This window comes from Balaenoptera musculus, chromosome 12 (genome assembly GCF_009873245.2).
Source record: "Balaenoptera musculus isolate JJ_BM4_2016_0621 chromosome 12, mBalMus1.pri.v3, whole genome shotgun sequence".
Lineage (NCBI taxonomy): Eukaryota > Metazoa > Chordata > Mammalia > Artiodactyla > Balaenopteridae > Balaenoptera > Balaenoptera musculus.
The window spans coordinates 25712528-26289243 of NC_045796.1; the positions used below are offsets into that span (position 1 = coordinate 25712528).

The 576716-nt window shown below is 40.7% G+C and overlaps 5 protein-coding genes and 1 pseudogene across 12 annotated transcripts; 1 reads left to right on the forward strand and 5 right to left on the reverse strand.

The window, feature by feature from the left end:
* Positions 1 to 48016: 48016 nt before the first annotated feature.
* Positions 48017 to 50333, reverse strand: LOC118905218 (collagen alpha-1(I) chain-like). Of its 2 annotated transcripts, none has more exons than XM_036871766.1 (2): positions 50110 to 50333; positions 48017 to 50014 (listed from the first exon to the last, which is right to left on the reverse strand). In XM_036871766.1, exon 2 carries the CDS (start codon positions 49987 to 49989, stop codon positions 48118 to 48120), a length of 1872 nt encoding a protein of 623 aa, XP_036727661.1. In that variant the 5' UTR covers positions 49990 to 50014; positions 50110 to 50333; the 3' UTR covers positions 48017 to 48117. The 2 variants fall into 2 exon arrangements, with proteins under 2 accessions (XP_036727661.1, XP_036727660.1); XM_036871765.1 differs by having other exon boundaries at positions 50106 to 50333.
* NHSL1 (NHS like 1) lies at positions 49356 to 288753 on the forward strand. Of its 5 annotated transcripts, XM_036871759.1 has the most exons (10): positions 49356 to 49471; positions 159488 to 159847; positions 229450 to 229602; positions 254521 to 254648; positions 266337 to 266526; positions 271107 to 271238; positions 276974 to 280222; positions 280743 to 280875; positions 284269 to 284370; positions 285967 to 288753. In XM_036871759.1, exons 2-10 carry the CDS (start codon positions 159646 to 159648, stop codon positions 286700 to 286702), a joined length of 5025 nt encoding a protein of 1674 aa, XP_036727654.1. In that variant the 5' UTR covers positions 49356 to 49471; positions 159488 to 159645; the 3' UTR covers positions 286703 to 288753. The 5 variants fall into 5 exon arrangements, with proteins under 5 accessions (XP_036727654.1, XP_036727656.1, XP_036727658.1 ...); XM_036871760.1 differs by lacking the exons at positions 49356 to 49471; positions 159488 to 159847 and adding an exon at positions 219242 to 219319; XM_036871761.1 differs by lacking the exons at positions 271107 to 271238; positions 284269 to 284370.
* Positions 288754 to 300803: 12050 nt separating this feature from the next.
* Positions 300804 to 306178, reverse strand: HEBP2 (heme binding protein 2). The gene is made up of 4 exons (XM_036870859.1): positions 306009 to 306178; positions 305303 to 305438; positions 304385 to 304565; positions 300804 to 301351 (listed from the first exon to the last, which is right to left on the reverse strand). Exons 1-4 carry the CDS (start codon positions 306105 to 306107, stop codon positions 301153 to 301155), a joined length of 615 nt encoding a protein of 204 aa, XP_036726754.1. The 5' UTR covers positions 306108 to 306178; the 3' UTR covers positions 300804 to 301152.
* An 11348-nt stretch (positions 306179 to 317526) lies between these two features.
* LOC118905465 lies at positions 317527 to 317803 on the reverse strand (annotated as a pseudogene).
* Positions 317804 to 324396: 6593 nt separating this feature from the next.
* On the reverse strand, positions 324397 to 328757 carry SMIM28 (small integral membrane protein 28). The gene is given in 3 exon segments (XM_036871241.1): positions 324397 to 324419; positions 324422 to 324743; positions 328650 to 328757. Coding segments are annotated over 3 exon segments (453 nt in total).
* Positions 328758 to 363877: 35120 nt separating this feature from the next.
* Positions 363878 to 571606, reverse strand: ARFGEF3 (ARFGEF family member 3). Of its 3 annotated transcripts, XM_036871782.1 has the most exons (34): positions 571281 to 571606; positions 564275 to 564326; positions 527687 to 527768; positions 523538 to 523669; positions 491206 to 491274; positions 478492 to 478614; positions 475158 to 475200; positions 472651 to 472729; positions 466369 to 466473; positions 465140 to 465473; positions 453847 to 453959; positions 452182 to 453092; positions 436983 to 437149; positions 435735 to 435900; positions 431446 to 431553; positions 430880 to 431095; positions 430607 to 430717; positions 428695 to 428845; positions 426523 to 426840; positions 424080 to 424213; positions 421554 to 421699; positions 419773 to 419952; positions 415617 to 415761; positions 412923 to 413045; positions 408458 to 408561; positions 406553 to 406697; positions 398184 to 398312; positions 395974 to 396150; positions 394277 to 394391; positions 393417 to 393519; positions 393047 to 393178; positions 390734 to 390855; positions 372829 to 374047; positions 363878 to 371474 (listed from the first exon to the last, which is right to left on the reverse strand). In XM_036871782.1, the coding sequence occupies exons 1-34, from the start codon at positions 571363 to 571365 to the stop codon at positions 371283 to 371285; spliced, it is 6531 nt and encodes a 2176-aa protein (XP_036727677.1). In that variant the 5' UTR covers positions 571366 to 571606; the 3' UTR covers positions 363878 to 371282. The 3 variants fall into 3 exon arrangements, with proteins under 3 accessions (XP_036727677.1, XP_036727678.1, XP_036727679.1); XM_036871783.1 differs by lacking the exon at positions 478492 to 478614; XM_036871784.1 differs by lacking the exon at positions 393047 to 393178.
* Positions 571607 to 576716: the final 5110 nt, after the last annotated feature.

Consider the following 576716-nt stretch of genomic DNA (forward strand, 5'->3'; position numbering starts at 1 on the left):
GTATTTCTAAGTAGAAGCACATGTGCACAAGGAAATAGACAAAAAAATGTTCACAGCAACATTGTAACAGCAAGAATTATAATATTCATGTCTCAGTGTGCCTAAATGGAATGGATATATTGGGAAATAGTCGTTCATTGATTCAGTAAATATTTATTGAGCTCCTGCAGTATGCCAGTGCTGTTCAGGGTGTTGGGTACACATCAGTGAACAAAACAAAAAATATCTGCTCTCACAGAGCTCACATTTTATTGCGGGGGTGGGAGGTGGGGACGGGGAATGGTGAGATGTGTTGTGGAGAAAAACAAAGCAGAGGACAAGGAGGGACCAGGGGGAGGTCTTGGGTGGTCAGGAAGCTAAGAGCGAGGGAGGGAGCTGTGCCGACATCTGGGGAGAGCGTGGGAGGCACAGGAGGCTGCAAGTGAACTTGAGGCAGGAGGATTCCTGGCGATTCTGAGGAATGGCATTGGTGGGGTGGAGGGTTGGCAGGTGCCTAGAACCAGTTAAGCCTGAGCCCACTTGGAAGACCGCTGCTCTAACCCACGGGGCACTCGGTTACTGAGCACTCACGATAATGCTCGGCACCATTCTCAGCTTTTTACACATATCTTGTCATTTCATGTTCACAGTCTTCTTACGTCTTCTGAAGGTATTTAGCCTCATTTCATAGATGAGGCGTGTCATTTAGCATATGCTAATGTATTACAGTCAGCGTATGATGCTCAAGGTCCCCTGGAAGTCGAATCTTCCACCGTCTGGGCCCTAATCAGTTCTAAGGAGTTTGTGTTGTATCCTCAAAGGCTATGTCATTCTTTTAAGGTTGTGCCCTGCCCCCTTCCCTCCTGTCTCACTACCATTTGGGTGTAAAGATACTCTGTACAAGGACGTGAGTCATTGCAAGCAGTGGTTGTCTCTGGGGAGGCGAGTAATATGGCTCAAGGGTAGGAGGTAGGGAAACTGGCTTTCACTCTTGACCTTTTGTGCAGTTACAAATTTTTTTTAATCAGTATACATAATACATTTTCCAAAAAAGTAAAAACTGAACTTAACAATCTGGAGGTGAACTATTGAAAATATACAGTGATTTTTGGAAGAGCCTATTTCATATATTATAGCATATGCAGTGCTTGCTTTGCTATGATGCACCTTGTGAAATGTCATTTTGTTTTGTGAAAACAAAAATGAAGGAGCAGACGTGATGCAGCACCTGATACGAGAACCTGACCTGCAACATTACCTTTAGCATCAAGCAGCCACATTATGGGGAAAAAAAAGAGCCCCTTTCACATTTAAAAAGATTTTTGTGTGTTATTTTGTGTAGTAAAAATATAACATGAGAGATATTTAACATTAGGTATCATTTGTTTTTTTTTGTTTTTTTTGTTTGTTTGTTTGTTTGTTTTAATTTTATTTATTTATTTATGGCTGTGTTGGGTCTTCGTTTCTGTGCGAGGGCTTTCTCTAGTTGCGGCGAGCGGGGGCCACTCTTCATCGCGGTGCGCGGCCACTCTTCATCGCGGTGCGCGGGCCTCTCATTATCGCGGCCTCTCTTCTTGCAGAGCACAAGCTCCAGACGCGCAGGCTCAGTAATTGTGGCTCACGGGCCTAGTTGCTCCGCGGCATGTGGGATCTTCCCAGACCAGGGCTCGAACCTGTGTCCCCTGCATTAGCAGGCAGATTCTCAACCACTGTGCCACCAGGGAAGCCCGTATCATTTGTTTTTAATAAACTGTTTTGATTCTATAAGTGGATCTGTTAAAAATGGGAAAAAAATCCAATTTTGATCATTTCTTATCATTCATCTGAGGGGACATTTTTGGCCACCTATTTTAATTTGGGCAGAAACTGTAACTACTGATTTTCTGATGGTATTACATTGAGATGTTATTACATTAAAAAGCATTTAACTCCTGATGGTCATCGGTGAAGACACTGTAACGTTAAAAAGCACTCTGGGGTCAGTTTGCTTTGACAAAGGATAAAGATGAAACTCCTCAGCCCTTCTCATGGTGGTTCGCAGCCCCTGTGCTTTCCCCTTTTGTGAACCTTCCTTTACCCAAAGTATTCTATCCTTTGTACTCTGGTTCCATTTCATTTCTTACATTTTCCAGACTTTGTTCTTATTCCTTCTTTCATCTGGACCCCTCCCACACCACTTTTAAAACTGTGCTTTAATGATCAGGATAGATCTGCCTTTTTCTTGAAGCTTTCACTGACTGTCCTCAGCTGCAGTGACTTTAACCTCCTGCCAAAATCCTATCATGTACCATTTCTTCACCTCACTTGGTCATTGTCATTTACTGGGTGCAGAACGCAGAATAATGGCCTCCCAACGATGTCCACGTCCTAATCCCCAGGACCTACGAGTATGTTAGGTTACACGGTAAAGAAGAATTAAGATTGCAGGTGGAACTAAAGTTGTAAATCAGGAGATCTCAAAGTAGGCAGATTATCCTGGATTAGCCAGATGGGCCCGCTGTAATCATGAGTCCTTTAAAAGTGGAAGAGGCAGAAGAGGAAATGAGAAAGATGCAGTGTGAGGGCTCAGCCTGACATTGCTGGCTCTGAAGGATGCCATGAGCCAAGGAATGTGGGTAGCTTCTAGAAGCTGGAAAAGGCAAGGACACAGATACTCCCACAAGAGCGTCTAGGAGGATCGCAGCCCTGCTGACACCTTTATTTGAGTCCAGTAAGATCTGTTGCAGACTTCTGACCTCCCAGACTGTAAGATGATAAATCTGTATTGTTTAAACGACTAAGTTTGTGGTAATATGTTACAGCAACAATAGAAAACTAATTACTAGGATTACTTAGTTATCTTTTTAGGTATTTTGACATCATCCTCTTAAGTGATTTTAAGTTCTGAGAAGATGGGTACCAAGCTTCAAATATCTTTATAGGCCAACATTATAACAGGGTCTTGAGCCCAGTGTCATAATCTGATACTGAGAATTCAGGAAAGAGAGGGGAGAGTTAACCCACTAAGAAACCCTGTACTGATTTTTAGATGTCATATCTACACACACAGGCTTTTTTCACAGGACAATCATTCTCGGCTTTACTAGTTCTGATGGGGCCATAAGTATTTATGCTGGTATGAAACAGCTCTCCTGAACGAACTTAAAGGGGAGGATATAACTTGTGCAGCTTCCTAGTGAGTCATTTATTCAATGCACATGATGTGAAGGGCTTCAGATTGCTGTTTAAAAAGTGTACTTCCATAGCTTCACTGATGCTTGCGAAGCCAGTAGTTAATACTTACAGTGTGCTTGTTAAGAGCCAGGTACAGTTCTAAGTGCTTTACATATATTGTATTATCTCATTTCACCTTACAACCCCATACGTGGGGCCGGTTATCACCCCCATTCTGAGGAAACTGAGAGACAGAGACCTTAAGTTGCCCAACTACATAGAGTTTGTAAGTAGTGGAGCAGTGATTCATCCCTAGGCAGCCAGTCTCCAGAACCCAAGCTTTGAATTTTAACTTGTGCAAACCCAGCAGTTTATCATAAAATCCTTCATACCTCAGGCCTGTGGTGTTTAGGTAAAAGTTCAAAAAAAATGTTAGTTATAGGTGGCTCCTTATTCATTTTTCCTACCTCTTTCCAGTCAGATTTGTTTCCTGATCAGAATTTGGAAAATATACCCGGTTGGCATCTCTAACTTTTCTGAGTTATTAGCTCTTTTCAAAGTTCAGGTAGGAATAGCATAATTCACCCTATTTACATACAGGATTTACTCACTTGTCAACGTTTGGATTTGAAATTGAATTTGACATTTGGGTTCCCAAAGAATATGTTTTTATTCCATTTCTTTACACTGGATTCTTATCCATAACATAACATACATCAAAGTATAAACAGTGAATATATCTGGTTGGTGAAATTTTGGGTGATTATTATGTTCTTTGACCTTTGTTTTCCAAATTATTTTCATGAATGTGAAACTTTTTATGATGAAAAATGCTATATAAATATTAAGTCACAAAATGGTTCATACTACATAGATTTTATGTGTTTTTCTTCTATGCTGTTTTTAAAATGTATTCCCATCTTACTGATGCTACTTCAGTGACATCATCCTATGAAGAAATTGTAATTTACTTTGCCGATATCTAATCACCTTTTTTTTCACATTTCAGTTGTGAGAAACAATGCCACAGTAAACATCTTTGTAACTAAATATGCATGCACTTTCATTATTTCCTTAAGATACATTTCTAACTGTGAAAATGCTATGCCAAGGATTTGCAGGTTTTTAGAGCAAATTTTCGTGGAATTTTAAACGTATGCCAAATTTCCCTTCAGAAAATTTGTACCACCTTTCTCTTCCCCACTAGCAGTGTTTGAAAGGTTAGATTTCCCCCTCCCTTGACAATACTGGATATTTTACCTTGAATTGTTTGTGAGTTTAAATATTTCCTTTTTGTATATTTGTGAGTCATTTTTAATTGCCTAATTTGATTTTTTTTGTCCATTTAAAAAATCTGTCTATTTTCCTTATTGATTGATAAAAGCTTCTTATATATTAAAGACATTAGCTCTTTGCCTTATTTTTTTAATGATTATTTTCCCTAGCTTTTCTTTGCATTTTGTTCATGGTGGGGTTTTTCTGCTTGTTTGTTTGACCTTGAATCAGGGGGAAGAAACTGTACAGACTCCTTGGTTCATGGCACACCTTTATCACTGTTTCATTTAAGGCTCTTCTCATGTGTTAGCTATTATTTATTTTTTCTGTTTTCCATTATCCTTTGTCTCCAGTCTTATTGTTCTACCTACCCCTGGCCCTGGGCTCCTGCTCCAAAGTGTGATGTCATTAATATATGTCCTTGAATATGTATACATTGTTTAATTATATAGATAGAGAAATATATATAGTGTTATTTTATGTGCAACTGTTTTAAATTTTCCTAAATTATACTCTGCTATAGATCTTGCTGTGTCCCTTTTCATTTTCACTCAAGCTGTGATTTTAAGATGAATTCATGTTTTAGTATATGTAGCTTTAGTAGTCCATTGAATAAAACTACAGCATTTAACTTATCCCTTCTGATGATGAAGACATAGCTTGCTACCAGCTCCCATCTGTGCTAAATGGTGTTGGCTTGACTATCCCTGTGTATGCCAATAGACACCACTGGGTGAATGTCTTTAGGACAGTGTTCTCAACCATTTTTGTGCTGTGACCTCTGTAGCAGGCTGGTGAAACCAGTAGACTCATCTCAAAATATGTTTTTAAATGCGTAAGACAAAATACATGGGATTGCAAAAGGTATGCTTCTTTGTTAATGAATTAAATATATGATAACTAATAACTAGCCATAAATAATAATGAAAAATGAAAACATGATTTCTGTTCATCCCAATGTCACAGATACTACCAACGTTAGTGTGGTTTGTTGTTTACATACCTAATCAAAGAAAACGCTAGATTTCTATATTTAGCATATATTAGCTCTTCCTTTGGGAGGATTTCCCTTTACCTGCATCTTTTTGGGCCATTCCTGTGTGGAGTTGTGTGTGTCCACATTCTGTTTTTGGCTCACACCAACATACTGAGTGAAACTGTCTGACGACCAAGCCTGCGTTTTATCTTCCTCCATCATTTGGTTATAGGTGCAAAGTGAGGCATTGGTACAATAAAAGTAGGAGATATGGGAGCTTGGACTACCTGTTTATGTAATTTACTTGAGCCCTGGGGACATGCGGGACCTTATCCTGTGTATACCACTTACCTTTTATGATGGGTTACCACTACACCCATTTGAATTTATGGTTTAGTGGATCTTCTAATCTCTAATTCATGATGGGTAGGTAGCTCTGGTCACACAGTCACTTGATGTCTCATGACAGGAAATCAGTCTCTACTGGGGCCTAACTGTACACCAGGAGCTGCTTTTCAAATGACAAGTAGTTCTCTGCTGCCAAAGACATGACTTTCCACCAGAATCCTAGGGTCTGGGTTGCAACTCTCCTATCGAGGTTCTCCAGTGATCCTTAACATCCTTAAATCCTTAAATATCAAGGATACTTCTAACATCATTGGTTCTCGGTTAGCATATGATTTGAGTGGCTTAAAATTGCAGATGCATGTTCTCTTTCTCCAGGCCCCACTGACTGGCAGCCCTCTGAACTGCTTGATAAATGGGTTGGGGCAGTATTCCCAAGTTTAGTGTATACTGCCTCCAAAACCTAAAGAGGCCCCCCAACCCCTGTGCCCCTTGGTGGTGGTGGTACAAGGACAACAACTTGTCCTGTTCCTTAGGTGGTCTGTCTGTGACATCCCAGGCTACTGGCCCTCTGAAAGTTTCACTGAAGTAGCAGGCCTGTGAATCTTGGTAGTGTTTATCTCTCACCCTCTGGCATGCAGGGTTCTTACTACGGCATCCAGAGTACTTGTCACTTTCTATTCACCAAGTCTACTTAGCATGATGTCATAGTGGACCAGCTTGATTTTCCGGAGAATATCAAGATGATCAAGAATTTTGAGGACAGTATTATGAAGAAAGCAGAAGAGTTTAAAAGCCCTGAGTCAGGACAGTAAAATATACTGCTGTCCTCATGTAAAGGCAGATTTTTTGGATCCTCTTTATTGTGGGGCAAGAACTATATACTGTATGCCAGAGCTTGTGTTGATCATTTCTATTAAACATACTACATCCAGCTTATCAGTTTCAGTTGGAGCTAGCAAGTGGTTAAGTTTAAAATATCACCATTAAGCCACATGATCTATCTGGTTTTTGCAGTGGTCATACAGGTGAATTAAACAGGGAAACCAACACACTGCATCCTCTAAATATTTGAGAGCTGTGTGAATTCTTGAAATTCCTCTTGGGATGTGTTTGGTTTACTATCTTGGCACTTAGACTGACTATAGTGGGGGGACATTTTCAAGGATGTCTTTATAGCCCTTCTTACCATGATAATTTTTACATAGTAGTTCACAGAATGTGAAAGTTCTGCCAAATGATAAGTATGTCCATTCAAATTTCACACCTGGGAACTAGGGAAATAACCACAGAATAGATTATTTCCTATCTTTAGGATTCTATTCTATTCTGCAGAGTCTTGGGGGTCACAGTAACAATGGACTAGTGCCAGGCATCAAAGATATCACCTGGCATCCATAAGTCCTTACTCTACCCAGAGGTCTATGATGGCATCTTGGGTTTGATTGTTTCAGTGTCAGTTCAGGCCCTATTATGTAACAGTCCTCAAAAAAGTCTAGGAAGAGGGACTTCCCTGATGGTCCAGTGGTTGAGACTTCACCTTCCAATGCAGGGGTTGTGGATTCAATCCCTGGTCGGGGAGCTAAGATCCCACATGCCTCACGGCCAAAAAACCAAAACATAAAACAGAAGCAATACTGTAACAAATTCAGTAAAGACTTTTTAAAAAAATGGTCCACATCAAAAAAATCTATTAAAAAAAAAGTCTAGGAAGATTCTTTTCTCCAGTGTAAAGTTTCTGTTTTAAATGGCTGCAAGAGATTTTAAAGAAAGATTGGAAGAATTTTTTTGGTGCAGACTTGAGGAGGTATTATAAAGTCCTTCCTCAAGGAGACCCATACCCGCCTTTAATCATGGGATCTGGTCTATGAACTGGCTTAAAACTCAATGAGAGACCACAATATTTTTCTATTTTGCAGCTGATGTCAGTCTTCTCAGCAGTTATTTTGTTATTTTGTTTTTCATTTTCCAAGGCAAATAAGTAAAGCCTTGATTGGGTATCCATCCCTCTGTCTTGCTCCTAGCAAGGTCATAATCTGTAACCATTACCACAGCTTTCTGTAAAGACACTGTGTTTGCCATTCCAGCCTTGCTGTCAATTATGGTAGTTATGTCCATATTGACTCTGTCAGGTGCCATTCCTAGGCCTCTGCCGTTCTAGAATCTTATCACCTCTATTAAACGCTGGTTTCAAGGCAGCAGCTCTTCAACACATAGAGGAAATGTGTCATTGAGTTTCTCGAAGATCCCAATTCAAACTGCTTGATGCATTTCTCATTCCCTTAGTGAAGCCAGTGTCCTCTAGGGCTTCCCGGGGAATATGGTCAGACAGTGCGTTCTCAGATCATATGTAAGAAGTGTGATAAATCTATCTTAACATTTTCACCTCCCTGACCTTTATGACCCCTTAATATTCTGCCAAAGTAGTTCTGGCATCTCAACCTTGCTTACAGTAAGACATCTAGATGGCCACACTTCAAGAGCCCATCTCAGCAGCATGTTAGGATAACTCCAGATTTCCTTCCTAGGAGGAGTAACCCCAGGTCATAGGAGAGAGCTCCAGTGTCAGCAAGTTCTCCACTGTGCAGATTTATATTCTTTGCCCCTTACCACTACCCCGATCGATTGAGCACTCTCGGGATACACTCCCACACGTGCTCTTTCACTTCTTGCCAGCATTTATTATTCTGGTCCTGTGATTGTTTTGATTGTATAAGCTATTTCCTCCCAGAGTGGGAAATGTTTTTGCCCAGTAAACCCTTGTTATTCCTGAGGCGGTGAAGGTTGTAGTGGCATCTCTTAAACAGAAAAAACATTGTCTTACAAAGCGACTGACTCAGGTGAGGATTTTGTAAGGCTTCCAGCCATTGTGAATTTCTCTCTCTAGTAAGGGGGAAAGGATTGGTGCTTCTGGCAGAAGTTTCATGGACATTTGGGGATTCAAGATATTCTGATGTATCCACCCAAATGTCACTATCCCGGATGTCATGATACAGCTTTCCCTAGCAGGGCCCTGACTTTGGCACGGAAGACTTTGTGAGGTTGTGTCTTCACTCTCCTTTGCAGTTTTGCCACTCTTACAGTTAAGTCTGAGGCCTAATTTTTTAAGCATATATTGCCCTACAGCTATAGAATGAGGGTCATTTTATTTATTTTTCCCCTTTCTCTTTTTATTTCCTTTTTTTATAAAGATATAATTTACATATAGCAAAGTAAATACATGTTAAATGTAGAGCTTAGTATATGCTTACATTTGTATACATGCTTATAACTGCTACCCAATCGACATACAAACCATTTCCAACACTCCAGAAGGCTTCTTCATATCCCCACCCAATCAACATTTTCCCCAGAAAGGCATCACTATTTGATTTCTTTCATCATAAATGCATTTTTCCTGGGAATTCCCTGGTGGTCCAGTGGTTGGGACTCTGCGCTTCCACTGCCATGGGCCCGGGTTCGATCCCTGGTTGGGGAACTAAGATCCCGCAAGCTGTGCAGCATGGACAAAAAAAAAAGCATTTTTCCTATTCTTTTTAGAATAATTTTTTTTTAATAAATTTATTTATTTATTTTTGGCTGTGTTGGGTCTTCGTTGCTGCGCGCGGGCTTTCTGTAATTGCGGTGAGCAGGGGCTGCTCTTTGTTGTGGTGCACGGGCTTCTCATTGCGGTGGCTTCTCTTGTTGTGGAGCACGGGCTCTAGGTGCGCGGGCTTCAGTAGTTGTGGCTCGCGGGCTCTAGAGCGTAGGCTCAGTAGTTGTGGCGCACGGGCGTAGTTGCTCCGCGGCATGTGGGATCTTCCCGGACCATGTCCGCTGCATTGGCAGGCGGACTCTCAACCACTGCGCCACCAGGGAAGCCCTTTCCTATTCTTTAACTTTGTAAAAATGGGTTCGTGGTTTGTACTCTTGCTCATCATTATGTCTGTGAACATATTATGTTGTCGTGTGAAGCAGTAGCTCTTGTTCATTGCTGTCTGGCATTCCATCGTTACCATAGTTCATTCATCCGTTCCCCTATTAATGGACATTTGGGTTATTTCCAGTTTGTGCTATTATGATAAAACTGCTATGCACATTCTTTCATGTGACTCATGGTGAACATAAACACTTATTTCTTTGGAAAGTAGAATTTTCCCAGAGTAGAATTGCTCAGTTATTGACCATATGTACATATAACTTTAGTTAAATACTGCCAAGCAGTTTCCCAAAGTTGTTGTACTGATTTAAACTCCCCTACCAGCAACAAATTCCATTTGCTCCACATCCTCAGCAGGTATTTACGTTGTCCTGACAGTTCTTTTCATTTAAGTCATTCTTGTGGGAGTGTAGTAGTATCAAATTATAGGTTTAATGTGCATTTCCTTGATGAATAGTGAAATTAAATCATCTTTCCATATGCATTTTACCATTGTTTATCCTCCTTGTGAAAAGGGTTTTGGAGGCAGTTCTTTTTTTTTTGTAATTGAAGTATAGTTGATTTACAATGTTGTGTTAGTTTCTGTAGTTTCTGGTGTACAGCAGAGTGATTTGGTTATACATAAATATACATATTCTTTTTCATACTCTTTTCCATTATGGTTTATTATAGGATATTTAATCTAATTCCCTGTACTATACAGCAGGACCTTGTTGTTTATCTATTTTATATGTAGTAGTTTGTATCTGCTAATCCCAAACTCCTAATTTATGCCTTCCCCCACCCGCCTTCCCCTGTGGTAACCAAAAATTTATTTTCTCTGTCTGTGAGTCTGTTTCCGTTTTGTACATAAGTTCATTTGTGTCATATTTCAGATTCCACATATAAATGATATCATGTGGTGTTTGTCTTTCTCTTTCTGACTTTTTAAATTTAGCATGATAATCTCTAGGTCCATCCACGTTGCTGCAAATGGCATTATTTCATTCTTTTTTATGGCTGAGTGGTATTCCACTGTGTATATACCACATGGAGGCAGTTTTCAAAAATCCAGCTATATGAGTTTCTTTTTTTCTTATTGATTTGTAAGAATTCTTTATGTGTTCTGAATCTAAGTACTTCGTTGAATACATGCTCCAAGTCCTTGGCTTGCCTTTTAACTCTCTTAATGGTGTCTTTTGATGAACAGAAGTTCTTAATTTTAATGAAGTCCAATTTATCTATCTTTTCTTTTTTTTTTTTTTTAATTTATTTATTTATTTTTGGCTGTGTTCGGTCTTCGTTGCTGTGCGTGGGCTTTCTCTAGTTGCGGCGAGCGGGGGCTACTCTTCGGTGCGATGCATGGGCTTCTCATTGCGGTGGCTTCTCTTGTTGTGGAGCATGGGCTCTAGTCATGCGGACTTCAGTAGTTGTGGCACACGGATTCAGTAGTTGTGGCTCGTGGGCTCTAGAGCGAAGGCTCAGTAGTTGTGGCGCACAGGCTTAGTTGCTCCGCGGCATGTGGGATCTTCCCGGACAAGGAATCGAACCCGTGTACCCTACATTGGCAGGTGGATTCTTAACCACTGCACCACCAGGGAAGTCCTATCTATCTTTTCTTATAGTTAGTGCTGTGTATGTTCTGTTTAACCCCAAGGTCATGAATATGTTCTCTATTTTCTTCTAAAAGCTTTATTGTTTTTTTTTTAATTTTTAAAATTTTTATTGGAGTATAGTTGTTTTACAATGTTGTATTAGTTTCAGGTGTACAGCAAAGTGAATCAGTTATACATATACATATATCCACTATTTTTTTAGATTCATTTCCCATATAGGTCATTAAAGAGTATTGGGTTGAGTTCCCTGCACTTAAAAGCTTTATTGTTTTAATATTTACATTTAGGTCCATGATCTACCTAGAATTACTTTGGGGATATGGTGTGAAGTAGAGGTCAAAGTTCACTTTTTCCATATGGATATCCAGTGGATCCAGAACCAATTATGGAAAAGACACTGACATGGAAGACTTTTTTTTTTTTTTTTTTTTTTTTTATGGCTGTGTTGGGTCTTCGTTTCTGTGTGAGGGCTTTCTCTAGTTGTGGTAAGCGGGGTCCACTCTTCATCGCGGTGCACGGGCCTCTCACTATCGCGGCCTCTCTTGTTGCGGAGCACAGGCTCCAGACGCGCAGGCTCAGTAATTGTGGCTCATGGGCCCAGCTGCTCCGCGGCATGTGGGATCTTCCCAGACCAGGGCTTGAACCCTTGTCCCCTGCATTGGCAGGCAGATTCTCAACCACTGCGCCACCAGGGAAGCCCTGGAAGACTTTTTATTTTTATAGTGGGCTTTGCGTTATAGTTGAATGACATGAATATGTTTTCTTTTATCAAGACTTTAAAAGCAGTTAACAGAAGCCAAACCATTCTATAATTCTTGTAATTACTATTGCCATCTGTTCCAGTCCCAAATTACCACATAACCGTGCTATGCCTTCTACTGCCACCACATTCCAGTCCAACATGGGCGATTGCGATTTGCGAAGCCATTGTTATCAGAGATTATAACCATCTCACATACTACCAACAATGGGGTTCTTTTTGCTGCATGACCAGTGGGTGATCCAGGTTTAGAATCCTGTCTTTTTTTAAAAATAAATTTATTTATTTATTTATTTTTGGCTGCATTGGGTCTTCATTGCTGCGCGCGGGCTTTCTCTAGTTGTGGCGAGAGGGGGCTACTCTTTGTTGCAGTGCGTGGGCTTCTCATTGCGGTGGCTTCTGTTGTTGCGGAGCACGGGCTTTAGGCGCGCGGGCTTCAGTAGTTGTGGCTCGTGGGCTCTAGAGTGCAGGCTTAGTAGTTGTGGCACATGGGCTTAGTTGCTCTGTGGCATGTGAGATCTTCCCAGACCAGGGCTCGAACCCATGTCCCCTGCACTGGCAGGCAGATTGTCAACCACTGTGCCACCAGGAAGCCCTAGAATTTTGTCTTGAGGGTTTTCTTTCTGTGGCTACTTCTGGTATCAACTTGTTTATTCTGGGTTTCTCCCAAAGCAGAGCCTGGGTCTAGGGTTACATGCAAATAGTTTATTTGGGCTGTGATTCAAGGAAGCAGAAAGGAGGGACCAAGGAAATTGAACTAGGGAAGGAGAGGAAGGCAACACTGGGCTGCATTATTAGGAGACTGATTGGTGCTTGTTCCTGCCGAGAACTTCTGCAGACCTCTGTCAAAGGGAGAAGATGAGAAGCATTTCCTCCAACAGCTGGTTTGTGCTTCTGGGTGTGTTGTGTCAGTACCAATGAGCTACCACATTGTCCTATACCACTGGTCCAGAGAAACCCCGCACAGGAATCAAGAGTGTGTGGTCCACTTTCGAGGTGAGATGCTGTAAAAGAAAGAGTGGAAGCCTGTGTGAAATCAGTTGTATCTCAATCAGATGTGAGAAAAGGAGATGTACACAAAAGGTTTCCAATGCATATGTTGATATAGTTTATGGGACCCAAGAGTAACAATGCAGCTGGTATCAAATGTATCTGAAATCAAGTACTCGAAATCTCATTAGGTACTCTCTCCATATCTGCTTTTCTCTGTACATCTCCTTCATTTCCAGCTCCCGGCAGTATAGCTTTGTTTGATTCACAAATGCTGGGTGAGTGGGAAATGACCATCCCTGTCTTTTGTGTTTATGTGTTCCCTACTCAATATGTCAACCAGACTGAACCGAAAGTTCTCTATTCCAAGTTCAAATTCCCTGAAATTCAATGTGAGCAGATAAGACTTACATTATGTCTAAATAGAAGTGTTGATTATTATTGTGTTTTTTGCCAACCCTCTGTATTCCCTCTACTATGAGAATGTTAAAGAAGAAACATGTGGCAGAAGAAGCATTGCCATCAACCCATGGCTGATAAGCAATGTGAATGAGATATAATCTTTTATTGTTTAAGCCACTGTGATTTGGGGGTTGTTACTGCAGCTTACCTAGTAAAAGTTGGCCAATCCACATGCGATGATGACTGCTGACAATCATGTTTTGACTGCAATTATCAGCTGGGTATATCTGACTCAGATATCTTTTATAATTACCTGGAGTTCTTTAACTCAGGAATTTTTTATAAATAAAGCAAAAAGATTAATTAGAGTTACTGGGACCTCACTGTGAACATGTACCACATAAATTTTACTCAGCAGTTATCTTAAATATACTCAAGATATTAAGCTCTTTAGGTTATAAGTAAAAGGGACATATTTCGGCAAAGTTTAGTAATGGTGATTATTATAAAAATATAATTGGCAAAAAGAGAGATAGAATCTCAAAGGAACTTAAGACCAGTAGATATCTTCAGAATCTGGAACATATCCAAGGCAGTACAGGGATAGTTATGTGTGGTCACACAGGGTTATGAGTGCCCTGGTATTAATATGACTCTAATAATCTTGATCTCTGCTTCTCTTGCTGTCTTTTTGCGTCTCTTTCTGCTACCACCTGGCTTCCTTACAGTCAATTTTATACACTTTCTCTTCCTCATAGCTTTTTCTGTATCTATAATTTCTGAATTTTAGTGCCTTCAGCTTGCTTATAAGTTTGGTTTGCCCTTGGTTCCTTCTAGGACATCGTTGAAACTTCAACTTCCAATATTAGCTGCCTCATCTATATTCTCCCATCTATATTCAAATTCCTGATTTTATTGTACCCAGCTGTAGTGGGCTGAATAGCGTCCTCCCAAATTCATGTCCACTCAGAACCTCAGAATGTGACCTTATTTGGAATAAGGGTTTTTGCAGATGTAATTAAGGCATGGATATCAAGATGAGATCATCCTAGAATAAGGTGAACCCTAAATCCAATCATGAGTGTCCTTATGAGAGACAAAGAAGGATAAGAAATAGAGTCACAGAGAGGGTAAAGGCCATGTGAAGATGGAGGCAGAGATTAGAGGGTAGCCAAAAGTGAAAGGAATGCCAAGAATTGTCAGCCATGTGAAGCCAGGAGAGAGGCATGGAATGGGTTCTCCCTTGGAGCCTCCAGAAGGAACCAACCCTGCCAACACCTTGATTTCAGACTTCTGGCCTCTAGAATTGTGAGAGAATACATTTCTGTTTTAAGTCATCCAGTTTGTAGTAATTTGTTATGGCAATTACAGGAAACTAATACCCCAGCTCATCTCTGAGGGCTTTTAATAGTCCTAGGCCATTGGCTGGGCTATGGATTGGCCACCCCTGGGTGAAGTGTTTAGAGCAGGGTCATCAGTAGGGCTGTGAAAAGGGTGATTTCCTTTGAAATGACACTGGACACAGGAGACATGTAACTGGCATGTCTAAAACAATTTAATGCTTGGCCGCCAAGCATCAGTACTCTTCTTCCCTGATGGACAAAATGTCTCAGTTGATGTGATTCAACTCTCCCACACAGCACTGCCTATGTCCAATCAGACAAACGTCTGGAGGTGATGTCACAGGAGCATTTCAGAATTTACTTGTCATTATCAGAATCCTCATTTTCTGGGCAATGTCCATTTCAATGTCCTCTATTCAACTGAAATCCCGATTGGTATTACGCTGTTGCTATTCAGTATCCTATAAATGAAACTAAAGTTCTCAAATTTGAGCCTGATCTACTTTAAAAGGACATATACAGCTGAAAACCCTAGTCTTGACTTCAGTCATTTTAACAATAATGCCACCTTACAATGTATTAAAATAAAGCTATGGGTATAAACCTATAGAGCAAGAGTTGGCAAAATTTTTCTTAAAGACTAAGATAGTAAATATTTTAGGCTTTGTGGGCCATATCATTTCTATCCTGACTGTTGTAGCATGAAGATAGCTGTAGACAGTACATAAAATGAATGAGTGTGGTGTCTCCCAATATTTGGGGACAACGAAATTTGAATCTCATATAATTTTCACGTCATGAAATATTCTTCTTTTGATTTTTTTCCTCCAACTATTTAAAAATATAGAAACCATTCTTTGCCAGTGGCTGTATAAAAGCAGGCAATGGGACATACTTGGCACATGGGCCATACATAGTTTGCCAACTCCTGCTATAGAACTTTGGGTTCTTTGTCCACCCAAAGTCACCCCTTATTTTGCTAATGGGACCCTACTGTCATTTGGGGAACCTTTTTCCCACCTCCCCTTCTCATTGAAAACTATCTGTCTGCTTCACGTTGTGCTACAGGAGATATGGCCTTCGGTATAGTGACTGGTTCGACCAGAGTGAATACTACAGTTGTATGGGGTCTACTTTCTCTTTCCACAGAAACTTGTAGCAATAAGGACATGACTGTAAGCCTGGAGATGCCAGAGGCTACCACATGAATCTTAAGAATGAAGCTGACACAGCAGAAGGCTGAGCCAAGAAACTTAAGAGAAACTGAATTTTGATTACATTTTTGGAGCCCCTGGATCAAGCTACTCATGACACTAAACAACCCCAAGGCTACATGAATAAATAAATTTTTCTTTCCTATTTAAGTGAGTTTGAGTTTGGGTTCTCTGTCACAACAACAGGATACTAACTGAGGCAAAATCTTTCACCTTGACATTTATTAGAACTACAAAACAAAAACAAAATTTTAAACTAGATGCCAACTTAATTACCAAACCAGAAAAGTTCAAATCAACAATGCTATAGACGTTGTTTTACTGAAACTAAATTTCTCTTCCCAATGTGAATATGGCATTGGCTAATATGTTGTGGGTTGTTCGGAGTTTTGCGTGCCTTTGTGTCCTACACAGAAGGTGTGTGCTGTGCAATGAATCATTTCTTCATTGCTTTTCTCTATTTGAACTATTGCAAAACTTTCATTCACAGAGCCTGCTGTGACAGCATTCAGTCTCGTCTGGGTACAGATGTACAATTTACACAGTAAGTCAGCCTCTTTAGTTTCCTCTTCTGCTAAGACAAAGAAGAACATCATTGTGCTTGCCTTTCAAATTATATTGATATCAAATTAAACTTTCATTTTATTAAATTACTTAAGCCAAAGTCTTTGATCTGTGAAAATATTTTTCAACCATGAATGGGAAATAAAGCTTTGTGTTTTTAACAAGAAACAAATTCAGCTGTGGTGATTGTGTCAGCCATTGGGACATGCCAACTGTTGGTAATTAAGCAAGCCTGTGATGTCTAGACCTGCTTCATTTGTTTGTGGCCCTTTTTCTGTACCTTCCATTGACTCCCACTTGTGTCCCATGATTCCCTTCATTGGTGTGGTCTATTACTTCTGTTAGGGGTTTTAAACTAATTGCACAATTTGTTAGAACCTCTTTGTCTACAATTGCATGAAGTCCTCATATTACTTTTCAGTTGGAATACTATAATCTGTACTTGCGCTACTTGTTTTAACCAGGAATGGTGTATTATTGCTCCAAAAGTCCTGCAAAGATCTCAGAAACACTGTGGCTTATAACAGGAAGCATTTCTATTTTTGCTCACAGGCCTGCAGGTTTGCAGGGGTAGCTCTGCTTTAGGCTGCAGGTTGGCTTGTCTTGGCTCTTGGCTTTAGGTCAAGTGTAGGACTGCCTGCGTATCTTACTCTGGGGCCCGTACTGATGGGCAGCAGCTAGCTGGTGCAGGCCTCTTCATGGCAATCACAGAGTGCTAAAGACTGAGTCAAAGAAGGCAAGGACATTTAGGTCCTTTGTGCATGTCATGTTCACTGACATCCCATTGACCAGAGCAAGTTACATGGTGCAACATCAGTGAAGTAAGGAAATACACCCATCCACTCTAGTGTGCTGTAGGTTTACATGGCTGAAGGATGGAGGGAAGAATTGTGAACAATAATCCAGTCCAGTACATATGGCTTCACTTTGTATGAACTCTGTCTCTGCTCCTCCAACCCTCTGATCTCAATTTCTGTTGCTAATATGCCCTGTGGGAGCGAGAGGGCTTTCTATAGCTATTTTGGATTTTAAAGGAAGAGAATAGTTTCCAGATAGCTTAATGGCTATAAATCCAGTAGCTGTTACAGCTGAGTTTCCATTTTGGCTCAACCTTCTGGCTTCTTTGTTGATTTATTTTTATAATAAAATTAATATTTTAAAATATATTAAGATTTAATTTTGTGTTTTAATGCAGTAAAAAAAGTATATGATTCTATTTTTTTGATGTATCCTTAAATATACAGTGTAACTAGTAAGACAATAAGGGGTCTTATTCACAGCCAGGTTTGTAGGACCTAGCATAGTGCTGGGCATGTAAGGTGTGCTTGATAAATATTTGTTACTTGAAGTACATTGCTTTCTTACTTACTGATTGTTACTGATCACTAGGTAGTAACTTGTACATGAGTAGACATTTTCTTTTTTAATGTATATATAATTAATATCCTCCAACTTCATCCATCTGTTAACTGTACCAAAAAGGTGTTTATAATGTTCTATGTAGAAAGGTGATAAGTTTGTGTTTGCTCTTTTCAGGACTAGTACAAATTGTTGGTTGTGGTTTTTCTCAGGTTTGTTTTAAAAATTATTTACATACCCCTTTGACGTGCTAAGAGTCCTTAGAAGAATATCTAAATGGATATTTAGAAATATGTACCAATACAGGGCAAAATCTACTAATTTTCAAGTGTATAAATATCAGCCAGTGAAAATACCATTTTAAATTGCTTTAAAAAAGCATTTAAAATTAAAACTGTGCATGATATGAAAGGATCATAATGCATGAGAAAGGTAGTAAAAAGAATAAGTGCTCCTTGAAAGATTATTTCCTCTTAGAAGAAAGTAAATTAATTCCTGGAGTTGATTTTATGAAAACTGAACACATCATAAAACAAAATGAACTTAATTGAAAGACAGTTTGCTTTTTATAATAGGTCATCTACTTAAGAAAAGAGCAAGACCGAAGTAATTAAATACCTTCTTGGGTTTTTTTTCCGAATGATTCTGAGAGTTCAGGCTATTTCCTTTGCTTTCTTACAGGAAACATTTATTATAGCTTAAACATGCGCTAATGTCTCTAGTTATAATCATCTTGCCAGATATACTTAAGGCATAAAGAAAGGAAGGAAACTAATATTCATGAAGTGTCTACTATATGCCTGGTAAGGTGCTAGAAGCAAAGACTTGTTGAGATGAGAAATATTCTTGTTTCAGAAAAGAGGAAACTAGGTTCAGAAGTTTAAATGTCAGGGTTTTTTGACTCCAAAATCATGTTCTTTGGCACGAGCTAAAACCAGAGAAAACTGTCCATTTGATAGTGTAGTAAACTGGCATGAACTCCGTTTGCAAGTTCAATAATTGCAGTGTAGTAAAACCAAGTTTTATTTAGAGATAAACAAACAAGTATGTACATATGTTTTGCAATAGACAAATCACAGTGGTTCAAAGTCTTGCAGTGGGTATTCCCCAGTGCCACATAAGAGGCCCCAAGGAATGGTTCAAATGTGAATCTACCCACTGGATGCTCCCCAGTCTTGGGCTTGAGTTGACACGTTGATTCCTCCTGGCTGGAATTTCTGCTTGTGGTTGTCCCTGCTGTGTCTGCACTGCTGGCCTTACCCCTCAGCTCCAAAGCCACTTCTTCTTCTGGTGGTGCCTTGTTTTCCGTGTGCTTCTAGACTCACTTTCCTACTCTGGTGAAGCCTCCAGACATTCTGTTTTGACATTTCTTGATTTAGAAGAAGGCTTCCAAATTCCTTCTAATCCCGGCAGGAGGTATCTCTTTCATCAAATACTTTTCCCAAATTAAAGGATTCTTTCCTTGATTATCAATTATCAGCATTTATCTAGTGTTTGTTGTCTTTACAATCTGCTACTAATCTTTCCATCCTGTCCTCAAAGAATTTATAATCTACCGAAGGAGAAAAGCTGTTTACATAAAAATAAAAGCTGCCAAATGAGAGCTATGGGTAAGAATAGTAAGCATTATAAGACTTCCTAGGAGGGAAGGATGAACCTGGACTGTGGGTCTCAGGGAGCTGAGACTAGAGCTGGCCTTAAAAGGGCTTGTTGGGCTTCCCTGGTGGCGCAGCGGTTGAGAGTCTGCCTGCCAATGCAGGGGACACGGGTTCGAGTCCTGGTCTGGGAAGATCCCACTTGCCGCGGAGCAACTAGGCCCGTGAGCCACAACTGCTGAGCCTGCGCGTCTGGAGCCTGTTCTCCGCAACAAGAGAGGCCGCGATGGTGAGAGGCCCGCGCACTGCGATGAAGAGTGGCCCCCGCTTGCCGCAACTAGAGGAAGCCCTCGCACAGAAACGAAGACCCAACACAGCCAAAAATAAATAACTAAATAAAATAAAAAAATTAAAAAAAAAAAGGTCTTGTTGACCAGAGGTCCTTCACCCCCCAGTCTAATATCAGGCTCTGGCTGGCATTAAAGGACACATCAAAGATGGGAGGAACACGATGGGGCTGCCATTCTGGAGGAACAAAGGCAACCACATACTCTTTCTCCTGTACTGAGTCATCTTCCCTCTCCCCCTGCAGAACTTTAAGGGCGTTTGCTTTCTTCCCGGTCCGTGACTTCACTCAAAGAGCTCCGCGCTTATGAGAAAAGCTGGTCTGGTTCTGCTCTGGGCCTAAGGGGAAGACATATTTGTGGTTTCTATCTTGTCTGGCCCAACTCGCAGAGTATGAGATAAATCTCAGGCAGAAACTCTAGTCAGAGGAGTAACAAGTCTGCATTTCCCTCGAAAGAGCTGTGTCCTATTTCTCTGGAGTCCCTATGCGATGATGAGACAGGATGGCAATAAAAACTGGCTAAGGGCTTAGATTTGGGAATAAAAAAAATATTTTCCTTAAAATAGCTGTTCTAAGTATAGCAGTAAGAGTTGGGAGAGGTCTAGAAGACTTCAACAGAGCTAAAGGCAGAATTTGGAAAAATATCTGATTATTATTCCGCTTCTCCAGAAGTTGACAGGACTAGGTGCTCAGGATACCTGAGATCAGAGGTTTTCTGTGCTTCTATGTTCTTCACACATGTTCATAATACCTGGTGAGGCGGTAGCTCCATTGTAACAGACTAGAGAAGTTAACTTGCCCACGTTTGTGAAAGTATTAAGTGACTAATTGATGAAACACTTGTTGGGATGTGACTATAGGTTCATGGATTGAACTAGTTTTTAATTAATGTAATTGAAGAATTAGCAACCTGAGAATCAAATGAATAGTTCCAGACTCCTCCACTGCTCTAATTCACTAGCTCAGCTAAATTTTAATGTGTATGAGGATGCTGATGAATTAATGTTACCTCTCCCAAGTAATATATTTGCATTTGTAACTGGCATTAGGATATATCTTAACCCAATTATTGTTTTTTTTTAAAGCAATATAAACTTGCTGCAAATGAAAACTTACTCCAAATCCCCTTAAAAAGAAGTGCCTAAAGCACAGCAGTTCTGGCTCAAATGCGAGATGGTGTAGGGAGTGGGTGGTGGACTTGCAAGATCTTTTTTTCCTCTGTTTATTTTTTCCCTCCAGGTTGCCCCTGACTGACTCCAATGGAACTCTCTGCTCTAAATTATACATGTGATGACCAATCCCAAACTTAATCCCAGGGGGATGAGAACTCTAATCTGGTAGGTCTCCAGAGGTCTTCGAGTGTTCACCCTACAGGTGGACCCTGAGACTTTCATGGCAGCTATACCTTGCCTATAGCTCCTAAGTCTCTTTCCTTTTGAGGAGATTGACCTAAGCTAGATAGCAGAAATTTTCTCCAGTTTAATTATGTCATTTTGATTACAGAAATTAGACGGATAACCAAGAGCTGTCTCCAAAATTCACATCATCTCATGGGTAGAGGCTTGGGGAAGGGAGTGGTCAAGCTCTATTTTGTAACTCTATCTGGTTCTGAGAGTTGCCCCAATTTACTTACTTCACCTACCCCACTGCAGCCCCAGAATGAAAAACGTAATGTAATTATGTTGTGATATTTCAACTTAATAGTGAAGAATGTTTTTAATTTCTTTAGGAGACTATAGCTGCAAAGACTGATTGTATTGTATATTCACATGCCATAATTTCACTGATATTCTCTTTATATAGTAATTCTCCATGAAAATGAAAATTTTTTAAATGTTAACTTTTTTTTTTCACTTAGTTGATTCTGCTAATAAGCTCAGGAATGCAAAATTCACATTGCACATCATGTAAATCAAGTTTTTTAGACATTCCTAGTGCAGTTTGATAAAACATCTTTCTTAGGTCCTTTATAGTCTCAGGAAAAATAAGTTACTAATGTCAGAGGGTAATCTATTTTCCTTGGTGTATTACTTTTATCAGGTGTAAATGTGTTTGCCTGCAAGCAGCTGAAAATGCAGGAAAGAGAGGCTTAAACATGTAAGAGATGTACTTGCCTCAAGCAATGAGATATCTGGGGGCAAGCTTCCAGAGCGGGGATGGTGCCTTAGCAGTGCCTTCATGTTGCTCTCATTTTCATGGTTGAAAGATAGCTTCACTTCAGGCATCATGTTAGTTACAAGTGGGAAGAAGGAGGAAGGAGGAAGAAGGAAGAAGAAAGGGCAGGGCTTCCCTGGTGGCGCAGTGGTTGAGAATCTGCCTGCCAATGCAGGGGAAACGGGTTCGAGCCCTGGTCTGGGAAGATCCCACATGCCGCGGAGCAACTGGGCCCGTGAGCCACAACTGCTGAGCCTGCGCGTCTGGAGCCTGTGCTCCGCAACAAGAGAGGCCGCGATAGTGAGAGGCCCACGCACCGCGATGAAGAGTGGACCCCGCTCGCCGCAACCAGAGAAAGCCCTCGCACAGAAACGAAGACCCAACACAGCCAAAAAAAAAATAAAAAGGAAGGGCAAAGTGTAAAGGAAGTTGCCAGTCCAGTCTTTAAAAAAACTTTTTTAGAAACCTCAGGCAGAGACTTCTGTTTACACTGCATTGACCAGAACTGGATCACAGGGCCACCCAACTTCTATCGGCCGAGTATAGGGAAGCAAGTATCTCTCTTTACAACCTGCATCCTAGTAGAGGAGGCTGGATGGAAAGCTGGTGAAATGGGTGGTCAGGGAGCCAGCTTACAATATCTGCCACCACTGATTGGGATTTTTCTCTCACTGATTCCTTGTCAAGTGGAATTATTTTAAGCAAACAAAAAGTTTTCAGTTCAGAAGTTCTAGTTTAAGAATGCAATGTCCTCACCACTTATTTCCTCTTTTAAATGATAGATTTGGGCTGTCTTGTCTCTAAATAGCTACTTATTGTAGCTTGTGTTTTGAGAGCAGCATATCTAAGATCAAATGACAAAATGAAGGGAAACATCTTGTGACCTTTTGGTTTCAGTCATTTGGGATGTATTTCTTGCCAGGACAGACAGTTCAGTATTTTTAGATATTCTGGTGTTTATTTGTTCAAGACCAAGACAGAACCATCACGAATAATGAAGATGCGAAAAAAGAGCCAAACAATGAGATATACAAATGAACAAGAAATTCATTTGAGTCTGTTGAACTAAGACAGTTCCAGTTAAAGAACTGTATTATCTTTTTCTTTGGAGGCAAAAATATTTGTTAATTTCCATGGGTAAAATTTCACACTGTAGTTCTTAAACTCTACTAAAGACATCTAAACATTGTTTATTGATCATAAAAATATCTAATTTGAATAGCTGATCCTACTGTGATCCTACTGTAATCATAATCTAATCATTAGATTATTGCAACTCAGATTAAAAAATGTTTCTTTTTACAATTAGAATAAAACACTCTCATTAGAGAAACTTTGTAAAAGGAGAGAAGAATACTTCATACATCCACTATTGTGAACACTTAACATTTTGATAATATTTCTGTTTATAAATAGGAAATAATAATAGCCAATGTTAATTTAATACATACTCTAGGTTAATAATTTTTGATGCATTATATAACTTAATCCTCTCAAAAACTCTAGGAGCTAGGTACACTTTTATCCCTGTGTTTACAGATGAAGATAGTGATGGTAAAATAACTTGTTCAAAGTCATATGGTTGGTAAGTAACACAGCTGCAATGTCAGTTCAGAAAATCTTCAGAACCTCAAAATTCTCAAGACCTGAATGGGCCTTGCTGGGTATCTAGGAGGCTGGAACAGACAGACTTGAGGGCTTGCCATTGCTTTTGTGTCTTTGTAACATGTGATTCAAGATTCTGATTTCCAGGGAAGATGGCTGAGCTGTCCATTAGTAGCCTAGATCTGAGAGCCGCCTTGGTCTTGTTCTTCGTGAGGACTGAAGTTTCATGGATCCTTAGATTCTGTGAGCCTCTCCCTGGTGTTCAATAAATTTTCCCCTTCATTTCCAGAGTATTTCTGATGCTTCCTATCAAAGAACACTGATACAATAGGTTTTGTGACTTAACTAGAAACGCTAAACGTTCTCCCATGGGAAAATGCAGTTTCCAACAAGAAACCTGTAGGTGAACGTCTTAAAAACAATTCATTAGAAAGTTGGATATTCTATTCATAAATATAAAACATTTTATGTTCCTTATATCCTATCCTAATTGACCTTTTAAAAAAATTATCTTTCGCAGTACTATTTGTTCATTTTATTATTGGAAGTTATGTACATAGGGCCCTCATATATTGACCCTAAAATTGTGTACCTTTAGCCATTTCCATTTGGTAGGGACCTTACCTGTTTTACATAATAGCTAATACACTATTTATGCCTAGTAAAAACTATTCATACTCTCTCATTTGTTTTAGTTAGACAAGTTATAGTGAATTTACTTATGTGTAAAAACTTCAAACAAAACAGGCAAACTGATAAATACTTTTAAACAAAACTGGAATTATTAAAAAAAAACTAAACTAAAAGTCTCCTTTTAACTCCTCCCAATCTCCATCCCTTCGCTAGAGGTGAATTCAGTTATCAGTTGGCAGTGAAATCTTCCAGTTCTCTTCTATACATTTACCTACATGCATGTCCACATATAGAAATGTAGAGGTTTGCTCTGTACGTTTTATTTTTTAAAACTGAAATGTGCTAAAGAATGCCATTTGCTCGTGTCACATAACAACTTGTCTCTGAGCTCTTTTCCATGTTAGTACATTATGGATCCATCTTATTCTTTTAAGCTGCTACCAGGTATTCCATGATGTGGATCTACAATGGATTGTTTAATATTCTTCTGATGGACAATTTAGTTGTTTGTAATTGTTGATTATTACAGTGAAGTTGTGGTGAATATCCTTATACATTTCTCCTTGTGCATATGTCCCCGTATTTCTCTAGGATAGATATCTAGCAGTTGATTTCTTGAGTTGAAATATGTGTGCTTTAAAATTTTTTTTTAATTAATTAATTTATTTATTTTTGGCTGCGTTGGGTCTTTGTTGCTGCGCGCGGGCTTTCTCTAGTTGCAGTGAGCGCGGGCTCCTCCTCGTTGCGGTGCACGGGCTTCTCACTGCAGTGACTTCTCTTGTTGCGGAGCTCGGACTCTAGGTGCGCAGGCTTCAGCAGCTGTGGCACACGGGCTCAGTAGTTGTGGCGCACGGGCTTAGTTGCTCCGCAGCATGCGGGATCTTCCCGGACCAGGGCTTGAACCCGTGTCCCCTGCATTGGCAGGCAGATTCTTAACCACTACGCCACCAGGGAAGTCCCTAAAATTTTTGATAGGTGGTAAAATATGAACTCATAGCCAAGTACATGGCCGTATACCACCAGTTCCTTGCGATCACGCTGAATCTTGTTTCTCGACAGTTGTTCTTACAGAACATCATTATTATGTTCCTTTTTCCGATTCCTCTCTCTCATACTTCCATTCCTCTAAAGACTCATATTAAAGATGCATTTTTGTTTGCAAGGAATAAGAAACTTACTCAAACCCACTTAGACAGAAAGGGTAACTTATTGACTCATGTAACCAAACTGTGGGGAAGGCCCCAGTCTCATTGTATCTCAGGGCAACGGGCATTTGAGGCCAGAACACTGCCAGGATGCATTTTGCTTCTCAGTTTGTTTTTTTTTAATTAATTAAATTAATTTTTGGCTGCGTTGGGTCTTCGTTGCTGTGCGTGGGCTTTCTCTAGTTGCGGCGAGCGGGGACCACTCTTCATTGTGGTGCGCGGCTTCCCATTGTGGTGGTTTCTCTTGTTGCAGAGCACGGCCTCTAGGCACGTGGGCTTCGGTAGTTGTGACATGTGGGCTCAGTAGTTGTGGCTCGCGGGCTCTAGAGCGCAGGCTCAGTAGTTGTGACACATGGGCTTCGTTGCTTCGTGGCATGTGGGATCCTCCCAGACCAGGGCTTGAACCCCGTGTCCCCTGCATTGGCAGGCAGATTCTTAACCACTGTGCCACCAGGGAAGTCCCTTTGCTTCTCAATTTCAGTCCTCTTCTACAGGGCACCTTCTTTCTTTGAAAGTTCTTTATATTCAGATACAAGTCCTTTATTAGATATGTGCTTAGCAAATATTTTCTCCCATCCATGGCTTGTCTTTTAATTCTCTTAACGGTATCCTTCAAAGAGCAGAGGTTTAAATTTTAAGTCCAATTTATTAATATTTTTCTTTTATGAGTTGTGATTTTAGTGTTGTATGTAAGAAATCTTTGCCTAACCCAAGGTCAGAAAGATTTTGTCCTGTTATCTTCTGAAAGCTTTGTAGTTTTAGGTTTTACATTTAGGCCAATGGTCAATTGTGAGTTAATTTTTGTATACGGTGCAAGGTATGGATGGAAGTTTATTATTATTATTATTATTGTATGTGGATATCTGATTATTCCAGGTGGTTATTCCAACCATTTGTTGAAAAGACAATCCTTTCTTCACTAACTTGCCTTTGCATCTTTGTTGAAAAGCAGTTGTCCGTTTATGTGTGGGTCTATTTCTGTACTCTCTATTCTGTTCTATTGCTTTATTTGTCTATACTTCAGTACTACACTGTCTTGAATACTGTACCTTTATAGTAAGCATTGAAATTAGGTAGAGTTAGCCCTCTAACTTTGTTCTATTTTTTTAAAGTTGTTTTGGCTATGTCAAGTCCTTTGCATTTCCATATGAATTTTAGAATCAATTTGTCAATTACTGTAAAAATGCCTGCTGGGATTTTATTATAAGTAGACTTTTTAAAATTGAGATAAAATTCATATCACATAAAATGAACCATTTTAGCCATTCTAAAGTGTATAAGTTGTGCAACCATCACCACTATTTAATTCCAGAACATTTCTATCACCTCCAAAAGAAAGCTTGTATCCATTAGCAATCACTCCCCATTACTCTCCCACCAGCGCCTAGTAACCACTAATCTGTTTTCTGTTTCCGTGGATTTGCCTCTTACGGACATTTCATGTAAATGAAATCATACAATATTTTGCCTTTTTGTGTCTATCTTCTTTCATTTAGCATAATGTGCACAAGAGTCATTCATGTTGTAGCATGTATCACTTGCTGGAATTTTGATTGGGACTGCATTGAATTCATAGCTCCATTTTTGGAGAATTGGCATCTTAACAATGTAAAGTGTTCTGACCCATGATGAGATATCTCTCCATTTATTTTACTTTAACTTCTCTCAGCAGTGTTTTGTAGGGTTTTTGTTTGTTTGTTTGTTTTTTAGCAGATTGGTTTTAAGCAAATCTTTTTACTGTCCTGATATTTTGGTTCTATTTTTACAGAGGCCTACTTAACTAGATTATTATTTTTTTGTCTAGCACTTTTTTTTTAATATGTTTGTGTTTAATGGTGTATCTTTTTAAAAGTTGAAGTATAGCTGCTGTACAATATTATATAAATTACAGATGTACAATATAGTGATTTTAGTATAGAAGTCTTGCACATATTTTGTCAGATATATCCCAAAGTATTTTATACGTTTTTGACACTGTTGTAAATTGTTTTTTTTAAATTTCAATATCCAATTGATCATTGCCAATATACAGAAATACAATTGACTTTTGTATATGAATTTCATTGATATTCTCTATTGTTTTCATGTTTTCTATTTCTTTCTTTCCTCTGTGATCTTAATTATTTCCTTTCTTCTGCTTACTGTGGTTTTCATTTGTTTTCTTTTTTCTAATTCCTTAAGGTGGAAGCTGGATCAGTGATTTGGTACCTTTTCTTTTTTCTAATGTAAGCGTTTAGTGCTATAAGTTTCCCACTAAATTGTGTTTTAATTTTCATTCGGTTTCAAATACTTTCAAGTTTCCCTTTTGATTTCTTCTTTGACCTATGGATTATTTAAAAGTATGTTATTTTTATTCCAAATATTTGAGGATTTTCCAGAGATCTTTCTGCTATTTATTTCTAATTTAATTCTATTGTGGTCAGAGAACACACTTTTTATGACTTGAATCCTTTAAAATTTATTGACACTTTTTTGTGGCCACAAATATGGTTTGTTTAAGTAAATGCTCTATGTGCAACTGAAAAAATTATGTTTTCTGCTGCGGTTGAAGAATTCTATAAATGTCAGTTAAATCAAATTGATAGTGCTGTCCCATTCTATATCTTCCTTAATTTTCTGTCTACTTGTATTATTAATTATTGAGAGAGGGAGTAGAAATCTCTGACTATAACTGTAGATTTATCTATTACTCCACGTAGTTCTATCAGTTTTTGTTTCATGTATTTTGAAACTCTCTTATTAAGAGCATAAGCATTTATGATGGCATCATTTTATGATGAAAAAATGACCTTTTTTCCCCTAGCAATGTTTAAATTTATTTCTGTCATACATTTTAATTATATATGTTATTAAGTCTATAATACACTGTTATGTTTGTTTAAACATTCAATTAGCATTTAAAAATATTTAAATGAGAGAAAAAAATCATATAATTTACCCACATAGCTACTATTTCCAGTGCTCTTTATTCCTTTTCTAGATCCATATTTCCATCTGGTATCTATTTTCTTTTGCCTTTAATATTTCTTAAAGCGTGGGTCTGCTGGTGATGAATTCTTTCAGCATTTGTATGTCTCAATAAAATAGGAACTTTGTGGTTAAAATGATTTAGTCTTTGTTCTCAGGATTAGTTAATAATTTATTACAGGCTTGAATGTGGAGTATCTGTTTATTCATGTTGACATTTATATCTTTCAGCATAATAATGTCTTATTTTTAAATTGGAATTTTGTTTGTTTGTTTGTTTTACTGCCTACAATGGGCCAGGCTCTGTTGCTGGGTGAAAGGGCTGTCCCAGAGATACCACCAGTTGTGGGGCCTCATGGAGTCTCTCATCCAGCCATGGGATCTCACATTCAGTGCATCCAGTTCCCAATCACCATTTTATTATAATTGTGCCTATATTGTCCCAAGATAAATTTTCCTTTTAAATCCTAGGAAAGCTTTATGAAATTATTTACAGCTTTTCTCCATTCCCTTCTTGAAATTTGGAATTATTCAATTGCTATTTCAGTGTTCATTTAAACTTCTTTGGAATCTCCAAGGTTAAAAGTTCTTGTACAAAGAACATCAGAAAAAGAGTAACAATGTCTAGTTTTCACAATTTTCTGGTGTGTTATAGTGACTGTGTAACACATTTGTTCTTATCTGAGTCATCAGTGGACAGCTTCCAGGTCTCTATGGAACTTTGTTTAGCAGATGGTTTGTTAATCTGACTATGTCAGAAATTCAGTCTAAAGGGTTGATATAGCTCACTTCGTGACAATGATTAGTTTGCCAATTGCATTACTCAGTACTAGTCTAATAAGTGAATGTAATTTGAAAATGTATACTGAGCAACATTTTTATCCAGTTTGCCCATGGTACCTATCAGAAGTAAATATATAGCTTTGTTTTACATTTGCTCAGCCAGTAAATTTAATTGTTCGACATTTTATAGAAATATAAAAGCATCAAAACTAAGCAAGTTATAAACCTTTTAAAGGGATGTTCCATTAAAACTGGAAATTTTATTTTAAGAGTTCATGTTGTTGCTGGATCATTGGTGCCTATAGGTTAGGGCACAGGATGAGTCTTGACCTCAGATATAGAGGCCAGAGGGGAAATGCAAGATGGGATAGAATTAGGCCTGGATAAGAGCAAGATATGGGGTTAAAGATACAGAACTTTGTACTAGAACAGTTCCAAATGGAAAAACGGAATGGGCTCTTCTGTGAAGCAGTGAGTTTCACTAGGTGTGTTCAGTGGAAGCTGGGCTATATGGACTGTCATAGGATATACCTGTATTAAGGAAATGTGACTTCTAAGACCCCCGTCTTCATTTTAAGCTTCTTTTATTTTAGTAGTGCTGTATATTATAGCCAAAGTTTATAAGTATCACAAATGCTCAACATCAGGGGACAGATTACACAAACTATGACTTATATGCATTTTAGAACATATGAAGTTACAAGTTTACAGGCTGAGTCATTAATGACAAGCTCTACATAAATCATTTTTTAAAAAACAATCAAGATTGCAAGTTTATATTGATTATAGGAGTGTAAAATATGTTTATTACATATTTTAAAAGAATATGAAATAATAAAAATTAATGATAGAGTATGTTGATTTTAAATAACATCCTTTAGAGTCTTAGAAATTTTTTATTAAAGAGAGTATGTATTTTATTTAACAAAGTTTTATTTAGTGCCCAGGGATGAACAAAAGATTAACTGATTAATCCTTACAGCAACCCTAAGAATTATTATTAATTATTATTATTATTATTATATGCTTTTAAGTTTTAAAAAAAAGCAAGGTGGAGAACAGAGAACAGTGTACAGAATGCTACTGCTGTTAAAGAGTACAGATAGAGATATATAGCCTTGCATATGCATCAAACTTCTCTGGAAGAATAATTCTGTCTCTGTCTCTCTTTCACAAGGGAACTGGGGTTCAAGATAGGTTCAATACTTTTTGGTACTATGAAATTAAAAAACCCATTTGCATCTATTATTTTAAAATACTATTAAAATAATTTGAGTCTATACTATATAAAAACAAAAAATGAAAAATCTTTGGTTCTGAAGTTGAAGCCCAGGAAAAAGATGTAGCAAAACCAGAAGTCAATGCTTGAGATGGGTTAAACTTCATACGTGAGTAATGCCATAAGGTTCAAATAATGATTGAAGGTCCACAAGAAGGAAACCAGCAGCTAGATAATGAAACGGAGATAAGGATAAAATGAGAAGTTTAGGTTAAATGAGAAGTCATAAATCAGGAAGGAGAGCAATTTCTAGGCAAATGCCATATCAGGGGGTTATAGCCACTGGGTGATCAGACCTAAAGATGGTTAAGAAATTCACAACACAAAAAGAGCATAGTGTCAAAATCCTGGAAGTTGGTATCTGTGGAGCAGTTGATTTACAGGCAGCAAACCTTTAGTCCTAAGACTGCTTCCTAATGGTGACCCAGGCGCCTTTTTACTTTTCCTGTTGAGGCAAATGGCCAACCTCACTTGGCAGACACAGCTCTTGCAGAGGAGAGCAAGTCCCACAGCATGTTCACCGGGAAATATTTCTCTCCTTCTCACTCACCTTTCGTCATCCATCCACTCCCTGGATGTCCACTGAGCACCTACTATGCACCAATAACCTTTAACAGGCATAAACTAACATTTCAAAATTTAGGGAAAAGAGCGCTGTTCTCTCTAAACGGTTTAATAAGCAGTCTGACCCTTGGTTTCTAGATAGGTATTGTAACTTAGTACCATCTGGCTTACTGTGTCATTTGTGGCCTAGCAAACGTCATAGGCTAATGTGTTAGTTTCCTGTTGCCACTGTAACAAAGTACCACTAACTTAGTGGCTTAAAACAACACAGATTTACTCTTCTTACAGTTCTGGAGGTCATAAGTCCAAAAGCAGTTTCACTGTGCTAAGATCAGGGTGTACACAGGGCTGCATTTTAGGGAAGCTCTAGGGGGGAATCCATTCCCTTGCCTTTTTCTCCTTCTACCAGCTGCCCACATTCCTTGGCTTGTGGCTGCATCACTCTGACCTCTGCTTCTGTCCTCACATCTTCTCTGACTCTCTTGCCTCCTTCTTTCCCTTTAAGGACCCTTGTGATTACATTGAGCCCACTCAGATACTCCAGGATAATCTCCCTCACTTAAAATCAAGTGATTATGGACTTTAGTCAAATCTACAAAGTACCTTCACAGCACTACCTATTGTGTTTGGTGGGATACCTAGGGAGATAGACTGGCCATAAGCTGATCACCACATTTACTTAATATTTTCTCTAAATATGCTCACTGTTTAAATAAACTTACCGAAAAGGAAAAGTTTGTTTTACTACATGATGAAAAACCCATATCACAGTCCATAAATATAAAATATATGAAAACAAATACTATGAAAATACTTGTTAACTTCCAGCTAGATACCACTGCCTGCCGAAGGCTGAGCCTGTGGCTTGGTCTCATTGTTTACAAAAGGAGACCAGCAAGCGTTAGAGAGGTGTTGACAATTCAACACCAAACTGAGCCTTTCTCCTTGATAGGAAAGGAAGGATTGAAAGACCTTCAAAAGAACATGACTTTCTCAATATTTAATGAAGCATCCGTGCACCAAGTAAAATCCTATCACAGATTGCCAGAGATTCTGTTTCAGACTTTGGGAAACATTGGCATAAAGTTTTCAAATCCAAGCTCTTGAATCAGGCTGAATATAAATCCAGAGTCTCTCCTTCATGCACTAGCTATGCACCAAATCTATTTCCTTATCTGTAAAATGGCAGTACTACTAAAACCTGTTTGTAGTCCTGTTTGTAGTTATTTAAATGAGATAATGCCTGTACAGTCCTTGGCATAATGCCCAGCACATGGTAGGTGCCTCGAAAATATCAGTAACTTTTTTTAAATAAATTTATTTATTTTTGGCTGTGTTGGGTCTTCGTTGCTGCGTGCGGGCTTTCTCTAGTTGCGGCGAGAGGGGCTACTCTTCGCTGTGATGGGCGAGCTTCTCATTGTGGTGGCTTCTCTTGTTGCAGAGCACGGGCTCTAGGTGCACAGGCTTCAGTAGCTGTGGCTCATGGGCTCTAGGGCGCAGGCTCAGTAGTTGTGATGCACCAGCTTAGTTGCTCCGCGGCATGTGGGATCTCCCCAGGGCTCGAACCTGTGTCCCCTGCAGTGGCAGGCGGATTCTTAACCACTGCACCACCAGAGAAGCCTAGAAAATTTCAGCAACTTTTAAAGGAGAAGTCACTGTTGTAACTCCAGCATCAGGACACTTTCTGATATTGTCAGCTTTCTCCTTACCCCCCACCTACCCTCAAGTTGAGATACTTGGCCTTGACCGAATCTCTTCACTCTCAAGGTACAGAAACACATGACTGAATCTTTTATTTTGGCTGTGGAATCAGGACCACAGTTCAGGTCTAAGTGCCCTCTAAGGAAGGGGCGTGGAAGTTGATCCAGGTGTGGATTGTGGGCAAGGTCACCTAAGCAATTGATGGTCAGCAGTGGCTTGCCATCACCTTCATGGCACATTACCAACAGATATTTAGCGTGAGCACCTACTCTGGGTAAAACTTATGAGAGCTTCGGGGCACTATGCTAGGTGGCCTTTGTGAGCTTGAGGCTGGATGTCTGCAACACACTTTGAGGAGCCATTTGGAAGCTACAGATCATGCACAGTTGGGCCACTTGATGGTTGAGAGGCACAAGCTCTAAGGAATAAAATTATAAATTGCTCAGAATTGTATTCTACATTTCCCTTTGGCTACCTGTTTGTTTCTCAGTATAATTTGAGGTGTTGACTATGGCCCACAATAATCTAGGTGGTTTGGGGTACTGAGCTGTCTTATGAATTACCTTTCTCTCTAACTTCCTTGTGGTTAAGATTGGCAAGCATAGTTTAGGATTATAATTGCTGAATTTCAATGACAGAAAGAATACTCTGTAATGAAAGATACTTATATGTCATAAACATCCTGATTTGATAAAACATTAGTTTTCCTTACGAAAAGGTCATAATGGACATGTAATTTTTTATGTTCAGTTTTTTTTTTCTTAAATGTACTTTTTTCTAGAAGGGGAAATGTTGGGGGAGACATATTATTTCAACTCTTTATGGGCATACATTTAAAAAAATCTGGGCATGTCTGTGAAATCTTAATTGTATATTGAATTATTGCCAAATTCTAGTTTATTAGGAAGTGTGAGTTACGGCTAAATTATTAATAGAAGTTAAAAGCTAATTATTTAAGTTACAGTTGGACTTAGTTGAATATTAAAAAGGGCATTTCTTCAAATTGTATTTCCATATTACTTTAAAAATAGCCTAATATAAATGACCCAAATAGGCACATGTTTTTTTCTTAGTCTTATGCAATTAAAACAGTATTTTATAGAAGAGAGCTGGTTTGCTGTAGTTATGGTCTTACTTTGAGAAAAATAGACTGCTAGGTCGTTTTCCATTGAGATGAGGCGTAGATCCAGGCTTTATGCAGCCCAAAGCTTATGCAATTTTGGAATCCCTCTTTGAGAAAAAAGAATACCAAATAATTGATTTTTGCAAACGTCACAAAAATATGTGGCCCTGTGAACACATTGATAAGGTCTCCTCACAGGGCCAAGGAAAAATCAAGTGAGGAGCCCTGAGGCATTAGCCTTGTTACCTTCACAGTAAGTTCACCTCTGACTAAATATATATTATTGTGAAAATTTCTGAGAATGCTCCAGTTTCCCACATTCATGAAAAAGCTCTTTGGGTTTGATCCTTGGGGATGCGTAATATTACAAATAATCAACTACCTACGTAAAATGATGAATTATTCTGTTATTGACAGTGTTCCCTTATCATATCTGTTTATTGAAGCATAATACAATAATTTAAAATTTTACCATTTTGTATTTTTCAAAAGAAATAGCCAATAGCCCTTTCACAAGATGTGAGAAAAATGGAAACAAAGGAATATATATATATATATATATATCTGAAAGCATTTTTGTTTTCTCTTGGTGTAGATTTTTTTCTGGAGACTTAATAAGTAAGAAAATTATACCTTGTTTGTATTTACATAATTACTTTCTCATAGAATGTTACATTAATATATTAGGCTTAAGTAGTAGTTGAAAGTGGAAAAAAAAAGAGAGTAAAACAAGGAGCCTAAACTTAAAATAACTTCACAACGGAGAAAGAACAGTTTTCCTGACCATGTTTCTTAGATCTCCATGATTGAAAAGAAGTGGACAATTTAGATGTTTACTGCATGTAGGAAATAAAGCAATTTCTATAGATAATTCTAGGAAAAACTTTTCTTTCAGAGCTTCTTGAAATAAGAATATTCTTAATTTTCCATTTTGACTATAGAAAATTGGTCTTTCAATTTTTTCTTGTCTCAGGTACATAGTTTTAATAGCCTAATATTTGGTCATGTTTTTCCCATTTCTTTTTTTTTAAATTTATTTTACTGAAGTATAGTTGATTTACAATGTTGTGTTAATTTCTACTCTGCAGCAAAGTGATTCAGTTATACATATGTACATTCTTTTTCATATTCTTTTCCATTATGGTTTATCACAGGTTATTGAATATAGTTCCTTGTGCTATATAGTAGGACCTTGTTGTTTATCCACTCTATATATAATAGTTGCATCTACTAACCCCAGACTCTCAATCCATCCCTCCTCCACCTCCCCTCCCCCTTGGCAACCATAAGTCTGTTCTCTGTGTCTGTGAGTCTGTTTTGTAAATAAGTTTATTTGTGCCACATTTTAGATTCCATATATAAGTGATATCATAGGGTATTTGTCCTTCTCTTTCTGACTGACTTCACTTAGTATGATAATCTCTAGGTCCACCCATGTTGCTGCAAATGGCATTATTTTGTTCTTTTTTTATGGCTCAGTAGTATCCCATTGTATATATCTTCTTTATCCATTCATCTGCTGATGGACATTTAGGTTGTTTTGATCCCATTTCTTCTTTTTGAATTTGAAGATGAAGAATGAAATAAATGACCAGACAAGGGAGGAAGGAGAGGAAAGAGGCATAAAATTAGGATCCTCGATTGGAAATTGGAGAAGGAAAATAATATGAATTTACTGAATAATAAATTCATCTGACCCACTTCATCATCTTATGACACCACATTTGGAGCACGGACACTGGAAAAGAGAGAGGCCTACTGTGCGGATAAGACGATTTGTCGCCTCCAGATGGAGCAGGACTTGCTCGGTCTGTCCAGTCTGGGCAGCAGGGTGGTCACTGCAATTGCCAGGTGGGCTCACTTGGTTTAGGTACCTCCCCTTATGATAATGCATAAACTATTTTTGCAACCTTAGAACATTAAAAGTAATAAGAGGGAAGGTACAGACTTTCACATAAGTACTAGGGATGTGATGTACAACATGATAAATATAAATTAACTTTGCTGTACGTTCTATATGAAAATTGTTAAGAGAGTAAATCGTAAGAGTTTGCATCACAAGGAAAAAAATTTTTTTCTATTTCTTTAAGTTGTATCTATATGAGATGACGGATGTTTACTAAACTTATTGTGATAATCATTTCATGAGGTATGTAAGTCCAATCACTATGCTGTACACCTTAAACTTTTACAGTGCTGTATGTCAATTATGTCCCAATAAAACTGGAAGAACACCTGGCAGTCCAGTGGTTAGGACTCTGTGCTTCCACTGCAGGGGGCCCAGGTTCGATCTCTGGCCAGGGAACTAAGATTCCCATGAGCTTCATGGTGTGCCACCCTCCCCTCCCCCGCAAAAAACTGTAAGAACAAAAAATTTTTTTAAATAAAAAAATAAAAATAGTAACAGGGGTTAATTGGGAATGATGGCACCCATATTAAATAACTAATACATAGTTAATTTAAATTTAATGCACACCTCACCTTTATCAACCAAGGATTTGAGGCAGCTCACCAGGTACACATGTAAAAAAGTAAATATTCAATAAATAGAATTTTGTTTAAAGTATGGTCATGGAAAATAGAGTGGAAAGTTAATAAGTGTGGTGGTGGGATTGGGTGAAAATAGAACACATATATCCTGGCCCGGAGGGCACAGGTACTATAATAGGACAATAAATTTGTCATGAAGCTATGGGTCTATGGTCAGTTAAAATTTTTTTAATTAACCGTGGAGAAAAAACAAACTCATTTCTTCTAGGAAGCAGTGCTTTTCCTAATATAAGTTTTAAAAGGAATTTCTCAAGTGAAGCTGTAGTAAACAATATTCACAGCGAGCAAAAAATAATAGGTTTATAAGCTGTTTCTTGTATTGTCAGTTGATGAAGACCAGCTGAGTTTTTTAAAAGCTGTTGGGTAAAAAACAGCTCTGCAGGGAGTAATCCATACTATGGAAAGAACCTGATACTATTTACTAAACAGTTCACCAAAGTATAAATATGAAAGCAGAAAGCTAAAAAAGTACGTAGTGTAATACTGGTACTTCCAATCTCTTCTCAATAAGATGTTGAAATTGGCTAAGAGAAATGTTCCTGCCCTGATTCTGATTCAGGTTTTGTTTTACCTTGTTTTTTGTAGAATTCATACATTATAGTCGAATAACTGTAAAGAAGTTACTTCTAGCTGCTCTGGTTGAGATTTTAAAGGCTATTTATTTGCTGCATTTCATCTTCTATAGCTGTTTTCTCTCTCTGAGTCACAGTTCCTTCATTCCTTCTTGAGGTGGTTACTTGTAGAACAGAAGAATGGCAACGTGATTTCAGTAAGGCCTTTGATAGTCTCCCATGATCTCCTTATAGACAAGATGGTGGAATATAATTTGGGTGGCAGATCTGTAGCCCGTTGAACATCTCTGTCACCCAAATGTTTACCAACAGATGGCTGTCGTTCTGGAGGGAGGCTGTGTGGCGTGTTGTAAGGAGTAGTCCAGGTACAAGAAATGCTAACTGAGGAGCAGGTTGGGGTAGGTGGAGTAGATGAGCTCAGTTTGGGATATTTCTGTGAGACTTTCAGGTTGAAATGTCCTTTAGCAGTTGAGCAAATGGATTTGGGGGAAGGAAGGAGGAAGAGAGAGAGGGGGGAAGAAAGAGAGAGGGAGAGTGAGAGGGAGGGAGGGAAGGAGGAGGAGAAGAAAAGGAAGGAAAGGAAAGAAGGAAGGAAGAAAGGAAAATTGAGATCTAGTTACATAACACACGTTCATTAAGTAACAACAAACTATATACCAGGCAGTGGCTAAGCACTTTACAGGTTGTAACTCATGTGGGTATCACAGCAACCATATAAGGATTATCTTGCTATGATCGCTGCTTTACATATGAGGAATGGAGATATGAGTGGTGAACTGCCTTTCCCAGAGCCGCACAGCTGGGAAGTGGAAAGAGCTGAGCTGTGAGCTCTGGTGTAAAATGAAGAGCTGGGCATTTAAGCAATAAAGTCATAGGTGTAGCTCTGGGAGCCTCTATGAGCTGAGGTACAGTAACTCCTCCAAGGTCAGTGTGGTGGCCTGTAGAGGCTCAAAAAAATAAAAGCCATATTTCCTGCAAATGTGCATTTTTCACAGTGTGTTCATAGCTTTTAGCCCCTCAAATTAGGAAAATATGATACAGAGTGAGTGAAAAAGGAGCATGGCAGAAACCTGGGAACAGCTTCAAGAAAGTGGAAATGGTCAAAAAATGGGAGATGCAGCATAGAGTCACGGGCCAAAGCAAGCACGAGGTTGTGGGTGACATCAGCAGAGCCATTCCGAAGGAGGGATGGGTGAGAGAGCAGATTGCAGTGACTTGGTTTGCGGACCTGGAGACCTCAAATGCAGACTAGTCTAGAAGCTTGACTAGGAAGGGAAAGAGAAAGAAGGGTGGGGTGGCTAATTATATAGAAAATCAGGATGAAGGGAAGGGTTTTTAATCCTTTGATGAGAGGTGTGAGTGTGTCTTAAATGCTCAAGTGGCAAATGGGGATAGAGAGAGAGCAAAGATTCCAGAGAGGGGTGATTGTAGGAGCACGGTGTTGGAGATGCAGGAACAGATGAATCCTTCCTAATAAGCACAGGCAGGTAGAACGTCCACCTGGAGATGGAGGAAATGATGCGTATGTATACAGGTAAGTCTGGAGGTAGAGGAGAAGCCTCTGTACTGTTCATCATGAGGAAACAGTGGCCCAGATAAGCTAAGAGATTGCTATCTGGTCTCACAGCCAGCTTGTAGCATTTTTGGAGCTAGTAGAATCCACTGTGTTTCCATGATATTATTCGTCTCCCAGTGAAAAAGTCTCCCCTTGACTTCCGAGATACTAGGCTATTTTTGGATCTTCTCAGGCTTATTTGAGGAACTCTTTTGTGGTTTTCTGGATCTTGTTTCTTTTCTTACCAGTAAAATGTGTTCTGGGCCCCCTTGTAGTGTGACATAGTTGAATAATTAGGGATCCTGGGGCCTGACCTGGGTTCAGACTCCGACTCTATTGGTTCCTAGCTTTGAGCTCTTGGACAAGGTACTTAAATTTACTGAGCCTCTCAGCTACCTCATCTATAAAGTGGGTACAGTAAAACTTACCTTCAGATTACATGAGGATTAAGTGAGATAATATGCACACAATGCCTGGCACGATCGCTGGTACGTAAGAGGTGCTCAGAAATACAACGCCCTGTCTCTTCTCTCTCCCTTGGTGAGATCCCTAGAGACCCAAGCTCCTTGCTTCTATGCAATTTTGAGAAAGTCACTGAATCTTTCTGAATCTATTTGTTCATGTCAAAAAATGGAGACAAAAAAAAAAGAAAAAATGGAGACAATCTTAACTACACACCACTGTTGTGAGAATGAAGATGGCTCTATGGAAGTCTCCGGGAGGCTGCTCCATCAGTCTTTGCTGACTCTAAATCTTACCTACTTCCTGAGCTTCACTTCTCACCCATTATGAACATCTCCCCACAAGCATATTTTCCAGCCTCTTCTCCTTACTTGAGCATTAGGTTCTAACTACTTGTTGGATGTTGCCTGGATCATCTGCTAATGGGTATGATTATTTTTATTTTTAACTTGTTATATTCACACTCATCTGTGATCTCTTTTGCATCTTACGTAGTTGGCAGACTCTTCCTCCTGACCTTTACTTTCCCTGGTGGCAGCCACTTCTTCTTCTATTTCTTCTCATTGTACTGGTTATTTTCTATTTGCTATCTATCCCCTCCTCCATCCTTCATGCCTGAGCATCTCTCAGTCTCCCTGGCCAGCTGGCTTCTCATTAGAAGTCCTCGTCCACAAGGGGGGAAAATTGTCTATGTTCTGCTAGAGAACATAACCATGGTTCTATTAAATTGGAAGCTAAGACGACCCTCTTGGTTACTGGGGGCTCCTCTTGCCACTGGAGGTATTGGCTGCTTACTGAAGAGATATCTGGTTGTTGCGACACAAAACAGTCAATGGAAGGTTATTGTCTGGGACTCAGATCCTTCAGGAATGAAGGTTTGGTTTACCGTAACAGGCGCTGACCTAGAGTAAAGAGAATATGGAGTGGGTGGTAGAAGATGGGTGTTGTGGTTATCAGCTTAGACCCCCGCAAGACTAGTTATAGAGGTGGGTGCATAACTTATGCTAATTGATTTCTTTCTTTATCCTCCCCTCCTTTCCTGCTACCCCATATGAGGTTCTGAAGGTAGTTAACATTGCAGTTTAGGTCCTGCTCAGAACATAACTGAATTGGCATCCTGTGGCTGACAGTAGCTAGGGGTGTTTCCCACATGTTGGGGGTCAGAGTTTCTTCATTGAGGGAAGAGCAGAAATGGATGCTGAGGGGAAAAGGTGGGCTGTTCTGATTAACCTCCATTTGTGTCTGCTCCCCTCTGCCCACCACAACTATTACCTGATCTGTTCTAGCCCAGGATGTTGGGCCAGCTTCCCACCAATGCGAAGTACCGGCAAGAGATTGAAAGTGGGGAGAGGAGAGATTGGGATATTTCCCCCCCCCCCGTTCTCTTCCTGCTCAAGGGCTACATTTTTGGCAGTGAATGCACTTCTTCAGTTTACAAGTGACCTCCTTCTCAAGGCACCAGCTTGTATGGTGCTTTGAGAACATTTCCTTCCCCTGGGCTTTTTTTCCAGGTCAGGTTCTTTGGGAAACAGACTCTGATACTCTGTCTGTAGAAGGTTTGCTGAGGAGTGAGTGCTTGGGGTTGCTACTTGGGGTGGGGAAGTGAGGGAAGCAGGACTGGGCAGAATATGTTGGGATGGCCCTGCAGTTAGTTGTCACAACTGGGCAAGTGGGTGGGACATTTATACCTCCATGTAGACCAGCCATTGTGTGTGGTTGCCTCTAGGGAAGGGCATGTCTTCAGTAAGGAAGTTCCTTTTAGTGGAGGACAAGTCCCAAAGAGGGATTTGGCTAATGCCTGTTGGCCACCAGTACCCCCAGCTGCTGGTGGATGAGGTCAGTCCTGGAGGGGAATCAGGGTGGTGCTCCCCTTACACCCTTCAAACCCAGGGGCCCCAAAGGCTCCCCACTGCTGCTAGTCCGGGGGTCTCAGCATCCATTGATGCCTCTCTTAACCTGCTCACACCTCTGTAACATCTTATCTTTGTTCAGTTCTCTTAACTGAACCATCTGAGTTGATTTGTTTCCTTTCAGAGCCCTGACTAATATAGATATTAATTTAAAAATCACATGAATGTATAAATACAAACTCTCATATGTTCAAGAAGGAGAAGTTCAGTACCTGATGATAGGGAGAACTGACCTGGCTGGGGAGGTGAGGGCAGGTTTAGTCAAGGAAGTGATGTGAGTGAACATCTGAAGGGGGAGTCAAGGGAACTATAAAGAAGAGAATAAGGGGGGGGGGTAAGGGGGGGGGAGGAGGAAGGAGAGACTTTTTTTTTTTGGCCATGCCACGCAGCATGCATGATCCTCACTGACCAGGGATTGAACCCGTGCCCCCTGCAGTGGAAGTGCGGAGTCTTAACCACTGGACCGCCAGGGAAGTCCCGGGAGAGACTCTTAACTGAAGAAAATGTTGAGTCTGTACGGCCCGCCCCACTCTCAGGTGAGGGCGAGAGTAGAGGCTGGAGAGAAAGGCAGGACCACACCTTCAGGCTTTAAGCCCCCCATTAAGGATAATCCTAAAGGTATTGGAAATGCTTTGAAGGTTCTCTAGCTGAGGGCCATAATCAGATTTGCATTTGAGGAAGATCTCTCTGGCTAATCAAAGACCAGTGTCATTTTTAATTTGGGGAAAATTACCACTTGCCTTCCAGTGTCTGTTAAAAGCAGAAGACTCTTTGGTTTACAGAAGTCTCCAGACTGACTGGACAGAAATTTCTATCACTTGGCAAATCCCACATATAAACTACAGTATATTTCCTGGACTGAATGTTACATGTTACACCCCACTGTGCCTATTGTGTCTTTTTCACATTATGATAATTTGTTGCATTTTTTCCTACTGGGTAAGTGATACTAATAGTGTATCAACCATGAGACTTTTCATACAATAACAATTTGTACTATGTATCAAAAAGTTGGAAAATACTGTATACTCTATCAGGACTTCTGATTTTGCTTTCCACTAGTTTTTGGAGTCTTTACAAAGTATATAAACTTCTACCACTTTGGTTCTGGAGTTGATTTCATAGGATTTCTCTTTATTCTCTCTTCAAATATGTTAATGGAAAAGTGTGAATACAGAGCGCTAGTCATGGTTTCATGTACAGATGTAGTCTTGGACCTCAGGGCTCCTTTCTGCTTTCTCAGTTCTTGTTGACTGTTGAGCAGAGATCAACAGAGTCAAGGGCAGAGCCTGATCCCTTGCAGAATTTATGAATGGAGGAAGAGGGGTGACAGCTGCACAGAACAACTGACAGGAGGGCTGTGACCAGAGCCCAGAACACCAGCCTCCCCCAGTGTTTCTATCCTGTCACCCTTCCCAGCACCCCCTGCCTCACCCAGAAAGGTCCCAAGCTGGGACCTGGGAGTTTAATATGCCATTGCTTTCTGCCTCTAGTAATTTAGGCATGAAGATTCTCTTGATCTAAATAATTAACCTAAAAACAGTTGATTCTGCCATCTCATTGGGTTAGTGTTACTGGTTTAATTGTGTCCCTTAAAAAGGTATGTTGAAGTTCTAGCCCCCAGTACCTCACACTGTGACCTTCCTTGGCAGTAGGATCTTGGCAGATGTAATAAGTTAAGATGAAGTCTTACTGGAGTAGGGTGGGCCCTTAATCCAGTGTGACTGGTGTCCTTATAAGAAGGGTAGAGACACAGAGACAGAGACATGTGGGGAGAACGTGGCCATGTGACAATGGAGGCAGGGATTGGACTGATGCATCCACCTCTAAGCCAAGAAACACCAAAGATTGTTGGCAAATACCAGAAACAAGAAAGGATTCTCCTCGACAGGTTTCAGAGGGAGCAGGGCCCTGCTGACACCTTGATTTCATATTTCTAGCTTCCAGAATAGTGAGACAATACATTTCTGATGTTTTAAGCCATCCAGTTTGTAATTTGTTATGGCAGCCTGAGGAAACGAACACAGTTGGTGTCAATTTTTATCATAAACCCTGAGGTGAAACCCATATCTATTATCATGTAAAGTTTGAGTCCTTTTTGATAAGATTTACTGACTCCTATAGGGACAAAAAAGATTTATTGAGCACTGTAGAAAATATTTTGTTTCAAATGGGGCAAATATTTTATTTCCATTAAAGGCAGATTTTAATTTTTACCTTTTGGATAATTATCAAGAAGTAGACATCAACTGTACATCCCCTAGTTGGTTGATGCAGTTTGCTTTCCTTTGTCATTAAGAACATTTCTTTTTTCCATTCACATAACCATAAGTCATTGTTCTATCTCTGAGATTTCATATCTGGTGCCCCCTTCTCTAATCACCACGTTCGTGCCTATTTTTTCTGATATTCTCCTGCAGCCACTTCAGGCCCATTCCGTGAAGTTCTGGGCCTTCCCAGGACTGCATGCTGGAAACTCTCCCCTCGAACTCAGGCCGTTTACTTATGTTTGTCCACCACATTCTCCAATCCACCTCATACTCCACAGACAGCCTTTTAATGATGACCTTCATCGTGACCTTGATCCCCCTGAAGTTCCCACTGTGTTAATTTGCAACCGTCTGCTCTCTCTGTTCTGGGGCTTCTAGAGTGCAGAAAAGTTAGATCCATGTACCTCTTACTCAAGCCATCCAACTCACCTGAGCTGTCATTCAGTAATTCTTGTATTCTCCACTTGTTGAGTTGCTAAGAAACTCCCCACATTTCCTTTCTTATATCCCCTCCAAATGGATGGTTTCTGCTCCCGTCTTACTGAGATCTAGGCCATCTGGCAACTTCATTTGTATTCTTGGTCTCTTCCTTCCATATTCACTTAATTGTCTCCAGAATCTTCAATCCCTTGATCACCCACTACTTCTTCCCCTCATAAATTCCTGTATTCAACTGAAGTAACAGAAAAATCCAACCAACAGTTTAGTGCTTCTCAAACTAAAATATTACAATACATCTGATTCACCTGGGGAGCTTGTTGAAACAGATTCTCAGTCAATCTGGGGCCTGCGATTCTATAGTTCTAATGAGATCCCAGGTGATGCTAACGTTCCTGGGCCCCAGACCACGAGGATTTACCCCTTAAGTGCATATGGGGTCATCCTGATGGGGCAAGTGCAGTTTTTGCATGATGGCTTTCATTCTTCTGGGTTGCCTCTCATGGTCTCAAGATCCTGCCGCAGTTCCAGATATCCCATCACGATCGGAGTGCATCCAAAGGCAGGAGGCAGGGGTCTGACCAGAGAGATGACAATGAGAGAGCCTTCTCTGTTCTCTCCCCTCTCATCAAGGAGGTGAATATTTCTCGAAGGCTCCCACTTCCCCTTAAAATTTATTGGCTTAGATTTGGTTCACACCTGACCACTCACTGTCAAACCAGGATGGGACAGAAGGATTATGACATCTCAAGAGGCTGGACATACTGGTACACAAGGTGAGTTCTGTCAGCAGAAAGGGGGAGGATGGCCCACTAGGGTGGGCAGTGTCCTGGTTTTCCTAGCGCCATCTTGAGCCAGTGGTTTTCAAGCACTACTTTGAGGGGAAAAATGTTTTGATAATAATGCCTTATCGAATCCGTTTTTGAGCTTCTTTTCATGGCAGTTTTCTCTATGAATGTTCCATACACACACACACATACACACACACACACACACACACACACAGATATCCTCTCTCTATATATATCCTCTCTATTCATATCACTGATATCTGGCTTCTGCCCCCACTGTCATAATGGAATTGTTCTTTTGAAGGTTGCCAATAACCCCTTCCCCACTTACCTCTACCTGCCTCGTTTTGGCCACTTTTTCAGTCTGAAGCCCCGTTACCCTAGGGATTGGTGAAAGCCACCACTCAGATTTCCTCCTCTGTTTTCTTTCAATCTCCTTTCTTCTCCTCTTGCCCCCTGGCTGGGGCCTTTCCCTGACTTGGACCTTAGCTCTCTGCTCATCCATCCTTACACTTAGTCATCTATTAGCTCTTAGGACATCTGTTCTCATGTATTCAAGTATTACCTTTAAGTATTACCTCTACGGCTCCCAAACCTTATCTGAATTCCACCCTCAGATCTTTACCTACCCATCAGATCCTTCTAACTGCATGTCACACCAAACCACTTCTCTCCCAAATGAGATTCTTTTCCTACTTTCCTTAACTTAGTAGGTGGCATTAAATTCTTCTTGGAATAAATTAGCATAGTGTTTTCTGTTATATATATTATTTTACAGGATGTTAATTGGGAAGTTGTGACTGATGCACCAGGAAATGACAGCTATCAGATACCAAAATGAGTTAGGATGGAGACTACAAGGTGGAAATCTCAAAGTACTAAGTGGTTGAGGACTGATGAGATACCTATTCAGACAGAGGCTACAAAAGAGGTTACTGTGGGGAGGGCTTTGGGAGGAGGATTTGTTTGGATGGAGCTGCCCGGGGAGTTCTGGCCTCACTCCGCAAGGGTAGGGGCGCTGGCATCTACCACCAAGCCAGGTGAGGACTTTCTCAGAACCCCTGAGCGCGTGCTGTAGGCTCCAAGCTGACAGTGGATGGTGCCAGATTCCCACCTGAGGAAGGGACTGCATCCTATGGGGCAGAGTAGAGGGCCATGTCTGGGAGGAAGTTGTTCTACCTTTCAACCATAAGCTTTCTAGAAATGTGTGAATCTCAGAGACCATATGGGAGTCCACAGTAGGAAGGTCAGCTTGGGGTCATTTTGAAAGGGATTCTGCCTAAAAGGTCTTGCTGGAGAGTTGAGAGGACCCAACAGCGAGAGTCTGTGCGGAGTGGACTCAAGGAAAACCAAGACTGAGAGACTTCCTTGCCAGCGTCTCAGGAAGTATGTTCAAACATTCCCTGTAGGGGCCACAGAAGTGTTCATGAAAGATTTGGCTTCACACGTCCATCAGGCCCAGAGGGTGTGATGCCCTTTTTGTCAGAGTACCAGTACCTTATAAACTTTCCTGCTGCCCCACTCCTCCCTCCCCTTATGATCGTTAGCAAGCTGGCCGGGGAGGATGAGATGGAGGACAAAGCCCTTTGCCTGACTTCTGCCCACAGAAAGCCCTGCTGGGGAAGGGGCAAGATTTTAATTACTGAAATAAGAGCATGTCTTATCTCTAAGTAATAGCAGGATTTTCAGTTGCCTGAGAGAGAACAAAATAGTTATGGGACTGCTTGAGTTGTCATTAAGTGGAAGGGGAAGAACTATCCTTATTGAACTGATTTTTAACGGGGCAGCAGGCAACAAAAATTGAGTTGCTTTTATGGGTACACTCCATGAATCCTGTTTATTCAATGTTCTGGTTATGTGGAGAGCTTAAAGTCAGCGTCTGGAGTACTGAAATCATTTTATTAAAAAATGATTGCATAAATTAATGAACAGTTAATGAACAATGCTGAACCACAACAGTCTGCTGAAGCAGTTAGTGTTATTCATGATAAAGGACATGTATCTAGACTATGTAAAGACCAATTCCTTCTTAATAACAAAAAGACAATAATCCAGTCTTTCAAAAATGGACAAAATTTCTGAACAGACATTTCTCCACAAATGTATGCTATCTTATTACAAAGAAGAGAAACAAATGGCTAATAAGAACATGAAAAGATGCTCCAAATCATTAGCTTTCAGGGAAATGTAAATCAAACCCACAATGAGATACCACTTCACAACCATTAGGATGGCTAGAATTAAAAAGATAATATCAAGTATTGGTGAGGATGTGGAGAAATTGGAACCCTTATACATTGCTGGTGGGAATGTTAAATGGTGCAGCTACTTTGGAAAATGGTCTGGCAGTTCCTCAAAAAGTTAAACACAATTACCATGTGACACATCAGTTCTACTCCTGGGTGTATACTCAACAGAAATGAAAACCTATATCCACACAAAAACTTGTACATGAATGTACATAGCAGCAGTACTTATAATAGCCCCAAAGTGGAAACTCAGCTGTCCATCAACGGATGAATGGATAAACGAATGTGGTATATCCATGCAATGTAATATTATTCAGCCATAAAAGGAACTGAAGCACTTATATAGGGTGTAACATGGATGAACCTGGAGAACAGGATGCTAAGCAAAAGAAGATAGACACAAAGGGGCACATATTGTGTAATTTCCTTTATATGAAATGTCCAGAAGAGGCAGATACATAGAAACAAAAAGATGAGTGAGTATTGAAGAGAACTGTTTTTTTGGTGGAGGGGGTGGATAGAGGAGGAGGTGATTAAAATGTTCTAAAATTGTGATGTTTGCGTAACACTGAATATACTAAAATCCACTGAATTGTATACTTTAAATAGGTGAATTATTTGTGAATTCAAAATGTTATTTCTGGTTCCCTGCACCGGGAGCCCCCTGATGGCTGGGATGGAGCCAGCTTTGCTGACTGTATCTTATTTCTAGCCAGTGCTTCACACACAGGCGCTCAACAAATGCTTCTTGAGGGAATCACACACTTTTATACTGTACCTGATGTTTATACGGTGCTTCATAAATTTCAAAGCATTTTTTTCAGGGACAGCAGCAGTTCCTTTGTGCCTCATAATAACCCGAAGGTTGTCAGAGTGGGTGATCTATGAGACTGTTATTTGCCCATATTGTGAAAAATGATCAGCTGTACAAGGGAAAGACCAAAACCCATTTCTATCTATTAACTTTCATCTGAAGGTGCTCCCTTAGGCCTGTTTATCTTGCATTTCTCCTGTCTCCCAGAGAAAGGGAATCCACTCTGTAGTACAATCAGCACAGCTCTGGGAGACTGATTCCCAAACTGCAACCCAACAGCACAGCAATTCGGGTCACTTGGGGGGCAGAAACCGAAGAACCGAGATTCCTTTGCTGAGCAAACATAGCGAGGAGGCCAGTGAGATTTTAGCTTCAGGGTATTGGACTCAGTCTCCTCAAATACTTCTAACCAGAAGGTTTGAGTTAGTGGGGTGTCCCATGACCATGATCTCAGTAGCATTTAGCTTAAACGTCTTCCAGGCACCGAATTCAGGGTTCTAGGTTCTGGGCCGCCCTCTCCCCCGTCCCCCCGCCCCTCGCTCCCCACTTTCCCAACACACACACACTCACTCTCTCTCTTTCTCTCTCACATGCTTGGGGCAAGAAACCCAGATTCAGCACATTTCTCCAGGACCCTTCCAGATGGAGGGGAGAGAGCCACAGGAGGAGCCATTTTGCTAAGAAAAACTCACTTGAAGCATCTCCAAAAAGAAGTCCTTAGAGTCCTCCCCGCCCCCCAGTTGGGACGCGCGCACTCCTAGTCGGCTACAGAACCCCTGGCCACTAGGCGATTTAACGAGGTCCTCTTTTAGATCCACCGAAGCGGCCCGGAAGCCGTGGCCGCCTTCCAGAGGGGGACTGGGAGAGCCTAGGGGGACCCACAGAGGCCCCGGGGGGTCGCCGGCGAGCGGGGCGCGCTGACCCGGGCCCCGCAGGCAGAAGCGCAGGTGAGCAGCCGGAGCTGGGCTCGCCGCCGCCGCCGCCCCCGTGCCTCCGCCCCGCGGCGCCCCAACCCTCCCCGCACGGGGGCCGGGGGTCGGGCGAGGGCTCTGCCCAACCGCCGGGGGGGCTTTGACGGGAAGTGGGGCGGCGACGTGGGAACCCCCGGACCGGGCGGCCGTGCCCGGCCCGCCAGGGTGCGTCCAGGCGCGGGGCCACCACCTCCCCGCGAGCGCTGGGCGCGCCGGCCGCGGGAGCCGCAGGTGGTTCCCCGGGCCGGCCCTTTTCTCCTCCCCCTTTCCTTTCTTTCGCCTCCCCTCCCTCTCGCCCGGTGTCGGCGGCACTTCCCCCGCTTCCTCCTCCCTCTCCAATCGGGAGGGAGGGAAGGAGCCGCCGGCTCTTTCCTGCCTCCCTGCAAACTTCAGCGGGACTCGCGTCTCCACTCGCTGCCTCGCCCGCCGCGCCCCCAGCCCGGGAGCTGCTCCTCGAACTTCCTTTGGCCGCGCGGCCCGGGAACCCTGGCGGCTGGAAGGGCGCCGCCGGGCGCCAGGCGGCCGCCGCTCGGACCCTCCGGAGCCCTTCCCCGCGGCTCCCCGGGCGGCCGCCGCTCCTCCTCCTCGCCGCCCGCCCGCCCGTCGGTCCGTCCCGCCCGCCCGCCTCGCCGCTCCCCGGTGGGTAGGAGCCTCTCGGCTGCCCTCTCGGCGCCCCGCCGCCGCCCGGACTTTTCTTTGTGTTGGATGCGGACTGGCGCCCCGCGCCGACGGGGGCCGGACTGAGTGCCGCGCTCGCCCGCGCCGCCCGGCCCGGCCATGCCCTTCCACCAGAGGACCGTGGAGCCCGCGCGGCTGCGCCAGCCGGAGGCGGCCGGGGCGGCGGGCGCGCCGCTCTTCCGCTCGCTGGAGCAGGTCAGCTCGCACGCCCTGGTCTGCCTGCTGGAGCAGCTCGCCGACCTGTCGCGCTGCGCCGGGGACATCTTCGGCGAGCTCGAGGGACAGGCGGCCGCCCTGGGCCGCCGCACCGCAGCGCTGCACCGCCGCCTCGACGCCCTGCACGCCGCCACCGCGCGCCTCGACCACCGCCGAGTGAAAATCCGTGAGTGGCAAGCGGCTCGGGGGAGGGGAACGAGGCGGGGAGGCGCCCAGCCTGCTGCTCCCTCCCGCCCCCTGGCGGCCCCGAGCCGGCTCTCGGGCATCCGCGCGGAACCCCGGAGCCCCGGCCCAGCGCGAGGGTCGGGCTCTCGAGTGGGGACGGCGGGACCCGAGACCCGGCGGCCGTGCAGGTGGCGGGCGCGTGTGGCGCTCTCGGGTTCCGAAGGTTCCTGGCCGCCTCGAAGGAGTGGGCGCCCTGATGGAGTGTGAGAATTGGGCTGGCCCCGTCCCACTGTCCGCTCCTTCCCTCTTGTTTGTCTGTGTGGGAGGCTGAGAGGAGCCCCGGGGGCGCTGTAGGCAGAGGAGGAGCCGAGGTCGTGGGAGAAGGGTCAGGGAAAGGTAGTCTGTTGGAGAAGCAGGGTACCACATAGGTATGGACTTACGGTGATTCCAGTCCTTGAGACTTAAGGAGGATCCGTTTGTGAAAATCTCTGAGGATCTCAGCGAGCGTTGGGGCTGCATTCACCTCTCTGACCGGTGCTCTTACCTAAGTACAAACAAAAGTTCGCTTTTAGTTCAGCGTTTTCTTTTTTGGTGCCAATTTTTGCCTCTTCCCGACCCCCGGCCCCTTCACTGACCCACCAGCTCTTTTTAATTCTGGGAGCCTTGACCTCGTAGTGAGACTCGGCATCCCATTCGTCTTTGTCTAACCTCCCCCAACTCTGAAAATCAAGTCTCTGTCCTGAGGTAGTGATCTCTCCGAGCATCTATTTCATTTCAGCAGCTTAACCAGCTCCAGTGAATGAAGTAACTGGAATTTCCTGTTGGCCCAAAGTAGAGAAGCTTTCAGTGTGATGTTTATGTGGTTTCTCCCCTTTTGGTACATGGACTTGGTCATATTCCTCAGTGTAAAGAGTAAAGTGGAGATGGTTGATGCATTGCAGGGTGGGAGGGGAGGTGTTGGTGTAAAACACGCCTAGATTTCAGCAGCTGTGGATGAAATACTGTCTCTCTTAGAATCACTTCATATGCAATCTTGAATAGCTGGTTTACTTTTTTTTTTTTTCATCCTTGCTAGAAAAGCTTAGCTATATTTTACCACTTTACAACTGGAACAGTTCAAGTTTTTAGTACTTTAATACTGGTGAGATTGTTTGCTGTAATACATCTTTCTCCAAGTTGTGAAGTTATGTGATGGTTTTACATTTTAGAGTTCATCTCTCTGATATTGCTGTCAACACATCCTTATAAGTTGTGGGCTGTTCTCAACCAGGGAGAGTTCCCCCCATTCCTCCCCCACCAAAAAAAAGTTAGAAAGGGGGAAAAAAAGTCAAAATGGTCTCATAAAGTTGTTGGACATAACAAGAATATATCTACTTAATGTGAATACTGACCTCATGCATCAGGATATACTGTCTTAGTGGAATGTCATTGTCATCTCAGTAATCACTAGATGCTTCTATGACTTTCCCGTGTAGAGTGTCTGTGTGTAGGTGAAGGAGAATTTCACCCTTGAGGAATGCTGTGATGAGGCAGATCTGACTGCTAGGTGAACTGATCTATTGTGGGAACTGAAAGACAAGAGAAAACTCCCTGGAGGTCAAGAACTTCTTTTGCCAGTTTTGTTTTACATTTGAACATATCACTTTTCTTGCTTTTCATACATATGCACCAATAGCTAAGGTTCATAGTCAAAATCCCCCAAGTTCCCTGAATTAACTAAGGTTGTCCTAATTAGTGACTGAAGTAACTCTCTTCAAAACTTTTCACAAGTTTCTTTGAATCTTTGGCTTTGATTTCATACTGGAAAACCTGGCTCATCCTTCTTTTTAATGATGGAGAAGGAAGGCTTTTATTAAATATAATTATGTCTGAGAGTGGAAGTACACATATAGAGAAGAAAGCTGAACTATAAAGACATGGTGTTTTTGTGGTTTTTCACCTTCACACACTTAACTTTTTAATATGCTAAGATGCATTGCAACACTATGCATTCATCTTATTTAGACTCTGTTAGGATTCTTTTTTTTTTTTAATGTCTTGTTCCTGTGTAAAAGCTACATTTTGAAGTCATTTTGGTCCCCTTTCAGGCAGGCCTAGAGAATAACATGCTACATTAGAATGGACGCATAGACTTTTAGACTTGAAACTGACTGTAAAGGACATCTCTTTCATTAACTCTTAACAGGGGAGGAAGTCGAGTCCAAGAGAGTTGAAGTGATTCGCCCCAGGTTAGGTGGTGGGCTAATGGCACAGCTGGGCCTGGAGCCCAGACCTGATTGACTCGCCTCCTGTCCCACTGCATATATCCTGCCCCTTTTAGGGTCACGTGGGAATGGGGAACAATTTAGATGCATTCCATAAACAGTCCCAAGGATGACAATGACCGTTTAATTTCATCCTTCTTGTCAGATAAACCTTGTAATGAGTCTCCCAAGGAGCAAGTAACAGAGCTGAATAGTTTATCAGAAGCCAGAGTGCAGCAGCAGTGATGGGTCTCTACTATAATCAAGGGTGTGAGTGGAGCTGTTTAAAAAACGTATACACTTTTACCTTTCCAATACAGAAACAGCATTTTAGTCCTGTGGGCGAGCCTTGCCTCAATAATTCTGAGAAGTATTTAGTCAAGTTTGCCATTCCTCAAAATCTCATAGGTAGTCATCCAAAATAATTTTTTTGTTATAATTGGGGATAACATACATCATTTTTTCCCTCCTGCTTATCCTTAAAGACTCCCCTAATGCTTCCCCCAACACCACCAGGTTGGAGGGAGGGTTCCCATGGCATCCAGTATAGGCATCTGTTCGGTCCCTCCATCCCCACATTTACCAGTGTGGGCTGAAATCCTCTATTCATTTCTGCTCCCCTCTGCTAGATAGCAAGCTCCTGAGGTCAAGGATGGCTGCATCTTTGTTTTTCCAAAGTTTAAAACAGTGCCTGGAATGCGACAGCTCAATCGATATTTGAACTGAACTAATATTTAGTTTCCTAGTGCTCAGTGTCAGGAAGAATAACTACAAAAACCTTTGGGAGGGACTGTTACACTGACTGCTGCAAGTCTGCACGAACAAGACAATTGCTTTATTTTATTTTATTTATTTATTTTTTTAAAAGGAACATTTTGTTTACTTATTTTTGGCTGCGTTGGGTCTTTGTTACTGTGCATGGGCTTTCTCTAGTTGCGGCGAGCGTGGGCTACTCTTCGTTGCAGTGTGCGGGCTTCTCATTGCAGTGGCTTCTCTAGGTGTGCAGGCTTCAGTAGTTGTGGCATGCGGGCTCAGTAGTTGTGGCACACAGGCTTAGTTGCTCCGTGGAATGTGGGGTCTTCCCAGACCAGGGATAGAACCCATGTCCCCTGCATTGGCAGGCAGATTCTTAACCACTGTGCTACCAGGGAAGTCCCGACAATTACTTTAAAAACAAATGAAAGAGTAAACTTTCTGCCTCTTTAAGGTTATGAGTTTACTTCCATAAAAGTCAAATGTCGTTAATTCTGCTGACAAAATAAGTTCCCATTGAGAATAGTGACAGTGGCCAGAAATTTGGGTAGTTACATCTTGGCTCTGTAAGTAATCGAAACAGACTTTTCTATACAGAAATCAGTAGACACTCAATCTAACAGCCCTGTATTATTTTTAAACCCTGAGTGATTTGTTTCTTTTTATAATTAATAATAACATTATACTATGTAGCACTTTTATAACTGAAAGAATGTTTTTTAATTCTTGCCAGGTAGGAAGGCCAGGTTGTAGTATATCCGTTTTATGGACAAAGAAATGGAAGTTCTGGAATTAGTAAGAGGTATACATATACAGACATAGAGTCTTCGGATTTCTAGTCCCAAACTTCACCTTAACAGTGCTTCCTGGGTGAATACGAAATGTGATTGTCGAAACAGAATCGGAAAAAAGATGATTTGCTGGCTTTTTTCCCTTATAGTTCCAGAAAAGCAGATTTTTCTCCTCCTTAGATTCTAGAAGTGTTCTAAGTTCAGGGAGGTTTGTTGTGTTGCACGACTGTAGGGGCACCGTTCACACCTTAGTGTATGTTAACTGCGCTTCCGTGGGGTTGGTGCGGTACTCAGCATGGGCACCCGTACGTGATGGCCTTGGTAGAATGTATACAGTCTTCATAGGTGAGATAAATGGCATTCAGGGTAGCTTGCTGGCAGAAAGATCGTACGGGCACTATTTTTGCATAAACAAGGTATGCGTTTGTATTGTCTCTATTAGGCAGACACTACAGCCTAATACTTTCTGGGTGGTGCTTTAAGTGTCAAGCTGCATTGTCCTACCTCACAATGACTGTTCTCCTGACCCAACCAGAGGGTTGGCTGGTCCTGATGTCAGAGTATCTTTGCTTTTTTCTCAGAGTGAGTAGTCTTTCATGCAAGGTGCTTGTCAGAGTTGGGAAGACAGTACAGACTTCACTGCACTCTTAAGAACAGGTTGTGTGATTGTTTTTGTGCCTGCCTGCCTGCCTGCTGATAAATGTTTGTTATTTCTGGTGACACTGGCATAAGACTTGCTTTCATTGAAACATACCACATGCTGGGGAGGATGTTGGTGTGGAAATGAGGTCTCCACCCACCTCTAATCCCTGGATGGTCCCTAAATGTACTAATAGAAACTGACAGCTGAGCGGCCAGATTGCACCTCAGGTTTAGGCGGCCGCAGGAGATGAAGCAGTGTTTCCCATACTTGCCTGGCCTTAAGAACTGCCTGGAACTCTCGTTTAAGTTACGGATTCCCAGACCCTTCCAAAGCTTGTTGAGCCGGAGTCTCCAGTATACTTAACAAGTGCCCTTGTGTTCTTAGAGGACCGGGAAGAGTGCTGAAATAGACAGGAAAGCTCACTGGGTTGAGAATTGGGGGACTTGAGTCTGGCTTCACCTCTGCCATTTTCTAAGCAGATTTGGAGCAATGTATTCAAAACCTCCTTTCCTTATGTGTAAAATAGAGACTTTGTCTAAAATAACCTCTATGGGCCTTTCCAATTTTGGCATTTTGAGATGCTAATGAGGGGTTACTATCTGATAATAGTAGTGTCTCAGATGACCTTGTAAGTACAACTTTGATCAATAATCTCTCTCTGATTCTTATCGTTAGGCATCTAAAAAAGTGTGTCTAAAATCAATTCTTTATGACCGTACGGACTCTTTTAACTCATATTTTACCCACATGGAGTGCATGGAGCTTCACATCTTGAGGGGTTAGTCATTTTCCAAACAGATCCGGTAGGTACTTGTTTCGAATTTGCGTATATCCTGCCCACAGTCCATTCATAGCTTCCTCTTCATCTTTGAAAAGTGATAACATCATTTTGGAAAGAGAACTGTTTAAATGCATTTGCCATATGTTAGATTTCTTAAAAAGAGAGTTATTTTTGAAAAAAATTATGAGCATATATTGTTTAAGCCGAAACATCAATCTACTCTTCGACTCCTGGGTACTGAAACTATAATTACTTGGTTTAAAAAGCTACCTACATTTAGGTTGAAATGATTTATTAAGCAACTATCTGGTTTTCCGCTATATGAGAGGAAGAGCCAGTATTAAAATTTCATCTGTACGTATTGTGTTAGGATTGGGACTAGCAAATGAAAAAGCTTACATAATAGGAGAGAAATCTTTGAGAGTCTTAATATTTTGGAAGAAAATTTAGAAACAGAGAAGAATAACACAGTGTTTGCCTCTGGCTATCATTTTAATATGTTTTAAAAATCACATTTTAAGTATAAAATAAAATGGTTTGCACCTAACTAAGCACCTAGTAACTTATTTATTTACCTCTGTTTCTTCTCAAATTGGCTTATATCCTGGAGTGAATTAATTTTGCAAGATTTGAAGTTCAAAATCAGCAGGATGGTGCTGGATGATGTTACAGTTGTGGTAGCGGATGTTACATTTGTGCTGCGCGCCTTAGCAGCGCTTTAGACAAATGTAGCAAAAGAGATGGAGCATCTGTTTTTTTGTTGTTTTTTATTTTTTTAAATAGTGCTGCAGTGAACATTGTGGTACATGTCTCTCTCTTTTTTTAAAAAATTAATTAATTAATTTATTTATTTATTTTTGGCTGCGTTGGGTCTTCGTTGCTGCGTGCGGGCTTTCTCTAGTTGTAGTGAGCAGGGGCTACTCTTTGTTGCAGTGCGTGGGCTTCTCATCGTGGTGGCTTCTCCTGTTGTGGAGCACGGGCTCTAGGTGCATGGGCTTCAGTAGTTGTGGTGTGCAGGCTCAGTAGTTGTGGCACACGGGCCTAGTTGCCCCATGGCATGTGGGATCTTCCCCGACCAGGGCTCGAACCCGTGTCTCCTGCATTGGCAGGCGGATTCTTAACCACTGCGCCACCAGGGAAGTCCGGAGCATCTGTTTTTGAATGAGGATTCTTCTGAGAAAAGGCCCTGGAGGTCCCAGCCTCAGTCCCTTTCCTTGTGAATTAAATGACATGTCTGTGAGAGCATTTAGCATCACTCCAACAAAAAAAATGACATCAGTGGTATCAATATCTAGGCAGCAGCACAATTCCAGTTTCTGGTATTGGGCTGTCTTTTCGGCAACTTTGTATTGTCTGATAGTGAGGACAGCTAATGTCAGAGCACTTGCTATAGGCCAGACACTTTACTAGGTACAACAGCTCCAGGAAATGGATACCATTATTATTTCTGTTCGACAGATGATGCAGCTAAGCCACAAATAATTTGTTTGTCTGCATTCACAGCTAGTAAGCAACAGAGCTGGGACTTGAACCCAGGCAGACCTGTGTCCAGAGCCTGTCCTAACCATTCTGCGGTACTATCTCTCCTCAAGTCATGATTATTTTGCTACTCAGATGAGGAAAGTGAGGCTAAGAGGATATGGCAGAAACCTGGCAAATGTCTGGTGGGGGCGGACCGGGGGAAACTCTTAAGTCTTTTGATCTTCTCCCTTTTCCTTCTTTTTTGGTTTTGAAACCTCTCAAACTATTAGCATATAGCCAAGAAATTTGAGACATGCCTCTGAAGTACTTAGCACAGTGCTTGGCACACAGCTAATGTGTATTTAGCCTTTGCTGTTGTTTTGATGACAGTGAAGGCTGAGTTAGCATCTGAGGGTCCATGGATGTTCATGTACTACTGCAGGGGGCCCAGTCCGTCTGAGGCCGCTCACTGAAGCCTAGAAGATGAAGCTTTGGTCGGAGATAAACGTATAGATACTTCTCATTTGAAAACCAGAGAGTTCTGCCCAGGATCTTAAAGTACATGTGGTTCCTGACAGGAAGGTGGGAAGGGTGGTGGTTTCTTTCTGCCTCCCAGGGGTCTGGCCTGTGGAGCTGGGGTTGGAGGAGCGAGCCTTTCTCCCGGGGCCTTTCTGAGGATGTCTGAGAGCCCTCTTCACCTCCATTTCCTCCTTTCTCCTTGTAGCAACTGCAGACCCAGCTCAGCTCCCACTGGGTTCTTAGCTCTAAGAGCGTCCCCTTTACCCCAGATGCCCAGGGAGCTGTCAGCACCTAAACGCTGCTCCCACCTGATTTCACATCCCCATTCAGAACTTGAGGGGAGCTGCTCAGACCTCAGCTTTCCCTGGGCATCTTGGGACACAGAGCAGTTGTTAGCACTATTTCATTCACCTCGTGTTTCCCACACTTTCTGAGTTATCAGATGCACCTGGACCCTGTTTAAAAACAGATTCCCAGAGATTCTGGAGACTCTGAGTCAGCAAGTCTGGGGTGAGGCCAGGAACACGCCTGGCTGACAAGTACCCCCAGGTGATTCTGATTAGCCAAGTTTTGGAAACACCAGTCTGTGCTACGTGTTAGGAATCTGGTCCATTGAAGATGGCGGGCTAGTCCTGCGTTCATGAAGTGTATTTGGGGTTATTCTGCTAGTGGTGAGTTGTGAGGGGTACAAGAGGAACAGGGTCCTTCTTCAGGTACTTTACCGTATGGTGTCAATGATTCAATATGTAAGTAAATATTAAGGAATTAACCATTATTGACAACATCATTTCCTCCCTTCTGGAATAAGATTTTTTTTCCCCCTGTGGGATGGTGGGAATTTTCTCCCATTAGTATTCTTTTATTTTCACTTATTCTTCTGGTTTGTTTCACAAGAAATTACCCACCCCCACCCCCAGAGGAAAGCAGTGTCTTGCTTGGGGAGAACAAACAACTGTTTCTGGTTATTCTGCAGGGAAATCCTCTCTTGTTCTTTCCTCTACTTTTTACCCCTTCCGATTAAAAGCTGGTAAAGTACCGTGTGGGGGATTGTGAAGTAACTGGCTGATTAAAGCGGCAATAACACATGGTAAGATAAAATGGGGGCTTGCTACAGGGCTGTATTAGACATCCGGGCTTGCTACAGGGCTGTATTAGACATCCGACGAAATGTTCTGAGGACTCAGAGAGCACAATGTATACATAGCAAAGGAAATCGAGTTACGTGGAGGCTATGCTACGCACAGCCGAGTTATGCCTGACTACGTTGGCATCTGAGAACGACCGTTGAGGCGCTCTGCCATCTCCCCGCTGATGGTCTGGCTGCGGTGACCACTATCTAGGCAAGGGCGCCGCCTTCCATCTCTCAGGATGTTCCAGCTGTACTTAGCTTAGCTGGTGGCATCTCAGGGAGCTCCAGGTAGCCTGACTCTACAGCTGGGATTCTTTACTTCTGCATTATATGAGGGCTAAGTTTGGTGGAAAATCATGATGCATTCCAAATAATCTTAGCATAACTTTTCATTAAATTTATTGAATAGGCAATACATTTACATTGTTGAAAAAAATATATACAAAGTTATGCATTGAAAAGTCTCACTCCTGCTTCTGTCCCCTTTCTGCCTTGTCCTCCCCCACTGCACTAGAATAACCACTTTATTAACTTCTCTGTATTCTTCCAGAATTTCTTCATGCAAACATAAAAATGTTAATTTATGTTATTTTCCTTTCGTTTGCTATCTATCAATATATAATTTCTGGATTGTCCTATTGCCTTTCTTTATTTGTATATGTGATCCAAAGTGATTATTTTCATTATTTTTCTGTATGTCTTTTAAGCCAGTTTCTTTTTTATTTGTAAAATCGAAGTTAACTTTTTTTTTTGGTCAGAGAATGCAGTTGATTTGGGAAAAACAAGATTAATTAACCTTGAAATGGATTGTTAATCTAAGCACCTTCTTAAATGTTTTTTATTGCCAGTGCTTTGATTTAGATACATTTAAAATATGAGCTTCCCAAGAGATGATTAATCTTTTCCTGTATTAACAAAGGAAAAGGGAGGAGGGGCTTCTGTTAAATGTTTGTAAGAACACAGTGTAAGTTGAGTTTATTTAAAAGTGGGCATTTTCTGCCTTTTATCTGGATATCCAGCATGCTGCATGTGAATTACTTCCTGACGTGGGAGGGGACTATTACTGATATAGGGCTGCATTTGAATTTTAGTGTGGAATGTTTTACTCTGAGATAGTGACTTCATTAGCTAAATAAATGCATATGATCCGGAGGTCTGCTTGGTATTTTAACTTCACTGGCTTGGTTATATCTACCTTGACTGCAGAGTACAGTGCAGAGTGACACTCATAGACATTTGAATGAAGCCACTATGGACATTTGAGTTATTTTTTTCCTGGTTGTCAGCCTGCTTAAGACCAAAAGTTGGTACTGAATTAGTATAGAAATGACTAACTTAAACATTATTCATGAGTGTAGACTCAGAAACTTAATCATTGAATTACACAGCCTACCGTGTAGTTTTGTGTAAATAAAAGTACATTAAAAAGCTTTCAGCCTTGCAAAGTATGTCATCAAACAGTTCTGATTATAAAATTATAATGTATATTCATCATATATTTCAAACCTGTAAAGTACAGAGAATATAAAGAAGAAAAAGTATTACAACCTAGGGAGTGTCCATTTCCTCTTTTTTTTTTTCTGGTTAATAACTATGTATGGATCTATCTATAAGTATAGCAATAGGTAGCATTTTTAATAGAACGGGGAACATCACTGTCGCTATATAATTTTTTGTCCTGATCTTTTAAAACCTAGCTTATATTGTGAGAATTTCCCCCAGGTCATTGACATCCAGAGGCTCTTTTAAATAGGAGAAGCATTGGGGTGCATCTCTCTGACAATCTCTTACTTTGCTTTGGCTCCCAAGTGAAGTCCTTATGATGTTCCCAGGGGTCTGTGTGTTCACACAAGAGTTATCAAGCAGACAGAATTTTTTTTTTTTCTCCTGGTGCTTGTAGGGTTTGTTCTGTGTTTAGTTATTTGAGAACTTGTCAATGGCACTCATGAGTAGTGTCTAGGAGAGGATGTGTTGGAGTTTTATCCGTTAGTCCAGTGGATTGCTAAGTCTTTGTCATTATCCCCATCTGCTTGAAAAATTCATCATATTTTATGTCTAAGATTGTTTGCCCAATACAACGGTTCTCTGTATCCTTGCAGCAAACAGATCGTTGAGTCAAAAGATAGTTGTCTCCTTCCTTCTTTATTGGTTCTTTAGTTGAGCTGCCTTCCTGTTGTACTAATAAATATTATGTTGCTGTTTTTCCTCTGAAGCTACATTTCTTTTTCCCTTGAAACACAAGTAACATTTCCTTTTTCCCTTCACCAAAATGGCAATTAGAAATCTGTCTCAAGGTTTCTCACCTTGGCGGGCACCTTGTCTTGGCAACATATGGGGTCTGTTTAGATTAAGCTCAACAAGATTTAAAAACAAAGGTCTGTCAACTATCTCTTGCTGCAACTTTGGTTCTTGTTTTGTGGAAAGATGAGGATTAACCTTGTTCCTTTTATTGTAAATGTTGGATGGTTTAGTTGAAAAATGAATAGTCTGTGGAAAAATAGGGGGACGGGGCAAATTCACTCATGATAACGGTGGCAGGGGATGAAGGTGTGTAATGGGTGGGAGAAATGTCTTTGAGTGCCATTAGTACATTTCACATAATCTAAATATATTGCTTGTAAATTGCCCAGTCTGCTTAATAATAAGTATTTACATTAACATTGATGCGATGACATTTGTAGCTAACATTTGTAGGCTACTTACTGTGGGCCAGTTTCATTAATCCTCATAAAAACTGTGTAAGAGAGACATTACCACCCCCACTTTACTGATTTTACTGAGGGGCACAGAGAGGTAAGGTAATTTGCCCAAGGTCACAGAACTGGTAAGTGGTAGAGACAAAATATGGTATAGGTGAGTTCTGTGTTTAAACATTTTATTTGCATGATTTTAGTTAATTTTTGTGAACTTTTAAGTTCATTTTAATATTGAAAAATTTCTGAATATGCCTAGGGGTTGATAGGTATTTTCTATTTTATTCTGGTTATTTTTAATCATTTTGCCACTAGCCCAGTGGCATGACCCATGGAGGTGAATTAGCAGCCCACGTGACAGTGCTCTTGTGAATCTGTAGAGAACTAATAAAGTTTGCCTGGTTGTTTGAGCTGCGCTGATGAAAGGTGCTCTCGTCTCTAAATACAAAGTCTTTTTGTTAATGCGTCCCATCTTCTGGTCTCTTTTCCTTTGCCAGACATTCATGATCAGTGTCAGAAGAGAGGTGATATAGGAACAAATTCCATTTCAGGCTTATTTTTATTTAGTGGTATGTTAAGGGGGCAAATTCTCTTCTTGCCTTTCCCTTCTCTCCCCAAGCCTGCTGTATTTAAATACTGTGACACTGTAACATGCTATCTCAAGCTTATACCTCAAGGAAATGGCTTAGTTTACTTGTTAGTGAGGGAGGAGGAGAGTAGCTGGTTGATACTCCACTCTCTAGCACATTTACCTGCGTTAACGGAAAATACCTTTAACCGCGTGGTGCTTGCTGGTGACAGCGGCCATGGGAACTGGGATCCATGACCATTGACTTAAAGCAGCAGTTCTCAGAGTGCGATCCCTGGGCCAGGAGCGTCGGCATGTCCTGGGAACTTGCTGGAAATGCAAGATCTTGGCCCCCACCCCAGGCCTACTAAGTCAGAATACATGTGGGTGGGCTCAGCAGCCCTCCTAACAGCCCTCCTCCAGGTGATTCTGATGCTGGAGTTTGAGAACCGCTGTCTGCAGTATCAGCTGGCCCGGGGCCAGAGGAGGGAATCTTCTTAGAGACCTGTAGCCTGGGCTGTGCTTGGGGCAGTGACTGGGGCTGCAAAAGCTGAATCCCCAGAGGGCTCTTTACCAAGCTTGTGCCTCCGCTGGGGCAGTTCGGGTTTATGAACGCGGGCTTCATTACCATACAACGGGATTCTTGCCATAAGAGTCTCGGAACCCTGCCAGTCTGTGCCTCAGGGGCACACGGGCTAGCTGGCCTTCTCTTTGGAGATTAATAACCTGCCCCCTGGGCTTGCTCATCCTCCTCAGGGCTAAGGGCAGCCTCTCTGATTTCCCTTTTCCCAGGAACTTTAAACAGCATCTAGAGAGCAGGGAGGTGACTCACCACAATCACAGGGCAGGGACACAGTTTCTAAACAAAATCCGAAGGGAGAGGATTATTCTTTCTAAATACTGATTACGTAAAACCCCCATTTCGATATTTTAGTGAGTGCCTCCTAACTAAGAAACGTAACTGGGAAAACTTGAGGCAGACATGGGAAATTTTACTTGTGGATGGGACTTACACGTTTGAATAAACGTGAGAAAAATATACAAGCATAAACGTATTGAGTACTTGGTGTTCTGTTGCTGGTGGTGGAATCCTATTTTGCTTTACCCAATATAATTCAGCTTTTCCATTGATTATTTTCTTATTTACGTAAGCTGTCCATAAATTAGCTGTTAGTATAGTATAATCCACTGTAATTTGGAGAGGTCATAGATAATTGAAACAGTTTGATAATGGCTGCAGAGCCTAGTAAAGAGACAGGCTGTGTGACCTTGAATAAATTACTTAACCTCTCTGTGCTGTGTTTTCTCCTTGGTAAAATGGGTATTGTGTTAATGGTAGTTGTGTGGATAAAATGCGATATATAGAACAGTGCCTGGCCCATACAAACAAGAAATATTAGCTGATAGGTACTTTGGATTGGCCCTTACTATTTTTTTTTTTAAAATAAATTTATTTATTTATTTTTGGTTGTGTTGGGTCTTCGTTTCTGTGCGAGGGCTTTCTCTAGTTGCGGCGAGCGGGGGCCACTCTTCATCGCGGTGCGCGGGCCTCTCACCATCGCGGCCTCTCCTGTTGCGGAGCACAGGCTCCAGACACGCAGGCTCAGTAGTTGTGGCTCACGGGCCCAGTTGCTCCGCGGCATGTGGGATCTTCCCAGACCAGGGCTTGAACCCGTGTCCCCTGCATTGGCAGGCGGATTCTCAACCACTGCACCACCAGGGAAGCCCGGCCCTTACTATTTTAAAAAAACTTTTAACTTGTTTTTCTGAGTGTATTTCAAAATTGAAGTGTAAATAAAGTTAAGACTTTGGACTTAATTATTTGTTTGGACCCTAATAGTGTAGTTTCCTGATGAGTGTTCTGGTTAATTGTGTTCTGGTTGATTGAGTTTTCTAGATAGCTGATAATTAGGTTTGATAATTGGGTTGATTGTGGGACTTTAGGATCATTGTTTTGGATATCATGATAATTCAGTTCTGAAGGTCTAGAATATTGGATTAAATTTATTCAGCGTGTTCTCTAAAAATAGTGTTTTGGTTACATTTTGATATGAGTTTTGATGTCATTTTCCACTTTTCAAACTGGGATCAATCAGATAAAATGAAGTTAGTTAGGGGTTTTGGTTTGTTGAGTTCCAATGAGTTGGTTTTATTACACACATAATCTGTAATTTAGAAACCTATCAAGTTACAAAAGTTAATTTGTAAGTTGTTTTGAACTTGTAATACATTTCCTCTTACAAACCATGTTTCCAAAGCATGACCAGGCTCAGGACACAGGGCAACCCCCGAAAAGCCTGTTCAACCTGAAATATAGATACCCAGACCTACAGTGCCACAGGGTCTAATCATCACATGAGAATTTGCTGTGGGAAAATGGATTATAAATGGCAACCAGGATGCAAGATCACAGTCTTCTGTCCTCCGAACCCTTTCCCTAAGCTGTGTGACACTGGCTTCATCTATAGCATGAATGATTTGAATCAGGCCTCCAAATTCCGTTTTGGAGGGGAGGGAAGGTAGACTTTATGGTTTTGTGATGGCAGGATGTGTGAGTTATAAAGCTTTGGAAGCAGAGGGTAGGGTGGTTTCCAGGGTGCATAGGTGTATGCGACTGAGCATGTTTTAGGTCTTGTGCTTATTTAGCAGCATCTTGGCTGTGGGCACTCATTACAGTTGAGAGGTCCAGGCCGGGTCGGGGAAGGCGAAGCCACCGGCAGCCTTGCAGGTTCACGTGGGGCAATTGGCAACTGTATGCAGAGCATTTCAAGCTGAGTGTTTGTAATAGGCAGCTGCTCATAGTGCCTCTTTTTCTAGGAGGGTTTAAATGGATGAGGGTCAGCAGTTTTATCAGTTTTAAAAACCCACTTATCATAATCATTATTTTTTTGCTTTTACTTACCTGTTTTATATGAGCATGCATTTACATTTGATTTCTGTTCGAAGGTTGTGTGTGTGTTTTTTTTAAATAAACAATATGTAAAGCATTAAAGATCCTTTCCACTTCCACTCAGCATTCTCTGGAAAAGGATCTGAATTGTTTATAGAATCCAGCAAGCTTTTGGTAAAGTACATGTTTTTAAATCATCTTGAACATGTAAAGAAAAGACAGACTTGAGCTTGTTAAAAAAAATTACTCCTGTCAAGTCCCATGTAGCTTCGCCTGTCAAACAAGACTTGAAAATGTTTCCCCCAAGTGGCCATGTCTTAACAATTTATGTCCTTGAGGGAGTTCCTTGGAAGGAACTAAATTCTGGGAGGTCACATTTTTCTTTCAAGTTTGATTTCCAAAGTGAAAATGAACTTCTGTTTTTTAACTTGAACTTTGAAAAAAACTCGACGAAGAGCTTTTAGAACTGTGCAACGATTGTGTTATACGGAACTGGGCTTCCCCATCTCTGTAGCCAGAAATGAATCTTGACAGTTTCCTTTGTAGCTATAAAAATGAAGGGAGAAAGAGAAGAGGTAAAAAATGCTGAGTCTTAGAAATTGTTCTAGCCACTTAAATCTTAGCTACATAAATGTCTGTTTATATTGATGGGACAAGACCAAATAACAATAATTTTTTTTTTCTAGTGAAATATTTTCTCCCTTGGGAAACCGCTTTGCCTATTTCTCAGGCTTTCTCATTGAAAACATATGAATAGCCAGAATCTAGTATTTAGCATAATTAGGAAATGTACAGTTTTGACAGTCCTTGAAAAGGAATATATTTCATGTTTTGAGAGTCATATGTAGTAGTTTAAGTTGAGCCATGGTGAGTATCTGTTTCAGGAAGAATTGGAAAGGATTCTGAATTACCTGTAATGTCGCTTTTGTTCAGATGTTTTTGCTGTAACCATTTTATGTTAGAAATAAATTATCATCTTTCAGATGGTATTGCAGATCTAGACAAAGCTGAAGTATCCTGTTAGTATACTGTGGGTTTTCATTTTCCTGGGTCACAGATAATAATTAAATGCTTTACTTTTTAAATCTTATTGTTGAGTGGTGGGTGGTCAGAGGAATAACTATGAAGGGGAAAGAAAATCATAAGGCGGAGGCAGTGACAAAATTCTTCATTGGCTGATACATAGTTATTGCAGCACCTTTAAGAGTAATGTATTGTCCTTAGCATTCAAGGATGTAACTGCTAAGGGTCTGTTAAACTACTCGCTTTGACTTTTCCCTGTGGCTGTAGAGGATTTATGGTGATTCATTTCATGCTTCCTTTGATGACGAGCTGGCTTCATGGCCATGGAAATGAGCAGCGGGGATTGGCTCGTGTGAAAAAACCTATGGACGTGGGTCATATTCTATCCTACAACCATCTGCCTTTCCTCTCTATGTATCTAAAATGGTACCTGTATTTCTGGGCTGAGTTAAAAATCCCTTTCTTTCCAAATGTCTCTCTTTTCTACTTAATAATAAAAGTTAGAAAATGGCTTGCCTTTCATGTTATCTATCTCTAAAAGTCCAACAAAAATACTAATTCCACAAGAATGGGAGCTGCCTTATGCTGCTTAAGATTCTTTTACACGCATTCATGGATGTTCAGACAGAGATCCAGAAACAGTATCTGTGGGTGACATTGGAAGAGTGTTGGAATTTTGAGGATTTTACCTTCTAATGCTTGACACTATGACACTTGGGCAAGTTATATCACCTCTCTAGGCTACAGTTTTATCATTTGCAATGTAGGTGAATGAGATTACATGATCTCTAGAATCCAAAGTAAAGAAAGAGGATTTTTTGTTTGTTTTTCTTAAAATTCCTAAGGAACTTCTCACATTGGGATGCTATGAACTGACATCAGGTAGAATGGACAAATAGGGTAAGAATTTCTGGTGATTTCAGAAATTTTATAGTATGACTTTGGTCACTGAATGCAGCTGGCATTTCTCTGCTTTGGGTTTTAAAGAGGAGTTATATTTTCCTTGGAGTCTTGTTTAAAGTTGAGACTGTCCGTGCTGGTTAACACTTGGCATATGTGTCCATTGTAAGAGTTCTTTCTCAGTGAGTCTAAGGTTTTCACACAGCGTGTAACATGTATTAGAATGTCTTTCTGATTTCATAGGAAGAGTGAAATATTAGCTGTTACAATTACAGAATTCCATAAGTAATGAACTTTTTTCATAGTCCTGTTCCCTAAGATGCAACTACTCTTGGCAGGTGGTGTATAACAGAAGGATTTGAACATCATGGATATTTTCCGGTTGTTCACTTGATATTTGCCTTTCTAAATTCATGTTCATGAGAGTATGGAAAGGATATGAAAGTGGAGAAGATAATGAACAAAATAAAGATACATTCCTTTGAACAGGCAATTAAAGGGTCTGAAATTCTTTCTGTTAGATGCTTTGCGTTTTGACTTACTTGGGGATTTGGTGAGAGAATGAAATTCTAGAAGAGAATTGAAAACATTGTCGTTGACCAAACATTGACATTTTATCCTCCTTTTCTTTCCCTGTTCTTTAGAATAATGTCTCAAGTATATGCATTTCCATTTGGTTCTTTCCAGGAGAAATTATGTTGTGTTGAGTGATGGTCATGCTATCCTCCTTAATTTTTTATATACAGCAAAACACAGGCTTCACTTAGATGATTTTTGCATTATCTCACATGATGACAAAACATGAAAATCCAAATTTTGATGTAGACTAGAAAGCAATTCTTAGTGTTGAAGTTTTCCAGTATTTCAGTCTTTTTTTTTTTTTTTTTTAACAATGCCAGAAGTTGCTTCATTGTTTTTTTGATTCTCTCCTTCCTTTTACCTCCTATTGACCAGTTGTAGACAGAAATATTCTTTAATTTCAGGAAGAAGGACATTGTTATATGGTAGAATATACCTTTTACTGTCCTACAGAAAGCTTTCAATTAAAGAGTTGCTGTTGTAAACTGTGATTGGACTTTGAACTCTGAAACAGCCCAGGAACAGGCATTTTAAAATTCCGCTTTGGTTTTTCTTGTTATGCTTGTGCTGTTAATTAAGTTCAGAAACGGGACTCCGCTTGCCTGTTCCTGCTTTTAGCGTTCTGTCTGGAGTTGCACTTCTAGTTCTTTGCCTTGGCTAAGGAATTGCCATCTTTAAAGGGATGTTGACACCAGTTTTCCCATGGAACACGGCTCTGGAACGCTAATGGCTGCAAATAGATGCAATTTGGCGTCTGAAAAAAACCTGATAAAAATATTATTCTATACCTTTCAGTGAAAGTATTCTTTCCATAGTAGTCATTTTGAGAGAGTATGTGTTTCATCTAGTGTTGTTGCTGTTGCTAAAAACGTCGAATTTTTAAAAAATTGAATCTGGAATCTGTTAGCACATTTATATTTTTGGTTTGTGCTTGTGTATTAGTTGTATGACTAAATTCTCATTGAAAAGGTGCCAGTGCTACAGGATTTTATTCCCCACACTCACTGGTGCCACTCCCCTCTGCAGAGTTAATCACAGTCAGCATTTTGGTGTCTGCCCTCACAGCTCCCATCACATTGTTTCGTCATCCTCCTGTGGATAGACTTTTGGGTTCTTTTTTCAATTTTTATCATTTCAAGCCACGATGCAGTGAAAATCCTTGTACCCACCTCATTGTGTAGCAGTATTGATAATATCTGTGAAGCTGTCCTTTGAAGAGCATGGATTTCGTTTTTGGCAAATTTATGGCAAGGAATCTGGTGATAAGGTGTGTGTTCAAGCTCTTCAGGTACTGAACATTTTGACATAGAGTGAGAGTTTCCAGAGTTATTCCTGGAATAAATGTCTCAAGATCATTAATTCAAAAGATGATATTTGTCTGGATATCGCAGTTCCTAGGGGTGTGTGTGTGTGTTTAATTCATCTCCTTACTTTATAATCAGACATGATACTTGATGTGCCATTTGAATTGTGTTTAGTTATAATAGATGATTTTCCTGAATCTTTAGTTAAATAAATGTACTCTGATTCATTGTTGACTTTCACCCCCCGAATGATAACTGCTGCTGTTTTTGACTGCATGGCCTTTCCTACAGTTTGTCAATCTGACTAAATCTACTGACTCTTGCTAGGAGGTGGCATCTGAGCTATGTTGTGTGGTGTTCCCCGTCCCTCTGTGCCTCTCCACTCTCCTGCGTTCTCACGGCACCCTGTACCTACCCATCTTAGAGCAGCTGCACCTGATGTCGTGTTTCTTCTTTACTGTGTGTGTCCTTGCAGATAAAGTGCATTGAGAGCTGGCACTGTTTTACAGATCGATTCATCCCCAGCTAGACACCGTGTATTTATTAAACTCATGACTGAATGCAGTAGTGGAATAACTGCAGAGAGAACCTGGAGCTCACATTGGGAGGGACTTGGTCACTAGGTAGAAAAACAAGGTGCTGATTTCAATGGGCAATAGGGAAATTAATGGTATTTGAATAGAGGGGTGATAGGATTATGCCTTTAATTAAGGAGGTTAAGTGTTGTAATGTATGAGATGAAATAGAAACCTGAGACAGGAGTTTAAAAACAAGTGAGGATGAGGTTAAAGTGGTCTGGCTTGTGTTTATGTAATGATAATAGAAAAAGAAAGGAGACAATATTTTAGAATAGAATTTACCAGAATGACAACTGACTGGGTACAACACCCATGTATTCATTCAACTAGCCGTGTGGTATACACCGCGCTGGGCACTGTGTTAGGCATCGGTGGGAAGGGGCAAAGGACAAGCCTGCCGAACAGGTGTGGAGAGCGGGTGACCTGTAGCATGTTGATGCAGCTACAGTCGAGGTAAAGTCAGGAAGGAGGAACTGGTTTTGTTGGGCAGTCTTGTTAGCTTTTTGACTTGTAGGGTTTAAGCTGCAGAGGGATGTTCAGCAGAGTAATAGTTGGCAACGTGAGTTCTTTTGAAATGGATTTTGGGTTTAATCTGTGTGGAGGTGATAGTTGAAGCCACAGAAGTAAAGCAATGCAAGAATTCGATTCTGCGTTGTTAGGAAGCTAAGTCGCTGTCTGTTGTGGCGTGGTGCAGAAGCCAAGGGTTTCTGAAAGCCCTCCTCCCCTCACATCCAGGGCAGCAGACACAAGGACTGATAAACGAACACTGAATTTAGGGGAGGGAAAAGGGAAGATGGAAAGTCGACAACATGAAGATGAAGGGCCAAAGAACTGCTTATTTCGTCGTATCTGTTTCTTATTCCACTCTTCTGACTTGGTGTTCATGATGGTTAATTTTCTGTGTCAACTTGGCTAGGCTGTGGTGCCCAGATGTTTGGTCAAACAGCAGTCGAGGTGCCGCTGTGGAGGTATTTTTCAAATGTGATGAACACTGAAATCAGTAGACTTTGAGTACAGCTGGTTTCCCTCCATAATGTGTCTGGAGGATCTCATCCCATCAGTTGAAGGTCTTAAGATACAAAGACTGAGGTCCTCCGGGGAAGAGGCAATTCTGCCTCCAGACTGTAACGTCGGGTCTTCCCCGGCTCTCTGGCCTCCCTGCAGATTTCAGACTTGCCTGCCCTCGCAACCGCATGAACCGATTCCTTAAAATAAATGTCTCTCTCTAGATAGATGGGTGGACACACACACACATGCACACACACACAACATACATACCTGCACATACACACATACACTCAGACATGGCTAGAGTCAAGTTGTAAATATTTTCTATTTATTGAGCTTATTCTTCAGCATTTAGTGGCATCCCGGATTTTTGAGTCATGAGACAGACAGTTTAAATTCTCCACTTCTCAGGCAGCTTCCGATTCTGTTCTTCCTCAATGAGTACCTTGTGTGCGCCCCTCTTGGGCATTATGTTATTGTAATTGTTCGCGTGTGTGCCTATTTCCCCAGATGAATCTGCAAGCTTCTTGAAACCTACGACTTGCTCCTACTAGCTTGTGTAGCTTGGGTAGCCAGCCTAGTGGGCACATAAGAATTTGTCACTATGTGTCTATTGAGTTAAAGAGTTTATCACTGACTGATACTAGAAGGAACTTGAAAGGAGACATACTAAAACGGAAGATAAGTGTGACCAAACAGAACCAGAGAGGCTGGCGAGCACATCGGCAGCATCTTCTGGATCACAGTCTTATATTGGATGGCAGGTGTGAAATGTATTATGGTCATTTGGATACCACAGCGAACCATTATCTAATCAGTATTTGTTTTTCAATTTGTCAAATATTTACTCAGATATGACTTCACCAGTCATGGCCAGATAAAGGTAGACTTTAAAATATTTCTTAGAGACATTTTCAAGGAAACATAGAAGCATCGGGAAAGAAAAAGAAATGCTTGTAATCTCATCACCCACAAAAAAAATGAACGTTTTTTGTATAGATCGACCTAGAATTTTTAATATACTCAGACATATGCAATGGTAGCATATTGTATATGCTGTTTTGTTAATTGCTTTTTTTCAAGTAAACATGTCATGACACCCTTAGCTGTTATTAACTATACATAATTTTTAATACCTGTGTAGTATTCCATTACAGGGAAATATATATTACTTAATCAATCCCCTTATTATTGGACATTTACTCTCTCCCCTCCCCCTCTTCCCCCCTCCCCTTCTTCTTCTTCTCCTTCTCCTTCTCCTCCTCCTTGTTCTTCTTCCTTTCTATTTTAAACAGGGGCTCAGTGCATATATTTGCACATATATCTTTCTACACCTAACTATTATTTCCTAAGAATGAATTTTTAGAAGTAAAATCTCTGGGTCACTGGTAGCCAGCTTTTTTTTTTTTTTTTAATTTTATTTATTTATTTATTTATGGCTGTGTTGGGTCTTCGTTTCTGTGCGAGGGCTTTCTCTAGTTGCGGCAAGCGGGGGCCACTCTTCATCGCGGTGCGCGGGCCTCTCACTATCGCGGCCTCTCTTGTTGCGGAGCACAGGCTCCAGACGCGCAGACTCAGTAGTTGTGGCTCACGGGCCTAGTTGCTCCGCGGCATGTGGGATCCTCCCAGACCGGGGCTCAAACCCGTGTCCCCTGCATTGGCAGGCAGATTCTCAACCACTGCGCCACCAAGGAAGCCCAGCCAGCTTTATTTTATTTATTTATTTATTTATTTATTTTTAAAACTCATCCCTCATCACCGTCCCAAAGTCCCTTGCAGTCCACCTTTTTCTTTTTTATAAATTTATTTATTTATTTATTTTTGCTGTGTTGGGTCTTCGTTTCTGTGCGAGAGGCTTTCTCTAGTTGCGGGCAAGTGGGGGCCACTCTTCATCGCGGTGCGCGGGCCTCTCACTATCGCGGCCTCTGTTGTTGCGGGAGCACAGGCTCCAGACGCGCAGGCTCAGTAGTTGTGGCTCACGGGCCCAGTTGCTCCGCGGAATGTGGGATCTTCCCAGACCAGGGCTCGACACCGTTCCCCCTGCATGGCAGGAAGATTCTCAACCACAATGTGCCCACAGGGAAGCCCCAAGCAGCTTTATTTTTTAATCGGAGGTTTTTTCTACGTGTTACCTAAGTGCCCTCCAGAAATGTTTTACCAATATATATTAATTCCAGTGGTGTAGGAGAGGTCCATGAAAGGCGTTCTTGCAACACGTACAGGTATGTGACTGACCGATTGCAGTTTTTTTTTTTACCCCTTCTAGGATGGGTTCCTTTTTCTTAAGTTTTGAATATTCTGCATAAGATCTTGTTCAACTTGTTAAGCCTATTAGTAATTCTACCGGGATAAATTAATAGTCATCATATATCCATGCTTTTTGAACAAATGCTCAACATCCAAAATATGAGTAGCCAGTCTTGCAGCATTCGTGAGTGACTCACTTGTTTGTTTAAAATGCAAAAAAGATGGGAGGAGGCAAGTCAAATGACTATGAATCTTCTTTAAAGGAACCATAATACAGTATGTAAGACCAAAGGACTATCACCAACCCCAATCCTGGGGGGGATGGAGTATAGCACATCAAATCATGTTATATTGTCATAAAAATCCAAACAATTACCAATGATACAACTATCAGTTAAAAATAATGGTTTCCCAAGGACCAGGATCACAGCATCTCAGTTAGTATCTTAATGCGTCTCTGGTAAGAAATGTTAAAAGAGTAACTATTGTAGCCTCAAGTTGAGTTTTTCTCACGGATTACAATTAAACTACACTTGTTACCTCATGATAATCCAGAAATCTTTTAGAATGGAAAAAAAATCTGTGAAAGCTATGGTAGTTATTTCTGTTTTTGTTGTTGTTCATAAAGCTACATTCATTTAACATAAAGGACTGTCATTTATTCTAAGATCAATTTTTTGAAAAACAGTTTTATTCTAGGAATAACTTTGTTTTCTCATTGAAATTATTCAAGACTCTTTTTCCTACTTAGATTTAGTTCTTTCTCCATGAAGCCCAGGACATTCTAGAAACTTAACTGAGACATGGTTTCATAAGACCAGTCCTGGTATTTCTTGTCTCTGTTTACTGCAGTTAACAAATGTAATAAAAGGTAAATCTGAAATATGAGAAATGAAATTTAAATTTTCTCCTGTTTAACCACTTTTATTTTTTGATTAAAGATCATTGAACAGTTTTTGGAATTTTGAAAATATATGGATAAATTTAAAGTAGTTCCCATGGTATCTATAAATTAAGGGGGTGTGTGGAACTGAATAAATCTGCCTTTCTGTGTCTGTGGTCAGAGTCCTATATGTTTCTTTCCCAGAGTTCAAGGAAGGAGTACTTTTTTAAAAAACATTTCTGTGTAATCAGGTTTATGCATTCGATTCGTTCAGTATTCAAACGGAAGTACTAAGACACACATCAGTGAAATCTTCTGTGCTCAGCCTCAAGTTATAGCTAATTGAAGTCTTAGATGTTCCAGCACGGCCTAATTAAGAGGTAGAGGAAATGGACTAATAGACAAATGATATAAAAACATAGTGCTGCTCCTGAGCGTGCTGCCGCAGAAGGGGAATTACGTAGGTGTGGTTACCACTGCTAGTTGGAGTTAAATCTGCCAGGTAAAAACCCCTGGGCTCCAGGGTCTTCAGTCATGTGGATGTTTAACAAAAGGTACAGTATTTTGCATCAGGAAAGGAGTAAGAAAAATGTGAGGTATTATGTGAAAGAAGGATATCATGCAAGTTATGTATTTTATAAATTTATTTATTTATTTTTGGCTGCATTGGGTCTTCGTTGCTGCACGCGGGCTTTTCTCTAGTTGTGGCGAGCGGGGGCTACTCTTTGTTGCGGTGCGCGGGCTTCTCACTGCGGTGGCTTCTCTTGTTGCGGAGCACGGGCTCTAGGGCTTCAGTAGTTGTGGCTGGAGGGCTTAGTTGCCCCGCGGCATGTGGGATCTTCCCGGACCAGGGCTCGAACCCGTGTCCCCTGCATTGGCAGGCGGATTCTTAACCACTGCGCCACCAGGGAAGCCCCAAGTTATGTATTTTAGAAAGGATGTGGCAGGGAAAAGTAACTCTCCCTCTCTTAATTAACTCGCTATGTACTTGCCTGACTCAAGGTTATATTCAGTTAACGTAATAAGTAAAAATGTCACGAAGGATTTTTAATACTGTGTGTTTTTGTAATTCTCAGGCTCTTAAATCCTCAATGAGTCAATCGTTAGATGTTAGAGCATCATTCTCTTAACTCCAGATCCATAGTTTGGTAGGAGATGCCCAGGATTATCTTGGCTTTTCTTCGGTTGTAGAGAAATACTCTCCTTCACAGCTGCCATTCAGAAGTGTCTTAAATTTATTTATACTTTCACTAGCAGGAGAAGTATGAGAGTGATTTTGTAAGATAAAAGTTAAGAATTAGTGCAAGTATCTCAAGCTACTTCCCTATTCTCTTGCCCTTTGTCAGTATGTGTAATTGTTGACTACCTACCCCAGCCCTGTCTTGCTTCGAGTACAGCTGTAGACTTAGTATGTGTGGGAGAACAAGGGTACAACTGTAACTATTAAAAGAAATGAAACATTTTCAAAGTTCTCCTTCCTGCTAGCCCCATGAAATCCTCTTGTCATGAGAGTAAATTTTGTCAAATTAACTTGAATTTCTTTTAATTACAATTTAAAGTTTAAAAGACTTGTACAGACCACTGCTGAACTCAGTGATAGCTAGAGGCTTCTGTTTTAGGAGATAATTGTAGATAGCAAAAGATTGTTGCCAAGGTAGCCTTATACTTTCTTTATCAGATACTCTTTCTTAAATGATATGTTCAGAAATTTTTTTTAACATTTCCATATATATTTTAAAATTCCTTTTTTTTTTTTTTTTTTAATTTTATAGCTACTTTATTTATTTATTTATTTATTTTTGGCTGTGTTGGGTCTTCGGTTCGTGCGAGGGCTTTCTCTAGTTGCGGCAAGTGGGGGCCACTCTTCATCGCGGTGCGGGGACCGCTCTTCATCGCGGTGCGCGGGCCTTTCACTATCGCGGCCCCTCCCGTTGCGGGGCACAGGCTCCAGACGCGCAGGCTCAGTAGTTGTGGCTCACGGGCCCAGCCGCTCCGAGGCATGTGGGATCTTACCAGACCAGGGCTCGAACCCGTGTCCCCTGCATTAGCAGGCAGATTCTCAACCACTGCGCCACCAGGGAAGCCCTAAAATTCCTTTTTTGCAATTGTTTTCTCATTGGAATTATTTATAGACTTTTTCATTACCTAGATTTAGTTCATTTTCCAGATAGTTCAGGGACATTTTAGAAACTTCCAACTTCTACGCAGAAATGAAAGACATTCGTTCTAGAGACAGGGTAGATCAGCCTTGGTGTTTCTCTACTGCTGTTACCAAATGTAATAAAAGATAAACCTTTTTACAATATGAATATGAGGAATGAAATCTAAATTTTCTCATACTTGATAATTTATATTACTTTAAAAAATTAAATGTTGGTGTTAGTCCTGACGTTATGCCAGGACCTAAGATGCATGGGTATTGGCCCTCGTTGGGTGGAATGATTTTTTTAACCTCTTTATGAGGAAGAGTCTTTGGCTCTGAGTTTCTAATGTCATTGAAGGCCTCTGATAATTGGCTTATAAAACTTTTCTGAAAATGTATATGAATTTCTTGTAAAAATTACAGAATAGATAATTAAAATGTAAGTAAAAAAACCCAGTAACCTCAATTCTATGAACTCTGGTCTTCTGACAGAACAAAACCTGTGTTGATTTTTTTCAGGCACCTTGATCCATGCAGATTTCTCAGAGTGACTCTTTAGTGAGAGTGATTGCCCAGTTATGCATGAGTATGGTCAGCGAGGAATCCAGTTCAAATAGTAGAATAGCATCTGTGAGTAAGAGAGGGGGGGGGGAGAGAGAGAGAGAGAGTATGTGTGTGTGTGTGTCTGTGTGTGTGTGTTTACTGGATGGAGGATAATACATACAGATTGAGGCAACAGTAAGTCAGGCTGAAATCCTCTATAAATGAGAATTGATTATTGCAGCTGATAAATGTGGAAATGGGTAATTAAAACATGGTATGTAAGGACACAAAGTTTTCCTCAGGATTGTCTTCGCTTTTTTGTTTTTTTAAAAAATTTATTTTATTTTATTTATTTTTGGCTGCGTTGGGTCTCCGTTGCTGTGCACAGGCTTTCTCTAGTTGTGGCAAGCAGGGTCTACTCTTCATTGCGGTGCGCAGGCTTCTCATTGCGGTAGTTTCTCTTGTTGCAGAGCACGAGCTCTAGGCACGCAGGCTTCAGTAGTTGTAGCACACGGGCTCAGTAGTTGTGGCCTGCAGGCTCAGTAGTTGTGGCCCGCGGGCTCTAGAGCGCAGGCTCAGTAGTTGTGGCGCACGGGCTTAGTTGGGATGTGGGATCTTCGCTGACCAGGGCTCCAACCCGTGTCCCCTGCATTGGCAGGCGGATTCTTAACCACTGCGCCACCAGGGAAGCCCAGGGTTGTCCTCTTAAGACAATTTGTGGTGTTGAGAACCTGTGTCAGGTTTCTCAATAATGTTTTCTTAGCTGGATAATTAGGATGTGCTACTGATGTGATCCAGAAAGTTTTCAGCTCTGAAAGAAGTTGCCAAAAGAGGGGAAGCCTCAGTGTGTACCAGTCTGGAAGTAGAATGTCGATTCTACTTAGGGGTGAGTGGTAGAAACAGATCACTAGTGTGCCCGTGTGTATCATCACAATGTGCATTAGCAGCTTTGTCCTCTCCTCGTTTATATATGGTTTTATCCCCTAGATCAGAGCTTCCATTCCCCCACGTTATCCTAGATCCTCTTACTGTCTCAGCAACAGGATTCAGCGCTGAGTGTGTTGCTAATTTCCACCCCCATAGATAATATATCACTTGGAATGTTTTTGGCTGCAACCGAAAACCCCTGCACTGGGGTAAACAGACATTTATTTTTCTCAGGTAACAGAAGGTCGGGCGGGTAGGCAGTCCAGGGTCACACAGCTGCTCACCAGCATTGTTAAGGACCAGGCTTTTCCTATTTTGGGGGACCCATCTTGGTCATGGGGGTTCCTCCTTAGGGTTTTTGGGGGAGGTAATCTCTGGTGACTTCCACCTACATCACATTGGCAAGAACTGTGTATGTCCACCACCAGCTGCAAGGGGGTCCTGTGTTTTCATCTGGGCACATGGCTGCCCTGGAAAGTAGTTGGTGTTGGATTAGTAAGAAAGAGGGGAGAACGGGTCCTGGATTGGCACTGCAGTGTGTGCCACGGAATGCTATTATTATTCCACTGAGTTTATTTGGATGTAATCCTTTTGATAATCGCTCACATAAGATGATAGTACATCATGTGGTTTGCTTAATTCTTTTAGTTTCAAAGTTACTAAATTGCAAAAATGTTAGTATTCTTTATAGGAGGAAGGAAAGACGGATTGCAATTTTGTGTTCACCTGTTGCTGTTGAATATGATCTGTTTTCCTCTGACTTATCTCGAAACCATAAACTGGATAAAACTCATGCCAAGTTAGGTATTTGTTTCACAGATTAAAAAAAAATCATCATTCAACTGCCTCTTACTGAGGAGCAGCTTTTCAAGGGAGAGTGGAGAGTGACCAATGGATGGGACGTGGCCTCTGGCCTCACAGAGCTTCCGGTCTGGTGGGGCAGCCGGGGGACCAGCTGCTGACCACAGTAAAAGGGAACATGAAATACAAGCTGGATGTGGAGGTTAGAGGTCATATTTTGACACGTATTGTGGGAAGAGAGCAACAATGTGGACTTAAAAGTCAAGTAATGTTGTTGTTCAGTTTCCACGTTTTAATTGTCTTTTTATCTATGTTTAATTAACATAGTAAAGAAGGATCTTGTCACTTTAATAGGAAAGGAAAAGGACTTTTATGACTCAAGCATGTCATTAGAAGCGTGTTCATTCCTCTTATTCTCTTTCCTTCGCCGTTTTATGGATCTTTCCTAGGCTCTACTCAATCCTAGTTCTGAAAGGAGCCACTGAAGGTGTCTAAATATATTATGAAGTTTAGTTTCCCCAAATAAAATATTGTTAACCTAATGAAACTAAACCACAAATACAGAAAGAAATGCCTTTTCTTTTTAAAATCGAACAATATCGGGGCTCATAGGGCAGGATTTGTAAATCCCTTCACAGGTACCCAAATTGACTGCATTCACACGCACGCACACCAGTGTGGCTGATTTATTTTCACATAGTTACAGTCGTACTCTATGTGTGGTTCTGCAACTTGCTTTGTTTTTTTTCTCGTAGCATCTTTTTTTGATTCTTTTCTCCACAGTACACATGGAATAGTGGTTTTCTCAATCAAATATGGTGCCACCCTCCCCTAGGGAGTATTTTTAAATACGTGGGGCCTTTTTACGACAAAGTATCCTGGTCAGGCTGCCCGTAGCATCCCGTGGAGAAACAGTGACATGGAAATACCTTGTCTTTTTCACATTTCTTTATGTAATTAAAAAATGTGATTATACCATAAATATTCCCTCCCTGATGGTCAGTGTATTTAAACATACACACACACACACACACACACACACACACACACACACACATGTGTCTGTGCATCTGTAAAAGCCTAGCACAAATTACTAGAAGAACTGCTGGGTCCAGAGGGTATGCGTGTTTAAAGTTTACTTGTATGCTCCCAATCGCTCTCCCAAACCGCTGTACAAAATTACAGTCCTAATAACAGCACGCACATTCTCCCACATCCTTTTCAACATGAGATATCATCAGTTAAAACGTTTTGCCTACATAATGAGAAAAAATAAAGTTGTGTTTAAGTTTCCATTTTCCTGTCCAAACTCCTGTTACAGAGTCCTTTCAATATGGTGATAAGCAACTGATTTGCTTTTAGAGAAGTGCAGTCAGTGTTCATCTGCTCTGAATATCCCGCTGCCTGTTTCATTCATGTTTCAGAAACAGCCCTGTTCACCAATCAGTCACCTCTTTGGAGTGTCTTTTTTGTCTCATCTGCTGGGAGTGTCATACCAATACTGACTGGAGTGATTTTTATGAAGAGCTATGAATTGGTATTTGTGTAGAGGGAGCTGTGTTTTCCAAAATCTGGTTGCTACCCAGTTAGTGGGTTGTTAAAACCAAATTAGGGCTCATGAGCAGTATAAAAAAAGAAATAGAATAGAAAATCTTGGAGGGTCTCATATATAGTAAAGGTAAGGCATGTTTCCTGAAACTTATTGAATGTGTATTTTAGTATGTGTTTTGAATATGTCTGTGCCTAAATACATGTATATATGCCACTTTAATATGTCTGAGTGCTATACTGTGATGTAAAATATCGCTGGGTTGAGGATTTCTGGTAAGGAGAATCTTAGCTTTAAAAATTTATTCAGAACACAATTTGTTTCTGTCCTAACCGAAGAAGAAGTTTTCATACTTGTTTGTGGCATTAAAAAATAAATTTCCAATAGTATCAATACTTACAAAAGGTTAAAGACTAAGGCTTTCAGAGGGGCTTAAATGCTTAAAGATAGGCATGTCACCTAATTGGACTTGGAGATATAATGGGTGTGGAAAGCCAAATTGGCTTGGGTGCAGGAAGAAGAAATGATGAGTTACACCATGCTAAACTTAATTTCACTGAGCAATGTAATTTATCTGCGCTCCAGTGCAGTCCCTGCCCTTTACTCTGCAGTAGCTGCGCTGCTACGCAGGCAAGAATATGCAGGGGAAATCTTGACACTCAACAGTTTTGCCCTGTGAGCAGCACATGTGCCACTGATCATCCAAGAGTGGTGGCTTGAACTAATTTTGACTGTTTTGCTTCCCTCAGTTCCAGTGCTGATCTTTAAATGCGTTGCTTAGAAAATTACGTGTTGGTGATTATAATAAAAGGGGGTAATTAAAATTAAAAAAAAAAAAAAAGCAATGGGACACTGCATGTGGGTGTATTTAATTACCTGGCAGCTGTTCCTATTTCTAAAGTGTGAGACATATGGGTAAATGATAGCCTTTCTGTTAGAAATTCTACCCACACTTTTGTGTTTCTTCCCCTTTATAGTTCGGTGTTTTCCATCATTTGCAGAGCAGTAATGATGACGACTATTTTGTGCTGTTCTGTATGTTTCCCAAGTGCTTATATCTCATTAACTTTGCCTCTACCAGTTTTAATGTTCTTACTTGAAGTATTCTTATTCAATAATTGCATCTTCATAAAAAATGCTATGAGTGGAAACTTATAATCTTATTTTCTGGATTTGTAAATAGTGACGTTAGAAAACTGGTGTGTTTAAAGTTCTGTGGTACAGTCATAAATTAATTTCTTTCATATTTTATGAGGTATTGCTGATACATTTTTGGAAAATATAAACACTAGATAAGAAATCTTATTTCACAAACCAAAGAAGATGGAAGTGTAAGTTCTGTAAGGACCGTCAGCCACCGCATGATATTATTGGGTACTGATGTTCTCTCTTGTTCATATGAAGCGTGGAGAGGCAGTGTTGACATTGAGTATACTTAATTGTGTTACTTTAAATTTAGGTAAAATCTTTTAACCCCTCAGAAGGTTTCAAATTATTTTATTTTATTTTATTTATTTATTGGTAAGCACGCTTCTTTTTTGAAGGATAGTTGATTTACAATGTTACTTTCAGAAAATAATTTTATACATATTCTTATTCAATCTAATCCTGTCTATGCGATGGCATCCCAGGAGCAGAGCATGCATTTCTCTGTCCATCTCAGTTTTTGCTCAGTGGTACCAAGGCATCTGATACCTAGTGTGATTTTGGAGCAGCATCTCCTACTAACTTAACAGAAAGTTTGCTTGAGTAAGTACTTTGTCAGTGGTGATTATAATGACTGAGATTCCTGTTAAGCGTCTTACGGGACTTTGTTAGTTAGAAGATTCTTGAGATGGATTTATAGTTATCTTACAGAACCATGTTATTGTTCTTCCTCCTCCTTGAAAATCACTCCTTTCCATTTACCTTTCATCTAAAGAAGCTGCAGCATCAAGAAAGAGAAGACAAGGTTTAGGTGATGTGAGTGAGTGTTAATGTTTCATTGTTTCTACTTTAACCCTTCTATTTCGTAACCTGCGTCATAATTTAAAATGATGTAAATGATCATTTGACCAGTTGGCTCGATGAAAGAATAAAGAAATGCCAATAAAAGTCAGTTGTAATTTATACAGTTTTTTTCTTTGAAAATATTAAGTATTACGTTAAGTTCGTTGGCACGTGTAGGCTTACCAGACAAGTTTTGTTGCATGTGCTCAAAATATGAGGCAATTTAAAACAATCGTGTTACAAACAGATCTAACTTGCTCTAATTAAACAAGACCCACACAAAACCTTTCAGAAATAGAATTCCATGTTTTCTCTCAGTGGCCTTATAGAAGGAAATAAAGATCTATATCATATTTAGGTTTAATGATTGGAAGATCCGTAGAGTTTCAAGTTTCAGAATGGCTTCTTTGACTTGAGGAAGTAAAGCTATTGCATAGAAATGGTCTACTGAATGAGGCTAATGAGGCTATCTCTAGTGCCTTCCCAGTGAGGGGCCAGAAGAAGCTTACAGAACCCACATCCCCTGCAGGCTGTCGTGGTCTGTGAGGAGTTCTGGATATAAAGGTTGAGCCACTTCTTGCTGTTGCCTCCCCACTCACTCTGCTTGGTAGCCTGACTGTCATCCTAATTGCCGATGAGGGTGTAGTGAGTACACTTTCCTGTAATAACCTGGTGTGTCATTCTCTTTGTTCAGCTCCTTGAGGATTATGTGATACGTAATAAATAATGGCTAAAGAAGCTTCTATATGCAACTCCTTCTTAATTTACCAGTAAACCAGTTTAATGATTTAAAAAACCCAGAATATATCAAGGTACAGTTTTTACACCGAATTTGTTCAGTTTTGCTATTTTGTGGTTGATTATATTCATCTTACCTTCCACCCCCTCTACCACACTCATCTAGTACCTCTCTTTCAATTATTTTGCCTGAAAGCTTTTTTAAAAAAAATTCTTTCCTCTTCCATGGTACTAACCGAAAGAAATACTGTGTAAGTTTGGAAGGTGGACTGTAAATTGCCCTGATGGTCTGTTACATTGGGGAGTGCAATAAACAACTCCTACCAGGATTTACACCATGGTGTGGCCCTTCCCTCTGAATGTGGTTTTGGTCTGAGACGTTAGCTGACAGAATCCGCAGAAGTCACGCTGTGTAAATTCCAGACCTAAGCTTTAAGAAGTCCCACTACTTACATCTAAGAAGTCCAGTGACCCTAAGGAAGAGGGCATATGGATGGAGAGAGGCCCTCCGACTACTGGAAAGAGAGGGGCCTGGCCCTTCCAGTTTCCTAGCTGGTCCCTGCTGGCTCAATGCAGCCTCCTGTGATGACTGACAAAATGAGCTGAAGAGAAGACTTGCCCAGCTGAGCCCAGCCTAGATTGCAGCATCGCCAGCAAATAAAACAATTGTTTCTTTAAGCTGCTAGGTTTTAGGGTAGTTTGCTGTGCAGCAGTAGATAAATGAAAACACCCTGAGATTGAAAAATGCATTTTAATAGCTACTTAGCAATGATTTGTATTTACATGCTAGAAAAGTAAAATATAAGTTATTGCTTATCAGCTATTAAAATAGATTTATCAATGTACTATGTGCTATTTACTAATATAGTTACATCAAGAGGGAAAGAATAAAATAGCCATTGGAGAGATTCGACTGTCACTCAGTGGTGTTATTAAATACAAGCTCTATAAAGTAGTGATGACTTTGAAAACTTTGGCAGCAATTTAGACCGCAAAGTTGGAAGAGATATGTAAGTAAGAACATTAAAAATATTATTTTTTTTGATAGGATGAGTTAAGTTCCTTTTCCTCTCAGAATCCTTTTCTTTTCAATTGATGTTTCAAACTAAATACCTCTGTAGGTTGACTGATTACAAATGTTTTCACTCAAGCACACTAGCTTCTAAATCTGTCTGTAAGCTGCTTTCTTAAAAAAGTGAATAAGCTTAGGAAATAATTATTCCACAGAGTACACAAAACTCCCGAGCAAACTTTTGTTCCGTGGACAGATTTGATTCATCAAGAAACATCAAGATAATTGTCACGATTTAAATTTTTAAAAGAAACCAAGAAGCCTTTGGCTCAAGTGTAAAACTTTCTGTTGTTTTCTTGGCATGACGCCTTGAGTTGAATATTTTGTGCTGTACGTTGCTCCATTTTGTTTTGTTTTGTTTTGTTTCATATTTTTGCCCCTGGGACAGGAAACTACAGAACAAAATATATTCATTTTGGTAACCAGTGCTGGTCCTTTGGTGACTCACTCTTCTTGAGTGATTAGTACAAAAAAGAGAGGCTGACACTTAAATGCTGCTCCCTAGTGGATACAGATGACGAGCCAAGGTCTTATTCTTTCATCACAGATATTTTCTAAAGCTGGGAATCACTATTTTGACACAAGAAGGACAACATTCACATCAAAGCCTCTCCTGTTTCATAATTTTTTTCTTCCCGATGTAGTATGCTCCATTTTAATTAAAATTCTTAATGGGCTCCAGCAGTGTACATTTGAATACACCAGTGTTCCCTCACTCCTGGCATTAATCTGTGTGATGGTGTAAAAGTAATTTTATAGAGAAACATTTTCTCTCAAAATTGTAAGCTTCACAAAGGTGGCATCATGTCGTATTTGCTCAAGACTGTAAAATCCAGAACCTAGGACAGATCTTAACATTTCTAACTCTACACTCAAATTATTTTTTTAATTAATGAATTTAGCTTTTTAGTCAACTTTTTTTTTCCTCCTAGGAGTTACTGGTCTAGGCAATAGGCTAAGAATACCAGATTGGCAGGTTATGTTGAGGGATTATGTCACATTTTCCTACTTCTTCCTCAGTGGATAGTCACTGATTTTTTTTCTACCCCAATTCTGTTAAAGCATTGATAATTATTTTTAACTCCAAGTATCTATAATATGCTGAGTCTTTTCAATATACAGTTTCTAATGCTTACAAAATATCATTTGGAGTTAGGGGTTAAAAATATTGGCGTGGTTGATTTTCTTATAATTCCCTGCTGAAACCCTGTGTAACAAGGGATTTATGTGGAATGTTAAGAATGTTTCGATGTTTCTGGAATTACTGAGTTGGAAGGTGCTTGAGGAAGAAAGATGCATTGGAAAGGCTTTTGTATCCCTATAATTACATGACAAGAGGGAAACTTTAGTTTCTTGGGAACTTTACTAGGATTCTCTGTTAACTGCTTGTATTTAACATTTCCCCCTACCTGAAAGAATATAAAGACGTTTTGGTTTTAGGTTTACCTTTTTGCTCAGAATATATCATACGCTGTTTCATTTTTTAAAAAATTAAGTTATATATATCGAGCACTTATTTTATGCCAGATACCTCTTAAATTCTTGAGGTGTCATGGTGAACAAAAAGACCAAGATCCCTGCTCTGGGGAAGTCTGCCCTGTAGTATGGGAGCAGACAAACAATGACAATAACGGCAAAAAGGAGATATTATAGCAGGTTGTAAGGTGATGAGTGCTATGGAAACAGTAAAGCAGGGTAGTGGAAATCAAGGAGAGAGAATGGGTTATAATTTTAAATAAGCCGAGCAAGCCTCTTTAAGGTGACTTTTAAGCAAAGCTGGAGGAGGTGAGGGAGTGAGTCAGGAAGATGCGGGGCAGGAGAGGCTTCCTGGCAGAAGGAAGGGTAAGGGAGGAAGGAGAGGGGTGGGAAAGGGCCCGAGCAGGGTACAGGCTGCCTGCTGCTTCTGAGGAATGCTTTGATGGTTAAACTTGGTCCAGATTGCTAGATCATGCTAGCATTTGTGAACCTTATTGGAAATGAGCATTATATTATCCTATCAGCAAATAAAATAAGACTAAAAAGAGAAATTACTAGAATAGAACCACATTATATGATACGATCTTCAAACATTTCTCTTTTATGGTTTTGAGGCCCTATGTAAATCATACAGTACCTTAGTGACAGGTAACTGTTGTTCTAGAATTCCTGATCAGGCCCCAGAGGCCTTTTAGATGTTTAGGGTCATTGACCTTGTATCCAAGGTTAGAGACCATATAAATCAGATAATTAGAATGAAAGGAGTTGAAGTATGTAAAATTCCTTAAATCTGTGTCTATACATAGTAAGTACTCTGCAGATATTAGTTAAATCTAGAAGATGAATTTTAATATTTATATACTTATATAGAAAACACGTCAGTTTTTTAGTTATTTAAAAAGTAATTATCTTTTGTTTCATCTTCGTTTTCTCTGCCATCTTATTTCCTTATCTCAGTCTCTATTCCTCAAAATCAAAATCAGATTTTGAATTAATAACAGTAATAATAACACAACAATGCCTGTGTCTCCCTTTTAAAAACATTGTTTTGCGTGTTACACATTTTCAGCTTTTCAGTCCAGATGGATTTTTAAACTGATTACCTGACACTTTGGAAGATATTGCTTCTTATTGAATATTACAATATGAAAATAAGTTTTTGAGAAATTTTTTCTGCCTTCTTGTTCTGATCTCCTTTTTTAAACGACGAATACATATAAACTTGAAAAATAAGTTTTATCTCTTATTAAAAGTATAAGTGATTCTGTTAAAGTGGTACCTAATTATACCATAATTTTGATTTTATCTTTTTTAATTTTGATATTGTTTAGGGCCTACTTTGTGCCAGGGGCTGACTAGGTGCTAATATAGGCACATCTCCACCTTACATACATGTGTTTTTAAACATATGTAAATGAGTATGGGTTTGAATATTGGCCCTACCACTTTTAAAGATGGGCCCTCATTCAGGTTAATTGATTCTGTGAGTCTCAATTGTCCCATTTATAAAATATAGAACTGATGTTACCTTCAGAATTGAGAAGAACGAAGATGATGTCTGCAGAATACCTAGTTTAGTGCTTGACATACAGTAGACTCAATAAATGGTAGCTGCTGTTAATTTTAAAAAACCCAGCATCTCACTTATTAGCTATTTCGGCTTGATTTGCTTTCATCTCTGACTTGTCTTCTACCTAATGTGTTAAGCTTACCTATCCTTACCCTGCTCGTCAGCCTTTTGAAAATAACCGCTTAAGTGTTTGATGAGTACGTTTATGAAGCAGATCCAGTATTTAAAAGAATCTTAGAGTAAAATACTTGAGAATGACTGCCCTTTAATTATAGTGTCCTTCTTTGAACCCTTGAGTTTCCTCTTCATTATTTTCCCCTCGCAGGCCCACAGCCTTTATCTCCTTGTGGTTGGCCCCCTTTTGGATCTCCCCACTAATTACTCCCTCTTCTCCTCTCCCCCCACTTCTCTTTTACACTCTACACTGCTGCTAGAATAAATTTCCTAAAGCATCGCCATACCCCTTCTTTTATTTTCTTAAAACATTTACATTGGCTCTTTGTTACCACGTCCGAAGTTCTTTGCCTAAACTTCATGGTTCGCTATAATCTGGAACCCTGTTACTTCCTTATTCAGTTTAACTTTCCATGATTCCTAAACCAGTCAGTGGAGACTACGCACAACCTTATCTGTTTCGTCTCCGTTCCTTACTTGCGGCTTTTCGCGTGTCCCATTCTTTCTGCTCACGTTGTTCTTCCTCATCTTCTCTACCTTAAGTCAAGCCCATGTTGTAAGGGTGTATTCAAGTTCTACACTCCTTTAAACTGTCTCTTTCTGACTGATTTCAGTGATTTTTTTTTTTTTTAAAGACAGGCAACAGGTCTACCACAAAGGGCCATGTACACCACTCTTTTTGGTTTTGTTTTGTTTTGTTTTGTTTTAAATTAATAGCTACTTTATTTATTTATTTATTTATTTATTTATTTATTTATTTATTTATAGCTGTGTTGGGTCTTCGTTTCGTGTGAGGGCTTTCTCTAGTTGCGGCAAGCGGGGGCCACTTTTCATCGCGGTGCGCGGGCCTCTCACTATCGCGGCCTCTCTTGTTGCGGAGCACAGGCTCCAGACGCGCAGGCTCAGTAATTGTGGCTCACGGGCCTAGCCGCTCCGCGGCATGTGGGATCCTCCCAGACCAGGGCTCGAACCCGTGTCCCCTGCATTGGCAGGCAGACTCTCAACCACTGCGCCACCAGGGAAGCCCTTCAGTGATTTTTTAGAAAAAAATTTCATGCATAAACTAGGAAAACATTAGAGAATGTACTTTGTAAAGTACTAACTGCTCATTTTAGTCTTATATCCTGAGGAGAAATATACATTCTTTGTAGAATTGGCCTCTTTCACGAAATGTAATATCTTTGAGATTCACCCTTGCTGTTGCACATGCCAGTGCTCATTCCTTTTTATTGCTGAGTAGTATCCCAGTGTTTGAACATACCTAAGTTTGCTTATCCATTCTCCTGTTGATGGACATTTGGATTATTTCCAGTTCTGGACTATTATGAATGAAGTTGCTGTGAATATTTGTATATAAGTCTTTGGGTGAACACAGTTTCGTTTCTCTTGAGTAAATACCTATGAGTGGGATTCGTTGGTCAAAGGATTGGTAAATGCTAAACGTTATAAGAAACTACCACAAATTTTTCCAAAGTGGTTGGAATGTATGAGAATTCTAGCTGCTACCATCCCTGCTGTTGTCATTCTTTTTAATTTAACCTTTTTATTATGTATGAAGATATATCTCATTGTAGTTTGAATGTTCACTTCCTTGAGATTGACTACCTTTTCATCTACTTTATCGGCCGTGTGTATGTGTCTTTTAGGAGAGAGCCTGTCCAAGCCTTCTTCCTATTTTTGTTGGGTTGTTTGTCTTTTGATTATTGAGTGGTAGAAGTTCTTTATATATTCTTGTTATAAGTCCTTTTTCAGCTCTGTGATTAGGGATATTATGTTGCCTTTTTGTTCTTAGCAATTCAGAGGCAATAATTCTAGAAAACTGCTGCTTTAGACATTCTATCTTTACAGAACTGTGTAAAGGCGGGGTACTGTGGGGAGGACTAGAGCCCAGGCAGCGAGAGAGAACAATCTATCTTATGTTTTCTTCCTTCTTCTAAGAAATGTTTTCTTCTTTCCTAGAAAAGCCTTGCCCGTGGCCCCTCAGAAGACTTCTCTGTATGTCTTGTTGACAAGAACTGGGTTACTTGGCTAGCCCTAGATAGCTTGCAAGAGGGGCTAGAAAAGTGTCTCTTTTTAAAGAAAAATAAAGTGTCTATGGTGGTAGCTGGATGAATGAGAAGGGGGTTAAGAATGTAGTCTACCCATAGCTAGTCAAGGGCAGGGTGTCTCAGGCGAAGAAACATACCAAGCTCTCAGAGATGTGAGCACATAGCCTGTTCAGGGAACGGGTGCTATTTTGAGAGAAAAATGAATACATTTATTGCTTGAAGAACCTTTGCAGGGTATCTATTTGAATGTGTTGGTAGCCAGTAAGCCAGAACATTTGAGCTGGGAATTTGATTTGGAAGCACTCAGACAGTAGGTGGTACTTGAAGCTATGTGGTATAGAGATCGCTCAGTGAGAGTTTATACAATATGAGAAAAAGGCAGACTGCAGGCCCTAGGGAAAACTTAATTTCAGGGATAGCGTGGAAATTGGGATCCCAAAGTAGACTGAGACCAACTAACAGAAGAGTAGACAGTGATAATACAGCCGTGGGAGGAGTTTCAGGAAGGAGAGAAGAGTGGTCAGTGGAGTAGGAAGTCCCAGAGAAATCACTGCTGAGGTGTCAGGGATATCTATTTGGATTTGGCAGTTAGGAAGATACGGATCTTCTCAAAAGCAGTTATTTGGAGTGGAGGGAGTAGAGGTCAAATTGTAGTCAGCTGAGGGAAAATGGGAGGTAAGATGGTGGTGGCATTGAGTTAGACTACTTAATCAAGAAGCTTAGCTGTAATTCCATTAAAAAAAACCTTTTCATATGGAAGAAGCATTTAAATATTAATAGATGTTAAGGATATAGTAAAGAGTGAGGCAGTGATGGCCCACCTTCCCTGAGGAGGTGGGAGCAGAGAGTGAGGGGTTATCTTTCTGGACAGGAGTAGGAAGGGGCTCCATATCTTCATAGGCTAGAGGAATGTGGCCACGAATAAGGGACACTTAATTTTTTAATTTAATTTAATTTTTTTTATCAAAGTATAGTTGATGCACAATGTTGTATTAATTTCTGCTGTACAGCGAAGTGTTTCAGTTCTACATATATATACATTCTTTTTTATATGCTTTTCCATTATGGTTTATTTTATTTATTTACTTTTTTTTTGGGGGGGGGAGTCACGCTGCACAGCTTGTGGGATCTTAGTTCCCTGACCAGGGATTGAACCTATGCCCACAGGAGTGAAAGTGCCGAGTCCTAACCACTGGACCACCAGGGAATTCCCTCCATTATGGTTATCACAAGATATTGAATATAGTTCCTTGGGCTATACGGTGGGGCTTTGTTGTTTATGCATTCTATATATAGTAGTTTGCATCTGCTAACCCCAAACTCCCACTCCATCCCTCTGCCACCTCTCCTCCCCCTTGACAGCCACAAGTCTGTTATCTATGTCTGTGAGCCTGTTTCCATTTCATAGATAAGTTCATTTGTGTCATATTTTTTTTTAGTGTATTTATTTATTTATTACTCTTATTAGTCATCCATTTTATACACATCAGTGTATACATGTCAATCCCAATCTCCCAAATCATCACACCACCACCCACACCCCCCGCCACCTTCCCCCCTTGGTGTCCATAGGTTTGTTCTCTACATCTGTGTCTCAATTTCTGCCCTGCAAACCGGTTCATCTGTACCATTTTTCTAGGTTCCACATATATGCGTTAATATACGATATTTGTTTTTCTCTTTCTGACTTACTTCACTCTGTGTGACAATCTCTAGATCCATCCACGTGTCAACAAATGACCCAATTTCGTTCCTTTTTATGGCTGAGTAATATTCCATTGTATATATGTACCACATCTTCCTTATCCCTTCATCTGTCGATGGGCATTTAGGTTGCTTCCATAACCTGGTTATTGTAAATAGTGCTGCAATGAACATTGGGGTGCATGTGTCTTTTTGAATTATGGTTTTCTCTGGGTATATGCCCAGTAGTGGGATTGCTGGGTCATATGGTAATTTTATTTTTAGTTCTTTAAGGAACCTCCATACTGTTCTCCATAGTGGCTGTATCAATTTACATTCCCACCAACAGTGCAAGAGGGTTCTCTTTTCTCCACACCCTCTCCAGCATATGTCGTTTGTAGATTTTCTGATGATGCCCATTCTAACTGGTGTGAGGTGATACCTCATTGTAGTTTTGATTTGCATTTCTCTAATAATTAGTGATGTTGAGCAGCTTTTCATGTGCCCCATTTTTGGATTGGGTTGTTTGTTTTTTTAATATTGAGCTGCTTGAGCTGTTTATATATTTTGGAGATTAATCCTTTGTCTGTTGATTCATTTGCAAATATTTTCTCCCATTCTGAGGGATGTTTTTTCATCTTGTTTGTAGTTTCCTTTGCTGTGCAAAAGCTTTGAAGTTTCATTAGGTCCCATTTGTTTATTTTTGTTTTTATTTCCATTACTCTAGGAAGTGGATCAAAAAAGATCTCGCTGTGATTTATGTCAAAGAGTGTTCTTCCTATGTTTTCCTCTAAGAGTTTTATAGTGTCTGGTCTTACATTTAGGTCTCTAATCCATTTTGAGTTTATTTTTGTGTATGGTGTTAGGGAGTGTTCAAATTTCATTCTTTTACATGTAGCTGTCCAGTTTTCCCAGCACCACTTATTGAAGAGACTGTCTTTTCTCCATTGTATATCCTTGCCTCCTTTGTCATAGATTAGTTGTCCATAGGTGCGTGGGTTTATCTCTGGGCTTTCTATCCTGTTCCATTGATCTCTATTTCTGTGTTTGTGCCAGTACCATATTGTCTTGATTACTGTAGCTTTGTAGTATAGTCTGAAGTCAGGGAGTCTGATTCCTCCAGCTCCGCTTTTTTCCCTCAAGGCTGATTTGGCTATTCAGGGTCTTTTGTGTCTCCATACAGATTTTTAAGATTTTTTTGTTCTAGTTACATAAAAAATGCCATTCGTGATTTGATAGGGATTGCACTGAATCTGTAGAGTGCTTTGGGTAGTATAGTCATTTTCACAATATTGATTCTTCCAATCCAAGAACATGGTATATCTCTCCATCTGTTGGTATCACCTTTAATTTCTTTCATCAGTGTCTTACACTTTTCTGCATACAGGTCTTTTGTCTCCCTAGGTAGGTTTATTCCTAGGTATTTTATTCTTTTTGTTGCAGTGGTAAATGGGAGTGTTTCCTTAATTTCTCTTTCTGATTTTTTGTTGTTGGTGTGTAGGAATGCAAGAGATTTCTGTACATTAATTTTGTATCCTGCAACTTTACCAAATTCATTGATTAGCTCTAGTAGTTTTCTGGTGGCATCTTTAGGATTCTCTATGTATAGCATCATGTCATCTGCAAACAATGACCATTTTACTTCTTTTCCAATTTGTATTCCTTTTATTTCTTTTTCTTCTCTGATTGCCATGGCTAGGACTTCCAAAACTATGTTGAGTAATAGTGGTGAGAGTGGACATCCTTGTCTTGTTCCTGATCTTAGAGGAAACGCTTTCGGTTTTTCACCATTGAGAATGATGTTTGCTGTGGGTTTGTCGTATATGGCCTTTATTATGTTGAGGTAGGTTCCCCCTCTTTGCCCACTTTCTGGAGAGTTTTTATCATAAATGGGTGTTGAATTTTGTCACAAGCTTTTTCTGCATCTATTGAGATGATCATATGGTTTTTCTTCTTCAGTTTGTTAATATGGTGTGTCACATTGATTGATTTGCGTATATTGAAGAATCCTTGCATCCCTGGGATAAATCCCACTTGATCATGGTGTATGATCCTTTTAATGTGTTGTTGGATTCTGTTTACTAGTATTTTGTTGAGGATTTTTGCATCTATATTCATCAGTGATATTGGTCTGTAATTTTCTTTTTTTGTAGTATCTTTGTCTGGTTTTGGTATCAGGGTGATGGTGGCCTCATAGAATGAGTTTGGGAGTGTTCCTTCCTCCACAATTTTTTGGAAGAGCTTGAGAAGGATGGGTTTGAGAGCTTCTCTAAATGTTTGATAGAATTCACCTGTGAAGCCATTTGGACCTGGAGTTTTGTTCGTTGGAAGATTTTTAATCAGAGTTTCAATTTCATTACTTGTGATTGGTCTGTTCATACTTTCTATTTCTTCCTGGTTCAGTCTTGGACGGTTATACTTTTCTGAGAATTTCTCCATTTCTTCCAGGTTGTCCATTTTATTGGCATAGAGTTGCTTGTAGTAGTCTCTTAGGATGTTTTGTATTTCTGTGGTGTCTGTTGTAACTTCTACTTTTTCATTTCTCATTTTATTGATTTCAGTTCTCTACCTCTTTTTCTTTTTTTTTTAAAGTAGAGGGAAGGATTTTTAATTAATTAATTTATTTTTGGCTGTGTTGGGTCTTTGTTTCGTGTGAGGGCTTTCTCTAGTTGCGGCAAGCGGGGCCACTCTTCATCACGGTGTGGGGGCCACTCTTCATCGCGGTGCACGGGCCTTTCACTGTCGTGGCCTCTCTTGTTGCGGGGCACAGGCTCCAGATATGCAGGCTCAGTATTTGTGGCTCATGGGCCTAGTTGCTCCACGGCATGTGGGATCTTCCCAGACCAAGGCTCGAACCCGTGTCCCCTGAATTGGCAGGCAGATTCTCAACCACTGCGCCACCAGGGAAGCCCTCTCCCTCTTTTTCTTGATGAGTCTGGCTAATGGTTTATCAATTTTGTTTATCTTCTTAAAGAACCAGCTTTTAATTTTATTGATCTTTGCTATTGTTTTCTTTGTTTCTATTTCATTTATTTCTGCTCTGATCTTTATGATTTCTTTCCTTCTCCTAACTTTGGGTTTTGTTTGTCGTTCTTTCTCTAGTTCCTTTAGGTGTAAGGTTAGATTGTTTATTTGAGATTTTTCTTGTTTCTTGAGGTAGGCTTTTATAGCTATAAACTTCCCTCTTAGAACTGCTTTTGCTGCATCCCATAGGTTTTGGATCGTCGTGTTTTCATTGTCATTTGTCTCTAGGTATTTTTTGATTTCCTCTTTGATTTCTTCAGTGATCTCTTGGTTATTTAGTAACGTATTGTTTAGCCTCCATGTGTTTGTGTTTTTTACATTTTTTCCCCCTGTAATTGATTTCTAATGTCATAGCGTTGTGGTCAGAAGAGATGCTTGATATGATTTCAGTTTTCGTAAATTTACTGAGGCTTGATTTGTGACCCAAGATGTGATCTATCCTGGAGAATGTTCCGTGCACACTTGAGAAGGAAGTGTAATCTGCTGTTTTTGGATGGAATGCCCTATAAATACCAATTAAATCTATCTGGTCTATTGTGCCATTTAAAGCTTGTGTTTCCTTATTAATTTTCTGTATGGGTGATCTGTCCATTGGTGTAAGTGACGTGTTAAAGTCCCCCACTATTATTGTGTTACTGTCAATTTCCTCTTTTTTATAGCTGTTAGCAGTTGCCTTGTTTATTGAGGTGCTCCTATATTGGGTGCATATATATTTATAATTGTTATATCTTTTTCTTGGATTGATCCCTTGATCATTATGTAGTGCCCTTCCTTGTCTCTTGTAACATTATTTTAAAGTCTATTTTATCTGATATGAGTATTGCTACTCCAGCTTTCTTTTGATTTCCATTTTCATGGAATATCTTTTTCCATCCCTTCACTTTCAGTCTGTATGTGTCCCTAGGTCTGAAGTGGGTCTCTTGTAGGCAGCATATATATGGATCTTGTTTTTGTATCCATTCAGCAAGCCTGTGTCTTTTGGTTGGAGCATTTAATCCATTAATGTTTAAGGTAATTATCTATATGTATGTTCCTTTTACCATTTTCTTAAATGTTTTGGGTTTGTTTTTGTAGGTCCTTTTCTTCTTTTGTGTTTCCCACTTAAAGAAGTTCCTTTATCACTTGTTGTAGGGCTGGTTTGGTGGTGCTGAATTCTCTTAGCTTTTGCTTGTCTGTAAAGCTTTTGATTTTGAATCTGAATGAGATCCTTGCTGGGTAGAGTAATCTTGGTTGTAGGTTCTTCCCTTTCATCACTTTAAGTATATCATGCCACTCCCTTCTGGCTTGTAGAGTTTCTGCTGAGAAATCAGCTATTAACCTTATGGGAGTTCCCTTGTATGTTATTTGTTGTTTTTCCCTTGCTGCTTTCAATAATTTTTCTTTGTCTTTAATTTTTGCCAATTGGATTACTATGTGTCTCGGCGTGTTTCTCCTTGGGTTTATCCTGTATGGGACTCTCTGTGCTTCCTGGACTTGGGTGGCTACTTCCTTTCCCATGTTAGGGAAGTTTTTGACTATAATCTTTTCAAATATTTTCTCTGGTCCTTTCTCTCTCTCTTCTCCTTCTGCGACCCCTATACTGCGAATGTTGTTGCGTTTAATGTAGTCCTAGAGGTGTAGAGGTGTCTTAGGCTGTCTTTATTTCTTTTCATTCTTTTTTCTTTATTCTGTTCTGCAGCAGTGAATTCCACCAGTGTGTCTTCCAGGTCACTTATCCGTTCTTCTGCCTCAGTTATTCTGCTATTGATTCCTTCTAGTGTAGTTTTCATTTCAGTTATTGTATTGTTCATCTCTGTTTGTTTGTTCTTTAATTCTTCTAGGTCTTTGTTAAACATTTTGTGCGTCTTCTCGATCTTTGCCTCCATTCTTTTTCCAAGGTCCTGGATCATCTTCACTATCATTAGTCTGAATCCTTTTTCTGAAAGGTAGCCTATCTCCATTTCATTCAGTTGTTTTTCTTGGGTTTCATCTTGTTCCTTCATCGAGTACATAGCCCTCTGCCTTTTCATCTTGTGTATGTTTCTGTGACTGTGGATTTTCTTCCACTGGCTGCAGGATTGTGGTTCAGATTCTGCTGTCTGCCCTCTGGTGGATGAGGCTATCTGAGAGGCTTGTGCAAGTTTCCTGATGGGGGGGACCAGTGGTGGGTGGAGCTGGCTGTTCCTCTGGTGGGCAGAGCTCAGTAAAACTTTAATCCGTTTGACTGCTGATGGGTGGGGCTGGCTGGGTTCCCTCCCTGTTGGTTGTTTGGCCTGAGGCGACCCAACACTGGAGCCTACCTGGGCTCTTTGGTAGGGCTAATGGCGGACTCTGGGAGGGCTCACGCCAAGGAGTACTTCCCAGAACTTCTGCTGCCAGTGTCCTTGTCCTCACCGTGAGACACAGCCACCCCCCGCCTCTGCAGGAGACCCTCCAACACTAGCAGGAAGGTCTGGTTCAGTCTCCTATGGGGTCACTGCTCCTTCCCCTGGGTCCCGATGCACACACTACTTTGTGTGTGCCCTCCAAGAGTGGAGTCTCTGTTTCCCCCAGTCATGTCAAAGTCCTGCAATCAAATCCCGCTAGCCTTGAAAGTCTGATTCTCTAGGAATTCCTCCTCCCATTGCCGGAACCCCAGGTTGGGAAGCCTGACGTGGGGTTCAGAACCTTCACTCCAGTGGGTGGACTTCTGTGGTATAAGTGTTCTCCAGTTTGTGAGTCACCCACCCAGCAGTTATGGGATTTGATTTTATTGTGTTTGTGCCCCTCCTACTGTCTCATTGTGGTTTCTCCTGTGCCTTTGGTTATGGGGTATCTTTTTTGGTGAGTTCCAGTGTCTTCCTGTCGATGATTGTTCAGCAGTTATTTGTGATTCTGGTGTTCTCGCAAGAGGGAGTCTAGTGTAGTTATCCATTTGTGTCATATTGTAGATTACACATTTCTCTTTCTGACTTACTTCACTTAGTATGATAATCTCTAGGTCCATCCATGTTGCTGCAAATGGCCTTATTTCATTCTTTTTTTATGGCTGAGTAGTATTCCACTGTATATTTATATACCACATCTTCTTTATCTGTTCATCTTTCAGTGGACATTTAGGTTGTTTCCATGTCTTGGCTATTGTGAATGGTGCTGCTATGTACATAAGGGTGCATGTATCTTTTTGAATTATAGTTTTGAAGCCACTTAATTCTTTATGGGTGGAGGGAAGGATGGGGTACAGGTATTTGGGGCAGGTGGTGATGGGTGGTTTGGGTAGGCCCATTGGAAGCAGACAGTGTTCTCCTGACTGCCTCTATTTTCTTTCAACTTAGAGGGGCAGGAATGGTCATCAGCTGAGATTGGTTTTGGGATAGATGGGGAACTGTTTTAATTTTCTTTTACTTTTCAATTCTAGTTTAGAATAGGTCTACAGTATTTTGGAAACATTGCTTACCAGTTATAAACATTGTTGATGTCAGCAAAGCTGTTGGTTTGTATATGTTTGGAGAGTTCAGTCTGATAATGTATCAGCCCATGAGCTTGAATGGGCCCAAGATTGAAGGTGACTTGGTTTTATTAACCAGTAAATATTTTTAACATCCCTATTACATCCAAGGCATTTGATAGGTGCTATTAAAATACTAAGAATTACTAGGAAATGATAGAATAAGTTCAGTTGCTCTAGCCTAAAAGTCAGAGTACTAGGTTCCTTTCACTTATCAGCTATGCCACTTTGTATTATAAAGGAAGTTTTGGGCCTGAGAATTTCCTTTTCTATACAACAGAGGGTGTGGACCAGATGAGCACTAAGATGGTATAAGATAGTAAAACACACAGTTACACACCCACAACTTATAGATACTTGATATAGACAATAAGACCTTGATATAGACATTAACACCTGTGGACGATAAGAAGTGGAAAATTTGCCTGGTGACACAAAATGTTCAAGGATAGGGCTGTTTGCAGATCTCCGTGAGACTGTAGTCTGTAATACAGTGTCTTACTGATGGCAACTTTGAAGTGTTGATAGTACTCCCTCAGGCATATGTGATGAAGTATATAGCATTCTGGAAAAAAAGCTAAGTTTCTTCAAAAAAAAGTAGCTAAAATTAAAAAATTAGTTTGTATATAAAGATAAGAAGGTTGTATACATTGATATTTTAAGCAGTTAATGAGTAAAAGTTATTATATGGCAATTACTTATTTTGTGGTGAATAAAATATATTTATCCCAAATTCTCAAGTTTTTAAATAATGCTTTTTATCCTGAAGATAGTTTCAAGGAATATCCTTAATTGCTCCCAGGAGTAGATGGAGAGAAGAAGTAATTTGACAGAGTTTCCAGATGGCCATTAAAAGATACTAAATTTCCTTTAAGTTCCTAATGACAAAGTATGCATTTTGTTGTATTTCCTCTCCAGACAAATCAAGTAATCCTGTTGTGAGTATGAATCTGCTGTAACCCAGATTTAACTTTATTAAAACAGACGGTGCAAAAGGAGAAGAAAAGTCTTTTACCATCCCCTATGGGCAAAGCTCAAACTTATTTATCCTCATCCAAAGGCAGTTTCTCTCTGTTTTGGCCTGACTTCTGGGAGCCCAGAACTCTTAAAAGATGTTTTCTTGAAAATAGTGAGCTCTTTTCTTGTCTGTTCTAGTGTTCTTGGCTGAGCTTCCCATATTCCGGCTGCTTTTACTCATTAATATTCAGCTTGATCCATAGTGACCGAGAAGGCAGCAAAGGGCTGGAAATTAGTGCAATGAAAGGTCCTATCAGGGCTTTCTGAGGAAAGATGCAAATGTATCCAGGAATAGTGTAACCAAGTTTCATTTTCTCAAGTTACTTGAATGCTTAAGGCTTTCAGTCCATTTAAATAGGAAGTGTTTTTTTTTTTTTCTTTTGATGTGGATTCAATTAGGACTTAACTTTTTTGCCTCCTTTACAGTAAATATACTTTTCTCATTGAGAATAAAATAATGAATCAGGTTAAGATAAGCATAACACATTTCTTAGCTCAAGCATATTTACACAGACTGACAAATATTAAATCGTTTACAAATTGCTGTCAGCCATGTGGCTGAGATGAAACTGATTGTAAAAGTGGAAACTGTATAACTTCAGAATTAGTTGTTTCCTTTTCAGCATATTGAAAAAACGCATTTAGCTATTCATCCAAGGATATAATTATTTCTTTCAGAGATGGCTTTGAAACGAGTAATCAACATATATAGTTTACAAGGTTTTACAGTGTAGAATCTTTTTTTTTTTTCTAATTAATTAATTTATTTTCACTGCTTTGGGTCTTCCTTGCTGTGTGCAGGCTTTCTCTAGTTGTGGCGAGCGGGGGCCACTCTTTGTTGTGGTGCGCCGGCTTCTCATTGCGGTGGCTTCTCTTGTTGCGGAACACGGGCTCTAGGCACACGGGCTTCAGTAGTTGTGGCACGTGGGCTCAGTAGTTGTGGCTCACAGGCTCTAGAGCGCAGGCTCAGTAGTTGTGGTGCACGGGCTTAGTTGCTCCGCGACATGTGGGATCTTCCCGGACCAGGGCTCGAACCCGTGTCCCCTGCATTAGCAGGCGAATTCTTAACCACTGAGCCACCAGGGAAGTCCCTACAGTGTAGAATCTTTTAATAGAAGTTTTGTTTTTTTTTCTTCAGGAGAAATTGATTGTGTTCTGTTAAAGAAAATCTGAAAAATACATAATTGAAGAGTGTGGCCGTTATTTCTCCAGACTGCAGCACTTTTTTTTTTTTTAATTATTTATTTATTTGTTTGTTTGTTTATGGCTGTGTTGGGTCTTCGTTTCTATGCGAGGGCCTTCACTAGTTGCGGCGAGCGTGGGCCACTCTTCATTGCGGTGCGCGGGCCTCTCACTGTCGCGGCCTCTCTTGTTGCGGAGCACGGGCTACAGACGCGCAGGCTCAGTAATTGTGGCTCATGGGCCTAGTCGCTCCGCGGCATGTGGGATCTTCCCTGACCAGGGCTCGAACCCATGTCCCCTGCATTGGCAGGCAGATTCTCAACCACTGCGCCACCAGGGAAGCCCTGCAGCACTTTTTTATGAAGCCTGTTTTCATAGAAATCAATTTGTAAATCCTATCTGTTTGCTTATTAAGGTTTGAGGCTTCCTAGAAGACTAGAAGGAAATTTCAAGCAAATGCTTCCACAACTAAATCTGTGCATTAAAAAAAAAAATCTGTCAATTGCTTTTTTAAAATTCAGGGTAATATTGATATAAAAATTATTGGGCAACAAACAAATTTGATGCTTATAAGTCATAATGGGATTTGGCCTTCATTGAAATAATTAGGGTGAAGATTCCTTGCTATCCCATAAGTTGTCCCACACTGTAGTAGCATCTGGGCAGGGCTGATGGGAGGAAGGTAGAAACCATTACCCTTGGACGCTAACTTTATTCAGTCACATTATGAACAGAATATTCTTATGTGTACAGGCAGTGGAGCTTCTTCAGATGACTTCAGTATTGAACACTGTTTTTTTTGAAGTTGCAGCCTTGAAAGACAACTGTGTTTTAGCATTAGAATTCTGATAGTGCCTCTCTGAGGCTGATGTGGGATGACTGGAAGTGGTTGAGCTCTGTAATGACATGTCTGATGTTTTCTTCTCAAACCTGTGCTGGATAAAAATGTTGTGTTTTTTCAGCATCCATTTACCCCGTAAATATTTACTAAGCACCCAATTATATGGACTAATTCAGTTTTTGCAGTAACAGTTTCTGCTAATCAGCGAGGCTTCAAATGCCTTCTAGTCTTGGCCAGTGGCTACTGTGGAAAAAGAATGGAGGAACATGCTTTAATTACACAGAAATAAGTAATTTAAATGTAAGTGGTTCAAAATAATATTTCAAAATATTTCAGAATAATCCAAAAATCAGTATTTTGAGTTTTATAGTGAATGGTTCTTCTTGGGCTACTCAGGGTAAATTAAAATATTGAAATGGGGAATTAACCTAACTGGTGTAGGGTGTAGTGTTCCAAAGTGTGACAGTAGAGCTGTAAGTCATCAACTCCATAGAACAACTCAAACTGGCCTTGCTGTTCGTGATGCCAAACATTAGAATCCTCTCCTAGATACACATATCGAGGATGGGGATAGGAAATTAATACATATTGATCATAATGAGTGATTTAGATGTATATATTTTATGGATATGTGTGTGTGTATGTTTATTTAAAGTTAGTTTGTTTTACCAGATGAAATATGTTGACAAAAATATTTAAATATAAATAAATAAATATATATAAATAAATTTCTTATATCTAGTATACTACTGAAATATTCTGATGAATGTTATGAAAGTCAAGATTTTTTTCTTCTGATGAATGAAGAGCTCATTCAACTTATAAATATATATATATGTATAGTGTGTTTGTGTGTATATGTGAGAGATACTTTGTCCTAATAAAATCAACTATTAATAGTCAAGCCACTACCATATTGTAGTCTAAGATGATACACAGTGGGCTGTTTTGGTATAACTTATTGTTATTACCATTGTTACTTTTTGTATCTCTTGTATGAAGAACCCAGAGGAAGCAAATAGGGGAGTTGCTATTCTAGACCTAGTTTTCATGTACAAAGGAGAATAGGTTCAGGAACTTGCCATATGGTAAAGTTGTTGGCGTACATCAACCCAACCTTTGGTATATTAATTATTCATCCTTAAAATATAGAGTAAAAGAATGATAATTTTCTTGATTATATTGACCTACATAATTGACAAACTGCATAGGGAGCAGTTTGGGAATTGAATATTCTAGATGTAGAATTTTATGGTCCTATTCCTTTTGGGAACAGGTTTGACATTAGGTTGGTATTTTTGCAGCAAGAAATGTTGAGTAGAGAAGACTGTTTCTCATCAACATCTCATTAATCCTAATATTGCCCTTAGAAGGGAAAGAAATAGCAAGTGTTCTAGATTAGTCTATGGGGAAAGTAGAAGATAAACTTCACATTGTTTTAAGTATTATATATGTATGTGCAACAGAAATTTAGATATTCAGAAGTATGCTGATGGAGTAACAATGTATATATGATATACAGTAATGTTTTGTTTAGTCTTGATTATTAAATGAGATAGTCACCTATAAAAATGTTTATTTGATTATATAAGCAGTATTTGCTAATGCTGAGAATTTGGAAAATACAGCAACCTGCCACATGGAGTTGGTGTATTCTGTTATGTTTTGCCTTTTTTCTAATTAATTTAGATTCTGAAGGGTAGTTGAGATTTATATGTGCCTATGCATTTATGTATAGACTGTTATAGTTTGATATTCTGTTTTTTTAATCTACTTTTTAAAAAAATTTTGTATTAGCACAATGACTTTTATTTATTTTTATTTTTTAACATCTTTATTGGAGTATAGTTGCTTTACAATGGTGTGTTAGTTTCTGCTTTATAACAAGGTGAATCAGCTGTACATATACATATATCCCCATATCTCCTCCCTCTTGCGTCTCCCTCCCACCCTCCCTATCCCACCCCTCTAGGTGGTCACAATAATCTACTATTATCATGAACATTTCCTCATGTTTTTTATTTTTTAAAAAATTTTATTTATTTATTTATTTATGGCTGCGTTGGGTCTTCGTTTCTGTGCGAGGGCTTTCTCTTGCTGCGGCAAGTGGGGGCCACTCTTCATCGCGGTGCGCGGGCCTCTCACTATCGCGGCCTCTCTTGTTGCGGAGCACAGGCTCCAGACGCGCAGGCTCAGTAGTTGTGGCTCACGGGCCCAGTTGCTCCGCGGCATGTGGGATCTTCCCAGACCAGGGCTCGAACCCGTGTCCCCTGCATTGGCAGGCAGATTCCCAACCACTGCGCCACCAGGGAAGCCCCTCATGTTTTTTAAATTGTAATTGTTAGTGAAAACATAATATTCCATCCCATGTATGTACCATAATTCAACCATTTCCCTATTTTTGAACATTTAGGTGTTCTAATTTAAGTTTTTACTATTAACTTACTATAGTTTGTCATAATCTTTAATGAGCATAGTTGCTTGATTCTTTGATACGTGTATTTTTGTTACATCTAATATGATAAAATTTATACATGAAATATGCATATGGCTTATTTAAGTGAAATTTTAATATGGATATATACACACACAAACACAATTACTATACTTTAAATTTTTTTCAAAATTCTGACATTAATCAGAAAAAATGCTACTTTGAGTAGAGTGAAGACTGACTAGGAAATATTTTACACTGTTACATTTAATTATTTTACTTTTTTGTGTAGCCTTAGATGTGATCATTGTTATCTTTTTCATAAAATAAAAGAAAGCTATAGAAATGTCTAATTAAATAAGTTGCTGAAAGTAGAAGTGTTTAAGGAGAATATCGAGGATGTAAGTTTCATAGTAGGAATATAGGAATAGGAAATAATGTCTGATTAACCTGGGAAATGGGAGAGTGGGTCCTTTTTGTTTTCATTCCTGTTTGGAAATTTTGTAACTTGATGGAGGCATGAATTTGATTTTAATATCAAAACTCTGTGTGCCAGTTAATGAATTGATAACACAAGGTCTTTAATGCAACATTCAATTCCTACATTGAAGACTTAGTGTTGTTTTAAATTTTCTGGCAGGAGCAAGCTGTTTCTTTATCCTTGTCTTTATTTCCCCATTAAAGTCATCCCTTAGGACGGCTGTGGGGGGATTGGTTCCAGGACCCTCAAGGATGCCAAAATCCGTGGATGCTCAAGTTCCTTATATACAATGCTGTAGTATTTGCATATAGCCTATGAATATCCACACTTCAAATCACCTCTGGATTACTTAAAATACCTAATACAGTGTAAATGCTATGTAAATAGTTGCCAGCATGGCAAAGTCAAGGTTTGCTTTTTGGAACTTCCTGAAATTTTTTTCCCCTGAATATTTCTGATCTGTGGTTGGTTGAATCCATACATATGGAGGGTCAACTGTATATACTGTATTTTTTTTTAAACCTCTTGCATTTCAAATTATATGTTTATTAAAAAAATTTTTGAACATGATTACTGTGTGATAAGTTTTAAAGTCACTCCTGCCCCACCCCAGGCTGTATCATTAGTGTATAAGAATTCAGTTGATCTTTGTGGATTTTTTTCTTTCTCAGGTAACATTGCTGCTTATTTGTCATTCTAGGGGCCAGCAAAGTACAAATCTAGAGAGGAAAATTGAGATAATGGGGCTAATAAGAAGGGCCAGGAAAAACCCAAATAGCTCCACAGGGGCAGAGAGGGAATGTTTATGACCTAGACTCAAATTGCCAGAACTGGAGAGTAGGAGATAGAGCCAGGAGCTTCTGTCACACACACACACACACACACACACACACACACACACACCCCTCTAGAGCCAGGAGCTTCTGACACACACACACACACACACACACACACACACACACACACACACACACACACACACACACACACACACACACACACACACACACACACACACACACACACACACACACACACACCTCTTCCCCCCAGGGCTGTCAAATGCAGTGAGGAAGTGAGGAAAAGAGGAGTATTTTCCTTAAGAGGTTCCTCCCCTGCCAGGATCACAGAGAAGAGAAGCTGATGCTGAAACCCCAGTGAACAGCTTATTGCAAAAAAGGACCCAGTTGAGCAGTTTAACGTGCCCTCAATCCCAAGCGCACTTCACAGGTATGTCTGGTATGTCTGGTGATTTAGCAGAATTTGTAGACTATAGAATCAGCCCATCTACGGACATCAACTGTGAGAAAATGACAGTAGCTGTTTTGCGGTTTTGCCTTAAGAGGAGAGATTCTTGCGTTAACATCCCACCTAAAAGAGTTGGTTCTAAAAATTGAATAACAGTCTTTAGATTGAATTAAATTAAGTGGACTGGTCAGGCAGGGCTGGATGGTTGTTTCCAGATGTTTCTTTCCCAGATCAACATTAATTTGTTGGCGAAGAAGGCACATGGAATGATTTGGACACCTCAGAGCCAGGGATCATTTGATCAGCTACAACCAGACTGTCTGGAGACAGCCTTCTGCCTGTTCTCGATTCTAACAATGGATGCTGGTGCCTCCTCGTCCTGAGGAGGATTAGTTGTAGTCACTAATGCCTCCCTGCAGGGTCAGGAAGCTGACCGATGCCGAAGGCAGCAGAGAAACACCCCTCAACAGGAATTTTCCACAGAGAAAAGCTAGGCTAAGGAAACAACATTCATTCAACAGGTACTTTTGAGCTTACACTGTGTTCATGGCACTGTCTTATTCTCCAAAAGTCTAGAGGGAGAAAGAAAAGAACTCCTGCAGGGATACAGAGCAGTTACGTAGTGAGGGGTAAGTGAGGGGTGATAGTCTAGACTTGAAGTGTGAAACAGATATGAACTCTGGAAAAGCAATGTCTGGACATAATCAGGACACATGGTGACCTGAAATTTTATTTAGAGAGTTAACAATTCGTTTTTCTGATTATTTATTCCACGCTCCTTTGACAGAACTTGAGGGAAACCTGTAATTCAAAGTAATAGAGACAGGTACAGATATTTAAGAAATTTGGTTCTCATGAGGGATCTTTCCAAGGATCTGTCGAAGTTTTTGCAGACGCCCCTTCTGCTGCCATTTAGGATCTTCGGAAATATTAAAAGTTTGTTTGTTTGGGGAAGAAATGTTAGACGGTGTTCGACTGTATTTAATCCAGGTGGGAGAAATGTGAGAAGGAGCAGAGGCAAGCCTTACTGACCTGAGTGTCAGTCAGCACGGGGTTTCCGAGCAATATTAATTGCCCACTCAAGCTAAACAGGGCGTCCGTTCTTCTGCCTTGACATTACATAATTTCCCCAGGTAATCTTATTTCATCTATTCTATGTTTTGTACTTGTGGGAATTACTCTTAACCCTCTAACTCCAGACTCACCGCACCAGACGCATGCACCCAACTTCAGCGACCCGAGTCACCTTGTGTCATACAGTGAACTCTTAGAGCTGCCCCTCCTTCTCTTCTCTCTACTCCCTTGTCTCCTGGAGCAAGGGTCTTCAGACCGTTGCTCCTCTAAGTGCGGTCCATGACCAGCAGCATCAGTGTCACCCGGCTTGTTAGAAATGCAGAGGCTCCAGCCCCTGTCCAGACCTACTGAATTTGAATCTGCATTTTAACAGGCTCTCTAGGTAATTCTATGCACATTAAAGTTTGAGACATGCTGTCTTAGACTTTGCTGTCTCTCACCATCTCACATCCAGGCAATCAATTAGTAATGTCGAAAGGTTGTCTCTCCTCAGTAATCTCAATAATCAGGATAGTGGGTTGGGATTGTATCTGTTGAAAAGCACACCGTGGAGGACTAAAGCTCTCCGGTGCACTGCAGGCTCCAGCACTCCCTGCCGCCTCCTTGCCTCTTTCAGTCATTTACCTGCCTGCCCCTGAAGACATCTGTTCCCAAGCATCCCGCCCTGGCCACCCTCACTTCACTGCACCAGTCCCGAGCTTCATGTTCTCTGGACTAAGTGACTGCAAGGGCCTCCGAACTGGCCTTCAGTGTCGTTCTGATCTGCTCACCCTCAGATCCACCTGCCTGTAAATCCAGATTCCACACCTGCTGAAATTCCTTGGTGTCTTCTCATCACTCACTGCTCTTTTCTAGAAGTTACTCCCTGAGTACACCTGGCTGATTCTGTCCTCTGTTTTGTACCTCCCCCCCGCCCCCCGCCCCCATTTCCCTGAACTCTCCCTTCCTGCTCAACCCTTGGACATCACTGTAGTGTTACCTACCCTGTCTGCTCTTGACCCGCTCCTGGTCCTGTCCTCCACTGCCAAGGGAGCACCACCCAGAGGAAAGCTCCTGTGTGGCTGTGCTCTCCCGCATGGGAATGTGATGCCCTTGGGAGCAGGGACTGTATTTTCATTTGTATCTGATATCCTGTGGATGAGTGCAATGTCTGATAATCATAGAGAGTAATCAATAGATGTTTCTTAACTTGAATTTGTCACACTGACTAGGAAATTTTGTTTGTTCTCCTGGAGTTATTAATATAGCTAAGTCTTCCCCCCACCCCTTTCTGGAACTCGGGTATGCATAATTAGATCAATCATAGTTCTTGGTTTATGACAGATTATCATTGGTCCATGTTTGCCTCCCTTTATTTATTTAATAGTAAATTAATATGCACTCCCGACACCTCTTCCTCCCCAACTTGAGAACCAATACCTTATTGTTCATCTTTATTTAGTTTTGTATCTCTCCTTTGTATCATCCCCTGCTTCCTTGCCACCTCCCCTGCCCACCCCATCCTTGACAACTTATTCTTGAATTCCCTTGACCATTTATTCTGTGCCAGGCATGCTGATGAGCAAGTCCCTGATTAACTCACTGAATCCATCAAACAACTCCATGAAGTAAGCAATACAATAAAATTCTCTCTTTTTTCTATTTATACTATTTGAGGGCAATGGTTACTATCATCTTAATTAGGAATGGTATCACATGGTATCCTCACCTTGTCGCTATTTTTTTAATTTTTTAAAATCTAAATTGGCTCACAGTATTTCTCCAGTAGGCATGGGGTGGATTTTTGGTTTTAAGTGTATGTTCATTCGTACTCTTAGATATTTGCTTCACTGCATCACTGTTTTCCTTTAATAAGGTTTATATTTGGAAAGGCTGATGTTTATGGCCTTCTTGCCATCTACTAAGCTAAATCTGTATGATATGGAATCTCCCCTGTTAATATGAGAAATCATGATGTTTTTCCTTCTGTAACAATCCTACTGAGTTTCTAGTTCTTTGTTTAAATTGAATATGGCTTATTCTTCTCTCCTTCAATATTTGGGATCAAAGTAATATTTTCTCTTAAGATAAATTAAACATTTCAGCTTTATCTATATTTTATAATTTGTTATAAGTAGAGTGATTATATGAATATATTTATGAATTAAAATGTAGAACAAGTTCTGCTAAAGTGTACTAGTGTAATACTAGGACTGACGGTTTGAAATTTGAACTTTAAACATCATACTGTAGAGTCACTTTAATTATAAGAATGATTTTTTGAAAGATTGTCAGATTTTTCCAGTTCCTTCACTTGAATCTTTCTTGGGGAATGGAATTCTGTTAAATTTGGAAATTTCTTCTTTTTTAATATAGATTTTTCTTTCCATTTATTGAATTTATTGATGTATTTCCTACTCACATACTTTATAGTTTTGTCCATTCTTCTTAGCTTAAAAATCTATTAACTTTAGGTGTCAATCATTCATTTTCAAAAGAATCATCTACTGTTTTTGGTTGTCAATTTCATTGCATTTTCCTTCTCTATATTGTTTATCAAGTTTGCCTTTTCTAATTTTATTTTGGCTTGTTAATTTGTTCCCTAAGTTCTTCATCAAGAGGTTTATTATGCTTTTCTTTTTTCGTTTCATTTTGTTACCAATATAATCATAGTCGTAGAGCAACGAATTCTCTTTCCTTATGCTTCGCAGCTTTCTACCATTTTGTTATCTTATTTACCAAAAATATTTTATTGTGTTCTGAATTCCTTCCCAGGTTCAGTCTTTGAGATACTTTGGTTTTCAGTTTGCACATACTGGAACATTATTCAAGATTGATTTTTTATGCAGAAAACTATAAGACACTGATGAAAGAAATTAAAGATGATACCAACAGATGGAGAGATATACCATGTTCTTGGATTGGAAGAATCAATATTGTGAAAATGACTATACTACCCAAAGCAATGTAGAGATTCAATGCAATCCGTATTAAATTACCAATGGCATTTTTTACGGAACTAGAACAAAAAATCTTAAAATTTGTATGGAGACACAAAAGACCCCGAATAGCCAAAGCAGTCTTGAGGGAAAAAAACAGAGCTGGAGGAATCAGACTCCCTGACTTCAGACTACACTACAAAGCTACAGTAATCAAGACAATATGGTACTGGCACAAACACAGAAACATAGATCAATGGAACAAGGTAGAAAGCCCAGAGGTAAACCCATGCACCTATGGTCAACTAATCTATGACAAAGGAGGCAAAGATATACAATGGAGAAAAGACAGTCTCTTCAATAAGTGGTGCTGGGAAAACTGGACAGCTACATGTAAAAGAATGAAATTAGAATACTCCCTAACACCATACACAAAAATAAACTCAAAATGGATTAGAGACCTAAATGTAAGACTGGACACTATAAAACTCTTAGAGGAAAACATAGGAAGAACACTCTGACATAAATCACAGCAAGATCTTTTTTGATCCACCTCCTAGAGTAATGGAAATAAAAACAAAAATAAACAAATGGGACCTAATGAAACTTCAAAGCTTTTGCACAGCAAAGGAAACCATAAACAAGACGAAAAGACAGCCCTCAGAATGGGAGAAAATATTTGCAAATGAATCAACGGACAAAGGATTAATCTCCAAAATATATAAACAGCTCATTCAGCTCAATATTAAAGAAACAAACACCCCAATCCAAAAATGGGCAGAAGACCTAAATAGACATTTCTCCAAAGAAGACATACAGACGGCCACGAAGCACATGAAAAGATGCTCAACATCACTAATTATTAGAGAAATGCAAATCAAAACTACAATGAGGTATCACCTCACACCAGTTAGAATGGGCATCATCAGAAAATCTACAAACAGCAAATGCTGGAGAGGGTGTGGAGAAAAGGGAACCCTCTTGCACTGTTGGTGGGAATGTAAATTGATACAGCCACTATGGAGAACAATATGGAGGTTCCTTAAAAAACTAAAAATAGAATTACCATATGACCCAGCAATCCCATTACTGGGCATATACCTAGAGAAAACCGTAATTCAAAAAGACACATGCACCCGAATGTTCATTGCAGCACTATTTACAATAGCCAGGTCATGGAAGCAACCTAAATGCCCATCAACAGACGAATGGATAAAGAAGTTGTGGTACGTATATACAATGGAATATTACTCAGCCATAAAAAGGAATGAAATTGAGTCATTTGTTGAGACGTGCATGAATCTAGAGACTGTCATACAGAGTGAAGTAAGTCAGAAAGAGAAAAACAGATATCGTATATTAACGCATGTATGTGGAACCTAGAAAAATGGTACAGATGAGCCGGTTTGCAGGGTAGAAGTTGAGACACAGATGTAGAGAACAGACATATGGACACCAAGGGGGGAAAACTGTGGTGGGGTGGGGATGGTGGTGTGCTGAATTGGGCGATTGGGATTGACATGTATACACTGATGTGTATAAAACTGATGACTAATAAGAACCTGCAGTATAAAAAAACAAACAAAACAACTAATAAAAAAAATTGATTAGAATATTAGATTTTTCCACACACACAAAAAAAATCTAATTTTTTCATAATGTAGGCCAAATTTTTGACTTACTGCATGATCCGTTTTTGTAAGTCATTTGGTTAGAATTGTAAATCAAGTGTGTTTCTCTTTTTTTTTTATTTTTTTTATTCATTCCTATATGGCCGTTAGGTTATTCCAGGCGAATTTCATTGTCTGCTTAAGCTGTCCTGTTCTGTAGGGGCCTTTCAAGTCTCAGTTACTCTTGTAGTTCTCTCTGGCCATGTCATCCCAGCTTTCCCTCTTTTGTTTACATTCCTGCTAGCTTTTCATTTATATTTACTTATTTGCTGGCTAGACTAGAACATTTTAAAATAGATTTGCTTTAATGTACCTTGAGGCTCTTTGTCTAATTCCCTAATAGCTAGCATGTTTGGGGCACCCACTACCTACTATGGTAGTTGCTCTTACATACTTTCTCTCATTTACTCTTCAGAGGATCCCTGCAAGTTAGGTGGCATTATTCTTTGACAGAGGAAGAAGCTGAAGCATTCAGACACAGGACACAGTTCCCCAGGTCACATGACTCGTAGGAGAATGACCTAGCAGACAGGGCTGTCTCCTTGCCAGGGCTGGCTCTGAAGCATGGCCTTCCTGTGACAGTGACAGTGACAGTGGGTTTTGTATACACTGGATACACCTGGGAATGTCCCCTAATTTTTAGTCTGTGTGCATTTTTTGGATAGGTAATCAGTTACACTAAAAAAAAAATAATTCAATGGTACTTTAAAAAAATAGGAAGCTTGTTCTATTTATGTTTTCTTTTACATTTGAGATATTTCACAAGATAAGCTACCAGATGTAATTGGGATGTAATTTGTGCTATTCTCCACTATCCTGATTGTTTTTGCATTTTCTTGCTTTCACCTTTCTGGGATGAACTTAAACTCTGATTTTCTATGGAATTAAATTGGAAGATAATGATATGTGCTTATTCTGTATAGGCAGCTCTGAACTTTGCTATATGTGATTTGTGTACCATTGGTAGTGTAATTAACCCTTCTCAACAATCTCTTTATTCAGGATTCAGTGTTCTTCAGATTTCTTAACTCTGATGTTAATAGATTAGCAGTGACTCCAGGAAAAAGCTGCTCATGTTGGTGCTACTATGGCCTGATCTGTTCGACACTTCCCCCCTCACTGCTCTATCTCCCCCAGACTAGCTCCTTGGGAAGTTAGTCAGTAAGGGCTGCTCTGATAGTGGTGTCCCCTCACTCACCCCATCTTTCCTTCCCACATGTGTGGCTCAGGTATGAAGCCAGGAGGAATTGTCCTTAGGTCTCCTGTCTCTGATCCCCTACTTCTGCTCTAAATACCTAGCACATCGGATATTTGAAAAATAGAGACTGGCTCACAAAGTCGTAAGCGGGGGGGCACTTGGGAGATCCACCAACTTGTCTCAGGCCTCTGTAGCTGTTTCCCACCTTAAACACTAGTCAACATTGCCACACACTACTGAGCTTGAAGGAGGCTGTACTCGATGGAGCAATAATCTGGAATATTATTACATGGTTTTTTTTGGGTTCTAGAATCCTTTCCCCTCACAGTTCAAAAGCGTATCTGTTCTAGTGTCAGAGGTTTGTGTTTCAGCATGCTTTTTGAATAGCATTATAGACAATAAGGAAATGCTTTTATTTCCATTTTTTCATCAGCATTTGTAGTAAAATTGTTTAAATTAATTCTTGTTATTTTATATTAGCGACTTCCATCTTGGCCTCTTTTCTAGAACTGATGTGGAGTTTAGCATTTTCAGTAAGTCATATTCCATCATTATAGTAGCAGACTCCCTTGATCTTCTGAAAACAATCGACTAATGTTCTAAACAATTATAACATTTTGCTAACATTAAATTATTTTGGGGAGGGTCATGAGTCTCCTGCATAAGCTCTTCCTACCCTATTGCTTTTGTTGTGACCTGCTCAGGTGTTGGTCTTATTGACAGATTGCTTCAGATCATTTAGGTCATGAAATACTTTCTTCTGTCTTCAAACAAACTGAGGGTTTTGCCTCAGTTCTGGGCCTGGGTGATCATTTCCTTTGTGCATATTTTCTTTCAGGCTCTTCTTTCTCTTCCCCTAAATCTGAAGGATTCTTTTCTTTGCATCTTAAATGTTATCTCATCTTCTTTCTTGGCAGGTACTACAGAGTATCCTGTTTTTTGTTTTTTTAATACAGTTTAAAAACTTGACCATTGGGTTATGGTTTTGTTGTTTTTGTTTATTTAGGTGGCTTTAACTTGAAGATTGCTTCTTAATAATTTACGTCAATAGTCTCCTTCAATTGTTAGAAATTAAAAAAATTATTTCTGTGATTTTGGTTCATATTGTTCAGTTTCTCAAACCTTTCTGCTCTCCATGATTTTCTTGGCCCATGAATTTATCTTGCATTGTTACATCCATTTGTGCACATTGTACTGGTATATTTTCAAATCAGTTAATTCTCTGGAATGGGATATGGTTTTGATTTTTGTCAGCTCATTTATACCTTTAGTTTCCTTCTGAAGAAATAGTTCATAAACTTTTTGGAATAATGGACTCTTTTCTGGGCTTGAACACAACTACTGATGAGTGGTCCTACAGAAAAACTGTGGACCCCTTCCCTTGCCCAGAAAAAGGGGGATACATAATTTCAGAGCTTCTCAGATCCCAAGTTTCTATATGATTCTCCCCTCCTTTTTAAAAACTCCATGGAGAACATGCTGTATATGGACTGCTTGACCTTGCTTTTTCACTTAAACCGTGTTGGCAGGTCCTTTAATTAGGTGGGAATGGTGACTCTGAAAAGCAGGAGCCGGTCAGTCCCTCCCGTAACTGCTGGAGTTAGTGAATTTCGTTCTACTTCTAATTAAACTCGTTTTTAATAACGACATTAAGTATTATGTTCTTCCTCTATAAATAGACACTTACCTTGGGGAAATTTCAGTGGCTCATTTGGTATTTACACGTTTTTCATTTTATTATTTTAAGTAGCCTGTATCCCCCTCCTTCTCACCCTCATAGAAGTATACATTGCGGAGGAGGAGGCAGGAGCCTCTGACACTCAGGCCCAGGGGATGAGGCCAGTGACCCAGGAGACAAGAGGGTCATGACATGTGAACATTCTTAGGTGATGATTTGTATGGTTTTTAATAATTTATTTTAAAAAAGCCCCCTCAACTTTATTGAGATATAATTGACATATGACATTATGCACATGTATTTTAAATATCAAGCATCACAAATTCGGTTTAGCAAACATGTATTGCTCAAGTCTCTGCCAGGTGTCAGACAGGCCTCCTGTTTCATCTACATGTGGCTGGAGTGGGACCTCTTACTGTCAGATCTCTCTGTGCATTTCTTTCATACAAAAGTGTTTTAGAAGAGCGTAAAATTCTGTAGAGGCAGAAAAAAGAAGGAAAAGTATTCTTCCCTACCATAGTGGTGTCTCTGCAGTTCCCTTTATACCTTCCTCTTTTGAGTGTTATAGGTAAATTTGTTTTAAATTTTATTGAAGTACATTTTACATATCACCCATTTCCAGTGTACAATTCAATAATTCTAAGTAACTTTACTGAGGGGTGAAACTATCATCATCTGTTTTAGATCATTTTCACCACCCCTCGCCCAATAAGATCCTTCACGCCCATTTACAGTTGATTCTTATTCCATTTCAAGACCACATGACAGCCACTAATCTGCCTTTTGTCTCCATATGTTTGCTTTTTCTGGGCGTTTCATCTAAGCACAATATGTGGTCTCTTGTGTCTTCCTTCCTTCCTCTCACCCCTCCCCCTTCCTTCCTTCCTCCCTCCCTCCCTTCTTTCCTTCCTTTCTTCCTTCCTTCCTTCTTTCCTTCCTTCCTTCCCTCCCTTCCTCATTTATTTATTCATTTATTATTGAGGTATAGTTGATTTGCAATATTATATTAGTTTCAACTGTACAATAGTCAAAATTTTTAAAAATTGATTTCATAACTGGTTGTCGAGATAGCCTATACCTCTCTGGCCATATTAATTAGGTGAGTGGTTTATCTGCAGTGATCTGAACAACTAGTCAGAAAATGTTTTCAATCAGTGTTTTGCTTTCAGCTTCATATAGTTGTTATTCGAAAAGTGCTTCCTCTTATGAATAGGACGGGACTTGAAGACAGCTACTAATGCAGGTCCTACAGAGTGCCCAGAATGTTCTAAGTCATTCAAGACTGTGGTGTACACCAGGTTTTAACTGTGTGTCAGAACCAGTTGGAGGAGCTTTTTCAAAGTAGGCGTGTCTGAGCATCACTCCCGTCCCAGGGAATCAGGAGCAGGGTTTGGGGCCGGGGCATGCAGCTCTCAGCAAATCTCCTTGGGTGACTGGTGCACGGCCTCGATTGGGAAGTCCTGATCTAACAGGTGTTCCTTCTCTAGCATTCCCGAGAATGCTTGCATGGCTTTGCCCTTCATTCTCTGTTATAAGTTCCTATAAATTAATGCATATTAAATAGTGGCATACGAAATCATATCCATATGAAAGTATTCATATACCCCTAAGTACTGAATTTGCTAATGGATGTTTTCTATTTTTGAAACTTCTCATGAGCTCTGCCTCTGTGTATCTACAGAGTTTTAGTCAAAACCCAAGAGTGGGCACAAACAAAGCTTCATTAGAAATGTTTGCTGGTCAGGGTCAAAACTGCAGCAGTGACAGCCTCAGATGTGAGCATGAAGCCGTCATCACCTTGCAGGTCACTGTGTGTGCCCTACTCGGCTCACGGCAGTTTGAACGGCATGGGACTGTGTTGGGATCAGACAGGGAGGGGGTGTATAGCCTTCCGTATTACTCAAGCCCATCATTCAGTAGTGATGTGGACGTGGTACCTGCCATTCTGTAGTGTTCCTAATATACTCAGAAGCGCTGTCAAGCCTAGCTAACAGCTGTCTGGTATCTTAGTTTTTTTGTTCTGTTTTTCATTCTCTATTTGTTTTGCAAGCATGACTTTCTCTTCTTAACTGTTCTCAGTACAGCAGACTCATGTCCTAAAGAACGGTGCTTCCTCTATGAACAAATAGTGGAGCGAGGGAGGGAGGAATACACTAATAGATGGAGGAGCGCATGAAAGGTGAACTTGATGTCTTTGAATGGAGAGGGTGGCTTGTGGATGGGAGGGGGTGGGAGAAGGAGAAGAAAAGAGGGGGAGGCAATTGACTGATTAACCTTTCCAGTGAGTCTGGGAGGTAAATGGATTTCATTAGAGCTGGTGGGGGGGGGGGTGGGTTTGCAGTTTATCTGTTTCCTGTGAAATTCTTCTTGCAACAAGCCAGGACACCGACCTGACTTTGTATACATGTTACATCTGCCTCTTCCCACAGCCAGAAAAGATCTCCTTTCCTGCTCTGATTAGCCAACATTTTCCATTATGTATAAGACTCACCGTGGCCCTGTGGTCACCCCTTCCTTCCTCTGCAGCCTCTAGTCTTCCTCCTCTCCCCTGAGTTACTATAGTATTTGAGCTGCCCTTCCCACTTTTGCACTTAGTTACAGTCTCTTTTGATTTGCTTCTTGCTTTATGTGAGGGAGGTAATTTATCTTCCCAAACAGACGGTAACCTTACCAAGAGCAGCACTGCATCTAGGTCACTTCTGCATCCCTGTTGCCCCTACGAGAGCAGTGCTAATGCTTCCTGGTCCTGCTCTGACCCTCCCAGAGAGCTCAGAGGACTACTTCCTTTTTGGCTTCTGGCTTGAGCGATGGAGAGATACACCTCTGCTCCCCAGACTGGATCAACCCTAAGAATGGCAGCTTCTGTGGCTGGAGTTCACTGTTTCTTTGACCTGGTTCTAGCTGACAAGGCAGTTTTCCTGGAGAGCTTCCTCCCATTGCTATAGTCTTGGTGGGAGGAGAGGGGAATGTAAACTGGTTTCACAAATTCCAGAGATCTAGCAAGACCTGTTCTGTGCCTCTCCCCTCGGTTTCAGGTTGTTGAGTGAGCCCTGTGTGGTCTGGTTTATCCTGACTTGCAGGGAGCCCCTGCCCTTGCTAAACATTGACTCAAATACTTGGAGTGGCAAGGAGCACTGAAGGAACTTTCTCCTCTCTTCTGCCTTCTCTCTCCCTCTCTCTGTCTCTCCCTCCCTTTCTTTCTCCCTCTGTCCCTCCCTCCCACCCGCAGGCTCTCTCACTAGAGGAGTTGTAAATAGCAAGAATTGGCCTGTCCTGCTCCTAATGTAAGTTTTGCTACTCAGCGGAGTGAACATTCTCCTTGAATTCACTGTTATTCATTGACTAGTATCTTGATGTTCAAGAAATGCAGTGTTGGAGCTAAGTATCTGATGTTTATGAGGTCAAACTTGCAATTTTTTGACCTTAGGTAGCAACTGTCCCATTGTCACATAGCTGTGCTGCAATGCAGAGTCCGCTCGTGGTCCCTTCAGCATGTATTTCAGAAACAGCATCAATAAGAAATAAAACTTGTGTATGAATTTATTTGCTTTGCTTCAAAAAATAGCAAATCAGACTTTATTATTTCTGGGGCTTTGGTAAATTAGATTAGAGCAGATATTTTGAAATAGAGTACTAACTCTGCTTCCACGTCAGTAGAGCCATAACCAGGAGTCATAGGTATTGGCATAAACTTGGGCATCATTCTTTAAGTCAGTGGGCATTGGTTTGAATTTGCATGTTCTTCCTCCCTCCTCCTATTATTCTTAAATATTTATTTCTTCATTTACTTACTTACTTCCCTGGCTTGCTTGCTTGGGTTATTTCCATTTCAAAGAGTGGTTTCTTAAACTAGGCACCTCTATTCATATAAAACGTGAATGTCTTTTTGTAGCTAAAGAAGATTGGGAATATGTCTATGAATAGAATCATCGTTTTCACCAACAAGATAGCTGTATTGACAACGAGGGACTAAAAGGCATAATTTTAAACATTACAGTAAGAGGACCATGAGCCACACAGCAACACAGTTTTTGTCCGGTTGCTGCCTGCAGGGCAGCTTGGGCTGGAAGGCTCTCCTGTGTGGAGAAGGCGTGGAAGGATGGCACTGACCCGGCTGACATCTGCAGCAGCCCGTGAGCCCAAGGTTTCTGTAACACTGGAGGCTGAGACCTGGGGAGGGATGGGCTTTCTTGCTCTCTCCCAGACCCCTGGAGCTATGCTGTCTGAACTCAGATCCCAGCTCTGCTATTTCCTAGCTTTGTGATCCTGCGGTATGTTATTTAAATTTGCTGTGTCTCAGTTTCCTCAGCTGAAAATGGTGCTGTGGATGGTAGCTACTTTGTAGGGTTATTGAGAGGATTCAGTGAGTGGCTTACTTCAGAACAAGTCCTGCTCTATAGCAAGCACCTGCTTCATTTGTCATCATTCAGCTACGTCCCAAACAGTGGTGCTTAATCCATGTGGATGTTTGCTTTCCTCTGTAATGAGAAGCTCAGAAGCAGGTATCCCAGGGATGATGTGGTGGTGTCACGAGGCTATCATCATACTCCATTGTTTCCACTCTGCTATCCTTATTGGGTCTGTCACCTCGTAGTCATAACATGGCTGCCTCATCTCCAGCATCTGTCTTAGGTTCCAAGCAGGAAGAAGAGGAAGGGCAAAGGGTGAGCACCAGCTGAATTGCCTCATCTTATAATGAGATTTCCCAGAAACCCCATCCATCAGTTTCCACTTATATCCTGTTGGCCAAACTGGTAGCACGTAGCCTTATCTATGAGGGAAGATAGAAAGTGTAGCTGTTTAATTAGTCACATTATCATCCTCAACAGTATCAAGGTTGTTACTGGTAGGAAGGAAGAAGTAGGAAATGGATATTGGGTAGGCAAACCAGCAGTGTCTGGCACCACACTCAATATTACTGTAGAAAGGGTCCTTGAATGTGGATGTCCCTGGAGATGGAGAACCTTGGAGGAAAGAGGTTTCAGGATGCTGATGAGAAATTATGGAAATATGCAGACCTTCTGGAGGATGATTTCTAGAGTGAAACATCCATTTCCCGGCCATCCCAGAGTAGCCGTGAGCCTAGCACCGACCCATTCCCATCTTTCTCCTGCTTTCTCAGCCTTGCCCACCTCCCCTCCCCTGTCACTTTCCAGGGACTTCAATGTCCATTTTAGACATTTTCCCTCTATTCTGTTGCCCACAAACTCCAGGGTGCTTTGGGGAGCACCCACGGAGGCAGTGGCAGCCTGGTGGCCTCACCAGCCCTGAGGACAGGGTGCAGGGCAGCCCGGTGATCCCCAAGGGGTGGGGAGCATGCAGGTTAGCATGCCCTGGGGGAATTTCCCAGTGTCCAGCTCCCTGCTTGCTGTATTTTTTCCTCCTCTAATCGAACTCTTTGGCCTGCATACTTCCTCGGTTTTATTGACATTCCATTCCCATGGTGAGTGTTGATGAAATGGAAAAAGAGTCTCTGCCTGGATGGGTCAGCAGGGGAAATCTTGGCTCAGGCTCTTGGACCCAGTCATGGCGTTTCCCCTCTGTGGTGGCCATCACCGAATGACTTGCTCACAGCACACATCCATTAGTGGTTCTGAATTTGGGGAAGGGCCAGAGGCCAGAGGTCATCGTCTAAAACTCCACCTCAATCAGAAATAATGAAAGACTTGTCAGCGTGGGAACAACTACTTCAAACTCAGGCTCGGGCTTCATTACAGGCTGTTTTATTAATAGCCAATATTTTGGCCTGCATTTTGTTAAAAGCACAATACCAGCCAATATTTAAGCAGCTTTCCATACCTGTTTGCAGCAGTCTCACTTTCCCTCCAGAATCGGTAAACTTTCCATTAGGAAAAAAAAAGGGCCTAGTGTGGTGTTTCTCAGGATTTGCTTTAAATCTACTTCTAATTCCATTAGCTCTCTTTAGAGAGCCAATGCAAACACAATACGGACAGCTCCTTATGAAGGCATAAACACTCCTTAGTCTGGCTGAAACTCAAGGTGGTATCTCCAGTGCCCTCTCCTTTAAAAACGAGGTTTTTTTCCCTTCTGTCAAGTGGTTTATAAATGCAGTGGCTCAGCAAGGGAAGTTAATTTTTTAAAACTGTATATTTAATTTGTTTAATGCTATGTAAATTCCACAAACCAGCTCATTTAGTACAGGGAAGGTATGTTTAAAGTCCACAAGTAAAAGGTGGTTGCTATTGTGTCAGACTAGTTAAAAAGGAACATGGTTGAAAGACTAGTGTTTCAATTCAATTATAAATATATGTTTTTTGTATATGGAAACGTTCTCATAGTAAAACGTTCAAACATTGCAGTTCTCCTTGACCCCTTTTCCTAGTCCCCACCTCAGAGGTAACCAGTGTTTTCACTCTGTCATATATCTTTCCAGACTTTTTTTCTATGCATTTATATTTACTTACAGAAATTATCCTTAAAATTGCATATAGTATTATAATTTGTATTATACAGCTTTCTGCTGTTAACAGAATATACCCTTTTTTAATTGAAATATATTTGACATATAACATTGTGTAAATTTAAGGTGTACATGTTAATTTGATACATTTATATATATTGTAATGTCATTGCCACTTTAATGATAATTAGCACCTGTAGTGCACGACATAATTATCATTTCTTTTATAGTGGTTGGAATAATTAAGTTCTAGTATCCTAGTAAGTTTGATGATCAGAACAACACATCTTGAAGATCATTACACATACGTACCTTTATACTTGTCTCATTCTATTCACTGCTGCATAGTATTCTGTATTATAGTTCCACCATAGTTTTAGTCATTCCCCTGTGGTTGGTCATGTAGGTTGTTGCCAATGTTTTGGTTTATGGCTTTGTTTTTTGGGTATTACAGACTATGGTGCAGTTCTTGTATTTGTCTTCCTGTGCACAGGTGTGAGTGTTTCTCCAGGATAGAATACTGAGAAGTAAAATATTTGAGGCATAGAGTATGTGGCATTTAAAATTTTAATAAATACTTCCAACTTGCCTTCTAAAGGGGCTGTACTAATGTACCTTCCCAGCAGCAGTATACGAGAGTTTCAACATACTTTTTATATGGCATTTCTTTTCTGTGTTTTTAAACAGCCTTTAATGGTTAGCTTTTGTATACATTTCTATATGTGTTCTGGGGCTACATTTAGTACTCATATGTATTTAATAAGCTTTTAATTTGAAGTGATGCTAAATATTAAAGCAGTTTTATCCCACTGAAGCAGCAAAAGTACACCGAGAAATTGTCACCCTAACTCTCTCTTTTAGTGAGGTATGTATGTATGAAAAGCATGATTAAGGTGCTGTCTGTTGAATGCTATGTTTTTTTAAAATTATTTATTTATTTATTTAATTTATTATTTTTTTGGCTGCGTCGGGTCTTAGTTGTGGTGCACAGGCTTCTCTCTAGTTGTGGCGTGTGGGCTTCTCTCTAGTTGTGGCGTGTGGGCTTCTCTCTAGTTGCGGCATGTGGGTTTTCTCTAACTGTGGCACATGGGCTCCAGAGCACGTGGGCTCTGTAGTTTGCGGCACATGGGCTCTCTAGTTGAGGCGTGTGAGCTCAGTAGTTGTGGCGTGTGGGCTTAGTTGCCTCACGGCATGTGGGGTCTTAGTTCCCTGACCAGGGATCGAACCTGCATCCCCTGCATTATAAGGCAGATTCTTTACCACTGGACCACCGGGGAAGTCCCTATTGACTGCTATGTTTAATTGGCATTTTGAGTTGCCTACCAAGCATCCATCCACCCTATAGTTTTATTAGCAGAACCTCTTATTTTTTTCTTCAGAAAGTGACCCCATTTCAGTAGTAAATCATTGAAATACCATTTTCCTTGCCACTTGAGTTGAGGTATAAACATATGTTGTAGTTCTGGCCCACAAGATATGGCAAGACACCTGCTGAAGGAATTCTGGGAAGAATTTCCTCTTATTCGGCGTGTATTATTTCTCATTGTGACACCTACAGCAGTTGTCTCCATCTTTTGATAAGAACAACACGTTAAGGGAAGGTGGAAAGAAATTGGGTCCTTGGTCTGCCAGATCAGCTAGGATTGCTCTCAGCTGCAAGTAACAGAAATTTAAATGAAGTGGCTTAAATCGGGATTTATATTTCTCATTTTTCTTGGCTCAGCTTCCCAGTGATGTTATCCCCGCTCAGGTTTATCTACTTTCCATATGCTGACTTTTCCCCGTTGTGCTTGTTACTTCCTGGCTTCTCAGCTCTAGGGGGAAGGAACTCCCATTTAGCAGACAGCAGATGCCTTTCAGCAGACTGGTTCTTTCACCTCATGCCCAGCACAGGGGCGCATGGCCGTCTTCACCCCCAAAGCTAACCAGAGTCGGATATTAGGCATGGGGGAGACAATTTTCATGATTTATCTCCTAATGCAGTCTTTGCAGCCATATAACAGATCTTTTTCTTGAGACACTTTGGGTTGGGGTTTTTTTTGTTTTTTTTGTTTTTTTGACACTTTTAGCCAAAACAGTTCTAACACATTCAAATAAACAGATGAGAATGTCATGCCAAGAATCATTGTGCTTCCTTAAGGCATGAATCTAGTCATGTGTTCCTTTGACAGATATGTGTTATTTGTGCCTTTCTAGCATACATTCCCTACGTTTTCTGTAAATAACATCTTTATTTTCTTTTGGGAGACCTCCTACCCCATTCTTGGTTTTTGTGACTTTGGGGGCAGCTGAGTTAAGTGTGGGCACTCGCCCCCAGCTTGGAAAGAGTTATCATCTTGGGTTCCCTGAGCCAGTGATAATCAGCCATGGGTCTTAGGCCAGGGCCATCAAGAGACAGGCTGGAATGAACCCAGAAGAAAGTGGAGCTGAGTGGAGAGTTTTGCGATCACGTCTTTTGAACTATCTGTCCCTGGACGCGTCACTTTTTGCTTATGTCCTTTAAGTTGTGTTTCTAGTATTTGCTACTGAATGTCTAGCCAACATAGCCTCCAGACCTAACTTGTCTTTCTTCTCAAGTCTTAGTTGGCTCAAAAATTTGTTTGGGGCACTTTGGGAGGAGACGTTGGTAGAGCAACAAACCAGCCCCTCTCTTGTTGAAGCAGGTGGGGGTGATAAGGGGCAGAAAGCTGAGAGTGTCCTGCTGAATCCTCAGGTCAGACATATGGGAGAAGTGTGGCATGACGCCAGGAACCTGCGATGCGCCCTGCACCTGAGCGCCTCTCTCCCTTCAGTGGACGTTCCTGGGGGGTGTTGCAGTGGTGGGACAGCAGCAATGGTCGTCATCATTCCAGTGATCGCTGTTGAGCGTTGCTGGTTGCCAGAGGCTGTGCTCAGCACTTTGCATTCATTATCTCGTTTAATCCTCATAACTACATCTGAGGTAGATGATGTCGATATCACCATTTTATAGAGGAAAACGAAGTTAAAAAACTCGGTCGAGGTCACACTCAGCAGCAGTAGTGGGACTTGAGCCCAGGCAGTCTGATTCTTGGATTGCGTGTCCCCCTCAGTGATGTGTTTCCAGCTTGCTTGAGCAGCCTCTGCTGTGTCCTGCCTTTTTCCTGGCTGATGCTCTGCCCCAGTTTTGGTCCCCTGCTCTTTCTCCCTTCATTCAGTGCACCATTTCTATTAGCTTTGGCCTGTGAAACTCTGCCCCCTTTGAGGCCTCTGGAAAATCCACTGTTCTTGGTCACTTTATTTGAAAGTAACATTTCCTGGGAACTCTCCAGCATGTATTGTCTGTAGCAACAATTCTTCATCTTTTAGGGACTGTGCGCTCTTTGGATAAGCTTTTTTCTCCCTAGAGAAAATTGCATATATGCATGTCAGTTTGCATACGGTTTCATGGGCTCATGAGTATCCTGAAAACCACTGTGTCTCTTTACATGCCCAGCATCTTCCCGTCTCTAAGGGAGTAGATGCGTAATACAGTGGGTATGAGCGAAATGTTCCTATCATGTAAATATCTTGCCTGCGTTTAAGGTTTTTTCCTAATCCCCCAGAAGGAAGGGATAGTCTCAATCTTATACTGAACTTATTTGTATATTATGATGTAACTAGCACAGTTATTTGTGTAATAAATTGTAGAGTTTTGTTCATAGTGGCAGTTGAAGGAGACCCCTCTGCTTTATTTTTTTGCCAAATCATCCTTGTTCCAAGTAGTTACTTCAGTTTCTCGTCCTTAGTAATGGATCAGGAATTTTCTTTATGGAACGTTAACTGAAATAATATGGAAAGTTAGTAGATACAAAAGTTCCAGTGCAGGAAACAAGTCTTATCAAACCTAATAGGCTCAAGAAATGAGTTTGGGCTACAGACCTATCACGTGGTAACACGCCTGTTTTATAGAGAAAGCGGGAATTCTTGGATACATACTGCATTGAAACGTGTATAAAATTTTCAACTCTCTTCTTAACAGCTTAAGTTGACTCATGCATGTGGAGCCTGAAAATGAGCTAATTTTTTTTTTTTTTAAAGACCAACTGTTAAAATTCTGTTGCATGTGTGCTGTATAGTTTTTGTGTTTGGATTATTGGTGCTCAGCTTTTAAAATCTTGAGACCCTTTTGTTGTTGAAAACTGACCTCCTTTATTTCAGAAATTACTCGGTATGAAAAACATGTCATTCAGAGTAATTTTCATGATTTTCTGACAGACAGACATGTTAGCGCCTTTCAAACAAACTAAAGGCTTCCTCTAATACTATTTCTGCTCCTGTGAACTAAAATATGTGCTCGGACAAAGCAGTGCCTTGGTCTAGAATTCTTTTGTTGGGGCTCACTCTTGCAGAACAGATTTCCCTGCTTCGCCCTGTGGCTGGACAGTGAGTGAGGCTGGCAGGGTCGAAGGTCAGCATGGGGGGTGGGGAACTGAGGAGGCAGCGGCTCCTGTCTTAGGATGCTCGGGGAACGCCACTGCATCTCCCGAGAGGACCTCAGAGGGAGTTGTGCCGCTGAGGTCCCAAAGAGGCATACGGCCTCCTCTCACAGTCACTGACCATTGGAACCTAGACCGTGGGACTTTTTAATTTGATTTCCTAGTAGGTATGAGTTTACAGACATTACAGAGCATCCATTCGGTCTCCTGACTGTGTTCCCTTTGAGTAGTTGTCCTTTTGAAACAGACCTCAGCATTTAACTTTAAATCCCGAGAGGATGGAGGGAGGCAGACAAGGAACTCCATCCACTCCGTGGTTACGGTTATGACCACTGACCGTCCTCACATTTATGAGGCATTCGTCACCGCTTTTATTCTATGCAAAGCAACTTGCTTTTCTTGAGTTCCCCAAGCTTTTGTGCACTGAAGCAAGAATCAGAGCATCAAAATTGTAAACCTGATTACATTCCACCTCACTTCCAACTCAACTTCAAAGAAATTTGCACAATTTTAAGGTGTCCTGTGTAAATTGAAAATCGTATTGCTACAAGAGCTTTTTTGCTTATGGGCCAGATGAAACGTTTTTGTCTTCTCATCTGTTTCAGGGCTCATCTATGTGAACACATTCTTTTTCTTTTGGTTGGTTTATCAGATGACGGTATTTTTAGAAGTGATGTGCACTGCAGTGATGTCAGAAATTTGTAAGAGGGAGACCATGGCTGACTCATCTCTCTGTTTACAGTGTTAGCACTGTGACTTGCATTCAGTGAATGGATGAATTTATTGCTTGAATACTGACTGAGTGAGAGGCATGGTGCTAGTTTGTGGAGATACAAAGTTTAATAAGGTACTGTTCTTCTTAATGAGATGGAAGAGAGAGATAAAGAAAAGGAGATAATTACTAAACAGGATGGAGCATTCAGACCAGTGCACAGGGAATATGGTAGCACTGGAGAGATTTTTATCCAACTCTGGGGCATCTCCTCTTTGAGAAGGTCCTACCTTAGTTGATAGGTGAGCAGGGGCATTGTGAGTCACAGAACACAGCATGGTGTGTGCTAGGGAATATAGGCATTGGGGACACGATGCTAGGCGACTGGTGGCAAGAGGCCTATGATGGGTGGGGTCCTTTTATCGTGGAGGACCTTGTGTGGCTGGCATACAAAGGAGATTTGGTCCTAGCCTAGAGAAGTGACCTGGAGTGATACGGGCAATATGCCGAATAAGTAGATGACTCTGTAGGCTTGTTAAACAAATGGACATTTAAAACCTCCATCATGAGGGACACTGTGGGACTTTGTATCATTTTGTTGTTTTGAAATTTTGTGATGATGGTTGATAATTAATTACAGTCTGTAGTAGATGGGAATGAGACAGTGGTAATAGTTCCTTCTTTGTGGAGAATGAAGTATTTTGGTTGCAAGAGGGGAAGGGGGGGAAGGGAAGGAAGAGGAGGAAGAGGAAGGAGGTGCAGACGGTGTACTCCCCAGGCTGGATGGAGGGAGTGGAGCAGCCTGTGTAGGCTGTGATTCGTGGGAAGGGGGCTGGCACAGCAGAGGCCTTTGAGAACGCAATGAAGACTTGCATTCATGAAGCTCTCTCTTGCTTGTGAAGTCCCTTCACCTGTATTATTAATTTTGAGCTCACAAAATCCTTATTTAAGAAGCAGAAAAACAGCCAGAAAAAAGAAGCAGAACAGTAATTCCTGTTGACTGACAACTGAAGTTCAGAGAGATTGCGATGTTCAAGAATATGCAAATAGGAATTGAAAGATGTGGTAAAACCTCTCAAATTTCTGACTGCAGAACTCATGTCCATTCCATATCACTGCACTTATGCCCTGCTTGCTGGCAGTTCAAGGGTCCTGGACCTTTTCCTCCCAGCTTTGCAAGCAGCTTCCTTCAGCAGAGAGGCTGCTGTGTGGACAGACCCTTAACAGTATAGAAACTTACCTGAGTCAGATGAAGATGGTGATGGGCCTACTCTCTGGAAGCAAAATCATTTTGGTGGTATGATGCCTCACTTTGATGACAATTTTGCTTTTATGGTTGTGCCTAACGTGTTAAAAATACCCTTCAAATTAAATAATAAAGTCATGGTGGGGAGACAGGGTGGGCGGAGCTGGCACAGCACTGAGAGAATTAACACCTTTGTCTTCTTTTCTGCTCAGTAGTTCCTTATCACATACTTACAGCCGAAAGAAATCTGTTCTATTTTTGACTGCTGCAGTATTTTAATTCTGGCAAACTCTTTTGAGGAGAGAAGTGAGCATTTATGTTTTTATTTGTTTACATAAAAAAGTAAAAGTGGTGAAATCCAAGTTAGGTCTGCTGTCTGTTTAACAGTGCTGTGCCAATCAGTTTCTGCTTCTGATAATGGAGGGATTTTTTTTAATGCCTTTGTGCCAGGCGTTATCCTAGGTGTAGAATAACGGAGATATGCCCTTCTGCGAGGGGTTAGCCAGAAAGGTCTCACCTTCTGTGTTTCTGTGCTGTAGAGCTGGGATTCTTAACCCGAGGTCCATGGATTTCAGGGGTGACATTTGTGTGTCTATGTGCTTTCTGCAGAAAATATCCTTAGTGTTCATCAGATTTTCAAAGGTTAAGGACCGCTGTTTAGGATGATCACTTCTCTTGCATGGATTTCAAAAAGAAATTTCAATATATAGGAAAATCCTGAATGCACTTAACTCCTGCTCAGTCATCTTTGGAAAACTTCTGCCCCTCATTCCAAGTGGCCAACTTGCCCACATATCTCTGCTATTCAGAATCTGTGTGGTCTTCTAAATTAATTCCAGGTAAGCTTAAAATTCACAATGTATTTTACAAGTTCTCTCATCTATATGTGGTTGCTACAGGTGTGTGATTTTTGTCTCAAAAGAAAAATTAAAATCAATTTGGAATTTGTATTGAACCACATTGCCCTGCAACTATAGCTATGCCTCTTGGTAGCATTTAGTGTGTATGACGTGTTTACATTTGAAAGGGGTGACATGTTCTTAGAATGAGAGATTGGAAATGAGAGAAGGGAATTTGGAGCTAAACTAGGTCTGGTTATACCTGTAAGAGTTTATAATGGTAACTTTTAAGTCAGCCTCCTGTCTTTAGATTGTGGGCTGCTTCAGGGCAAGGGCTGAGGGCATTCTCATTTGTTCCTTAGCACCTAGTGTGGGATCTGCACACAGCAGGTATCCAGTAATTTTTGGTGAAAGATCTTCTCACATGAACACTAGTTCTACTGTGCAGGTCCCACCAAACTTCATAGTGCTTATCCAGGAATGCATGGGAAATCTTTACACTGATCTCAGAATCCTGGGGGCTAGAGCAGTGGTCCCCAAACTTTTTGGTGCCAGGGATCGGTTTTGTGGAAGACAGTTTTTCCACGGATGGGGTGCTGGTGGGGGCGATGGTTCAGGCGGTAATGCGAGCGATGGGGAGCAACAGATGAAGCGTCACTCGCTCGCCCGCCGCTCACCTCCTGCTGTGTGGCCCGCTTCCTAACAGGCCGGGGACCCGTAGTGGTCCACGGCCCGGGGTTGGGGACCCCTGGGCTAGAGCACTGAGTGGTGTTTTGTTTTTAAAATGCTCAAAATCCTCAAAGGGGTTTCTCCTAGAAGTGGATAAAATGTTATTCTCTCAGCAAACTATTTCATTTTAAAAGCTTAAAACAAATAGTTACGTTTTGGCCAGTTGTTTAAGTAGCTAACTTGGGGAGTGGAAGACCTCTTTCTTCTTCCCATAAAAGGAAACTGAGGCCAGCAAATACCACTGTGAGCTGAATTACTTTTTGTTCATGTTGGCAATTTCTCTGTTTGTTTGGAGAGCTTTCTCTGTGGGTTCCTCACATGCTTAACCATGATGGTGTCCATTATCAATTTATGAACTGCCTAGGAAGGAATTCTGCTTTAGTTTGTACGGCACAGCAGTGTCTTGAATACATGGATTCTTAATGATGAGGATATAATTCTATTATGCATACTGATGATGAAAAGAACAAAAAGCATGCCTTATTCAGTTCCAGGTGGATTCTCTTTGCTGCGTTACCCATGGAAAATGATAAATGCCCCCAGTTGTTGGGCACGATCCAAAATTAGATCAAATAGAGATTTAAAAATAATTCTATTAACATGTAAAAATCATTTGCATTTCTATGGAAATGGAAATTTAAAATGTAATATCCTTATTTGCTCTGAAGGAAATGAAATCATAAACATGTACAGGATCTGTATGCTGAAAATTACAAAATGCTATTGAAAGAAATCAAAGAAAACCTAAACATTTAGAGGGACATACCATGTTCATGGATTGGAGGATTCACCATATTAAAGATGGCAGTTCTCCAAATTGATCTTAGATTTAATGTAATTCTTATTAAAGTCTCAGTAATTTTTTTTTTTGGTAGAAATAGACAGACTTATTCTAAAATTCACATGGGGGCTTCCCTGGTGGTGCAGTGGTTAAGAATCCGCCTGCCAATGCAGGGGACATGGGTTCGAGCCCTGGTCTGGGAAGATTCCACATGCCGTGGAACAACTGAGGCCATGCACCACAACTACTGAGCCTGCGCTCTAGAGCCCGTGAGCCACAACTACTGAGCCCGTGTGCTACAACTACTGAAGCCCCTGTGCCTAGAGCCCATACTCCGCAACAAGAGAAGCCATCGCAATGAGAAGCCCACGCACTGCAACGAAGAGTAGCCCCCACTCGCCGCCACTAGAGAAAGCCCACAGACAGCAACGAAGACCCAACACAGCCAAAATTAAATAAATTAAATAAATAAATTAAAAAAAAATAAAATTCATATGGAAAAGGAAAGGCCATAGAATAGCCAAAACAACTTCGGAAAAGAAAAAACAAAATGGGACCAATCACTCTTCCTAATGTTAAGGCCTACTGTATAGCTATAGTAATCAGGACATTGTGGTACTGGGGTTGGGTAGACAATAGATCAGTAGAACAGAATAGAGAATTCAGAAATAGGTCCACACAAACATGCTTAATAAATGATGCTGGAGCAACTGAACATCTGTAGACAAAAAATAAACCTTGACCTAAGCTTACACCTTATACAAAAATTAACTCAAAATGGATCATGGATTTAACTGTAAAACATAAAACTACAGAACGTCTAGGGAAGAAACATAGGAGAAAATCTTCAGGACTAGGACTAGGCAAATATACACACAGACATTTCACTGAGAAGGAGTTACAGATAGCAAATAGGCATATGAAAAGATATCCAAAATCATTAGTCATTAGAGAAATGCAAGTTAAAACCATAATGAGATGTCACTACATACCATTCAGAATGGCTAAAATGAGAAAATAACGCCAAGTGCTAGTGAGGATACGTAGAAACTGGATCATTCCTACATTGCTGGTACAGAAACTCTGGAAAATAACTTGGCACTTCTATTTAAAATTAAAAATGGAGTTGCCATATGATCTAACAGTTGGACTCTTAGGCATATATCCCAGAAAGATGAAAACATATACATGAATGTTAATAGCAGCTTTATTCGTAATAGCCCCAAACTAGAAAATACTCAGATGTCCTTCAGTGGATGAACAAACTGTGATACGTCTATACCATGGAGTAATACTCAGTAATAAAAAGGAATGAACCTCAAGGAAATTATGTTGAGTGAAGGGAAAAAAAAGCAATCTCAAAAGGAAATATGCTGCATGATTCCATTTGTATAGCATTCATGAAATAGCATAATTATAGAGATAGGTAACAGATTAGTGGTTGTCATGGCTTAGGGATGGGGTGGGTGTGGCTATAAAGGTGTAGAGTGAGGGAGTCTGTGGTGATGTAATATTGATTGAGGTTATGGTTCTTCAAAGTAACATGTGGGACCCATATATATGCTGTCTATAAGAGACCCACTTCAGACCTAGGGACACATTCAGACTGAAAGTGAGGAGATGGAAAAACATTCCATACAAATGGAAGTCAAAAGAAAGCTGGAGTAGCAATACTCATATCAGATAAAATAGACTTTAAAATAAAGCATGTTACAAGAGACAAGGAAGGACACTACATAATGATCAAGGGATCAATCCAAGAAGAAGATACAACAATTATAAATATATATGCACCCAACATAGGAGCACCTCAATACATAAGGCAACTGCTAACAGCACTAAAAGAGGAAATCGACAGTAACACAATAATAGTGGGGGACCTTAACACCTCACTTACACCAATGGACAGATCATCCAGAATGAAAATAAATAAGAAAACAGAATCTTTAAATGACACAATAGACCAGGTAGATTTAGTTGATATTTATAGGACATTCCATCCAAAAACAGCAGATTACACTTTCTTCTCAAGTGCGCACAGAACATTCTCCAGGATAGATCACATCTTGGGTCACAAATCAAGCCTCAGTAAATTTAAGAAAATTGAAATCATATCAAGCATCTTTTCTGACCACAACGCCATGAGATTAGAAATGAATTACAAGGAAAAAAACATAAAAACACAAACATATGGAGGCTAAACAATACGTTGCTAAGTAACCAAGAGATCACTGAAGAAATCAAAGAGGAAATCAAAAAATACCTAGAGACAAATGACAATGAATACACGACGATCCAAAACCTATGGGATGCAGCAAAAGCAGTTCTAAGAGGGAAGTTTATAGCTATACAAGCCTACCTCAAGAAACAAGAAAAATCTCAAATAAACAATCTAACCTTACACCTAAAGGAACTAGACAAGGAAGGACAAACAAAACCCAAAGTTAGCAGAAGGAAAGAAATCATAAAGATCAGAGTAGAAATAAATGAAATAGAAACACAGAAAACAATAGCAAAGATCAATAAAACTAAAAGATGGTTTTTGGAGAAGATAAACAAAATTGATAAACCATTAGCCAGACTCATCAAGAAAAAGAGGGAGAGGACTCAAATCAGTAAAATGAAAAACAAAAAAGGGGAAGTTACAACAGACACCACAGAAATACAAAGCATCCTAAGAGACTACTACAAGCAACTCTATGCCAATAAAATGGACAACCTGGAAGAAATGGACAAATTCTTAGAAAGACATAACCTTCCAAGACTGAACCAGGAAGAAAGAGAAGATATGAACAGACCAATCACAAGTAATGAAATTGAAACTGTGATTAAAAATCTTCCAACAAACAAAAGTCCAGGACCAGATGGCTTCCCAGGTGAATTCTATCAAACATTTAGAGAAGAGCTAACACCCATCCTTCTCGAACTCTTCCAAAAAATTGCAGAGGAAGGAACACTCCCAAACTCATTCTATGAGGCCACCATCACCCTGATACCAAAACCAGACAAAGATACTACAAAAAAAGAAAATTATAGACCAATATCACTGATGAATATAGATGCAAAAATCCTCAACAAAATACTAGCAAACAGAATCCAACAACACATTAAAAGGATCATACACCATGATCAAGTGGGATTTATCCCAGGGATGCAAGGATTCTTCAATATACGCAAATCAATCAATGTGACACACCATATTAACAAACTGAAGAAGAAAAACCATATGATCATCTCAATAGATGCAGAAAAAAATTGTGACAAAATTCAACACCCATTTATGATAAAAACTCTCCAGAAAGTGGGCATAGAGGGAACCTACCTCAACATAATAAAGGCCATATATGACAAACCTACAGCAAACATCATTCTCAATGGTGAAAAACTGAAAGCATTTCCTCTAAGATCAGGAACGAGACAAGGATGTCCACTCTTGCCACTCTTATTCAACATAGTTTTGGAAGTCCCAGCCACAGCAATCAGAGAAGAAAAAGAAATAAAAGGAACAAAAATTGGAAAAGAAGAAGTAAAACTGTCACTGTTTGCAGATGACATGATACTATACATAGAGAATCCTAAAGATGCCACCAGAAAACTACTAGAGCTAATCAATGAATTTGGTAAAGTTGCAGGATACAAAATTAATGCACAGAAATCTCTTGTATTCCTATACACCAGCAACGAAAAATCTGAAAGGGAAGTTGAGGAAACACTCCCATTTACCATTGCAACAAAAAGAATAAAATACCTAGGAATAAACCTACCTAGGGAGACAAAAGACCTGTATGCAGAAAAGTGTAAGACACTGATGAAAGAAATTAAAGATGACACCAACAGATGGAGAGATATACCATGTTCTTGGATTGGAAGAATCAGTATTGTGAAAATGACTGTACTACCCAAAGCACTCTACAGATTCAGTGCAATCCCTATCAAATCACGAATGGCATTTTTTACAGAACTAGAACAAAAAATCTTAAAATTTGTATGGAGACACAAAAGACCCCGAGTAGCCAAAGCAGTCTTCAGGGAAAAAAACGAAGCTGGAGGAATCAGACTCCCTGACTTCAGACTATACTATAAAGCTATAGTAATCAAGACAATATGGTACTGGCACAGAAACAGAAGCATAGATCAATGGAACAAGATAGAAAGCCCAGAGATAAACCCACGCACCTATGGTCAACTAATATATGACAAAGGAGGCAAGGATATACAATGGAGAAAAGACAGTTTCTTCAATAAGTGGTGCTGGGAAAACTGGACAGCTACATGTAAAAGAATGAAATTTGAACACTCCCTAACACCATACAGAAAAATAAACTCAAAATTGATTAGAGACCTAAATGGGAGACCGGACACTATAAAACTCTTAGAGGAAAACATAGGAAGAACACTCTTTGACATAAATCACAGCAAGATCTTTTTTGATCCACCTCGTAGAGTAATGGAAATAAAAACAAAAATAAACAAATGGGACCTAATGAAACTTCAAAGCTTTTGCACAACAAAGGAAACCATAAACAAGACGAAAAGACAATCCTCAGAATGGGAGAAGATATTTGCAAACAAGTCAACGGACAAAGGATTATTCTCCAAAATATATAAACAGCTCATGCAGCTCAATATTAAAAAAACAAACAACCCAATCCAAAAATGGGCAGAAGACCTAAATAGACACTTCTCCAAAGAAGACATACAGATGGCCAAGAAGCACATGAAAATCTGCTCAACATCACTAATTATTAGAGAAATGCAAATCAAAACTACAATGAGGTATCACCTCACACCAGTTAGAATGGGCATCATCAGAAAATCTACAAACAGCAAATGCTGGAGAGGGTGTGGAGAAAAGGGAACCCTCTTGCACTGGTGGTAGGAATGTAAATTGATACAGCCACTATGGAGAACAGTATGGAGGTTCCTTAAAAAACTAAAAATAGAATTACCATATGATCCAGCAATCCCACTCCTGGGCATATACCCAGAGAAAACCATAATTCAAAAAGAGACATGCACGCCATTGTTCATTGCAGCACTATTTACAATAGCCAGGTCATGGAAGCAACCTAAATGCCCATCGACAGACAAATGGATAAAGAAGATGTGGTACATATATATATAATGGAATATTACTCAGCCATAAAAAGGAACGAAATTGGGTCATTTGTTGAGATGTGGATGGATCTAGAGACTGTCATACAGAGTGAAGTAAGTTAGAAAAAGAAAAACAAATATCGTATATTAACGCATGTATGTGGAACCTAGAAAAATGGTACAGATGAACTGGTTTGCAGGGCAGAAATTGAGACACAGATCTAGAGAACAAACGTATGGACACCAAGGGGGGAAAGCCGCAGGGGTGTGGGGGTGGTGGTGTGATGAATTGGGCGATTGGGATTGACATGTATACACTGATGTGTATAAAATTGATGACTAATAAGAACCTGCTGTATAAAAAAATAAATAAAATTCAAAAATTGAAAAAAACCCACAAAGTAACATGTGGTACAATTACGTAGAACTACACACATACAAACAATGAGTCCATATATAACAGGTGAAATATAAATAAGATGTATGGATTGTACCATTGTCAATTTCCTGGTTTTGATATTGTACTGTAGTTATATAAGATATTAATTTTGGGAGATGGGTGCATGGGACTTCCCTGTACATTTCTTTGTACCATCTTGTAAATTGAAAATGATTTCAAAAATCACAAGTTTTAAAAAATAAACCTGATGTTTCACCTTCGCATCTTAAAAAAAATTCCAACTTAATTCTGTCATTTTTCAGTATATGCATGGTGCTGTCTCATTGTAGTCTTAAGGAATAATGATACACTTATTGTGCTGTAGGGGTTTGTAATCTGATAGGTCATCTTAGGAGGAAGTTAAAGCATATACATTTCCTTCCTCTTTAATCTTAGCTTTGGCTTTTGTCATTAAAATAAATGAATCCCTGAGTTTTTGTAGTGCTATTGCCTGATTTAAGAAAAACTCCTATGGTCAGTATTAGTCATTATTTTAGCTCTACCAAAGAGGACTTAAAAAAAAAAAAAAGTATTCCTCTGACAAAAAACAGTATTCCTCTGACACACATTTTCTGTGTGACAGGTGCAGTTAGGCAATAGCAACACATGTCCAAGGATGAAACTGAATACGTAACAAAAGGTTAAAGGGTTTTCATTAGATTACCGAGAATGTTTGACATTTCCTTAATGACGTAGGTGTTGGTTTAGCTTGAGATTGGGTATACAGAAAACTGGAAAGTGTAACTTAGCAGAATTTTAAGGTAACAGTGGATATATTGTAATGAAAGAGTTAAAATCCGGCCAAGGAGTGTAATCAAAAGATATCCAACAATCCTGGTGAGGTTTACTTTAGATCAAAGTTCCAGGATAAATGATTTAGATTTATAGTGCAACCCGATTTTATAGTCATTCCTTTCCAGTTAATCCAAATTCTATCCTGTACATTTAATCTCTCAAAAGGTAAATGAAGGCACATAATATTGTAATAGGATCCTTTGTCTTCTTTTGAATTCAGTGCTTTCATAATCATCATGAAAAAATGCTCTCAGATGGATAACAAATGATTTCGAAGTGGAGGCAGCTCTTTCCAAGTAGACAGTATATTCTGACACACGATGATACATGCAGACGTATCATGTTACAGAATGAAGTGGCCATTTTCGTGGGATGAATTTTCTAAAGAACATTTTGAAATATTGGAGATTTGGATTATTGTAAAACAAATTTTCCCCCTCACAAATTAAAGCCTTTGATCCCTCTAATTGCCAAACATATAAATTCTAATGAGGATATTAAGATCTAAGTGTCTGAATTTTCTGTTTACTAAAAAAAAACTTTAAGAAAATCTCAAGTAAAATTCTGGATTGTTAAAAAGTGCCAAAAATTATTTTTCCGTTTAAACTTACTGTAATATAATGAGACAAATGGTCTGAACCCAAGGAAGCATGGATTGCACTTGATTTTGCTTAGCAATGTTCTCTTTTGATTAAAAAATGAAAGTTAAAGTTTAAAAACATTTGGAAAGAAGGTTCTTAGGTTTTTGTCACTCAGCAACCTAGAGTTTAATGACCGTTTATAGTGCTAATAAACACTTAATTTTTGCAGTAGGCAATGTTAAATCAAGTTGAAAGAAGGCAGTGAGAGAACATCAGAACACCTCTGTATTGCTTCATTTTAAATTTGCTACATTCTTCATCTGGGTATCCAGAGCATTATATTCTGAATTCTTTCAGCACCAATCAACAGGAAAGACATGTAGGTGACATTTGAAAGTTACTTTCTAGCCCTTCTGCAGGTACTAACCTAAGCCAACTTGAGACCTTGCCTTGAGATCAGATTGGACCAAACTGCACATCTGTCATTTGATAAGCTCAAGGTATCTCGAGCACTCAAGGAGAAACTGGAGGTTTCGAACGTATCTGGGTTACACACTTGGTTAGATAAGCCAATTCCAATTTCATTAGCACCATTATTTCTGTGTATATTTACAAGGGGGGAAAGAAAAAGACTTCTAAGGAGTTCCAAATCTCTCTCATATAGTACAGGTTACCGTAAAACTATTCATGTTGTATAGAATTTGTTTTGAAAAGATATATACTGGAATTCAAAACAATTAGGTAGCTCAGAATGTTTTCTGTGCTGGGAGGTAACAAACAAAGCTGCTCCTAATTTTACAGTTGGATAAACTTGAACACATAGAGAGTAGGTGATTTGCTGATGATCAAACAAGGGAATCTGATGGAAAGCATGGCTCTGAGCTCTGAACTTAGACTCCTGTACTTTTGTAATCTAATGATTGAAAACACGAGAGTGACCTGAATTAAAAAGAAATGTGCGGAAGGTCATTTGCTGGAATCTCATCTTCATTATAGAGCTTAAGGTATGAGGATGCTGGCATCCTAGAAGGAACAGAGGCAGGATTCAGCACTGGGTAGAATCATATAGTTTCTACCACCCCATTGCAAGGAAATGTTGCCCTCATTTTAGTCTGTTTGGACAAATCTGAATCTGTGAGTACTGTGGAGAAAGGGTCCATGCTCAGGTAGTGTTTAAGTGATCTCACTAATCTAACAAATACTTTGTGGTATCCTTTCCTATATTAAAATAAGAATTTCTTAGGCAGTGTAATCCATATATACACTTTTTTTTTTTTCTTGGTGTTGCTCTGCACAGCATGCAGGATCTTAGTTCCCTGACCAGGGATTGAACCTGCGCCCCCTGCAGTGGAAGCTCAGAGTCTTAACCACTGGAATGCCAGGGAAGTCCCTATACACACCATTTAAAAAAGTCAATATAACACCCTAACTGTAATGTAAGGAGAAATAAAAGGAAAGTCATTTGTAGCTTTTCATAGTCATTGCTCAGGCAAAACTATACTAGAAGATGTAATGACACAATTAGATGCGTCCATGTATGTGGAATGACCATGATGAGAAAGCTGGTGTTTCAAACACTGCGAGTGGGGGTGTTGTTAGTGACGCAATTTTCAGAAATGATGAACAATTCTCGATAAAATTCCAAAGTAAGCTAACTGAAATGATCTTTCAATTTTAACAATATCTATATTTCTAGAAGATTTGGCATACAGTAAAGTCAAGCACAAATATTGAGTTTTTATGTAAAATAGAATTGAGTTTCTAAGCTCAGATGATATGAAAAAGACTTTTTTACTAACATAAGTCTAGAACTTCTGAAATCTGTGAAGGAGGTAGGACCATATACCGTCCCACACATTGTAAGATGTCCAGTATTCCCTGCTGCCTGCCCACAAAATGCCAGTGATGTGACCCAGTCAATGTGGCAACCCGAAATGTCCCACACAGTTCAAGATGCCTGCTAGGGAGAGGTACTACTCCCATTGAGAACTTCCAGGGTTCATTTCCTGCTTCTTTTGATGATTTGCCTGCTTTTCAGAAGAAGGCACTCTGTCATACCATCTCCTTACTTCTCTTCATTGGGTATAGTCGTGGGTGGGAGGTGAGAGAGGATTGTAGTTTGTAGTAGTGGAGAGTAGTGTGATTTTAATTGATGAGGGATGATGGGTCTCTACCCTTAATAGTGCTGTTTACCCCAGAAAAAATCATTTCCCCGACCTCATCTTCTCCACAGTTATGCTGGAGAGTATGTTAAAAACTATTGTGAAAAAGGATTGTTAATTAGAATTTTTCTTCGGAAGACTGAACTATTCAGTATTATTAATGGTAAAATTTCAAAGCCTCAGACCACCTAGTTTTGGTCATCATAGCAGAACCAGTCACTGACAGCTGAGTGTGACTCTGTAACCTATCAAGCGTTGCCGTATTTGACTAGTGTGTACCAGCAGTCACCTGATAGAGTAGACACAGTATGTGCTGTAACATAATAACAGTGATTTACTGTCCCCAAATAATGTTAATTGTGTTGCATTTCAGATGCTACACCTCATGAAGATGTGCTTCTCTGATGCCCCATCCCCACCCCTGGTCCTCAGAGCCATGTTTGTTCAGGGCGCCTGACCCAGTGCACTGGACTAGGTTGACCACCAATCCCAAGCTGGCCAATCAGGGTGTCCTCTTGGGTATTGTGACAGGGAGAATGAAAGTGGAGAGCAGAGAGAAAGAGAGAGAGAGAGAATTATTCTGTGTTGTAATTTTGGGTTTGGGTGCTAGAGCTGAAATCAAGGTGTTGGCAGGTTTGGTGCTTTCTGAGGGCTGAGGAAGGATTGGTACAAGGCCTCTCTCCTTGGCTTGTAGTTGGCCATCTTCTCCCTGTGTCCCTTCACATTGTCTCCCTTCGATTTGTATCTGTCTCTGTGTCCAAATTTCCTCTTTTTATAAGGGCACCAATCATATCGCATTAGGGCCTGCCCTAATGATCTCATTTTAATTTGATTACCTGTTTAAAGACCATATCCTCAAATAAGGTCACGTTCTGAGATACTGGGGGTTAGTATACTAATATATCTTTTCGGTGGGGGGACCCAATTCAACCCATAAGAGGTCATCTAAGCCAGTGTCTTACTATGTGGACTGGGGAGCACAGGAAGTTGATTTGCAGAGACAAAGAAGAAGGCACAAACAAGACATGGAGAGAAATAACTTCATGGATTCCTGACATGTCATTTCCAGTTTTCCCTGGAGACCAGTTGTATTCTTAATGTTGGTCTCTATGAGTTACCATTTTGGCCTTCTAATACATTCCCCTTGCGTAAGTTTGTTTAAGCTGGTTGCTGTTAGTTTTAGCCAAGGGACGCTAACTAATAGAGAACCCAATTGAGACAGGCATGCCACCCCAAGGAACTGGTTATGACCTTCTAGGTTTTGTGAAGCTGTTGCTGGTTAGATGAACTAGAAAAAGGAAGCAGGAAGAACCATTAGAAGCCCACTGTCATAGAATCATGAGGTAATGGAGGGAAAAGTAGAAAGGAGCAAATAGATATTGGTCCTTTTCAGAGTATCTGTTATTATATGTTATGGATTGAATGTGCACCCCCCTGCCCAATTTATATGTTGAAAGTCTAACCCCCAGTGTGATGGTTTTAGGAGGTGAGGCCTTTGGGGGTGGTTAGGTCATGAGGGTAGAGCCCTCATGGAGGGGATTAGTGCCCTTTTAAGAAGAGACATGAGAACTTGCTTACTCTAAGTTCTCTGCCATGTGAGGATTCAACAAGAAGACCACCATCTGCAAACCAGGAAGCAGGTTCTCAATAGACACCAGGTCTGCCTGTTTCAGCCCCCCAATCTACGATATTTTTGTTATAGCAGCCTAAACTGACTAAGACACTGTGTAAACCCTTTCATTTAATTAGGGTCTGAATTAAGGACGTGGATTAAAGAGATTCAAAGAAAGATGGAAAGTGAGAAATCCACGTTGACTTTAAATTTTCTGTTTTAGGCGGTGGGGCTAATGGGTTTGGTATTAAGCAGTTAGATGGTACTAACTTTTCGTTTGAGGAAGGACCTTAAGTTCTGATTTGGAAGTACTGAGGTTGAGGGCCTTTAGGTTAGTCAGATGAGGGTTGCCAGGAAAACAGTTGGCCATGGTAACGGGAGTGCGAGTGCTGGAAACATGGTTGTAGAGTTCTTGCAATATGTTATGTTGTTTGAAGGCATGTTGACTGGAAGATATCACCAAGAGAGAATCCCAGAAAGGGCCATGAATGAACATCACCATTTGAGGGGCAGAGGAGGAGGAGGGTCAGCAAAGAAGACTACGACAGAGAAGTGGCCATCTGATATAGCAATTGGCTTTAAACAGACTCAATATACATTTGTCAGACATTTATCAGCATAGCAGGTACAAAAGTTGTGAAGTTGTGTTGCTGTGCACTGAGGCAAGAACCGTGCATTGAAAAAACTGAGGCAACAACATAGATTGTTCCTTCAAGACTGCAAGAAGGGAAGCAAATGACTGCTCAAGAGGAAGGTAAGATAGAAGGAATATTCCCACACGAAGAGGGGAATCCATATTCCTCCAAAGATGTGCTACTTAAAATACCCATTGTTCACTGAGGCGTGCAGAATGTCTGGCTGAATGCTCAGTATACATTACCTAATTTACCCCTTCTACAAACCTGTTTGACTTTAGAGAGAGAAGTTAGGCTAAATCTTTCTGTGTACCTCAAATTCATACAACGTATACGGCATTGAGCCAGTAAAGGAGCCCAGGTCTGTCTGAATCCACAGCCATGCCATCCCTCACATCCACCCCCCTAAAAAATGAATTCAAAGTGTCAATTAAATACAAGAAAATACAGAAAAGCAATTCAGGCCATCTCCTGGAGTTTTTGAGGTGGGATTTGGCAGGCATACTACATTACTGAATTAAATGAACAATAATAGGTTAAAAAAATAAAATTGTAAATGGCAATAAGAGGCATAGAGGTCCTGTTTGGTTTGGAAAGAAATTGGTCCAGGGTTAATTGTGTAAGTGAAATAATAGGAGTAGAAATTACAGATTCATTTGGGTGGCAATTAGGGAAAAAAAATCAGTTAATAGAAAGCTAGATGAGCACTTTCAATAAAGATCAGTAATATAATAAAGGTCACTTCTAAGAAAACAGTTATCCAACCTACATATGAGTGTCAGAAAGCCAGAAAGGCATAAGTTTGAAACTAGACTAGTAGATGAGAAAGTCAAAGATTAATGCAGAAAAATTAAACAGAAAGGTAGAGTGAAAGAAACCCTCACTGGGAAAAAAAAAAAAAAAGAATATCAAGAGACGAAAGGGAAGAAATTAATGAACTAAAGTTGTTCTACACTGGATAAGTAAAAATTTAAGTTTAACATTAATACATGACACATCTTTTCTTGCATATATAAAAGGGTATGTGTAAAATAGAACCATGCGGTTCACAAATTGAAAAGTAACGTATCGCTTATTGTAGTAATGTCTACTAACTCACATTCCCCTGCCTTTCTGACCATGCACCCACTGGAGCACCCAACCACGTCTTACTCATCCTGTGTCCTTAGTAGTTCCCAACCTACCTGGTACACAGTGATCCTAATAAATACCTGTTAATTCTATGTGTTCTTTCATTTCCATTTGATGCAGGAAACCTAAGAGGTGAGGGTCTAGGGTTTTAGGTACTCGAGTAACAATTCACTAGCTCAATAAAATAAACACTATTTTGTTTCTATATCTGGAGTTGGAAAACTAAGAAATAGGGACTCTGAAGATAATGTAATTAAGTTACATTAGATTTTTCACATTATTAGAAACGATGTCGATTATCGCTTGGTTTCTGATTACAAATCTGTATTTCTCTTCATTATCCGATTTTTAACCCAAGATGACCTGTTGGAAAACCTAGTAGGTATAAGTGTTAACTTTGTCAAACTGATGCAAGGCTCTATGTTACAGAAGAGAACAGTGTTATATTTTGTTCATTTTTTTGAACTTTTAATTGAAAATGACATTCATACAAGGAAGTGTATATGCTTAACTGCTTTTTAACTTGCACATGTCTTCTGCTTATTGAACAGTTTCATGGAGAGTTGGTTGATCCTTCTTGTACTTTAATAGATCATAATGTTCATTTCTGGGTCCTCCTAATGTGCAGTTGCTAAAGGAAGCAAGAAGGGCAATGCTAATATTAAAATAACATGAAAAAAGAATGTCATTTACATAGGACCTGCTGGGAGTACGGCATATTAGGTTTTTGTGTTCTACTCAGTGTTTGGAGGTCTTAACTTTTTGATTGCAAGGTAGGACTCCTATGCACTTAAAAGTTTCCTGGAGAGATTTTTTTTGGTTAAGCTTAACTCTTGCAAGGTAGGAATAATTTGCTGCTACAGCTGCCTCTAGAAACTATTTTAAAGGGTGATCTCAGTGAAGCTTTGAGAGTCTGTCCGTAGATGCCCGTCTCCCCACCGCCACCTCCGTTGAATCTAGGTGAGAAATGGATGTGAACTTAATAACGTACACAACCTCATCAGCCCTTTGGAGCTGCTCTGCTAAATTAATTGCAGCAGAATCCTCAGGGTGTCCTTTTGTGGTACTGCTGATTCTTTCAAGAACCTTGGCTGCTTTGCCACAGGTATCACGTCTTTATAATCTTAAACATACTAATGAATGAAACACTGTTCTGTTTCTTCACTTGCTTTGAGGTATGTCACTGATAGTTTAGCGATCCACTTAGCCATCAAAATCCTATTTTGACTTGTCCACAAAATCCTTTCAGCCTATTTTTAGATTTATTAAGTGCTTTTCATGTCGTTGATGACAAAGCTTTCATTTAAGAAATTGTTTCCACATGACCCTGGGGCCCTCCCATTGTAGCTTAACAGTAGTTGAGATGTTGCATTGTTTGTTGGAAACTGCAAAGTAGAGTCAGTCCTGGCATATGGGCACCCTAGCCTTAGAGCTGGGAGGGCCTCGGGGTGGTAATTTAATCTCTTCATTTTACAGTCATGATGTCCAGAGAATTTCAGCAACTTATCCAGGCTGACACCACTGGTCAGACAATGTAGATTCTGACTCCTAGGCCCTGTTCTTTTGCCTACATCAGACTGACACTTGAATACCTGAAGACGTTGAGATCTTTGCCAAAGAAGTGCCTTTCAAGTCGCTTTGTGTGAGAGATGCAAAGGAAGAGGTACTTTTGTCCTGAATGTGTTTGGTTTAAGTTTTCAAACAGAAGTTTATGGCCTTCTTTTTCTCCTTGGGGTTGGGAAAGAAGGCAGTATTAAAGGAGAGAGAGACCCAGAAATGCCACCATGCTATCATAAATGAGGAGAAAGGTGGGCCATATTGGAGCTACCTTTGTCAATTATACAAATCCTGCAACGGGTGCGTGTACAAAAGATGATGTGGCAGCAGGAGCCTTGGCAGCCTCTAGACCCCTCACTTTCTCTTATCCATCATCTGCATCAGGACTCATGGCTTTGCTTCCTAACCATTTCTCAACTCTGTCTTTATGCTGGACTATTTTTACCCATTCATTGTCCGTTGATATCTTTTCTGCTGATTAAAGAAATTCAGAAAGGAAAGAGAGAGAGATTCTTTTTATATTCTATTCCAGGGTCCCCTATTTTAACTCTCTCCCATTTTGTCATGTTTGTTCCCTTTTCTGACATACTCTGCTTAGAGAGTATACGTATAAGAAAGGCTAAGTAAATATAATGTAGGAAGAAAGCTGGTTTTCATAAGTCACTTTCTATCTCATGTAGGTGACTGAGCTCCTTACGAAGATCCCCCTGGAGGCCCGTACCCCGTGCTGTGTAGCATACGGTAGTCTTGGCTTTAGTATAGTGAACACTTCTGGTTTTCATTTTCTCAGGTGACCTCCAAAGGTTCAAGACATGTAATGAAATGAGTCCCAAATTAGGGTCATGTGCAGGGTGGGCTGTGGGGGGTGGGCGGGGACTCAGCTCAGGGAACAAGTAGATCCCCAGCCACAGCCCTCTGTGCCCGAACGGGCTTTGGGAAGCGTGCTTTGTTCCAAGTACCTACTCCTCTCTAAGGAATACATTTTTGTTTCTTTGTGAAAACGGCCCAGAAAAGAAAAAAAAGCCACCTGTGATTTGTCAGTAAACTTGGGGATTTATTAAAATCTTGCTATGCAGCCCTTCCTTATTAATGTCAATGGGCTCAATGCATGGTCCACGCATGGTTAATGATTTGTCGATTGACTTTGTCTTCCTAGGAAGCAGAACAGTGGTTTTCAGCTCTGGCTGCTGCTTCTTGGGAATCAAGTTGGATTCTGTAGATTTGGCATTGTGCCCACACATCTGTAAAGTTGAAAGCTCCCTTGGTGATTCTGATGTACAGCTATGGTTAAAACCCATTGAACTAGACTAGAGCATGAACTTCAAAGAGTTCAGGGAAAGTACACAACCACTCCAAGTCATTCCACAGGAACAGGTAAGGAGGCTGGTTTTGCTGAGAGCCAGGGAGCGATTTCAGAAGCCCAGGGGAATTGGCAATCCTGGTGGCCGTGAGAAATTAAGCTCTTAGGGATTTAGCTCTGTTTAGGCTCCTCCTCCCGATCCCCATTTGATTTAATAAAGACTCTCACCTTATCCTGAAATAGTTGTGAATGGGAATGTTAACTATTCTCTGCTGCTAAAGCACAAGTATATATAGTTCAATAAAGATGTTAAAAACAAACAAAAAACAAAAACAAAAATAAAATAAAATACCCTAAAAAAAACACAAACAAACAAGTCCTTTCTCCACTCTCTGTTGCCTGGAAGCGAGGAACCGGGGTAGTGTGTTTCTCATATTTTATTCCCAACACCGCTGCCTCCCTCCAGATAATAGATGTGATCAAATAAACTGAAATCCCCTCTCACCCTATCCTTGGAAATTTTCAGCATCATTAGCATATCAAAGGCTGGGAAAGTCCTGTGGTTAACACGGTAACAAAAAAATCTCTTTAAAACTTTGTTTCAGTTAAATAAACTTATTTGCATCGGAAGAGACTTTTTGCTCCTATTATACCTACAACTAAGTATTTTTTCCTTAACACCAGTTTGGGAAAGACTGGCCAAGTCACTTTCTGATTCAGTAATTTTCTGAGGGTTAATTTCTGACAGCTGAACCTCTTTTTAAAATCCCCTTTGAAGTTGGACTGAATTAACAAATGGAAGGCTTGGCAAAGCAGTTTACTAATTCATAACTATATCCCTCTGCTTTCTTTGTGTTGCTAAGTACTATAATCTTTGACCTGAAAGGAAGAATACTGCTAACAAGTAAATATTTAAAAGGCCCATGAAGTATAATGTGTATAATGTGCGAGTTTGTGCCTGGGGAACCCGTCTGCTGGCTGAAAGCAATGACTCACTTTTCATCTCCTAAATAGGCTGTTGTTTTACAGTAGGTTGAAAGGAAGTATTTTAAGTGCTAAGAGTTTGATTTTTTTAATTTTTATTTTTAGATTTAGTTAGCCATCGGCTTCACCGATTTGAAGGTGACGTGTAATTCATAACTCTTGAGTGTGCTGGTACTCTGTACAAGCAAGTTAGCGTTATTGTGAATGAATGAACTCTGTGCTACCAAAGATGACTTGGAACAGAGTGAGGAAACGGAAGCATGACTCATTGATGGACTTGAAGAGTATCAAAGGGGACTCACTAACTTCAGAGCCAGAGCGGAGGCGTGGTAAAGCAGGGAGAACCTGGATGGGGCAAGGAAACCAGGGTTCCAGCCCCAGCAGTGCCCCGACTGCCTCGGTGACAGTGGCTGAATCACTAAACCTCTCGGCCTTCTTTCTGCCCATAAGGGGAAGTGTGAATTATTTGTTGCTAGGATGACTGCCAGCTTCAAGACTTGATGAGCCTCTGAATTCTACGGATTTTCTGGTTTGTGTGGAAGTGGGTGTGTATGTTTTAATGGCCTTCAGATGGGATTCATCAAAGCTCCATGAAACAAACCTTTATTTTTAAATTTTGAAGTGAATTGCTATGACAGAGTATGACCAAGGGAGTCCATGACAGAAAATGAGGAAGCAAGTAAACTTTGATTTGTAAGGCTGTGGGCAAATGATTTCCTGTGGCTATGGCATTTGGTATAGAATGATGCGTATGTGATACTGTCAGAGAAAGGTTCATTATTGTCTACAGGCAAAAGTTTTGCTCTATCAGGATTTCTTTTCAAAAGCTGTAAAATAGCTCCTAGCTACCCTGTTCAATATACCTCACTATGTTTTAAAAAAATATTGAGATCACCCTACTGAAATATATCCACAGACGTTTTTCGTTAAGAACAGCAATCTGCATACCTGACACCTAATTTTTAGCTTTTGCAACGTAGTTTTTGCAGAGTCACTATTGTATAAAAATAATCTTGTGTTCTACTATTTTCATGTAATGATTCTCTTTCATGCAGGCTCGATTGACAGGTACACTGAAATATCAGTGCTATGCCTGTTAGAAACTAACCTATGTATTCTCTAAAAGTGATAATCTGACTTGAATGTTTTGGGGAAGGGGGATAGCACAGTATTCTGAGGGTCATGATTAATGCTCTTTAATTATGGCTATGAGACTACATCAATTGTCAGGGAATAATTGTACCAAAAAAAAAAAAACCAAATATTTTTAAAGGGTAACTTTCAAAGTTAAATCATATGTGAAAGTTTCTGTAATTTTATCCCTTTTTCTTCCTGCAGCTTAAACCATGGTATAATATTTTACTACCAGTGGTTTTTGTTTTTGTTTTTTGATAAACTGGTGCCAATAGTCCCTTACCTATTTTTTTTCTGATTGTATTTTGCAAATTCTCCAGTTCAAAAAGATACACCTGACAATAATGATTTCTATATATGCATTGAGGGCGTCCTACAGTGCTATGTGCTTGACTCATAACCCCACTAGGTGGCAGTATTATTCTTGTTTCTGTGTTTTCAGTGGGTGGCTGGATTCAGAGGCTTGCCCAAGATCAAACTGTCAATAAGTATGTGTTGAAATCAAGATTGGAATCCAGTTGTGCCTAATTCAGATATTTGTGCTGTCCCCCTCTCTGTGCTGTACGAGCATGTCTTGGGGGGATAGGGGAGGAAAGTGGAAAAGTCTTGCTTCCTACATGATCTATTCAGTAAATTTCTACTGAACACCAACAGAATTAACATATTTCTTCTCAAGGAGTTGCCCATCACTGGTGGACAGGAGAAGGGGTAGTATGGGTGGTTCGACATCAGTTACCTATGGCAAACTAAGGAATCCCATATGCCCAACTTCGTGGTGCCTTGCGAGTTCTTGGGGTGAGGGTGTGCATAAATAAACAGCCACTTTGGAGGGTCAGAAATCATGCAACCGAGGAAGGGGTACTGAGATGAATCTAGAAGGGGGTGGGTCGGCCTCTGCTGACGGGGCCTAAATCAAAGACTGGGAAGCCTGGGTTAGATTAGCAACGGCGGCTCCTCAGCAGCATTTGACAAGATCAGGGCTGCGGTTCAAGGCTGACGTGGCAGAACGTGGAGGCCCAGATGGATCAAACTAAGCTGGAAGCTGGGGGGATTTCCCTTAGGGCAGAAGGGAGAATGGTAGAGGGACATCTCGACTGTTGCTTTATTTAAAGGGAGGTTATCTCTGAGTCTGGGTATGAAGGTGGGAGTGAGGCTGAAAGGAAAACCTAATGGTTTGGAACAACCTGGGCAACGTGCAAAGTAAGCGTAGAAATGCTGTAGAAAGACGAGGGCCCAGTGGAGGTGGGCGATCCAACCGTGGTCAGGCTGTTTTCCCCATTTACGAGGTGTTAGGGACTCGCAGGATGAGAGTGAGCAATGAGTGGGGGCCGTACTGTCCCCGCTCCAGACGGAACGTGTGTTGAGGAGCACTGCACCTGCGGGGAGGCGTTTTGTTGTTTGCAGTAGAGGGGGTCACAGGGAGAGGAGGGCAGCCTCTAGAAAAAGAGACTGAAAATGCCAAGTAGCAAATTCATTCACGCTGCAGCTGGTGAGCCGCAGGCAGGAGTGAACCAGGAGAGGGGAGATGGGATAAGTGAGGTTTGGGAGTGAAAAGGAGGGACAGAGAGATGCGGGGTCAGGGGTGGGGAGCCTGGCGGGTCCCTCAGCTGACGGGGAGGCTTGCTGGGCAGCCGTAGGGCCCTACCCCGTGCTGGGCAGTGAGGTTAGTCAGCCTCGCCCAGCCAGTCGATGCCTACCCTGACCTGTACCTGCCCTCCAGGTAGTTAGTACACAGCCAGTGACCCCCAAACTTGTCTGATCAGCACCCCCAGGTGCTTCCCTGGCCCTTTCCCCAGAGATTCTGTGTGTCTGGGATGGGGCCCCAGAGTTTGTGTTTTAATAAGCACCCCCCAGGTCATGCCGACGAGCAGGCAGGTTTAGGAAACACTGACGTGGACGCCCGAATGTCCTAAAGGCTGGACAGCACCCTCTGTGATCTTTCTTCTTTAGCTCCTCACCCATCCGGCCTGTGTAAGTATGAAAGACACTTCGGAATTTTAACCCATAGGTTATTGAAGTGAATGGATACCCGACTGTTTCTATTTTATAAGATACCGTCAGGTTTTGAGTTTTATGCAGGATTCTTGGCTGGTTCCTAACCCAGGCTTGGCCAGTGTTTGAATACTACAAATACTCCATCCCTGAATTTACCCAAGCCTCTACTGCTTGGGGCTTTACAGAAGACGGATTGTTCTGTTCTGCCACCTGCTGGTCAACCACAGGCAAACCATGTCAGGCTTTGAGCATGATTTTCAATGGATCATGGATGAGGCAAAAAGTCTTATCTCTAATAAGGCCATCTGCTCTAAATTAAACCTTGTATACTTAATGTTGCAAATCTGACAAAGTTAATTTTCTCTTCTCTCTGGAACCTTTTTTCCAGCCCAGGTGTTAAAATACTAATAATAACGACACATTCTGAGAGATCAGTTACCTGTGTTAATCTCAGAAAGAATGGTTTTTTTATGCCTCATGTCTGTTCTATGGACAAATGATTCTGGCAATTCAAAACCACGGTGAAGACAGATGGGATTCAGGCTCCGGAGTATTGGAGGAGTGTAATCTTGGAAAACTGCTTTACCTCTCTTAAGATCAGTTTATATTCAGTGTAGTTGCATCATCTTCATCACCATCATCATTATTTTAAACTGTGCCTGACTCTGGGTCCCAACTTTGCTGATGACCTGACAATTAATTTCTAAAAATGTTCTGGGGTATCTGTTAAAAGCTGGGCCACACAGTGTTAAACTACTTAGATGGAATTCCTGCAGCCATGGAGCTAGTGTCACAGTGTCACACAAAACCCTTCAGATTCTTTGTTTCCTCATCTATAAGATGAAAGTGTATGACAGAATAATCTCTAAGATCTCCTTTGGTCCCAAGCTCCTGTAATTCAAACAATCAGCGTGAGTGTAAGACTTAGTTTTCCTAGTGACTGTGGAAGGCGATGTCTGTTCTCGGCCCTTCAGATGGGTACCCCCCTTCCCCCCAACCCCCAGGCCCCAGTGACACCGATTTTGTCTAGGAAGCTTCTGAGGAGACCAATTTATGCTTTGCATCTGATGCTCTTTTAAACATTTTAAAAAGTTAGAATTGGAAAAATGGCAGGCTTCTTCATTTTATTGTTCCTTTAAATATTGTTAGTTGAAACACAGAACCAGCATTAACTTAGCTTTATCTGTAAACAAAATGTAAACTTTCTCAAAGATTGGTGTTTCTTAATTGGGGGTAGGGGGCATACCTTACACAGACAAAGTGTTTGATGGCCAGAGAGACACAGGATGGGTCAGGCCCAGCTGGAATTGTATTAGTGCCTTGATTCTCAACCGTGGGTGAATATTAGAATCACCTTTTGTAAAAGATTCTTATTCAGTAGGTTATGCATAGATTGGGTTTGGGGTTTTTTGTTTGGCACTTAACGTTTTTAAAAAACGAATGCAGTTTCACTTGAGCCTGACCCATCCTGTGTTTCTTTGAGCAGGGCTAGGCCATCAGACATTTGGGAACTTACAGGGTTCCAGACACTGTGCTCAGCTCTGGACACTGGACACCCACAAATGCTTACTGGTCATCACCTCTGTCCTCATCTTTCTCTCCTACCTTTACTAGACTGGTGACAAAACATTTTATTAGGCTGTTGATTCCTTAATTATTCTTTAGTATGAGGCTGTCCCTTAGATAGGTAAGTTAGATTTTGAACTTTCCTCAGGCTTCATTGGAATCTCATTTTGTAAAGGGTGTCTCTTCTGGAAATGGCTGAGCATATGCTTACATATTAATTCTTAATTGACTTAGGTAATTCTTAAATGATGTCACTTCCTTAAGTGACACCCTTTGACCTAATCTCAGATACAGGCTACAACCTACTATAATTTCCTATAGCCTGAACAAGCAGTATTGCACTATGTGATAAATTAAAGGTTATGTGACACCGTTAACTTTTTTTCTTATTTTGAATTGTAATTTACTTTTAGCCAAGCATTTCCTTATCAACTATAACCAATAATGTGTATTTTATGGAACTATACAGTAACTGGTACTTTTCTTCTGTATTCATTCCTCCTCTACCAAATATTGTCAGCAAACTAAACTTTAGAAGATGCTGGAGCACATCTTGAGTATGTGTGTGCATGCGTGTATTTGGTGATGAAATTTGGAAGTTTCTTTACTTTTTAGCTATTTTACACAACTGTCATTACTTATGAAGTAAGCTACACCTGTGCTATTTTTGTAGTCATTACTTTTAACCTGTCGGGATTTCACACTTTTCTTCAAACCATTCATGGCCTCACCTCATTTGGGAAGAGAAATGGGGCTAGCAGTTCCTTGAGAAAATGACACAGGTGCAGTTCCTTGAGAATTTTGTCTGTGTAGGTGAGGCCTGCATGCTTGGTTCTTTTCCTCACGATGCTGGCGTTGAGTGAACTGTTTTCCTGACGGAAGTCTGACCCTCCTTTGCAGCTCACCATCCCCTTCCTATATATGCAGGCACAATTTTAATCTCCTGCATCTGGCCTTACCAGACGTCTCCACTTGTGTACCAGCCACCTCTACTTCAAGTCCTGTAAGATCCATGGTTACCTCTTTACTGCTGCCTCAGGTGAAAATAACCTACCAATTATCAAGTGCTAATGATGTCAGCATCTCCCCAGTTAGTTTTCAGGGTCCCTGGTGTCTTTGTCTTGCAGGGGGTTGAGCCCAGGAATGAGAAGAGAGGGTGCTGCTCACTTGGGACCTTTTGAGGGAACCCTGTCGTCATTGTCCCTGCGTTTCAGGGAGACAGCAGAGTGGCTGGGCTGGGAGAAGGGAGATTAGAAGGTGGAGTCTCTGTAACTAATGCCTCCGTCTGTGCTAGCCTGTCTCTATCCACCCACTCCAGTCTGCCATCAGTGACAAGGGTCTAGTGTTTATTTTGTAGAAGTACTTCATCCTTCTTTGAAGTTCTTTTTGACTGCGTCATCTTAAAGAAGCATGTTATAGAAACAAAAATTCCCTTGATTTAACACATTCACTTTGACCCTGGAGAGCAAGTGTTTCAACCAAAAATTTCTGAACGTCTTAAGTGTCTTTTAGGCCATTTGTTTTCTGAATTTCTCCTTATCAAAGTGAGTTTATTAAGACTGTGACAAATGTGATTGTACAGGGACAGCCAAAGTCATCATCATCAGATTGAATTGCTCTTCTCTAAGTAGCCTTTTTACTTGGAGATTTTGATGACTATAAAAATTGTTGAGCTGAATGAAGAGAAAAACATATAAAGCCATCATTATATGCTTTGTTATATTTTCATGTGTTCCAGAAAGCTTAAATTTGTTAAGCTTTTAAAGAAAACACACTTATGCAACGAGTGAAATTTTAGTAGACACAGGGTGTGGGAGAAACACAAAAGGCCATTCCCTTAAGCAGATTTGCACATCGAGTGTAGAAGCTTAGATATCGATTTTTCTTAGACATACCCTGCTGTGAAGTGTTCCTTTAATTACCTAAACAAGGTTGTAGGGAAAGGATCAGGTGAATTGGTTCATGAGAGGTACCAGGTCCATGGTACCTTTACCCATCATGCCTCTGGTTGCAGAGTGAGTGGAAATTTTTAAATATTAACTATTTTATAAAAATAACTTTAAGAATGATTTGCAGGGCTTCCCTGGTGGCGCAGTGGTTAAGAATCTGCCTGCCAATGCAGGGGACACGGGTTCAAGCCCTGGTCCGGGAAGTTCCCACATGCCACAGAGCAACGAAGGCCGTGCGCCACAACTCCTGAGCCTGCGCTCTAGAGCCCATGAGCCACAACTACTGGAGCCCATGAGCCACAACTACTGAAGCCCGTGCGCCTAGAGCCCGTGCTCCGCAACAAGGGAAGCCACTGCAATGAGAAGCCTGCGCACCACTACAAAGAGTAGCCCCCGCTCGCCACGACTAGAGAAAGCCCACGCGCAGCAACGAAGACCCAAAGCAGCCAAAAATCAATAAATAAAATAAGTAAATAAATTTAAAAAAAAGAATGATTTGCACTATAATATAATTTATAAAACTTTGACACACAAAACAGTACTGTGTCTTGTTGATGACCTCACTGGTATGTAGAAAAAGTGTGGAAAATATGTTTGGGAATGATACACACCAAATTTAGAATGATGTTACCACTGTGAGATTGGGGACAAGAGGGAAATTTATCTGTACTACTTTTTTTTAAAAAAACTGAAACAAGTATAGCCATACGTTAACTATTAAATCTGTGCTGATTTCTCTCCTTTTCTCTATGTCTAAAATAATTCTGCATGAAAATTAAACATTACTTGACTAAAACATTTATAGCCTGTGTTTAGCATACAAATTATGGAAAAACAAATGCCAAAGTAAAAAAATTAAAAATTTGTTATACTATATCCTGCTTGTAATATCCTACGATATATCATCCTAGTCTATTTTGTATTCATTTGGTATTATATCTATACTTTGATATAATGTTTGTGCATTTTTAGTGAAATTATGCGTAAAGATTTGAATTCTGCATATCTATTTGAATCGTAGTGTTGAAATACGTGATTGTTGAAACTAGTGATTTTCAAATTGTAACATGCATGAGACTCATTTAAATGTGGACTCCCAGGTTCCTCTCCAGAGGTGTGAACTAAATAGGATCCAGGAATGTGCATTTTTAACAAGTCCTCCTGGCCTCCTAACTCGCCTACCCCAATCCAAGTTGATTCTGATACCGGTATCCTAAGGAACACATTTTGGGAAACACTGGTTTGAACTATCTGTGCTTGTGCAGTCTGCACAACTCCGAGTGCCATTCCTACTTTTTCTTCTAACCCAGGGTCAATAGGCTATGGTCTAGGGACCAAATACAGCCCACCACCTGTTTTTGTAAGTGAAGTTTTATTGAAACCCAGCCACCCTGATTGGTTTACATATTGTATGGTGCTTTTTTTGCCACAATGGCAGATAGAGTCGTTGGAGCAGAGACCGTAGAGCTGACGAAGCCTAAAATATTTTCTCTCTGGCTCTTTACAAAAAACTTTGCTGACCCCTGCGTGTAATCCATCATTTTGTGTGGGAGCATGTCAAAGGTAGTCCAGTAAAGAAACTGGAGTATATATAATAAGAGAGTTGACTATGAGATGATGAAGGGCATATAATTGACCAGTTTAGTTTAACAAGCATTGATTTAGTCCTTACTGTATGCTAGGTACTGTACACGCCTCGGTTTCCCACTTGGGCAGCTTAGAGTCTTCCGTGGCAAATGCATGATTTCAGATGTGATAGGGGAAGGGCAGCATTTCTCTTCATGGTGTGCCATGGGAACGTGGCATCTAATGCAGTCTAATCCCTGAGGTCGGGAATGATGTCCTAGGAGTCTCTCACCCTCAGTAACTTGCCCAGCAGGTGCCTGTGGTAGATGAGATTCAGAAATAGGCACTCCCTTCCCCTCACTTGCTCAGGTGAGTGCAGTGTGTTGCCCCGCCCCAATCAAGTTGGCTTGGCCACGTGACTTGCTTTGGCCAATGAATGTTAGCAGCCCTGGTGCAGAAGAAGTTGGTGCAGTTGAGCTTTGCTCTTTGGTGCCGTTGCCACGAGAAAGGTAAGCCTGGACTGGCCTGCTGGTCCTAGGAGGGAGGAGAAGCACTACAGGTTATCCCTAGGGTGACCAACCATCCCAGTGTGCCTGGGACTGCCCCCATTTTAAAATAATTTCCATGTCCTAGGAAATTTCTCAGTCTCGGACATACTGGAGCAGAGCCACCCCAAGCCGAGTCTAGCCTAGGTTAGCTGCCCTCCAGATGACCCGCAGAATCGTGAGAAATCCTAAATGATTGTTGTTTCAGGCCACTGAGTTTTGGGGTGCCTTGTTATGCAGCAGCAGTTAAGCCGTAGAGCGCCTAATAAACGTTTGCTTATTTCAACTGAGATAGCTCCTGGCAGAAATTTTGAGGGTTGAGTAAAAATTAAGCAGGTGAAAAAGATGAGAGATGTTTTGGCAGATGGAGGCACAAAAGGGTCAAGGGCCCAGGGGCCTAGAATATAGTGTGAGCCGGCCCGTGGAGGGCGGCTCTGAGGGGAGCGCAGCTGAAAGCAGGGGGCCCCTGTCCCAGGGTATTGTGGTAGCCCAGGGGAGAGGCCCGCGGCCGTGGCTGTCTGCGTGGTCGAAGGAAGGGCAGCGTTTGGGAGTAGGAAAGACCTCGGCTCAAATCTCAACTCTGCTACCTAATGAGTTGGTGGGGGGTTGTTAGGCAAGTCACTTTATCACCTTTATCCTTGGTATCTGCATCTGTAAAATAGGTATGATAATACATATTTCACAGGGTTTTTGTTAGAGGGAGGAAACCAACAGGAAAGTTTGTGATTTCTTCATTCTGACTCTACACTTACCTACCAAGCTGGCAGCAGGTGATGCAGTTAGAACAGTGTGGCCGGAAGCAGGACGGGCATTGCCACTGCTGCTCACTGGTTGCAGAACTTTTCAAGTTTTCTTTCTCCCACCTTTTTTTTTTTAATGTTCGAATTTCTCATTTATTTCTCACACATTTGTCTGGTTCAGTGGAATCATTGCTGGTATCAGCAATATTTAACACATGTTTAGCATGGAATGGTAGTATATATAATAAAGGGAATAGCTGAAATGATAAAATGTCTGTTAAAAAATATATATATTCAGTGTGCTCTGTAGAGCCGTAGTGAATATAGTTTTGTTTTTTTTAATTTTTTTTATTTATTATTTATTTATTTATTATTTTTTTTGGCTGTGTTGGGTCTTCGTTTCTGTGCGAGGTCTTTCTCCAGTTGCGGCGAGTGGGGGCCACTCCTCATCGCGGTGCGCGGGCCTCTCACTATCGCGGCCTCTCTTGTTGCGGAGCACAGGCTTCAGACGCGCAGGCTCAGTAGTTGTGGCTCACGGGCCCAGTTGCTCCGCGGCATGTGGGATCTTCCCAGACCAGGGCTCGAACCCGTGTCCCCTGCATTGGCAGGCAGATTCTCAACCACTATGCCACCAGGGAAGCCCATGAATATAGTTTTAAAGATAGAGCCAAATAGAATAAACATTTTGGAAGGTCACTGAAGGTTGACTGAAAAAATTATTTTTGTCTTAATCATGTACCAGGAAAAACTTAACGAAAAAATTTTTTCCACTGCCACAGAGCAACTAAATTTACATGGTGGAACCCAGGAGGTCCCAGCCTGTCTGCATGGATTACCAGGTAGGATGTGGGCTGCTTTTCTGATTTTGGCTCGTTGTGGATTGCCCCAGGTTCTGGGTGGGATCATTGAATTCCAGAGTTTTGGTGGATGGAAGCAATGTAGATGTCCTTACAAATTAAGAAAAGCATGCTGCCTAGCAGTTAATGACCCTCTGTCTTCTCACAGTGATGCAGTATAACTCCATGGATAATGGAAATTTATTATTAACCCTTTAATTCAGATTATATATTTTTAACAGTTTACAAATTTTACTTCTGCTTTTTGTAACTTGGTGATAAAGGAATGGAATTTAGTTATAAAGGTCAAATTATCTCTTTGACCTGGAACTTGATAAGATCAAAAGAAAGAGGGAACACGGGAATGAGTAGACGATTCTGTTGTTCACTCTTGTGACCAGCATTGGTTAGTGCTGGCTGTGTGTTAGGTACCGTAGGGAACACGGAGGGAAAAGGATGAGATCCCTGCCTTTGGGGAGCGTTATTGGCTAGTACTGTGCTAAGTCGAAGATGGTCCAGGGCCCTACCTGGGTGCTTTGGGAATTTGTAATTTCAGACCCTGTTCCAGACTTGAATCAGACTCTGTGTTTTAATAAGATTTCCTATGATTTATGTGCAAGACAAGTTTGTGAAGAACTGGTTGAGTAAGTAAGAAAAAATAATAATTACAAGGATCTGGAGAGGTATGAAGTACAAAGGAGATTATGATTAAAATTTTTTTTATTTGGAGTTTTATTTCAGTTTCAGAGTAGGTTCATCCTTGATCTTCAAAGTGAATGCTCAGTTTTAGGGGAGCTTCTCGTATGAACTTCTCGGATGGGGACATTTTCTTGGTCAAGGTTGGGGCAAAGTTTGCATTCTTGGCAAGCCCCTAACAGTGCACAGTACACAGTACACATCAGTGACAGTATCCATCAGTGACAGCTTCTGACCAGGGACAGGCCTTACCCCCTTGCAGCACGCCAGATCCCAGGGGGTTGAGAGCAGTAATGTGCTGCCATATTGCTCCTGTATCAAGTGATCCTGTGGGAACAGTGTCACTAAGGCTTCGTGTCAGAACTGTTCAGGAGTCCTTTTCAGACATGAAGACACTGAAAGGTGGGATTTAGGCTTGTGGTGATACATAAATACAAGTGTTTGCATTTAATCTTTCCAATTGAGGGAAACACTATTAATTCCATCGAAAGGGACCTATTCTGACTTTCAAAGCTAAAGCTCAACGCAAAGGCAGAGCTTTTTTTTCTTTTAAGTATTGAAGCAGTGGCAGGTAAGGAGAACCCTAAAAATAGACCTCTCTCTGAATAGTTAATTGGCAATGTTTCATCTTCTCTGACTTCCTTCTTGAGTAGATCAGTTGCATAGTTCCGCAGGGGATGGGAGGGGGATGAGGAAGGAGGGTACTGTAGGAGTTAGCTTGCTGTGGCCCTGGGGGCAACATGGGTTTTTTGTTGTTAGTGATACATGTCTGGCTCGAACTGTTTACTTCTAGATGTTGAGATAAGCTTTCATTATGCGTGTGTACAAATTACCTCATAGAAAGTTTGCATTTGAATCTACTCTTCAATTATTTACAAGAGATGACAGTTGGAAAAACTACTGCACCCTGTCCTAGAAGCTGACGGTCTCGGTGACTCATGGGGTAATCTGATAGGGTCCACACTTCACTGCTTCTACCCAGTCAGGGCTGCTTTAGAACAAGACACAGTTGAGAGTGACTCTCCTTGCTGCAGTATATGTTTTTTTCACCCTTGTCTCTGTTCCTTAAGCCTTCTGTTTGTGCGCCCCATTCCAGCCAAGCCAGCACCCCTACCCACTCTGACCATACAGCACTGTTCTCCGTTGGTGTCTGACATCAGGGTTCTGCCTCTCCTATTCTTCCTTCCAGGTTTGAGGGAGAGGTGTAATAAGGAAGAAGAACCTTTTGTATTCTATTACAAGTTAATCACTAAAGGGATGTTACCTATAAGCTTAAATTATACATAATCACCACTCTCTGGGAACCCTGCTTCCCAGGTAATGAGCATTAAGCTAAAATACCTTTGTTTAGCTCACGGGAAACATCCTGACCAGGCCCACCTGTGAATGACTGCAGGGAGGATGAAATTAACACATCCCCTCTGGAGGCTGATGGGAATCAGGAAATGTTTGACTTTACTCCCTCCCCTTTTAGTATAAAAGGAGCCTGAATTCTCACTCAGGCAAGATGATTCTTTGGGGGCACAAGCCCACCATCTTTTCTGTTTGGTTGCCGGCTTCCCAAATAAAGTCGCTATCCTTTGCCCCAGCAACTTACCTCTCGATGATTGGCCTGTTGTGTGGCTAGCAGTACGAGCTTAGACTCTGTAACAGAGGGTCAGGGCAGAAAAGGTACACATGGAAATGAAAAGTTATAATGCTCCTTTGTGGCCCTTGAGGCCAAAAAACTGATGGCACTTGAAATTAGTTCCTACTCCTGGCTGGCATTTTACACAGATGGCAAGGGCAGCAATTACATGCCTGACTGAGTTGAGAGATTTGTCTAATCCTATATCCTGTCATGTTTAACAATTTTTATTAAATCAAAAACTTCCATTTGAGCTTAACTCATCTTTAAGGATGTCGGTATATACGGAAACATGAAATATTGTGTCTTTTGGCAAGGACTTTCCAAACGTATTCAATCTATCCCTTTGACTCTTGGTGGAAATATAAATAAATCTTTCCAAATTAATGGGTATTTGACTCAGGAATTCTCAAAGAAGTTGATTCTAGAACTTCCCTTAGTAATATATTCTGGTGCATCCCAGTTCTTATAGTTAACTTTTCTTTAATGTATTACTTAAATCATTCCTGAAATAATACAGAGTAATTTCTTGTCTTTTTGTCAGTAACGTTGGGTAAATTCCTCACCACCCTCAAGTGCTAAGAACTTAATATAGAAGAGGCAATAAATCATAAACCTGGTTTCGGTCTACGTGGGAGTCGTTATCTAGAGGCTGCTCCTCCAGCCATTTCAACCCCTGGGCTTCCATCTCGCAAGTGAAAGGACAAGGGTGCTGGCCAGGAGGCAACTGTAACAAAGCCCTTCCTTCCACTAAAGCTATGTATTTCACTCCGTGAGTGCTCATGACTCCCATGAAGCATATAATTTAAGCAAGATTATTTATCTGATTCCTGTTGCCTGAAGCTCAGCAGGGGCAAAATGGTAGGAAGGGAGCAGTTATTGGCACGTATGATGACAACAGAAGTTTCACTTTGACAGCCTGACAGTGAGGGGGGAGATGGGAAAGCACTGCACAGTAAGGAGTGTGGATCAAATCTGTTCAGCATGTCTGTTTAAAAGGTCTGGGAAGAGTGTATTCTACTGTAGATTTTTTGTGAAAAAATGGTTAAATTATGATGTTTTATTACATTGAAGATTATAGTGGAATCTAATATTTGAAGAAACAGGTTATATTCTGAAAGTAGGGATTTTCCACTGTGGGGTTATTATGAAGATTAGCAATAGTATATGTGATGTGCGTGGCACAAAGTAGCCATGACCCCGATGCTGTGGGCAGGGGTAGATTTGTATGGCCCTAGGGTTGATAGTCCAGATACTTAAAGTGTGTGGTTCATCATAGTTGTTGCATAAATATAGGTTGAATGAATGTAATAGCTTTTTAAGCAGTTCACTTATGTTTTTCTAAGCTAATTGGAGTACATATCTAACACAGATAGTTAAAATACAAATATTTCCTACAAAGCTGATTTAAGTCATTATATTTTATCTTGGCCATAGGGGAACTCTGGTCCAGTTGTAAAAGTAGTTAAGTTATTTGACCTTCTTTTACATAAGTGAAGATATTAATAATCAAAGCTCAGTATAACAGAAACAGAATAGCTAATAGATGGAGAATTGGTTATATGCAAACATATCCATCGGTCTTGTGAATGATGGGAAATCCATTAAGTTTCTTTGAAGTCCAGCATAAGTGCGTATTTACTTTGAGGAAGAGTCATGAGTGTAGTCCTTGAATGGACCAGTTTTGCTTCTTGATTGCTTGGCAGTGAATATTCCTCTAGCCCCTCCCATCAGCTCTTTCCCAGATGTGTGTAGGAGGTACCAGAGGAAAACACACCAGTTACTAATAACATCAATTCATCTATGCTATTGTATGTGTATATGTGCACACTCCAAGGAAGCTGGTCTGGGGACAATGTTCAAAAGCACTTCCTGAATATAAAGGACAGCATGAGGTTTATTTCAGGGCTTAGATATTTCTAAATTAAAACTGTAACTGCAGGATGTAGACATCAGTGGGGATACCACTGTGTTCCTTGTTTGGGGTCCATGGATCCTTAAAGAATGCATACTTGGATGTCAGGGGGTCCCATGAACATCTGAAATGGTAAGCAGCATTTGGGATGTTTTGTATTTTCTGGCACGAGGGTCTTTTTTTTTTTCTAAGTTTAATTTTATATTTTGAGTTTCTCAAAGTCTTTGACTCAGAAAGAATATTGGATATTTGAACTTTGATGTTAGCCATTGATGCTATATGTAATTATATCATTTTTGCCCTTATAATAGTGATCAAATCACATACGTTCTCTGGACCTGAATTTCTCCATCAGTAAATTGAGGGGTTTAAACTACGTGATTTCTTGAGGACACTTTGAGCTTTTATACTGAGTCCATGTTTTTGCTACCTGGACTGTTCTGCACCTTTGCCCTTTAGTCCTAGTACCTGTTCTCTGTCATGGTTTCCATGGTAATATGAGCTGTCCATCCAAGGAACACTTGGCAGCTGCTCTGTGTTTTTCTTCTATAAATGTTCCAGTCCTGGTAGGCGTGTAGAGCCTTTTTCTTACAATCTCAGTGAATTGCAGTAGATGTATGATGCAAAATCCTGCTTTTATTATTTTTAATCAAAGTTTATTTTCTTTTGTAATTTGTTAGCTTTAATATATTTGCTATTACAGGAGAGTGAGATGGACCCAGTTCTCTACTTGCCCTTACTCTGAATGACTTTGGGGAGAGGATACTGACCCAAGTCTCTGTGATGAGAAGTTGCAGAAGTTCTTTATACCCCTAGGACCATGGAATTATGTTGGCCTTGGGTGAAATGATGCACCCAAATGCATTCCAACATGTGGCTCTAGATATTTTGCATGCCCTGATTAAGGGTTTACAAAGGGCTAGAGCCTACAGCTAAAAGCTACTAGCATAGCTCTCAGATTATGGTTCTCTGTGATAGGATGATCATTCAAAGCCAGAGAGGAATGACCCCCAGGGGCTGCCGGTGGGGAGGCAGAAGTGGCTCATCAGCCCCCAACTCTGGCTGCTGGTGGAAGACAGGAGGCAATGACAGGTGCAAGAACGGCTGCATTTCACCTTCGCTGAAAGCTGGGAGTGACATAATAGCTGGGTCAGTTTTATTCCCTTTGGAAGTACATTTCTTTAGATGATGACATTCCTAAATCCACTTAGGAATGCTGGATGTGTATATAACTACATAATCTTTGAAAGTTCCTTCACAAAATCCCGCTTCCAGAAGCGTGGTCTGATGATAATTAAGTTTTGGCTTTTAAAAAAAAAAAAGTGTCCAGAAGTGTGTATGCGTTTCTGTAGCTTTGCCGGAGTTAAGAAGTTTGAGCTGCCTCTGAAGTATTGACTGCAGGGAGGCGGGGTTTTTTGTCTCCAATGAGGTGGCTTCAGTGTTGGGAAAGCCTATCGCCTTTCATAGGAGCGCTTACTCTGTAATCCAAGCAATAGCCACACAGCCCGTTTTATTGTTTGTGGAGTCCTGTGGCTCCTGAGTGCTTCACAGACAGGAAAGAGGGCAAGTGGGTGGTTTACGATTCTGTGCTGAGCTGGGGCAAGTGAGCTGAACTCTTTGATTTCTCCCAAGTCACCTGTGTGGGTGAACTTTAAACTAGGCGCCTGGGTTGATGCTGAATCTTTCTCTCCAGCTGAGGAGTTCCTTCTGTCTGCAACAGACGGCTGGCTTTCTGCCCTTGTGGGGAAACATGCCTGGGAGAGGAGTAGGATTACAGTATGGGATGCTAGGTACACACCAAAGAGTCGGAGTGCCTTGGTCCTGTTCTTCACCAAGTCCTGACAAGCGTTCCTGAAATGAACACCCTGCTTCATTTTTAAAATTATACTTTTAGTTATTTTTATTTTCATATTTTCTGGGGCCGAGGTGGGGACTGTGGATAGTCCTGATCTAGAGAGACCAGGTACCACAATGTGGCTAGGGTAAAAAAAAAAATTTTTTTTTTTTGTTTCCTAATCTCTCATTTTTCTTTTCTTTATAACTGGGTGACATAGAAGCAATCTTTCTGCAGAATGCCCTGCCTGACTCTCAGTATTGTCTGAACAAGTAGGAAGGAGCAGTTTCATTGAAAGGACCTGGAACGATTTTTAAAAACGAGCTTTTTGTTGGCTGGACTGTCCTTTGTCTATAGTTGATCCTGATGTGAAAGAAGATGAAAAAGGAAGGCTCTTCAGGTTCCTTCAGACTCAAGTCAAACCCAGGTTCCCTCTCACGTGCTGTGAGTTGGATAAATTTCTCCTCCTTGTCCAGGCAGACAAAGAGGCTGTTTCGCAGTGATGGAGAGCTCTCGGTTTGTGGGCAGCAGGTGGAAGCGGATGATGAAAACTGGACCTACAGAATCCAGCCCAGAAAAGGTGACTTGACTTTTATTTATTTAAACGTTTTTAGGAGTTTACTATCTAGAATTCTTTGTTTCTGTCACTGATTTCTGTTCACGATTTTTGGCCCCGTTAGGAGTTTTTGTGTGTTTTTGTATTGGAATTCAGGGTCACTCATTTGTTTGCGTGTCTAAAATAGAAATGCTCCTTCAATTAGATTCAACCTGAGATTGTGTCCTTCTGAGAAGGATAAAATAGCTGTTATGTGTCCTCAGTACTGCCCCCCCCCCCAATCATATCCACACACTCATGTGACTTGTGCAAAGTTCAGTGGTAAACTACATCCTGGGAGGAATCTTCTGCTCTCTACAACAATTGAAAGTTAGGACATGGAGCCCTTTTCTGAAACAGTGTGCTGAGAAAACTTTGGGAATCGTGGGTAAACTTTTTGCATATTTCTTTAAGAAGACTGATGAATTACATGCACGCTTGAATTAAACAGGTGTTGGGGTGACATCGAGGAAATGAACACACGAAGTGCTGGCCCTTGATATCGTGGCCAGAAGGAGTTTTTGGATTTCTTTCAAGTTCCTTTTCAGACCATTGCTGGTCTCTGTTCTCAGGTTTAGCATGTTTTGTCTTCTTCAAGGTGAAGAAAAATATCAGTCCTGGTGGAAAAGAGGGAACTATTTCAGTGTTTCTTGAACACACCCCTGTTCTATATTTAGAATTTCTGAGGTCTTCCTTTTAGAATGTTTACTGGAGAGACTGAATTGTTAGGCTCTAAAATGGTTTCTCCATTCAGAGCTGTGTCACAGCCCAGTGGGGGAGCACTGTTTAAGGTTTACAAAGGAACCTCGTCCAGACATTCCGCATGCTTGTATTTTCCCTGTTTATCACATTCTTCCCGTGCCAAGAGAAGCCTCACTAAAACCTTTCAGGGACCTGTCCTCCCCCTTCTTTTGGGAAATAAAACTGCTGAAACATGAGAGAACTGAGTTAAATATGTGCTTATGGGGACAGTAATTATATTCCATGGACTGAGAATTAAACGCACCCTTCTTCATGGATAATGTGGGTTAAGCCATTTGCTCTTGTCTGTTAAACTGTGGCACAAGAGGGCCTAGTTAATGCTCTTTGAAGATGTCAGTTGTTTATTATGTCAAGAAGGGGGTCCACAGTGGTCTGCTGATACTGAGCCGAAATACACAGGTTTTTAGTTCAGATGCTGTATAATTGCCAGGCGTAGAAAAGCCATTTGTGCTTTCTGGCTGGAGTTGTGTAGTTTAGTAAGTCCATGAACTTTACTTTTCTAAATCAGGAATAAGCTGCGGTTTTGGTAAATGGGTGGGTTGTAATGTTCAAAGGGTGGATACAGTAGTGCTGTGGTCGCGCGAGGGTGTAGTTTTAATTCTTTTGGCTTTTGCCAGAGGTTGCTTTTTTATGACTTGTTTTGTTTTAAATCAACCGCTGTCAAGTTTCTGTTAAAGATTGTGTACATGTGAGCACGCGGCTTTAGGATTTCCGTCATAGATGCGCCATCTAAATTAACGCTAAAGGGAAAGAGGCTGTGAATTTGCATGGATTAGTTTTAGTTGGGAAATGAAGCAAATACTGTACACTTGACTTGTGAAAAATAAAGAAGTCATTGTAAAGACCAGGGGCGATTTGTAGAGGGAGGACTTGTTTATGTAACAATACAAAAGATTGTGCCCTTTATCCCTTACAGTAATAGGGGATACAGTAGCCTCATGAAGATAAATGGTGGCATAATACAGTGTGTAAATTTATATGGTGCTTAGAAATAGTTGGACATGGATAATATTATCACTTTTGACATGTGCAGTTAGGGGAAAGTCCTTAAAAAGCTGCCTATAGATCAGAATTCGTGGTCTTAGATTCTTTTTTCATATTTGACTTGCAAAAGAAAATTGGCTCCCAACTTTGACATGTTGCCTCAGGGGCATTATAACAGTTGATCTTTATTCCACATAATTCTTTCCTTTGGAGAAATACAGAGTGACATTTGTTTACGCTTACAGATCAAAAGAGGGAAAATCTTTCAGAAAAGTTATACAGGATTGGAGTTTTGTTTCTTTCTTTTTTTTTTTTTTTGGAGCATCAAATAAGCTAAATGTCTAACAAGGATTATCAGTCAGTAAGAATGCCCAATGGCCATATTAGGATTTGTTTGCAAATAAATATGCATCGAAGACATATTGGTCTGATGGGGATTGTGTAGCATCTTTCTTTTGTATCTGTCTGCCTAGACCACAGGCATCCAAATCCACTTTCCTTTCAGCCTGCTCCCTAACCCCCGACCTTATATTCACATTTTTTGATATACACAGGTTTCCAAAAGCCTGCTCTCCCTTCTTCTCCCATGCATACATATACTGCCATCAAGCAGTGACAGCCAGAAGTAGGGCAGTGTAGCTTAACAAGTCAGCCTGCGTCAGTGGTCCTGTCTGTGTTCTTCCCTCTACCCGCCCCACCCCCCCAAGGGATCTCTGTCTGATGAGGTGTCCGGTGAGGTGGCCGGTTCTACAGGCTTTCTCCCTCCCATCCAGCAGCTGCTGCAAGGCCACAGTGCTTGCCCTGCTCCCTGCCTACATCTCCAGGTCGCATTGCTTTGCACAATTAGACCACCGAATCCCTACTATCAGTGTAGGTAGTATGTTGAATAAGATGCACGTTCATTTTATAAAACAGTTCTTTCAAGTTTTGTTTTAGAAGTTCTTTTTATAGTGAATCTCCACGCTAGATTACTTATCAGTAACATCAGAATAAAGTGTTTGAGTGGTTACCTTTATGGATATCTATCAGTACATAGAACCATAGCTTTACAATCCAGTGTTACCGTTTATACTCGAAAAGCTAAGGATAAAATTCCTGAGCCTAAAAAGTGACTAGAAGATACGCATTTATGTGTCCAAAGCAATCACAAGTAAGGACCTGTGTGCTTTCTCTTGTTCTAGCACATGGGAAGTTTCAAAACCCTCTTGCATTGACATTTGTACTCTGGAAGGTAAAAATGAATTGAGTAACAGCAGTGACCCGTCCTTATATTCTTCGTGTGATGTGACCCACTCTAACAGCAGATGATGTTTCAACTTAATTAGCCATAAAAATCAAGGGTGTGAATCACTGTTCTTTTGAATGTTACATTTAGTGAGTCATGAGCTGTTTTACTAGATGCCTGTGTAGTCAAAAAGTAGAAGTCAGCTGTAGATGACACCATATGTTGCTTTTCACGTGGAGTTGTGAGAGTATTTAGGAGGAATTCTCATTGAGTACCACGTGTGGGATACGGAGAAATGTAGCGCACAGGCCCTGAAGTCATGGAGTTCATACTTCAGTGGAGAAGCAGATAAGGCATTTAAGGGAGAATTAAAGAGAAAATGCAGGATAATTGTGAAAAAGTGTAAAGTGAGTGGCTTAGATGAGAAGGTACTTTATCTGGAGCATTTCCATGTTTTGCATGGTCTTCTGGCTGTGCATTGATTTCAACAATATTTAATGAGCTCCTGCTTTGTTTCCAGCACTGTGGAAGGTTCTCAAGGGAAACTAATGACCAGTAGTATTTATTCTGTGCTTCCCCTATCTTGCTTACTTACTCTTCTCTTGTCAATTAAAACCAAAAGAGGAGGAATAATAATGGCGTATCCTCTCATTGAGCAGAGCGTGTTTTGTTGGAGCCCCAGTTCCGTGTTCAGCTGGGCAGAGGCATGATTGATGATCCTGGTATTGGCAGGTCAAGAGACTGGGTAATTGACATGCCAGGCTGCAATTTAAAAAATGCTTTCATTCTGTTCTTCTGGACATTGCCATATGTATTAACAGCATTACAAAATTTGAATCATTTGGATTTCCGTTCCCTCCCTTTCCAGGAATGACAAAAATGACCAGAGAATGACCTTACTAGATATCAAGGGTAATGAATAATCCATACACTAGATAATCAATTGTGTGGCGTCGGCTGTATTTAAAATAATTTCATCCCAGTGTCCTCCCTAATAAAATAGTTGCAGAAAACAGAATCCTTGTGCATAATTAGATTAGCAGTGACTTCAGATATTACAGTGGAGGAAAATGGCATGGCAGACCAAAAGCAGCAAGGTCAAGATCCTGTTTCTATGTAAATACCTGTAATTTATTTTTGATCATAAAATCCTTAACAGTATAAGATTTAAGAACATTTCCTTCATGGCGTTAAAAAAACCTGAAAAATATTAGCAGATATTGTCAAAGCAGAACCCCAAATTTGATAGTAAAATTAAACAAGTAATATTTATCCTGAGGGTCACTATGTACGTTGGAAAAATAGCTCAATGGAGTTTATCTTGGTGTCTTAATAAAAAGAGAGAAGAAGAATATTCTCAGTGCAGGAATGTAATGTTTTCTTTCTTTCTACTGAAGCTGAGATTCTGTGAGAGAGACAGTGAGTGCCACTTAATATTTTATCTGGTTCATCGAGACTGCCCTTTATTAACCTTTGATTGTTTTTTCTTTTGAAGTTGGGAATCTCTGTTGTCTCGCTGCCTTGCTTTATTGCAAAAATGATCCTGTTTGTTATTAAATTGATGAAGTTCTATTGAAATGATATTTTAACTAATACCCTTCTTTTATTTACTTGTTTTTAAAAGTTTGTGGGTTTGTTTTGAGACTTAGATACTTATTTAGATTACTGGAAGTATCGTAGAGTAATGAAGGAAGTCACGTATTGTCAGAGCTTGGGTTTGGAAGTGAGTAACCTGTGTTCTTTTTCTTTCTTTTTTAAAATTCAATTAATTAATTAATTTACAATTTAACGTATAGTTATAGTTAATATAGTTAATATAGCCTGTGTTCTTTTCCATGGAAATGTCTTTACTGGGTTTTGAAAACTTTTTGGAAATTGTTCTTTTCAAACAGTTATTTTAAAAATAATTTAAAAAGACACTGCACATTAATTAGGGTTAATTTTTATGTCTCTTACAATTCATATTATATTTATATAATTATGTATCAATATTATAGTCATAGAAAGTGTTATATTTTCATGTAATTTCAGGGGTTTGGGGTTTATCTATCATTTTCTATCAAATTGAATGATGTGTGTGTGTGTGTTTTGTTTTTACCACAGTATTTCCTATCAAATACTTCAGGTAGCTCCAATCTTATGAGTTTTACCTCAAGGCCTGTTGTGTCTGCACCCATTTGTCCATCCTTACTGTGGTCCAGGCCCTCATCAGCTCTTCCCTGGCCTTCTGAATGGTCTTCTACTCTTGTTCTCTTCACTCTTGCCGCCTTTGAGCTGTTCTTGGGTCTACACTGTAAACAGAGTGATCTTCCTAAACTACAAATACCGTAGTCCCCCCTTATCCACGGGTCCACTTCCTACGGTTTCAGTTACCCGTGGTCAACTGTAATCCGAAAATATTAAAGGAAAATTCCAGGAATAATTCATAAGTTTTAAATTGCACGTCATTCTGAATAGCATGATGAAAGCTACCAACATCCTGCCCTGTCCTGCCAGAGACGTGAATCATCCTTTTGCTCAGGGTATCCCGCCCGTCAGTCACTTAATAGCCGTCTCATCTCGGTTATCGGATCGACTGGTGTGGTATCGTGGTATCGCAGTGCTTGTGTTCTTGTCACCCTCATTATACTTAATAACAGCCCCAAAGTGCAAGAATAATGATGTTGATAATTCATTTGAGCCAAAGAGAAGCCATAAAGTGCGCCCTTTAAGTGAAAAGGTGAACTTCTCAACGTAGGGATAGAAAAAAAAATCATATGCTGAGGTTGCTAAGATCTACGGTAAGAAGGAATCTTCTGTCTGTGAAATTATGAGGAAGGAAAAAGAAATTCGTGCGAGTTTTGCTGTTGCACCTCAAACTGTAAAAGTTACAGCCACAGTGTGTGATAAGTGCTTAGTTAAGATGGAAAAGACATTAAATTTGTACAATAAGATATTCTGAAAGAAAGAGAGAGACCATATCCACATAACTTTTTTTACAGTATCTTGTCATAACTGTTCTATTTTATTATTGGTTATTGCTGCTAATCTCTTATTGTGCCTAACTTATAAATTAAACTTTATCATAGGTATGTATAGGAAAAAACAGCATACGTAGGATTCGGTACTATCCTCGGTTTCAGACACCCACTGGGGGTCTTGGAACGTATCCCCCGTGGATAAAGGGGGACTACTGTCTAATGGGGTCATTCTTCTGTGGCTCCCAGTGTGCATGGAATGAAGTCCTTATCATTTAACATAGCAGGAGATCCTCCTCCATCTGACTCCTCCCTGTCCCCTCTCCCTTTTAACTCCAGAAATAGCAAACAGACCCACAGCTCTTTCACGACTCCAGAACTTTCATCTCCCATTCCCTGAGTCAGGATGCTCCAGTCTCCTCCTCTGTCTGTTAACTTCCTGCTTTAAAACTGTGAAGTCCTCCCTGATTCCCAGAGGGTAGAGCTGATTTCTCCCTTCTCTGTGTTATTCCTGACCTCTTGCATACCTTTGTAATTGCGTCTATCACACACCGGGTTGTACTTATTTGTTTACTCGTCTGTGCCTTGAGCTAGACTGTGAATTCTTTTAGGACAGAGACCAAGTCTTCCTTATCTTTTTTATCCCCAAGGCTAAGTACCCAATAAAGGGATGCTGGCTGGGTGAACGTAACCCACTTGGGACACTGTTACTAGTGCTGTTTGCCCAGGCCCACGTGCCGAACAGTACTCTCTGAATTTGCTTACAGCATGGTGGGTTATAGGTAGCACTGCATGCTTACTTTGTCGATTATACTGATGAATATAATCTTACAAGTGCTCCTGACTCTGGACTTTTCTGAGTGTAACAAAAGAGAGGGTGCAGTTTGTGGGAACATAAATTTGGTGGCAGTCTGCCGTTTCCTGTTGCTCCACGCAAACAGTGCACGTATGAAACACTTTGTACAAGCGTTTGGTCCTGGCTGTTTTGACCATGAGTAAAGTTGACTTAGTGAACAGGGATGAGGTGTGGGTTGGGCGATGCCATGCCTGATAAGGAGAGGCAGCTCGGTTCTATCACAATCTTTTCTTAACCGGTTTTCCTGCTTTCACTCTTGTTCTCCCTCACCCCAAGCCAGGCAGTCTTAACACAGCAGCCTCAGCAACCCTGTAAAACATCAAACATAGGTCGAGCCGTGTCACTTCACTGCTTAAAACCCTTCTCAGACAGTTTAATAACGTCTTTACAGTGTTCTCTGAGGCCCTGTGTGATGGGCCACCCTCGCCCCATTGTGTCCCCGGCTTCATCACCTGTGCTTTCCCTTCACTCTCCACCAAGTCAGACCAGGCTCCTTGCTGCTGTGAGAACACGCCGTGCAGCTTGACCTTGCCCTCCGCTTAGAATCCCAGCTGTGCACACCATTCTCTCTCTCCCTCTCTCACTTTTGCCAGGTCTTCGCTCAAAAGTCATCAGGGACCTTATTTAAAATTGCCACATCTTCAGAGAGTTGGCACATGTGTGGTCTCCCCATTTCCCACGCCATCCTGTGGAACAGTGTGATTGGCTCAGTACCACTGGTCCCACCGTAAGACTAGGCTCCAAGGGAAGCATCTTGCCCTCTGCAGCTGTATTCCTTTCCTTTGGTGCTCTGCCTTGTGGACGATGGGAATATAGTCTAAGCGAGGACACCAGAGTCTGAACTTGGGTGCACCTGCTCTGGGGTTGCTTAATGCCAGCAGCCCTACACAGAGCTGCCTATAGGAAGTTGATCTTTTCATGAAGCCAAGCTTCAAGTATTTACCGATGTGAATAATTTTCCTATTCCAAGGTAATGTTTGTCACTACTTATCAGCAAATAGAAAGGCATGCGTGATCTAAGCAGTCTTTGCTGCCGTCACTTGATGATAGACTTAGCACTTATGTTTTCAAATAAACATATATGTTCTCCCAGACCTACAGTAGTGTAAGCCATGACTCCATCTGGCACAACTTCTGCTGACATCTCTTATCACATGGTCGTATCAATGTTAGTGTCCCCCATTGAACTCTGAAACCCTAAGGGAAGATAATTTGCCTTTTTTGCCTTTGTGCTACCTGGACATTTTACAGTGCTTAGAACAGAATATATTAGATGGTCAATAAATATTTATCAGACTAAGAAAATACAAAATGTTTCCTTATAAAACAAATATCTAAGAGAAAGAAATGAAGGGAAACAAAGATTTAAAAAGCATATACACAAGTAGCTTGAGACCTTAATAAAGTGCCAAGTGGATTTCCACCTGCAAAAAATAATAATAATAATAAAATTGCCACATCTTCATCCTGACCCTTCTATCCATATCTCTGTTTTACTCTGAAGCGCTTTCCACCATCTAATATACTATATACTTTTCGTATTTATTTTCAGTACTGCCTGTCTCCTCAAACTAGAATTTAACCTCTAAGACAGGAGTGATTTTTTGGGTTTGTTTTGACAACCAGTGTTTCCCCAGGCCTGGCCCATAGTAAGTGTTCAGTAAATTTTCATTGGAAGGGAACGAATGATGCAAAGACCACTAGATCAGGAAATCTGGATGTTTTGCTTCTGTCACTCGCTAGTTGTGTGACCTGAAACAAATCACATGATCTGTTTAAGCTCTAGTTTTCATTTCTGTAAAATAGGATAATACCTATTCATCATACATATGGGTAGCAGGTACAGCTTGTTTATTGAACAGATGAGTGTGTGTTTTATAGATACTGTATCAGCCTACAGATTGAATCTGGTTGTATTTAATGGTACTGCCCCTGGGTTGGCAATCCCTTCACTATCAATAGTTGAGTCAAAAGATGTCTTTATCCTAGTATAGAATATATATATACTAATCTCAGAATTTTCAGTACAGAAGTAATTGCTTTTAAACTACTTGTGTAACCTAGGCAACCCAAATGGAAGCTATCACTTCTTTTACATAATTTTCAAGTAATTTATACCTCAGTTTTTATGTCAAATCCTGAAATGATTAAAATACTAAATTGAAAGTCGTGTCTAAATCAGTCAAGCCCCCGCCCGCCTTAAGTATTAACAATAGCTAACATTTAATGGGTGCTTGCCATGGCTCGACACTCTTAATGACACAGTACATGAATGAACTCATTTAATAAATACTGTCTGGATACCATAATTAGTCAATAAAAATAATAGTTGGTTTGATAAGGAAGGATTAGATCATTAGGGAGAACTGAAAACTGGGCAGAGAAACTTATATGTGGTGAGACAGGGAACCAAGCATAATTCTTCAGAAAGAGAAATGGCATTGAAAGCACTTAGGGCATTTTGGGGTCTTTGACTCGTTAGCTTCTGTTTTCAGGGCAAATGCTCTGCTTTGAGACTATTTGGGTATGTGCTTATTTGAAGCTCTTTTAAGTCTAGCCTGTGTCTCATCCAGTGTCTTGTACTTTACAGATAGTGAGTAAATACTAGTTGTGTGAACACATGATAAGCAGTGCTGAAGGAAATTGCTCTGGTTTTGGCGTGCAGAATGGATTGGAGCGTTTGGAACTAGAATCCTGCCATATAGGGGCTGTAGAGGTTGAAAAGAGGCAAAAGTGCTGGTCAAAGCGATTATGTAGGCATGTGAGGAAAACAGTTATGGAACCACAGATTTCCATGTTAGGCCCTCTTTGTTAAGGTAAGTCATAGGGTTTAATAATTACTTGTTAGTGTAGCAACAGTATCTGTGATTTTCAAAGGTATAGTTATACTTTTCTAGCTTTATGAAATGTGGGTAGTTACACCTTGTATTTCTAATCTTCCTAATTAAAGGTGATATTTATGGTGATCACTGTGATGATAAACGTGATTGGAAAACTTACATGTAATCAATGTACACATTGTCCCTAGACACAGATGTGTGTGGTGTGAGGCTGGGGGAGCCAGAAGCTGGTTGCAGTGATGTCTCTGCGGTCTGCCCCGCTGTCTCTGCGGTCTGCCCCGCTTCAGCCTTTACTGAACTTCTCTGTACCATCCAATGCAGCATTGCAAGGTGTTCTCTGTCATTTATAGCTGACATTTGATGACCGGCTAGTCACCAGAGACATTAGATCAACAGCTATTTATTTAATTCTTGCTAGAACCCATCACTATGCTGGGTGTATCACATTTTGGCCATTTATACATGTACAGTACATGGTGAGCGCTTGCCTAGGAAGCAGGTGTCTGAGACCATCTCCCTAGGGGCATTTGTTAGCCGGAGTTCTCAGTTAGTTCCCTCCCTCAATACCACCCTTTACTTAGACTTATTCCCAGGATCTGGGTGTGGGTTGTGGATTCTTGTGTTTTGAGAGCTACTATTGCCTCGTAGACTTGATATAAAGCAACACCTTGAGAAAGCCACTTGGAAGAGTGAGCCTCTCCTAGATTCAACGTGAAAATGGCTTGGCTTGTGAGTGACCTTGAGTGACCTGACACACAGCCTTCCCTAGAGCAGGCGCTCATTAAGGCTGGTGCAATGAAGAGTGACTCTATCCTGCCATTTTCATGCCCTCCTATTTTCAGAAAAGGCTGTGTTGGGGGCAGTAATGAATGGAAGATAATGAAAGAAGGTGGCAATAGATAGGAGGGAAGAAGGGAGGATAAAGATATAAGGAGAGAAGAGATAATGAGTCTCCATATGTCTCTATTCTGCCTTCTTTTTGCCAACACTTTTCTGATCCCATCTTCTAAATCAATAAAATAATAGTAGTCTACTGGGACTCTGACATGTTTCTGCATATGCCCCTTGCAGGACTAATTGTGCGCTTGTAATAGTTAAGGTTTGTTTGCTTTTAAGGCATAGCTTAATAAAGTTTCTGTACAGGGTTGAAAGAAGTGTGGAGTAAGGATAAAGGCTAATCTGTTCACTGGTTAATATAATTTCAGTGGTGCAAGTGAATTGTCAGATTAGAGTTTAATGTATATTTATCTTTCTCTAAGGGAAGCCCAGTTATAAGTAAAAGCCACAAGCAGTTGAGATTTCAGTAAACTGTATCACTTGATTTTGGGGGTTTTGTAAGTAAACTTTAAAAAGAGAAAGTGAGAATAAATATATTTTATTGTTGTTACAATTCCTTTGCCTCTATTCCTGAAGGTTCTCTTTCACTTTGTAACTAGAAACGCCTCAGCTAAAGTAGAAGCTGGGTATCTGGTGTTTCCGGATTACATTTTGAGATAAACCAGAATTCCTACCTGGACACAGGTGTGTATTGCTTCAGTCTTGAGTGGCTGGGGATTCTTTTGCAAAGAATACAGAAGTCAGTTTGAGTTTACCCTGGTGGGCGGTTGTTGGATTGGTTGCTCTGGTCATCTTGACTGGTGGTTATTTATTTACATACTATTTTTTTTACCAACGGAAAGTACATGGAGTGCTTTGACTTCCTGGAAAAAGAACTTTGATTTTCACCTTAAAGTAATTTTATTGCAGAGTTAATCAACACACTGTATTCCAACTATAAAAAGATCATTTAAGTCCTTTTTTTCCTTGCTAGCTTTCCACGTCCAATTCTTTGTCCTTAGGTATGAATGTCTGAATGTTGTTCTGTTCTAAGGACCCCGGTTCTGTTTGATTTGTAAGCAATTTTTGAGACAGCTTGTTGCATTTGGGATGTTCTTGTGTGCTTTAGGAAGCTGGAGAGTTTGGGATTGCTCTCCTTCAGTGTTCCTTTGGATCATCAGACCTTGGTTACTTCCCACACACTGGGGTATGCGTCAGTTTGTCCCGTGGATCTGTGTGCTACTGTCATTGTAACTAGGGGAGAGTTATGTAACTGAGTTTAGAAATCCAAAAGGTTATGTTTCAATTCCAACTAATAAAGGTCTGAACAAAAACACAATTGCTAAAGTTTCCTCTAGTTTCTGAGAAAGTTAAGCTAAGTTTCTCTCCAATAAATGTTTGTTTGGAATGGGAGAAAGAACCTTCTGTAGTAGATCTATGATGCGAATGTTGAGTTTTTCAGTGCCCAGGAAGTTTAATTATAGTTGTTTAAGTCAGTGACTTTCAAAAGTTTTGCCTGTGTCCAGAGTAACAAGTACACGTTACTTTTGTTCCTAGTCTATACAACGCATATAAACACACACATATATACACACACATACATTCATATACATATATACACACATTTGCATCTATATAAAATGAAACAAAAGCTTTGTGAAACTACTTACCTTTATTGCATGGCTACATGTGATACCCTCTCTTTTCTGTTCTGTTTTATTCTGTTGTGTTTTATTAGACAGAAGACGTCAGTCCCGACCTACTAAATTGATTTTTATCACTACCTATTAGGTCACAACCTTTGACTGGCAAAATAATGCTTTCAGAAGACTTCACTTCTGGTGGTAGGGTTTTATTATGCTGTGCTCCAGATAGCTCCCTCACAAACTGTGATGGAGTTTCTGCAGCTAGTCCGTCATCGTATTACTGTTGTAGGAAGGCCTCGAACACCAGAAGTATCTTGAGATGGAATGCAGATTAGTGGTGCATCTCCGAAAAACCACCTGGTCTGAGAACTGAGCAACGCTGTTGAGCACCTGAGCATTCACTCACCATAGTAAGTCCTCTTCTAGGTTTCCCTCTGTGCCCCTCCCAGCCCAGGGCCATGCTGGTGGATAAGGGGAAATGCTTGAAAACTCGCAGGCAGGACTGAGCGATTTCCAGCATGGACCTTGCTGCCTGCTGGAGTACAGCTGTGCAGAGCCTGCTAATGCACTCCGTGCGTTACTTGCACCTGCTCACCGGCCCAAGGGAAAGCTCATGAATAGCAATGTCTGACGAATATCTGCCCTCATCTGGAGATTTCTCTGTCATTATGCTTACTGGCCTGTTGTGCATCCCCCATAGAGGAAAATTAGTTGAGAAATTCAGTCCATTAAACTTTACTTTCAAATGGTTGGACTCTACCCTGTATGTATCAGAGATCCTATGTCTGAACTGGAAGAAAAGCTGCATTTTCTTTGAAACAAAGTTATTGTAAAAAAACTGACGACTGGGGGCTTCCCTGGTGGCGCAGTGGTTGGGAATCTGCCTGCCAATGCAGGGAACACGGGTTCGAGCCCTAGTCTGGGAAGATCACACATGCCGCAGAGCAACTGGGCCCGTGAGCCACAACTACTGAGCCTGCACGTCTGGAGCCTGTGCTCCGCAACAAGAGAGGCCACGATAGTGAGAGGCCCGCGCACCGCGATGAAGAGTGGCCCCCGCTTGCCACAACTAGAGAAAGCCCTCGCACAGAAACGAAGACCCAATACAGCCATAAATAAATAAATAAATAAATAAATAAATAAATAAATAAAAACTGACGACTGATAAGAGATGCTTTTCTAAATTGTGTTCATATGGACTACATGTTAGCTTATATAAAACCTTAGAGGAAGATGTCTTTTATTATTTGTATTTCTGTATAACAGAAGCTTGCTTCATTCATAGTTCAGAATTCTAAAACAATTAAAAAAATGTTAATGAACGTCTTTCTAAAATTTGCTCTGCAGATAGAGTCTGTTTGCAGGTCATACTTTACCCAGTACTCACTCTGTAAGGTCTCATTTCATTGTTCTGACAGTTGTGTGAGATGGGCAGGACGGTGTGTCGGTGGCGTTTACCTAACCCTTTTGTGCTGAGAAAGCTGTCCCTGAGAGATTAAGTGACTTGCCTGAAGCCTTAGAGATAATAATGGAATAGTTGGGTTTGAATTCACTTCTTATGACTTAGTCCTTCCCTCTCTGCATGACACTGTGCAGTATCTCTGCTCAATCCTCAGGACAATCGAAGGTTGTTTGGATGCCGTGGTGTCACTGTGAATAGTCATTGAACCTTGTAAGTACCTGGTAACACCCTGGTGGTTATTGAGGTTTGTAAGGATCTTTGCTTTGGCATGAGGTGGGTCTCCACTGCCTGCTTCTTAGTCCACTTTTGCTGTAAGGTTGTGAGCTTTCTCTTTTCACCCACATAGTCGTGCCTGCCTCTTGTCCCCACCACTGTCTGCTCTGGGGTTTCTAATATGTTACCTTGTGTGGAGGGTCTGGACAATCCAGTTTATTACAACAGTAATGACCGGAGGATCATAATAAGATCCGAAACCACAGTCCTTGTGAGTATCGCTATCTGGTAGCACAAGTATGGCTATCTTGTGTCTTGGCCATATTTTGAGTGGTTGAGTGGTTGAGTTTTTCAGAAAAGTGATCTCTTAATAAGTGGGATGTTCTGTAATATGTAAATATGTTTTTTCCATGTTTATCTTCTTCTGTTGGATTGTTTTTTGTTTTTTTTTTTTTTTACTACAGTTAAATAAAGCACATGTTTGCATTAAGATATAGAGTTGTGACTATATTTGGGCATCCCAGTTCTTTTTGTAAATGTTAAATTTTAAACACATCTATAAAATCACTCTGAGTTTCCAAGTAGGATTACTGCATTGTTGAACTTAAGCAAGCATTGCTTTTCAGCTTTGGTCTCATCATTAACCACTTTCTCTAATGATGTGTTGAGTTCTCACTCGCCTCTCTTCTCTCCATCTGATAGCTGGACACCAAATATATTTTTTTGTTTTTCATGTGGTTGAAATGGCCTCTCCGTATCTTCACTTTCATATCTGCTTCTAAAAAAGTCAAAAGATGGTGACAATAATACATGTTTCTATTATCTGAAATCAGTTCTACTCCACTAAACTTTTTTGGCCAAACACTTAAGTGACGTTTGATCCTCCTGAACACAAATGGGAGTTATATAAAATGTGACTGAAAAAGCTGATTTGTCTCTGCTTTTTCTGTGAATTTCTTAATAAACCACTAATACAGCAATACTTGGAACTAATATGACCTTTTAATAGTCTCTGTTGAAATAGTCCTCATTTTGCAGCCTAGCCCTCATTTTGGCTCACAGTAGTTGCTCAGTGAATGCTTTGATTTATACATAGGAGAGCTGCAAAAATGCTCGGGTGCAATTTGAATACATTGAAAATAGAGATGTAGAAAATACTTTTTTTCTATGACTCAAGAAATGAGGCTCAGAGAAAAGTAACCATTTCCAAAAGTATTGCTTTCTTTTCTCTCATTCTCCAAGCATAAGAGAATTGATAGAAGAAGCTCACTCCTGATATGAAAAGCTTTTGATATCCAAAATAGTTATTCTGTGCTGTGTTTGTAAAATCTCAGAGATGATGACAATTGTAAAGATGTCTTTCTTTTTGAATGAAGCGAAATTTCAAAGAATTCTGACTGTTCTGGGTATACCTAGAGAAACCAACTTTAGCAACTCTTCGAGAGAGAGAGCTTATTGAAGCGATGACCACATATTTTCTTCTCTCGGTGCCATTTGAGAGCATTTTAGTAAATATTTGTATATAGTTCCTAAATTGGAGTTATGAAGGTATCTAAGTAGAGTTACCTTAAAAAACAAAGCTAATCTGTCAGGACTCAAGGAACTTCCGAGATAGCCTTGTGTGACAGATGAGAAGTCGGGGTCCAGGGAGGTGAGTTCACTTGCTTTAAGACTTCACAACATGGGACTTCCCTGGTGGCGCAGTGGTTAAGAATCCGCCTGCCAATGCAGGCGACACGGGTTCGAACCCTGGTCCAGGAAGATCCCACATGCTGCGGAGCAACTAAGCCTGTGCGCCACACCTACTGAGCCTGCGCTCTAGAGCCCGCGAGCCACAACTACCGAAGCCCACGCACCTAGAGCCCGTGCTCCGCAACAAGAGAAGCCACCGCAATGAGAAGCCCGCACCCCACAACAGAGTAGCCCCCGCTCGCCGCAACTAGAGACAGCCCGTGTGTAGCAACGAAGAGCCAATGCAGCCAAAAATAAATAAATTAAATAAATTTTTTTTTATTTTTAAAAGATCTCACAAAGAAGAGCAGTCCAGTTAGGCTGTGCCCTTGTGTCCTTTTCTTCTCTTTTAAATGGTATTGAGACTGTGTTCCTTTCTATCAGTTTCTTTAATTTTGACATTCCTGACTGCCCTATGAAGGTCAAGTGGCAGATTTCTCTGTTGACCTTCCGGAGCAGGTTTTGGAAGCTTTTCACCCACTCTGTATCACACAGAAAGTTTTCTAAATAGATGTGCCGAAGACAAGCAACTTACTGGTGATGGCAAAGGCAAAAGAGGGACAGCATCGACGCTGGAGACAGGCTCTCCTGTGTCACTTTTACTCTGCTTACAAAAGCAAAATTCAATCAGGTTTGAAAGAATTGAAGGGAAAAAAAAAAAAAACCCAAACCAACAGAAAACCCCAAGGGTCTCAGCCTGCAGCCTTTCCTTTGTATGAGCTGAAGTCCTTAGAGACGGTTGAATAACTTAACAGAGTCCTCAGAAGCACACCTGCCTTGAGAGAAATAAGTGCATTTTAAAACTGTGAACTTAGTATTCTGTTTTTTGACAGAGAAACTTTTTCCTCTTGAGGAACTGTAGATTTTTATTATCCTTAATAGCTGAATTTGCAGAGATGTGTTAAATAAAAATAGAACATGAAGTAAATGCCAGCTATTTCCATCAACAGAATTGTAGGTGACTTTTATTAGAACTTTACTGATGTTAAGTGAAGAAAGAGGGAAAGAGAAAAGGAGAGAGGAAGAGAGAGAGAAGGGGGGCAGGAAGGGAGAGAGGAAGAGGTAAAACAAAAATAAAAATGGAAAAAGCGCGGATCTGTTTGTCTTGATCAAAGAGGACGATCAGAAAAGAGCTGTTTCTGTGGGATACTCTGTCCTCTGTGGATCTTGTAACTCTGTGATTATCTTGCCCTGTGGCAAGACGCCACCCTGAAATTGGTCTGCCAATTTGAAGAATCATTTTCTTGCTTATTTTTAAACTCCTAAGGACAGGGAAAGAGACTGAAGGAGCCTAAATGCTGTGGTTTCCTCAAACCGTTATTGTTGTAAATCCTATGGGTCCTGAAATAGCTTGCTATTCCTGAAGTTTCAAACTGCCCGATTGCTCAGAAGACTTGGCAGTTGAAAGGGAAATGATTAGCTCTTTCCTTTAAGTGCTGTCCCCAAGGTTTAAGTGGGTCAAAATTGAAGAATGTGGTGATTTCAGAAATAAACTACTTTTTTTTTTTTTTTTTTAAATTAATTAATTAATTTATTTATTTTTGGCTGTGTTGGGTCTTCGTTTCTGTGCGAGGGCTTTCTCTAGTTGCGGCAAGCGGGGGCCACTCTTCATCGCGGTGCGCGGGCCTCTCACTATCCTGGCCTCTCTTGTTGCGGAGCACAGGCTCCAGACGCGCAGGCTCAGTAATTGTGGCTCACGGGCCTAATTGCTCCACGGCATGTGGGATCTTCCCAGACCAGGGCTCGAACCCGTGTCCCCTGCATTAGCAGGCAGATTCTCAACCACTGCGCCACCAGGGAAGCCCTAAACTACCTTTTTTAAATGGAAATTCTCTAGTTCTTCGTACAGAGCTTTGAGTTTTTCAAATATTTTCTAAATCAAAAATGAAATATTTTAAATTTATAAATCTTAAGTCACTTAAACATTAGATTATTTGATTATCTATGCAGAAATTATCAGGAGCCTGGGCATTTTAACTTGGTGTCTTCCTTTTAATGTTTATGTTTTTGCTTGATGATTAAAAGTAATTATAGTCCAGTAACTCTCTCTGGTTATGGGCTTATGTTTTACTAACAAGTAAATTGTGGCAGAACTTGTGTTCCTTCTGGTTGGCTGGTACATGATCTTTTTTTTTTTTTTTTTTTTAATTAATTAATTAATTAATTTATTTTTGGCTGGGTTGGATCTTTTGTTGCTGCCCGAGGGCTTTCTCTATTTGTGGCGAGCGGGGGCTACTCTTCGTTGCGGTGCGCGGGCTTCTCACTGCAGTGGCTTCTCTTGTTGCAGAGCACGGGCTCTAGGCGTGCGGGCTTCAGTAGTTGTGGCTTGTGGGCTCAGTAGTTGTGGCTCACAGGCTCTAGAGTGCAGGCTCAGTAGTTGTGGCGCACGGGCTTAGTTGCTCCGCGGCATGTGGGATCTTCCCGGACCAGGGCTTGAACCCGTGTCCCCTGCATTGGCAGGCGGATTCTTAACCACTGCGCCACCAGGGAAGCCCCACATGATCTTGAATACTGTTGATTTGTAGTCTGACTTCTCTTTAGAATGATTTAGGATGGTGATTTTGTGGACAGAAGAGTTGCACCTGTTTCTAGAGTTGAAGGTTAGCTATTGTTTTAACTTCCTCGCATTACTCAGATGCTTAGGAAAAAATGATACAAATGACCTCTTTATTTTAGTTTGGTTGGGTTTTTGTGGGGAGGGTTGCCATTGATTTGTATATTTTGGGAGTCAGTCCCTCCACAGGCACATTGATGAAATATACAGCATGAAAGGTTATGAGTTTATTTTGATGTGTTTTAACCTAGACTCTCCAAAATATAATATGCACGTATTTGGCACACTGACAATGACAAATCTTTAAGAGGATGAAATTTACACTCTCGTGGTTTTATTTTTCTCCTATAATACATTCCATTATAAATTCACCAAGAAAGGGGATCTGGGGTCATTATTATGACATCTTTTGGTGTCCTCCCTCCAGTTGGACACACTGACCTCAACATTCTTGTATGGATACTTCCAGAAAAATTCTTTTTTTTTTTTTTTTCTTTTTCTACTTCCATCATCCTTCAAACATTTAATTTAGGCTGAGTGAGAGAAGGAAAAACTGCCTTCTGAGTTTGCTCTGACGAACTTGCCTTGAGAGAGAATGGTATCTGTGTTTGTGGGTTTGAAAATGAGGCCTCCTTTGGACTATTAGTTTAAAGAAATGATGATTTATAAAAATTCCACCATAAGTTCAACTATTCAGTAACTACTATTTAATGTTGAGTTTTAGTACAATTGTATGTGGGGAAATAATATCTATTTATTTAATTTTTAAGGAATATGTTAAATATTTTTACGACTTTTCATAGGAATCATTACGCTCTTGGATAGATATCTCATGCAGGTTTTATACACTCTCCACTATTTACTTTTGGGTGAAATAGTAGAGTGATAATTCTGGTTTATGCTATAAGCATTGATCATCTCTTGTGTTTCAGGCACCTCACAGGGCACTGGAGGTTAGGTGTGAATGAGCAAATCCTTATTTTGAGGAGCTCTCATTTTAGGTGGGCAGACAGAATTGTGACACCATCATAGCTACATAAATAAAGCTGGGGATTCTGCTCGGGGAGAGGAGCGAGGTCAAGGATGGGCTTCAGAGAAGTAAAAAAACAGGCTGTGGGGATGGGGGCTGTATTCCAAACAAAGACAGTAATAGTCTGATCCAGGATAGTGCAGGTATGAGACCATATGGGATATGGAACAAAGCCTACAGATGGGGCCGCTGAAAGGAATATGGCCGGAAACTTTGGGGAAAAGAATTGAGTTCAAGTCCAAATTTATTGCTAGATGAGGAGTTCGGGATTTATTCTTGTGTTTTTTACATAAGTGGAAACATGATTTCTTTTTTTTTTTTTCCTCCCCTAAGAGGGAGAATGGAGCACTAAGTGCTCTTTTGGAAAGATGTAGTAGGTATAACGGTGGATTAAGAGGTCAGACTTAGAAAGAAAAAAATAAACTATTATAAAGTTATAAAGGAATATTGGGGCTTCCCTGGTGGCGCAGTGGTTGAGAATCTGCCTGCCAATGCAGGGGACACGAGTTCGATCCCTGGTCCGGGAAGATCCCACATGCCACAGAGCGGCTGGGCCCATGAGCCACAATTACTGAGCCTGCGCATCTGGAGCCTGTGCTCCACAACAGGAGAGGCCGCGATAGTGAGAGGCCCGCACACCGCGATGAAGAGTGGCCCCCGCTTGCCACGCCTGGAAAAAGCCCTCGCACAGAAACGAAGACCCAACACAGCCATAAATAAGAATAAATAAATAAATAATTTTAAAAAAATAAAATAAAATAAAGGAATATTGTCACTTGAAGAAACATCTTAGCCATCAGCGCTACCTTTTGAAACTCCATCAGGCTGGATGAATGGAGCAAGGTTTCACAGTAAAGGCTCCTTTCTGCTGCCATTGCCTAGGAGGCATACTGTGCTCCTACATGGGCTAGACTGGAGCCCCATGGACAGCAATGGAGTCAAGGCAACTCTGCACATCTAAGGGAGATCAGAAGAGGCTGTAGGATGATCTAAGCTAAGAGCTCAGGTCAACTTGGACACTGGTTCTTACATTCCCTAGGGAAATAGAACCAGAGGGGCCCAAGGGTTCTAAAAAAAGAAAAATGAAAAAAGAAAAAAATCAAATCATTTGGGTGTTAGAAGAGCTAGGGTTCCATGAGTGAGATTAGAGACAAATTCATGATAAGGAACCAAATGAGGGCTTCCTTCTTGGTTGTGATGTCAAGAAGTCTAGATTTAGACTTGGCTCTGAAGGAAAAAAAAAAAAGGAAATAACTAAGAACTGGCTCAGGAGAGTATATTTTAAAATGGCCAATTAAAGCAGAACTTCCATGATCCCAGGAGGAAATACAGTGATGCGAATGAGGCTACCTGAGGCCAGAAGCCACTGAAGAGCCCCCAGCGCAGTATTTACAGGGTGCCTTGGAGCTTCATAGTTGGTTTGTGTTCAGCACAAAGTAACCTGTCTTTTTAACGAGCCAGGACTGAAACGTCTCCTGAGAGAAAAGTGACTGCAGAGAGGATGAAGGTTGCCTTTGGGATCAAGTAGGTCAGCCCTGGCTGCAGAGTGCAGAAAAATCAAACAGGGTGCAGGGTCAGATGATGTTAGGAGGGGGAAGAGTCTAGAACAAAGTCCTGTGTGCCGGATTTTCCAATGATGAACCAAAACTGCCTACAGAGGTGGCCAGACTGGAGTACTACAACCAGCAGTAGCTTTAAACTAGCCAGTTTAAAGTTATAAGGCTGTCATTTTTTTCCTTCTTTCTCTTGGCTCTGTGGTAGTAATAAATATACAGAAAAACTCAGACTGAGTCTCTCTCTTTTCTGAGAAATTCAGAATATTGGTAAGAACTGAAGTATCCTAGCACAGTGGATAAGATGGGAATGACTAACACTTTGGTAAGATGTTCAGAGAGTGCCATTCAGCCTTGGCCACCAGAATGGCTTCTTCTGTGGTCATTCCCATAGAAGCAGCACCAGAGGGTTTCAGCATCTTCAGTCTCTGGCAGTATAGGGGGAAATGGGAGCACTGGTGTTTGGGAATATGTCTTCAGTCTCCTCTGACTTCTAAAGCACTGAGGTATGCCTAAAGATATAGGTATGAAAACAGGCCTTGCCTGATTGGATACCTTTCTAGTTGATGCGAAACAAACCCTCGAATGGGTACGGAGAAGGATTTTTCCATCTTTGTCTGACTTTTTTGGGTAAGATTCAAAATCAGGATGCATAAAGAAAAATATGGTTTGCCTGTTTTTCTTGTAATCTTGTTTTTTGTTTTGCCAGGAACAAAGAATTTTGAGCCCATCTAGACTCATTCACTATATGCCTTATGCAAATTAATTCCGAATTTACCCGCATCCCCATTATTTTATTGAAACCAAACAAACTTTTTTAGCAGGCAAATGAAATAGCACTGGAGTGGTTTGGAAGACCTGAGCATCTAAACATTTTTGGCTGTACGTGTGGCTGCCACTCCCTCTGACCGAGACAATGATATTAAACTTGAACATGATGCAGGATGTTGTAATCCTACAAGGGAGAGAAGTGGTTGGGCTCTAAGGTCATGGTTGGCAAAGGCAAGACCTTTGTTCTGTCCAGAGGGCTGTAAATTCTGCGAGCGAGCATCATGCTTGGCCCGCTCCCTTCACGCAGGCTTCCTAGGGATTTAGTTTAGTTTTTTTTAATTAAAAAAACTATGTTAGCTTTATTTTTTTTTATTATTTATTTTCTTATTTTTTTTTTGGCTGCGTCGGGTCTTAGTTGCAGCACGCAGGATCTTAGTTGCGGTACGCGGGCTTCTCCCTAGTGGCGTGCGGATTTTCTCTCTCTAGTTGTGGCTCGCGGGTTCCAGCGCGCGTGGGCTCTGTAGTTTGCAGCACGCGGGCTCTCTCGTTGAGGCACGCGAGCTCAGTAGTTGTGGCACGCAGGCTTAGTTGCCCCTCGGCATGTGGGATCTTAGTTCTCTGACCAGGGAGCGAATCTGAATCCCCTGCACCGGGAGGTGGACTCTTTACCACTGGACCACCAGGGAAGTCCCCTTAGGGATTTAGTTTTGAATTTCACTAGCAGTGATCAGTGGTGGTAGATAATAATAATTTTTTTCTTCTAGTTTTATTGAGATATACCTGACATACAGCACTGGTGTACAGCATAATGGTTTGCCTTACATACATCATGAAATGATTAGCACAATCATCTCATGTAGATAGAACATTAAGGAAATAGAAGAAAGATGCTTTTTCCTTGTGATGAGAACTCTTGGGATTTACTCTGGACAACATTCATACTCACATACAGCAATGTTAATTATATCTCTCATGTTGTACATTACATCCCTGGTGCTTATTTATCTTACAAGTGGAAGTTTGTACCTTCTGACCACCGTCATCCAGCTCCGCCTCCTCCCCACCCCCCTGCAACCTTCTGGTAACCAGAAATCTGATCTCTTTTTCTATGAGTTTGTTTGTTTTTGGAGTATAATTGACCTACAGAACTATGTTAGTTCCTGGTACACAACATAGTGATTTGATATTTCTATGCATTTCAAAATGATCACTGTGGTAAGTCTAGCTATCATCTGTCACCATACAAAGATATTATATAATTATTGACTATATTCCCCACACTGTACATGTCATACCTGTGACATTTATTTTGTAACTGAAAATTTATACCCCTTAATCTCCCTCACCTATTTCTCTCCTCCCTCCACCCCCAGATAATAATTTTAATGAATAGTTCTTATTCTTTTTTCCTAGTTTAAACAGTGTGCCTTTTCAGGTTTTATTTCTCAAACCTATTGACAGTTGTTTGATGGTGAAACAAGGGATTTATTTTTTAAAATAATAATCTTTTGATATTAATAAAAGCCTATTCCATTTCCACTGCTTGTATTTAATGCTGTGACTTTTCAGATGGTGATACCTATATTTCGCTAATCAAACAGAAGATGGTATTTGTATTGTTTAGCAGTGTTATATCATGGAAAGATTTTTTTTTTTCAGTAAAAATTTAGCCATAGTAAGTACAGTGATATGGGGAAAATAGGCTTTAAGCCCTTGTGATCATAAATTGAAGTCTGTTTAAAGAGAAAAAAAAATATCATACCCCTTCTCCAACAGTTGCTACCTTGCTAAATGGATTCGTTTCCTTGAGCTGTTGTACCAGAGTACCACAAATGGGGTTGCTTAACACAGAAATTTCTTCTGTTCTGGTTCAGGAGGCCAGAAGTCTGACATCAAGGTGCCTGCAGGGCCTTGCTCCCTCCCAAGGCTCAGGGAGAAAATCCTTCCTTGCCTCTTCCAGCTTCTGATGACTCTAGGCATTCCTTGCCTTGTGGCCACGTAACTCTAATCCTTGCCTCTTCACATGGCCTTCTCTGTGTGTCCTTTTCTATCTCTTCTAAAGACACTGTTACTGTCCTTAACACCACCCTAATCCAAGATGTCATCTCATCTTTTTTTAATTTTTTTTTAGCAGTTTTTTTTTGTTTTTTTTTTTTTATTTTATTTTTGGCTGTGTTGGGTCTTCGTTTCTGTGCGAGGGCTTTCTCTAGTTGCGGCAAGCGGGGGCCACTCTTCATCGCAGTGCGCGGGCCTTTCACTGTCGCGGCCTCTCTTGTTGCGGAGCACAGGCTCCAGACGCGCAGGCTCAGTAGTTTTGGCTTACAGGCTCCAGACGCGCAGGCTCAGTAATTGTGGCTCACGGGCCCAGTTGCTCCGCGGCATGTGGGATCCTCCCAGACCAGGGCTCGAACCCGTGTCCCCTGCACTGGCAGGCAGATTCTCAACCACTGTGCCACCAGGGAAGCCCTGTCATCTCATCTTGATCCTTATCTCAAGCATGCCTACAGAGACTGTATTTCCAAATAAGGTCACATCCTGAGGTTCTGGGTAGACAGGAATAGGGCGGGGGGTGGGGGGCGGAAGAGAGACACTATTCAACCCATTACATTAAATTATAGATGTTTTAACCTGTAGCTTGGTTAGATGGTAATAGGCAAGAAGCTGTCATTGATCATTATCAATTTTGCATATTCTTCTATTATATAATTATTATATAACATCACATTGTATTACAGTTATTTATTTACCTACTTGCCTCTTGCATTAAATCATAAGAAGGCAAAGATTGTCTTTTTTCCTGATATAATGCACCTAACAAAATGGTTATTTATGTTATATTAATATACATATCTACATATGTCACAGCAAAAAATTAGTGGAGTAGGTTAGAAGGATAGAATCTTAGAGTAATTTAGTCCCTACCTTCAATCCGCACCTTTACAGGTCAGGAATTGCTCTAGAGACCAGCTAGATAAGCCTACAGATGTGGCTACAGTCATGTTCTCTTTACTTTCCAATTCAGTGTTCTTTCTAGCACATCAAATCATCTCTATATTAAAAGGTTTAACTGTGAGTATTCATGGAGTGCTGTTAAAAGCATGCCACCACCCCAAACCCTGGGTACTAACCTATGTTCAGAAGACTTAACTCTCCAGGGTGTAGAATTTCTCTCGCTGTGTACAATTTTAAAGGTTGAATCTAACCCACAAGAATACTTTCAGGAATATCTTTGCAATTCATACATTGCATAGAAGACCACTTGAGATAGGAGAGGATGAAGAATGACTCCGACCATCTGTGGGGAGGGTCACATGTTGAGATGGGAAAGGCTGAATCAGGTGGTTCGACTTTGATCCTGAGGCAGCTGCTACTTAGTTGAGCAAATCACTTCATCTCTGAACCGGTTTCCCCAATGAGACGAGCTGGTTCCTTCCAGTTCTGTTCTAAGAGTTAATATCACTGTTTGTCATTCCACATGCAGGTTTCTTTTCATCCCAACTAGCTTCTGGCTAAGAACCTCTTCCATTTCTCTGTGGTCATAGCAACTAGTACAGTGACTTCCTCACGGTAGGGAACTTATTAACCAGGCCCTGCTAGAGATACTGGAAGGTGAGGAGCAGAAACCCAACTAGGCTATGCTGAACCTCATGTCGAAAGCCAAAAGACTCAGAGCATCCATCGTATGTCGCCAGGGCTGCAGCAAGCACCCCAGGACACAGACAGACAGATAGATTGGTTCTGAGTCAGTTTCCTGTATCCTGTGGAGTCAAAAGGAAGACCTGCACACAGCAACGGGCCTTGTGAACAATGGTCACTTCCTGTGGCCAGGAGAGTCGGAGGGCGGGGCTGGCCACTCACGGTTCAGACAGCACTTTCAGGCAGGGTGCTCCCGAGGCCACATCTGTAGACTGTTTCTCTTCAGATCTGCAATAAAACTCCTTCTCTCCCTTTTTAACCTGTGTTAAAGAGTTTACAGTAAAGTAAACCTTGAACTTGCAAGAGTGAATTTAGCTTTCCTGTGGAGGGGGAGATAAGTAATACTCTGCTTATGGGTACAATAGCGTTGGATATTCACATACTCCGATGCCAACTTAACTATATTAATCTTTGTTTCCTCTTGTGAAAAATGGCAGTGCCATAGAAGTTTTAAAAAACCTTCCACACGCAGGAGGGAGGGGATATGGGGATATATGTATATGTATAGCTGATTGACTTTGTTGTAAAGCAGAAACTAACACAGCATTGTAAAGCAATTATACTCCAATAAAGATGTTTAAAGAAACTTTTTAAATTAAAAAATAAATAAAAAATAAAAAACCCTCCACGTTTTTTATCCTAACACACAAGTATATTAATAGTAGTAGTAATAGTGGTAGTCGACACTTTTGTAGTGCTTTTACTATTTGTCTGGCACTGTTTTGAGCACGTCACACATAATCCACCCATTTATGTAGACTCAGCTGTGTGCACAATTTCATATCATAATGTTCAGTGCTAATTCTGTACCAGTATATGAGTTGTTCCACATCAGAAAAAAAGAGTGTGACTAGCAAAAGAATAATGATGTCAAAGAATAGTTGTGAGAATTAATAGCAAACAGTGAAACCGAATCGAGCGATTTCTTTTTTGTGTTGTGGGTCACGTGAGCTGCCCCATCTGCTGCAATGGAAAATGCTGAGAGATAAGAGAAACAAACGGGCTGGCTCTCGTGCTGCCCCGCACCGGACCACACGAATATCGACTGCTCACCCCCGGCTCCCCTCACTTTCCAAGATGATCCTGGCTGATTCCAGGGTGTGAAACTCCGTATGAAAGATAGGGAGGTGTCAGCAGCTCAGCCCAGAAGGCTGGGGATTGGGCAGTGGCTTCCTGTAATCCCAGGCGCTGGCTGACTGCCCCGCTCTTGGCAGTGAGGGCTGGGAGGTGGGCTGGGAGACAGCTGTGCTAGCACTGCCGCCTGCACCGGCCCGTGGAGCACTGGCCCCTCATGGAACTGCCTCACTATGTTCTGCCTGAAAGGTGAGGGGGCTTCGGACCCACTGGGGTGGTGAAGCTACGGTTAGAAAAATGTTCGTCTGGCATCAGAGTCTAAATCCCAGGGCTAGTTCTCTTAGAATCAGAGTTTGAGGGAGTTTTGTTAAGCATGAAAGTGAAAAAGTCATTGTTCTTTTTTGGTTGCAAACAGGAAGAAAGACCTCCTGCTGGGGAGATGGAATTTTTCTTTTAGACAGAGAGGATATTTCTCTGTTTGGATGCGTTTTGGATGTGTTTTGTCATAGGCAAAAGTAATTAAAAGTTTAGAATGAAAGGAAACTTAATAGTCTAAGCGGGAATGGTTTACAGCTGTAGTATGAGTCCTGTTAGAGAAGTTTCCATGCGATGAGTCGCTTGTGTAAAGGGTTAGAGTGAATAGAAAGGGGGAAGCGATTCTGTTGCTTTCGGCTTTAACGTGTGAATCCAGGAACTAAACTAATTTTACCGTAGAACAGACTTCTCGTTCTAGCTATGTGTGTATGGGTATAGTGCTTCGGGAAGCACTGGAAGATGGGCAATATATGAATATATGTAGTGATTCCCCCATCAGTTGGAGAGTATTTTCTCTTTTTAGGCACTTATTTTTTTCTTCAACACTATTTTCCTTCCAACTCTTGTCATAATGTAATTAATTTAAGCATTTAAGAATGTGTTTCTTGATGAGATTGTTGGAATGAGGGAGTTAAAATGAATTTCCTTGGAACCAGAGTAGACTATTGTGTTCATATCTTTCAGTGAATATCATTGTGTTGATGCGAAATTCTTGATGGCTTTTCAATTTTGGGAAAGAAAGTGGCCCTGGCTTGCTCTGCTGATTTGCCCCTTTGTCCTGAGTCTATGACTGAAGTGTAGACCAGGGTTCTCTAGTCTCAGCCTTTACAGATTTAACCCTGACACCTTAAAAACCACCAAAGTCTTTAATATTAAACTTTGAGTTTGGGTTGTTTGTTTATATGGTTGGTATAAATTTGATCAAATCGACGGGGTAAAAGCAGAAAAGAACATCACATCTTTCTCTCCCTAAGAATTCAACTAGGGGCTTCCCTGGTGGCTCAGTGGTTAAGAATCCACCTGCCAATGCAGGGGACACGGGTTCGAGCCCTGGTCCGGGAGGATCCCACATGCCGCAGAGCAACTAAGCCCGTACACCACAACTACTGAGCCTGTGCTCTAGAGCCCACGAGCCACAACTACTGAGCCAGCGTGCCACAACTACTGAAGGCTGCACGCCTAGAGCCTGCCGCAACTAGAGAAAGCTGCACACGGCAACGAAGACCCAATGCAGCCCAAAATAAATAAAAAATAAATTTATTAAAAAAAAGAATTCAACTAATTCTTACTCTAAAGTGTATCTAGTTGCAATGGATTTCTAAGAAGCCCCATCGGCAGAAATGAATTTGAATATTTCTGAAAAATAATTTTAGGTGAAATGAGTTACGGGCTTTCCTGATGCTTTCTCAAAAAATTGTTTGCTCAAAAAAAAAGTGTAACTATGAAGAGCCAAAATTCAGTATCATTGGATGAGTGTGCCTCCTAGCCGAGTGTCATTTCCCCAGCTGAAATCATTATGATCTAATGACAGCTTCCGGTTTAGGATTTTTAATTGAATGCAGGTGTGGAATTGTTGCAGGGCATGACTTCCGCCACTTCAGCGTGTTTGCCTCCACCCATTCCCATCACAGCAATTTCATTTTATTAAAGAATCTATCAATTTCATGGACTCTTAGTTTCCGAGGTAACTTGGGAGATTTTAGAAGGTCAAGTGAATGGCATGTGATGACAACTGAATGCTTTTATGCTGAAGTGTGTGTTCTAATCAGGACTCCACAATCCCTTTTAAAAAAAAAAACAACCCACTTTCCCATCTCCCAGCAGCCAGGACAACAGTTGACATTTTGCTCTCTTCCTGTGATTTATAGCCTCTTGATTTACAATAATGATTTTTAGGTTGCCCTCTGTCCTACATGTGAGGCCAACCCAAGATAAAGTCATGGTGAGTGAGATTAAACACAGGAATATTAAGGGCTGCTTGTGTTGCTTTGTGTTCTTACTGCATTTGTGTTTCCCTCTGTTGGAGGCTTTTTCAGAGGACTACATTAATTGGCCTGTTTCTGTGGCTCCCTGAGGTCCTAGGAACTATTGGTTATGATTAGCGTGGATATTAAAGGAAGCATGATTGCCCTTCTTTTGGGTTCAGTCGTGTCTTTGTGTATTTCTTTTAATTGTTGAAGAAAACACATCAGACAGCCTCCCACATGGATGCAGGGTTTCCTTTTCTCCATTTATACTACTTTTTTTCTGAAGTCATGTCTACTCAGCTTTTGGTCAATTTGGTGCTAGAAAAAGTGCCTTCTTGGAAGAGAGATGTCATCTTTGTCACTGTTGTTGGCTATAATAGCTCGTATAGTTACAATCACCCTCTACTGTTGCCATTGAAGTAGCTCAGATACATTCACTCCACCCACGTTTGCTTCGTATGGGCAACATCTGAGCTCCCAGTCTCTGGGAAGATGTTCTCTCAAGTTCTGCCAAGGTCCCTGTCGTTAACAAAGCCGAGGTGTGTTGTTCCTTCACTGTGTAATCAGCAGTCTGGGAAGTGAGTTTCCAGCCAGTCAAATAATATGATTCGCAGGAAACTACCATGCATATATTGTATACCATTCATGGATGACTTTATTCAAAAAATTAGAATAAAATATTTTTACCTTCAAAACTGCATGGAACATAATTAAGTTTCTCCGAGACGATTCAGAAAATGCAGATTTCTTAATTACAGTGCACCAGCGTCATCTTTATAAATATTAATTATCTTTTTAGTACATCTCTAACTCTGAAGACTATCCTTTTCTTTTAATTTCCAATCTATCACAGATAAGTATTTTGTAAAACATAAAATCACATGCTGTGGGCTGTCACCACAATGTCAAACAGGTGTAATAAAGTTCTTAAACATTTTATTTCGTTTCCTATAGTAATCTTACTGTAGACTGGTAACAAAGCGTTGGCACTTGTAAGTAGACAAATCTGTATAGTTAGTAGACACTTCTGTATTAGTTTCCTAGAGCTGCTATAACAAATTACCACCAAGTGAGTGGCTTAAAACAGGAATTTCTTCTTTCAGTTCTAGAGGCTAGAGTGTGACCTCAGGTGCTGGCAGGGTCTTGCTCCCTGTGAAGTCTCTAGGGCAGAATCTTTCCTTGCCTCTTCCAGTTTCTGGTGGCCTCAGGTATTTCATGGCTTGTGGCAGCACCTATGCCTCTGTCTCCACATGGCCTTTCTACCTGTGGGTCTCTCTGTGACTCTCTGTCACTTGATTTTCTTATTGGGACACCTGTCATTGGATTTAGGGTCTACCCTAATCCAGTATACGGCCTCATCTTAACTGACTACATCTGCAGACTCTACTTCCAAATAAGGTCACATTCTGAGGTTCGCAGTGGACATGGATTTTGGGGGGGACATTAGTCACCCTATTAGAATGGACCATGCATAGTCACATGGATTGAGAGTAGCATTATAGGAGGTGTATTTAATGGAGAGCTGTAAGAATGGCTGTCCAGTGTAGCTGCTGTGATGATGTATTTGAAATGTGTAGCATTGCAAGTTTGACAAGTTTGTATGTGTAGGTGGAAGGGTTGAATGTACCCACTACGATCAGTCATGCAAAAGAAAATGTTGCCTTTTTATTTCCTATAAAGGATCCAGTTTCCTTCATGTACTCTGATCCTGCTGAGACGGGGAAAAACAAAAAACAAAATTGAACTTCAGTTCACTGCAGTCAACTCAGTGTGAGCCAAAAATTTAAACAGTTGTATTAGCTAGCTCAGGCTGTGGGATGAATCGGTCTCTCAGAATTCTCCTATTATCTCCTTCTGTCCAAAGTGGATTCTGTTAAGTTCCTCCCTTATTAATATAACAGAAGTGATGCATGCTAAGTTATGTACTTTTGAATCGTTGACTTTCTCATTACCTAATTTTTGAAATGTTAAAGCAGGATGCTTCCGTGTAGTTGCGTTTAAAACATAAGGTATTTTTTAGTGTCCTCACTCTTAATATGGAAAGGATTAATACATACATCCTTTTGTACTCTTAAGAATAATTTCAGTACGTTTCGTGAGGATCGTGAATCTTAATTTCTGAATTTAATATTGATTTTACCTGGCCTGCATTCTCTCCAGGGATTTAAACCTGGCTTTGGGGTTGGACTAGATTCTTTCCCTTACTCTCCTCTTACTGTCATCCAAGATCCAGAAATTGAGTTTCATGGATTGGAAAAGTGGTGCATTCTGTAGAGTGGGTGTATCCCAGCTGCCTACATACTCAGCATGGTAGGGTCCTGTCTGCATCCTTTTCTGCTTCACAAGTTACAGATTTAGGAAAGCCTTTAGGTTGTCCAATAATAGCAGAGTTATGTTGGAGGTTACAGCTATGAACTATGTCAGGCATGTATTTCTGCTCCCGAGAGGGCAGTTCATCGTAGAAATTCAGCTCTGTCCTTCCTCCTCGTACACCCTGGAACAGATCACAGGCCTCTTTCCAGTTGTCTCGTGTATGTTGTACATGTAAAAGAATTCCTTAGATTCTTTTCTTGGCAGCATTTGGAAAATAATGTCTGGAATCAGAAACAGATTTGTTATTTCTGTGCTGAAACAAGTGCATTTTTCAAGTTAGCAAGCAACCATTTGCTCTGGAAGGTTCCACACCCCTTCTTAAATCCAGTAATAAACTGTCAAGTAAGTGTTGAGCAAAGTTTATGCAATTTTACTATTTGATTCTGAGCATCATTTTAAAAGGCTTGAACAATCAAAATGCAAAGTGACCCTGGGAATATTGCATCTGTGTGAATCTGGACATTTCATTATCATACATTCAGATTTTGAGTTTTACTTAAATTAGGAGCAGCCTTTAGGACCATAGTCCTGCAAGCCTTTCCTCCTTTCATTTAAAAATTGCATATAATTGCTAGCCGATAACCTATAGCTACCAAGAGGAATTCACATTTGCTAAATCTGCAATTTAAAGTAGCACTTTTAATAAACACACGGATGATATCATGCATTTTTCAAACTGGCGGGCAAAGCCCTTGAAATTTAATAAACCAAACAAAGCTAGCCCTTTATTTCCTTTGTCTTTCCCTTGAAAACTTTATCATGCTTTCCAGTTCTCTTTCTTCCTTCCACTACTGATCAAAATCTTGCTTTTACATATGTTGCAGTAGAAGCCAGGTCACTGTGCTGAAGAGGTGATATAATAAAAACTAGGAGGTGCCATCCTTAAGGAATGAAAGAGCAGTTAACAGAGCTTTGCTGCCTGAAGCGCGCAGGGCTGGGGGGTCTGCTCGTCTGTGGAGCATGCTCTGTGCGAGGATAGTGCCCTGGGTGATTTGGTGGAACTGAATCAAATGACTCAAATTACCAAAAGCTTTGGCAGAGGTTTCCGTTAGATTCTCCATTTGAATATCTCCTGTCCCGTTTTTACCTATTTTTGTTTTCTTCATTTGCTGATTATCGTGTCTCTTTTTTTCTAGTTTTTCCCTCTCCTCCTCTCCTCCTCCTCTGATTGCTCATTGAGGGGGCTGTGTTATACCTAAGCCGGATTGAACTCCCTCTAGTTACGAAGGTGCAGATCAGTAATCTGCACACGCGTTAGTAAAGGTGATAGTTAATAGACGAAGGCAGATGGACCAGTGTGATAAAGGCAATTTACCACTCAGGACATCATGTCACCACCATCAGCCAGGCACAAAGGTATGCAGGGGTATGTATTTTTCTATTTTAAACATCAGCAGAAAATACTGCCGGAACAACCTAAGGGCCTTTAAGCAATTAATAGCTTTTTTTGCATGATTGAACGTATTGGGGACGCAGGGTAAGAAGATGGATATTCCTAGATTTGAAAAATGTCCATTGTTTTATAAAATCATACATAGCAGTTGGATTTGAAATTAAGAGGTCTTCATTTGACAGGCAGTAGTATAATGACAAACTATTGGGTATCATATTAGCAACGTCCATTCTCCATCTGCTGATTATGTCATGTTTATCGGGTTTTGTTAACTTAAATTGGGTTTAGAATTTGTATTGCTGTTACTGTCAAAATGTGGCTAATACTGAGAGCCATTGAGACAAAGGCCATGCTGGCTTGAATGAGGATTTAATTTGGGGGGTGGGCTTGCATGATAAGAGCAATGTGAGTGCTCGTCTCCACTTCTTCATTGGAATGTCTTCTTATAACAAAAAGATATAAATAGCATAAATTGAGCTTTAGGAACTGGGAGTTGAAATATAGTTTAAGTGAATTTATATTTAAGTGGAGTATAAAGGGTTTTCAAAGGTCAGATTATGTATTACATGTTTGTTCTTGAGAAATTTGGCAAGAGGCAAGACAGCATTTGGAAACAAAAGAGAAAAGTTCCCTCCTCTGATGACCATAAGAGGACATCTATGCTCCTTATGGTTTTATTTCACTGCGTGAAACTGTGCGAGCTTTGGAAACTTTTAGAATGAAAGTTGGGACACGTGCCTCTGCTCTCTGATATGTGGAGGGGGAGGGGCGGAGGGATGCCCTGCGACTTGCCCAGGGTGTTCTTAGGAGAGGGAAGAGAGAGGGGGTCCAGAATGGTTAAGGTGGCTTCAGGAAAGGCAGGAGTCCAGGAGATTCCAGAGTTGGTAGAAGGTTGGCTGGGGAAAACCAAGAAGCTGAGAGTCGTGACTTTTCTGTTTTCAAACAGAAAAGGTTCCTCAGCAAATGAAAAGGGAGCCCCAGAAGATGCCTGTGAGGTGGCATGGTGAAGGGGAGAACAAGGCATGTGGGAGCACCTAGCCCCAGATGGTACTCCGTCTCTCCTTCCTTGGCCATCTCTTAGAAATTTGGAGTTTTTCTTTAACCCATTCCTCATTTTTAAGAGGACAAAGGAAGCTCTAGTTCCTTCTTTTCCTGCAAAAGTGTTGCTATAACAGAATACCTAGTTTTATGCAAAAAAAGGCCAATATTATCCCAAGGTGGCTAATTTATATATCTAGGTTCATCCAAAATTTGTTGATATTCTGAAATACCTCTGAGGTTCATCACATCTGACCAAACTGTTTTGATAGAATTTAGGGTGTAAGTATTAATTCATCAGATGTTAATGGGTACTTACCATGTGCCTGGCTCCCCCCGACCCAGGAAAGCCTTCCATCTCACACGGTCCTGGACTTCTCCCAGGCCCAGGTCTCCCCGGCACCCAAGACCTTTCCAGCTGCTTTCCTGTCCTCTCAATAGGCACTACTGCTTGCGCCTGATTTGGAGGTTCCTCTTTCCCCAAGACTGACTTTGAGAACAAAGCAAAGCCAGAGACTTTTTAAAGGGTTTCCCTGCTAATGATGACCCAGATAACAAAACATTAACAGATTAATCTATGAAGAAGATTCAAGAAATCCCAGCTCTGTCCGTTAATAACATAAGCTTGAGTAAAGATCTCCTTAGCTTTGAGAGTAGCAGCTACCTGACAAAAGATCAAGGATTAAATAATAACTTACATAAAATGCTGGACCTTTTCTCACAAGTATGTAGTAATGTTAGTTAGATGTGACCAGTCTAAGTGCTTCAGAAAGTTACTGATTAGACTTACCTTGGGCTTGTGCAAGTAAAGACCGACTTCTACCACAATTTGCGAATACAATGTTAACTATCATATATAGTGAAAAAAGGCAGATATCCTTCTGGTTTTTCACTGCAACATATTTACACCAACTTTTGTAAAGTTTTCTGGAATCACCGTTGTATAAATACACCCAGATGAATACAAAGAATCATAAGTCACATATACTGGCAAATGAGCACTGTAGCAACACAAATATTTTGAAAGTGGGGGAGGCCAAGGAGAGTATCCTGACGCGGTTCTAACTGCTCCAGCGGAAGTGTTTGTTTCCACAGCAGTTCAGACGAAAACCATTCCTTTTTGGAAATGGAAATGTTCCTGGCAGAACAAATACTTGATAAAAGTTTAAAACAAGATTTGGGCTGCTCATATGGTGCCTTTTATAAAACTGCTTTGTATTAAAAAAAAATCTCTCCATATCTATAGATGAGAGGAATGGATGGGTGGGTAGTTTTATCCTTCATAGGTAGACATGTCCTTATTTCAGGTTGACTGTTGAGGAATCGGTAACTGGCTCTCCTTAATTGCTGGAGTATTTCTCCTTTCACTCAATTCCTTCTTCCATTGTTAATTGGCCCATTTTCCACCTCAGAGAGAACAGGTAAGTGAGTGTACGAGTTGTCCAGCTGAATTGTCAGTAAATTACAAAGGAAGTTAAAAAAAAAGTAGCAGACTCGAAAGATGACATTGTGCATCCATTCCTCCAAAAAAGCAGGGTCCATAAACGACGGAAGGACTGAATGCAGATGAGTAAATTTTTGATGGCTTTAAGCATGATTTAAAGCATTGGTTAACATGAGATAAAACATTAGTTTGATATTTGCCATCACTTTTAGGTTTGGGATTATATGATTTCAACAGAGACAGCTTCTTTTCAGTCACCTATTGCGAACATCTAAAGCTTAAAGGTCCAGTATGTTTTCTGCTTACTACAGAAAGTTAATGTTGGTATGGCAGACATTATAAATCTTTATTTATATGCTTTTTTGGCTTATAGTAACAAATTTGGCTAGAAGTGAGTTTGTCTTAGTTGCTCCCCGCCTCTCACTCACCTTCATGAAATCGTTGAATAGATCCATTGTTGGAGTGTTATCTGCAAAAGATAAAGTGTCTGTGAACTGAGGGGAAAACAGGAGCCCCTAAAATAGATGAGATTCCTTTGGCACATGACATACCAAAGGCTTCTCCCCGACTGCTATTTTGGACAGTGTTTGACTAGGTTTTCTTTAATTTTCCCTTTCCCTCATTCCAACATTGGAAAGTGACCTTCCTGCTCTGTGTATGAAGACCAGCTACCTTTCTCTGTCTCCCGCTTGATATTGGCCCCTAGCAACTCTGTGATGTCTGCGATTAGGTCAGGCTGTAGGGGTGCCCGATAGAGAAGCGAGAGAACAGGCAGGCTTCTCTCTGCCAGAGTCGTGCTTCCTCACTGCACAGCGAGAACTCTCATGTCAATTCTAAGATAATTCTCTAATCAGTGTCAAGAGCCCTTTGCTGCTTTTCAGTAAGGGACTCTAGTATTCGTGATGTACTGATAATTCCCACATTTCTATCTCCAACTGGGACCTCTCCCCTAAATTTCAAATGTGAATATCCAACTGCCTCCTCCACGTTTCCAACTGGATGTCTAATGGACTTCATGAACTCCTGGTCCCCTTCCCGCTTTGTCCCCACATCTGTCCCACTGCAACCGTCCTCATTTCCATAGGTGGCAAATCCACTTTTGCAGTTGAGCAGGCTATAAACCTTTAAGTCATATAAGATTCCTGTTTCTCTCTTAACCTCCCCCCGTTTAATGTCAGAAAATCCTATTGACTCAATTAAAACAAAAATCTTTTCTGGGATCTGACGACCTCTGGCCACTTCTACTGCCAGCTCCTTGCCTGGGTCTCACCTGGACGACTCTCACAGCTTCCCCTGAGAGCCTGTTTTCAACCCAGTAGCCAGCGTGAACCTTTGAAAACCTAGGTGAGCTCATGCCACTCCTTTGCTCAAAACACCCTTCACTCAGAGTAAAAGCTCAAGCCTTGGCAATTTCTCGTTGTTTTGGGAACATCAGTCACAGGCCAAAACTAAACCATAGAGGAGAAAAGTGGTTTTCTAAGAACCACAGAACTTGTAGCTGTGTCAGATCCTTTATTCTGGCAGAAAATGCAAAGGTTTCCTTGCTGAAACCACAGCCCCAAGTGAGTAATGTTCTTGTCCGGTGCTCATGGAAGGTGTGGTCTTTAATGAGATGCCTTCATCTTTTCTGCAGTGGGAATGAAGATCATTCCAATCTGTCTCATTTTATCATCAAATGTAGCCATTTGTGTATATAATGCAGCTACCAAGGTGTACCTTTAGTTTTTAAGAAATAAATTTGATAAGAGAGTTTCTGTTGGAATTTTGGAAAATTGATTCCCATGGCTTTTTTTTTTTTTTTTTTTTTTTGGATAGGGATTAAGTTAGAACTAAACAGTAGGGAGCCTATGCATATTAGGAAGCTAACAGAAATATTTAATAAGCAGCTCAGTTTTTATTCTTATGCATATACTTGTTTTGCTGAGCCTTGGTTTGTTATAAGGAATATCAAAAAGTCCTCTCATGATAAGTGCTTGATATTTTACTCTTTCATAGAACCCTGGCTTTTTTTTTCCCCCTTTCATAGCATTATTAAAATGGAGGGCAGGCTCTGACCCACTCATTGAGTGAGATTTGCAGGTTCTTTGTGACATACCACGTCGTGTGTTTGGTAGTGAAAGGTGCTGTGGCTTCCCCACTAGATTCTAAGCTCCTTGAGGGCTTATCCCGTTATCTTGACCAAGAAAGAATTCCAACTGGTATTTGTGATTAAAGGAATGAAATGTAATATTTAACCTAGTTTAGGTGGAAAGGACTTCATCCATCACTCTCCATGAAAATAAATGGACTCTTCTGAGGATAACTTAAAATAGAAAAGTGGATTTTTCTACTTTCAATGGGACTGAAAATATGCAGGCAATAAGCAGAGCAAGAAAGATTTTTAACTTCCAAAGTTTTATTTTCTATAGCAACCTGATAGAAAAATCTAGTGCAACGATTTCAGTCATTAATGGCTTGTTAAGAGGGGGAAGCTGATCAGAGAGGAGGAGGAAGGTTAATGTGTTTCTAGAAATTCAAACATTCAGAACAAATGAGTCTAGACTTTGTGGTGACAGGGAGGGAGACATGCTTCCCAGGTACCTTCTTGGTCTTTGAAGTGGCAGGTCACCATCAGGGAAATGGCCAGTCCCCTGCTGGCTCCTCTCAAGCACCGTCCTGAAGTGGTTACACTTCTCCTAAAGGACTGGGGATTTACTCACTAAGGAGAAGCGCAGCCTTTAAGCACTTTCTTCCCTCTTGAGTTTTCAATTGGAAAAAAACAAACACAAAACAAAACAAAAAACTCTGCTCCAATGCATAGTCCCATGAATGGGCAGTTGACTGTAGATAAAAGGAAAGTGATAAAATTATCTTTAGAAATATGAGATTATTTTCTCTTAGCAAGTCATCATTTAAATATGGGACTTTTTCCTTTTTATATCTATTTAAATATTTCTATTGAAATTTTATCTCATTTGACCTTCCTATCCCTGATTCTAAATTTTCAGATCCACTGGATTATTTTCTAGGGTTCCCCTGTATGCATTTCACTCTATTTCCATTACAACACTTGTTCCCCATTTTCTCCGTCAATATGCTTACAATTTGGTCCCTGTGTTTTTCTGTCCATGTTAGGTACTATGCGAACAAGCTGGTTATTATTCAGGACCTTATATCAGAGTGTACCTAGAGGTGCTTTATTAATATCTGTTAGTGAATGGGTGCTTAGCTGCATTAAGGACTTTATTTCTTCCCCTTTACCTCTGTGAACTATTATGGTTATTAAAAATCACAGGAACTTTAACCTGTAGGTTGTGTTTTCAGCTCAAATAAAACGAAAACGGTGGGCCCATCCATCATTTTAATGACCAGTTGAGATCTTACTAAAATGCACGTTCAGGATGGTGAGCCTGAAATCTGCATGATGTGATTAACCAGGAGTAAAATTTTTGCATGTGAAGCAGAAAGACTCTTAACCTAGGAGTCAGAGAGAGTTTCTCATCCTGAGTCTATCATTTACTGACTCTGAGGAAGCCACTTAACCACTGAGCCATTTTCCCCATCTAATAAATAGAAGTGGCTGCCCTGCCTACTTGATGGGGTGATTTTGTGGGAATCAAATGAGATAAAGTACCTGGAATGTTATTGGGGAAACTGGCAATTCTCTTGCTTCCTCCTCTTTCATTTTCCTATACTTCCTGTCAATTCCCCCTTTTTAATATGTTCTGGAACCTGCCTCTCCTCTTCATCCCCTGGGCTAGCACTGCCTTAGTGTGATGACTTAGCATTTCATGCTTTTATTGGTTTATCGGGAGTCTAACTTTCTGATTCTAGGCTAATTGCTCTCTGATCCCCTACTTCAGACCCTATCCAGAATGTAACAGACCTCATTGTGTTTCTTTTCTTACTGTAACTCTTCAGTTCCTCCCCCCCCCCCAATAACATTGCCTTCAGGATAAAGTTTAACTTCTTTAATATGATGCAGGGGAGCCCTTTATAAAAGAACATCTCCTTGTTTTCCTCTTCAGCCTCAATTCTCACTTGCCTCTTCCCCCATCCATATTCACCACTTTTGCTCATCTTTCTTTGCACGTGTCAGGACCCTCAGCTTAGGAGGACTGTCTGTTTCTCCCGTCACATCTACCTAACGTTTAGATTGGACCGACAGGACTTAGTTCATACATTACCTCGTCTTGGAAGCTCTCCATCACTAACATTCCAAAGCCGGTTTTTAAGCTCTCCTCCGTGCTGCCTGTCACATTGTCATGCAGCTGTCTGTCTTCTTGTGCTAGGCAATAGGAACCTAGAAGGCAGGGCATGTGTATCAGTCATTGTCCTTGATGCTAAGAATCACATAAGACTTGATTGAGTTAATTCATTCATATTTGAAAATCTTTAAAAATATGAGGGAAAATTCTGGTGTATCATCTGGCTTAGTATTAGAAGCAAAATAGAAAACATTACCCTGCCCGTGTATAAAGTTATAAACTGTTCACACCTGGGATACTGAGGCTCATTTCCAACTGTTCTCTTTAAGTAGGTTCCAAGGAGTTGAAATGCATTAAGAATTGCACAAGTAAGATTTTTTTTTTTGGTCTGGGAAGCAGTAACTATGCCAAAAAAAAGTCCTAAAGTAATTTGGGTTTTACCTGGGTAAACCATGTTTGGGATGCAGGACCACATTATTCTGTAGGAATAAATGACACGGATATTGTCAACCAAAGCCAGGTGTTCGGGTCTAGGGATTTATGACCTGGATGGTGGTGCATACCAAAAATATTAACCCATTCAAGACAAGTACAGATAAACAATTTAATGATGGAGCCATAATTGATTATCAAGGTAAGATAGTATGTTTGAGTCTTCTGGAACTCAGGAATCCAAATCATGGAATACTGCTCCTCTGCTCTACCAACCGTGATATGCAGACTCTGGCCCCGTGATGTTCATCACCTGGCGCCATGCCTGTCATCGTGTTACACTACATGGCAAAAAGGGACTCTGCAGATGTAATTAAGGTTACTACTCAGTGACCTTAAGAAGGGGAGATTAGCCTGGATTATCTAGGGTGGGCCTCATGTAATCACATGGGCCTTAAGGAGCAGAGCTGCTGTCGAAGGGGGAGTGGGAGAGGCTCCAAGTGTGGGAAGGATTCCGTGTGCTCTTGCCAGCTTGAAGATGGGGGAGCCACCGGGAAACCTTGAGAAGGAACTGAATTCAGCCAACACCTGAATGAGCTTGGAAGCAGCTCTTCCTCTATAGCCTCCAAGTAAGAGCCCACACCAGACGACACCTTGATTTAGGCCTTGTGAGACCCTAAGCAGAGAACCCAGCCAAGCCTGCTGGACTTCAGAGCTGTACAGCCCTGAGATAAATAAGTGGGTATTGTTTTAAGGTGCTGAATTCATGGTATTTTGTTAAAACAAAAATGGGGCTGACGTATGGGAGCTTCTTAGTTTGGGAACCTTTCTGTTAGGACACTTGATTTCCGGTGGCCCTTCATATTGAATGGGCTATGTTTGACAGACACTAAAATTAAATGCTTTCTGATAGCTGTGAGGGGTCTTTACTTCTGGCTGATCTGAGATCTTTCCCTGACCTCCAGAACATCAGAGTTGACCCGAAGCATGCCCATGAGTGTGTCTTAGACTTCTAAAGTCTCCAGTGGAAAAATCAACCAGGGGAATCTTACGTTATTATATGCTGACTTTGTTCAGGAAAGGTTAACAATAATAAATCTGAGGAATGAAGATTGTGTTTGGTAGTACAGTATCAAAGGCTCATTCTCAATTTTTCCAAGTGTTGTATAAAAGTAGGACATTTGAGATGTTTACTTCCTTTTAGCATAGTTTCTCTAATATTGCCTTTATGAGAGCTATTCTCTGTCAAAGGCCCCCTCAAGCCCCAAATGCTTGAAATATACTAATCTTTTGTTAAGGAAAAGAGAGAGGATTTGATTGTGACTTCATTTAAGAAATACTGTACTCTCATGTTGCAATTCTAATAAGCTATTCATTTTATTTGTGATGTACAGGACAGGCAAAGACTTAAGTCTGGGCCATGCTTTGTCAATGTGGTGAATTTGTCTGTGTTAATATTAAAACAGTTGACTTGGTATCAAAATAGGAAACAGTTGTGTCTGCACAGGATGATAATAGCAGAGTCAGAAATTAACAGAGTTGATAACCCTGCTTACTCACTCGCCTTTGTAGAAATTGACTTCGGCCTAGGAGGACAAATGTATCTATCCCTCTCAGAACACGGAATAACAACCTTATAGATAATTCTTTGAATGACTAGTTGAAGAATGAAAATTAAAAAGAATAGGCTACTGACTTGATGGGGCAGCACCGCCAACAAAGTTTAAAAACCTGGCAAAATTTTTTTTTGCTTGCTTTGCTTATTTTATATGTGTAATGAATTTGAGATATAATTTCGACTTTGGAAATAAGAGTTTCATTTGACCTTCTGCACATTCATTTCATCCATCAGATATTGTCTACATTTTCTTGTTTTTCTAAGTCAGTCTCTTGTCTTTGTCTCTGCATATTTATTTTTTCAAAAGAAACATTTACTTAGTATGAGAGCAAAGCTCCTGCCCAGTGGTGTTCGAAGACCAGGCTGGCTACTAAATTGTCTCTCTCCATTTCCTTTCTTCCTTGGTCCTCACAATTCCTTGGGCACACTTATTAACCTAGATCTACTTATTTATTGTTTTTCTTCTAAATATGTTTCATCCCTTCCTTCTGAATGGAAACCTTTGGTTTTTTTCTCTCCGTTCTACCACTCTTTATAATTCTTCATTACTCCAGTTTCTCTCTGAGTATTAGGAATATATTCTAAAAAGAAATATCAGAAACAAAATCTTGATATTGTAGGCTTTTCGTGTAATCATCTGACATTATATTTACTTACGAAGCCTTCTAATTATGTCAAATAACTTGCTTTCTCTCCCTGATCCTCTCACCTGAGTCTTATGTGTACAATTTACTAGTGCCCAGTAAATTACAAAGTATGAACTGGAAAATGGCCCATGAACCTCAGAGGAGGAATAAATTAGGAGACAGGTCTGGGATCCAGTTCACAGGTTCTTGTGTGGAGCTGTCTGATCACTGGTGACTTCAGCTCTGCAGGGGACTGTATGGCAGGGGGCAGGAGTCACCTACCTTCCTTGCGTCTCAGCTCTTTCACCTCTAATATACAGATGGTAATTCCCTAACTCGTGAGATTTTCATGCACTTTAAATGGTATAATGCATGTAAAGCTTGCCTGGAACCTGTCTAGACCCAATAACTGTTAACTGCCGTTTTTCTTTCTGTCCTATATGTGTGTTAAATGCCACATAGCCTCTGTTAATCTAACCGCTGTTCGTGACACTGTAGCGTCAAAGAGGATCCTTTCACTCAGCGTTTTGTTTCCTAAGTGGATTGGTAGGGATCATACCCACTGTTTTTACTCTTCATATGCAGATGCTCTCAGCAAGTGCTCGAACACCGGTAATCCTGCTGCACTCTGATTTGCCAGTGACGGGAGCTATAAACTCAGCTGCTATGCACGAACGAAAATGAGGGGATTTGTTCTCATAGTGTGACAAGCCTTATAAGCCTTATTACTCTGTTGTCACTTCATATTTTAAAAAGAACAGAAACTTTTGCTGTTGTTGCACTTTTGCCTTTCCTGCTTCACTGTCCCAGGCTGCTGTTTGTGAGCCGCATTGGAACGTTCATCTAAATGTCTGTATGGGTTTTGGTGTTTCATTGTGGGGTTGTTTTTTTTCTTTTTCCTCTGCACATAACTTTAGTTTCTAAAATATGTAACTACGAAAGAAAGCCTTATCCGTACAAAATCCAGTGCAGCCTCACAGCGCTGTTCTTGACCTCATATGTCAATAGGATAAAAAGGAGGAGCCCGAAGAGAGACAACATTGATTTGTGTGCTGCTTATACAGCTGGCTCAATTTGCTTTCTTGTTTAAACACTGCAAAGCAAAGACAAAGAAGCTAATGTTACACACATTACAGGGTGTATTACCTTTTTTAAGGCATATCTGTAAGTGTAAAGAAGCAGGATAGATGCTGGGGGAATTTTAAAAAAAGGACCAAGATTGACAACATTTTTATGGGTATTATCAAGATGGATTTTATTCAACTTAAGACGCTGTGTCAGGTTATTTTAAAATTCATTAGTATTGCAGGTAAAAAATAGAAGGAAATGAGGATATTTAAATACAAAAGTAGACTCTTGAAAGTAGTGATACAGAGAAAGTTAAATTTCAAAACTGATGAAATGTAGCCAAAACTGCATGCAGAGGAAAATTAGTAAACTTACATGTTTGTATTTTTAAGCCAAAAAGAATAAAAATCAAGCTCTTGACTCCAGGAAAAGTATGAAGGTTCATAGTTATTGAAATGGCTTATAATAAAAATTGGAGAAAAATGGCAAACCCACTGGAATTTGTTCATATATTACAGGTGTTCTGGGTAAAAGAAGAGAGGGCAGGGAAAGGGCATATATAAGAAGGAAGAGAAGTGGGGACTGTGTATGACAATATATGAGGTTTTAACATTGTGACCCGAGGATAAAATTTTAAATTTTATCTTTAATCTTGTGATCATTTTGGCCAAATATTTTCAAATCATTTTTTTCCCTAATAGACTTCCTTATCGGACCCCAAATACTTCCCCAACACTTAAGTTGTCCTGAGAACTCTGCTGCATTCCCTCACGTATCAGCGTAGCTAACCTCCAATTTTATGTTGTCTTTTATTTTGCAGCAAAATAAAATGGTTTTATATCTTCTTGCTCGGGGTGCATATAGTGATTGTACAGGACTGAATCCTTGCTGTTTCTGACAGGCCAGAAGCATCCCTTTTATCTATCTATATCACATAAGTTTGTGCCCCAAATAGAACTTTGAGCTCAACTCGTGTGATTCTGTCGTTACAGATGTGAAAAAACCAAGGCCCAGACACAGTAAGGTTCCAGGTCTCGCCTATCAAGGTGTGAGGACTAGAAATGGCAATCCTTGGCCAAAGGCTACTCTGTCTCTACCAGTTTGTAGCCAGCCCAGTTATTATATGTGCCAGCCCTTCCAAGACCCTTTCAACCAGTTTTCTCTTTGGCTTTTATTACATGAAAATTTGGCAAGAAGGGCTTCCATCATTCAGATGATTTTCAAAGGCAAAGACTCTCCTTTTAATTTATTTTTGATATTTAAGAATGGTCCTGTGATAATCACAGGAACATCCCTTCAATGTTTTTAAATTCTGTTTTTACTTGAGTACTCACTTGATGTGGAAGAATACCTTTAAATCACTCTACTGGTCTTTCCTCTGTGGAAAACTTTTTGGCATTATCTACGTAGAAGCTGGATATATGCACGCTATGAACCAGCAAATTCCCCTTTTAGTGATGTACCCAACATAAAGATATAAATATGTTCACCAAATGACATGCATGAGAATGTTCACAGCTGTACTTTTCATAGTAGCCCCAAATGAGGAAAAAAACAAATGTCCATTAATAATAAAATGGATGAGTAAGTCTGTTACCATACAGCAATAAGAATAAACAAACTACTGCTACATGCAACCGCCTAGATGGATATCACAAACATAGTGTTGACTGAGATATGCCAAACACAGAAGAATATGATTCCCATCATATAAAATTCAAAACCAGGCAGAAGTAATCTTTGGTGATGACGTCAGGGTAGTGGTTACCTTTGGGACATGAACAGGGAGTTCTGGGAGCTGGTAACCATCTATGTCTTGATCTGGGTGCTGGTTACATGGACGTCCACTTTGTGGCAATTCAGTAAGCTGCTCACTTAACCATTTGTGCACTTTTCTGTACCCGATAAAAAGTGCACTTAAAATTCATGCTTAAATTTAGCTTTCGGTTCTCAGGCTTTGTGTGCATCTATGTGTGGCTTGGCTTGCTGTGTCTGCTACGTTAAGTGCTTATTCCTTCCCTAGGCATCCCCAGAGGGCCTGTGGGGTGGCGAGTAGTTAGGAGGGGGCTTCCAGCATCCCATACCTGGTTTTAATTCTTGCCCCACCACTGGACAAGCTTACAGCCTTTGAAAATTACTTGGCTCCTTACTGCGTCTCTGTTTCCACAACAACAACTTGGGGCTGTAATCAGCATCAGTGAGTTAAATGAGATAATGCATGGAAATGGTCAGCTCAGAGTAAGCACTATTAACTTCTAGCTATTGTTTTTATTTTGTCTCTCTAAAGACTGTTCTGTCCTTTAAAAATACAGAGCAATCTTGCTATTTGGCAGCAGGCTAGACCTACAACATAGACATGGGTTTGGGCTTCCCATTCTTATGTCCTTAGATTTCATACTCTCCATTACTCTTCTGTTCCAGTATTCATGATGATTCCATGTCAAGAATTCCCAATCAAGGGAGTCAAGAATTCCCCTGTCTCAGTGCACTGTCTTCTATTCCTGGAGATACGGAGCTATTTTGCTCCAGCTTTTTTACCTTAAAATGTTCTCATTAATCCATTGCCTTCCCCGCCCCCTCCACCTCCCAATGATAATTTTTTCTTCCTAAATACAAAAAATGCTGGGTGAGCTGCAAGACATGGGGGGCAGACTTCCCGTAATTGCCTTGCTGGGTACCTTTTGCCCAAATGAGTGATTCTTCTCAGGAATGTTCGGAACCTGTATCCAGCCATTGTTTGGTGGGAAGATGGAGATCGCAAATGCTATACAAAGAGATCAGGAAAGGGTGAAATGGGGGGGGGGGGTGGAGACCCTTTCTTTTTTCCATTAATGAAACTCATCGATTCAGAAAATAATCCCCTCCCTTTATGCCTAAAGATTATTGTCATTCATTAACCCAGAGTGTTGAACCTTGTTTTGTAATGTGAATCTAAAAAGGGCTTTTCAGTGACCCATGGACACAGAAACAAACCAGAGAGCTTGAAGAGAAACAGACCAAAAATTTTCTGAAAAGGGATATTATAATGACGTATTTCAGAGTTTGAAACTACTCTCTTGACCTCACATATCCTTTACATGCCCACCCATTTTTCTCTTCGTCTTCAGAGCAAAACATGTTAATAAAACAGGTGGTCTGCATCCCATCTCCTCACTTTCCCGCCGCCTCTGCACTGTTTCGTGGATGTGGATCTGGAGTGCTGGTCGTCCACTGCGCGCCGTGCATCCCCTCAGGGCACTCGCAGCTTCCCCGTGGCCGGATGCAGCGCTTACATTTTCGTCTTTGCCTCACTTTAGTAGCACATTCTGTGCACGTGACTATTCCCCCCCCCTTGATACAGTTTCCTCCCTTAGAGTTTAAGAACCTACTTCATTGGCCGCTTCTTGACTCTTTCTGCCTCTTTCTAACCAAGAGCCTTAGGATTCAATCCTCCGTTCTCTTCTCTACCTGCCTTCTTTCCCCAGGTGTTCTCATTCAGTGCTTTTCAGTACCTTTTGTATGCTCATTTCCAAGACTTTTTAAAAAAATTTTTTATTCAAGTATAGTAATTTACAGTGTTGTGTTAATTTCTGCTGTACAGCAAAGTGATTCAGTTATACATATATATACATTCTTTTTCGTATTCTTTTCCATTGTGGTTTATCACGGGATATTGAATATAGTTCCCTGTGCTATACAGTAGGACCTTGTTGTTTTCCAAGTTGTTTTTAATCTCCGACCCTGGCCTCTCCTCTGAGCTTCAGACTTAACATGCAGTTGGCCATGTGAGATTTTCACTTGCGGGTCCCATGGACAGCTCCCTTGGCGCATGTTTTGATTCCCTTCCCCTTCAACTGTTGCCCCTCCAGGGTTCCCTTTCTCAATAGATGGCATCACTAGCCTCCCCCAAGGTAAATTCTGCAAAAAACAACAACAACTGGAGTTAACTGATCCCTCCCTTTCTTTCTGTCCCACATCTAACCTTTCTATTCTACCTCCTAAATATATTTTGAATCCACCCATTTCTCTTTTTTCAGCACCATTTCAAGCCCCCATTATTTCTTGCCTAGTTCACGACAGTAGCTTCCTACTTCCTGTTACTTGTACACAATCTATTCTCCACACAGTGGAAAGTTGGATAGTGGTCAGAGAGATCTGGTCGAAGCTCATGTGTTTGTTCCAGAAATTAGAACTCAAGGTGGAATTGACCAACTTCTCATTCAGGCTCTGTTGTCACTGAAAGAAAAACACCCAGCATCAAGAGTTGTGAGTTTTATTCAGGGTCTTACTGAGGACTGTAGCCCAGGAGACAGCCACTCAGTAGCTCTGAGGAAACTGCTGTGAAGAGGCAGGGAAGAAACCAGTTTATGTATGATTTTTGGCGAGAAAATACGGGCAGTCAAGCATATGTCTCGGTAAAAGGTTACTGCTAATCACAAAGGACCGATATCTCAAGTGAATGATTTTAATGCTTTTCTATGTATGGGAAGATGCAGGGATGTGGGGTCATTAAAATTCTTCCTGAGATATGCATCTAACTGTCTAAGGGACCTGCTTGTCCAAAGCACAGAGGGCCTCACCCTGGCATCGTCTTAATTTCCTCTCAGGGTGCCCTGTCGGTCAGCAGCTGCAGCCGGTCCGTGACTTAACCCTTGCAGAGCTGCGTGATGAGCATTGCTCTCTGTTCTTCTCTGTTCATACCACCATAGACAGAGAGGGCTGACGTGTTTCTTTTTTAGAGATAGAACATTTCGGTAATATAAATGGGAAGCAAAGAGTTACTGATCAACCCTCTCTGAATCCTGAAATGGAGGGAATAAGAAATACGATATGGCCAATGTAAGTGTTCTGGATCCTTCTCCAGACATCTTGTTAGAAACCCTTAGTTGTGTGTGGAGGAGCGTCATTTCTGAAGTGTGAGAAAGAACTAGCACCAGGCAACAACCTGCAGACACTGTACTTGTTTTCAAAGATTGTTTACGAAAGTTGCCCTGCTCCCTATTGCTCTTCTGACGCGGACTATGTATCATGACGATTAAAAAAACATCTTGTACACATGTCACACTCGCCTTGCAAAATTAAATTATTCATATATCGAGACGGCAGTAAGTTACTTTCTTCATCCAAGATGCCATTTCTCTGATTTTTAAAAAACTGGGTAAGAACATTAATATTTAATGCTTTTATTTTATAATATCAGGGTGTTTATGAAGAAATCAATATTTTTGAGTAATGAGATACATAGAAATTCCATTTGATTGTCATTTGGTTCTTGATAAGACTTTGTTCAGGGCATTTTATCAAAAGGAAAATTGGATAGCAAAATAGAATTTTTTAAGGAGATTCACTAAATTACCACTAAATTGTGCCTTGAAAAAATACTGCTGAAGATATTACTATCTACATGGTGTTTTTTTCCTGCCTCATTTCAGAGATGGCTTATTTGTGCAGTGTGCTCAGAAAAATTGTGTTCTCTCAATAGATGCTCACCTATGGAGTGTTTAATTCTTCAGTGGCATTTTAGAATGTGTAAATATCAGAGTTTCTATATCACTGCTTAGATTATTCAGTCTTCTTCCTGAGAACACATGATATAGTAGAGAATTAAGGCCAAACATAAACTTTTCTAGCATTGTTTCTGTTCATTTTTTTTTCCAATTTTAATTACATAAGGTAGTTGGAAAAGTGAGTTTATCGAACTTGCTCTTTTAATTTGTGAAGTCAGATCGCAGCAACCTATGGAATAATTCTGGTTTCTTGAAAATCATTCCTTTGAACCTTCCACTATCACCTCTATTGCCATTATTTTTCTTATATAATGTGAATTTGAGCATGTATTTTAAAAAATCTGCTGTAATTTTTTTTTTTTTTTTAAGTTCTCCAAAAATGAAGTCTATGGAAAGAAACCAATCCTGGGCTGTGTTGAGTTAATGTACTTAGTAGGTGACCGTGTTGAATACTACTTGTGGGCCACTGATGCAATTTGAGTAAAAGAATTCTCCAACTTTCTCAGCTGCTGATTTAGGAAGATCAGATGTAAATGACTATATTTCTCGATCTGAATCAAAAACAGATATAAAAGGTGACAAATCCCAGTTGATATTGGAGCCTCTTGTAATTGTTCTTTCTCAAGAACTTGGCCAGAAATCCTTCAGCAGTTTCTGTCACTGGCTCATTCAGCGCCATCTCACTCCCTGTCTGGCCTGACTTCTCCTATCATGTTAGCTAAGCTAACACCTTCATTTCCCAGACTCCCTTGCAGCTAGAGTTGCAGGTACGTGACCTAGACTCTGTCACCTAGACTCTGTCACCCAGACCCACTGATTGAATTTGGATGCCAAACTGAGGAATCATAGGCAGTAGCTGTGTAAGCTGTTTGGATCTCCTGGCAAGCCCAGCAGCACTGGTCTCTTGCTCTTCAAACATTTGCTTCTGTGGACACTTGACATCCAGACTTGCACATGATCAGTGATAGCCAGTGATGACCAGCAGGTGGCGACAGCGGCATCGTTTCATTGTAACAGTCCTGACTATGTGATGTGTAAACTTATCCTCTGGCCACCTGGAGATTCTGAAAGCTCCTTAAGGTCCCTCAGTAATTCCTCTTACCTTAATATAATGAGTGGATTCTGTTTGCATCTAAGTGTTCTGGCATTGCCATCATAGCTGCTTTAATAAAGTGCTGGCTGTCCTGTTTCAGTTATCTGATGTTCTTTCCCTAAACACTGATGTTCTTTCCCTAAATACTGATAGTGGCTAGATTTTCTTGTGTATTCTTTATCAGAATTGATGCAGTATTTCAGAGTTGTATGTAATTAACATTGAGGAAAAGACAGCGTTTTTAAAATAAACAAACTATGTTATTTTTCATTTATGGTCTTTTTTATAAGATACATTTCTTTATTTTTTTCTTTTCCGTTATAGGTTATTATGAGATATTGAGTATACTTCCCCATGCTATACAATAGGTCCTTGTGGTTCACCTATTTTATATATAGTAATGTGTATATGTTAATCCCCAAATCCTAATTTATCTCCCCCGACCCCCGCTATCCCCCCTCTATCCCCTTCAGTTACCATAAGTTTGTTTTCTATGTCTGTGAGTCTGTTTCTGTTTTGCAGATATGTTCATTTGTATCATTTTTTTAGATTCTGTATGTAAGCAATATATGATATTTGTCTTTCTCTGTCTGACTTCACTTAGTATGATAATCTCTGGGTCCATCCATGTTGCTGCAAATGGCATTATTTCATTCTTTTTTATGGCTGAGTAATATTCCACTGTGTTTATATACCACATCTTCTTTATCCATTCATCTGTCGATGGACATTTAGATTGCTCCATGTCTTGGATATTGTAAATAGTGCTGCTATGAACATTACCTGTATCTTTTTGAATCAGAGTTTTCTCTGGATGTATGCCCAGGAGTGGGATTGCGGGATCATATGGTAACTCTTTTTGGTTCTTTAAGGACCCTCCATACTGTTCTCTATAGTGGCTGTACCAATTTACATTCCCACCAACAGTGCAGGAGGGTTCCTTTTTCTCCACACCCTCTCCAGCATTTATTATTTGTAGACTTTTAATGATGGCCATTCTGATCTGTGTGAGGTGATACCTCATTATAGTTTTGATTTGCATTTCTCTAATAATTAGTGATGTTGAACATCTTTTCATGTGTCTATTGGCCATCATTTATGGGCTTTGTTCATGACCATATAGTTTATACAAAACCCAGTCTTAGGGAAAAAAAAAAATCAGTTTGTCAAGGTAAGAAGTAATCAGGAACTAAAATATTCATTCAAAATTGTCCAGCAATATGAAATTGAAAGAGAGACTGGTGAGACTAGAGGCTAACGTGAGTCAGTAGGTGACTGTATCCCATCCCCCCAGATTGTTGGTGTCCTACCTGGAATAGATTAGCATTGAAGAGAGGGAGGCAGTGTTAGGATACAGCCAAAGGTGAGGCATGGGGGACGTCATTAACATAAGGGGCACAGACTACTTACCTCCATTCCTTCTTTCATCAACATTAGTTTATCTTGGTTTTATGGAATTTGCTTACTATCTCAATTCATTTTTCTATGTCTTTCAAATTTTTCTAAAACACAGGATCACCACCTTATATGAAAACTTTTGGTGTCCAATCATTACTGACTGAATGAAGTCTAACCCCTTTATTCAATAGGCAAGATTCCTCCCAACCAGTCCTGACTTACTTTTCCAGCCATATTCCCACTGCCACCCCTAGGAACCCCACTTTTTCATCTGAAGGGCCAGCAGATTGTCTCAGGCAGGTTCAGGTGCAGACAGCAACGTAAGCAGAAGGGGATTCAACACAGGTTGTAAAGATTGTTGGAAAAGCTTGGGGAACAGGTCCAAGCTGAACTCCCAGGAATGATATCCAAGAAACCAGCTCAGAACTGGCTCACCAAGGGAGCCGTAACCTCTGCTGCAAGCAGAAAGCTGGCACTCAGGTTTGGACTCCAAGATCACATTGCCGCAGCTGTGTACCTTACCTGCAAAATGAGTGTCACTGGTCTTGCCTACCATCTCCACGAAAGGAGGAACTGGACGCTGAGGCTGCAGTTACCACTCCTACTGAAGTGTCTCAACAGTCAGACTAACCACCAGAGCTAGCTGAGTGCAGACTCAAGTCCTCAGCCGAGTTTAGGTGCAGCGACTTTTCAAACCAGGAGACTCAGGTATACTGGAGTCTGGGAAATGTGGTTTCCAGCTCCCAGTGACTGCAAGGCGGTTTGACTGAGGCCATCAGAGGCAACGTGCACCATTTGTTGTACACGTGACTCAGTATTCCCAGCACACAGACGCCTCGCTCTCTTCTTTCGGCCTTTGCTCTTGCACTTTTGTCTAGTTGGAATGTGTCTCATATCCTCTCTATGTAGCAAAGCCTTCAAGGTCTAGCTCACATGTCATCCTGCTATGTCATGTTTTCCCTGATATCATTTCCTTTTGGGCCCCATTAGAGTTTACCCTCTGTTTTAAAATGTCTTATTACCATTTGCTTGTATCTGCCTTCTTCTATTCAACAGAATTCCTTACAGACAAGGAATAGATGCATTTTTGTCATTTAGTCAAACTTACTGGCAACTCCAAAGCCAATAAAGGCCTGATCCCGGTCCTCAAGGAGGGAAGGTCCTAGTATGGGAGACACATAAGGACAGTTATGGAATGGATAAACCACAAAGGAGTGGACAATCCACTCTTGCGGGGAGAGGGCATGGGAGATGAAAGGATCAAGGAAGGCTTTGTAAAAGAATTGTCTCCATCTTGGGGTCTCCAGTGCCTAGAGTAGTGCTTGGTGTATAGCATCTTTAATAAAGAAGACCAGGCTGGAAAGGAGTGATGTGATATTTTTGAATGAACTTTTGTCTCTTCTTAAAAGTTCTCTATTAATACTGAGACTTTAACATTAGTTATTTTTTAATGCCATAGAGTAAAGCTAAATCCTCTAGAGCTCTTTGTGTTTAAACTGTTTCTTTTCTTCCTGTAACTCATTCCTTTAATAAAATAATATTAATTGCATGCCTACTGTGCATCACATCTGGTGCTCGGCACCTGGACCCTGCAGACCCGCTGAGCTGTGGCCTCTCTTCTACAGTCTAGATCCTGTGTCTAGTGAGACATACAGTTACTAAACAAATAACTACACAAACACAAGTACCAGTGCTATGAAAGAAAAGTGAAGGTCTCCATGAGAGTGAATAATAGAAGGTATAAACAGAATCAGGGTCAGGAAAGGTTTGCTTTCCTGAAGAAATGGCAGTTAATCCGAGCCCCAACATATGTTGGGAAAAGAGCAAGAAAAAAGTAATCCACTATTCTTCTGTCTCTCATTTTTCATAGCAACCGAAAAGGAGTTTTTCCCTTTAACTCTTCCCCCTTTGTCCATCAGCCCCAGCAATCATTTGGTTGCCAATATACTTGGTATTCAAGTAAATAAATTCCAATTTCAACACACAAGGAAACATTTCAAAAAATGACTTGTACAATGTATAATGAGGTGAAAATAACCATTATCTGTGTGGAAATTTTTGTTGAGTCTTTGCAAGCTAGTTCTTAAGGGAAATTTTCATAGAGGTTAAACAACTGTGGCCCTATAGACAAATGCTTTTAAAATTTCCAGGCTCTTTCCCTCCCTCACCTGTTTCATAAAGATGGGTAATTGCCCCCTTTTTTTGAATGTGCCCATGAATGTTACGTGTTTTCACATTTTATCAAGTTCCCAAGCATCTGGCTTTTCCTGGCACCAAGATTGGCCCTGTGCAAAGAGATCTCCATGGATTCGGCCCTGGCCCGCCAGGAGCTTACAAAAATGGCAGAGGGGGTTTTGCCATGTGTAGAATACACAGAACATTAAGGCAAACAACTTAAAAACCATTTGAATTAACCCGAGAATGGATAATTGATGCTAGAGCATAAATAGACTAAGTACCTTTTATTAGGAAAGCAAGAAGAAAGACATTCGTCGTGGGGAATGGAGGCAACCTTAGAGAAAGCCCGTGGGGACAGGGCAGGCTGGGGGGAATTAGCTCCTCCTTTGAACACTGTGGGAATCTTCCGAAGCCGTCTGCATAGAACAGAGGAGAATTTGCAGGCTACGGCTGAAAGCAGTCCTCTGCCCCAGGACTACCAAACCATCCCCTTTTCCACTGCGATGTTTTAAGGACATTCTACACATTTTAGTGCTCTCTGAATGAAGCATTCACGTTGCCATTCAACATGTTTAGTTTGGGGTGCATTCTAAGTCAAATTATACAAGAAGCTATTTGTGGCATGCAGCAGCTGCAGAAAGAAGAGGCCGTGTTTTTTTTGGGGGGGGGGGAGGGGAGTGGTGATGTTAAACAATATGAGTGAAGCTAGAAAGTTCAGAATATAGAGTTATCGTTGTTGATGAGTGGTTGTGATTGTATTGACAAGAGGGAGAGGAAGGCTACTGAGCGAAGAAGTAAATTTTATCCTATTTCAACATGGGGTGTCCTGCTGGAACTAGCTCTCCAGAGCTGCCCCGGGGATTATTTTGATAATGAACGTAATACATTGTCTGGAGTCTGTGGCTGATTCCTCTATCCAGTGGGGTGCGGTTGGTGAGTATTTCTCTTCAGAAAGCAGTTAAAATAATTAAATACCATTCAAGTGAAGCTGATTGTACATGAACATCAAGGCACGTATTGAAAAGTGCAGTTATTTTAGGACCGCCCTCGATAGTCTAAATGTATACTTCAATAGTTTGCTAATGAGAATTGATTGTGGCAGCTTCATTTGAACTTGTTTCTATCATATAATGATGTGTGTGAATTGCTACGCACAAAGAGATAGGTGTTTCAGATGAGGTGATAAAAATGGATGAAACTGAGTCTTCTGAGAGCTGCCGTACAACTTGAGAGAGGTTTGGGAAAACTATTTGGCATTGTAAGAAGTTAATCTGTTTTATTTTCTCCCCAGATTTCTTTTCTTTTTATTCTGGTTGAGGAAAACATTGATTGCCCATGTCTTCGTTACCAAATTCCTATACTGATTTCTACTCCCTTGATCTTTTTTCTTTAGTGAAAAAAGCACACACACACAAAATAATCAGTGGACCAAATTATGAAATATTCACACCTGTCTTTATATTTCCAAGCTTCATAGTTTTGGCTGCATATTAGAAATAATGTTAGGCACATGAAGAAGACTGTTGATCTTAATCCTGCCTGATATTATTGTATTTGCAAGATGTGAAGAATTTAATTTTTTTTTTTTTTCTGCTTTCTGTTTCAAACTGCCATGATACCGATGCGGAGGACCTAAGCATATCATTTTTTACAAAGCCAGTGGCCAGCTGTTACCTAGTATTAGAATTATTGTTTTGATTACCATTGATTTTTCTCAGATTCTATGTGAGCCTAATTATGTGGGCTCTGCAATCACCATGCTTCCCTTCCCTTCCAGTTGTGTCCAGTTGTATTGTCCTCTAGCACCAGGGAATGCCCACAAGTGTGAAGGCACTTCTGCAGCATCAGTTCAGAAATCTACATCGTGAAATCCTTGCTTTAGAAAGATTAGGTTACGAGAATTAGGTTACTGAACATGTCTCTATATACTAACCAATGTTTTTATTCTTGTCTCTTGCTGTCATTTGTTGTTTACTTATTTAAATTTTACCTCTCTGGATTGAAAAGAAAAATCCATGAAAATATATGAAAACTTGAGTTTATAGGCAGGTGTTATTTATTTCAAAAGTCTGTGACTGCCTAACTTAAGTGAAAGTTCTGTACTCTCTAGATTGTCTGAATATCATTTTATGCCAGGCTGACCTTGCCTTGCTCCTGCTGTGACATCTCCAGCATAATTACAAAACCTTCCTAGCACTCCTGCTTTATAAGGAGCTATGGTTTCTCTGAAGAATTCTGCTGCTGTTTATTCAGTGGCTTAGGACAATGTAAATTTTTTTTTATAAAACCTAACACGAATCAGATAAATGTTATCCTTACCTAGATCAACTTTTACCATTACTAGAAAACCAAATACAGTTGGAGACATTTAACTATAAGTATTGCTGTCAGTTCATCAGCAAACCAAAGCAGTCTGTCTTAATTTGTCTAATTATCATTTTGCATGTGAACCAGCTGGCCTCTTAACAAAAGCAGTTGATCACATCAGCTTATTAATTGTAGCCTTCATCTTAACCATATGTGAAACAATATAAGAAATCACAGAAAATAAAAGAAAAACTGAACAGTTCATGGAATTCTTCCCATTGCTTGTTTTCTCCAAATGGAAACACACTCCTTTGGATTCCTTTGTTATAAGATTTTACCTTTTGGTTGTAAATTGATATGGACCTCTATTTTCTTAGTCCTAGTTATTCACTTGTAGCTGCCCCCTTATTGAATCAGAAATACTTTCTAGAATTCAGGGGTGCTTCCTTAATCTGAGCTTGGTTGCAGATACTAGGGAGTTTATGAATATTCACAAATCTTCCTGGAGGTATGAGATCAACTTTGTCCAAATTGAGTCTCAAAAGGGGCACAGAGATTACAGAGTATGGTCTTTCTTTGGTAGAAGAAGATGAGGACATTCTTTTGAGACATGACCATGAATGTGGGTGTGTTAAACCAGAGCCCTTTTTTCCAAGCTTTTCTGTCAAGAGACAGCAGGAGGAATCCTTTTCCTGTACCAGTGTCTCATTGAGCGGACAGCGTCCCCCTGTAGGTGGCAACCTTCGACTTTATTTTGTCAGTTTTTCCCCTGGTAGTCATGATTAGGAAGTATCCTTTGCTCTCAATTTTTTTCTAGGTAGAAAATTCTTCTCAAGTGTAGATTCTTTATAGGTTTTGTAACCTGTAGGTGGCAACCTTCGACTTTATTTTGTCAGTTTTCCCCTGGTAGTCATGATTAGGAAGTATCCTTTGCTCTCAATTTTTTCTAGGTAGAAGATTCTTCTCAAGTGTAGATTCTTTACAGGTTTTGTAACACCATCAATCAAGCAGGTCCTTAATATTGTCCAATTTAAAAAGTAAAAGAGAGCCCAGAATATAAAACACCTCAGCTACTCACATGACTCTCTTAAATTAGATTTCCAAGATCATCACATTATACTTTGGCTTTTCATTCCATGATGAGAGTTTTTTTCTTCCCTGAAGATTTAGAAGAAAGGTTACATTGATTTTTTTTCTTTTCAAATTTAAAATTTTATTTCCCTTTAAATTATTTTTCTTATAAAAGGATATAATTATGTTAAATAGCCCAGAAAAAATATTTTTATTTCCAAGTGATTGAAAATTATTCTCTAAGATGTGCTAGGCCTTTAATATGTATTCAGAAAATATGTTTTGAATGACAGTATTGGGGAAGGTAAAATGAGTTAACTTAATTGAACTAGTTGATATGTTGCTCCACTCATATACATTATTCCTCTCCTGAAATGAGCGATTATATACCTCATATAGGCTGAATAAAATGAATTAGATGAATCAGTTCACTCGGGTGGATGGATTAGGGCTATACAACATGTGAAGAATAACTAGTCCAAGTATAAGAGGCTTACATTTAGTGATACTATTTGTTCTCTTCCTGCAAGACAGACATAGTTCACTTTGGAGGAAGTTATCCTTGAAGTAAAATGACATGTATTTTTGAAATAGTTATGAAAGCTCTGTCAAGGAATGCTTCTTAAGGAAGGTTAATGCTTGAATTATAACTTAAAAAAAGAATAGGGGCATGCCAAGTGGATAAGTCAGGGATCCAGCATTCCCGGGGAAGAATAACAGGGGCACAGAGGGAGACATGAGTGTGGATGGTTGGAGCCCCGCCCATCAGCCCTCTGCAGTGAAGGCAGGGTAGCGTGGTGTACTGAAAACTGGAGCACAGGATGCGGAATGAGCTCAGCTGCTGGGTAGCTCTGTGATCTACTGCAGGTCACCTACTTTGTAAAATAAAAGGAGTGGATTGGATGCTCTTTAGGGCTCTTTTCAGCTCTACCTTTCTAGGAGCCTGTGACATCTCCCCTTTCCAGTTTGCCCTTGCTGTATCCCTACCCACCAGTATTTCCAATCTCAGAGCCCATTCCCTTCACAAAGCTCTCCCCTGTCTGCCCCACCCTATGTCCATCATGTCAGGACAGCCTCCGGATTGTCACATTCCCTACATTAGAGAGAGTGCGTCCTTCCATCCCCGCAGGCATGGTTGAACTTTGAATGCTCAGTCAGCAGGGCTCCCTTTGTGTTTTAGACTTTTGATGGGGGTTTCTTTTTTCCAAAGCATACTTTCCGTCTGCTTCGCCTTTCATTTGTTCAACATTTGTCACATGAATATTGTGACTTGACTAAACTAGTCACGGTGATAGCAGACGTTTTGAAATTGACCAAGCAGATGGTAGCAATGGTTTTAGATTAAATTATTAACTAGGATCCACAGCAGAAGCCTTTAGCTTTAGCACATGCAGAGTGAAGGGTATTTCCTAGCATCTGAATTAACTGGCAAAGTGGATGCCAGATCAAGTTCCTTCTAAAGAATTGATACATTATCATCTCTTAAGGTTTCCCTTCCTACCCCCAGCCACTCCCCTGACCAGATATTGATGAGAAGAGAGATTTCCATTTGTCTTGTTTTCAACATGCCATATGATTCATCATTAAAGATTAATTCAGAAGCAGAAGAAAGAAAAGACTATTGTACCAATGAAGTTCTAGAATATTGGTGATTTTTAATACACTTTTGTGAAATAACATGATTCATGGGACGTTAAAATAATTCTTCATGGGCATCTGCCATCAGACACATATTTGCATTCCAGGCCGGCATCTCCACAACCATGCGTGCGTGTGTGTGTGTGTGTGTGTGTGTGTGTTTAACATTATTATTCAACTGTTAAATGTGTAAGATTACACCCAGTGTATATTCAAATTTCCCCATTTGTCCAAAAGGCCTTTCTTTATAGCTGGTTTATCCAAAACTTGCATCCTATCCAGAATCATACATCTGGTTGTGATGTTCCTTAAATCTCTTTTAATCTGGCACATTCCCTTTATTGTTATTATTATTTAATTGATTTATTGCAGAGGCCAGACCAGCAAAATGTTCCACTTTTCAGTTTGAGTGATTGTTTTTGTTTTTTTCCTCTAGCTCTAAGTCTTGTATTTCCTGTAAAATGGAAAAATTTAACTTGTCAAAAATGTTTAACTCGAATTTACCACGGGTGATGTTTATATTACTTGGTATTTCATCGCGTCAGGGCCCACATAATACCGGTTGTCCCGGTAGTGTCTGCTGGATTAGGGAGATGGCAGGCTGATCCTTCCATTGTGCTGTTGCTCTAAGAGTCCTCTTAGATCGCAGCTCTTCAGTAATGGCATTTAAAACTGACAAGTAAATCAAAGAAGAAGTTTTAAATGTTTAATATCTTAGACTAAAGAGATGAAGAGTAGTAATTTGTAAGAAAAATGCCTGATGTGAAAAATAAGAGATTGATTCTTTTTTTTTTTTTTATTTAATTTTTGGCTCTTTGGGTCTTCATTGCTGCACGCAGGTTTTCTGGCTTTCTCTAGTTGGGGCGAGCAGGGGCTACTCTTCCGGGGACTACCCTTTGTTGTGGTGCGCGGGCTTCTCATTGCAGTGGCTAAGAGATCGATTCTTTAGCCAACAACTGACGAACTCATCTTTCAGTTTTTAATCAATTAAGTGCCAAACAGCAAGAACCTATAGTGAATTCAATTTGTCTTGAATAATATAAAGTATATTTTTCCATCTGTTGTATCAAATACTTAAGGCTATTTTTTAATATCATAAATTACAATTGTATTAACAAATGAATTTGTAGATTTTTTAAAAATCCCTGAATTGTGAAATTTTGTCTATCTGAAATTCAACTTTATCTGGGCATGCTGTATTTTATTTGGCAGTCCTGTTTTTAAAATTTACTCTCTTATTTGTACATTTATTGATTGTATTAATTCATCTGCCTATTATTAATTTGCTTTGCAGCTTCAATAATGATTGCTATTTTCGTAGATAAGAATTATAGACTGTATATAATTTCTCTCAATATTGCAAGTATTTATAAAAACATGAAACATAATTCTTCCAAAAGTTAAAGTTATGGGAAGACTTTGTTCCTTAATAAACCGAAGCTAGGCCTAAGCTTTCTGTAAGTCTATCTATTACTAAAGCATTGTTATGAATGTTTATTAAGGAGATTATGTTGCTAGTTACTTTTTATAAATTTCTAAAATCTCTTACTACTAAGTGTGTACATTTTATTTTATAGACCTGTGGCCTTGCATAGGATACTTTCTGCTATGATGTTTTCCAATCCAACGAGTCTGAAAAGCACAAGAATGAATGGGTGTGTCTATGGATTTAAACATTGTATTTGAAGTATTTTAACTATGCATAAAGATAATCAGTACACCTAAATTAACTTAGTCATGTACAGTCTTCTATTTCAGATGTTAAGCTTGATTTTTAAAAATAGCATAAAACACATCAGTAGTCAGTAAAAGCACCATTTATAGATAAGGCTAGGCTGAGAAATTTTCTATTTTCAAGAGCTAAATTCCTTTGAGACATGCTTAAATTATCATTTAGAATCTGGAGCTCTGACCAGAATACCATTACATCTGACTTTTCTTTCCCTTCCCTCCCCTTCCCCACTTAGATGACCACGGTGATCTTTGTTGATTATACAGTCCATTTTCAATTGATCTAGGACTCAAATTTTATGTAATTCAAAATGTGTATATATATTATATGGCATAATCATGCCTTGTTTCTACTTATAACTCCTGTTTAGTATTTGAAAATGTTTCTTTTTACGAAATACTTTTAAACAAAGTTTGTGAAAGTTTTAGATTCAAAATAAAGACTTTTAATGCCCTAACTATATTTAATGCCCTGAAGCTTTGTGTAAATGGGGAGAGGGAAGGGAAGAATTCAGAGGGGGTGGAGGCCTATCTATGAGTCCTTAGACAGCTCTGCACTTAAAGCTTGTAGGTTTATACCTGTAATCTTTTGTCCTTAATAAAAAGAATAAGGGTATATTTTAAGGTTTACTGCAAATGAAAGCATGAGCGGTAACAGGGTCATTTATTAATAGCTAAGGTCTAATTTTTAAAATTTTATATGTTAAGTATATAATGGTTCCTGAAACATAATACACACTGTTAAAGGCAGTCTGCTAAGACCAAGGATGTTGTGGAAAAACAACCCTGCGTGAGAATTGGTTCTGACCTCCTCACCACTGGCGTGATTTGCTGCCGCTGGGTCCCCACCTTCTCTCCCTCCCTCCAGTCAAGCCCACTTAAGCCCCTCAAACACTCTTCACCTAGACTAGTGATGTCTTACAGTGTCACGCTGGCCATACAACTTCCTCTGTTAAACTCCTTCAGTGACTCCCTAGCCCACCAACTGAATTCCACCCCTATGACAAGCAATGCCCTTCAGGGTCAGACCCCTGCCTCTCTTGCCACCTTTCTCCGTGTCACTCTCCCATAAGCTTACACCGAAGCATTTGCAGATCTCCGTGTGTCCCAGGACTGGGCTTTACCTAGAAGTTCCCTCTTCGCCTCTGTTCCCTAACAGCTGTTTTGTCTGTTTTCTACTGGAAGTTTTATGGTTTCTTACATTCAAGTCTTTTATCCATTTTGAGTTGGTTTTTGTGTGTGATGTGAGATAGTGGTCTAGTTTCATTCTTTCGCATGTGGCTCTCTAGTTTTCCCAGCACCATTAAGGGCCCATCAACAGATGAATGGATAAAGTGGACGTGGTGTGTGTGTATACACATACACACACACACACACACAATGGAATACTACTACTCAGTCATACAAAAAGATGAAATCTTGCCATTGGCCACAACATGGATGGACCTTGAAGGTATCATGCTATGTGAAATTAAGTCAGATGGAGAAAGACAAATACTGTATGATTTCAGTCATATGTGGAATCTAAATAAATAAAATAAACAAACCAAACAAAAACAAACACGGATAAGGAGACCAGAGTAGTAGTTACCAGAAGGGATGGGGGTGGGAGGAGGGAAAAATGGATAAAGGGGGTCAACTGTATGGTGATGGAGGGAAACTGAACTTTTGGTGGTGAGCAGGCTGAAGTTCGGACAGAAGTTTAACAATAATGTTGTACACATAAAACCTATGTAATGCTGGAAAGCAATTTTTAAAAAAAGCTTAAGTGGCTACCAATAACTAAACTATGTTTGGGTTTGCTTGAATTCTTCTCTAGGGAACAATACTGTGGCAGTGTTTTCTGACCTAATACCTCAAATTATGACCCAGGATCTAAAGCTAAATGCATTAACTTTCAAACACAAATAAAAAACTAATTTATAAAAAATAAATTTAAAATAAGTGAGCTACATACCCTTTGTCATCTTTCCAGTAAACATCATGGCCTTATCTCTCGCGTCATACTTATTCATTGTTTTATTATTTTTATCTGTTTGGGTGTGGTCACTGACTTTCGTAGGAAGTTCCTCCCCACTGGACTATGAACTTCCTACGAAAGTCAGTGACCATGTTCGATTTACTTTTAACCCGGATGCCTAACGCAAGGCAGCTAATAAGTGCTCGATGTAAAATTGCTGACTGGTGGAACATAAATGCATATTCACAGTTAAAATTTTTAGAATATGTGTTACTTTGCAAAATATTCCTCTGACTCTTTGCTGGTATGTTATATACCCGCTCCTGGGAAGTAATCAGGTAACTGTAGAAATAATCGGATGATTCCTAGAAGAAAAAATTTAAATGTTGGTTAAAAATAAGATTTCATTTCAGTGAAAGATTAAGCAGAAATGTTGGACTTTTATGAATAAGGATGCCAATATTTATACAATAGTAGTGGTAATAGAATTCCAAAATTCTGGACCAGGATAAGCCACCAGGATTATTCAAGTGATATTAGAGCATATTTTCCTTTGTAATATTTGACAGTATTTTTAGAGAGCAATGATTTACTCTTAAATATTTTAATTTATAGGTTCTAATAAGGACTTTTGTGTAAGATACATTAACTTGAATGTACTAACTGAAGACTTCTACTCTTAAATATTTTTATTAGCTGTGGGCTCTAATAAAGACTTTGGTGTAAGATATATTAACTTGAATGTAGTAATTAAAGATATCTTTGCAAAACTTAATTGCGCTAATGGAAGAGGGCTCAGGACACCCAGATTCTCATCTTAGCTCTGACATGCATCAGCGTCTAGATCTCAGTTTTCTCATTTTTTACTGGAGTTTAAATGTACCTGTCTGGTTTGCTGAAAAATTGACTGTCAGCCCTAATAGAAATGAGAAAGTTCTTGATAAGTAGCTAATTTAAGTAAACTGGCTTAAATTAGACGTTCAGCTTGAGATAATGTGAGATTCGAGTAGAGGTTAGTAAGATGGAGCTGGAGGACAGACCAATGAAAGACAGCAGACGGAGGTGAAGACTGAGTGGGGTGTTTAAAGGCAGAAGCTTCATCCAGAGGTCAGCATATCTTTCTCTAAAGGTCCAGAGAGTAAATATGTTCAGCTTTGCAGGGCATATAGCCTTTGACGCAACTACTCAGCTCTGCAGTTTTGTGCAGCCTGAGAGCAGCGTAGACAGTAGATGAATGCATGGGCGTAGTGGTGTTCCATCACAACTTTATTATCAGACACTGAAATTTGAGTCTTATATAATTTCACATGTCATGAAATATTATTCTTTTAGTTTTTTTCAACCATTTATAAAGAGACCAGCTGGATTTGGCCCAAGGGCCATAATTTGTTGACTCCTGCCTCACACCAGCAAAATCATTAAGGTTTCAAGGGGGAATAAGTAAATAGCATAGTACGGAAGTATAACGACTGGCTCGTGGAAGCTTGTTAAGAGTTTGTCAGAATCCAGAGAAGGAGCAATCAAATGTAGGAAAGGAGCTAGTGGTTTGCAGTGTTGATGAAGAATAGTGCCAGAACTGGGTCATTAGCCGTATATGATTAAAAAGATAACTAGAAAGATGCGGAGAGAGAAAAAGACCATTGGTACTGGTTAGAAGTTCATGGTGACCACTGAGAATTTTTTTAAATGGTGAGCGGTAGAATTTTAGGCAGGGGGAAAGATAATTTGTGCATCAAAACTGGAAGTGATAGGTTTAGAGCAGTCATTCATGCAGCTGGCAGTTTAACTCTCCAGCAAGTAGAAAGACAACCATGAGATTGTGAAGTTGATTTCCATTCACAATAAAGGGCATTACTGTCCCTTTATTAAGCTTAAGACTGCTTAGCTGTCTCTTCAGATATTATTCATGTCTCTAACAAATACTTATATATGCTTACCACATACCAGGGACTGTTCCAAGGACCTTGTCAATCATAACTCTTTAAATTCTCATAATAACCTTGTAATGTAGTGTTATTACCTCCATGTTACAGATGAGAAAACCAAGGTATGGAGAGGTCACTTCTCTAGTAAGTGGCCAGTATCCTGGGTGAGAGGACTCCAGAGCTGAGCTCTTCACTCCTTTGCTATGCTGTCAAGTCTTCCACGTTTGGGATATTAGAACTTTTAAAAAAAATTGTTGCTACTGATATAGAGCTAAAGTTAGAATAAGAAGTACCATGGATTTATGTATTTTCCGTTGACTGTGTAAATGGAACCATTGAAAAATACTAGACACTTTCGTAAAACCATGACTCTTCAATAAACTATGACATCCAGGCAAATGCAAATTATAAGATGAAAACACTTCCTCATTCTCATGCTTCTATGCAGGATGTAAAGTAAGAGATGAGAAAAACATTGGGGAAATCTTTATAATTAAAAAGCTCTTTCCAAACACAACTTACTATGTAACACAATAAATACCCTAATTTATGTGGTTCCTTCCTGAAGCTCTGGACTTAGGAGGTTAAGAGGCAATGCGGAATAACGCGTAGAGGACAGTGTGCCCCGGGAAGTGGAGTGGAAGCCTGCTTTCTACCCCTAGACTCACCACTGACTGCTGTGTAACCAGATAATGGCATTATCTTTACACAACTCAGGCCACTTAATATCAGGTTTAATTGAATGAGAAAGGGAATTACTTCATGCGTGACTCTTACCAGAGTTCATTTTCTTAGAGCACTTCTCTGACTAGTCCTAATGTCTCACTACCAATAAACATATCTCCCTCTTTAAAATGAGAGCCAGTGGGATTCGCTGGATAGATTCTTATTTTATTGCCATTGCCTCCTTCAAGTTTTTACTCAGATCTCACTTTTTCAAGCTCTACCCTGACTCCTGTTTAATACTACAACTTGGCCACCTCCCCTCCTCTCAAGCCCCTTTTATCCTATTCAACTTTTTCCTTTGTCCATTCTACCTACCACCTTCTAATATACCATATAATTGTGGTTTACTGTCAAGTAATGTAAGCTCCAAGAGGGATCTCAAATGAGTGGCCCTTAGTATGTGCTCAATATTTATCTTTTAATGAATGAATCAATGTTCCAATGCCATTGTTGTATACATGAAAGGCCATATGCTGTTTCCAGTTGGAAATTTGCATGGGGACATTCAACCTTGGAAACTTGTTGGTTGTGAACTGAATAGGAGTACTTCCTGCCAGAACCTGCTGCTACCTGTCTGAGTGCAGTGAGCTGAGAGGCAGCTCTTGAAGCCGGGCGAGGTTGTCATTCTTGCTTATAAGTGTGTTTTCCTAAGGGAGACTTTGCACACTCGTTTCAGGCAGCTTACACTCACAGTAGTTTGTCATTTGCCATCTGGCCATGTGGTTACTTTTAAATAAAGCTATGTATGGGATGAAAGAACACAAATTGGAAATCTGTGATAATATGTATGGTGATAGGATAATATGTGTGTTTTGGTTTTTGTTTGTTTGCTTTGCTTTTGTTGTTGTTTAAAAAATAAGATTGGGGGGGGGGAAATGATTTGAGGAGGAATCATTCCAAAGTTTTCCCTAGAGGGAGCCCCTTATATAAATTTTATTCTTTGACTAAGAGCTTTTGTTATAAACGAAATGTTTTGAATTAGTGGGTTATTACATTTTTCCATTCAGTTGTTAAGTCTGGCCCAAAGCTATGAAATAAGAGGTTGTCTAACATGCCTCAAAAACTGTTTTGCCATGAAGTGGAATTGGGGAGAGATGTGCAGAGCATTCTTTTCCTTTGTCCCTTTTCATAATATTTTCTTACTTGTGTTCTTTTCCTTTTTGTTCCTGTCCCTTTACCCCGGAATGTATTTTTTACAGTGTCTGCTTGTACCACGTTTCTGATTTTTCTCTATTTGTGTTTCCCCAGTTCTCTGTGGCTAATTGCAAATGGGTTTAGCTAATTGCAAAAGAACCAGAACTCAGTACAGTACATTCAAGTTAAAGAGAAACTCAAATAATGTTTGTTAGAAATTATTCCTCTTCTCTCCCGTGGGTGGTGTTTGATGTGGAATTTAAAAAACCTGGCTTAGATGATAATTAAATTTAAAATACAGATTTAAATGATTAGGGTACTATATCATCTAATTTCTCCTTTGGAATGGGAGAAGTTGAGGGTTTTTTTTGTGGGGTGAGGTGGGAGAGTTGTGGCAGCTAGATGCAAACAAGATCACCCTTTGGAACAATGACAGTGCTATGCTCACACTGGCAAGAAAAAAAAAAGAAACTGGGTGAGAAGACAGGGCGTACTAAATTGCACGAAAATGCAACCAAGTCCTCATTTACAGCTCCATGGAGATTCTATTGTAAAGTTTTACTGCTTCTTTGCAAACATTCCTTTGGTGTGGGAGGCTGAGCCTGGGGGCATGGTTGGGGAAACAATAGTCTGGCTCTTTTTTCCCCTAAATCAGTTCAAATGCCTGACTTAACTAGGGAGTCAAAGAATCAACAGACTGGCTCTAAGACTTGTCGGCTCCAGTAAAAAGATCTGGATGTTCACAGTGGCCCAGTGAAAATGGGGAACACATTTACTTCACCTCAACTTCCTTAAGGAAAATCTGCACTATTTTTGTGGAATCCAGAGAGGAGAACCTTCTGATCTATTGGAGAGAAAACTGAATAATTGAGTACCAAGGCAGAAAGACCGAAGTGGCTATCATGCAAATAAGAACTGTGATTGGCTTTCTCTTTCTTTCTGTACATGCTGTCACTGGCCGCTCTCAGCCTTAAAGATTAGGTTTCAGTGGGAGCGTTTCAGGTTCAAGGACTGTTAATGGTTTGTAACTGCCTGACAATAAGCTCAACCTCAAAGTTACATCACCCGGGGCAGATGTCTAAGGATTCAAGACCAGGGGAAGAAAGTTCGAATCTGGAACAGAAGGAAGCCGCTTGCCACCTGCTTGCTGCACTGAGCTTTTAATGTGATTCAAATTTCTAAGCCCTATGTGGACATCCTGGAAATGGTGGTCTTTATTAATACAAAGATCAAGTCTTTAATTAAACTTTTTAGGAAGAAAAGTAAGTAGTTTCTTTTCTCCCCCACTACATGCGAGTGTGTGTGTATGTGTGTGTGTTTTATGTACTACTTCATCCTTTCGAGTGACGGAATTAAGAGTGTGAAACAGCATAATTGGCATGAGTTAAACTCCATTCTATACCAAGTTGTTCAAACACCTCAGACTTTTGTAACTCTAGGACAGAATTCTGTGATTTTTTTAGCATGTCTTACTTATTTATGGGTTGGGATTTTAGGTGAATTCATTTCTGCTTCTCAAAAGAAGTCCTTTGAAGAAGGGGGGAAAAACCCCCTTGTATTTACTTTATGTCTGCCTTGATGTACAGTGTATGTTTTTTTGATTCTTTGGCTAAATATATGAGGAGCCTCTGTGTAATGTATCACATATTTTTGGTGGGGATGATCCTCTAAAACTCCCTGGCACTCTGTTGGGTATTTAAGAGCTCAAGGACAGGCTCTGTCTAGACTGATCAGTCATTGTAAAGTACACAGCTTTTGTGATGTGGCTTCATTGTATACTTACCACTGGTTTAAATTTCTTTAATCCAGGTGTTTCTTCATTCTTTGGAAAGTATAATTTTTATAAATACATGGTTCTGTTTTTACATAGTTGTTGGTTTATTTTATTTTACTTTAGTTTTTGGACCAATGGATTTAAACTGGATAAATGTGCCATGGGTAGGAGCATTGGTAAGAGAAACTTCGGAGAAAGCAAAAGAACAGCCCTTGGGGCTCATTTCTACAGCTTCCCTGGTTGAAGCCTGTCTTTGGATGGACTGATTAAAGTCTGCCCTGGCAAGAGTGAGATACACCAGGGGAGAGACAACTGTCCTTTCTTAGGAGCCAGTTTAGTAGCTGTGTGGTGGGGCTGATGGTGTGATTACACGGACGCTATTACTTGGATTTGATTTGTAATTGGCGAATAGGAAGAGTTTCAATTTTCAGTATTTTCCAACTATGAAGTATGGTAATTCAGTCTTTCAAATAAATAGACATTAGCACAAAACATTGTAATTAACTGTGGCTACTCTTTGGGGGACATATGGTGAGTCCCACCCTGTGCAAGATTCTCAGATACATAACTAAGAGCTAAATCGGGTCTCTGTGGATTTTATAGATTAAGTTTGATAGTTCTATGCACCATGCAAAACATTTGGTCCACGGAGGTTATGTGAAATGCCAGATGCCTAGTTTACATGCTGCTTTTAGCAAACGTTAAAAGCAGAAAGCACACAGGACATTTCTGTTTTTAACTTGATGTCTAGTTCTCAATGTTTATTTTCCCATTTAGCAGTTTATGGAGAAAGTGGGATGGTTTTAAAAAACACTTCGTCCAGTTTTATTGAGATATAATTGACATACAGCACTGTGTACGTTTAAGGTGCACAGCATAATGATGTGACTTGCATATGTCATGAAATGATTTTCACAATAAGTTTAGTGAGCATTCGTCATCTCATATACATACAAAAGAAAAAGAAAAAAATTTTTCTTTGTGATGAGAATTCTGAAGATATACTCTCTTAACAGCTTTTATATAGAACACAGCAGTGTCACTTGTGTTCATCATGTTGCACATCACATCCCTAGTACTAATTTATCTTACAACTGGAGAAGGTGGGATGATTTAGGAAATGAATTATTTAAAGCCCGGCTTGTAGAATTCAGTAGCTGTAGAGAAGATGGTATATGGGGTGAGCGCTGACCATGGTATACGTGGTGGCTTATGTTCCCAGGGGCACTGAGAAAGGCCAAGTTCCTCTTCAGCGATGGTTGAAAAGTCAGGAGCTACCTTCAAGTAATTGCACTGCTCTCGCCACAACCATTCTTTACATGAGTTATTTCATAAGCTAAGGCTTTACATATATTAGTTCATTTGATCTGTTTAATGGCTGTAATAGCTGTACTGTAAGGTACATTGAGTTAATTTTAAACACGTTCAAATAGAAAGGTTCAATAGTTCATGCACGCCTGTTGATTTTATTTTGAGAGTCTACTTTATGGTCTCATTTCCAGGGACATGTTACGTTGTAGAAACAAGTATGCCCAGCGTGCCCTGTGTGGCATAGGTTAGAGTTAGGGGAAGACTCCCCCCTGACTCACAATTGTCATATCTGCTGGTTTTACAGGAGTTAGACTTGTCACCCTCAGTAACTGCCTCAGCACAGGGTCCTTCTCAAACTTCTTTAGTCTCTTCTACACCTGGCTTATGGCAGCAGTTATATAGAGAGTATTTTAAAAATTGTTGAATATTTATGGTGCTGTCAGTTTCGTGTTGGGATCCATTGGTACCCCACTTAGATTGTGTTGTCAGGAAAAAATGAAATGCGTAGATAGAGCGATCCCAATCCCTAGAAGGATAAAGGAAAATTGTCATAGAGATTTAGCCTACCTATCATTTCCCCCTCTGATGTCCTCAATCTCTTTTGTGTTGGAAAAATTCAATTGAATTGGATTATATTGGGAAAAGTCAATTGCATTGGAATTTCTAAAAATATTTGAATATAAAACTATTCCATGAAAGCAAGAAATACAGAGAAAATTTTGTAGCACAAATGGATTTCTAATTAGATATGCTATTTAAATGTATTACCTTGAATGTTTATGATTAGTTTTGTAAAAATTTAATTGAGTTTATAACAGTGATGTTTTAAAAATAATGCCTTAGAGGGGAAAGAATTGGTCCCAACTTCTTAGTAGAAAATTTGTTTTCTGTCTTGACAATCTAACATTTGCTAACGCAATGACATAGTACAATTGGCTATTATTTGTCATGGTGGAGTTAAGCAGGAGTTGGAGGTCTTCATTGATTTTGTTAATCATTTTCTAACATTGGAGTAGAGGGAGGGCCTAAAAAGCTGGGAAGCAATTAACTGAACAAACACAAAACACAGTGGGAAGGACCCCTGGGATCTGAGATTGAATCTTATTCAAAATTTGTTCCATTTCTCCCATGCTGGCCCTTACCTATGGGTGTGTTAGGTACCAAGAACCCACCTTGATGTAACACATTTAATTTGACCTCTGAATGTGTTCTTTCTTTCTACAGCTGTTTCCAACCTAGATGAGGAGAGTCGATGGACAGTCCACTACACTGCTCCATGGCACCAGCAGGAGAATGTGTTCCTTCCCACCACAAGACCCCCCTGCGTAGAGGACCTGCACCGCCAAGCCAAGCTCAACCTCAAATCAGTATTGAGGGGTAAGATGGTGCCCTGCAAGCTTGCTGTTCTTGGATTATTGACTGTTAGAATTGAAAGCATAGATTTGGTTGCTATTTATAATGAACGGATAGTATGCTGTGTCTTTATAAAATATCATAAATACTCACAACCTAATACAGGCCTAATATGTTCTGGTCTCTGAAAGCTGCCGATGTACAGATATGCAAATCTGTCCTTAAAGAGCCTGCTCCAGGGGCTTCCCTGGTGGCGCAGTGGTTGAGAGTCTTCCTGCCGATGCAGGGGACACGGGTTCGCGCCCTGGTCTGGGAGGATCCCACGTGCCGCGGAGCGACTGGGCCCGTGAGCCACAATTACTGAGCCTGCGCGTCCGGAGCCTGTGCTCGGCAACAGGAGAGGCCGCGATAGTGAGAGGCCCGCGCACCGCGATGAAGAGTGGCCCCCGCTCGCCACAACTAGAGAAAGCCCTCGCACAGAAACGAAGACCCAACACAGCCAAAAATAAATAAATAAATAAAATATTTAAAAAAAAAAAAAAAAGAGCCTGCTCCATGTTAGAACCCTCTAGCATGTTTAAACCACTAGTACTAATTTAATCCAAATAAACACCCGCTGATGTGGGAAATTTTGCCACTGCCTTTTTAAGACCATTGTAAGTATTCAAAGCAAATTGTTAAAGCTAGTACTTTGTAATGGTTTGTTCAGTTAGTTCAAGTTGGGTGGAAAGGGAACCTAAATATAGACTGTGAAGGAGTGCAGAGTGGTTTGATTTATCAGAACTTGGGCAGCACCCAACGGGGCTCCTTTAAGCCCAGGTGGGCAGAGTGCACTGTGACCAGTAGGAAATCCAGGAAGAGTGTACACCTGTATCTAGTTTAAAATTCTCATTTTTACCTCAGCTTGTTGCTGATGTTAAGAAGAGTTTATGCATGGTACAAAGAAGGCATCCTAAAAGTGATAAAGGAGGGAGGAAGTTCTTTAAAAGAGGAAGAAGTGACTTTTAAGATTCAGAGACTTCCTCTTAAAACAACAAACCAACATTCTTATCCTACCAGACTCTGCTTCTACCAGTTTTCTCCTATGTGCTGTTTGGGATCTAACTATACTAAAAAAGTACTTGTTGCTTATCTGAAATTTGATTTAACCAGGCATCCTATATTTTATCTAATGGTGAAAGACTTACATCTGAGAAATACTGTTATTGATTCAAGAAAAACCCAGCATGAGGACCCCTCTAATTTTATGATAGTTTTTACTTGTGTATCAGTCATTTATTAAGTAGTTCATATATTAATGTACTGTTACTATAACTACTGTGGTTACTAGCTAACATTTATTAAACACTCAACTCTATACCAAGTATTGCTCTAAACCATTGCACATATTATCTCTTAATCCTCACAATAATCTACCAACCATTACTGTGCCAGTTTTACAGATGACAACATGGAGACACAAAGATTAGAAACTTGCCTAAGATCTCAAAGTTAGTGGTAAAACCAAGATTTAACCTTGGACAGTCTTAGGCTATAGAGCCCATATTCTTAACTGCTGCCTTTAACAACCATTTGTTTGAAATCTGTTATTCTGGCAGAAATGCAGAATACACAGACAAGGTCTCAGCTCTCGAGGAATTTATACTTATATCTAGAGTGCAAATCACAATGTGAAAAATACTCGAGAGGTGCTGAAAATTGCTGTATTGTAATTAAAGAAAGCAGATAATCTCTGCTTAGAGAGAGAAGGAATAGCTGTCAATAGACTCACAATAGATTTGGTATTCTGAGCAGAACTATACAAACATTTTCGATCATGGCCCTATTTTTTCTTCCTGTCCAGCAATGAGGACATTATTGGGCTCCGTTTTTCATTTAGACTGAATACGCTGTATATTTAGTGACTACAAGCTTAAATGAGAAGAATCATATTAGTTGGGCTCTTCCGTATGGCCTTGGAGTTGTACTTTGACCTTTGTTGACTTCATGAGGTGCCTAAATCCAACCACAATTTCTTCTAGATCCCTTCAGTTCCTAGTGATTTGTCTTTAGTAAATTTTGACAAAGAGCTTCTCTACTTAGAGCTCACCTTCCTCCACCAAAGAATTAATAAGAAGATTAAATGGCACGGTTCCCAGGACAAACCCCTGAGGGAGTGCCATTGTTAACATTTCTCTTGTTGCTCTGAAGACAGAACACTGCATGGTCTGGCTTGTAGAGAATGCTTTCTCAAAGGTATATGTGAATTTGAGTATTCAGGCCCAGTGGTTTTTTGATCACTCTCCAGGAAATAGTGCTTCACTACCTCTTTCATGTATTTTCAAGTACCAGATCAGAGCTTCTCTTTTCTACCCTTAGAACACTGAGCATCTGTGTATAGATTTTTCTGATTTTATTTTCTTTTGGACTGTTCAACAGATACCTATGAAATATCATCACCACTGGTTTTGCCTACACTTAGATTTTATTTTGAAAAGGTAAATGCTTCAGTGATTGCTTAAATGCCCTAAAATCGTTCATCGAAGGGATTTACTCTTAATAAAATTAATAAGTTTGGGAAATTCTTAGAGCTCAACTTTTAAATCTGGATTTAAATGCAGCTTAAGAGATTTTAGATAACTGATAACTTGAAGAATAGTGGTTGAGAAAGATGAAATGAGAAAGAACATCTGAGCTCTTTTGTTCTTCATTTATTTACTTTTAATCACGTGTACAGAACTTCACATACCACTTCCCCTACATCATGTTAGCAACTCGAAATAAACACAACATGAGTGCAGAGTATTTATTGCCTCATTATCAGTGAAGATTAAAAAGAAAAAATCCAGTCCCTTACTATATGGCACTATTAAAGTATGATGTTATATAAGATTATCAGTCTAAGTTAATTTGACCTCAACAGCCTTTGCTTAAAAATATAGAAAGGTAGGTCACTCACTATTCACAATGAGCATTCTAATATTTTGTTCCTCCTTCTAGTCTTACTGTGACTTTGTCCATTGTTTTAAGGAAGGAATACCATCGTTTAATGTTAAACAGGTTGGTGCTTTTTCTTAATCATTAAATGCTCATTGTCTGAGCTGTTCTGTCAGTTTTTGTGGGGGGCTCAGCTCCCCTCTTGAGGACCATAAAATACAGAGGGAAATGATACAGTGAGTACTAATAAATTAATAACTAAGTGTTGTAAACATTTGCTTATGTTAAAGTAATGCACAAATGCTTACTGGTCAGTAGAGTGGTTGAGGAAGGCACAGGTTTACTGAAAGTGCTTTTACGAAAAAGCTAAGCTCGGGTTAGTACATAAAGGTAGATAATAGACACTACTTAATACATATTTAAGAATCAATTCTGTGCTATGCCAGGAGTTTTCAAATGAAGAGACAAAAGGTCATGGGTCCCCAGCTTTAAAGAGCTGAGCTTGCTGTCTGGTGTCAAGACTGAAGTAAACAGACAGTAGTGTAATGGAGATGGGCGTGAGGTACGCTGGGCATACAGGGGAGAGCTTGGTCAGCCAGAACAGCACTGGGAGACCACCACTCTCCCATTCTCGCACTGCGGAGGAGACGGGCTTTCCTGGTGCGTCACACGGCATGTGGAGTGCCTGTAGCAGGTGGTTTCCATTCCAGTCCAAATAAAGCAGAGATCTTTTGTATTTGTTGTTGGGGGCTAGTCTCTGGAGAACTTGATAGAATTTAGTGACCATGCTCTTGGATCAAATGATTTGGTTTTGTTGATTTATTTAGTTACTAGAGATTTAGGTAATGACTTATTACTAACAACAATACAAAGGTGTACCCATTTGTTTTTGTTTTTTTATTTTTGGCTGCGTTGGGTCTTCCTTGCTGTGCGCAGGCTTTCTCTAGTTGCGGCGAGCGGGGGCCACTCTTCGTTGTGGTGCTCCAGCTTCTCATTGCGGTGGCTTCTCTTGTTGCAGAGCACGGGCTCTAGGCGCACGGGCTTCAGTAGTTTTGGCACACGGGCTCAGTAGTTGTGGCTCGCAGGCTCTAGAGCGCAGGCTCAGTAGTTGTGGCACACAGGCTTAATTGCTCCGCGGCATGTGGGATCTTCCCGGACCAGGGATCGAACCCATGTCCCCTGCAATGGCAGGCAGATTCCCAACCACTGCACCACCAGGGAAGTCCGTACCCATATTTTAAGAGTATTTTGATATTTGGGTAAACAGGACATCTGGCTAGTAATGAATAGTGAGTTTTACTGAATTTCCGGAAGAATTCTTCACTTTTAATTTCCATAGTTATTTGAACCCTTCATGAACTTCATCAGAGTTAGTTGTGATGATCAGTAACCTTCATCTATCTAAATTTTTATCTCGGTAGTTTTTATATATTGAAGGGGCCACAGTTCAGTGGGAAAAGGGGAATTGAGGGATGAGGTGGGCTCACTCAGACTCAATGAAAGTTTCAGATTTTATTTCTTCACAACCTGTAGGCCTCATTTGACAAGTTTTAAGATTATTAAAGGCTGAAACAAACATGTTATTTTTCAGGCTTCATTCCCCCAAAAGGCCAACTTGGGAGAGAGATAAACATACTTTCTCGTAGTATGTTTAACAGGCAGTTTGGTTACTGCATCTGTGTTAACTCCTGCCTGAATTAGTTCACAGAGCATCTGTTGTTGGTATCAGAAACCGTCTAGTCACAGCTCTCATTCCTGAAGAAACACATTTTAGCAGGTCAGCCCGCTCTGTGGCTCTAGAATTAGAAGTGTAAGCCCAGGGAGGAATGTGGGATCTGGCCTGTGTTAATTCAGAGTCAGAAGGTTATGTTTATTATATCTGGAGAGATAAGAATTGGGGATTTACACTTCGAAGAAATGACTATTTGTACCAAGTGATTTAAAACAATAGTGTGTGTGTGTGTGTGTGTGTGTGTCTGTGTGTGTCTGTGTGTGTGTGTGTGTACAGACCAACCTATTTAACATTAAAGAGTGGTATACCTTTCTTAAAATTATGGACAAGGTTTCCAAGTAGTCCCAGCCAGGTTTCTCTGACACTTCCTGACACACAGACTTTATCTAAGGGTCACTGCATCTACCTTTCATTGTCAAGAAACCACCTACTAGTTGCATTTTGACTCGGACAAGTAAGTCTGTTCTGGGAAGGGCTGTGGGGATCTCTGGATTTGATGAGGGGGCTTGGTGGTCTCATTTGTCTGCGTTGGGCTGATGCGTCCCTGGGATATCCCAGGTGCCCTGTGGTTTTGGCTATAGAGTCTCCTCTTGGGGGTCCTGTGGCATTTTTTACAGAGCTTTCTGGAAGACACCTTTCTAGGCATGACCTGGGGGATGTTGGCTGAGAGCTCTCTCTCTTGGAATGATACATCTGCTCACCACCCAGACAGGCTCAGGACGAACATCTGCTTTGCCCACCTTGTGCTAATGACAATGAATTCTTCATCTTTTTCTTTTCTGTCACTTTTAAAAAATTATGACATAGAACACAGACAAATGCATAAGACATGTACAGTTTAACAAATAATTATAAAGCAAACATCTATGTAACTATTATTACTCTGGTCAAAAAATAGAATATGACCTGAACTCCAGAAACCTCCTGTTGTTCTTGCTTTCTAATAGGAAAAGCCCAGGTTTCATGAAAAGTGCATGGGTCACATCTAGGTTTACATCCTGCCTCTGTTATGTACTAGGAATATATTATTTGAGTTTAATTTTGAGTTTGTCTCTTTAACATTTTGAGCTTTTTTTTTTTCATCTATAAAATAAGATCATAATATCTGTTTTGTGGGAATAAAACCAACTTATTTATATAAAGTATCTCAAAGTACCTGCCCCTCAATGTGGAAGCAGTGTTTGTAGAAAGAAGGGTGCCTTTTAAGTGCAATGGAATACAGATAGAACTTTCAGCCCTCTTTCCCAAATGGCTGTCATGATTTAGCTGGCACTTCCTCTCCCAGCCATTATGCTCCAGGGATATACAGTGGGGAGGAGGGAGAGAGGAAGAGAACAAGGAACATTGTCATATGACAGTGACAGCCATAGACACTTGACATTCAGGTTCATTTCATCCACATGCGCAAGATTCCTTTTCCCCGACTCCCCATCAACCTCTGAAAGATGCCCAGGATGCTAGAGCTAGAAGGGCCCTCCCCGGTCCTCTGGTTAATAAATCCCCTTTCCATTTTGTAGATAAGTAAGCCAGGACCTATCAGAGTTAAGGGATTAATTGACAGCTGCTTTGCAGTTTATAGATGGCTCTGCCAAGAACTCCAAATCAGGTTTCTCAGCCCATGCTGGCCTGTTTTGATCTCAGATCCCAAGGGCCTATCTCTGACGCTTCTTCAGCTGCCCTCAACTTCCAGAAAGGTCACTGGGACAGGGCTTACACGGGGAATCCAAAGGCTCAAGGCAGATTTGGTTTCTTCAGCCAGTTAATTTAGGAAATGCAAAATAGCCTAAGGTCGGTGGTTTCCCTGTTGCTCATGAAAACTTCTCTTCACTCATTCCTGATTTCATTAAAAGTCAAATATGTTTAAGAGAAATAAAGAAAGGAAGCTTCATCATGAGACATCATGTGTGACAAACATCTGTAACCATTGTTTCATCCTAATAGCATTTGGTGCATATTTTTAGGGCTACGGTAGATCATTAGTACCTCGATGGACTTAAAAAAAAATAGTAATAAACAGGTTATAAAAGCGACAAAGGAAAGAAAGATAAGGGATTAGAAACATTAAATATACCAATGATTTAGCACTTGCAGCCAGTTTACTCTTTGCCTACTTCTTTACTTACATTCTTCCTGAAGAATCCTTTGGTAAAATTGATGTGTAAAAGGAGACGGTTAAATGTCACTGGTTAAAGAAGGATTATCTTTCATTTTTTTTTAATAAGAAAGAAACATTAAATTACACTCATTCATGGAGAATTTTAACTTATTTACTAGTTTAAACAAAAATAGGCATAGAATTGAGGGCAGGGCACGGAGTGGTTCGTTATTCTGGAAAAGCCGCTGAACAGAAGTAGGGTGTGTAATTGTCTCATCTTTCCTGAACCACAGAGGCATTGACATCTTGTTGTGTTGTCAGTAACTGTTCTGAAAAATGAGATAGGAGACCAGAATTGTGATTCCACTGCTGCCAGTAGCCCGTAAGATGTTGGAAAATCATATACCTTTTTTTAAAAATAAGTTTATTTATTTATTTATTTTTGGCTGTGTTTGGTCTTCGTTGCTGCGCGTGGGCTTTCTCTAGTTGCGGCAAGCAGGGCTGCTCTTTGTTGCGGTGCGCGGGCTTCTCATTGCGGTGGCTTCTCTTGTTGTGGAGCACGGGCTCTAGGCACACGGGCTTCAGTAGTTGTGGCACATGGGCTTCAGTAGTTGTGGCTCACGGGCTCTAGAGCGCAGGCTCAGTAGTTGTGGGGCACGGGCTTTGTTGCTCCGCGGCATGTGGGATCTTCCCAGACCAGGGCTCGAACCCGTGTCCCCTGCATTGGCAGGCAGATTCTTAACCACTGCGCCACCAGGGAAGCCCCCAGAAGTAAATTTTTAAAAGACACAGGAACCAGCTTGAAGGGTCTCCCACAGACCAAATTTAAGGCAAGTTTTAGCATCAAAAAGAAAATGAGATGTGACAGGGTGAGAGAGTGGCATGGACATATATACACTACCAAATGTAAAATTGATAGCTAGTGGGAAGTAGCCGCATAGCACAGGGAGATCAGCTCGGTGCTTTGTGACCACCTAGGGGGGTGGGATAGGGAGGGTGGGAGGGAGGGAGACGCAAGAGGGAAGAGATATGGGAACATATGTATATGTATAACTGATTCACTTTGTTACAAAGCAGAAACTAACACACCATTGTAAAGCAATTATACTCCAATAAAGATGTTTAAAAAATAAATAAATACGAAAAAAAAAAAGAAAATGACTACAGTTGACTATAAATACTGAATAGGTGCGCGGGCTTCTCATTGCAGTGGCTTCTCTTGTTGTGGAGCACGGGCTCTAGGCACGCGGGCTTCAGTAGTTGTGGCACGTGGGCTAAAGTAGTTGTGGCTCACGGGCTCTAGAGCGCAGGCTCAGTAGTTGTGGCTCACGGGCTTAGTTGCTCCGCGGCATGTGGGATCTTCCCGGACCAGGGCTCGAACCCGTGTTCCCTACATTGGCAGGCAGACTCTTAACCACTGTGCCACCAGGGAAGCCCCATATCCCATTTTTGTACTTGGCTTCCTCCTCTGGAAAACAATTTTCAATCTCTAAGTTCCCTTCTAAGCTCCAAAATTCTGATTGGCCTCTTTTAACTGTTTAAGAGTGATATGCAAAGTTTATTAACACAAAGATACAATTTACGGCTGAACACAAATACTGACAAATTGAATTGTCCACAAATCTAAGTTTGTGGTGACATAAAAGTTTCTAAGTGCACCCAGCAAGTGAGGCACTGGGCTGGATGTTGTAGCAGAGTCAGAGAGAAATCGACATGGCTGCTTTCCTAGTTTACACCTCGTCAGAGAGAGAAGTGTGTGAATGACTCAGAAGGTTGATAATGGTGGTATCACTGAGCCACACCCTTGTCCATGGGTGTTGTCTTTAAAACAGAAATCTGATCATGCCTCTCATTAAACATTTTTTACCAGCTTTCCACCATTGGCAGGATAAAACCTAACTTCCTTAGCATCTGAGAACCTTCCTTACCTCTGTTTGTCCGGCCTCACCTGACAAATCACCCTTTCCCCCCCCCCCCCCCCCCCCTCCGCCCCGTGCTTCTCTCCGCCTCCACCTAAGGTCTTTACCTTGTGCCCTTACACATAAGGATAAAGTCCTTCTGTTGGAACCCTGGCTCGTCTTGCCCTCCCTTTCTCTCCACCCCGTGTCTCAATCCACTTCCTCTCCCTTGTAAACCACAGCCTCTCACACCTGCCCAACTCCTGTTCCCCTTGTAAGGGTCACCTGGTTGATGCTCGGATTCCCACAAAGCTTTCCTGGACTCCTCAGGGCAGACCTGGGCATCCCTTACCCACTTTTCTACACATGCCCACAGAACCTTACACCCCTCCATTAAACTAGTAATTGTGTTCACATGTTTATCCCCCCACCTGACAGCAAGACCTTTGGCAGCAGGACCTTTTCTTGTCATTTGTGTGACCCCAGTGTGCGGTACTGTAAATACTGTTGTATTTGTGGAGGTCCTGGAAAGGTCATCTCGAACTCAGGAGGAAGATCAGTCACAGCCACAGAACAAGTGGTGAGAACACGGGAGTGAGGAGATTGGAGATCGAGAGAGTGTACAGGGAGAGGAGTCGTGAAGGTTCAGTCTGGAAGGCTTTGATCTAGGGGGCTGGAAGGAGAAGTCAGGAAAAGAGTACCTGGGGAAGAAGAGAGGAAATCAGGATGGGGCAGTGACCGTGGTGCTCGGGGATGGGCAGAGTCGGAAGAGAGGCTACTGAATTGGTCAGTAGGCAGTCATTGGTGACCGTCAAAAGAGTGGTTTCAAGAGGGTCTGTGGATTTAAGAAGCCAGGTTTCATGAGATAATTATTTTAATAAGCAGAAAAATAATACAAGTAATATTTTTTAAGAAATAGAGTAAATGATGTCAACAAGGCAAAGAGAAAAAAGGACAGTATTTTGAGGTGGTGGCAGGCTGGAAGTAGTAGTAGTATTTGTTTTAAAAACTAGAGCCAATTAAAACATGGTTGTAGACAAAAGAGCCCACAGGAGGAGAAAAGGTTGCAAATATAAAGAGAGAATGGGAGCATTCCCTGAGGGGACAGCAGGCAGTGAACAGGCACAGGCAGAGTTCAGGTTTCGACTTCTAGTTCCCAGACAGGACTGGGGAAAGGGCATTTTGAGATGGAGCAAAAAAACACTGAATTTGTTTATTAAGGGGTGTTGGAGTCTTGATAGAAAAATGGCCCCCACTATGTGGCTAGTTCCTTGGTGAGAAGGATGACTTCATTTGGAGCTCTCTTGTTCAGTGCTTGTGAATTTAATTAGGTTGACTTTTCAAAGACAAATGGTAATGTTATTAAAGACTTCTTTTAATGTTTAGTATTTCATTAGACTTCCTTTGGAATTTTTATCCTTAGGGGAAGTTGCCCAACCTGATGAAACAATGGATTGAATTCTCTATTGAGAAAAGGGAAGTGCAAAGACAAAAATAAAAAATTAACAGAATGGAATGATATACAAAGGTGGCAGTTTAACTTCTGTTGTTTGATTTGATGGCGCACAAAATTTTTTATAATACTAACTCTCTAGGTATGATAACCCTGAAAGGGTAGTTAACCTGTGAGAGGGAAGTCAGATGCAAGAGCAAAGGAAAAAGGAACAATCATTGCTTTTTCAGTGGGTAAAGAGACCTGTTGCCTTTTTTTAATGGTAAGCAACACACAAAAGATAGAATAGCAAAGACAGTCATTTAAATGATCCAGGTCTTAACAAAGCACTATGGATTGTTTAAACAAAAGGCTTTTTGTTTTGTTTTTGTGTCCATGGTCAGTCTGCTGTTTCAGCAATTCCATTTTAATTCCTGATAAAGTGAGTAACTTGAGTGGCTGCTATATTTCGCCCAGCGCAGCATAAAAATGCTACATTGAAGGTACTGTGGATAAGGTTTGTTATCATTCCCTGAACAACTGAAGTCCCTGGTGTTGGTTTAGAATCTTTGCAGGCTATTTGATATTGAGTAACCTTGGTGACGCTCCAGGACTGCCAGTGATAGGGCTTTTTCATTCTAAAGTGAAATGAGATCACCTCCAGTTTGGCTGTGCTCTGGTGGTGCTCAACTAGGGCTTGCAAACTCGCAGCACCTTCACATTTATCATGGGCACCAGAAAGCTTTCACCTTAATTTAAATCTGATTTAGTTCTTCAAGTCTCCTTAAATGATTTTGGGTATGTGAAGAGAAGAAATGTTAAAAACCAGTTTTCTGCCATGGCAAATAACATTTGAGGAATAATTCCTTCCATGGTTTGCAATGAAAAATAAAGCTAACAAACAGTTTTATCCAATGGTGTAAGTTTTAATATTTAATTCCTGTGTTTTGGGAGGTTTTTATTCCACCCTAATAGAAATTAACCATAGAGGGAGAATATCAATCAAAATGACCTTTTTTTTGCCCTTCTGCATAAATGAGATTGCCTATGGTGTTTAATGTCACTGAAGGAGATACTGGTCCCAGGGTATGGAGCGAAAAGACTCTTTTCAATGCCTTTTCAGTATATTAGTCAGCAGGTTCATTTCCTGTGTGACTGTTGAGCTGATGACACCACCTTTTCCCATCCTGACCACTTTATCTCCCCAAACTCACTAAGGAGATTGAAATGAGAAGTCATTTGGAATCGTGCTAAAATAAGTGTTAGGCATATGAATTCAGCAGTCTGCTTGTCATCTCCCCCCTCCTTTGGCAAAACCCATCCATTTCAAAGGTGGCTTTTCCGACCATCTCTCTTCTACCTTACTCCTTCCCAACACTTTTCTGGGAGCTTTCCTGTGACATCTGTTCTATCTGACCAGAAATCTTTGGGGGAGTTGCCCGTGATGGAATTAGTGTTTTAATGCTGGATTTGGTCAGTGTCCCTGAAGTTCTACCAAGACCAAATTTTCTTGGATAGATAACCCAAATAGAGCACTGAGTATCGTCTTCCCTACCTGCTCTTCCCTCATCCTCTTATTTCCTGAACATATATATGATTGGGACCCCTTCCCCCTTAAATTCTGTGTTGCTGCTGGCCCCAACCCATACCTGCCCGTTGTGCTTAATAAACACTGATGACATGGGTGGGGTACCAGATAGATAGGCAGGTCACATGCCTTGGGTAAATTAAGACGGAAGGTATGGCCAAAGATAAAATACACCTGGGTGAGGGATAGGACGGCCCTTCTGTCACATAATCACAGTAACCTTTCAAGTACTGATGGTTCATTCATTTAATGAACTCCCTGGCCACCCACACTGAGTAAATCATGTCTGGCTTAGACACCTTTAGGAGGACATTGGCTTTTACTTTCAGGGCCTGGAAAGCCATTGGAGAGGTTTGAGCTCAGGAGTGACATAATCTGACTCATCATTTTTAAATGGTTCAATCTGGTTCTGTGTTAGAAGTTTGCAGTAAAGGGATCGGGGTGATGCAGGACACTGGGCGGAGATGACCACATTAATCAAGGGAGAGGTGGAAGCAGCCTGAATCAGGAAGCTTTGTTTAAAGCTGAGCTGAAGGGGTACGTTAAAATAACAAGACCTCTTCAAGCGTTTTAAGGGAATCTTGACCTGTAAGGTACTTCTACAGGAGCAAAATTAAAGCTTTTTCTGAAACGCAACAGTATTCCTTAGGAACTGAAAGTAATTACCAGATATAGCATTTCTCCTCCTCCTGCGGTGATCTGTTAAATTCTTCTTTGTCCTTTGTTTCCTGTTTTCCTCTCGAGTTATTCTGTTGGTGAGTGTGGATCATCTGTGAGATAATAAAAGAAACAGATTAACCCTCTTTTCCCCTCGGGCCTTTTATCATTTCTCCCCTGGAATATGTAGGAAATCTTAAACTATGAAAATTCTGCTTCCTTCTTCGGGAACCTCTCCTCTAAGTGGAAGACTTTTCCTTTTATGTCACACCTACCCCAAATGGTTGAATGGATTTCACATCAAGCACCTTTAATATTGTTTCTCCTTCTCTGTGGCTACTTACCTTCCTCTGAAACAGTTTTCTCCTCCTGTGGCTCCCAGACCAGCAGTAGGAACATCACCTGGGAACTTATTAGAAATGCAAGTTCTCGGGCCCCACTCCAGACCCACTGAATCAGACACTCTGGGACCCACTGGTCAGCCAAGTGGTTAACAAGCCCCCAGGGGATCCTCATGCACCTTAACTGGGAGAACCAGTGCTCCATAAATTGTCATGTGAACTTGTTTAATCAGTCAGCTAAATTGTAAACACCTTGAAAGTTGTACCCCCTTCAGTTTCACTAGCTCATCGCAAGCTAGGGTTCGAACACACAGCTGTTCACTGTCAGAGTTTGAGCTCTTGACTGCCGCCATTCATCTCCCTGGCTGTTAGCGGAAGGTTACTTGAACAAACTGATTCATCTCCTTCCAGGCGCTTCCTTCTCCTTGACACGTGGGTGATTGTTGGCATATTTTCTAATTGGCCGTCTCTTTCTTACCTGCAGTTAAACAAATTATACTCTAACACCTGGAACATTTTGTCTCATATGCACCATTAAGAGAGGAGATATTTCAGAACTTTTAGAGAGACTTGGGCTCAATCATTAAAGCCATATATTTTCTCCTTTTCTTTTTTATTTTATCGTACTTTGGATGCAAAGTATCTTTGACGTGACGATTGATAAAGAAGTTGTCTTATGGACTCAGATATGCAGTTTTTGGAAGATAAATTTGGATATAATACTTCATATATAATAATATGCTTTTATATCATTGTAAGTATTGCTGTATAACTTCATATCAATACAAACTCTTACTCTTAAGCAGAGAGGGGAGAAAAGAATGAATCATTAGTGTAATAGTAAACCAAAAAGGCATATTTATTTGGAATCTGTTATTTTAAATTGCTGTCAAATTACCTAGGACAATATGCATTGAAAATATCTATATTAAGTCCATGGTGTCTTTAGATTTAACATAGCTTTTCAACTCACTTGATATGCTGCAATTAACTGAATAACTTAAAAACATTTGACCATTTATAGTCTCTTAATTATGTTCTAATTTGTTGATTCTTAAAGACAATTTAAATAAATTGAAGTACAGCTGTTTTGAAGAAAAGAATTTATGGAAAATCCAAATGTAATTTTGGAAAATCCAATATACATGACTGGCAAGGCAGAATCTGAACTACAGTATCAGTATGATTTCTTTCTCTTGCTCAGGATTGCCAAACCCAATAAATTAAGGTACTAGAAGGCAGATCCCTTCTATTTTAAAATGCATTTTGGTTTGATTTTCATTAAGAAAATAAGTTCCCTAATGTTTACAGAGCATAATATTTGAGTGCAGTAAATTTTTCCTACATGCTTGTTACTTGAAAGCTCAAACTAGAATCTTTAGCTATATAAGACCTGATACAGCTGTTGGACTGGAATTGATTATTGATTTTCTTCTAAATATATGTTTGTAGTCTTCTATGTTCTCAGTTCTCTGGTACCGGACAAAGATATGTAATAGAACTGGCGTTTGACCCTGTCACTGATAATCTGATGGATAAATAACTGGGATAGAAGTTTGGAAACCTGGATCTACCAGAAACTTAAAACACTTGTGTTTTATAATCCGTAAGACAGGTATAATATCTGCTTTCCTTCAATTCCCACAGAAATATTTTACACACAAATCAAATAATGACGGCCAAGGGCTTTCAGTTTAGAAAATAACGCATTTATTAAGTGTCATCAGCAGTAATGGCTTTAAAAATCAGTGATCTGAAGAAAAGAGTTTCTTAGACTGTGGTTCATCACAGAACGTTCTCACTGAAGCAGTACATCATGACCACTATTTATAATTAACTGTGGAACTGGAGTCCTCCCAATTGTTAATGACCTTGAATTATAGGAGGAGGATTATGAAAGATTTAATACTGTTAAAAAGAAACCACATTCAGATTTTAAAGTATGGTACGTCTAAAATGCTGTACTGTTGTGAAATACCAACATTGTGCTTTTGACCTGAATGTTTCAGCACTTTCCTAGCAGTTCATGCTCGTATACACCACCACTATAGATATAACCTGAAAAATGACAAAACAGTCTTTCTTAACCAGTCCTTTTGGCTTTTAATGTAGCAGTGCTTGTTTTCTTTTTTTTTTAAGTATAATTAATTTACAATATTGTGTTAGTTTCAAGTGTACAGCAAAGTGATTCAGTTGTACGTGTGTGTGTGTGTGTGTGTGTGTGTGTGTATATATAGTATATATATATATATATATATATATATATATATATATATATATATATATGCTTTTTCAGATTCTTTTCCATTATAGGTTATTACAAGATAGTGAATATAGTTCCCTGTGCTATACAGTCGGTCCTTGTGGTTCACCTATTTTATATACAGTGGTGTGTATATGTTAATCCCAAATTCCTAATTTATCTCTCTCCCCTACCCCCGCTATCTCCCCTGCTATCCCCTTTGGTAACAGTAAGTTTGCTTTCTATGTCTATGAGTCTATTTCTGTTTTGTAAATACATTCATTTGTATCATTGTTTTTATATTCCATATATAAGTGATATCATATGATATTTGTCTTTCTCTGACTGACTTACTTCACTTAGTATGATAATCTCTAGGTCCATCCGTGTTGCTGCAAATGGTATTATTTCATCCTTTTTTATGGCTGAGTAATATTCCATTATGTATATATACCACATCTTCTTTATCCATTCATCTGTCGATGGACATTTAGGTTGCTTCCATGTCTTGGCTATTGTAAATAGTACTGCTATGAACACTGCGTCTATCTTTTCGAATTGGAGTTTTCTCCAGATATATGCCCAGGAGTGGGATTGCTGGATCATATGGTAACTCTATTTTTAGTTTTTTAAGGACAACAGTGCTGCTCATTTTAAATACTTCCTTTATCATTGCTTTCTCTTCTTACTCAGACAAGCTAACATTCAGCAAACCTCACTTTTTTCCCTTTTAGCATCCACTCATCTTACCACATCATTTCCTTAGGGTATAAACGACAAATCCCTTTTTCTTCCCACCTTGCATTCAATTTCTCTCTCTTTCTCCATCTCCTCCTTTTCCTTCTATCTTTCGTTTAAGTAAGTCAGAATTTAGTAACCATTTATTTAAGTCAAAAACTTTGTTCTCTCAGAGTATATTTCAAAGTCTTTATAATAAATTCATGAAATTTTTCACTTATAATTGTCTCTTATAGAATTATAAATATGAAAAAATTAATTATGACAAATTATACAAATCAATGGTAAAAATGCCAGTGTGCTTTTACTAGCATCACTAGGTGATTTACTTTTCCTCATACAGGTAACTTTCAGACTCTTATTGTGGTTTAGTTGGAATTCATGTATTTGAGTACTGTTAGCTGAGTCATAGCATCTGGAGGAAGGTGGTAAATACAGGTGAGATCATGTCACTTCTCTGTTGGCAGTCTCCAGAGGCTACCCTCTGGCCTCGTGGTGACAGCCAGAGTCCTTACAGGAACCTCCAAGGCCCTATGTAACCTGCTCTCCCTTTACCTGTCTAACCATCTCCTATTGTCCTTCCTCTTCACCCAGCCCAGATCACTCTTTCCTCCAGCTCTTTCTCAGGGTGATGGAACCCACTTTCTTCACTCAGATGTCACCACTCAGGTAGCCCTGCTTCAATACCACTCCCTATGCCCTTCCCTGCTTTATTTTTCTCTTAGCACTTAGGACCTTCTTATGTATTATGTAGTTGATTCTTTTTACTGTTTGTTGTCTGTGACCTCTTAGAGCATAAGCTCTATGAAGACAAGAATTTTTGTTTGTTCTGTTCACTGTGGAATCTCCTGTGCCTATAACAGCACTTGGCAGGTAGTAGATGATTCATAAACATTTATGACTTAACAGATAATTGTGGGACGGGGATGCTTTCCTCTGGAGTATACATGAGGAACCGAGAAAAGAGAATTGTCTCAGGGGCTAATGACTTCTTCCAACTTCGATCCTGCCTTTTTGGCAGTAATTGCTACTCTACCTCCTTACTCCTTTTCTTTGCTATTCTTTCGTTAAAGACACCAATTGAACCTGGCACAGCAGAGGATCTAAGGAAGTGTGTGATATGGTTTATAATATTGAAGAGTTCAGGCTAGCATGGAACGTTGTGGTAACTAGGCAAGGCTTTGTGGAAAAGGGGATTTGAAGTAAACCTCAAAGGATTTTGATTGAGCTGTCTTGAAGTAGCACAGTGACTTGGGTTCCCTGTAAGCATGGCGGCTGCCACTGCCGGCCAGTAGACCCTGGATGCCATCATCTATAAGAGGGTTTGGGAACTGATGATGGTAATATACGTTATATATTAATATGTATAATTAATATAAATTGAAGAATTTATAAAATAACTTCCAGAAGGGATCAAAAGATTTTCTTTTTCATCTTAAAATTCTGAGTCTGCTAATATTTTCATTACCCATTTGAGATATGCAGTGTTTTCACCTACAGACCTGCTTTCCCTTTGAGGAAAAGTTAAGAGTCCATCTCTAATCTTAATTTTAGTAGACCTTAAATACCAACATTCTTTTAGATGAACATTTACTTATTTCATTTTGTACTCATATTTTTGTTCTTGTTGTTATGGAAATGTAAGTATAGGGGAAAAACTATAATAAAACTAGTTTAACATCTTTTCTTTCTTGGAAAGAGTTTAAGGAAACTAAAACCCAAAAGTGAATGTACTGATTTGCTAGATAAAGGCTAATGTTATTTTATACATAATTGAGTGTGGTACAGAGAGATATGAAGGAGGGTAGTTTCTCGTCATAAGCAAGTTGATACTCTCAGGAAAGAGCACCAGCTTTGGGGCCAGAATACCTGGATTCTAATGTTGGCTCCACCAATTGGAGCAAGTTTCTTTTTGTGTCTCAAGGTTTTCTTACATAAAATGTGGATAATTATTATCCCCATCTCTTAGGCTCATTGTGCAGAGTAAATGATTTACTGTATGTAAAGTGCTTAGAGCAGTGGCTTGTTCATAGGCAGCCCTCAATCAAAGTCAATATTATTAATACGCAGTAGTTAGTATGTCTGCTGAGAGTTGTTTTTACATCTCGCCTTTTCCTACTACAAAGGGTAACTTTTCTTGGGACCTTAGAGATTGGTCCTGAAGCTGACAGATGTTTCTTGCCCAGAGTTGCACAGCTCTTCAGTAGCCAAACGGGTATCTCCAGATGCCCGATTCCTGTCACAGTTTCTTTTCCATGATGCTCTAAGATTTCTGCCAAAGGCACCCCTGCCCCATTTCTTTGAAGATCCTTATGAATGTCTTTCACATCTTAGCATCTCCTGGTTCCACACTGGGTTAACTTCCTAGGGCTGCGATGACAAAGTACCACAAACTGGGTGGCTTAAAACAGTAGAACTAAAAACAAAAACAAAAGCAGTAGAACTTTATTGTCTTACAGTTCTGGAGGCTATAAGTCCAAAATCAAGGTGTTGGCAGGGCCATACTCCCTTCAACCTCTAGTGGAGAATCCCTCCTTGCCCTCTTCCAGTTTCTGGTGATCCCACATGCTCTTTGACTTATGGCAGCATAACTCCAGTCTCTGCCTCTGTCTTCACAAGGCTGTCTTCCCTCTGTGTCAGTGTGTCTCCGAATGGTCCTGGTGTCTCTTTTTCCCCTTCTCATAAACATATCAGTCATATTGGATTAGGGCCCACTCCAATGATCTCATTTTAACATGCTTACATCTGGAAAGACTATTTCCAAGTGAAGTCACATTCATAGGCACCAGGGGTTAGGACTTCAGCATATCTTTTCTAGGGACACAGTTCAACCCAGCACACATACTTTCAGATCAAAGAACCTTGATCCTTTTCTCTCCTTGCTTTGGTAGTTACAATATATCAAATACATTTACCAAGCACCTGGCTGATACTCTTTCAGTGTAAAAATGCCCCTAAGTATAAGGCTTTGTGTTACATGAAACTGATTAGGTTTGTAAATTTTGTAGTTAGATTAATTCAAATATTTGTGCTCTTTCTTGGATTGAGAGGAGTTAGAAATAAATGTTCAGGCCATTGACAGTAAGAGAATCCCCATATGAGTGTCATACTCACTTAGGAAAAGCAATACAACCTCATGATGTTTTGGTAAAGATGTAGCCAACAGCTTGGTCAAACTGTAGAATCTTAAAGAACTGTGTAGGGCTTCCCTGGTGGTACAGTGGTTAAGAATCCGCCTGCCAATGCAGGGGACATGGGTTCGAGCCCTGGTCCGGGAAGATCCCACATGCCGCGGAGCAACTGGGCCCGTGCGCCACAACTACTGAGCCTGCGCTCTGGAGCCCGCAAACCACAACTACTGAGCCCACGTGCCACAACTACTGAAGCCCACGCGCCTAGAGCCCGTGCTCCGCAACAAGAGAAGCCACTGCAATGAGAAGCCACACACCACAACGAAGAGTAGCCCCCGCTCGCCGCAACTAGAGAAAGCCCGCATGCAGCAACAAAGACCCAACACAGCCAAAAATAAATAAATTAAATAAATAAATTTATTTAAAAAAGAAAAAGACAACTGTGTAGCCAAGCAGGTCTTGTTATGGAATTGCTTACTGGCTTTTAAAAGTGGGAGAGTTTGAGGTAGTTGTGGTTTATGTGGTAAATGCTGACAGCAGTGACTGTTTTTTGAGCACCGGCCAGGTGGAGGGTTCTGTGCGGAGTCCTGACACACCCTGACCTAGTCTCTCACCTTAAAGAGCAAAGTACTTGGAAATATTTGTTGACTGATTCTGATGACAGCTTCCCAGAAGAAGTAATGTGCCAGCGCTGGAGGTGGGATCTGAGTTTCCAGGAGGTTAAAATGCTGTCCCCCAGGTCTCACAGGTGGCGAGCGGCGCCTTGTTTGTCTGGATTCCAGACACTCAGCGGCTTCTCCATAGAGTCCCTCCCAGAGGTTAACGTCCTGTTACTGAAACACAGCAGGGTAGCTTTTCATCGCAAATTCCACATCGAAAGCCTCTCGATCTCATTCAAGAAGGATTGGAAATAGATACTTAGTAAGTGTTGGGAGAATGGGTGACAAGAATCTGGAAAATCATAGATTCAGTGTTGTCCCTCTTTTTGGAGGAGTCATTAGAGCTGGTGTGGGATGGTCTCATTTTCCCCCTTGCTTATGAGGTAGGGTTGCCTTTCCTTGTCCCCTCTGAAGTTAGGTATGGCTGTGTGTGTGGCTTGTTGTGTCCAAAGAAATAGGAGTGGAAGTAAACTCTGGTTATTTCTGGCAGAAGTTCCCAGAGCCAGTGTGACACGCACATTCTCCCAGCACTGCTGAGTGACGGTCCAAGCACAAGCTGAGAAGGACCTTCCCTCGGCCTGGTCCCTGCGTGACTGGTGAGCAGAGCCCCCAGTAGCTCTGCCTGGACCAGGGAACATGCAGGAAAGAATCTTCTTGTTGTATTAAGCCACTGGGATTTTGGAACTGTCTGTGACTGCTGTATATTCCAGCTCATTGTCACTAATTCAATACATTGAGGAGCAAAACAGAGAGAGTGGAAATTCATCAAGGATTTCCAGTAGAGAAAGTGATTTTGAAGATAACTCTAAATCTTCTTGCAGCAGACTCAGCATATCTAAAATATTAAAACAGAAAGTCTAAAGAATAGTTTAATATGTGAAGGTTTGGAGGACAGAACAGTATTAAATTCACAAGATGTTTAGGTAACCATCTAATCCTATGACAGTATTTTTTGCTTCTATATTAAAAACTTTGGTCTACCAAGGTATTCGTCCATTGTTCTTGCGCTAAAGAACATAGTTTGACATGAAAGGAAGGAGGAAGAAATTTGTGGCTGGGAAACCAGAGGACACAATAAACAGTGACACCTTTATCCAAGTAGTACTGTGAGAACAATAGCATGGTTTTACTCTTAATTTCTGTTGCAAGAGACGTATGTGTTAAAGACAGAGCTTCTATTACATTTAGTATCGTGTTTCCCTCCTGTGGTTACTGGCATTACCTGGCTTTAAATTATGCTTTGCCTTGCTCTTACCATCAGTTCAGTGTTTGAAAAGTCTTTGTTTATTCATAATGGCTAGTACTCACTTACATCTCACTCCACAGACAATAAACTGAGTTTTTAATGAACAAAGCCATGGTTTAGAAACTGAGAGCCATTGCAACTTGACAGGAAGAAATTTTCCTAGATTTCCCGTAGAGTTGGAATAAGATAAATGGCAATGGAATTTGATGAGTTTACTAGATTGCAGAAATCTGATAAGGGTATAAAAAATTGGTCATCTGCCATAAATTTATATGGACTGATTTTTTTTTTTTTTTTTTTTTTTGGCTGCGTTGGGTCTTTGTTGTTGTGCACAGGCTTTCTCTAGTTGAGGGGAGCGGGGGCTACTCTTCATTGCAGTACGCAGGCTTCTCATTGCGGTGGCTTCTCTTGTTGTGCAGCACGGGCTGTAGGCGTGCGGGCTCAGTAGAGCACAGGCTCAGTAGTTGTGGCGCACGGATTTAGTTGCTCCGTGGCACGTGGGATCTTCCTGGACCAGGGATCGAACCTGTGTCCCCTGCATTGGCAGGCGGATTCTTAACCAATGCACCACCAGGGAAGTCCCTATATGGCCTAATTTAATCGTAGACCAGCATCATGTTCATTTGATATGCTACTGTCTGTTATACTACTATTTAAATATTTTTGTGACATAAACTTAATCTTGGGGGAAAAAAAGGCATTATCTTTTAAACTAGGCTTAAAAGGTGACACACATTGGAAATACTAATAATTGTCAGCCTTTCATGCTTTTAACTTACGGATAATAATTTTGTAATATTTTGGTCTTTTAAGATTCAACAGGTATCAAGTTATTAGGCTACTTTAAATTTCTTTTTAATTAAAAAATTTTAATTGAAGTGTAACTGTTGTACAATATAGTTTCAGGTGTACAACAAACTGATTCAATATTTAAATACATTACAAAACAATCCTAATAAGTCACCATACAAAATTATTACAGTATTGTTGACTATATTCCTTATACTGTATATTACATCCCTGTGACTTATTTATTTTATAACTGGAAGTTTGTACATCTTAATCCCCTTCACCTATTGGGTGGTGCCCAACCCCACCTCCCTCCCCTCTGGCAACCATCCACTTGCTCCCTGTATCTATAAGTCTGTTTCTGGTTTGTTTGTTTTGTTTTTTAGATCCCACATATAAGTGAAATCATACAGTATTTGTCTTTCTCTGTCTGACTTATTTCACTTAGCATAATACCCTCTAGGTCCATCCATGCTGTTGCAAATGGCAAGATTTCATTCTTTTTTATGGCTGAGTAATAGTCCTCTGTATGTTTGTGTGAATATTGGAGTACATATAACTTCTTGAATTAGTGTTTTTGTTTTCTTCAGGTGAATACCTAGAAGTGGAATTGCTGGATCGTATGATAGTTCTATTTTCAATTTTCTGAGGAACCTCCATACTGTTTTCCATAGTGGCTGCACCAGTTTACATTCCCACCAACAGTGCACAGGGGTTCCTTTTTCTCCACATCCTTGCCAACACTTGTTATTTCTTGTCTTTTTGATGATAGCACTTTGCTTATTTTTAATATTATTGCCAAGAATATCAGAACTAATATCACCTTTAGAGATGATCTAGCCTAGCAGTCCCTTGCAGAGGAATCTTTTTCAAACACATTCTTACATGGCATCTGGTACATGAAACAGATTTTTTAATATTATAAACTTCTATAATTTGAGACTTGTACTTATCATAAGGTCAATGGATGAGGGGAGAAAGGATTATTTTGAACAAGAAAAGGACTTAGCTTAAAAGGGCCTTGGCCTTCACTTTGTATTTTGTTTTGTTTGGCAACTATTTGAAAGCACTGAATTACGTGATAAGTAGCTGCCAGTGGTAATAGGTTTTATTGGTTTGTTTTACAAGGTTCACCCTGAATCCTTAGGCGACTTCAGTTTTATAGGACTACAGAAAAGTTAATTTAGCAATACAAGTTAATGACATGTAGAACTATGGAGCTGTTATTTTTTATCTTAGCTTTAAGATTAAAAAATAAAATCAAATATTTACAGAATCCCAGAACTCTGCACAGAACACCATTTGAAAACTAGTCATCATGCTTCACGTAACGTCGCTGTAGAATGAGAGCATAGAGTCTGGTTGTACTATCTACTTTTGCAGAGAGATTGTCAGATATTGGAGAAAATGTGAAAGTATTTCTCACTGAAAAGAGTTAGTGTTAGTAAATCCTCATTTTTAAAAATGAGTTCTGGAAGTTTCTGAAATTTTTTTTTTAATTTTCTCTTTTACCCAGTATTAACAGTGGTTGCCAGCCCACACATTGTTCAGCCCATAAGTAACTGAAGTAGTAGGGTTTAGCTCTCTTATGATTATCAGTACATTTTTTAGTTAGTTGGCATTCTAAAAGAGCCTCATGACTATTTCCTTGGGACTTTTAAAAAATCTGATTTATAGTTTTGGTTTGGTTCTCCACTCCCACTGTGAGGTAGATAGCACAGGAGAGTGAGGAATTTTTTATTCTCCAGTTGCAGAATTTTTATCCCTCCACTAAAGCAACTATTCATCTTCTCTTTGAAGAAGAAGCTTAGCTCCTAGTGTTAGAAGGGAACTCTGAAGATGCCCTACTTTAGTTCTGTGCCATTAGGTGCCTGGTTTTGTAAAGCTGTGCAAAGAGGAAACTTGTCCAAAACCAAACACATGTCACCTTCCTTTACCAAGCTGGATATTTAAAGGAACCCTGTGGGGAATCCTTTTGCAAGGCAAATGCTCCTCTGAGGTATCTGGGTAATAGGAGAGCTCCTGGGGCTTTGAAAAGCCATTAGAACTCTTCTTTCTGTGCTCACCTCCACCCATGGGAGTTATCAGTGCAATGGTTTGTTGCTCTTTGAAGAGAATCTCTAATCTCTGAGCAGCCAGTGGCCCTGGTCCCCCTGTGATCCAGGGCTGCTACTTGCCTTCCACTCAGTGGTGCCAGGCATTCCTCTGTGGACCGGAAGACATCTCAGACTGCCAGCCAGCTTGTACTAACTAAATTCTGCACAGTGATTATAGGCTGTTTAGCATCAAAGTTAAATTGAGAAGTAAACACAAAATGAGAGCATTATAATCCATGATTTCTCTTGTCACTTCCAGCTAATCAGTCTAGAAAACAAGCCTAGCATGAGAATTGCTTGTGTTTTCTGATGTGGAATTACTTAATCAATTGTATCATGTCAAAAATTATAGTTAAGTATGGAAACCAGTATGGAGGTTCCTCAAAGAACTGAAAATAGGGTTGCTCTATGATCCAGCAATCCCGCTCCTGAGCACATACCCAGACAAAACTCTAATTCTAAAGGATACATGCACCCCTATATTGATAGCAGCATTATTTACAATAACCAAGACATGGAAGCAACCTAAATGTCCATCAACAGATGAATGGTTAAAGAAGATGTGGTACATATATACAATGGAATATTACTCAGCCATAAAAAAGAATGAAATAATGCCATTTGCAGCAACATGGATGGACCTAGAGATTATCATACTAAGTGAAGTAAGTCAGTCAGAGAAAGACAAACATCACATATCACTTATATGTGGAATCTAAAATACGACACAAATGAACATATCTATGAAACAGAAACAGACTCACAGACATAGAGAACAGACTTGTGGTTGCCAAGGGGGAGGGGAGTGGGGGAGGGAAGGATTGGAATTTGAGATTAGTAGATGCAAACTATCATATATAGGATGGATAAACAACCAGGTCCCACTGTATAGCACAGGGAACTATAGTCAGTATCTGGTGATAAACCATAATGGAAAAGAATAAGAAAAAGGATATATATATATGTATAACTGAGTCACTTTGCTGTATAGCAGAAATTAACACAACATTGTAAATCAAGTATACTTCAATAAAACTGAAAAAAAATTATGGTAAGTAAGACCTTGGGTTCAAATTCTGAGTCCACTGCTTACTTGCATAACGTTACACAACAAGTGATTTAATTACCCTAAAGTTGACTCAGAGGGTTGTTGTGAGGTGTAAAGGTAATCCCTTTGAAGTGTATTAATGTGGCATGTAGAGTGTGGCAGCTGCTTTACTAATTCTTAGTTCTTTTTATCATCGTTTTTATTATTAATATTGTCATTATTTTGAAATTGTGTTATACGTAGAGAAATATTACTAGGAAAGGTAAGTAAGGAGGATTAAACTAATCCTGGTTCTTAAAGCCCTTTCTCCCCTCCCCGGCCTGTACCCCTGCAGAATGTGATAAGCTGCGGCGGGATGGCTACCGGAGTTCTCAGTACTACTCCCAGGGACCCACCTTTGCAGCCAACTCCAGTCCATTCTGCGATGATTATCAAGATGAGGATGAAGAACCAGATCCAAAGGTAAGGCTTCTAAATGCAACAGAGGATCCTGGACTGGATCCCAGAAGAGAAAAAGGACATAAGTTGGAAAAACTGGTAAAATCAGAATAAGTCTGTTTTTTAGTTAATAGTATTATCCCACATTAATTTCTTAGTTTTGGCAAATGTACCATGATTATGTAATATGTCAATATTAGGGAAAACTGGGTGGCGGGTACACAAGGAATTCTCCATACTATCTTTGCAACTTTTCTGTAAGTCTAAAATTAGTCCAAAAAAGGTAAGTTCAGGACCCAAGGAATTCATTAAAGGGACATAATCAGTGTATTGATTTCAGTACAGTATTCAATAAACTACATGAGATATTAAACACTTTATTATAAAATAAGCTTTGTATTAGATGATTTGCCCTAACTGTAGGCTAATGTTAAGTGTTCTGGGCATGTTTAAGGTAGGCTGGGCTAAGCTGCAATGTTCGGTAGGTTAGTGAATTATATAGATTTTGACGTTTGTTTTCAACTTAACGGTGGGCTTATCTGACAAAACCCCATCATAAGTTGAGGAAGATCTATACAAAGAAGGTCTTTTATTATAAAAGGAAAAGCAGCTATTTCAAAATTGATCTAGCCTATAATTTTAAAAACGTACTTTTCTCTTGTTGGTGTAAGGAAAATTAAAATCAGAAGATGAAGCACATGGTGAGGATTTTGTTTTGTTTAGATTAAGTTTTTTCAGCTTTATTGAAATAGAATTGACAAATACATTTATATATATTTAAAGTGTGATGATCTGACATACGTGTGCTTTGTGAGACGACCATCACAATTGGGTTGATTAACACATCCATCACCTCAGCACTTTAAACACAGAATTATAATTCATTTTTTAAAAAGTAGTTATTAAGCATCTTCTGTGTGCCAGGGACTCTTCTAGGTGCTGGTGATGTAACAATGAAGCAAACAAAAGAAATCCTCGTCCTTGATGGTGCTTTGATTTGATGGTTAGACACCGAGAATAAATAAGCAATGATGCTGTACTAGTGACGTGTGCTCTAGAGTAAAATAAAACAGAACAAGAGGTTGCAATTTTAAATTAAAGGGGTAGGCCTTCCGGAGCAAAGAGGTGATTGGGATTAAGAGTGAGCCATGCAGAAGTCTTGGAGAAGGACATTCCAGGAAGAAACAGCAGCCAGTGAATAAATGTTTCTTAATGTATATAGCACTTACCTGCTACTGCAAAATGCAAAGGTTAATAAGATAGCTGTCCTTGCCTCAAGAAACTTAGAGCCTCTCAGGTAGGGAGCACTCACCAGAAGGAAAAGTTTTACATATATTAACATGATGCAATAAGTGTTTGTCATATAGTGACATTCGAAAGAGAAATTCTTCAGACTTGGGCAGTCACGAAATGGGGAAGGGGTTGGGAGAGGGTGAGGTGTGTAAGAAGAATATTTATAGGCTACTGCAACAGGCAAGATGTCCTAAGGACCTAGAGATCCAAAGAGTGGCTGTGAATGGTGAGGAAGGGGGAAGTTAAAAGCTAAAGTTAAGAGATGGTGTTATTCCAGGAGTTAAGGAGACAAATTTCGAGTCTTAGCTCTGCCACTTGCTGCATTTCTTTGGATGTATCACTTGGGCCTTCAAGGCATTAATTTCTTTATCTAGAAAGTGGTGAGTGGAAAATTGTTCTCTGAGATCGGAGCTGTAATTCTTCCCAAGTTAATTTTAAAAATTAACACAATACCAATACAGTAAGTCCCCTACATATTAACGAGTTCTGTTCCGAGAGCATGTTCGTAAGTCCAGTGTGTTCGTAAGTCCAGCAAAGTTAGCCTGGGTACCCAACTAACACAATCGGCTATATAGTACTGTACTGTAATAGGTTTACAGTACTTTTCACACAATACGTATAAAACAAACACAAAAAATAAAGAAAACATTTTTAATCTTACAGTATAGTACCTTGAAAAGTACGGTATGGTACCAGCTACATCACCGCTGCTTTTACACTTGCTTCCGGACATCCTGGGCTTGAAATAAAGATACTGTACTACTGTACTCTATACAGTACTGTACAGTAAAGTACACAAAAGCATAAGCACTTGTAGAGGATGCACGCATGTGACAATGTACGCCAGACATGTGAACTGACTTAAGTGATTGGACATGTGAACACGGTTCGCATCTTTGAAAGTTCGCAACTTGAAGATTCATATGTAGGGGACTTACTGTAAAAAGTTGAGTAGTTTTGTTCCATTTTAGTTTGGAGTTATTTTAGGGGATGGGAGGAGGAGGGCGAGGACTGGAGAAACTGAGTCCAAGGTTCCTACCTGGGAAAGCTGTAAAACAGAAGAGCAGTGGGGGAAGGAGAACCGGCCTGACCAGGTATTAAAACATAAAGAGTCAAGAATCACTCCAGTGTGGCACCTGAATATACAGACCAGCAGGACAGAATATTAAAAACAGACTATAAAGTCCAGGAGTAGACCTAAATCTTTAGGGATTTAGTATATGATGAAGTTGGCATTTGAGATCAGGTGGGAATCCATTAACTGTACGAGGGGCTCCAAGCTAGCAGTTTATGGTCTCCACGTTAAGACCAAGACCCCTAACTGCAATCATGTCCTTAAATGTCACTCTAACAGTTGGGATCATTTTAAACATGGAGTATATAGAAGTCAACTTAGAGGGAAAATTCTACTGGGGAAACCCTTCACTTTGTATTTCCAAGTGGGCAGTGGAGGTGGGGCTATGGTGAGGAGAGCAGTGAACTATAGAGAAGAAGGGACAGATAAGTTAACAAATGCTTAGGGGACAAATGGTCTGACAGCAAAATTAGGATGAAAAAGCATCTAACTTGCATTCAAGAAATAATTAAGCATCTATTATGTGCTTAGGATAGAAGCACTCTCCTAAAATGAGAGTTGCTAATAGGGCAAAAGTTAAGGACATAAATTAGAACAGAAAACTTAGGGGACGTCTGTTCTGGTTGTTTATTCTGGCTAATCATTCCAGAATAATTATCCTAATGCAAAACATTTCCCAAGTAGGACTTGTGTTTATGGTGTGGTGAAAGGTATTTTGCTAATGATATCCACATATATCTTTCAAAGTAGTGATGTAGTGTAGCAAGAAAAGAAATTGCTTGAAATATTTCCAACTATATATGTTATGTATATCATTAAATAGTAAACATGCTGCACGAAAAATGCTGTCTGCAAAGAGATTCAGAAATCTCACAAAATACCTTTTTATTCAACTGTGAAATCAAAGAGTAAGGCATTGCTTTAGTATTGTCTTAGCCTTGACATTTTTTTGTTCTTTTAGTTTTCAGTGTGTACCAGGTACTACCAAAGAGGTTATTCAGGTATTTGAAGAAAATTCAGTTATAGATGACAGAACACTTCCTTGAGAAGGCATTTCTCCAACTGCCATTGTTGGAGGTTATGTTTGATGAATATCTTCACTGAATCAAGGAAACATTCATAGAGGCCCCATTGTCTCAGCAGAAAGAATGTCAGTCATTATTCAATCTCTTGCGTAGAATTCCCCCTCAAACAGATAAATTAGACTGGGATTGTGGCAATAAATCGTTGGCTTTAATGGTATTGATAGAAACAGAAATTTTCTAGTTTCTGTTTTTCTTTGAACTGGAATCTCAGGTTCTGTTTTAGTCTTCACTGATAAGAGATATCTAAATTGAAGGAGGACTTAGAAGACGACAGAAGGACAGTAGCCTTACTCTGTGACTGCACATGGAGGAGGCTTGTATAAGGTGATGCTTCAGAACACCGGTCTGGGGCAGCTTTTCCACCTGTCGAAGCTGGTGGCCTTGGCAAATTGCTTCCCTCTGTGAGCTTCAGTTTCCTCAACTGTGAAGAGTCACAAACGACATGTTCTGGTTTTGCTCAGGACAGTCTGGTTTACAGCTGCTGTTCTGTGTGATTATTAAAAGCACCCCTTTCACTCTCAGAGGTGTTCTGGTTTTGATAATAAATTGCATGATTACCTCACCCACCTTGAGGATGATTGTGAGGTTGAAGTGAATTAATGTTTGTAAGATCCTTAAGCGTGGTGCCTGGTGCACAGTATATGCTCAAATGATGATGACAAGTGTCTTATAAACTGTCTGGTTTTATGAAAATTGGCCACTCTTTCAGTCACTCTGAGTCTTTTATTCCACCCACATAGAATTTCCTACCTAAGGCAATGAATTTGAGAGGTTTCAGCAATTACTAAAAAATTTCTAATTGTGTCTTCACAGGTTATCTACGTGTAGAACTACCAGTGGTTATACTGGTACTAACTTTATAATGATAGTAAAATACTTTAGAACTTTTTCAAAACTATATCTCATTTTCACAAGAACTCCCATGAAATAGGTACTTTAATAATTATTACTATCATTTTAACCATCTGGAAACTGAGACTCAAAGATATGAAATTACTTTCCCAAGAAGATCACATAGCCAGAATGAGTCAGAGAGGACATGACCCAGGGCTTCTCACCTTATATTTCATTTCTTTTCATTGCACCATATTGGTGAAATAAAAGGGCAAGATTACTAAATTACCCAATGCCTTCACATTATGCCTGCCATTGTCATTTTTCCTTCTATATTTGACTTGTCTGATATTCATTCATTCATGCTGTTGTTTTCAAAAACCATTTAAGTCCTGCTTGGTCTCAGTATCCAGACAGGGCCCCTAGCCTAGGGTAACTTACCATCTAGAAAACATTTATGATGATTCTAGATACAGTCATTTCTTACTGGGTCTCTCTGGGTGAGTAATTTCAGGACACAGTGGGAGCACAGAGGAGTCTTTGCTGGCTCCTTGTGTTCACTGCTCTGCAGTTTGTGGCACTTGTTACTCTGTACCTTTGCAGGCAGGGTGGGAAGATTGGGGTCTGTCATTTCCAGGCCTTTACGCATTCAAACAGTGAGGGTGTCTCTCATAACTTGTTCCGGTTTCTCTTGCTACACACATCCCATTAAATTGGAATGGACTGTATTCATATCTGCCCTCCATTCTAGACTGGGGCAGGACGGGGGGACGGACACACAGCCTTCTCATTGTGTTGATCTCTATATTCCCAGTATGGAACCAAGCAGCTGGCACAAAGAAAAGCTCAGAGGCTGGGCTCGGTGCTGTCTGTGAGTCTACTTAATACTTACTGCAACCATGCAAGGTAGCTTGCATTGTGCACATGTCACAAATGCCTCTTGGAGGGATTCCACCACTTGCTTAAGATCACATAGCTTTTTTTTTTTTTTTTTTTTAAAGATTTTCTGTGTTTTATTTTTTTATTTTTTTTATTTTTTAAAATTATTTATTTATTTATTTATTTATTTATTTATTTATTTATTTATGGCTGTGTTGGGTCTTCTTTCTGTTCAAGGGCTTTCTCTAGTTGCGGCAAGCGGGGGCCACTCTTCATCGCGGTGCGCAGGCCTCTCACTGTCGCGGCCTCTCTTGTTGCGGAGCACAAGCTCCAGACGCGCAGGCTCAGTAGTTGTGGTTCACGGGCCTAGTTGCTCCGCGGCATGTGGGATCTTCCCAGACCAGGGCTCGAACCCATGTGCCCTGCATTGGCAGGCAGATTCTCAACCACTGCGCCACCAGGGAAGCCCAAGATCACATAGCTTTTAAACCCTGAAACAGAGTTCTCTCTCTCTTTTTAAAAAGAGCATTATGTGGTATAATTTACATAAAATAAACTACACATCTTTAAAGTATACAATTTAATAAGTTTTGACATATTTATACATACAGGAGACCATCACCACAATCAAGATAGTGAACACACCCTTCACCCCCAAAAGTGAACTAGGATTAAAACCCAAATCTGTGACTCCACAGCCCCTGTTTTCCCTCAAACAATGAGTGTATGCGGAATTGAGCCTTAGCTACAGCTCTTTCCTGCTAACTACTCTGTTAGGGGAGTTTTGAATTGTTGAGATAATAGGAAGAACATCTTTTTCAACCCATCAGCCATCAGTAAAAGAGTGGATAAATAAATGTATTAGAATGGGATGTAGGCTTCAGTGAAATGGATTAACTATAGCTCACACAACAACATGGATATGTCTTCAAAACATAATGGTAGGCAAATAACACTACAAAGAGACTGGTACCATTTTTATAAAGTCAAGCAAGTCTAAATATGTAATTTAGACATATTTATGCACACACATAACAAAAATTTAAGGAATGATAAATAACAGAATTCAGGAGAATGGTTACCTTGGGGGAAGCAGGGAAAAGTATGGGGTGGATGCAATTTTTGGTACTATTTTAAGTCATGAGTTGGGTAGTAGGGTCTTAAAAATTCATGTTATGTTACATACTTTGTATATATGATTTATTATAATAAAAGGTCGTTAAAAGTAAGAAATTACATTATCACTTTGAACATTTAGGTTCACTTAATATGTGATCGTTTAAATCCAAAATATTTTAATTCAGTACATGGTAAGAAAGTTTAGAGCCCATGATAAAGAGGCTAGGTTTGTGGTAATATACTGAGTAGGAGAGAAGGAACAATTGAAATTATTTAATAATGTGAATGTGGAAACCACCTCCTGGCCATCGTGGAGCTGCTGGATGGGCCATGAACTGTGCTTCTGTGTGGATCCCCCCAAACCACTACCCTTGGTTTTTGTTGTTGGGTCCAGGGCCCAGGAGGCCGGGGGGAGGAATATGGAGAGAAGAGAATGAAGTCAGGATCTTTTGTGTCTAAGTGTATTGATGGTGGAAGAAGTATATAGCCAAAAAAGACTCCAAACATTTTGGCGCCTTATAAAACTATCTAGAATCTTTAAAAAGCAAGAGTTGACCCAAGAAAGATTTAATTCTGGAGAGAAAAACACCATGGACTAAGTAAGTGTCCTATAAAAAGGACCGGAAGGTATGTGGGTTTCCTCTTAAATGGTGCTCTATATAGTTTCATCTGTTCTATATCTATTTTTATGTAATAATTGCTAAATGAATGCTAACCTTAACTCTGGCTATAATTAGGTTTTCTAATTTTTAAAAGCATAGCAGATTTAAAAAAAAAAAAAAAAGCCTGGGTGGGCATATGTGTTTCATAGTTAAGCCCATTTTTTGGTAACTTGGCCGTCTGCCAAAGAGACCATGTTTCAGGCCCCACCGTCCATCTGGTGAGAGCTTGTCTGATTTCCAGACAGGACCTAGTAGTCTCTGAAATGCAGGACTTAACAGCATCCAAAATTCACAAAACAACTGCTGGTATGGCAGGTGAATCTCCCTTTGTAAATTAAGCAATTTGACACAAGAAATCGAGGTTTCTTATGTTTCATTTGTGACTGTCCATTCCTTCCAGGATAAGGATATGGGGTGTTAATGAACATTACTGATCAATTTACAGTTTTTAAAACTGCATTTAAGTTTTGAAAGCAAGACCACTTTCAACTCAATATTTAAAAAAATAATTTACCCTGTACTGAGGGATCCCTTAACATGAAGCATGGTGACGCTATTTAAGTTAACTCTGTTCTCAACACAGGGAGCTTGAGTTGCTCAAAACGTGCAGCTGGTAAATGACGGAGCCAGCATGCTGATACTTACCGTTTTTTACTCCGGAGTGTAGTGTTCCATCCGCTACACCACACTGTTGACTTTACTCTAGCTTTTTTAAAGGTTTTGTTCTATTCAGAGATGTAAATGGAGATTTTATTTTTATTTTATTTATTTTTGGCTGCGTTGGGTCTTCGTTGCTGCATACGGGCTTTCTCTAGTTGCGGCGAATGGGGGCTACTCTTTTTTGCGGTGCGCGAGCTTCTCATTGCGGTGGCTTCTCTTGTTGTGGAGCACGGGCTGTAGGCACGCCGACTTCAATAGTTGCAGCACACGGGTTCAGTAGTTGTGGCTCGTGGGCCCTAGAGCTTGCAGGCTTCAGTAGTTGTGGCGCACAGGCTTAGTTGCTCCTCAGCATGTGGGATCTTCCCGGACCAGGGATCGAACCCATGGCTCCTGCATTGGCAGGCGGATTCTTAACCACTGCGCCACCAGGGAAGTCCGGAGATTTTAATTTTAGGTAGAAAACCTAGTAATTTATTGCAGATATTGCCAAGTTGTTATTTTACACTGTTTGACAGCAGAAGCTTTGAGGGCACATGTGGGTTCTAATCCCAGTTGCCCACTTGTGAACTTTCCAAAAGTGAAGTTGCTTTACTCCATTTCCTTATTTACAAAACAAGGCTAATGCTGTGAAGATTAAATGAGGTACCAATTCCTATAAAGCCTGTAACCCAGGGCAAGGCATTGAGCAATCAGTTACTAAATGGTGACCCCCTTTTTAGCTAAAATTGTGAAATAGCTCTCTATGCAATTCTGATTTAAAGCCTTCTGAAACTTACATTCTCATGGGAGAGACAAACAAGGTGAATAACTAAAATATATGCATACTGGTGATATGTACTGAAGAGAAAAAAGAAAGCTGAGAAGGGGGATATAAAATATTGGGGAGGAGTTGAAATTTTAGGTAAGTGAACAGGTAAGACCTCAACAAGAAGGGGACTCTTGACTAAGCACCTGGAGAATAAGAAGGTGCTATCTGTGAGGATGTCTAAGGGAAGAGCAAGTGTGAAGGCCCTGAGGCAAGAGAGTGCTTGGTTTGTACAAGGAACTGGATGGAGGATGGTGAGGCTGGAGTAGAATAAATAAGGGATAGAATAGTAGAAGATGAGGTCAGAGGTAGCAATGGGCCAGTTCATAGGTCATGTTGGGTCTCGTAGGTTATAGTAAGGATGCACAGGAGCCGCACGATCTGACATATTTTATTTATTTATTTATTTTTAACATCTTTATTGGAGTATAATTGCTTTACATTGTTGTGTTAGTTGCTGCTGTGTAACAAAGTGAATCAGCTATACGTATACATATATCCCCATATCCCCTCCTTCTTGCGTCTCCCTCCCACCCTCTCTATCCAACCCCTCTAGGTGGTCACAAAGTACCAAGCTGATCTCCCTGTGCTATGCGGGTGCTTCCCACTAGCTATCTATTTTACGTTTGGTAGTGTATATATGGATCTGACATATTTTAAAAGGATCCCTCTGGCTTCTGTGTTGAGCAATAGACTATTAAAGGGGCGGTGGGGAGAAGGGGAGGGTGGCCAACAAGGTCAGAGCATGGAGACCAGTTAAGAGGCTAAGGTAATAACCCAGAGCATTACAATATCCATCTTAATGGAGTAATTGTGATGTGTTCTGCCATTGAGATGGTTGAGGTTTTTCCTGTTCCCCTGCTGCATTTATAAATACTGAGAAGGATGGGAGTCAGATCATTCTGGAAGTTGTACCCTCCTGGTTTTTTATTTCTCTTTAATAGATCGTGGCACTGTATAACGGTCCCATTTGCATATAACTTTATCTGTGACCTGCATGTCTGGGAAGTTTTCTTGCAAAGGAAGGGAGCACTTTATAAAATAGATGATCTTTGTCACTGGTTATACTGGAGTGGTCCCTGGTCATCATCCCATGGCAACGAGGCTAAACTGAAGTACTATTTCATTGTGATAGTTATCAATTCTGACACTCTCAGTCAACTGAAAGAAAGGTAGGTTACTAAGGCTGACGAGCCCCATTGAGCCAAATACAGACCACAGAACAGTGCTTCTTCACCTCCCTCGGCAGACGTCACACGGAAAAGGGAACCCTCTCGGTAGGGTGTCACCATGCTATTTATTCTCCATCAAGCTGAAGCTTTACTTTTCTTTCTTTCAGACCGTTTTGATTAGGATTTGCTTCTTATGGCCTTTAAAATTTGTGCTATATTTCAAAGTTGCCTGAAAAATTATTTCTATCTATAGATATCAGAAAATCAGAGTAACCTTCTAATTTACTAAACTGAGATTCAACTTCAGACATGTGACCTTTACACAAACTGCATGAAATTCTCAAAATTAATTTTAATTTGTGTATGTGTGTGTTTGTGCATCTGCAACATAAGGGTAGATAATAAGTATTATAAATCAAACCTAACGCGAGTGTCACAACTGCAAAAAGGATAGAAATAATTGATTTACATCGGTATGGCTTAGCTGCTGCTGCTGATTCAAAAATCCCTTTGATTGCCTTTCAAGGATTTGTAGGAGTTGTGATCATTTTAACCAGTGTTGGATCAAATATGAATAGATATGGTGCAATTTAGTATCATAATAGGATGTCAGTAACATATGCTCATTATAAATTGAGTATATTGTCAGTTTAATTACAAACATTTCACATTTTCCTTAGGTGGCAAGGAAACTAGGTTATCATTTTATACGTTTTATGTACTAATAATATAATATAATAATATAAATTCTCAAATATCGAGATGTCTATTCATATGATTTATATTTTTATTTCCACAATGCCTTTTCCACAGCTATCATGTCATTAGGTTCACGAATACCTCTAGTGGGATGTGGAAGGTAGGGAGGATAGCCCTTTTTTTTACAGCCAAGTAAACTTCAGTGTTTAGGAACAGCTTCAAGATCACTTAACTGTAAAGTGAGTGAGAAAAATCTTCACAAACATAATGTTAAGTGAAAGAAATAAGTCACGAAACAGAAAATACAATATAATTTCCCTTAGAGAAAATTCAATTACAGGCAAATGAAGCTGGGGTGTTAGGAGTCAGGATAGCAGTTACCCTTTTGGGGGGCTGTGTGATTGAGGGGTGCTGTATTGACCTGGGTGCTAGTATTCTAGGAATTCCCTTGGGAAGGTTTATTGACTTTTCATTTTTAAGGAAAACCTGTCCTAACTGCCTTAGGTGGTAGTTAGTTTAAATGCTTTTGACTTGAAGAGCAGTCCTTAAGCGTTTATTATGATTATAACCTGCCATTTCCCAACAAAAGTCAATTACCCTTTTTTGTTGTTATTATTGCTGCTGTTTCTGAGACCGTCACATTTCTTTTGAGTTCTTGGTGTTTTCTTGTCATAGAACCAGCTCCTGGAGCCATGGTGAAGTTCATCATAAAATGCTTGCCAAAACAACTTTCTTGCTTACACTTTTTAAGATGTTACAGGAAGAAAGGTGTTGACGAGGGCTCCCCAGTTAGCATGTTAATCTGTATGAAAACAGACACTGCTAGAAATGTTTTCATGGGACTTTGGTAAGGCTCCAAGCAGAGCTTCAGTCAGCTTCTTATAATTTAACAATTTCACACTGATTTTTTTTTTTTCCCATATAAATGGTTTCCGAAGAGCACAGATAGTTGAACAACAATAGCTCTCTCATTTTCAAACTGTTCTTTGAGGTCAGAGCCTAAAGGAAATGAGATTGAGGCTAGAAATTACTTTGAGCAAAATGAAATTTTAATAAAAATAGAAACTGATGGGCAAACCCGTGATGTTTCTCTGGGCTTCTAATGTTAAACTAAATCCAAAGCTTTCTGATCACAGTAAATATAGAAAAAAACAGGAAGAACTTAAAAAATTTTGTGGGTCAGCAAAACCTTTTGCAGTCCTCATGGCTTAGAGACTAAGGCCTCTGCAAATCGTATATATTATGGGTCATACCCAAGGTGATGAACGGTTCTCTTGCAAACCGTTGCTTCTGTTCCTAAATGTGACCAATTTTTTTTTTATGGCTTGCTCCAAATCAGTTTAATTTTTTTTTTTAAAGAAATGTATTTTTAAATGTTTCTGCCAGCATTTACACACCTATGGCTTCCTCTCACTTTTTTCCCCTGCAGTGTTCTATCTCTTCGTCGGAAGAGGAAAGACTTTCTACCAGGACACCTAAAACGCCAACCTCAAGTGAATTCTCTGACCTTAGTACTCAAACCAACTGGACCAAACCACTTCCCTTGCCAACACCAGAAGAGAAGATGCGACAGCAGGCCCAAACAGTCCAGGCTGATGTAGTTCCTATTAACATAACTGGTATGCTTTGCTCTGCAGACAGGTTCCAAATGTTCTGGGAGAATGACTATGGCTCTTTGTTTGTTATACACTCTTAGCATGTCATTTATACATCAAAGGTAAATAGCTGTGGTCTGACTTCCTGCTCTTTGTTTAATGAAGGGAATACTAAAACATACATATGTGTGTGCATGTCAAATATATATTGCTTTTAGATTAGAAGACTGTGTCACCAGAGGTTGATGTCAAAGAACTCAGTGGTCCAGCCATTCAGCTGATGTGTTTCTTTTAATTGATTTGCCTTTTAAAAATATTTTGGCTATATGGAATATTTGGAATATCTTATATTTGGAATATCTTATATTTGGAATATCTTCCAAATGTGATCTTGGGTAAGAAAAAATTAGGTTTACCTTCTAAAGGGCTATTTTAACTCATTTTTAGAAGTGAAGAAATAACACTTTTGTGATATTTCTGAATGATTTGCTTACCTTCTTGTTTTCTCAAGTAGAAAAAGAGAAAAATTACTTGAAATAAAAATATCAAGGGAATTAATAATAACTATAAATATATTTTTTTAAAACTTAATAGGGTGGTAAAATTATACCTTGAGCTCCATAATTTGAATTCTATAACCGTCAAATAAAAATCCATTCCTTCTGAATTTGAAAATATCATCTATGATAATTAAGGTGACAACAAGGTACATAAAGTTCAAAGACAGTATTTCACAAATGTAGAAGAACTGTTAAAAGATATCAAAACTTTTCTACTTTATCACTTCCATAGCCTGCAGAGAAGCTAGGTCAGTGGTTTGGGGAGTGTACAGAATGCAAAATAGACACGTTAAGAGTTAGTAGCTTCAGCCATTAGACTATGTGTTCAAGAGAAATAGTTTACTGATAGTTATATTGATAACCAGTCCGTACAAAGCCTGGCTTATAGGGCCAGAACCTAAAAAAAAAATCAGGTGACCAATAAGGATAAGTTTTCATAAAAAATTAGGATGAAAACCCATAGCACCCTTGCTGTGTTTCTGAGGCTACTGCTCTTGACTACTGTTAGAAAGCTTCTTGCCATGGCATTGGTGGGATTGAAAACGTTTTGTAAGGAACTGAAAACATTTTGATAGTTACTGAAGAATTTTTTTTTATTAATTAATTAATTTAATTTATTTTTGGCTGTGTTGGGTCTTCATTTCTGTGCGAGGGCTTTCTCTAGTTGTGGCAAGCGGGGGCCACTCTTCATTGCGGTGCACGGGCCTCTCACTATCGCGGCCTCTCTTGTTGCGGAGCACAGGCTCCAGACGCGTAGGCTCAGTAGCTGTGGCTCACGGGCCTAGTTGCTCCGCGGCATGTGGGATCTTCCCAGACCAGGGCTCGAACCCGTGTCCCCTGCATTGGCAGGCAGATTCTCAACCACCGCGCCACCAGGGAAGCCCCACTGAAGAATTTTTTAAAACCTTACAGGATGTTTAAAAATTATATTTAAAACTCTTATTTTGAATTCCAGAGAAATTTAATAAATAAGTACCTGAATTATTTTAAATTCCATGTGCATTTTTCCATATTTACTATACTTAAGCCTTAAAGGACTAGCATGGCATTTTATTCCATTTTCTTTACAAATAACATTGATTTTTCTGAGCGTGATTCTCATTCACCTAGATCATATTTTTTAAAGATATTTTTATACGTAGTTACATTTCAGAACAAAGTACAATGTTTATTGCTCAATGAAATACATGGGTGCATATTTTCTACAAGAAAATGCATTACATTGTTTGATTGATTAAATGCAGCAGAAATGTAATTACATTATATATGATTAAATGCCTCAGAAATAATATTATAAGATAAGATTGTGCTATGAAATGTGACAGTCCTTAATGGAATTAGGGTAAACTGCATTATCGTGAAATTAGGAAATTTAAAACAGAGTAACCAGAGTTTCAGGAATAAAGAATAATTTGCAGTGAAATACGTTGTCGCAACAGCAGACACTGTCAGTCTCTTTGAACTTAATTCTCTCCTGTTTGACGACTAAGTGGATATGAATTACATAGAGTTTAAAAGGAGGCCTTGAAAATGCCACACAGGAAAGGTGAATGACAATAAACAAATGAGCGGTATGAGTTAGGAAAAAATGCAGTTTAATTCTGAGTGGTTAACGTTTTTGGAAATGTAGAAAGCAAATACCTAATTACATATTTATTGATCCATTTTCTGGATCCGTGTGTTCACATATACACACGTATTTCATAAAGAAGTAGTTTTTCTAATATTCTGGTATAAATAAGCATTCATTTTAAAATGTTTACTTTTAGTGGTTGAATTGACATAGGTTATACAACTTCCTGCTCTTTAAACGATATATTTCTAAAGCCCTAGAAGACTTTTTAAATAAAAATGTAGCTTCCTGTAGGGCATTGTCATGTGTTCATTTTTTTGGATGAACACTGACCCTCTGTTTGGTTTGCAGTACAGTTCAGCAGAGGGAAGAATGCCAATAAATACATTATTTCAAATGCAGAGAGATGCTCGCCAGGCATAGAGGTAGAACATTAGCCCAATGAGCTGCTGGCTTGAAAATCAATTTAATCCCTTTAGTCATAGTCCTGTGGGACTCATCATCTTCTAAGAGTTGAGAAAAAAATGTTTAAAATAAAATGTACATACGCGTATGTCCCATAGTCTGCCATGTGGGATAACAGCTCTTCCACCTGGAAGATAAATAGAGTGGGTAAACATCCTTAAGCACTTCTTACAAACTGCCTTTGTACTGATGTTCGAGCTAGCTAAATTGATTTCTAAGTAGTAACCATGACCAACTAATGCCATTTCTCAATGAAAGGGAATAATTAAATTCCTCTCAATTCAGTAGATATTTACTGAATAACTGCTTTGTGTCAGGCATTGAGCTGAATGCCACAGGCGATGCTACAGTACATGATCATGGTCCCTGCCCTCCAGAAATGTATAATCCAGCGGGGCAAGCAGTCCTTTTAGGTCACGATTCAAGATGGAGTGTTGGCACCAGTAATGGTGTATGTCTTAAATGTTCATCTTCATGATTTGTTTCTTAATTTCTTTGGAGCTTGGGTGGTTTATCTTTGTTTTAGTTTAGGAAGCAAACCTGGAGACTAAATGCAACTATCTATTAATGTTCTGTCCATTCTTAATGGCTTGATCCAAGAAAATATTTTTCCTCTGCTGCAGGGAACTAGTGGACCAGTGAAGTCCTGACTTGTCCCTTACAAGCGCCATATATGCTGTTGTACATAGTGACCCATTTGTCACAGTGATGGTACCTTCCGGCGTTTCAGGGTCTTCTCTAAGTCATTTCTGTTTTTCTCCATTAGGAACAGAAGTGTGAGCATTTTCAAGTTTGCAAGCACTTATCTAAGTTTGTTGCTTTGTAGGTAAAATGTGTTTTGATCATTCAGATCTTTTATCCTCTGTTTTGACTAGAACCTTATTGGTTCTATTCACAATTTATTCCCATTAAAATAGAAGATACATTGTTTACAACATACCCACTTTGAATGTGCGTCAGTATTGCTAAAAAGAGTGAATAATTTTTATACTTTTCTTAAAATATAAAAGTATGTATTTTGTGTATGTATTTTTTTTTTAAATCTCTTTTTGAGGAGAAGAACCATTTAATAAGGTCAATGCTATAAAACTTTCTTTAATTAAACTGTTAAATTTAAAGCAGACCGATCAATAACTGATTGGTCTGCTTTAAATTTAAACTGATAAATTTAAAGCAGACCGATCAATAACTGATACGTTACTATTTTATGGTTTCCATGGTGTTTTAATCACACATCTTACATGCTAGAAAGAAAAAAAGTCCTGGGGATGTGGCATTCTGGGTTTGGTTTCAACATAACTGAAATGAATTTAGATCAACTTTAAAAAGTGATTAAGAAACAGCAAGAAGCAGTTCAGCTTTAACAACAGCAGCGCTCCTGGGTCTCATTGTGGTAAAAAAGTACTTTATCATTATAAGGCTTTTTCTTTTTCATTATCATTGTATCTCACACCATAGCAATTACCACAGTCTATCCAAATTATCAGCCTCCTTGACGGAAGAAAAAGCTCTTCATCCAAAAGTCTTGATTAAGTTATTTGTTTCATCACATAGGACAAGACATTACATTGGTCTCTGGAGAGGACCAGATGAGTCAGACATATTCATCGCCGGCACCGCATACACGCTGATGTTAAGCGTGATTTCAGTGACCAGAAGACCTTTGTAAAATACTTCCAAAATGATACCTTTTTTTAAATAACACAAAATCACTTTTCCAGTGTGTTATTCACCAGTTTGTATTTGCCACTCCAGCTCATTTGCAAATGAGCTCAAGGTGCTTCCTTTGGAAGGACACACACACACGGAAGTTGGAAAATAGCCTTATGGTGCTAATGTGCTTTCCTTCCTTTTTTGCCCTTCAGCATTCATTCATCATCGTATGACTGGCTAACATCATTATTAATACCTTCTTAGCATTTTACAACAAGCTTCTGGAAGAAAGTGCATGGTGTCGGCTTGCTTGAAAATAACCTTGCTTTGCTTGTTCTACTACTCTACATTAGGGGAGAATTTCGATCGCCAGGCCAGCCTTCGGCGGTCTCTAATTTACACAGACACTCTGGTAAGACGACCGAAGAAAGTCAAAAGGAGAAAGACTATTACAGGAGTCCCTGACAGCATACAGAAGGAGCTAGGTATGGCTCATCAGAACTGTATTCTGTTGCCCCGCATTGCTACTCACCATTACTATGCTAACCTCATCGGTGGTGCTTATGAAATCGATACATTCTGATAGCCTTTTGGTACCCCAGAGGGCCAGCTTCTTTCCTGAGCGAAGCACTGGGTACAAATCTTAACATCCCATGCAGATGATTTATTCAGTTTTGTTGAGAAGGTAAGAGGAAGAGCCTATATGAAAACTATTAATTGGGATGATAGAAATTTAAGTTATGTCATCATCTCTATGTACCTTGAACAGTGGGCATTCCCACAATAAAATTTACTTTCAATTTAGAGCTTAAGTCTTCATAAAACCAAAAACTTATTCTAGGACTTCAAATTATGAAGTACAACTTCATTAGTTGTACTGACAATATTGGTGGCATTTTGTCATCAGAGACAGCAGTATAGCATAATTAGTAAATACCAGTACAGTAGAAAATAGTCACTTATGTTGGCTAGTGCTTTATTGGTACTTCGGTGAAACAATTTCATAGCTTTTTGATTCAGTATTTTTCAACCTTTGATAAAAAAAGAAAACGAAAAAAACTTTCGGCTGGTGGAGAGGGTGATTTACTTCATTATTCACTCATCTAGTTTGTTTCTGCTTATCTTTATATATGCTTTGGATAATCCTTTCCTTCTTTTCTTTCTATATTCACTTCCTCTCCCTGTTTTTTCATGGCCCATCAGGAATGTCTGCCGAGATAGCAGGGCTAAGAGCAGGGGCTCTGGTGCCAGGCTGCTTGGATTTAAATCCTATCTCTGCCAGTTACTTGCTGGGTGGCCTCAAGCTGGTTACTTCACCTCTCTGAGTCTACTTTTTCATTCAAAAAATGTGGCTGGTGATGTTACTAGGACCTACCTCATAGGGTTGTTAGAGGATTTAATGAATTTATACAGATGAAGCCCTTGGTGCCTGGTACTACTATAAACGTAATAGCTACAATTACAATTATTGTATTCAACTTAATACTACCTATCTTGAAACTTGCCTTTTTCTTTTTGGCCAACCTGTGGACTTCTTTCCTTATAATTACTTCACCTGGTCTTTTTACTTTTATTTGCTATTGAGGGCTATACTCTAGAAACTCCTAATCATTATGTCTGAACTTGCCTATTAGTCTTTTAATCAAAATGAGTTTATCCTAGCAATATTGGTATATGTTACAGCAGTTTGAGGTAGCATTTCAACTTCCAGGTGCCACAGACATCACTCCTATGTGTTTTTTCCTAACACCCTTGCCTAAATGCTTTATATTAGGGAAGGAAGTCTCACTCTTCTTCACCCCGCGTCTTCTCTCTTACTGCCATCCAATTCTACAGCATGTGGTCTCTGCCTTCCAGACTGTAACAACAACGGGACAAGAGTAGCGATGCTTTTCCTCTGCTCTAGATAGCTCCAGTAACCCCGATGACATACGGGTACGCATCTTATCCCATAACACAGGAGTTTAATCACAAACAGAGGCAAGATTGCATCCACAGATAGATAATTTTACAGGATTTCACAGGATTTCTGAAAGTTGCTTCTGGTTCATGCCCTCACATCTGCCTCCTTTAGTGGACCAGGGCTCCTGTATCCCGTTCTTTCAGACTCTATTTTTCTCTCTCCTTTAGATAACAGCTAACTAATTTGAGAAAAAATAATATGTACTAGTATGTTCAGCTGATATTAATGGGCTAAGTTTTTTTTGTTTTCTGGGTTTTTTTTTTAATTTTTTTTTTTTTTTGGCTGCGTTTGGTCTTTGTTGCTGCGTGCAGGCTTTCTCTAGTTGCGGCGAGCGGGGGCTACTCTTCGTTGCGGCGTGCAGCCTTCTCATTGCGGTGGCTTCTCTTGCTGTGGAGCACAGGCTCCAGGCACGTGGGCTTCAGTAGTTGTGGCTCGAGGGCTCAGTAGTTGTGGCGCACGGGCTTAGCTGCTCCGCGGCATATGGGATCTTCCCGGACCAGGGCTCGAACCCATGTCCTCTGCATTGGCAGGCGGATTCTTAACCACTGCGCCACCAGGGAAGTCCCAATGGGCTAAGTTTTTACAGAACTCCGGTAATATTTATATTTTAACTGATCTTCTAGGAGATGAGCCTTAACCTAAAAAAGTGACTTTAAAGACAGCTCTTTGCAAGATAACAAGGTTGATGTTTCCAGGTAGGCTACGTTTTGAGTGGCTTTCCAACCAATATGGGTAGGTTTTGGATGGCTTTGTGCAAAGAGTATAAGAATAGTTTGGCCTGAATAAAGATAGACATACACATAAGTATTCAATATGAATTATCTATCTATCTATCTATCCATCCATCCATCCATCCATCTATCTATCTATCTATATTTCCATAGCCTCAGAGTTAAGAACTTTTATCACTTTTATTACTGAACCAACCAGTATGGAGCCAGTAACTCAGTTGCCTCTTTGACCTTACTGGAAGGATCTGATCAGTTAGGTAAATCATATCTTCTGTAATTTTAATATTTTTAAAACCAATGATAGAGTCTCTAGGGCCTGCATTCATTTCTCTTTTGCCTGTAACATAGGAACACCACTAATCCTAGCGGAAAGACAATAGCTTTCCCTACATCATCTGTGTTGTGAGTGTTACCAGATGTGAGACAGTTGATGTCATTGCACAGTTGATGACATGTCCTGGATCACCGCTGGAGGTCAACTGAGACAGCTGTATCTGAGTTAGAGCTAGTTTTTTTAAAAAAAGACAATTAGACAACCACTCTAGTTTTATAGATAGGGTAGTTGGAAGGATTCATGGGTAGAGTAAGGCAAAGTAACATTTGAATACAGTAACATATTAGCAAAAAAATTAGATCTTTTCTTTGTTCGTTCATTTGGAGAAAGGTTGACCTTGCCCTTTCTTCCAATATTTTGTACTTATAAGGTGTCTGATTGGAAAGCTTTGTGCTACCTAACTAATGATTATCAAAAATAGACACTTCATGTTTTCTTTAAAAGTTAGTCATCCTTAGATATAAAGCGTAGGGAAGGATGGCTGAGTCAAACAAGTTAGATTTTTAAAGGATACGATTATCTGAAAGAAGGACATTTAATAGGAAAGATGCAACCTGTCCACTAAACACTGCCCAAGTTGTTGGGACTTTGGATTTTTAAAATCTAACCAGGGATGCTCCCAGAAGTAGAGAGTTAATTGTGCTTAATTATATGCAGCTTTTACTTCAAAATCTGTATGGCCTCGAGAGACCAGTCAATATATAAAGCTTTAAAAGCAAGGTATGATATTTTCTGTTTAAAGCATATTTATGGTATATAATGTGTTGCCTTCCATTTAAATAAAAGGCCGAAATTTCTAACTCTTTCTTTACTCTGATCTTAAACGTACATTGAATTGTATTTGAATGACCTGTTATGAGGTTTCATCTTTTAGAATCAGGTAAGATTATTTTGTTGGTATATAATGATTGTTTGGCTGCTGAATAATTTGGGTACTCCTGGAACTTATCCCAATATGGATTCCCCAAGCAGAAAAGGCCTTGTTTAAAGGAATCCCCTTCTGAATAATTTTTGCTGGTTTGTACTAAGAACATTACTTTAGACCTGACAATACATTAAACCTTAAGTAAAACTAACTTGTAGATTTCTATCATTTTTGATTACATGTGTTTTTTAAAAATTGGGCAGTCCTTGTAGTATTATATAATAAGTAAAAGAAAAAATATGTGTAATTATTTTAAAATCAGGTAAATCCCATCAAGATTTTTAGCAGCACCCGAGCAGACTATATTTGTTTGTAGTTCTATTTTTGTAATTTTTGCTGTTTAATCAAGATAACATTCATCTGTGTCCTGTAATATTGTCACACTTTTTGTACTGTGAAAATTTTGGAGGATCTCTCTTGGGAATAGAATTTTGGTGGTCCCTGTGATAAATAATATCAGAGTTGTTTTATATATATATATTAGAGGTCTTTAGAAAAGCATTGTTATTTTAATTAAAAAATAGTATTGAGCTCTAGGTGGTGAAGAAATGGCTGTAGTCCCATTTTCAGAAGCCTAGAATGGTTTCACATGCAAAATTGTTACCTGAAAGAATCAAGACTTTGTTTATGGCCCTTAAAGACATTTAAAAATCTGCCACTGACCTCATGTAAAAACTACTACAAATTTGAAAGAAAAAGATATTAACATAATAAGGTATGCTGAATGTTTGGAATTGAACTGGTGCAAACTGATACAGAACTACAAGTCAACCCCCCACCTTCTAAAATACTAAACCGCAAAAACTTGCACGTTTCTTCTTTCCTTAAAGTGGGTTTTTCTTCTGTTCCTGCCCTTTTGCCCACTTCCCCTCTTTCTGAGGGAGAACGTCACATGGGCACATGTGAGTGTGTGTGTGTGCAGTAAGTATACTTGGCAGAGGGTAGGAGGAGGAAATAGATCCTCTTTGCCAGAGATACGGGTACAAAAGTGATTCTCCATCATCACAGTGAAGGAAAGAGCTTTATGCTGGGGAGCCTTCGTTGCAGGGTAGCATCTCCTGTGCATTTGATGCAAGACCACTGCTGCCATTTTAGCATTGTGCTTTGCTCCTTGGGTGAGCTGTGCTATCCAGTCAGGGACATGTGACATATGATGGTTAATTTAAGTGAGGTAGGGAGGGAGATCTCAGGAATCCCGTCATCACCAGTGTCCTTGTCCAGGTAAACAGGGATGCCAGGTGGTCCTTGATGAGTAACAACATAGAAAGAATTATGGTTTTGCTAGTATTTTTCAAGATTTAATATGTCCTAAAGATTACTATGCATGGATTGATTTTTTTTTCTATATATACTTTGACTAAGTTCTTGGCTTCATGATTTTTTTTTTTTTTAAGCTTCTCTTCTTTCCTAGGTAGCTTGAAACCTTTACCTACACTTAAGGATTTTTCTCATCCATTTTCCTCCCTCTCTGTAAACCCTGCCTCGTGCTGCTGCTGCTTCTTTTTTTTTTAAACATACTATTCTTTCTGTTTGGTTACAAAGCTCCAAGAAATGAATAATCCTAATCTGAGGAAGTGTTCACTGGATCTGTTCCTGCTGCCTTTTCCCCACCAGAGCACAACAGATTGCTACTGAATTTTGAATGTCATCAACAGACAGATGATAATGGCTTAAGATGGATAATGAAATGTTTGAAACACAGATGGGCCTGTAAATCATTTTTCTTTTTCTTAGGATTTCCTTCTGACATAAAAAATTAATGTAATTAACTATGTTTTATACCAATATCCCTCATAAATGGTATCTCTGTAGCCCTATTGTTGAACTGCTACATTCGTCTGTCTTTGGAAAAGACAGTCATTGCTTGACGGCTGTTCTGTGCAATCACCAGGTGGGTGAAAGGCTACCTTTACGAAAAGGAGGTTATGTGAAAAGTAAACCTTCCAAGAAGCACTCAGCTTTGATCTCAAAGGGAGTACCTGAGAATCCTATATGCAGCACTTAAACTATAGGAGGATTTGAAGTATATATTAAGAGAAGTACCCAAAATTCATAATAAGGATTTTCATTTTAGGGGCTATCAGTAACTGTCAATACTTAAACTTTCTCTTAGGTGCTTACAGGAAAAAAGAAACCAGACCAAATAGAAAAGATTTTTTTCTTTTAAGTACAACAGGAGAGTCAGAAGGGGGTGAGAGATCAAGGTAATGAACTAAGATACTGATTTTTATTTTTAGGTGACAAGCCTCTTTCTGCTTTATCTCCAGCTTCGGGGGGCACTGGCCAAGATGCTGTTGGTGGCCACTCAGTGGACACCCCAGACCACTACTCTACGCTCGGAAGGCTCGATAGCTATCGATCTGCTGGGCAGCGCTCAGAAACCAGGGATTCCAGCTGTCAGACTGAGGAAGTGAAAATCCTACCACCTTCGATGAGAAGAATCAGGGCGCAGAAGGGGCAAGGCATTGCGGCCCAGATGAGTCACTTCCCAGGCTCCTCTGGGAACATGTCTGTGCTGAGTGACTCTGTGGGCGTCGTGTTCCCTTCTCGCCTCAACAGTGACGCTGGTTTCCACAGTCTCCCCCGGTCTGGAGCGAGGACAAACGTTCAGTCCCTGGAGCCACGGCTGGGTGCCCTGCGCCCTGCAGAAGACGCAGACGAAACTCTCGCCTACCAGAGGGGTCACCTGCAAGTAGACGAAGACTTCGGACATCTAGGAGCTGCCCCAGGGACTGGAACACTTTTGAGGCCCAAATCCCAGGAGCTGGGGCACTTGGAGGGTGAAAACGTAACAAGCCCGGCGTGTGTAGTCTCTCCTCACGCGACCTACTCCGCCACCCTCATCCCAAATGCCACGCTCTCCTCCTCTTCAGAGGTTATTGTGATTCACACTGCTCAGAGCTTAGGGCAGCTGGACGGTGAAATTACCAGTTCATCTTCATACACAAAGATAAAATCCAGAGACCACTTCCTCTCCCGGCAGAAAGATGGTCATCCTTCTCCCCGTGGTAACTGGACTGAGGGGCACGCCACCATTTTTTCACAGGTCTCAGACCCTCATTCGTCCAGTGCAACCACTCTGGTGTCCCTCTGCGATTCTGCGGTCTCTCTAAATACGCCCGCAAATCGGGAGAATGGGTCCCAGGCCACGGCCTATAATTGTAGAAACAACCGGAGCTTCCCGGTCCACCCCCAGGATCTGAACAGCAAGAGTGAGTCCAGTTATTCCGGAGGCAGGGGACACGGCGGCAGCGCGGAGCCCTGGGAATACAGTGCCTCGGGTAGTGGGCGTGCGTCCCCACGGAAGCCACATCTGGCAACTCCTGGTTACTCCACTCCTGTAAGTAACATGAGCAGTGGCAGTTTGGACCAGACGTCCAACAACGGTGATGCCAGGGCCGTGTATGCAGAGGACCACGATGGCTACTACACTTCTCGGCACACCAACTCTGGACACGGACCTGGGCATCTGTACAATAGCAGCGATGGCTTTGGGAACCCGAGGCACAGCGTGGTCAATATTTTTGATGGAAGAGCGCGGAAGAACCAAGGGGACCGGTCGAATTGCCGAGACAAAAACCTTTCTCGAAACATCTCTCTGAAGAAAGCGAAGAAGCCTCCCCTGCCACCCTCTCGGACAGACTCTCTGCGCAGGATTCCCAAGAAGAGCGTCCAGTCGAACGGGCAGGTGCTGAACGAGAGCCTGATCGCCTCGCTCCAGCATTCGCTGCAGCTGAAACTGCCGGGCAAGGGCGGCAGCTCTCCCTCCCAGAGCCTGTGCAGTGACTTCGAAGAGCCCTGGCTGCCCCGCTCCCGCAGCCAGAGCACAGTGAGCGCGGGCAGCAGCCTGACCTCCGCCACCACCCCCAACGTCTACGCCCTGTCCGGGGTCACACCGGCACAGAGCGACACGAGCAGCGTCAAGTCCGAGTACACAGACCCGTGGGGTTACTACATTGACTACACGGGCGTGCAGGAGGACCCGGGGAACCCAGGCGGGGCGGGTCCAGCCGGCAGCGCAGCGTTGCCCGGAAACGGGCCAGGCCGCCATCTCCCGGAGGGGTCCAGGGCCGCGGTAGCCCCGGTGGCCGATGGCGCAGTCAAACCAAAGATCACATCGCCGGAGAAGTCACACAGGGTCACTTCTCCATCCAGTGGGTATTCCAGCCAGTCGAACACACCCACAACTCTCACCCCTGTGCCTGTGTTTTTAAAGTCAGTGTCACCAGCCAATGGGAAGGGGAAGCCCAAGCCCAAGGTGCCAGAAAGGAAGTCCTCTCTGGTATCTTCGGTATCCATCTCCTCCTCGTCCACGTCGCTTTCCTCCAACACTTCTACGGAAGGCAGCGGAACTATGAAGAGGCTGGATTCGGTGCTGGCGACTCCCCTTGCTGCTCCTCCTCTCCCCTCTCTCCCATCTCCTTGTCCCAGTGACAAGTCTCCTTTCCTCCCTCCTCCCCCTCCACTGGCAGATTTCCCCGAGGGCTCGCCTCTGCCCGGCTCTCCCCTCTTCCCCTCGCCACCACCGGAAGTTCTCACTCCCTTCTGTCCCCCCACCAACGTCTTCTTTCCTCCGACACCTACAGCACTTAGCCCCTTTCTTCTGGACTCACCTGCTTCCCTGCCACCTCTACCACCTGCCTTACCCCCCTCGGTACCCCCGCCTGCCCCACCGCTTGACCCCAAATTGATGAAAGATGCCAGGCCTTCTTTCAGAAAAGCTGGCCAGCCAGAGCCCTCCCGGGAGGCCTGCAGGCAGCCTTCCACCAAGGAGGAGGGCGGTAGACCCCCCATGCCCCTGATCACCACGGAGGCGTTGCAGATGGTGCAGTTGCGGCCGGTGAGGAAGAACTCAGGAACCGAGGTAGCACTGTTCCGTGAACATGCATCTCAGGAAAAACGAACTCCGGTTGTTCCCCAGTATCATTTAAAGCCATCTGCTCTCCTGAAATCCCGAAATAGCATAAATGAAATGGAGAGTGAAAGCCAGCCTGCCTCCGCGACAAGCTCGCTCCCGACTCCTGCCAAGAGCTCGACTCAGGGTCGCCAGGACAGTGTAGCCGAGCGTGGCCTCCCGAGCCGCAGCCCGGGCCGCGCCGGGGAGGCAGAGGCCGGGCCCGGGACCGCCCCGCCCCATGAGCCACCCGGCCCGTTGCCCAGCAGGAAGCCCCCCCCTGTTTCCAAGAAGCCCAAACTGTTTCTGGTGGTGCCACCTCCGCACAGAGATTTCACGGCGGAGCCCGCAGAGAACGTGAGCAAAGCGTCGCCCAGCCCCACGAGAGGAGAGGCACGAGAGAGGTGTGCAGCCGGGGCTGGTTCCGATGAGACCGACTCTGGCATCTCGGTTCTTGCGGGAGGAGCTGCAAGATCTGAGTCCCCGGGCAGAGTGGAAGCCAATGTCCCCATGGTGCAGCCCGATGCCTCGCCAGCCCCCTCGCGGGAGGAGCCGGGCGCCGAGAGCAGTGCGGACGCCGGGGACAACGTGGAGAGCTGTTTGTCTCCGCAGGACCCAGGGCGTGAGTCTGGTTTTCTCTTGTTCCCCTCCGACCATATGCAGCCGAGGCGGACAGAGCTGGTGCACGTTCACGTTCAAGCCAGCAGTATGTGGACTCCCTGTGCTGCCTCGTACTTAGGTTACCAACTTGGCATGTCTATGAATTTTTTTTTTTTTTTTTAATCTAGATCTAAGGGTAGAGCTTACAGAAGCGCAGAAAATAGAGGGGGTGGGGTGGTTGGCAGCAGGCTGGGTATTAAATAGCAGTGAGTAATCCCCTGGAGAGCTGCAAAGAAATGTTATAACAAAATTTAAGAGAGATTCAGTCAGTTTATCTAGACTTTAACAGAAAAGCCTGAGCTTTGACTGCCATGCTTGTGTCATTTTCCCCATCTTTGTAAAATATCAAACTACAGGCCCTACTGCCTCTCCCTGTGATTCTCACGTTGTCAGAATGGTAGGGAAGCATATTTGGGAGCTTGGCTACAGACTGAAATTCAAGTCATTTGTGCATCTTGTGTCTGCCACTTGTTTCTCCATAGCTGGGGTACCGGAGGCTGACACAGCCGGTTCTTCCTCAGAGGCCTGTGACTTCTGTAAGGAAGATGGGAGTGATGAGGTGATGACCCCCAGTAGACCCCGGACCACGGAAGACCTTTTTGCAGCTATTCACAGGTATCCAAAATTTCCTTCCTCTTTTTTGCATCTACTTTATGAGTCCCCCTTTCCAAATCGTTTCTCAATGTATTTTTCTTTCTTGAGGTTTCTGCTGTCACCCAATTAGGCTTCACTAACCTGATTATTGATTTCTTAGTTTGTTTCTATATTTTTATTTGCCTTGACTCCAATTTCTGTTTTACTTTGTTCCACTGATTTTTATGATGATAATGGGGGACAGAGGCTAAACATGATGATGCCATTTGGTTGGCCCTTCTCTTATTAGCAAGAAATGCAGTGTCACTGTATTTGATTGGATATTTACAGGAGTTGGGTTAGAGTAGCCAGTGGTCCAGTCCAGGATGAGGGATGCTGTGTTCTGTGGACTTAAGATGCACAGACTCGCTGTACAGGACTTCTTCTTTCCTAACAGTGTTTGGTTTTATTGCTGTTATTATTTTCATTTTACAGAAAAACTAGGATTTTATAGTGTAATATCTTTGGCTACTTAAATGTTTCAGTAAAAGTACATCTTTTTTAAGCAGGAGCAAAAGGAATTAAACTTGCTTGTTACTATATACTGCTAGTGCCATCTGCTGGCTTAAGAAATTATTGGGTTTTAAAAAAATGTAGAGTAAAATTTTCAAAATAACTGCCTGAACTGTTGTACTTTTTACATGTGATCACCTTGAAGAGTGAATATGACTTAGCCCTAAAGTTTTATTTATTGCCTCATTTTTCTGGCTATAAACAGTTGAGTACTCCCACAACGGTGTCATTGTGAAAATGAATATGATTGTGTTCGTGCAAGGACTTTAAGCTATATGCTGTATAAACCCTTTACTTCCTTCTAAAGTTCTTTACCATAGTATTTCAGATAACTGTTATGAATGCCCCTGTACTGCCAAGGTCCCTGAATCAAGGTCCCTTTTTTTCCTCCTGAAACTATACATCCCGTAAAATCATTTGATTCTCTGTGTAAGTAACCTGTGTCAGGAGTGCTTTCCCAATTCTTGGAATTTAACTGAAAAGGCTGTTATTGCATGAGATGGAAAGCAGAGGCTGTGCAGTCCCTACCTGCGATTCCTCGTGCAGCATGTAAACATCTAATTTAGGGGGGAAAAACCCAAGCTGATGAATTGAGGTGTTTGTCAAGAATTATGTTCTTTAACTCTTGACTCCACTATTGGTATAATGTCCCAATAGACCCTAAAGACTGCCTCTCTAACATTGTCTGACGGCTCTCTGTGCTCTCATTAGAAATAAAAAGGTAGCTAGTGATCACATTATTCCTCCAAATAGGGAAATAAAAATTCCACATCCTTTGAAAGCAACTTCAGTGACATGTCTAGAGGTTTACGCTGATGTTTCTAACTCGAGTCATGCTGGACACCTAATGAGCTCTCAATGATTGTGTAACTGTTAGGAAATTCTTCCAAAGCTCAACATCTCCCGTGTGGTATGGGATGCAATTGGGTTGCTAAATATACAGGCATATATATTTAAGACAGCATCCACAGAGAAGACGTGTCGCCTGGTTGCTCTGTGCACTAAATACTTGGTCTCAGAGAGAACCCAGCTGTTGTGGGGCCACATCACCACACACTTTTCCTAACAAGATACCGAGGATCTCCTCTGTATTTTACTGTAGCAGCCTTCGTAAGGCACTAAAAGACTGTGGTTTCTCCTACCAAGGAGTTACATCTACTGCAGATGCAGAAATTGGCCAGTCTGTATTGTTCTGTGTACACGATAGAAGGAAAGACTGAGTAGGGTATGGATTACAGAGTGAGAGCAAGGATGCAGGCTAATTTTTAGTAGATGGATGGATAGATAGATAGATAGATAGATAGATAGATAGATAGATAGATAGATAGATGCAGGCTAATTTTTAGTAGATGGATGGATGGATAGATTAGATAGATAGATAGATAGATAGATAGATAGATAGATAGATAGATAGATAGATAGATGCAGGCTAATTTTTAGTAGATAGATAGATGCAGGCTAATTTTTAGTGGATGGATGGATAGATAGATAGATAGATAGATAGATGCAGGCTAATTTTTAGTAGATAGATAGATAGATGCAGGCTAATTTTTAGTAGATAGATAGATGCAGGCTAATTTTTAGTAGATGGATGGGTGGATAGATAGATAGGTAGATAGATGCAGGCTAGTTTTTAGTAGATAGATGCAGGCTAATTTTTAGTAGATGGATGAATGGATAGATTAGATAGATTAGATAGATAGATAGATAGATGCAGGCTAATTTTTACTAGACGGATAGATAGATGCAGGCTAATTTTTAGTGGATAGATGGATGTATACATAGATAGATAGATAGATAGATGCAGGCTAATTTTTAGTAGATGGATGGATGGATGGATAGATAGATAGGTAGATAGATGCAGGCTAATTTTTAGTAGATGGATAGATAGATATAGATATAGATAATATATTAGCAGACATAATAGGAAGCCATCTAAAGTCTGTGATTTTTAGGGCTTTATTTTATATCCTTCAGTACCTAAGCTAATAATCTAAAGTAAAGAATATCTAAATTGAAACACAACTTTCAAATTTTATAATGCAAATTAATTCACTTCAGATTTAAAGCCAGATGGAAAATGTAGAACACCAGTTGAGGTGTGAAGTTTTTATCTTTATTGAAGTAATTAGTTTTTAAGCCAGTGTTAATTGTTCAAGCGTTTTTTAATAGCCATTTTCCTTAGAAATACACACACACACATATTTATAGTCTGTGTGTATATATACATACATATATGCAGAGAATTCATATATTTAGTTTTAATTCTCATTTTAGTGGGCAGTTACTCTTGAGAAACAACAATACTTTTATAAATTCCCGTCTCCTGTCTTCATTCTAAATCTGCAATTAAAGGTTGTAGCTTTAATCAAGCATAGCTATGGCTTGTTATGTGGATCTCAGCACACCCTCTCCATTTAAAAGCAAAACAGAAAAGCCACATTTAAAAGCCACAAACCAATACCTACAAGAATCAGATGAGCAGAGATGTCTTTGGGAAGCAAACAGTATAAATTGTGAGGTCATGAGCTCTCCTGGAACGGTACTCCATCAGGTCCTACTTCTTGTATTAAGCCGTATGACTTCACTCTCTAGACCTCGATTACCTTCTCTGGTCAGACCAAACCACCTACGTGTTTTCCAGTTCTGAAATTCTGAGATGTTATTGTTTCTGTGGTTTTTGTCAGTGGGTCAGCAACTTAACTCCAGAGCAGTGCTCTTGTTGACAGTGGAATAGAACTGTTGAACCAAAGTACCATAGGCCAGTCTCTGCTGTCCCAAAGGGGCTGGCGCTATGTCAGCTCTGGCCACCCCCTTCAGCCTCTTAATTGGGTTTTTACCACTTCCTGTCTTCCATTTTAGTGGCTTCTTTTTGGCCAGAAGCACAAAGAGGACCCTGGGAGCACCAAGCCCAGGGCAGCCATCACGGGCCCATCCTCCCCTGTGGCTCGATGTGCAGGACAGGTAAAAACAGCACTGAATCCTGAGCTGATAGCAGGAAGGAAGAATTATATTTCCCTAAATGACACTCAAAGGTTTGTTAGGCACCTACTCTATGCCTGACACTTTACGCCTATGACTGCATTTATCTTTACTGATAAGCTCTGAACTGTCTACTGTTATTCCTCTTTTCCAGATAGGAAACAGGATCAGAAAGTTTAACCTGCCCCAGTTTAGAGAGCAAGGAAGCTTTAGCAGTGGGTGAACCCAGGTCTGTGTGACTCCAGAGGTCCTTTATCTCATTGAATCCTCACAAACCTGTGAGGTTGTTATCATCATCTGCATTTTACAAGTATGAAAAACTTGTAAATAGATGATTGACTGGTCCAGGGTCACACAGCTAGAAGTTGCTCAGATTCAACTCTTAATTTCTATGTTCAGATAGCATCCTCTCAACCTTTGCCGGTTGCATGTTCTGGAATTTTATAGCAGAAAAAGAGGTATAACCACATCTTAGTAAATGTATCAAGTTTCCTTAACAGCCAGTCCGCCTGCACTTAGCTGAGAGATTCCTCCCACACTTGAGTTGTTGATATGAAGAGACCTGCAAGGGGCCACTTGGCACATCTGCTTTACTTTCTCTAATGCATTCTCAGCAGAAGACACATTGAGCCAGGGAGATTCTTAGAGACTGAGTATAAGAAATTCCCCCAGGACAATTTTACTTTTCCTGAAGGCCCCTCCTCTTTCACATTCTACCCACATCCCTCACATTTGCTTGCTCGGCTAGTGGTTCTCTGCAGTCAGCCAACAGGATCTGATGTGGAAGGTTCACTCTTATTTTCCGGAAAATTGGATTTCTAGGAGTTGACGAATGGTCCAGTAAGAGCCAAGGAAAACTGGTTTTATGCCAAACTCTAGAATGATGGAGAATGTAAAGTTGCAGAGTTGTTCTAGAACCTAAGGTGGGGGCCTGTCTCAGTATGTGGGACATTCTAGGAGTTGGTTTATCTATTAGGCCAGTGGTCCCCAACCTTTTTGGCACCAGGGACCAGTTTCGTGGAAGACAGTTTTTCCACGGGGTGGGGTAGGGGGGGATGGCTCAGGGGGTAATGAGAGTGATGGGGAGCAACAGATGAAGCTTCGCTCGCTTGCCCGCCACTCACCTCCTGCTGTGCAGCCCAGTTCTTAACAGGCCCAGCTACCCCGCGGCCCAGGGGTTGGAGACCCCTGTATTAGGCCATTCAAGCGCCAGCACCATAAAATTCACTCAGCATCAGTCCCATATAGAAAAGTTAAGTAAGAAATGGCAGTTATTAAAAACGCTGGAAATGGTCCTATCCAAAGTAAGATAATATGATGTTTGAGATTTGTTTCAGAATAATCCAGTGAGCGTAGAAATGAAAACAGGGTGGCCGTAAGTTAATAATTATCACAGCTGGGTCATGGGCACACATAGTAATACAATGAACTATTCTTTCTGCCTGGGTGTTTGGTACTTTCCATAGTGAAAATAATAGCTGGTGACCTTAATGTGCGGTGAGAGAAGCAGGGTGGATGTGGTTGGCATCCAGTGGCCCACGAGGAATTAACCTTCATCTTAACGTTCTTAAATCTCAGGTCTAAGAGGAAAGTCCTTGGCCGTAAAGATTCCGATGATGATCACTCCCGAAACCATTCTCCCTCCCCGCCAGTGACACCCACTGGCGCTGCCCCCAGCCTGGCCTCCCAGAAGCAAGTGGGATCGATTCAGAGAAGCATCCGGAAGAGCAGCACCAGCAGTGACAACTTCAAAGCTCTGCTGCTGAAAAAAGGGAGTCGGTCAGACACCAGTGCCCGCATGTCCGCAGCCGAGATGCTCAAGAACACAGACCCCAGATTCCAGAGGTCAAGGTCGGAGCCTTCGCCAGACACCCCCGAGAGCCCATCAAGCTGCTCCCCGAGCAAGAACAGAAAGGCCCAGGACGAGTGGGCCAAGAACGAAGGCTCGATGCCTCGGAGTCTGTCCTTTTCTGGCCCCAGGTACGGCCGCAGCCGAACTCCGCCTTCCGCCGCCAGCAGCCGATACAGCGTGCGGAACCGGATCCAGAGCAGCCCCATGACCGTCATCTCAGAGGGCGAAGGGGAGGCCACGGAGTCCGTAGACAGCAGGGCTCTCCGGGCCCTGGGCGCTGCGAGGGGACGTTCGCTGGAAGCACTGGCGGGGGATGGCGGGGGTGAGGGCAGCCTGCTCTGTGCAGGGGAGCCCGCTGCCTCGCGGGGGGCGCAGGCTCCCGGCCCCATGGAGGGGCGGCCCAGCGCAGAGGGCACGGATCCATCAGAACAGCGCGGAGGTCCCCAGAGGGAAGAGAGTTAAGGGCGCGAACCTCCCAGGTGATGTGGGGAGATGTGCAGCACGTCGCTCTGGGAAGCCTGACAGGTACCCTTCCCGGCCTTGTCCCTGGATCCCGCTCAGCATCTGTGCTGTGGGCCCCGCACGGCCGGCCCCGCGGCGGAAAGGGAGGACTATTTAGGACTCACTTGGCACTTGCCCTGTGGCTTAAAAGCAAGTAGAAGCTTAACTTCTAAAAGTGCTTCCTGGGGAAGATTTTTTTTTTTTTTTTTTCCTCTAAATGCTGGGTGTGTGTGCAGGGATGTGTATGTGTGTGCATTTGGAACACTTATTATGTTAAAAAAAAATACAAGCAGCATGTACAGAAATAGGAGAGACAGCGTTAAGCTAGGTAGAGTAATGAAGCCTTCTGAGCAAGGTGGTAACTGCTTTAAAAGTATTACGTTTACGGAAATTAGTGAGTTCCAGAAGAAGGGAGAGGACCATTACTTCTGAGAAAGAGGGGGTAGATTTGCTGGTTCTGAGCGCACAGAACGGCTGGGGATGTGCACAGGTGTGCTTTCAAGGGGAGCCGTGTAGTGGTTACCCCAAAAAGTTGGTAAGGGGCTAAGTGACTCATCGGTTCAGGTACTTTTTTCTGGGGAAAAAAGGCTTTGTTTCTTTTTTGTAAAAATGACAGATACGTGGACATGGCAACGCCGTAACTCGGAGTCTGCTGCTGTGCAGCCACGGACACACAACTTCTAGCCTGGTTTGTAGAAATGTAGGTAATTTTTTAATGACTTTCCTCCTTGAGCAGCAGCTGAGACCTCCTTGGAGAGCTGAAATGACAGTGGCACATACAGAGAGGGTAACAGAGATGAGAGAAGGGGAGAGGAGTAAGTGATACACTGCTGGAATTTGTTTCCTGCTTATTAAATAAAATTATTTTTCAGAATTAAATTTTAAAACTTGCACTACAGAACTGTGGGTGGAGCCTTTCCTTTTACAACTTTTTTTTTTTTTTTAAACCAGAGTTTAAACTTCCATTTGGCAATTTCTTATCACTTGAAACGTCAACATTTGCTAACTTTTGGATATCCTTTTGGTTACACCAAAGAAAAAGTTAATGCTATTTTTCCTTGAACTGCCTGCCGTATCATGTCCTCATTTAGAAAGGTTTATCAAAACCTATTACATATTATCTTACTTTGAAGAAAATGCTGAATAGCTTTTTTTGGTCAAATAAACTGATAAAAATTGGCAGGCCTTGGCTCTTAATCAGCCCTGGGAAATGAATTTTTAGATTAAAAAGATTTTTTGCATCATTTGGTTTGTGTGTTTTTATATTTTTTACAAATAATTGAGTTCACTAATTACCTTCTAATCTTCTCTGGTTAGAATTTTAACACTTTTAGACATGGAAGAAGAGTGTGTAAAGTATTTATTTTTATGTGATATTCTTGTGACCGCTTCCAACTGCCATGTACATAGACTCCTTTATTTGTTGGTTAAATAAAATCAGAGTCTTGTCTTCTTCATCAGAAGGACTTAAGATGAGAGTACTGAGATTATTAGCCTAAATACAATGCAGCTGCCAATTATCATCTTTTTTGGTATGAAAATATCATCTAAAAGTTGGACTGCACAGGCCCAATCATCATAACGTTTATACAATAAAACATTAGGTACCCATTTTAGACACGTCTTTGAGACAAAAACAAATCTAAAGAATTGAGACTCCTTCCGTCCTCTGAAGAAAACAAAACACGTCTTTTCACACAACCAGAAATCAAGACCTGACATTTGGCCAAGAGCAAAAGGACTTTCTACCACTTGGAGCAAGTGTCTGCTACATTGGGCACAAGAATCTTTTCTCCTAAATTTTAGAAAAGTGGCATTGGCTTTTGAATATGAAATCTTTTCATAGCTACCTAAAAAGGATGAGAATGTACGTGGATATCAGAAAACAAATTTAATATATAAATCATTTATGTTGAAGGTAAGATAAGCACCCTCAAAACTAATTATAAAGCTTTTTTAAAAATCTCCATTTTTAAAGAAAAAATATATTAAGTTTTTTAATTTGCTTTGAATAAAACAATTGTAAAGTAAACATTTGAACTTTTTTTGTTCTTGCTGTTTGTACATGCATTTTTGAGTGGTGAGCTAGGTCTTCTGGTTACAGAACTGCTGAGTGCTTCGCTGGATACAAACAGAACAGCGGTGGGGGCCCAACAGAGAGGAAATAGACCATCACAGACACTGTGGGTGGTGCCGTCCAAAAGGACCTAGGGAAAAGCAACTCTAAAAGGTGACCTATGGACTTTGAATAAAATCCCAGTAAGATATCGACTGAGAGTTCAGGTGATGTGATGTGTAGAGAGATGCAAGAACTTTTCACAGCATGGTTGAAATATAGGGAGACAAGGATCTAGACTTACCCCGGAAACACACGGCATCTTCAGCTTTGCTGCTTTGTGGGGCTCGATACTGTTAATGCACCATATATATTTAAAAACTCAATGAAGACAGACTTATTGACTCTTCCCTATACCCCGAGACTTTAAAGCCCCAGGGCTAAGCTATTTCCACCTTGTTTTTCTAAGAGTTGGGAGAGAAACAAATGACCATTTGGTCTGTCGGTTGGAAGCAGCCTCAACTTTGACCTGATTTCTGCCCTCCTATTTCTGAAAAATGTTGATTGAAACCATTGCTTCTCCTGTGGGGATGAGAGCATATTTGTTTGGGGAATCACAAGGACAAGGAAAGAAAAGGAGGCGTTTCTGTTTCTCGATCTTATTTCCCATCCACCAACACCACGCCCAGCTCTGGGGGTGGGTGTCCCAGGAGGACAGGGGAAACACAGGATTAGTTTTTTGCATTAATGTGTTTTCAGCACATTAATTGAATTTGAACAATTGTTTATATTGCTGGGATGCCATCATGAAATGGGTACAATAGGATAATTTCGCAGACATTAGGATATTGTTGGGCGGGTAGGGGGAAAGGAGGGTCTTTCGAATAAAACATGGACCCGATTCTTGAGGTTCTGTAATAAGCTATTCAGTTACTATAACATAGTTTCTTTCAGTGAGCTGCCCTAAACTGCCTTCCACACAGGCCAGCCTTTATTCACAGAACAAGAACTAGAGCAATCTGTAGTCACTTATTCAGCATTGAAAAAAAGCCCTTTATTAAATACTTCTCATGTGCTAGGTAAGGAAGAGGGAGTTCTAACATAGAAAAATGTGGATGAGAGATCATTAAGGTGCTTCAAACCTGGTGAAGAAGACATACAGTGAACTGTCAGAGTAGACGAAAAGGAAGAACCCTGGGCAGACGTTGCTGCGCGCCCTCCCGCACCATGTGAGTTCCCCTTTACCAACAGAACACCTGATCAGTCAGCCAGTGCAATGGGGAACTCTGGGGAAAAGATCACTTACCTAAGGAGTCCTGTGGTGGACAGAAACAGCTAGGTCCTTTACCACTGTCCCGCTTGGTCTTCGGCAAGAGACTAGCAACGTACCAAGTAACATACTAGTACCACCCACCCCACCAGCTCCCACAATCCAAAGGGCCATGTGGCACGGTTTTGGCCAGTGAGACTGGCAACAGTCTAGGGGTTTCCAAGAGAGTTGCTTTCCTTATGTAGGTGCCATCCCCTTCCTCCTTTTATCCCTAGAATGGGTGGGAGGCTGGAGGAGGAACAGTACTCTTGCAACCTTTGAGGCACCAATAAGAACGGAAGAAGCCACATGTTGTGGAAGGCGGAGGAGAAAGGAGCCTGGTCCATTGATGACATCCAGAGTCACTGCACCAGCCGCGGGCTGTCTGCCTGCAGACCCACTGGGTAAGTCATTTGTCACCTGCTTTGCAGTTGAGTGGTACTGTTCTCAGAGGAAGAAAAGAGAGGGATTGGCTACGGTGAACCTGAGCTAAGAGTGTACGAATGAGGAGGATTTTGCCGAACAGGGGAAGTTGGCAAACAAAAGACACTCCAAACGGAGGGGATAGCATGAGCAGAGGCACAGAAGCAAAGTGTTTAGAGGAAACCAAGGAGCTAAAATAGGAAGTCTCTAGAAAAACAAAGTGGGACATGAGACTGGAAAGGTCATCTCAGGCAAGAATGTAGAGGGCCTGGGATGTCATCCCAGGTAATTTGGGTTATGTTTGTAGTACTGGGAAACAATGAAGGTTTTTAAGAAGGGGAATGTTGTGACCTGCCTTGGGTCTTAGCCTTTTCTCAAGCTACTCCCTCCCTTGGTAACTGTGTCTAATCCCATAGCGTTACATTAATGTAATATATACCCGTCACTCCTGAGTGTCTCCTGTCCTGACTTCGTCCATGAGCTCCAGTATATCAGTTGCCTACTCAGAATCTGCATTTAGAGGTGTTTTAAACTTAAATATATCCAAGCCTTTATCAATGGGCGTTACCATTCACACAGTGGCTCAGGCCCCAAGTCTAGGCTCATCCTTATGGCCTCTCTTTTCACCCCACGTCTAAACCAGAAGCAAGTCATGTCAACCATATTGCCAAAATATATCACAAATCCAATCACTTCTCACCAGTTCCACCGCCACCTCTCAGGTCCAAACTATTATCTCTTGACCAGACTACTGCAGAAGCCTCCCAACTGGTCGTCTTCCCTTTATCATGCATCTTCAACCACCCTCAATTCACCTTACAAAATCTGCTTTTAAAAACAATTCAAGCACGCCCCTGCTTGAAACGCTCCAAAGACTAGATGTTACAATTGGAATAGGCTTCTAACTTCTAGTTGTGGCCTGCAAGGCCTTTAAGATCTGCCACTATTCCCCTCACTCAAAAGGTTCACCTCATTCTTCTTTCTGTGCCCTGATAGATGCTACTTCTGGACTTAGAGCCTTTATTTTAACTATTGAAAAGAAAGGTGCCTGTATTTCTACGCTGGTTTAGGTTCCTTAGGAAGTAGACACTGTAACACATTTGAAAGAAAAAGGGAGGAAAGAGAATGGGGCAGGCAGAGCTATCACCCTGCAGTACTGATCAGTCAGCTAGGTCCTTTATCAGTGTCTTGCTTGGTCTTTTGCAAGAGGCCACCCTGAGAAAGGTGTGCCCTCAATTTCCACAGCTTAGTGAAATCACTGACCACTTATCCTGCCTGCCTTGAGAAATAGCATGGCCTCAGCTTGAAAGCTAAGATGGACCTTTTGAAGCCAATAGCTGGAGGCTGTCAGCCAAGCACACTTCTTGCAGCTGGATGGCAAGTCTTTTCTTGAGGGGGGATATAATGGCACATCTCCATGCCTGCCACACTCCACCACTTGCACTGCTTGGATCCAGTTCCCCATAAGCATGTGGAGAGCACCTCCTCCAGGGCTCTGGTGGACCTCTCTTCCTCAGGAGAGATTTAAAAAGAAGAATTTGATAGGACCAACTACAGAACCTTCCAGCAAATAGTCTCCAGGATACAAGTGTTACTCATCATCCCCCACCTCCACTCTAAATTCCTTTCACCCTCAGCTATCACCTCTGTTGGGCTTGGGGCTTTCCCGATGGTGTGAACCAAGCCCTCATTCCAGAGTGTTCTGAAATCCTGGGAGCCAGGGTGGCTGTACTTGCCTGTGGATACACAATCGGGGAAGGAGTACAAAGGGTGCCCCAAGTGGGCCCTCTAGTTCTCCACATCATGCAGCTGTAGGCTTGCCTACAGTTCAGGGTCAATTACCCCTGACAAGATGGTGACTCTCCTTGCCTGCCGGTCCCTGGATACAAAGAGACCCGAGTGCCCAGCTGGCAGCAGTAGGTTGAAGTTCAATGGAACCCTTGCTATGTTGCCAATGGAGAGTTTACACCTCTTAGAACAAGGACCTCTGGCTCTGCAGAGCCCAGAGTTGTGGGGTGGAAAGTCCTACATCCCTAGTGGTTCATTGGGAGTGATTGATGATAAGCGAGGTCACTCCTCCTTCTACCCCTTGGTTCCCAGATCCACGTGTCCTTCCTATTATAGACACAGCACCATATAGGTTCTCTGATTTAGTAAGTGTACTGTGTTTGGGAGATGGCGCCCCATCTTGGCAGGGTATTGCAGCCAACCAGGCACTAAAGCAAGTCATTCCAATATTCTATCAGGCCAGCAGCTTCTAGGTGGTGCAGTATGTCAGAGAACCAGTGGATCCTGCGGCCATGAGCTTACTCTCCCTGATTGGATGTTATGATGTGTAGATCACACATTCTGTAAATCCACGCCAGAGGATCAGAGATTTGTAAATTCCTAGACTGTGGTGCTGGGCAAGGCCCTGTGAGCAGGAAAGAAAGCTGCATACCCAGAATAGGTGTTAACCCTCGTGCCAATCAATTGCTGGCCCTGCCAGGAACGAATGCGTCTAATATACTCAACTTGGTATCAAATGACAAGTCAGGCTTCCGACAGCCTTACCAGGGTCTCAGCATTGGTATGTAGTGCTGGCAGGTTGGACATTCAGATTCAGCAGTATCTAGGTTGGCCTTGGTAAGTGGGAGTCTGTATTTTTGGGGGTCCATGCATAGCCTCCATCTTTGCCACCACGGCCACTATATTTGTGTGCCCATTGTACCAGCCCTGGGGTGGGCGCCAACAAGAGCTAATACCAACGGGCAAGGTCATTTCGTCTACTTGGTTGTTTAGTGCCTCTTCCAGTGGGTACTTTCCAGTGGGCCTTAACATACGATACGGTTTTTCAGGTTCTGTGCCTGTTCCCAGATGTCTAACCATATGCGTCTACCCGCAGACCTTGTCTCAATCCCATTCTTTTTCTTTTCGAACTCCTGACCAGTTGGCCAAGCCATTGGCCACTGCCAAGATTCCATATATATTTTAACTTTTCTCTCTCACGAAGTGAGTGACCAGGTCCATCACCAAAAATTCTGCCCTTTTTTTTTTGCAGAAAGATTGCAGAAGATTTTTTTTCTCGAAGCTTTCTTTCGATGTCACCCCTGAATGAGGGTGTAATGCAACTGCTGTCCATCTCCAGCTTGGGCCCACATAGTAAGCCAACTCACTGACAAAAAAGCAAGCTCAAGTCCCTGCCCCCCACCCGCTTCAGCCCATCTTACAGGTCCCAACAGCCATAGGGAGGGAGCAATGTGGGGGCAACCGTAATGCCATGGGGATCTGGGCCACCTGCTCATGTAGCTTGCTTGCCTGCTCCGCTCCTGCTCGTGATTGCTCCTCGAGGCATCGTTTCCATCTCACGATGGAACCGCCTAAGGTCCCACAGACCTTAGGACACGGTGGTTCTGACAGGGCCCAGCTAAGATGGGCAGCTCTGGATGTATCGTCACTTGGTGTCTCATGGGTCCATCTCTACCAGGGCCCAGTAGCACTCCAGAAGCTGCTTTTCAGAAAGCATGCGGTTCTCTCCTGCACTTAGCACAGCCTTGCTTCAGGACCCCAGGGACCTGCATTGTGATTCTCCTACTGGGTCTTATAAATTCCACACTGCAATTTTTTTCACCACTGACACCTCCAGTACCCTAGGGTCTGCCAGATTACATGGTCCAAGTTGCTGATTCCTTCATATCTACCACTTCTGGATCTGTTTTTAGTGATTGATTCCCCCCTAATTATGGGTCATATTTTTCCGTTTCTTTGCATATTTTTCTAGTAATTTTTTTATTGGATGGTGGGAACTGTGAATGTTAGGTTGCTTGTTGACAGATTTTACTGTATTCCTTTAAATAGTATTAGGCTTTATTCTGGTGCACAGCCAAGTCTTTTGGAATTAGTTTGATCCTTTCAAGGCTTTTAAGCTTTGTTAGGGGAGCTCGAGAGAAGCCTTTGGTTTAGAGACAATTTAACCTCACTACGAACACCATACCCTTTTGAAAACTCTACCTGATGCCCCATGCATTATGAGTTATTTCCACTCTTGCTAGTGGGAACAAAAGCTATTCCCAGCCCCAAATGTGATCTGTGACTCATTTGTTCTACTGCTTTCCAGTTGTTCATTTCTTGGCAGGGACAGTTTCTTCTTACACCTTCACAGATTAGTGCTCAGCCAAGACTTAGAGGGACTCGCTGCGGATCTACAGAGCGCTCTGTGTGTGTGTGTTCCTCCTCTCCTTTATTCAGCCCAACAAATCCTAGCCACCTTGGCGTCCCATAACACTGGTCCCTGTCTCCTCAACTCAGAGAGACCACTGGCCTCTGTTTGGCTTCCTCCCCCCTCCCCGCTTTGCTGCCTGGAAACTATACCTCCAAGCCATAAGCTTGAACACTCACTGGACTTCCCTTTCTTCCTCTTCTCTCAGAGATCACAGTGGTGTACTATGGACTTTCCACGTCTGGCTCCTGTTTCACCATCATGGCCAGAAATGGATGTTCATCTGGGGAGCTTTAAAGAGCATTGCTCAAGGGAGTACTGTTTTTACTTACCACCCTGGTTGAGGGAAAAGGGGTTTAGAGACTTACACTCTTACTTCACAGGTCAAGGAATCAGTGTGGGTTTATCCTACCTGCCAAGTACGTCAGTCTTAATTATATATCCAGGGATTGGAGAAATAACAATGAGGGTTTGCAGACCCAGTGGACCCACTATAAGCCAAACTTTGACTAGTACTCCATTTATTTTCTAACGTTCACATGCTCCCACTTTGAAATGGGAAGGGGAACTATGATGACACTTTGAGTTTCTGGGTATCAAATGTCAATTTGAATCCCGGCGTATCTGGATATTTTTCTCTCTCCAATGTGTAGCCACCTGAGTAAATGGCCATAGGACCTTTTGGAAAAATACTAGGGGAATCATTACTGTATACACTGAACTATTGCAGTGACCATTCCCCTAAGGGCCCAGTCATTTCTTCAGTCAATGGGTTTTGAGTCTGGAAACTGGGCAAGGGATCACAGTTTTGTGGGGTTTTTTTGGAGGTTACCTTTTGGGGGGGGGGAGGTGATCTCAACCCCCTGCTTATCCATCCTTGATCTCTTTTGATTATATATAAAGAATTACCCTTATTGGTTACCCTCTCTATTTTGCCCCTAGGGATGCCATGTTCTATTAACTACCTCCGTAAGACTTCACAGGTCAGGCCCCCTTGGCTGCCATTTTGACCTTGGTGTTTAATATAATTTACGCACCCTTACTTTCGTGGTTAGCACTGCTGCCTGGGCTCTGCAAAGTCTCGTCATCACCCACATTGCTCTCAGCAAGCCAAGTTCCACCCCAGCCTTTCCAGCCAGCCCAGCCTGCAGAGGAGATCGATGCTCACACCTCTCTCACCAGTGCATTCCCACTGGCCTTGGTAAATGATGCTCCTCTGGGCCTTCTCGTGGAACACAATGTCTATGGACTGAATTGTGCCCACCCCAGATTTATATGTTGAAGCCCTAGCACCCAAGGTGATGGTATTTGGAGATGGGCCTTTGGGAGATAATTAGGTTTAGGTGAGGTCATGAGAGTGGAGTCCCCAAGGTAGGATTAGTGTCCTTACGAGAAGAGAAAAGAGACCAGAGCTTCCCTTCCCTCTCCATCACGTGAGGATACAGGAAGAAGATGGCTATTTACAAGCCAGGGAGTGGGCCCTCACCAGGCACTGATTTGGCCAGCACCTTGATCTTGGAATTCCCAGCCTTCCGAACTGTGAGAAATACATTTCTCTTGTTTAAGCCACTCAATCTATGGTATTCTGGTATAGCAGCCCAAACAGAGTACGACAAAAATCCTCCCATGGGCCTTGTTGCTGCCTATGATATACCCATTCCAGCATGCCCCTTCCGTGAGCCTTTTAAGTCCTTCCTCTATTACCTCTTCCATCAGTTCAGGCATTTCAACATTTCTATCACTGTTTCAGGCTGCCAGGAGCCTCCCTAAAGCAGTGAGTTTGCTGTATCCCCTGGAGTTCTACTCATGGTGTTAACTCCTGTATCCAGAGCAATATCCCCAAGTCAGCAAGCTTCCTTTATCCAGTCTTGTGTCCTGGCACCTTTGGCTGAGCACCTTCAGAACCTAGTCCCCAGGTACTCTCCTGGCCCTGCCAGTACACGTTGGCCAGGCTATGCGGCAACATTTGCACATCGTCCATCTCTTCCTTCATCAGGCCCAGCCTGGCCTCTGCCAGGTTATGCTGTGACTTCACCTTGGGTAAATGCCTGATAGTCGGGAGATGGGGTGGGGACAGCTCCTAGAGGCACCTGTTGCCTTATGGGGGAAAGACCTCTATATTGTCTTTCCTCATATTAGGGCAGGAGGAGGGAGAGAGGGTAGTTCTAGCTCTTAATGGGGGGAAGGGTGGGCCTCTTCCACACGCCCAGAATGTTCAGAAACTTCTAGGGAGTCAAAACTGTTGGGGGCATCCGCCAGATGTCCCCATTTCATGTTCCAGGTTTGGTCCTGACCGTGACACGGCAGATCGGGCTTGGTTGAACATCTGTTGCTGGTTATGCCTTTTACCATCCAATCCTTATGCTGGCCTTCTGCATGAGGTGAGGACTTCTTAGCAAGCTATCAAAGAGGCTCTGGCCCTCACATGTAGTTTTACATTCTTTGTTAACTGACCTCGACTTTCCATCATCCACCTGCAGGACAACAGTCCAACTCAGTAACAGCCATTCAAGTCTACTGTCCTTGTACTCATTATCCACCCCACTCCTAATTTTTGAAGCACCTGAATCATTCACCAGTCACCGCATTCCTTTTCACCAGTAAGCTATTCCATTTAAGGGATTAATAACTAGACAGCCTTGTGCCACGAGCTGTGTATGTACGGCCTGTCCACAGGGATGGGGAACTCATAACCAGCCAGGCAGTGCATGACCCAGTCCCCAAAATGCTGTCTTACTGCCCACAATCTTGGGGCCACACTGATACCAGCTGTGCCAGTTTGATGCTGAGACAGAGTTGGGAGTACAAAAGATGTATGGTGATGTCATACCCATGAAAGGAAAAAGGAAACACAAGATTGGGCAGGGGAGCTGTCAGACTGCAACACAGATCTGACACTTTCTACGAGCCCACCAGGGAGCTCTGGAGCAAAGACTGTCTATAGGAAGGGTCCCGAGTCGGACAGAAATGGCTAGGTCTTTGTACCACCAGCTTGCTCAGTCTTTGGCTAAAAGATGCCAGTAAAAAAAGCATGCCATCAGCTCCTCCTGCCTCGCTCCACTGTAGGCTAGTAGGCTAGGTACCCCCCTGAAAATAGTGTGTCCTTATCTTGAAATCTGCAGTGGATCCTGAAGAAAGTCACAGCTGGAGACATCGGCTAACCACACCCCTCACAGCTGGGAGCGGTCCTTTCATGAAGGTGGATCTGAGTGGCATGTCCCCCCCCCACCCCGCCGTGCTTGCCGGCCATGACTCCAAATCCCAGAAAAGATATGCCCATTCTTTGGCCACAATCAGAAATAAGTACCAGAAGTGACTGATGACAGCTTCGCTTCGGTAACCTCGCCTCTGAACCAGGCTCCTAAATCACGCTCATCAGCAGCGACCCCGCTCTGGTAACCGCACCTCCACAACTAAAGCTCAATCAGTTCCTAAGTGATTCTGAAAGTCCGCTAATCCTTGAACTCTGCACTTCCAGAAACTCTGTACAAGTCAGCGTTTTCTTTGTCCAGAGAGACTGTGTCCTGCAAGCACAGCGCAAGCTGCTCAGCAAGCAGTATGTGCAGCTTTGTTCTGGATACTGAAGGGGGCTTCTGCCTTTGACACGTCACCTCTGCTCAGAAGGCTTCCCCCGCCCCCAGGCTGTCATCTGAGTGGCTCCTTCTCATCATTCAGATCTCATGTGTCTCTTCCTCGGGGAGGCCTGGCCTGCCCGCCCACGTGACAGCCACTGAACTCCGCCCAGCCACACCCTATCCCACCGCCCCACTGGTATTTGCACTCTCTCGCTCTCCAGAACGTACACTCCACAAGGACAGGGGCCCTGCCTGTCCTGCTCACTGTTGTATTCTCAGCTGGAAGGTGGACTGAGTAGGAGAGTGGAAGACGTGGTTGGATTTGATGGATACAGCCACTGATGGGGGCATTTCTGCCTGTCACCATAGCCCAGCGCCTGGAATAGTGTGTAGAGCCTGCGACCCAGGAGGGACTCCATAATGCTTCTTGAAGAATGAATGAAAATAAATGGCATTCCAGTGAATGCCAGGAGGCAAGGGAGAAATGGGAATTATTGTCCTATGTAAGGGTCTAGGGGGAACTAGGATTTTATTCTGGGGAGCAGGGAAGATCAGGCCAAATCAGAGCCTGTTGGTAAGTAGAGTGATTGGAGCATGCTGGGAGGGAGAGCCTGAAGATGGGAGAAGGCCTAATTGATGGAGTGTGAATTAGACCAACAGGAAAGGTGGATGATTTAGTCTCGGAAAGGAATCTAGACATGAATTTCCTATTGATAAGAGAAGAAAAATCTCAATAGAAATGTTGAGGGATATTTTGTAGTCAGTGCCAGCCACATAATTAAAATACCTGATTTTGCTGACATTTTGCTGACATAAAATACCTGACATTGCTGTGAGAAATACTCTCTGGTCTGGATTAATTGAGGGCTGAAAAATGTTTTAGTTTATGATTTATGGACCAGGAGGGGAAAATGGGATACCCTGGACTGAACAGTACAAAATCGCTTTTTTATGGAACATGTTTCAGATTACAACTAAATCTTGGCAATCAGACATATGCTTTTCTCATCTAAAATGGAAGTTACTGCATAAGAGATGTCTATTTTTGTAGGACTATGGAGTAAATATATAAATATTTACCTCATACCAGTAGAGGCGAGTACTGTGGACTTTCATCAGTAGGAGGGCTAGAAGGTGACCCACAGCTGGTTTTGGTAAATGAGCTAAGAAAGAAATTTAATTTCTTTTTGACAAACACAAAAATGCAAAGAATAAAAAAAATAATCAATGCAAGCAAATACCTTTGGAAAATAATTGCCTAAGACTTAAAAAATTATATCCATATAATAATTTCAAAACCGGAAACCTAGCTTGTTTTCTATCAAAAATTATAATCTAAAAGGTATCTCTGAGGGCATAATCATGTTGATTATGCATTCATGACATGCAGGAGGGACCCCTCAACACAGTCCTAGCCCACTGATGGCCTGAGAAAGCTGCACTCTAGGACACTGACTGCCAGTGGGTGCCGCGGTTAACAGCCTGGACCCAGGAGTCTGACTGCCTGGGATGGAATCGGCCTCTGCCCTTACGGCTCCAGCTGGGGGCAAGTTACCTTACATCTCCGTGCCTCAATGTCCTCATCTGTGAAATGGAGATGACACAAGGTGGCACACAGGGTTGTTCTGAGGGTCGACTGTGGGAATTCAGGTGAAATGCTTAGAAAGCTACACCTAGAAGGCAATCCATAAATGTTAGCTATGGAAACCACTAACTGTAGGTACGTTGGTCTAGTGTACCCAGGTTAGGGAGATTAATTTTAAGAGATACCGTATAATGCTGGGGCTGCAGGGACCTTGAGCATCATCCGGCCCCACCCTTTCATCCACTGGATACCCAAATCTGCCACATAAGTGATCACGTGCCTGCTTGAACACACGCCAATGATAGAAACGGGAAGTAATGTCATTCATGGGCAGCTTTACCTATTGGGAAGTCACTGAGCTCCAAGCTGCTTTTCTCCTTCGTGCCTACAACCATCGTCCACTAGGAGCCCACAGTAAAGCTATGACCTTCCCATGACAGGCTTCTAGATATCTGACTGACACTCTTCTCCAGGACAAGCGCATTCCAATACAATTAGGTCCAAATTTCAACCTCTTTGATTTTACAGCAAACCCCTCTTTGAATACTGAATCATTTTTACATACTGATTCAGTATATAAAAATACTGCATAAAATACTGCATAAAATGCTTTAAAAATTCAAGTGAATTTTGAAAGTCTATGTTTGTATACATTTCTTCAGAAAAAACATGCCTCTCTTGAGTATCAAAATAAAATAGGAAGTCCCTAACTTCATACATTTATTTTTTGTCATGGAATATTAGCAACACTTTTGAGTATTCTGAGAGCTTTTCTTGTGTGGTGGGAGCAGTGGGCAGGTAGGAAAGAGGGCTCAACAGAAAAAGTAACAGTGGCAGCTGCAAAAGACACTTTGATTTTTGGTTCCAACTGAACTTGAGTTCTCTAGGCTTGACGGCCTTGTAGTTCCACACAGGATAAACTTTAACATTTTTATTGATAATATCTGGAGGAGGTAACATCCAACTGACACAAATCCAAGTAGAAATAAGGCAACATGATTGTGATACAGTGAAGAAGGGGGAAGTAACATGACGTTTCCCTGGAGCCTCATAGAAATAAAGATCGATTTACATGTTTATAGAATACTGTCCCCTGTTATCTGTGTATCTAAAGCTTCAAGCATTAAAAAGGCACAGTGGAAATAAGCTCAATTCATAGTAGTACTCTCAGGTAGAGATACTAGACACATTTTGCTTATGGGTAATGTTGACGTCTACGTTAAACAGAAGTTTTGCCCCTGGCAATGGACCTTCCTCTCATTTTGTCATTCACTTTCTTTGGAGGGTTCTTTTTTCTGAATCAACCACACTTCATTTCTTCTATCAAGCAATTTGAAAGGACTGTTGTAGCCTGCGGTGTAGTAAACCTTTTCATCGAAAACTTTTCCTTCTTCCCTCAAAATGCTTGCTAATGTCAAGAGTTGTTCTTGATTCTTTTGGGCACTAGAGAATCCATCGAAAGACCTACAAAGGAGAAAGTAAATGACCATAAATGATTTTAATACTGATGTGAATGTCAGTCTAAGAAGAAAAGTGGGAGCTGATACAAGGAAACCTGGATGGAGCGTGGTTTCAAAGCTCCTCCCTCTTGGCAGCTGAACTGACTGTTCCCTTCCTCTGGTTCCCAGGCTCAGTGTGACCTCACACGCACTGAGGGGACCCAGGAGGAGGCAATACGTCCCAGCTGTTGGGCAGATTTGGAAGTTATGCCATCTTGTGCTCTAACTCTGTGCTTCTCAAGCTCTAATGTGCATGCAAGTCACCTGGGAAAACACAGGTTCAGGAGGTCTGGGCTGGGGCCCAAGAGCCTGCATTTCCAACAGTCTCCTGTACTGTTGATTCTCCTGGTCAGAGAGCCACAGTGAATCCCCCTTAGCAGCCTCCCTTTAGTCTTTCCATTTTCTATCGAACATTTCCCCTTTCTTTCTCTCCTTAGAAAAAGGGCAGGCACTGCATTACAGATGAACATAAGTTTTGATCCTCTATGGAAGAGATGGACATTTTGGCAGCTCTATACAGTCTGAGAAAAGCTTTAACAGAGACAAAATCAAAGTGCTTGGGAACACTGAGGATATGATTACATCGGGGCAAGGTGTGTCTCTGAGTTGGGTCTGGAATGGAGGATAGTTTTGCTGGGCAGAGAAAGGGGAGGGATAAGAAAAGAACAAAAGTCCAGAAATACAAAGCAATTTCATAGTGAGGCATAAAATGAGGTCAGAAAGGTGAGTCAGAGCTGGAAGGAGGAACCTTGTACATCATCCTAAGGCCTTTTGAGATTATTCTAAAGGATGTTGGAAAAGCAGAAAAGTAACTTGATTAGATCTGGGTAAGAATATAGGCAGAGAGATGGAAACTAGATTGGAGAGAAGGGGCCAGTTAGGAGGTCGCTAAGAGGATGGGGATGAAAAGACAGTCAAAAGATTTGCATAAAAAGTGGGAAAATAGAAGTTTAAGTGTAGATTTTAAAGTATATAAACAAAAATACCCTGAGATTAAATCATGACAGCACACCGACCTAGCTGAGTTGCTGACATGTAAACGTGATGAATTTGAAGGCTGAGAATAGGAAAAACAGACACAAAAACATTCCTAATATGCCTTCTTTAGCATAAGGTTTATTATCAATGTGCCAGTGGAAAAGATCATTCCTACCATTCTTCAGATAAGATGTAAGGTCTCGAGGGTACAAACCAGGCCTGTTCTGTTCAACAATGTCTACCAGGCACCTAGTCATTCCTGGCATGCAGTACCTTTTAAATCCCAGTTGAGTAAGTAGAGGAATCTGTGTATGCACATGTATATAAAATAAAACGTTGAAGATAAATTGATAAAACTGTTCTATTTCCATCATGTTGACTGATGATGATAATTCTGAACCACGTGTTAGGAAACACTTCGGGTCCTAAATTTATTATTTATTTCCTTAAGGAATGTTCTGCCTAAAGGGAATCTGTTTCAGATTCCACTTTTTCCTTGAAATCAAATCTTGAGCCTCTTACTTAGAAATCATCTTCTGTCCTCTGAATACATGTTGTTCTACAATGATCTATCCATGGCTTTATTCAGGACACAGACATATACTGAGCCTCCCCACACACACCTGCCTCACCAGGAGCTGAAGGATACGGGCAGAGTAACATGTTGCTATATTCTTGAGGAAGTTACAGTCTATCAGTAGGTCATTAGAATTTAGAATCATAAGACCGAGTGGCTGGCTGACTGGAGAAACTGAGGAAGGCATCACAGACAAGGTACCAATTGATCTAAGTCCTGAGGGATGAAAGTAGGCTCTCCAGGAAGAGAAGAAAGAGGGAGCCGGAGCTGGTAGTAATATCATGCTCATGTTCTAAGTATTTTAGGTAAATTAACTCATCTGATCTTCATGGCAACCCTGTGAGATAGTAGGTAGGTACTGTGATTAGACACATTTTACAGATGAGATTTTTGGCAAGGAAAGTCTCAGTAACTTGCCTAAGGTCAAAGGTACAGAGATGTGGAGGAACTCAGCCTACTCAGTGAAGGGCGGGAGGTGGGGGGAGTTGTCAGGGAGACAGCTTGGGCCGCGGGTTGCAGGTGATGCGTGTACTGAACGGTCTGAATGTCACGTGGAAGCAAGAGGAAGCCAACGGATTTTTAAACACAGTAGCAGGTTGGGGTTTTGTTGCTGTCGTGAGAACGATCGGGGCTCCAGGGTGGAGGGCCAGGGAGAGGTGACTGGTGGGCAGAGAGAACAGCTGGGAGGCTCCTGAAGTGGAACCTGAGGCTGAAAAACGGCAGAGTATCTGGTGAGTGTCAGGCATGTGCCGAGCACTGGGGTAGCAAAGAGGACTTAGCTGCGGTCCCTGTAAGGTGAGGGCCCGAGCAAGGAACAGTGGGGAGGAAGGGAACGGAATCACGACCCTTTCTGAGGCGAATGGGCCAGATTCAGGGGCTGGTTATCAGGGCAGGGTGTGCTACCGATGGCTACGATGGTCCTTGCTGGGGAGGCCGGCAGGCTGATCAGTCGCTTTACTGAGACAGGCACTGTAGGTCAGAGTAAGGAACCAGTAAACCAACCAACAGAGGCAGTCACTGCAGGAAGCAGCTGCCATCCTTTGGGCTGGGGGAACCAAGGGAAGAGTTTGAGGCTATCAGAAACTACGAGTTGAGAGGAGGGGTACCATGCATTGTTTTGAGGTATTTTTCTCCAAATTTAACTAGAGGGCGGGTAAGGACAGTCTTTTGCTTTTGTGGGGGAAGGTCCGGTGTATAATTTGTATTGCGTCTTATCCGTGGAAGGTGTGCATCAGCCTTCTCATTAAATGTATTAGTTATTTCTTCTAAAGGACCCTTAGTAACGTATAAGGCTAAGTCACTAGGAAAACACCACAAAATGCATTCGACCTGTTTTTATGGAAGGGGGAAAAGCATAGGAGCTAAGCTGCCCAGGAGCTAAACTATGAGTGCCCGCCAAGTAAAACCAACAGTCAGAAAGGCTATAAATTATCTACCACTTACCGTACAAACACCGTCATTTCAGCTCTGTCTTCGATGAAGACATCTGACTCTGAAGGCCTGGGGGGATCAGATTGCCATTCGGAGGGGATATACAGGGAAATGGTAATGGTAGACTCGCCGAAAGGACCTGAACCAGGCTCCACGTAGCTTGTCACTGGAGCTGTCATCCTTATTTTCATCTCTGTGCCACAAAAAAATATACATTTAAATGCAAAGGAGACCGTGAAAGCAGATTTAGTGTATTTATGACCACATTTAAAAACTTATTTTTTGACTTGAGTTTCTTGATTTACTTGACATAAATATTTAACCTTTAAGATAATTTTCATCTTAAAAAAAAATAAGGGCAAAATGACAATTATCCACTGCCCACATTAAACACTTTCTGTATTATTAATATTTTTCATTAATAAATTCCATAGTTTTAGGGACAGAAGGGGAAATGAGAGATCACATAGTCCAGTTCATTCTTTACTTTTACAATTCAGAAACAGAGGTCTCATTGGCTAAGTGACCTGCTAAAACATAAATAGCATCAGAGCCAAACCAGAAGATATATCTTGACACCCTGGATCTTGTGTTCTTTGACCCTTCCTGCCTCCTAATGTCTCTTACCCTACCAGTCACCAAATTACCTCAAAGCATTAGCCATGAAAATGTCTTAATGCTAGTTACACAGAGGCCCAGTTCATCCAGCAGAATCACAAACAAGGAGAACAGAGGCTAACAAGCACTACCCAGTACTACACTCCTCTAGACGCCTCGGGTCCTGAGAAGAGTCCTCTTCAACCATTAAGTCTTTGATGATCTGGTTATTTTTCTATTCTAAAAGCTATTTATTTAAACAGCGAAAACTCAATAAGCCAGGGCACTCAACCACAATACAGTGTGTATAATGACAAGGAAAAGTGCCTTCACCTTTCTCGTTTCTGCCTTGAATGTAGCTGTTCAGCCTTGTGAAGCCGGTCTGCATGGCCGAATCCCAGTCCGTAGACTCAACCGAAGTGCTGACCCACTTCGCAGGTCCGTAGTGTCGGATCTCATAACTTCCGGGCTAAGATGGAACAGGGGGAACTTCGGGAAGCAATTCTAAGAAGGCAGAGCGTGAGATGCAACAGTACAGGTACCTTGATCTCGGGTCCACCTGGGACGGCCAGCCCAGGGGCTGCGCTCCCTTGGGGTCCGGCCGGAGGTTCTGGCTTCCCAGCACCGGGCAGGGCTCCTCCCCCGCGGCTCCCATCTTTGGATTAGAGACGCCGGCGGCCTCTGCCCCACAAACAGGGGTAGGGAGAGTCGGCTCAATTCGGGTTAAAAGCAAGCAACTGTTCCGGCCCCGCCCGGAGGGTCCCATCTCAGGTTTTGGGACGTGGTCGATTTTTTTTTTTTTTTTTAACCGCAAAGAAAAGAAATTGAGATGTGGCCAGTACCTGGGGGTAACTACGGCTTACCGACCGCATCTTCCCGTTTGTGCAGGAATGGAGCTAGGGACTCTGACCATTTTAAAAAATGTGCTTTTAAGTTAAACCTATGGGACCCTCCGGCCGCATTGAAGGTCACCTCGAGGACAGCCCCACGCTTCCCACCCCCCCTGCCCTCAACCTTCGCGCCCGCTGGTGGAGCCTACCTGGGGGCCCGCGTCCTCCGGGGCTTCCCAGCACGGCGTCTCCGCGAGGGCCTCCGAGCCCTCGGCTGCCCCGGGATCGGGCTCCAGCACCTCGGCCATGGGCAGCGCCGACGCTCCGAGAAAGAAGCCGGCGAGCTGCGCCGGAAGGGAGCCACTCGGGACCGCCCCGCCTGCGTGTCCCCGAGTCCCCGCCCCGTAGACGCCCGGCCCCCTCTACACACTGCAGGAGCCCCGAGTCCGCAGGACTCTGCGAGGCCGAGGCCGGGAGGGGGCGCTGCGACCGCGATCCCAACCCAGGGCAGCTCTGGCCGGCCGCTCCCCTGCGGGTCCCCCACGAGACCCGATGGCAGGGTCAGCTTGGCCAGGCTTTCTCTGGGGGGGTGGGGGGGGGTGGGGGTGGTTTCTCCCACCTCCACCCTTTTTTTTTTTATTTTAAATCTTTATTGGAGTATAATTGCTTTACGGTGTTGTGTTAGTTTCTGCTGTATAACAAAGTGAATCAGCTATATGCATAGGTATATCTCCATATCCCCTCCCTCTTGTGTCTTCCTCCCACCCTCCCTATCCCACACCTCTAGGTGGTCACAAAGCACCCAGCTGTTCTCCCTGTGCCATGCAGCTGCTTCCCACTAGCTATCTATTTTACATTTGGTAGTATGTATATGTCCATGCTACTCTCTTACTTCGTCCCAGCTTAACCTTCCCCCTGCCTGTGTCCTCACGTCCATTCTCTACATCTGTGTCTTTGTTCCTGTCCTGCCCCTAGGTTCATCAGAACCAGTTTTTTTTTTTTTTAGATTCCATATATATGAGTTAGCATATGGTATTTGTTTTTGTCTTTCTGACTTACTTCACTCTGTATGACAGACTCTAGGTCCATCCACCTCATCACAAATAACTCAATTTCGTTTCTTTTTATGGCTGAGTAATATTCCATTGTATATATTTGCATCTTCTTTATCCATTCATCTGTTGATGGACACTTAGGTTGCTTCTGTGTCCTGGCTATTGTAAATGGTGCTGCAATGAACACTGTGGTACATGTCTCTTTTTGAATTATGGTTTTCTCAGGGTACATGCCCAGTAGTGGGATTGCTGGGTCATATGGTAGTTCTATTTTTAGTTTTTTAAGGAACCTCCATACTGTTCTCCACAGTGGCTGTACCAATTTACATTCCCACCTATAGTGCAAGAGGGTTCCCTTTTCTCCACACCCTCTCCAGCATTTGTTGTTTGTAGATTTTTTGATGATGGCCATTCTGACCAGTGTGAGGTGATACCTCATTGTAGTTTTGATTTGCATTTCTCTAATGATTAGTGATGTTGAGCATCCTTTCATGTGTTTGTTGGCAATCTGGATATATTCTTTGGAGAAATGTCTGTTTAGGTCTTCTGCCCATTTTTGGATTGGGCTTTTTGTTTTTTTGGTATTGAGCTGCATGAGCTGCTTGTATATTTTGGAGATTAATCCTTTGTCAGTTGCTTCATTTGCAAATATTTTCTCCCATTCTGAGAGTTGTCATTTCATCTTTTTTATGGTTTCCTTTGCTGTGCAAAAGCTTTTAAGTTTCATTAGTTCCCATTTGTTTATTTTTGTTTTTATTTCCATTACTCTAGGAGGTGGGTCAAAAAAGATCTTGCTATGATTTATGTCACAGAGTGTTCTGCCTATGTTTTCCTCTAAGAGTTTTATAGTGTCTGGCCTTACATTTAGGCCTTTAATCCATTTTGAGTTTATTTTTGTGTATGGTGTTAGGAAGGGTTCTAATTTCATTCTTTTACATGTAGGTGTCCAGTTTTCCCAGCACCACTTATTGAAGAGGCTGTCTTTTCTCCATTGTATACTCTTGCCTCCTTTATCAAAGATAAGGTGACCGTATGTGCGTGGGTTTATCTCTGGGCTTTCTATCCTGTTCCATTGATCTATATTTCTGTTTTTGTACCAGTACCATACTGTCTTGATTACTGCAGCTTTGTAGTATAGTCTGAAGTCTGCGAGCCTGATTCCTCCAGCTCCATTTTTCTTTCTCAAGATTGTTTTGGCTATTCGGGGTCTTTTGTGTTTCCATACAAATTGTAAAATTTTTGTTCTACTTCTGTGAAAAATGCCATTGGTAGTTTGATGGGGATTGCACTAAATCTGTAGATTGATTTGGGTAGTATAGTCATTTTCACAATGTTGATTCTTCCAATCCAAGAACATGGTATATCTCTCCATCTGTTTGAATCATCTTTAATTCCTTTCATCAGTGTCTTATAGTTTTCTGCATACAGGTCTTTTGTCTCCTTAAGTAGGTTTATTCCTAGGTATTTTATTCTTTTTGTTGCAATGGTAAATGGGAGTGTTTCCATAATTTCTCTTTCAGAATTTTCATCATTAGTATATAGGAATGCAAGAGATTTCTGTGCATTAATTTTGTATCCTGCTACTCTACTAGATTCATTGATTAGCTCTAGTAGTTTTCTGGTAGCATCTTTAGGATTCTCTATGTAATGTCATCTGCAAACAGTGACAGTTTTACTTCTGCTTTTCTGATTTGGATTCCTTTTATTTCTTTTTCTTCTCTGATTGCTGTGGCTAGGACTTCCAAAACTATGTTGAATAATAGTGGTGACAGTGGGCAACCTTGTCTTGTTCCTGATCTTAGAGCAAATGGTTTCAGTTTTTCACCACTGAGAACGATGTTGGCTGTGTGTTTGTCATATATGGCCTTTATTATGTTGAGGTAGGTTCCCTCCATTCCTACTTTCTGGAGAGTTTTTATCATAAGTGGGTGTTGAATTTTGTCAAAAGCTTTTTCTTCATCTCTTGAGATTATCATATGGTTTTTATCCTTCAATTTGTTAATATGGTGTATCACATTGATTTGTGTATATTGAAGAATCCTTGCATTCATGGGATAAACCCCACTTGATTGTGGTGTATGATCCTTTTAATGTGCTGTTGGATTCTGTTTGCTAGTATTTTGTTGAGGATTTTTACATCTATGTTCATCAGAGGTATTGGTCTGTAGTGTTCTTTTTTTGTGACATCTTTGTCTGGTTTTGGTATCAGGGTGATGGTGGCCTTGTAGAATGAGTTTGGGAGTGTTCCTGTCTCTGCTATATTTTGGAAGAGTTTGAGAAGGATAGGTGTTAGCTCTTCTCTAAATGTTTGATAGAATTCATCTGTGAAGCCATCTGGTCCTGGGCTTTTGTTTGTTGGAAGATTTTTAATCACACTTTCAATTTCAGTGCTTGTGATTGGTCTGTTTATATTTTCTATTTCTTCCTGGTTCAGTCTTGAAAAGTTGTGCTTTTCTAAGAATTTGTCCATTTCTTCCAGGTTGTCCATTTTATTGGCATATAGTTGCTTGTAGTAATCTCTCATGATCCTTTTATTTCTGCAGTGTCACTTGTTACTTCTCCTTTTTCATTTATAATTCAGTTGATTTGAGTCTTCTCCCTTTTTTTCTTGATGAGTTTGGATAATGGTTTATCAATTTTGTTTATCTTCTCAAAGAACCAGCTTTTAGTTTTATTGATCTTTGCTATTGTTTCTTTCATTTCTTTTTCATTTATTTCTGATATGATCTTATGATTTCTTTCCTTCTGCTAACTTTGGGGTTTTTTGTTCTTCTTTCTCTGATTGCTTTAGGTGTAAGGTTAGGTTGTTTATGTGAGATTTTTCTTGTTTCTTGAGGTAGGATTGTATTGCTATAAACTTCCCTCTTAGAACTGCTTTTGCTGCATCCCATAGGTTTTGGGTCATCGTGTTTTCATTGTCATTTGTTTCTAGGTATTTTTTTGATTTCCTCTGATTTCTTCAGTGATCTCTTGGTTGTTTAGTATCATATTGTTCAGCCTCCATGTGTTTGTATATTTTACAATTTTTTTCCTGTAATTGATATCTAATCTCATAGCATTGTGGTCAGAAGAGATACTTGATACTATTTCAATTTTCTTAAATTTACCAAGGCTTGATTTGTGACCCAGGATATGATCTATCCTGGAGAATGTTCCATGAGCACTTGAGAAGAAAGTATATTCTGTTGTTTTTGGATGGAATGTCCTATAAATATCAATTAAGTCCATCTTGTTTAATGTGTCATTTAAAGCTTGTGTTTCCTTATTTATTTTCATTTTGGATGATCTGTCCATTGGTGAAAGTGGGGTGTTAAAGTCCCCTACTATGATTGTGTTACTTTTGATTTCCCCTTTTATGGTTGCTAGCATTTGCCTTACGTATTGAGGTGCTCCTATGTTGGGTGCATAAATATTTACAATTGTTATGTCTTCTTCTTGGATTGATCCCTTGATCATTATGTAGTGTCCTTCTTTGTCTCTTGTAATAGTCTTTATTTTAAAGTCTATTTTGTCTGATATGAGAATTACTACTCCAGCTTTCTTTTGATTTCCATTTGCATGGAATATCTTTTTCCATCCCCTCACTTTCAGTCTGTATGTGTCCCTAGGTCTGAAGTGGGTCTCTTGTAGACAGCATATGTACAGGTCTTGTTTTTGTATCCATTCAGCCAGTCTGTGTCTTTTGGTTGGAGCATTTAATCCATTTACATTTAAGGTAATTATTGATATGTATGTTCTTATTACTACTTTCTTAACTGTTTTGGGTTTGTTATTGTAGGTCTTTTCCTTCTCTTGTTTCCTGCCTAGAGAAGTTCCTTTAGCATTTGTTGTAAAGCTGGTTTGGTGGTGCTGAATTCTCTTAACCTTTACTTATCTGTAAAGGTTTAATTTCTCTGTTGAATCTGAATGAGATCCTTGCTGGGTAGAGTAATCTTGGTTGTAGGTTTTTCCCTTTCATCACTTTAAATATGTTCTGCCACTCCTTTCTGGCTTACAGAGTTTCTGCTGAAAAATCAGCTGTTAACTGTATGGGGTTCCCTTGTATGTTATTTGTTGCTTTTCCCTTACTGCTTTCCATATTTTTTCTTTGTATTTAATTTTTGATAGTTTGATTAATATGTGTCTCGGTGTGTTTCTCTTTGGGTTTATCCTGTATGGTACTCTCTGTGCTTCCTGGACTTGATTGACTATTTCCTTTCCCATGTTAGGGAAGTTTTCGACTATAATGTCTTCAAATATTTTCTCAGACCCTTTCTTTTTCTCTTCTTCATCTGGGACCCCTATAATTCGAATGTTGGTGCATTTAATATTGTCCCAGAGGTCTCTGAGACTGTCCTCAATTCTTTTCATTCTTTTTTCTTTATACTGCTCCCTGGCAGTTATTTCCATCATTTTATCTTCCATCTCACTTATCCATTCTTCTGCCTCAGTTATTCTGTTATTGATTCCTTCTAGAGTATTTTTAATTTCAGTAATTGTGTTGTTTATCACTGTTTTTTGCTCTTTAGTTCTTCTAGATCCTTGTTAAATGTTTCTCGTATTTTCTCCATTCTGTTTCCGAGATTCTGGATCATCTTTACTATAATTACTCTGAATTCTTTTTCAGAGGTTGCCTATTTCATCTTCATTTATTTGGTCTTGTAGGTTTTTACCTTGCTCCTTCGTCTGTAACAAATTTTTTTGTCATTTCATTTTTTTGTTGTTGTTGTTGGGTACTGCTGTATTCTTGTCTTACTGGTTGTTTGGCCTGAGATGTCCAGCCCTGGAGTTTGTAAGCAGCTGGATAGAGCTGGGTCTTGGTGCTGAGATGAGGACCTTTGGGAGGCCTCACTCCAATTGATATTCCCTGGGGTCTGAGGTTCTCTGTTAGTCCAGTGGTTTGGACTTGGAGCTCCCACCACAGGAGCTCGGGCCCGACCTCTGGCCTGGGAACCAAGATCCCAAAGCTTCGTGGCACGGTAAAAAAAAAAAAAAAAAAAAAGGAAGAAAGAATGAAAAAAAGGAGCAGTACAATATCAAAGCATAAAAAACAAAATAAAATTAGAAAGGTACAAAGTATGTATTAGGAAAAATAAAACTATAATTGAAACAACTGCAACAAGGTAAAATAAAACCACAACAGAAAAAAGAAAAAAAAAAGGGGGTGGGGGGAACAAGTCAAAAGGAGAGATCACTAACAAAGTATAAAGAATAAAGTAATGTTAGTAAAATAAAAGATTTATTAGGAAAAATAAAAATATAAAAGAATCAACAACAGTGAATCAACAAGGTAAAACAGAACCCCAATCTAAAAGAGAAAAAAAAAAAAGCCTTGGCTATGGGGGCGGAGTGTAGGCGTGGGGTGGAACGTAAGCAGGGGTGGGGTTTTGGGTGGGGCGGACCTAGGTGGGTGGGGGGTGATGTTTGAGCGTGGGCCCGCCCTTGTTTTTTAATTAACAGGTACACAGAGGCATCCTCTCTGGGAGCCGGAGGCAGAGGACCGAGCAGGGGGCCAGTGGGGTTTCTGGTGTAACCGGTCTGGGAACCTCTCCCATGGCCCCACCCACGGGGAACTGGTTCTGCTGACATCTACTCCTGGGAAGGGAAGTGAGCGAGGTCAGCCCTCTGGGTGCGCCTTCAGTGAAAGGTGGGAGTGGGGGCGGGGAGGGGGAATGCTCCTACCGACTCTGACCTTGGCCGCTCCAGTCTGCACCCCGGTGGGCCGAATGCTAGCACGCCGGTTGGATCCGGGGACCCAGCCTGGGGCAAGCGGGCAGCCTCACTCACACCTAGACGGCAGCTTAGGGCCCAAACAGCCGTCAGGGACCCTAGGGGGAGGCAGTGGGTGGGACCACAGTCCCACATGGAGAAAATCTTCAACTGTACTGGTTTTTTTGTCCTCTTCCACCCAAATGACCCCCATCCCCCTGAGTCATCCCACCAGACCTAACAGGCTGGGAAGGTGAGATGGGAGAGAGAGAAGGGACAGTGGCCAGACCCTAGTGATTTTGAAAGGTTTTGGTTAGATTTATTCTGTATTTTTTTCTAAGAGAATTATTGAGATAAAATTCACTTACCATATAATTCACCCACTTAAGGCATACCATTCAGTGGTTTTTAGTGTATATTCACAGTTGTGTGAATATCAACCACAATGAATTTTAGAACATTGTCGTCATCTTCAACCCCCCAAAAGAAACCCCATTGAAACCCCTTTAGCCATCATTCTTCAATCCTCCACCACCCAGTCCTAGGCAACTGCTAATCTGCTCCTTATTTCTATTCTGGACATTTCCTATAAATGGGATCATACAGTATCTCAATACATTGGGCTGCTATAACAAAACACCGCAGACTGGGTAGCTTATAAACAACAGAAATGTGCTTCTTACACTTCTGGAGGCTGGAAGTCCAAGATCAGCGTGCCAGCAAGGTCAGATGAGGGCCCTCTTCCTGGTGGGACTACTTACGGTCTCCTCACATGGTGGAAGAGGCAAGGAGCTTTCCCTGGTCTCTTATAAGGGCGCTAATGCCATTTGTGAATGGTCTGCCCTCATGACTTAATCACCTCCCAAAGGCCCCATCTCAATGCCATCACATTGGGCATCAGGATTTCAACATATGAATCTTGGAGGACACAAACATAGCATATAGAACGTGGTCTTTTATGACTAGCTACTTTTGCTTAGCAAAATGTTTTCAAGGTTCATCCATGTTGTAGCATGTATCAGTACTTCATACCTTTTAATGGCTGAAAAACATTCAGTTGGATAAACATTTTGTTATTCATTCATCAGCTGATAAACATTTGAATTGTTTCAAACTTTTGACTATTATGAGTAGCAATACTGTTATACACACTTGTATACAGGTTTCTATATGGGCATATGTTTTCTTTCTCTTGGGTAAATACCTAGGAATGGAATTGCTAGGTTAAATGCTAACTCTATATTTAACTTCTTGAGGAACTGCCAAACTGGGTTTTAAAGGGGCTGCACCATGGGAATTCCCTGGCAGTCCAGTGGTTAGGACTCCACTCTTCCACTGCCGGGGCCCAGGTTGGGGAACTAAGATCCCACAAGCCACATGGTGCAGCCAGAAAATAAAATTTTTAAAATAAAAAATAATTAGAAGTAAATAAATAAAGTGGCCGCACCATTTTAGATTTTCACCAATGGGGTATGGGCAGTTTCTCCACATCCTTACCAACACTTCTTATTATCTGGCTTTATTATTATAGCCATCTTAGTGGGTGTGCCTAGTGCTTTACATTTTTTTGTTTTGATATATAATTCACATAACATAAAAGTCACCATTTTAAAGTATACAATTCATTGTTTTTCAATATATTCACTATGTTATACAGGCATCATCACTAATTCCAGAGCATTCTGTCACTCCAGGAAGAAGCCCTGTACAATTTAGCAGTCACTCCCAACCTCCTGGCCTCTGGCAATCACTAATCTACTTTCTGTCTCTATGGATTTGCCAATTCTGGACATTTCATATAAATGGAATTATATATAATATGTGATCTTTGGTGACTGGCTTCTTTCACTTAGTGTAATGTTTTCAAGAGCCATCCATGTTGTAGCATGTATCAGTACTTCATTCCTTTTTATTGCTGAATAATATCCTGTTGTATGGGCCTCCTGCTTTTAAAGCAATTGATGTCTTTACCTTTCCTTCCCCTTCCTGGCCCAAACAGGTATGCAGTGGCCTGTGGATACCTGACACTTTCTAGTGTTATAGCAGATCTATTATTATGCTGAGCTAAATTTGAATTATTTAGTGAGGGCTTAATAATGAATTTTGACTTATTTTTTTAAATAGCCTTATTATTTTAACTTATGTAACAGATGTGACCCATTGTGTAGGTAACTTTGCAAAGCTAAGAACACAATTTTACTTTACAGAAAGGTTTTTTTTTTTTAAGAGGAAAAGGAAGTAATTTACACTGCTGCTTAAGAAATCTGTTTTTCTTTTTCATCTGCACCATACCTTTTACAGTTATTGATGCTTTTTGAAGGCAAGAGCATTTTATTTGTAGAAAAACTGAGGCTAAATTTGGAGACGTTCATTTTATAGGGTGTGGAATATACAATTAATGAAGATAACAGCAGGTGACTAAGCTGAATTATCTATATTTACAAGGTGATAATTAGTCATATAAAAGAAGGAAGGAAAGAAAAGGATTTATTTTAAACTAATATAATTTCAGTTAGAATAAACAATGAAATTCAGAAGGCTCAAGTTTTATACTCATGTGTCAAATAATCTAGCTAGTTTTCTTGTTGATTAATTAAGGTAAAATTTTTCTTTCTATCAGCTCATATTAATTGATGTTTATGTGACATTATGAAGATATTTTAAGATTTACAGCACATGTGGCACCTTTATATCACCAGGGGCCTCCAGGTTCATGCCAGCAGGGAGCAAGCACGGGAGAATGCTGCAGCAGGAATTCCAGCTGGTTCTTATTATTCACGGCAGGTATATATGTTCTATAAGGTCACCATGGACATTGAACTAGTCAATACTGAACCAGAGCTTCTAGGAGAAATACAGACTTAGGTTCCTGTGAGCCTCTGGTTACAACATTTTCATCAACAGATCAATATATAACCTCGTTTTATGTGTGTTATTGTATAAAGATAACTCATTTAATATATATTGTTAATTCATTAACATTGAACTCACAAAAAACAACACTGTAACTTACGCCTTAATGAAGTGTGTATAACATATATCTTCTCTGAAAGGCACATCCCAGCCTTCTTGCACTTAGGAGCACTAGATGGCACTTCAGCACTGCTTGGGGGGCATTTAAAATAGCAAAATCACCAAAAAGAAGCACAAAAATGTGAAAAATGTGGCACTAAATAAACTGTGAAAAGGACACTGGTTTACTGTATAAGACCTCAAAGTAGAAGGCAGAGCTTAGCCTTGCTCGACCTCAGCTGGGAATGTGCAGCCAGTGGCTCAGCTTTTTCACCACTCTACGCACGCACATATCCACCTGCGATCCAGAAAGTGCTGTATTGATCTGGGGGTTACAAATATATATCAGCAAGTAGGTGAATTTGTAAATATGGAATCTGTGATTAATGAGAGTTGACTGTAAATGCTTCCTGCACTAAGTTATATTAGTCACTTCCATTCATATTTCATTGATCAAAGCAAGTCATCAGGCCTTAACTGACTTCAAGAGGGTGTGAAAGCGCAATCACACCGTGTCGTCAAAGAAGATTTCAAATATTTGAGAGAAGTACTAATGCCAATTGCTGATGATATCGTTTGGTCATTCATTGATTATTCCATACTTGTGGCAGATTTTATTTCCCAAAGATAGTTGCAACATTATCTCCCATCCCACATGCTGTTCTTATTATGTGACTTTGACGTACCTCCCATTGAGAGATTGAGGTCTCTGCTCCCTTTCCTTGAAACTGGGCAGACTGTGTGACTTCTGAGGCTAGGTAATTAAAGACCTCCACCAAGTGCTAAGGACACCTACTCTTAGAAATACAACAAGCATGCTGAAGGGAAGCCCAAGCAGCTCCACAGATAGCTATGTATAGGTTCCTAGCTGATGTCCTGACTGACAGGTGGCATCAACCACCACACGTGTGAGTGACCAAGGGTTCAGATGGCTCCAACTCCCTGTCCTCCAGACAGCCTCCGTTCTTCCAAGCTGAGGCCTCGGAGGTCATGGAGCAGACACAAGCAGTATCCGCAGAATCTGTGAGCGTAATAAAATGGTTATTTTTTATGCCACTCTGTTTGAGGTGACTTTTTTCAGGAATAATAACTGGAAGAGTTATTATATGTATCGTCTATGTATAGTGCTGTAGTAGGTGTTGGTGGGTTTTAGAAGTGTATAAAATTTGGTCCTAGTCTCCACATATTTTACATTCAGGTCATTGTTTAAACTGAGGCCATTCTTGTACCCACAATGTAATTAAATAGTTGGTCTTTTTATAGTTACCACGATCTCAAATATGATAACTGTAAAATGGGTAGCAGCTTGGTATTCTAACAGAAAATGTAATCTTTTCTTTTGCTTGGTTTCTCCTTTAGCTTTGGTGAGAATTTTAATACTCATCCATTATTTAGGCACAAAACAACCCACGAAGCTCCATTTACACTAAGCACTTTGCTCAGTGCCTGACACATAATTGCTTGATAAATGTTGAATGAATGCCAGTCCAAATTTATCAGACGCAGACCATGATCGAGTGTCTTTAGAAGCACTTGTGAACCACCTTTCTCATGGGCCACAGAAAATGAAGAGACATTTATTGAATGTGGGGTTGAGGATAAGAAAGCTAAGGTCTAAAGCTGGGAATGTCTTTAAAAATTAAAACATCAATTCTAATCAATATGAGGCTGATATAACTTCTGAGACTGTGGTGAGTGTTTGTAAAAACAGAGAGGGATATCCACACTGATTTTAAAAGGTTCATGCTTTGAAGTAAAAGTAGACAACCAAATACACCACAACTAGGTAGCCAATGTTCTCAAAAAGCTCTTAAAAGAAATTAATATAAATTCATATTTAAATATATTACATACATTTTTTGTTTTAGTTTGGTTTTTATTATTTATTTAATGTTTAGAAACATGGGGATTTTTCCAGGTTCATATTTATTGCACAAATGGAATATCATTTGATGAGTTGACATTAGGTTCTCTAGGCCTGAGAACTTAATGGATGCAGTAGAGACAGGTTGGACTCCATTAATGTTGCTTTCACATCTGGAACTCTTTTGGACCTGCACTTGAAATACAGGATAACCAAAGCAAAGCCTGTATATGTGGTCTGTACATGGTTCATTCTACTTGTGAGAGTGTAAGTGTTGAAATTTTTTTTTAATACCAGTGAACTGGAATTGGGTATCAGTTTCTGGGCCGACAATGGCTTCAATCCTGCCATAGTCACGAATGCTATAGCTTGCGTCCTTCAACATATAAAGCCATCCCTCCACCAGATCAGAAGATGGTGCCTCCTTCAAGGTTTAGGAGTCTGGCTTTTCATCCCAACTCTCCTACTTCCTGGTGTGTGACCTTGGGCATGTGGTTCAGCCTTATTGAATCTGTTTCTTCATTTGTACAAATGGATGGTATTCACCTCATATGATTTTTGAGGATTCCAAGAGATAATGCCTGTTTATCTCTTAGCCCAATGTTTTGCATGCTGAATCCTGATAAATAGTAGTTATTAGCATGGTCTTTTGTGAGTAAAAACTCTGGACCTGTTCATTAAGAACTGAAATTGGTTCTTTGAACTCACCTGATCGCTTGCTTATTGAACACACATATTGCATTCTTATACATTCTGCCTATAGGAGAAAACTTATTGAGATCACTTACTTGTTTATTTTTATGATGACATTAAAAAAATGAGAGGAGAGAGGGAGGGAAAGTGTGGCTAGAACCATTGGGTTTGTGTAGGGAGGAGAGAGAGAACACAGGTATTTTCTCTGAAAAAATTCAGATTTCTCTTGTTTCCTTGCCTGAAGCTGGCTTGCTTTGAACTGGGATAGCCTCCCTCCTAGGGCTGCATTATAACTGTGACGGGCCCAAGGTACTTTTGCCTTGGTGGGTCCCTTCCTCTGTAGAAAAATACAAAAATTATATTTTATGACTCTGCTGGTATAAAGATGAATATAATCTTTGACCCCCAAAGTTAACTTTTAAAATTCTGATTGTAAAAGAAATTAAAACATTTTTATGAACCCCTAAAAATAATGTGAGCTCTAAGCATGGTGCCTGGTGAGGCTAATGGACAGACGGGCCCTGATGTCTTAGTTTCCCTACAAGAGATTAAGAACACATGACGTATTATATGGGCTGATAAATACAGAAAGGCACTAGTACTTACTCTGCCTTTTTGGCAGATGTGTGTTTTAACGCTGTATCCTTCTAACAACCCTCTGAGACAGGTCTTATGAATGTGATAAAGGAGTAACTAATGAATAATTTAGAACCAAGAAGATTCAGTGTTTGAAGTGAGAAAATTTAACTTTGGCCTCACCTTGTTCCGAATCCAGGTGGAGAAGATGAATGCTAATGCTGGCCCTTCAAAACATCCAACTATGTGTATTGTCTGAAAACGCTGGGGAATTGGAGAAGGAGAAGGTAAGTTTTAACTCTATGTTGAGAGTCCTGCACTGCACTAAGAATATGTTGGGGCTTAAGAGTTTGTTGATGCTTATGATACCTTATTCTAACATCAGAAGATGGTGATCTCGGTTCCTTTACCAGGGGCTGATTTGGTCTTTGGGACCACATGGTTTCTGAGGAGCAGTTGTGTGTAATTCTCATCTTTCCTCTTCTATAGGTAAGGCTCTCTCCCCCAACCCCCTGCCAGCTTCTTTCAAGATTTTTTCTTTATTTTTGATTTTCTGCAGTGTGAATATAATGTGCCTAGGTGTAGTTTTTGTTTGTTTTGTTTTGTTTTGTTTTTGGCATTATTACTGCTTGATATTCTCTGAGTTTCCTGGATCTGTGGTTTGACATTAATGTAGGGAAATTTGCCACCATTGTTGCTTCAGATATTTCTCCTGTTCTTTTCTCTTTCTTTTCTCTTTCTGGGATTCCCATTACTCGTATGTAACACCTTTTGTAGTTGTCTCACAGTTCTTGGATATTCTGCTTTGATTTTTTTTTTTTCAGTTTTTTTTTCTCTTTGCTTTTCCATTTTGGAAGTGTTCTATTAACATTTCCTTAAGCTCAGAGATTCTTTCCTCAGCTATGTCCAGTCTACTGATAAGCCCATCAAAGGCATTCTTCATTTCTGTTACAGTGTTTTTGGTTTCTAGCATTTCCTTTTGGTTCATTCTTAGAATTTCCAACTCTCTGCAGACATTGCCCATCTGTTCTTGCATGTTGTCTATTTTTTTTCCATTAGAGCCCTTTGCATATTAATCATATTTATTTTACATTCCTGGTCTGATAATTCCAACAACATTCCTGCCATCTCTGAATCTGTTTCTGATGTTTGCTCTGTCTCTTCAAACTGTGTTTTTTGCTTTTTAGTATGACTTACAATTTTTTCTTGAAAGGTAAACTCAATGTACCAGGTGAAAGGGACTGCAGTACATAGGCCTTTGATAATGTGGTGGCTGGTGGTTAGGTGTGGGGCAAGGGAAAACGTTTTATAGTTTTATGATTAGGTCTCAGTTTTGTAGTGAGCCTATGCCGCTGGTCTGTGAACTTCACAAGCGCTTCTCTGTTGCTTTTTCTTTTCCCCCATTAATTGGAACAAGATAACTCGCAGGGCTGGAGTTGGGTATTTCCCATCCGCAGAGTAAGACTAGAACCAGCTGGGGCTGGGAATTTCCCTCCCCCCAGGTGAGTTAGGCTCTGATAAAACCCCAGTAGGTTAGGCTCTGGTGAAGTAGTTTCTCCTGAGGGCAGACCTTGTTAAGAAGATCAGCACGTTCTGGCGCATTTCAAGATGGTTCCTCTTCTCCTTCTGCTGGAAGCACGAGAAGGTTTTCTTCCCCAGAGCTCCACTGTGAGAATCTGGGAGGGCTCCTAGAGGCGAGACTAACTGAGTTTGGGCCCCTCTGGAGTTTTTAATTCTCAGATTTGTGTACTCTGAGCCTCCAGCAATCCTTCAATTACAGTTGAACTTTCCCCACCCTGGCGCTGGTTCCTGAGGGGGTTTCTGCTTGCGGATTTCTGCTCAGGTAAGTTGTGATTCTTTGTATCTGCCTGTCTGCCTCTCTAATCTGGGGGCCAGCAGTTTGTGACCTCAGTTCTCTGAGGGATTTAAGAAGAGTTGTTGATTTTTCAGTTTGTTCAGCTTTTTCTTGTTGTTAGGATGGAGGAAGGACTTTCAAGCTCTTTTCATGCCGGACCGGAAACTGGACTCCTTTTCCTTTGTATAAAATGTTGCCTGAGTGATATTTTCTCGCCCCACGTAGAACTTAGTGAAAATGTTCACATTCTGGTCACCGTTCCTCGTATCCTCCCTCCCATTCTTAATCTTTTCTGGCTACAATGATTGCTTCCCCAAATACTTTTTAGCTGTTAAAGGTCTAGTTCTTTCATCCCTGGATTTTTAAAAAATTCCACTCTGTCTCGGAGTGCTGACAGCTAGTACTACCCATGTGTGCCAGTCGTGTCAACATTTAAACAAGGATGCACTGTTGTTTCTAATATTCTGCTGGCAAATCCTGCTTTGTGAATTGAATTGGTGGCAGACGCACATTAGGCTGATGGCTTCAGGAAGGGGTTTACAGAGAATGCTGGGTTATAAATGATGGTTCAAAGCTAGATTTACAGATCTAGTTTTCTCTAAACCTGTTACCGTACATCTGTCCACACTGAAGCTCGCCTGTAGTTCGTACCCGCCCACATTACCTAGAGAGAGGACTTTCAGCCTTGCCTTCTATTAGAATCACTGGCTCTATTTCTGTTTAATTGGTCTAGATGGGTCTTGGTATCAGTATTTCTAGCAGTTCCTCGAGTAATTCTACCATGGAACTAGGGTTGAAGTCCACTGGTGTGCTGCGGGTTTCGGCAGACTTCTTCGCTAAAGGAACGGACAGTAAATATTTTAGGCTTTGAAGGTCATAGGGTCTCTGTTGTAACTACCCAACTCTTGATGTAGCAGCCATAGGCAAATGGGCGTGGCTGGGTTCCAATCACTTTATTTCTAGCCACCAAAATTCTAATTCATATAGTTTTCATGCGTCATGACATATTTTTCTTTTTTTTTTTTTTTTTTGTTTTTTTTTTTTTTTTTAATTTTTATTTATTTATTTATTTATTTATGGCGGTGTTGGGTCCTCGTCTCTGTGCGAGGGCTTTCTCCAGTTGCAGCAAGCGGGGGCCACTCTTCATCGCGGTGCGCGGGCCTCTCACTATCGCGGCCTCTCCTGTTGGGGAGCACAGGCTCCAGACGCGCAGGCTCAGTAATTGTGGCTCACGGGCCCAGCTGCTCTGCGGCATGTGGGATCTTCCCAGACCAGGGCTCGAACCTGTGTCCCCTGCATTGGCAGGCGGATTCTCAACCACTGCGCCACCAGGGAAGCCCCTGTTTTTTTTTTAACTATTAAAAACTGTAAAAATCAGTCTTGTCTCACAGGATGTACAATTAACAGGTTGCAAGTGGCATTTGGCCTAGGGGCTGTAGTTTGGCAATAGTTTAGCTGTAGTTTATTTTCTTCAATTCTTCAGTTTGGTTCCATAAGAGAAAATGTTTCCTTAGCTACATCATTGGCAACATCTTCAATGAGTCCTAACACTGACTACTTATTTCAAGTAAGTCTACCAGAACATTTTTAAACACGGCAACGCATTTCCTTATTAGCCTTTGAAATTGTGGCAATTGGGATGCTTTTGTCTACAAGTAACAAGCATGGCTTAAATGGCTTTAAGCAGTAGGAAAGGTATTCTCTCATTAAAATATAGACAGTTGCAGGGTTATTCAGCTGCTTGACAATCATCAACCCAGGTGTTTTCCATCTTTCTACTCTACTATCCTCAATACTAGTCCTGGCTGATGTCTTGCCTTATGGTTGTAGGATGGCTGTTGCAGCTCTAAGCATCACATGCAGATACATAACATCCAGCAAAGAGGAAGAGTATCTCCTTCCATGCATTTATTTTTAATATGAGGCAATCTTTTTTAGACCAAGCCTCTCCTCCTGTGTAGATCTCTCCTTCATTCCCAAAGACCAAATCAGCCACCGGTGAAGGAATTGAGATCAGCATAATTAATTATCATGATGCATCCCCTGTCGTCGGGCGGGATCTGGTCTGCCTCTCACAGGTGGTTCCAGGATCCCAGAACCAAATCAGGGTTCTGTTAGCAAGGGAAGAGGAAGAAATGGCAGCTGGGAAGGACTCAACAGAGTCTCACAAGAGAACTAGATTCTTAGGATTAAAAAAAGAAGGCTGTCTGCTGAGCTTCTCATTTCCATTTGTTTATTTACTTCCCTTAAAGATCATTAGAGAATTGTCCAGTACAATTTTCCTGAAAGAAATATTATTGATTTTTCACTCAAATACATTATATTTTGCTTCAGCCCTCAAAGAAATTACTTTATTTCTTTCAGATTACATTTGAAAAGTAACGCATCCTACTTTATTTTTCTAAAACTGTACCACGTTGCATATCTAGCATAAAAATGTTCATGTCAAAAAAGCTTTAAAGAGTCATTTTTTGTTCATTTTGAACCATCAAAAGGTTGTTTGGTTTTGCAGTTTATACTGTGAAAACACTAAAAATATTTTTTCCCCCGAAACTACAGCAATGAGTACGAGTTTAAGAACCATGTGTGGTTCTTATCCTGATACCCACCCCCATGGGTATCCTGATACAGCCCCCAAGTGGTACATGACCCACCTCTACCTCCCCATTTGAAAATCATGGAGGGAGATTTGTATCCCATTCCAAATTCAGAGCTATGTCCATCCTGTTGTGAGCCCTGACCCCCAGTCAGGAGCAGGGACTGAAATTCCACATTTGCAATTTCTTGGGAGACCAGCTGGCACGGTGGAAGCTGCTCTGGCCCAGGATGGAGATGCCAGGCTTCTGGTCCCAGCTCTGCCTCTTAGGTGGTATTTAACACTGGACAAGTTACTTAACCTCTCTGAGCTCTAGTTTTGACATCGGCAAAGCAAGAGTTTGAACTATGTGATGTATAAGATTCCTGTTAGAGCTTATCTGTGTTTCTCTTTACCATGTGATCCAAGATTTCGACTTTTCCCTTCCAATGTTAAACTGATTTCTATTCTTGTTCCTGCTGCTTGGTGAAGGCACACACTGTCACTGTGTCCCCCAAGATCATGTGTGAGAGCAGCTACCCTTTGTTCTGCCACTGCATGGTCAGACAACCCGCAATATTCTAGTGTGAGACATTCACATGTAACTAAGCCAAATCCTCTCTTTCTAGGAAGCAAATCAGAATGTAAGCAAGAGCAAAACTACAAAGGAGAGAACTTTGGAGAGCTTTATTTTTTTCTTAAACTAAAATGTTTGCAAGTGTCTGTTCTTTATTATTAATATTGGGACATTTCACCATTATTTACTACTACAGCTCTAGAGGTGTTTCTCTCACCTTCTAGAACTCTCCATGCATCTTCACACAGAAGTGAAATGATGAGGCCCTGAAAAACTTGTGTAGGAAGAAAAGTTTTATTTTGGTGGCAAAAGCAAGTTATCTTTGGCTTATCAACATTTTTCTGTTTTTCTTTCTTTTCAGAGCTATTTCCTATGTTCACTAGTAATTCTTTTTCTTCCTCAACTCGCATAGAACTTTCTTGTTTTTCTCAGGGCCGTTATATGTTATAAAAGAGCCCGGTCATCTTTAGAACAACCTGGGGAGATTTTTCCCTAAGGAACTTGAAAATGCGTTAACAAGATTGACGTTTGTCAAGCTCCCCCCATCCCCATTCATCCAGGTGTTGGCCAGTGAATTGCAGCTTCTTAGGTCCAGAGGCCCTTGCCCCCCTGCTCAGGCGGGCTCAGTGAAGGGTGGAGAGCTGTGTTTTAATGGTTACAAGAGCAGTTTATAGCGGCACGTCCAGCCCAGGTGAACCCGCTTTATACTGAAGGCCCGCATCCAGAGCCTCTCCTCCAGGGGCGTTCCTGGTGGCCTCTTCATAGGAGGGTGGCGAACACGAGAGAAGGGCTACCTCCCCGGGCAGTGGGGAGTAAGGGAAGGTCTGCTCGCTGCTCCAGGGTAAGCCCGGCAGGAAGTCGGTCACCTCTCCTGCAGGCAGGTGCTCTGGAAGGTCGAGGCCGGAAACCTGCCCCTGGGGCTGAGAGGCCTGGCAGTGGCGATACAGGAAAAGCAGCAGAAAGGCCAGGAAGAGCAGGACGGTGGCTGGAAGAAGGATGTACAGGAAGGGCTCCACATCTGCCTGGGTGGAACTTACCTTCCGGGTGCCCTGGAGTTAGGGAACGGAACTGAGTTAGAAGATGGGGAAAGAAGACCCCTGCATTTCTTAGGCTGATCTTTGTCTTCATCTTGTATTCTCCTTATCATTTACTCACTCTAAAAATCACTCTAATCATTCATTTATGCCAATGAGCTCGAGCCTGCATGAAGTAAAGTGCACTTCCGTGATAAAGTATGAATTCAGAATGTCAAAAGTACACAAGGGTACCCTACAGTTTCCACTGAAGCAAAAATATTAGGATAAATTTTAGTTGGCAGGTCCATCACTCATTCTTTGAATGAGAACTCTTACTATTTATGTGCTTGTTTTGTTTAGAATTAGACCAATAATGTTTTATTGCCACAGAAGGATTATATGGAACTGACTTCTTTAATTCTAGAGTAAAATCTGACATTGTTATGTGCTCATATCTCATATAATCAACATTTGAAATCCGATTGGATAGCTGATGCTTATGATGATTGAGATTTTGAAATTTCCTCAATATGTTTTTGCAATATTTGTAAGATAAATATGGAAATTTGGAATTCTCTTAAGAATTGCAGATGAATTTATTTATTTATTTTATTTTTGGCTGTGTTGGGTCTTTGTTGCTGTGCGTGGCTCTTCTCTGGTTGCGGTGAGTGGGGGGCTACTCTTCATTGTGGTGCACGGGCTTCTCATTGAGGTGGCTTCTCTTGTTGTGGAACACGGGCTCTAGGTGCATGGGCTTCAGTAGTTGTGGCACACAGGCTCAGTAGTTGTGGCTCACGGGCTCTAGAGCACAGCCTCAGTAGTTGTGGCACATGGGCTGAGTTGCTCCGTGGCATGTGGGATCTTCCCGGGCCAGGGCTTGAACCCGTGTCCCCTGCATTGACAGGCGGATTCTTTTTTTTAAAAATTTATTTATTTATCTATCTATTTTTGGCTGTGTTGGGTCCTTGTTGCTGCACGCAGGCTTTCTTTAGTTGCAGCGAGCGGGGGTAATCTTCATTGCAGTGCGCGGGCTTCCCATTGCGGTGGCTTCTCCTGTTGCGGAGCACGGGCTCTAGGCGCTGGGGCTTCAGTAGTTGTGGCTCACGGGCTCTAGAGCGCAGGCTCAGTAGTTGTGGCGCCTGGGCTTAGTTGCTCCGCGGCATGTGGGATCTTCGTGGGCCGGGGCTCGAACCCGTGTCCCCTGCATTGGCAGGCAGATTCTTAACCACTGCGCCACCAGGGAAGCCCAAGAATTGCAGATAAATTCATTCTTAAGCAACCTAAAAGGTATTGATTTTATTGTATCAGTTCACAAGAATAATGATGGTTCTTGATGGAGTAAATAATAGGCATGAAATGATACTCCAACAGCAAGGTAGAAAAGCCATATGAAAAATTAAGTCCTGTTCCAAATTGCATAGACATCGCTTTACACAAAGCTACTAAGAAATAATGAAGTATTAAAAAGCTTCTCTGTTCATTCACAACACATGTGAATGTTAATGTATACTACTACAGAGGAAAAGAAAACAGTGTAAAGCCTTATAATTGTGTTTAAAGAAACAACATATTAAGATCTTTATCTACTGATTTAAAATAAAACTTATAGTAATAAAACTATGAAAGCTGAGGTTTTTGCCTTGATTTTGGTGGAAAGAACAAATGTTTTGCTCGTCTTGACCTCTTAAGAGACTGACTTATCTAGTGTTGTTCGTATAATATTTTTTAATTCCTAAAGAATTTACAACTGTGTTGTTAATTCTGACTCAAAATTAGATGGTTTATTTAATATTTACACTGCTAAATATTTTGTTTTCTCTGAGATATGAGTTAAGATATTTTTAAGTTAAAGTGTGTACAATTAACGGTCTTCTTGGGAAGAAGAACATCGTCTTTGGGCTTTGACAGCTGTGGTCTTGAATTCCAATATGACCTTCTGATACCTGCGTGACCATGAACCATTCACTTGCCCCCTCTGTGTCTACTTTTTCTTCTCTATGAAATGAGAATAAGAACATCTTTTTTGGAGGGCTGGCATGAGAATTTAATGAATCAGTGAACTATGAATTCTTTCTGTTTTCTCACACATAATCTAGTTTATCAGAACTGTTAACTTAAAATCTGTTGTGCCGTAACAAGGACTTTGATTATAAAAGCTATAAGAACTCAAATAAATTTCCTACAGTTATTAAAAAATCAAGTTGGACTGAAAAAGCAATTTAACTACGTTTATTTTCTTCCACTAGATGAATCACTTAAAATGTTAAAGCTATTATCTCTTAATACTTAATCACTCTTCAACCTTGATAAACAAGAGCCATTTTGCATAACTGATTTCTCCTTCATTCTCCTTCAGTAACGTGGATGATAATAATTTCTAAACAGTTGTGGGCATCAAATTTTAAATACTCTATTAAACCCTCTAACTTCAGTATGCATAGAATATGAAAATACTTAATATTCTATTTAAAAGTTTTTCTGTAATAGACCCTCTTGCTTACCATTATGCTATTAATGCTATTAGTTGCAAAAATTTGTGAAAAGAGAGATGCTACAGTCCCCTTCTGTAATTGGTACGTCCATTGGTTATTTTGTCCAAATATTGAGTGGCACTGAAAGATTTATCTAATACCGCAGATTAGGACAGTTTCTTAAGATAAAGAACTCTTCTTTCTTCTTAGTTAAGAGATCACAGAGCTATGAACAAATTTATGACGGTATCCTTAATTTGTTTATTTAATGATTCATGGTATATTGGTTCAAACTGTTGTGGATTTTGTTAATGCAGAAAGGATGTCTTTTTCTTTTTTAACATCTTTATTGGAGTATAATTGCTTTACAATGGTGTGTTAGTTTCTGCTTTATAACAAAGTGAATCAGCTATACATATACATATATCCCCATATCTCTTCCCTCTTGCGTCTCCCTCCCTCCCACCCTCCCTACCCCACCCCTCTAGGTGGTCACAAAGCACCGAGCTGATCTCCCTGTGCTATGCGGCTGCTTCCCACTAGCTATCTGTTTTACATTTGGTAGTGTATATATGTATATGTCACTCTCTCACTTTGTCCCAGCTTACCCTTCCAAGATGTCTTTTTTTAGTCAAATATTCTAATTGTTTCACTACCCTCAACGTGGTTTTTTAACTTTTAATATTTCTCAAGGACTTTGCTGTTCAGGGAATACTTTAAAGAAATAACCAATAGAAAGTGTAACTGCTGCAGGATATATCATATATACGTGTATAATTTATTTCTGTTAAAAGTGGTTTTAGAGAATTTAAATACCAATCTCACCACTCGATTTTCCAGAAAACAAGAAAATAGGTTTGTTTCCCCCTTTCTGGTGAGACAGTAGTATCACTCATTTCCCTGCTGATTGTAAAATTAATTCTGAGTTTTTAGGTTTCTACAAGTATTTTTCCTTAATGACGCCTCAGATTGAGACTTCTTCGGGGATTTCCCAGGTAAAGCAAAACAGCTGCTGCATTTCTTAGTGAGAGGCAAAGCCTCCTTAACCCTCTGCTGCCCTTCCTGAAGTAAGATCCTTCGCTTCTGCTAACTCTTAGAAACAGCTGGAGAGCCAAAGGGAGTCTCTCTCTCTCTCTTTTTTTTTTAATGTAGACTGAGCAAAGAACAAAGTTGTCATACCAAGGCATAAAAATTTGTTGACTTCTAGCTTCGGTGTTCTTTGATATATTTGGTATATCAAGTGTTCTTAGAATATATTTGTGACAAGTTTTACTTGAGTTTATCATTGTCAAAAGATACCAACTTTCAAGGTAGTTCCTTAGACCAAGCCAGTCAGTGAATTCATATTTTTGTCACACATGTAATACAAAATGTTGCCAATAAGTTTTCCTAAAAATGTAGGCATTGTTGGTTTTAAAGCTAACAAAGATACTTTGGGGAAGAAAAGGCATAAGTCATAGGTACAAACCTGCAGATGGGTTTCCAGAAGAGGTAGGCTCGGTTCACTGGTTAACCACTCGTATGTCCCCCTGCCAGCGTGGCCGAACTTCCAGCTGCTGCCCATCAGTTCCCGCATGTTTTCACCCGACTGATGTGCCAGTCACCCTTCCCCCTCGCCGCCCAGATTTCAACAATACTGCTGCTTCTTGGCCTGCATCCAGCTTGGATGAATTCAGCTGATGGCTGTTGGTAAATTTCTTCTGAGTGTCAACAGGGAAAAGAAACCAACCAGAGAGACCTCTCAGGACTATATTTAAATTCAGTGCCTCTTGGTTTGCTTTTGTGACCTTTATCACGGTAAGGATTGGCGTCAGATATCGGATATGGAATAGATTTCAGACAGAGGAGTTCTTCGCATTCGTGTTATTATAGTGTCGCGAATGGTCTCAGTGAATAAAGAGCTGTTTGTATTTAGATGTAAATACGACCCTCTCCCTTCCCTTACCATATCCCTCTCCAGACATATAGCTGAGCAAGAACTACCCAAGCTGAATTTCCTTTAATTATTTCTGGATTCTGTGGTACAGAGAGAAGGAGTATTCGGTAGTGAAGCAAGACTCATTAATATCACTTCTGTGAATTATTTAGATGAAAGACACTAAATGATAAAATTGTACAGAAGCCAGAGAGACAATAGCTCCGACTGTTTGGATGGAATGTTTGCTATTTTCGTAGTCTTAGTTCTGATTACCTTGTGAACTTTATAAAATTATTTATATCAAGCAATAAGAAACTTTCAGTTTACACATTCACTGAGGTAACTTTGGGATGTTTAATTCTACTGGACATTTAAGACATGGCAGTTGGATCCTTTCTTTTAGTAGAGTAAACTTTAGCTTCAAATATTTACTCAAAATGTTACAGCTCAGAATTGCAACTACCCATGTTTTTATCCAGGCATCCTTTTCATTCAAGTGATTGTTATGATGCTGAAATAATATTTAAGTGGGATTCTTTTCTCTTAATTAGGATTCTCAATCTTTGGCCCATGGTAGTCTATGGATAGGTTTTGGGGAGGGTGGTAAACTCTCTAAACTTTTAGGTACATCTAATTTTCGTGGGAGGATCCATAGTTTTCATTACCTTTTCAAAGACAGCTGCCCTTCCCAATACACTTTGGCACTTTGTCAAACTTATTTGTGATAAAAAATTTTCACTGTGTCCCAGTGCCTCAATCAGTATCCTAGTGTGGAACGCCTTTGTCATTTCATCCTTTCCATTCTTCACGTGGAATGAATTGATTTTGTGCTTTCGGTTAACATGTTGCTTTGTTCCATGGATGTGTTCCTATTTTAAGTCAATCCTGTATCTCCACTTTGGAACATCAGGAGCACCTGGAGACCAGTGCACTATTTTGCTTTTTTGCATGTCAGTGGTTTTGCCAGTACTATGCCCTCAACTCCTTCTCCATCTTTTTTTTTTTTTTAATAAATTTATTTATTTATCTTTGGCTGCATTGGGTCTTCGTTGCTGCACGCAGGTCTTTCTCTAGTTGTGGTGAGCGGGGGCTACTCTTTGTTGCGGTGCACGGGCTTCTCACTGTGGTGGCTTCTCTTGTTGCAGAGCACAGGCTCTAGGCACGTGACCTTCAGTAATTGTGGCACGCGGGCTCAGTAGTTGTGGCTCGCGGGCTCTAGAGCACAGCCTCAGTAGTTGTGGCACACGGACTTAGCTGCTCTGCGGTATGTGGGATCTTCCTGGACCACGGCTCGAACCCGTGTCCCCTGCATTGGCAGGCGGATTCTTAACCGCTGTGCCACCAGGGAAGCCCCTCCTTCTCCATCTTATCTACTTATTTAAATACTTTCCTTTCTTGAGAAGCAAGTTGGAAATCTGGATCAAAAGCATAAAATGTGAATCTGTAACGTTGACCCTCCTCCAGTATTGAATGAATCAGAAAAAAATTACTGCTTTTATGGATACATTTTTGGGGGGACCAAGAAAAATAAACATATTACATAAATAACATATGTAATACATCAGAAGGTGATAAATGCTGTGGAGAAAAAGCAGAGAAGGAGCAGAGTAAACGCTGAAAGGGGGAGGCATTTTTAAAGTGGGAAGTCAATTAGGATCTCACAGGGAAAGTGATATTTGTGTAAAAAGCTGAAGGATTCAAGGGACTGAGCCATGAAGGTATCAGAAGGAAGAGCACTGCAGACAAAGGAAATAGCCAGTGCAAAGGCCCTGAAGCAGTCATGTGCCTGATAAGTTCTCAGAATGGCTAGTAGGTCAGGGGGGCTGGAGCAGTGAGCCAGGAAAAAAGTAGAAGGTAGAAGACAAGGTCGGGGAGGATACATGGGTGGGAGGTGGTCAGGCACCACAGAGTGCAGGATTTATAGAGCATTGTAGGAATTTGGCTTTTATTCTGAGTCAAATGGAGAAGGAGAGGAGTGACAAGATCTGACTTCCATTTTAAAAGAATCACTCGGTCCTCTGCGTTGGAAATAGTTACAGGGATTAAGGGCAAAAGCAGAGAGACCAGTTGGGGCTCTTTAAGTCAGGGGAGAAATAATGGACCAGACTAGCAGAAGTGGAGGTGGTGAGGTTCTAGATATATTTTAGACTTAGAGTCAATAAGATTTCATGAACTAAAGGTGGTATAAGATTGAAAAAAGGTCAAGGAGGAAGGAGGATTCTGTTTTAGACTTGAGTAATAAGAAGGATGATCATTGAAGGGGAAAGACTGGATGGGGCAGGTTGTTTTGTTTTTTAAGCAAGATGAATAAAGATCAGGAGTTGAGTTTTGGGCATGGTAAGTTTGCAGTGTGTGTGAGTTTGTGTATTTGACTTTGGAGTTTAGGAGTGAGAACTAGACCACAGATAATAGCTGGAATCCATTGACAGGGAGATGGTATTTAAAACTATGAGATGTAATGAGATCACCAAGAGAATGAGGGTCAGTAGGATAGGGGGACAAAGTGAGTGGCCAGTGAGGGAGAAGGGAAACCAAGAGCGTGTGGTGTCCTGGATCTAAGGGAAGAAAACGTTTCTATAAGGAGGGAATGATTATCTATCTCAGAAGCCACTGTGTGATCAAATAAGATGATGAATGAGATTTATTCTGGGATTTAACAAAATGGAGGGAAGGAGTGTCATTGGTTGTCTGGATAAGAGCAGTTTTGGTGGAGTGGTTGGGGAAAAGCCTGATTGGAATGGTTATGAGAGAGGAAAAGAAGAAGAATTGGATTGGATGTAGTGCATATCAACAACTCTTGAGTTATGTTGCTTGAAAGGGGATCAAAGAAATGATCCAGTAGTTGGACAGAGAAGTAAGATCAAGAGGGTTACATAGTAAAACAGAGCAAGTTAATAGATTATAGAGAAAAGAACACATCAGTATATGTCAGCAATTCCACTTCTAGGAATTTTTCCTAAAGAAAGAATTTGATGACTACTCAAAGATATATATACTGTTGAAAAATGTTTTAACAAATCTTAGATGTCTATAGTAACAAATGACTAGAAATTTTTAAAATTCTACAAAATGATAATTGGTTAATAAATTAAGGTAAACACATCTTATCACCCGAAACTAAATACCAGAAAGATGTAAACATGCTTACCATGCATTAAGAGAAACTTGTCAGAAAACTGCATGTTTATTATAAATTTCCATGTCTCTGCTTATAGAAAAAAGTCAGTGTTAACAATGGTAATTTTTCTAATTAGTGGGATTATGAGTTGTCTCTTATGGGACTAGAGTTCTTCTTTTTGCTGATCCACATTTTGTAATTTTTCATAAATGTGTTATACAAGCAAGACAAAATAGTTTCAAGATCTGTCCATCTTTGGAGGCCCACATGAAAGCCACCCTGTTGTAATATCCTGCAATTTCCTGCCCTCCACCTGAATTAGGAATGAATTACAATGTTCTCTGAATTCCCACAGTTATTCCAATATTATAACACTTATTTAAGTCAGCTTTGTATTTCAAAAATAAGTTAGGAAATTGTTAGTTGACTCAGAAAGGGGCTCACTGAAGAGTTGTATAAAATAATGTTCTCTGGTGTGACTTCAATTTATTGGGATATGCTTAGCCTAGAGAGCCAATAGCCTGAATTTGCTATAACTGCTTACAGAAATGCTATAGTATTTAACTCTAGAAAGTTATACCTGTGTGGATTTTAGCAATCAAAGTCTTTTTTTTAGGCCTCTATAGTAGATGATCTTTTTCTTTTCTTTTTTTCTCCACACTAAAAGGCAGAACACTTCCTGTTATTTCAATAGGCTTTTAGCTAAGATTTTTCTGTTTAGGACTTTTATAGCTTGATGTTAATTATAAATGCTGACACAATTAGTCTGAAAGTTTGATTAGCTATTTCTAAAACTTCTCTAAGTATTTTAGAACTGAGGAGAGAAGAGTTTTTCCATGTTCTACTTAATTCTCTTCCTTCTCCCTCTCTCTCTTTCTCTCTCTTTTGAAATTGACTTGTCTTCACCCATTTGATTGATCTATTTTTTTCTTAATTCCCTTGAACTCAACATTATAAATTTCCCATTTTTATTTTCAGGAACTACCAAGACTTCTTGGTTTTCTCCTGGTTTGTGGAACTTACGGGAGTTTGACTTTGTTGTGTTACACATTTCATCTTCTGGGTCAGTAATGGAGAAAAAGTCCTTGAAAACTCAAGGTCAGGGAAGATTGAAATAAATGAAAGATGCCTGTAAAATGGTAGGGTTTTTTTTTTTTTTACATTTAATTTCTAAGCTAGTAAATACATTTGAATTTTAGCCAACTGGTCAGTGCACTTTCTCAAGATGTTATTATAAGAATTAAATAACCATATTGGATTAGGATGACTGAAAAACGAATCAGCAGACGGCAGGCAGTACTGTGACAAATCACTGCCTGCATCAGAGCCGGTGGAGGCCCAGGGGTTCACCTAAGGGTCAGCAGATCTCGCCTTGGTTTTTGTTCAGCTTTGGCCCTGATAATCTGGAAGGAAAGACATAAACAGTTTGACTAAATCCACTAACAATATGGACTGAAAAAAGAAGCTACCCCAGAATGATTTTTTTCAACCAACAAGTATGACAATAAAAAAAGAAATTATTGGTATGAAGTTTACTTTGGAAGAATATGAGCACTTACGGAAAGGGAGGTTTGAATAGAAGATTTAAAAAAAACTTTTTATGAGGGAATAATATAAAACAGAACACAAAGATCTTCTCTGTTCAGTTTGATTAATTTTGACAGTTTTATTCACTCCTGTAATCACCACCTAAAACAAGATATAAAACATTTCCATCATCCCAGAAATTTCCCTCCTTCTGCAGTCAACTATTTTAAAATTTCTATCTACAATGGAAGAGTATTTTTTAAAATCTCAATTCTTCAGAAAAATCAGGGAGCAGGATATGAAATGTATAAGCTTACTGTGTTCTCTTGTTATGAACTTGAGTATTTTCAAACATTTGGCCTTTGGTTTTCTATACTTGGAATCATGGAAAATCTAAGCATATTTAAAATAGAATAATGATCACAAATGTATGGAAATCAAATTGATGAATTTAAAACAGGAACTAGTAGGTAGATACATTTAGATTAAAATTTCTCATGTAATTTACATATTTTTTTATTCATATATACGGCAGGGAGTGGGTTAGACGGGGTGGAAAAACCTCATTTATTTGATACTTAAATTGTCATATATTATCATATTATATATTTTTCTTACAATAACTCTTGTTATAAGAATTTCTCCTAATTTTGCAGATTAGGAAGTTAAGGCTTGAATTAAGCAATCTTGGGGAAAAAATTTCCAAGGTTTTCCAAGATGATACAATTCCAGGAGCCAGGTCTGGATATATCTAATGCCTCACTGTCGGTGAAGCAAAGGTAGTTTATATGACAAAGAAGGCCGTTCCTCTTTTAACAGGTGTAGCAGCCTTATATTTAGGGTACAATCTTAGAGATGGCAAATGTGGTATGACCATAAATACGAGACTCATAGAAAAAATTAGAACTTCTATTCTTTTTTAGCATCAGTTATTTTTTGACGGCTCCCTGTTTTGACACCTCCCTGATTTGCCTCTATCACCAGGCACAGTCAACTACCACCTCCTCTGGACTGCTTCTGTGCCATGCACATGCTTTCATTAGTTCACATGCTATATTTGTGTTGAATTGTGTGACTGTCTTTCTTACTTCACTGGTAGAAGACAAAGAATTATCTTTTAAGTACGTTCTCCTAAAGCCTCAGTCGAGGCCTGACATCTCATAGGCACGTGAATGCTTCGGAAAGAATGAAATGCTGGTGTCTCATTTTATGTGTGATCTCTAATACTCTTTGGAATGCTGTCAGGAAGAAGACCTAACCAGAGAGAGGCTCTTAGTGGATTGCATGCACCTGCAGTATGTGAGGGGACCCTGGGGTTGTCCTGTCAGCTGCTGAAACTACGTCTAGCCTCTGGGCCAGTGCCTTCCTCTGTGGCCTCTGCTTATTCAAACTCAACTGCTGGTGGAACTTAATTAGTGGGCCTATGCACTGTCCTGCCATTTACTTGAGCTTGTCAGAATCCCCCCAAAGATGTTGCTAATAAAATAAGTTTAAGCAATTGTCACTTAAACTATCCAAAAATGTTCTCAGGAAAATTTTAATCTGAACAAGGAATTTAGCAAGTAGTTTGGAATAGAACAAATACCATAACTGGCGTATGTTAGGTCGAGTACAGTTTATGAATAAGCAGGAGCTAATCTTAGACATAGAAAAGAACAATTAGAACATTCATAACTCTGATTTAAGTACGTATTTTGAAGTCCTTTTTTACATTAAACTCTTCTCATCAGTTTAGAAATATTATCATATGAAAATGCTTGATGGATTTGACTTCAAGATTCAAAATCAAAGAGAAGTGAATTCCAAATACATCTTGACTATATGCAGCCTGATAATTGACACAAAATTTCTTCCTTCAACAAACATTTCAACATTTTGAAAGTTATATTATTAAAGTCACAATGTATAGGTTCCTGATATTCTTTCCCCTATAGACATCAGTCAATAATTATGTGAGTTTGTCCAAATAAGAACAAAAGCTAAACACCCCATCCATGCCCCTGCAAACACACACACTTATGCTAACAGAATAAAATCTTTGTTGCATTTGTGATTACAGACAGAATTATGGAAATTCCGTTCTATAAAAATTAGGTGGAGGGACCTTTTGGATTGTTGTCTAAAATGTTGTCCTGTTTATTCTAAATAATATTATATAGAAAGATTTAAGCAATTTGAAGATGTTTTTTCTTTTGGCAATAAATTAATCAGGTGTCAAGCTAACCAGAAATGAGAAGCTTCTGTTTACGTAGGCCACAACTGCCTGCTCCAGGACATTTACCTCTGCTTCTTTTCTTTTACTCTAGTTTATCACAATTAATTTTAATCTATCCTTTATAATCAAAATATAAGCACAAATAATGCATTGAGAGACTCATTCTCAATCAAAATATAAACATAGGGAAATAATCAAAGCAATAATTTTCACTAGAATCTCTTTAATATCAGAAATGGATGTAAATGACACTTAACCTGTTACCTTTGCATGGCCAGCGTACTATTCCACTTAGAGTTCTAATAAGGCAACAGTTTCCCAGGAGAGCTTATACATGGCCCAATTACATTTCATTTCCTGATCATGCTCTCTCTTTTGAGATTTTAACCAAGAGGAAAAATAAAAATTTAAAGGATAATAAAGGCTATAAAGGATTCAAAATCTGGATAATCAGCTTTTGAATAACAATTGAAAACTCATTCTCTTTTTGGAATTTTACGAGAAATTATAGGATCTGAAACAACATAAATGCCCATATACAGGAGAATGTTTGAATAAACTGATATGTCCCTTCAAAAGCACACTCTGCAGCTATAAAAAAGAATAAGGAGCATCTCTATGGATGGAGGAATGAGAACGTGGCAATAGGGATAAGAGGGAGCAATACTTCTCTGATTATACCTTTTTGTATCTCTCCGACTCTTAGAATCTTGGTAATGTCTCACATATTCAGAAATTTTTATTTTTCTCTAAGTTGACCTATTTTATGTTTTCAAATTTATTGTCATCATTGATATTATTTTAAAATCACACCTGTATCTATGGTTAAGTTCTTTTTCTTCATCCCCAGTTTTATTTGTGCCTTGTAATTTTTTTCATCTTTGAACAAGACTATACAGATTTGTCAATTTTATTAATCTTTTCTAAAGACAATATTGGGCTTCTTGATTCTATCTTTGTTTTCTATTTTACTAATTTCCACTCTAAAATTTTTTTTCTACTTTCTTTTAATTTATTTGCTGCTCTGATTATTCTAAATTTCTTGATGAATGCTTAACCCTGGAAATTTTTAGTCTTTTTTTCTCTAATATGAGCATTTTAGGGCTATAAGTAACCCTCTAAGTATTGCTTTAGCTGCATCCACCAAGTTTTTATATGTATAACTTTCATTATTTAGTTCTGAGTATTTATAGATTTCAAATATTTTTGTTTGATCTAAGACTTATTCAGATATGCATTTAATTCCTACCTGTCAGAGGATTTTTCATTTACACTTGTTTTTGATTTATAAATAAGCTTGATTGTTTTCAGAGAACATATTTGTATGAAACCAGTTCTTTAAAATTTTATAGCAAAATAAAAATATGTGGTTGGTTTTTCTTAAGTGTTCCATGTGTGGTTGAAAACCACGACTGTTCTCTAAGTGTTGACTTTAAGGTTCTGAATATTTTAATCAGATCTTAATCATTTTTTTCAAATAATACAAAGAACTTGGATCACCTTAGCCCTACCCCCACCCCCAACTTGAATGATCTGATATTTTAGTTCTGTTTTTTTTTTTTTTAATTTATTAATTTTTGGGGGTGGATAGTTTTAGGCTTACAGAAAATACTGAGCAAAATATACAGAGTTCCCATATTCCTTTTTACCCCACCCCTAATTAACCATATTTTTAACCTTACGTTAGTGAGGTAGATTTGTTATAATCAATGAACCTATATTAATGCATTATTATTAGCTAAAGTTCATAGTTTAATATTAGGGTTCATTCTGTTGTACTACGGTTCTTGACAAATGTATAATAACATGTATTCATCATTATAGTATCATACAAAATAATAGTTTCGCTGCCTTAAAAATCCCCTGCCATTCACCTATTTATTCCTTCCCTCCTCCCCACAAATCCTTGGCAACCACTGATCTTTTTACTGTTCATAGTTTTGCCTCTTCCAGAATGTCATACAGTTGGAATCATACAGTGTGTGGCCTTTTCAGATTGCCTTCTTTCACTTAGCAACATGCAGTTAAGTTTCCTCCATGTCTTTTCATGGCTCCATAGCTCATTTCAATTCTGGGTGTTTTTTTGTTTGGTTTTTTGAGTCCGAAAATAAGACACTCTTAGGTAATTCTTGTTTAGATTTACCTACATATTTACAAATTTCTTGGCTTACTATCTTTCTTTCATCAGATTTTCCTTTAGCAATCATTATTCATCTTCCTTTCATGAAGGAATAAAAGCACTCTTAAAAACACAAAATACATTTATTTTACTCTCATTGTTGAGATAGCTTTTCTGAGCAAATATTTCCAGATTGACCGATTTTTATCAGCATTTTGAAGATGATATGCTGCTGTCTTCAGTATCTGTTGTTGAAGAGTTAGTTATAACTGTAATGTCTATACCCTTGTAACTAACTGATCTAGCTCTTCTACCTGGCTGCATTTAAAGAGTTTCTTTTTGTTTTTGGTCTTTTAATATCATTATGAAATTAAAAGTGAAGATAACATTTTATTTAAATCTTATTATCATAAGTTGTGTTTTAGATATCTATGGGTTCTTGTCTTTCATTAGCTGTTGGAAAATTTGGAATTACTATCCTATTGCCTTTCTTTCATTCCCTTTGAGATTGTTACTAAATGTATTTGACCTTTTTATTGTCCTCAGTGTCTCTTAACTTCTCTTTTCATGTTGCATGTCTTCAAATCTGTGCTGTGTTTTGCATTTATCAACTGATTAGTAATTCTCTCCTCCACCAAGTCTCATCAGCTGCGAAACACATTCATTCTTGAGTTTTACATTTTAACAATAATTTTCATTTCTAGGTGCTTTAGGGTTTTTTTCCCCTCAAAATTGGTTGGGAAATTTTCATAGTCTTATTCCTAGAATCCTTAATTTTTTGGTAACCTATTATTTATTTCTTTAAATATTTCTTAAAACTTCATTTCTTTATCTCATCATTTAAATGTCTATGTCCTTTAAGGTTAAAGTCTGTTTATTTTTGCTTAATCTCTCTCAGGAGACTGAGAATGGATTTTTCCCTGTGTGTTTGGTAACTTTTAAAATTGTGAGCTCATATTTGGCTGAACCTGATCTGTGGGAATCCTGAGATACTAAATTGAGGATGCTTTCCCTAGAGATGATTTGCATTTAGTACTGATGGGGCCAACACCACCCTGGGATAACACTTTAGCCACACTTAAGAATTCAGGATTAAATGTGGGAGTTGCAGATTCAGCTTTTGTCCACCTTGTTGGAAGCCCCAGGTTCAGTCATTTAATTCCATGGTGATAGAGGCAAGTCTACCTTGCTGCTCTTTGCTCTGGTTTCAGCTTCACCTCACCCTGCCTGTCAGATTCTTGAGTATCCTTCTGCGCATTGCTATAGGATAGAGAATTTCTTTTTTAAAATTCTTTAACAAAATTTTTATTGAAGTATAGTTGATTTAAAATGTTGTTAATTTCTGCTGTACATCAGAGTGACTCAGTTTTACACATATATACATTTCTTTTTTAAATAATTTTTTCCATTATGGTTTATCACAGGAAATTGAATATAGTTCCCTGTGCTATACAGTAGGACCTTGTGTTTTTTTTTTTTATTAAAGATATTTTTCCTAGGTGCTTGTTTTCTCTAATAGTAAGCTACACCAGTGTTGTCTTTTTTTTTGTTTTAAATTTTTATTTATTTATTTATTTTTGGCTGTGTTAGGTCTTCGTTTCTGTGAGAGGGCTTTCTCTAGTTGTGGCAAGTGGGGGCCACTCTTCATCACAGTGCGTGGGCCTCTCACTATCGTGGCCTCTCTTGTTGCGGAGCACAGGCTCCAGACGTGCAGGCTCAGTAGTTGTGGCTCACGGGCCCAGTTGCTCCGTGGCATGTGGGATCTTCCCAGACCAGGGCTCGAACCCGTGTCCCATGCATTGGCAGGCAGATTCTCAACCACTGCGCCACCAGGGAATCCCGGGCCTTGTTGTTTATTCATTTTATATGTAACAGTTTGCATCTACTAACCCCAGATTCTCAGTCCATTCCTCTCCCACCCCCCCTTCCCCTTGGCAACCAAAAGTCTGTTCTCTATATCTGTGAGTCTGTGAGTCTGTTTCTGTTTTGTAGATAGGTTCATTTGTGCTATATTTTATATTCCACATATAAGTGATATCATATGGTATTTCTCTTTCTGACTTACTTCACTTAGTATGAAAATATCCAGGTCCATCCATATTACTGCAAATGGCATTTTTTCTTTTTTTATGGCTGAGTAGTATTCCATTGTATATTTTATTCATTCATCTGTTGATGGACATTTAGGTTGTTTCCATGTCTTGGCTATTTTGAATAGTGCTGCTATGAACATAGGGGTGCATGTATCTTTTTGAAATATAGTTTTGTCTGGATATATGCCTGGAGTGGGATTACTGGATCATATGGTAATTCTATTTTTAGTTTTCTGAGGACCCTCCATACTGTTCTCCATAGTGGCTGCACCAACTTACATTCCCACCAACAGTGTAGGAGGGTTCTGTTTTCTCCACACCCTCTCCATCATTTGTTATTTGTAGACTTTTTAATGATGGCTATTCTGACTGGCGTGAGGTGGTACCTCATTGTAGTTTTTGCATTTCTCTAATCATTAGCAATGTTGAACATCTTTTCATCTGCCTATTGGCCATCTGTATGTCTTCTTTGGAGAAATGTCTATTTAGGTCTTCTGCTCATTTTTTGATTGGGTTGTTTGTTTTTTTGTTGTTGAGGCTAGAGCATTTTTTAATATTATTTGATCATGGAGTTTTTTTTGGGGGGGTGGGGGGACTTATTTTCAGATCTAGTTTTCCAATGAACATTCCTTGAGCAATGCTGTTCTAGTTCAACACCTTCATTTTATAGGTGAGGAAACTGAAGCTATGTGACTTATCCAGTGTTTCACAAAGAATCGGCATTAGAACCAGGGGAAAATCCTTTACGTCATAAAACTAGTGTGCTTTCTAACCCTGGAAAATTCCATAAGTAGAATGTATGTGACATGTCTCACCATTAGACATGTTTCTAAGAATGACTATCTTGGGGTGGATATTTGTTAAAATATATAAGTAAAATCTTAGATTTTTTTTGGAGAGAGGATTTTTTTGGGGGTGGGGGGGTGATGTTATGATAGGTATTGTGCTTGGTTGGAGAATACACTATGTAGTTTCCCAATAATTAGGCTAGGTGTTTTAGAAAGATATTTATATACTCTAGGGTATTGCTGTTGAAATACAGAGGGGCAAGGCATTAATAAGTAAGTTCATGGGCCAGTTTATCCAGATGAAAGCCTTTGAATTGAAATGTGCATTATTTAACAGTCCTATTCTTTGATATACAATTGGGATACTGGTGATTTAATTTTGGGACATCAGATTTGAAATGCCAACTTTAATCTGTATTCCCATTTTAAGTCTCATGTCTTAAAAATAGTATTTGTAACTAAAAAGTTTGCTGAATCTTATATTTCAATTTCTTACCATTATATATTTTGCTTATACTTTACACATATTTTTAATACCCCTACTGGTAGTTCTCCCTGCAGATAGATATTTGTTACCATTGTTTTAATAAGCAGTTAGTACTGAATTGAAATTTGAAACTCTTTATCCGTCACTCACTGAATTATAGAATACTGGAGTTTGAAGGATTCTTAGGTGGTGGAGTCTAAGTTCAGGGCCTCAGATTCTGAATTAACCACCAAGCAAATGGTATAGATCTTTTACTACTTGGAAATATTTTTGTCATTTATTGAGCAAGTATTTCTGTTGGGTATCTATTAAATTCTAGGCATTATGATGTGTACATATAAAACAGCCCCTGCCCAAAGAAACTTGTAACTGTGTGTAAGACAGACAAGCAAATGAACATTTAGAGGTCAATGTGAAGCATTTGGGCTTCTGCATACCCAAAGAGCAATTGGAAACCTTGAGGGCAACTAAACCTAGTAGGGATGTGAGGACCAGTCTTCTGGGATAAATATGCAATTAACTCTTTTCTTGCTCCTTCCAAACATTCACCACTCTCTTTAAACCCTATGCCAACCTCCCCTCTTTTCTCCTGGGCTCATTTTTTTTCTCTCTGAAATAACTATTAAGCAAGACTCTGTCCATTCTCACTTTCGTTAACTTTCCTCATCTTTTCTCATCCACCATGTTGGGGGGTGGCTGTGGAAGAGCTGTCCTTTTCATCCAAAGCAGCTTCTGTCTGCCCAGGTCCATCTCCAAACCATCATCCAACCCAGCCTCCTCCCTCCTGGGATCCTGTTTGCTTTCTCCAACTCACTCACTCTCGTGCTCACTCTTTGTTGCTCTCTCTTCCCCTTCCTCTGTCTCTCTCTTCCTCTCCCTCTCTATCCTGTCCCCTTCTCTCAAACCACAGGATACCACATCCACCCCACCCCTCATCCCTAGCAGATAGTGACTGTCTAGGCTCTCTCTTTTGAATGATTTCCCTTCAGTCCATAAGCATTAGATTATCTCCCATCTTGAAATAAACAAAACAAAAACTGTTTCCCTTGGCCCTTGTTCCTTCTTGCCCTCCTTACCGCCACAATTTAAAATGGTCATTGTTCATGTCTTACTTTCTCCAATTGCTCTTCTCTCTACAGTGTGGCTTCTGCCCTCACCTTTGCCCTGTGATCGGTCTAATGAAAGTTATCACAGTCTTCAAATAGACTGTGGACTATTTCCAGTCTTCATCCCACTTCATATTCTTGCTGAAAGCTCTCTTCTTGAAGTGCTCATTTAGTCGACTTGGTAACACTCTGTTCTCCACTAGTCTGACTGGTTGTTGTTTCTCAGGCTCCTCTGTAAGCAACTCTGCCACAGGCTTGTTTTTGCCCGATTGATTGGTCCCATGGTAAGCTTTCTCCAAAAAATCAATTTTAAATATAAGGATCCAAATATATTGGATGGAAAAGAATAGAAAAAATATACTGTGCAGTCATTAACCAGATGATTAATATCATTAATATTAATATCAGATAAATTGATATCAACATAAGGAATATTAACAGGGGTCAATTTGTTAAGATGATATAATAGTCCAAAAGATAACAACAGAGCTTTGATATATGAAGCAAAACAGAAGAAATTTAAAAAAGAAATAGACAAATGCACAATTATAGTTGGAGATTTTAACATTCCCTTTCAGTATAATTGACTTAGTTAATATTTATAGAACATTCCACCCAACAACAGTAGAATATGCATTCCTTAGGTATACGTAGAACACATGACCATGTTATATGGTCAATAAGACAAACCATATTTTGGGCCATAAAAGTCCTTAATAAATTGAGAAGTGTTGAAATCATGTTCTCTGGGATTTAAATTGGAAATCAATGGAAACATATCTGAAAAATATCTAAATATTTGGAAATTAAACAGCACACTTTTCAATAAAACAAGATAAAAGAAAAAAATCACAAGGCAAATTAAATATTTTGAACTGAATGCCACCTTAACAAACTTAAAAAAAAAAAAGGAGTAAATTAAACACAGAGGTAAGCAATGAGAAGAAAAATAATAAAGATAGTAGCAGAATTTTTAAAAACAGAATGGACAAAATTAGGGAAAATTAGTGAAATTAAAAGGTCGTTGTTTGAAAGGAATCAATAAAAGCAATTAACATTTAACCAGATTGCTCAAGAAACAAAAAGAAAAGGCAAAAATTGCTAATTTCAGGAATGAGTGGAGTGTTACAACAGATATTTAAAAAATAAGGAAGTATTGTGAACACCTTCAGACCAATAAATTTGACAACTTATAAATTCCTACCAAAGCACACTCAAGAAGAAATATATACCATGTGATCTAGCCATTACGTTCCTAGGTATCTATGCAAAAGAAATGAAAATTTATATATACATGTTTATAGCGGCATTATTCATAATCACCAAAAGGTAGAAACAACCCAAATGTCCATCAACTGATGAATGGTAAACAAAATGTGATATATCCCTACAATGGATTATTATTCAGCAATAAATAAAGTACTGATACATGCTGTAATATAGATCAATCTTGAAAACATAATAAGTGAAAGAAATCAGTTATAAAAGACAACATATTATATGTATTCCATTTTTGTGAAGTGTCCAGAATAGGCAATTCTAGAGAAACAGAAAATAGATAGTGGTTGCTTAAGGCAGGTTGAGGGGAGTGACTGCTAAAGGTTATAGCGTTTCTTTTTGGGGTGATGCAGTGTCCTGAAATTTACTGTAGTGATAGTTATACGACTACTTGGATCTAAAAATTCCTTTGAATTGTACACTTTAAATAGGTGAATGGGGACTTCCCTGGTGGTGCAGTGGGTGAGAACCCGCCTGCCAGTGCAGGGGACACGGGTTTGAACCCTGGTCCGGGAAGATCCCACATGCCATGGAGCAACTAAGCCCACGCACCTAGAGCCTGTGCTCTGCACCTAGAGCCTGTGCTCTGCAACAAGAGAAGCCACTGCAATGAGAAGCCTGTGTACTGCAATGATGAGTAGCCCCCGCTCGCCGCAACTAGAGAAAGCCCGTGCAGCAGTGAAGACCCAAAGCAGCCAAAAATGAATGAATAAATGAATAAATAATTAAATAGGTGAATGATAGGGTATGTGAAGCTCAATAAAGCTGTTATATCAAAGAAGAAAAATATAACCTGAATAGCCTCTATCTCTTAAAGAAACTAAATTCATAGTTTAAAACTTTACCCAAAAGAAAACTGCAGTCCCAGATGTATTCATTGGTGAATTCTACTAAGCATTTAAGGAAAAGAAACAATCCCAAATCTACAAAAACGCTTACAGAAAATAGAAGAGGAAGAAACACTTCATAATTCATTCTATGAGGCATCACTCCAATACCAAAATCAAAGGCATTAAAAAAAACCTGTATACTAATATTGCTTATGAATATAAATGCAACAATCCTTTAAAAAATTAGCAAATTAAATACAGCAGTATATGATAAGAATAATACATCATGACTGTTATGGACTGAATTCTGTCCCCACTGCCCCTGCCCACCAAATTCATAGGTTGAAGCCCTAACCCCCCAATGTAACTGTAATTGGAGATAAGGCCTTTAAAGCAATAACTAAGGTTAAATGAGGTCATAAAGATGAGGCCCTAATCCTACAGGACTGATGTCCTTTTAAAAAGAGGGAGAGATACCAGAGGTCTCTTTCTCTCTCTCTCTCTGCACATGCACAGAGTAAAGACCATGTGAGGACTCAGTAAGAAGGGCCATCTGCAAGCCAGGAAGAGAGGTCTCATCAGAAACAAACCCTACTAGCACCTTGATCTTGGCATATAGCCTCCAAAATGTAAGAAAATAAATTTCTGTTGTTTAAGACATCCAGTCTGTGGTATTCTGTTATGGCAGCCCTAGAAGACTAATACGATAACCAGATAGTTTCTCCCAGAAATGTAAAGTTGGATTAACATTAGAAAACTAAGCATGTTTTTAACTATATTAACTGACTAAAAAAAAGAAAAATCGTATGATACCCTCAACAGATGCAGAAAAACCATTTGACAATTTGCAAAAATAACTCATAAGAAACAATCGTTTCAACAAACTAGGAGTGGAAGAGAACTTTCTCAACCTGCTAAAGAAGAGCTAACATTATAATTAGTGGTGAAAGACTGCTTTCCTTTTGAGGTCAGAAATGAGGCAAAGTTGTTCACTCTCATCACTCCTGTTTAACATCTTGCTGGAAGCTAAATCCAGTAAAATAAGGCCAGTAAAAAATAGAAGATATGTAGATAGGCAGAGAGGAATAAAATTATTTTAATTCTCAGATGACAAGATCGTCCACATAGAATATGGTACTATTCTTACTACTAGAAATAGTGACTTTAACAAGGTCACAGTACATAAAGTCAATATAGAAAAATCAGTTGTATTTCTAGCAAAAGCTGTTGGAAGTTGAAAAATGATACAAATTATAATAGCATAAAAACAAAATCCTTAGGGATACATTTAACAAAATATGTGCAAGAATTGTACACAAACTACAAAATGTTGAGGAAAATTAGAGAGATATGCTATATTTGTGCATCAGAAGAGTAAATATTGTAAGATGTCAATTATCCCCCAATTAATCTACAAATTCAATGTAATCTCAATTCAAATTCCAACAGATGTTTTGAGGAAATTGATAAGATTTTCTAAAATTTATATGGAAATGAAAAAGTCTTACAATAGCCAAAGCAAATTGAGGGGAAAAAAGTTGGATGCTTTACTCTAAAGGCTTACTTACACTAAAGTCTTTCTCTAAGACTTACTCTAAAAATACAGTAACCATGTTGGTGAGGTACAGTATAAGCATATAGATCACTTGAAAAAAATGGGGAGTCCAGAAATAAACCCACAATATAGGGTCTACTGATTTTTTGAAATGGTGCCAAGGTGAATTCAGAGGTAAAGGATAATCTTTTCACCAAATGGTGCTGGAACATTTTGATATCCATATGCAATGAAATAAAACTCAGTGCTTGCTTTATACTATATAGAAAAACTAGGTAACTGAAAATGGATCACTGACTTAAACTAAGAGTGATAGCAAAACAAAACCAAACAAAAACAAAAAAACTGCTAGAAGAAAACACAGGATAATTTTTTTAATGAACTTAAGCAAAGATTTCTTAGATGAGATGCAAAAATCATGACCTACCAAAAATTAAAAGTGATAAATGTGATTTCATCAAAATTAAAACTTTTGCTTTCAAAATTTACTGTTAAGAAAATGAAAAGATGAGACACAGTCTGTGATTTACAAGAACTATATCTGATAAAGGACTGTATCCATAATATAAAAAGAACATTTATGACACAGTAAGAAAACCAATAATTTTTAAATGAGTAAAACAGAGATATAAAAGTGGAAAATAAGCACATGAAAAGATCCTCAACATCATAGTCAATAGGGGAATGCAAATTAAAACTGTTGATACAATGAGCTGCCACCAAATATCTCCCTAGAATGGATAAGATTAACAAGATGTTAATCTCCCTGACAATACAGATGTTGACAGGAATATGGAGAAACTAGAATTCTCATACTAGCTGCTGGGCATGCTGAATAGTATCACCACTTTGGAAAAAAGTTTCACCGGTTTTTAAAAAAGGAAAACCTACATTTGCCCTAAGATCCAGCAATGCCACTACTAGGCATTTATCCAAGCAATAAGAACATATGTTCACAGAAAGACATATATGTCTCAATCCTGCGACAGAAAATGGAATAAACATTAAATGACAGAAGAGAAAGATGACAACAACATACGGAACAAAGTGGATCAACAATTTTCAAAGGAGGGGGTTGATATGAGTCAGAACAATAGTTTGGAAGCAGATGGTGGGGAGCCTAGAGTCGTCTTATACTTCTTCCAGCCTGACTTTTAGAAATGTGGAATTGAGACTTCCCTGGTGGCACAGTGGTTAAGAATCTGCCTGCCAATACAGTGAGCATGGGTTCAATCCCTGGTCCAGGAAGATCCCACGTGCCGCAGAGCAACTAAACCTGTGCGCCACAACTACTGAGCCTGCATGCCACAACTACTGAAGCCCGCGTGCCTAGAGCCCATGCTCTGCAAAGAGAGAAGCCACCACAATGAGAAGCCTGTGCACCACAACAAAGAGTAGCCCCCACTTGCCGCAACTAGAGAAAGCCCTTGTGCAGCAACAAAGACCCAACGCAGCCATAAATAAATAAATATATTAAAAAAAAAAAGAAATGTGGAATTATCAAGGAAAAACTGTTTTGTCTGAGGTGAGGGAGTTGTCTAGAAAAGAATTGGCAAGGAAGGGGAGTTTACTGATAAGAGAGCAATTATAGATTACCTCCATAACTGGATCAAAAGCAATATAAGTACAACTGTAGAAGATAACTGTCTGTTCAGGCGGCTATAACAAAAATACCATAGGCTGGATGGCTCATAAGCAACAGAAACTTTTTCTCACTGTCTGGAGACTAAGAGGTCCAAGATCAAGGCACTGACCGATTCACTCCTCGTTCGTAGACCGCCATCTTCTTGTTGTGTCTTCACATGGTAGAAAGGGTAAGGGAGTGTTCTGGCACCTCTTTTATAAGGTTTCTAATCCCATTCATGAGAGCCCCACCCCATAATCTAATTACCTCCCCCAAACCTCACCTCCAAACACTATAACGTTGGGAATAAGTTTTTTTTTTTTTAACATCTTTATTGGAGTATAATTGCTTTACAGTGTTGTGTTAGTTTCTGCTGTACAACAAAGTGAATCAACTATATGTGTACATATATCCCCATATCCCCGCCCTCTTGCATCTCCCTCCCACCCTCCCTATCCCACTCCTCTAGGCGGTCACAAAGCATCTAGCTGATCTCCCTGTGCTATGCAGCAGCTTCCCACTATGGAAATAGGTTTCAACACAAGAATTTTGGTGGGACACTAACATACAGTATATAGGGATAACTCAAGTTTTTTTTTTTTTTAATTAGATTTTGGATCTATGCATAAAATAGACTATTTAATAGAAAACTTTAATTTGTTGCTGATTTGGAAAGTCTTAAGACCAGCCAGTGCCATTATGAGAATTAAATATTCAATTACTATATCCCACTGAATTTTACCTATTCTAGATTAACATAAATTTTAAAAATTTATGCATAAATACTACTTGGATACAGTTGTTTGATAAACTTTATACGTTTTCAGGTTATTCTACTCTGTAGGTTTATGAATAGGCCTATAGGCCAGTAGTAAAAGGCACAGGCTCTGGGGAAGACTGGTTTGAATCCTACATCCACGGTTTAAACATGAATGGCGAATTAGGTAATTTCTTTAAACCTCCGGTTCTCCTTCTGTAAAATAGGGATAATGCCTAGCTCAGAGCTGTCATGAGGATTATATGAAAAAATTAATATAAAATGCTTCATACTTAGTAAGTGCTCAATGTCAGCTACTGTGATGATAGGAAATGCTATTTCTATTGTTAAAGGAGAATTAGAAAATTTAACAGAAATTTAACCCTGAGAGCTCTTGGGTCACAATACTCTTCTTGTTGTTGGTCTCAACTCTTTCGACAAGTATGTGTTCTAAAAAGAGACTGGAAACCTCATAGACCTTCCCTCCTCCTAGTGGTGCTGACGGACCCATGTGGGATTGAGCCACACCTGCTTTAGACTCTGTGGGTTGTGACACTGAATGGTATCTGGCTAGTATGGAGCAGAAACTTGGGTGTCTGGTGTGACCCTCATATTAAGAGGATCTGTAGGTATGTATGCTAGTTATGTTACAAACCAGGTTTGTTTTCCAGATGCACAGCAAGTCAAACACCGAGACACTGAGATTTGCAGCAGAGAAAGGGTTTATTCATAAGGCAGCCAAGTGAGGCGACTGGAGAAATCTCAGATTTGCTGCCCCGAAGGTGAGGGGCTTGATATGTTTATGCAATAAAGAAGCAGGGTAGACTTTGGTGTGGGGAAAGGTGATTACAGGTAGGGAAAGATGAGGTAATCACTGTTCTGCCCAAGTGTATCTGTGTTACATGCTTCTTAATGGGATGCATGTTCAAAAATGGAGATGTTTAGCATGATCTGAGGGTGGAGTATTTGGCCCTCTGACATCAAAAGGTCATTCAGTGGATGCCTACACAGGCCCAGTTTTAGGGCTAGTGGTTCCAACCAGTCTTAGCTGGCCCAAACTGGACAAGAGCTGACTCCAAGTTTCTGGAAAACAGCTTAAGTCCCCATTACTATACAACCCCATACATCAGAGGTGTCATCTGTAGCGAGTGGTTAAGGACACAAAAAAATAATTAAGGTGAGCTTGGTCAGTGAAGACAGATTACAAGTGGAGGATTTTTTTTTTCATGTTTAAGTATAAATTTATATAAATACAGATTATCCAAATAAATAACATACATACTCTTATCACATAGAGAAAAATTGCTAACAGTTTGTTGGTTTTTCATATATATGGCAGACTTTAAAAACAAGATAACTAACATTATATACTTTTCATTTTCTCTCTCTCTCTCTCTCTCTCTCTATGTTGTCATTGTTATTACCAAAGGCTGCATGCCAGTTGGTTAACCAGGGCCATGTTGGTGACACCTAGACTATTTTGGTATTTCCAGCATTTTTGATTCATGTTAAGTTTATTAGCTTCACTGAAGCCCCTCACATCTCTTAGGTCAGTTTGTAGGAACACTCTTAAACCAATCACTGACGTGAAGAATAAAATGATGGTGATTAGCTTGAACTAAGAAATGTTTCTAGGAGGCTTCTATACATAATTTTCCCTCATTCTCTTAAAACCTCTTCCATCTGTTTAATTATACAGATACAAAACCTGAGACTCAGAAGTAGTAAGCAACATGCCTAAGCCATAAAGCTTGTCAATGACAAAGTCAAAAACAAAATCTCCCAAGCCCAGCTGTTAATTTAGTGTTCTTTGCCTACTTCAAAGTCTATCCATAGGGACAGTCTGTGACTTCATTCTGTGTTGTCCTATGGTAGGTGCTTAATAAGTACTGGTTAATTGTGATGATGAATGCCACCAGCCCCGATATTTTTATGGCATGGAGTTTAATATATTTTTCTATAAAAATATGTCCAGTGAGGGCCATGTCTTTGGGATAGAAATTATTATGGGAGAAAAATATGTTTTCCTCTGTAGTTGTAAATCCCCAAAATTAATTTCTTTAAATTAAACCATATTTTTATTGCTCACAGCTCCGCATAACAGATTTGAAAGATAAGACCAGAAAGATAAACTACACTGGAATTTGGGCCAAGACAGGATGAGATCTGCCTATAGGAAATGACCATTTGTGTATTATAGATCTCTGCCTTTTTTGTTGTTGTTATAAAAGATTTATTTATTTATTTATTTATTTGCTATACAGTAGGTCCTTTTTAGAAAAATTTTTATTTTATATTGGAGTCTAGTTGGTTTCAGGTGTACAGCAAAGTGATTCAGTTATACATATACATATATATATATATCCATTCTTTTTAAGATTCTCTTCCCATATAGGTTATTACAGAATATTGAATAGAGTTCCCTGTGCTATACAGTAGGTCCTTGTTGATTATCTGTTTTATATATAGTAGTGTGTATATGTTAATCCTGAACTCCTAATTTATCCCTCCCCACCACCTTTCCCCCTTGGTAACCATAAGTTTGTTTTTGAAGTCTGTGAGTCTGTTTCTATTTTGTAAATAAGTTCATTTGTATCATTTTTTTCAGATTCCACATGTAAGCGATATGATATTTGTTGTTCTTTCTCTGACTTACTTCACTTAGTATGATAATCTCCAGTTCCATCCATGTTGCTGCAAATGGCATTATTTCATTCTTTTTTATGGCTGAGTAATATTCCATTGTATGTATGTACCACATCTTCTTTATCCATTCATCTGTCAATGAACATTTAGGTTGCTTTCATGTCTGGGCTATTGTAAATAGTTATGCAATGAACATTGGGGTTCATGTATCTTTTTGAATTAGAGTTTTCTCCAGAGTGGGATTGCAGGATCATATGGTAACTATATTTTTAGTTTTTTTAAGGAACCTCCATACTGTTCTCCATAGTGGCTATACCAATTTACATTCCCACCAAGAGTGTAGGAGGGTTCCCTTTTCTCTACACCCTCTCCAGCATTAATTATTTGTAGACTTTTTGATGATGACCATTCTGACTGGTGTGAGGTGATGCCTCATTGTAGTTTTGATTTGCATTTCTCTAATAATTAGTGATGTTGAGCATCTTTTCATGTGCTTTTTGGCCACCTATATGTCTTTTTTGGAGAAATGTCTACTTAGATCTGCTGCCCATTTTTTGATTGGGTTGGGTTTTTTTTTTTTTTTTTGATATTGAGATGCATCAGCTGTTTGTATATTTTGGAGATTAATCCCTTGTCGGTTGCATCATTTGCAAATATTTTTTCCCATTCTGTGGGTTGTCTTTTCACTTTGTTTATGGTTTCCTTTGCTGTGCAAAAGATCTTAAGTTTACTTAGGTCCCATTTGTTTATTTTTGTTTTTATTTTCATTACTCTAAGAGGTGGATTCAAAAAGATATTTCTGCAATTTATGTCAAAAGGTGTTATGCCTATGTTTTCCTCTAGGAGTTTTACAGTATCTGATCTTACATTTAGGTCTTTAATCCATTTTGAGTTTATTTTTGTGTATAGTGTTAGGGAGTGTTCTAATTTCATTCTTTTACATGTAGCTGTCCAGTTTTTCCAGCACCACTTATTGAAGAGACTGTCTTTTCTCCATTGTATAATCTTGCCTCCTTGTTGTAGATTAATTGACTGTAGGTGTGTGGTTTTATTGCTGGGCTTTCTATCCTGTTCCATTGATCTATATTTCTGTTTTTGTACCAGTACCATACTGTCTTGATTACTGTAGCTTTGTAGTATAGACTTAAGTCAGAGAGCCTGATTTCTCCAGCTCTGATATTCTTTCTCAAGACTGTGTTGGCTATTCAGTCTCTTGTGTTTTCATACAAATTTAAGTGTTTTTGTTCTAGTTCTGTGAAGAATGTCATTGGTAATTTGATAGGAATTGCATTGAATCTGTAGCTTGCCTTGGGTAGTGTAGTCATTTTGACACTATTGATTCTTCCAATCCAAGAACATGGTACATCTTTCCATTTGTTTGTGTCATCTTCATTTTCTTTCATCAACCTCTCATAGTTTTTGGAATACTACAGGTCCTTTGCCTCCTTAGGTAGGTTTATTCCTAGGTATTTTATTCTTTTTGATGTGATGGTAAATGGGATTGTTTCTTTAATTTCTCTTTCTGAACTTTTGTTGTTAGTGTATAGAAATGCAACAGATTTCTGTGTACTAATTTGTATCCTGCAACTTTACCGAATTCATTGATGAGCTCTAGTAGTTTTCTGGTATCGTCTTTAGGATTTTCTATGTATAGTATCATGTCATCTGCAAACAGTGACAGTTTTACTTCTTCTTTTCCGCTTTAGATTCCCTTTATTTCTTTTTCTTCTCTGATTGCTGTGGCTAGGACTTCCAAAACTATGTTGAATAAAAGTGGTGAAAATAAAAGTGGTGACATCCTTGTGTTGTTCCTGATCTTAGAGGAAATGCTTTCAGCTTTTCACTGTTGAGTATAATGTTAGGTGTGGGTTTGTCATATATGGCCTTTATTATGTTGAGGTATGTTCCCTCTATGCCCACTTCCTGGAGAGTTTTTATAAATAAATGTTGAATTTTATCAAAAGCTTTTTCTGCATCTACTGAGATGATCATGTGGTTTTTATTCTTCAATTTGTTAATGTGGTGTGTCACACTGATTGATTTGCATATATTGAAAAATCCTTGCAGCCCTGGGATAAATCCCACTTGATCATGGTGTATGGTCCTTTTAATGTATTGTTGGATTCAGTTTGCTAGTATTTTGTTGAGGATTTTTGGATCTATGTTCATCAGTGATATTGGCCTTTAATTTCCTTTTTTTGGTGGTATCTTTGTCTGGTTTTGGTATCAGGGTGATGGTGGCCTCATAGAATGAATTAGGAAGCATTCCTTCCTTTTCAATTTTTTGAAATAGTTTCAGAAGGTTAACTCTTCTCTAAATGTTTGATAGAATTCTCCTGTGAAACCATCTAGTACTGGACTTCTGTTTGTTGGGAGTTTTTAAATCACAGATTCAATCTCAGTACTTGTGACTGGTCTGTTCATATTTTCTATTTCTTCCTGGTTCAGTTTTGGGAGATTGTATCTTTCTAAGAATTTGTCCATTTCTTCTTGGTTGTCCATTTTATTGGCATATAGTTGCTTATAGTAGTCTCTTATGGTCCTTTGTATTTCTGTGGTGTCAGTTGTAACTTCTCCTTTTTCATTGTACTTTTATTGATTTGGGCCCTCTCCCTTTTTTTCTTTATGAGTCTGGCTAAGGGTTTATCAGTTTTGTTTATGTTTTTAAAGAACCAGCTTTTAGTTTCATTGTTCTTTTCTATTGTTTTCTTTGTCTGTATTTCATTTATTTCTGCTCTGATCTTTATGACTTCCTTCCTTCTCCTAACTTTAGGTTTTGTTTGTTCTTCTTTCTCTAGTTGCTTTATGTGTAAGGTTAAGTTGTTTGAGACTTTTCTTGTTTCCTAAGGTAAGATTGTTTCTCTATAAACTTCCCTCTTACAACTGCTTTTGCTGCATCCCATAGGTTTTAGATCAGCATGTTTTCATTTTCATTTGTCTCTAGGTATTTTTTAACTTCCTCTTTGAATTCTTCAGTGATCCATTGGTTGTTTAGTAGCATATTGTTTAGCCTTCACATGTTTGTGTTTTTTTGCAGTTTCTTGCTTGTAGTTGGTTTCTAATCTCATAGCATTGCGGTTGGAAAAGATGCTTGATACAATTTCAGTTTTCTTAAATGTACTGAGGCTTGCTTTGTGGCCCAGCATGTGATCTATCCTGGAGAATGTTCCATGTGCACTTGAAAAGAATGTGTATTCTGCTTCTTTCGAATGGAATGCTCTCTCTATTTTAAGTCCATCTGGTGTAATGTGTCATTTAAGGCCTGTGTTTCCTTATTGATTTTCTGTCTGGATGATCTGTCCATTGATGTAAGTGAGATGTAATGTTCCCACTATTATTGTGCTACCGTCGATTTCTCCTTTTATGTCTGTTAACATTTGTCTTATATATTGAGGTGTTCCTATGTTGGGTGCATATATATTTACAGTTGTTGTATCTTCTTCTCAGATTGATCCCTTGATCATTATGTAGTGTCCTTTTTGTCTCTTGTAACAGTCTTTATTTTGAAGTCTATTTTGTCTGATACCAGTATTGCTACTCCAGCTTTCTTTTGATTTCCATTTGTGTGGAATACCTTTCTCCATCTCCTCACTTTCAGTCTGTATGTGTGTCTAGATTTGAGGTGGGTCTCTTGTAGACAGCATAGTATATGGGTCTTGTTTTTGTATCCATACAACCAGTCTATCTCTTTTGGTTGGAGCATTTAATCTGTTTACATTTAAGGTAATTATCGATATGTATATTCTTATTGCCATTTTGTTAATTGTTTTGGATTTGTTTTTTTAGGTCTTTTTTCTTCCTTTCCTCTTTTGTTCTCTTGTGATTTGATGACTTTCTTTAGTGTTGTGTTTGGATTCCTTTTTCTTTTTTTTTCTGTTATAGATTTTTGGTGTGCAGTTACTATGAGGTTTTGATATAGCAGTCTCTGTATATACATGAATGTTTTAAGTTTCTGGTTTCTTAATTTCTTTTTTTAAAATTAATTTTATTGGAGTATAGTTGCTTTACAATGTTGTGTTTCTGCTGTACAGCAAGGTGAATCACTTATATGTATACATATATCCCCTCTTTTTTAGATTTCCTTTCCATTTAGGTCACCACAGAGCATTGAGTAGAGTTCCCTGTGCTATACAGTCGGTTCTCATTAGTTATCTATTTTATACATAGTAGTGTATATATGTCAATCCCAATCTCCCAGTTCATCCCACCCCCCTTCACCCCTTGGTATCCATAAGTTCTCTACATCTGTGTCTCTGTTTCTGCTTTGCAAAACATTCATCTGTACAGTTTTTCTAGATTCATGCTGGTCTCTTAATGCAAATGCATTTCAAATATCCTGCATTTGTACTCTCCTCCTCTCATGATTACTGGTTTAGATACCATGTTTGTGTGCAGATGATTTCCTACCTTTACTGAATGTTTGCCTTTTCGGGTGAGATTTCCCATTTTGTAATTTTCTTGTTTCTAGTTGTGGCCTTTTCTCTTCCACCTAGAGAAGTTCCTTTAGCATTTGTTGTAAAGCTGGTTTGATGGTGCTGAATTCTTTTAGCTTTTGCTTGTTTGTAAAACTTTAAATTTCTCCATCTAATCTGAACAAGAGCCTTGCTGGGTTGAGTATTCTTGGTTGTAGGTTTTTCCCTTTCATCACCTTAAATATATCATGCCACTCCCTTCTGTCCTGCAGCCGGTGGGGTTTCTTGTTTTTTTTTTTTTTTATATAATTTTACATTGTCCTAGATGAATTCTTTTTTAAAAAAAATTAATTAATTAATTAATTTATTTTTGGCTGTGTTGGGTCTTCGTTTCTATGCGTGGGCTTCCTCTAGTTGCGGCGAGCGGGGGCCACTCTTCATTGCAGTGCACGGGCCTCTCACTATCGTGGCCTCTCTTGTTGCGGAGCATAGGCTCCAGACGCGCAGGCTCAGTAGTTGTGGCTCACGGGCCCAGTTGCTCCATGGCATGTGGGATCTTCCCAGACCAGGGCTCGAACCCGTGTTCTCTGCATTGGCAGGAGGATTCTCAACCACTGCACCACCAGGGAAGCCCAGCCGGTGGGTTTTTAACAAGCTATTCCCTTACCCACTGTTCTGTAAGACAAGCTCAAGTATTTCTCATAGTCACCAGTTTCTGTTAAGCCTATGGGGCACAGTTTCAGGATGGGCTCTTTAACCCTATGGGGCATGGTTTCAGTTGTATCATAGAGTTAGCTAGATCACATGTTTCTTGGGAAAATATTTTATTTACATGTGATTTATATATTACTTGCTTACAAAAAGGCTTTAAGGTTGTTCATAAATAAAAACAATATAAAACTAAAGGGCAGCGCTTCCCTGGTGGCGCAGTGGTTAAGAATCCGCCTGCCAATGCAGGGCACACGGGTTCAAGTCCTGGTTCGGGAAGATCCCACATGCCGCAGAGCAACTGAGCCCGTACACCACAACTACTGAGCCTGCGCTCTAGAACCCACGAGGCACAACTGCTGAGCCCGTGTGCCTGGAGCCTGTGCTCCACAACAAGAGAAGCCATTGCAATGAGAAGCCCATGCACCACAGTGAAGAGTAGCCCCCGCTCACTGCAACTAGAGAAAGCCCACATGCAGCAACGAAGACCCAACACAGCCAAAAACAAAAAACAAAAAAACCCTAAAGGGCAGGGAAACGGGTACTTCCAGAGGATAAGAGTGAAATAATTCTTTCCACATGGCTGGAAGAAATGAACTTTGAATCAGACCTGGTCTTGAATTCTGACTATTTTCTAGCTGGGCAGGCTTAGGAAAGTTATCTCAGTATACTTTCCTTGCAATAAAGTGACATGAATTGAAAGGACTTTGTTGAATTGTTGTAAAGAGTAAATAAGCTGAGTTAAGATACGCAGTAAGTAACATGGGGCTGGTGGGTTGTTCTTCCATTACTCCTTAGCACACTTCTCTGCATGAGCCTGAATTTAGCTCTGAAGTTAAGGTAAAAACTAAAACAAGTAAGCACCCATTTTTTCTGGAAAAGTCAATAGTTAATGCACGATCAGATAATTGTTATCAAAGACTCTGGTTTTGAATTCTGGAAAAATGGGCCTCATGGTTCTTTATATAAGAAAACAAATGAGTAATGTAATGGGCACCTGCTATTAATATAGATTTATGGAAGACAAATTTGGCGATTTCTCATATCGACCCTTTTTAAAAGCTGCGGGCATGACATTAAATCTTAATTCAGTGAAGGCATTTCTAAAGGAAGCTGAGATAATTTGGTCTAAATACATTGCTTCTCAGTAGCATAACCTAATGCAGGAATAAAATTAGAAATTCTAAAAGTTGTGGATATTTAAAATGACCTTTTAGTTTGTCTTCAGTATTAGCTCCCTCAAGTTTTCCTTTAGCAAATGCTAGATTGTTGGGTTGAATACAACCATCAGTTGAATTTCATGATGCTTATTTTTATAGCAGATGGGTTTATTCTGTATTTCCCATGGTCATGACACCAGGCCAGCTCTCATCGTGAGGACTAGTGTAACACAACTATTTTGAGAGTACAGGTTTTAAGAAAAGGTTTGAAATTTAGGTCTGTGGGTGACTTCAACTGATTGAAGTTGGAGATGCTGCACTGGACAGGGTTTTATCCAGATTGTTAATTTCATTTTCATTTTTACCCCAAGCTATCATGTGATGGAGAGAGCATGGCTTTGTGGTTAGACTGATCTGGGTTCGATTCTGGCTCTACCAGTTGCTAGCCCTGTGACCTTCAGCAACTTATGCCCCCTTCTATTTTTTGGAGCCTTAACTTTCCACCTGTAAAATGTGATCTGAGAAACTTACCTTGCAGCGTTTGGTGAAATGAGAGGACATATTGTAAGTACGTTGTCTAGCACAGTCTGGGTATTGAGATAGTGAGGATGTGGTTTTGGGGGCTTGTTTGGGTTCCTTGCCATCTGATGCTCCATTCAGACAGGAAATATTATTTCTATGACAAGCTTAAACATGGAGTAGCAGAGACTCCTGTTCCTCTGGAAAGTTCTGTCCTCTTAGTCTCACCTTTCTTAAGAAAATGCTTACTTCAGTGGTCTATAAATTCATTTTAAAAATGAAAATAACAACAAAAAATGAAGAAATGATTAAATAGTCAACACTGGCTGCCCATTATTGGTGTTGTAGGTAAAATTCTCCTAGATTTTTTGCATAGTCTGTTGACTAATAGTATGAGACTGTGATAATAAATGAGTTTGACCATTTATCTACCAGGTTTCCCTAGTAAAGTCATTGCCAATATTAGTTATTGAATATTTTAGAATGAATATTAGCTTAGTAATTAGCAGTCAGATAGGTTCCAGACATCTAAGGGTTGGTATATTCATTTATAGGGTGCCAAATCTGGATAAGAATTTAAAATACATTCTTTTGATTTATATGTTACCCATTTCATCTTTAAACATTGTTAGGTCTATTTTTATTTTTGAAATGTTCCTAATTCAAAGCAATTTTAAAATTTATTACATGAGACTAGTATTTTTTTTTAATTTAATGGGCCAATCCCGACATTAAAACATTGAATTTTTCTGTTGTTTAATGTTAAATATTTTTTCTTACAGTGCTTTAAAAACCCACACCAAGTGGAATTTTTAAAAAAATGTATGAAATTCATGACTACATACAGAACTGTATGTAAACTTTATAGTAGGGAGATACTTCTTAGTAGGAAAAAATCTGTGCACTGTTCCTCATTTGAATATCTTCAAAGCAGGAGCCTTTGTGAGAATTTACAGGAGCTGCCTTTCAGAATTCTGGTCAGGGAAACCGAGTTGTTTATATTTTACCGGATGTTGGCAATCACTTCACGAGCCATGTCACGTAGGAGATGAGGGAATGAGACTCGGAGAGGTAATTTGCTTACAAACACACTGTGTTGATCTAAGACTGGGAGTTAGGGCTCCTGATTCCCAGGTGATCACAATAGAATATAAGGTGACATGAGAGAAAATGCATCTGTCCCAAACATAACTTGATGAGTTTACCCTAGATTTACAGCCATCCTTCATTATGATAATCCTAGGACAGAATTTCTTTCACTGACTATTGTGCCACAGATTCCTTTGCAGTTTGGGGAGGTCTATGAATCCCTTTTGAGAGTAATGTTAAAGATTTGAAATAACTTTAAATGCATAGACTAAAATACATTTTATTACAAAGGAAACCAATGTAGCTGTCAAAATACTCAATTTTTGAAACAGTAATGTATAGGTATTCTTCCCCATTAACACATTAAATGACAAGATCTAGCAGTGGTTCTGACAGCAACTCTAGTGCTTCCAAAATATGAGAATTTTGAGGGATCTGCAATAGGAAAAGATCTGTGACTTCATGGGTAACAAGTCACTGGGCCTGCCATCATCACTGTGGTTTGTTGCTTACATTACAAATTGAAAGACATGTTAAATTTCAGTTAGAAGTAAGTAAAAATAAGGCTATACTTTTTCCCTTTCTTGTTCAAGAATCCCCTAATTCTTTGCACACCCCAGGTCACAAATCTCTGCTTTAAAGTGAATCTACCTGGAGGGTTAAATGCTTGAAAAACTGCTACTCACTTCTGGGCCTCTACCTACACTATTCTTTTGAGGGACCGAACTTACAGCCTTTTAATTTTAGGTCAGGTTATACATCAGATTCTTAGAACTAGATTCTTAGAATAAGACTAAACATAGAATAATTTTTGAAGAGTGATCCATAGGAATCCTGTTGAAAGCTTGTCAAAATGCAGATCCCTGAGGCCTGCATCATTCTTACTGTGAGCATTTCTATGGTAAGGCCTGGACACCTGCAAGTTCAACAATCAATCAAATGGTTCTTATTTACATTACAATTTGAGACTGTCCAGGGTAGCTGAGCTGGTGCAGGTGTATAAGTCAGAGGTACGGGGAGGCATGTTTTTCATAGAGATTGAGTCACTCAGTAAGCTTTTGTCCTGTTATGTTCCTTATGGAGATTATATAAAGAAATAATATACAGTTCTAAGACTGAATGTGGCTACAATCCACATGGAGTGGGCGATGTCTTTTGCCGGTTAGCTAAAACATGAAGTGGGACTAATGCAGCCACTGGCAGAAGGGAGGTGAGATGCCCAAGTTTAGCTGGAAGCAACTAGAAGGGAGGCTAGGGAATAAGGTGGAGGACACATTTGGTTTACTTACAGCTTCTGGGGCCTCCAGATGGGAGGAACCAAACTCTACTCTGTCAAACTAGCTCACACATCTCAGGGGAGAGAATTTGGGACCTCAGTGGAAGATGATCTGATGAGGCAGCCTTATTCCCAAAGAGGCAGAAACCTTTCTGATGCTGCCAAGGGCCAAGGGCATTGGACTTAGGAGGGCTCGTCAAGTGCCAACTCTGTCGGCATTTCCTTGGAAATAAATTTGCATTTGTAGGGACAGCTGTCTCTGCCTCCCCACCCCCCAATTCCAATTGCCTTGCAAAACTAGACAAACCGTGATTTTAGATTATTCACTGCACAAGCTGGTGTAAATCTCAGTCCACAAAGTTCATGTATCACATTTCAATTTTCTTTATTTTCTTCTAACTCACCTAAAAAGTGTTCTGAGCCTCCATTCTGCCAGGGTGGCTGATCATTCTTACTTCTACACCATGAATTGGTGTGTGGAGATCTTTCTGCTACTCTCTGACATACCTAGGGATTGGGACGTTTTTCCCAGGCTATCTGGCCTGACTGCAGCCAGGGAATACCATGCAGGAATGCTTTTTCTTATAGTTTTGCCAGTGCAGGGGTCCTTCCTGACCTGCAGCCTTTCTGCTGTTAAACCTCTTCTTCCTCTTCCTTCCAGCCCTGGAAATTCAGCTCTAATCAAAGAGGAAGGATTTCTTTTCCCTCACGTTTCTACCCTAGAGAGTTTGTCTTCATTCTCCCTTTCCATGACACCCTTCCCTCAAAACCCACAATTAAACTCTCTCTCTCTCCCCCTCCCCCTCTCCCTCCCTCCCCCTCTCCCTCTCCCTCCCTCTCTCTCTCTTTCAGAATATAAGAGCCAGAGAATCTCACAGGCAACTTTTTGTCATTCCGCCCCATCATATCCCTATCCCTCTCCTGGAACAGTGAACCCCAAGCCAATCATCTACTTGAATAGATACTGAACAGATGTCAGCTATGCTCAGTTTTCCAAGAAATCTATTTCTAAATGGTTTTGATCTGAGAGGGATTTGTAATAATATATATTCCTTCTACTTCAAAAATGAATCTATTTTAGGGTTTGAAAAGAATGTTATTTTTGTAATTTATTATTAATTAGAAAATTCATTAATACTTACTGATTTGACGGCCATCTTAGGAGCAGATGAAAACAAACCTTAGAATATTGAAGTTTTAACTCTAATATAGCTAACAGTATCTTTTCCTTTATAATTGGTAAATTAACTTCAATACTCACTTTTTCAAGTTGAGTTATAATGGAGTCTTCTGCTTCACAACATTTAACATCTAATTTATTTTCTTTAAGATTATTCTCTGCTGGAGAGACAAATAATATAGCAAATAATATATTGATATAAAGTAGACTAGGAAACCATATCAAAATCATAGTTCAATATTTGAGTTCTCTGCTCTAAACTGTTGTAAATCTGATCCCTTCATCTTGAAATAATACTTTTTTTGTGATTTAGAAACTGCTTATACATTTTTCCGGGATTTTATTATGTTGGTACCATCTCTAAGTTTGGATGAGACCATTAAACTAAATAGTTTGTTTCTCTGACAACAAAACATTTTGTGCAACCAGATTAAGTTAGCAGGGCAGACTCAGGGCACACATGACTTGATGTTGTAGCTAGGAATCTATAAATAAAAACAAACAAGGAAGAGCTTAGAGTGCTCTTCCAAAGGCTCGAGATAATAGGAATGTTGGTCAATATGTGAAAGCCACAATATTGCATTATACTTCAATTTTATTTTCACTTACGTATTGAACCTACCTTTAAGCTGGATGGGAAAGTGAATTTTCTAATGAGTGATATAAAATATTTATCAAAGCTAAACCATAATAGAAGTTTTGATCATAAGCCAAATAGTTGAAGCATATCAAGTCTCTAAAGAAATACATATAGATTTATGTACATATTGTATTTATTGCTGGATATTAATAATGGAAGAATTGGTATTGACCTAGAATTTATTTCCAAAGTGTTCGGTTAAAGAGATCTGCATCTGAGCTGCTGACCTCCTCTTATAAGATTGGCACAAGACGTTAAGCTTTCTGTGTTGTAGTGCATTCATGGATGTGAATGTCAAGGATATGTACGCATTAGACCTCAAGTATAAATCATCTTGCAGAATAGTGGGGCTAGTTATGAAATGGGTTATTCTCTAACAAATAGTAGTTAGCACCTATTAGGCATTAGCATTTACAAAGCACTGCAACATCGGGGCTTTCACGTTATCTTTCACGTTACAGAGCAGGAACCTTGAGCTCTGTATGCAAGTGTTGTCTGGTCTTCCTACTCCCAGGAAGGGGCAAAGCGTAGGATGTGAAGTCAGCTTTTCTGGCTAAGGTCCAAGGCCCTCTCTACGCTGCCACAGCTGTCTCTATGAACATGGCTGGTCCCTTGTTGGTGATTTCCTTATGCAAAGTATGTTAGTGTCTATTTTAGATTTATTTTGTTCATACAATGGAAGGGGCTGAGTCTTAGCAGTACAACTGTGAGGTTACCAGAGCGTATGACAGAATGATAGAATCATGATTTAAGGTCATATACACAAATTCCATCCATTTTGTACGGCTTTTATCCCTCTAGTGGCCAAATAGAAGTTTTCCACGATTTGGGTATGATGATTCCTAGGCTTATACTATTAATAGGCTTTTGAAAGAGTCAATTTAAAAACTGCAATCCAATAAGATAATGAAGTTAAAAGCGGCTGTATTTTTCTTTTAATATTACCTTTTAATAACAATATTCCTGTTTAGGGATTTGGTTGTTTATGAGCAATCAAGGTAATACATTCATTTAGTTCTTTTAAATGAATAAACTACATCAATATCTGCTGATAACATGAATTTGATATCCATTCTTATGAAGAAAAACATCAAAATAATATTGTAAAATAAGCCCTCTTTTTAAAAAGGAAACAATGGTATATATGTAGTAGATATATAAATATTATATATAATGTAGTATAATACTGTATAAAATATATAATACTATGTTATATATATTTTTTTCTTCAAATGTATTTTCTAGGCATTCACCAAATTGTCAAGTGACTATCTCTGTATTATAGAATTGGAAGGGGGAGTTTCTTCAGAGTTATGAAACGCCAAGGAAAGGAACCTAGTTCATTTAGCAGAATTCTGTAAACAGGATATTTACATAGATTATTTTGATATATTTATTCAGTGAAGAAAATGGTTTCACATATCAGATTTTTTTGATGCATTTGAATCTTTATTCTACAACACAAGCAACGTAAATACAATATCTTTTAAAATATTTTCTCTTTAGAATTTTCATTTTCACCTCAGATAAAATGTACACAAAATACACTTGCAAGCTTGCTTACAGGAACCTGTTAAACAACACAGATTATATCAAATCAAATAGTTATATCAACATATAAAGGATGGTGGTTTTCATTTTTTTTTTTTTAAATAAATGTGACCAAACTGACTAAATGAGAAGGCAAAACAAAAACTGTACTTCCTTGACAAGTCCTTTAGAGTAAACAAAATGCTTCAAGGCTCCTGGTGAATAGGGTTGCGGGGATGAGTTTTGCATTCTATGGATAAAATGGTATACGGACTCAAATCATTATGGCTGTACCAAGCTTCATTTATTTATAATTTTCAGTGAAAACAAGTCTAGTCTTTGGCATAATACAAGAAAGGATAAAAGGACCCTTACCACCCGTTGGCTTTACTTAGAGTGGGAGATGGTATCAGGGGAACCGATTATAATGTAATTTATCTAAGTCTATTCCTCTTAGAACAGCAGGAAAATCATCTTGAATCAGTCTTCTGGCATGATTAGGGCAATAAACTTCTTATTCTTGCCCCCATCCCCACCCATCCACTAAAAACAAATTAAGAAACAAAACCAGCCTTTCCCTCTAGGCACCTGCTCCTGCCCCGTTCATGCCATACCTGGAAATTCTACCACACGGTTTCAATTGAAGTGAAACCAAAAATATCAAAAAGCATTAATCTTTGTCCAGTTTTACCTATTGTGTGGGAAACCAAGTTTTATTAGAGAGAACCACTTCCAACAAAAATTGGATGAAAGAAGAGAGAGGGAGGAACACAAAGTTGCCTGTACCTAGTCACGAGGCAGCCGTGGTGGCCACTGGTGCCTGGTAGAGCCAGGGCCGTGAGCTTCCCAACTTTAAGAGAAAACAAACTTTACATGTTAGTTTAAAAGATTGGCTTTTGGATTCCTCCCTCCCCTTTTTTGGCACCAGCTGGTAAAACAAAAATAAATTATTACTAGAGATTAATTTTTAATATTTAATTCAACATCCGTTATTATTAAAAAAACTAAACGCACACATAATTTCCAAAAATGATTAGGGGAAATGAAACTGCAATAGAAAAGCTTCAATTATTCCTGTCTACAGAGGCAAGGACTTTGCATCCTTGACATCATTAACACTGATGTGCTTTCTCATCTCACTAATTCTAGTAAATATAGTCATTACTTTCTACTTACATAACAGTTTAAATAATGTCAGGATACTTAAACAGAAGTCTTTAGAGAAACTAACTGAATCAATAAAAATTTTGTGTAATTAGTATAGTTTATAGAAGGGAGGTGATTTTGAGATACTCAATTTTTTTTCTCTTGAATTATTACCTCTATGGTCCTTATTTTGTTTAATGGAAAAAGAATTTCCAAAACTAATTAACTGAATAAAGAGTTAAGAGATAAACTAAGGCCCCATCTACATTTAACATGATTTCACTGTATTCCCAAAACATACTGATGCGCTTTTACATTTTTCTCCTCATTTGGAAGATGAGATAATGAATATGGTCTTGATTGTGTAGATATGTGCACAACACAACATATGTAATGAAAAGTCCTTAAAACAGGCACATGTGCTGCTCAAAAGGGAGTTGGTTCCACTTGCAAATTCCCGTGAAGCCATTTGGTAGACTCTTTACAGATATGTAGGAAATTAAAATATTAATTTACACCAGACAGTTAAGTGAAAGATGAAGGCACATCAAGTAGTATAATATCATCTTGATGTGCTGATATTCTGGTGACTAATGAGGGATATAAAACTACTGGCAAGCGAGCAACTACTCAAAAATTTCTGGAAGCCAGGAGCCAAGGTTGTGATGGAATCAACATGGAAACATCTCATCAAAACTGTATGGACAGAAGAAATTAAAACACTACATACTTTAAAATCACCTTCAGTACAAGTCAAAAAGTCAACATGATACAAAAGGTCATCCATAGAGTTAATGTTTCTAAATACAAAGACGAGAAGCTTACATTGATCTCACGGTTCCATAGAACTTATACATTCATTGTCTTCTACCTTGTAAAAATCAATTGTTGGCATAATAGACCTGGAAACTGGGAAGACTGAACAGCAATGCTGTAGAGAATCCAATTCCAAGTTGTCTGCCCAAGGTGAAGTTCAGTTTTTCTCTAGTGCTTGATAAGTCAGGCTGACCTTAAAGGGAGTAGTTAGAAATTTTTTCCAGGTATTGGTCCTCAAAGTGTGGTCCCCAGACCAGCAGCACTGGCCTCATCTGGGAACTTGTTAGAAATGCAGATTTCTAGGCCTACTGAATCAGATACTCTGGGCTCCAGACCAGCAATCTGTGCCTTAACAAGACCTCCAGGTGACTCTGATATGTGCTGAAGTTTGACAACTACTGTTCTAACGTCAAAAGATACTAGACGACCACTACTTGAACTTCCAGGATAGGAATTAACAGTACAAACACTTTTTGGTAGTTGAAAAGGCTAGAAGGACTGTAATTGGATGGAATTCAGCAGAAGTTGACTGCAGTTGTGTCACTAAGATGGCCAGCTAGCTAGTCTCTCCTCCCTAGACCCCCCTTGCATTATCACACAAAGATAGAGGGGAAAGGTTTTGGATGGTGCTAGCGGTGTGGTAGTGGGTTGTTCTTCAATTGATAAGTACTTCCCCTCTTTACAAGGAAATTAGGCATTGTTCTCAAGTAAGTTTCTCCTACATTATCCCAGGGGATGATTTTTTTTTTTTAGTCTATCTTCCCTGAAGTAATAATTGTATTTTGGAAATCTAAATGGTGTTTTAATCCAAAACCTTAATTAAGTTATTAGTTACTTCCACATCAAATACAAATATTACAATACAGCCAGAGGGAAGGGATCTCACGAAAGACAGAGACAAAGTTTTCTAGATTGCTGAACTCATGAAGGAGAACACATTTTTTTTGGATGAGGCATAATTATAAATGACTTCTTTACCCAATTTCATAAATCTTGCCATAAACAAGCTCATATATTCAATAAAAAGTGCTTAAAAATAGTCTTTTGCTTTTTTAAGGCCACACTAAATCTTCCTAAATGGTACCCAAGCAGATGTAAGTTCTGTCATTCACTTAATGCATTATGTTGGATTTTTCCTTCTGCTTGTTTCCTTGTCTACAAGGCAAGTAGAAATATTTAGGTGTCATGGCACATGGTTACTATAGATATTGACCTGATGCCCTCAGTACCTGAATCTTTAAGCAATCTTGTCTGACCAGTTGCTTCTTCTTCAGAGAATGTGCATTTTGAAAAATGGTCATTTATTTTGCATATTCCCAAAGTTTGATGATGACCTACAATTTAGTCCTATATACTTCCAGGGGAAGCAAGTAGAGAGGCACTGTTGGCTGCAGGGCACTTTATTCTGAGTGATTAAATGGTAATTGGTAAAGGTCAACAAATTGTTCCTGTCATTCCAGACACAGACTGTCATGTTTTTCCACATAATAGCTGGCCATGGACAATATTATTCCATCATTTCCACCTAATTTGGTGAGTTTCCTAAATTACCACTGAGGATCTGCTTTAAGACTAAAGTTTAGATTTTGTTTTCTTTATTTTCAAACATAAAAATATTGTTATATATGACCTTACTATGCCTAAACACTATCTTTTTCTTTTAACCCTACTGAAAAATCCCCATAACATTATAGATAGGGACATCAATGTAATATCTTCAACTCATTTTAACTGTTTAATTCCTTGAAACACTGAAGTGTTTACACTGTGCACTTAGACATGGTGTGGTAGAGAGAGCCTGGCCTTTGAATTCAGGAACATCTCTTTTGCAACCAACTTTGCCATTTATGGGTTATCTTGGGCAAGTTTCTGAACCTCTCTGGGTCTGCATCCTCATCTGAAAAAATGAGGACAACAATACCTGTTCACAATGTTATTGTGGGAATTAAATATGGTATGTAGGTAAAGGTCCACATTCTCAGAGGCACTCAATGATGTCACCTTCCCCCCGCTGCTGTTTGTAACCTCTTGCTATTGTTATCAGCTCCAAACAGAGGTCTTCATTTTGCTTGGTTTGATAGGACTGACACAAATGGATTTTTCTTTCTGAGAAAGAAAACTTTCCTACATAAGCAATACTATGATGTATTTGGGGAAGTCAAAAATATCTATTATATAATTGCATTACCTTCTTATAGTTAAGGCTATTTGACTCTCTCAACTGACTCTGTATAAGCCTTCTCCTTGGAACAACAAGAACAGCAACAACAAAGCCTAGTGATCGCTGTACCAAGAAGTTTCAATTTAAAGGTACTTTGGAATTATGATAACATTTTGTCATGTTTGATTAGTCTGAGCTGTTTTACATGTTAGCATCTGCCTTGGTCAGTCATTAAATAGCCTAAAAGTGGTAAAAGTTGCCCTAGTTTTGTATTGATGGAGAAGGCAGGAAAATAATCATAAGGGGAGAGATGACAAGAGGGTGTAAAGAGACAGCCTAAGCATCTGTCAAAGCTGATCAGGAGATGCAAGAGGTGAGAGATCCTATGAACAATTTATTAGCCCTCCATCAAATCTAAGTCCTCCTATGGCAAGGAGAAATCTGTTGCAGAGTGTGGTGTACTTGGCTGGGCTATTCAGTCAGGAATTCTTTTGCACTTTGAGTTTTCTAGGGTGCTTCCTCACTTTGGAAAAGATGAACACTTTACCAAAACATTAGAAAAAGAATAAATCTCAACCAGAGGGTAACACACTTTTGGCAGTAAATACAGGCAACTAAAAGCAATAAAAATCTCATTCTGCTTAGATCTGAAAATATATGGTAATAGCTATTGCAACTACAAAGGCTTGTCTTGACCTTGGTCTTTCAGAGACCATGGGAGGGAATGAAAGAAGAGATGCGGAAAGGCAGAAACGGACACACCAGGAAGAGTGAGGGACTGATGGGGCAGTGTGGGGAGGGACCACTCATCTACTAAGGGTTTTTACATATGTCCCTTTCTTCACCCCTGGGAAGATTTGACTGACTTCGCTATGACCTGAAGTGTACTATTCCTCGGAGATTATTTGCATCAAGCGATGTCCTTTTTGAAAACTGCAAATACCTCTGAGAAGTATTACTGTGACTTAGCTAATTTTCCAGCTGAAATCTGACATGGATGTGATGCACAGGGTGTGTTGGGAATGGAGGTGGGTTGAAGACTGCTGTGGGCCGGAGGGGTGGTCTACAGAAAAGATGACGGGAAGGGACCAAAACCCTCTGACAAAATTGTAGGTAAAGAACGATGTTCATCCTCTTATCTTTTATTCTTGGGATCCATAATTAGGCTGGTACTAGAGCAGTGTTTGAATACAGAATGGGGTAAACTTGTTTTCATAAGCTAGTCATGAATCCCACAATAGAGAATCTGCCAAGACAATGAATTCTGACTTCTAAACGGTTAACAACTTCCAGGACATGACCTTCATAAATTGAGACTGGCTTCCTTTGAATTTTTATACTTTATAAAAAGTTGCTAGATATAAACATTTTGTAATTACTCTGATTTGATAATACTCTGCTTTGCTGAAGCTCCCCCCACCCCCGTAAATTGTGGAATACTCACAGGCTCAAAAGGAAATGAACCTTAGATGAGCTACAAAAAGAAACAAAACAACAATGGTGTACTGCTTTTGTCTAAAAAAAAAAAAAAAAAAAAGGATCTACCCAACTTTCAATTCTACTTACAAAATATAAAAAATCTAAAGTATAGAACCAACTCATTGCTATCCCAACGATTCATTGCTTGTTAACATCAAATTGTTGATCTGTTTCTAAACTTGCATTATTGTCTAATGAGCAAAAACCGAAGGCAAAGAGTATTTTGTGGAACTGGAAAAACATCTTCTGAATTCTGTGGTGCTCCGGATGGCAGAGCGAATGATAAGGTTCTTTCTTTTAGATTGCCTAAATAAATCAGGGAACCCTGTCTTCCTCTTAACCTTGTAGATAGTTATATATTCCCAAGGAAGACAAAGTTTACAAATACCAGCACTGAATAAAGCTGTCAGTTTTAAATCCTTACTTCCACACTTAAGAGTTGATGTTTCAGGGATAATATTTTCAATTACGAACAATTTTTAGGAGCTGGGAAAATTAAAACGTATGTCTTAGCAACTGACTCTTTAGAATGTGTGTGAGTGGGCTTGACTGAGGAGTTTCAGTCATTATTATAATTTAATAAATATTAAATATACTGTAAATAATAAGATAAAGATTCCAAATTAATTTTCTAGTAATAATTAGGAAAATAAATATCTGCTTAAAATATGCCTGAATTAAAAGACCTCAAACAGACGGCAAATCTACTTGCCAGAGAGGAGAAATATTTTAAACTGAAAAACTTTATTTCCTAAACTTCATTCTGTGTCCTTTTCTCCTGTAGTTTTATTTTCTTCTGAGACTAGAGTGTGTATGAACGACACCATAATTTCATACGATTGTTGTCTAATATTTTCAGATTTAAAATGATTTCATCATCACCTCCTTTCCCACCCCTTCCAGCTGTCTCCCTAACCCCACACTTCCTGCTCCCTTCCCTGAGAAGTCTGTTTATTGGACGGTGAATTCTTGAGTTCCTTTCTTCCAAGGGTGTTGATATAAAATGAGTTGTTTTGTTTTCTTAAAGACAAAATGTTATACCTTATGTTCAGATAATTGTGGAGCATAGAAATGTGTGTGCAACAAGGAACTAAGGCACCATTTTTTCTTTCCCTTTTCATTTTTGCGTTGGGAACAAAAGCAAAGACTATTGGGACAGTCAGGGTGGCCGGTCTTAAGTCATTTGGCACTATCTGTATCAGCCAATACCACTGAGTACTATGTGTCAAAGGCTGCCATGCCACAGACTTAAAATCCTGCCATGAAAGAATTTCCTTCCTTTAGAAGTAGGGAAGTGAAGGCACAATAGTACCTTACATAAGGAAGTTGGCAAATACCAACCAGAAAATCTTGACAACTTAGGAACAATTTTGAAATGTTCTGGAATATTTTACAGAGTTACAGAGGAAGTAAGTCATCCCTTTCTTGATTATGACACCCAAGAATACATTTCTCCAACTGTTTTCTTCCCTGCCGAACTCATAATCATAATATAAATCTTCCTCCAATTAATCATGTCTGGTACTAGATGTCTATGTGTACATCAGCTTGACTTAACCAGCAGATATTTCTTTAGCTATTGCATTTTTAAAAATGATGGATCAATGTAATGTTTTCAAAGGAGTGGCCCTTAAAAGTGACTCATTTGGGGATAATATTGCAGGCAAAAGCATTGGGAAATAAGATTTAGAAATGTGTCAAGGAATGTAGAGTCTTCTGAAATTATGTGCAAATTTAGAGTTTCACTTGTGTCATCCAGATACAACCTTAGTATCCAGAATGGCCCCGATGCTGATTAGTTAGGGAGCAACTGGGTGTTCTCTGAGTCACTGGGGCTGGTGGGGGGGAAAATGCTATCAGCTGGATTGGCAGGCATACTCTAAACCCTCCTAGTGTATTTCCTTGGGAATGGAATGTGAGTCTTCTACACAATGATGTCATAGACACGGCCCACTCTGCCGAGCCATTCTCTCACAGCCTGGCGAACTCTGATGTCAGTCACGTGACAGGTCAGCTGGCTGATGCATGGGAACACTGCTGGTTGGAGCGCTGTGAAGGTCTGGTCTGGAAGGATCTGAATCTGATTGAGAACTGTTAGCACCATGTTGGTCCATGCCTAAGAGAAAGGAATTAAGAGAATTAGCAGTTTTCTCCAGTGGTTTCATTTGTACTCTTAAGTGTGGCTAATATGCAAATGAGTTTTCTCAGGCTTTAGGCTTCAATAAATGTAGTCTTTACTAATTTAATGCACTTATAATAAAACATCAGTTTAAGTTCCTATATATATATATATATATATATATATATATGGACTAGCAGAGACTCATTTCACATTAGGAATACATTTTTTCCAACTTTTACAAAATACAAAAATCTTACACCTCAGATTTTTAAAAACTCTCTTGCCTTCTCATGATGAGATTTTCACAGGCCATATGACATTTTTAATCAGCAGTCTCTCTAATGTCTAGAAAACTTGGAATAGGTCTACCTTAATTTAGGGTAACTTTTGAAATCATAAGCAAATCTCCAAGACATGAAAAAGCAATTAAGATTTGTTATTTGTCAAGAAGGTCATCTGTTAAAGAATAACCTTACATCTCAGTTTGACTGGATACTTTTACAAATACAGTCTAAGATGATTTTTGTGGATTCTGAACTATGAAGTTTAGTTCTATGTTCAAGATACATCAGAGGAAAAAAGTATCTTGCAAGATTCATACTAATTCCAAATTTATGTTCATTCTAAGAATACATTCCTGTATAGGTCCATAGAATCCTAGGGCCCAAGAGCTCCTATCTTACTATGCCTGCAACAGGAATCTACAACTTAAAATAAACATCCAGATTACTTTTAAAGGGCTCTCCACGAGTTTAGATCCCTCTATCTTTCTTTTCCCATCTCATCTTTTCTTAAATTGAATGAAACAGTGCCCCTCTTCTTTACTTCTCAAGCTCATTTTTGGGAGGTACCATAGAATTGCAAATATTAATTATATAAAGGAATAGGAACACTCTGAAAATGAGAATTTTTATGTGCTAAGGATGGGCTAGAAAAACAATTCATTGGAATAACCACATAATATGCACTTTGCTTTTTCCCTTTACATAATTCTTCATAACTACAGAATTGCTTCAGGGCTATCTTCAAATGATTAACTGGCATTGAGTCCTGGGTTTAAGTCCATCCATTTTCTAAGCTTTGGCGTCATCTTATTTACACAGGTGGGTTCCTAATTCTCAGTAGTATCTGTTATAACCCATAAAAACAATTCCTGAAATTATATGAGAATACAATTTCAGTTTCACAAGGATACACTGTCTTAGGGGCAGGCAGTCCCCTGACTTTGGAGGCTCATAACGTGTCTGAGTGCTCCCTGAGGGGCAAAGGTGCGTCACTGGTACCCAGCTTCCCTCCTGCATGGCCGGCTGTGGACCTTTGCATCCTCCGGCGGGGGGCGGGTACCCACCTGGATCTGGGCTTCGGCGTCCCTTGCGGAGACACTCCGGGAGCTGCCGGTGGAGCCCGAGCGGGGCCTCTTCTCCTGGCGCAGCAGCTCGGGGCCAGCGCTGAAGGAGTGCCGCATCTGCCCCTGGTCCATCAGGTGCTGGGGCCGCTGGAGCAGCGGGGAGCCTTGGCCCCTGGGCCCCAGTGGCTCTCCCTTCTTCTCCACCTTGACCTCTTTGGGGAAGGCGGGCAGGTTATGCTGTTGTTTCCTCTTCTTGTACTCGGTCATCAGCTTTGAGATGGTCTTGTCGGCCGCCATGGTGTAGATTTTGTTGCCAGCGTTCTCCCACCACTCCTTCTTGCGGCTGGGGTCCTTCTTCTCCACCCTGGGGCTCGGGGGCAGCAGTAGCATTTCCCCGCTGGTCCCCCTCAGGCTCAGCGGCTCGCCCGCGTGATCCCGGGTCTGACTGCGGTCATCCTCGGAAGGCGTGTCTTTCCCCGAGAAGCCCCCAGTGGACGGGGTGGATGACTCAGATTGGAAGGAGGGAAGGATGAAGAAAGGGTCGCTCTTGAAGATCGGTGCCTCCTCCATACTGTTTTCCAGGTCCAAGTGCATCTGGATGTAGTTATTACACAGCTCCATGCACAGCTTGTGAAGCCTCTTGACCAGCCACACCCAGTCGGCGTTGCTGACGGGCTGGACACTGAGTGAGGGCATCCGAGCCCTCCACTGCCTCTTCTCCTTGCCTCTAGGGGGGCTCACCTGGGCGGTCTCCTCAAAAATGTCTTCATCTTCTGATGAACACTGCTGGGAGGAATCTGTGCTCCTCTCATCGTCCTCAAAAAGGACCTTCTTCACTTGCTCAGCAGTGATGGTTTCTTGGTTGCTGAGAACAGCACAGACCAGCGCATGGAAATAAATGTTAAAACTCATGGCAGACTGGCGGTAGAGGTTGGCAGCGCCCCCGATGCCAGACACTTTCTTCAGCAGGCACTTCAGCCCAGGGCTGGTGTCAAACTCTCTGGCCGTCCTGTAGGAGTCCAACAGCAGGTCAAAGATGACGGCCAAGTTCTGCATGGAGATGTATCTGAGGAAGCCAGCCAGCTTGGTTTCTGGCACTTGGATCTTCTCCTCCCCAGGAGAGGGGCCTTTGACAAACTCTTCTAACAAGATATCATATAAGTTCTGGAGTAACACTTGATGGGATAGTAGACTCACCACAATTTCCCTGAAGGAAACACTTCAAATGAAAAGAAAGGCATTGATTAGTAGCCGGTTGCCTTATATGAGTTACCTTAAAGCAATTCAGACCTTACACAAACAGAATGACTAGGCAAAATTACAAACTAAACTACTTGTATTTTAATGTCTTTCTTCAAAAAGGACAAATTTCTTGGGGCATTACAAGATGACAATTTTAATCATGATTAATGGAATTCCTTACACTTTTAAAATCTGGGAGCTATAGAATTAATATTATGATATTGAGTTAACGATTCCCAACAAGACTTAGGAAACAAATAGAACAATTTTATAAAAAAACTTTTAACGTAGGCACAATTATGGTATATGACCTGTTTTCTTTCATAGTTATGAGTAATAAAACAAATCAAGAAAGTAACAATTTCTGTTGAGTTATAGTAATTTTAATTGGCCTTTTTCCTACCCTTTGCCATTTTTCCTTAAACCCAAAGCTTTTACTATTTTTTTTAAGTGATGGCTGAGGAATTTTTAATAAACGGAAAAATTAAAATATAATAATTAACATTATGCTTGGACATTTGAGTTCATTTTGTTTCCCCAGTTTCACTTTTTCCTGCATATCTAGGAATGAAGTCTTTATTTCACTAAGATAGGCTTAAGAGCTTAAAATCTCTCTTCTGCTAGTTATCTAGGGAATCCAAGAAATAGCTAATTGCAAGATTCCACGTTATTCTTTTCTCTAACTGGTTGCATCATTTTATCTTGTGCAAGGATAACCTCTGAAAGTACAAAGTCAGGATGTGACAGCACGTTGTATAACATACCCAGACAAAGGCAATATTCCATATAGGCTTGGGGGAAGAGAGAGGAAGAAGGAAGTATTTACTGGTCTGCACATTCCAGATATAGGAATTCTGACTACAACTGTCAAGTGTGTCAACTCTGCTAAGACACCTAGCTATGAGAATACCTGGAGAGATTTTTTTAAAATTTAGAGTATAGTTGATTAACAATGTTGTGTTAGTTTCAGGTGTACAGAGAGTGATTCAGTTATACATATACATGTATCTATTCTTTTTCAAATTCTTTTCCCATTTAGGTTATTACAGAGTATTGAGCAGAGTTCCTTCCCTGTGTTACACAGTAGGTCCTTGTTGGTTATCTATTTTAAATATAGCAGTGTGTACCAGTCAATCCCAAATTCCCAATCTATCCCTCCCCTCCATACTTCCCCTCTGGTAACCGTAAGTTTGTTCACTAAATCTGTGAATCTGTCTCTGCTTTGTAAATAAGTTCGTTTGTATCATTTTTTCTGGATTCCGCATATAAGCGATATCATATGATATTTGTCTTTCTTTGTCTGACTTACTTCACTTAGCATGATAATCTCCAGGTCCATCCATGTTGCTGCAAATGGCATTATTTCATTCTTTTTAATGGCTGAGTAATATTCCCTTGTATATATGTACCACATCTTCTTTATCCATTCATCTGTCAATGCACAGATGAATGTTTCCATGTCTTGGCTATTGTAAACAGCGCTGCAATGAACAATGGGGTGCATGTACCCTTTCGAACCATTCTTCCCTGGATATATGCCCAGGAGTGGGATTGCTGGATCATATGGTAGCTCTGTTTTCAGTTTCTTAAAGAACATCCATACTGTTCTCCATGGTGGCTGTACCAATTTACATTCCCACCGACAGTGTAGGAGGGTTCCCTTTTCTCCACACCCTCTCCACCATTTATCGTTTGTAGACTTTTTGATAATGGCCATTCTGATGGGTGTGAGGTGATATCTCACTGTAGTCTTGATTTGCATTTCTCTAATAATTAGAGATCTTGAGCCTCTTTTCATGTGCTTCCTGGCCATCTGTATGTCTTCTTTGGAGAAATGTCTATTTAGGTGTTCTGCCCATTTTATGATTGGGTTGTTTGTTTTTTTCAATATTGACCCGCATGAGCTGTTTGTAAATTTTGGAGATTAATCCCTTGTTGGTCGCATTGTTTGCAAATATTTTCTCCCATTCTGTGGGTTGTCCTTTTGTTTATGGTTTCCTTTGCTGTGCAAAATCTTTTGAGTTTAATTAGGTCCCAGTTGTTTATTTTTGATTTCATTTCCATTATTGTAGGAGACGGAATGAAAAAGATATTGCTGCAATTTATGTCAAAGAGTGTTCTGCCTGTATCTTCCTCTAAGAGTTTTATAATATCTGGTCTTAGATTTAGGTCTTTAATCCATTTTGAGTTTATCTTTGTGTATGGTGTTAAAGAATGTTCTAATTTCATTTTTTTACATGTAGCTGTCCAGTTTCCCCAGCACCATTTTTTGAAGAGATTGTCTTTTCTTAATTATATAGTCTTGCCTCCTTTGTTGTAGATTAATTGACTATAGTTGTGTGGGTCTGTTTCTGGGCTTTCTATCCTGTTCCGTTGATCTATATTTCTGTTTTTGTGCCAGTACCATACTGTTTTGATGACTGTAGCTTTGTAGTATAGTCTGAAATCTGGGAGCCTGATTCCTTCAGCTCTGTTTATCTTTCTCAAGATTGCTTTGGGGCTTCCCTGGTGGTACAGTGGTTAAGAATCTGCCTGCCAATGCAGGGGACACAGGTTCGAGCCCTGGTCCGGGAAGATCCCACATGCCGTGGAGCAACTAAGCCCGTGTGCCACAACTACTGAAGCCCACGTGCCTAGAGCCCGTGCTCTGCGACAAGAGAAGCCACCACAATGAGAAGCCTGCGCACTGCAACGAAGAGTAGTCCCCGCTCTCAGCAACTAGAGGAAACCCGCGTGCAGCAGTGAAGACCCAATGCAGCCAAAAATTAAATAAATGAATAAATAAATAAATTTAAAAAAAAGATTGCTTTGGCTATTCAGGGTCTGTTGTGTGTCTATACAAATTTTAAATGTTTTTGTTCTAGTCCTATGAAAAATGCCATTGGTAAGCTGATAGGGATTGCACTGAATCTGTAGATTGCCTTGGGTAGTATAGTCATTTTGACACTTGATTCTTCCAATCCAAGAACATGGTATATCTTTCCATCTGTTTGTGTCATCTTCAATTTCTTTCATCAGTGTCACAGTTTTCAGAGTACAGATCCTTTGCCTTCTTAGGTAGGTTTATTCCTAGGTATTTTATTCTTTTTGATGTGATGGTAAGTGGGATTGTTTCTTTAATTTCTCTTTCTGACCTTTCGTTGTTAGTGTAGAGAAATGCAACAGATTTCTCTGTATTTATTTTGTATCCTGCAACTTTACCAATTTCATTGATGAGCTCTAGTAGTTTTCTGGTATCATCTTTAGGATTTTCTATGTATAGTATCATGTTATCTGCAATCAGTGGCAGTTTTACTTCTTTTTTCCAATTTGGATTCCCTTTCTTTTTCTTCTCTGATTGCTGTGGCTAGGACTTCCAAAATTATGTTGAATAAAAGTGATGAGAGTGGACATCCTTGTCCTGATCTTACAGGAAATGCTTTCAGTTTTTCACTGTTGGGAATGATTTTAGCTGTAGGTTCGTCATATATGGCCTTTATTATGTTGAGGTATGTTCCCTCTGTGCCCACTTTCTGGAGATTTTAAAAATCACAGTGGAGGATTACTGGACTGAAGGTCAATATTATGACATAGTATGAGTGTGTTTCATGTTTGGTAATTGCAATCATTGTTGCTTTTGTTGTGGTCATCCATGTACAATGCTTGGTGTCAGTCTATTTATGTCTTGTAAAAATAAAATACAGTGTGTGTGTGTGTGAATAAAAAAAAAAAAAAAAAAAAAAAAAAAGAAATGGGCAGAAGAACTGAACAGAAATTTTCCCAAAAAAGAAATGCAGATGGCCATCAAGTGCATGAAAAGATGGTCGGCATTGCTGGTCACGAGGGAAATGCAAATCAAAACCACAGTATCACCTCACACTGGTCGGAATGGCTATCATCAGAAAGAGAATGAATAACAACTGTTGGGGAGGATGTGAAGAAAAGGGAACCATCGTACACTATTGGTGGGACTGTACACTGAGGTAGCCACTGCGGGAAACAGTATGGAGGTCTTAAAAAACTAAAGGTAGAACTACCATATGACCCAGCATTTCCACTCCTGGATATATATCCAAAAAAAAAACCCCACAAAAACATTAATTCAAAAACACACATGCCTCCCAATGTTCGTGGAAGCACTATTTACAATTGTCGAAGCAACCAAAGTGTCCATCAACAGATGAATGGATAAAGAAGATGTGGTGTATGAGTACACACACACACACACACACACATAATGGAATACTACTCAAACATAAAAAAGAATGAAGTTTTGCCATCTGCAACAACTTGCATGCACTTGGAGGTCACTGTTAACTGAAATAAGTCAGAGAAAGACAAATACTGTATGATATCACTTATATGTGGAATCTAAAAAATATATCAAAGTAGTGAATATAACAAAAAAGAAGCAGACTCACAGATACAGAAAACAAACTCGTGGTTACCAGGGGGACAGGCAAGGGGAGAGGGTATATATATAGGGGTAGGAGGTTAAGAGGTATAAATTAGGTAGAAAATGAGCTACAAGGATATATTGTATCATGTGGGGAATATAGCCAATATTTTATGATAACTATAAAAGTAGTATGAACTTAAAAAGTGTGAATTGCTATATTGTACACCTGTAACATATAATATTACTGTATATCAACTATACTTCAATTAAAACATTAAGGAGAGAGAAAATCTCTCCAGACAAACAAAAGCTGAAGAAGTTCATGATCACTAGACTTGCCTTATATGAAGTGCTGAAGTGAGTGACATCAGCACTGTGTTGGCATATGGGATCCTTCCTTTTTGTCCCCCCGCTTAAAAAAAATCCACATATATTTACTACCTATGAATTCTATTTTAGATGCTCATGAAAGCACAGAGGATGGGAGGAAATAGTTCCCAAGCTTCAAGAAATTAAAGATTTAGATCTAACTATACAAAATATGATGATAAAATGGTAAAACACTAATTGCTAATGGGCTTCAGAGTAAGGAAATTATGCAATGAAGCTTTAAAAAATATGTAGCTGGATTATTTTAAAGAAATTTTAAAAGAGGTAGGTACTATATATCAAATAAATTGGTTTTTGTTTTCTACAAATTTGTACTGTGTTAAAATACACATAACAAAGTTTACCATCTTAATTATTTTTAAGTGTTCAGTTCAGTGGTTCACTGTACATTCACACTGTTGTGCAACCATCACTGCCATCCATCTCCATAACTCTTTTTATCTTCTAAAATGGAAACTTTATACCTATTGAATAACAACTCTCCATTCTTCCCTTCCCCAAGCCCCAGCTACCACCATTCTACTTTCTGTATCTGTGATATTGATTACTAAGTACCTCATTTCAGTGGAATCATACAGCATTTGTCTTTTTGTAACTGGCTTAGTTCATTTAGCATAATGTCCTCAAGGTTCCTCCATCTTGTACTTCGTTGCAAAATTTCCATCCTTTTTAAGACTAAATAATATTCCATTGTTTATATACACCGCAGTTTGCTTTGTCCATTCATCCACTGATGGACATTTGGGTTGCTTCCAAGTTTTAGCTATTGTGAATGATGCTGCCATGAACATGAGTGCATAAATATCTCTTCCAGACACTGCCTTCAATTCTTTTGCGTATACCCAGAAGAGCAATTGCTGGGTCATATGGTAATTCTATTTTTAATAATCTGAGGAATCTCCATACACAGAATAGTGGTGATGCCATTTTACGTTCCCACCCACAGTGCACAACTGTTGCAATTTTTCCACATCCTCATCAACATTGTTGTGTTCTTTTTTTTTTTGACAGCAGCCATCTTGATGGGTGTGAGGTGGTATCTCATAGTTTTGATGTGCATTTCCCTAATGATTGGTGATGTTGAGCTTCTTTTCATATGCTTGTTGGCCATCTGCATGTGTTCTTTAGAGAAATACCTAATCACATCATTTGCCTGTTTTTGAATCGGGCTGTTTGTTTTCTGTTGCTGACTTTTAGGAGTTTTCTATATATTCTGGATATTAATTTCTTATCAGATGTACGATTTGCAAATATTTTCTCTCAGTGGAACTACAAAACAGCCAGAAAGCAATTAATGAGATGGCATCTGGTAAGTCCTTATATTTGGGGTCAGATAATTCTTTCTTATAGGAGCTGTTTTGTGCATGGTAGGATATTTAGTAGCAACTCGGACTTCCACTCTCTAGAAGCCAGCATCAGTTCCACCCCAGCTGTGAAAACCACAAAGGCCTGCAGGCGTTGTGTCTGGAAGGAAAAGGCCATGAATGCTGCTAAAAATGCTAAAGTGCACAGGACCCCACACCCCTCACAGCAAGAACTGCCTGGCCTAAGATATCCACAGTGCTGAGGTGGAGAAACCCTGACGTAACTGTTCGTTTTGCACTCACATTGCTTTATGTGTCAAAACAAAAAGAGCAATGTTCTCCTGGCATCAGCAAGATGACTCCTTAGGAGATAACATTCCTTTCTCAATCCTGTAAGGGTTCACGATGAACCACTACATGTCTTCTACACGCAGATCTGGACTATGTATACTGTCAGTATGTTACTTTCATGTATAACCCTTTGTCTTGAAAACATATATAACTGTGCCTTGACCTCTAATGGGCAGAACAGTTCTCAGAGCTTTTTGGAAGACTATCTCCTGGGTTATAATCCTCAGATTGGCTTGAATAAAATTCTCTATTTCTTTCTTAAAAAAAAAAAAAAAAAAAAAAAAAAATCATAGATGGGTGTTGAACTTTGTCAAAAGCTTTTTCTGCATCTATTGAGATGATCATATAGTTTTTTTTTTTTGTTTTGTTTTTTTTGTTTTTTTTTTTATTTTTTTTTTTTTTTTTTTTGCTGTTTTGGGTCTTCTTTTCTGTGCGAGGGCTTTCTCTAGTTGTGGCAAGTGGGGGCCACTCTTCATTGTGGTGCGCGGGCCTCTCACTATCGCGGCCTCTCTTGTTGTGGAGCACAGGCTCCAGACGCGCAGGCTCAGTAGTTGTGGCTCACGGGCCCAGTTGCTCCGCGGCATGTGGGATCTTCCCAAACCAGGGCTCGAACCCGTGTCCCTTGCATTGGCAGGCAGACTCTCAACCACTGTGCCACCAGGGATGCCCAGATCATATAGTTTTTATTCTTCAATTTGTTGATGCGGTGTATCACACTGATTGATTTGCGGATACTGAAAAACCCTTGTATCCCTGGGATAAATCCCACTTGATCATGGTGTATGATCCTTTTAATGTATTGTTGGATTTGGTGTGCTAGTATTTTGTGGAGGATTTTTGCATCTACGTTCATCAGTGATATTGGCCTTTAATTTTCTTTCTTTTTTTTTTTTGTTGTATCTTTGTCTGGTTTTCATATCAGGGTGATGGTGGCCTCATAGAATGAGTTTGGGAGTGTTCCTTCCTCTGCAATTTTTTGGAAGAGTTTGAGAACGATGGGTGTTAGCTCTTCTCTAAATGTTTGGTAGAATTCACCTGTGAAGCCATCTGGTCCTGGTATTTTGTTGGGAGTTTTTTAATCACAGTTTTAATTTCAGTACTTGTGATTGGTCTTTTCATATTTTCTATTTCCTCCTGGTTCAGTCTTGGGAGATTGTACCTTTATAAGAATTTGTCCATTTCTTCCAGGTTGTCCATTTTATTGGCATATAGTTGCTTATAATAGTCTCTTATGGTCCTTTGTATTTCTGTGGTATCCGTTGTAAGTTCTCCTTTTTCATTTCTAATTTTATTGACTTGAGCTCTCTTCCCTCTTTTTCTTGATGAGTCTGGCTAAAGGTTTATCACATTTTTTTATCTTCTCAAAGAATCAGCTTTTAGTTTCATTGATCTTTTTATTGTTTTCTTTGTCTGTATCTCATTTATTCCTGCTCTGATGTTTATGATGTCTTTCCTTCTACTAACTTTGGGGTTTTTTTGTTCTTGTTTCTCTAGTTGCTTTAGGTGTAAGGTTAGGTTGTTTATTTGAGATTGTTCTTGTTTCCTGAGGTAAGATTGTATTGCTATAAACTTCCCTGTTAGAACTTGTTTTGCTGTGTCCCATAGGTTTTAGATTATCATGCTTTCATTTTCATTCATCTCTAGGTCTTTTTTGATTTCCTCTTTGATTTCTTCAGTGATCCATTCGTTGTTTAGTAGCATATTGTTTAGCCTCTATGTGTTTGTGTTTTTTACAGTTTTTTTCTTGTAGTTGATTTCTAATCTCATAGCATTGTGGTCGGAAAAGATGCTTGATATGATTTCAATTTTCTTAAATTTACCAAGGCTCACTTTGTGGCCCAGCATGTGATCAATCCTGGAGAATGTTCCATGTGCACTTGAAAAGAATGTGTATTCTGCTGCTTTTGGATGGCATGCTCTATAAATATCAGTTAAATCCTTGTGGTTTAATGTGTCATTTAAAGCCTGTGTTCCCTTATTTATTTTCTGTCTGGATGATCTGTCCATTGATGTAAGTGGGATGTTAAAGTCCCCCCCTATTATTATGTTACTGTTGATTTCTCTTTTATGGCTGTTAGGAGCACCTCAATATATAAGGCAGATATTATGTTGGGTGCATATATATTTGCCATTGTTATATCTTCTTCTTGGATTGATCCCTTGATCATTATGTAGTGTCCTTCTTTGTTTCTTGTAACAATCTTTAAAGTCTATTTTGTCTGATATGAGTATTGCTACTCCAGCTTTCTTTTGATTTCCATTTGCATGGAATATCTTTTTCCATCCCCTCACTTTCAGTCTGTATGTGTCCCTAGGTCTGAAGTGGGTCTCTTGTAGACAGCATATATACAGGTGTTGTTTTTGTATCCATTCAGCCAGTCTGTGTCTTTTGGTTGGAGCATTTAATCCATTTACATTTAAAGTAATTATCGATATATATATTCTTATTGCCATTTTAATTGTTTTGAATTTGTTTTTGTAGGTGCTTTTTATTCCCTTCCTCCTTTGTTCTCTTCTCTTGTGATTTGATGACTAACTTTAGTGTTGTGTTTGGATTACTTTTACTTTTTTGTGTATCTATTGTAGATTTTTGGTTTGCAGTTACCATGAGGTTTTTGATATAGAAGTCTATATAAAAGCAAGATTGTTTTAAGTTGCCGTTCTTTTAATTTCAAATGCATTTCCGGTATCCTGAATTTGTGATCTCCTCTTCTCACAACTGCTGGTTTTCATATCATATTTGTGTGCAGATTATTTCCTATTTTTACTGTATGTTTGCCTTTACCAGTGAACGTTTCCATTCATAATTTTCTTGTTTCTAGTTGTGGCTTTTTCTTTTCTGCTTAGAGAAGTTCCTTTAGCATTTGTTGCAAGGCTGGTCTGGTGGTGCTGAATTCTCTTAGCTTTTGCTTGTCTGTAAAGTTTTTGATTTCTCTGCCAAATCTGAATGACAGCCTTGCTGGGTAGAATATTCTTGGTTGTAGGTTATTCCCTTCCATCACTTTAAATATATAATCCCACTCCTTCTGGCCTGCAGAGTTTCTGCTGAGAAATCAGCTGACAACCTTATGGGAATTCCCTTGTAGGTTGTTTCTTTTCCCTTGTTGCTTTTAATATCTTTTCGTTATCTTTAATTTTTGTCAGTTTGATTACTATGTGTCTCAGTGTGTTCCTCCTTGGGTTTATCCTGCCTGGGACTCTGCACTTTCTGGACTTGGGTGACTGTTTCTTTTCCCATGTTAGGGAAGTTTTTAGCTTATCTCTTCAAATATTTTCTTAGGTCCTTTCTCTTCTCCTTCTGGGGCCCCTATAATGTGAATGTTGGTGCATTTAATGTTGACCCAGAAGTCTCTTAGGCTGTCCTCCTTTCTTTTCATTCTTTTTTCATCATTCTGTATTCCAGCTCACTTACCTGTTCTTCTGCCTCAGTTATTCTACTATTGATTCCTTCTAGTATATTTTTCATTTCAGTTATTATATTGTTTGTTTGTTCTTTAGTTCTTCTAGGTCTTTGTTTCTTGTATCTACTCGATCTGTGCCTCTATTCTTTTTTCAAGATCTTGGATCATCTTTACTATCATTACTCTGAATTCTTTTTCAGGCAGATTGACTAGCTCCACTTCACTTAGTTGTTCTTCTGGGGTTTTATCTTGTTCTTTCATCTGGGACATATTCCTCTGCCGTATCATTTTGTCTGACTTTCTGTGATTGCAGTTTCCATTCCACAGGCTGCAGGGTTGTAGTCCTTCTTGCTTCTGCAGTCTGCCCCCTGGTGGATGAGGCTGTCTAAGAGACCTGTGCAGGCTTCCTGGTGGGAGGGACTGGTACCTGTCCACTGGTGGGTGGAGCTGGATCTTTTCCCTCTGGTGGGCAGGGCCATGTCAGGGGGTGTGTTTATCGGGCAGCTATTTATTCAGGAAGACTTTAAGCAGCCTGCCTGCTGATGGGTGGGGCTGTGTTCCTTCCCTGTTGGTTGTTTGGCCTGAGGCATCCCAGCACTGGAGCCTACAGGCTGTTGGGTGGGGCCAGGTCTTGGTGAGAAAATGGCAGCCTCCAAGAGTGCTCACGCCAATGAATATTCACCAGAACTGACGCCACCAGTGTCCTTGTCCCTGCAGTGAGCCACAGCCACCCCCACCCCCCACAACCTCTGCAGGAGACCCTCCAATACTAGCAGGTAAGTCTGGCCAGTCTCTTATGAGGTCTCTGCTTTTTTCCCTGGGTACTGTGCATGAGACCCTGTGCGCGCCCTCCAAGAGTGGAGTTTCTGTCTCCCCCAGTCCTGTGGAATTCCTGCGATCAAACCCTGCTGGCCTTCAAAGCCAGATTCTCTGGGGGCTCCTCCTCCTGTTGCCAGACCCCCAGGCTGGGGAGCCTGATGTGGGCCTCAGACCTTTTACTCCTATGGGAGAACTTCTGTGGTATAATTGTTTTTCAGTTTGTGGGCTGCCCACCCAGTGTGTATGGGATTTGATTTTATCACGATTGTGGCCCTCCTACTGTCTCACTGTGGCTTCTTCTTTGTCTTTGGATGTAGGGTGTCTTTTTTGGTAGGTTCCAGCATTTGTTTGTCAGTGGTTGTTCAGCAGTTAGTTGTGATTTTGGTTTTTCCATAAGAAGGGGTGAGCTCATGTCCTTCTACTCCACCATCTTCAAACCCAAAGCTTTTAGAATCTTATTGAAGTTGGTTTATAGGCACCAAACCAGTTTTCCAGGATTAAAAATGTTAATGCTTTAGGTACATATGTATAAAAGCTTTAGTGCTTCCAGTGTGTGAGATGGAGAAGGTCTAAACACTGAAAAGTTTTTTAACTTTAGAGGTATTATGGGGCTAATATTTTCAAAGAAAGAAATTAAAGAAATTGATAATTTAATTTGCAGCCTTCTAAAACAAACCTAGGAGAGAAAACAGCATTCACTCAGCACAGGCTAATTCCTTTCTGCATCCTTTTCTGCCAGCACAGACGTGGGACTTGTTTGTGGGCCTTGGATGTGCATTTGGGGGAGGTGGGAGAGGGTGAATGCTCCCTAGACATCTGGCCAGATCTCCTGGTTGAGAAGCAGGTGCAACCCACCAGTCATGACAACTTCCTAATCAGGGCACAGCCCCGATAAGGCAACATTAGAAGTGAATGCTCACATTTTGGTGATTCGGCCGCTTTTGTTTGGCTGGATTCCTGTACTAAGAAAACATTCTCAATTCCAATTTCAACATTTTAATCCACCAATGTGGTTTTGGGTTTATGGTTTCCCATTCTTTTCACTGCTCTTAGAATTTCATGAAAATAGCTTATGCCATGATGTTGCAAACTAATTCCCATAACTGGATAATGACAAAATTACAACTCATTCATACTACTGATTTCAGAAGTCCAACTGTTACATTAATACTTTAAAAAAAATTTTTTATCGGAGTATAGTTGATTTACAATGTCATGTTAGTTTCAGGTGTACAGCAGAGTGCATCATTTACTATATCTCATACATATTACATATATACCTATATCTCCTTTTAAGATTCTTTTCCCATATAGGTCATTACAGAGTATTGAGTTCCCTGTGCTATACAGTAGGTTCTTATTAGTTAGTTATCTATTTTATATATAGTAGTGTGTATATGTCAATCCCAATCTCTCAATTTCTCTCTCCCCCTCCCTTTCCCCCCTGGTAACCATTAGTTTGTTTTCTACATCTGTGACTCTATTTCTGTTTTGTAAATAAGTTCATTTGTACCATTTTTTAAGATCATGAATTTAAAAATTACTTTTATAACTAGCAGGAAAAATATTTTAACTAGCAAAAAAGAACAAAAATCCTCCCATACATTTTTTTAAAGGTTGACCTTGACCTTTGTGTAGTGGTATCTCAAAGAAAACATCGTACTTTCAGCAAAAATGGAATAGGTACAAAGAGCTGTCACTCACAAACAGTAACCCCTTCTAACATATCACTTAAGCAACTTTTTTGTGGTAAATTATATATAACCTGATGTTACCATTTTAACCATTTTTAAAAGTTCAATTCAGTAGCATTAAGTACATGCACAATGTTGTGTAACCATCACCACTATCTATTTCTAGAACTTTTTCATCAGCACAAACAGAAACTCTGAACCCATTAAATGGTAACTCCCCAACCCCTCCCAATTCCCCCACCATAGAAGTAACTTTTGATAAGTTACTTGAGGTATTAGGAGACCTAACTATGCACTCTTTTGAAGAAGCAGGCTGTGAAAGCCACCCATTTGGTCTAGCGCTTCACGTCCACAACTACAGGACCCTAACTAAGAAGGGAACTCCTGTCACTTATCACTGGGCTGGCCTCCCCACTATACCATAAACCTTCAAGGGACAGGGCAGTGCTTTACTCATCTTCTTGTCCCAGGGCAAATGTATGCTGAGAGAAGCATTCAAAACAAACCAAAATAACAAAAACCAGATTAGTTCTGAGTGCAGGTGCCTGGAAGAAATGGTCTCCTTGAGCAGTGCCTCTGACACTTCAACCCCATCCTGCTGGCAGCCTGGACTCCTAAAGTAGGAAGCACAACCAGGGGGTGACTTCTGAAGGTTTAAGCAGCCTAGCCCAGGAGGATTTTTTCTATTACCTCCCCTGAGAAATGGAAAGCCTTTTACCAGCAAACACCTAAAGAGAGGGCCAATCAAAGCATCTTGTCAACCAAGGTTATTCCCTTTGATGTTTTAAGATATAAAATTGCTAACTGAGCATGTAAAAAAGGACAGAAAATCCCCTTTAGGTTCAAGCCAAATAATGCAGCAATAAGAAAACATAGGGAAAGAAGCAGCAATACTGAGGAGATCAAACTTTCAGAAATATATTGAAAAAGTGAAATAACTGCTTATAGATCTGCAACTCTTCACCATAATCTGACAGGAGACGAGAAAGATCTGGAGCAAACAAAAATCAACAGATAATTTGATGTACCCTTTTCAATTTGTTGTACCCTTTTCTCAGCACACCCTTTAAGATGGGGACCTTGAAGTGGAGAAACTTACACCTTCCCTTCCTGCTTCCGATGCAAAGTGCATAGGCAAGCAAGCCTCCAGACGGGATAATTGAGTTATTTGCTTAACAACTGGCTGACTTAAAACATGCTAATGTCGGTATCAGAGGTAAACAGATTCATAGTTTAAAGTACATCGTAAAGCTCTAATTAAGATTATGTGGCTTGCTTGGGCTGTCAATGTCAAAGTGACCTAAAAACAAACCCAGTCCATTCTCTAGTAAGTCTGTGTCTTTATTCCTGTCTTGCCCCTAGGTTCTTCATGACCTTTTTTTTTTTTTCTTAGATTCCATATATATGTGTTAGCATATGGTATTTGTTTTTCTCTTTCTGACTTACTTCACTCTGTATGACAGACTCTAGGTCCATCCACCTCACTACAAATAACTCAATTTCGTTTCTTTTTATGGCTGAGTAATATTCCATTGTATATATGTGCCACATCTTCTTTATCCATTCATCTGTCGATGGACATTTAGGTTGCTTCCATGTCCTGGCTATTGTAAATAGAGCTGCAATGAACATTTTGGTACATGACTCTTTTTGAATTATGGTTTTCTCAGGGTATATGCCCAGTAGTGGGATTGCTGGGTCGTATGGTAGTTCTATTTGTAGTTTTTTAAGGAACCTCCATACTGTTCTCCATAGTGGCTGTACCAATTTACATTCCCACCAATAATGCAAGAGGGTTCCCTTTTCTCCACACCCTCTCCAGCATTTATTGTTTGTAGATTTTTTGATGATGGTCATTCTGACTGGTGTGAGATGATATCTCATTGTAGTTCTGATTTGCATTTCTCTAATGATTAATGATGTTGAGCATTCTTTCATGTGTTTGTTGGCAATCGGTATATCTTCTTTGGAGAAATGCCTGTTTAGGTCTTCTGCCCATTTTTGGATTGGGTTGTTTGTTTTTTTGATATTGAGCTGCTTGTAAATTTTGGAGATTAATCCTTTGTCAGTTGCTTCATTTGCAAATATTTTCTCCCATTCTGAGGGTTGCCTTTTGGTCTTGTTTATGGTTTCCTTTGCTGTGCAAAAGCTTTTAAGTTTCATTAGGATATGGGGAGGGAGAAGGGTAAGCTGTGACAAAGTGAGAGAGTGGCATGGACATATATACACTACCAAACGTAAAATAGCTAGTGGGAAGCAGCCACATAGCACAGGGAGATCAGCTTGGTGCTTTGTGACCACCTAGAGGGGTGGGATAGGGAGGGTGGGAGGGAGGGAGACGCAAGAGGGAAGGGACATGGGGACATATGTATATGTATAGCTGATTCACTTTGTTATAAAGCAGAAACCAACACACCACTGTAAAGCAATTATACTCCAATAAAGATGTTAAAACAAACAAACAAACCCAGATTTCTCTTTACTTAAATGTTGCAATCTGGTTTTAGTTCCAGTCTTTTTTTCCCCATGGGTGATTTTAATGCGGACCTCTGAGGACGCACCTGACCAGCAGATGCACAAACTTTTCTTTTGTCTAACTCATCTTCTCCTACCTTCTGTGCTAAGAATTGCCCCTGCGAATGAGTCAAATCCAACAATGCAAAATACTTAAAGAATTTTAGAGGATGTTTTAAGGCATAGTGGCTTCTACTAAAGAATTTGTGCTTTTCCTGTTTTACTGAATTTCATTGAGGGGGTAATTGTCTATTAAAAGTACTAAGTAAACTGAGGAACCATGGTGATAAATTTTTAAATCTTAATCTTTTAAAACCGTTAAACCAGTAACATAGGAATATTATTAGGTCATCCTATTTTTCCTGTGTTTTATTTATAATGTGAATTCAGCTTATTATTCCTTTCCCCCCTTTTCTCCTTTTACTTCAAAAATTGTTTTAGTAGGAATAATTGGCTGAAGGGACTAGAAATATATTAAAAAAGGGAAAACAGGTAAGAACTGAAATTTGAAAGTAGATCAACGCTTAAAGCTGTGGAAAGGAGTGCACAATCATTGGTATGCAGAATAGATAAAAATGCCCAACACTTTTGAGTGATCAGCAGTGGGGGGAAGCAGGGCACAGAATTGGGAGGAATACATGGGATATTGGTAAAGTTCTACTTCTGAAGTGCAGTGGCAGGTTCATAGTTATTTCACTTTTTATTCATGCTTGATAACCTTTGAACCTTCCACATAGTCTTCTGTATGTACCACACACACTTGACTAAAAAAAAATTAGTACCTGGAAATTTCACCCAAATGGGTATATTAATCAAACTGCTATGCTACCTGGTAACTTTTGGAAAAATCACACTCTCTCCCTAAAATGGAAATGGTAAAGGACACAGGCATTTTGCTCAGCTAGACCTGGTTTTGATTCCATCCCCCCTGATTCGCAGTCTCCCTGAATGCTTCCTCATGCACCAGTGGAAGTGGATTACCTACTCCCTGTACTTCATCTATTGCACTCAAATACTTATCATCATTACTATTAGTGTGTCAGAAGTTTTAAAATGGGAACTTTCAGTCACTGGCTTCATCTTCAACTCTAGGAACAATGTTTTTTTGGTAGGATGATAGTACTTAAAAAGAGCAAGTTTCCTGTGGCATGCACTGAGCTTTCTGTATCCTAACAGCTGTACTGCTCATGAGAAGTTAATGATGTATTTCTCACTGAAACAATATGAATCACGCCTCATATTATTTTTTTAAAAAGGATTATGATATGTATGATGCTATAGATACAGTGAGTTGTGTCCCCCCCAAATTCATACATGGAAGTCCTAATCCATAGTATCACAGAATGTATACTTGGAAAAAGGGTCTTTAAAGAAATAATTGGGTTAAGGAGGGCATTAGGATGGGCCTTAATCCAGTATGACTGGTGTCCTCCTAAGAGAAAGAAATTTGCACAAAGACATATACAGAGGAAAGACCATGCAAAGACACAGGGAACTGACATTCATCTGGAAGCCAAGGAGGGAGGCCTCAGAAGAAACCAACATGGCTGACACCCTGATCTTGGACTTCTAGGCTCCGGAACTGTGAGAAATTAAATTCCTGTTGTTTAAGCCACCCAGTCTGTGTACTTTGTTATGGCAGCCCTAGCAAACGAACACATGTGAAATGTGGGAAATTTGGTTAAAATGCTAACAACTTTTTGCTAAGTGACTCCACAACTGTTTTCAGTATTCTTGGCTGAAGCTTGAGTTACAATGAGCAAGAGCTGGGAATAAATGAACTTTCCTATTTATAAGCGCTTGGCTGCTTACCTTTTCTTGGTGTGTCCGTTTGGCTTCTCATCAGGAGGCAGTTCAATAATGAGCTGACAGGACTGAGCATGATCAAAGTTGTTTGGAGTCTTTGGGGAGCTCTGGGTGTCCAACATAAACACCTGCAGGCGTATACAAAGTTACAGGTCAGAGCGCCAACGTCCTCGACCTGCCTCCGCCAGGGATCAGCTGGATGGCCTTCGGCAAGTGGCTCACTCTTTCTACTCATTTTTTCACCTTTAAAATGAGGTTGGTAATGATTTCCTACTGGTATGTTTGTTGAGAGAATTAAATGAATTAATATGTGTGTATTGACATATGCAAAGCATTAGAACAGAAGAGTAAATACTCAATAAAAGTTAGCTGCTGGCACGAATAGTAATGACACTACTGCTTCTGCCACGTGACAAGTCATTACACTCCAAATAGCAAGGACTGACATTTAATGTTAAGAGTAAATAAAAAGGGGCTATGTTTGTAAGAGGTCTCCTCTGCTTTAGACGTCTGTTTGGTACATATTCTAAACCATGCAGGAACAGGAAACTAATTGGGACTTCTCCTGTCAGGGCTGCTGCTGTGGCCCTGCTGCTCTATTAACAGACAATGGGAGAGGTGACTTCGAAAACAGTAGCCACTTCTCGGATTCCGATCCAAATGATTTCATTTGACATTATTTAATATACCTTCACTACTTCCCTTTGGAAACCTGAGTATTCTTAAGGAATTTTTTCTTTCCAAATCTTGTTAAATTATCAGATAATTGAATACTGGGTTATCTGAAGAGTAAATATGGGAGAAGGTTTGGGACTGAAGAAGAAAGTAATATGAAGAAATGAGAGATTCACTAACTGTTTTCTGCTGTTCTTCTCCATTAACTATTTCAGAACAGGATTCCATTTTCATATTCTTGCTGTGGGTGGGAAGACTGCTGGATGCACATGGAAAAATGCCTCATCTAGTCAGCTGTGAAGGCTTTCTACCTAGAGAAGCCACCCCTTCAGAGGAGGACCACCCTCTTGCCTTCTCTGTTATGGTTCCTGGCCAGAACCCGTGTCCTGGGATGTTAGGAATGTGCTCAGCAGATGTGAGTAGTTGAAGGTGGGAGGTTCTTGTCCCACTCTCTGAGGAGAGCTGGGGAAAGCGCTTCAGAAGCCAGACCTGGCAGGAAACTTCTCAACTAATATGGTGAACGTGACTGAGTTCTTTTTGTTGATAGGGCATCCTGGGTTATCAGTGTGCTAAGGGGAAATTCTATTAAGAATTAAAATAGATTTTGTAGAGAAAGGGAGCCTTTGAAGATAAACCCCAACTCACTTTATTTTCCTGTGCATATTTCTGACAGTGCATATACATTTATAAAAATTGTTTAATATTTTAAACACATACACATATGTATATGCAAACATCTTCTGCATATGAAACACAATTCAACTATGTCTGTCTGTTGCTGTTAAATGAGAGTGTTTAGCCAGCTAATCAGTGGTGGTTGGGAATTTAGTCCATTTTTGTTTTTCCCCTATTATGAATAGCACTGTTATGAATATATGTGAATTAAGGGACAGTGCTGATAAAAGCCCCATGCAGGGTTTCTTAGAGACAGATTGACAGGTCACTTAAGTGTCTGAGGACATAGCTGTAGCTCAAGCTAAAGCTGTAAGGACTTCTGTAATTTAGTGATTCATTGACTCAACAAATATTTAATAAGTGCCTTCTATCTGCCCTGCTCTAGGACTACCAATATACAGAAGATGTTCTCTGCTCCTGACTCATCAGCTTACAACCAACTTTTGTGACTTCTGCCATGTGTCAGAAGAAAAAGTCATTGGTACATGGTGATTCCTGCACAGATAACTAATCTGTAAAATTAAGATGTACTTAACATTCAACTCAAATTTATTAAACAACTTGTAAATGTTAAGCTCTTTGCTGTGTATGGGAGATATAAGAAAAAAAATAAGTTTACCATTTTTAGGCACTCATAGTCTAGCATTAACAATAGTATTTCAGTAACTATTTATAACATAAGTAGTGCAAGTCAAGTTATGTATGGAGTGCAGTAGCCGGGTGGAAAAGGACCCTATTTGATCAGGCTACTGGAGGATGCAACAAGCTAGAAATGGTGAGAGGACCATAACGCTGTTGACTAGGTTCAAGTGATTTCTGGAAAAGAACAGCACTGGCCAGAGCTCAGAGCCAGGACGTCTATGTCCCTAAAGGAATGAAAGGCAGTGTGGTGATGCACGGCCTTCAGAAATGACCCCTAGCAATATCTCAAGCTTCCAGAGCCCCTGGGATCAAAAACCCCACCCTTACCTGCTGAGCCATGGCTCGGATGCGCCAGTACTCGGCCTCAGCACTGGGGGAGGAGGAGGGGGCCGCCACCCTCACCTGGCAGCCTTCCCCGCTGAAGCTCTCAGTGCCGCTGTGGAAGCAGCCCAGCAGATCCTGGGGAGAAACACAGCAGTCGTTCGCTGGGTGCAGCTGAGCTCATGGCTCCAGGCCCTGTCTTTGATCTGACATTGTCACTGTGTCTGGGACAAAGTGCTGATCCAGCTACCTTGTTCCCACCAAGTGACACCGCCTGCTACAAGGAGGGAGGCAGAATCCAGGCGACCCAACTTGAGGAGCACCAGGGAGCTGAGGAAGGCTGGAGGTGCCCTGGTCTCTCCTCCGAGTGACTTACCTTCACCGGCTTGAGCGTGGCCGAGAAGGCGTCCTGCAGGGCACAGCAAGCCAGCCTCCACATCTCCTCCGTGAACACGGGGCCCGCTGTCACGAGGACGTACCTGCCAGGAGAAAAAAGGAAAGAAGTCTTGAATTCATATATTTTATTGTCACAAAAGGTAGGTAGGTCTTTCCGGACGCGTGCCTAGATTTAGTCTATAGTTCCCTTATAAGTCTTGCTGTCTTTTGTCACAAAATGTCCTAACCCACTTAATGTAAAAAAAATATCAATGGATTCCCACTACAAATAGGCCGATGTTTAAACTTAGGCTTGCATGTATATATTCTATACTAATTTTTCCCATTCCAGCCCAATTTGCCACTACTCCTCTACACATAACAAGATAAAACCCTCTTGTCACTTGTAACTCTTATCTCCATGTATGTGTTCACGCTGTTCTTCTGCTTACAAAGTCGCCACCTATCGGAAGCTAACCCACCTTGGGAGATCTGACCGAGTATCGTTACTACAGAAGGTCTTGCTGACTGCTCTACTCCCCAGGCGTCTCGTCCTTTCGTGGCATTTATAGTTCCTCCTGCCTATTATCACTTTTCCCATGACTCTCTTTGTTCTGTCCTTTAGAACAGGTTGTACGCTCCATGCGGGTCGGGACCTTGGTCACATCACTTTCTGGGCAGCAGAGCACCCTGTATAATGACTTACACAGTAAATATTTGCTGACTGGATGAAATGAAGAGTTAGTAGCACAGTCATTTTTATTTATAAGAAGTAGATTGCTACCATCAAAGAATTTAATTCCCCTGGATTTCATCATAAAAACTCCAGTTTTGTGGAGAGCCAGGGAACCTTTATGTCACCTGATACAGGAGCAGCCCACTCGGGAGATGGTTTCTGTGGGCTTGGCCACACACGCCACCAGCAACTCAAAGAGGTCCTTCAGCATGGTGTTGATCATGCTCTCATACCTGATGTCTGCAGGAAAATCAAAGCAAGATGGCACTCAGTGGTATCGCAAAGGAACGGGCTGGGTGGCATCTATACTACAGCAAAAGAGGCAAGGCTAAATGATACAAAAAATATACAAGTATCTGGGAAATAGAACAGTGAGAAAAATGGCCATAACAATAACAACAAAAATAAAACACTCATTACAACAAAAATTATCTTGGTTTTACCTAATTTTAGCTTGTCTCATCCATTTCTAGATATATCAAGATGAAATGCATGTGGCTCACCTTAATGTGTTGATGTACACTTTTCAAAGTATATAATTCATCTGCTTAAGCAAAATAGAACATAGACTATTATATAGCCTGAATACTAGCTAGTAAAAAAATTTAATTCTTAAAGGGAAAGATAAAACAAACATTCCTTATGGCTGATCGTTGAATTAGATTGAATTAAATGCTCTTAGTAAACAAAAAACCTTCTCATACCAACTACCACTTCTTGAACCTTCTCAGTTTGGCTTCAGTCTGCATGCTGTCCCCAGACTAAAGAAAATAAGATCTTCCAAAATCACATTCTGTTTGCCCAGTTCAAGGAATACGCCAATATTCTTTTCCACAAAGTTCTTGTGATGCCACAGAACCAATTCTCAGTGGAATCCTCAAGGGTCCTGAGCTGTGCAAAGCCAGGACCTGGGCAGAAACTCCACCACTAGGGATGCAGTTAGCGCCTGCACATGGAAATACCCATTTTTCTTCTTTCTCGATCGGTGTGTTTTTTTGCAGGACAAATTGTCCTTACTAAGCTTAGTGGAGACCCCCATTTCTTAACTTTGCTTTTTGACTCTTCCTTGAGGTCAGGTTCTCATGAGTTTCTCTAACCTCGCCAACAAGGGAGCCTCTGACCTCACCTCTTCCTTTAAACTTCTGTACGTCTTTCCCTTTTCTTTATAACCTTTAGGGCTAGCAGCAAGATTCCTCCTGCTCCCAAATTTCCAGATCTTTCCATGGCAAGAATCTATTTCACAAATGCTGCTCCACTGGTACCACAGCTGACATACAGCTCCCTCTCTGTCTGCTGACTTCAGCATACTATCCACCCCACACTTCCAAATCTTTTTCAAAGTGCCACAGATATTAAGACCCCTCTCTTCCCCCTCTAATCTGTTAAGTAACCTCTTGACCATAATTTGAGCCTTTTCTAAAACCCTGCCTCTTCCATTTAGCCTCCCCAGATGCAGCAGGACAATAGGATACACTCTCTCCCTTACCCCCAGCCTAGAGGTGTATTTCTTCTTTTTTTATTTATTATATACTTGAACTTGCCTCCCCTCTCCTAATGCACAGATATCCTAGACCTCATTAGGTGTTTTATTTTTAGTCACACATGTATTTTAAGCATTCTGTTTGATAATTTTGTAGAGGACACAGGGGTACCAATTTTCTTCTTGACAACCTACTATTAGAAGGCTGGCACTAACCATGTAATTCTATTTTAATAATTCCCAGGACAAAAATCATGCACTGGTATTTACTAAGCACTTCTAGACAACGATGCTGTCTACTAAACAACTACTCAGCATGAGCTGCTCTGGCACCATAGATACCTGAGTGGATGAAGCTCTGAATGTGCTCCACCACCAGCTCACAGGACAGACCGATGGCATGCTTGAAGTTAGCAGACGCCACGTCCCAGTAAGAATGGTCGTTATGGCTACGGCGAAGCCAAAGGGACATCACGGGAAGGAGAAGGTGAACAACTGCATAGATGCCAAACCCTGGTCCTGAAAAAGAAAGGTCAGCATCAGAATTGTGATCTTAGCACCTCCCCTGCAACAAAAGGGCAGCGCCGAGTGACGGCAGAGAGCTTCCCATCTCTTTCGCGGGAGCTCCCCATTCTGAGAAGGAACAAAGAAAAAGAATTTACCACTGATTGGGAAATATATGGTCTTTGGTGACATTTTTCTTTTTTGTTTCTGCATGATTTTTAATTACGTAAGTAATACATAAATATACTCATTAAAAATTCAAACAATACTGATAAAGCTAAAGTATCACTTGATCACTTCCTTAGTCCCCATAAACATACAAATACATATACACATATAAGAAAAAGTTCACCCTTTGAACTGTAAGTACATTTATTTATATGAAACTAAGAGTACATATATTTATATGAAACAAAGAGAAATATATATATATATTTTATTACTTTTATATAAATGGGATAAGGTAAACCTTGGTCTGCATGTTGATTTTTTGCCCATAACAGTTACAAGTTAGAGATCATTCTGTGTCAGCAAATTTAGATATTCCTCATTTTTATTACCACATACTATTCCAAACTATTCAAACTGTATATGCATTAGTTTGTACTTATCCATGTACTTATCCATTCCCTTACTGATGGAAATTTAAGATGTTTCTATATTTTGCTTTATGAACAACACTGTAATAAAAATATTTGTGGAAATGTTGATGGATTTTTAAAATACTGATTACAAAAGCAAGGTATCCCTTTCATAATAAACACAGAAAACACATGAGAATATGAAGAAGAAGAAAATAATATTTTGATGTATTTCCTTCTAGTACTTTTTGAATGTATTATGTTTGGGTGTATGTGTATATTTATAAATGCTTCTCAAAAAGTTGAGATTGTACTCCACGCTATATATATTTTAACATAATGCCCTATAAACAATTATTGATGTCATTACATATTATTCACAGATATTCATTTTAATGCCTGTAGACATTTACATGCTTTTACCATAACTTATTTAACCCATTTAGGGTGTTCATAATTATTTTGGTATTCAAGATGCTTCATCAAACATCATTATACATAGAATGTTATCTTCATTACTGTTAATTTCCTTTGATTTCTAGGAGTAGAATTATTGGGCTAAAACGCTCTTCATACACACTTAGTAGTAGAAAATGATACTGACCAATAAAACAGATTTAGAAATAGTGGCATATAATTAATTCTATAAGATACCTGCTTATTCTTGGATAGAAAGTCTTTAAATTTTTAATGTGTAGGAGTAGCTATAATGGTGTTCCTGAAAAAAATTCTGATATAAACTTTGCTATGGATCTTAAAACAGTATCACTTATCAAGTCTTCATCAGTTTATATTGAATACAAAACTCCTCTTATTACTCGAGAATTAAACTAGTGGTTTCATTTGTGGTTCTGATTCTGTTAGTGAAAACTAAAATTTCTATAAAAAATTTCTTAGATCTTGGGAAAATTTGGATGAGTAAGTGTGCATGCTAACCTTGACTAATTCAGAACAAGAAATAAATTCCCAAGGGCCATTTCCTGTACTATCAGGAACTCACTAGATGTCTTCCCAAATATAATCACCTATGACCCTTATACAAGTAAGATGTTGCTGTCTTCATACATTTGAGTGGTTGGTTCATGTCAGTGGTAGACCTGTTAAGCCCTACTGACAGCCCTGGGGCCAAGAGTATATGAGACCCAGCCACAGAGGAAGGCTGTAACCACAGAACAGAGCAAAGCCAACTGGTTCAAGGGGACATTGATACCACAGCCTTGGCCTGAATATAGTGGGGTTCTACACATTCACCTACCTGGCCACCACCCATTATTTATAAATGGGCTGGTGGGAAACCCATAAACAATACAAGGACATGTCTTAAATGTTCAACAAATATATATAGAGAGAGCATCTATTATGCTCTCTGGGGTTACATCAGTGAAATAGACACTCATACAGATACCTTCCTGAAAAAAGTTATATGTATAACAAACTCCCTCGAAAGACAGACATAGAAATATTTACCAGGTGTTTTGGTAACATCTCTCAACAGCTCAAAGAGCAAATCTAAGGTCGGGGGTTGGTGCTGACGTGGACAGTTAGACACAGCTGCTGTGAGCTGCTCCAGCAGGATGATCCAGACTTCTATCAGACCTGGAAACCAAAAGCAGACCTCTGTGAAATTCGGTCAAACATAATACAGAATCATCACAAGACCAAACTAAACACTATATATAAAAGGCTTCTGAAAACTACCAAGCGCTATATGGATGTAAGGCATCACCCTGTAAGGTAGCCCTCAGTGCCTATAAGCATGGATAAATTATGATGTACATGTTTCGACAAAGTCAAAGAAAAAAAAATACTGTTCAAGTGTCTTCCTTATTCCCCTTCAGGAAGAAGGTGATGTGGTATGTAAATTCTACTATATGAAATAATTGTTAGATTCATTGGGAGTTGATGATAGCAAAGTAATAATATCCTTTTAGTTCCATCACTTTAATCCTTTTCAAAAAAATTATTATAAATATATATAACAAAAATTTGCCATTTTAACCATTTCTACATGTGTAATTCAGTGGTATTAATTACACATATGATGTTGTGCAACCACCATTACTATTAATTTCCAAAACTTTTTCATTACCTCAAAGAGAAACTATAACCAGTAAGCAACAACTCTGCATTCTCCCCATCACTCCAGCACCTGGTAACCTGTGTCTGGCTTATTTCACTTAGCATAATGTTTTCAAGGTACATCCATGTTGTAGCATGTATCATAACTTCATTCCTTTTTATGGATGAATTATATTCCATTGTATGTATATACCACAGTTTGTTTATTGAGGTACAAAAGTATCTAGAGTAGAATATACAAAATAGCTCACTCTATATCTTATTTTAATACTTCTAATTTTCCAGCAAAAGAAAACTGTATGAGAAGATGCAATGTTGAAATATTCCCATTAAAAAAAAAACCTACTTCCCCAATTTTGAATATCCCCATTAATAGGAGCCAAAACCAAAGTCATTGACAATAAATATAAGAAAACCAGGTGACAAGAAATTCTCATGAACCTCAAAATATAAGTGGGGGTGGACAAGCTAATTAATAGTATATGCATGGGAAAGAAAAACATGTTATACACTACTGTAAGGGGAGCAACCAATAAAATCCAAGTGGAAAACTCTACGTGACAAAGAACCTCACTTCTTTAACAAATAAATTGCAAAGACGTAAAAGAGAGTTGGAGAGGAAAATCTATAGATTGACAAGGACTTAAGAGATGGAGCAGCCAAACATGTAGTGTAGATCTTACATGAATCTTGAAAATTAACTGATATGTATAAGAAAACTGGCAAATTGGCTATAAGCTAAAAATAGCTGAAGCGGCCTCAGACGTGAATCTGGGCCTGTCAAGCCCAGGTGGAGCCCCAAGCACTCTAGGCAGCGCAGGTGGTGCAAATGGCCTGGCTCTGACCCTGAGGACACCAGGCTGCCCTGTGTACCTGAGGCCACTGCCCTGCCCCTCCTGTGGCTCCGGGTCCCCATTGCCACACACCAGCCAGGCGGTTCCAGGGATTTGGATGTCCATGTCTTTGGGTGACCATTACTTCGCCTGCCACATGCTTGTGGGATTTTGGTTCCCAGGCCAGAGGTCAGGCCCGAGCTCCTGTGGTGGGAGCTCCGAGTCCAAACAGCTGGACTAACAGAGAACCTCAGACCCCAGGGAATATCAATTGGAGTAAGGCTTCGCAGAGGTCCTCATCTCAGCACCAAGACCCAGCTCTATCCAACTGCCTGCAAACCCCAGTGCTGGATGTCTCAGGCCAAACAACCAGTAAGACAGGAATACAGAAGCACCCATAAAAAAAAAAAAAAAAATTAAATGACAAAAAAATATGTTACAGATGAAGAAGAAAGGTAAAAACCTACAAGACCAAATAAATGAAGATGAAATAGGCAACCTACCTGAAAAAGAATTCAGAGTAATGATAGTAAAGATGATCCAAAATCTCAGAAACAGATGGAGAAAATACAAGAAACATTTAACAAGGATCTAGAAGAACTAAAGAGCAACCAAACAGTGGTGAACAACACAATTACTGAAATTAAAAATAATCTAGAAGGAATCAGTAACAGAATAACTGGGGCAGAAGAACAGATAAGTGAGCTGGAAGATAAAATGGTGGAAATAAGTGCCAGGGAGCAGAATAAAGAAAAAAGAATGGAAAGAATTGAGGACAGTCTCAGAGACCTCTGGGGCAATATTAAATGCACCAACATTCAAATTATAGGGGTTCCAGAAGAAGAGGAGAAAAAGAAAGGGTCTGAGAAAATATTTGAAGAGATTATAGTTGAAAACTTCCCTCACATGGGAAAGGAAATAGTCAATCAAGTCCAGGAAGCACAGAAAGTACCATACAGGATAAACCCAAAGAGAAACATGCCGAGACACATATTAAACTATCAAGAATTAAATACAAAGAAAAATATTAAAAGCAGTGAGGGAAAAGCAACAAATAACATACAAGGGAATCTCCATAAGGTTAACAGCTGATCTTTCAGGAGAAACTCTGCAAGCCAGAGGGAGTGACAGGACATATTTAAAGTGATGAAAGGGAAAAACCTACAACCAAGATTACTCTACCCAGCAAGGATCTCATTCAGATTCAATGGAGAAATTAAAACCTTTACAGATAAGCAAAAGTTAAGAGAATTCAGCACCACCAAAGCACCTTTACAAAAATGCTAGAGGAACTTCTCTAGGCAGGAAACACAAGAGAAGGAAAAGACCTACAATAACAAACCCAAAACAATTAAGGAAATGGTAATAGGAACATACATATCAATAACTACCTTAAATGTAAATGGATTAAATGCTTCAACCAAAAGACTGGTTGAATGGATACTAAAACAAGACCCGTATACATGCTGTCTACAGGAGACCCACTTCAAACCTAGGGCCACGTACAGACTGAAAGTGAGGGGATGGAAAAAGATATTCCATGCAAATGGAAATCAAAAGAAAGCTGGAGTAGCAATTCTCATATCAGACAAAATAGACTTCAAAATAAAGACTGTTACAAGAGACAAAGAAGGACACTACATAATGATCAAGGGATTAATCCAAGAAGAAGATATAACAATTGTAAATATTTATGCACCCAAAATAGGAGCACCTCAATACATAAGGCAAATGCTAACAGCCATAAAAGGGGAAATCAAAAGTAACACAATCATAGTAGGGGACTTTAACACCCCACTTTCACCAATGGACAGATCATCCAAAATGAAAATAAATAAGGAAACACAAGCTTTAAATGACACATTAAACAAGATGGACTTAATTGATATTTATAGGACATTCCATCCAAAAACAACAGAATACACTTTCTTCTCAAGTGCTCATGGAACATTCTCCAGGATAGACCATATCTTGGGTTACAGATCAAGCCTCGGTAAATTTAAGAAAATTGAAATCATATCAAGTATCTTTTCCAACCACAACGCTATGAGACCAGATATCAAATACAGGAAAAAATCTGTAAAAAATACAAACACATGGAGGCTAAACAATACACTACTAATTACCAAGAGATCACTGAAGAAATCAAACAGGTAATCAAAAAATACCTAGAAACAAATGACAATGAAAACATGACGACCCAAAACCTATGGGATGCACCAAAAGCAGTACTAAGAGGGAAGTTTATAGCAATACAATCCTACCTCAAGAAAGAAGAAAAATCTCAAACAACCTAACCTTACACCTAAAGCAATTAGAGAAAGAAGAACACAAAAAAACCCCAAAGTTAGCAGAAGGAATGAACTCATAAAGATCAGATCAGAAATAAATGAAAAAGAAATGAAGGAAACAATAGCAAAGATCAATAAAACTAAAAGCTGCTTCTTTGAGAAAATAAACAAAATTGATAAACCATTAGACAGACTCATCAAGAAAAAAAGTGAGAAGACTCAAATCAACAGAATTAGAAATGAAAAAGGAGAGGTAACAACCGACACTGCAGAAATACAAAGGATCATGAGAGATTACTACAAGCAACTCTATGCCAATAAAATGGACAACGTGGGAGAAATGGACAAATTCTTAGAAAAGCACAACTTTTCAAGACTGAACCAGGAAGAAATAGAAAATATAAACAGACCAATCACAAGCACTGAAATTGAAAGTGTGATTAAAAATCTTCCAACAAACAAAAGCCCAGGACCAGATGGCTTCACAGATGAATTCTATCAAACATTTAGAGAAGAGCTAACACCTATCCTTCTCAAACTCTTCCAAAATAAAGCAGAGGGAAGAACACTCCCAAACTCATTCTATGAGGCCACCATCACCCTGATACCAAAACCAGACAAAGATGTCACAAAAAAAGAAAACTACAGGCTGATATCTCTTGGTGAACACTGATGCAAAAATCCTCAGCAAAATACTAGCAAACAGAATCCAACAGCACATTAAAAGGATCATACACCATGATCAAGTGGGATTTATCCCAGGGATGCAAGGATTCTTCAATATACGTAAATCAATCAATGTGATACACCATATGAACAAATTGAAGGAGAAAAACTATGATAATCTCAAGAGATGCAGAAAAAGCTTTTGACAAAATTCAACACCCATTTATGATTAAAAACTCTCCAGAAAGTAGACATAGAGGGAAGCTACCTCAACATGTTAAAGGCCATATATGACAAACCCACAGCCAACATCGTTCTCAGTGGTGAAAAACTGAAACCATTTCCTCTAGATCAGGAACAAGACAAAGTTGCCCCACTCTCACCACTATTCAACATAGTTTTGGAAGTTTTAGCCACAGCTATCAGAGAAGAAAAAGAAATAAAAGGAATCCAAATAGGAAAAGAAGTAAAAATGTCACTGTTTGCAGATGACATGACACTTTACACAGAGAATCCTAAAGATGCTACCAGAAAACTACTAGAGCTAATCAATGAATTTGGTAGAGTAGAAGGATACAAAATTAATGCACAGAAATCTCTTGCATTCCTATATACTAGTGATGAAAAATCTGAAAGAGAAATTAAGGAAACACTCCCATTTACCATTGCAACAAAAAGAATAAAATACCTAGGTATAAACCTATCTAATGAGACAAAAGACCTGTATGCAGAAAACTATAAGACACTGATGAAAGATATTAAAGATGACACAAACAGATGGAGAGGTATACTATGTTCTTGGATTGGAAGAATCAACATTGTGAAAATGACTATACTACCCAAAGCAATGTACAGATTCAATGCAATCCCTATCAAACTACCAATGGCATTTTTCACAGAACTAGAAAAAAAATTTCACAATTTGTATGGAAACACAAAAGACCCCGAATAGCCAAAACAATCTTGAGAAAGAAAAAAGGAGCTGGAGGAATCAGGCTCCCTGACTTCAGACTATACTACAGAGCTACAGTAATCAAGACAGTATGGTACTGGCACAAAAACAGAAATATAGGTCAATGGAACAGGATAGATAGCCCAAAGATAAACCCATGCACATATGGTCACCTTATCTTTGATAAAGGAGGCAAGAGTATACAATGGAGAAAAGACAGCCTCTTTAATAACTGGTGTTGGGAAAAATGGACAGCTACATGTAAAAGAATGAAATTAGAACACTTCCTAACATCATACACAAAAATACACTCAAAATGGATTAAAGACCTAAATGTAAGGCCAGACACTATAAAACTCTTAGAGGAAAACATAGGCAGAACACTCTATGACATAAATCACAGCAGGATCCTTTGTGACCCACCTCCTAGAGAAATGGAAATAAAAACAAAAATAAACAAATGGGACCTAATGAAACTTAAAAGCTTTTGCACAGCAAAGGAAACTATAAATAAGACGAAAAGACAGCCCTCAGAATGGGAGAAAATATTTGCAAATGAAGCAACTGACAAAGCATTAATCTCCAAAATATACAAGCAGCTCATGCAGCTTAATATTAAAAAAACAAACCACCCAATCCAAAAATGGGCAGAAGACCTAAATAGACATTTCTCCAAAGAAGATATACAGACTGCCAACAAACACATGAAAGGATGCTCAACATCACTAATCATTAGAGAAATGCAAATCAAAACTACTATGAGATGTCACCTCACACTGGTCAGAGTGGCCATCATCAAAAAATCTACAAACAATAATGCTGGAGAGGGTGTGGAGAAAAGGGAACCCTCTTGCACTGTTGGTGGGAATGTAAATTGATACAGCCACTATGGAGAACAGTATGGAGGCTCCTTAAAAACGAAAATAGAACTAACATATGACCCCAGCAATCCCACTATTGGGCACATACCCTGAAAACCATAATTCAAAAAGAGTCATGTACCACAATGTTCATTGCAGCACTATTTACAATAGCCAGGATATGGAAGCAACCTAAGTGTCCATTGAGAGATGAATGGATAAAGAAGATGTGGCACATATATACAATGGAATATTACTCAGCCATAAAAAGAAACGAAATTGAGTTATTTGTAGTGAGGTAGATGGACCTAGAGACTGTCATACAGAGTGAAGTAAGTCAGAAGGAGAAAAAACAAATACCGTATGCTAACACATATATATGGAATCTAAAAAAAAAAGAAAGGTTCTGAAGAACCTACGGGCAGGACAGGAATAAAGATGCAAATGTAGAGAATGGACATGAGGACACGGGGAGGCGGAAGGGTAAGCTGGGCCGAAGTGAGAGAGTATCACTGACATATATGCACTACCAAATGTAAAACAGATAGCTAGTGGCAAGCAGCTGCACAGCACAGGGAGATCAGCTCAGTGCTTTGCAACCACCTAGAGGGGTGGGATAGGGAGGGTGGGAGGGAGACGCAAGAGGGAGAGTATATGGTGATATACATATGCATATAGCTGATTCACTTTGTTATACAGCAGAAACTAACACAACACTGTAAAGCAATTATACTCCAATAAAGATGTTAAAAAAAAAAAAGTTGAATCTGGGTGATAGGTACATGAAGGTTCATTATACCATTCTGTCTAGTTTTATATGTGTTTGAAATTTCCATAAGAAAATGGAAAAGCAATTATTTGCCTTTGGAAACCAGAGGAATAATATCTAAGTATATTAGCGATGAGAAGTAATTTTTAATACTAACTTAAAGCTTTTACTTTTATTCTTTTCTCTGATCTAGCTATGTTTCATATATAATTATAACTTTAAAGCCCTCAATGAATTTATACTGTGGGAAACCTCAGATGGGCTGCCTAGAAAAAAAATGGATTAACGATTTGCACAAATGGGCAGGGAATGCTCACTGTTACATATACAAACTGTTTACAAATGTTTTAAAGACTGTATTATAGACAAGCAATATTAGCTTCTGCTTTTAACTGTCTGGGTTGGAGGTTTAAGATGCTATGTAAAAATTCCTATCTAATCATTAAAAATGAAACCTCTATTAGGCAACATCTAGCCAATTTCCAATATTTAATCGTTCTCTACAGTAGATATTTATTCTTTCCTATATTTTTTCCTAAAAACTAATCTGAATTTGTAAGGTTTTACTGTTTATAATCCCTATGGAAAACTGGAAAATTTCTAGATATCCCCGTGAGTTTGTGTCTGAAAAATAAAATAGAAGAACAATTAAAAACAAACAAAAAAGCAAATTAAGAAACCTTCCCCAGAAAGTCCTTTTGCAAGGGTTTGAAACACCTATGCTCAGACATTAGACTTCTTTCAGGATATCATTTCCATTTTTCAGTCTAGAAACAGGACAGGGTCATCCGAATTAGAAGACAGCAAATGTGAACATGAGTGAACCAATCTGAAAATTATCCAAAGTTACTAGATTGAAGTCGAATTCACAGGAAATTACACAGGAACTAATTTGAAACACATTCTTTTAATGAGCCTTCAGCTTCACCAGTCACAAACAGATTCTGTCTTCAGTAATGGCTTAATTTCCCCAGTCTCTTACCAGATAGTCCTACAGGAAGTAATTATATAATGATTGTGTTTCCTAGATGGTATTAAAGACAATTACCAGCCAATTTAAGTATCAATGCACCAAAAGCAACCACAGTCTAATTTGCTACATTCAAAAGAATTTGGAGTTAAAAACTATATTTAGTGGAATCTGAAAATCTACACTGGTTTTAGATGGAGGTATCCATCTAAAAAGCATTGGTTTGGAGACATTGATGTAAAATGTTTTCGGAGAGTCCATGGAAACTTTAGGTAGGCTTGTTCTGTTAGAATTATAAATAATAACAACATAAGTGGATGCTCATTCATGATCTGTAAACTACTGAATTCATGGCTTAGGCTTTTGGGAATACAAACAGAGCAAATAACCTGGTTAGGCCCAATCAATTAACTTACCAGTGTCATCATCAAAGTCAGACAAGACTGACTCAATTCCATCCTCACTGCTTGCCGACTGCTCCTGAAGTCTTCGGGGCAAGCTAGCGAGTCGCCCACTAAGGAATATTGGCTTCAAGGGCATTTTGTAGATTTTGGCCAACAACTAAATTAAAAATACCAAATTGCAATTATATATTGGAAAAAGCTGCACTCTATTAAATGACAACAAAACTATATACCGGAAGAGAAGGTGGAGAGAAAACCAGAAAAGCTCCCACTGTAGCAAAGTTTTAAATTTGCTTGTGATTTGGATTCATAAGGCAGTTCACAAGAGGCATTTATCCCATGAAGCAGCTGAAACAGCATTCAGTGGCAACAAAAAGGTAGAGGAAAAGATTCTGTGGATACCTTTTCAGCATCTTAATTGCATAGGAGTTTTATAGACTTTTATAAACCTGTGAAGGGAACCATAAACATGTCAAGAATTTTTGCCTAAGAGAGAGTGTTCTATGGGGATCATTGGGAAGAGAGTCTGTAGGCAAACGAGATACCAGACTCTGATTTCCCTTCCCCTGACTCAACATCAAGGAAACGGGGGTGGGGTGGGGGGGGGAGAGGGAGGGCACATGGGGGATGGAGGAATCCGAGGGCAGGGTGGGTGCCATGAAGGCATGAGAAGCAGAGCTAACAGGCTGCTCGGGCTCTTAACTCCCCTCTCACTGCTACGGCCCAGCCCGCCGGGATCTGTTACTGGGACAGACTCCCAAGGAGCCTTGTACCTTCACGAATTAGAATTGTGCCTGCTGTGCCCCTACTGTTTCAGAAATTAGGGAAACAGCTGGGAGCGAGACAGACAGAAATCCTGCCCTGTGCGTCTTACAGACATACTCCTTTCACAAATAATAAATAAAATTTCTGACAGAAACGTTACAGGAAAAATTAGACAGGCGGTCCTAGAAAGAGCGACCTAGGTGTGTGGGGAGTGCTGGCAGGGAGTTGGTAGATACCTAAGCCCTGGTCTCTCTGAGGAGATGATGTCTCAGATGAGATCTGGACCATAAGGCGTGTCGTACAGAGATCTGAGGAGAGAAACTTCCAGGCCGAGGGAACAGCAAGAGCCCTGAGCAATAACAAGTAGGGTGTGTTTGAGGGACAGAAAGGGAGCGCGGCGAACACAGTGAGTGAGGGGGGAAAGGTGGCGGGGTCCAGTCATGTGGGCCTTGTGGAAGCGGCTGGAGGAGGAAATCAGGGCTGTGCATCCTTTCTAAAGCCCTGGGGCTTAACGCTGTCAGTGCTATCACCAAGCGAGAGTGAGGAACAGACAGACAACAGGACGCCAGGGACACAACCTTAGAAGACAGGAGAAGAGCTACGGAGAGGGGGTGTCGCTGAAGCCCAGGGAGAAAGGGCTTTGAGAAGGGACCATCATCTTGTTCCACGGGCGTGTGACACGGTAACAACAGAGAGTCACTGGACTTCGCATAAGGAAGGTCACTGTTCACACTGATAAATGATGTTTCATTGGATTTTTTTTTTTTTTACTAGATCTTGACTGCATACGACCCTCTTACTTTTTCTAATGTCTCTTTTCACTGTGTGCAGCCCACTGTCCATGTTTTCGTACCATCGGGAGGATTTCCTGTGACCTCTTAGCCTGACACAGATATAGAGATTATGGTAGTTCATGTATCGCGGAGTATGAATGAGACGTTTCAGAGATCTCAAAACCCAATTGTGTGTTTTAGTACATTTTCATTACTTTCTTTCTCTCCTTTGTAGAAGTGGGGGGACAAAAATTTATACTCCACATCTAAGCCCCAATCTCCTCAGAGACAGCAGAAAGTACTTCTCTCGGGCATCCACAAAATACAGCCATGCATGTTTTGTAAACATCTTCTGAGGTGGGTTTCGGGGCCTGCGTACCTGAGAACAGCGCCTGAGGTAATCCAGGGCAGGGAGGCACAGGTCTGGGGACGTGGCTCCGGGTCCTGGGACACAGTCTCCGATTTCTTTACAGTCCACCTCCCCTGGGGGCAGCAGGGGAGACAGAGACAAATATTGTTTATCCCCTTATAACAGAAGACCTACTTAGTCATACAGCATGAGTTCCCCAAACGTCTACTAACATAGAAAAGGAAAAATTACTCCAAATTGTACAACCCTTTCACTCAAATTTCCCCCTACATGTGTACATGTTAAACACATTTGGGATCACGCTGTACATCTTACCTTGTTGAAATTATTCTGTTCTGTAACTCCCCTTTTCACTAAACAATGACCACTTTTTCCATATCCTGCAACAGTACTTTCAGTGGCTGGATGGTGGTTTTTTGTACCTGGACACAATGCAATTTTTCTAATTCACTTCCCTGGGCCCTGCTGTTGATGGTGTGACTCTGAAGCTTTGATGACAGGATGATCCTCGAGACCAGCCATGTGCTGGGCAGAAAGGAAGCACTAGGGCCCTCTCTGTTTGGAAAAGGACCTCCTTCGTTGCCAGGACTCAGCACTAAACAGTGATGATAAAGGAAGACTCTGGGAAGATCTGAAACATCTGGGGTTTGGGGATGGAGACTACTAAATTGAACTGAAATGACTTCTATTTTGTGTGTATATATCTAGAAATTTAACAGATCTCTAGAGGGCATCTAGATAGTCTATAGGCATACAGTAGTTGGAAATTATCATTTTTCTTCTCATGTAAGAATCTACTTCTATACTTTTAATAAAATTATTCCGCAGTACTGTAATTGTTTCTAACTGTCTACAATTGTAGCAACCGGCACCCTTACCTGTGGGTAAACAGACATAATTACTAGGTATTAGTTAAAATTTAGGAGACAAAGAGGCATGTTTCTCCTTAAGAAAGAAAAGATAACCATTTGTATATTTTAGAGCAGGGACTGGTAAACTTTTTTTTAATACAGGGTCAGACAGTAAATATTTTAGGCTTTGCAGGTCACACTCTCTTTGTTGCAACTTCTCAACTCTGTCACAACAGCACAAAAACAACCACAGACAAATGACCAGGGCTGTGTTCCAATAAAACTTTACTTCTAAAAACTCTGAGTGGGGGGCATTGGCCTGTGGGCCATAGTTTGCCAGCCCCTGGTTTAGATTAACACACCTTAGAGTATAAAAACACAGAGCAGTTCAAATTCATGTTGACATAACCAAGTGGGAATAAAAAATAAATCCATTTCCTATCCTGTTAATCACAGTGTTCCAAGTTTTTTACAGAGGCTGCTGTCACACATCAAAGTCTGTGCACGGGGCGGCCCCTGGAGGCGGGCAAGACACAGCCAGCGTGGCTGTGCCCACTGACCCCAAGCCACAGACAAGTAACTCCACCTCATAATTCACAGAAAAAAAATGGAATCTTTCTGTTTTAAATATCCTCAGATGCTCACTGATAATTCTGCATCTCCATTTTCAGGCCCCAGCTCCCTCGCTGAGATAAGATCTCAAATTTCTAACATTTCTACCGTGAAAATTTCTAACATCTCCACTTGAATATTTCATAGAAACTCAACATGTCCCAGTGTCCAAAGATAGAATTCATTATTGTTCCTCTCCTCCACTCCTTTTGGATATCCTAGTTCTGGGAAACATCAGTCCTGGCAAGGAACTTGGGGAGTCAACCTCAGTTCCACCCTCTCTTAGGCCCCACATCAGTGCAGTCCAAGCCCTCCGGATCCCACCTCTACAATATCCTGAGCTCCATCCTCTCTGCTCTCTCCCAAACTCCTGCACACTGGTCTCTGCCCGTAGCCTCTTGTCCTTACCCACAGGGGCACATGCCTGCTAGTTTAGTTTCTAAGGTCACACGTGATACACCACTCGGTGGCTTCAAAACCTTCCCTGCACGTTCTCGATTTCCCGGTGTGGCATGCAGGGCCCTTTAGAGCCTGGCCCTTTCCTCTCTTTCCAACTCATCACCTGGGATCCCTCCTTTGTGGCACCTCCAACGTACCCTACTCTTAGAAAAGTAAACCCACAGGAGCTCACACCGCGAAGTTCAAATGTCACTTTCCCTTTGAAGTCTGCATGGCCCTACTACCAAGCACCCCGTCTCAGCTGCTTGTTCATTTCAGTTTAAATAGCGCTTTTTTTTTTTTCTAGCCTCTATGAAAATATTGATCTTCCTGAACTGTGACTATTGATTTGTGTGTGTTTCCCAGAAGAGGCTGTGAGCCTCTCACAGGCAGGAAGCATGTTATATTCATCTGTGTATCCCCATAGCATGTACAGGTCACCATGCCCCTGTAGCAGGCCCTCGACTGTTCACCAAACAATACCAATAATAATGGTTCTTAAATAAAATATAGGGTTGTGGAATAATGGAAAATACATATGTTGGTCTCCGCCTCTGGCTCCTGGCACAGAGCTCCTAAAACCCTAATTTCCCAAATGATAAGACTACTAGGAGCATCTTTGGTTCTAATATTTGATCTTCAACTCTAGTTCCTGATGCAGAGCTCCTAAATCCCTTGGAATTTCCTGGGTGATAGAGTCTTTTGTTCTAGTGAGGCAAAGCTTGGTAAGCTCCTGGACAGGGGCTGGTCACCAGAAAGACCGTAGGAAGAAGAGGGGGGTTGGAAATTGAGTTAATGATTGATCATGGCCACATGATGAAGTCTCCATAAGAAATCCCCAGAGTATGGCGTTCAGAGAGCTTCTGGGTTGGTGAACACATCTACATGCTGGGAGGAGGGTGTACCCCAACTCCATGAGGGCAGAAGCTCCTGAGCTTGGGACCCTCCTGGACCTCAACTTATATAATCTCTTGATCTGGCTGTTTATCTGTATCCTTTATCATATCTATTATTATATAATAAGCTGATAAATGTAAGCATTTCCCTGAGTTCTGTGAGCTGTTCTAACGAATCACTGAATCCAAAGGATGGGGGGTCATGGGAACCTCTGATTTGTAGCCAAGTTAAACAGAAGTTGTGGGTAACTTGGGGACCTTCTCCTTGTAATTGTCATTTGAAATGGCAGGGGGCAGTCTCATAGGACTGAGCCCTTCACCTGTGGGGTCTGCTGGTCTAACTCTGGTTGGGGTCAGAATTGAATTGACAATAGGACACCCAGCTGGTATCACGGAGAACTGCCTGGTGTGGGAACAAAGCCCACACATCTGGCGTCAGAACTCTTGTGAGTGAGGTAGCAGTTGAGAGAGTAAAGGAGAAATACAGGAGGAAAGTTTTTTCTAAACAAGGACTGGATTTTTTACTAAGGCAGAGATTCATTACTTTAAGGTATTATTATGATTAAGATACTAAACTATTTGGCTTCTATTTAATGTAGAGCAGAGTTTAAAAAGAATAAAATCTTACTCTGTCTTTCAAAAGAAACCTTCCTCTGAAGCCCAGTATGTAAAGTGGATAAGTGAGGGGCTTTCATGGTTGCCCCTCAGCTCAGCCCTCTATTTCCCAGGGTATACAGAAGCATAGAATGGGTGTATGTAAGAATAGAATATAACAAGGATGGTCTGTGGATCAGACCTGTGGCCTCCAGCCTGTCTTGAAACTTGCATTTTACTCCTGCTCCAAAATAAGGGGAACATGAATGATGTCACCTAGCTTCTCTGTGTCCTATTTTCTTTTACAAAGAAATTGTCAGTTATTTTGCAAGAATACAAAAGAATATTATGAACCTTATATATATATTTTAAAAGGTTCTCAAGGCTCCAGGTCTCAGAGCACACCAGGGTGAATCTCTCAAAACTTGAAGACTTAAGTTCCTTCTAGACTTTGGGTTTAACTAACTGCCACTACCTTCCATTTCACCCCAGATAAACACGTGTTATACAAACATCTGATCCAGCAGGTTATGCTGTACAGCAAGACTCTACTGTGTTAAAGTATTTCTAAATTAAGCATAAAATCAGCTAGGTAGTTCCTAAAACACACGAAGTCTCAAAGAAGGGTGACTTCTACACCTTCAAAATACGTTTTGTAATCCGTAAGGTCTGGGGGAAGGCATTCTTAATTTTTGCTTAAGAGCTGGGAACTCAAACTCTAATTAGGCTAATAGACTAATTAATAGACTTCTAATCATGTGACACCGAGGACAGTAGTTTCCTGTGTGAGGGTAATCATTGAACATAATATTGAATGTTTTAAGATTCAAAAAGAAGTTGGAGTAAAATCATATATGAAGACATGTTTCATTATAAAATTATTCCATGAACACAATGGAAAGTATCAACCCTGGACAGAGCCAAAGCCGCGTTTACAGTAAGCTTTGTGCGTCTGAGCGCACGGCACAGCGCCATCCGCCCCTATACCAGGATGCCTGCTTGCCTACTGCAGCCAGACCGCGCAGAGCCGTCCAGGAGAGGGTCCCCAGCCGTCAGGAGGCAGGAAAGGAGGGCTCCACTTACCCAGTCCTTTGACAAACTTCATAAGGCACATGATGTAACTAGTGGCCGCATTAGCAAAGACCTGGATGTTGTCGGTATTGAGAAAGGCTTCAAATACATCAAACACCGGAGCCTGGCCTTTTCCTGAGGGAGGAAGATTGTAGAGTTTAAAGAAGGTTAAGGCTCTACCCTTCAGGTTGCCCATACTCCCAGCACCTTCCACAGAGCCTTAGAAAAGGTCTGTTAGCTCTATTTACAATAGCCGGGACATGGAAGCAACCTAAGTGTCCATCATCGGATGAATGGATAAAGAAGATGTGGCACATATGTACAATGGAATATTACTCAGCCATAAAAAGAAATGAAATGGAGGTATTTGTAATGAGGTGTATGGAGTTAAGAGTCTGTCATACAGAGTGAAGTAAGTCAGAAAGAGAAAAACAAATACAGTATGCTAACACATATATATGGAATCTAAGGGGAAAAAAAAAAAAAAAAGGCCATGAAGAACCTAGTGGCAAGACGGGAATAAAGACACAGACCTACTAGAGAATGGACTTGAGGATATGGGGAGGGGGAGGGGTAAGATGTGACAGGGTGAGAGAGTGTCATGGACATATATACAGTACCAAATGTAAAATAGATAGCTAGTGGGAAGCAGCCGCATAGCACAGGGAGATCAGCTCGGTGCTTTGTGACCACCTAGAGGGGTGGGATGGGGAGGGTGGGAGGGAGATGCAAGAGGGAAGAGATATGGGAACATATGTATATGTATAACTGATTCACTTTGTTATAAAGCAGAAACTAACACACCATTGTAAAGCAATTATACTTCAATAAAGATGTTTAAAAAAAAAAAAAAAAAAAAAGGTCTGTTGGAGAAGAGAAGAGCCTGGGCCTTTTGACTGGATAACTGGCTTGGTTCCCATGCTGTCCTTCTCAGCTTTGCCTGCAGAGGGAACTGTAGGAAGGCTATGAAGAGAGCTTGGTAGAGGGACCAGGGCAAAGCCGGCTGAACACAGGGCTGAGGCAATGTGTAGGTCTACATAGGGCGATTAAATATGTGGTCTTTTGGAATTCTCCTCCACACATTATTATAGGGAAGGTTTAGATAAACCCCTGATGGCATATACTAATTTATTCATACCTGAGCCGAAAAGAGTTAACATAGAAGGCTTAAGGCTGCTATCCTTAGAAAGGCCTGCTTGCACAGTGGGCCCTGGGCTGGAGTCCGGGAAGCTGGCTCTCAGAATATTCCCAAGCAACAGTTAACTGGATGGTTCACTGTGACTGGATGGTTGGTGCAAACAATGTGGTTTAATCTGAACCCCTGCTTTTTTTCAGGCAGTATGGATTTTGGAATATGCTAGGCAGAGGGTACCTAAGTGACCAGCCCTTAGCTGGGTCTCTAGTGGGCTTCCCTGGGCAGAAAGACCTACACACTGCCCTATGGTCATACATGTTGCTGCATTTTCCCTGCTGGAGGAAGAGTGTGCCCTGTGGGAGCCCCTCGTGGGACGGTGAGGGCTCAGGGAAGCCTGTGCAGGGATTCTGTGTTTTCCCCTTAGGATCTGGCTTGTCCTTACTATGTTGCCATAATAAATCTTGGCTGTTAGCCGTGTAATAAGTCTGAGCTATGTAATAAATCTTGGCATAACTACATGCTGAGTCCCAGGAGTCCCTCTGATGGGTCTCTAAGTGCAGGGGTAGTCTTGGGGACCCCTGACACAACACCTCTGGTCACCGGGCCTGCTGTATGGCTGCCCGTCTATTTCCAGCCAGACCTGATCTCCCTAATTCGAATTCCCTGTTATTTGGATACTTTTTTGCTTCTTCCTAGCCAAGTGGATAACATTTTTCTTTTGGCTTTACAAAAGAACTCAACACAGATACGTATAAGTGAAACAACAGAAGTCTCTCGGCCTTTTGTCCAATCTGTCACTGAGAGCTGGGCCTGATAACGCTCAGTGTTCTTGGTTTGCTGGCAGAACTCAGAACTTGTGTTCCTGATACACCAGCTCATTTCCTGCTGCTAAAACAGCTGAATGCCAGTCTTCCCTATTATCCAACTTCTTTTTTTAAAAATTTATTTATTTTTGGCTGTGTTGGGTCTTCGTTGCTGCGCGTGGGCTTTCTCCAGTCGTGGTGAGCAGGGGCTACTCTTCGCTGAGGTGTGCGGGCTTCTCATTGCCGTGGCTTCTCTTGTTGTGGAGCACGGGCTCTAGGCGCGGGCTTCAGTAGTTGTGGCTCACGGGCTTCAGTAGTTATGGCACACGGGCTTAGTTGCTCCGTGGCATGTGGGATCTTCCCAGACCAGGGCTCGAAGCCGTGTCCCCTGCATTGGCAGGCGGATTCTTAACCACTGCGCCACCAGGGAAGCCCTATCTGACTTCTTTTGATAGCATGAAGCTTGGCATAAAGAACTAATGCTCCATAGCCAGAATCATCCACACGTTCTTCCCACTATCACTACTCCTATTCAACATCGTACCGGAAGTCCTAGCTGGAGCAATTAGGCAAGAGTAGAAATAAAATACATCCAAATTGGAAAGGAAGAAGTGACATTGCCTCTTTTTGACAATGACGTGATCGTGTATACAGAAAATCTTAAAGATTCCACCAAAAAGATTCCACTCAAAAGCCTTAGAGCTATAATAATTACGGTTTAGAACTACTAAACAAGTTTCAGGGTACGAAATCAACACACGGTCTTACCCATGGAGTAGTCACTGACCAGGTACTCCTTCCCCTCAGACTTGTCCCCACTGCGCACTGTTTCCAGGGCACTGAACAAGGGCCTCCATCCCGACTGGATTTGGGTGGAACACACTTCAACCAGCTCACCGATGGATGTGACGACCTGCAGAGGCAAAGGAGGTAGCATTTAACGCCTTTTCCTTCTGAGAAGCAGGCGAATTTCTGGGAAGAATGATGTGCTTCTCTGCTCCCTATTTCTGGGTTAATTTTAGTGAAGGATAAAAATCAGAACCTAGAAAAACTCACTGAGAAGTCTTCTAAATAAGCAGCCGTATCACGTTAATTTGCATTTTACTAATGACTAATGTTGCTAAAAGTTTTCACAAGCCATTTTTAAATATTTTGGTGTTTTTGAAGTTAGGTTTTTGTCTTCTCATTGTCGTCTTTTTTTATTGAGTTATTAAGAGTTCTTTGTGCATTCTAAATGTAAGCCCTTCCTGAGATACATGATTTGCAAATTTTTTTTTCACAGCTTTGGGCTTCTTCTTTTATTTTTATATGGTGTCTTTTGAAGAGCAAAAGTTTTAAATTTTCATGAAGTCCAAATCATCAATTTTTTTCTTTTTATGGATCCTGTTGGTGTCATTTCTAAAGAATCTTTGCATAAGCGAAGGCCTCAAAGATGGTCTCCTATGCTTTCTTGTAGAAACATTTATAGTTTTTGCTCTTATTTAAGCCTATGACCCATTTTGAGTTATTTTTTGTGCATGGTAAGAGGAAGGGTGTAAGTTCATTTTTATTGTATATGTTCAAGCACCATTTGCTAAAAGTAATATCCTGTCTCTCTACTGAATTGCAATGACATCTTTGTCAAAAATTGACCATACATGTGAGAATTTATTTCTATACTTTCTATTCAGTTCCACTGATCTATAGGTCTACCCGTACACCAATACCACACTGGATTGATGACTGAAGTTTTAAAATCGGGTAGTGTAAATTCTCCAAATTCGTTGTTCTTTTTCAAATGTGTTTTCCCTATTCTAGATCCTTTGAACTTGCATATAAATTTGAGAATCTTCCCAATTTCTTCAAAAAAGTCTGCTGATATTTTGATAGGAATTGCACTGGATCTATATATGAACTTGTGGAAATCTGCCATTTAAAAAATACTATCTTTCAAGCCATGAACGTAGCATATCTCATAATTTATTGGAATATTCTTTATTTTTTTCTCAGCAATGTTTTGTAGCTTTCAGTGTACAGGTATTTCACGTCTTTTACTAAATTTATTCCTAAATATTTTGTTTTCAATGCTCTTGTGAATGGAATTGTTCTCTTAATTTCAATTTTTGATAGCTTACATCTTGAATATAGGAATTCAATTGATTTTAATACATTGTTTTTGTATCCGGCAGCCTTGCTAAACTCACTATTTTTTTTTTGGCTGCGCCGCATGGCATGTGGGATCCTAGTTCCCTGGCCAGGGATTGAACCTGCACCCTCTGCATTGGAAGCGCGGAGTCTTAACCACTGGACTGCCAGGGAAGTCTCGAAACACACTATTAATTCTAGTAACTTTTAAAATAAATTCCTTAGGATTTTCTACATATAAGACCATGTTGTCTAGGAACTAAGACAGTTTTGCCTTTCAAAACTGGATGCCTTTAATTTTTCGGTACAGTGAGTAAAAGTCATAATGTTGAATAGAACTGGTAAAGATGGAAATCTTTGCCTTGCTCCTAATTATTGGGAAAAAGCATTCAATCCTTGACCATTGTGTAGTGTTTGATGTAAGATTCTCAAATACTCCCTTTATCCAATTAGGGAACTCCCTTCTATTCTTCATTTCTTGAAAATTTTTTATTTAAAATGAGTGATGGATTTTGTAAAATGTTTTCTCTGTGTCTGTTAAGATGACCATAGGGTTTCAATCCTTTATTCTACTAATAAGATACATGACATTAATTGATTTTTGAGCTGTTAAACCAATCTTACACTGATTCTTTCTTCTGCCATCTCAAATCTTGTTGGTAAGCCCATCTAGTGGATTTTTCATTTGTTATTGTCCTTTTCAACTCTAGAATTTGCATTCTTTCAGTTTCCATTTCTCTACTTAGATGCCCTATTTTTGAGTCATTGTCATCATATTTTCCTTTAATTCTTTGAACCTATTTATGATAGCTGCTTAAAGTCTCTGTCCCCTAATCTAACATCCCAAGCCAGAGCCAGGACCCAGTGAATAGAACCCTCTTCCCACCATGTGCACCAGAATTCTTTGGCTAAATACTTTGTAATTTCTACCTCGAGGGCATCATTGGTAGAGGTCACTAGCTCTTCTAGATCCTGTGTCTGCTTGTCTTCCCACCTCCAAATCTGCATTTTGGATATATATAATCCTGGTTTTAGTTTAATCCAACATCTGGTCTCACTCTAAGTCAGTTTCTATTTATTGTTTTTCCCCCAAGTATACATGACTGTTTCTTATTTCTTTGCATATCTCATTTTTTTTTTTTTTTTTTTTTTTTGCTGAACATTGGACATTTTAGATAATATATTGTAGCAATGCTGGATTTATTTTTGAGTATTTATTTATTTATTTAACTAAGTTGCTTGGACTTACACTGTAGAATCTGTCTCTACTCTTCCCATGGCATGAGGCACCAATAATGTCTCTACTAAATTTCTTTATTTTTATTTTTCAGCCTGACTTCCTAGTGCTGTCCCCGTGTCTGCATAGGTTAGTTGTCACTTGATGAAGTAGGCAGAGATTCTGCTCAAATACCTTGAGTCTTTAAGGCTTCCAATCTGTGTGTGCAGGCTGGGGAGAATATACAAAGTTCAGCCAGTTCCTAAGTCTCTCTGGTCTTTTACTTTCTGATGGGATCTGTATGGTCTATCCTATATATGCCCACATTTCAGTCAGCTAGAGATGCATGACGGACGTACCTAGTCATTCTATGAAATCTCTGGCTTCCAGAGTCCCACGTTACATTTCTTACTGGTTCACCACTGCAGTCTTAGGCTAGCAAAGTTGTAGTATTATTCTATTGCTCATTTCCTAATGAATTCACCACTTTTAGTTGACAGACCAATGGTCTTTTTTCCTCTTCTTCAAACCAAGTCTGTCTCTTAGCACAGAAAAGCTGATTTTCCCAGTCAGCCCCACACTGGTCAAATTACTATTCTTGCCAACAGCTTGTGAGTAAGTGATTACTTCCATCTTCAGCAAGAAGGTCACAGACTCCCACTGTTCTTAACCAAAGTTCTGGCAAGAACTATTTTTCACCATAAATGCTACTCAATTTGTTGTCTGCCCTTGGTCAACTGCAAGAGTCCTGAAATGGTTGCTTTTGACAATTTTTTTCTTTTCGTATACTTGATTTTTGTGGAGGGGATTCACTAACTTCTTCATGCCACCATAGTCAAAATTCCTCCTGTCCTAAATCTTTCTAAACATTGTTCAGAACTTAATAAGCATAGTTATTTTAAAGTCAGTCTCTGATAACTCCAATATCTGGATTCCTGGTGGGGAGTTAGGGACAGTGTGTGTGTCTATTTTTATTATTTTATTTCTGTATTCATGACATTCTATTTACTAATGAGCCAATTATTTTAGATTGAATGCAGACATTCAGCTTCACCTGATGGCCAATTCCCTCATGGCCAATCAAGTCTCAGAGCTCTGCTTACTTCTTTGGGCTTCCCGTTGTTACTTAGTTTTGGGCATCTTACTATTCCTTACTTTCTTGCCAGTGTGTACATGATATTTAAAATAAAAATTTTAACCCTTGTTTAACATTTTTAGTAGATTTCAGAGACAGAGAATCTGTCTGTGTTCCTAGCCCACCATCATGCTAGATAAATATGAAGTCTCTAGCTAGTTTCTTTACCATCTGTCTCTCCGTAGAGAATATGAGAGTGGTTACGGGTATAGGCTAGGTATGAGAGAATAGACTATTACAGCTAGATTGCCTGGTTCAAATCCCAGTTCCACCAATCACTCATCACGAATCCTTAGCTAAATTGCTTAACCTCTTCTTGTCACAGATTCCATATAGGCTTATTGGAAAGATTAAATATGCAGCACTCACAGAACAGTCCTGCCAGTGCCCTCAACAAGAGCCAGCAGGCTATGGCAATGATGGCAGCACTGCTACCGTGACACACTGACCTGGTCTTGGACATCCTCGTCACACAACTCCAGCTGCATGATACGCTCAAAAGGTCGGAAGAGTGCTTCATTAAAGTGAAAATGAGGTGGCTCACTCCAGTCAGTGAGAACCTCCGTCAGTATATCATGGATGAAGGAAACTGCCTTCTGAGACACATGTCTTTCCTTATGGCAGGCAGCCTGAAAAATTCAGAGAGTCAAACACCCTCAGGACTTCAAGCAACTAAGAATCTGGTTCTGAAGGTCTTCCTAACACACCTTACTGTAGGGAGGTGGAAGCAGCAATTCTGCTAAAGTAAAAGATTTCAAGGGATAAATATCAATGAACAGCACACTAAATTGCATTTTAAATAATTTAACCAACTGATCAGACACATCTCCAATCTCACTTTGAAGTTTCTGGAAAAATAAGAGTTTCTAATAATTTCTTCTTCTTTTTTCCTGTAACGTGACAGTTTTCTTGGGTGGTATAGAACATGCTGACTAAAGACACCGGAACCTAGTCTGGAAACCACCCATGGTCTCATTGTTAGCCATGCCCCAAACATATGAAGATCAGATGTGACATTTGTCCCTCAGGGATGTGGGATGATGGCACCAATACAGCTTTAATTGGCTCACATCTTTGTATCCGTGTCCTTTAGTGGTCCTCTCCCACACTGACCCTGGGCTTGGATGTGTGACTTGCTTTGGATAATGGAACAATAGCAAATATTGCGTAAGTAGAGAATTGAAAAGCAATTCTGATTTGGGGTTTGCCCTCTTGCTTTCCTTTGGAATCCTAAGAATGCCATGTGACTGAGCCAGGGCTAGTCTGCTGGAGGAGGAGAGACCACATAGAGAGGACCATCATCTGCCCAGGCTTACCAGTCATGAACCAGCTGGCCCCAGTCTTTGCAGAGGCTGACCACAAGTGAACACATTAAGGCCAGCTGAGATTAGCCAAGACTGGCCCAGGCTAGAAGAGCTGCACAGCTCAGCTTGGATTTCTGACCCAGAGAATCATGAGCTAAATAAACAGTTATTGTTTTAAGTCACTAGGCTTTGGGGGTGGTTTATTATAGTATCATACATACCTGATATACTGTTTCTCCATAACTATTTTTTACCCCCTTTCCTTACTAGAATGTTCTCAGGTTAGTAAATTTATTTCCCAAAAATACTTTATTTTATGACATAGCTCTACCAAGTAAGTGCTAAAGGACTATTTGGAATAGTTATCACTGTGAAACAGGGCAACAATTTCCCCATCATCTTAGAAGTAGCCAGTCATCATGTATTGAGGTGCTTAGATGGAGTTACCATAAAATCTATCACATGGACTGCTTTCTTTTGGAGAGTCAAAGGGGTCCTAGTTAATTTTGTTGGGAAAACCAGGATTTATGCTTCCCCTACTTAGAAGGCACTGCCCAGAATATGTTTAGCGATTAGAAAAGAGAGCCTGGCAAGAACAAAAGACATTGTTATATTCATGTATAAAAATGAAACTCCAGACTTAGGTTGATAGCAGACCATGAAGTATAAGAAACTGGCAGTGTGAGGTGTCTAGGTGAGTCACATAGTTTTAAAGAAAGAGGGTCAGAGTGATACCAGGGCAGTGCTGCCCTTGGGGCAATTCTTCAGGTGCCATAAGGTATAATCAGAGAACAAAGATGCTTACGACCAGGTGATGGGAACCTTACTGCTGTGGCCACAGTGTCCTTTGTCCCATGCTGACTGGAGACCCCTGTGCTGGCTCTGCTGCAAGAGGCCCCTGGGCTTCCCACTTTCCAGGTGCTCACCTCCACCAGGTGCGGCGCCACAAGACTCCAGCAGCGCATCACGTGGAGCAGGGGCCTCGATTTGCTCCGCACGATCCTCAGCATGGCGTCCCCGAGGCGGAACAGGTGGAGGGCGCTTTTTCGGTCTTGGGTGGATTTCACTTCTCCTACAGGAAGGTAAGACCATGAAAGCCATCAATCCAAAACTCAGAAACAGTTTGACCTGTTCAAGCATGGAGAGAGGATGAAAATCAAAGAGCCGTACTCGGATCAGTGGGATTATTCGGTATGAATTTGCCAAGACAGGAAAGGAGCCTGGATTGAAGAAAGAACAGGTGATTCACTTAACAAAGCCAGGACCCACCTCTCCTGTTCACTGTAGCATCCCTGACATTTACAATTGTCAGGCAAACAATGCCTGTTGATAAGGAGGAATGATGTCGTGGTTAAGTAGAAGGGCCAGGGAATCGGCTGCCTAGGCCCAAATCCTGGCTCCATCATGTAGTAGTTGGGTTACGATGGACCAGAAGTTTACCTCTCTAATCCACACTTTCTCATTGTAAAAGTGGCGATGATAGTATCTACTTCTTAAAGTTACTTCAAGGATGAAATGTGATAACGCTCATAAAGTACTTAGCACAGGGTCTGGCATAGACTGCCTACCACACACACTTAGTTATATTGTTACTGTTGTTACCGTCCCCATCCATTACAGCCACCATCCACTTGGTCAATGCTTAATGGTACCTCTGAAGCCCTTGCCAAGCAGGTCAGGCCCCTTTGCACCCAATAACATGCGATCTAACCTCTGTCTTGCTTCCGTACAATCCTTGCCTACTCGGATCTCTTGCTACTTCTCTGCCACTGTCACCTTAGTCTTCTCCACTCTCTTTTTGCTCATGTGCTCCTGCTTCTCCCATACACCTACAAGATACTGATCACGGTCAGCCTCTTCCAACCAGAATGTGCCTTTCTAAGTAGTCTTGCTGTATCAAATAAACTTCAAAATGACAGCAACAAAAATCATTGACATTTACTGATTGTTTACTCTGCATCAGACATTGTGTTGGTTCTTTGTGTCTTTAATCACTTTTACTTTTATTGAAGTATAGTTGATATACAATGTGTTAATTTCTGCTGTACAGCCAAGTGATTGAGTTATACACATATGTACATTGGTTTTTATATTCTTTTCCATTATGGATTATCATAGGATATTGAATATAGTTCCCTGTGCTATACAGTAGGACTTTGCTCTTTATCCATCCTATATATAATAGTTTGCATCTGCTAATCCCAAACTCCCACTCCATCCCTCTCCCACCCCCCACCTTGGCAAACACAAGTCTGTTCTCTATGTCTGTAATCACTTTAATTTTAAAAGCAACCCTTTAGAAGTAAATGTAACTACTGCCATGTACGGATTAGAAAACTGAAGATCAGAAAGGTGAACCAACTTGCCTAAAATGACGCAGCTGGTAAGTAGTGAAGGCAGCATTTTAACTTGGATCTGATTGATTCCAAAGCCAATGCTTCTTCCCCCTAGGTCTGCTGCCTCTTCCTGACCCTCACTGCTCGTGGTTTTTTGTAAGCTCAGAGTCTGCTGATTTCTCCATAAAGAAGACTTTGAAAGTGGTCCCTGGGCTCAGAGATGCTCTGGCAGTTGGCTGGATCTGGGAAGTTGGCTTTATACAGCTAAGGTTTTAAAGTCTATTAAAAACTCACGGGAAAGGACTATGGTTCTCAAATTAGAATCTGCAGTAAGAATCAAAATTCCTGATGATGGAAGGACCTCGGAGGTTGTGCACTTCAACCTGCCACCACTGCAATCCTGGCACACGGCTCTGTGACTCTGCCCTGGGGACAGCGTACTCACTGTTACAGCACAACCACCCTGGCTGCTGATGGACAGCTGCGTTTGTGAGCAACCTGCCACCCACTTGGGACGCTTGGGTGATTCAGTACAACTCTACCCCCTCTTCCACGTGTTGGCCTTCAAGAGGGCCTTCCTTCATCTGGCCTCATCCGTGAAGACAGCGATACTGACCCACTGTTAAAGGGATATGCCCTGAGAGCAGTTTTTCTAAGAGTGGCCTGAGGCTTCTGTCAAGCCTTCCATTTTTCTCTCCCAGGCCCTTCTGAAATTAGAAGCTGCTTCTGCAAGCAGGCTGGACTAAGGCAGGTGTGTGCTTTGTGATATGGAGAGGAGTTCCTACCCTCATGTGAAGCTATCTGCACCCTGAGTAGCCACCCCGTTTCTAGATCACAAGCACAAGATTTAGCAGAACACAGTCCGGCTCCGGCGGTAATACCCGCAACAACGGTGGCAGCAACATTTCCATTCACAAAGAATGATACCCCGCCCAAACCGCCAACCCCCATCCGCCACGATCATGCCTCAACACCAGATGACAAATTTTCACTCGAGCCAAGGTGACTGTGTACGAAGGGAATGTGGGTTCAAGTCTTCAGGCAGGCTGTTGGTATCAGAGATCTGGGCTGTTTCCTGCTAACCTCATGGCACGGTTTCTGCCGGGAAAGAATTACCTGGCATTACCAGTGAGTAATCAACCGTTTCTGTGACGGAACGGAAAAGCTGGAACTGCGATGCTTTCTTCAGCTGGTAGAGAAAACCTCCCAGAGCCATGAGGTTCAACTTATCTGTAGCATCTTCAAAGAGCCTGGATGAAACAAAAAGACTTGTTACTTAGAAACAATTCAGCAAAGTCTTTATGGCAGAATGATTATGGTAATTTTCTTAGATGTGATTAATGAAAATGTGTAAACACTGTAAAGAAATGTACAGTACTATTATATCTCTTATTACTGAGTACAAGTCTACTCTAAGATTCTAATCTGAAGGGTACAGACCATATTTAAAAAAATAATCTTTGTAGCCCCATGGCCTAGCTCAGCTGAGATGGGCACTCATAAAACATTTGGCAAGAAGTTGAAAGATGGCAAAGCATTGCTCCCAGAAACTGAAACACTGGGAATGGAATTCTTACAATTAGCTTCAATTCCATAAGCTATGCTAAAGAAAAAACTCAGCAAATTAATCAAGGCTTTTGTTGGGCTACAATTGGCGAGTTTAGTGCTGGGCTTGGCTCTCAGGAGGATTCAGAAGCAGAGTAAACTTGATCTGTAAGCCCCCCAGGGCCAGGGACTGACCTTCTCACCCCTCTGACTCATATACCCAGAGCCGTGGACGTGGTGAAGCTCAAGTATGTACTGGAATAACGAATATTCCCTAACATAAAGGACTTTGCAGGTTCTTTTTGTTTTCCACTCTGTTGGGCACAGACATTTCTAGAAGGATTAGGGAGAAGGAGGTAAGCACAGGTAGCAGGGCTTAGAGGAGGGTCAGAGGCTCACTGGAACTTGGAATGTTGGGATCAAACACCGGTTTATGTGGCACATGAGGAATGAGGCGAGCCAACCTCCCTGTGCTCCGGGGTCATCCTGATGCCTGCCCTCCAAATCCGTGGTGACCCCAGAAGAGCAAGCAGCCCTATGGGGTGCCATGTTCTGGGTAAGGGAGAGTGTCTCCAATAGGAACTGAATAACAAAGCCCTCGTGAAGGGATACTACAAGGCACACAAGTTTTAAGATGGGAATCAGTGGATTAATCATTCACAAATTATCTAAACAAATATATTTTTCTTGTGTTTTCTAATTTCAATTTCAACACCATTTGGTTTCTGGATCCCATTAATCATTTCTTCTTCCTCTTTCCTAGTAGGAAAAGAGTGGTGAATATTATATCCCATCTGACACCTGTATGCCACTTCCCAGCTTCCCAAACACTTTCACAGCCACCTTGTTGGATAGACAGGAAAAAGGGATTATTGTACCAGGTTGGTAGCTGAAGAAACTGAATCTCAGTGCAACTATTCACACAGACTCAACCCTGCAGCTGGTTGGTGTCAAAGCCAGGAGTGAACTCGAGTCTTCTGAGCCCAGCCAGTGACGCTCCCCCCACATCTCTACGCCCTTGCTGTCCGTCCTCCCACGTGAACTTCACTGCGCCTGTGCTGGGTCGGCTGGGGCACAGCTGCCAGGTGTGGAAGAGTGAAGTGGGATGGTCTCCAGGTGAAGGTGACCAAAGCACGTTCCGCATCAAGAAGGGCCACCTCAATTCAGAAAAGCAGATAACAGGAAAGAGGGGGCTCATTCTTGTCTAGTTTCATGTGCAGCCACAGGAACAAGCAGCCAAATAATCACAATATATTATCGTTTGTACATAGCTCACAAATAATAGTACCTTATTGTAATTTTGCACAGGCAGAAAGAAAAACCTTTTTGAAGACAAATTGGGACAACTGTTGACTTTAGCCTTATTATACTAGGGGAACAAATGGTATACATTAGTCTTGCAATAAATTCTTAAATGTTTTAAGATTACATTTTCTCTAATAAATATGCTTTTTTTTTTTTTAAAAAAGGAGAACCACCTAACAGTTGGAATTACTGCTGATTCCTCCCTCTACATCTTAATGTGACTTCTGGGCATCAATTTAGATCACACTCCTGGGTGCAGGATTTTAAAATATTATCATAAAAATAGCAAATGTTTACTATTTGCCAAGCTCTGTCCTAACTACTTCCAGCGAACTAATTAATTTAACCTTATGGCTAGCCTGTGAGAGTTATGATACTTTATGGCCCTATTCTACGATGAGAAAGCAGGGCCTGTGGAAGTTGCCTGTGGTCATAGAGTAAGGGCAGAGCCTTCGCCCCGGGCTGCCTGACCCCGCCCCCGAGCCTCCAGCCTCAGCCACTAGACAAAAGAGTTCATTGTGAGTGTTCAGTGTGATGGCAGACAGAGACGTACTTGAAAAAAATTACAAGAGGCTGCAATGACTGGCTAACAAATCAAGTTGTCCTGGGGAGGATTTTGAGAGCAGAAGAGAAGCATGTGGTGTGGCCAGCAGACGATGGGTGCTCTTTGGGGGGCAGCCCCCCGGGGCGTGGCGGGAACAGCGCGCACCTGTCGGCCTGGGTGGAGAGCGTGAGCACGACCTTGGCGGCACTGCTGCCCGTCATGAGGCTGCCCCCACGGAAGTCGGAGGCTCGGCCTCGGCTGCCTTCCCGGACGAGTTCCTGGATGGAGAGGGGCTGGATGACGGGGGCCGCGCTCAGGGAGCTCCCCTGCTCCAGGCTCTGCTCTTGGGGTGAGCCCTCGCTCTCCGGGTCCCCGAGGAGGCCGCCTCGGGGGGTCTTCTGAGGCTGGCTGATGGTCAGCGGGGGCTGAGAGGTGCCGTCGCTGAAGTGGGTATGCTCCAACGTGCCCACATACTCGCACACCCTGGAGAGAGTCACACACAGCAGCCGTTGAAAGTTGCAGCTCAGCCGGGCCCGCTCTGGCGACCCCACAGTGAGATACAAAGGAGCTCAGACGGCCTTACAGTCCTCCTGAATTGTCCCCCTTCCTCTGGCGATAGCCACCTCTCTCCCCCTCGCTCTCCACTCCCACTCCCTCTCTTCCCGCTATACAGACTTTTGTTTGAGTTGGACCAGACAGGCTGGAGGTGGGGTAAGGACTCCTCGGTGAAAGTCTGGGAACAGAGCTCTGTTTATCCAGGTACGTCCTGTCCAGCGCGCTGGCTTATCAGGACTTAGGCTGTTTGCGTGAGTTTTCCCAAAGGGTCCTCTTCCCTCTCTCTCGTGCTCTAGTCAGGACTCGGGAAACACCTCCTTAACTTTGAGATCCCAGAATGAGTGCGCATATGGCGGACTGGCCCTCTGGCCACAGTGGGCCCTCACTCAGGGGTTCCATGCAGCCATGTCCCCCTGGGACCTGATAGCTCCACGTAACCACTACTGGGGCAGGGGGTGGGGCGGTCACCTAATCACGGTAAACTCAGAGAAGAGTCACAACACATGGTACAGCTGCCAGCTTCCAAACTGTGCCCAATAGGACCTGGGACTAGAGACCCCCTCATCCCAGAATAAGTCCAGTTACTAGGAAAGACTATCCTGGATAATCCACTCTGATGTTCCATAATCAGGCCATTTTTTGACTCCATAGAAATTGCTTGGGTGCTATTTAAGTCTTTCTCTTTTTCTCTTTTTGCCTGTGAAAACAATGGAGAGTAGCGGGTCACCAGCCTCCACATTAAAACCCATTGTGCTCCAGGCCGATTCATGCTGGCCCTTTCACATGTCCCTCTCAAGATGAGTTTTTCAACCCTAGAATGATCTTTGAAAGTCGACCAACACTCACTCAAGGCTGTATTTGCTCTGAGGATGATAAACAGAACCGAGATGTGGCCAGTGCTCTGGGCAAGATCTGGATGCCTGAGCCCCACTGCGGCCACCATCCTGCTCCCGACCGTCCCTCCACCGCTCGGCCAGAACTGAGCTTGTAGAGGATGGGGTGTGTGCTGAGGAGATGGGCAGAAAGCCGCAGCCTCCCTGTGCCTGCTGCGGGTGGACAGTGGTCCTTCCTTTGTCCGAGGTCCACCCGACCGCCAGTGCCAGAGAAGGCAGGCTTTTCTTCTAGATCGTGGGAGGACTGTGGAGCTCTCGCTTTGTTTTTATTTTATTTTGCTGTGAACCGTGTAACTGATTGGGAGGTTCTTTTTACTTTGATACTACAAAGCCAAGAGCCAAACTTTTGGCTGTCTTTGACACTATGTACTATTCTATTTTTTCCTTTGTCTAGCTAAATTAAAAGTAGGCAAACTGTACTTATTACGTGTCCATGTAAGCTAACAAAAATCCTCCTTTCAATAAAAAGGACATTAATAAACATGCAGCCATGTTATGTTGCTGACACGTGACCAGCTTTCAGATCTGCCTGGTATTCACCTAACTGACGTGGCCTTTTACCAGCCTCTAGTTAAGAATCAGTTTTCCTTCCCTGGGATGATGTTATCTGCCTCTCACAGACAATGTCAATGATAGTTCACACTTTCCTAAATTCAGTTCTGTCACTCTGTTCTCTGAGACATACGTTCAGTTGGGCCCTTATTCCCTCTTGTCTTTTTAACCTCTCATTTGGGGCTTTTCCAAACTCCGTGAATTACTGTGATCTGTTTACGTGCTGGCAGGTGCAGGGTTCTACCCCTTCCCCACGGCAGGCCCCCTCCCCCCCCGCCCCACCCCCACCCCCGGCAGGCGGTGCCAGGCCCGCGGGGGTGGGGATCCGGTCACACACCTGAACACGTGTGGCCAGCAGTCCGGGTTGTGACTGCCCATCTCCAGGCCGACACTGAGGATGGCGTCCATGCACAGGACGTGGGCTGCGTGCAGCCATACCCCCTGCAGCTTCCCGATCTGCTCCAGTTTCTGCTCCACTTTTAGCTTCACTGCGTCAGAAAGACATTCGCTAGAATAACAGTCCAAGTAAGGGAGACAGAAGGCGAGGGAGAAAGGAGGGAAAGGAAAGAATGTGCTCTTGGGCAAGGGCAAGAGGAAACAGGAGATGTCACTGGATGTCACTGGCAGCGAGCTCTTCAATGGCAGGTCCCCGAGGCTCATCATGCAAACTACCCAGCCCACAGGCCCACAGACATTGGTGACCCCAGCCCCGGGGTTTCAGAAGTCCATGGATTCTGAGCTGGTAGGTACAGTTCCTCTGGGCCCACCCCTGGGATCTGGGTCAGTCACAGCAGTGAGGATGGGCTTCAAGGGCCAATCCCAGCTAAAGCCATCTGTGCCCAGACCCATCCTCTGCCCCTGTGTACTCATATTGATAATAAGAAAGAATTCCTGGCCTTCCCAAGTCCTCTCTGAGGTTTATTTAATGTTAGGTGTTCATGATGATCGTGTAAAACAACATATGTATGTACACACTCAGCACCATGATGACCGCTTTATAACTGAAAATTCCCATATCATTTCACTCCCTGAGTTTACGTTTATACTTGTGATCTTCAAATAATACTTTTTAAATTGTAGATAATGAATGAGAAAGGATGCAGAAGGTGACTTAAGATGTCAATTATGCAAAATGCCAAGGCAAGGCCAAACGACAGCATCCTGCATGAATTGAGGTGTCCAGTCACTGGAAGATGGGTCTAGTGGGAAAACTGAGCAATGGTCCAGAACCCAGAAACACAGCACGCTCACTACAGAGGAAGCCAAACCATGCTCCTACTGTGAAGGGCAAACTGATGTTTAGCAAAGCATCATTTGTCTCACGGATGGGATATTGATTTTATTTTTTATTTGTCTATAATTCAAATACTAGCTCTGGTTTAATAGTTTTTGAAGAACTTTAAATTTAAGTATTTTTATGTAACTTATAGTTGTACATTTTAAGTAAAAGTGTGATACCCTTTTGCAGTTAACACTGGGGATGTGTAAGAGTTGCTTTGTTTTCACATGATTCTCTCTATTACTCAAGTTTGAGGAACACCAACCTAACCTGTTTTTCTCAGCTAAAGATGTGCTGACTCTTTCTGTGACTACCTATTTTATATACCTGATACATTGTTAGCACAAGTTGGACCAAGCTTCCAATTTTTCCTTGTTTGCTGTCTGCCATTTATCTTCCATTGCTATTAGAAAGGCTATTCTCTTTCCTTATATCTAGATAACCATCCACTTCACTGACTAATTTTAACAAGTTAAAAATCAACCCTTTCCCAAGTTCACAAAGCTCAGGTTTTTCTCTGACAAGAGCAAAGTCTTCCTGAGCCTCCTCTCAGGGATTCCTCCATCCATTTGATTCCCCCCCTTCAGAACCCTGGCCATTCTATCTTTCCCACTGTAGCCTGAGGGGGTCCTCAAATGTGCACCCTGGGAAGCTTCAAAGCCAGTGGCCAGAGGATGCCACAGGTGTGAATAGCTGAGCCAGGTGGGCCTCTGGCTAGCAGCCAAGTGCACTTTCCTAGTCGCCAGGAGCCAGTATGTCTCTTGTGTCCAGAGGGACCTATTGTGAGCAGTCTGGAGCGTCAGCCATGTAAAACTGACCCAAGCCTGTTATCCAGCGGGATCTCATCACCAGTGGTATACAATACGCCGTGTATCACACATGCAACAGGGATAAGTGTGTTTGCTCGTGTGTGCGGGCACGTGCAGACTTCACATAGGCACCAGGTGGATTCTAGCCCTTCTGCTGTTACCTTGTGCTATGGCATCACCGGGTTCCTGGATTTCCCTTTCCTCTTTCTCTTCCTGGACACAGGAGGCAGCTGCCATCTGGGCGAGGGCTGACGCACAGTTGGCTGCAACTCCTTTAGAGGAAACAAGCAATTACCCCTTAACTGAGTCTATTCTCTAACCACTCACCTGGCAGAAGCACTTCTAAAAGACTTGGTGTCCACTAGGGCCGTTCCTAATGTGTTCCTTTGGAACACCCCTTGGGCCACGGGTCAGGGATACCACGTCCGCCATACCTAGAGCACAGCTCAGCCGCGCTGCTTTCCGCAGCCCATCGAGGCTCATGCAGATGGCATCGCGTTCTTTTTGGTTCTGTTCTTTGATGCCTTCAGCTCCCAGAATGAAGGCCAGCCCTTTGGAGCTCCCCGCCATTCGGCCAGTCAGGGGGGTTGATAAAGTGTCGATCAAGTTCTTCCAGCAGCCAACCAGAATGTAGCGAGCGAACGCCACACCTAGAACGTGAAGGGCTGTGGGTCACCTTCCGGAGATAAAACAACCTGGCAATGAATGGCCTGGGATTCTCTGACCATCACATTAGCATTATCGAGCCGTGTGCAGTTCTACTACAGGAAATACAATGGAAAGGGTTATATCGTATCGTATTGCGTTACACTTTGTGCTTATAAATAATGAATGTTGCATCAGCAGCTGGATGATGCTAGTAACGTCCATCAAGTATTTTTCTGCCAAGATGAAATCTTAATTCATTTACGTCAGTACAGAAAGCTGCCACATCATAATTTAATTGCTGGTAACACACGCGATGGATGTATATTCATAAACTCAAGACCCAAGTCACTACCTGCCACCGTGGAGTCATCAATTCTCCTGCCCTGGGTGAAAGGAGACTCCGTAGAAGCTGAGGTCATCAGCTGCCCTCCAATTGCACTGCTCTCTAAGCCATCGATATCTGTCAAGGAAAAAGGGCAAGGTTTTTTTCTTTCTTTTTAAAGAACACTCCAGTCAAAAACAAACGGCTACCACAATATTCATTTTCTTCCCAACAAATAGTCGTGGGATCTGTTATGTACCAAGTATGTAGCAACCTTTTATCAGAATATTAAAATTTTTGTTTTATCCATTCAGTACAGTTTTCTTTCATTGCTAGAGCATTCTTCTGTTAGGCTGATGGATTTTTTTATTTGAGAAAATAAATTCTGATACCTCTGTTGCTAGAAAATCTATTGATTTAGAATATTTTGATCTTTGCACACTCGCTTTTATTCAAAATCGTGGCATTATTCCCACATTTTATATGTACAGGTTACTCCAACATGGATCTGTTTTTCAGAGCTTCCTCAAAAGAATTAAGAGGAGGATAAGCCTCTTTGGTCAGATAATCATATAATCTGATTGGAAAGCACAATACCTTACTAATAATACCTTACAATTTTCAAAGTGTTTTCACGTAACATTTTTTTCATTAGATCTTCCCAGCAACTCCAAGTACCTAGGCAGGGTAGGTATTACTTTTCCGTATTTCATAGAGAAAGAAATAAGTATTCAAAGTAGGTAAATCGCCCAAGTCATGAGGCTGGCAAAGGAAGGAATTAGACTTAGTATTCACGTCTTCTGACACCCATCCAGGCCTCCTTCCATGACACCAAACTTCAGCTCAATATGGGATTCTAATTCACCTTGTTTAAATTTTTGTTAAAATATACTCTCATCTACAGAATTAGTTCAATGAACCATTCCTTAACATGCTGGTAAGAAGAGACTGGCCTGGCTTGAGAGGGGTGGGCTTTGATTCAGCCTTGCCTCTGAATTAAGTAGTCTTGGGCCAGGTACTCCATTCTCTGGGCCCCAAATTCCTCAGTAAAAAGGAGGTAACCATTGGAGGAGTGACCATGGAGTAGAAGCATATGCATTTGAATGCAGCTAACATAGGTGAATGCACCACACAGAGGGGACGGGAGAAGAGGGTAACATAAGCTTATTCCCTGCTTTAGAACTTCACCTTCACCCCAATAGGGTGAGACTTGCATGGTGTTTGAAAATTATTTCATTATATCTTTGATTCTTACAGTAACTCCAGGAAGTCTAGAGACTTCTGGTAACACATCTCTTTGAAAGTTGCTCAGAGAATATATCGTAAAAGTTCTCACCTCAGTGAGAAAAAAATTTGTAACTATGAGAGGTGATTGATGTTAACTAAACTTACTGTGATGGTCATTTTACAATATATGCATATATCAAATCATTATGTTGTACACCTGGGATTAATATGTCAATTACCGCTCAGTAAAACTGGGTGTGGGAGGGAAGGCAGGGAGAAATCTATATGACTACTACAGTGGGAACAGAGCGGTTTCACTGAAATTAATTTGACTTATGGTCAAATGGTCTAATGACATTTGCCAGAAATTGCCATGTATCAAAGTTTTGTTTCCTATGTGCTAGGTAAAGGACTGACGAATTCAAGTAACACAAAGCTTATCTAAGTGCTAAAATTCCACAATCTATAGAATACTTTGACATGACATGAGGAATGGCCACAGGTAGTAGTACAGTGTTGATGACCAGGTAACTGCTATTGCTTTTCCTTGCACATAATGAAAAGATTAGATGGACGTTTCCAAGCTCTAGGTTAACTGCTGCTCAAATTCACTTGTCACTTCACACCTGAAATTTGCTACAAAGAATCACATAACGTAATTCTGTCGAATTCTTATGAAAAGTCTCTGTTTTTCTATCATTAATCTAAAGTTAGATAACTTCCCTATGGATGAAGCAATTGAACTTACTGTTCCATTATAAAAGAGATGGCTGATTAACAGTGATGACTGATGAATATGGCTCCTGTGAATAGCCTGTTATTTGTTCAATTTTTTTAATTAATTAATTAATTAATTAATTAATTAATTTATGGCTGCATTGGGTCTTCATTGCTGTGCGTGGGCTTTCTCTAGTTGCCGCGAGCGGGCTTCTCATTGCAGTGGCTTCTCTTGTTGCGGAGCATGGGATCTAGGTGCATGGGCTTCAGTAGTTGTGGCTCGTGGGCTCTAGAGCACAGGCTCAGTAGTTGTGGCGCACGGGCTTAGTTGCTCCGCGGCAGGTGGTATCTTCCCAGACCAGGGCTCGAACCCAGGTCCGCTGCATTGGCAGGTGGATTCTTAACTACTGCGCCACCAGGGAAGTCCCTATTTGTTCATTTTTACATCTACTGTATGACTCCTTGTATTAAGATTCAGGGAAGAAATTCAGAGATTAATTTTGGCAGAAACTATGGTATTGAAATTAAAGCTGGCATGTTTAAGATCTTCATCTAAATTCCAAGGCACTTAGAAGCTCTGGACAGTACCTTTAATCTCAATCTGAAGCCAGTTTGTGCAGAGATGGAAATCAAGCAGTGCTTATAGGTAGACTGAATAAATGTCTCATAAATGTCTTCATAAATATGAATTCCTATTTTTCAAATGGATGTAAATATTATCATGATTAATAAAATACTAATTGGTCACTTGTCTGGTGATGATAGTCTGCAAGGCTTAGGACCCAGTCTTGCTTCCCCCAATTCCATCCTAGTTCTGGAACCAACACTCCAAATGCCAGACAATGACCAAGACGCTGCCTGCTATGGATAGACCTCACTGTATGTCTTGACTCCCTACCTGATTTCTAAATAGTGCCTTCTCCCAAATTCCTCAGTGTTGATCTCCACCTGCCAGTAGTTCACTCTGCCACCTTTGTAAGAGTGGCAACCACAGGCAATATAACATATCCTTTGGGACAACAGATTCTGCCTCCCAGCTGGACTGCCCCAGGTTCCTGCCAGTGTGCCCTGCCCGGTGCAAAGCCGTGTGGAGCTGTATGAGGACATACACACCACAGAGAGGGCAGGGAAGGTGTCCATGTAGGGCCATGCTCTACTTATCACATCAGTGGGAGCCATGAAAAGATCACTCAGACAGATACCAGTCTGGGAACTCAGATCAAATTTATTAAGGCTCCTGATGACCAGTCCAAACTTTTGAGCACTCCCCGATCTTGACCTGACATTGTAGTTATGCCATGCAAAGCCATGAGTGGCTGCTTTTGCCAAAATCTTGCCTTATGACCACACCCCATACTTCTCTTTATGTTCTCATATGATATTTCCAATAGTTAAATAGGATTTTAAAAACTCGAGACACTAAAGAAAAGATGCTGGGCAAGCTATTTTACATTCTTTCTTTTTTTTTTTTGGCCATGTTGCGTGGCTGGTGGGATCTTATTCCCCCGACCAGAGATTGAACCCGGGCCCCCCTGCAGTGGAAGTGCAGAGTCCTAACGCCAGGCAATTCCCTTGCATTCTTTTTCACTCTGGTACAGCTGGGAAGGGAAGGGAGAACTCTGATATGGACAAGAAATGGGGATGAAGCCAAGTTTAAAATCAATCATTTTTGGGCTTCCCTGGTGGCGCAGTGGTTGAGAATCTGCCTGCCAATGCAGGGGACACGGGTTCGAGCGCTGGTCCGGGAAGATCCCACATGCAGCGGAGCAAATGGGCCCGTGAGCCACAGTTGCTGAGCCTGTGCGTCTGGAGCCTGTGCTCCACAACAAGAGAGGCCGCGATAGTGAGAGGCCCGCGCACTGCGATGAAGAGTGGCCCTCGCTTGCCACAACTGGAGGAAGCCCTCGCACAGAGGCGAAGACCCAACACAGCCATAACTAACTAACTAACTAAATTAAAAAAAAAAAAAAATCAATCATTTTACATTACTGGCAAATTCTCAGAAGCACTGAACGATACAGGGTATCTATGAGCATGTGAGAGTTTCCAGGAATAATTCTGGGCTTTGCGCCCAGACCGTACTTCATATCCCCAGAAGAGGTCTACAGTTTTATCCCAACAGACGTAGGTGCTAAATAATTCCTAATCTAATGGGGCACAGTGAGCCTGCAGAGTCCCACGTGGAAAAAGGACAGAAAGTTCTTATGAGGTGAACTCATGACACTTCTCTGGAACTGTCATCAACTGCCAGGGAGGCTTTGTGGGTGCTGTTTCAAAGTCTGCCTGAAACACTACTGCTTCCCTGAAAGGGGCTTTGAAGCGCCGGCCCTCCCCACCCCACCGAGTGCCACGGAGCCGTGCAGGAAGCCACTGACCAGTCAGCATGGTGATGAGGGGAAGGCTGTTGTCCTCGGGGCTGCCCCAGTAGCCGGCTTCTCCGAGCATGTTTCTGTCGAGAACCTGGTGGTAAAGCTCCTCGATCCAGGCCTGGGAGAAGACCATCAGCACCCCGCTGGTCTGCACCTGCTTCATGAACTCTTTCTGCAGAGAAGATCACACGAGAAGGTGACCAAATATGATCCCTTGCAAACAGACAGGCTCTCATGTTCCTCTGCCGCCTCTTCATGTCCCGAGTCACTGAGTCACCGCTTATGGGAAAAACACAACCTTGTCGATTGGGGGACAGAAGGTGGCGAGGGAAGCGGAAACTGCAATGGAAAAGTCCCCAACTTCATGAAGGTCCTTTCATTTATGTGATCTTTTTAAGAAACCCTGTAGGAGGAGTAGGGATACTACATTTTATATTTGTGCTCTCTGACATGTGGGAGGATTAGAAAATGCACAGAAATGTTTCACAGAGCACCTCCTTCTTAGTGTCCCATCAGCAGCAGAGGTGGCATGTCCTCCCCGAAGGACATATGTGTCTCAAGAGATACTTGACTTACACTCATGAAGCCACCGCTTACCCTCGGAAACATACAATTTGTCAATCATTTATCAAACAAATGACTGCGGATCCCTTAATGTCGCTCCGTGGATTTAGGCTCTCGACCTGGTCCCAGGGTCCGCCACAGAGGGGTCTGCTCACGCCAGGGAGCCAACCACGGAAGAATACTCATCACTGTCATCACCTCACAGTAGGTGTTCTGTTATCGACATTAGTGAGCTTAGCTCTGGGTCCGAGTGGGTCTCGGTATATTTTGGAACTCAGTGAAGGGTTTTTGTAACAGCACGCCTGCATTTTCTGCAAAGGGGACCATTCTCTGCACATCTCCTGCTGTTACTTAACATACTGATTACGTTTCTGAATATGTCTTACACACGTGTGTTTAATGCCACTGGATGAACTTACTGGGCCAGTGGCAGGCAGCCCTTTGCAGGCACACGGAGTTCTTTACTCCTGGAGCTAGGTGGGTAGCTGTGCGGCTCACCGCGTGTGCAAATTGCACAACGGTTCCTGGGCATTGCGTCCGTCCACCCTCCACAGCCCCGCGGGCATCACCCATTCCAGATCAGTGTGAGATAGAACACACCGGCCATCCCTCTCGTGGCAATGACGCTCGGGTGCCAGCCCAGAGGCCGCCGCTGGTCCTCAGCGTGGCGGGGTGGAGACGCACACTCACCATGGTGCCTGGCGCCAGGGCGGGCCGCTTCCGGTAGTAGTCGCCGTGGGAGAGCTTCAGGTTGAGCAGCAGGGCGCAGTGCGCGGCCGAGTACAGGCTGTCCGCGTTCATCAGCATCTGCAAGCCCAGGCTGCTGTTCGCGTCGAATCCCGGGGAGTGCATCATGCCTGCGGAGAGAATCCAGAGACCTCAAACACCACGCCTGGCAAGACCCGCTTAACGTCTGGCTTACCGCTTACAGAGAGCCACGAACCAATCCCAGGGAAGGAGCACCTTGTAGGGTACCTCTGTAAAGCAACGACAGCCAGCAAGGAATAGTGTTAGGGCAGAGACGCGCCCTAGACTGGTGGGGAAGAGCATGCACTCCGGAGTGAACCTACTTGGGAAAATTTTCTTTGTTACTCACCGGGTGCTTTGGTAAAATCACTTAAAGCCTTCTCTACCTAGAAATAGGCAGAATAATTGATTGCCTCTGTCTCCTGCTCAAACTCTCCAAATGCCTTCCCATCACAATATAAAAAAACCCCACCCCACCCCTCCCCTCAGCCACCCCAACCTGTCTGTTGTTCCTTGACCTCACCAAGCCTGGACGTGCCTCAGGGCCTTTGCATTTTTGCCTCTCCCCAGAATGGTCTCCCAAGATCTCTGGATGACTAGCTGCCTCGATTCTTTTCTTAAAATTAATTGATTAATTTATTTATTTTATTTTTGGCTGTGTTGGGTCTTTGTTGCTGTGCGCGGGCTTTCTCTAGTAGTGGCGAGATGGGGCTACTCCTCGTTGCGGTGCGCAGGCTTCAGTAGTTGTGGCACGCAGGCTCAGTAGGTGTGGCTTGTGGGCTCCAGAGCACAGGCTCAGTACTTGTGGCGCTGCTCCACGGCATGTGGGATCTTCCCAGACCAGGGCTCAAACCCAGGTCCCCTGCATTGGCAGGCGGAGTCCTAACCACTGCACCACCAGGGAAGCCCTGCCTCGATTCTTTTAGGGTTCTACTCAGGTGTCAGCTTTTCACAGACATTCCCCTTTAATTCCATCTAAAATAGCATCCCTCGTACCTACAGCCATCCTCTGCAATATTCCTCCTCACCATGCATTTTTCTTCATTGCCTTAATGGCATTTATTAATATATATATATTTGTTTATTGTCTGCCATTATTACTATTATGTAAGACCTACAAGAGGGTGGAACTTTGTTATTTGTTCACTAGAGAACCTCAGTGCCTAGAACAGTGCCTGGTACATAGTAGATCCTTTAAAATTACTTGCTGAATGAATGAATAAGAATAAATGAAAAAGTTTGCTATGGCAACTAGATGCAATACACATTTAAGATGCTTAGTGCAGTAACTCATAAGTACAAACTTTTCTAAAAGTAATAATGTTCCTCAAAAAGCTGAACATGGAATTACCATATGACCCAGCAATTTTGCACTCTTAGGAGTGTACCCAGAAGAACTGAAAACCGGAATTTGAACAGATACTTGTATGCCAGTGTTCACTGCAGCAACTAAAACAACAGTGTAATAAAAAACAAAAACAAAAAACCTTTGAATTGGGCAGTTTAAATGGGTGCATTGCATGGTATGTGAATTATATCTCCATAAAAGCTGTTAATAACCAGAGGGCAGACAGCAGAAGCAAGAAAAACTACAATCCTGCAGCCTGTGGAACAAAAACCGCATTCACAGAAAGATAGACAAGATGAAAAGGCAGAGGGCTATGTATCAGATGAAGGAACAAGATAAAACCCCAGAAAAACAATTAAATGAAGTGGAGATAGGCAACCTTCCAGAAAAAGATTTCAGAATAATGATAGTGAAGATGATCCAGGACCTCGGAATAAGAATGGAGGCAAAGATTAAGAAGATGCAAGAAATGATTAACAAAGACCTAGAAGAATTAAAGAACAAACAAACAGAGATGAACAATACAATAACTGAAATGAAAACTACACTAGAAGGAATCAATACCAGAATAACTGAGGCAGAAGAACGGATAAGTGACCTGGAAGACAGAATGGTGGAATTCACTGCTGTGGAACACATTAAAGAAAAAAGAATAAAAGAAATGAAGACAGCCTAAGAGACCTCTGGGACAACATTAAATGCAACAACATTCTCATTATAGGTGTCCCAGAAGGAGAAGAGAGGGAGAAAGGACCAGAGAAAATATTTGAAGAGATTATAGTTGAAAACTTCCTTAACATGGGAAAGGAAATAGCCACCCAAGTCCAGGAAGTGCAGAGAGTCCCATACAGAATAAACCCAAGGAGAAACATGCTGAGACACACAGTAATCAAAGTGGCAAAAATTAAAGACAAAGAAAAATTATTGAAAGCAGCAAGGGGAAAATGACAAATAACATACAAGGGAACTCCCATAAGGTTAACAGCTGATTTCTCAGCAGAAACTCTACAAGCCAGAAGGGAGTGGCATGATATACTTAAAGTGATGAAAGGGAAGAACCTACAACCAAGATTACTCTACCCGGCAAGGATCTCATTTAGATTTGATGGAGAAATCCAAAGCTTTACAGACAAGCAAAAGCTAAGAGAATTCAGCACCACCAAACCAGCTCTACAACAAATGCTAAAGGAACTTCTCTAAATGGGAAACACAAGAGAAGAAAAGGACCTACAAAAACAAACCCCAAACAATTAACAAAATGGTCATACGAACATACATATCGATAATTACCTTAAACGTGAATGGATTAAATGCTCCAACCAAAAGACACAGGCTCGCTGAATGGATACAAAAACAAGACCCATATATATGCTGTCTAAAAGAGGCCCACTTTAGACCTAGGGACACATACAGACTGAAAGTGAGGGGATGGAAAAAGAGATTCCATGCAAATGGAAATCAAAAGAAAGCTGGAGTAGCTATACTCATATCAGATAAAATAGACTTTAAAATAAAGAATGTTACAAGAGACAAGGAAGGACACTACATAATGATCAAGGGATCACTCCAAGAAGAAGATATAACAATTATAAATATATATGCACCCAACATACGAGCACCTCAATACATAAGGCAACTGCTAACAGCTATAAAAGAGGAAATCGACAGTAACACAGTAATAGTGGGGGACTTTGACACCTCACTTACACCAATGGACAGATCATCCAAAATGAAAATAAATAAGGAAACAGAAGCTTTAAATGACACAATAGACCAAATAGATTTAATTGATATTTATAGGACATTCCATCCAAGAACAGCAGATTACACTTTCTTCTCAAGTGCGCACGGAACATTCTCCAGGATAGATCACCTCTTGGGTCACAAATCAAGCCTCAGTAAATTTAAGAAAATTGAAATCATATCAAGCATGTTTTCTGACCACAACGCTATGAGATTAGAAATGAATTACAGGGAAAAAAATGTAAAAAACACAAACACATGGAGGCTAAACAATACGTTACTAAATAACCAAGAGATCACTGAAGAAATCAAAGAGGAAATCAAAAAATACCTAGAGACAAATGACAATGAAAACACGATGATACAAAACCTATCGGATGCAGCAAAAGCAGTTCTAAGAGGGAAGTTTATAGCTATACAAGCCTACCTAAAGAAACAAGAAAAATCTCAAGTAAACAATCTAACCTTACACCTAAAGAAACTAGAGAAAGAAGAACAAACAAAACCCAAAGTTAGCAGAAGGAAAGAAATCATAAAGATCAGAGCAGAACTAAATGAAATGGAAACAAAGAAAACAATAGCAAAGATCAATAAAACTAAAAGCTGGTTCTTTGAGAAGATAAACAAAATTGATAAGTCATTAGCCAGACTCATCAAGAAAAAGAGGGAGAGGACTCAAATCAATAAAATCAGAAACGAAAAAGGAGAAGTTACAACAGACACGGCAGAAATACAAAGCATCCTAAGAGACTACTACAAGCAACTCTATGCCAATAAAATGGAAAACCTGGAAGAAATGGACAAATTCTTAGAAAGGTATAACCTTCCAAGACTGAACCAGGAAGAAACAGAAAATAAGAGCAGACCAATCACAAGTATGAAATTGAAACTGTGATTAAAAATAGTCCAACAAACAGAAGTGCAGGACCAGATGGCTTCACAGGTGAATTCTATCAAACATTTAGAGAAGAGCTAACACCCATCCTTCTCAAACTCTTCCAAAAAATTACAGAGGAAGGAACACCCCCAAAGTCATTCTATGAGGCCACCATCACCCTGATACCAAAACCAGACAAAGATACTACAAAAAAAGAAAATTACAGACCAATATCACTGATGAATATAGAGGCAAAAAATCCTCAACAAAATACTAGCAGACAGAATCCAACAACACATTAAAAGGATCATACACCACGATCAAGTAGGATTTATCCCAGGGATGCAAGGATTCTTCAATATACGCAAATCAATCAATGTGATACACCATATTAACAAATTGAAGAAGAAAAACCATATGATCATCTCAATTGATGCAGAAAAAGCTTTTGACAAAATTCAACACCCATTTATGATTAAAAACTCTCCAGAAAGTGGGCATAGAGGGAAACTACCTTAACATAATAAAGGCCATATATGACAAACCCACAGCAAACATCCTTCTCAACGGTGAAAAACTGAAAGCATTTCCTCTAAGATCAGGAATGAGACAAGGATGCCCACTCTCACCACTATTATTCAACATAGTCTTGGAAGTCCTAGCCACGGCAATCAGAGAAGAAAAAGAAATAAAAGGAATACAAATTGGAAAAGAAGAAGTAGAACTGTCACTGTTTGCAGATGACATGATACTTTACATAGAGAATCCTAAAACTGCCACCAGAAAACTACTAGAGCTAATTAATGAATTTGGTAAAGTTGCAGGATACAAAATTAATGCACAGAAATGTCTTGCATTCCTATACACTAATGATGAAAAATCTGAAAGAGAAATTATGGAAACACTCCCATTTACCATTGCAACAAAAAGAATAAAATATCTAGGAATAAACCTACCTAGGGAGACAAAAGACCTTTATGCAGAAAACTATAAGACACTGATGAAAGAAATTAAAGATGATACCAACAGATGGAGCGATATACCATGTTCTTGGATTGGAAGAATCAATATTGTGAAAATGAATATACTACCCAAAGCAATGTACAGATTCAATGCAATCCCTATCAAATTACCAATGGCATTTTTTATGGAACTAAAACAAGTCATCTTAAAATTTGTATGGAGACACAAAAGACCCCAAATAGCCAAAGCAGTCTTGAGGGAAAAAAACGGAGGTGGAGGAATCAGACTCCCTGACTTCAGACTATACTACAAAGCAACAGTAATGAAGACAATATGGTACTGGCACAAAAACAGAAACATAGATCAATGGAACAAGATAGAAAGCCCAGAGATAAACCCACACACCTATGGTCAACTAATCTATGACAAAGGAGGCAAAGATATACAATGGAGAAAAGACAGTCTCTTCAATAAGTGGTGCTGGGAAAACTGGACAGCTACATGTAAAAGAATGAAATAAGAATACTCCCTAACACCATACACAAAAATAAACTCAAAATGGATTAGAGACCTAAATGTAAGACTGGACACTCTAAACCTCTTAGAGGAAAACATAGGAAAAACACTCTTTGACATAAATCACAGCAAGATCTTTTTTGATCCACCTCCTAGAGTAATGGAAATAAAAACAAAAATAAACAAATGGGACCTAATGAAACTTCAAAGCTTTTGCACAGCAAAGGAAACCATAAAGAAGACGAAAAGACAACCCTCAGAATGGGAGAAAATATTTGCAAATGAATCAACGGACAAAGGATTAATCTCCAAAATATATAAACAGCTCACTGAGCTCAATATTAAAGAAACAAAAAACCCAATCCAAAAATGGGCAGAAGACCTAAATAGACACTTCTCCAAAGAAGACATAGAGATGGCCACGAAGCACATGAAAAGATGCTCAACATCACTAATTATTAGAGAAATGCAAATCAAAACTACAATGAGGTATCACCTCACACCAGTTAGAATGGGCATCATCAGAAAATCTACAAACAACAAATGCTGGAGAGGGTGTGGAGAAAAGGGAACCCTCTTGCACTGTTGGTGGGAATGTAAATTGATACAGCCACTATGGAGAACAGTATGGAGGTTCCTGAAAAAACTAAAAATAGAATTACCATATGACCCAGCAATCCCACTACTGGGCATATACCCAGAGAAAACCGTAATTCAAAAAGACACATGCACCCCAACGTTCATTGCAGCACTATTTACAATAGCCAGGTCATGGAAGCAACCTAAATGACCAGCGACAGACGAATGGATAAAGAAGTTGTGGTACATAGATACAATGGAATATTACTCAGCCATAAAAAGGAACGAAATTGAGTCATTTGTTGAGACGTGGATGGATCTAGAGACTGTCATACAGAGTGAAGTAAGTCAGAAAGAGAAAAACAAATATCGTATATTAACGCATGTATGTGGAACCTAGAAAAATGGTACAGATGAACCAGGCTGCAGGGCAGAAGTTGAGACACAGATGTAGAGAACAGACATATGGACACCAAGGGGGGAAAACTGCGGTGGGGTGGGGATGGTGGTGTGCTGAATTGGGCGATTGGGATTGACATGTATACAGTGATGTGTATAAAATTGATGACTGATTAAATACATAAAATAAATAAATAAATAAATAAATAAATAAATAAAAGCTGTTAATGAGGAAACAGTTTCAAAATATACATTAAAAAAATAGTTATTGGTTTCCCCCCAGCTATTGTTTTGAAACATTCTTTTATATTTCATAGTATGGTTTTCACTTTGAAAGGCTCCTGTGTTTTTCATAAATTAACTAAAAACAAAAAACAGTGATACCTCATACTCTAAAGATGGCCTCATTCAGCCAGAGAGAGTTGATGCCTAGTTCAAACTTTCACAGACAGTTTGGGGTGACAAAAATTACCCAAGCCTGCTTCTCCTCATCTGGTACTATGTCCGCCCCAGTGCTACACTTGTTCCTACAAACACTCTGAGGCTGGATGTAGGGATGTTGGTGAAACAGCCCATCCTGAATATGTGCATGCAAACGACACGCACCTATATACTCTTCAGAGCATGTCTAAAATTATCCTTTAATCAAAAATGTGCCTCTTACATGAAGTGCAAAAATTCTCAAAAATTATCGGTCAAATAAGTAGGAAATACAAATGTCTAACTGGAATGGTTACTTATATATCTGTGAACTTCTTAATGAATATGCTGGTAAGAAGATAAGAATCAGAAGAAGCTTTCAAAGCTGAGAAAACGTTAAGACCTCTGCTCTATTTGAGAACAGTGTAAACATTTTTTGGTGGGAGTAAGTATGTCTATTATCCCAACGAAACCACCAAGGCAGGCAAAGATTAGGCATTCCCTTTGCCTTCCGTATAGAGTTCGGTGAGAACTTTGCAGCTGCCTTACGAGATTCTTTTACTGAGAGTACTTTGGAATCATGGGCTGAGGGGCATTTATAAAAGGAAGGTCGAGTTGAGAGTGGGTTTTTAAATGAAATCCTTGGTCAGGACACGGGCAGTGTGTCTTGGCCCTGATGGTCCATAGGAATACTCCACTCTCTTAAGGTCCTGGTGGGTTGGTTCCAGTTCTCTGGAGTAGATGAAGCACAAGAGCAGTCTCCTTCCACAGTACACAGAAAGCAGCACGCAGTGTTGCTGGGTATTTAACGACCCTGGATCACAGGTGAAAGGAATATTTGAGTCTATGAACCAGGGGGAAAAAAAAAAGAATCTGCAAGTGGCTTTGATCTTAGACATCAGTAATAATTTCTTTTAAAATTTGAAACCAACTATTTACCTTGGAATATGTTTTGGAACCTGAGCACATGCTCAGATACTGAAAGTGAAAAAAGCTAATGTATCTGCTGACATGAAGACCCAAATCATTAGCAGAGGTGTGACGAAGCCCTGGAAGTCTCAGCTGGTGGCTATGCCGAGTTCTGAAATAATTTGTTAAACGTGTTAGGGGCAATCTGTTGGTGCTGGCATATATCTCTATGCAGATTAATTTCTTACAAAGAACTGGCAAATTTGACAATAAAACAAAAGAAGGTATAATCTATTAATTTAAGGAAGATAATTTTCTTGATTTACCAGATATAGTTCACTGGTGATATTAATAATGCAAATAACATGATAGGTGCAATCTATTAAATGCTTTATATTTTCCAGGACCAATCTCTTCTCATACATTATTTCATTTGATATATAATATATATCTATATATATATATATATAAATTTGATATATTATATATCAGATGCCCCACTTTATTTTACCAGTGAGGAAAGTAACTTGAAAATGTTAAGTAGGGCTTCCCTGGTGGCGCAGTGGTTGAGAATCTGCCTGCCAATGCAGGGGACACGGGTTCGAGCCCTGGTCTGGGAAGATCCCACATGCCGCGGAGCAACTAGGCCCGTGAGCCACAACTACTGAGCCTGCGCGTCTGGAGCCTGTGCTCCGCAATAAGAGAGGCCGCGACAGTGAGAGGCCCGCGCACCGCGATGAAGAGTGGCCCCCGCTTGCCACAGCTAGAGAAAGCCCTTGCACAGAAACGAAGACCCAGCACAGCCAAAAATAAATATAAAAATAAATTAATTAATTAAAAAAAAAAAAAGAAAATGTTAAGTAATTTGCCCGAAGTTATAGAGCTAGAAATTGGCAAAGGTCTTTTGGGCCCAAACTCCAGGCTTTTTGCACTCTGCCACACTGTACTCGCTTCTAATGTTGGGAAAAGATCCCAATCTATCATGTTCCTAACAGATCCTCTATTTTCATTCATCCTTCTGATTGGTCTCATTGAAGTGTTATTGAATTTGGGGTGACAAATTATAGTAACTATGACCTTTAACATATTCTGGCTATTTGGTTTTTTTTCTACTTATTTGTAACTCAAGTTCATTCTCTGTCTATGATTAAGATGTCCTTTACTGTCAGCAACAGGAGGATGGATCACTTGCTTGACTGGTTACCAGTGCAAGACTGGATACAAGATTAGCATAAAATGACCTTGAAAAGTACCTTCCATGTCTAAGATAATTTGATGTTTCTTTTTAAAGTAAACATTAAATACTTGATGTAAAACATTTAACAGTACTGAAGAGTATAAACAATATAAACAATAACCCTGCTTCTCCCAAGCCCCAATGAGGCCCCTCCCAAAAAGACTCACTTCCTTCTGTGTATTATGTGGAAATACAATCACAAATGAGATCATATGACATACATTATACTGCAACTAGGTGTTTTCTAAACAATATACCTTAGACATCTCTTGATATTGGCACTTACAGATCTGCCTCATTCTTTTTTAATAACTGTGCATATACCACTGCATGATTGTATTGTGATTTATTTAATTAATGTTTTATTGGTAGACACTGATATTTTTTCAATTATGAAAAAGGATGAAATGATGAAATAACACTTCTGTAAGAATATCTGTGGGATATGTTCCTAAAAGCAGAATAAATACATATATTAAGTTTGATAGATGTAGCCAAAATATCTTCCAAAGACAGGACGGGCCCGAGTCCCAGACCATCACAGAGCACTGGACGGCCTACCTGAGACTCAATGTAGGGGGAAGTTAATGAATCTGTCTTTCTTAAGTAATCAGTTGAGTTTCCTACTCTATGCAAACAAACCTAATCCTAACTGGTAGAGGCGAGGTTTTCTACCTGTATTTTACCTTCTGTTTTCCACAAAGGTACTGAGATAAATCTGCATTATCACCTTTTGGGGTGTTTAAATCATAGGGCCAAAACCTGAAGCTGGCAACAACATACTTGCCTTCTGGTTCTATATTCACAAAGTCAGAGCTTCTTCCAGAGGCTATGGTCCATTTCCGGAAGGTGATGGGAGGAGGAAGCAATGAGGAAGAGAAGGGAGGTGCCCTGGCTGGGCAGGGGATGGAGGTCTGCAGCTCCCTGCTACCTGGCAGCACCTGGAGGGTTGGCAGGACCCCGGAGGAGGACACAGGATGTGCATGGGGGCCCCCAGCCTTGCCAGAACATTCCAGGCCCCACCCTGGCAGGGAGGTAGAAAAATCATGGGACCTCCCAGAAAGGCTGTGAAGTGGGACAACGGGGGCACACCGGTGATGTGAGAGGTGAGGGGCCTCCCTATCCAGATCCCACATAAGCTCCCACTTCTAGTTTTACCCTGGCATGGGGACCTGAGGGCTAGCAAAGATCAAATGTCTGACCAGTTAGGCAGGCTGGAGGTCTGGAGGCAGAATTGTTTTAATTTAAATAAATAGATATTTCTTGCACAATTGAGATTCATACTAGCTCTACTACCTTTTACGAAATTTGGTACTTCATAAATACCAGGTTGCTTGCAATAAGCCTCACACTTGGTCACAGTCAGTCTCAAGATCCTCAGCAAACACCACCAGTCTAAGGAACAGCAATCCCAAAGCCACATGCCCGTGCCCCTCTGTCAATGGCTGCGGGAGGTTGGCTCTTGCTTTCTGGTCCCCAAGGAGCACCTTACACAGATGCCACTTTGTTCTATGCAGAATCAGATGCATTGCGGCAGCTATCACAGCTCACATCCAATACCATCTCTATAAAACCCATGTCTGTCTAAAGGTTTTCAAACTTCCCCACCAGAAGAAATTTTAATTCCTTTCGAAGACAAAGCTCCCCTGAATCATGTGGAATTCAGGAGGCTCATTTCAACTGTATGTTAGCTGTTGGGAGGACAGGAGCCCCTGAGAAATACCAAGTGAGGCTGACCTTAGCCAGGAGGGCAGACCCTGCTAACAAGTCAGGGACAAATGCTCGATGGGAGTTTTGGGGAAAATAAAGTTTGAAGCTTTTGACACAGAAGTTAATAATGAGTAAAATATCTGGGTTATGACTCCGGGAGACTCTTTCTCTTCTCCCCTTCTCCTGTTTTGGCTTTCATAACTTTCTCTTGGGTGAACAAAGGAAATCTGCCATCCCCTTGTCTCACAGGTACAGATGTTTCTCTTTCACTCATCTTTCATCTTGGAGGTGACATGTGCAAGGGAGGGAGAGCTCTGCCTCAGGCCAGACGTGGACCCAGCATCCAGTCACTTCGGCTGACCCACAGCGACAGTCAGTGTGAGCCACTAAACCACTAAACCATAGTGGTAACTGAAGAGAATCAGCTCACTGGCAGCAGGACCACAGAGTGACGGGTCTGTAATTCAGATACAGAGACCAACTCCTAACTGGTAAAAGCGCTGTGGAGGTCACCAGAATCAAAAAGACAAATGACTAACAATTTGGTTAGAGACAATCACTAAAAACTGCATTTGGAAACAACCGAAAGATTTTGAAGTCTCTTTTCAATGTATTGATTTCTACATGTGAAAATTAGTGTCACAGCATGTTGGGTCTGACGGGACATTTTATAGACCTCTAAAAGTTGAGCAGTTTGCAACATTCATGGGGCCACATTCTGGTCACACAAAACATTCACGAAAGTGCTGTTGTGCACGTGCTACAAGTAAGTATTGATTTGAAAGACACAAAAACACAAATGTGAGGCTTTGCTTCAAATTTTGTAAAAAGACTGCTAGGATTATGTTTCCTAATTCTCACAGGAAATGAGGCAGGCCCTTTGGAAGTCATTCTTTACCACTGTGACAACTCATTTAATCTGGAATTACTAGGGGATGTTGTTTGTAAACATGAATTTATCTGAGAGCTGAATCTTACATACTTAAATGCTGAAACTTCTGCAGCCGAGTTATTTTGTATGGATAATTTTAACTTTAAATAGAAGGGCCTAAATATAATTTTACCATTTCTTGATGACTCAAGGCCATCATTACTGCAACCAGGGGCAGTGCTGTGATCTGATACACAGCTGTTTTGGGGGATCACTGATGGGTGCCAGACTCTCTGTCTTGGCACCAGGCACATCAAGCTGGTCAGAGCAGGCTGCCAAGCTCCTCCCTGCAAGAATGCTTCCAGCTGGGAAGAGGCACAGGATCAGAGGCCCTACCAAACTCCTTCCAACTCAGGCTTTACCCTTGATTCTTTCAGCATATGAACTATTCATAGCTTTAGGAACCAAAAAGCAAGTTCATCAATCTACAGTCAATAAATATTTATTGAGGATAAATCATGCATATCTTGCACCCTTAGGACATAGCACAGTGAAGTTTCTCTATAAATGTTGACTGAAGAAGCACTTGCGTGTGTGTGTGTGTGTGTGTGTGTGTGTGTGTGTCTGTGAGAGAGAGAGAGAGAGAGGGAGGGAGGGAGGGAAAGAGAGAAACAAAAAAGACATACACAAAATACATACACTGGGAATGTTCAATAAAAGATTATAAAATCTAATGATGGTGGTATAAAAGATATTAGGGAGAAATATAATTTTTAAGAAGAGTATTTATACATTTTTCTAATTTTTCAATGAAACATGATTTTTTGGTGTGTGTGTATATTCCCTCACACAAATCAAATATCCAAACTCTATTTTTTGTATCTAATTCCAAAAAGAAAAATATTGAGAAAAAATGTTGGGTAGCCTTAAAAATTGGTATTTTCATGCCTTAAAAAGAATCACAGTGCAGTTAGGAAAGTTGAGAAATTATATGCATCTCTTCTAACCACTAGGTAGGTCAGAGAGTTACTGAGCAGTCCAGGATTAGAAGTGCTGTGTCTCTGCTGGTGCTTGCTGCTATAGTATTGGATCATTCTCATATTAAAAAATGTTCTTCCTTAAATATACCTGGATCAAAGTGTTTTTTTTTGTCCTTTTGACAAAGAACAATCTGATCAGCTTCTTAAAGATACCTAAGCTCCCTTTTAACAACACAGCAGTCCCTTCTACCAAGTTCCAGGAACTGGGCTAGAATTTTTTTTTGTATTTGTGTGTGATGTGTTATTTGTTAGAAGATCAAAAATGGGGTAGACAAATGTAGGAAGTATCACGACAAACACATGTTCAAAGCTCAGTGGTGGGGGGCTTCCCTGGTGGCGCAGTGGTTGAGAATCCACCTGCCAATGCAGGGGACACGGGTTTGAGCCCTGGTCTGGGAAGATCTCACATGCCGCGGAGCAACTAAGCCCGTGTGCCACAACTACTGAGCTTGCGCGTCTGGAGCCTGTGCTCCACAACAAGAGAGGCTGCGATAGTGAGAGGCCCGCGCACCGCGATGAAGAGTGGGCCCCGCTTGCCGCAACTAGAGAAAGCCCTCGCACAGAAACGAAGACCCAACACAGCCAAAAACTAAATAAATAAATAAGTGAGATTATTAAAAAAAAAAACTCAGTGGTGGAAGAGCAAGCGGTGATCTTGGCTTTTGACGGTTCTATGTTGGTCCTCAGGGTCAGTCCTTTCTAGTCCTGAGCACAGGCCCAGGGAGGTCCATGCACCTCAATATCCTGTGGTCAAGAGACCCTTGAATTTCAGGGGAAGGCACAGTTGATCACCCTGGGGTCAGGCAATCAATTATTCCTGCCATAAAGTTTTTGCACCCATTAATTGCTTTCTTTCTGTAGCGCTGTGAGATAATAGAAAATATATACATTGGTCTCTGCCCCCAGTTCCTGGCACAGAGCTCCTAAAACCCTTGTGGTTTCCTAAGTGATAAGAACACTAGGAGCATCTCTTGTTCTAATATGCGTCTTTGATCTCATCCATGACCCAGGGCTCCTAAAACTCTTGTAAATTCCTAAGCAATAAGGACACGAAGAGCACCTTTTGTTTTAAAGATGTTTTGGTTTTAAAGTTTTGAGGCGACTCTGGGTGGGCTCCTGGATGACTCCTCGATGGGAGCAAAGAATTTTTGGTTCCACCCCCATCACCCCATCGTCGAGAAAGGGGCGAGGGGCTGGAAATGGGGTTGATAACTGATCATGCCTGCATGAGGAAGCCTCCAAAAAACCCCAAGAGTAGGGGGTCCGGGAAGATCCCAGGGTGCTGGACACGTCCGCACCGGGAGGGTGGCACACCCCAACTCTATGCGGACAGAAGCTCTCGCGCTCAGGACCCTCCCAGACCTCACCCTACGTATCTCTTCATCTGGCCGTTCATCTGTATCCTCTATCATATCCTTTTGTAAACCGGTAAATAAAAGTGAGTGTTTCCCTGAGTTCTGTGAGCTACTCTAGCACATTAAGCAAACCTAAGGAGGGGGTCATGGGAACCTCTGATTTATAGGCCAGTCTGTCAGAAGCACAGGTAACTTGTGTTACCTGGGCTTGCAGCTGGTGTCTGTAGTGGGGGTAGCAGGTAGGTAGCGTCAGAACTGAGTTAAATTGTAGGGACACCCAGCTGGTGTCAGAGGCTTGCTTGTTGTTTTGGGGGAAAACTTCCACACATTTGATGACCAGAAGCATCAGAAGTACAGTGTTCTGTGCGACCCATAAAAGAGGGAAGAAACACAACAGGAAAGAACTGGGGTTTTCCCTACATAGAAAGGAAAAAGCTGGGTTCTCCCTTTATGAGTACCTTTCAAGAAAACAATCTTTAAATTAATTATTCCCTGTGTGAAATGCTGCTACCCTGTATTCTTTCTCTCCTTCCTCCACCAAAATCCTAGGTGACGATCTTCTGCCCTTCAATAAAACTAGTATAACTCTTTGGTATACTTTGGCCAAGATGCCCACGGCACTCCTGTTTAAATTACGGTCTGGGTCACAATGTTGACATTTGACAGACAGGAAGGGTCTGAGATTGGAGAATGTGATGTTGCCATAGTACACTGGAGTATCACACACACACCGTTTGAAGTTCAAGGACAGCCTGCATCTGCTCCAAGACCTCATTTGAAATAATTTACATGTCAATAAACCAAAAGTGCAGTGCTCTATGATTTGTAGACATCAAGGCGTAGAAGCGTAGGAAGAATTCAGTGTTTTGAGAATCACAGATTGTCATTTTGTCTCAGTCAGCGGCAGCTTTCTAGAATGCAGTTACCTCTTACCCTTTACTCTGCACCATACAACTTTATCAACCTCACAGTGTATTCCAGCCATCAACCGCTGTGCACTTCAAACAAACCACCACCAGTAAGTTACGTTCCTTTGCTCTCTTTAAATATAAGAAACCCAAAGACTCATTAAGATGCTCTGAGCACTTCAAACTTCACGCACGCTGGTAACGGCCCCTTAAGCAAGATGTTCTGAATATTCTTGTTGACTATGTAGCAAAAAATGATTTACACACCTGAGCAGAAGGTGGAGGCAAAGTTCTGGAGGGCTGCGTCCACCTCTTCCACGCTGGGCAGGGCCAGGAGGCGCGGCAGGAGGCTCTCCAGGGACTGCACGAACAGCCGGGCGCTGTGCTGATCGGCTTCCTGGTTCTTCAGTAGCTTGAGAGACAGAGCCGCAGCCCGCAGGGACCTGTGGCCCAGGCAGTCCCGGGGGGTCTGCTCCTCGTCAACTAGAGAACAGTTGTCGGACCCGATGTCCGACACGTCAGACCTCCCCGAGTCCTTTTCTGCTGCCATCGAGTACTGATCACAGGAATCAAATTCTGTCCGAGAGAGGTCTTGGTCGTCTACGCTGAAATTGCTCTCACTGTACCTGGACCCGTAGGACCTCATCCTGCAGTCAACGGACAGGAAGTTAGTTATATCGGGGTAGGCAACCATGTGGCTCCTTTGAACCACATCTGGCTGGTCCACGGCTTCTGGTTCTGACACTTTACTCAGAGTCTCCTTGCCCTCCTGGACGGCTGGCGACTTGAGGCCATTCTTGTGGTTTTCGGGGTGGTCCTCGGGTGTGGTCTGACCCAACTCTCCCTCCAAAGTGGTTTGACCCGTGTCCGTGGTAACGCTGATGCTGATGTCAGGGCTCCGCTCGTTCCCCGACTCCCAGGGCGTGTGTTCCGAGGACAGGACTCGCCGCTGCCAGCGGAAGTCAGCCTCGTTGATCTCCATGGAGTCTCGGCTCGACTCGGCCCCGTCCTTCAGCTCCTCCAGGCGCAGAAGCAGCAGCTGGACCTGACTTTCGCTCAAGCCCTTGCCCTGGCTGAGCTCTTCTAAGGCCCCAAGCAAGGTGCAGACGCAGGACACGGCAGCATAGCAGGCTTCGATGCCACCCTTGATGCACGCCTCGGTCATGCCATCCATGATGCTGAAAGCGTTCAAAGGAGAAGACGGCATCAATACACGAAACAGAGAAAAATGCTCCAAAATGAGTAAGAATTGTTAGACTGGTGAACAGTCTAGTATTCAAAACAGATACTGTAATTTACATGAAATCTGGGCAAAAAAATAAAATGAACAATAAGTGAAACAAACATGCTAAGGCTGGAAAGTGGCCCACCTTGAATCACACTCTCTCAGTTGGCTGGTTTATTTGAGTACAAATAAAGATTGTGGATGGGAATTCATAATCTTCACAAGGACAGGCACAGAATCATCTCACTTTTGTATTATGTTCAGTTTTCCAAAGAGAAGACATTTATAATGGCTATAGGATAATATGGACCTTCCTCTATAAAAGAACTGTATTTCTGAAGAGATGCATGCGACTACAACTATTACAAATCAGATAAGATTCCATTTCCTAGAGGGGCTATATGTAAAGGAATCATATAGCTACAGTACTGTAAATCAAACAGTTTTTCCCTAAAATAACCCCTTGAAGAATTTTTGGACATTTCATTTGGTACACTTTTTTCTTGAAGTCAATATGAAAATATGGGAAGTTATATGATTCTAATAAATTGAGATGAGACTTCTCCTATGGCCTGCAGGTACATTATTAGTCTCATTTCATATAATATAGATTCAAACAATTTCAGGGATTTGGAAACAACGTTAAGAATATTCAGAGAAGCAGTCTTCACCAATCAATACAGACCCAAAATGAGAAAGCATCTTACAGTTTGAGAAGATCCAGATGAGACTTTCTTTTTGAAATTGATCTTTTTTTGGATTCGGGTTCAGTGGAGCTGGGTCCTGCCAAATCACAGAGACGCTGAGGGCTCCCAAGTAGCTTTAAGAATAAGGAAAAAAGAATAACAGAAAAGTGAATATCATTAAAAAAAGCGAAAGAACCATGAGATCAAAATAAACATGTACATTCTCTATTGCATGATACAGTCTAAGGAGAAACACAACTATTTGGAATTCAAATCTTAATAAATCTGACCTAGGTGTTCTTGACTTGGAATGTACATTGGGTTCCTGGCTCCCCAGTTCAGGACTGGCTTAGACAAAGAGTATCCCCTGAGGGATTGTTTCAAAATTTTTTATAGCACAGAACCAAAAAGCACCTGCATCTATGTTCTTTAGTAAGACTGGCCTGTAATTTAACTTTCTGATCCTCTCCCTGTCTTATTTTGCTATCAAATTGGCTAGCTTCAAAAACTGGGTTGAGAAACCAGTTCCCTTTCTATTCCCTGGAAAAGTTCATGTATTATTAGAACTAACCCATTCTTCGAATGTTGGTATAACTTGTTTCTAAAGCTGTATGGGGCCACTAATTTTTTTTTCTTAATGGAAAGATTTTAACTACTGATTCAATTTCTTTAAAGATGATAGGACTACTTAGGTCCTCAATTTCTTTTTGAACCAATTTTTTAAAGGTTGTGTTATTTCCTAGGGATTTATCTATTTTACCTAAGTTTTCAAATTTACTGGCCTAAAGGTGCCTTACAAGATATCTTCCTTAATTTCTTTAATATTTGCAACATCTATGGTTATATGCTTTTTTTTTTTTTTTTTTTTTTTACCATTCTTACTTCTATTTATTTGTTTTTACCTATTCTAGAATTTTCAATTGCTTTTGCCAGGAGTTCTTCGATTTTCTTAGTCTTTTCAGAGTCCTGGTGTTTTTCACTTTATTAATTCACTATATTACATTTGTTTTTTATCACATCAGTACTTACTGCTTTTATGCTTATTTTTCCTCCTTTCTACTTTTTTGAATTTAATCTTCTCTTCCTTTCCAAACTACCTAAGTTGGAGAATTAGAACATTAACTTTAGGCTTTCTGTTTTTTGATGTAAGTCATCGAAACTATAAATATCCTTCTATGCACTGTTTTGGCTGTATCTCACAAGTCTTCATGTATAGAATTTTCATAATTTTTCAGTTCAAACTAATTTTTATTTCCATATGGTAGGCGTCTGTACAGAAAATTTCAATTTGAGACTAAGAAAGACTGATTAATTAAGTATATTGAAGCAGACATCCTACTGCTATGTCCATTATTTTCAAAGTGACTTACACTTGCAAGAAAATGTATATCAAGTAGAAAAAGTTACATGTTTTTCTCTTTCCATATTTCTTTCTTCTGCCAGAAATTGGGAACCTCTGCTCTCTTGGAGGCACAAAGATGAAGCTTCCACTTTTTTTCTTTGACATCAAAAAAGGAGTGATAATGCCAGAGGTCAAGGCAGTCTCTCTGTTTCTCTCCCCCTCTCTCCCTCTGCCTGCCTGCCAGGCCTGCAGCCAAGTGAAGTGGCTACGCCTCTGGGCCTCTAGCTGTCCCATCTCTTGTTAGAAGGACAAGTGCATTTCAGGGCCACAGGAGTGGGAAATCTCACTTTCTCTTGGGATCCCATTACATTCCCTAATCCAACTTTACCAGTAATAAATTAGATGACATATTTTAATTCTCACATTAATCTTGTGTTTATTTCTCAGGTGGTTCAGAACCTGGAGCAAAAGGAGACTGAGTGGTCAGGCTTCTGAGTACTCTCAACAAATACTTAAAGAAAAGCAAGACATGTTTAACCTCAGCTTCTTCCGGTGGGAATGAGGAACGTGGTGTCAGGGGCTAGGGTGTCACAGGTCTGATAAAGACTAGGGCTTCCTTCTAAAGCCGAAACGTGGGAGAAAGAAAAGGAAGCAAGGTGTTCTTTTTGATGATGGAATGTTTTGGGGGGGAAAGTAGAAGCAAAAAAAGAAAATGTACTTTGAAAAGCAAAATGTCCTGTATGCCTTTGATTAATAGGCACAGAACACACATGGCGGAGTGACAAATTAGAGAGAGAACAGGGAAATAACACACCAGGCGTTCAAACTCCAAAAGGGTAAACAAACATGCTGGGCGCCAGTGATTTTCTCTGTGTGCATAAGCCCTGCACATCCTGGTTTCTAGGTTACCAACCTTCCCAAACTATTGGTATCGCCACAGTAAGTGGAGGCAATGCTTCTGAGAACAACGTGGCCCACGTGAGTCTGCCATGCTCCGCGGGGCAGCACGGCCTGGACGTGCTCCCCTGGTGTCACTTCCAGCCTCACCCTGCAAACTGACCTTGGGAAGCTAGCAAATCTATGAAAAGGGGAAACCACAACTAATTTCCTTTGCAGTACTGAAGAAGTTGTTATTGAAAGTACACTGAGAACTACACACCTTGTAGGCAAAGTATTTACTTGGCATTCGGCTATCAAGTGGCTCTACTGTGGGCAATAATCACTCCAGTGCCTGTCAGCTCTGAGGGAGAAAGAAGGGATGCTGCTGCTTCAAAACACCCTCTTGGCAGATATTCTGTCTTCGGGTTTCTCCGTCATTCAGTCAAAATGTACACTTACTCTCATTCAAGCACTGTAGTGTTAGGTACCAGGGGAAACACACAAAAACAATGTACACAAAACTATACTTAGGGAGACAAGAAGCTTGTTCCACATTGTACTGTGAAGCAGTCAGTGTGATGAGACATATAATCAATTGCTAAACGGTGGGATGGGATTTACAAAAGAGCGAAATCAATGGCCTGAGGAAGCAGAGCCATAAAGAAAGAGGATTTTAACAGAGAGGCAGCTGTAATTAGAACATCTGGGTTTATGTTTTAGTCATACTGCTCACAAGGACTCTGGACAAGTAAACCTCTCCTCATGTAGCCTCAGTTTCCCAATCTGGAAAATGGGCATAATATTATATCCCTAAAGGAGTTTGTAAACAAGTTAATATGAAGTGCCAGCAGTGTCTGCCTAGCTTATTGTGATCAACCACGTAAATGGGTGAAGTGGAAGTGTGGCCAATGGGCATAGAACAGGGGGAGCTAGAATAGAAGCAGGAAAGTAGAAATTGAACAAAGCAGGGTCAGTTAGATGGAATGAGGGTCCATCCTGGGAAATGATGGGACATGAGAATGATGACAGATCTGGAAACTGGGCAGAGTATTTCAGACTTGATGGGAGAGGCAATAGGCACCATTAAAGAGTGGGAAATTAACAGTGGCGATTTACGAACATAAGTCCAGGAAAATAAAAGGAAGAAACAAAGACAGGCAGAAGACAAGGAAACCAGGTCGAATGGTGCACTGCTTCAGGCAGGAGGTGATGAGGACCAGCTGTTTTCAGCCTCTGTATGTTTTTCTCTTCCTCAGGGTAGCAATAAGTTTACCAGATATTTGTTTATCACTTTAGAGACTCACAAAGTACTTATACAAACTTTACTGCACTTTGAACTGGCAATCCTTGGAATACTGCCACTATGTACAGAAAATAAAATGTTAAGTTCAGAGTTAAAGGATTTAGCTACTATAACCCAGCTGACAAGTGGAAGAGAGAGGATTCATACCTTGACTCAGACCCAGGTTCATTAAAGGGGTAGCTGAACAGTGCTAGGAAAGGAGTCGCTAGAATCATCTGCATTGTAATATGAAAATCAAGTCCAGTGAGAAGTGTGTGTAGGGAAGACCATAGGCTTAGGGTCAGATGGAGATCTGCACTCTTTCTCTTCCTTTTGACCCTGGGCAAATCATTTGACCCCTTGAAGTCTTAGTTTCTTTGTGGAAGGGAAAACTCCTTTTCCCTGGCTTCATGTTTCTATGGGCTGGAACATCCAGTGGAATAAAATTCTGGGTATTCTCCCTTTCTCTCACTTCTTCCCAGTGGAGGGAGAGTGCCTGATCTGACTGGTGAATTTAGAAGAGATGAGCATGTGTGGTGGCCCCTCCCACTCTCCTCTTCCTGGAGATCCGCCTATTCAAAGAAAGCCCACCCCTGCTCCTCCAGGCTACAAGTTTCATAGGGGCGGGGCAGGTCCCTGGGGGAGGGCTGTCTGGGTGGTGCCAAAGTCATCCAGTCTCTTTGGACTCCAAAGCTGTATTGTGTTCACCAACCTAGCAGTGATCAGATATCAAAACTGACCCTTTGATCTCATTGCCTGAAGCTCTGTTGGGGAAAAGTAATGTTTGTCATTGGTATACCACCAGACAAAGTTATTCTGAATATTAAAGATAATGTATGTGAAATGCCTGGCATTAAGTAGGTAAGAAAAGATGGTCATTATTACTGTGGGCTCATAGATTTTCTTAATCAGTAATTAAACCTGGATTGCTCCTTCATTTCTGGAAACGCTGGGCAAGAACTTTCCATTATTGATTAGAGTCAAATATCATGAAAACAACATCAACAAGCAATTCAAATTAAGCTTTTTAGAAACTGGTGAGTAGCAAATATTGCTCAAGGGAATTTGGGGGATTTTTTTGGTGTTAGGTACCAAAAACCAGTGTGATTTGACCTTCATGAACAAGTTCACAGGTACAAAAATGTTGATCACTTTCCTCTTTGGTTGAGAAGAAAGCAGAGAAATCCTTGTTTGAAGTATCTTCAAAATAACTCCAATTCCTCCTCAAAACCATGAAGTAGCACACTGGGACAGCTATTCTAGGCTGGATGACTTTTGCCTCGTGATGTATGGGAGAAATAAGGCGTAAGAATAAATGGGGAACAGGATCCCTTTTAACAATTAGAGATGGGTAAAGTTCTTTTTGGGATAATGTACAACCTGAGTATAAAATCATTTTGAAATCCGATTCTGGCAAAAGTGAATAAACATATACATCTGTGGGGGTTTCTGGAGAAAAAGCTACAAAGATAAAGTACACCAGCAATGGTATACTGATGCCCTACAATCAAAGTCTACATTTTTGTCAGCACTTAAAAAATTTATAAGAATCTATACACTGATTGGTTCAAGATGGCAGAGTAGAAGGATGTGCTCTCACTCCCTCTTGCGACAACACTGGAATCACAACTAACTGCTGAACAATAATCGACAGGAAGACACTGGAACTCACCAAAAATGATACCCCACATCCAAAGACAAAGGAGAAGCCACAATGAGATGGTAGGAGGCGCACAATCACAATAAAATCAAATCCCATAACTGCTGGGTGGGTGACTCACAAACTGGAGAACAATTATACCACAGAAGTCCACCCACTGGAGTGAAGGTTCTGAGCCCCACATAAGGCTTCCAAACCTGGGGGTCTGGCAATGGGAGGAGGAACTCCTAGAGAATCAGACTTTGAAGGCTAGCGGGATTTGACTGCAGGACTTTGACAGGACTGGGGGAAACAGAGACTCCACTCTTGGAGGGCACACACAAAGTAGTCTGTGCATCGGGACCCAGGGGAAGGAGCAGTAACCCCACAGGAGACTGAACCAGACCTACCTGCTAGTGTTGGAGGGTCTCCTGCAGAGGCGTGGGGTGGCTGTGTCTCACCGTGAGGACAAGGACACTAGCAGCAGAAGTTCTGGGAAGTACCCCTTGGCATGAGCCTTCCCAGAGTCTGCCATTAGCCCCACCAAAGAGCAAGGGTAGGCTCCAGTGTTCGTTGCCTCAGGCCAAACAACCAACAGGGAGGGAACCCAGCCCCACCCATCAGCAGTCAAGCGGATTAAAGTTCTACTGAGCTCTGCCCACCAGAGCAACAGCCAGCTCTACCCACAACCAGTCCCTCCCATCAGGAAACTTGCACAAGCCTCTTAGACAGCATCATCCACCAGAGGGCAGACAGCAGAAGCAAGAAGAACTACAATCCTGCAGCCTGTGGAACAAAAACCACATTCATAGAAAGATAGACAAGATGAAAAGGCACAGGGCTATGTACCAGATGAAGGAACAAGATAGAACCCCAGAAAAACAACTAAATGAAATGGAGATAGGAAACCTTCCAGAAAAAGAATTCAGAATAATGATAGTGAAGATGATCCAGGACCTCGGAAAAAGAATGGAAGCAAAGATAGAGAAGATGCAAACATGTTTAACAAAGACCTAGAAGAATTAAAGAACAATCAAACAGAGATGAACAATACAAGAACGGAAATGAAAATTACACTAGAAGGAATCAATACCAGAATAACTGAGGCAGAAGAACGGATAAGTGACCTGGAAGACGGAATGGTGGAATTCATTGCTGCGGAACACATTAAAGAAAAAAGAATAAAAGAAATGAAGACAGCCTAAGAGACCTCTGGGACAACATTAAACGCAACAACATTCGCATTATAGGGGTCCCAGAAGGAGAAGAGAGAGAGAAAGGGTCCGAGAAAATATTTGAAGGGATTATAGTCGAAAACTACCCTAACATGGGAAAGGAAGTAGCCACCCAAGTCCAGGAAGTGCAGAGAGTCCCATATAGAATAAACCCAAGGAGAAACATGCCGAGACACACAGTAATCAAATTGGCAAAAATTAAAGACAAAGAAAAATTATTGAAAGCAGCAAGGGAAAAACGACAAATAACATACAAGGGAACTCCCATAAGGTTAACAGCTGATTTCTCAGCAGAAACTCTACAAGCCAGAGGGGAGAGGCATGATTTACTTAAAGGGATGAAAGGGAAGAACCTAGAACCAAGATTACTCTACCTGGCAAGGATCTCATTGGATCCTTGAGAGATCCTCAAGGATCTCTCATTCAATGGAGAAATCCAAAGTTTTACAGACAAGCAAAAGCTAAGAGAATTCAGCACCACCAAACCAGCCCTACAACAAATGCTAAAGGAACTTCTCTAAGTGGGAAACACAAAAGAAGAAAAGGACCTACAAAAACAAACCCAAAACAATTAACAAAATGGTCATAGGAACGTACATATGGATAATTACTGTAAACGTGAATGGATTAAATGCTCCAACCAAAAGACTCAGGCTTGCTGAATGGATACAAAAACAAGATCCATATATATGCTGTCTACAAGAGACCCACTTCAGACCTAGGGACACATACAGACTGAAAGTGAGGGGATGGAAAAAGAGATTCCATGAAAATGGAAATCAAAAGAAAGCTGGGGTAGCAATTCTCATATCAGATAAAATAGATTTTAAAATAAAGAATGTTACAAGTGACAAGAAAGGACACTACATAATGATCAAGGGATCAATCCAAGAAGAAGCTATAACAATTATAAATATATATGCACCCAACACAGGAGCACCTCAATACATAAGGCAACCGCTAACAGCTATAAAAGAGGAAATCGATGGTAACACAATAGTAGTGGGGGACTTTAACACCTCACTTACACCAATGGACAAATCTTCCAGACAGAAAATTAATAAGGAAACACAAGCTTTAAATGACACAATAGACCAGATAGATTTAACTGATATTTATAGGACATTCCATCCAAAGACAGCAGATTACAATTTCTTCTCAAGTACGCAAGGAACATTCTCCAGGATGGATCACATCTTGGGTCACAAATCAAGCCTCAGTAAATTTAAGAAAATTAAAGTCATATCAGGCATCTTTTCTGACCACAACACTATGTCTTTTTCCACAGCGAAAAAAACGTAAAAAATACAAACACATGGAGGCTAAATAATATGTTACTAAATAACCAAGAGATCACTGAAGAAATCAAAGAGGAAATCAAAAAAACCTAGAGACAACTGACAATGAAAACACGATGATACAAAACCTATGGGATGCTCAAAAGCAGTTCTAAGAGGAAAGTTTATAGCTATACAAGCCTACCTCAAGAAACAAGAAAAATCTCAAATAAACAATCTAACGTTACACCTAAAGGAACTACAGAAAGAAGAACAAACAAAACCCAAAGTTGGGAGAAGGAAAGAAATCAGAAAGATCAGAGCAGAAATAAATGAAATAGAAACAAAGAAAACAATAGCAAATATCAATACAAATAAAAGATGGTTCTTTGAGAAGATAAACAAAATTGATAAACCATTAGCCAGACTCATCAAGAAAAAGAGGGAGAGGACTCAAATCAATAATATGAGAAATGAAAAAGGAGAAGTTACAACAGACACCACAGAAATAAAAAGCATCCTAAGAGACTACTACAAGCAACTCTATGCCAATAAAATGGACAACCTGGAAGAAATGGACAAATTCTTAGAAACGTATAACCTTCCAAGACTGAACCAGGAAGAAACAGAAAATAAGAACAGACCAATCACAAGTATGAAATTGAAACTGTGATAAAAAATAGTCCAACAAACAAAAGTCCAGGACCAGATGGCTTCACAGGTGAATTCTATCAAACATTTAGAGAAGAGCTAACACCCATCCTTCTCAAACTCTTCCAAAAAACTGCAGAGGAAGGAACACCCCCAAACTCATTCTATGAGGCCACCATCACCCTGATACCAAAACCAGACAAAGATACTACAAAAAAAGAAAATTACAGACCAATATCACTGAGGAATATAGAGGCAAAAATCCTCAACCAAATACTGGCAAACAGAATCCAACAACACATTAAAAGGATCATATACCATGATCGAGTGGGATTTATTCCAGGGATGCAAGGATTCTTTAATATATGCAAATCAATCAATGTGATACACCATATTAACAAATTGAAGAAGAAAAACCATATGATCATTTCAATAGATGCAGAAAAAGCTTTTGACAAAATTCAACACCCATTTATGATAAAAACTCTCCAGAAAGTGGGCATAGAGGGAACCTACCTCAACATAATAAAGGCCATATACGACAAACCCACAGCAAACATCCTTCTCAATGGTGAAAAACTGAAACCATTTCCTCTAAGATCAGGAACAAGACAAGGATTTCCACTCTCACCACTATTATTCAACATAGTTTTGTAAGTCCTAGCCACAGCAATCAGAGAAGAAAAAGAAATAAAAGGAACACAAATTGGAAAAGAAGAAGTAAAACTGTCACTGTTTGCAGATGACATGATACTATACATAGAGAATCCAAAAGATGCCACTAGAAAACTACTAGAGCTAATCAATGAATTTGGTAAAGTTGCAGGATACAAAATTAATGCACAGAAATGTCTTGCATTCCTATACACTAATGATGAAAAATCCGAAAGAGAAATTAAGGAAACACTCCCATTTACCATTGCAACAAAAAGAATAAAATACCTAGGAATAAACCTACCTAGGGAGACAAAAGACCTATATGCAGAAAACTATAAGACACTGATGAAAGAAATTAAAGATGATACAAACAGATGGAGAGATATACCATGTTCTTGGATCGGAAGAATCAATATTGTGAAAATGACTATACTACCCAAAGCAATCTACAGATTCAATGCAATCCCTATCAAATTACCAAAGGCATTTGTTACAGAACTAGAACAAAAAAATCTTAAAATTTGTATGGAGACACAAAAGACCCCAAATAGCCAAAGCAGTCTTAACGGAAAAAAGCAGAGCTGGAGGAATCAGACTCCCTGACTTCAGACTATACTACAAAGCTACAGTAATCAAGGCAATATCGTACTGGCACAAAAACAGAAATATAGATCAATGGAACAGGATAGAAAGCCCAGAGATAAACCCACGCACCTGTGGTCAACTAATCTATGACAAAGGAGGCAAGGATACACAATGGAGAAAAGACAGTCTCTTCAATAAGTGGTGCTGGGAAAACTGGACAGCTACATGTAAAAGATTGAAATTAGAACATTCCCTAACACCATACACAAAAATAAACTCAAAATGGATTAGAGACCTAAATGTAAGACCAGACACTATAAAACTCTTAGAGGAAAACATAGGAAGATCACTCTTTGACATAAATCACAGCAAGATCTTTTTTGATCCACTGCCTAGAGTAATGGAAATAAAAGAAAAATAAACAAATGGGACCTAATGAAACTTCAAAGCTTTTGCACAGCAAAGGAAACCATAAACAAGACAAAAAGACAACCCTCAGAATGGGAGAAAATATTGGCAAATGAAGCAACGGACAAAGGATTAATCTCCAAAATATATAAACAGCTCATGCAGCTCAGTATTAAAAAAACATACCACCCAATCCAAAAATGCACAGAAGACCTAAATAGACATTTCTCCAAAGAATACATACAGATGGCCAAGAAGCATATGAAAAGCTGCTCAACATCACCAATTATTAGAGAAATGCAAATCAAAACTACAATGAGGTATTACCTCACACCAGTCAGAATGGGCATCATCAGAAAATCTACAAACAACAAATGCTGGAGAGGGTGTGGAGAAAAGGGAACCCTCTTGCACTGTTGGTGGGAATGTAAATTGATACAGCCACTATGGAGAACAGTAAGGAGGTTCCTTAAAAAACTAAAAATAGAACTACCATATGACCCAGCAACCCCACTACTGGGCATATACCCAGAGAAAACCATAATTCAAAAAGACACATGCACCCCAATGTTCATTGCAGCACTATTTACAATAGCCAGGTCATGGAAGCAACCTAAATGCCCATCAACAGATGAATGGATAAAGAAGATGTGGTACATAGATACAATGGAATATTACTCAGCCGTAGAAAGGAATGAAATTGGGTCATTTGTAAAGACGTGGATGGAGCTAGAGACTGTCATACAGAGTGAAGTAAGTCTGAAAGAGAAAAACAAATATCGTATATTAACGCATATATGTGGAACCTAGAAAAATGGTACAGATGAACCGGTTTGCAGGGCAGAAATAGAGACACAGATGTAGAGAACAAATGTATGGACACCAAGGGGGGGAAAGCGGCAGGGGGTGTGGGTGGTGGTGGGATGAATCGGGAGATTGGGACTGACATGTATACACTGATGTGTATAAACTGGATGACTAATAAGAACCTGCTGTATAAAAAAATAAATAAAGTAAAATTCAAAAAAACCCAAAAAAGAAAAAACATATCCATCTGCACAGACAGTACCTGAGGGAGCAAAATGAAAGCTCAGCCTGGGGTCCAGTCAGGTGCATGTAGTTAAAATTATCAAATGGCTTTGCTTCCGTGCCCACTTATCAACACCCCCTTAGCCCAACTCCCAACACATGCACACAGCGCCCCCAGTGCTAAAGATACCATTTGTTACTGGATACTGTACAGAAGGAATTAAGTTCCAGCAGGCGACTGACAAACATTTTCTAAGTACTTCCTTTGTGCAAGACACGGTGCTCAGCCCCTGTTGGCAGACCTGGTGGCATCCTTCACTGCCTCCCTACCTCTTTCATTATTTTGATGGCTTCCACCCGGTGCTGGGGTGGGGGATAAAGCAGCACGCGGTGATAGAGCGACTGCAGCACGGGCTTCATGGAGTCCACTGACCCCACCAGCCGGACCAGCTCAGCTGCGATGTAATAGATGGTCCGAGCCACGGGCCCACTGAGGGCTGGTGCGGTGGAGGAGCAGCCTGACCCCCGGCCGTGGTCAGAAACCCCTGGGGACGCAGAGTCCGATTCGATGCTGGTACTCGTGTTGCTGCTATGAGCAGAGGTGATGGTTTTGTCATGAATTGGATTCCCCAGGATCACGATGAGAGCAGGGCAAAGATTTTTCCTGAGAAGAGACGAGAAGAAAGAAGAGTTTCCCTACAAGCCGAATGATAAAATATGAATAGTATCCGGAGGGTAAATACCAGGTGCCTTAAAAATGACACATAAGAGTTGGGCTCTTTACTGCTCCTTCTTCTGGCTACCTTCTGCCCCAGCGTTCCCTGACTCTCCATCACTCCTGTGGATATCAACAGAATAATTCAAGCCTTATAATTCAAGCTGGGGTTAACTACATAAAATATCAAGAGAAGCATGAGAAATCATCTTATGTGAGGAAAATGGACTCAAAATGCTAACTGACTTAGTTATAAAGTTTCATTTTACTATAAATAACAAAGTTATTTATACTCCTCATTTGGGAAGTTAATTTAAAATTCTGACACATATCATATACATAGCATTCGACTTTCTCCCTGTCAATAAGCCCAGGAACCCAGAGCAGCTAGCTGGTTGCCTGAGGGCCCTGTCACTTGTGTGAATCTCTGACTGTGATTAAGAGACTAGTATTCAGGTTGAGATGGAGAAAGTACCAGGGTGAGGCTGAGAATAAGGTCCAATTTTGGCGAAGGTGAATTGCCTCGTCTGTGCAACTCTCTGGTGCCTTTATATGATTTAGAACATAGGCTCTCATGATCCTATGACGTAAACAAAATGCAAGAGCGCCTTGGGAGGCATAGTTTGTTACAATAATTATCACTTTCTCTCCCCTTTCTCTCTGTAGCTTCGTCTGGTGCATATAAGCAAAGCGATCTCCTTACTTTCCCTCTAATCCGTTTACACATAGATGAAATGACCGGTGAGGCATGGATGCCCTGGGAAGGGACCCGCAGACCCAGCTAGAGGGAGCAAGTCCCGCAGGTCGGTGTGGAGCAGGGGTCGGCATCACGATGAGCACTCACCAGATGAGGTCCGTGAAGCCTCTGTGCAGCTGCATGGAGGAGGAGGAGCTGCTGAGCACGGACAGAACGCACTCCAGGTACAGAAGCTGCAGCTGCTGACCGTCACTGCAGAGGGACAGAACCAACATACAAATGCACACAAAGTAAAGGTAAAATTAAAGAGGTGACGTGTGGAAAACACTTGGGAAAATGTTAGGTATCATACATAGGGTGTTAATTTTTGGGTAGGGGGCGTTGGTAGTGTTATGGGTTGACTTGTGCCCCTCCCCTTTCATATGCTGAGGTCCTAACCCCTGGCACCTCAGAAATGGTCTTATTTGGAGTTGGGACCTTACACAGGTAACCAAGTTAAAGTGAAGTTATATGGGTAGATCCTAATCCAATACGACTGGTGTCCTTATAAAACAGGGAAATTAGGACACAGAGATACACATGGAAGGAAGACAATGTGAAGAGACATGCAGAGAAGACGGTCGCCTACAAGCCAAAGAGTGAGGCCTCCCAGCCCTGAGAAGGAACCAACTCTGCTGACATCATGATCTCCAATCTCCAGCCTCCAGAAGCGCGAGACAATACATTTCTGTTGTTAAAGCCGTTCAGTTTATAGTACTTTGTTATGGCGGCCCCAACAAACTAATACAGTTAGGATGATTTTTCTGTAATAAACTTTACTTTTTAGAACAGTTTTAGATTTACAGAAAAACTGAATATGGTATGGAAAGTGACCATATTTTACCCACCCCTGCACGTTGTTTATCCGGGTAAAGACGTTATTAACATCTTACCATTAATGAACAAATTAACAGCTACCCTTAATGAACAAATATTGATATATTGACTAAAGTCCAGTTTATTCCAGAAATATTAATTTTTAATGTTAAATTGTCTAAATATGTTTCATATGTTTTATTGTACCACGATATCTTTTAGATGATTAATGCTTTACTAACTTGCATTTGGCTTTTCTTCTTTATTTTTTTGAAAACAGCATGTTTTTTCAACAGACAAATTATTTTTCTCATAATTATTACTATGGGGTTCCTCAATAGAACCAGATTAAAAAAAAACAGATAAGTTGATGGGATGCACATTTTTATACCTGGATTAAGTTTTCTGCCTAATCCACCAGAAAGTATTAAAATCCAGGTGGGTGGTCTTTCTGACCAATCACTTGACTCATTATTAAGAAAAATAATTATTAAATGCCCTTATTGAAAAATGTCTCTATCTTTCAAACTGTCAGTCGAACGTCACAAAACTAAAATGACTATAAACAATAAAGAGTCTCAGTTTCTGAAATCACTGGAAATAAACCCAGAGAAAAGCTACAAGCAGTCAAGTTTCCTATGAGTACATATCAGCAAAGCGTGCTGCAGCAATATGGCAACCCAAAGGCATCAGGCTTGGTGACAGAGAGAGCTCATTGCCAAGGAAACTGGCCTGGGAGTCTCCTTGGAGACTGAATGCGGCAGCTTTTCTGTGGGCTGCTGCAGTCTGGAAAAATGAGTACTCGTGGCCTGGCACGAGTCATGTCATTAGAGGAGCACCTTCCAGGCATGCCCCTCACTAGATACACACGTGTGTGTGCACTGTGTGTACATTTCATATTTGTCTGACTACAGACAGACGAATCTGTGAGATGCACAGGGCAGAAAGGAGCCTAAAAACTAGCCAACTCTTTCAACACACACTAGGGAACATCTGCCTACTTAGGAGGGCTGTGAGTCGCTTTGTCTGGCCTTTTGTTGGAACAGGTTGAGCATCTGCTGGTCTCACTCTCCGCTCGTCTCTGGACTTCCTCCCGGGCCCACGATCCACAGAGAACAACTCTCGTGGGTGGCCCAGTGGTCCGTGAAGGAGCAGCAGTGCAGCCCTGGCAGGGTTACTGTGACAGCAACCTGGCAGCACATCCTCCATTTCTGGAGTTCTTAAAATTTTGTTTCGCTTTGAACTATTTTGATTTTGCCTCCCTTAGAAACAGATTCAAATTTAGTTAGAAAAAGGAGGGAGGAAGTTAACTGCATAAAGAGTGGAATGGAATTAGAATACACAGTATGAAGGCTCAGCCTCGCCTCATTGATTCCAAGATGCCTCAGTATAGATTCCTCTCCGACGTTCTGTACTGAGAAGAGAGGGAAGTGGGGAGAGGGTGGTGGGAAACCAACAGGCAGAGAATGAAAAAATATCTTTCTAATCCCAATTATCCTTCCAAAAATTCTTGGATTTAAACAGCATCATGTAACTCAACTTGCCTAATATAGAGCTCTATTAATACCGCATCTCCGAGGCATGTGAGTTAACCTGTGTGCCTGAATGCATTTTCTGATTTCTCCTGAGAGACTGAACATATCATGAGTACATACCCCTACAGAGCTGAAGACCTGTGAGGTATATCGGCATTGATTTTGGGAATGGATGTTGGGTGGGAAGTAATGATCGTGGTGTGATTTCAGAGGAAGAACCTACTTAGAAGGTAGGAGAGGTGTCAAGTTTAGCCAATGGAAATAAAAGGAGTTAAAGTAGTAAAATCAGAAGAAACTATATAGATGTGAAAATTTAAGGAGAATTAACAGAACCACCAGAGCGAGAGCAGCCAAGGGCATGGTATTATCTGACCAGGGGGTGTTAAACGTCTCCCAGTGAAGCTGCACTAAGCCTGTTGCACCCCAGCTTCTGCAGTAATAGAACCCCCACCTTAGGGCAATGGAACCATGATGGGAAAGGCCATAATCAAACAAGGAGAAGAGTCTCCAGAGGCAGAATTATGATAAGGAAATTGCTTTGAAAAAACAAGCAAGATTATGAGAATCCTATAAAAATCATTAAGCTCTATAACAATATGCCTAAAGCCATCTTTGATCCAATGTCCAATGAGAAATCCTAGAAAACCATATGCATGTCACATGAGTTATTTTTTTTTCCATTTAAAGCCTATCCCTGAATCATATGGTTTAGAAACGTTTTCATTTTTTCAGTGACTGATAGAAATGTATGACCTTTAGCTTCTAATACACATATGTGAGCATCTATAATGTATGTTTGTGCATTGTATTTTCCCAACAACCTTCAGTCAAATTTCTAATTTAAGAAACTCAGTGTTCCTAAATGTATCACAAACTAGAATTAGCACTGATAATTCTGAAAGCAAGCAAGCTATTTTAGAGCTAATATTTATCAAATATTTATTATGTGCTGTGCAGTAAAAAAAAAAAAAAATTCCACTTATACCGGTACTTCCTAGAAGATATCGATATGAGTGTCTTTAATAATAATTATACAATAAGCGTAACTTTGGGCTGTTTAAGGTAAGCCAAGTTATATGGTTGTCCTACAGGTAGGGGTCCCTGTAGGTGACATTAGAGCCATCCAGGTTTTAAAGAACCATGAACTGAATGAACCCCAGATGCCAGGCAGGTCCTTACTAGACTTTGCTAAAGGCTCTTTCTGGACCAATGAACAGTGGTATCATTTATAGACCTACAGACTTGTTCTAACTTCTCCTGATGGCTATTTTTAAATTATTAATGGCATAATTACCATGAACTATTATTAGCACTTTTGTAGCACTTAAAAATTTTAGACTTTTCCCTTAGCAAACTACTCAGAAAAAAAGAGTTTAATTTATTAGTTTTCCCTTGTCAGCACAGTAATGAACATAGCCTTTATGTTTTTCAAAATTTCGGTGGTCTTTGTTTTATTCCCCGACAAGGCTAAGACCTGAAGGGGTGGGCCAAGAAGAAGAATCCTTGACAGCTGGCAATAGCCAGCTTGCTAGTTGCTACCAGCCAGCTGTGTGTTCCCCTGGGGAACAGAAACAACTGCACAGAATGTTAACATCAGATGAGGACTCTCCACAATGATGATGTAACAAGATGAAAGCCAATCGACAATCACATCTGAACAGAAATTTTTTAAAAAATCTGTACAATTACAAAAATGACCAAATATTATCCTCCCCTGTAAGTGACTCCTCCTGCTTCTCCAGTGACAACTCTGGCTCCCATCTGGCCCTCTTGTCAGCTAGATGAAAACTAGGATGCTCAATGCTAGAATTGCCCCTTGCTTTCTGACAGTACCCAGTCCTTGAACAGAACCCCCCAATTCCTTTAATCCGCACCAAATTACCTAACTCAGGTTCAAATCCTATAACAATTCCTAACACCCACCCTTTTACTGGATGTCCTATCGTTCCCATTGTGTACAGGCTCCCCTACTGCAGCAAGTTAATAACCCTAATTCTGTTAACCTCAGATGTGCCTGGTGATCTTGGGGTGGTGGGCACTGACAGTCTTTTAGGTTAATTTTCTCATTCAATCCTTACAAAAACCCTAACATATTTTATATTACTAATATTATATATATTACTATATTATAATGATCATAATGCAAATTAAAAATATTTTGAATAATCATTAAGCATATCAATATTAAAATTATATTATGAATATAACATTATAATGTTATTTTATTATAAATATTATTATAATATATATTATTAATATAAAATAATGTAACGTGATAATAATAATTAATTATAGGATCAATAAGCTTAGGGTGGTTGAGCTCTTTGCCCAAAGTCAAGAGCTAGTAAGGGGCCTAACAGGGGTTTTAACCCAGGTAATCCAACAAAGATAATGCAGTTGAGCCAATAGTAATTAAACTATGATTGTCTCTCAGGAGAAAACAAGCCAATGAGAAACATATTCCAGCTCTGATCTAACAGCTGGCTTTGCCAAGATGGAGAGGAGCTGGGCAGGGGTGGTGAGAAGTTAGCACTGGAAGAGATCTAAACCCCGGGCATAGATGGGTAGAGTGAATATATAACCTATCCCAGCCTGGACACTGTTGAGAGTAAAGGAGGGTGATTGTAATCATACACAACAGGCATAGCCTGGGACTGTCCCAAGGAAATCAGGTAGCACGGGTTCCCTAGAGATGGGGTCACCGTGGCTGGTGTTGGAGCCTGCAGGTTAGGATGATCATCTGAACCCCAGCCCTACTGCTCCAACTCTCCATGGTCAGGAAGGCGGGACCTGAGTGGGGCACGGGAGCAGCCAGGTACATTCCATGTACATTGCCCCCGAGGGAAAAATAATGCCCATACCTGCAGCCTGCCTAGGGTCCTGGGGTGGGAGAAACTTGAGGGTGGGGTGTGGAAGAAGTTAAGCGCTATTTCGTTTTGGTTTGTACTACCTATGTATTAAATAAGTCTCTTCATTTTTTAAGTGCCTGATATAAATTGAGCTTAATTTGGTCAAAATATGCAGGTGACCTGGAGGAATGATAGATAAATTGAAGTAGAGACTATTGGGCAACAACTTTTAAGAGTAGTTTTAAGCCTAGCTTAAAAATAATCCTGAGTTTATGAAGAAACAAAAACAACAACAAATTTCTGCAATGTTTCCAGCAAAGTGAGAGAGCTCATTCATGTCTGCAACTGGACTGTTTCTCGCAGCTCATTACCATATATAAAATTCTACAAGCAAAAGTTTTCTGAATTATCAATTACTCTAGTTACCAGTAAACAATAGTTTAATGTGTCTTTCCCAACTCAGAGGGCACTTCAGAATCCTACCATGTTGTAGAATGTTGCAGTTAATTATAATATGTAGCTGTTAGAGACTTTCAGCTCACCTTGGCAGGTCTGGCCTTTTTATGATTTGGCTTTACTACAGATGCAGAAGTTATCAACTTACTGCATGGAGAGTTGGAGCAGTGGACATCACAAATGAACTAATATCACTGATTAAACTGTCATGCAAATAAATGAAAAGTATATAAAAATCAGAATAACACGTTCTTTTTAAAGATAGGTGTGTGAGCTCACAGGCTCAGGAGATGTTAGAAGAAATAGAAAAGATCACACAGCCCAACCTGGCCATTTAGCAGAGGAGGAAGGTGCAATAGCTGGATGAGAAGGCTCATCTGGAGCCACAGACCAGGGACACGCCAGGTTAGGACTAGCCCTCGTATCAACTAGCTCTTAGCCAACATTTTTTCCACTCACCTCCATGCTCAAGGGATTAACTCTTCTGCAAGGTATTGTTTTCCCTTTTTCTCATCAGAAAATTACATCCTTCAGTAATCGTATTTGGTCATGTGGGCTTGCCCAAGATCACTGAACACATGTCTCAGGAAAGACAGTGAACTGCTCAGTGAATACCAACGGGGTGGCGGGAACCACTGTCCCTATGCTCTGCAACTTTAAGTGATGCTGCAGGCAAAAGTTACTTCAGAAACATTCCGTTAACGAATCAGAGCACCAGTGTTGAAGGCACTTACTTGATGGCAGCTTGGAGCTTCTCACACAGAACAGTGAGCACAGAGACAAGGTCATCACAGAGGGACTCTACTGTTGACCCTTCAAACAAAGGAGGTGACAGGCATTAGACATCGGCAGGGGGCACTACAGGCTTCCTCAACAGTCCTTCCCATCTTCTGCTTTTGATACTTTCAGGACTGGAAAGATGATTTTCAGATGCTGAGCCTTCCTCAGGTCACCAAAAGGGTCACAGAAAAGAATTAAAGGACCGATTATCCCATCAGTCCTTTCCAAAGTAAAACACTCAAGACAGTCCAGGAAGGAAATAATAGACTATTTATTATAAGTAAAATTCATTCACACTTAACAAAAAAGATTTGGTTAATTTAAGGAACAACACAATTGATAACAATTTTCTCAATATTTAGGCCAGCAGACTATACATGTATCCCTTATTCTGACCTCTTGAATTTGTGGGTCTCCTGAGCCGACTTGAGCTGTATCCCAGAGAGATAAAATATGGTGGCATGGAAGAAAGATGGGCTTTTCATACTAGGAAACTAGGGAAAGGAGGCAAAATAAGTTAGTCTCCATCTTCACCTATTTTAGCTACTTGTCCAGCATCCTCAGGGTACATGGCCTTCATTGTTAAAGGAGCAACAGCCAAGGTCAGAAAAAATTTTCCTTTCAAACATGTTTGTGTCCAGAATCTAGCAACAAAACTCCCACAGAAGCACTGAAGTGTATTGGAAAAAGGCTGAAATTTGGAATCTGTTCAAGTACTGGTCCACAGTTTGCTGACTGTGTGAGCTTGGGTAAGCTTCAGTTTGGCCTTCGGCAAGATGCGATAAATAATAACGAAGTCCCAGCACTGTTGGGCCAAGTGAAGTAACAAGTGGAAGCATTTGCTTTTTTTTTTTTAAATAAAAACCTGTGGAGAGCTATACAAATGTGCCCAAGTGTTTGATGGATGTATATAATGAATGAATGAATGACCATGAGGTCAGAGAATATGGAGAAAATAATGGCAAGAGTGTAAGAAGGAAAATAAAAATAAAATTGGAGGAGGGCAAGGGAATGAGAAATGGCTGATCCTCAGAATTTAATATTTTAAATGCAGGAACAAAATGAGAAATGATAAAGTACAATGATAAAAGATAGTTTAAAATAAATAGGGCTTCCCTGGTGGCGCAGTGGTTGCGAATCTGCCTGCCAATGCAGGGGACACGGGTTCGAGCCCTGGTCTGGGAAGATCCCACATGCCGCGGAGCAACTGAGCCCGTGAGCCACAACTACTGAGCCCGCGCGTCTGGAGCCTGTGCTCCGCAACAAAGAGAGGCCGCGATAGTGAGAGGCCCGCGCACCGCAATGAAGAGTGGCCCCCGCTTGCCACAACTAGAGAAAGCCCTCGCACAGAAACGAAGACCCAACACAGCCAAAAATAAATAAATAAATAAATAAATTTAAAATAAATAAAACCCATAAGTAGTATTGAAACTCAATTTTAGGTAAATTTCAAATGAGTCTATCAATTTTTTTACTGATATAGATTTTAAAGATGCATCCTTAACCGAGAGGACTTTGACCTCTTTTTTTAGTTTATAAAATCATCCTACATTAAAGGAAGACATTATGGGAACTGCAATAGCCAAAAGAGGAAGAGACTGGTGGAAAATCTTGGAGCATACCACTGAGAGCTTCAAAAGGTGAAAGGATGTTGCAGCCCAAGAATGCAGGAAGAAGTGACTAAAACAACATGCTCATGTGATGCTTTAGAAAATGACTTAAAGCAGTCATTTTTCTTTCATTTATTCTTTTTCTCCTAACTGTGGCTGTTTAGCTACTTCTTTCTCTCCATTTCATTCCCTGTCTTTTTCATCTTCTCTCTGCCCCGCCCCCCCCTTTCCCCATTCTTAACCGGCAAAAATATCAAAGAAAAGCAGATTTTTTTCAACATTTTAAAAATTACTGAATAAAATTCAAAATAAAAATTATATTTCAGATAATTTGAATTTTTCATATCTCTTTCAGAAAACAATACCATCAAACATTTTTAAGAAGTCAAAGTGCTTGTCTACTGTACGTGGACCTTTATTTTTTCCTGTCCTGTGGGTCAGAATGAAAGTTCCTTACCTTGATTTCATCTGCTACTGAAACTGGGCTGTCTGTCCTTCCCTTGAGGTGACTCATTTTTCATATCAAAAACTCGGTGTTTCACAAATATCCTTCAGGTGAAATAATGAACCTGATTTCATGAAGAGTGACGTAACTACAAAAACTAGCTTCCAGCAGGAAGGTGTGTGAAGAGTTAATTTCCCTGACACAGCTGGAGCAGGGACAAGTATGGTTGGCAGAGGGTGTAGGAACAGAAGGAAACAACGGCTGACTAAAGCTAAGCAGAGCCTCCAAGGAGAATGGGGAACTAACCCGAGAGCTTTTATTCAGTGTTACATCCCCACGCCAAGCACGCAGTAGGTGTTCTTACACCGGCTTTTTAAACTGAATGTGCAAAAATCAAATCCAATACCTTGACTCCTGAATTCCTGCGGGACATCCGGGTTTTCAATTATCTAGTAAGGGAGACACACACAGGACAATTAGGAGATTCAGGCAAGAAAAATCCCAACTGTTCAACAACGGAAAGTTCTAGGAAACAAAGTGTCATCTGAGTGCTCTGGGCTCTGCTAACTTACCTAGGCGCACCCTCCGGCTCTTGATAGCGTTTCATTACTCATGGTACTTATGAAAAGGCTATGATGTCTGAACTGAGTTATCAGTTCCAAAAATAATTCATTCAAGAGTCCACAACCCCCTGGAAGTTTAAGCCCCACGGTGCACTTGATCATTCCAGGATGCTGCAGGGCTATGACCTGAGGCAATACCTGCCTAAACAGGTGCGTTCTCTTTGCACAAAAAACAATTTGTCCCCAGGTCACAGACTGCACTCTGACTGGCACCTAATGAATACAGATTCTTAATCGTAAGAAGAATCAGGTTCCTGGACTTCAACATACAGGTCCAAGATGACTGTGGGTCAGAAGCGCCAGATTCCTAATTGATGGGGGAGTGTATTAACTTCTGACTGTCTGACCAGACTGACCCTCTAGGCCATCTCTAGGTAGATCTAGAACTATCAGGGTAGAGACAGAACCTGGAGGGAAGAGAGAATAGGAAGGAGAAGACATTTACTGGTAGTAAGATTATTTCCCGTGGTAGGGATAATTCAGTGACTACTGAGCTGCGAGTAGGAAGGCAACCCTTCAGTCTCCCCACCTCTTAGCATTGGGAGATAAACAGAAGGCATTTCCATGCCAATTAACTATCAGAAAAAAATACCATAGCACTGATCATTTTTAAACTTGTTACAGGCATGTATTTCTACTCTTCTCTGTTCATAAATTTGCAAGCTCAGCAACTTCTACAGTGTTTTGGGAAATGCTATGTTAGTGCCTACAGCTCAGCACATGGATAAATATTAAGTTCAGAACAACATTTTCTGGAGGAAATCCATCTGAATCATTTTTATGGATAGGAGAACCACTACCACCTACCCCCCAAATATTTACATGTGGAATTTTTTTCTTTTTAAAATGAGTAACAACAATTTAACAATGGCTTCTGTCATCGAAATAATTCAATAATAAAGCTCGATAATAACTCAGGGTTTCTGAGGCTACAAAATCAAACTGAGTAATCTGCCTTGGGAGTAGGGGTGGGGAGGGGCTAGACATTAAGTTGAAGATAGATTTCGTGCTAAGCTTTTGGCATTCTAGATTTATTTTCTTTCCACTGTATTTAAGTCTTTCTAATTCTGAGATGGCCCGTGATGTCTTTCCAGTGATGGGTCATGCTAAGCACTATACACATCTTCTGCAAGTAATGCTAAGTGCCCCATGGGAGAACATGCAGCCTACTTAGCGTGAGTCTCACCAATCCTAGGGACCACTCCCCTTTAATAGCTTTTTAAAAAATAACCATTCTTAGGTGGCAAAACTTATGTCTCCCTCTACTAAACATCGTAAGTGCTTCAAATATTAGCATCCTGAGAATCATGTTTTTCTGGGACACAAAAACATCTCCAGGGATCTCATGAGTAATAGAAAGGAAATTAACAGGAAACACTAATTTTCTATCTCGTTTGGGATCTTGCCTCTGGATGGGGTGAGTCCAGATGGTCAGTGATGAGGGGGACCAGAAGGTTGACTAGCCACACAGTACTTAGGACAGAGGCAGACAACCCTCTAGTTTTATCCAGACCTCTACAACTATACCTGTCACCACTGTTACAGAAGAGCAAGATAAGCTAAAAAGCTGAGTCGTTTTACTTAAAACCCCAAATTCTCCTACTTAAAAATTTAAAAATATAACGAAATAAACTATCATAATTGAAATCACTTTGAAACTACAAAGTTTCATTTAAATGCTTCATCTTAAAACATTAGTGTTATAGTATTTCCCATCATGTTGCCATTTAGCAAGGATGGAACATATACTAGATCATATACTAGTATCAGGACTCTCAACATCTTAGCTTTGTTTCCATTAAGAAACTTTTTTCTCTTAATGCTTTCTGCTTATAGATTTGAATTTCTTTTAAACTAATATATCTATACCATCATATGCAACACCTTAGTATAAATGAAATAGTTTTTTAACAAAGAGTAAGCTAATATAATTAAAATATCTCAAGTTTAAATGATTTTTAATAAAAACTTGGGCTTTAGATATAGCAAACAGAGAAGAAAATCAGTATTTGTTTTTTCAGATTAGTGGATTTAAAAAAAACAAAAAAACACTGGCTGCCAGACTGCATATTAATAACCTGGATTGGGAGTCAGTGAGGAGACTAGGGCTTTTGTTCTGGCTCTTTCACTGATACACTCATTAATTTTAGATTTCAATTTCATCTCTCTGGGCTTCATCTTCCCCAGCTGTTTTTCTGAGGAATAAAAGAACTTGACCAGATAATCTCTAAGGTTTCACTCAATGCCAGGATTTTCTAAAAATTAGAAAAGAATTGAAGTTAAAAATTAGAAAGGAACTCTTCATTTCTGTAAAATTAATTTCTGAGATATTTTGGATTGCCATTAAGATATCCTATTCTAAAAAATAACTAATAAAGTGTTCATTTCAGAATACTTCTTGCAGATTTTAAAAGAAGTTTAATCTGAATTATTAGAGGCATTTTTTTTTTAAAAAAACACCAATTTTGAGGAGGAATCATCTCCTCAATTAACATTCCCAGGAGATAACATATACAAGAAGCTGATTACATTTACATTTTTCCCAGGAATGCTCATTTTAGACAATCTGCTCAAGTTTAGAGCAAAAAGCTTGAGTGGGCTTTGATGACAGAGAGAAGACAAATTCAGCTTTTCCCTGATGGCACCAGCAGGTGAAGGAAACCTCCTGCCCCAGCCTTTTATTTCACAAACAGAAACATATGCACCAAGCCTCAAAGCATGTAATTAATTAACTGCTAGTAATTTTTCTTAATTCTGAATTTACTTCTGTTTGTTAATACATCACAATATTTTTATATAAAATTGTTCAATCTGAGATGTTTAAAACATGATTTTAAAAGAAAAGTGAATTTTAAATTAATGACTAAAAAAATGACCGAAACCATAAGGAAAAATAACTCTCCAAGCTTTGGAGTGAAACAGGCAAAGATACATTTAAAGAGTTTAATTTATATAAATAAATGTTCTTCTGAACCAAGCCAGCCCTTCCTAATGTTTCAGTAGGAAGCAGCCCTGGCAGGGGGAGGGGAAGGCATATAGGGCGTGGGACACTTAGCATGCGGTTACACAGAGACACTGGCAAGACCGGAATGAACGTTTGGGTACCGAGAGGCTCACCGTATTCTCCTGCCTTTGTCGTAACTGTAAAGTCAAGTCACTCAGCATTTGACTGAGAGTTGCCCGCACAGCAGTGTTTATACTACGCTGGTGACAGCTACATATGTATGTTTCAATGCACACCTGGTAAAGAAATAAGACAGCAACATACACGATCTGTAGATATCAGTTCATTACCAACACGCTTTGGAGTTAATTGGAGAGGATGTTAAATCTCTCTTAAATAGAAAGTCAGCCTGATTTAAGACTAGTTGTCAATGAGTACTACTAAATATGTATTTTAAATCCCTGGGAATTTGTTTTTAATCATATAGGAAAAGTAATCTTTCCCTAAAGATTATCACTCTTAGAAGCTTATTATTCTGAGCATCACAAAAGAATGCAAATTAGTGATTTTTAGATATGCCAAATAATTCTACCTAGAACAAACTCAGGTGGCTAGAAATTAATCAGGAAAACTTCTCTCCATGGCAAAACAGGAACAGAATTTAACTCCTGAGTTATGAAGTGTGGGGAAAGGGTTAATGAAACCCTTTCTCCTCTATAAACAAGTTTGACCTTGGATTAAGTCTCCAGCTGTGTTCTTTTGGAAACCTGATAAAAGTGGGACAGTTAGCTGTGTTACTAGGCAGCATGGCTTAGGGTAAAAATGTCCCCCGATTACTAAGCTGCATCTGAATTCGGAGAACTGTGAACGAACTACAAAAACCTGGTGAGAAGTTTCCCTGGGTGACTGTTGTCATTGATCACACCCTCTGGGACCTCTGCCAGCTGAGCTCATGCAGTTGTTACAGATTATTGGTTCCTACATAGTTGAAACCTGGGGATGCTAAGCCAAGGTGACTCTGTACCCACAAAGGTGGCTCTCATCTTCTTGCTCCTAAGCTGACATCTGAGAGCCAGCAACTAGCCTCTGGACTGCAGCAAGGACTCCTGTGAAAGATAAATGCCTGCCGTTGCCCTACTTCTGTTTCCTGTCCTATATCCTGCTAAGTGAACATAACGCCAGTTGTGGTCTAGTTGGGTCTCGTGAGTCTGAATGTCTAGCGGAACATGAGAAGACCCCCTGACGGCTGCTGCATGGAGAAGTCCCAATTTGGAAAAAAAAAAAAAATCTCTCATTTGATGGTGATGTTGATGTTAAATGGCATGACTTTTCAGATTTTACTGCCTCTAGTTCTTTTGGAAGCTATAGGAATGGGCATTGACAATAAATGCATGCTTTAAATTTGCCCACTTTTTCCTCTCCATAAGATATGTTATCCTTTCCATTTTCCAAGCATATTTAGTCCCACAAAAAGAAAAAAAGGGGGATTTAATGTACCTAAATTATTTTTCTAGGAGTAACTCCAAGACTATCTACAACGAAAATACAGGGTTCTCACCCAAATGGCAAATTTAATTTGATGATTGATAACTGAAACAAGAGAGAAACTAAATGTTAACCTTTGTTGCTGCTACTGCTTAAGCTAGACCTTTCTGCCGGGCCTCATTATAATAACCTTTTTGGTAAAATTAACTAGGTAAAAGTAAATATTTTCTAACAGTTTAATTTATCTCCTATTGAATGCTTAATATTCCAAACGAGCATTGAAAACTCAACAGTGTATTTGAAAGTTGGCTTCGATTAATTCATTTTAAGTTAAAAAATAAGAGCAAGTTCCAAAATATTTGTTTTTCAAACTACCATTTAGGGTATATCAGTTTTAAATTCATTTTCTTAAACAATCATGGATTATAATGGACCTGAAGGTACAATTTATACATATTTAGAAAAAAACATGTTTTAATCTTGAAAGGCTTTTACTTTTGCATGTGATGAAATAGTTTAAAAACTGTGAAAATACATCTGAGTGAGGAATTTCACTTTGATGAAATCATATTCTCCACAGTGTAATTAGGCACACTCGTACTATTTATACCTTAGGATTTAACAGTTTTCTTTAAATCTTACACTCTCCCAAGAAACCTTTATAACTGTTGATCTTTAAGATCTCTAAGCTCTGACATTATAAATTTAAGGGGGAATTTTAAGCCTTAGACGCACTAAAGATGAAGAGTAGCTATCTGGAGAGCTGAACTATACACTTAACATAAACATGATTTTCCTGAATACTGAGAGCCATCTATATCCTCCCTTAAAAAACTCTATCAGTCCCTTTAGACCCAAGAAAGAAAGCACATATGAAGAACTGGATTTGAAGCAACACAGTGTTGTAAACAGATGAACTTCACAAGTAACAAATGTATTTCTTTGAGTGTTAATGTTACCACCATTTTTAATGTTTAGGTGCTATTACTACATGTACAACACTGGAAATGACTTATTGCAAGAGGCGTTTTATTAAGGGAAAAGATAGGCATGTTTAGTCTGCTTAAAAAAAAAGATTAATCTAAGGAGCTCATTCTACTAAAGTTGGGAGTATAAATACTGAATATGACAAAAGGGTATCCTTTTAAATATAAAAATGATCATGTATCTGATAATATCACTTTCTTTAGGTACTCAGAAAGAAATGCTTTATCAGTTATCCTGACATCTTCTAAAGAAAAGTTTCTTTAACTCGCTATATTAATAATAAATTGGTAAATCCGAAAGGTTTGCAGAACTATGTTTCCCCTTATAAACCTGACCATTGTAATTCGAGACCAGTCATTTTTCACTTTGTGAATGTTTTTCTTCCTATACCTCAGGGCAGCGCTAAGATGACCACATTGAATCAGAGAAGCTCAGAGAACACCATGTCCAAAGTCAGGCTGAGTTTCTGGAAAAGGAGCTCATCAATTTCTTTTTTTCATATATCCTGTATCAGTTCTGTCTCCCCATGCCCTTTGCTTTCGTGGTGCAGAACTGACACTTAAAAAGCCTCAGTCCTGCACCTCTGCCAGAGGCTCAAAGGGCAAGTCAAATACCTTGTGAAAAGCCACAGGCCCCTGATCGCCAGGGAATGCACAAAGACACAGGGCAGTGAGGAGTTTCGTAAGGGACATTTTGATCATTTCATGCATTTGTGGACATCTAGCTTTATGGCATGCTAGACACAACTGAGGGCAAAAACATACATCGTTAATGAAGCAAAACAGACCCCAAAAGCAGAAGGAACAAGAACAAGAAAACACAAGTTTGCAAGCCATACACAAGCAATACAAGTTTTGTATCACCGAGTCAGTAGACTGATAAATAACAGTACTAGGTTACAACCACGATGTAATCACTATTATTAAATATGAAGCAGCACAGTGGAATGTAGCAGATATTCAATATACATTAACCAAAGTGATAATAAATTTTAAAGAAGTTGCCACAGTAGAAGTTTGCTTAGCTTTACAAAGTACGTATGACCTTCACTTTGTTGAACTGTGCATTTACCTTCTCTTCCCTATCTGAATGGGGTTAGTGGCATAGCTTTGTTAAAACAGTGCATGGTACTGACTAATGAGTTCTATAAAGAGAAGAGCTAGTATGCTTCCAACTGGAAAATTTTTACGGAGATGACAATTTATGGTGATAAAAATAGAAAGGATCAGAGATTAAGTAAGCTACAAGAAAGCAGAAATGTCTCTTATATGAATGTTTGCTGATCACATTAGAACCAAAGGAAATTTTGATGATCACTTTAAGTCTGAACTCTGTTATATCATGACGACAGCTCAGTGGCTCTGCCGTTCCCAGGGAAACAGCAGTAACAGGTGGGTATGTGACAGGAGGCACCTCATCAAATGGGTCCTGTTGATGCAAACACACAGGCACACACACATACATACACACAGACAGAGTGAACTGAAGTTGTTTTATTATTCCTAAGAAATACCTGTGTAAGTAAATCTGATCCCATGCTTGGGTAGGGAAATTTGCTGGTTTTCCTTTTGGATCTCAACTTACAAGGAAATTCTTAAAGTGCCCAGGCATTTACGGAAAACTGATTGTGACTTCCTTCTTCCTCCTCCATGTTCTTCCTGGCTTCAGCTGACATATTAAAATGGCTTAAGACCCCTCAACCCATCAATGCCTGCACCTTCTCAGGCAGAGCCTTCTGCTTTGTCTACACAGGGTCTACCAAACTCTAGCCTCTGTCCAGTGAACCAACCCAAAATGAAGTAGAGGGGATCTCTGCATTGCTCAATGTGTCTTCTAACTCCAAATAAGTTCTTCAAGAGCCATGCAAGTCAGAGGTTAAAGGAAAGTGGAGAATGTCTTGCCAAGGACCAGTTCGCTCAAAGCCTATCTGGCAGTAAGTAGCCAAAGAACAGACACCTTAGAGGAGTCAAACCAGAGTCAGTAAAGAGACTGGCCCACGAGGAAGGAAGGAAAGAAAGAGTTTCTGGAAGGAAAAGTGGAGAAGCTCCTTAGAATGGGGTTTCCTTAATCCAGTAGCCAGCTGGTTTAATGGGCCAGTTTCCCTGCTTGGTTTTCTTGCCAGGAGGTAGGGCTACCCCTCCCAGTCTTAAAGAGAACAAGACAAATAAGATGCTTCCAGGATAAATGGACCAAGTAAGCCATCTGTGTACTTTTTTTCCGGGTTATATCTGGAGACTATCTGCTCCTTAATTGTAAAATATTTTATTTGAGGTATGGCTCAGAAATAATGCTTCCACATTAGAGTAAAAAAAAAAAAAAAAAAAAAAGGATCACTGAATATTTAAAGAGAAGTCAGCCCAATTAAAATAATACTTTAGTGACAACTAGAACCATTACATCAGAATCTTTGGCAGCAGGTCTTGAGCTTCAGTGTTTTTTAAGTTCCCTGGTGTAACAAGTGGAACTATTGCTAAACTCCATATCCTCTGATGATAACGTAATGTTCAGAAAAGATAAACTGAGTATCAATATGTAAAGATACCCAAGAAAGTGGCATATGCCTGATGGTCACTTGAATCTACGGTCACAAAAAAAGTAAAATGCATCAATACTTCTGCTTTACATGTAAAACCACCATACAGCCATTCTCTAACTAAATGCCTTGGTAAAGTTCCAAAGTGGTAAGAATCCAAAGAATTTCAGTCAGTTGCTATATTAATATGACAAGATTTCACTAACATTTTCTAAGACTGAGGGTAGCCAGGAAGCAATAGTATAGCATAGTGGTTAACAGCACATATTTGAAATATAAAAAGCCTAGATTAGAATATCTAAAAAAATATTTCTTCAATATTGTTTTTTATTTGTAAACAAATCAATATAAAATAAGTCTAGATGGCAGTGGGGGGAGCTTACTTACAAAGGAAGCATGTGGAAAGTGGAGTGGGTGCAATCAGACTCCAGCCTAGAGACCCCTCCCTCCCATCCACCTTAGGGCTTTCCTGGCCTAAAATCACTGGGCAAGCAAATTAACCTCGCTTTCTCTGGGATTCTTTATATAGCTTGGTTATGGTAAAGATTAAAAGAGAACGTGTGGAAAATACAATACTTGTTGACATGCCCTAGGAACTCAACCATCAGTAGCTACCATTATTAACCACTGTTTTGGAATTGAGGGATGGAGGATGGATGGAGTAAAAAAGGGAGGTTCCTGAAAGTAAAAATCTTAAAGAAAAAAAAAAATGGTCTTTGAGAGAGACTCTGCTTGAAATTGATAACATGCTACAGGATCAAAGACTGGAAGTTTCCCATGACTAAGATCAAACCAGCAAATACACATTTACAAACAAGGCTTTCTCACTTAGAAAAAATCCCATAGAGCAGCCTTCAGCAGGTATGAGAATATGCTCCAAATCTTACCAATGAAACAATATCATTAACCATCTTCAAATCAGCTTCACAGAGCTTCTTGTTATGGCACTACCTCTTCCTTTAACCCCAAGGCCTTGGTGATTTTTACTTCGACAGCTTTTTCCTACGTTCAGGTAACTATCCTCGGAACACTCAACACATCTGCTAATTTGTGCATAATAGTAGGAGAAATACTAAGGGTCCAGCTTTCAACCAATGAAGAGAATTTTGTATCCATACAGAGTTTTAGTAATGAGAATTCATGAAATTAAACAGAAAACACATGTTGGATATTTCATAACTGTCCAATTCTAAATTCGGTTGATATTTCTTATTCCTCCTGCATCATAGAAGACCCTATTCTGAAAAACTGTCATTATTGCAGTTTAATTAAGCAAGTTAAAGTTAGACACGCAAATGAAGGCTGCCCTCTTAGTTACATTTTCAGTGCTTAATGATCCTTTTATCCTTTTATAGTTTCAGCAGTACCTTGGGAAAACAGACTCATTTTTCATACTTAAGCATACATCCCATTTCCTGATCAACAGGTTCCAGGGTAAACACTATTCTTGAGTAACAGTCAATGCAGACAGAGTAAGAAAGAAGAGAGTGTGTGGATTCTCTCCCAACATTTCCACAGGGGTTTTAAATGATTTACTTTAAGGTATTTTTATAAATTGTTTCCCTAGCTATATCAAAAGTGACAATAGGAGAAAAGATTTTTTTTCTTGAAGTTAAAGACTTATTTTTATGAGAAATTCAGCCACAACCAAGAAAGCTTCCAGGAGCTAAGTGGTAGTTTTAGGCTGAAATGTCCTGGTTTAAAAATAGAGATGCAGATTTTTTCAAAGGCTAAATTAGCAGGTGGAAAGCACTTGAGAACATGCAAAAACCTGCAAAATCATTGGGTTTCACTATGTCTACAGAATACCATTATTTTTGTGGCAGTATAACTCTCTTTTGTAGTTAATGCTTCCTGTTGATGAAAAAGTATTTCTTAAGCAACTTCTGTGGTGAAAAACCAAAAGGTTCTAAGCTATTTTGCAAATTTGAGGAAATATAAAATGTAGGCAATGTAAGAAAAATACTTATACCTATCATGTGTATCTGAAGTAAACAATGATTTCAAATAAGTCTACTACTATCCTTCCTTAAATTACCCATACGTAATGCACTTAATAATCTAACAGCTGTAACTACTGACCCATAAGCTTCTATTTATAAATTGTTCTTATGCTTTTCATATAAATAGATCTACTCCATGCTCGTCTTATGCCAGATTACATAAATATGGATTCGGGGAGGAGGTATATATATATTTTTTTCAATTCTTGTACATTTTATTTATTTATTTATTTTTTTAAAACATCTTTAGTGGAGTATAATTGCTTTACAATGGTGTGTTAGCTTCTGCTTTATAACAAAGTGAATCAGTTATACATATACATATGTTCCCATATCTCCTCCCTCTTGCGTCTCCCTCCCTCCCATCCTCCTTATCCCACCCCTCTAGGTGGTCACAAAGCACCGAGCTGATCTCCCTGTGCTATGCGGCTGCTTTCCCACTAGCTATCTATTTTACATTTGGTAGTGTATATATGTCCATGCCACTCTCTCACCCTGTCACATCTCACCCCTCCCCCTCCCCATATCCTCAAGTCCATTCTCTAGTAGGTCTGTGTCTTTATTCCCGTCTTGCCACTAGGTTCTTCATGACCTCTTTTTTTTTTTTCCTTAGATTCCGTATATATGTGTTAGCATACTGTATTTGTTTTTCTCTTTCTGACTTACTTCACTCTGTATGACAGACTCTAACTCCATCCACCTCACTACAAATACCTCCATTTCATTTCTTTTTATGGCTGAGTAATATTCCATTGTATATATGTGCCACATATTTCCAAAGGTTGACAGTGGGCCTTATTGGCGGAAACACATACTCAGAAGGAACAGTGGGATAGCTCTGTGGCAGTTTAAACCGTTAAAGCGTTTTAAGAAATATGTTTGCTATATATCAAGCAATGACAAATGGGAAGGAGAAGACGTGGAGATGATTTGGCAGGAGAAGATGATGAAAGACAAGGGAAATTAGAAGAATCAAAATCTAGCACTTCTTACGGGCCACCATTGAGAGGATTCTGCTGCTGTGTGGGCGTCCCTGCTTCATGGAGGGGGCTCAATTAGCCATGGCAAAGAGGCACGGCAGACCTTGCCTGGGATTTAGGTCTATAAACCCAGCAGAACACTATCTTTAGATCTCATTTTAATGAGATTATACCAATATTCACTTGTGGCAGCGCTTCTCAAACTTTAATACGCTTATGCATCCCACGGGGTATCTTATTACAAGGCAGATTCTTATTCAGAGGTCTGGGTTGGGGCCCGAGGACCTGCATTTCTAACAAGCTCCCAGGTGCTGCCATGCATCTGCCAAGTGGACCACACTTGAGGCTTTAGAGCATCAGAGCTCCTTTCAATATGGTTTTACAACACAGCTTGTTGGAGAGAACAGTAACTATCAGAGCAGTGATGTTCTACTTGACTCCTGCAGTAGAATCAACCGGAGGCCTTTACAAAATTTGTTTGCCCAGGTCCCTCCAAGACCAAAAACCTCAGAATTTCTAGGGCAACCCTAGGCATCTTATTTTTGCTAATACTTCCCAGGTGATTTGAATATGCAGCCTTTGAAGAGAACCACCAACATAAAAGTAGGGCCTCCGATGCTTTGCAACTGTAAGTATCCCGTATGTAAGAGAGTTCGTTTCAGGAGGGTAAAGAGAAGTCAAAGTTTAATCGAGTAACTACTGAAAACAGTCAGCCTTATACAGGAACCTATGCAAGCTTGTATAAGCCTGTCTCTAATTCTGATCTTTAATCATTGTTGGTAGTGAACTGAGGCATGCTATTCTCTTAAGAAAAAGATCTATTTTAAAGATAAAAGGCAAGATCAGTTCAACTTCAACACCGTGTCTGCAGGGTGCTCACGCCTGGGAATGGTCTAGATGAGGGGAAGGGTAGCCCCTTTGCGAATTACCACTGATTTCCACGGGGCAAGTGTAAGGGCCCCTGTGAGTGTCCCTTCCACAACCAAACTACGACAGCACATGCTACAGGGTATAAAGACCAAAAGCTCAGTCATACCGAGCAGTCTTGCTTCCTGGTTCTATCACTTCCTAGCTGTGTGGCTAGTACAACAGTACTGTCGTGCAGGTTATATGATCTAATACAGGGAATGTTCTGAGAACGGTGCCTGGCAGAGAGCTAAATACGTACTAAAGGTAGCCATGTAACGTTGTCCTAGCCATGTAATATGTACTTATCTCTTGCCACCCAGAGTGATGTTATGTTTTCAAGCCTCCTCAGAATGATCAACTCTGAGAGGGAATGGCCACAGAGAGCCCAGAGCTCTAGCTAATGCCTGGTGGAAGTACTCTGCGTTGCAGCCAAGCCTGATGGATAAAAGATCCACTATTCTCAGCAGGAGAGCACTTTCCAGGGTGTTTTTATCACTGGCTTTTTGATCGGTGCCACTGGATAGAGTGAGCCCCTGGTGCTGGCCTCGGCATGCTCGTCCTGCTCCTAGATCACTCTGCTTCTCTCAGCAGACTGGCGTGTAGATGTCCTCACCCATGGACTGGCCAGCTGCAAGAGTTGGAGTCTTACTCCCTTGAACCTGGTGTCCACGCCAGGTCCAGGCTAGCACAGAGGAGCGATTCTGCACACTGCCAATTATCAAAAGCACTTTGAAGTGGTGACCACTGTGGTCCTTACAAAGCAGTCTCCATCCCCCCTGCTCTGGTGGAGAATCTGATGTTTCCAGTCACCAGAAAAGAGTGGGGCGTCTAAGTGAGGGCTGGGGGAACCTGCAGCCTCAACTGTTAAGTTCCACCACGGACAGGGAGGTGGTAGGACCTTCTTGTGGATCTATAGGAGAGGCGGGGCCTAAAAACATCTTCTGGGAGCCTGCGCACTGTCAAGGGAAGGCCCCCGCTACCAAATACAGGATGAAACGTTTATATTTAAGATCTTTGCCAAGTCCTTCCTTCAGAGGAATGCAGTCCGAAGCCTCCATCCTGAACAATAAGTCAAAGCTAGCATTGGAAGTAACGCATCTTTCCGTGATGGTCTGACCCCTGCTTCATGACTTTCATGCTGACATTCTGCTGGGAACTCTTCCAACTAGGGGATCTCAGTGGGCTGCAGGAGGGGCAAGAAGGGGAAGTAAGCTTGCTACTGTTGTCTCAGGAAGCTAGCCCAGTTGATGACCCGTCCCTTCAGGGTCCTGGCCGTGTCAACATTATCTAGTGGAAGCCTGGACGTCGTCATCAATCTGCCGCTCCAGGAGAGCAGCAGGTAACCTTGACCCAGCATTTACTATGCGGCTGCCTGCACTGAAAGCTTTTTACATGGATTCTTTTTCTTGTCTAATCAGCACAACCACACTAAGAGACAGCGAGATAGGTGCTGTTAGCACTGCTTTTACACAGAGAACAAACACAAGCCCAGGGAGGTATCTAAGGCAACACCACTGGGAGGTGGTAAAGCCAGGATTTACACCCAACCAGTGCAACTCAAGAGCCCACGCTGTCACCACCAAGCTCAAACGCCTTTATCTTTATATCACTCTTGGGCTGAGATTTAAAAAAAAAAAAAAAAAAAAAAAAAGTTTTTTTTCCTTTATAGGTTCTGGTAGAGACCACTGTGTTTTGATGTTTCATCCTATCTAGACAGGTCTGCCAACTCTCTACTCTGGCTTCCAGATCCCCTCTGAAATCACCCTTGACTTGGGTGGCCCATGGCAGTGTGTATCTGCTGTTCGGGAATGACATCTCGAATCTTTCAGATTCTCATTCAAAAACTCATCCCTGTGAGATGATAAAGACCTCCCCCTCTCAAAGGGAGCTTGGGGATCCCTGGTGGCCTCCCCAGTCCTGAGGGTCCTATAACAACCCATCCCCTTCCCCATCCCCCTCCTGGGCAGGGGTCGAGCTAGGCAGTGGCTGGGCAGTGACACGCTGCATTTCCCTTCTCGTCCCTTCACATGGCAAAGAAATAACAAGCCTCTTACATGCCAGTCCTGTTTCTTGCTCTGATCAAAACTACATTTGTCACTTTGAAAGCAAACCGGCATGAGGTATCTAAAATAGTCAAACTCATAGAAACAGAGAGTAGAATGGTGGTTGCACGGTGGGGGGAGGAGGAGGGGGAAATGGAGAGTTAATATTCAATGGGTATAAAGTTTCAGTTATGCAAGATGAATAAGTTCTAGAGATCTGCTATACAACACTGCACTATGGTTAACACTACTGAATTGTATACTTAAAAAGTTTGTTAAGATCTCATGTTGTGTTCTTACAGTTAATAAAAAAAAAAAAAAGCAAACCTACAAATGATAAGATCACTCACAAATATCTCTTAAAATTCAACTAAAAAGGGCTTCCCTGGTGGCGCAGTGGTTGAGAGTCTGCCTGCCAATGCAGGGCACACGGGTTCGAGCCCTGGCCTGGGAGGATCCCACATGCCGCGGAGCGGCTGGGCCCGTGAGCCACAATTACTGAGCCTGCGCGTCTGGAGCCTGTGCTCCGCAACAAGAGAAGCCGCGATAATGAGAGGCCCACGCACCGCGATGAAGAGTGGCCCCCGCTTGCCACAACTGGAGAAAGCCCTCGCACAGAAACGAAGACCCAACACAGCCATAAATAAAATAAATAAATAAAAAATTTAAAAAAAAAAAAAAAAAAAAAAAAAATTCAACTAAAAATACTGATAGCTATTCTATTTCTTTACTTATATAGAGTGAAACATACAAATGTGGTAAAGAAAAGTGTTCTTTCTACCTACATAAATATGCATTTGCGAACTGATTTATGTTGTAGTGAGGGGTCAGCTGTCTGTTTTTCTTTTGACTGACACATAAAAATGTTCTATGTGCAAAAAAATAATTTCCTCTCAATTTTCACTCTTCAATGCCACATAATACCATAAAAGCACATGTATCAGCCAATATAAATACTACTCATGATAATGTTAACTATGTATGATGATGGATATGTTAATTAGTTTGACTGTGGTGACTATTTCACAATGTATATGCATATCGAAACATCGAACATTTTATTTGTTGGTTATACCTTGATAATGATGAGAAAAAGAAGAAAAAAGAAAACATGCCCAAAGTGCTAAGTGTCTACCTGGTATACTCAATAAATGGTAATCATTAGTGTTAAAAAAAAAAAAAAATACCCATGACTGCTGATAGTTAGGCTTTCTTTTTCTCTATAATTTCAGAATTCAGAATATCATTGGCTCCTTGAGGTCTACATGTGTACTCTTGTCAAAACATACAAATCCTGAAGATACTCTTTTCAAGAAGTGGAAGGAAATTCACCCTAAGCATAGTAAAGTACAGCTTTGGAATGATGCTGTTTCCAGAATGTCTGAATGCCAGACACTTGCCAGGAAAGCAAGTTTTCTGTTGGACATACTCCTGGGAGTGCTGAAGGTACACATTACTCTAGACGGCAATACAGATGGAAAAGAGAAGGCTTTCCAATGATCGTTACAAAATGCATTCATCAGGGTTTAGGAGACGGGGATGCAATTTAATCAATAAACATCTCCCCTAAATCTCACACTTGGTTTCTTAAAAACCATTAAAAAAAAAAATCAAATTCTCTTCAATCAGTCTTAGGAAAAATAGTAAGTGCAATACCTAGGTGTAGCAGCGTCGGGAGAACCGGTACTGTTATTTCCATGGTTAAAGCCTCAAGTCAAGCAAACCAAAGCATGCAGAGCACCGACTAAGGATGGTGGCCCACATAGCCTGCTTCCCACAGATCAACTCCATAGTGGAAATTCCCCGCAGTAATGATCAGAGAGAAGGGCTCACCCCACTGCTGCGGCTTGGCTCCACCCCAGCATTTATCCCAGGTGGGGGTAAAGCAGCTGTGAGCAGACAGCACACACAAGCAGCACTCGAGGGTCCGGGGAAAACGGGTACTCACCTCCGCGATCTTCAGCACTGCGCTCCCATTCAGGTCAAATGTTGGGGTGTAGGTTATGCAGAGTAAAACCTTTAACAACCAGGAGGCAGAGGAGGAAGGAAGAGAGAAGGAAGTAAAAATTTAGAAATAAATTTCCATTTTACATGTTATTAGTGCAGTCCTGTTTTTTATGACTCTTTCGCTCTTTGCTTTTCATATGTTTCTTTCCATCCCACCCACTGCTCTCTAATTAGTGACCACACATTGCCCAATAAAATAGAGACTAATACTTGTAAAAGGAAGAAGCATTGTAAGCCTGGCCAGAGATGGCTTTCTTCAACAACTCCAGGTCTGTCCAGTAATAAAGAAAACCAAATGGCCAGGCTCACTGCTAGGTCCTGTACATGAATTACCTAGACTGATATTTTTAGTAAGTGTCATTATTACTGTCCTCATTTTACTGATAAGGAAACTGAAGCTCTGAACGATTAAATAAGCTGCCAAAGTCACACAGGTACCAGTTGTGGAGCTGAGATCTGAACCCAAGTAATCTGACTCCATGCCCTGACTGACCATGCAATACTGTCTCTACATCTTCCTAGACCCGAGAGTCACTGTATTTTTCTGTTTCTGTCACCTTCCCAGATCCACATGGGATTAGACATTCTTTTATGGGCACTTTCTTCTTTCCTTCTTTATTTCCCCCAGAACCCTGCCTGGGGCTTATTTATTAGTTCCAGGTTCCCCTTATTCTCCAAGTTACATAGACAGTGAGTCGATGACATTTACAAGATCTTTAAAGACCACTAAAAATTCCACTTTCTACTTGTAGAGCTATTAGGGAATAGATCAATAAAAGCCCAGGGCATTTTAAGAATTGCTTCTAATTTTATAGATAAAAGGCTAGATGCTCCCCTGTCCATTTGGCTTCTGATGCTGCAAATTATCTCGCCGGTGGTCCCAGACATGAAATTGCTGATGTCTGCTCCTTGATCCCCAAACCCAACAGCCATGTCCTGCCTGCAGCTTGGCCTGTCAGTGGCAGCCTCAGAGGATGTTTCTCACCTGGTTCTGCCTAACTCGTGAAAGAGCACTGAAGCCTAGCAGATTTACCTAATACAGGATATACACCTGATCAGCACACCAAAAAGTGTAACTGTCCCATGGAACAAGGAACCTCTCCTAATCTCTCAAGTCTTAGTTACCAGCCAGGCCAGCCCTAGGAACAGTCACGCCTTTCGAGAAAGCAAACAGGTAGGTAATTAAAGAAGGAAAAAAGGATTCTTGCCAATTTTAGGCACAAGGTTAGATAAATTCACTGTGGGTCTGCTCCTCAATTTTTTGCTCCTTAAGGCACCTGAGAGCCAAGCGTTGACTCCAGATAAAAATCGTCTGAATGCCATGCTGGCCGAGAGGGGGGACTGTGGGAACTACTGCCCCATGGCTTCATGGGAAAAGGCTTTCTTTTGTTTGATGACTATCTTTGGGGGTCGGAGTCTGGTATGCAAGGAGGGATGAGAGCTGAGGACAACAGTGTTGCCAGGTCCTAATTTCGCCTGGGGAGGGGCCATGTCTTCTAATGCCTCTGTACTTGATGGTACCTCTGCCTGACACCCTCCTACCCTGGGATCCTCCCAGGCTTGTTCCTCACGTGGCTCATCTGTTGGCTTCTTGGTGGTCTCAACTCAAATGTCGCCCCTCAGAGAGGCCTGCGGCCCTCCCTGAACACACTCTCTGAAATGGCCTCTCTCACAGCTCCTTGTTTCACTTGCTTCAGAGCAAGCACCAGTCTCATAAATTCCTGGTTTGTTTATTTACTTATTTATAATCTTCTCATTAGACTACAACACCCACTGAGCATCTGAAAGGCCCTCAGGCTTTCTCACATGAGGCTTTCTTACTTTGATTTCTTGCTACCTTGCACAGCTTCTCTTTCTTATTTATTTTTTCTATGTCGTGTTTCACGGCAGGTGGGTGGAGGGTATGAGACAGTGGCTGGTGGAGGTGGTGGTCTGGGGAGGTGAGGTGGCCCACCTTGGCTCTTGGTTTTTTAAGTCATTACAATAAAGGCTGGCAACTGGCAAGACCTTACAATATGAAACTAATGATGGCAAATTTTTGTCTGAACTGGCTAATTAATAATGTTACTTATAGGACCAATGATCGACTTCCTGCCTTCCATCGCTCCGTGCATTCATACAAGGTGTGCAAGGGTAAGAAAGAAGTTTTCAAAAGCCAACCCAGTTTTCTGTGAGCAAGAGCTGCTTTATGCAACAGAGGCTGGAGGAAGTTGGAGCCGTGTCTATGGTGAGGTCTTCGAGAAGGGCATTGAGTTGGCATATTTGCTAATCAAGCTTCTCAGGGGAACAGAGGAGGCTGAACTCTCTCTGCCACAGAGAAGCCAGCAAGTGTAGAGGGAGGCCTCTTAGCAACAGTCTGAAGGAAACTGAAGATCCCTGCACCCAACTGATGCTGATCCTATTCAAAAGATCATTGAAAAAAGGCTCTCCACACCGAATGTCTGGCCACTAATATCCAAAGACTCACTGAGCTCTATGCAAAAACTAAAAACAAGAAAAAATAGTGAAAGTGAAGCATAATAATGAAGCTGGCTCCTTAAGCTCACACAGCTTGTTTTTCTGGAAGCAGAGCAGGTTTTAACTCCAGAGCTGATGGTGCCCATGGCCCCCCCATGACTCCCAAGACATATAAAGGGCCCCCAGTTTCTAGCAAGGATGGTGCAGCAGACAGAAGTGACTTATTGAAAATGATACATGGATGGGAGGAGGGGCAAGATGGCGGAAAAGTAAGACGCGGAGATCACCTTGCTTCCCACAGATACAGTAGAAATACATCTACACGTGGAACTGCTCCTACAGAACACCCACAGAACGCTGGCAGAAGACGTCAGACCTCCCAAAAGGCAAGAAACTCCCCACATACTTGGGTAGGGCAAAAGAAAAAAGAAACAACAGAGACAAAAGAATAGGGACGGGACATGCACCAGTGGGAGGGAGCTGTGAAGGAGGAAAGGTTTCCACACACTAGGAAGCCCCTTCGTGGGCAGAGACTGCGGGTGGCAGAGGGGGGAACCTTCGGAGCCACGGAGGAGAGCGCAGCAACAGGGGTGCGGAGGGCAAAGCGGAGAGATTCCCGCACGGAGGATTGGTGCTGAGTAGCACTCACCAGCCCGAGAGGCTTCTCTGCTCAGCCGCCGGGGCAAGTGGGGCTGGGTGCTGAGGCTCGGGATTCGGTGCTAGCCGGGAGGGAGTCCGGGAAAAAGTCTGCAGCTGCCGAAGAGGCAAGAGACTTTTTCTTGCCTCTTTGTTTCACGGCGCACAAGGAGAGGGGATTCAGGGCGCCGCCTAAACGAGCTCCAGAGACGGGCGCGAGCCGCGGCTATCAGCGTGGACCCCAGAGACGGGCAGGAGACGCTAGGGCTGCTGCTGCCACCACCAGGAAGCCTGTGTGCGAGCACAGGTCACTCTCCACACCACCCCTCCCGGGAGCCTGTGCAACCCGCCACTGCCAGGCTCCCGTGATCCGGGGACAACTTCGCCGGGAGAACGCACGGCGCGCCTCAGGCTGCTGCAACGTCACGCCAGCCTCTGCCGCTGCAGGCTCGCCCCGCCTCCTCCGTACCCCTCCCTCCCCCCGGCCTGAGTGAGCCAGAGCCCCCGAAGCAGCTGCTCCTTTAACCCCGTTCTGTCTGGGCGGGGAACAGACGCCCTCAGGCGACCTACATGCAGAGGTGGGTCCAAATCCAAAGCTGAACCCCAGGAGCTGTACAAACAAAGAAGAGAAAGGGAAATCTCTCCCAGCAGCCTCAGAAGCAGCGGATTAAAGCTCCACAAACAACTTGATGTGCCTGCATCTGTTGAATACCTGAATAGACAACGAATCATCCCAAATTCAAGAGGTGGACTTTGGGAGCAGGATATATTAATTTTTCCCCTTTTCCTTTTTTTGTGAGTGTATATGTGTATGCTTCTGGGTGAGATTTTGTCTGTATAGCTTTGCTTTCACCATTAGTCCTAGGGTTAGGTCCATCCGTGTTTTTTTTTTTTTAACTTAAAAAATTTTTTTTTCCTAATAAATGTTTTCTTAATAATTTTTTCCTTATTTTCAATTTTTAGAAATTAAAAAAAATTTTTTAATAAGTTTTTTCATATTTTTTATTTTAAAAAATTAAAAAAATTTTTTTTCTTAATAAATTTTTTCTTAACTTTTTCTTATTTTTTACTATAAAAATAAATCTATTTTTAAAAATTAAAAAAAATTTTTTTCTGAATACATTTATTCTTAATTTTTTTTCTTATTTTTTATTATAATAGCTTTATTTTATTTTATTTTATCCTCTTTCTTTTTTTCTTTCTATTTTTTCTCCCTTTTATTCTGAGCCGTGTGGATGAAAGGCTCTTGGTGCTCCAGCCAGGCATCAGGGCTGTGCCTCTGAGGTGGGAGAGCCAACTTCAGGACACTGGTCCACAAGAGACCTCCCAGCTCCACATAATACCAAATGGCGAAAATCTTTCAGAGATCTCCATCTCAACATCAAGACCCAGCTTCACTCAACGACCAGCAAGCTACAGTGCTGGACACCCTATGCCAAACAACTAGCAAGACAGGAACACAGCCCCATCCATTAGCAGAGAGGCTGCCTAAAAACATAATAAGGCCACAGACACCCCAAAACACACCACCAGACATGGACGTGCCCACCAGAAAGACAAGATCCAACCTCATCCACCAGAACATAGGCACTAGTCCCCTCCACCAGGAAGCCTACACAACCCACTGAACCAACCTTAGCCACTGGGGACAGATACCAAAAACAATGGGAACTACGAACCTGCAGCCTGTGAAAAGGAGACCCCAAACACAGTAAGATAAGCAAAATGAGAAGACAAAAAACCACACAGCAGGTGAAGGAGCAGGGTCAAAACACACCAGACCTAACAAATGAAGAGGAAATAGGCAGTCTACCTGAAAAAGAATTCAGAATAATGATAGTAAAGATGATCTAAAATCTTGGAAATAGAATAGAGAAAATGCAAGAAACATTTAACAAGGATGTAGAAGAACTAAAGAGGAACCAAGCAACGATGAAAAACACAATAAATGAAATTAAAAATACTCTAGACGGGATCAATAGCAGAATAACTGAGGCAGAAGAACGGATAAGTGACCCGGAAGACAGAATGGTGGAATTCACTGCTGTGGAACAGAATAAAGAAAAAAGAATGAAAAGAACTGAGGACAGTCTCAGAGACCTCTGGGACAACATTAAACGCACCAACATTCGAATTATAGGGGTCCCAGAAGAAGAAGAGAAAAAGAAAGGGACTGAGAAAATATTTAAAGAGATTATAGTTGAAAACTTCCCTAATATGGGAAAGGAAATAGTTAATCAAGTCCTGGAAGCACAGAGAGTCCCATACAGGATAAATCCAAGGAGAAACATGCCAAGACACATATTAATCAAACTATCAAAAATTAAATATAAAGAAAACATATTAAAAGCAGCAAGGGAAAAACAACAAATAACACACAAGGGAATCCCCATAAGGTTAACAGCTGATCTTTCAGCAGAAACTCTGCAAGCCAGAAGGGAGTGGCAGGACATACTTAAAGTCATGAAGGAGAAAAACCTACAACCAAGGTTACTCTACCCAGCAAGGATCTCATTCAGATTTGACGGAGAAATTAAAACCTTTACAGACAAGCAAAAGCTGAGAGAGTTCAGCACCACCAAACCAGCTTTACAACAGATGCTAAAGGAACTTCTCTAGGCAAGAAACACAAGAGAAGGAAAACACCTACAATAACAAACCCAAAACATTTAAGAAAATGGGAATAGGAACATACATATCGATAATTACCTTGAATGTAAATGGATTAAATGCTCCCACCAAAAGACACAGACTGGCTGAATGGATACAAAAACAAGACCCATATATATGCTGTCTACAAGAGACCCACTTCAGACCTAGAGACACATACAGACTGAAAGTGAGGGGATGGAAAAAGATATTCCATGCAAATGGAAATCAAAAGAAAGCTGGAGTAGCAATTCTCATATCAGACAAAATAGACTTTAAAATAAAGAATATTATAAGAGACAAAGAAGGACACTATATAATGATCAAGGGATCGATCCAAGAGGAAGGTATAACAATTGTAAATATTTATGCACCCAACATAGGAGCACCTCAATACATAAGGCAAATACTAACAGCCATAAAAGGGGAAATCGACAGCAACACAATCATAGTAGGGGACTTTAACACCCCACTTTCACCAATGGACAGATCATCCAAAATGAAAATAAATAAGGAAACACAAGCTTTAAATGATACATTAAACAAGATGGACTTAATTGATATTTATAGGACATTCCACCCAAAAACAACAGAATACACATTTTTCTCAAGTGCGCATGGAACATTCTCCAGGATAGATCATATCTTGGGTCACAAATCAAGCCTTGGTAAATTTAAGAAAATTGAAATCGTATCAAGTATCTTTTCCGACCACAACGCTATGAGACTAGATATCAATTACAGGAAAAGATGTGTAAAAAATACAAACACATGGAGGCTACACAATACACTACTTAATAACGAAGTGATCACTGAAGAAATCAAAGGGGAAATCAAAAAATACCTAGAAACAAATGACAATGGAGATACGACGACCCAAAACCTATGGGACGCAGCAAAAGCAGTGCTAAGAGGGAAGTTTATAGCAATACAAGCCTACCTCAAGAAACAGGAAACATCTCGAATAAACAACCTAACCTTGCACCTAAAGCAATTAGAGAAAGAAGAACAAAAAAACCCCAAAGCTAGCAGAAGGAAAGAAATCATAAAGATCAGATCAGAAATAAATGAAAAAGAAATGAAGGAAACAATAGCAAAAATCAATAAAACTAAAAGCTGGTTCTTTGAGAAGATAAACAAAATTGATAAACCATTAGCCAGACTCATAAAGAGAAAAAGGGAGAAGACTCAAATCAATAGAATTAGAAATGAAAAAGGAGAAGTAACCACTGACACTGCAGAAATACAAAAGATCATGAGAGATTACTACAAGCAACTCTACGCCAATAAAATGGACAACCTGGAAGAAATGGACAGATTCTTAGAAATGCACAAACTGCCGAGACTGAACCAGGAAGAAATAGAAAATATGAACAGACCAATCACAAGCACTGAAATTGAAACTGTGATTAAAAACCTTCCAACAAACAAAAGCCCAGGACCAGATGGCTTCACAGGTGAATTCTATCAAACATTTAGAGAAGAGCTAACACCTATCCTTCTCAAACTCTTCCAAAATATTGCAGAGGGAGGAACACTCCCAAACTCATTCTACGAGGCCACCATCATCCTGATACCAAAACCAGACAAAGATGTCACAAAAAAAGAAAACTACAGGCCAATATCACTGATGAACATAGATGCAAAAATCCTCAACAAAATACTCGCAAACAGAATCCAACAGCACATTAAAAGGATCATACACCATGATCAAGTGGGGTTTATCCCAGGAACGCAAGGATTCTTCAATATATGCAAATCAATCAATGTGATACACCATATTAACAAATTGAAGGAGAAAAACCATATGATCATCTCAATAGATGCAGAGAAAGCTTTTGACAAAATTCAACACCCATTTATGATAAAAGCCCTGCAGAAAGTAGGCATAGAGGGAACTTTCCTCAACATAATAAAGGCCACATATGACAAACCCACAGCCAACATTGTCCTCAATGGTGAAAAACTGAAACCATTTCCACTAAGATCAGGAACAAGACAAGGTTGCCCACTCTCACCACTATTATTCAACATAGTTTTGGAAGTGTTAGCCACAGCAATCAGAGAAGAAAAAGAAATAAAAGGAATCCAAATCGGAAAAGAAGAAGTAAAGCTGTCACTGTTTGCAGATGACATGATAGTATACATAGAGAATCCTAAAGATGCTACCAGAAAACTCCTAGAGCTAATCAATGAATTTGGTAAAGTAGCAGGATACAAAATTAATGCACAGAAATCTCTTGCATTTCTATATACTAATGACGAAAAATCTGAAAGTGAAATTAAGAAAACACTCCCGTTTACCATTGCAACAAAAAGAATAAAATATCTAGGAATAAACCTACCTAAGGAGACAAAAGACCTGTATGCAGAAAATTATAAGACACTGATGAAAGAAATTAAAGATGATACAAATAGATGGAAAGATATACCATGTTCCTGGATTGGAAGAATCAACATTGTGAAAATGACTCTACTACCCAAAGCAATCTACAGATTCAATGCAATCCCTATCAAACTACCACTGGCATTTTTCACAGAACTAGAACAAAAAATTTCACAATTTGTATGGAAACACAAAAGACCCCGAATAGCCAAAGCAATCTTGAGAACGAAAAATGGAGCTGGGGGAATCAGGCTCCCTGACTTCAGACTATATTACAAAGCTACAGTAATCAAGACAGTTTGGTACTGGCACAAAAACAGAAATATAGCTCAATGGAACAGGATAGAAAGCCCAGAGATAAACCCACGCACATATGGTCACCTTATCTTTGATAAAGGAGGCAAGCATATACAGTGGAGAAAAGACAGCCTCTTCAATAAGTGGTGCTGGGAAAATTGGACAGGTACATGTAAAAGTATGAAATTAGAACACTCCCTAACACCATACACAAAAATAAACTCTAAATGGATTAAAGACCTAAGTGTAAAGCCAGACACTATCAAACTCTTAGAGGAAAACATAGGCAGAACACTCTATGACATACATCACAGCAAGATCCTTTTTGACCCACCTCCTAGAGAAATGGAAATAAAAACACAAACAAATGGGACCTAATGAAACTTAAAAGCTTTTGCACAGCAAAGGAAACCATAAACAAGACCAAAAGACAACCCTCAGAATGGGAAAAAATATTTGCAAATGAAGCAACTGACAAAGGATTAATCTCCAAGATTTACAAGCAGCTCATGCAGCTCAATAACAAAAAAACAAACAACCCAATCCAAAAATGGGCAGGAGACCTAAATACATTTCTCCAAAGAAGATATACAGATTGCCAACAGACACATGAAAGAATGCTCAACATCATTAATCATTAGAGAAATGCAAATCAAAACTACAATGAGGTATCATCTCACACCGGTCAGAATGGCCATCATCAAAAAATCTACAAACAATAAATGCTGGAGAGGGTGTGGAGAAAAGGGAACACTCTTGCACTGTTGGTGGGAATGTAAATTGATACAGCCACTATGGAGAACAGTATGGAGGTTCCTTAAAAAACTAAAAATAGAACTACCATACGACCCAGCAATCCCACTACTGGGCATATACCCTGAGAAAACCATAATTCAAAAAGAGTCATGTACCAAAATGTTCATTGTAGCTCTATTTACAATAGCCAGGACATGGAAGCAACCTAAGTGTCCATCATCAGATGAATGGATAAAGAAGATGTGGCACATATATACAATGGAATATTACTCAGCCATAAAAAGAAATGAAATGGAGGTATTTGTAATGAGGTGGATGGAGTTAGAGTCTGTCATACAGAGTGAAGTAAGTCAGAAAGAGAAAAACAAATACAGTATGCTAACACATATATATGGAATCTAAGGGGAAAAAAAAGGTCATGAAGAACCTAGTGGCAAGATGGGAATAAAGACACAGACCTACTAAAGAATGGACTTGAGGATATGGGGAGGGGGAGGGGTGAGATGTGACAGGGTGAGAGAGTGGCATGGACATATATACACTACCAAATGTAAAATAGATAGCTAGTGGGAAGCAGCCGCATAGCACAGGGAGATCAGCTCGGTGCTTTGTGACCGCCTGGGGGGGTGGGATGGGGAGGGTGGGAGGGAGGGAGATGCGGGAGGGAGGAGATATGGGAACGTGTGTATATGTGTAGCTGATTCACTTTGTTATAAAGCAGAAACTAACACACCATTGTGAAGCAATTATACTTCAATAAAGATGTTTAAAAAAAAAAAAAAATGATACATGGAAAAATGGTGCCCAAAGCCTGGCAAGCACTAATTCACTGGATTCAAACACAGACCGGCTGTAGGAAACTTACGGTGACAGCAAATTAATTTCAAGTGTCTGACTTGCACTGCATAATGAAAGAGTAAGAAGTTTAGACTGGTATTCTGAGCACGTTGGCCTCAAGGAAAACAGGAGCACCTAAATATTGAGGATAATTCCATTAAAAATACATCCCTCACAGGGTCATTAAAGCATACTGACTACATTATCACTGAACAGCAAGAACTTGAGTGACAGGCAGCGTCTTGCAATCTAGATGGTTGGTGCTGCCTCCGTAAATAAGCCAAGAGGACGGGGAAGGCAGGCGCAAAACCCCCCACAAAAAGGGCACGGTCATTACAGAGGCTAATAAAAATCGCAATTATGAAAAAACAATAACTGAATCACTACTATATACAAGAAACAACCCTGCAATTAAAAATGTACATGGAAACACTGGATAAAACAGATTAGACTGGAAAGGAGAAAGAGAAGCTGATTTATTGCAAGCATTGGGCCCAAGTGATAAGAATCTGAAAAATGTAGCCACATTAGGAGCACAGAGAGACAGATGTGGATAGATAATCATGACAAGTGCAAGATCACAGGTATGCGCTTCTGATCAGGAAAACCCCGGATGAATCCTCTCCCAAGGCAAGGGCATCTTATCGTCATGATTGGGGTTTCTCCATCAGGCTCATTCTGCCCTGTGATCGCAATCACGACAGAGCAGGGGCTGTGATGTCAGGGCTAAAACACAAGTATTTCAGTAACGTGACTGTGGCATGTGATTTAGTATTTAATTGCTGTGACTTTGCCTACATCCTCTAGCCCCTTATCTTTAAAATTCCCATCCCACCTCACAAGGATATTTAGAGGAAAAATTAATTAAATGACTTTAAAAAAAAAAAAAAGAGGGGCTTCCCTGGTGGCGCAGTGGTTAAGAATCCGCCTGCCAATGCAGGGGACACAGGTTCGAGCCCTGGTCTGGGAAGATCCCACATGCTGCGGAGCAACTAAGCCCGTGCACCACAACTACTGAGCCCGCGAGCCACAACTACTGAGCCCACGTGCCACAACTACTGAAGCCCATGCGTCTAGAGCCTGTGCTCTGCAACAAAAGAAGCCACCGCAATGAGAAGCCCACACACCGCAACAAAGAGTAGCCCTCACTCGTCACAACTAGAGAAAGCCCACGCACAGCAACAAAGACCCAGTGCAGCCAAAAATAAATTAATTAATTAATAAATTAATTTTTTAAAAAAAGAGTACACACAGTACATATATCTCTAGGCTATCTTCTCATAGAGATTAAACAAGTCTCCATTTGATGTAACTCATGGCAGCCATTCCAGTGTAAATAATTAGATGCATTTTAAGTAAAAAAAAAAAAAAAAAAAAAAAATCAATCAGGTCATCCGCATTCAAAAGCATAAATCTTTCCAAGTCTTCATCCTACTATGTATCACTGCCCCCAATTCCTACTGTCTAAAGCCCTCGTCATTCTGACCCAGCTCCACTTCCTCTCTCCTTGGTGTTCTCCCTTTCAGGCCCCAAATCAATTCAAGGCATTATTCGCCAAGGTTCTAATTGCTGTGGGGTCACAAATACAAAGCAAGCACCATCTTTACCATTACAAACTCACCATCTATTGGAGAAATGAATACTTGTACAACTATACTTCACGGCTGACTATAGTGAGTGCTACTGCAACCGTGAGGTATATAATAATTTTTAAGGTCAGAAGACATCTCAACTTCGGAGAGCAGAGAATTCACAGATCAGATAATGTGTGAGCAAAGCACTGATACAGGAGAGAAAAGGGAGGGACAGATGTACCAAGCAAAGGAAATGTTGTGAGTAAAGGCATGAAGGGTGAAGGCAGAGGCTGGAGATGATGCTAAAAAGGTTGGCTGGAACCTTATTACACATCACCGTAAATGCCCCATGTTAAGTCTTTTGCACAGATTAGTTTAGGGCTGGTTAGGGCAACAAATCACAACTAAAACTAGATGTAGGGACTTCCCTGGTGGTCCAGTGGTTAAGACTCCAAGCTCCCAAAGCAGGGGGCACGGGTTTGACCCCTGGTCAGGGAACTAAGACCTTGCATTCCACACGGCACAGCCTAAACAAACAGACAAACAAATAAAAACTAGATGTACCGAGGCAAACTGGAAATCAGAGCAATAAAGCAGACAATATGTTGTAGATGAATTAAAGACAGAGCCTACTCATTCCAGTGGCAATGAACTGACTGGGGTGCATTTGGTGAAGGGATGAAGGGAATTCACAAATAGAAGGCAATGGTCACCCATATTTGAAATCTGGGTGTCATCAACCACTGTTCTCTCCCCACCTACGCCCTACCATTCTAGTCAACCTGGTTGAAATCTCTCATATACCCCTCCCTATTCCCATATATTTCATAAAGCTTTGTATTAGATAATAAAGTAACATGTTTTAGAGAACAAAGATATACCTTGTTCAAAATCCGTCACATAAAATATTACTCTACAGATGTGAATTAATCCCAGAATGGGCAGAAGACGCAAAAGGCTTATTCCATAGCATTTATTTGGAGCAGTTTAGATATACTACTTAAATCTGTGTGCCCTCTCCACCGCCCACTAGATTTATGAGCTCCTTGGTAGTAAGGTCTAACTTTTTGATGCCCACCATGTTTATAGTGCCTTGCCAGGCTCTGGGAGGTGTGGTGAGTCCCAGCCCACGCTCAGTCCCCGCTATGCATTGTCCACATGAGTAATCAACTACACAGAGTTTCAGTGGGACTGTGCGTCTGTGTTCCTAGTCATTATTGAAAAATGTGTAGACAATGTGATAAGACAGGCCGGTGACACAGAAGGAAATTGTCCTGGGAATCTGAATGTCAGATCCAGGTGGTGTGACTGGCTAAAGGCAGTTTTTGCAGCCTTATGGGTAATAATACTAGAGTTCCAGATGAGCTGGTTAGGGTAATCAGAATTTAGTGAGCCCCCATTCAGGATGCCCAGCTATTTGGCAGGACCTCAGGCAGGACAGGGAGAAAAACATCTCCACCAACCAGAGGGCATCTCCCGTGAGACTTATAGAACATCTGTTACTCTCTGCTGAGAACCTACTTTTTTTGCAGTCAACACAGTAACTGGTAACTTATGTAAGATTTCTGAGTCAAGGAGCTCATTTCTGCTAAAGTTCCAAATGAGTCCTCTACAGGACCCTTTGCAGGGGATGAAGGAGTAAAGAAATGATTCCTAAGCTTACTGGATAGCAACTGCACTCCCACTTTACCTCTCCTTTGTGCTGCATTACTCAGGTTGCCATTCATTCATTCATTCCACAAATACTTACTGAGGTGTGATGAGGGGTCAGGCCTAGTGCTAGGTGTTGGGCATACAGGAGGAATGAAAAAAGATACCCTGATCCCTGCGCTCTGTAAAGCTAACATCTGGTTTCGAAGACAGTCACAAAACAAGGGATTACAATAAGTTCTGATGAGCATATGACTGGGAAAATGCACTGGACTCTGAAAGCATATCAGGGTCTAACACACAGTACACTTGTAACGTTATACTCATCCTTTTTTTTCTTTTTTGGCTGCACCTCACGGCCTGTGGGATCTCAGTTCCCCAACCAGGGTGTGAACCTGTGCCCCCTGCATTGGAAGGTGGAGTCTTAACCACTGGACCACCGGGGAAGTCCCTATACTCATCTTTAATGGAACTCTAAATTTATGCTGTAACACATATAATTAAGGAGTGAAAAACCCAGGGAGGAAGACGAGGGGACCATCAAGAAGTGAGCTAATCTGTGGCAGTCAACCTACCCTAATGCACACTGGGGACACGGAGGCATGCTGAATGAACAGGAATCTTCTTTTCCTTAAACTATTAAAATATACATTAGTGCTTAGTTTACACATAAGTGCTTCCTGAGGTCACTGGAGTTTCATTTTTCCAAATATCAGATGCTATTTATAAATCAAACCAAATAATCTACTATAGCTCAAAAAAGTAACTCAAAATTTGAGTACAGCCCACAGGGGCTTTGTCTTGCCCTTATTTGAAGAGGAGCAAACTCTCTGGAAATCCTTGATGCCAGGCGCCATTTCAAACCCCAGCTCTGGCTGAAATTTTCGCTTTGTTACTTAATGCACATTCCCTTCTGGCCTCTCATGTATATTGGCTTGAAGATTCATAAACTTAAATGTATTTGCATAATTCCTTTTCTTGAGAAACAGCCCAGTTCTTTTTTTTTTTTTTTACTCCGTTAAATTCGGCAAAAACAAGGATGGAAAATTCAGTGACAAGGACAGGAATACTGAGACACCAAATGCCTTTCTCTTGCGTGCAGGGCTTGCCCCCCTCCTGGGAGTGCAGCCTTATGATTACGTACTGCTGAAGGTGTACCTCGGCCATGAAACAGAAAGAGATGCTTCCCCTCATGGTCCACCTATAAACAACAAAGCAGGCTCAGTCTTCTGCAGACAGCAGAAGGGCAGAATACACATCTTTAGAGTTTGGGGGGTGCAGTATCACAAAGTCGACAGAGAATTTCAGAGGCCATCTTCCTATGGTCTAAATTTAAAATGTGGATGGCCAAAGATAAGCATTTTTTTCTTGTCTTGATCAAAGTTGCTCAACCTCAGAAATACCGACAGTTTTGGGCCAAATAATTCTCTTCGTGGGAGACTGTCCTGTGTATTATAGGATGTTTAGCAGCGTCCCTGGCCCCTATACCCTCTAGATGGTAGTGGCTCTCCCTCCCCCAGTTGTGACAACCAAAAACGTCTCTAGACATTGTCAAATATTCCCTGGGGGACAAAATGCTCACCTGTTGAGAACCACTCTTAGGTCATTTATACCCCATGGCTTGTGGATATAACTGAGAATCTCTACATCACCCTGCTTCCAAAAGCCCTGTCAGAGCTAGAATGCAGGACTTCCAGAGGGGACCTGGGGTGAGCCACTGATCCTTCACCGGGCTTCAGAGATCCTGAATTGAAGGTAACAACAAGGTTGTTGTTGAGCCACACCCCAATCTTTATTTTGATCCAAAGAAAATGAATCAAATTATTTTAGTGCATGAAACGTCTACCACTTGTGACTTAAATTGATTTACATTAGGCTGAGGTGACAGGTAATTACAGAAATCACTTTCTGGCTCAACTTGCCCAAATTCTGGCAAATAGCTATTCTGAGAGGTTTTTTTAGTCAGTAGACGATTTTTCTAGAGCTTATGAGTCCCCAGTTTGGAAAACATTGCAAATTACTTATTGGTTTATGGTCATGTCTCAGGTTCTTTCCTGGCCTTTATTTGTTGCCACTAGTAATAAGTTTAATATTCAACATATACATCAGATGTGCCCTTAGCACCTAATTCTAGGAAATATTACATCAGTGATATCCATAGAAAAAATATGTAAATATTAAATTATAATGAACTTGAACTTAGCTAATTCGCTTGAACAAATAATCCAATCGTTCTTATTCTTCTTATCTTCTCCCTCTAAACTCTCTTCCTTGGCAAACTCTCATAACTCTTACCTCTAACTAGAAGCCTCACAAATGCATTTCTAGAGCCAATATTTCTCCCAAGTTTCAAACCTTAATTTCAGCTTATAAACATCAGAATGATATATGCAATTTCATGAAAATCACATAAACCACACTATGTCTCCAACATGGTAAACAGCTAACGCTTCTTCCTGCTCTAAAATTCTTAATTATGCAACCATTAAAATTATCTGTGAGGGGATAAATATAGCCGTGTGGGAAATGCTTATAATCTAAAGTTAAATGAAAAGCAAAAAATAAAATCGTATATACACAGTGAATATAACTGTAAACACATAAATCGATATGATTAGAAACGCATATACAGAAGTCAGTCACAGTGACGAAATCTACAATGAACGTTTTCTATTTTGGAAAGCCTGTAATGTGAAACTCCTTGTATTTATTCTTTTAAAATATTGTAATTCTTTGATATCTGACAATATGAACTCACCATCTCTCTCCTAAGTTAGCCCCTTAAAATCCATCATTCAGCCAGAAACTCCAGCTCCAAGTCTTAAAATCATCTTGGATTTTCCCCTTCTCATCTACTCACCGCCTATGCCACCGCCAATCACCAGCTACTGCAAATCCCCTCAGCGTGCTCAGCTGCACTTTTCTGCACTCAGCTGCGGGGCACCCCTCCTGTCCCCTCCAACCTGGCTCTCACAATAAGCCATCTCGCCAGTGCCTCTGACTTGGCTCTGCTGATTCTCCAAGCATCCTGCAAAACCCTTTCCCCTTCCCCCCACCTTCAACATCTAACACCCGGCTCTGAACATGTCACTTTCTTGCTACTCTGAAGACCCCCCAATGTCTACAGACTCCCGGCTACTTACTTACTCTGACCAGGCCCTCTAGAATCTGCTTCAACCTCCCCTTCAGGCTCATCGACCATTATCCCTCACTAATCCGGGTTTCCACCCTGTGCTTTTCCATCTCCAAGACTTTTCCTCTACCAAGAATGCCCAGCCTCCCTCCCAATATATATATAATGAACTGAATTCCAAACATCTTTCAAAGTCCAACTCAAACAGTATCCCCTCCTTGAAATGCTGATCTGCCCAGTTGAATGTGGGTTTTCCTTCTGAATTTTCCCATTGAACTTTTTTTTGCTACAACATATACAACTATCTTGAATTATGGTAATTGTGCACATCTTTATCTTTTTCCTATTAGATTATAAATCCTTGTCTTGGTTTTGCTTTTAATACTATAAAGTTTTATGTATTGTTGGTAATGTAAATATATTCACAGACAATGAAATAAAGTAAAAAAAAAAAAAATTAAAAAGTCCAATGAATTATCTTTTCTAGTTTAACTGTAACAAAGTTATTTTGACCTAATCTCACAGTTAGATTTTTAAGAAGTTGATTTCATCAGTGTGTTCCGGATAACACCCTTACACCTCCTTCTCTCTTTCCCTCTGAGAGTCTCCACAGAATGGGTGCCTCATCTCAGATCGTCTGCCTATATACGCATGAGGCTTTTGATAGTTTTATACTCAATGCTTAGAGAAATGACCAACAAAGCCCCTTGAGACAGTTTATAAAGGGCTAAAGACAACTTGATTCTCTATATGTTAAATATTTAATAATTATAAAACTCTTCTAGAATATCCAAATCATATGAACTCTGCCTAGTAGGACAAAATAGGAACTTATTTGCACAGATAAATGGTGGGATGTTTTCTGTAGACCATGGGATCACGGCTATTGGTTAGGACCCTAAATATATCTAGGTGGATAACAGATATATAATAATTTACAAAATTCTTCTTTTAAGCAAGGAAGCTACAATTCAATAATAGTAAATATGATGAGGTCCCTTTTCAGGAATCAGAAATATATATGGTTTCTTTTCTTTACTCCCTTCCTTTACTATAGAAGAAAATTACCCTGTTATAGGCTGTATAGGAAGGGGCTATAGAGGAAGAAAAGAGACAAGAAGAAACACATAAAGCAATGGTACTTGTAATGTTCTGGTTCATAATTTGAGTGAGTTCAGAGGTGTTCATTTTATTATCATGCTACACATATTCTTTTCTAATAACTAACAAAAATGAAAGCTAACACCAACCCTATGCCATGCACTGTTCTAGACACTTCTTTTATATTAACTCATTTAAGAGTCACTGTAACAATAATATTAATATTATTTGCATTTTACAGATCAGAAAATTGAGGCAGATAAATAGCTTTCCCAAGGTCACCAGGCATTCTAGCTTGAGAAGCTGTGCTCTTACCACTCTGCTACCAGGTATTTTGAAAAGAAGAAAAGTAACAAGAAGTTTAAAAACAATAGAGTCCAAAGACTGTTTCATAGGACAGTTACACAAAACCATTCTTTCTCCCAGACACACTTGGCCACTTAAAAGGTTCCTCAATGAATTCCTATCTACTCTAAGAGATTTCTAGTCTCTCATTATGTTTCACTCTTTTTCAGAAGCCATATTACTCACATTTGCCTTGCAGTTAAACAAGGATGCACAGTTTTCTTCTAAAACCACACATCCAAAAAGCAGATCAACTCCCAGCCTTGTTACAATGCCTTTCCAGAAGAACACAAATGATTGAAAAAGCAACTCTGCTACCAACAACTGTGTAAGCCCAGCCAAGTAACTGAACCACTCCAGCTTCAATTTACCTATAAAAAGAAGGATCTGATTATGTATGAGGTTACTTTAATTCTAAAGTGTGAATACATGTTGATCTTTCTCATCTTTGAACTCAGATTATTATTTATAATCACAACTTTGGCTTCTTTTGTCAATTATCCTGGTGGGCCACTGGAAACCACCACATGTGTTTCCTTCTCTCCATTCGTCAGTAACTAAATTAGCAAGCAATTAGTAAGCCATATGCCAGATGCTCTGTTAGGCACCAAAGGGATAAAAACAATACTAACAATATGTAATTAGTTTTCACTTACTAACTAGTGAAATTTTCCACTATGCCTGAGTTGAGTTTAGGACTAACTAGTTGGAGAAATTATGATATGCCGTTTCCCTGAATAAGCCACGGCAGGCAGTCCTCGGCCTTAGCTAACCTCATACCTCTCTGAATGCATCATCAGCCCTTCCCTCTGAGGAAAGTGCAGTAAAAAAAAAAAAAAAAGCAGCAGGTGGTGGAGGGGATGATGCACCAGCTGCCTCTAACTGAGGGAAAGAAACCAGACTATGATTCTCACGTGATAAGTGACGGTGACTGACCGCCAGCTCTCTCTCAGCACTATCCCCGTCTTTTCCAAGAATAGAATTCTGGGCACATGGCTGCCCAAAATAAAGACTACACTTTCCAGCCTTCCTTACAACTGCTGCCATATGACTGAGTCCTGGCCAATGGGAGAGAGGCAGAAGTGTCCTGCATCACCTTCCTCCTGCCAGTTGGCTGGAATGTAGACATTTTGGCAGGAAACGGGGAGCCCTTGTGTTTCACAAGCTGGAGAAACATAATCCAAGATACAAGAGTCTCTGATAATGGGGTTCAGCCAATACTGGCCTAAGGTAGTGCAAAAGAAAAACAAATTTCTGCCTTGTTTCAGCTGAAATGAATCCTAACTAATACAGCCTTCCTTTCTTCCCTTTCTCCAACCCTATCCTTGCCTACCTGATTCTTCCTTAAGCTTTCGATCTTATTTGTTTTAAAAATGTCACTTCTTGAGAGCTTCCCTGGTGGCGCAGTGGTTGAGAATCTGCCTGCCAATGCAGGGGACACGAGTTCAAGCCCTGGTCTGGGAAGATCCCACATGCCACGGAGCAACTACGCCCGTGAGCCACAACTACTGAGCCTGTGCGTCTGGAGCCTGTGCTCCGCAACAAGAGAGGCCGCGATAGTGAGAGGCCCGCGCACCGCGATGAAGAGTGGCCCCCACTCGCCGCAACTGGAGAAAGCCCTCACACAGAAACGAAGACCCAACACAGCCAAAAATAAATAAATTAATTAATTAATTAAAAAAAAAATGTCACTTCTTAAGAGTAGCCTTCTCTGTCCTCTTCATCTGCCCTCCATCAGGGTCTATTATAAATACACTTTTCTAAATTTTTCTTTCTTTATATTTATCACAGTTTACGTGTATTTATCTATTTCATTGACTTCTATCTCCATCACTAGCCTCCAAACAAAGATTCTTTTTTTGTTTGTTTTTGTTTTCTTCACCATAGGATCTTCTGTGCCTAGCACAGTGCCTGACAGGAAGAGATCAAGTATTTGCAGAGTAAATGATTGAAAAAATTGGAGGATCTCCCCACTCTAGGAATTCTAGAACATCCACAGTAAATACTGCAGGACTCTGCATTTATACTTGCTTTAACAAAAATCATGGGGAAAAGTTTAAGAATACTTAGCAGAGTTGCTCTCAAATGTATTCAAAGGGCATGGCATTGAAAATGTTGGTGCTTGCTTTAAAAAAAGGGAAATTAATAGATAAGATGAAAATAGCTTCATCTAAACAAATAATGCATAAAGTATTTAATGGAAAATCACTTTTCTTAGTTTTCAATTGTTTGCTTCTGACTTTTTCATATATTTTTATTGTCTGTCTAATGCAGCCATACCAAAGGGTAAAGAAGTCTGGGAGGAAAACTTAGAATTTTCTCTATATGTGTACACAGGAAAAAGATGATCAACATTTGATCTTCGCAGCAGGAAGAGGGAGGGCTATTTGAGAACCATTTAGTTCACAGAACCACGTTTTAGATACTTCCCCGCATTAAGTATGGAAATAATATGTAAGCATGCAGCTAACCTCCAATAATGGTACATTCTAAATTAAACATTTTTCATCAAACACTAGATTTTTTGTTCATACCAGAGATTGCTGCAAATCTTCTAAGTTGGTAGCTTTAGACTAAGAAGGGATTTCTCCTTGCTTATGAGAAGGCAGGACAATTCAACCATTTCCCCTTCAAATTTTACTAATGATCATTCCTTCCATAAGGCACTCTAGAAGATCAAATGCCCAGAATTAGGGATATAAAAACTAACCATTTGAGTAAATGGTCCAAATATAAGACTCTGCTATTAAAACACTACTGAGAGGAGATTTAGAAATGGTCCTTCCATTTGGCCTGTTTCTTACTCTCAGACCGAGGCAGTGACTGCCATGCTGGTACCCTGTAGGACCAGGTTCTAAATGGAAATCCCGAAGCTTAGGTCTAGCAGCCCTACAGATAGTAAGCTCTTTCTCCACTAGTCTCTCCCCTTTACATTTTCTATAGATGTTTGGTTGGCTTTTGTTATAAAATATAAAAATACCTCAGTGATATTCTCTTCCTTCCCCCAACTCTATCACACACACACACACACACACACACACACACACACACACACACACACACACACACACACACACACACACACACACACACACACACACACACACACACACACACACACACCCCAGAGCCATGAGCTAATTTGACAGGAAAGAGACTTGGATTCTTTCTTTATATTTGAATCTAGCTCACAGAACTAGTGAGCGAATACACTGTCATGGAAGGATACAGAAAACACACAGGACTTTGAGCCACTCCTAGCTTTGCCCCTTATTAGCCTGTAATTGATCTTTTCTATTCAATCATCTGTAAAATGTGGATAGTAATGACAGCCATCTACGTCTTTCAGGATAGACTTAGAAGACAAGGTAACCTACTGTTTAAGAAAACAGGTTTGAGCCTAGGCTGAATTACAATTCAAATACTGGTCCTGCCATTTCACTAGCTGTGTGATCTTAGTGTGAATGTATTTAACAGAGTGTCTAATGAATAATAAATGTTAAATAATTGGTCTCTGTCATTTCTCCTTTGAAAATGTAAAGCATTCCAGCAATATTCAATTCTATTATCTAAAGACTCACATAAAATAGGACGTCCAATAACAGAACGCTCATCAAATGCTTGCTCAGTATCCAGCGTCATATCCTTTCTCACCAACAAAGCCGGCTGCGCTCCCCAGACAGCATGCTCACATCTCTAACACGCTTACAGAGGCAGAAGGCCAGCCGCAATCCCCTCCTTTCTTTGAAGAGTCAGCCAGCTGTATCAGTTAATAACCTCACTAAAGATTATCCATCAGAAAGAAGGGGAAAAATGTCCTAATTGCTCTAGTCAGAGGTGTCATTAGTTATGTACCTGGCTCCTATGAAGTCTGCATGGCATTTACGGAAATGGCACACACCATGGGAAAAATGTTACCAAAGAGAACAAGTATTTAACCTAAATATTAAGTGGCTCCCTGCCGTCTACTAATCCATTTCAAAGGTAATGCATCTTCAGAGAAAACTTCTTCCTCATTATCTACAGTTCTGACACTCTACTTGCTCAGCGGTAAAATTTTTATTTGGGTTCCACAGACGTTTCATTAAATCAAAGTTGCCTTTTCTCCCCCTCCCGTTAGATAGCATAACTAAGTGCTCTAACCTCATCCCTATTTAATTTGTCAGACACAAGTATCATTGACATTTTTTAACCCTCCAATTGAAATTCTAGGGCCTTCTTTCTTAATGAGAACACTACCATCAGAATCTTGGGTTTCATTATTAGCTACTTTCTGTTTAATCTCAGGGAAATCTCTAAAAGAGGGAACCATGTTATTTTCTCCCCAGGAATTTAATGCAATTGCTACAACACTTCTAAGAATATGACATGGCTCAATTTCTCATGTTTATAAACACTAGCAGATAGCAATATGTGAGTAAAATGTACGGTACAGCTTTTTGAAAAACAGTACATAGGATTTGTCATAAAAATGTACTATGCCATGGTTGGAGAGACATAAATAAAAACTGCAGGGTGTGGCTTTATCTCTCATGAATAGTATACTCAGACCAACATTTGAAAATGCCTACCATATAACATTTTAAAAGATTTTCCTACAATATATTTCTATAAAATGACTAGAGAATTTTTACAAGAAATATCTAGTTTAGATAATTTATTATCAGAATGAGTTACATAGAAGCACCGAGAATAAATTAATATACCCTTCGTATATAATGGGAATCCAGTCTTTCTCTCTGAGGACTCATCCAATTCATATTCTCTCTGTCTCTCTCTTTCTATATATATATATTATGCGTGTGTGTGTGTGTGTGTGTGTGTAATTTCTGGGAGAAAGAGTGGTAAAAGCATTTTAATGTGGTAGTGATATTATTAGCAAAACAAGGACTTATTTTAAAGTTTTTACTTCAATCATGACAAGCATTACAAAATTACAAGATAAAAGGGTGCACACATCTGAAGATGACTAAAGTTGGTATACAAATTCCTCATGCATGGAGAAAGAGTATAAAACTTATTTCTAAGCCCCATATGCTATACGTTGTGTATATCTTTATACCCAAATGAGTAATTTAAATCTCAGAAATTGGAAATAATCATGGAGCCCTCACTTGTGGGCTATCACAGTCAGACCACCATCTCCAAAGTTTCATCTGATGTTAATAATAATATTACTGGAGAGAGAGCTTGAAGATGGCGGAAGAGTAAGATGCGGAGATCACCTTCCTCCCCACAAATAATGAGAAATACATCCACATGTGGAACAACTCCTACAGAACACCTACTGAACGCTGGCAGAAGACCTCAGACCTCCCAAAAAGGCAAGAAATTCCCCACGTACTTGGGTAGGGCAAAAGAAAAAAGAAATAACAGAGACAAAGAATAGGGATGGGACCTGCACCAGTGGGAGGGAGCTGTGAAGGAGGAAAGGTTTCCACACACTAGGAAGCCCCTTTGCGGGCGGAGACTGCAGGTGGCAGAGGGGGAAAGCTTCAGAGCCACGGAGGAGAGCGCAGCCACAGGGGTGCAGAGGGCAAAGCGGAGAGATTCCCGCACAGAGGATCGGTGCTGACCAGCACTCACCAGCCCGAGAGGCTTGTCTGCTCACCCGCCGGGGGCGGGCAGGGGCTGGGAGCTGAGGCTCGGGCTTCGGTGGGATGCAGGGAGAGGACTGGGGTTGGCAGCGTGAACACAGCCTGAAGGGGTTAGTGCACCACAGCTACCTGGGAGGGAGTCTGGGAAAAGGTCTAGACCTGCCGAAGAGGCAAGAGACTTTTTCTTCCCTCTTTGTTTCCTGGTGCGTGAGGAGAGGGGATTCAGAGCGCCGCCTAAACAAGCTCGAGACGGGCGCGAGCCGCAGTGATCAGCGCGGGCCCCAGAGATGGGCATGAAACGCTAAGGCTGCTGCTGCTGCCACCAAGAAGCCTGTGTGTGAGCACAGGTCACTCCCCACACCACCCCTCCCGGGAGCCTGTGCAGTCCTCCACTGCCAGGGTCCCGTGATCCAGGCACAACTTCCCCGGGAGAACGCACGGCGCGCCTCAGGCTGCTGCAACGTCACGCCAGCCTCTGCCGCCGCAGGCTCGTCGCGCATCCGTACCCTTCCCTCCCCCCCGCCTGAGTAAGCCAGAGCCCCCGAGTCAGCTGCTCCTTTAACCCCGTCCTGTCTGAGCAAAGAACAGACGCCCTCAGGCGACCTACACGCAGAGGCGGGTCCAAATCCAACGCTGAACCCCGGGAGCTGTTTGAACAAAGAAGAGAAAGGGAAATCTCTCCCAGCAGCCTCAGGAGCAGCGGATTAAATCTCCACAATCAACCTGATGTACCCTGCATCTGTGGAATACCTGAATCGACAACGAATCATCCCAAATTGAGGAGGTGGACTTTGGGAGCAACGATATATATATATTTTCTCTTTTTGTGAGTGTGTATGTGTATGCTTCTGTGTGTGATTCTGCCTGTATAGCTTTGCTTTTACCATTTGTCCTAGGGTTCTGTCTTTTTTTTATTACTTAAAAAATTTTCTTCCTTAATAATTATTTTTTATTTTAATAACTTTATTTTATTTTATTTTACTTTATTTTATCTTCTTCTTTCTTTCTTTCTTTTTTTCCTCCCTTTTATTCTGAGCCATGTGGAGGACAGGCTCTTGGTGCTCCAGTCAGGCATCAGGGCTGTACCACTGAGGTGGGAGAGCCAAGTTCAGGACACTGGTCCATAAGAGACCTCCCAGCTCCACGTATTATCAAACGGCGAAAATCTCCCAGAGATCTCCATCTCAACGCCAAGATCCAGCTCCACTCACCGACCAGCAAGCTACAGTGCTGGACACCCTATGCCAAACAACTAGCAAGACAGGAACACAACCCCACTCATTAGTACAGAGGCTGCCTAAAATCATAATAAGGTCACAGACACCCCAAAACACACCACCAGATGTGGACCTGCCCACCAAAAAGGCAAGATCCAGCCTCATCCACCAGAACACAGGCACTAATCCCCTCCACCAGGAAGCCTACACAACCCACTGAACCAACCTTAGCCACCGGGGACAGACACCAAAAACAATGGGAACTACGAACATGCAGCCTGAGAAAAGGACACCCCAAACACAGTAAGTTAAGCAAAATGAGAAGACAGAGAAACACACAGCAGATGAAGGAGTGAGGCAAAAACCCACCAGACCTAACAAATGAGGAGGAAACAGGCAGCTTACCTGAAAAAGAATTCAGAATAATGATAGTAAAGATGATCCAAAATCTTGGAAATAGAATGGAGAAAATACAAGAAACATTTAACAAGGACCTAGAAGAACTAAAGAGCAAACAAACAGTGATGAACAACACAACAAATGAAATTAAAAATTCTCTAGAAGTGATCAATAGCAGAATAACTGAGGCAGAAGAACGGGTAAGTGACCTGGAAGATAAAATAGTGGAAATAACTACTGCAGAGCAGAATAAAGAAAAAAGAATGAAAAGAATTGAGGACAGTCTCAGAGACCTCTGGGACAACATTAAACGCACCAACATTCGAATTATAGGGGTCCCAGAAGAAGAGAAAAAGGGACTGAGAAAATATATGGAGAGATTATAGTTGAAAACTTCCCTAATATGGGAAAGGAAATAGTTAATCAAGTCCTGGAAGCACAGAGTCCCCCATACAGGATAAATCCAAGCAGAAACACGCCAAGACACATATTAATCAAACTATCAAAAACTAAATACAAAGAACAAATATTAAAAGCAGCAAGCGAAAAACAACAAATAACACATAAGGGAATCCCCATAAGGTTAACAGCTGATCTTTCAGCAGAAACTCTGCAAGCCAGAAGGGAGTGGCAGGACATATTTAAAGTGATGGAGAAAAACCTACAACCAAGATTACTCTACCCAGCAAGGATCTCATTCAGATTTGACGGAGAAATTAAAACCTTTACAGACAAGCAAAAGCTAAGAGAATTCAGCACCACCAAACCAGATTTACAACAAATGCTAAAGGAACTTCTCTAGGCAGGAAACACAAGAGAAGGAAAAGACCTACAATAATAGACCCAAAACAATTAAGAAAATGGTAATAGGAACATACATATTGATAATTACCTTAAATGTAAATGGATTAAATGCTCCAACCAAAAGACATAGATTGGCTGAATGGATACAAAAACAAAACCTGTATATACGCTGTCTCCAGGAGACCCACTTCAGACCTAGGGACACATACAGACTGAAAGTGAGGGGATGGAAAAAGATATTCCATGCAAATGGAAATCAAAAGAAAGCTGGAGTAGCAATTCTCATATCAGACAAAATAGACTTTAAAACAAAGACTATTACAAGAGACAAAGAAGGACACTACATAATCATCAAGGGATCAATCCAAGAAGAAGATATAATAAATGTAAATATTTATGCACCCAACATAGGAGCACCTCAATACATAAGGCAAATACTAATAGCCATAAAAGGAGAAATCGACAGTAACACAATCATAGTAGGGGACTTTAACACCCCACTTTCACCAATGAACAGATCATCCAAAATGAAAATAAATAGGGAAACACAAGCTTTAAATGATACATTAAACAAGATGGACTTAACTGATATTTATAGGACATTCCATCCAAAAACAGAATACACATTCTTCTCAAGTGCTCAAGGAACATTCTCCTGGATAGATCATATCTTGGGTAACAAATCAAGCCTTGGTAAATTTAAGAAAATTGAAATCGTATCAAGTATCTTTTCTGATCACAACGCTAATAGAGTAGATATCAATTACAGGAAAAAATCTGTAAGAAATACAAACACATGGAGGCTAAACAACACACTACTTAATAACCAAGAGACCACTGAAGAAATCAAAGAGGAAATCAAAAAATACCTAGAAACAAATGACAATGAAAACACGACGACCCAAAACCTACGGGATGCAGCAAAAGCACTTCTAAGAGGGAAATTTATAGCAGTACAATCCTACCTTAAGAAACAAGAAACATCTCAAATAAACAACCTAACCTTACACCTAAAGCAATTAGAGAAAGAAGAACAAAAAAACCCCAAAGTTAGCAGAAGGAAAGAAATCATAGAGATCAGATCAGAAATAAATGAAAAAGAAATGAAGGAAACGATAGCAAAGATCAATAAAACTAAAAGCTGGTTCTTTGAGAAGATAAACAAAATTGATAAACCATTAGCCAGACTCATCAAGAAAAAAAGGGAGAAGACTCAAATCAATAGAATTAGAAATGAAAACGGAGAAGTAACAACTGACACTGCAGAAATACAAAGGATCAGGAGAGATTACTACAAGCAACTATATGCCAATAAAATGGACAACTTGGAAGAAATGGACAGATTCTTAGAAACGCACAACCTTCCGAGACTGAACCAGGAAGAAACAGATAATATGAACAGACCAATCACAAGCACTGAAATTGAAACTGTGATTAAAAGTCTTCCAACAAACAAAAGCCCAGGACCAGATGGCTTCACAGATGAATTCTATCAAACATTTAGAGAAGAGCTAACACCTATCCTTCTCAAACTCTTCCAAAATATTGCAGAGGGAGGAACACTCCCCAACTCATTCTACACGGCCACCATCACTCTGATACCAAAACCACACAAAGATGTCACAAAGAAAGAAAACTACAGGCCAATATCACTGATGAACATAGATGCAAAAATCCTCCACAAAATACTAGCAAACAGAATCCAACAGCACGTTAAAAGGATCATACACTATGATCAAGTGGGGTTTATCCCAGGAATGCAAGGATTCTTCAGTATATGCAAATCAATCAACGTGATACACCATATTAACAAATTGAAGGAGAAAAACCATATGATCATCTCAATAGATGCAGAGAAAGCTTTCAACAAAATTCAACACCAATTTATGATAAAAACCCTCCAGAAAGTAGGCATAGTGGGAACTTTCCTGAACATAATAAAGGCCATATATTACAAACCCACAGCCAACATCGTCCTCAATGGTGAAAAACCGAAACCATTTCCCCTAAGATAAGGAACAAGACAAGGTTGCCCACTCTCACCACTATTATTCAACATAGTTTTGGAAGTGTTAGCCACAGCACCACAGCAATCAGAGAAGGAAAAGAAAAAGGAATCCAAATTGGAAAAGAAAAAATAAAGCTGTCACTGTTTGCAGATGACATGATACTATACATAGAAAATCCTAAAGATGCTACCAGAAAACTCCTAGAGCTAATCAATGAATTTGGTAAAGTAGCAGGATACAAAATTAATGCACAGAAATCTCTTGCATTCCTATACACTAATGATGAAAAATCTGAAAGTGAAATTAAGAAAACACTCCCATTTACCAATGCAATAAAAAGAATAAAATATCTAGGAATAAACTTACCTAAGGAGACAAAAGACCTATATGCAGAAAATTATAAGACACGGATGAAAGAAAATTGATGATGATACAAATAGATGGAGAGATACACCATGTTCTTGGATTGGAAGAATCAACATTGTGAAAATGACTCTACTACCCAAAGCAATCTACAGATTCAATGCAATCCCTATCAAACTACCACTGGCATTTTTCACAGAACTAGAACAAAACATTTCACAATTTGTATGGAAACACAAAAGACCCCGAATAGCCAAAGCAATCTTGAGAAAGAAAAATGGAGCTGGAGGAATCAGGCTCCCTGGCTTCAGACTATACTACAAAGCTACAGTAATCAAGACAGTATGGTACTGGCACAGAAACAGAAATATAGATCAATGGAACAGGACAGAAAGCCCAGAGATAAACCCATGCACATATGGTCACCTTATCTTTGATAAAGAAGGCAAGAATATACAATGGAGAAAAGACAGCCTCTTCAATAAGTGGTGCTGGGAAAACTGGACAGCTACATGTAAAAGAATGAAATTAGAACACTCCCTAACACCATACACAAAAATAAACTCAAAATGGATTAAAGACCTAAATGCAAGGCCAGACACCATCAAACTCTTAGAGGAAAACAGAGGCAGAACACTCTATGACATAAATTACAGCAAGATCCTTTTTGACCCACCTCCTAGAGAAATGGAAATAAAAACAAAAATAAACAAACGGGACCTAATGAAACTTAAAAGCTTTTGCACAGCAAAGGAAACCATAAAAAAGATGAAATGACAACCCTCAGAATGGGAGAAAATATTTGCAAATGAAGCAACTGACAAAGGATTAATCTCCAAAATTTACAAGCAGCTCATGTAGCTCAATATTAAAAAAAACAAACAACCCAATCCAAAAATGGTCAGAAGACCTAAATCGACATTTCTCCAAAGAAGATATACAGATCGCCAACAGACACATGAAACAATGCTCAACATCATTAATCATTAGAGAAATGCAAATCAAAACCACAATGAGATATCACCTCACACCGGTCAGAGTGGCCATCATCAAAAAATCTACAAACAATAAATGCTGGAGAGGGTGTGGAGGAAAGGGAACCCTCTTGCACTGTTGGTGGGAATGTAAGTTGATACAGCCACTATGGAGAACAGTATGGAGGTTCCTTAAAAAACTAAAAATAGAACTACCATATGACCCAGCAATCCCACTACAGGGCATATACTCTGAGAAAACCATAATTCAAAAAGAGTCATGTACCAAAATGTTCACTGCAGCTCTATTTACAATAGCCAGGACATGGAAGCAACCTAAGTGTCCATCATTGGATGAATGGATAAAGAAGATGTGGCACATATATACAATGGAATATTACTCAGCCATAAAAAGAAACGAAACTGAGTTATTTGTAGTGAGGTGGATGACCTAGAGACTGTCATACAGAATGAAGTAAGTCAGAAAGAGAAAAACAAATACCGTATGTTAACACATATATATGGAATAAAAAAAAAATGGTCATGAAGAACCTAGGGGCAAGACGGGAATAAAGACGCAGACCTACTAGAGAATGGACTTGAGGATACAGGGAGGGGGAAGGGTAAGCTGGGACAAAGTGAGAGAATGGCATGGACATACATACACTACCAAATGTAAAATAGATAGCTATTGGGAAGCAGCCACATAGCACAGGGAGATCAGCTCGGTGCTTTGTGACCACATAGAGGGGTGGGATAGGGAGGGTGGGAGGGAGGGAGATGCAAGAGGGAAGAGATATGGGGACATATGTATATGTATAACTGATTCACTTTGTTATAAAGCAGAAACAAACACACCACTGTAAAGCAATTATACTCCAATGAAGATGTTAAAAATAATAATAATATTACTGTAAAGTACAGTTATCTCATCATTAATTTTCTAGCTGCTTGGCCAAAAATGTTTGTCTAAAATAGAAGTATACTACAAAAAAACTAGCTTAAGGCTAGGTTTATTGTGAATTGAAATATGTTCTCCCAATACCAACAACGTTTAAATTTTTAAAAACAATAGTATGTTTCAAAGGCCCTTATCTTTTAAAAAATTTTTGGATATCTAATTATGAAGAATGGCAGCCCAGATTATTGTTTTTCTTTTTTTCTGACAATGTCTGATCTATTCCCAGACATTAACTACAAGTACCACAGTCTAGTATGGTATCATTAGAAAGTCCATTAAGACAGGCTTTCCAGGATTTCCAGCAGAGCTAACATGTGTCAACTGCTGTCCTCAGCAAGGCTAGCAGAAGACACCACTGGGCTGGAATTAGAAAGCAAGTATAAGTTTTTAAAACAGGTGTTTCTGTTGACATAACCATTAAACATCCTGTTCCTCCATAGCTCCTAGAAGAATAGGTACTTTCTCATTTTAATTTTTAATACAAATTCCTGTTTTCCATGAAAAGCTGTATTCCTGGGAGAATTTCCAGAATAATATGAAATCTGTAAGGTGTGTCTCTTAGTATGACAGCAACGCTCACCCTCCAGTATTTGGAGACCTTTTAGTGGAAGAAGGATCAACAGGCTAGACTTGAAAGTCATAAAAGCGATGAACATGGCAGTTGGCCTTGCCTCTCTCAATGGTGGCACAGAGGTAGTAGAAAAGTAAAACAAATCTAAGAGGCAGTTACTCTTCGGTTCCTAGGAATGCACAGCTGCCCAATGTTTGTCAAAGGATAAGGCAAAACTGGACATTCCAGAATCAAAGAGAGTTAAAGTCCATGAGAGCTTAAAGATCAGCTAGTTCAGAGATTCTCAGTGTTTACTGTGTATAACAATATTCCTAGACCCACCCACTGAGATTATGACTCTGCAGCAGTACATAGTGGTAGCAGAAGTAGTAGGAATAGAAGTAGTAATGTACAACACTTCTAAAGCACTTGCTTTGGGCCAGATACTGTGCTAAATTCCTTACAACTATCACCTTACTTAATCCTCACAATAGTCCTATTGGGTAGGTGCTTCTATTTCTCCCATTCTCCAGATGAGGAGACCAAAGCATAGAGTGGTTCAGGAATCTGTCCAAGGAAATCCAACTAGGAAGTGAGTAAGTATTCAAACCCAGACAGGCTGGCTTCAAAGTCTGAGCTCTTAATCACTACAGTAATCACTTAATCACTACACTTAATCACTTAATCACTACACTACCTACCAACAGGGCTAGGGGGAGACCCAGGGCATTAAGACAATGTCATGATTGAAGTTGATCTTTTCTCTTCTCAATGGAGAAACTGAAAGCCGGAAAAGTGACATCTCTTATCGAAGATAAAAATCCTTCAGTGCATTTCCAGGAAGAAATCAACCATTATATGACACCAACTACTCTTACACATTTCTCTACACACACTCCTCTAGGGTGGAAATGGACAGATGACGTGATCAAAAGCCACCACATGGGTTCCATGTGTTACTCTGACCAAGGTGCTGTTCTGGGATAGAGATTTCCATCCATTTCTGCCCAACTCATTGTCCACTCACAGGAGGGAAAAAAGGGGAAAAAGGGATGGGAGAGACGCCATCCCATGTGGGAGATAAGGTTCACATAATTTGAGGATGGAAATAAAGCTTTGATTCTGATATGGCTCCCAAGGATGGTCTCCCTTCCCTTAAACTGACTATTCTAAAACCTTAGTATATGTCAAAACATCATTAGGTCTTTGCTTTGTTTTACCATATACAGGCAGGCAGAATGCCTAGAATGATCAGATCTACCCCAAGCTGCAACTACTCACATACATTCTCTCAAAGGGTCACAAAAACATTTCCTAACAACATTTGATATGCAAGATCAGGCCAAAAATCTTACGGATTTATTGAAATCGTACCTTTTTACTTAACGTTGAACAGAAATGATTGTTGTCATTTCTGTTCAACGATCAAGGTTATTCTAGGGCACCCTAAGCAAGGATAATAACCATATATTCTAAATGACCACCACGCAGAGGCATTTTCAGGATGACAGTGAGGGCGGGAGCATCAGCGTTTGTTCCCGTCCCAGTGACGCAAACTGGGAGCTGCGTCCAACCCACCTTCATCACTTCCACCTGCAGGTCTTCGTGGAGGGAAGGCGTCACTTTCACGGTGTTCAGGATCTGATTGAGCAGCTGCTTCTCATCAGAGTCCGTTTCCATGGATACAAACCTCTCTTCCGCCAGAAGCTTCTGTAAAGAGGCACAAGGCAGTGATCACAGATAGGCTTTCCCCTGCCGCCTTATTCTGTTCTAGCTTAGCATGTACTGAGGATAACGTTTCTTACTCTAGCTGGAGGCCATTAGGAGAAGAGGCTGCTATGTGCCATTAAAAAGAAAAATGCACCAAGCCTTTGGTAAACGGTTTTTGGCAAAGGCTTTTTCTTGCTATTAGATAATTCACTCTAAATTTTATGAAGTGCAGTTCTAACGTGGTGGCCAAATAGGTCATTTGGTTGGTGGGGACGGAGGACGAATGTGCCAAGGGGAATGTAGCCCCTCACAACATTCACGTTTACACTTGCTTTTTTTTAAAATTTTTTAATCTGTTTATTTTTGGCTGTGTTGGGTCTTCGTTGCTGCGTGCGGGCTTTCTCTAGTTGTGGTGAGTGGGGGCTACTCTTCATTGCAGTGCTCGGGCTTCTCACTGCGGTAGCTTCTCTTGTTGTGGAGCACAGGCTCTAGGCACATGGGCTCAGTAGTTGTGGCTCGTGGGCTCTAGAGCACAGGCTCAGTAGTTGTGGCACATGGGCTTAGTTGCTCCGCCGCATGTGGGATCTTCCCAGACCAGGGCTTGAACCCGTGTCCCCTGCAATGGCAGGCAGATTCTTAACCACTGCACCACCAGGGAAGCCCAACACTTGCCCGTTCTGAACGTAGCTTTGTCACAGGAAAGGAGAAGGTCCTGGAGACGAGTTAATTTTTCAAATATTTACCTTTGTACTTCCTAATGTGAGCTGTCATTTACCCAGGAATTATTAATGAATCTACAAATCTTAATACCATTCCATCAGAAAATCAATCCCACAAAAACCTACACAAGAAGACAGTCACTTTCATGAGGTTTCCCAGAAGTCATTACATCTCGCAGGATAGCTCTCCTCTATTTGAGAACAATTCTTACTTTTCATAAAATTCTTTCTGAGGTTGTACCAAAACCCCACTGCCTAGCACCTCTATGCCCTCATCTGTCCCTGGAGTCACGCAGATTAAGCTTTTAAAACATCTCAAGTCAGCTATGAAGTCCACCTAAATCTCTTCTTCTCCACACTAAACCTCCTCGGGCACCATTGGATGTTCTCTGCGTGATATGGCTTCACAGACACTCTCCTCCTTAACATGTGGCCTCCAGTGTGCATGTAACACTTCAAGGGCGGTCTGCTGGTACAGACAGGAGCACCCAAGAGTGCATATGAAGGCAAATGTATGGACTTTGGGTGATTATGATGAGTCAGTGTAGGTTCATCCTTGGTTAAAAAAAAAGTACCATTCTGGGAGTGATGTTGATGCTGTGGGAGGCTATGCATATGTGGGGGGAGGGAGTATATGGGAAATTTCTGCACCTTCCTCTCAATTTTACTCTAAATCTAAAACTGCTCTAAAATAAGTCTTTGAAAAATAATAATAAAAAGATGGCAGAGGGGAAAGAAAGAAGTGCGGTCTTTGGTGGCACCATTGCTCTCCTATTCCAAACCTGGAATTGCTTACCTCTATAATTCTAGTTGTGTAAGATAATTAAATCTGTTTATTGCCTAAAACCAAACAAAAAACAGTAATGCAGAAGTTTAATCACATTCTCAGATCAAATTAGCTTAGTTCTAAGTCACAGCACATTCTGTGCTGACTCACCCAGAAACTTCTCATTCGCAAAGGCTGCAATTAAGCTGTTCTTCCCTATCCTGTCCTGGGGCAATTGATTTTTGAGACCCCAGTGTAGGATGGATTTTATATTTATCCCTATTAAATTTGTCCTTGTCCGATGCAGCATAGGGTTGCAGCCATGAAGAATTTCTGGAATTCTGATTCATCCAGGGTAATGACTCCCTCTTCTAGCTGAATGTCACTGCAGATCCAGAAAACAAGTATTTTAAACCTTCTTCTTAGGACTCCCTGAATTTGTCTATACAGCTATACCTCATTTTATTGCACTTAGCTTTACTCCACTTCACAGGTATTGTGTTTTTTATAAATTGAAGGTTTGTGGCAACCGTGTGTCAATCGAGTCTACTGGCCCCATTTTTTCAATAGCATTTGCCCACATCGTGTCTCTATGTCACATTTTGGTAATTCTGGTAATTCTAATATTTTAAACCTTTTCATTATTACTGTATTTGTTACGATGATCTGTGATCAGTGATCTTTGATGTTACTGCTACAGCTGACTGAAGGCTCAAATGATGTTGGCATTCTTTATCCATAAGGTATTTTTTAATTAAGGTATGTACTTTTTTTAGACATAATGCTATTGCACACTTAAGAGACTACAGTACAGTGTAAACATAACTTCTATATGCACTGGAAAATCAAAACCTTCATGTGGCTCACTCTAATATTTGCTTTATTATGGTGGTCTGGAACTGAACCCACAATATCTCTGAGGTATTCTCTCAAGAGATTTTTGACTCTCGTGTAATGTATGTAGGGCAGCCCAGAGTTAGCTTATATACAAACCTGGTTTTACTTAAAGTGATAAAGACTAGAAAGCTCTTAAAAAATGCCTTAAGTTAATGGGAGGTCACAAGGGATGCTGAGAGGAAGACTCCCTGCCCCCCAGATCAGTGAAGTTCCCACGATTATTGAAAACATGATACTGTAATGTAAGAGTGTTCGAGGGTTAAAAAAAAAAAGTAACTAAATGGAAAATCTATATACTACTAAAGAAAAGGGAACATAAGTGGCAGGTCAAAACAAACTCCCATTCATTTTTTTTAAAATTAATTAATTTAGTTTTGGCTGCATTGGGTCTTCGTCGCTGCGCAAGGGCATTCTCTAGTTGCAGCAAGCAGGGGCTACTCTTCATTGCGGTGCGTGGGCTTCTCATTGTGGTGGCTTCTCTTGTTGCGGAGCACGGGCTCTAGGCGAGTGGGCTCAGTAGTTGTGGCTCGTGGGCTCTAGAGCGCGGGCTCAGTAGTTGTGGCGCACGGGCTTAGCTGTTCTGTGGCATGTGGGATTTTCCCAGACCAGGGCTCGAACTTGTGTTCCCTGCATTGGCAGGCGGATTCTTAACCACTGCGCCCCCAGGGAAGTCCCCCATTCATTTTTAAAGCTGGCCCAATTACTTTGGAGAAAAGAAGAGTTTTTAATAACATTGTTTAAAATTTTTTTTAATGTTTAAGAATTTCTAATGCTATTGCATATTGAGATATACATCCTCTAATTCCAATCTTCTAGGGAAAAAAGAGTTGTAATTTTCTTACTCTTTCATATTTATTTCTCTAAAGGTATTAGAGACCTCTCTGAACTTAAAGAGTTAACGATGAAACAGTAATGTGAGAAGACATCCAACAAATGCCACCAATACCCGGTCATGCTGAAAGAATACCCCGTAGGCTTGAACTCCACAGTGCTTGTCATTCACATACCAAACCACTTAAGAAGTCAATGTATCTATACAGCCAACAACTTTGCACCTTTGGAATTAGACCTATTATGTACGGTGTAAAACAAAATGAACAAATGTTCAGAGCAGGAAATGCATTTGTGCAATTTGACTTTTCTGACTAGACAAAATTTCTTTTTTCTTCCCAATCTTGTTCTGGAAACAAAACACATTAATCCATTCACCAACTTAACTGTAGAACAGAAAACAAAACAAACTCTTTCCAGCTTACCATCATTGCTCCTGACACAGACCCAGAGAACTTGAATGCATATAAGATTTGAGTTGGTATAGAACTGGAAGCATCTCTCTTGGGAGCCCTTACTCTGTTAAAAGTTTGGTGTCACAAAAAATATTTCATTTCTGTGTGGGCTTAGCTGAGTCTCCATGAGTCAGTGTCTGAACAACAAATGCTTAGCAAGATAATGCTGTACACAGAGAAATGCTGGTAAATACAAGAAAATCCTGCTATCCTCTCTGGTTATTACCCAGTTCAATCAAATTTTTGTCTGGGTCTTTAAACAGCTAGTATTTAGAACGTTAACTATTTGCTCTTTCAATGCCAAAGTGGTCTGTCAATTTCTGTCATCCTGTTGCACTCAGAGCCATACCTGTATCCCTGCCAAGGCATGTTGGGCCAGCTTCACATTCTTGGATTCCAAAGCCAATTGGAGAGGCAGCAGGCATTTCTCCCTGGCAAACACATAAATAAGGACAACATGTGAGCTCAGCGATGCTGGCAGTCAAGTAATCCAAGCCTTATGTAACCCACCCCCAAATGCCGCCACACACGTACACAAAACTATGACCAATAATGAAACTGCACATGGATGTTAAAAAAAACACAGAAAAAAAAAAAAAAAAGCTGTGCAGAAATCATAGCATATCCTGGGAATTTCCTGGAGGTCCAGTGGTTAGGACTCCACACTTCCACTGCAGGGGGTTCAATCCCTGGTCGGGGAACTAAGATTCCTCAAGCCGCGCTGTGCGACCAAAGGAAAAAAAAAAATCATAGCACATCAGTAGCTCACCTTCTTAGGATGGCTACAGAGAAAACATACACAAGGACTCTCAAACAATTGTTTTGGTGAACTAATCATCACATGGAAGTCCCTTACCAGTCCATGAACACGCCTTGCTCTTTCTAGAAGTAATATAATTGCCTGTATTCAGTACACCTGGGGTGTATAACTCTAGAAAACACTGTTTATTTAGATTTCTATGCCTTGCTCATTCCTCTCCCCCAGCTGGCAAGTGAGGGCATCACCACCACTACTCTGCCTCATGGATATAAACTGAAATTTGATGTACTTGTCAATTTCTCCCCCAATTCAAATTGTTCAATAATCACTTATAATTTATGAATTTGCCCTTTAGTCTCCATCAGGGAGACCTAAATTTTGTGATGGATTCTTTATATTTTTTAATTTATTTTATTTTTGGGTGCGTTGGGTCTTCGCTGCTGTGCAGGCTTTCTCTAGTTGTGGCGAGAGGGGGCTACTCTTCATTGTGGTGCACGGGCTTCTCATTGCAGTGGCTTCTCTTGTCACGGAGCACAGGCCCTAGGTGGGAGGGCTTCAGTAGCTGCAGCACACAGGCTCAGCAGTTTCCACACGCAGGCCCTAGAGCATGCGGGCTTCAGTAGTTGTGGCACATGGGCTCAGTAGTTGTGGCTCACGGGCTCTAGAGCGCAGGCTCAGTAGTGTGGCACACGGGCTTAGTCGCTCCACAGCATGTGGAATCTTCATGGGCCAGGGATCGAACCCATTTCCCCTGCATTGGCAGGCGGATTCTTAACCACTGCGCCACCAGGGAAGTCCCTGTGATGGATTTTTTTTTTTTTTTTAACATCTTTATTGGAGTATAATTGCTTTACAATGGTGTGTTAGTTTCTGCCTTATAACAAAGTGAATCAGCCAGAGATATACATATATCCCCATATCTCCTCCCTCTTGCGTCTCCCTCCCACTCTCCCTATCCCACCCCTCTAGGTGGTCACAAAGCACCGAGCTGATCTCCCTGTGCTATGCAGCTGCTTCCCACTAGCTATCTATTTTACATTTGGTAGTGTATATAAGTCCATGCCACTCTCTCACTTCGTCCCAGCTTACCCTTCCCCCTCCCCGTGCCTCAAGTCCATTCTCTATGTCTGTGTCTTTATTCCTGCCCTGCCCCCAGGTTCTTCAGAACCATTTTTTTTTTTTTTTAGATTCCATATAAACATGTTTCCAAGACAGAAATACAAACTATCAACAGCTTTGATCCATGAGAAGCACCTGGCATCAAGTGAAAGACGAAAAAAATGGCTTGAGAACTACTTGTATATTTTGAAGCTTAAGAAAAAAATAACTGGGTCCTAAAATATGTTAGGAATAAACCAAAAGGGCTACAAAGAGAAATCTATTTTTCTGTAAGAAGCATTCACTCTAAATAATTAAACAATAGATCAAGAATTTTAATCAACCCATTATTTCCCCACAGAGTTACACTGGCACAACAAATGAAATGTTACTTAGTTTTACCAGGTTCCTCCACCCTGACTTAAACCAGAGCAGCCCCATTTTTATCTGTTTTATTCTTTCAGCATAAACTGAAAGATTCATTGACTTCAGAGAGTATGAAAGCCACAGGGTAAGACTACGGGATTTCGTCACTGGAGGAATAAGGGTCACTGTTGCAGAACACAGTGAAACAGAAAGTTAATTATAGCTCTGATTCCTTCCTGCCCACCCTGCAGCTTTTCCATGGAATCCTCCATCAGCAGCTCCATGACAGATTGAGAGAGAGTTCCAGACACTCCCCCTAACGCCGGCCACAAAGAAAAAAACCAGACTATCAGAAAGAGCATTAAGCCCTCCTAATCCTTCTCACTATCCCCAAGTTACAATACCCCACTTTTATATGAAAATTGATTCACACTACGGCCATTTTTCATTAGTACATCCTTTGACAGGTGGATAAATTACCCAACTGTGTTACTTCCAGTTGGGTGGCTATAATTTTGTTGCTGTTACGGTTATCGTCAGCTTCTCTCAGTTATAAGGCAAACACTGCTATGCAGTCAGTTAAAGCAGGAATAGCTAATTTCCCCAATTTTGTTTCTTTTATTTAATCATAACCAGTTTACAAGCTTGGAAAAATTAATTGGAAGGGTGAAAGTCAAGTGAGAATGAGCAATAATGGGCTGACGGAGGAATTAACAGAAGAGCCATAGAACTTCATCTGGAAACCCTTGAAACAATCAAATTTCCACCAGGCTTAATTCACCATGAAAGAACTTTCATCTCCAGTTTTTGGAGTCAGATCTGCCAATGAGGGCATGGTAGCAGTGGGCAAGTGTGGAGGTCCCAAACTCTTAACAGTCTCATAGCCTGGGCCAGTGAAAGTCTCTGTCGAGTGGTTGTGTGCTGAAAATGCACAAGTATTACACATTTCTCATCAAAGGCACCAAACAAGAGTGGATGCCACATTCAGCAGCAACAAGGACCTTCCTGGAATGCTGAACCCCCTGACCCTTAGGGAGCAGCATTATGTTTGCAGATAAACAACGGCACGCCCATATTGCTCTGCCATCGACAGTATCAGTCCTTGAGATCCTCATTCCACTCTCTTACCTACTTCTACATTCACACAATTTCTATTGCAGACCGGAAACAGATTGCTGACAAATGCCAGGACTACCAGGTCCCACCACGATTCCAGGGGACATCATTGAACTGTTCCCCGTGCCAGGCATAGTCACCAGGAAGGACTGGAAGATGTAATTGGTTCAGCTGGGTTTTGGTTCGATTGCAAGGTATCACCATTTAGTGGAAGGACTATGGACTGTGGAATCACACAGACCTGGATTCAAACCCTAACAATTATAAATTGTTCAATCTCAGTTAATATACTTAACTCTGTTGAATCTTAGCTTCCTGGACTTCCCTGGTGACGCAGTTGTTAAGAATCTGCCTGCCAATGCAGGGGACACGGGTTTGATCCCTGGGCTGGGAAGATCCCACATGCTGCGGAGCAACTAAGCCCGTGAGCCACAACAACTGAGCCTGCGCTCTAGAGCCCGCAAGCCACAACTACTGAGCCCGTGTGCCACAACCACTGAAGCCTGTGTGCCTACAGCCCATGCTCCGCAACAAGAGAAGCCACCGCACCGCAACGAAGAGTAGCCCCAGCTCGCCACAACTAGAGAAAGCCTGCGCGCAACAACGAAGAACCCATGCAGCCAAATAAATAAATATTAAAAAAAAAAAATCTTAGCTTCCCAATCCATAGCAAGAGCATCTTAAGACCAATCCTGCAGGGTTATAGAAAAGAGTACAGAAAATATGTATCAGGGGTTGGAAAACTTTTTCCATAAAGAGGTAGATAAAAAATATTTTAGGCTTTGAAGACCGTACGGCCTCTGTGCTCAACGCTGCTATAGCACAAAAGCAGTCAGAGACAACATGTAAATCAATAAGCATGGCTACATTCCAATAAAACTTTATTTACAGGACTTCCCTGGTGGCACAGTGGTTAAGAATCCGCCTGCCAGTGCAGCAGACACGAGTTCAAGCCCTGGTCCAAGAAGATCCCACATGCCGTGGAGCAACTAAGCCCATGCGCCACAACTACTGAGCCGGCGCTCTAGAGCCCATGAGCCACAACTACTGAGCCCACGTGCCACAACTACTGAAGCCCGCGTGCCTAGAGCCTGTGCTCCGCAACAAGAGAAGCCACCACAATGAGAAGCCCGCGCTCAGCAACAAAGACCCAACACAACCAAAACTAAATACATGAATAAATAAATTTATTAAAAAACAACAGAAAACTTTATTTACAAAAACAGGCAACAGGCCAGATTTGGCCTACAGGCTAGTTGCCCAGCCCTGATATAGACAAAGGCCCAGCAAAGACCATGATTTTCAGTATAGGATAAGAAGGTCTATCTCATCTTGTCATAGTATCCAGAAAGATTTTGCAAAGGACATAGAGCATATGTCCTGGGAGGGTCTTAGCAAGACAGATTTCTCTTAGAAAATCAGTGCTTTGAGGAAGCAGACTGACAGACTTCATCTGGGTACTAAACCAAGGCACTCCATCCATCCAACTATCCATCCAACCAACATTTGAGTGCCTGCTGTGTGCAAGGCACCGTCATGGATGCTTGGAAAGACCCAACAAGGAACAAGACAGAAGAGATACTTGCTTTCATTTTATTCATGGGATGAAAAGCAGAATAAAAATTACTTGTTATTTCGCTATTTAGTCTACCAGTCACTGTAACCTTAAAATAGGCATTCTTACCCTTGTTCTACATTTGAGAAAATGGAGATTCAGAGAGGTTTCACAGCCTGCCGAACGTTACATGGCTAAAATCTATCGGAGACAATTCAAACGGAAATCTGTCTCACTCCCAAGACCAAGTTTCTTCCAACACCCTTTGGTGTCAAAAGATCAGAGCAAAGCTAGGATAGTTGTTTCTTAAGCTTTTTTGGATCATGAACACAAAAAGATCCTCTTCCTAGAGGAGCATGCAAGTAATTTCAGGGGATTCACAGGCCCCCCAAGCCCTAACTCCATACAGATCCCAAGTTAAGAGCCCCTGCTTTCTGGAGAAAGGACCTGCCCAACACGGCAGAAACTTCCGTGTCTGTGTAAGAGAAGTGGGCCATGTTCCCTGGCTGAGCTCAGGGTTCCACTAGGATGAAAAGCTTTGAAGTGATGTTACACTGAGCCCTAAAGCAGAGAGGTGGGTGGGTGGGTGGGTGGGTGTGTGTGTGTGTGTGTGGGTGTGTGTGTGTGTGCGTGTGCGTGTGTGTGCGTGTGCGTATGTGTGCGTGCGTGTGTGTGTAGGAGGTGAGAGGGAGGACTAACCCTCCTCAGGATCCAAGGCCTCGCAGCGCCTCAGCCCCAGCAGTCCCCGAGATGAGTGTCATGAGCCTCAGATCACGACTTCGACAGGAAACGAACACACGCGGGGCACACTGATTTCACTGCTTGCTCTGTGGTACCATAAAAACCCTGCTGCCTTAATTTTTTAAAGTGATTTTAATAAAAGAGAATAACAGGCCTGTTAATTGAGTCTCAGGATGAAATTTATAATGAAGATGCAACGTGGCACACACTCAGTCCCCTCTGCACAGACCATCTTGGAATAAATCACCTTTTGATCTTGCTAAATGATGCCTAATTGGGGAAAGGGCATACCAAAACCAACATTCAGTTACATGAAGTGATTATTTTTTATGCACGAGCATGTGCAAGATCACTCTTGCCTAATTAAATATGGACAGTGGGCCCAGGTTTCATGCCCTGGCATGTCATTATTTCTTAAAGAAGAATAATTAGCAGCTCTGCACATGCACAAGGAAGACATTATCCCATGACAGTGTCTGGTTGTGTCAAGGAGACTGAGTCTCTCTCCTTAACTGTGTTGTCATGGTTCACAGACCAGCTTTATTGGGCTGGAAGATAACAATGGACAAAGGGAAATTAAAGTGGGTGAATAGGGGAACAGATAGGATTTACCAAAAATTACCTTTCAATAATGAGCACAAAAATGAACTTCATGTAAAGCCAAACCTGTTTCTGAATTTTAGGTTGCTTCCTCTTTGATGCACTACATGGGATGGAGCACAAAGATACCTTAGATTTCTGAGGTCTGCTTATACTGTATACTTCTAGGATTCTATGATCTAAGCCATTTATTCAGTTACTGTCTGGATTCCTTCACATAATAACCATGGCTCTGATTGAATATCAGTGGCCTGTATGTCCCAAGTACCACGTTCACACCGTCATATTTACTATTTTATTATGTAGAGATTTAACTGTTGACAAAACAAACTAAGAGGGACTAGATTACCTGTCCAAGGCCACATGTTTGTAAATGACAGAGCTGTGATTTAAATTTAGACCATCTGTCCTTAAAACCCCTGTTCTCTGGCCTCCACCAGCTGACAGCTCCCCACCAACTGTGGCGTATGGCACCCTGCTTTACAAACAGCAATCCAGATGTCCACCCGTTTAAAAGAATGGGGACAGACATCAAATAAGCAATGTAAATTATCTTACCGTGAGGGTCATTCATGAAGCAATGTGTTACATTTGACAGTTGGAATGTAGTTATGAATGCAGTTATGGAAAGGTATATACAGTTTGGATGAGTGGGATAAATGTGGCTTTGGATCTAGCTGCTGGGTTCAGCCATCACTTTTCCTAGTAATCGTGACCTTTCCTAGTTTGAGTACAGAAGGTTTTTCAGCCCCTTGTTGTGACACTTGGGATATTATTTGTGTTTATAAATACCGATGCTTTAAACAGTTTGCATCAACACTGATGAATTTTCATTGACTAAGCTTTCGCCAGAGCCAATTCACTGAGCCAACTGGAACTGAATTGTTTCCTTAATTGACTTTCTCTGCAGTGCAGTTAAAATGTTTCCATTTTATTTCTATTTTCACTCCTATTTTTATGAAATTATCTTCATCAGTAACCTCTATATTTCGCGACAAAGATTAGATTCATCCTTCAGGAACTGTTCTAGGTCCTAGGGATACAACTGTGAACAACATAAAATCCCATTTCTCCTGCAGGATTTCGAGATGCCTTAGCAAGCCTATTGCGATTATTAAGTAGAACATACGAAACTTCCATTTTCTGTACATCGGAAAGGGTTGAATATCCATAATTTTACATGATTCACTCTGTTAAAAAGAATCCTAAATAGATAACCAACAAGGTCCTACTGTACAGCACAGGGAACTATACTCAATATCTTGTAATAACCTGTAAGGAAAAAGAATCTGAGAAAGGATATACATATATATGTATAACTGAATCACTTTGCTGTGTACCTGAAACTAACACGACATTGTAAATCAACTATATTTCAATAAAAATTTTTTAGAAAAGAATCCTAAATAATATAATATGGTTATGCTCATATTTTCCCTCAAAATATACTTTTATTATATTTCATTATAAAAGGCATACATGTACATTACAAAATCCAAACAATACAGAGAGACACACAACAATGAAAATTAATTAGGGCACTACCTAAGAAAAGAGCTGGGCTGAATGCTGACCATGGGTATGTCCAGAGAGTGGCATGGGGGATCTTTCATTTTCTTTCTATCTGTATTAATTTTCATATAATAACTCTAGAGTATACTGATATAATCTGAAGAAAATATTCATAAAGCCACAAAGTCACTGGACTCCTCACAAGTTAACATCACAGCATTTTCTTCTCCTGTTCAGCTCAAATATGTGAGTGAATCTGCACATACACAGAGAAAATATTAAACATGGAACTCATTTTCTTCCTGGCACTTACATCAACAGTCCAAGTGTTCTTTTTAGCAATTATATGTACACTTCTTGCTTATAAAGTAAACCTCCATTTACCTGATGGGCCTCACTATGCCAATAGGTTTTTGTAATGAGAGGACAACTGCAGACAATTTAGTAGGTTATCAATCACCTGAAAATTTTTAAATACTATCTAGATTTTTATCTTTGCTATTTGACATGTCTAATTAAAAAATAAGCTGTAAAAGAATAGAAAGCAACAAAAATATGAAAACATTTTGGTATATTATTGTAATAGGGAAATGGGTTTATCTTCATTTTAATATTCTTGCAATATTTAAAAAATATAAAACATAATAGGTCAAGAAGATAATTTATAAGAGTACATTTTTATTCATTTTGAAAAAAAATTTTTTCCAATGACTTATTGAGACATGTAAGTTACATATAACATTGTAGAAGTTTAAAGTGTACAACAAAATGATTTGATATATGTATATATTGCAAAATAACGACCCCAATAAGTTTAGTTAACAAGAATCACCTCACAGTTACAATTTTTTTTCTTGTGATGACAACTTTGAAGATCTATTCTCTTAGCAACTTTCAAATATATAATGTATTGTTATAGTCACCATGGTGTATATTATATCCCCATAGCTTATATATCTTTGAAAAAAATTAAAGGTGGCTTGGTATTTTCACCTGCAATCTAGAATTATCAATACTACTACTTCTACCAAAAGATATAAATTCTATGTAATCGGGGGAAAAACACTAAAGATTTTCTTTTTTTTCCCCCTAGAGGAAAAAAAGGAGAAAATAAAGTCCATATTAATCATAAGGAGGTTGTTCTTGATTATTTTTAACAACTACTGAGCATCTATTATGTCTGGGGCCCTGCACATGGCACTGAGTAAAGAACAGAGGAAAACAGATATCATTCCTTTTCAAGATAGGGGCAAGTGTAAATGCGTACATTCACCTTCTGAATGGATGAATGAGTAAACAAACGAACAAAGAAATAAGCGGAAAATGCCTAAGAAGTGTAACATAAAGGCCATTTAAAGATTGGTTGAGCTTATAAATATAAACAAGTCTGGTAAAAGGGCTTCCCTGGTGGCGCAGTGGTTGAGAATCTGCCTGCCAATGCAGGGGACACGGGTTCGAGCCCTGGTCTGGGAAGATCCCACATGCTGCGGAGCAACTGGGCCCGTGAGCCACAACTACTGAGCCTGCGCGTCTGGAGCCTGTGCTCCGCAACAAGAGAGGCCGCGATAGTGAGAGGCCCGCGCACCGTGATGAAGAGTGGCCCCTGCTCGCCGCAACTAGAGAAAGCCCTCACACAGAAACGAAGACCCAACACAGCCAAAAATAAATAAATAAATTTATTTTAAAAAAAACAAAACAAGTCTGGTAAAAAAAAAAAAAAAAAGACCAAATCAAGTGACATTCCCATTCCACTGGATACAACACTCTGTGTTGGACACAACATACTGGCTTTTCTCTTTGGATGGAGTGTTCTGTCACTTTCAACCAGAGGATTACTAACTGATACAAGGGAGAGCGACAGTGGATGTCACAGAAGTGCCAATTGTTAAAGCCTTAGTGTGCCACACACCAGGCTCAGGGCCTAGGCACACAATTTCATCTAAGCTGCACACCAACCCAACCAGGAAGGACGAATGTTACCGACATTTACTGATGAGGGAGGTGAAAGGGAGAGAGGACCAGTCACTCCTGGACAAGGGCTGGAGCAGCGCTGGACCCCTGAACTCAAGCTCCTTAACAGCATGTGACGTGAATGGTTACCATTTGTCACTCTCACACCTGTTCCAAGACCTGGTTAAGCATTTCACACACAGCAAGCCTGTGAAGCACCCTTCACAAAGAAACTCCTTTCTGTCCACGGTCAATCCATCCTTATACTTCCTCACTTTATCTCCCGCATCAATCATTCACGTGTGAACTTTTACATTTTTCCACTTATAAACCCCTCCTCACCTCCATCAACACACTTATCAGTTCCTCATATAACCACTTCCTGTGGCACCATGGAAAGATTTTACTCTTTAATTCTGTCATCAAAAACAATTTGTCAATGTATCTCAAGAGCTTAAAAATATTAGTATGCTCTGACCTAGGATTTTCTATTGTATGAACCTTTTCTAAAGAAATCATCAGAGATACAGCAAAGTTTCAGGTGCAGAGATTTATCTGTAGTTTCATTTATAATGTAAATAATGTTAAATAAATTCTGGTACATCTCTGAAATGGAATAACGTACAATAATTTAAAGTATCTTGAAAAGTTTTTATTAACACAGGAAAATGCTTTGAAAATGTTATGTCGAAGAAATTTAAAATGAGAATACAATGTAGAAAATATACCATACCATGGTCCTACACTTGAATTAAAAAGTTATATACACACACAAGTGAGTGGAGGAGAAAGGGACTGAGGCTGGAAAGAAATTCCTCAAAACCCCTCTGGAATATATCTCAGTCTTTTGGGAACATGGATGGTTTTGGTTTTATTATTTACATGTTTCAACACTTAAAAATCTTTCAATAATAAAATATATTACCTTTAGAAATAGAGAAGAAGTGACGCTAGCCTTCTCCCGTATGTGCATAAACACACGCCCCCTTTCCTTCAAAGCTCTGGCCTAGCATCCTCAAAGGCTGTGTTTCCAGTAACGGCTTCAATCTAATCCTTCCTGAATTTCCTCTGTGCTAACTTCATCTCTTCATCAAGTCACTACCCTTCTCACTTTATCAAAGGCTGGGCAATATTCCTGGAATAGTTTCTCTTTCCCCAAAGACATTTCCTTAGCACCTTTCAAACACTTACTGAATTCTTTCTTCTCCCCAAAACCTTTGTGGCTGAAAATAGGCTTGCTTATGACCCTCAAGTATTGATATAATTACCATAGTCACAAGTATCTAAAATCAGTATGCTTAAATTAATTTTGCTTCTTTCTATGGCATGTTTTCTTCCAATCAAGCTTTCAGGTTTACAGTGTGAATATGCTAACAGAATGAAACATACCTATGGGAATTGCCCTGCCCTGCCCTGGAACATGGAACCACGGCATTTTGTTACTTAATGATTTTTTTCATGATGAAAATGCTCTGACAGGCAATCTAGAGGCAAGACTCTGCCCGGAATCTCTGTCGCGGAGGGGCAAGTAGGGAGAAACCACTAGAACAAATAAGATTTCTAACTCGAATACTCAAATCTTAGGGAAGAAGAGAAAATGAGCCATACCACAACATCATCTTTTTTATGTGCCGATAACTTTATGCAAATGGTAGCTACCTCTTGAAAAACAGTAAGTCTATGCAATAAACATCATTCAGAAACGCCTATATAACCAAAAACAGGTAACTTAAAAAACAAAAACTAGGGGGCTTCCCTGGTGGCGCAGTGGTTGAGAATCTGCCTGCCAATGCAGGGGACACGGGTTCGAGCCCTGGTCTGGGGAGATCCCACATGCCGCGGAGCAACTAGGCCCGTGAGCCACAACTACTGAGCCTGCGCGTCTGGAGCCTGTGCTCCGCAACAAGAGAGGCCGCGATAGTGAGAGACCCGCGCACCGCGATGAAGAGTGGCCCCCGCTCGCCGCAACTAGAGAAAGCCCTCGCACAGAAACGAAGACCCAACACAGCCAAAAATAAATAAATAAATAAATAAATAAATTAAAAAAAAACAAAAAAAAAACAAAAACTAATCCCTTTGAGACAAAACTGTGATTTCTTTACATTCTATTCAGAACTCACTGGCCTATTAAAGCTCACGAATAATGTGTATACATTTATTATAATGACTCCTCACCACTTAAATGTCACGCCAGCAAAACGGTAGGATTAAATGTCAAGTTACATTTTTCTGTGAGATAGAAATTTCCAGTTATGATGTCAAAACGCCTGTAAAACCAGTCTATTAGCAAATCAACACAAATGTCAGGACCAAAATTTGTATTCCTCAATGGCTAATAATCTTTGAGAAGTACGTAAGATGTTCAGTAATAAAAAGATTTTTTATTTTAATATTTACGTAACCTACTAGACATCCAGGCTCTGTATGAAGCATTAGGCATAATGATGAATGAGACAAAGTTCCTGCCCACGAGGAACCCACTGTCTAAGGGAGATAACACAGGTACAAAGTAATAGGCACTTGTATTAAGGTATACACAACCACAGAAGTATATAATAGGGGCAGGAGAGATCCTATCTAGAAAAATTCAAATGTCTTCATGCACGAGGTGATACTCATTTGGCCCTGAAAAAGGAGGGGACAGTATGGGACTTGGTCAGCCAGGTGAGGAAGAGGGAAAGGACATACCCAGCTGAGACTGTGAGTGCAAAGGCAGAGTGGATTCATGGAACAGCTCAAGTACAATTATGACCCAATAAGTCATGGTGGGAAGACTGGTGAGAAATGAGTTTGACAAAGTAGATTTGAACCAGGTTTTGAAGGGTCTCGCATGCGATGCCAGAGAGACTGGTCTTTAGCCAATTGAAAATAAAGAGTTAATAAAAGATTTTTAATCAAGGGAATAAGGTGATCTCAGACATTTTCTATACAAAATGGAACTCTGGCTACAATGTGGAAAATGGATAAAAAGTACAAATATCACGGAAAAATTTTGGAGTCAAACTAATCTGGTTCAAATTTAGGCTCTGCCAATTACAACCTGTGCACTAAGTTTTCAACCTCTTCAAGGCTCATTTTATTCATCTCAAAATACAGAAGTAACATTACCTACCTTGAGAAGCACTGTGATGATTAGATAAGAAGCTACATTGGAAACATTGCTGATTGCCAGCCTAACCTTCTCAGCACTCCTGAAGACGCCTGGGCCAACCCCTTTCTCTTCCAACCCCTGGCTCTGTCCTGCCCCAGGAGAGGTCTCGTGGGCACAGACTACAGGCAAATCTCAGACCACAACCCATGCAAACAGCTGCCCTGTGGCCAGGCCTCAAGCCTAGAGATGCACATTCCCAAAGATAGAGGTGGGGAAAGGGCCCACATGCTGTTTCTAGAATGAGGCTCAGCATAATCTAAGTAGGGAACTCTTAAGTCTCAAGTACTCAGAGCATGAGCTGAGGGTGCAGGGTGGGCTCTGGGTGGGAATGTTCCCTTCGCCCCGAGGAGAAGGAGAACGGGGCCTCTACAACATGAGCCCAGGGCAGGGTCCCACCTCACCCAGGGCTTAGGGTGGTATGATTCTGCCTAACATCTTGTACACCCAACAAATGACTGTTGTCATGGTACTTTTTCTTACTGGTCACACTGTCTTGTTATTATAGTTTTCTTGTTGATATTATTTACTGGCAGCGGAAAGACCTGGAAGAAGGAACTGCCCTCTGCTATAGGGGCGTAGTCCTGAAAGTACAATGTACTTGGGCCTGTATTAAAAAATGGAAAGGAGGAAACAGAACCTAGAGATAGCACAGAAGTAGAGTAGAGAGGACCTACTGGAAGAACAGTTTTGAGGAAGGAAGTGGGAAGGATAATAACTAAAGTTTTGTAATATTTTGAGTTCAAGATTCCTTTGGGCATCCAAGTACTAACAAATAGAAAACTGGATGTACCTATCTGGAGCTCAGAAAAAATGTAGACAGTAGCCATCTAAAAGTGGTAGCTGAAACCTTGGAAGTGGAGGAAACTTCCAAGGAAAAGTAAGAGATGTAAAACAGAAGGACAGAGCTTAGAAAAATCCCTCCAGTCAGTGAGTGGAGAAAAGAAATGATGCCAGCAAAGGAAAAGTCAAAGGAACCTGTGATGCTCAAGAAGATGGCAGAAAGAAGGCTGCCTTCAAGATATGTCCTTACAGTATTAATACCAATCGGTCACTGAGTGCCCACTCTGTGCCAGGCATTATGACTTGGCGTATATACATGATCTCATTTAATTTAGTACTTACAGCACTATGTAATAGGTAATTATTTCCATGCCATCAATGAGCTAACAGGCTCAGAGATAGTAAGTAAATTGTCCCATGTCACATAACTACTGTGAAGCATTAGGTGCCGTTATAAGCTTAACCCTACTGTTAAAACTTAGGAAAAACTAGGAACACTTTGGTCTCTGTTGTAGAGAAGGTATGGAAAGGAAGAGAAGTGATGAGCCCATCCAATGGAAGAGGCTGTGAACTAGGAACTTTCTCATTATGTTACCTCGTTTAATCCTCATGAGAAATGGGGCAGTGGACATTATCAAGCCCATCTTACAGTTCAAGACATGGAGGCTCCCAGAGCCAAGTAGCCATGGACAGAGCTGGTAAATGGATGAGTCCAGATTCAAATGTAAGGACTGTGTGACACAAAAGCCTACACTCTTTCCATAGCAACATGTTGCCTCTCCATCATTAGGGAACAGGAACTAAAAGGGGAAGCGAAAGAGGCATCTACAACATGGAAACAAACACAGACCTTCCTGGAAATTAACCAAAGTAATAAAAAATATTAATCATCCAGTTGTCTTATGTTCTCCCCTAAAACAACCCAGCAGCACATGAAAGCCAGTGCAATAATCCCCACTTCTCTCAGGACAAGTACCATCAAGAATTGTTTCTGTCTGAGTAAAGATGCGCTTTGGCAAGGATGTGGAGAAAAGGGAACCCTGTGCACTGTTAGTGGGAATATAAATTGGTGCAGCAACTATGGAAAACAGTAGGGAGATTCCTCAAAAAATTAAATATGGAATTACCATATGGTCCAGCAATCCTTTGTCTGGGTATATACTCAAATGAAATCAGTATCTAAAAGAAATATCCACATTCCCATGTTCATTGCTGCTTTATTCACAATAGCCAAGTTATGGAAACAACTTAAGTGTTCATCAACAGATGAATGGATAAAGAAAAGGTGATATCTATCTAGCTACAGATAGAACCACACACAATGGAATATTATTCAGCCATAAAGAGGAAGGAAATCCTGCCATTTGCAACAACACTGGTGAATCTACAAGACACTGTGCTAAATGAAATAAGCCAGAGGCAGAAAGACAAATACTGCATGAGCACACACACTTATATGTGAAATCTAAAAAAAAAGTCAAACTCAGAGAAAGAGGGAGTAGAATGGTGGTTGCCAAAGGCTGGAGGGCGGGGGAATAGGGAGACGCTGGTCACAGGGTACAAACTTTCAGTTATGAGATGGATTAGTTCTGGGGATCTGATGAACAGCTTAGCGACTACAGTCAGTAATACTGTACTGTATGTATACTTGAATCTTGTATACTTGAATCTTGCTAAGAGAGTAGATCTTAAGTGTTCTCACGATACACACACACACTAACTATGTGAGGTGTTGGATGTGTTGATTAACTTGATTATGGTAATCATTTCACAATGTATACATATATCAAATCAATACACTGTACACCTTAAATATATACAATCTTATTTGTCAATTACACCTCAATAAAGCTGGCGGGGGCAGAATGAAACCTTTTATATTTTGAAGTTACAGTCTCTGTTCCCTGTTTAAAGCGCTGCAGCTCTTTTCTCCACAGGCATCGGAAATCACTTTCAGCCATCCACGTACACAGATGACTCCCTTTAAGCAATTCATTTTGACAATAAGCATCAGGCAGAGAACAGTGATGTTAAATTTTATTTTCCCATAAGCAGCAACTTCTCCCAGCAATAATATGTTTGTGGTATTTCAACAACTGAATATCCCAACACATTCAGCCCTGCAAGCACTTTTTAAAAAATAGGTCTTGGGTGAACGCCAAAAAAGGTTAGTTTGGTTCCTTATTAGCCGCCTGCTTTAAACACATTATAGACTCTATACTTTCCCTCTCCCAGCCTGTACAGTCAGCTGAATAAGACCTACATTAATCTGCCACTCAACAGGTAGGTCTGGCCTCACCTGATGTGAAGACAAGACTGGGACTAAATTTATTTTTAAAGGTTGGGTTTGTTATTGGCATTATAGTGCCAAATTGAAAGTTGCAGTCTTCAGACTGTGGCAAGGTATCTTTCAGCCTGTTTTAAACTGCCTTAAACATGCTCACCCTGTAGGCAGTTTTATTTACCATACATCAGCCATGGGCTACTTTATTCCTCTCAAGGTGATATCATATCTATTCTATAACTGCATGACCTTCCTAAATGCAACATGCACTGGAAGAAAAACAAATGCCCAGTATTTTTTTATGCACTGAAGGGAAGAAACAGTAGCAGACTGTCCTCTTAGTGAAATTTTTAAAGACCAGAAGACAGGAAACCAAGACAGTAAGAGCAGCCTGACACCAATCCCAATCCAGGGCATGACAATGGGACTGCAAAGGACTGAGCTGTGACTAAACAGGAGGGCTGTCCAGATCCTCCTTCCCATGGGCGTTCACATAAGTCTTCCTGGTGTTATTATTCTTGGCACGCTTATCCATCAGAGGTCACAAAGAACAAATGCAACACAGCCATTCACAACAGTCTTGGCTGTAAATGCCCTAAATCCAAATAGAGACTTAGTGAGTTTGCAAAACTACATATCCCACAAAATCAGTGGAAACAAGCTAACGTCCTCAAGGCTGATAAAGATGTTCATATGGCAGAAAGGGAAATTTGTCAATGAATTTATCAAGTATTCACATATTTTAAACACTATAACTATGATTCTGCTATAATTACTATTTTTATCGGTAAAAATCCCACTATATAGATTCTTCTAGCTAAAGAAGAGAATCTCTCCTTTTCCGAGGTAATGAAAGGACCCCCATTCAGAAAACGGAGAGTAACTGACTCGACCACGTAAACACACTTCCAGCTGCACAAGATGCCCTGTTACTAGGGTGACCTGACCCACTGTCTATATCACAGCAGGAACATGCTGAACAGGATCAAAATGACCAGGAACCCTGCAGCTGAAAGACAGGGTCAAATCAACTGGGGAAATAAACATTCAGACTCAAGTTTATGGGCCCTTACTCATCACCACTCTCACAGGCACAGTGGGTGGCTGTCCTCTCTCCCTGGGGACAAAGAAGGACCCTGTGTCCCTATGCAGGCTGAGCGCCACCCAGTCATCCCCGGAGGCATTTCTGCTGGCATGCCAAGGCAGCCGGACCTGCCCAACTGAAAGCTCAGGGTGTCTGAGCAGGGAGCGCCCCTGCTCTGGTGTAAGTGTGAAGGCCATAGGGAAGATCACAGTATCGTGGGGGGCAATGAAGTCTGTTAACTCTGGCCCAACCTGGAGATTTATGATTTCGTTTTGGCCAACAAACACAGGGTATAATCCTGGGCATGTTGCTGAGCTCTCTCTGGGACGTCGCTTCTACTCACAAGAAACTGGGAAGGGTCTGCCCTTCCCAGCCCCCTTCAAAAGGATGAGAAGGATAAACTGAGTAGGAGATATGAAGTGGCTTTGAAAGCAAACACTTTATAGAAGTATCAGGGAGGTGTACTGGGAGAGGTGTACTGGGGAGAGTAAACTCTAAGGAAACCCTCTTTCATCCTGGCTCGGACACCTGCCTTCTTTTCAAGTCTCAGCTGTCTTATCTGCAAGATAGGGATCTCTCTATCACCTCTTCAAATTCTAAAAGCCTCTACTTCTCTGAAATGTGTGGTTGGCAGTGTTAGCAGCCTTCTCCTTAGCAACTAGATTCCAACTCTGTTTTGACTGACAGCATGGTCAGCCTCAACTGGTAGATCAAGATTGGGCTAAGCCTTTCTGGAGAATCCTGTTTCCTACTTTTCAGCCTCCCCTGTGGCTCTGAACAACCTTTTGCTTTCCTGATATAAAGGATTAGACCTGTTTAGCTGGCACTGCCCTTCTGCCTTCAGTTTTTTTTGCCTTCTGTCTTGGATTAGGATGTGATGACTGGAGCTGCAACAGCCTTTTTGTGATATGAAGAGCCAACTATAATGGAAGGCCAACAGAATCCTGGACATACCAGTGCTGAAGGCCTAACTCCAGACTGCATAGCATATGAGAGAAATAAGCCCTATCTCGTTTAAACTTCTGTTAGACTTTCCACTACTTACCACTGAAGGCATTCATAACCTATACACTGTGATAAAGCCTATTCCTAGAGAGGAGCCAGTATCCAAATAATTGCGTATATGCCTTCTCTCTCGATACATTTTTCCAAAGGGGAAAGGGGAAATGAAGGAATAGATAGGGACAACGTTCATTCCTATTCTAACACATCTAAATGACAGGTATTCAGCAAACATGCATCAAAGACATAGAATATATTAGTTAAATGAACAATTTTCAAGTCAGACCTGTATTTGAACCTCTATCACATATTAGCTGTGCGACTTCAAGCAAATGGTTTTATCACTCCAATCTGTTTTATCACTAAAAAATAGGTTATATTAGAATCTATTGTACTTGTTGTAAAATTTAATAAAGACAATGCATAAAGTCATTAGTACAATTCCTGGCATAGATCAATTCTCCATAATTGGTAGCCTTCAGTATTGTGGGGGGCAGGCACATTATATAGACCAGGGTCCCTGAGTATAAAGACGACGGAGTTTGGGGTCTAACTCGTGGAGCACACGAGTAAATCAGTTATTTGTGGCAGTGGGACAAGGCTATGATATCCACCTGTGTGCCCAGGGTGTGGGAGAGAAGCTTGGCCCCATCTCCAAGGCCCCAGGCCTTGTAAATGCCACAGATGTTCCAGCTGTCCTATTCCACCAGTTACCAAATACTCAATTTAGAATTTCAACTTGACCTGCAGAAGAAATAAAAAGGACAACAAAATGGCCAAACAACAGCCAGAAAAGAGGAAAAAGATCCCATCAATAGATCTTCAGGTTATAGCTGCCACATTCACCTGGGCTATCCTCCTACCCCTGTGTCCCTGAGGGTCACGGGATTCCTTTAGGGAGAGTGTATTGGGGAGGGTGCTTTCAGCTGCAAGTGATAGGAAATCCAACTCCCTAAAAGGCTTAAACAAGGAGGCAGGCTGGCTCCAGGCTGAGGTAAGTCCATGCTCTCAAGGCACAGCCAAGAACCCAGGTTCTTTCCATCTTTCTAGTAATCCACCCTCGATTTGTCAGCTTTATCCCCTGGCTGGGTGGGATAAAGAGACAGAGACACAGAGACAAAGCAGCTGTAGTTGCTACAAGCATCATTCAAATGTGACAAGTTTCAGAGGAAGAAAGAACTTCACCTTGACAGGACTGAGACAGCATCCCTCTCACACTCCATTCTGATACACGGGATGCAGGGCAAGCCCATGGCCACACCAGACAGCCCAGCCTGCAATGGGGCAGCCTCCTCTGAAGCACACGGCTGATAACAGAGGCAGTTCCTGATACCCAATCAGGCCTGTTGGGGGTAGGGGGTGGTTAGGCAACCAGAGGCTTCTGTTCCACAGAAAAATGATGGTTCCAGTTCCCTATTTCAGATGCCAGAATTTATTTTAAAGAACATTTACAAGGGCCACAGTGCAGTTTTCCAGATCTTGCCAACTTGGGCTGATTTGTTAGTAATTCCCAAGGGCCAATTAGGCCTCTTTGTATTCTTGGAAACCAGAAATAACACTTAAACCCGGATTCTTATCTGCTCCTTTGTTCCAAGAACTTTGTTTTCCACTCTAAAATCACACTTTGAAACTCAGGACCGGAAAAAACAAAACAAAACAAAAAACCCTTAATCCTGCTACAAACTGCCAAAACACCGCGAGCCTACTTCATCAGAGGGAAGTTTCTCTTGTGATTTGTTGTATATTCTGCAAAGTACTGTCTTATTTGATATCTTATGTAATCTTCATAAGACCTCAATAAGGAGGACATTGTTTGCAGGACTGTGATGGGGCAATTTCCACGGCTAGTGGCTCTAAAAAGAATCTGGGGGCAGTTCCACAGGCCTGTGAGGCAGGAGAACAGAGAGCCACCTCCCTCCAAAGCATAACCGCATGCTTGCTGTGAAAGCCTAAAGCTTTGGGGGCCAAGGCGAGGTCCTGAGAAGGTAGGGCTGAGAGCAGCTCCTGTTCTCAGGTACGAGGAAGAGTTGGTGACTCCGAAGAATGAATGATGTGAGATTCTGGCTTCTGAAATGGGGAGAAATGGTTCTCAAAGTATAGCCTAGACACCTGAGATCTTGTCAGAAGGTCCATAAGTTCAAAACTTTTCATTCTCAATCTCTTAGGAGTATACAGTGGAGTTTATCAAAAAAGAATTTTCACAATTATCTGAAAAGGTGATTAAAATTACCCTCCTGTTTTAAACCATTTACCTGTTGAAGCTGGATTTGCTTTATCTACTTCAACCAAAGCAGATTGTAACAGACTGAATGGAGAAGCAGAGCTGAGGATCCAGCTGTTTTCTATTTAGCCAGATAGTAAAGAGACTGGCAAAATGTAAAATTTGTCTTGAAAGCAGTTACTTTTCACTAAAAAAAAAAAGTCTTTACAGGGCTTCCCTGGTGGCGCAGTGGTTAAGAATCTGCCTGCCAATGCAGGGGACACGGGTTTGAGCCCTGGTCCGGGAAGATCCCCCATGCCGCAGAGCAACTAAGCCCGTGCGCCACAACTACTGAGCCTGCGCTCTGGAGCCCACGAGCCACAGCTACTGAGCCTACGTGCGGCAACTACCGAAGCCTGGGCGCCTACAGCCCGTGCTCCGCAACTAGAGAAGCCACCACAATGAGAAGCCCGCGCACTGCAACTAGAGAAAGCCAGCGCACAGCAATGAAGACACAATGCAGCCAAAAATAAAATAAATAAAACGAAAAAAAAATTTTTAAGTCTTTATATTAATATGTAATGGGCTTATTTTTAATGAATTATTTTAAAATTTCTATTTTAATGTCTAATATGGTAAATATAATCCAAAAAATTCTTAAAAAGTTCTTTGAGGTTCTCAGTAGTTTTTAAAAGCGTCAAAGGTCTTGAGACCAAAATGTCTGAGAACTGCTGCATTAATGTAACGAATGAATTGAAACCGAGCAGGACCCCGTGGAGCTCCTGGGCATGGAAGCCTTTCTGTCCCCCATTTCTTGTTTGTAGGCAAAAGACTCCAGCCTCCATGACCTTCCAAGAGTTTCAAAGGGGTGATTCCAATAGTTGCTAATCAGGGAAGGGAGGGGATGCAGAGACAAGGTAGGAGCAGCCAAGAATCAACAGTGCAGCCTTGGGGCAGGGTCCTGGTTCCACCCCAAGGGATACACATAACAATATCTTTGAATTCTCTACAGAACTAAAACCCTCAACACTTGGAAGGTGTTAGCATTCTTCATTCCAGAGAAGACCACCTGAGACCAGATTAAAGGAACCACAGAAGTTTATCAAGAGACCACTTGAGACCAGATTAAAGGAACCAGAGAAGCTCACTAGGAGAGACCACCTGAGGCCAGATTAAAGGAGTGCAGACCCTGCACACACCCTAATATCATCAGCAACCCCGCCCTTGAACCTTTGCTATAAAACTCCTCACCAAATCCAAGTTGGGACAGACAGTTTTTGAGGGGCACGAGCCCACTGTGTCCCCCTTTGCCTGGCAAAGCAATAAAGCTATTCTTTTCTACTTCACCCAAAACTCTGTCTCCGAGATTTCGATTCAGCACCAGCGCACAGAGGCCGAGTTTTCAGAACAGGTAAAGAAAATGTGTGATTTTCTGCACCCAATTCCAACGGGGGAGTCCCCACCACCACCAAGCAACTCTCCAACATCAGTGGGGTGTCCTACAGTTCAACTCAAAACACTGTCTACCTGGAGACAGCATCAAATTCCACAGTTAAGTCCCACAAGACTCACCCCCCCCACCCCCGCTTCAGATGCCAATCACGTGTTTAGGTTGTCACCTGTGCTTCAGACCGACCTGTCACAGAGTGGACGTTCTCAGCACGCCCTCCCTAGATTGGATCAATTTGTTAGAGCGGTTCGGAGAATTCAGAGAAACATTTTACTTACTAGATTAGCGATTTATTATATAAGGACATAACCCAGGAACAGCCAGATGGAAGAGATGCAGAGGGCAAGGTGTGTGGGAAGGAGCTTCCCTGCTCTCTCCAAAGCGCTCCACTCTCTGCAAATCTCCACAAGGAAGCTCTCAGAATTCTGGAGGCTTCATGACGTAAGCACGATCGATTAAATCATTGGCTCTAGGCTACCGAACTCAATCTCCAGCCCCTCTCCCCTCCGCAGAGGTCCAGGAGTGGGGCTGAAAGCGCCAACCCTCCAATCATGTGGTTGGCTCCACCCGCAACCAGCCCCCACCCTTAGGTGCTTTCCAAAGTCACCTCATTAACCTCGTTAACGTAACAAAAAACACCTCTATCGCTCTAGTCACTTAAGAAATTCCAAGAGTTTTAGGAGTTCTGGTGCCAGAAATGGGATGAAGACCAAATACCGCTGACCCTTAAACACCTCGGGGGTCAGGGGTGGCGACCACCTGCAGTAGAAAATCCAAGTATAACTTTACAGGCGGCCCTCCTCATCCTTGGTTCTGTGGATTCAACCAACCTGGGATCGTGTGGTACTGTAGTATGCATTAAGTGAAAAAAATCTGTGTATGAGGACAGGACCCTCACAGTTCAAACGTGTGTTGTTCAAGGGCCAACTGTATATGTATTCAATATTTATTATAAATCACAATATCACAGTGATTTACATGTGTGTGTATATATATATATACATACACATACACAAACACACACACACATGGAAAATTACTTAGCTCTAAAAGGAAGGAAATCCTGCCATTTACAATAACATGGATGAGCCTTGAGGGCATTATGCTAAGTGAAATAAGTCAGAAAAAGACAGATACTGTACGATCTTATATGTGGAATCTAAAAAACCAAACACATAAAAATGGAGTGGACGGATTGGTGGTTGCTGCAGACACAGGGTGGGGGGATGGGTGAAAGAGGTCAAAGGGTACAAACTTCCAGTTATAAGATGAATAAGTTCTGGCCATCTAATGTACAGAATGGTGACTCTAGTTAATAATAATGTTATTGTATACCTGAAAATTGCTAAGAGAGTAAATCTTAAAAGTTCTCACCACGCACACACAAACTATGTGAGGTAATGGATGCGTTAACTAACCTTATTGTGGTGATCATTTCACAATATATACTTAAATCATCACATTTTATACCTTAAATTTACACAACGTTATATGTCAATTATACCTCAATAAAACTGAAAAAAAATGTATATATATATATGCCAGTGACACAGAGGGTCCTGAGACAAACCCTGTGGGCTAGAAGCTGCTTTCTCACTAGGATGCTGAGGAAATATGTAGATGTGGGAGGGAAAACAGAGGCTCTTCCCCTGCCCAGGAGGCAGCAGGCCGGCATGGTGAGCCCTTGCTAGGGAGAGCTGGTCCGCACCTGTGGCCTGCAATGTGGTCCCTGCAGATCTGTCTCCTTTACATCTACTGCTCGGTCAGTGATCACAGGGGGAAAACAGAGGCACCTACCTTCACCAGTGCCCATCCTTCCGTGTCCATATCCACTCACAGAAGCGGACAGGCAAAATGACTAGCTCAGGGTCCCAATGGCCCCTCGTGGGAGAACCAGGACTTGCACCCAGGACCTAATGTATTACGATTATGTTTACCTTCCCCTCAGCAAGCGGTGGGCTCTTAAGAGATTTTCTGTTTTGTTTCCCACTGTGTTCCCAGCACATAGAACTTTGCTTGCTCGGCCCTGACTCCAAACCCAGGACACCTGCTCACCCCAGCCACTGCCTCTTCCCCCAGAGCCCAGATTCCCCTCGCACTGTCCTCCTACTACCGATCAGGGCTCCAGATGCCGCCAACAGAGATGTGGACATTCAGGACTCAGAGCTGCAAGGCAATCAGCGCGAACAAATATTTATAAAGGTGTCCACTGTACTGAATGCTTGGGCGCGCACACCTTAAACTAACAATCGCTTTCTTTCTTAATCAAATACCCTACTGACTTCAAATTACATCTATATTTTTACTGTCTCTGAAACACATGCATGCTCCCCTCCCCCGTTTCAGCAAATATCATGTTACTGGCCTTATCGTCCACATCCAGCTTTATTTCAGAGACAGAGATGGAGTGAAAATCCTGTAGGGTCCGCAGCCCTCCACGGCCCAAGCTGGGCGGCCTCTGTGCTCAGGCCCCTCCCTCTCCCCACGACTCAGCTCCTGCACAGCTGGACCCAGTTTCCCGGCTTCTCTACCAACCTCTCTGAAATAAGCACACAAAACCCCTTTTGTTTTTGAAGGACTTTCCTCCCAGCTGGTAAATACAGAAAAACAAAATGGGGCTTACAAAACAAAGCCAGCAATGGGGAGAGGAAAAACAAAATCTTTGAAATGCAACAGTTCTCTGGATGTCACTAAATTAAAAATGAGCCTAGGTCTGCCCCCATTCAAAATACAACCTATTCTAGATATATTCCTTTAGTTTAGGCCTAAAAATGAGTTCTGCCCTAAGTCTTCTCTTGGTAATTCTGCAGGTTTCCTCATCTTAACCACCCCTAAAGAAAGCACCTTAGTTGCTACTTAGATTCTTCCCTCCATCACGTAAGCAGAAACCTGGAGCGGTAAGAGTTTGTTTTTGAATCACATAATTACCCAGGCTTCCCAGTGTGTATTCACATCAATCCCAGACTAACATCTCTTTCATCTGAAGTCTCCTTTTGCCTTTCAGACAGGAGAAGTCAATTTAGGTCATTTCCTGGCAAAGTCACATCTACACATTAATCTCGAAAGCTCTAATAATTCGTGGCTCGCCCCTCATCTGCATATAGGACACTCCCTCTTTTAAAAGCTCTAGCTCATTGGAGATTGCACTTAAACTTGTTTTCAATACAAAGTGGTCTCATTGATATTCCCACATTGGTAAGTTGTACTCATGAGTGAGCAGTGACTAACTATAGCCAATTTCCCAAGAGTTCTTTACAATCATGGTGCTTCGTCAAATAATTTGTTGCATGAAGTTTAGTTTTATATATCTCAGCTTTTCACATAAATTACAAATCAGAAAACAGAAACTTCTGTGTTAAGTCAATAATGGGAGAGGTAATACTCTGTAATGGGTTAAAAAGGTGAACTTTGACTCCAAGTCCTGACTGTCCCAGACTGGTTCAAGGAGTCTTTCCATCTCAGGGCTTCCCCCCACCTCACAGGAGAGCAGGCAGGATGGAGACCAGCATGTGTAACACCTAAGAGTCCCTGGCACATAATAAAGGTTGAAAAATGTTGACTTAGTAGAACGTCCCAAATTTAGTTGGGAACGTGTGAATCACAGGCAATTAAGCATGCCAAGAAGCATCATATTAACAGCACTGAACTATAAAACAGATAAAGGGAGAGCTCCTGTGTCAAATTAATTGGACTTAGCTTGAAAAATATATATCAGGGCATTATGTAATTACATAATCCTACTGAGTTATAAACAGTTCAACTACACATAAATATGCAGTAAAATACAAATATAAATATGAAATAGTTAATAAACAAAGATGTCCAAAGAAACTAAATACGATTCTAGTCTTTGTACCATCCCCAGGAGAAAGGTTCTAGCAGGTGAAAAAGAGAGATTCAAATACCTCACTGAGCCATTTACATCACTGAATCAATAAGCTCAGGTCCCTACCCATCTCTTGGAATCCATTTTTATAACCCGTCAATGTAAACAATTTCTCAGAGTCATACTTTGAAATTAAAGCAGGAAATCTGGACCTAAATTGCCTGTAAGACACCGTTTAATTATAAAAAGCACGCACAGACTAACCCACACAGCAAAAATCCTACCTTCATTCCACTCAAAAGGAATGAAAACCCAAGAAAGAAAACTCATGATTGGACTGTTAGACTTTTTCAAAATTGAGTATGTTTCCTTCTAACACTTCCCTTTAGAGCTAAGTGCCAAAAAATAAGGACATCAACTACTTGTTACAAAGGAAGGATGAGTGGTCATGGCTGGTTTTGAACATTAATATGTTGCTCACATCCCAAAATATCACTCAAGCCCAATAACCTCTCCATCCCAGCTTGGGTAGGTTATGCACGTCTCTAACTGACTGCATCATTTAAAGTGCTTTTAGGTCCAGGGCTATTAACAAGGAGAAGCTTTATAATTGAGAGTTAATTGTAAGTCTTCCTTATCAAAGGGGTTAGAACACAAAAACCATTAGAATTGGCTTTACAGGCTGGCAGATACACAGAAGCGGCTGTTTGTAAGTTAGGAAACAGTATATAGTATTGTCACTTATACTATGTTAAAAGGTGACAGGAATACTCTTTGTTTCCACAGCAATAGGGAAAGGAAAAAGAGAAACTAGATCTTCGGGGCACCTTGATTTCTAACGTGGATTTCAGCAGCCCCACTGCTAAAGGGTGGGCTTACAGGCTATTCCACAGGCCACTTTCTCCCTGCAGACTGGTTTTTGTGGCTAACACAGAAATGTCATTCTGCTCACCTGTTTAGGGGAAGCCGGATCTCAGGGAGCTGGAACAGTTCAGGTCGACTTCGTGGCAGGCCCGTGGTCACTTAAATGATTCCCACTGACCCCGGGCAAGATTGACAGCTCCCTCCATTTTTCCTTTCATGGCTCCGTGGGATAAAGACTTCTCTAAGACTGGGCCAGGCTTAGACTAACCACAGTGTCTAAAGCCTTCTATATGTATATTTTTTTCTGGTGCAGAAACAGAAAAAGATCAAGAGAGCCAAAACTTACATTTGCACGCCTCTGCAAATAGAAGTCAGCCGTGCTATGGAGGAAAGCCGGAAACCGCCAAGAGAGGAGACCTCAAGATGAGTTTAAATCCAGGAGAAGCACAGATGTTTGCAATTTACCTGGAATAACGTGGAAGCCTCATCAGAAGCACCTGTCCTGCATTTATGCTAACATCCTCCCTTCAGTTAGCATAAGCTGAAGGACCTGGGAATTCTACACTGGCATCTTTGCCTCCTCCTCTTGACAGCAGGAGTTATTAGCAAGAGGAGCCCAGCACTTCTCCATCACATAAGAAAAGTGGAAACAACAAATGATGACATCCAAACTGCCTGCCAAAACCCACTGCTCCATTTTAAATCACACACAGTCCTTCCCAGTGGATGTGGAGACACTTATTTCTTCAATTAAAAAACAAACAAAAGGACTTCGCTGGTGGGGCAGTCGCCTGCCCATGCAGGGGACATGGGTTTGAGCCCTGGTCTGGGAAGATCCCACATGCTGCGGAGTAACTAAACCCGTGCGCCACAACTAAGTGAGCCTGTACTCTAGAGCCCGTGAGCCACAACTACTGAGCCCACAAGTCACAACTACTGAGCCTGCAAGTCACAACTACTGAGCCCACGTGCCAAAACTACTGAAGCCCGCGTGCCTAGAGCCCGTGCTCCACAACAAGAGAAGCCACCGCAATGAGAAGCCCGCCCACCGCAAGGAAGAGTAGCCCCCACTCACCGCAAGTAGAGAAAGCCCACGTGCAGCAACAAAGAGCTAACACAGCCGAAAGTAAGAAATAAATTAAAAAAATATATATTTGCACAACCTGTAGAAGTTGCCCCAGGGTTCAGAGCACAGAACTAAAGCACTAAAATAGATAAAAGCAGCAGAAAAGCAATTAAAGCCATACAAAGACTAGGAAGCTATTATGGATGGTTCTCTCCAAGTATAAATGCTACTGAATGTGTTCTCACCCTACATGAAGGCTCAGCAGGTCCCCAGATCAAAATAAGGAGGAACATGTCAACATCTGGGCTGAAAAAAGTGTCTGGACCAGGAAGGCAAAATGAAGCTGGGTAGAGGCTCAGCCAGGGTGGGGATGGGAAGGGGTGGGGGACATATAAGGACAAATGGGAAGGAGGCTGTTAGAGTCTTTCTGGGAACTGCAACTGGCAGAAGAAAAGTAATTAGGCTGAGGATGACTCTGAAGAATCATGGAGAAGGCAAGCAAAATGGCAGCTGAGCCATGGCTGGAGTAATATGTGGGATTGTTCCCAAAGGGCACTGAGAAATGCCAACAAGAGGTTTGCTGCCAATGGCTGCCTTTTAACAAAATTGCTCAAGGATTCCCTTGACGGTTTTATCTCATCTGGACCAGTCCTGTTGTAAGTTACTTGGGCTTAGAGAAAGGGAAAATCCTGGATTGGAGAGGGATGGAGGTGGAGATTCTTGAGTTCTTTAGAACAGAAATACTCCAAGTCAAATTCATGCTGGGGGCGGTGTACAGGAGGCTGCGTGCTTCTTCCAGGTGGGCCAAGGACTCTTCATGGGAACCCAATGAGAGCTGAACCTCTTGTATATTCAATGTCCTTTGATACAGAATAGTAATCAGGGTCTTGATAACTATCACCAACCCTCAACCTCAATCTAATAATACACATTAGACTAGTCAGGGCTTTGGTTGAGTAGAGAGTAAGGGGTTTAAGACTATGTTAGCTGAGGTCAATGGATTGGGTGTTGGGTTTCCGGTCTACTCTTTGGGACCTACCATTTCGGCCAGTGAGATATTAGAGGTTCTGTTGCCAAAGTTAAGATTCCCATTCTGGCACAGATTCTTCCAAACGGTATGTTTTCCAAGAATCTAGGTGATGAGGACACAGGTTCCCTGAGATGCACAATGCAGAGTCCGGAGAGGCACTGAACTAGGGGGTGAAAAGATGAATAATTTATATATATGAACTCCTTGAGGATAGGGTCTCAGAACAGACTCCCTAAACAACTGCCAACCTGATTGATAAATGCCATGACAGAGTCATGTGAAGAGTACAGTGAGGGTATGAAGGAGAGAAGGATCACTTTCACCAACCGTAGCTCAGTCGTCAAGGATAAGTAGGAAGAGGAAGTGAGAAAGATTGCATGCTATGAGACACACAGTGGACAATTTTGATGAAGAGAGCAGCTCAGAAAACACCCCCCTATTATTTTAGTGTCCCATATAAAGGGGAGCATCAGATTGCTAACTATAGACCTCCAGACCTGCTGTCTTGGTCTTGGCATGCAAAAGGAAGAGGACTTGTAACAAGTATGCTCTACTTCAACGTATGAGATGGCCCCCAAAGGAGGAGGGGCAGAGATTGGGAAATGCCCTCTATAAAACCCTAGTACATGTGCAAGAGGGTATCCTGGAGTGGGGGTCTTACTAAACATGTCCTTGGTCATGGGAAAGAGCTTGTTTCCCTGATGGTGCATGCCACTGAGGTGCCATTCAAAGCAGGACAGGACCACAGTCTGTAGAACCCGGAGGAGGCAGAATAGAGCTTGACTTGAATGTGGCTGGCCTCAGCAGCTGTGAGAACTTTCTGACAGAATGGGGAGTGCGGGGCCAGAACTAGGGTGAGGGAGTTGGCCTTGGGTACAAAATTTAAGGGAGCACTAAAAACTCAGTCCTCAAGATAAATAACATTTTAAGGTCACTTTTTAAAAACTCAAAATTCATGCAAAAATTCTATGATGAGCAAAACATAAAAATTCTGAGACAGGATCTGGCATGTACTTGCACAACTCAGCCTCACTCACCTCACCCTGGTCCCAGTCCTGGGAAAGTGAGCCTCTTGGAAATCTGGCAGGGAAGGTAGAGTAGTACATACAAGAGCAGGCAGCTCAGCCATGATGTCCAAAGTGGTCGAGGCCGAACGTCTGTGGGCCTTGGCACGGGCTGAAAAGCACCCTCCTTGCAGATCTACACAGAGCCATGTGAGGGTGTCCAGACCCAATGCTCCAGGATTTTGAGTTTCTTTTTTTTTTTTTTAACATCTTTATTGGAGTGTAATTGCTTTACAATGGTGTGTTAGTTTCTGCTGTAGAACAAAGTGGATCAGCTATACGTATACATATATCCCCATATCTCCTCCCTCTTGCGTCTCCCTCCCACCCTCCCTATCCCACCCCTCTAGGTGGACACAAAGCACCGAGCTGAGCTCCCTGTGCTATGCAGCTGCTTCCCGCTAGCTATCTCTTTTACATTTGGTAGTGTATATATGTCCATGCCACTCTCTCACTTCGTCCCAGCTTAACCCCCTTCCCCCTCCCCATGTCCTCAAGTCCATTCTCTATGTCTGCGTCTTTATTCCTGTCCTGCCCCTAGGTTCTTCAGAACCACCTTTTTTTTTTTTTTTTTAGATTCCATATATATGTTAGCATACGGTATTTGTTTCCCTCTTTCTGACTTACTTCACTCTGTATGACAGTCTCTAGGCAGGATTTCGAGTTTCAAATCCACTAGAGAAGACAGCAGGCAGGGCATTCTGGCCCAGATGCCAGCAGAGAAGCTGACCACTTCCAACCAAGACTCAGAAGCAGAAGAACACTGCAGGAGTCCATTAGAAAGGGAAGAACATTCCCTGGGAATGCGCCAGCAGGTCAAGAATGATCTAAAAGAGCCAATGACTGCAAACAACAACGGTACTGCACGGTCCACAGAAATGGCATAAGCCCTTTTCCTACTAACATTTACGGTTAGATAAAAATATAAGCTTTTCAACACTTCAGAGAGAAAAATGATCAGACAGATGTAGGTATCATCATAATCAAGCCATCACAAAGACAGTGGGGCACGGAGGGGGAAGACCAATGCATCAACTTGCATGAAGCTAAACATTACAGAAGTTATGGTACCTCCAGGTGGGCTTAAGCCTGGTGATGGCCTCACAAAACAGACATCAGCCCTAAATATTCATAACAAAAACCAGAGCAGCCCTGAAAATTCCATAAATGATCAGGTTATTTTGGTTATATTACTCGATTCCCAAAACCACAGGGAAAAAGGAAGAGGTGGAGGGGGTGAGAGGAAGTAGAAAAACGGGAAGAGAAAACATTTAATATTGTTAACTACTAATAGTTCTTGATCAGCAGCTTCCAGGACTTATTTCTTACTTGGTTGAAAGACCAGCAGCCAACAACAATAGAGTCAGTAACTATTAGCAGTATACCTTGACTTGGGCAGAGACATTTTACCAAGTGTGTCACTGTGAGTGGTCAACCTAAGCTGCCTTTTGCTAGTCACAAAAGGAGGCCAAGGAGATAGTAACCCCAACCTGAGTGACAGCCTGAGCTCTGGAAGGCCTCTTTCTTGAGTGTGGGCACACCGCGATGGCCCACCAACTCACAGGTCTTATTCAACCCCGTGAAGTTGTGTAAGATCTGAAGTATAAGAAGAGGGGAAAGGGGAGCAAAGACAGTGAGGGTCCAGTCTCCACATGGAGGAAGATAAGGATGCTTAAATCTCACCCCCAAGACCAAAAGCAAGACTATGGGCAAGAAGGTGGAAAGATTTTCATATAACTCTCTACTAACAAACTCAGGAAATATTCCACAGGGCGGGTTCCCTGGCCCTTCCTCTGTCCCTGACATTGCACCTCACTGGGCACTCTGCGTGAATCCCCATCCTGGTTGCTAAGGCTGCTCACCGTACCAACGAGAGTGGGCATTTGCTCAGTGAAAGAGCCCGGGGCAGAAATAAGCAATGCCTCTGACCACTCCTTCATTCCAGCTAAAACTTTTTTCTGTGGGTTTCTCCCCTTCAGTGCCCTATGCATGACCAACTCCACTCACCAGAGTCACTAAAATCATTCACGTGACATCTAGACTTTTGTTTTCACAAGAAGTCCCCAGAGCAATCAATGGCAAAAAATAAAAATAAAAGATAATACAACCATAGTTCTTTCAAGGTTTCAATTTTCTTCTGGTTTGAGCTATCACGACTAATGTACACAATTGATCAGAACAGTATTAGTAATTATCTACCAGAATGTTAACATATTTAACTTGAAAAGCAGTCAATTAATGGCAAAAGAAAAAAACAAGAAAATCAGCACAGCAAAAGTATTTGATGCACAGCAAAGGAAACCATAAACAAAATGAAAAGAAAAGCCAGAATGGGAGAAAATATTTGCAAACAAAGCAACTGACAAGGGATTAATTTCCAAAATATGCAAACAGCTCATGCAGCTCAATATCAAAAAAAAAAAAAAGACAACCCAATCAAAAAATGGGTAGAAGATCTAAACAGACATTTCTCCAAAGAAGACACACAGATGGCCAGAGACACATGAAAAGATGGTCAACATCACTAATTATTAGAAAAATTGCAAATCAAAACTATAATGAGGTATCACCACCTCACACGGGTCAGAATGGCCATCATCAAAAAATCTACAAATAGTAAACTCTGGAGAGGGTGCGGAGAAAGGAAACCCTCCTACACTGTTGGTGGGAATGTAAATTGGTACAGCCACTATGGAGAACAGTATGGAGGTTCCTTAAAAAACTAAAAATAGAGCTACCATATGATCCTGCAATCCCATTCCTGGGCATATACCTGGAGAAAAACATAATTCAAAAAGATATTATACTTGTACCCCAATGTTCACTGCAGCACTATTTACAATAGCCAGGACATGGAAGCAACCTAAATGTCCATCAACAGATGAATGGATAAAGAAGATGTGGTACATATATACTATGGAATATTATTCAGCCATTAAAAAAGAACAAAATAATGCCATTTGCAGCGACATGGATGGACATAGAGATTGTCATATTGAATGAAGTTAAGTCAGACAGAGAAAGACAAATATCATATGATATCACTTATGGAGTCTAAAAAAAGGGTATAAATGAACTTATTTACAAAACAGAAATAGAGTCACAGATATAGAGAACAAATTTATGGTTACTAAGGGGGAAAGGGGGAAGAGAAGGATAAATTGGGAGATTGGGATTGACATATACACACTACTATATATAAAATAGATAACTAATAAGAACCTACTGTATAGCACAGGGAACTCTACTCAATACTCTGTAATGACCTATATGGGAAAAGAATCTAAAAAAGAGTGGATATATGTATACGTATAACTGATTCACTTTGCTGTACAGCAGAAACTAACACACCATCGTGAATCAGCTATACTCCAATAAAAATCAGTAAAAAAAAATTTTTTTTAACATCTTTATTGGAGTATAATTGCTTTACAATGGTGTGTTAGTTTCTGCTTTATAACAAAGTGAATCAGCTATACGTATACAAATATCCCCATATCTCTTCCCTCTTGCGTCTCCCTCCCTCCCACCAAAAAAAATTTTTTTTTAATTTTTAAAAAGTATTTGAGATTTGATTTAGTCCTCATAGCTCTTTTCAAAATCTGAAGCAACAAAAAAATCTGCAAATAATCACTTCTATGTGATTATGTAACAGAAATGGAAACAATCTGAATACAAAATCCGAATGCCAAGAAATAGTTTATGAACCTGGCTTCTTTCTCGTATACTAAATATCACTGAAGAAAAAACTCATTAAAATAGAAATATAACTGAAGAAAAAAAAATTAACATATCCAAGTTTTCTTATAAGCAAATATTTAGAGTGCCTAATTAAAAATTTTTTTTAGATTTATTGTGCTCAAACAATAGAAAGATGCCATGTTAAACATAATACTGGACAGAGTAAGTGCCCTGTGGGTTTAAAAATGCCTGGAAGATGAATCAAATGATTAAAGGAAAACTGATTCACAACAGAGGGGGAAAGTCCACTATGGAGTATGTTCTCATTATATCACTTCCCTGATATCAAATGAAATAGACAATCAGACTTGATTCAATAGCTTGTTTTTGTTCTAATTATGGCTTATTCCTATACCCTAAAAAAGGCTTTGAAGGGCTCCCAACAATTACAAATCACAGTCAGACTGAAACCTTCTGATACGCATAAAATTCTACAATAAATTTATAATTGGTGCCTCTTAACAGTGTTTTCCAGCTACGTTTGTCTTCATTCTTCTCCCTCGGAATATAAAACTGAGTGGAAGGCTTAAATCTGCTATGTCTCATTCATACATTCAGTTCTCTGTACAAGAATGCCTGACAGACTTTGTTGCACATCTGGAATACAATAACGCACATTCCTCTGTATACAGGATGACATCACCAGCTTTTTATCATTCGGACAAATACTCTGAATCATATTTCTAATAATGGTGAAGATATGTAAACACACACACACACATATATATATATTCATATTCATCCACGGTTCCTCATCCAGCATCTTTCCCACCAATTTTGTCATTACCTCCTATGGTTGAACAAGATGGCCAGCTGGCTCTGGGGTAAAGCTCAAGACCATGGACAAAAGTAACGCTCAGTGGCTAAACGGGATCAAACGTGGCCCATTAACACTGTATTTTCTCCAACTCATTTGGTCACACACACACCTAGAGTTGGAAAATGCCAGTTGTCTTTTGATGAACATTCCCAGGCACTGTAGGAGCCTCTTCTGGTATCATCATCATCTTCTTGCCCCTAACCCTGAAGGCAAACCTTATCACAGACCCAAAGCCACAGAAAGTCTCACTGTAGTTTCAACAACCCTTTGGATAGAGAAACAACGTTTAGAGCAGTGTCATCAAATGTTTTCACTCAGGGCTTCCCTGGTGGCGCAGTGGTTGAGAATCTGCCTGCCAAAGCAGGGGACACGGGTTCGAGCCCTGGTCTGGGAAGATCCCACATGCCGCGGAGCAACTAGGCCCGTGAGCCACAACTACTGAGCCTGCGCGTCTGGAGCCTGTGCTCCGCAACAAGAGAGGCCACGATAGTGAGAGGCCCGCGCACCGCGATGAAGAGTGGCCCCCGCTTGCCGCAACTGGAGAGGGCCCTCGCACAGAAACGAAGACCCAACACAGCCAAAAATAAATAAATAAATAAAATTAAAAAAAAAAATGTTTTCACTCTTACAGCCACTAAGAAAATTTTAAAATTCCATTTTTCACACATTTTAAGTTGACATTTAAATTTCTCAACCATAATTTTAATTAACTGCAAAGGCTGTAATTCTGGCATATTGGAATTAGTAAAATTTTAATTAAAACATATCACTCATTTCAAGGTACCTAATGAAATCCAAATACCACACCAATTTGAAAACCACCTTCATCCATCAAAAAATACGTGAACAAACTCTTCTTTTAGAGTAAAAAAGGCTGTATTGTTCTCTTGTCTCCTGGAACTTGTATTTCCACTTTACCCCCACCCCCAACCAGAGAATTTTCTCTTGATGTAACGTGCTTTAACACTTGATTTTATTAATCTCCCTATTATATTTCTCTGTAACAAAAATGTGTATAAAGTGATTTTTAAAAATTTCCTGTGGCTATAAGGCTTAAAAGTGTTCCATTTTCTTCTGATGCAAATGACTGATCCAAACAACATTAATAATTATAAGAATGTTAATATAGTTAACATGGAAATTACAATTTTATTGGAAATGTATTTCTAAAGAAATGGACAGGGCTTGTTTATTTTTCTCAACTAGTTCATATATCTATAGATGAATATTCTCTATTGCTATAAGAAGGTGGGGTTTAACATCAATTCCATACCTTTTTTCCCACGTTTAAAGACGTAAGCAATAAGAAACCTTTTTTATATAAGAAAGGAATGAAGGAGATTTATCATCAAAAAATCTTTTTGTCTATTATCTCATAACTAGATTAGGTCCGCCTTCAATTTTGTTGAAAGCCAAGAAGTAAAAACTAACCTGCAAAAAGATGTGTGCCCTGATCACTTTATTCATCCCCTTTATCAACACAGACACTAATATTTTCACAGTCCTTTGTTGGTAGGAAGAGGGTTTTGCACCCCAGGAAAACACACCACAGTCAGATTCAGGATGGGATGGGTAACAGCTGTCCTTTGTCAGGCAGGAGAAGGTTAAGAAGTGAAATGGAAAAGGAAACATGGCAAAATCAGTTCTGAAGCAAATAATTTTAAGACAGGGTACCTACAGAAATTGGGAAATCGTCTCCTTGAAACCATCCATGCCTTCGTAACTCTTGGAGTGTTTTCACATGGATACCCCAGCTGGAATATACCTCCTCCGGGCAAGAATGTTGCTGCCAGACATTCTACCCATTTAGAAGCTTTATACCCACAAAAGTACACTTGGTTTGATTAACACATGAATTATCTTACAATATATTAGCCTGTAGCAGACACTACAGGAGAAGTAATACATTTTTTAAAAAGACAGAAACATAATTCTTGTTCAATCTACTTGAAAAGAGAGAAAATACCTAATAAATCAGTGTCCTGACAATATAGAAACTATATGCAACAAAAGATTGTTTTTAATAATCTCAAAGAAATATCTGGAAACGATCCAAATGTCTAAGAATAAGAAAACTGTGAAATAATTCATGTTGCAGCAGCCATACAATGGACATATATGCAATATTTTAATTTGAAGAACATATATTGACATTAGAAAATGTTCTTCATATGGTGCTGACCGAAAACACAAGCAGGAAACAAACTTGTAAATAAAACTTCATATTAATTTGTATGTGTGCTGGGGGGAAAGTCTATTAAGAAAATCTATTAAACTGTTTTCAGTGGTTACCCTTAGGTGGTGTAATTATGGGTAACTTTCTTATTTGCTCTTTCCCAATTTCCACAAAAAGCATGTATTTCTCTCATGATGGTGGAGGGGGGTGGGGAGTGGGAAGAGTTGAGGAAGTGGGGAGATAGCTTCACTGTCTCAGAACTGCTGTTGATGCCTATAGAGTTTGTGAGATGGTGTCCAACCAAGGGGCCAGTGAGAGCTTAAACCCAACCCACATGGTGCAGGGCTGCTCTCCCACTAAGGGAGCGCCATTTCCCAACTCACAGTGGAAGATTCTGTCCACCGTCCACATCCTCACTTAGATTTCGGTCATTTCTCTCCTTGACCAATTTTATCCTTTCATCCCTGACTTCCACAGCTGGTTCCTTTGGATTACTGACTTCACTCACTCCAGGACAGGTAGAAATCAGTGCAATCAGCTTCCCATCATGCTAACCTCATAAAATATCCCAGTTCACTGATGCAAAAAAGCCACCAGTCAGCAAGTAAAATGCTATAAACCAGTGAGGTTTTCTGGCCCTTCAGGAAAGCACAGCGGGTAATTTTTACTTCCCCTATATTATACAACTCCAGTCTCCTTACCTCAGCAAGTGTGGAGGGATCTTGACAATGGTATCCACACTATCCAGGGTTTCTGCAAAGGGAAAATTACAAAGTTAAAAATAAATACGTAAAGACTGAGAATTTAAATTGTATACAAATTTCACTGTTAGTTTCTTTTTTCCCCCCTGGAAATTCCTATAATTATAAATTAGTCAATTCTCAATTATCTGCATGCAAATCATCCATACTTAAAAACCCTTTTCCTTTGCTAGCCCACAAGACTTCCTCTCAGAGCTTAAAGATTAGGACGCATTTCGCTTAGAGACAGAATAAATAGTTAAATTCCTAACCGGAAACAGAGTGCCAATTTAATCTAGTTACAACTGGCTAAAAATGCTATATTCTTGCAATAACAATCGAGAAAGGAAAGCTATTTCCTTGAAAAAATACCGTTTTAATACCCTTAAATAATAACTTATACTTGTGAGAGACTTTCAAGTTCACAAAGCACTTTATGCAACAGTTCATCTCACACACATTTATGACACGGTAGATGAAACTTTCTAAAAATCATACTATAGTTAAGGATTCTGACTGAGAGGCTCACCCCCAAGTCTCATAACTCTGACCTGGATGTCCAGTACTTTACCACCGTTGTGGATTATTCACCCTCTTGCTGCCTCCAGTTGTTGAGATAATGAAACATTCACTATTCTCTTCAAAAATAAAAACTGTTCTATTTCAATAGCTCCAACAATCCTGCACCCAATTCCAATGTGTGTGTGTGTATGTGTGTGTGTGTGTACACGTGCGCACGTGTCAGGGTTGGGGGGGGATGGTTTTCCCACACCAACAAGCAATTCCCTGACAGCAGCTGGGTGTCCTCCAATTTAACTCAACTCTGACACGAACTGGAGAGAGCATCAGATCCCACAGATTTGGGCTCAATCCTACAAGCCTGTAACACCCCTCCCCCCCCCGCAACCCCACCTTCAGATGCCAATCTCAAGTCCGGTTGTCACCTGGGCTTCTGACCGACTGGCCAGAAATTAAAGTTTCCAACAACCCCTTCCTTGGGTTTAATTAATTTGCTAGAATGGCTCACAGAACTCAGAGGAACTTTCACCTAGTAGTTTACTGGTATGTTACAGAAGGATATAACTCAGGAACAGCCAGATGCTAGAGATGCATGTGGCAAGGTGTGGAGAAAGGGCAGAGAGAGTCCGTGCTCTCTGGGTGTACCACTCTCGCCAAAAGTCCCTGTGTTCATAGGCCGGGAAGTGCTCCAAACCCCATCTTTTGGGGGTTTTACGGAGGCTTCATTACATAGGCATGATTGATTGGCCATTGGTGTATGAACTCAGTCTTCAGCTCCTCTCCCCTCTGTGGAGGTCAGGGGGGCCCTCTGTGGAGGTCAGGGGGATGGGACTGAAAAGGATGGTTTTCCTGGCAGCCAGCCGCCATCCGTAGGTGTGGTCCAACAATCACTTCATTAACCTAACAAATGACTCTATAGCTCTCTTCACTTGGGAAATTCCAAGGGTTTTAGGAGCTCTGAGCCAGAAACAGGGACCAAGACCAATATATATATTTCTTATTATAAATCACAACATCACACACTCCAACCGGTCTCCAGTTTTTCTGTTCAAACTCTTGCCTTCTCTCTTCATTGTTTAGAGTCAACAAGCCCTGTCGATCTGAACTATTTTTATTGGGGAAGGAGAAACATCTCTCCCCACCCTGCTAACAGATCAGAGGGAACAGTGGACACCAAATGTATCCCTGAGACTCAGGACTAAGAACAGGCCAAAACATGACGATAGCATCTGGGCCCGCTGTGGTCCATGGGGCAGAACAGTGGGTGTAAGCCACACAGTTAGCAGAATAGAAAGACGGATGAGGAGGGTCGGTGATGCTGCGGCCACAAGGCCAAGGGAGGAAGTAGAAGGACTGAAGTCAGTTCTTAAGATGAGACAGGATAATGAGAAAACAAAACCCTGAGATGCAGATGCAGGGAGTGAGTCTGCATCTCATGGCTGAGCCCAGGCCAGCAGTCAGCAGGGCAGAGCCAGTGCCCAGGACAACTTGACGCTGCTCCCCAAGAAGAGGGTCTGACGCTGACCAACAATATCGCTGTGGTTTTCCCCATCACACAGAAGAGTTTATATTCAACTCAGGATGTGCAACAGTGCCCAACTCTACAAGCGCTAGCAGAGAGCTAGAGGAAAGGGAAAAGAGAAAGGCAGTCACAGAGCAGCCATAATGAGCCCATCCTGTTCCAGAAGGGACGCCGGGTAGGAAGCTGCGTCGGGGGTTGCATGTCAGAGCACAGGTGAAGCCCAGGGATGTAAATGTGGGCATCGCATTCTCAGAAACTGAACTGAAGCTGTGGCTCTGAAAGTGTTCAACTCCAGTCGGGCTGCGAGTCAGAGACGAGAGCTCATGGCTCATTCTTGTGAAACGCAAACTTTTAGGCTGGGGAGGAGCTGGAGCTGCAAAGGAGACGGAGCAGCGCAAGAGGTACGATCGAAACAGGCGGGGTGCGGGCATGAGGCCAAGGTCAAGTGGGGGCCCAATGTGGCTGAGAGGACTGGTAAGAGGGAAGTGAGAATGGTCTGCTAGACTGAGGTCTGGGTACCTTATTCTTCAGTTGGTGGAAGAACAGAGGAGAAAGTCAGATCGCAGTGAGTTGAAAAGTGAGCAGGAAGTGAGGATGTGGACACAATCACCACATTCACTTTTTTTTTATTATTAATTTTTATTGGAGTATAGTTGCTTTACAATGTGGTGTTAGTTTCTACTGTACGGCAAAATGAATCAGCTATACATGTACATATGTCCCCTCTTTTTTGGATTTCCTTCCCATTTAGGTCACCACAGTGCATTAAGTAGAGTTCCCTGTGCTATACAGTATGTTTAGTTACATTCACTTTTTAAGAAGTTTAGCTGTGAAGGTAACAGATGCTGTGGCTGGAAGGAAAAGCGGGTGGAAAGATAGATGGAAGGATGGTGGTTAGATAGACCATCCTTCTTCTCTTACTTGGTATTCAGGCCTCTAATTTTCTTTCTCTTCTCCGTTTTCCAAATCCATTCTACAGCAGCTCCCTGATATGTGCAAACACCTAAAGTTTCTAAAAGGGACATGGTCCAGTTCTAATGTTCTGCCATTCTATTTCATCCTGCCATTCCCAGCTCCCAAGACTCCAGGATTGCCAGTGCTTGAAGGAGAATGCTATTCTTTCAGGCTCTCCACACGCTGACCCAGTCCCTTGTTCTTTTCTATTCTTTAGTCAGACCATTTCCTCACTGACAAGAAAAGTATCTAACCTAGATAGCTTAAAATAGAGAAAAAGTACATACATGTTCCTTGCCCGTTATTATTCAGCCATTAAGGAAACTGATTTTCAGAGACATATTAATAATAAAGTAGAAGAAAAGCTGAAGTTAAAAAACAAGTAACAATCTGCCATATATGTATAACCCTTTGCAGAAGGGAAATACTCCAAAATGTGATTAGTGTTTTCTCTGGGTGGTGACATTATGGGTGATTTTAATTTTTTCTTTATAGTGTTCGAATATTTTTCAATATTCTAAAATGAGCATATATAACCAGAAAACAAGACGAATATCACTTAAAACCCAAATAAGACATTAACATGTTGATTTATTTATGTACTGAACATGTGCCTCTCATATTGTAGGTGCAGAAGCCACAGACAAGCATAAGCAACAGTCCCTATGCTCAAGAAGCTCACGTCTACACTGTAGACATTTGTTGCTTTGGTTGACTGGCGTCCACTCCGCTGCCTCTGAAGCAGCAAACCCTAATTTTGTTTTGAGGAAGCCATCCTTCCCTGACTCTGGGATTTCACTGGGCTTTGTAGCCAGCTAGCCCAGAGGACTGGTTCAAGGATACATACTCAACCCATCAGGACAAAGAGAGAACTGTGACACCAAGGACTGGGTGGGAGTGACTGGAAGAGCCCCACTCTCTTGAGATGATCCCATGATAGGCCTAGTGGGAAATGACCCCTTTCTCCTGTAAAGGCCTAAATGTGGAGATGCTCTCTCGCTCTCTTCTATGACAGTTTTAATGGGAGATGACTCCTCTCTCCTGTGATGGTCTAAATGTCTTTCTCCTATAATAGTCCAAGTGGGAGATGAGCTCTTTCTTCTGAGATGGAATAAGTGTGAAGATGACCCCTCTCTCCAATGGTACTTTTGATAAGAGATGACTCTTTCCTGGGATGGTCTAAATGTCATGGTGACCCCTCTTCCCTATAATGGCCCAAGTGTGAGATGACCCGTCTCTCCCATGATGGTCTAAGTCAGAGACGATCCCTCTCTCCTGAGATGGTCTAAGTGTGCTGATTCATGAACCCAAAGCTGTGGAGACTCATGCTGAGTGCTCAAAATCCCAAAAGAGCAGAGCGAGGTCCTTGAAACAGCATCTAATTCCTGAACCAAACTCAACCCACAGCTGGCCTTCCAAGGGGTATTTAGTTCATAGAGTGAATACATGCTATTTTGCTTCAGTCTGCTTGAATCAGTTTTTTTGGTCTCCTGAATCCAGTATATTTCTCAGTCATCCTGCCCCTAAAAGAGGAGCTTTGTGCATAACCCACTATAATCCCCAGCAGCAGGTGCTATAAGAGGGTCCTGAGAGCAGGGCTCAGAGCCCAGAGGAGCAACTGATTCGACGGCAGAGCTCCAGGGAGGCTTCGTATGTGAGCTGGGCCTTGGGATTCTGGAAAGGGAAGCTGTGGCAGAAGGATTAGCACGAGCCCAGGCAGAGAAGTGGGCAGCACATGGCATGTACAAGAAAGTACGTGGCTTACTGGGGACCGACGAACCCTTGCTATGGGGGCGATGGGAAAGAAGGCTGGGGCTAGATTCCAAAGAGCATTCTAAGGAATTCACACTTTACTCTAAAAAAAAAAAGTATGGGGGTTGAGGAGCGAAAAGCACTTTATAGCAAAAAAAAAAAAAAAAAAAAAAAAAAGATGGAACAGTGGAAAATGGATTGGAGTGGGAAAGAGAACAGGAAACCATACCTTCATGTCTTTGTTTCTGCCTCATGCACCCTCCAACATACACTTCCAACAAACTAATTATAGGGAGAGAGCATTTTATTCATCTTTCTATCCCCGCTGCTCAGTACAGAGGAGGATAGAAGAAGAAGAGAAGAAACCCACAGCTTACCCATTCTCCAAGCCCAATTTACTTCAAAAGCCCCACCAGCTCACACCAATCCCCCCAACACACCCCTGACCCCACATTCATCCCCTCTTCTTTGATCTCTTTTCCTGGTTTACTCATTCCAACCTGCACAATGAATTCCTCGCACTGTTATTTAAGTGTTTCATGAGCTCCCATCTCCTCTTGCTCACTGAGAACAGCCACTGGGAAAAGAATCACATCTACTCTTCCAGGCAGGCTGGACTCCAGGCTCTGCTCAGATCATCTACCTGCCTCAGCTCTGGGCTTTGAGGTCACTTCAAGGACCTAAACTAGGCAACACTGCACTTTAACTTAACAAGATGTTGAGTATCAAAATTAAAATTAAAAATACTAGATTCCTCTCCTCCTCCCTGTTATCTAAATCTGCTTAACTTACAGCAAAATAATCACAAGTACAAGGAATAGCATGTTTAGAGTGCAGTCAGCCCTGCTTTATTATGTTACCCAGTCATCTGTGACCCTTCATTAGAGGCATTTGAGAATCTACCCTGATCACTCTGCTGAATGACAATGGCAATGCAAAAATAGTACTGTGGCTTTAAGAGCCTTGCTTCTCACTTATGTACCTGGTCCATTTTTTTTTCTCTCTAACAGTAGACAAATGGTCAAGTTCTGATTCTGCCTATAAGATAAACTTCCTAGACAACATTCTAGGGAATTTTGTGATGATAGGCAGACATAAAAAAAACGATGTGGCTGTGATTGTACACACACGCTCAAACATACGTGAATTCAGACCTTCTAAATATTAACCGAGTCACCACCTAAAGCACCATCAGAATTCTCCATTTAGTGGAAAACCTGCTAATAGCCCTTCTCTATCTCTTTTCAGGCTGTACCACAGTACAGTGTCATGACAAGCGCTGATGGCTCTTTGGTTGAGAGAGAAAGGGATTCAATTTTATGTTTTAATTAAGTGGCAACTGAGGAATCGCATGCAGGCTTGGGCAAGGCCAGAGGCCAAGAGAGCTGCCCTGGTTTCTCCTTTGCCTTTCCTTTTTCTTCTCCTAAAGCATCACTGTCACCTAAGTATGCTCCTGATCGCTCTGCATTCCCACCCAGACAATTTTGATTGCCCACGTTCTTGCCTAATTGGAATGTCATTCAGTTTTCTCCGAGGTTGAGTTCTACAACCTGAGTCTGATGGGAAACACAGATTTGCTACGTGGAACTTCTTTCAATGCTTGCACAGCTCACAAATCTAAAATCCCACCTGTCTGAAGGGCAGACGACAACAGAATTGCAGAGGTAACACCATCCCACCCGTATGTTATTCTTCATGTAGAATAACCATGAAAGCTAATACTTAACAAGCTGGCCTCTATCAGGAAAATCAAATTAAATAAGCTATTCCTTCCCGGTTACACTCGCCAAGGTTTTGAGATCGGGGTTGATGGTTCAACTTCCCTTTTGCCCACAGGCGCTTCGGAATCAGGCCCCTGGATTCCCACCGGCTTGCGGTCCTGACTCGGAGATGGGTGACCACCGTCCGCCGTGCTGGGGATCTGAAGAAAGGGGCCGCCCGGAGGGGAGGACGGCGTTTCCCCGATAAGGTTTGGAAGAAGATAAAAAGACCAGAGGGGAGGCGGATGGATGTCAACGCCCGAACCCAAATTCGCATATCACACATCAGTTTACCGAGGCAACTCTGGCAATTGCGCGAAATGCTTCGGTCACAGATGCTCAGCGAAACCCCCCCACACGCAGAGGGGCCATTGCACCCAGCCCGCGCGACCCTCCGGCGGCGGCGAGCAGGACCCACCGGCAGGTGCCCTACGCCCCGCGCCCCGCTCGGCGCGCTTACCCAGGGCCCAGGTGCAGCTCTCTTTGATGGCTTTGTACTTGCTCCCGGACGCTTCCTTCTGCAGCTTCCTTAGGATCTCTTCCATCTTGACCTTCGCCGGGGGCCGGCCGCAGACAGCAAGGGGAGCGCACGCGAGGCCCGGCGGGGACGCCGCCGCCACCGCAACCCGGCCCTGGGCGCCTAGGCGGCCACTGCGCTCGCCCCGCTCCGACCCCGCGCGGCGGCTGATGAATCACGCCCGCTCCATGCCGCCGCCACGTCAGGCCCGGAGCCCCGCCCGCCGCCCCGCCCGCCCGGTCAGGTGCGCCCCGCGCGCGGCGACGGCCACGGCGACCGCGGGCTGGGGATCGGAGGCCGCGACTCCGACCCGGCCCCCGAGGCGGTCCCGGGGGCACGGAGGCCCGCGGAAAGGTGGAGGTGGACGTCCTGGGCTGGCTGGCCGGCTGGGCGTTGGCCGGGCTCGGCCCGAGGGAGCATCTGGCGGCGGCCGGCAGAGGGCGGGGAGGGGCCTCGTCGCTGCTCCCGCCACACCCCCATCCGGGGCGGGCGGAGTTGGGGCGGCCCGGCCCCGGCTCGCGGAGCTCCCGGCGCCGCGGCGTGGCGCCCTCTGCGTCCCGCGGTCCAGGCGCTGCTCCCTCGTTAGTGATGAGCAGCTCTTCTGGGCCGCCCTCTGTGCCAGGCTCGGTGCCAGGCCCGGGCGCTACCGGGGAATACACTGTGATTCTGCCCAAGCATGGATTCCACACAATCTCACGTGTGTATATGTGTGTGTGTGTGTGTGTGTGTGTGTGTGTGTGATGAACATCCTCATTATACACAGGTTAAGGTACTTCCCAAAGCAACAAGATTTGGACTCGAAACACACTCTTGCATCCAAAACCCCTTTTGAAAATCTCTCTTTCTTCCCTTTCCCTTCCTCTGTTGACCTGAATTGTTTTCCTCTGAAGAAAAATAAAGGCGGAGGCGGGCGGGGGAGTGGCGCACAAGGGCTACCTGACTTGGGTAGGGGTGGGAGAGGTGGACAGAGAAAGCTTCCGCAGTGAAGAACCTTCAGGCTGAACTTGGGAGGCGGACGTGGGGGGCCGGATGGGGAAGGCAGTGTGAGGCAGGGGCTCTACTCTTGGGAGGGCACCTGTGTTTCAGGAACTTCAAGTCGGGTTCAGCGATGGGAGCCCTAGGATGGTTGCTGCAGGAAGGAGGGAGAGGAAAGCAAGAGTCTTATTTGGAGTCTCATTTTTTTCCCTGTTGTGAAAGCTGTGGTTGGGAACTAAGAAAGGATTTTAAGCATTTTTGTTGTTCTTTAGAAATGTAACTGTAGTGGTAGTGAGGAAGTTAAATTTCAGAAGAGTAGACTGGCAGCTGGGAAAAGAGTAAGAAGATTCTGCAGTAATCTAGAAATAAGTTAAGCCAATGATAGATGGAAAGGAACAGAGGAAAATATAGCAAGAGATATTTAAGGTGTCAAAGCTGTAGGATTTACTGACTGATTGGGGTAGTAACATATGGGATAACTTCCAGGTTTCTTGTTTGGGAAAATGGGAGGATGGTGGCCCCATCCTCCAAGTTGAAGAAGAGAGGAAGAGAAAGGTTTGGAATCCAGGGGTTATATGAGTTCAGTTTTGAACACGTTTGGGTTGAAATGGTAATGAGATACCATAGGGTGTTTTATTTATGGGCAGGAACTCAGGACAGCGCTCTGTGATAGAAATGAGGATTTGAAACCATCAAGTATTGAGAATTGTTGATGCCTAGGATTTGGCAAAGGTTGCTGGGAAGCAGTGGATCAAATGGGAAGAGCAGGAGGCCAGAGAGGAAGTTGGGGGCATCTTACCCTCAAATGATGGGCAGAGGAGCAAGTGCCCACAGAGGAGGCTGAGAAGGAGCAGTTAGAAACCCGCAGTTCAGGAGGGCAGCCAGGAGAGGGAGTGTCACAGGAGGGTGTCCAACAGACGGGGGTGTTAAGACTGCTGCTTAAGTCCTCTTGGTAGTGAGGAGGCAAAACTTGCAAAGTCTAGCCCCCTAGGGACCCTTCTACTCACATCCACACACCTTATGAAACCATCATTTGAAGAAAGGTTTCCAGTGCTAAAAAAAAAAAAAAAAAAAAAAAAAAAAAAAAAAAAAAAAGAGTTAAGGGGCTTCCCTGGTGGCGCAGTGGTTGAGAATCTGCCTGCCAATGCAGGGGACACGGGTTCGAGCCCTGGTCTGGGAAGATCCCACATGCCGTGGAGCAACTAGGCCCGTGAGCCACAATTGCTGAGCCTGCGCGTCTGGAGCCTGTGCTCCGCAACAAGAGAGGCCGCGATAGTGAGAGGCCCACGCACCGCGATGAAGAGTGGCCCCCACTCGCCGCAACTAGAGAAAGCCCTCACACAGAAACGAAGACCCAACACAACCAAAAATAAATAAATAAATTTATTTTAAAAAAAGTTCAAAAACACTGTAGTCGATAATATAATTGTTAGATTACATTGTTAACTATTTGGAAATATATATATATATAGAGAGAGAGAGAGAGATCACAACTTTATACCGTATAGAAATATAAATTACAAATGTGTTAATGTTTTAAAGAGTTAAATTTAAGAATTGAACCATAGAAGGTTTAGAAGAAAATGTAAGTGAATATACTTATCTTAATGCATTAAGATTATTTCTAATAAACCAGCTAAGGACGAAACTGAAAGGTAAACAGATTTGACTATTTCAATATGTAGAAGTTTTATGTGAAAAGTTCCATACAAAAAATAAAAAGCAAAAAAACAAACAAAAATTAAAAAATTAAAAAAAATAAAAAACAAATGACACTGTGAGGAGCAGATTGAAAAGAGAGTAACTCACCTTTTAATTTTATGTGTAGTTATGTTTTTTACTCTTTTTAAGATTATTATCTTTATAATTAAAAACAAATTCACTTAAGCTATATACCAGAAAAATAGTATTTCAGAGATAAAATGATTCAATACCTTTGTAAAAAAGTTTTTACAGGGCTTCCCTGGTGGCGCAGTGGTTGAGAATCTGCCTGCTAATGCAGGAGACACGGGTTCGAGCCCTAGTCGGGGAAGATCCCACATGCTGCGGAGCAGCTAGGCCCGTGAGCCACAATTACTGAGCCTGCGCGTCTGGAGCCTGTGCCCCACAACAAGACAGGCTGCGATAGTGAGAGGCCCGCGCACCGCGATGAAGAGAGGCCCCCGCTTGCCACAACTAGAGAAAGCCCTCACACAGAAACGAAGACCCAACACAGCCATAAATAAATAAATAAATAAATAAAATTAAAAAAAAAAAAAAGCTTTTACAAAGTATTAAAAAAAACAGATGCACACTTTAAAACAATAGGCAATAATATGAAGTCAGTTCACAGAGGAATAAACACAAGTGACACAACCTATGAAAAGTGTTCAAGCAACTACTAATCAAAAGAGCACAAAATCTTTCAATAAAAGGTGATTTTCTTTTTAATAAAATTGGCTAAGAGATTTAAAATACTATTGCCTGGTGTTAGTAAGGAGCTGGCCAATTAGGTCTTCTCATGTTATGGGTGCTGGTGGAAGGGTAACTTGGTACCCATTCCTGGAGGGATTCTGAATGTGTATGTAGCAGAGGTATGGCTCCAACCCAGCAATCCCACTTTTAGAAATTCATCTTAAGCAAGTGATTATGGAAGCGGATAAAGGTTTTGTGATTTTTTTTCCACAAGGATTTCAGTGTGTCATTCAATTATCTTTAAAAATTGAAAACTATCTAAATGTCCAGCAACAGAGAAATGGATGAATAATTTATGATGTATGAATCCATAAAGCAGCAAAGTATATAGCCTTTAAGAATAATGCAGGAGAGGAATATTGAATGACATGAAAAGCAGTTTCTACTGTATAGTTAAATGAAATAGAAGGTTGTAAAATGCTATGTACTTCTTTGCACTAAATGAGCCCCATTTTATTATTTAAATATTTGATATGGATGTACGTATGTTTTAAAATACATACATATATATAAATGGAAAATAAACATAAACTATTAACAGTGTTTATCTCTGATGGGGTTATAGGTGAGTTTATTTTTTCCTTGAACATTTTTACTTTTATGATTGCAAATTATTTTTTTTAAGTGGTGGGAAAATGAAATAAAAGTAGTATCCGGGCAACAAGGGCAATGGCCACAGAGAGGACAAAGATAAACACAGCAAAGGATTAAATGGATGTGAGAGTTTAGTCAGGAAGCCTGCCCCAGAAGAATAATGAGGGCAGAATCTGGTTGCAGTGGATTAAGAGCAGGTAGAAACACATGTCTAAATAACCCACTCAAGATGTTGGCTGTGAAGGAAAGTAACAGTAGAATAGTTAAAAGACCTTTTTTTAAAAAATGTCAACTCACGGCAGAAAATGTCCTGAGTCCACCCAGTATACACATAGGTACATGTATAGCTAGATTAAAAAACTGAAACAAAAATTTTATTTCTAAAACAATACTTACTGTTAAATAAAATAGACTTACTATTAAATATGATTTTTAGGCGTTGTTGCAGGCACGCTTACCCGTTTGGAAATTCAATCCAGGTTGGAGACATGAACACAATGCTACATGCATGACACAGGTGCTTTGTGCTTTGATGTCTATTTCTTTCCACTGTTTTTAGTTATGTTGGTTAAAAACTCTGGTTCACACACAAATAAGTGGTGTGGATGCTATTAATAACGATATACTCTACTTAGTGACTGAAATTGCAAATTTCAGTGAAGTCTTCTTTAATCTTAATCTAAAATGGTGATAAATTTATAATCATTCTTCAAGATATTTGAATAACAAAGTATTAGTAATTAGTTTCCTTCTTTGGGCATCAACTTTAACTCAAATATGCATCCGGGATTTTAAAAAACAAATGGATCTTTTATTTAAATGCTTTTCCTTGATATTTCAAATTTCTTTTTTGGAAACGTTTGAAGTTTCAAACAAATGATTGCCATATTATTAGTATCTTTCATTTTATTCCATTCAAAATGTTTTCATTAATAATGTTCTCTTCCTGTGTTGCAAAATGTTGAGGACATATAGTAACCACAGTGATTACTTAAAATGTATTTTGTAACTGTTGGATATAGTCAACATCTTGAAATATATTTTTACTTTTTCCCTATAGATCCAAATTCAGTTAATTTAAAATGTCAAAAAAATCTAGTTATATGTGCCAATTTTGTTACTGAAACATCATCTCCAAAAATGTTAGCCAAAGGAGATTGCTTTTAAACAGAAAAATGTGAATCCCGTTTTTTTAGTTCATATAACTTAATCAGTATTTTCCTCATAACAATCAATTACTCCAGTATGATATAACATATGCACATATTAGTTAATGGAAAGGCTAACAAAGATCCAACAATACAGTGGTTTACAGAACACAGACTTTTATTTCTCGCTTAAATTAAGTCCTGAGTT

Coding starts and splice junctions, on each gene's coding strand:
- LOC118905218 (XM_036871766.1), bottom strand. CDS start 49,989: ATGCAGCCCCAACGCTCGCTGAGATCCTCAGAGATTTTCACAAACGGA.
- HEBP2 (XM_036870859.1), bottom strand. CDS start 306,107: ATGGCCGAGGTGCTGGAGCCCGATCCCGGGGCAGCCGAGGGCTCGGAG. Junction 305,439..306,008: donor CGGAGGACGCGGGCCCCCAG/GTAGGCTCCACC, acceptor GTTCCATCTTAG/CCCGGAAGTTATGAGATCCG. Junction 301,352..304,384: donor GAAATGACGGTGTTTGTACG/GTAAGTGGTAGA, acceptor TCTCCTTTGTAG/GTCTTTCGATGGATTCTCTA.
- ARFGEF3 (XM_036871782.1), bottom strand. CDS start 571,365: ATGGAAGAGATCCTAAGGAAGCTGCAGAAGGAAGCGTCCGGGAGCAAG. Junction 406,698..408,457: donor ACCTCAGGCGCTGTTCTCAG/GTACGCAGGCCC, acceptor TTTTTAATTTAG/TTGTTGGCCAAAATCTACAA. Junction 394,392..395,973: donor TCAGAGCTTCATCCACTCAG/GTATCTATGGTG, acceptor ATTTTCCTGCAG/ACATCAGGTATGAGAGCATG.
- NHSL1 (XM_036871759.1), top strand. CDS start 159,646: ATGAAAAAGGAAGGCTCTTCAGGTTCCTTCAGACTCAAGTCAAACCCA. Junction 254,649..266,336: donor ATGAAGAACCAGATCCAAAG/GTAAGGCTTCTA, acceptor TTTCCCCTGCAG/TGTTCTATCTCTTCGTCGGA. Junction 280,876..284,268: donor CTTTTTGCAGCTATTCACAG/GTATCCAAAATT, acceptor CTTCCATTTTAG/TGGCTTCTTTTTGGCCAGAA.